A 562,508-nucleotide genomic window follows, 5' to 3' on the forward strand; every position below is an offset into this window, starting at 1 on the left:
GTGTCAATTTAAAACATTAATGAAAGAGAATAGAATGTGGATAATCGGAATAAAGCGCTTGGGGACTTTGGTTTGATGAACGTGACGAGTGGCCGGTGCAGCTTCAAGCTGCTTCATACTTTATTCTGCTCCCCAGTACGTTGTCCGCGCTTCAGTTGCACTGATAAAAAGGCCAAAAGCATCAGACTCTTTTTACATCCTGCCTCCAGTCTCCCTCAGCATGAAGACTGAGGGAGGTTTAACTGGCAGTCTTTCTCTTCTGACATTTTCTCAAAGTTTTCAGGAGAGCATGTGTGAAAAAGGCTTACGTTTCTTCAATTATTCGTATCCCACTACACTCGAGTGTGTGCGACTCGTCAGCCAAGGCTTCTACAGAAAACACATGGTTCAGGAGGCAGGGACTCTCAGAGGCTCCGTGCTTCTCTCCAGCATTTGGAACAACTCTCGACCTATCACAAATTCCTCTTTCTTGGCAGCTGCACAGTTTTCCCTCTCTCTCTCCCTTTCCTCTTTTCATCAGAGCTGGCAGTAGAACTGTAGTCGACATTCTGCACTAATTAACAACCTTCAGAGGAGGACCACCAAACTGGTGAACTGGCACACTCAGAGCACGCTTACAGTAAGACTCTGGTTCAGCCGCTTTTTATCTTTCTTCATTCTCCATGTTTCCTTCCAAACGCCGGTTCGTTGCATCGCTCAACACAACATTCAGCTACGTTCCAGCTCCATGTAAACTGGAGCATCCTCCGGACCACAGTCACACAAGTGCACTCTCAGACACAGGGGGAGCGATCAAAGCCTCCACTCACTGACCTACAACTAACTGTAGCGTGGCAGCTAGCCGTGCAGGGAAAGCTTACAGTGCGTTATCAGAGTATCTGAATAAACAGACAGGAAATGTTGGCCGCTTTCTTCTGTGCTCACAAAACAATGAACACTTGTTCAAGCGTTGTTGTTTTTAAGATGTTGTAAGGCTGCACAACAAATCGGATTTTCATCAATTATCGTAAAGTGAGCATTAAATACACTTCATTGCACTAAAGCAACGATCAGACAAACCGTTTCATGTAAACAAATAAAGCTTTCATACGGCGGGATTTAGTCAGCTGAGACCGGAGCGAGCGTTCAGCTTCCTTCAGAATCACTGGAGCCACTTTAACAGTGAAAGAACCTGGTATTGAAAAACTTGAAGAACAGCAGATAGATAGATAAATATATATAGATATATGAAATGTGATATGAAACTGATATGCACTGTAAAGTATCTCACCTCATGTTACTTTATCAATACTGACGAGGTCTGTTGATTCTCATTCTAAGTTGTAACATTCATTTGGACCAATGTGGGAGAAACTTCACGTACGAGGTGTAATGTAACTTACAGTGTCTCAGCGCATCAGGCTGTCTGAGGTCGTTTGCAGTCTGACCCAGCAGAGGGTGCTCTCAGCGTCACTTGACCTTTCCATGACCTCAGTAAGTGAAGCTGTGGCTGAATCAACAGAAGATGTAAACTTTCATGATGGCGAGTCCTCTCTCTGCAGACAACAGACCACAGCTTTGGGTGCGCAAAAAACTCTACAAGCTGACTCGCAAATATGTACATATATATTTTTCTTATCATTTTTTACTTTGGGGCGTTTTGTTCCTTTATTGGAGAGATAGGACAGTGGACAGAGATGGAAACCAGGGACAGAGAGCGGGGGAATGACATGCGGGAAAGGAGCCACAATCTGGAGTCGAACCCGGGCCGCCCGCGTTGAGGACTACAGCCTCCATATATGGGGACGCACGCACCAACCACTGCACTCCATCCAGGACCCTCTAAACGGGTGTTCTCATCAGCAAAAAAAAGAGAGCTGCCCTCGATCATGAAATATGTCATGAAAATATTTTGTGTCTGTGGGGTTAAATGTGTTCAAACATTTCAGCAGCATATTCAATGAAACATCTACTCCCCTAATACGGACTACTCTCCCCACATGCACTGAAGGAGCCCAACTGCAGCTGATTTTCCTCTCCAATGGCAACTGCACTTCAGCACGTTTCAGCATGTAGTCATCATTGAGATGTTTATTTTGGCTTCACACTGGGTTACCATGCTTGGCTCTAAAAAAAAAGGAGGGGAGTTGTGCTGCTGCTTTTCAGTTTTTCTGTACGAGGATTAAGAAAAAGCTCCAGACATGTTTTCATCGCTGCTGTTCTTCTCTCCTGGTCCAGGACGACTCATGAAGACCAACATACAGACCGAAACATCCAAACACACAGCAGCATTCTGCATCTGCTCGTCAGGAGCATCAATCAAGCCTCTGTTCAAGTCTCTCCACCTCTTCGTCTCCGCTGCACATCTTCCACCACCAACATGCACAACGCTTAATTTGTTACAGAACAAGCCGCCTTTAAAGCTCCCTTAAATTAAAATCAGGTACACAACACAGTCTGCGGTTCTTACTTAGTGCAGAATGAAGACGGCCGTAGACTGGACGTCAGATAAGAGGGCTGATTGGAGGGAGTATACGTGACTCTATAAAGAAGGACCAGGAAGTGATGACGATATGATGATTCACGTCCTTGTTAAGAAATGCTGCCTGTCGTTCCACAGATTCAAAGTATTAAAAAAAAAAAAAAGAGCGGAGCATCACATGGTGGCAGAAAACACAAGTAAGCAGTTTCACCACTTGCACTGAGATCGCACTACTCATTCACGATACTGTGTGTGGTCGCCGTGTGGTCGCAGGACATAGACGCCATCGCTGCTTCCCAATCACTCGCTGTGAATTTTCCAGAAGATTTCCTGCTCTGTTCTCTGGTCAGTTCACCGGGATTTCATCAGACAAAATGTGCCTGAGCAGCGTGCAGTGAAGACAAGAAAAGCTCACCCTCAAATCCTCAGAATGTTTTTAAGGGACTTCGTCCTCTTTTGGGAAAGTCACTGCATACAAGGTCAGAGGTCACAGGCACAGTCAGTGTCAGCACAGACTGTCTCCAGCAGTTTTTACACCCTGAAGTTTTAAAGAGCATTTCAAACGTTCTGTTCCTGAAACCTCGCTCACACATGTACGACCGTTATGCCCATCGAGCACTGCTCTGGGGAGATTTAACTCATTAATCCTGCTCGCTCACTTGAAGTGAATTTTCCTGAATATATCTTTTGACAAATCAACTCACCCGACTTCATGTAGAAACGTGACTCTGGAGTTGCAGGAACAAGGTCGTGATAAAGATGGGGTGAAAAGTGTGACAGCTTGTGTTTAATCATGCAGCTCACCTCTAAAAATGTTATTTCTGACATATCCAAGACAAAGCAAGAGCCTGATTTGTTGATGTCAGAATTGTTCTTTTTTTTTTTTTTTTTTTAAATCAATGCTTCATATTATTGGAAAACTTGCACACAGAAAAGAGCACAAAGCCGTCTCACTTCTTGCGCAGGTTTCTCATTGTTTCCTCGTGATAAATGGGCACACTTTGAATTGTCCTGAACACCACCTGCTGCGTTCACACATTGGCTCTCTTCTGACTTGTTGCATACATCATCAGAGGCTGGCGGGAAAAAAGTCCAGAGAAAGTGGGAGTTTACTATTCAGTGGGTTTATTTTACAAATGCAGCCGTCTGGTAAGATTTCAGTAAATTTGATGGAGAGTATAAAAGAGACTACAGGGCAGATTCTCAACATTTCTCGTGAATTTTTATTCCTTAATTACAGCCGTGGCGAGTAATAAGTAGCTCCAAAAGCGATCGAGCTCACCATGCTGTCAATCCTTCCTTGAAAGAGACAAGTAGTTATTTCATTTTCTCCATTTTCCCTGAGTAGGAAGAGTAAAAGGCAGCACAGCTAAAGGACCAAGAACACTCGCACTAAAGAGAAGAATTATCATACCATAATATCACATTTATTTTCCAACATCATCTGCCAACCCTAAGTATGGATCCAAGCCTGTGGACATGAAATGAAAATGTTTAGTGGGGAATCAAAGAGGGTGGGTCAATAGAGACGCTGAAGAGATGCTCTGGCATGCCAGTGATCACAGCCGGCCTTTCAGTGGAAAGTGACTCTGAATGGCAGAGAGGGGACAGTGAGGGGACGTGGGGCAACGAGACTGCTGGACCAGAGCGGGGCGAGTGCTGCTGGCAGGGCTCAGTATTGTTCATGGGAGCAGACCAGGAGGCTATCACAGCCAGGGCAAACGGCGAGCCACGTGCTCCTCGCCGCGGCTCGCATAAATTATGACATTTCATTCTGTTATCTTTCAGCATGGTTCATTACGGGCAGACAATCGGGCTTCAAGAGGAGCACCACGCTCAGGGGTCCCCCAGATGCCCTCAGAAAGAGAGCGAGGGAGAGAGAGAGAGGGAGAATCCCTGCACTCTCCGATGAAAAGGATGGAGGAGGATGGACAAAAACACATTGTCCTTGGATTTAAAAAGGAGGCTTATGGCTGTGCTATGAAAAAAAGAAAAAGAAATGTGCTTTAAAAAGAGAGAAGAATGAATCTTGCCTGCTGATGCGAGCTCAATGAGATGTACGCTAGCAGTGCCACAGAGGGGGGAAAAAAAAGCCAGAATTGAAAGGGACGGAATCTGAAGCAAATGACACTCGAGTGTTGTGAAAATAACTGACAGCTGCACAATAGAACACCAAAACAGACTGCAATCTGCCCATAGATGGATGAAAAGACAGGGACTTGAATAGAAGTGCGACCAAATACATACAGGGATACTGTCCATTCAGATAGCAGTGGATAAATAGACAGGCGTGAAAATGGACATGAAAGGTGAGCTGCTGCTCTGATAAATGAGCCAAACAAAGAAGTGGTGAAATAATTACGCTCTCTTACTATAAGTGTACAAGCATTCTTACTGTAGCCTGCCCCTAACATTTCTTTTTTTTTTTTTTTTTTTTTTTTTACTTGAGAGTCACTTATTGTATACAAAGACATTGAGAATTCAAAGGAGACTAAACAGAGACCAAACACCACTTGTTGTGAGGCCCAATCTCAAAGAATGAGGCGTACTGCAGAAGAAGAAATGCATGGGTATTGTTGAGACTGCGGCGTCTCTCATCATGCAGCCTTCTCCGTGTGTGTGTGTGTGTGTGTGTGTGTGTGCGGAGGTGAGTATCAGAACACACTCCTCTTGTCACTCGCTGTTCGCTGCATAACACAGACATTTTCCATTCTGTCAGCACAAGCAGCGAGCACACTGGCTCCTTCTAAACTCAGCCGCCACTTCATTAAATGACTTCAGACTCTTGGCAGAGTCAGTGGGAAAAGTCTATATTAACTGTGTGTGAGATCCACGGGGTGACCAACAAAGGCCATAGTTGTTCCTCTACGCTGGGTGCTGATGGGGGGGATTCTGGGGCCTATCGGGGTACCCCTGCCCTGTGTGTGTCTAACACTAGTCTGGCTTCTTCTCGCTCTCTTAGATGGATCATGTATGTGGAAAGAAAACCCAAATAAAGTCTCGTGCATGCAGACAAAAGTCACATAAAGCTTTGCTGACCTTTGCCCTACTTTCCAGGAAATGGCGCTGGTACTGCGAGTTACTGTAAATCAGAGACTGTAAGCCAATAAGGCGCGTCCGTGTGTGTTGGTGGGGCAAAGCTTTGACATCATGCTATTGGATCAATGGCATTCTGCAGGACTGAGCCAAGTTATAGGCTGCATGAGGGAGTGGAGGGGACCTGAGGCGTGTTTAGACTGGAGAAGAAAGAGAAAGGGAGGGGCTGCACGACTCCGCTTAAAGTCAGACATGATGGGAACGATCACATACAGAGTCATCCTGGTGCTGGGACGCTGGACGTCCATTCTGTCTCCATGATGACCCTCCTACTTTAAGCTGCACAAACGTGTCTTTTATTAATTCATTTGAAGGTTCAGGATTGTCAACACTTGGCTTGTTAAAGAATCACCACCCAGTGTATTAGGTTTTATTTTCAAATTGAGCGGACGCTCTGTGCCCGACTTCCTGTCCAGCTTGATGCGTGCCTGCAGCGTATATTTAAAACGGACCAGAGCGTAGTGGCGCTGGCGGCACGCTCCAGAGACGCTCTCTGTGGAAACACAATGAATGGCGGCGAACGGTGGCGTAAGTAGTGGGAGTCAGGATAGAAGATAAACGGTGAAACAAAAACATGAAATATAAGCAGATATGAGGATATAGACTCAAGAAAGCTCTATAAGTCAGAGTCCAATTAACATGCAGACTCAAACTAAAGCCTGCAGTAATCTTCAAGACAGATTAAGACAGATGTAAAAGAACCGGCAGCAACAAAGGACAGCAGCGCTGCAGTCAATCAGTGGGAATGACTCGACACGTCTGCTCTCGTGACTGCTTACTTCTGTGCTGACCTTTTCCCAATCCCGTGGATTTATTTGTTCTAATTAAGGAGGTTAAGGCCACATGCTTTCACAAATTAAGTCATTCATCTTGATGTGACAAGCTGGAGGAGGAAAGACCAATTACCCCCCACTGAAGAAAAACTCTTCAACTCAGAGAGGTGAACGGTTCCTCATGAGGGCTGAAATTCACTCTGATACACAAGAGTATGTTTGGTTTGATGTGATGCTGTCTGATATCTCTCAGTGCTGCTTTGATACACGCTGTGCTCAGTGGTAGTCGGTAGTCTCTCTGTTAGAAGGCCGGGTTCAATCCCCAGCTCCAGCAGTCATATGTCAAAGTGTCCTTGAGCAAGACACTGAACCCCAAATGACTGCTGCTGCTGCATGAGCCAATGTGTGTGAATGTGTGTGAATGGAATAAGGTAACACTGATGGACTCCCTCACCTCTGCCATCAGTGTGAATGGATGAAGTGCTTGGTTAGGTGACTAAACATTCAGTCAATCTTCCATTCTGTGATCGTTCTGAGTGAAGGACTGCTGAGCTGGTCACATGTTCACCGGCTGCAGTGTGCAGCAGGTGAGGTCTTGAATCCCAAAGCTACGTTGCCATGTCCCAGAGACGTTATTAGGTGAAGAGTCCATTATCACTGCGGCAGGAATCGGGGTCTAAATGAGTCCTGGAACTTTCCTCTACCTCCAGGGAAGTGAGTCCAAAGGACAGCGATGTTGGTGGAAGTGTTCTCTAGGCGATAAGCAGTTATGCTCCGGCCTATTGAGGAAATCAATATGAAGGTCTTTATGATGGCAGAGTTTCTCTAGGCACTGTGCAGGCTTGTGTTTATCCTGGCTGGAGGAGGACGGTGTTTTCTTGTGCGAGAGATTCAGAGGGAACTGAAGAAAAGAAGCTGAAGGAAGGAAACAAGGAGGCATTTGAGTTCAAGATTGAGGAGTCTTCGTCTTCATCCTTCACACAGCAGCAGCAGCAGCAGGAGATATGATGCTTCTATCTGGTGTTCATTCAATGCTAACTCCAAACTACACAGAGATCACCTCTGAGTCGAGTCTCTTCATCAAGGGAAGTTTACTTTCAATCAAATACACCGACAAAGAAATCACACACACAAACCTTGGAGTTCCTCTCAGACATCCTGGGTCATTCACGGCACCACACAATGACATTCAGAGCACCGAATGAAGAGCAACAACACAGCTCAGTGCTTCACACCACGGGGGTTTCTCACTCCGAGAAATATTTGGAGTTTCAAAATACTTCCACTTTCCTGCCGTTTATAAGAATACTGAAAGGGTCTCTCTGTCTCTAATTGGCCGCTCTGACCTTTTTTTTATCAGTGTTCACTCTCTCTCTCTCTCTTTACCGCGCTCTCTGAGCTCCTACAAATGTAAGTGCAGCGGTCTACATACAGTACAAGCCACTGCACACTACATTCCCGTCTCATCCACTTCCATCCTCTCTGAGGAACACTCTCCAGATTGGTTTTACATCCAGTGTAAACGTCCAAGTGGAGGTCAGACGTCGGGGTCACGGAGCTCGCTCGTTAGTGCTCACTCTACTTCCTAACCCTCACACCCCGACACGTCTGTGTTAGCATGATGCTACAGCCAAGCTCCACTTGTCTTGAATATATATATCTATACTCCAGATATTTAGTGATTTGTGCTGTCAATAATTCGACTGTCAAGCTGTCTCAGCTGAAACACTAAATGGATGAAGATGAGCCATGAAGATGAAGATGAGTACAGAGAGCTGACATTAGCTGCTTCATCAGAATCACAGTTTAAAGGTTTGATTATGAAGTCGATGAATTATGAAAACATCTCGTTGGATTTCTTTGCACATAAATCTTATTTAGATAAAACCTTGTGAGGGTCTTTACAGAGTGGCCCTTTAAACCCTGAGGCGTCTGGCTTTATCAACATGACTTTTCTGCCCTCTAGTGGTGAACACAGGGAACAGACATGTTGAGTATTACAGGGAATAAAATGTTATCTTTTTCTCATTTAAATGCAAATAGTTATTGAGTTTATGTCATTAAATGATGAAGAGAAAATTTGACAATGGCACTAAATAAATGCAATGAAAATGAGTGTTCTCTAATCCTGAGCAATCTACGGTGAACGTGATGGTTTTATCTCCTTGAACATTTTAAAATTACAAACATTTTATTTAGGAGTCATAAATAGATCTCAACAGGATTGTTTTTATATGAGTCTCAGCATATATTTAGTATAACAAGTGATTTATTTTCAAAAATGGATCTTCAAATCACGTTTTTTTTTTTGTTAGATGAAATTGTTAATGCAGGCAATCCCAACCATGGGCTCCTGACCCCTCGTTGGGTCACATGGAGTTCAGATCGAATCGCCTGAAATGTCTGTGGGCCACAGTCGATGCCAAATCAAGAAACCTTCAGTCTGTGTTTGTCTGTCGTCCGTACTGCAGAAACGTCCTCCCAGCCGTTCCTCCTCTGACCTAAACACCTTAATGTGCTCAATCATGAACGTTTGCTTATAAAAAAAGGCAGGAAGCTGATTTATTTGTACCAAAAAGCTGTGTGGTGTATGGATGTCTGGGGGTGCAAGAGTTTCATAGAGTCAAAGTGAGGTCAGGAGATAAAAAAAAAAAAGTTGGGAACCACTGGATTATTACTGTCTGGAAAATGTAAAGGTCAACTTTTGATTTTTAAAACTAAAACTCTTAGGAAGAATTATGACACATGAATCTATGTCAACAGCATAGATGAGTTTGTTTCCAGTACGTTCCAACATCACAGGTTCAGAACTGCTTCATTACACGACTTCAACCATGAACTATGGCTCCAGTCATAGAACTGACATCGCAACACTTTGACTGACCACTAGAGGTCAGAGTTTCATCATCTATGAACTCCACCACAGCCCGACTTTATTGCATACATGATCACACATCCAACAGTCAACAAATGAGTGAGCAGGCACAACCTGAAGCCGTAGACTTTCAGGGGAAGCTGAATCACGCGCAGGTGAAATTAAAAAATCCCCTTTGTTTCTTCCAACCCGTTCTGATGAACAGCTCATGAACATCAAGATGTGGAAGTTCCCATGAAGGTATGAAGATGTACTGCCCAGACCAAAACAAAGAACTGATTTATCTAGTTTGATATATATTCAAATTTCACAGAGGAAGCTCAATCATAGTGAGGGATGTGATCACTATGAGACACTTTCTCAGTAATATTTAAATATTCAAGCACTGCAGGATTTTGACATCTAGTATAGTGTATACAAGTAGTGTATAGACAATATGTACAGCGTTAAACGACAGATCCGATATAGTTTTGGTACCGGGTCTGATATTGAGGTAGTTTACGTATCGGACTGAGTGTGCAGATCCTCATCACCCATCAGGACAGATCATTGGGTGCCTTAAAAGTTCTCAGCTCGCACACTCGCACACACTTTGAAGAACTGAACGTGCCCTCAAACCGTCTCCATGACGACGTTCAGACCTGATGATAAAGTACAATTCTTTCACTTCGGTTTAAAAGATTTCATTTGAACCGGTTTTAACATGAAAAACGTTTTTGATGCTACGCATAAATATCGGAACTGATCAAAAGTGGACCGGTGCTTCGTTACGAAGTCCCACAGTTCATATTTTAGAAACACGTCACTGCTCAGCTGTTAGCTTGGACTTTGAATTCAAAAGAAAAACCGGCAACATGCTCACCGCTGTCGGCTGGAATAGAAGTGTTCACTGATTTTGAGCGTGTGCGCGGCTGTACCTCTAAGTGCACTGAGCGTCATCAGAAAGGTGAAGACATCAGTGCGAGATAAGTGGAAAAAAAATGTTGAAAAGAAGCGACACCGTCTCGTACATTTGAAGAGAGTGAAGCTGACAGACCTCCTGGTGACATAAACACTCAGTGCACCTTTAAGAAATGTGTTGACAGGTCTTGCAGGGGAGTTTTCAACACCACAACACAGCACAACGTCAGCAGCTGATGCATCCATCAGAGAACAGGAGACACCTCCGAACAGCTGTAATGTCTGACTTACTGTAAACAACTAAAAAAAAAGAAAAAAAAAAAAGAAAGAAAAGGGTTTACGTAACGACAACCGCAAAGAAGAAGATGTTTCTACTTCACTGATCGTTTCAAAACACCTCGCACGCATCTCAAGCCTCAGCAGGCAGACACGAGCTTCTTTGAATAATGCAAAGACAAAAAAGGGGAAAAAACAAACGCAGTATGTAAAACATACAATAAACAAAGAAGTTGCTACACGGTTGCTTGATGAATAAATCAGCCTGTTCTTTTGTCCAGTCTTAGTGTGTTCTTGCAAAGGTTTGTGAATTCTAAATACACAACGCACAGACACTTCATTAGACACAGACGCTTTCATTCTGCAGACAGCTGCATCCTTACAGTGTGAACGCTGCTGGCCTCGACGAGCCAGGATGTTCTCTCTGCACAGCAGCTGCAAAGGCTCATAGTTGATCCTGCTCCAATTCTATAGTCGACACTTCCTTACGTCTAATCTGACGCTGCTCGGCCGCCTCCTTCCTCCTGCTGCTGAAAGCATGCCAGCAATCAGCCATTAAAGAGCGCTTACATTCTCATTCTCAGATATCGTGTTTTTTTCAACAGTGGAGGAGTTCTTTGTCTCTTTACGCCACGACCTCACATCCTGCGCTGACTGAGGATCTGCGACGGGAAGGAGAGATGACGGCTTTACCTTGCAAAGTTTCAGTTTACGAGAAATGATTGGGGTAAAAAAAAAAAAGTCTTCCCAACTCACTACAAGACGTTGACCTTGAATGCTAAACAGTGTGCTGCTCAGTGAGAAGCATCATTTCTAACAGGAAGGCTCGATGTGAAACCAGGACGTCGTGTGTGAATTTCAAGCACCGATTGTTCCTCACTTTAAATTTGAACATTTTTCACCTCTTCTTTGTCACAACACTGTTAGCTAATAACGTTTGGACGCCGTCTAAGATGTAAATAAAACACAATGTGATGATTTGAAAAAGCTAGAAAAGCCCATATATTGAATTGAAAAGAGCACAAAGGCCACATGTGAGATTGTGTCGGTAAAATAAAAACGGCTGATGGAACATGTCACAGCAGCTTTACCGGGTGTAAAAAGAGACGTACGGAGGTTTTGGTCCTCTGCACAGCGTTGATGGGTTCGGGTCCGACCTCGGACCTTTGCTGCGAGTCATTCCCTGTCTCTCCTCAGCTGTTACCGCTCGGGGTCTCAGGAGGCTGAAGCCGATCCCAGCGGTCATTAGGCGAGAGTCGGGGTGCACCCTGGACTGCTCATCAGTCCCATTCACACCTACAGACATATTAAGGGTCACCAGGTAACGTAGCGAGCATGTCTTTGGACCATGGGAGGAAGTCGGAGTACCTGGAGAACCCACGCACACTTGGGTAGATCAGGAACCTCCTCGCTGTGAGTCAACGGCGCTAACCACTGACCCCTGTGCAGCCCTGTCCTATCCATATTACCTCTAAGAAACCCCAGACACGATTCTTTAGGCTGAGGAACAGCTCGCTCATCGCTGCATCATGAACGAGGAGCTGAAGCCTTCTCCCTCCTTCTCCTCCTTCTCCTCGCTCCTTTAAGATGCACTAAAGCAAAATGCTAAACTGTCCTGTGGTGTGAGGAGTGGAAATCCTGGGCCGCTCGTTCTCTGTGCTGCAGGAGACGGACCATCAGGCTTGTTATCGCTGCTCAGTTCAAAATCCAGTGTTTGTGACGGAGGTGCAGTCATGTGCACGAAACATGTAACCTGCACGTTTCTCAAGCCACCAATAATGCTAAACCATTATCACAGCTTTTAATGCAACTGATGCTTCCAAGCAGAGAAGTTGGATTGTTTTTCAGGAAAGGTCAACGCTGAACTACAGCAGGAAAAGAGCTCGCTGACACACTGCAGCTCAGATTTGAGGCATTACGTAGTTTAGATTAAAAGAGAGGAGACTCTATGTTAAGCGAGAACGGTAAAATATGTCCCTTTGAAAATGAAAACGGCTCCCTCTAGTGATGAAAAGCTTTCCAAAGTGTTGTTGAGAGGAAAAGTGATGCAACAGAGAGGGGAACATTAGGGCCCGAGCGAGAGGGATTCTTAGAGCCGATAATGGGGAGAGAGAAAAATCAGATATCGCTAAAATGGCCGATATATTTTTAAGTTCCATGTTCAGTCTGAAGACATCGATACACTTGATCCTTTAAATGCACTCATCTAACAGATGTGGAAAAGATTTATAACAAAGACAAGATGGATGTTAGATTTTTAAATGTTGAAAAACTTGACTGAAACTAAAACTTCAGAGTTATAAATAAAAGATAAACGAGACATTTAATAAACCTCCAGGGTGCAACATGGAAATAAGACTCTTTATAAATGAATACAAATAAAGAAATATCAGTAAAAACAGAGTGCCTGTGCATGTTCCTACATCACTGCTTGACACTCAATGAAACGCTCTTTGACTGATGAATACATTCAGAATAAATACTGGCGGCCTGTAGTATGACGCTCGCCCACTTTTTCTTTTTTTAAATCTTTTCTTTCTGGCATCAAGTTAAAGATGAGCTTCTCCAAACACAAACAACTCTCCGTTTGAACATTTGACCTTTTCTCTCTTTGAGCTATTTTCAATCACTTACTGAGATTCATGATCTGCAAATCATTACATTCAATTTTATGGACTTTTTTTTTTTAGACAATGTCCCAACTTTCCTACCTGCACACACACACACACACACACACACACACACACACACACACACACACAGATGTTGGTTGCTTGATCAAACACTGATATTTCCCCCTCGACTAGTTATTAACACCCGTCTATAATTCTCATCAGAAACGCAGCATCTTCTCAGAACAACTGCATTTAAAAAGGACTCAAGCAGTGCGGTCTGCCTGTCGCTGCTGTCACACAGTGTTTGTGTTTAGGCAGAGCGACAGGAAGTGATGACGTCTGTTGGTTTCATGTAAGAGAGCTACTCTGGTTTCAGTCACAGACGCTCAACAAACTACAAAACAAAGTATTCCTGTCTCCCCGCGAGCCGTCACGATGACACACGTTCATGTTTTCACGCGTTGTCCCCACAGCGGTGCGCTTCACAGAGAGATGATCAAAACAAACACGTTGTTGTCTTCGACTAATAAGTGAAGTTTGGGGAGTTTTTCTATACAATGACGTCACTTTCTGAAAATTCCCAAACAGACGAAAAAAATGTGAATCACACTTGTGAAAGTCCTGATCACTCGCGCTCGGGAAAGAATTCATGAATGTGACGAACACAGTCATTCGAGAAGTTTCACAGCACGCAACGTTTTCAGATCACGACAAATACGTGAAGAGGAACTTGTTGAAAAGCTCATGAAGGTGTTCTTGAATTACATTTATTTGAGGAGCATATTTGACTTTTTCTGGATTTTGTTTGCCTGCTTTGATTTTGAAATTTACTCCAAAGAAACGCTGGAGGAGCGCAGAAGAATCTGTGGAAACTCATCTCCACATTCACGTTTAAAACAGGATTTCCTCACATCCTGTTCAGCACATACAGAAACATACAATATATAGAGTTATATTACAACGTTTACATGCAACATATCTGGACGGATAAAAAAAACTGACTCCTGGCTGTATGTTGTATTTTTTACTCCAATATTTCCAACGGTTATCAAATTGGTAAAGTTTTAACTGGACGCGTCTGGTCGGGGAGGTTGATATGATACAGATGTGATATGTTTAACGTTACCGTGGAAACCATGGATGATACATCAAAAGAGCGCGCAAGGAAACATGACTTGTGACTGAAAGCTGCCGTTCTGTTGCCGTGTGTGTTGATGTGATAAAAACTAAATTTGACTCATGAACATTTTCTCTTTCTCGGGTCTGTTTCGCCTGTTTCGTCTTCACTTCGGAGTTCTTTAACTCCAATGATTCAGCAACGTCATCTCTTTGATTGACAGCTCCCTGGCCTTGGACTCGACTCATACTGGGTCTTACAGTTATTATTTTTGATAAATGTACATAAGCAAAATATCTCACTGGTGGATTTGTTTACAGAAAAAAAGTAACATAAGCTGTTTTAAAAAAATATTTAGCAATCCTTCCAAACCTCTCGTTTCTCTCTTTGGATTGATTTGTTCAAAATGGATTAAATATCATCACTGTTCAAGCTCGCTGTTTTCATTTCAAACTCCTCTCCAGTCTGTCTTTTTACATCCAAAACAAAATCAAGAAAGGCAGAAGCTGCCAGTGACAGCAGCCAAGAAAACCACTTAGTGTTTCACGCCTCAAGGATTCTTTGAGTTGAGTTTGAAGCACATCTAGAGCTTCAGCTGAACGCTGTTTGTTGAAAAGTGTGCGGAGTAGTGACTGCAGACAAAGAGATAAACATCTTCAAATGGAAACACAAAGACGAAGAGCACGGCGCAATCAAGATGAAGAAGGTCACATTTCCATGAAAAACTCAAGACTCACAAAGTCGCCCCCCCCCCCCAAGTCTGAGTCTCTGCCAAATTCACTCAGCCGATTCACTTTTTCGACTACTCTAACAGGAAGCTTTTCCCTCCCTCTTCCTCCTCGACCCCTCCTCCATCTGAGGTGGGCGTGCTGAGGGAACACAGCGTGCAGATGTTGACGTTCCACAACGAAAGTTTTACCCACATCCGTTCACAATGAAGACTTCTGCAGCCTGTTCAGTGTAACAGAAACACAGCAGGCAAGAACATATGTCACACCTACAGAACCGCGAGCGCTCAGATCAGGAATGGCTCCATCAGGCTGAACTGAAAGATCACAATGTGCTTTCACACTTGGATAAAACTACTGAAACGCTGCAGATATTTTGGGGAGGAGCTGCAACGCGAACATGCACTCCTGATTTATCTCTTGGACTTTATTCTGAGTTTCTCCTGTCAGCCCGAACAGAGAGTCAAAGTGAGCTGATGTGAGGATGCAGCAGGGTATAGTCATGAACACATGAAGGTGTAAGACTCCACAGAGTCAGATGCTATGATGACAGTTTTCTGTTTATGGTTCGAGTAGCTCAATGCACTCATATTTACAAAGGAGCGGAGAAGAGCAGCACTTTATTACATGCACAACGATCAAAATGAAACGTGCAGTCTATGGTTGTGCACCGGGCCAGAATATCCCCTCCCACTCGCTCGCATTGATTTTTTTTCTGAACATTACCTGCTGTGTTCTCACATCAGCTCACCCCGACCTTGTGAGCAAAATTTCCTAAAAGGGCTGGAAAGAAAAATCTGGGAAAGGAAAAACTCGACAGCCTGTGATCAGGAAATCAGATTCTTTTCAGGAAGTTTTAGGGAGTTTTGTGCAAGTGTGAAAGCGCCGCATGGACTGACTGATTGGGTTTGAGTGCAGCTGAGATTGAGATGTTTCATCCCAGGAAATGTACCAGATTATCAGCATTAAATATGGTATCTTTTAAACACTTTGATACAAGACAAATGAGCTTTTAACTCTTAATTTTGACTGAAACATGAATCTTGTTTTTTCAGTGCTAATTAGATGGTTTTGTTGCACCTTCTTGTCTTAAAGCAGGTCTCTCTGTCACATGCCTAATCACAGCTCTAATCAGAGGGAAAATACCCTGTCACTTCCAATGAACTGCGCTCCATCATTAGTCTGCTCAGTCAATGACTAAAGCACAACTACCATCCTGACACACAGCCTTATTCCTTCCTGATAGAAAAAACAATGTACACAGACATGAGAGCGATGAAGTGTCTGAACAACTGGAACAACTTTTTTTCCTTATTTTCTAATAACCTGTTTTAAAAGGTTTATTTTTCAGCGTTGGTGCATACAGCCAAACATTGAGCCAAGCAGAGGCAGGGCTTTAACGTTTTACTCCGACGTCATTCTGTAGGCTGCGCTGACGCAACCTGTTATGCAGTGTAAAAGCTGTTTTTTTTATGAGCTGTTACGTTTACTTATTTTAGTCCAACACAGACACCTCACATTGGTGTTGTACCTTTACATGTCAGCTGTTTCAGACTACTACGGGTCACGAGGACACTCGTACAAACGCTGAGCGCGCGCACACATACATCAACACACAAACAGCCTCTTACAGATGAAGAACTGCGACCAAACAGAACTGTGTCTTACCTGTTTTGGGTTGTTTAGTCTAAGTGGCCTGCAGCAGCGTCGTGTCCGTACGCGGTACATGAAGCCGAGGAGCTTTAAAACAGCGTGTAAGAGTTGTTTACAAAGTTTCACCGTGAACTCCGATTGGTTTGAAAGTTTAGTCGACGCCCCAGACCTCGGTCACTGGGCTGAGTCTCAATCTCAGTTTCCTGGAAGCGCTGCCTCCGTGTGGAGGGGAAACACAGAGAAGGAGAAGACTGTAACTGTTACTTTTTACCATGGGAAGCATGGATTTTATATATTTTTTCTGCTTTCTGCTTTCTTTCTGCTTTGCAGAGATATTCCGACCAGTTAGGCCAATGCAAGCTGCAAAATAATGCACACAATGAAACCTTAAAGAGGGTCATAGCACATAGGACAGGATAAGCCCTTTATTGCAATAGTTTAAAAACAAGCGTTTGTGTCTATTTACAATAAGATAAAAACTGAAATATTATATTTAAAAATAATTTAAATATATTGTTTTATAATGAATGAATATTTACTTTTATATGTCACATGAAAAAAGTGAAACGAATTAATCAATAAACTATTGTACAGTGTATAAGGAAATGCTGTAAATATTAAGAAGCCTGACTAACGTCATCCCTTTTTCTTCCTGCAGGGGGCGCTGGAGGAAGCAGCCGTCATGATAGAAATTCTGTCTCAGTTTAAAGGGATACTTCACCCATTTACATGAAGTTGTGTCATCCAAAAAGCGTCATATTGCATCACATGAAGAAAACTTCCAGGCAAAGTTTTCAGGGCAAAATGAGAGTTGGATTCACGACCATTCAACACTACTACCATGTTTCTATTGATACACAGCTTCATGCAAATGGGTGAAGTATCCCTTTAACTTTGAGTCAACCTAATGACAGGTTGAGAGCTGGAGCTGAGGCGGGTTTTAAGCCTCTTGACGAACCATTACATCACGCCCACCTGTCAATCAGCTATGCCCCTATATGGATAACTCAGAGCTTTTATAAACTCAAAACTGAGCCCTTTACAATACCTAATCAGACCTATTTTGTTTCATGTACCAGGCTGTAAACGTGTTTATTTTTGCTGTCCAAACAGCTGTTGTGTGTATACAGTATGACTTACAGTGCACCTCAAGCGGATGAACAGCAGGATGTTGCTCTTCCGCATTGGCCTGATTTTTCAAGACCGGAGGTTGAGTTTAGGTGCAGTGAATGGCTCAATTAAAAGTTATGAATAGTTATTTCACACCTAAAATAAAGAAGTTCAAGAAGCTGAATTCTCAAGAAAAATAATTTCACTTTGTTTTGAACTCATTCTGTGAGTGATATCAGGATGCTTTGTGCCCTTCATGGATCATCTCTGATGTGTCTGCATCAATGTTTGATCAAATAAGAAATACATATTAAAAGTTATTTTAGCTTTTTAATTTAACTAGGCTGTTCAAACATGGAAAAATGCAATGTCATACTTTCAGCTGCCTTTTCTGCAAAAGAGGCAATCTCCACCAGAGCCATCATCACTTTGCATGCTGACAATGTGCTGCTGTACAGAAAACGTGAAAAGAATCACTTTTTAATTTCACGTTCTGGAACATTTAAGTCTATATTATCTACAATAATACATCTTACACATGTGGCTGAGGCTCTGCAGGCTCACTGTTTGAATGCATGGCTAGCATATGTCAAAATTAGGCCAATAAAGTGAAACAATAAGGGGCTAGCTGTGTGAGTTGTGTTTGCTTTTGGCATGCACTGTAGTACTTTATTGAGCAAAATGCATTTGAGAAATGTTAATTATTTTCTTTGCATCTGAGTCCTTATTGCCTGATTTAATGTGAGTCTTTAAATGGTTTCATGATTGCTTACTTAGCTCTCTTCTGAACAGCAAGTATCACAGAAAAAAATGAATAAAATGACATAAAGAAGCCAGACTTTCAATTGCAGATATGAAACTTCTCATCATGTAACAGAAGTGTTATGGTTAAACTCATCCTGAGGTGAAAGACAGAGGCAGTGATGGGCCAATTCATCCCAAGATCGGAGTTATTGAGGCGATCATATGAAAGCTGCAAGATAGAAACGTCTATTTCATCCATCTACTTCGCAATAGAAAAAAGCCAGCATATGGAAAATCATTCTCCCTGGATAATAAAAAATGCCTTCACTATGCTATATTCCCCAAGTCACAGAATGTGCTTATTTGCTGAAGTTTACCCACAACATATTTTATCTGTCTTTCTGCGACAAGAAATCAACTGATGCGATTAAATCATGTTAAATGTGTTTTAATAGTTTCACAGCACTTGGTCAGGGGTTAGAAAGTTTTGTTTTGTTTTGTATCAAACAAATGAAGCTCATCGTAAGTTCAAAGAGAAAGACGTTTTTTATACCCATTCACTGATTCCATCATGAAGTCGTCATTTATTCAGATCAATCACTCTCCCTTTCTCTCTGTCCTCCCGCTCTGGTGTTCAAGTGTTGTCTTTTTTTACGTCTACTCTTTTAAGTATTAACCAATCAGATTCCACCAATCCAATCAGATTTTAAAACCTGCTCCTTCACTCGTCAGTAGTCAGTCGGTTGTTTTAGTTTGATCACTGCGACCCACCTCCAACCCGGCGACCTCCAACCAAGCACATCAGTGTGCAGGTCTCCTCCTCATCTCATCCTGCACCCTTCATCACCACCAGTGTCCCGACTCTATCAGAAAGCATCCTAACCTGCTGTTAGCCGCACTACTGCTTTGCGTGCAGTAAGACATCTTCGCATCAATACTATTCACAATTGGTGAGGCAGGTGAGCTGGAGTAGTTCACGTTTCCTGAACCCGGCAGGGCCAGGCTCAGAGTGTTCAGTTTTTTCAAGGAATGGGGAAACAGGAAGTGTGTAAGAAAAGAGTTGAATTGATTGTATGTACTGTAGGTCTATTCTGTTCGGGTTTTATCTATGTTTTGTGGAGCTCTGAGACATATTTTGACCTGTTGAAAAGAATCTGAGTGATTTTCTCATTAACACCAGTGTTACATTTTGTAGCTTTTAGAGGAGAAAGATACTCAGACGTTTAGCCAGCTTACAATTAAACACTTCTGAAATGATGAGTTTAATTTCTGAAAGACCTGCTGTGCTTTTTTTCTTTATCCTGAGAAAGGCAGGTGAGCTGGAGTAGTTCACATTTCCTGAAGAGAGTTTTTTTTTTTTAAGGAATGGGGAAACAGGAAGTGTGTAAGAAAAGAGTTGAATTGATAAATCACGGTCATACCTGATAGATGCTCGAGTTAAAGGCAGGAGATGACAACAATAAAGTGTTACTCATTGTCTTAAGATAAATCAAAGAGGTATAATTAGACTCTATGAGGTTAATTGACTAGTGACCAGCAACAGTGGACACACACATTCATACAGTAACTGTACAGATAATGTTATATTAATGTGTAGCAGCAGTAGCTCCACAGGGCTGGTAGCCACCCAGAGAGGTGGTTTTAATGGCAGCAATCATGGTCTTTGATTGCACTGCTTTCATGGTCAGACCCCCTTAGGGCCAGGCTCAGAGTGAAGCAGGTGACCAGCAGCCCGCTGTCCTGGATTATAGACTATTTAATTGCCTGATTGTGCAGATTGGCCTCCTCCAGAGCTTTGTGTTGGAAATGCTGCAAAATGAAAAGGATGCTCCCTTGGAACCACACAGTCTTTTATGTGTACCTTTTATATTCAGTGTTAAAATGGCAGCTTTTTTCATCTTTTTTTTTTTTTAAATTTTGATAGTTCTTTTGCTGAACTGAAGGACAGTTTAGGCAAAGTGAAGGACTTCAAGTGCAAATGAAAATCTCAGCACATGAGGACTTTTACCGCACATGGAGACTAATAATGGCAGGGGCCTCACTCAAGGACAAAAGGGTTGCAAACACTTTTATAGTCAATGAACAGGACACACAAAAATGTTTATAATCTAAGACATAATGTTACATCATATACATCATTGTTGCCATGTAAGGTAATAAAAGCTGAAGAATAATTCTGCTTCCTGCAGGGTGAGTCATTTACTCTCATCATGAAGCACATTGAACATGACCCGCACTTTTCTATTGAGGAGTTTGTTTCTGTTCCTCTTTGCTCCAAAACTAAAAGCAGCACCTTGATGTTCTGAATTCATTTGCAACGTGAATGCTCTTTGATACATTATAATCATAAGTTGTTTACATTTTTATAAGTCATCCCTGCACAATTCAAGAGAAATATATGATCCTACAAATAGGTTGGTGTTTTTTTTAATTAAAGAAGAAAACAATCTTCAAATCAATAAGAAGAAAAAACATAAAAAAAGAAATGATTGCCTCATTAAGCCGCACAGTGTTGATCTTTGGTTTGACGATTGCTGCAGCTTTTGTTTGTGGGTTGACTTAATTATGTTACATAATCCAAAAACTCTCCTGTGGGCTAATGTACAGCACAACAGTAATTAACTCAAAGAAATGAAAAGGAATGAGAAAGCGTTTTTCTTTCTTCTTTAATCTTCTGAAGTACAACAGTGTGAAAAGAAAGACCTAACCTTAAGTCTGTTTGTAAGATTCAGAGAAAGTTAATTAACCAAATATGTTTTGCTACAGAGACAACAGAAGGGAGAATACAATAAAGTGTATAAAGTGTACCTTTTTTCCTATAATAAAGTATCACTTCTGGGCGTCTATACGTGTGTGGTTGTGATCTGTCCTCTTACTTGATTTAGGCGTTCTGCGTTCGGGACATTTTTGGACGGGTAGCGGGTGTGTTTCCTCCAGCCAATGACAGGGTGTAGCTGAGTTGCGGAACAGATAATTCAGCGATGGGACACAGTTTAAACTTGTGAGTATGATGGACACAGATGCAACTGCAAAGAAAATACAATATAAATCAAAGCCAGGGTCAAAGTCAAGCAGATGAACCTAAAAAGAATGATGTTAGCACCCGAGGATGCAGAGTTGTCTTACTTTCTGCTGGACAGGCAGATGCCAAACACCAGCGATCAGCTTGGGCGAGCATGCAGTAGCTTGCAGTGTAGGCACAAGCAGTAAACACATACACTAAATCCTGCCATGATGGTGTGATTCACAGGTAGATGAGCCCAGGAGGAGGGGCCCAGTTTAAAAACTGTTTATACAAGCTGCAGCAAACAATGCTACAGACTCCATCTTTAAATGTACACAGGAGCTGATGCATCCTGTTTATGACATCACATTGATTTATGCAGACGGAGGAGTCATCAGGGTTTCGTTTCATACATGCTTCTGATATCTGATGAATTGTCCTTGTCCAGATTAAAGACCTTGCATACTCGCACTCGTAAATTAACACGTTTAAAAACTGCTTAAGCTGCAGTGCCCGATGACCCAGCAGCCATGAGGCACACTTCATGTGCAGGCGAAAGTCGTCATTAAGTCCGACCTCAGCCCTTTGCTGCATTTCAACCCCTGCTCTTGCCTTTCAACATTTTCTGTCTCTTTTCAGCTGTCCTATCCAATAACAGCAAATATGACAAAATAACTGCACGTGCAAGTCTAATGCTGGAAAAAAGCCAATTCTGCTAACTACAAACAGGGCAGCAGTTTATCACTCAATCTTGTATTCATTTCCTTCAAGAAGAACTGCAAAAGAAAATGAAGTTAGTGTCACTTTGACATTTCCACTGTATTAACTCACAACAGAACAAACTGAGAGTGAATTTAACTTCTGATCAGTTGAATGATTACACCCTCCGCTCGCACATGTTCGGTTCTCTCTCACAGCCCGCAAAAAAAAAGAAATTGAGCTGTAAGAACACCAGAATAGTTCTAAATACATCTCCTGTAATAGAACAACAAGCCTCTTTAAATGCATCAAAAGAAGGGCTGTGAAACAAAGTACGGACATTAACTGAGGTAATGTACCAATTACAGTTTGTGAATTATACTTGTCTGCAGTTTCTCTTCAAAGCTGCTTTAAAATGTAAAAAACCGTTGAAGCACCATGCCTTAGAGATGGGAGGGGGCAGAGGGGGTCACAGAGAAAACTAACAGTTCAGTCTCCTGGTTGATGGCTATTTGTCAGAGGCTCCCATTGGGATGCCCGAGGAGAGCTAACGGGCTAATTAGCACTGTGCCAAGTGCTTAATCCCATCCTAGTCATTAGTCCGTGAAACAAACAGTGGCGCTAAGATTGAGGGTAATTAAGAGCGATCCCTGACACACAGGCTGAGGGTTATTCCTCTAAGCTCAGCTTCATTGTAAACCAACTCTTTCTCTTGTTTTATGGCCGCTCAGCAGTGTTCACAAATTTGCAAAAAGTAAATACAAAACAAAACTTTAGATTTCACTTTAAGCAAATAATAATTTAAAAAGAATTAGACTGGAAAACAAATCCATAATTAGCATCCCAGCGCCAAACAAAACTTGTTTGTTAATGCGTCAGCTAGAACAGATTAGAAAAGTTTTTTGTTGTTGAAAGTTTTCCCTCAGTGCTTCTCGAAATGTCGAATGTGTCTAAAACATGTCTGAGGGAGCGCTTGTAGCCAAGATATATTTTCCCCCTTGTTTTATTGTATCTGGATATTAAGACCAATGAATTATTGCATTGATTCCCCATCAGGGGTCCGAGCCAGGCGTCAAAGATCTCAGGAGCGGCGTAGGTTGTTTCTGCTCTGAAGTTGTCAGAGAGATTTTCATATATTAAAGGGATACTTTAATGGGGTCATTCACTATAATAGAAATTTTGAAGTTGGTTCCATGTTGACTGAGAAAAAGGGAGAAAGTGTCTTTTTGGCTCATGTGGATAAAATACAATAACTCCCAGAATGCACAGCTCCGCCCCATCTCGAGCTGGCCCAGGCTCCTCTTCCTCACCGCCACCAACAGACAGGTCTTGTGCGCCGGCTGCAGCAGCGCCTCCTGTGCTGCTCGTCCATACACTCAACACATACAAGCTCAAGAGCTTTAAAATCCAATTCATCCATATCAGTTTGAAGCTGAAACATACTTTCAGCCGCCTGTTCGCTTCCAAGTAAGGTGGCAGATGTGATACTTTTAGATTCTGGGAGTGAGGTCCCACACACTGATCTGTTATAGGTTTGTATCTTCAGTGGTCAAAAACATGAGGAACTATTGATGTCGTTTCACCTCCTTTAACCAAAGCAGCCTGCAATGATGCAAAATGAGGATTTATGTGTTCAGACAAGAAATACAGAGATTTCCTGTCTCAGGGGAATTTGTGGGCGTGATGCATGACCATTCAAATACTACCAGGTTTCTAATGATACGAAGCCTAATACAACTGGTAAAAGTATCCCTTTACGTATAATCACAATAACACAATCTATATAATTACTGCAAAACTCTGCTGCACGAGTGCTGACGAGGACCAGAGGGCGGTCCCACATTACGCCTGTTTGAAAATCATTGGCTCATTGGAAAATCATTTTTATCATATCAGCCCTCGCCGACCTTGAAGTCCTCCGGCACCGGCTTTTAATTGTTCCCTAAACCAGGACCAAGACCCACAGAGAGGCTGCATTCAGCTCCTATGGCGCTCGTTTGTAGATCAGCCTGCCGGAGAGCCTCAGGGCCGCAGAGACCGTAAGGTTAAACACTTTAACTGATCCTTTTAACCGATCCTTATTTATGCGTGTGTATGTTCACATATACATATAGTATATGTATATGTTCGGGTCCCCTCCGCCGGGCTGTGCCGCTCCCAGTGTGGACGGCCCCCAAATGGGGCCCTTTCCTCACCTTGGTCCTCAATGCAATGCCATGTCTCCATACTACCAGGTATGCCTCTGTGTGTGTTTTTTTATATTTTCGTGCACATACGTCTCTCAATGCATTGCTTTTAATGTTCCGCACTTTGTACTCCATTTCATGTGCATAAAAGTGCTCTTTAAATAAAGATGATTGATTGATTAACTGAGGGGTTTATACAGAGGCCTCCAGGTAAAACAAAGTGTATGTACTGTAGGTCTATTCTGTTCAGGTTTTATCTATGTTTTGTGGAGCTCTGAGACATATTTTGACCTGTTGAAAAGAATCTGAGTGATTTTCTCATTAACACCAGTGTTACATTTTGTGGCTTTTAGAGGAGAAAGATACTCAGACGTTTAGCCAGCTTACAATTAAACACTTCTGAAATGATGAGTTTAATTTCTGAAAGACCTGCTGTGCTTTTTTTCTTTATCCTGAGAAAGGCAGGTGAGCTGGAGTAGTTCAAATTTCCTGAAGAGAGTTTTTTTTTTTTTTAAGGAATGGGGAAACAGGAAGTGTGTAAGAAAAGAGTTGAATTGATAAATCACGGTCATACCTGATAGATGCTCGAGTTAAAGGCAGGAGATGACAACAATAAAGTGTTACTCATTGTCTTAAGATAAATCAAAGAGGTATAATTAGACTCTATGAGGTTAATTGACTAGTGACCAGCAACAGTGGACACACACATTCATACAGTCACTGTACAGATAATGTTATATTAATGTGTAGCAGCAGTAGCTCCACAGGGCTGGTAGCCACCCAGAGAGGTGGTTTTAATGGCAGCAATCATGGTCTTTGATTGCACTGCTTTCATGGTCAGACCCCCTTAGGGCCAGGCTCAGAGTGAAGCAGGTGACCAGCTGTCTTATTGATTATTGACTGGATACAATGAACTAGTGCAGTGACGGTTCTGAGCCTGGAGCCAAAGATCTCAGCGAGGGCGTGAGGTCATGTCTCATTTGAAGTTTTTCATCATTAGATTTTCGCATTAAGTAAAATGAAGGAGGATAATATGGGTCCAAATGTTACCCCGTGTTTCATTGTTACAACCTTTAACAGAAAATGTTTACCAATCACATTAATTAAGATGAATCTTGGAAAACCTCTGCTCTGAGTACTGTTTTTTATTTGGATGTACCAGAAACTGTTATCACAGAGAGAAGTAAAACATGCTAAATTCACTCCTTCTCGATTACGATGCTTTTGTGTCCCCCTCGTATTTTTCTTTATCCCTGATTGCGGCGATGCCAGACATCCAGTTCCATTAATTTAACACCGTGGACATTACAGCCAATCTTAGTGATGTCGAGCATGTCTGAGGATTCGACTGCAAAATTATTGATTCACAATCAAGCAAGTGAGACAGACTAGAAGCCTCTATGGTTGAGTCACCTCATTAAATTCTTATGATAACTGAGTTATTTCTATCAGTCACACATCAGTACCTGGACAACTCTGTGCAGTGTCTTTGCAAAGCAGATGTTAAGATTAAAAGTAAAAGGCAGATGGCTTTTATGCAGCTGACAGTGAGCGTTTACTTGTACAGAAATGGAAAAGCATGTTTTTCTTGGATTTTCTTACTGGCAGAGGAAACATTAATGTTTTTCACCATGCAGTGTATTTTCATTTCTTCTGTTTGTGGACATTTATTCATCAACGTCGGCTGTTATTAGTATGCCCACCAAGGGCTCCGGCATGATAACTGGAGGAGAGCTGAAAATCCATCACTTCTAATCTCTGTGCCTCTGCTGTAAAGTCCAAAGACTGGAGTCATTGCCTCTTCTATAATATAACACTGGCTGCTGTAATACTTTTGCAGGATATCAGTACAGTTGCTAATAAAACGCACCTGCAGCCTGAGAGTTTCCTGTGTCACATGCATCCACATTATTCTACAAGAAAAACAATCAGCAGATTGTAAGTCGCAATGTTGGATATGTACCTGCAGGAAGGTTTCTTGTGGTAGTATGTTTGTAGCCTGTGGTATTGTAGTGATGTCACGTTTGACACCGGGGCTTTGAAGCGCGTTGACTTGGAGGGGCGTTTGTAGCCGAAGCCCCGTAGCGAGGGTTGTGTCGTTTTCAGAGAAGCGCGTCATCGATGACAAACGAAGGCTCACTTCGAGTAGAACGACGTCACTGGTTTGTTCGTGTTTCATGTTGTGGAAGTGAAACCCACCATGTCGTGTCTCCTCGTGAGTTTACGTTAGTTGGTTGGACATTTCGTGAGAGTTCAAGGGTTGTGAGTTGGAGTTTTGGGGCTATTTTTGGTCCGGATCTGTGAAAGTATTTGCCCTTGGGTGAGGACAGTGGAGGAACTTTTGTCAGATTTTTTTGTTGAAATGATGCATGGAGTAGAAAAGCAGGTAAATGGATATTCCCCACTCTGTGCAGCACTTGCAATCCTACAGGTCAGGAACCCCCCGCCTCCTGTATCCCATGTCACCATGTACGGAGGCCACAGAACTCCAGCCTGTGGCCCGATCCTCTCTCTCGCATTGAACAGGAACAGAGTGAAACTGTTCAATATTCTGATAATGTCAATAATCAAATTCTTTATTTTCTGTTTTCAGCTTTTGGATAAATGACGTGTAAAATACATACAGTGTTAATAAGTGAGATTCGATAAGCTGTGTCTCAGTTCACAGTCTTTGTAAGCTAGCTGGCTGCAGCTCCTCATCAACCGGACATCTCCTCTTATTTATGTTAACAAATAAAATTATATTAGTTTCAAGGTAAAACTGTTTTACAACTCTGTGCAGTTTCCCACGAAAATAACGCTGCGTTTAAAGACAAAAACAGACAAGTTGGATGCATCAGATACTCTCAGGTACAAGGAGAGTAAGTAAACTCGTATTTTGTTTATGGCTTCTGCATAAAACATGCTGGGAAAAACAACACCCTATCATGATCATTAAAGAGAAAGCTGTTCAGTAAATCAGCCAATGAGGCTTTTGCAGTAACGTGTAATGAAGACAAGTTCCCCCTTAAAGAGGATTTATGTTTGTATACATGCACATGTGTTGTGCTCTACTTGAAGGACTTAAAGGAATGAGGAGGTTTCTGAGCAGCGGAAAATCATAATTCATGTCATGGATTAAATTGTGCAATCGATTGGTTGAGAAAGACAGTTCTTTATTGAATGTATTTTCCATCTTCCTTCCACGCTCCCTATGGCTCTTCAGAGTCTTGCTCTCCAGTCACTCGTGTATGTCACACGTTTTCGTGCATACACAAAGCAGGCATTGCTCTGTGTTCTGATATGTGAGCCACTTCCTATCGCTGGTGGGGCCAGATAATCAAATGCCTAGGTTTATGATCTGTGAAGGGCAACACAAGCAGAATCTGGAAGATGTCTGTCACTGCCAGTAGGGGGAGAAAGAGAACACAAAGTGACATCAGGTATGGACGACACCTTGTGGCATGGTGCTTCACACAGAGCAAGCAAAGGACAGATCAAGTCATGTGTTTAAAAGATACAGGAGAAAGTTCAAATCTCGCCCCATCGATGCAGTGCCTTTTACAGACACATAGGTGCAAACACATCTGTGGCCGAATGGTGAAAGTCTTTAAGACTTTATTTATGAAGGTGCACATCACACATCAGTTAAAAGAAGACATGCTGTGACAGATTGTGGAAAAAAAAGAACACATGCATTCACGCATGGCAGGAGGCTTCCCTCTAAAGAGATGCTGAGATGTCTGGCTGATGCAACAAGCAGTCAAGATGTCAGTCACAGCTCCAAAGTCCTTTTTTCTCTTCCCGTAAACAGACTCCTTAATCTCACTAGGGGTTTCCAGTGCAGCGGCAAAGCTCAGGTGTATGCAGACCCCCCACTGATCCATCTGGGCTGTGAGGGTTCACATGTGACATCCACAAACAGAGGGGGAGGCAGCAGAATGGGCACAGTCAGGGAGGTTGTGTTTGAGCCTCTTCTTTTTCGTATACGGCTCTTTCATCAGTCGACTCAGCAGGACTCTGCAGATAAGCTGAATTACAAATTACCAGCACATGCTAATGTGAACAAATTACATTAGAGCTCAACAAAGCTGTGATCCCAGGCCTTGGTGGCAAATGGATATGTGACATCGCCTTTCATTATTGTGGATGGCTAATGGAGGTTTACTGCTGACATTTAGCTGTATAAGGAGGAGTCATTCTTTGTGCACAGTTCTAGGAGAGAGTGTTTCATATAGTAAATGGAGTAATGGACCTTTGAAAGGATTAGTGCATTGAAGGAGATCATGCATGACATCTTACTCGGTGCAGCGGAGATTCTGGAGTCTGTTGGGGCCCGAGGAGAAAATGTACATGGGGCCCCTCCAAACAGTGTACCTCCCCATTATGTTATCAAGAATCTGACACTGACAGCATTTTAGTGTAAGTTATATAACTTCAGTGTCTCTCCCCCTTATTAAGGGCTAGACAAGCGTTATACAGTCAGTTATTATTATTTGAGCGAGTGATGTCAGATGGGGCCCCCTTAGGGAGGTTTCCTACTGTCATTGAAAACTTTGCACATTTTGACAAGGTGTCATGACAGATTTTTATATACAGAAAATAAAAAAATCTGCTCTAATTTTCTGGTACAACTGTTTAGTTTTATCCAGTCAACTTACCAACAGAGCAGCCTGTGTGTCTGTGTGTGCTCTGTTGCCGTGGCGAGTCAGATTTGGCATGAAATGTGGGAGGGGTTTATATCAATTTCTACCGATGACCCCAACCACATCTAGTATTGCAACCAAATACAAGAGGATGCATCTAGAATGCATTCAGCTTGGTGATGGTGACTCAAGTGATGATCATCTTTCTGAGATAATCATCTCGTGCATTAAGAGAAAAATTACAGGTTTTTTTTTTTCTCAATTGCATACAATATACCTACATAATACAGAATGTCTTAGGTTGAAGTGTTTGTCTCTCTGTGATAACATTTCATATTCATTTAAAGTGAGGGTTTGAAGGGAAATGTGTTACTATAGAAAAGGATTTCTGTATTTGACACATATATGATCAGCATGATGTGAGGACTGGTTGAGTCTAGTTAAGGGTTGTCTCTCGTGATCTGAAAGTTTTTAATTCTTAAGCACTTCTCGATACTTTCGATTGTTCAAATAATGATGATTGCATCCTTTTAAAAGACGTGTTTCCAAAACCTCTCAAAGAAACAAACATTTTGCCGACCTTTCCTTCATGGGGAAACACGGCGTACGCTCATAATGCACATCCAACAGTCTTCCATTAGATGTCTGTTAAAGTAAAACTTTACAAGTAATTATCAGACACATGTGTCTCACACTAACTTAGTTTTCAGATCTCCTTCTGAAGGTCAGAGTTAAATGTACCGATGCATCACTGAAGTGGATGTGAGTGATTCAATTAGGAGGAACAGATTACTCGGCAAGATGCTGTGATCACAGTGAAGTGAGTCACTTGATCAAATCGAGCTCTGCATGACTCGATCAGGTGCACACAAAAAAATCCACCAAGATGGGATCTGAAATTAGACAGAAAACGACACTCATCATAGTTGGAATGATGCTAAAGTGGGATGACTGATATTTGTGTTGGTGGTTTATTGAGGGAAAGTTGGATTGAAATGGCTCATTTTTAAAATGGCTCATTTTAAACGAAAATCTGATTTATTTTGCTTTGGAAAAATCGAGCATAACTTAAGTTCAACAACTTTATCATGATCAGCGTTGCTCTTGACAGCAGTGGAACAAATACGTTGCTTTCAGGCCCTTGTGAATTTTATTCCCCTTTGTATATTTTTGGCTCTCGTTTGCACAATCAAACAAGACAAACACAACCACTGCAGACACTTCCACAACAAACGATTGATGTCAAGAGGCAGAAGAACACTTCTAAAACTATCATCCACAGCCGCCTCTGATCAGCACCACCGACAGAAGCCTCCATGAGACGAGCGCGACGGAGCACTTAAACAAACATTGTGCTCGTGTTAACGTTGCTTACTGGACTCTCTACATGTGTACACATACAAACACAGTAGCTCTTCCACTGTGTTGACGAGCAGAGACAGCTGAATACACGGAGGTCACTGCGGCTTCACACAACAATCTGATGACTAACATCCTGTCGGCGGTTCTGGACGAGACCCGGTCGGATTTTGGTTTGGTGTCACAACGTTAAAAATGAAAAGGTCATAGTAAATGTTGCCATGGTCGTTGTCTTGACTCATAGTTAGGGCTTGCCCACATATGGATCAGCTCCTAGTTATGCTGCTATAGGCTTAGACTATCCGGTGAACCGGCACCCTGTTCCTATCGCTCTCTCTCTCTCTTTGCTTTTACATGTCTCTGTCTGTCAATCTTAGTTAAAGCCCCCCCACACACACACACACACACACACACAGCAGTACCCCATCATGATCGTGTCAGTGTTCCCGGTAGGTCTTGTCTCGGCAGCAGAAGCCAGGCTCTCGGGTAGAAACTGAAAAGCAGAAACTGCATTCCTGCAGGTCTGATGTTCAGATCCATTATAATTCGACTTCTCCGATGGGCCAAAATAAAATGAAACAAGATCAAACACTTTCTGCGCTACTTACCCCGACCATCTCTGTCTCTCAGTGGGTTACCTTGTTAGCGCTGTTCTTGTGGCTGCAGGGTACAATCCACAGTCAGTTCTGATTACTCCATGCTTTGTTAGTCATCATGATTGTCACCATTATCACCTTCCTCATCTGTAAAAGTGTGGAACTGATAGTAATTGGAATTGCCTTCTAAGCGGTGATTTTGTGCTTTTTGGTCCTCCCCTAACTGTGTGGTATCTCAGATAATTTGTAATTAGCTGGATAATCTCCGGTCTTTAGAGCTTGTTGTGGAAACTGTAAGCTCTGTCTCTCGCTCACAGTGATGGAGAAAAAGGCTTATGCATTCGGCTAATGTTGAAAGCCAGTGCATGCTTTTTAATCATGGTGCTGTGGTAAAAGGAAAAACAGAGGTAATCTCAAACCACCATGTTTTTGAAGACAAAGATTTGCCTGTAAATCTGTAAAAAAAATTAAATGCCTGTGGGAATTCAAGTCAAGCTTGAAAAATCTCCCTACTCCTGTGAAGAGCCGGGGTACAGATGGAAGGACGGATAAAGGATTTCACATTTCCTTTCTAACAGAATTTTCATTAAAGGAAAATCTCAAAGGACAAAGGGGAGCAGATAAAAAAATGTTCTTGTGTCAGAATGGGAACAAGTACTAAGCACAGATAACTACACAGGAGGATCGTCTCTCTCTGTACTGTAGTAGTTCTCTGCAATATTAAACAAGCCAGAGACAGATTCGTGTCTTTTTTCTGCTAATAAACGTCATTCAAAAATGCGGGAGGCTTACAAAAGAAAGATCTGTAGTTTTTATTCAAGGCCACTGTGCAAATTAAAAGAGCAATAAGTTTGGAAAATGTATGTAACTTTCTTCTCTGTTTATACCTCTTCCACTGTTGTCCCTTTTAATGTTTTATTCATTTAAGTCGTGATTTTAGGAAATACTTATTTCCAATGTCTTCCACTGTAATGAGAAAAAAAAATCAAACAGAAGAGTAAAACATGACAAACAAAGGTGGCTGGAAACTGACAGGACAAACTTTGAATATGATTTGATGAGGCGGCTGTGGCTCAGTTTAGCAGAGTCAGTCGTATCTGAACTGGAGAGGTTAAGGGTTTGATCCCCAGCTCCTGCAGCAACATGTCCGATGTGTCCGTAGGCAAGACACTTAAACCCGAATTGCACGTGAATGTGTAGGAGTGACATTTAGTATGCAGTAAAAGCACTTTGAGTAGTCAGAAGACGTAGAAGTGTAAATATGTTCATGCATGCTTTTTTTCCTGTAAAACTTGGAGGTTCTGACTTTAAAAGTTACTGAAGCAAATGGGACAGAGTTGTTTGCTGTTTGAAAAAAAACACTTAAAAGTCAATGCTTTGGCGGATGAGGAGGGTTTAGTGATACTAGCAGTCCTCTTGATAAAAGGAAAAGTGAATGAAGATGAGGTTATTGATCAAATAGATCCTATAACAATATGATTACACGACCTGACGGGTGAAGGTCTCCCGTCTGGTCTCCATTCGAGGAGAGTTTTTGGTGATGATGATTGATGTCTGCTTTTGGCCGTAACAGGATAGCTCCTCCTTGTTGACTGATGACTTGCTGAAGACCAGATGGATGAAGAGTTTGTCAAGAGTGGGCGGAGACGAAAAGGTGGAGGGGCGTGTGGGATTGCAGCATGAGGAGAAAAAGGAATCATATTTTGATGTCATAATGGCAAAAAAAAAAGATTGCCTAGCGATAAGGGCGCGACACTGAGTTTAGATCACTTTAGTGTTTTTATACGTTGATGACGAGTTCTAGCTGTAGCATGCTCACAGTTTACATCAGAAAGCAGTGACAAGCTAACCCTAGCAATGAAGTAAGCTTTCCTGATCAGTACCCAATGTCGGCTCAGTCAGAAAAGGATCCAGCTCAGTGGCTAAAGTAACAGTGGCGGGTATTGAACACAGCACATCTTTGTTTATCTTGTGGAGAAACCCAACCTCTATACTAAAGAAAAACTCAATGCATACGAACCCATGTGGGCATACAACATTGTACTTTGCGGTCATGGGCGGTCAGTGTTCCTGATTGGGTTTCCACTGAATGCCTGGAGACGAAGGTGGACTTTTCTTTTCATCAGACCCCATAATGATAAACCCCACCAGACTGTCTCTAGGGACCATCCCCCATTACTATCAGGAAACACAACTGTATTACATGTACAAAAACCCACAGAGCTTTGAGAAACAGTGGTCAGATAGACTGATAGGTCTGAACAGAAGGACGCGGGTCTCTTTCTCTTTTCAGCGACCGTCATTTCTGTGCCATTTAGACGAAATGAGCACACAGCAGAGTAAGAGAGGTGCCAGTATGTTTATATTTAACATCAAAATCATGGCTACATCCAAAACTACATCGCCTTTGTCTTGACCCGGCCCTGACAGGAAAATACAGTTGGCGGGCAGACAACAATTCTCTCTTCTCTTTCTCGCTTCCTTTTGTGTGTCTCCTGTCCTTGTGAAGCATCTTGTGACTAATGTCTGTGACCAGCGCTACATAAATCAACTTTCCTAAATTACTGACCTGCTAACTTAACAAAGCGCAGAGGGGAGATAAACTGGCAACAAAGCAAAGGGCAGAGTCCATTTATGAGAGAGACAGAGAGTACACCAGAGAGAAGAAAGTCTGAGTGTGTGTGGCGAGGAGGTGCAGATCGGCAAGGGACCTTGAGAAGTGGGAACGTGTCTATTGAGAAGGGACACACTGCTGCAGCTCTAAAGCAAAGACTGGATTCATGGGAGTTATGCTTTGAATAATTTGTAGGCAGTGACTGACTGCTGTTTTATCAGTATCGTTTGGTAAGCAGAGAAAGACATTCCAACCAGCAAAGAAACAGATTGAGGCGTCTGTAGGTATCCGAATACCTGCAAAACTAACAAGACTCAAAGCTGCTGTATATCAACATTATATTCTCAAACTGCTTGTGTGGGAATCATAGTAATAAAGCATGTTTATGGACACTAGGAACCCTTCAATCTTAAGTTTTATCTGTGACAGTTTGTACATTATTATGTGATTCATGTTCATGTTCTAAGGCCCCTGTAATAGTTAAGTAGCCTTATTTGTGGTTCAAACGAGTACGGCTCACACAGGCTCTTTGATGTCATGTGTATTTCACCACAGGCCGACAGTAGATATCCGGTTACATAAAGCAGCAACCTTCTTTTTTTTTTTTTTTTGCGTTATGTCCAAGTTTTACGTTTACTGATTGTGTAAAAAGTGCGACACTCGGGGTCGTCGGTGGCGCAGTGACAAGGCGCGCGATCCCATGTATTGAGGCTATAGTCCTCGCGCGCGGGCGGCCCGGGTTCGCGTCCGGCCTGTGGCCCATCTCCCGCATGTCTCTCCCCACTCCCTCTCCCTCATTTCCGACTCTATCCACTTTCCTCCCTCTATAATAAAGGCATAAAAAGGCCCAAAATAAATCTTTAAAAAAAAAAAAAAAAAAAAAAAAAAAAGTGCGACACTGAAACCACCAGCAGCCTGATTTAATATTAACTTTGTGAATGTTTAGAATTTTTTTCGGGCGGCTTTGGATCAGTGGGTTGAATCGGAAGGTCGAGGGTTCGATCCCCAGCTCGTGCGAGCATCATGTCTGATGTGTCCTTGGGCAAGACACTTAACCCCGCCCCATCCAAACCAGCTCAGGAGCGCCTGCTGGAGGCAGCTCAGAGCGTAAACACCTAATTTCCCTTCAGGGATCAATCTAGTCTTAGATAGGTTGCCATAACAACCAAATAAAGACGATAGCATGGCTAAAGAATTTGAGTCTTGTTTTATTTTTGGACAGAGCAAAGGTAGCTGATCTTTCATGTTTCCATGTTTTATGCTAAATTAGGCTAACCAGCTACTGGCTCTGGAATCAGGTGGTGTTGATATGAGAGTAACACAAGTATTAACATTATCATATAAACACACAATCAAAGACATGCTGCTCAAGGTTTAAACTAACCCTTTAAAATAAATCCACCTTTTTGTCATAACAAGCCAATAAACTGAATGTTTCATCTGAACAGTTTCTTCATTACTCATGTCACGCAGGGATTTGACCTCACGTTTGATTCACACCCATCTTTGAAGACACTCTTAGACCAACATTTTTAAACATTGAAGCCGAAGAAGAGAATGACAGACGCTCTCAAAGGACGAGGTCAAACCTGATTAGGCTTCACTTAAAATTCAAACAAAGGCCAAAAGAATTCAGATTAAAAATCTGATTAACGCACAAACAAAGCCCAACTGTCATTCCAGATGTGACCAGAATCTTTAAAACATACCAAAGCACATGTGCACAGTGAGGATGCTGAGATTTTAGTAATTTATGACACCTAACCCTCAAGCCAAGTCTTTGATATAGATAGACATAGAAAGTTCCAGTCATGTCTTGTCAATCATTAGAGACTTTATTAACAATTCAGGAAATAAATGTGCCAAGTTCTTGGGGATTAGACTTCAAGATGACGCCTTTAATGAGGCGATTGGTTGAGACAGTCTGGTTGAATTATTACTAAAAGAGTAAACTCCCCAAATTAGCTGAGCAGGAAGGTGGAGGAAGAGGTAAAGAGGGAGGGGCTAAATTGAATTAAAAAAAACTTAAATAATGAGTTAGAGAATATAAACAATCCTCCTGCTTGAAATTATGCTGTGCTCCATTTTCCTAGAGTCTGCTCACATGGAGAGCCTGCTGCTGTACTGCATCACAGTGTGGTATGCCAGCTGCACTGAAGCAGACAGGAAGGGACTTCAGAGAGTAATCAACGCAGCACAGAGGATCATCGGCTGCACTCTCCCCTCCCTAAAGGACATTTACAACTCTCGCTGCCTGAACAGAGCGAGGAACATTGTTAAGGACAGCTCTCACCCCGGCTTTCATCTGTTCGACATGCTGCCCTCTGGCAGATGCTACAGGTGTGTCCGAGCTCGGACAAACAGACGGAAGGACAGCTTCTTCCCCAGAGCCATAACCACACTGAACCTGGACATGACCATCCTACCTCTACCACACACCCTCACACACTGCTGGCATGTGCAATACTCTACATTTCAGACTGGAATGTTTATTTATTTAAATTTACCCCACACTGTGCAATACTTATTGTATATTTTTCCACTATAGTTTACTTCATACTGTGCTATATTTATTATATCTCTGCTACAGTTTACATCTCATTCGGTGCAATATTTATATCGTATATCCTGTTGTAGTTCTAGATTTTTCATACTGTGAAAATATTTCTTTCCATACGGTGCAATATTTATATTTTTTTAAATTTTATATCCTGCTTAAATCACTTTCAAACTGTGTAAATATTTATATTTTTATATTCTATATACTGCTGAATTACATTCTATACTGTGCAAATATTTATATTCTATATTTTATATACTGCTAAAATTACATCTCATACAGTGAAAATAGTTGTATTTTTTATAACCTGCCATGGTTCACGTCTCATACAATGCAATATTTATATTTGACATCCTGCTATAGACCTGCTATCTCGTACTGTGCAATAAGAAATCTGATGTCTTTTTATCCATTTAATTTTATTATGCTGCAAACTGTAAATGAGTCCTGCCACACATATCCCACCTTCCGTTAACTAGGGTCACTCTTTTTTTGTTGTTGACCCATACGCTTGTTGTTGTTGTTGTTTTTTTGTTCTTAGCTGTGTGCACTTTAAGGTGAAGCCAAGTAATCTCATTGTACAGTTTGTATAATGACAATAAAGGCATTCTATTCTATTCTAGATGTTGGCAGGACCCAAAGGTCAGCAGTTTGGGTCCACCAACATGTGTTATATTATCAATGAGTTCCACTGGTGATAACCCAAAGGCTATTTTGAAGCGTTACCAACAAGGGCAATGAACAACATCACGAGACGCTTCTGCGTAATGGAAACAGAAAAGCTTTAAAACGGATTGAAAACTTGTTGATCAAATCTTGGTTTTCTCTGGAGACAAAACACAGATCTTTGAGGTTCAAAATAAAACATCCTATCTGTACTTCTTGCTAACTCTGGCAGCATAATGCGTCAGTGTCTCCAACCAAAGTGCAGACAGCAGTCTGTGGGTAAGAAAAAAGACATTTTAGAGAAATTAAATTAAATTCAAAGAAACGTAGACCAAATATGCATCATTTATTTGTGAACAGATTCTTACTTTGTAAATGTTATAACAGTCAGTACCCATTGAAATAAAAAAAATGCATCCACTGGAGGGCATAGATCAGTTATGGATTTACCATGAATAATTAGTTTAATTATAGCAAACAGGCTTCTTGATTAGCTACTCTAAACACATAAGGACTTACTGACTATCAGCATGTTTACAGGCAGGTTGTTCATGTTCATGTTTTTTTTACACTGGCAACATTTTGTGGACCTTATTGTTAAAGCATCTCTGTTAAAGGACTATGACACAATACATGTATGTTGGATTTAGCTGCTGTACATGTGGAGCTGTCAGTATGAGTCCGTAACAACAACTGTGGAAGATTTCCAAGAGAGCGGCCCGGGTTGGACTCCGACGTGTGGCTCATTTCTCGCATGTCATTTCCCAGTCCCTCTCTCTCTCCCTCTCTCTCTCTCTCTCTCTCTCTCTCTCTGTTTCATACAGTAATCTACCCTGTGTCCTATTGAATAAAGGCAAAAAAGCGCCAAAACAAATCTTAGCACAAGATCAACAACATCATTTTACCATATCATTCAGTTTTAATGTGCACCGCAGGAATATGTTTGCCATGGCTTTCTCTTTGTGTTCTTTTGATAAAACATTTCCATGTGGTTAAATAATCACAAGTGTTTGGATGCTATGTTTGTTTAACTAATGAGCCTGAACAGTACAGCACAGTGAGCTATTGAAAAGCGTTACAAATGTGTCTACAGTAGTTAAATGGGATGTACGATTTGCTTTAAATAAGGAATACTGAGCCAGCCAAGTGCTGGTGGCTAAAAGAGGGCAAACGTAAACACAAAGAGCGAATTCACATATTTTAAACCTCCAACATGAAACCCTTTTACCAGGAGTACCCTGTACTTTAAGATCTTTAAAGGTGCTATATGTAACTTTCAGAAAAGCTGCGTTTGTAGTGATGCCGCCTGGCCTGCAGGCGAACTGCACCAGTAATCTGTCGCTCTCTCTCCCCTCTCGCGTGCTCGTCATACGTGCTCATACAGACACAAACGAGCATCAACATTGTCCCTGAAACACTGGATATTTAGCCGCATAATGTTTCCAGACGAGGTAAGCGGTCATCCATAGGTGAGAGTCTGTGAAGGAGTCTGTGTCTCAGTCTCCAGCCAACAAACGACAGTCTCGCAGGCACTGCCTGAGAGCAGGAGTGTGTCCGCCTGTTAGAGCTCCTAGGACGGATAGAAGAGTTTGGAAGGCTGCTTCTGTAAGCGGAGCGGCGTGAGCAGGACATTGAGAACACAAATGAAATGACACTTCCTGGAAAATTGGACCCGATTTTATCAGTTAAATGTTCGCTTAAAAGTGTGCGATAAAAAACTATTCAAAAAGTGTCAGACAAAGCTATTAACTGCACAAAGCCTGATCAGCCCTTTTTCTTTTTTTTTTACATTTTCCCACAAATACTCCACTTGACCATTGGCAAAAAGAAAGAAGAAAAAAAAAGATTTCTTTAAAATGTAGTTGAAAAGAGGCAACGTGTTGTCCTAAATGGGCCCTAATATCAACGTAAACAGAAAGTTTCACACAGGAGCTTTCACAGCTAATTATGTGGCTTTCAGAGGAGATTTCTATATGAATTTTTATTTTTTTTGCCTCAGCTGACCTGAGAGTGGAGGTGGGAGCGCGCCAGTGGAGGAGCTCAGACAGGTAAGGGGGAGCCAGGTTATGGAGGGCTTTGTAGGATACACTGGTGGATTTGGAGCCACTGAATGTTATGAAGAGCGGGGTAGATGTGGTCACGGGTGAGTCATAATAAATGATTATTAATTTATTTTTATCATCTCTGTGGCTGTCAAACACATGTTAAGGGTCGTGGGAGGCTGCAGTGTATCCACTCAAGCATACACATGGTTAGAGACATGATACGACCTCGGTGGATCCCCTGTCTGTCAAGCAATGTTTAATTAGTCAAACTTACAGATAATTACTGTGCACTTTCCAACTCATCCGAGCTATCTTTGGATTGAGGGATAAAAACCAAAGCACTCCAGACAGAGAGGATTCATGCTGTAGACTAAGAACTAAAGTTCTTTGTGGTGGAAGGGGACATTGTTGCTTACCGTGAATCGACCTTTAGATTTTAATAATAATTACATAGAGTCTTAAAGGACAGACCACTAGTTGTTCTCCATCAGACATAAATAGAAACTCCAAAAGGAAGCCTGAAAGTATTTATCCAGAGCTTTTGGGTTATACAGAGTTTAAAGACATGGTTTAAGGTATAAGGCTGTAGCAGCAGGCAGTTCCTGACAATGATCCAGAGGAAGGGATGATCAATATTGACCTATATGGTCATTCAGAATTATATTACAGCTTAATGACTTGACGTTGTTTCATATTTCTTCCTGTAAAGCTCTGCATTTTCCATGTCATTTCCCAATCAGCCAATACAATTCTTGGCTTTTTTTCTGCCCCCCACCATGATCTGATTCTTTTTTTTTCTGCATGAAAATATATGCCAGACTGAAGCAAAACCTGGTCTTCCAAGCAATCATAGGCCTGCTGATGTGTTTGCTTGGAGTGGAAGACATACAGATGCATTTGAAAAAAATCCTTTAATTCAACGAGTAAACCGTCTGGAGACTAGAATTAAAAGTCTCTGGAAAAAGCAAGTGTTGTACAGGGAGAGGTCCTCACTTTGTTCTCTTGTGCTAGTCGACATCAGTCTGAACACACAGCAGAATTAATGTGGTGAGGGAACAGGAACGAGAGAACTTAATGAGGTTTATAATTAGCCTGTGGGTTAGAGAGCTGACCGCTGGAGGTCAGGCTTGAATGATTCGCTGCTCTCAGGTTAATGCATGTGTGTGTATGTGTGGGAGGAGGTTTATTCATACCTGACCAACAATTAGCTTTTTACCCTGATTTGAAAAAAAAAACAACTCTGCAATTACCATCAACTTCAAGAAATACGAACGTGCTGAATTTATAAGCCGAGGGGGTCAAACTCTAAGCAGAAGCAGGGTTGTATATTTTCTTACAGAATAATTATGCAGAGGAGCTACATTTGATCCACATGACGTGGGAATGTTCTCCGAGCGGGTCTTATGAGGACTGCCGACAGTCACTGACAACTGTTGGCAGGTTGCGACCATGCTTGTACACTAATTTGGCACCACAGTGCAGATCAAAAAGCACATCTTCCACCTGCTGCTGCCCCACCGCTTCCAACAGATTGCTCACAAAACCCAGTCTTCCTCCAGGACAGACTTTTCATGGATTTATTTAAACGCTTCCTGCCCTTGCTCCGTAATGTTATCATTAAACATGACCTGAATTCAGTGGATCGTAAACCTTTACAGTGGGTGGGGGGTTATGATATCACAGATTAGGTTTTTTTCGGTTGTGAAGTCACAGCTGTTCAGGGATGGAGGGGTCGTCTATTCAGAAATGATGGCTCTGGGGTGTTCAGGTTATGAGAGCTGTAAAAATAATAGGCCGCGCAGACAGGGTTATGATACTCTGTGACTTTTGTCTGTCTGCGTGTGTGTGTGTGTGTGTGTGTGTGTGTGTGTGTGTGTGTGTGTGTGTGTTGTGGAGTTGGCAGGCTGGATTCTCCACTTGTGTCTAACTTAAATCCAATCAGATACTTGAAAGTGTTTCTACAACTGTTTTGTATTGGCCCCTAACTTTAGAAGCAGGATTTACAGTGTTTCACTTCCTATCAGCTGATCTAGAGACGACACTTTGTCTGTCCCCTATGATTTACACATGAAACAGACTATATAAATTAAAGTCAGTAATTATGCTGTGTTGATCTCATCCTTCAGCAGAGACTAAAAAAGCACCGGAGCCTTATAGTTGTGATTCAAAGATGTAACATGACACGTATGCTTATTGCCTTCAATTATATTTTCAAATTCATTTGTATTTACTCCATACGGCTGTGTGTTGCCATCGAGACTGAACAGAGAAAAAATGTATTTAAGGGAAGAACCAGGAGCTATTCTTCTGAAGTATTCTGTGTTTCACTAGTTTGTTTTCTAATAAGCGTGATGTTTGCTCAGTTCGTCTAATAGGATGATTGTCTGACGACTGACTCATTCATGATTGTGATTGGTTATATGAGGCTAACTCCAGCGACATACAGTATGAACAATTGGCTGTGAATCAGTGGTGGTGTCTCAACTGTAAGGTGGGGGGTTCGATCCCCAGCTGCAGGAGATACATGTCCAATGTTTCCATGATAAGACTGTAGTGTATTTTACATGCGACATAATGTAATATGAACAAGTATGTGAAGTGTAAGTATGCTGCTGTACTATGTGAACTAGTGGTAAAACCAATGGTTTTCTTAAGGTTAGAGATTGATTTAACATCAAAGACAATGAAGGGGTCTATTTGGGGTCATTCCTTAAGACTGTGAAAGATAAACAATTTGGTATTGAAATGAGAACAGACCCTTACATTGGGGGAGATAAGAAGTTACCTCATGGTGACCTGTGTAACCTTTGAAGTCATATGTCCCTGTGGTTCACAGGGGGTGCAGGACTGTAGGAGATGCACACCTGAATGATCAAAGCCTAAATGAAGTCGTAAATGTTCTGATGTTGCTTTGACCAATACTGTATAAATACTAGGGTCTTTTCTTTGTTAGTGAGGGATCACAATTGGCTGGTGACTCTCCCAGGTATCATGGCTAACCTGGACTGATGCTGTTTCTTGTCTTTGTAAATAAATGTCTTATATTTTAAGCAAGTCAGTGTCAGTGGATATTTCTTCATCATCTACACATCATCGTCAAAGGAGGAGGACTTGAGAAACTATAATACACTTAACCCTAAGTTGCTCTCGCTGCTTCTCGGGCAATGTGTGAAAGTGTGAACACACTACATGGTAACCTCTGCCATCAGTGTGTGAATGTGTGTTGGTGTGACCTGCGGTGTCAAAACGCTGAGAGTAGTCAGTGGACTGGAAAAGTGCAATACATGCTCAACTCCATTTACCATTTCATCCTTTTTCAAGTTGACAGGTAAATAAAACTCATCTCAGGCGGATTACCAACTTTTTGTAGGATCTCTTACTGTATACTGCATACTGCATACTGTATACAGTGTATGTTGAAGTTACTTTGGTGTACAGGCACTTGTTCTCAGAGACCTTTTCTAATACTCTATTTTCAATCCAAATATTTGACCATGCTTCTTACAATGTTTCATTTTGCAGGCAGCGAGCAGCAAACGATAAATCTTTCCTCAGCTCTAGGAAAGATTTTTTTAACTTGTCATAACAACACTGAAACATACAACAATGCCTCTACACGAGCTATAAAGCATACTGCACCATCAGAGACAACATTCACTTTACTTTTAACACCTGTTTCCCCTGCCAACTGATTGGTGTCCAGCCAAGCAAGTTACTGCTTGCTGTGAAGCAGCCTTTGATGATGGAAACAATTCAGAGTGAGAGGTTTATCTGACGTTTAAAAGGCAGGCCTTTTCTATTAGAGAGTACTTTTTATGCACCACACAGGACCATTTACACATAGCACCTTTTATTTTGTTCAATTTGATGGTAAAATGCATTTTCATGCGTTTTCAAGACACAAGAGCTCATACAGTATATCAAATGATGCTCTACTGACGATATACTTTTCGAGTGACATGATGCTTCTCTTCTTTTAAATATATATATATTTTTTTTTTTTTTCTCCATAATTTTCCTCTGACATTAAAATGTTTGTTCTCAAAAGAGAAGAGGCTGTAAACGTGGAGAGAGACGAGAGCAGGAGAGGCTAAAAAAGCTGCTTCTTACTGTTATTATTATTATTATTATTATTATTATTCTAATTATCATCATTTTTACAGCAGAAGCACATCCATGTTTGTGCTGAGGTCAGACCTTTCTCTGCCTTCAAATAAATTGGTTTAATTTCAATGTCAGTGTTGGTAAAATAAGAGTGGAAGGTCTTGCATCGTGTCAGAGATGGATAAATGACATGCAGGGGCCTTACAGTTTTTTCAAGTATCACCATCTTGAAGCTGCAGTGATTCTTGACAGTCAGCTTCGAGGTGTGTGCAGGGTTGACACATACACATAAAACAAATCTGTTGTTTCATCCAATCGTCTCTCTTTGATTTCATGTCTGAACATGATAAACAAACTGCAGTATTAGATTTTTAATGGCAATCAGACAGAAATGTATATTAGAGCACATTTCCTCCGGTGGTTGTGCAAATTGACAATTCAACAGTTTATCCTGTTTTACCATCGTGCAATTTTCCCAAACAGCTGCAGGCTCTCTGGTTCTGCATTATTATTTGATTTAAAAGCTTCTATTGGAGGCAGAAGCAAGAAAGACTCTTAAATTAATAGCACAGTGAAAGGAGTAGTACAGCACTTTTGTCATTACACTTACAACACTGTATTGCCTTGTCTCTCATTTGTTCTTCCTGTGATGCACTAGTGCTCAATAATGTCATTTTCATTTTAATGCTACACTGATGGAATACTTCATGAGCTTACTTTGCACATAAATTGACAATTTGAGAAACTTATTTGCACTTAATAACATAAATCCGTTAAGTTGCACATGACAGATTGATTTCCACTTCATGGTGTGAAAACATCTCCAAATGCTGCTGGTCTCTGTGTTCATTGCACAGCGTTGATTCAGACTGAAATATCTCAACAAGTTGTGGATTGATTGCCACAAAACAAAAAGCTGGTGACTTAAGTGAAATCGCCTCTAATCTTCTTTATGTGTTCTTAAATTCTTTCACACAGTTTCCTTTATAATCACACTTGATGGAACTAAAAAGATTCACTTCATTGTCAAACGGTTCTTAAAATTATTTAATTTGTCGCATTTAGTCGAATTGAATCTGTTTGGACAAAAAGGCTGAATTAAATCAAGGTCTCTTTGCTTATGTGCTTCTTTTCCATACACTATTCAGTTGGTAGTAAGGGTGAATAGTTAAACTCTGTCTCTCTTAGGTGACTGCCGCTCATCCCTTTGTGATCAAAACGCAGCAGGGATGAAGCAGGAGCCTGCAGAGGGCTGCCGGGTGTCTGTGATTCTCTGCTTCTGTCATCCTGCACCCACAGAGAGGGAGGAGAAAAGAGGTTATGAATAAGAGAGAATTAGGAAAAAAGGAGGCAGACACGGAGCTAAAGTCATACGTGCTGTTGATAAAAGGCAGAGGCAAAGTAATGACTGTGAGCGAAGGAGAATGCTAGAGAGGGAGGCAAATGAGAGACAGAAATACAAAATGTGCTCTTTTCAAGTCAGGTCTGCTCTCAGAAAAACACAGAAAAAGGGTTGTTAGGACATGCTCTCTCTTTTGCAGTCTCTCTCTCTCTCTCTCTCTCTCTCTCTGCCTCCTCGATGTGTCTCGTACTGCTGCCCTTTGTGCACTTTTCAGAGAGGAGATCTGAAAGCATCAGGCTGGGAGCCAGTAGGAATGGACTGAAAGCAGAGGATAAGGAGTATCAAATACGGGGAATGTGGTGATTTGCCATCTTGTGTGTCTCCTGAGACTCAGTACCGGCAGGATAATGAAGCCGGACGGTCTGACAGAGAAATAACTATGACCCTTGGTTAGCAAGGCCTCAGAGAGACGGTGCAGATGTCTCACTAAAGCAATCAATGTTCAGGGGTTGGCCCACCCCAGGTTGACTTCACGAGGCTGACCTGATGAGGGATTATTTTAGAAGAAGGCAGAAAAGAAAAGTCTTTTAAGTAAGAGGAGAGCTGCTGTTTCTCTGCTGAGTGAACAGAAGGATTGGAAGTACTATAAAAGCTGCATGAGGCATGGCTATTGGGTGAATATATAAAGGCTGTTATTAGTCTAAATCAGTGTGGCTCATCTGATGGGTGTGAACCCAAAAAGGGGTTGTGGAGGTGATTTTTGAGGGTCCCAAAAGTGTGACTGAAAAAAACTAAAAACATGTCTATAAATCACTTTTTAAATGTAATGTATTTGTTTTGCTCTGCTTCTTTGATCGATCACATTTTATACTATTTGAGATCCAAACTGCCAAATTCTTTATTTAATTAATATGATTGTTTTAAAAAAAAAAACATCAGAAAGTTTTAGGGTTTTTTTTTGGTCTGACGAGAATTCTAACGTTGTAGAGCTTACCCGAAACCACAGACTTACAGTTTGTCAAGTCACGAGTCCTTTGCACATGAACAATGACAACGGCATGAAAACTTCCAGACAATCAGACTTTAAGTTCCGGATATGTTCCTGCTTTTTCACACACTCCTACAGAGCATGACACTGTCAGTGAGGGATGTGCTCTCACAACTTAAAGTAAGAATTTTGTCTGGAACGAGCGGGTACGTTCAGGTAAAGCGCGCTTACTGTATGAAAGACAAGTCTTCATTGAAAATGACTGACTGATGATGTTTTTGGCTGTTATTCCTACAAAATGCACAAAGATGTGTTCGCAAAACCAAGGCAAATAAAAACGCTGGATACATGAATGGATGGATCTAGAGAGGGAGAGGCTGATGGATGGACAGATTGATAGATGTATTGATAGACAGCTGAAGAAGAGCAACGCTGAAGACTGTAACAGCCCCATCCCAACAGCACACAGCCAGCTGGTTCCAAAGAAGAAAAACACACACGCAGCTTTTTAAGCTCTGTCATGTGTCTGTGATTTTAGAACCTAAATAGTTCTAAGGTTGCAATGAATGCATGAGCTTTCATTTGTGTCTTAATATTAAATGACTGTTCCAAGCAGCAGCCAGCAGAACCATTTCTCCAGGAAACATTGCCAGCTCTAAATAGCTCATTAGCTTTTGGCCATAATCCTGTTGTACAATCTTTCTGTGCCAGACAACCAAGATGACGTGAAAAAAAAAAGACTCTTTCAAACTGTAGCTGATTAATCACCTTTCCCAAGTTTTCTCTCCTCTGTTCTGTTCTCTTTTCTGCCACGTCTCCTCGTCTAACATGATGTTAACTTTATTCACAAAGGAAGAGATCAAGAGTTTAACATCATTAAAGTTTCCACATTGCTACCACAAGTTCAATTAGACTCAGCCTCCGTGAGGGCGATACATCAGGGCTGGAGTCATCAGTAGTCCTGCAGAAAGATGGCAAATGAGCCTTCACAGACACGCTCTCTCAATCTCTTCTTCACCATGTGCCATTTCATGTGTTTTCATGAACAGAGCTGCAACTGTCCACTGACAGCACCAAGCAGCTTTTTTAATGACATATCCCTTTTTGTCTTTCAGTCCCATCATTTCTTTTTTTGATATATAATGATTGCCTTTCTTTTTGAAGCTGGAGGACTCAAATCCGTCTTGAGTTTGAAATGGTTTAAGTTATCCCAGGGAAAGCTGTGTAAAAGCCAAGTGTCAACAAGAACCAAGTCTAAATAGGTGAAGCACAGTACATGTAGTGACTAATAATAAGTTTGGTCGTGGCCATTATGTCTCATACAATGCTGCAATTTTGACTGAGCACAGAGACTGCAAAAAGGACTGCCACCAAGCATTACTGGCCAAAGTATGAGAAAGGATCCGATGTTGGTGCAATGTGATACAATACCTGGCAATGTGACGCAGGCGAGAACTCAGCAGAGTCATCTTTTGACAGAAATGTAACGTTAATCATTTTCAAATGTACTGTAGGACAGGAACAAAGAAGCTAGTGAGTCAACCAACAGGCTGGGGAACAGCACTTTAGTCACCTACAGAACAAAACAGTATGATTTGTTCCCTCAATAAATAGCTTCAGGGTCACAACCTCAAACATTTCCTTCCACACAGGTGTGGAGCATATTCAGTCCTTGGATGTTGTTGGTGAGTAATTGTTTGTGGTAGTAGTAGTAGTTGGTGAAATCAGTGTCAATAACTCCAACATAATGTTAACTTAAGAGGTTTTGATGATATATATTTGTCCAAAACAGATGTAAGTATTTCTCATAAATCAACAGTTCTCAATAGAGCTTAAGGCTGGTTCATATGGCAGGATAATAACCAATTCTCCCCTTCCGATAATCTTAAAGACGCCCCGATCTTCTTAAAATCATCCTGCCGTGTGTGGTGTGTTCAGACTGCTCTCGTCTGCTCGGAAGAACGTCGGGACCGCTCCGATCTCAAATCGGGGATATTCAACATGTGGGATTGTTTTGGTCTGATTTGTCATTGTGTGTTTCCCCTGAGTGGAAAACGAGCACGAGCCTGTTGGCTGTGACACGTGGACAATCAGAAAGCGAGGTGACGTAGTGGCGAGGAAACGCTGGGAGCTTGTGGGGAATCCAAAAATCAAAACACGTTTGATTTTGAGAGGTTTTGCGAGATTACCCGTCTGATCGGGGGACGTTCACGAGTGAAATCTGTTCGTGTGTGGTGTGTTGATGTTGCCGTGTGGCTGCACACCACACACTGTGCAACCAACACTGTGAAACCTCTGATTTTTTAACGCCATGTGTGTGGTCCATAAGGTTTGGGAAATCGGCCGACAATTTTAAAATCCTGCCGTGTGAACCAGCCTTTAGATTAATAGTTCAGAAATCATATTGTCTGTGTGTGTGTGTATGTGTTTAACCAGAGGTTCCTTTAAACTCTGTAGCACTTTGAGATTCTCGAATGTAAAGTGCTTTACAAGTAAAATGCATTATGAGTATTTTCACACATGGCAGGCGTGTTGAGATTCTTGTCTGCCTTCCATCACAGAGGAGCTACAAGAAACACTTGTGCTGGCTGCAGCGATCAGCCACAGGTGAACCCACTGACACCAATAAGAGGAGCAGAGCCCATCGCCGGAGTCGCTCACAAGACCCATCTTTCTTTGCTGACAAGTCCGTACTCAAGACGAGAAAAAAAACAAAACACAAATACATAGTCAACTTGTTAGGATAAAATCCTTAAAGTGGAACCATTCTTGCTGCCTTCATCCGGTAACTCATCTGACCTTTTGATGTCAATGAGCTTCAGCCCACTATGTTACACTGCACAGGATGAATCACCCAGCATACTTCATATGCACTTTAATAAAACATGAGTTTTGTTTTGTGTTTTATCTTTAACACTTTTGGACGTTGTCGAGAAGACGGCCGCTGCTGCAGGCTCCAGGAAAGGAAAGTGAACTTGGTCTCATGAAAGAAATGTACTATTCTTCAAAAAAGATCCGAACAGGCGAGAGAGGAGCTTCTCATTGCTATGCCAAGTTTTAGAAGTAATCAGTGGAATGCACTTTTCCTGTTTCATACTGCATGTGGTCTTCAGGTCCTCCTCCTTTATAAACACTACCATTAAAACTTCACTGCTTCCACTTATACAGTGACTCACTCTGTGAGTGGAAAAGAGATCATTTATAAACAGAGATATAATACAGTGCTCTGGAATGGTGCATGCATGTGCTTTTAAACTTTAATGGTATTTTCAGACTTTCTGATGCATTATCATACTCCACCATACAGAGCTGCTGCTGGTGGGAGGCAGAACACAGTGGAATATATTTGCCAAGAAAAAAGAACATCACTTAATGTTACCCACATTAATTCATCTCACCATCATGCCAGCAACGCACTGGGAGGCCCTGTAATTATTAAAATAGTAATGCAATGAGTGGCATGAAGAAACATCAGTGAGTGAAAGACAAAAAAAGACACGCAGAGAGACTGAGAGAAATTTCTTCTTCGGAAAGCCTTGGGCTCAGTTTTTTTTATGTCACACTTTGAGATTAAAGCTCAATGCTAATAAATGGCCTGCGGAGCCGTCCCCTCTATCAGCCACCACAAAATCATTCCTGCACCATTTCCCTAATACTGACAGTCGCAGGCTGTTTCTGTCTTGGAAAGCACGCTATTACCGTCAGTTAGCAGGAAGTGTCTCGAGTCATATCTCCTGCCTAATTTGCTTTGTCTTCTTTAAAAATGGCTTTGCTGTAGAATGTGTGCATTTACCGTATAGAAACCAAAAAAACCAACAAAAAAAAAACGTTGTGGTGCAAAAATATGTATGTAGCTGTCATTACTGCTGCTATACACTGAAGGTCAGCTTGCAGAGATTAGCTTCGGCTTCTTTGTAAACTCTGCTTGCTGAAAATGGATCCTGACAGAATGAGTTTTCCACAAGGGAGCGTGCAGCCAACAAAGCCATGACTACATAATTGATTGTTTCCCACTGTTATGGAAATGACATATGTGAAAAGCAAGCACTTATATAGTCTATACTGTGGGAGGCTTAAATGAGTTATGTAGTGGCTTTATTGTTTTCTTCCTACCTACACTCGTCCTGTGAGCCAACACAGCAGGAATCCTTTTTAATAGTTAAGTTGATGCTGATTGTACACATACAGGAGGTCAAGTATTGTCTCTAATTACCCAGCTTCAGGTTCTCTTCTTGATGGGACTGCACTGTAAACAACAATAATTCTACTTCTTCTGTGGTACTGATCATTTCAATGTAAAATAATGATTTGCACAACTGTAGTCTGCCATTTTATCCACTGAGGAGCATTAAAAGCTGGTTCATCAGTGGCTGGCCAGCTCTTCAGGACATCAGCTGTCTTTTGTGTTCTTCAGGGGACAAGAACAAGAGTCTTTGAATGTAGTTTTTTTTTTAATTTTGAAAGAAAGATTCATGGTCTTGATAAACAGCTTATCTTCACTTTTGTTCATTAAGTCCAAAGCAGCAAGTCAAAGCCAATTCCGACTGGGCGTCAATCACAGTGGAGGCTGCCAAATGTTAAGTCCTCTTTCCTGATTTTATGTTTGTTGGCCAATTAGTCTGACAGCTGTGTCTCTTGTGCACATAACAGTATCTAAACACACTCCCATTGTTTGTATTTTTCTCACATCTGGTTTTTCTTCAAAGTAAACGTACATTTTCTCCAGTCTCTACTTTGTTTCTGAAGTGGATGTTTGATCGGTCACATTGCCCCCCACAGCTTTGCCCCTCAAGGGAATACTGTGCACACTTATACACTACATTGGTTGATTATTGAATTTTCCACCTTTTCTCGCCTCAATTTCATCAGGGCCTCAGACTCAAACATGCCAATGTGTTAGCAATACAAGCCTTTCTGGGCATTTTTAAAATTGTGTGTCTTGTTTGAAAGCACCTTGGCCCTGTACGACATGACTGTACGACAGAATTCCACTCAAGGTTCAGCAAAAATTAATTTTGACGCTTGAATCCCACGCCTGGTCTTAGCTTGTGTACGCACGTTTCAAACTCTGTTTGGACTTGCAGAGCAGTGAATCATTAGATCATATCAGGATACAAGTAGATACAGGTTTTAATATTCATTGTCAGACAATACAGCATCTTAAATGTATTTTCACATCACGCTCCACCTCAAACGATCCCTGTAGACTTTTTAAACATTGTTGTGCAGCGAGAGCTTTACTCCAAACAATGAGTGCGTGTGTGTGGTTGCCATTTACTTTAACACTGAAAATTAATTAAGAAAGAAGAAATTACAATAATTAAAGTTAATTGAAAGCAATCTCTGTCTGTCGCTCCAGAACCTTTTCTATAAGGTTGTTGGCCAGCACAGGAACCTGAAGCGACGTGCCCTGCGGTAAACCCCGGGTCAGTTTGTGCAGCCGGCGGCTGGAGGCCACTGGTGCCTGGTGGTGAATCAGCTGAAACATAAATGAAAGTACATGAATCATCTTTGCAACTGTGTAAGTACATTTTTGATATGGCCAGATCACATTTAAATTCAAGGTACAAAATCCAGTATGGGCTGTTAAATACTGACCATTAGATAGATAGATAGATAGATAGATAGATAGATACTTTATTGATCCCGAGGGAAATTCAAGGCATCCAGTAGCAGTATACAGACAGGCAGGACACAAGACATTAGTTACAATACACACCCGCTGTCCCCCCTCCCCTCTGTATACAATAATCCCCCAAACAAGATTTAGCAGCCCCTATGTGACTAAGAGTAAACATAATTATATGTTAAACCTGTGCTGTTAGCATTAGCAATTAGACTTAAAACTTATATAGCATAATGTACATAACCTGTGAGGAGAGAAAAACATGTGTTGGTTAAAAGAGACCTGTAAACAGTTAAGGGACCTTAGAAACAAAGTGCTGGCCTTCTAGAAACTAGTTACATGTGCATGTACAGAGGTGTTTGAGATAGTGCCAGAGGTGTGAGTACAGTCGTTAAACAGTCAATGCAGGGATGCAAATTGGCTCACCAACATAAAGGAGCAGTGATTGGCATTAAGTGTCCAAGACAATATGGTGAGTGATTATCATCATTAAAGTACCCAACTATTGAGGAGCAGATTAGCATTAGTGTTGAAGACAATAGAGTGAAACTTGACCTAATTAGGGTGATCATGTCAACCATTACAGATGTAGCTAAACACAACAGTAGGATGAAACCAGACATGATTAGGGTGATTATCTTTAAAGTGACCAGTGCTCAGTAAGGTGACTATCAATATGCATTAAAGTGTCCAACTGGGGGCGGACTCTGAGGTCAGCAGTGCAGATGAGGAATGAGAAAAAGTGAAAAAAAGAGTCCAGGGTTCACCGTGTGCTTCTTCCCTGCCGTGACAGTGAAGTGTTGTACAATCTGATGGCCAGGGGGACAAAAGAGTTCTTGAGCCGGTCCGTGGAGCACGACTGTGACAGCAGTCTGTCACTGAACATGCTCCTCTGACCGGTGAAGGTGCTGTGCAGAGGGTGGTGTGTGTTGTCCATGATGGAGAGCATTTTGTCCAGAGACCTCCTCTCTACCACTGTCACCAGTGAGTCCAGCTCTGTGCCCACCACAGAGCCGGCCCTCCTCACCAGTCTGTCCAGGCGTGCTGCGTCCCTCTTCTTGCAGCTTCCTCCCCAGCACACCACTGCGTAGAAGAGGACGCTGGACACCACAGACTGGTAGAACATCTGCAGCAGCTTTTTGCAGATGTTGAAGGACCTCAGCCTTCTCAGGAAGTACAGACGGCTCTGTCCCTTCCTGCAGGTAGTGTCCATGTTAGGCGACCAGTCCAGCTTGTCATCCAGCTGCAGCCCCAGGTACCCGTAGGTCCTGACCACCTCCACGTCGACCCCCCCGATGGAAACAGGTTCTAGATGGGGTTTGTTCCTTCGGAAGTCCACCACCATCTCCTTGGTCTTGGAGGTGTTTAGCTGCAGATGGTTGTCACTGCACCACGTCACAAAGTCCTCGATCAGGCTCCTGTACTCCTCCTCCTGTCCATCCCTGACACAAGCAACTATCGCAGTGTCGTCCGAGTATTTCTGCATGTGGCAGAGCTCAGAGTTATACTGGAAGTCGGAGGTGTACAGGGTGAACAGGACAGGGGAGAGCACGGTCCCCTGTGGTGCTCCAGTGCTGCTGACCACAGTGTCAGATGTGCAGTCCTTCAGACTGACGTACTGTGGTCTCTCTGTGAGGCAGTCCGTGATCCACCTCACCAGGTGCGAGTCCACCCTCATCTCGGTCAGCTTGTCTCTCAGTAGGAGGGGATGGATGGTGTCGAAAGCGCTTGAGAAATCAAAGAACATAATTCTCATCACGCTGCTCCCTTTGTCCAGATGAGAGTAAGCCCTGTGTAGAAGATAGAGGTTGGCATCGTCCACGCCCACCTTTGCCTGGTATGCAAACTGCAGGGGATCCTGTGCGTGTTGGAGGTGGAGGTGTTGGAGCAGCAGCCGTTCGAAGGTCTTCATAACGTGGGATATCAGAGCGATTGGTCTGAAGTCGCCTGGCTCACTGGGGTTTTTCTTCTTGGGGACAGGGGTGAGGCACGTGGTCTTCCAGAGCACAAGAACCTTCCCGAGCCGCAGGCTCATGTTGAAGATGTGCTGAAGTGGCTCCCCCAGCTCAGCAGAGCAGGCCTTTAGCATCCTGGGACACACCTTGTCCGGGCCTGCTGCCTTCCTGGGGCGGAGTCTCTTCAGCTCCTTGCTCACCTGGTCTCTGGTGATGGTGGGGGGGAGGGGGGATGGATTGTCACTGGAGGTTGTGTCTGTCCTGGTGGAGGTGTTGGGGGGAGTGAGAGGGGGGGAGGGGGTGTGTAGAGGGGTGCTGGAGGGACAGGCACTGGCTGCAGCGACGGGGCTGTCGAAGCTGTTAAAAAACAAGTTGAGCTGGTTTGCTCTCTCAGGATCCCCGTCTTCTGCGTTGTTATTTTTCTTTTTGCAGCCTGTGATGGTCTTCATGCCCTCCCAGACCTCCCTCATGTTGTTCTGCTGCAGCTTCTGTTCTACCTTCCTTCTGTACTCCTCCTTTGCCTCTCGGAGTCTGACCTTGAGTTCCCCCTGCACACGCTTCAGCTCTGCCTGGTCTCCCTCCTTGAATGCCCTTTTCTTCCTGTTAAGGATCTCCTTGACATCGCTGGTGATCCAGGGCTTGTTATTCGGGAAGCAGCGCACAGTTTTAGTGGGGACCACAACGTCCATACAGAAGTTCATGTAGTCAGTTGTGCAGTGTGTGACCCCCTCAATGTCATCACCATGGGTCTCTTGCAGGGCACTCCAGTCAGTGGTCTCAAAACAGTCTCTGAGCGCCTCCTCTGAAGGTGCGAGTAGTTATCGGTTGTCTCTGGATCATAGTTTTGTACTGTGGCTTTAGTAGGACCAGGTTGTGGTCGGACTTACCCAGAGGTGGTAACGGGGTGGCAGTGTAGGCGTCCTTCACGTTTGCATACAGGAGGTCTATTGTCCTGTTCTTCCTGGTGGGACAGCTTACAAACTGGTGAAAGTCCGGTAGTGTGGAGTTAAATGTAACATGGTTAAAGTCCCCTGAGATGGCGATGAAAGCATCAGGGTGCAGCGTTTGTAATCTTTAGGTGGTCGCGTGGATGACGTCACACGCAGTCTCGGCGTGCGCACGGGGTGGAACGTAAACAGCAACCACGATCGCGTGAGAGAACTCCCTGGGCATGTAGTAAGGACGGAGACCCACCGCCAGCAGCTCGATGTCTTTGCTGCACGTTGTCTCCTTCACCGTAATATGTCCATGGTGGCACCATCTGTTGTTAATAAACAGCGCGAGTCCTCCTCCTTTCCGTTTGCCGCTGCGTTTCGTGTCTCTGTCCGCTCGCACTGTAGTAAAGCCCAGTAGATCCACATTAGCGTCCGGGGTGTTTTGAGTCAGCCAGGTTTCTGTGAGGCACATTAAACTGCACTCTCTAAATGTCCGGTTGTTCCTCACGAGAGCAGCCAGCTCGTCTGTCTTGTTGGTTAGACAGTTTACGTTCCCCATAACTATCACCGGAACCGAGGGCTTGTACCTCCATCGCTTAGCCGCTAGCTTAGCCCTTACCAGAGCCCCGGCTCGACAGCCTCTGTACCGCCGCCTCAGCTCCTCTGGTATCGGGTGAACGATGCCGGCTTGTCCCGCTGACCGGAGTGAGAGCAGCGTTTCCCTTGAATAAGAAAGTTTTCCGCTGCTATTTCCACGAAAGCACGAAGAAGTATCCATAGGATACATAAAGTTATACACTGAAGGTGTACTATAAAAACTATATAGTATAGTACTATAAAAACTATAAAAGTAGAAGTTGGCACAGAGCCACAACAAACGAAAAACATATCAGACGAGTACGACAGGGACGGAGCTACTGAATGTGCGGCCACTCACGTCGGCGCACAGGTGAGAATTATCAATGTAAGGTTCAGGTTCAGGTTCATGTGTCCGCTGTCATGTTTGCCTGATATGGAGGCTGATCCAATGAGGGAAGATACTCGCTCCTCTGTCTGCGTCCCTTTCAGGCTTTGGGTCCAGCTGGCCTCTTCCAGTCCGCTGCTTCTTTTGGAGGCTGAGACTTGTTTTTTGGTTTTGGTTTAACCTGAATGTGAAGAATTGTGATTAAATTAAAGCCTAAAATACAACTGAAATATCAAGGATGTTTTTTTTTTAATCCGTTCATTATAATTCTATTTCTTAGACTTCCAAAATAAAATCACTTTATTTATTTTTTATTTTATTATATTTATTTATTTTTTTTTGACAAGAAAACAACACCACCACCCAAACAGAACAAAAACAAGCAAACAATATGACAGATAGACCAAACAGAACAAAGCAAACAACATAAAATAAATTACAATAAATTATTTGGATCCTTTCAGTATGTATAAATTTGAAAAAAAAAAATAATAATAAAATCACTTTATTCCTCTCAACCTCTCTTGTGATCATTTCAATCTCCATCTCTGAAAAGTTTCTCTTCTTAGTATTACACACCACCATGATATCTTCAAACTTTGGGGGCGTGGACAGCAGAATCATGAATTTATGTTTCATAAGTCCCACTTGGACCCTGCCTTATGATTTCATTTATGATTACACCTAAATCTCAATAGTCTCTACTCCAGATTGATAAGTGAGGGCCAAGGGAGGACGGCTAAAGAAATGAAAACACCATCATACTTTTTTAAAATGTGTTTTTCCAGCTCTTGGGGTGTGTGAAGAACCTTGTGTTATGGCACACACTTATCAAGAGTCTCTCACCATAACATGCTCAAAGTCTTTTTTGTATCTCTACATAGTCAAACATCAACACAGATGTGCATCTGTTATACCTTGTCAGAGAACACCGGTACCATGAAAACACATCCCTATGATATCTGCTCCCTGTGAAAGCTGTGAAACTTCATGTCTCAGTAACAAATACAAGAAGCCTTACAAGCAAGCCAGAGATGGTCACCTCGACATCTGGAGACTGAATAAAACTCAGGTGCACTTAAGTATTTTTTACATCCCTGCAACCAGCAGAGTTTTAATTGACATCCAACGAAGCAACAAAGTCAAAGAATAGTTGAATATCAAAATAAAATATTGATTTTTAACATACAACTGAGACAGACACATGAGCAGTGATTGTCAAGATGGTTGTGCCAAATAAATGAACTCATCCAAACAAAACAGGACCTGACTAGTCTCTTATCTGATGAAAATGAACACCTTGCTAACAGCCTCAGCTAAAGTAAACCCACCTAAAGCACAAACCACACCTAATCAGTGGTTCTAACACCCATGTGCACAAATGTTGGGGTACCCCAAGTCCAACCTCACCATACACCTGTTGACACTAATATTTACAGAGACTGCAAATCACAGCAAGTCAGTCAGCAGAGCTGTGTCCTCATATGAAGCCTCTCCTTGTCTGATCAGTCCATCAGGTGCAGGTGAAGTTAATCTGATAATTAACCGACATAAAAAAAGCACAAAATGAGCGAGGTTCCAGGCTGCCTGCAACCTCAGGACTACAAGAAACTGACATTTCCCAAAAAGTAGATCCTATGCTCTATCTGCTGATGTTCCAAATAAGTTTTCCCTCAATCCATTTCTTACTAACCCTGACTTGCACTGAACCTGCTTGAATTTGATTCATGACATAAGCTCCCTGCTCAGTCATGGGCTGTGGTCCTCTATTAGGATGTCGTCGCTTGTCACAAAGAGAGGCCAGAGCGGCGGCAGAGCACAGGACCAATGTTCAACATCATCTGTCTTCTGAAATACGTTCATCTCAGGAACAAGGTTGCAGTTAAAAAGAGGTCGTGCATGAGTGATTCTCCGGTGCCTGTTTACTCACTTAATACACCTTGTATAACAATGCCATGACAGGCTGAACAGCACAACAAAGACGCACATTTTTCATTGAGATCCCTTCCAGAAGTTTGCCAGTCAATATGCTGGATGGAGAGTGATGGAAATCATTGAGGCTCCTTGAAGGCCGCAATCCTTCCTTGTCTTTGTGTTTATTAGCGTTAGCGTGTGTGTGTGTGTGTGTGTGTGTGTGAGTGAGTGATTGATAGTGGGTGGACGTCCAGCTTCGCTCTTCCACCGATGCAGACTTAGGGAGGCTGTAAAATTGAAATTAGCTGATGGGGTCCCTTCTGTGTGCCTCCCGGGCAACAACTGCTGGGAATACAACAAAACAATCTGACAATCCATATTCAAAAAACTAAATGCCACTAAAATCTCAAGTAATCCATAAGATTCATTGCGGGCAGAGGTCTTCGTGGGACTCACATACAACGAGGATCTCAGAACATGAAAGTGTGCTCGGGGTCCAGGCGGCTGTCGATGAGCCTCCAGAGCCCCCTGCTGTGACAGATGGCTGACGTCACTCAGGCTTCATCCATTAATATCTGTAGTCTATGTTGGGAACCTGTTCAACACTCTTTCCAGAGCCATCTTTGGTGTGGCCACTGTGTGACACACACACAGTATACGCTTTTTTTTTTGGACCCTTCTATTGGCCTCTTTATTTCTTCCAACTTTCTTTTCATGGTCTAACACATTTTTACAACTCACTGTATTATTTCAACTCCCAAGAAAAATGTCCCCTTTGTATTCCTTTCCTCATATTCTTTACTCTTTAGGGAGATGGCCTGCGGGGAAACTAATTGTATAATTACTGACGTTTGACCGTAAAATTTTTCTACACCTGCTTCATCAGTATTTCCAAGTCCTTCTTCGGCCATAACGTTTTAATGATGGCTAATAAATAATCGTATTTTCAGCCTTTGTGTGATCTTAAGCCTGGAATTCAAAATGTTATCCAAACCTTAATTGCGGTTCATGTCTGCTCATGGGCCATTAGGAGGTTCACTGTAAGTGGGCCTTGAGCCAAACATTTGAAGCAATCACCGCTAACTGCTTTAATGATGGTGAAACGACTTGGCTCCATTTTCTAATTTTTGTATTTGACCTTTCAAATTGAGAGTTTTTGATTAAGAAGTGAATATTATTGACACACATATATTTTGTGCTCAATTCCCAATGACTGCATTTTGTTCTTCTGCGGTAAACTGTTTTCTCCTATATGACACTTCTGTAACAAGCTTTAAAAAACAGCTTTCAGTGGCTTCCATTCTGGCTGAGGCAGATTTAGACTCAGGAAATGAAAGACAGGGTCAGCCTGAATGAGAATATGCATCGGACACATTAGCCTTTTTCATCCCGACTTTGATAGACATCAGAGGGTTGTTAGGAGACCGAGTGAGAGGAGGGAAGACGGGAAGTGAAGAGAAGAACAGGATGTGAGCCAGAATGTTCTTAGAAAAGTTATGACTAATTGGTTTATGAGTCAGAGACAGAATTAATCATATTACCAGTACATGAGGATTAGGATTAATAATGAAGTGTGATGTGGCAGATATCTACGGAGCCTCTGAGATCCCCCCAAAATATTAAATAAAAACATTCTTTGTGTGCATAAGTTAGATGATGTTGTTGTCTTGCACACATTAGACAGTTATGTTGTGCACACAAGCGAATAACGTTCACGTCTTGTTGTTGTTGTCGTTGCATAACTGATACACACAAAATTAAATATTTTCTCCTTTTGGGACTACAGGGGCACCGTAGATATCTGGATTTGAAAGTTATCGGTATTGATTTGGTTTTTTACCCGAAACAACATTTTTCACAGCTGTAGTTAAGCACTTATCAGAACTATGTGTGTATGTTTGTTTGGCGGGTGCACATTGTGTGTGTGTGCATGTTCAGATATCCAAATATTATGACCATTTTCAGGACTGATATAGCATGTTTCCTTAATGTCGGATGATATCGTAAGGTCAGTTTATGATTTCGTTAAGTAAATATTTTACATATTGGTCCTTTAAAAATCACAACCCACTGTAGGCTTATGATTCAGCAGGGCTATAGCGTAAAGGTTATTCCAACAGACAGTGCAGATTCATTTAATGTAACCCTGACAGTTTTTGAGCTTAATTGAGACTAAACTGTCAAGTCAAGTTTTTACTTTTTCCACATCTCAAAATCACAAATCAAACACTGGCCCTAAAGAGCTCCACAACTTATGCAACATGCATCAGCCTCGATTAGGTCCTTTAAATACAACCACTAAATATGTTTCCTGTCAATCCCAACTGGGCTTTAACACAACATGTGATTCCTGATCTAATGCCCCTTTAGTAACGATGACATTATTTTCCTCAGAGCTACATATTACAGTTGACAAATAAATTGATTTAATGATGCGACAATAAAATGCATCTTGATGAAGATTAGGTTTATGAGTTTAACACTGTAAACCAGAGTGTTGCTTGCAACTAAATGTCTCTGAATCATTTGACATGTTCTTCTAAAGAAACTAATTAACCCACTCGTGACCCTGACATAAATCTAGTGTGTGAACAATTACAGGTTGTGAGTGTTAATCAACTCAAATCTCTCCTTTAAGTCAGATTAAAACATACTTGTTTAACTATTAAATTCAGTATTGTAAATTTTTCTTTCATCAGAAATCACATCTACAGAGGCTGCCAAAAGGTTTTTACACCCTGACTTTCACTCATCTGAATTTTTGTTTGACAAGTAGGTCGCAGGCCAGCTGTAGCACACTTGAATCACTATACAAATGTAGGTGCACTACTACAATAACAATTCAGCTTTTAAATATACCTTTGTTATACTCAAAGTGCTTCTATGGAAATAGCTCAAATTCAGAAGCAAATAGCTCAAATTCAAATCCATGCTCTCCAGTATTTTGTCTCTTATAAAGTCTTCTGAGCTGCCTCCAGGCAGGCTTCATCTCATCAAGTCTATAATGTTCTGTACAAGACACCACAGACAGTGAACCTTCAAAACTCAGACTGAACAAGTCAAAGTGATTCTCTCAGCTGGATTCACACATTGTAAAAATTCTGAATATTACAATCTGTTACGAACTACAACTGGTTTGGACCCAGGCGCACGACTCAGAGACAGTAGTCAAATATGAACAATCATTTTAATGGACACGAGTGAGATAAATGTGCGAAAGTCCCAGCTCAACTGTGAGCAGTGAAACAGCAATAACTGTGGTGACAATCCACGTGAATCCTGAATCCAGCACGCGTGAAGTGAAGCCAGGCACGATGAGCAGCAGACGACAGGGCGACAGGTTGACGGAGGTACAGGTGAGTCTGGACAGGGAGCTGACGTAGTGAGAAAACACGAGGAAGGTACGTTCATGGAAAAATCACAAAACGTCGAGGAAAACCAAAAATCTTCGAGAGAGCGCCTGATACAAAGTACGATACCAATAATCAATTGACTGAATAATGAATTGACTGCATCTGATGATGATGATGAGCTGCACCTGTGAACCACACCGGCTGCACATCTAGACCTGGGGGGAGGGGACACGGGAGGAGCGCGCACACACACACACACGCACGCATACACACACACACACACGGAAGGCAGTAACAAACCCAGATCATCTTGATTGGCCAGGTATGCTTACACACGTACAGCAGGACTGTCACACTTCCTGACATGCCAAGAAACAGCAGAAGCTCCTCCTGCCATATTCTGCAGTAAGTCAGAAGGAGCTGATGTCAGAATACTCTCAGGAGAATTCACCTTGAGCCAATAAGAGGGGAGGTTGGCGATTATATTGTCTATTGTATTATTATATCATACAGTGTATGCATATTACCTCTTCATTCTCTGTAATTTAAAGGCTGCATTATGTTTCCTGTTCACCATTATGTTGTTTTCTCTCTTTTGTTGAATTCTATTGAACTACACAAAGCAAATATTCTCATTATAGCGTTGTATAGCGGACTCGCCCACTCTTAACCCTAACCCCCTAACCCTTTTTTAGTTTTTATGTCTTAGCTCAGGAGACCCCCTGACCCCCCCTCATGTCTGACAGGGACACTCTCCATCTGTGAGGAGCGTGAACAGTCAGGTCAGGAGCAACTCCGAAGCAGACCTGCTGAAAGGATCTCGACATGTTCAAAGACTAACATGTCAGACCAGGGTGCAGTGGTGGCTAGCGATAACATGCTGAGATAAACATGAACATGAAATGATCACAGGAACACAGGGGTAGAAAGTGTTTACAATCTTCGACTGATATCACAGGAGGATAATAATACAGTGTTTGATTGAAAATCAAGCATTGCCCCATGTGCTCACACAGAGCCAGTCTGTTACAGGTTTGATTTTGAAAAGAGTGTGATGTCCTGTGCTTGGGAACTCACCTCATTGGTCCATTTCTTGAATGCCAAATTAACATCATGTACCACAGGAAGGTTTTATTAAATGTAAGTCTGAAAGCTGAGCAGCCCATAGGTTTCTGAGTGTAGCTTATATACACACAATGACAAACGATATGATTGCTTGGGTGGAATAATTATAAGCGTAGTAACACCCACAGTCATGAACATTTGTTTGTTGAGTCTATTCAAAGTCTTTATGTAAAGAAACAACTCAAACTGAACCAAACACAAGGCTTTAACAGAAGCTTATTGCTGTCTTTATTAAACAGCTTTAAAACTCATGTATTCTTGAGAACTGTTGTGGAAGACTTGAAGAGCAGCAGAATCCTTGACATTCACTTATTGGATGTCTTTGTGTCGTGTTGAAAATGAGATCCATTCAGTCTGCTTGAGAAAGACTAAAACGGACTCAATGAATACATCTCTTAAATAATCAATACAAAATGACCTCTTTGATTCTTTCTGTAATACATTTGATTATAATTGTTTTCTGAATGGATGGGAGTAGTGAAAGAAGTCTTTAGAGCTTCAGTTCTTTCTTGGTTATTTAGGCGTCTCAGCAAACACAATCCTTGTCCCTTGATTATAGGACTTAACTGAGGCAAGGAGGATGGACCTTACCTGTTGCAGTCACGCTTCATCACAGCTATTTGTCTCAAACACGTTCTCCTCTGTGTCTCAAACATTTGTCCTCCCTTGCACACCTGCCAGCTTATCAAGATGGTGGATCCCCAGCCATTAGCCATACGACCAGGCAGGAAGCCCCGCCCCCTTACAAGCGTTACATCCTATTAAGGACAGTTTTGCTGTAAAGTTTTTTTTTTCCTGCTTAGGTTAGGAAGATTTTTTATTTCCAGTTCCAGTCAAGTGTGTTTTCGTGTTGTCTGTCCTTCCGATAACCCTGAAGCCTTTCTATGAAACATTTTTAGTATTTTTATTTCATTAGCTTCACCTTCACCTGAATATATACTTGCTATTATGCTAACTCTATCCATTTTGGCAGCTTTTTTTCCTTGTTCATCTTTTACTAAACTACTCAAGGTCCCCTATAACCACTGACAGTGGGAATCCTTCTGTCACGGCTGCCAGGCAGAAAACAGGGAGGAGGACCCAATTGCAGAAAATAGAAATATTTTATTTTAACTAAAAACGAGGAGAAACGCAGAGAGCCAAATCACAAACCACTACCAAAGACATGGACAAAAGACACAAGACAATGATCTGACCAGAGGGTAATCAGACACAGGTGAGACTAATCAGACAGGTGAGGACAATCAGGGTCATCACGACAGGAGGGAAACACAAGAGGCAGGAAACCAGACAATACTAATAACATGGAACACTGAAGAAACACAAGCAACTAAAGGATGTAAGAAAACACAGAAGCACAAGGAGAAGACATTACAAAACTAGAAACACTTGAGACTAAACACCAGGAATCATACACACAAATAAAACAGGACACAAACTTACAGCAACATAGAAGGACACAAGAACACAGGGAAGCAATCACACTAGGAAACAAAACAGAACACTAAGGATAGAAAACTAAAACAAGATGAAAGACAGAACCAAACCATGACACCTTCGGCCAGTAGGTTTGAGCAGCTGCTGTGGTACTGTATAACAGTGGCTTGTTAAACGCCATATTCCTATTTTAACATGTTAAAGTATACAATTAGAACATCTATCGTTAATCTTGACATATCAGGAACACTACTGTGTGTTTTTCATGGAAAATGTTGAGCGAACTATTTTTTATCCTTTGCTGATAAAAGCAACGTTTTTGTTCTCTGGTTGTTCTGTGCGATCACTGTGTGATGGTTAAACATACAGTGTGTAAATTCCACCAGCAGGGAGCTCTCAGTCAAGACACCAACAAAAGATGACGACCTCCAAGTTGACTGCAGTCAGGACGATCTAACGAAAAAAGACCTGGGGAAGAGAGTATGTTTAATGACTAACTTTCATCTGGTATAATTTAGATTTTCTAATAGCACATACAGTACAACAGTCCAGCAGCTTTCAGCAGTAGTTTCATTTCTTTATCCAGCAGAAACATCTGAAGCTTCCACGGCAACGATAAACATTCTGCAAACCTGAAAGACATTACAACTATAAAGTGATGGATTTATCCTGCTTTGAAAACGGTTGTAAATATTTGAGGTATTTTACCCGGTAAGAAAGTGAGCAAAGAGGATGTGAGTTTAAGACTGCTCCTTGAAAACAACTAAAGGTGGACACAACGCCCTGTTATAATTTTGTTACGATTACAGTTCATTAAATCGTATTGTCATAGCATATCAGGAACTGTCACAATGTTCAACAAAAGCTTGGCTCTTCCTGGTTACCAAGCTGTCTCATCAGCTTTCAGAACAAATCAGACAGAGGCACGAGAGGACTGAATAACACTTTCTCACACTGCTCTGCATTCATGCCTTTGATTAGAGATAGAATAGCTCCTGTAATGAGCTGAGCACGTTCTTTCCGTCCACTGCAGGACATTTGGTTTGCACAAGATTAGTTTTTAAAAACACACCTGGTCATAATCACTTAATACAAAGTGGCTCTTTTTCACAGGGTGCATGCATTAATCACTGTCACTGCTGTATCATTTTGGACCTGTATACAGAGCTTGTCTGGGATGAGCACAAGTTTAAACCTGCACACATCCTGATCTGCTCTTCCGATGTTTTGTGAAGGCATCTGGGTTTATTTGAGTTTGCAGTAGTTAGATCATTTTACCCAAGGGAAGACATTGTTTCAAGGATGCATGAGAATATGTTGCATGCTCCATCCAATGTATTATGAATATTTCATAAGTTAAAAGAAGGCCTGTAGTTATCTTAATGAAGCTGGGGAGGTTGTTCCCGATGCCAACAGACGGCAACCAAGACCAAGATCAAAATGAAGCCATGTCAAACTGATTTGCTGATGTTTCTGTTTCACTAGATACAGATGAATTATAAAACAGATAAAAAAAGGATTAAAACAAACACAAATTACTTACAAACCCACACACTCGCCTCCTTTGCAGGAAGCACAGGCAGGATTCAGTCGAATCTTAATTAAGTCTTGCTTGACACACAAGTCTGATAATTGAGTGCTGACACAAAAATGTATGATTCCCACCATTGTGTTTAGCACAATGGCTAATCAATGAACACAAGCAAATAAGAGAAAAACACTAATTAGAGAATGTTTTACAACCACCAGGCCAGCCTGTTGTTTAGAGGTAAGCTCTGCAGAGACAGACCGCTGTGAGTAAAAATGCACTGTGTGTCCATTGTCTCTGCTTTGCAGTGCCCCAACACCCAAGAGGACTGATAAGATTGCTAATTGAAAAAATTTTTTTGGCTTTGTATCATTCTTGTGAATTCCTAATGGTGCTCATTGTGTCATTGTGATTACTTCAGCAGGTAAGCATGAAAAGAAAACTGTTCAAAAACACTTGGAGCACTTAGAGTGGTGTGTATTATCGCTCTGTGTAGGTGTTTGCACTTGTTTCGTGTGTGTCTGTGTGTGTGTGTGTGTGTGCAAATGGCATTGTGTTGGTATAGTGTACCTCTGTGTGCAGCGTATTTATTTAAGTAGCTTTTCGCCTTTTTCCCTGCCAAACACTTCCAAAGTACCACCTGGTGCCTCACACATTTGATGACTCTAATGTGTTTAAAAGTACTCTTATGTACACGTCTTTGTATCAGGACCTTCAGTAGTTCCACAGACTGTAATCCTCTTCATTTAATTTCAACCGTAAATCTTAATCCTTAACTATCCTGGAAGGACAAATCGTAATAGGGTGTAAGGAAAGGTAGGGTCTAACACAAAAACACGAGTTCAAAATTGTTATGTAAATGAAAACAAATAGGAGCAGAAAGAGCCGAGCTGGAGCGGGCCCTGCTTTTCAGTTATGCTATAATGAATGACCTTGCATAATAGGAATTCAAATTACCTAGTTTCACACAGTAACACTTGTTTTGAACGGGGATATTAATCTATTCCAGGAAGAAACACAGTATGCATATAAAACTTATTTAGGGGAGTTATTAACAAACTTTAGTTTGGAGCGTTTATGCAAATCAGCAGCATTAAATACTTTGTGGCTTTCTTTATTGCGTTTGTCGTGTCATTTAAATGTGTAGCAGTCCCATAAAGCTGCAAGGGCACCACGGCTCTGCACTATTTTCCATTGGTTTTGTTGGTTTTATTGTCACATGGGACTGAGGAGCAGCCATAGCTGAAATAAATATTGTTCAGAATATGACCGTGAATTCTTACTGTGATAACAACAACAAACACTGGCCTGAAAATAAGTCCGGTCAGAGGAAAATGTTTTGAAGAGATTCAAATGAAAACACTGCCGATGGTTTCTACAGTGGAACTTAAGGTCAACTGCAGAAACGTTTCACTGAACAATTTTTTCTTTTACTAATCGCCAAAGGGAACATTTCAGGGAACACATAATAATCATAATAATAAATATATATATATATTTAAAGGAATAATGTGCAACAGTGCCGCTGGCTGATTTATAAAGTATTTCTGAATCTGATTTGGGTTGTGTATAAAAGCTATTTTTGTGGAGGACTGGAGAAAAGAAGAAGAACATACTCACTGCTTATTTAAATGTCACGGTACTACTTTTAGATCTACAGTCAATATAAATGCAATGTAAAGCTACAAGCTAACTAAAGAGTTCTTAAATTAGCCTGCTAAGACAGCGATGCAGAACACAGGCAATTGTAACTCCAGCAAAGGACCTTTTTTCTGCCCATGAGGGGGTTGGAGGGGGTTGCTGGAGGAGAGTGGGGGCTGCAGTGTGCTGGAGATGTCGCAGAAATGCAGCGTTTTGGTTTCATAATGGTTCTGAAGGGCGACATCAACCGGATCAAGAAGTGGCACATTCTTCCTTTTTAGTGAGATTAAAACATTTCTGTCAAAGATTTATTAAAAGCACAGAAACATTTCACTAAACGTAAACATCAATCAGGCAACACATCTTAATTGGTATAGCACCAAATCATTAAAAAAAACACGTCTTAATACACAAACAAACTGCAGAAAGTTAAAAGACCTTACTAAAAGCAGGTAAAAGATCTTACTCGTTCGTACTCAATAGAACAAAGAGCAGTTAAAAGACCTAACTCCTGGTTATGTTCAGAAAGACAAATGGGACAGGCGAGATAGGATAAACTGCAGGAATAATTGATGATGGGAGAAACAAAGGTGTGTGTGTGTGTGTGTGTGTGTGTGGGGGGGGGGGGGGGGGGGGTGAAATATGTGGTGACTAACTACTACAAGAGTTTTGAAACAAACATCAAGCATCAATATAATGTGAAATTCATACACATTACAAAAAAAAATATTGACAAATTGCAAAAGCATTTTGTGAGACTCATAATGGTTCCTTTGTGAAACACGAGGACATTTCATGAAGTGTTTCTGCAGTGGCTGCTGAGTTGCTCCAAGTATAAAAATACACAGAGTACAGTCCATTGAGCTGCTGGAGAGTCCTTTCGAACTGCTGTGAAAGTACAGGGCTGTTGGCTCTTACCCGTCTTTGCCATTGAGACATGCCAGATTAATACACTACAACACAACTTCACAGGCACCTCCTGCTGGCATTCGCAGAAGTCACACTCCTTATGGCCCCCCCACAACGACTCCTCTAATAGTCCCGTTCCCACACAATTGCGCTCATACACGCACTTTTTTCTTTGTGTACTTTTCTGCCTTCTACCTCCCATAACTCTCCTGCTTTTCATTTGTAAGCTGCATGAAGCCTTCCACCATTGTTCCTCCATAACCGCTCACACTGATTATACAGTAGATTTAATTGGATCCTGTGAATTTATTATAGCGATTATAGTCCACAGTGGGCTACAAAATTAAATTCCCAGTTGCAGTGTGCAGCGGTTATATTGGTGCCCATTTGGACCATGTCTAAGGTGGTGTAATAGGTATAAGAGATGTTGGGAAAACAAAGGCAATTGGGGGAAATTTGGGACAGGAATTTGTCCCAAGACTTCTTGTGCTGACATGTCGCAGTGTGACCACGAGATGCAACATATGGCAGTGTTTAACATTTCCCTTTGATCCAAGTTCAGTACATGTGCAGTTCTCCCAGCCTCCTGAATCACAAGCCTCTCTGTCTTCCTCTCTCTCTTCCCTGTGACTCAACCGCATCCATTAGAGAGCCAGTGTATGTGCATGGATCCCAGTGAGTGAGCGCAGAGTGCTGAGAGCGAAGGTTGACGAGGCCATTCAGGGACGGCGATGTGCACTGAATACTTATCCAATCATCCTGCCTTCTGGATTTGAAAGCAGGCCGAGTGCTGAGCTGCTTTCAATATTCCCCCTGCCTCCTAAAGGAAGAAACCACAGAGAAGCTCAGGCTTTTTGTCTTAATGGGCCCTGATAGAGATGAAAACAAACACAGCCAGAAAGTCTTGAACACAGCTGAAGGATCAATCAATATTTTGGTAGAGGCAGTGTGAGCAGAATGTGTAAAACGCTATCCGCTCTTCTGATCGTATGCTCTTACTGTATGAATGCTTGTCACCCACATTGTTCTTTTTTTTTTGTTTATTTCTGCTTGGGCCTCTGCGTGTTTGTGAATCCACATTGTTATGCAGGGTGGATGATTGTACACTATGTTTCCAAACATTTTGAAAAACTGGCCCTGAAAACAGATGCCTCCCGAGGCGAGCCTGATGGCAGGCAGGAAGAGGGATGAAATGCCAGAAGTGGCACCTTGGCCCTGGGGAAACCATTGTTTGTTTGTTAAAATGCTGTTGTTCTGATGCTTCTTGTACAAAATAGTTGCATTAAAGTCATGTACCTTAAAGGCAGGGTAGGTAATTTCTTCCAGATACACTTTTTAAGTTTTCTTGGTTGAAAGAGTCTTTAGGTCCTGACAGTAATTAATAACGCTCACACGCTCTGAAAAAGCAACACTCTTTAGCAGTTTGTAAACACGTCAAAACTTCGACTGAAGTCTGCACTCTGTGCACATTTCATAAACCAATCACAGGCTCTCTACTCCATGCGTGCATGAGCCCACACTCAAAGCATGAGCTGAAATCCACTTCTGGACCAATGGCACGAGTGCATGTAAGTGAGGGGGCGTGGCCTTAGAAGGAGCACAGAGGGGAGGGGCTGAGTGAATACAGAGAACGGAGAGGATGCTACTTTCAAAATCATGCTAGTTTTTGAAAATTACCAACCCTGCCTTTAATAATACAGTTATATGTCATTCTTACATACGAGACCAACTTGATGCTGGCACAACGGTTGAAAAACAAAGGAGGAAAAAAAAACCTGTTCATTTTAAGAAAAAGGCAAACAGACTAAATAGACAGGTGAAATCAGACACAGGTGAGACGAATGATACAGGTGAAGACAATGAGGGCAATCAGGACTGAGGAAAACACACTGAAGACACAGAACTCAAGAATGTAACAAGACAAACAAGAACATGAAGTGACAGGATAAAACTGGAAACACTACAGACTGCACAAAGAAACACACAAGAGAAAGACCATGATCAGAAATGACAAAAATAACACTTGACACCAAAGGAGGAAACATGAACACAAACAGGAAACTATCAACACTAGGAAACAAGGACTCAAACGACAGCACTCAAAACTCTGAACTAAACAAGACAAAACCACGACAGCGTGCACAGACTCAAAACTCAGAAGTAAGAAGTCCAACCTTAAACGTAACATTTTATGTTTCCTGCCCTATATTTCATGCACAACCCTATCAATGACTGCACAGAGAGTGTTATGTGAACAGATAATTCCAAACAATGAAGCTGGTTTTTAGTGGAATCAAAGAGCAGGAACTTCTTTCTCGTCCTTTTTTCGACTTCAGGGGAATTAAGCATCCAAATGGCCACAACAAAACCCCCATCAATGATTGACTTTAATGTCTCTAGAGAGGCTGGACTTGTGTTAACATTGACGATAGGAGCTATGTAAAATCAGGCGGCAGGATATTTTGTTCGTTAGTCACTTCCTGGTCCGCTTTCAAGCTTAAGAATCTGAGATCAAAATCTTTACATCTAAACTCTCAGAATGAGGTTTACAGATTGGCTCTCACTTCAAGCTCCACTGTTGTTTTCAGAATACTATATCATGAATACAGATTACTTTAAAGATTCACATAAATAAGTTGTTTATCTTGTTAGATGTACCACTTCAGTAGCACTCACTTTGATATTTGTCTCCAGCCAATTAGCCGTAAACTCAGTAAACACATCACCCCCTGTGCTGCAAAATCTCTGCTGGCTCCCTGTCTCATATCCCAACGAGTTGAAAGTCCCGCTCCTCACACACAAAGTCACTCGGCTCTTTGTCATTGTCAATTTAAAAAAAATGTTCATTCTTATAAAACACATTGAGGGAAAACCCTAATATGCACCTAACCATCCATCCATCCATCCATTTTCTGCCGCTTATCTGGGGCCAGGTCGTGGGGGCAGCAGTCTAAGTAGAGACACCCAGACTTCCCTCACCCCAGACACCTCCTCCAGCTCTTCCAGCGTGTCCTGGGTCTACCCCGAGGCCTCCTCCCGGAGGGACATGCCCGGAACACCTCCCTAGGGAGGCATCCGGACCAGATGCCCGAACCACCTCAACTGACTCCTCTCGATGTGAAGGAGTAACGGCTCTACTCCGAGCTCCTCCCTGGTGACCGAGCTCCTCACCCTATCTCTAAGGGTGCGCCCAGCCACCCTACGGAGGAAGCCCATTTCGGCCGCTTGTATCCGAGATCTCGTTCTTTCGGTCATGACTCAGAGCTCATGACCATAGGTGAGGGTAGGAACGAAGATCGACCGGTAAATCAAGAGCTTCGCCTTTCGGCTTAGCTCCTTCTTCACCACGACGGACCGATATAGCGACCGCATGACTGCAGACGCCGCACCGATCCATCTGTCGATCTCACGCTTCATCTTCCCCCCACTCGTGAACAAGACCCCGAGATACTTAAACTCCTCCACCTGGGGCAAGGACTCCCCACTGACCCGAAGAGGGCAAACCACCTTTTTCCGGTCGAGAACCATGGCCTCAGATTTAGAGGTGCTGATCCTCATCCCAGCCGCCTCACACTCCACCCCAGTCCGCGCTGGAGGTCCGGGTTCGATGGAGCCAACAAGACCACATCATCTGCAAAAAGCAGAGACGAGATCCTGTGGTCCCCGAACCGGACCCCCTCCGGCCACTGGCTGCGCCTAGAAATTCTGTCCATAAAAGTAATGAACAGAACCGGTGACAAAGGGCAGCCCTGCCGGAGGCCAACGCGCACCGGGAACAGGTCCGACTTACTGCTGGCAATGCGAACCATACTCCTGCTCCGGTCATACAAGGACCGGACCGCCCTTAGCAAAGGGCCCCGAACCCCATACTCCCGGAGCACCCCCCACAGGGCGCCGCGAGGGACAAGGTCGAATGCCTTCTCCAGATCCACAAAGCACATGTGGACTGGTTGGGCAAACTCCCATGAACCCTCGAGCACCCGCTGGAGAGTATAGAGCTGGTCCAGTGTTCCACGTGCACCTAACCCTAACCCTAGTTGGGTTTTCACAATTTTTGGCAAGTGGGCTAGGTACAGAACAGTACAGAACCAAACAACCTGTTGTTGGGGAATTCACTTGCAAACCTGCACATGCTGCCCCCCTGGGAAAAGAAATTCGATATTTGCTTTCCTCTCACTTTTGTTCTCTCTGATCTTTTGTCTGTTCAGCTTCAAAACGCTCCTCTGTTTTCACTGAGCTGTTGCTTAACGTGGCTGTAAGATGAGCTTTTTTTAATGTTTTGATTAAATTGATGGAGAAGCAGAGAGGAAGTCATGATCGTTGTGGCGATTTTCGAGATGGGCTACGGTGTGCTTGGACAAGATCAGGAGAATGCCGACAACAGTTTGCACGTTAGCCAATCAGGTGCATTAATTGAGGCTACATCACCTACTGTGTAACCTACAGCAGAAAACTTGGCTACCAAGCCTATTGGAGCAAGCCCACTTCTCAGTGGGTATACGCCCATCAAGCAGCGAGTTGAGTGCTCCAGCGTGATCCCGAGCGTCCTCGCCTGAAGCAGAGAAGTCATACGGTAACAGTCTGTCCTAACGGCATGCAACGCGATGCGTCAGCAGCACAAGTTAGATTTTTACCCAGACGCTCCGTTTCTCTTTGCCCTGGCACTCAGAGATCTCAGAGCTAACAGAGCTTGTTAGCTTGTTTTTTTAAAGGGGAGACAACGGTGCATAAATAATGTCCACGTCCATGATGAAAGTCTGAGCTTTGACTTGTGTCAACAACACCGGAGACAATTTATTGATGAGCCTCTGAGTGCAGTGATGTGAGTCAACAGCTTGTCACCACATATCCGTTTGTCCACCTTCAACACAATATCACTAGAGGTCAAACTGTTTGCAATGTGAAACTAATATGACAGAGCAATGAGTAAAATATAAAACAGATGCAATGTGGGAAGTGAGCATGTGCGATACAAAACAATATCTAACGCTTGGTGATGATGCTGTGGGTTTTTTTTTTTGGTGTTGTTGTTGATAAAGTTTGAACTTCCTCTTCCTTCATGCCCGAGATAAATACTCATTTGTTTCCTCTTTTTCTCTCCAGTTGCACTTTTAAACCAGTGAAACTTTTCTTGGGCTGAGGCGATTCTCAGGAAACTAATGAGGAGTTCCAGAGCCGGTTACAGAAGATTAAGCAGCACCAGTATTAAAGCATGTGCTGCTCTGCTCGGCTCACTTGGATTCTTAACTCTGTAATCCCTGCGCTCAGATTAGCAACCAGTGCTGGAGTAAGTTTTCAAAGTCCAGGCTGCGTTTTCTCACATTTTGTCATGCAATATGTGATACCAATATGTAAAAGGATTTTATGAAGCAATACCTTTGCTCAGTATTTTCCACTATCATCATCAATTATGTCTGTATTCATCGACTGTGCTTTCAAGAGGGATTTATTTCACTGCTAATTTCAGCCGCTAATGTGCCTATGTGTGGTCTGCTTGTTTTGAGAGGGGAGGAAAGCAACCCTCATTGTCTGCTGTCTATCATAAGGAGTTTTCCATCAGAATTAGAGAGATTGTAGTGTATTATGTAAAAGGTCTGAAGAATCATACATTGATTTTGTTCTTTCTGAAAAGGAAACAGCTGACAGGACGGATCATGCAGAGTCCCAAACTGTGTTCTCCCTGATCTCTTTTCCGATGTCGCACAAACACAGTCGTTTACACACGTTCAGTAAAGCAACAATCCGTTTTGGACTCCTATGTTGTTGCTGTTGTTCTTGTGTGAGATGCAACTTGCCTCCTGCTGTATATATATATATATAAAGATCAGCACAGCATCCCAACAAGTGTTTGTGCATGGCTCTTGCAGCGCAGATGTAGTGGACACTGGTGTGTTTTAATCATGTAATGCTGTCTGAATGGACATCTTTGTTACATATCAGCCACTGAACTCTAACTGTAGCCGATTGGCTCCATGTGTAAAATCCAGACGAGGTTTTTTTTTCCAATGAGGAAGTTAAAATTAGATTTGCACAAATGAACTCATGCTGAAAACACACTTACTGGAGAGTTTATTTGAAGGTCTTTTGGTAAGAATGTGTGTGTGTGTGTGTGTGTGTGTGTGGGCCTATTAGATTTAATCAATGAAAACAATGAAACAAATACTTTAAAGGACCAACGTGTAAGATGTCTTCTAAATTAAAATATAAACTGACCTTCATTTCTTTTCATTTTAAACCTTTATTTAAGCCTTAGCCTAAGCTTTATGCATGCATGAATTCTAAACCCTCATTGGCTTCCAGTGCTTGTTTTGTACCTCTGCATCACAAAACATCAGCACAGAAATATTTGCAATAGTGAAAATTAATGTTAACATGCGACATGCCTCACTTGTTTGACAAGGTTATTCATTTAAGGGGGAAAGGTATGGATGTTGCTCTTCTAGACTCTTCTGAGTTTCCTCATGTGATTGTGATGAGCTTTGTTTGAGGTCACAACTGGAAAACTGACACACACAAACACGCACCTTTGATTTCACTAAGAAGGTTTTGTCTTAGAAATAAATTTAGAAATGTACAGGAATCAGCTCAGCATGAGCTGTGCATCAGTTAAGAGTTTGAAAAACATCGAGGGAGGCACACAGAAAGGAAAAAGCAAAAAAAAAAAAAAAGAGATTGCATTTTAAATTACTCTGTAAAAACATCTACAGTATTACTCTAAAATGAGTTTAGCCTGTGCCATTTCTTGGTGTCTGTGCAGTGTTATTGCATGGAGAGCAGCGTCTCACACTGCCGGTGCATATTTCTGGCTGCTGTGGCCTGAGGGCAGCTGCTCAGATGGAAATAGTTCAGCACCATGGAGAGATCCTGCTCAGCTTATTCTTTCCATCTTGAGAGATCAAAAGGCAACAGAATGCCTGTAAGTGGAAAATGCCAAGGAAAAACATCCAGCTTTAGCAAACAGAGCATATTATATAAGGCCCACAATGTGGTGTTACGCCTCACAAATAAAAATAAAAAAGATTTTAGTGAGAGACGAAAATGGAGATGAAAAGAGGTCGGCAAAGTTAGTTGAGCTAAAGTGATGTTTCCTTCAGCCATCCGCGGAGAGAACAGATTACCGTCTTCCTCGTGGTGCTTGAAGACAGGCATTTTTAAGTTTTTAAACAGCTTTTCCCACTAAATGATTAACTATGCCTGTGTTTATACTATTCACGTCTTGAATGGTCGTTTCCCCCCCCCCCCGAAAGAAAAAAATGATCACCTGCCTATAAAGTGGATTTAAAAAGACAAAGGAGACAGAGAAGTGCATTAAAAGAGCAGGATGGCATCTTAAATGGTTGATTCAGAATCTGATTTTTAATGTTAATAAACTATGAAAAGGGCACAAATACACTGATGAAAACACAATTCAACGAGAAATCACACATAGCATGAAACTTTTCTTCTTAAAGGGAGTGTTAGTAATTTTCCAAACCTAGCATGATTTTGGATTCCCTTCGTGCTCCATCTACACCCACCCTCTGTAAAGCCTAGTTTATTCTTCTGCGTCGCATCGACGAACAGGTCACAGTAAAACAGGTTTTCATAAGGTGGATTTCTGAGTTTACATTTTTCTGAAGGCAGTTTTCCATATCTAATTATAATTTTTTTTATCTGAAAAAAATGTTAAAATCAACTTGAGAATTCAACTGAAATACAAACACTTGGTAGAGCCCAGCAGATTAATCAGCCAGCCGATGATAACGGCAAACTAATTTTATAAATGTTAGGCGCCGATATTACGAGATTCATTCACCTGTAAAATAGCATTTGATTGAGTTTCATTTCATTACACTAGCAGTTCTCTTTCTGGCTGTCACCAGCAGAGGGCGCTATGTGGCTGACGGCAGCAATATCACTCTCCACAGTGTCAAGCAATGATGCACATATATCACAAATTAAATGATCATCTTGTTCATTATATATCTTTCCCACCTTACAACCTTACAAATAAGCGATCTCTAAAATCGATATCGGCCGATATCGATTGGTCTCTTATAAAGCTGCCTCAATCAAAACGGAAAGAAACAGGGAAGGACACTCAGCACCTGTGAGTGTTATGTTACTGTTATATCAGTACCAGCTTCAGACAGAGTGTGTGCATGTGTGTTACCTACAAATGAGTCCATATTAAGCTGCCCTTCAATCAGCACAATGTGAGCTGCAGCTCCACTGGGACCCTTCATTTCACAACCTGAAAGGAAGCTTTTGTGAGTTGGCTCTTTCTGCATCTGATTACCCACTAGCTTAATTGATCTAATTATTGAACTCTGCTTGTGGGTGCTTTGTGTTTATCCAGTCAGGCAGTCTTTAAGATAAGGATATGCTTCTTATCGTTCCCTTTGCACGGGCTGTTTTTCCCCTCCACTCTTCAATCGCAGCATGCCATTTTCAAGTTAATTGTGCAATTAATGGAAGGTTGCATAAGGAATGTACTGTATCATCTGTTTTAACTTGCCGCCTGAGAGAGACTACACTTGTCCTGAATACCATGATTACTCTTTACATGCTGTGGTATTTACTGCAGGTGCGACAATAACGGATTAAATAAAGCGAACAGGTCACACAGTGAAACAGGTTTTCACAAGGTGGATTTCTGCGTTTACATTTTTTTCTAAAGGCAGTTCTGCATATCTAATTATACAAACGCTGTCTTCATGCTGGTCTATGGATGCCACAAATGGCAGATCCCCCCACCCCCCTTTGTGTTGTGCATCCTTGACGGGCCAACATGACTCCAACTGTGTGTATTGCAGCGAATGCCATCATAATCGTCTGGCTGCTCTGCAGCGTGTTTCATCTCGACTGTGCTGTAAGGGGAACAGAGACTCAGCAGGCAGTGCTGTACTGCTCATCTGACTAATATCCTGTATCTAGAGCAAAGAAGAAACAAGAAAGAAACAAACAAAAACTCATTCAAACAGAACAGAAACAATGGTGCCATCTTCCTATTTCATAAGCATGTGTGTATGTGTGTGCATGTGTGTAAACCAGCGGATAATCCCGAGTGCATCCAAGATTACCATCCATCCATCCATCCAGCCCTTATATGTTTCTCAGTCCTCCACTAACGTCTGTTCTCATGATCACATTCGTAACCAAGGTGCTACTCTCTGTTTACATTTTCTCCATGTTTATAATGACACAGGTATCGGTGCAACAGATCACAGTTTATGTTTCAATCCCCTGAAAATCAGTGTGGTGTAAAATCAATGTGGTGCTGCTAATTTCATTTGCAGAGTCTCAGTGAAACGACAGCAGCGTTAAAGGGGCTTCAGGGAGATACACTGTACTGTAAAAACAATGCAGGCTCACACTCAGAAACGGGCTGTAAAGTAAGTCAATATTAGAGTGCATGGATATGTACTGTGTAAAATGGTGCTTCGACTTTTTTCAGCTCAGTCTCATCCTGTCTGCCTTCATCATGCAGGTATCAGCTGGTTGTTGAGTGGTGCAGCAACCTGGAGCTTTACAGTAAAATCATACTGGCTGGCAGACTTGGCTGTGGAGCGCTGTGGTCCATCCTCCTCGGTCCAAAAACAGAAGATACACAGAATCTCGCCCCCGATCCTGGTTTATTTTTTATTTTTTTTATCAAACTTACACAACACTGCTAAAGACACACACACACACACACACACACACACACACACACACACACACACACACACACACACACACACAGATTCATGGCGTAAACCCGTCAAACGAACCTTGAGATCAGTGATACATTGCACCCCTAAACGCAGCGTCAGATTAAAAAACCCAATCATAGTTTCTGCATTTGTTTCTTTTTTTATTAATCTTCATTTCTCTTTTGTCTCTCGTGCAGACAGCCGCTCTCTGAACTCTGCCGGTGTGAAATCAATCAATATCCATTGATTGTCCAAGCTTTTATTCCTCGCTGTCAATCATTTCTATATCCCTCAAAGAAGTCTCTTCTATTCGCACAGCCCACCATTCATCATCATCACCGTCATCTCAAGTGTAAATTCGCTTCCAGGCGATTATCTCAAAGCACTGGGAGAACACGGTGCCACATTGGTGTCAGGGTTGTGCACAAGAACAGAGAAAGTGACAAAACACTATTATTAGAACTCATCACGTGAGCCGATTGGAAGAATGAACAATCCACATACATGACTCTTGGGTATCACATGCTGCGGTGTTTACACTCACAGAGACTTCTTTTCCTTCTCTCTTTCCTAAAGAAGATATTAACCATGTGATCCTTTATTGTCAGCGTTGTCTCATCTGTGTACATAATATAGTCCCCATGCAATTGAGCTGAAGACTCCCTTTTTTTATCTGGAATGCTGCAAAGAAAAGCATTGTTTTATTAATTCAGTCATTATTTTATTGTTATGGCAAGCAATACCATTTCAGAGCATAATAAATTAACTTTGAGATGAGGCTCTGCAGCGAAAAACTGCCACTGAACTGAATTCAATGGAGACCTTAATGGGCCATTATGCTACACTGCGAATCATTTTTTCTCGTCGGCTTTATCTCCACTATTTTTCCTCCGCAATGAGAAAAGAGCGTGGGAGAGAGGCTGCCACGACAGGCTTCACTTCCCATGCACAGAGCCGAGGAAAAAAAAGAAGCAAGACGACACACAGAGGACACAGATGAAATGGGAAATCGAAGGGTAATGTTGGTTTTTTTGAAGCCATAATCCCAGCTTTGTATGAAGCTTGAACAACAGAGGCTGTTATAGTTTTTATCCAAGGATTTCTGTGTCCTCCCTGTTCCCTCTGTCCTGTGTTCTGGTCACTCTTTAAACATCTTTTGGTCACTGTGTTCCTTGGTTTGATAAAAGAAGAAGAAAAAGAGCACAAGTATTTACACACTCAGGGATGGAGCAGTAGGAAGAAGAAGAAGTCTGACTCATTCCTCATCTCGTCGTATTTTAGTCTGTTCTCTTTGATGATCTATTATTGTCATTACAATGTCGGAAGCAGGGCGACAGCTGGGAGCAGCAGCTCTCTCTCTCTCTCTCTCTCTCTCCCTGCTCATCAGGTTGTTTGTGATCAGAAATGTCAAAGAACACAACGTACTGATGGGGCGACAAGGAGGAAAGCATGAACCCACTTTTCTGGGATAAAATCGGACAAATCTGAATCACATGACTCTAATCATCCCACTCACCAGCTCCACAGGGAAATCCACGCTGAGCCTACACGGACAGAGACAACGCAACTCAACAGCGGCCGCACCTGACCATTGATCTCACTTCTACAAATAAATCACCAGCACATTAAATCTGGCAACCAAAGAGGTAAACAACCAGCAAATATCCCAATATCTTTTTACAACAACAGAAAAGCACTTACCCTCGTCAACTCTACTCTCAAACAATCAGCTGCGCGCTACTTCATAAAACGCTGCAGGCACACCAAGCCCCTTACTACCTGAGCTACGGAAATCAACTGGGTCAAAAAACGGACAAGTCTTCATTTGCTCTTGGGCTGCAACAATAAATCGTAATCGAGAGTGAGGTGCATCAAAAAACATCTTCAAAGTAAAGTAAATACTTAGTCAACAAAGCCGTGATGTCCCAGAGAGTATGAGCGTCTCTCTGGAGAGGAGCACTTATGTGGATGAGGACTACACCAGGGTCCAGGTGTACTTTAGTCCTCACCCCCCAATTGTGACCCCACCTTGGGATGGGTCGGAACTTACTCTAGAGAGAAGAACCAGCAAAACAGGAACCCCGTGGTGGTGCGGAGGGGTCGTCACTGTTAGAAATGACTTTCACCATGCTTATATCACACATCACATCTGTTTCTATGTGAATCTGAAAGACATGAAAGAGAATCCTTGAGAGCAGACCAACATTAGGAAACTCATTTTTCACCCGGCAGTCTGTGTTCTGTTTATGTCATCTTTGATTAATAGCCATTTAAATCATGCTTTAGCAAGCTCTGCCAACATGATGCAACTATCCCCACTAACATTATTTATTAGTTTTTTTTTAAAATTTATCTCCCATTCCTGTTTCTTCCTATTTAAATACCACTCAGACCTGCTCTCGCCCCCTCAGCAGCTTTTTTAATTCAGCCATTGTGCCCCTCTGTACGCCACATGACAAACAACGCGCTGTAATTCAACAAGTTCAGAATCAAGATTTGGGACGAAATCATATCGAGTATACGCCGTGCTTATTTAATCTCTTCTCACTGATCATTGACTGATTGACAATATGCAGTAGTTTATTAGACGGCAGTAGTTCAGTGTGTAGGGACTTGTGTTGGGAACCGGAGGGTCGCTGGTTCAAGTCCTGGCACGGACCAATTCCAGAAATTGGCTTGGTAGGTGTCGAGGTGCCCTTGAGCAATGCACCAAACCCTGAAACTGCTCTGGAGCGCTCGCTGTGGGCAGCTCCTTCACTCTGAGACCTTTCCATTAATGCATGTAAAGTATCCTGTTTGTGCACGAATGTGTATTTCAGCCTATGTGTGTGTTCATTTACATTAAACAGAATGTAAATCCCCTTAAGAAAATATAAATGATTATTAGTTTGCAATTTTTTTCCAAGAATGGTGACGGGATCACCCCCCAACTCTGTCTCTAATTGACTTGTACATACCATAGGCTGTTTAGATATATGTTGAATTATTTAGTCTGAGTGTTACTCACTAACTGAATGTGCATGAGCATTCTTACATTCCCACCTCTTCAGCCCCACTGGGTAAGGGATATTGCTGTCAGTGTTTCTTTAAGATATATAAATGATATTGTTTGTGAATGTTGGCCACCAGCAGGGTTGCCCTTTGTCACCAGTTCTGTTCATAATTTTTATGGACAGAATTTCTAGGTGCAGCCAGGGGCCGGAGGGTTCCGGTTTGGGGACCACAGGATCTAATCTCTGCTTTTTGCGGGTGATGTGGTCTTGTTGGCTCCATTGATCCTGGACCTCCAGCGTGCACTGGGCCGGTTCACTGCCAAGTGTGAGGCGGCTGTGATTAGGATCAGCACCTCTAAATCTGAGACCTTGGTTCTGCCCTGTTCGGGTCGGTGGGGAGTTTTTGCCCCAGGTGGAAAGGTTTAAGTATTTTGGGGGGAGGAAGGAGGGGTACACCTAGGACACAGTGAGGAGACTGTGGCTGGTTCCCTTATTTGCATCAAGATCCTTAAAATTACGGGTCTGGAACTACTTCCGGTTTGGCTGAGCAGCGGGGACCGAGGAGATCGCAAATAAGAGAAGTGAGACGCAGCCTTTACCTCTCGGCTGGGCTGGGAAAGACTTGGGTGTCTGGGGCGAGGGAAGTCTGGGCGTCTCTGCTTAGACTGCTGCCCCCCCAACCCGGGCCCGGATAAGTGGTAGAAAATTGATGGATGGATAGGAGTTTTTGAGCAGCTCTCACAGACCACATCATAGAGTAAGAACAACACAAGCAAGGATCTAGAAAAAGGAAACAATATCACGAAGTGTAGACAAACAGCGTTTAAGTCCGATTAGACACACAGAGGAAAAGCAAACTTTAATGCTACTTCTCATCCTTAAATGTTGTTTTCCCATTCCCCCTATGAATGTGTATCAAAACACAACTCAAACAAGATGTATTACAGGTAGCAGATTAAAAACGTTAAACAGTATCTAATAGCCTCCTTTTTTGTGGTCACGGCCAGCATCAAAACATTTTGGTTTCATGATATGTCCTTATATTCAGAGGAGACTTTTTCAGACGAGCGCTGTTCAAAACAACTGTGTTATACTTCTGCAAAGATGGTTAAAAAAACACCAGCACCATGTAATTTTAGGAGCGCCTGACACAAAACGTATCGGCACCTCTGCAATTATCTGTGCCTTTTACCTCTGTCAGGTGCAATTAATAGAGCGTAAAGCTGCTCTGATTGCAGAGACTGAGATGATATGTTTCAAACAAAAGAACAGGGGAGACGGTAAACATTTCTTTTCTCAGCATGAGCATTTTCTGTACAACCTGAAGTCTCCAAAACACATGAAGAAGACAAATGAGCATTTGGAAATCACTAACAGAATCACAGATAAAAATGCGGCAATCTGATACAAAGCTGTTTGGAGCGGAAGCTCGGATGAAGAGTTTTGAAAGGCGAACAATAAGGGAATAAATAAAAACAGGAAATTCAGCTTGTCTGAAGATACATTCAGGATCTATGCAAACCAGACAGAGCTCTTTGTTCGGGCTTACCTTGAATAAAATGGAGATGGAATGGAATTGAGTTCAGTGGCTGGACCTTTCCCTCGAGCTTGACAATTGATCAACAAGAACTTTAAAAGACCATTGAGACTTGTTTCATAAAGGAACACTCGTCCTTCGAGATGTAACACAGTGACTTCATTGGTCTCCAAACAAATAACTACAATGTCACCTCTTTGTACAAATCTCTGAATTACACCAGACTACAAGTTTTCTCTGGGTTTCATTTATACCTGCAAGGGTTACAAAGGGCCAGTGTTGTAATACTTGAATTGGTCTTGGTTTTCCTCAAAATCAAAACCGGTCAAGATCACGACTGATGGCTCGTTTTCCAAGTCATAACTTTAATTGAATTGTACAACCCGTCTTTATTAAAGAACATATAAATTAGTCATTCCAGTGTGAGTGACACACTCGCTGTACACAAGATTAGGATTTTTCTGTGATATTTCTGGTCTTGGTCTCGACTCCGTCTCGATCCCTATATTTCTTGGTCTTGACGGGGTCTCATCCTGCCTTGGTCTTGGTCTCAACTCCGTCTCGATCCCTATATTTCTTGGTCTTGTCTTGGTCTCAGTTAGTGTGGTCTTGACTACAACAATCTAAACAATACAAAATCAATCTTGAGAGTAGCCTGAGGTGTGAAACCAGCAGTAAGCTTTAAAATACCACTAAGCTGTTTGTCTTATTAAATCAAGCAAGCATTAAATGCCTGCAAATTGAATGAATTTAAGAAGATATAGAAGATGTGGATATTCACTAAGTAACAGTTGAGGCTCAATCTGTAGAATTTTGGTCCCTTAAGGTTAGGTTGGGGGTTCGATCCCCAGCTCCTGCAGCGACATGTCAGATATGTCCTTGGGCAAGACCCTTAACCCTGGTGGAGTTGATGATGTAATCTGTTGCTGATAGGATAAAAGCATATAACAATTATCTGACAAAGAGGGGAAGAAAGACAGAGACTGAATAGACATGGGGTAATCAGACACAGGTGAGACTAATGTCACATGTGAACACAATGAGGGCCATCAACACTGGAGGGAAACACAGACAGTTATTAAGACAACACAGACCACCACAAAGTAAAGCATGCTGAAGACACAGAATGTAACAAGACACAGTAGAACAGAGAAACACAAGGGAAAACCAATTACTAAATTAAACAGGAAACACTGAAGACCAACCGAGGAAAGATTAACACACAGGGAAACAAGCTCCATGAGGAGAGAATGAGGAAATAGAAACACTGAATTGCTCAAAATACAAAACTAAACCAGAAACTCATGGCATTATGACATCCAGATAAACAGTGAGTGGGCTGTGTTCTTCGTCTTTTCTCTCATCCTTGACTGAACTGGCTTTATACACAAGGCTACCCATCCATGTTATCATGGTGGAAACACAGCCTGACAATAACACAGCCAGTTGCACTTATTCTCTCTCATTGTAGACAGTCATGACTCTTAGGCCTTGTTCACGTTGCTCCTCCAAAACCAGATTGTATGTGGTTTGTTTTTTTGCCAGTCTGAACACAAAAAGCCACATGAGATCGGATTTTTTGTTTTAAATCTGATTCCTTCAGATCCGACTCAATCTGAATGTCCAACGTTCAATGTGTCTTCTGCGTCACTCGCAACGTGACACCATCAAAAATAACAACAACAACAAGTTAATTTTGGTCAGTGAAAGAAAACAGCAAGAATAAAAACAGACTGCTCCGTAAAATTGTTTGCATCAGAAATAATCACACTTCTCTGTCTTCCATTTTGTTGTTGTTTTTGCTGGGCATTACCTGTTACCATAGAAACCAATGTGGATCAGACCACGTCAATATGGACAAGCAGATCGGATCTGGTCACTTGCGATTTGTAATGTGGAGAGTCAGTTCGTTAGATTGGATTCTGATCAGATTTGGGGAAAAATCGGATTTGGGCGGCAGTCTGAACAAAGCCTTAGAGACTTTTAGACGTGATTTCTGTTGTATTTTCTTTGTAAAATATTGCACATTCTTCCTTTAAATGACCATGTGTCCCAGTAGCTCACTGTAGCTATGCAAGGATGTACAAATTTAATTATCACAACTTGCTGTATAAACCTGCAAAAGCCCATAGGGAGGGATTACTATTTTATCGTTTACTTCATTTTATAGACAGACAATGAGCCAGTGGTTGGTCTAAAGCATGCAGAGGAAATGATGTCTAACAAAGAGTCAAAGAAGTTTTTGTATGAAACATTAATGCTGAGCAGAAAGAGCTGTTATTTCTGCCAAACTTTAGTCTCAGTTGAGCGCAAAGCACCTTGAAAATGTCATGTTGTATCCGGTGTGAGACACCAGCTCCACCACACACACACGAACAAGAACTCATTCACTCATGGCCTTGCAAGTTGTAGTTTTTCTTCCTTTGTTGTTCTCAGCTTAAAAATACTCTGTATGTCCCAAACTGGAGGAGAAGCTAAATAGGTAATCCTTTATAACAAACAAATAAATAAATAAAAACGCAAGGTCAAGTTGACTTCTTCAGTAAACACAGCACACGTTATCTTGAGCCACAATGCAGCTGAGAAAGGATTAATTCATTTTAATTAGACTTCTGCTGGCTTTAATTTAATAGACAAGCGCACACATTTACACACACAGAGACGTGATGCAACACTTGTTACCCTCATATATCAACTGCTCCAGCATACACACCTGATTTAAATGTTGAATAAGTCAAATGTTCCTCGTCAAATGCTCTAAATGGATTTGGCCGGTCAAGCGTTGCAGGAAAAGTCCACACGTCAACAAATTCACTGAGAGGGCTCAGATCACCCACTGACCTCATCATTGTCTGATAAGTTACCATAGCAACAGAAAGCAATGTCAACATTTGTCAGTAAGCCATATCAGGTGGATAGAGCATATTATTAAGAATCTCTGTTTGTTCTAAGCAGGGAAATTAGGGAAAATCTCTCGAACATAATTACATTTCATGTGCTTTTTATTTACACAAGTTTTAAACCAACATAGTTCTCGCTAAAGCACAGTCAGGAAGAATGTATTCTGCACACAGCTTTTATTGTTCATTCTCATAATGCGTCATATAGTGGGACAGTGTTTCCATGCATGCTCACTCATTTTCTTGTAATCATCAGCTCTTCACATTTCCTCCATGCTACACATCGGACATGTTGTAGCAGGAGCTGGGGATCGAACCCTCTACATTCTGAGTGAGCGACGACGACCGACGATCACCTGAGCCGCAGCCGCCCCAACAGACAAAATCTTTATCTGTCTTCATCAAACCCATTCTTTAGTGAGATTCGCTTTCATCACATTGGCATCGGATGACACCATCAACCGTCTTCTCATCGACTCCAGTGTTCACGGTTCAGTTTCTTCTGATTCGGATTAAACTGGGCTCTGTAACGGGTATGGAGTGAACCAATTGCAGCACAAATGAACCAGTGTTTCGTTTTTAAACAGTCTTTATTTATCAGGTTCACGTATGTAGACAACAGACCAGAAGAAGTGAGCTGCCACGGTCCAACACCACATCAACCGGAAGACCGTGCAGACGGAATGCATGGAGCAGAATCAACTGAGCAGTCTCTTTGGCCGTGGGGAGCTTGGGCAGGGGCACAAAGTGGACCATCTTGCTGAAGCGGTCCACGATGATCAGGATGACAGTGTGGCCATCAGAGGTGGGAATACCAGTATCGAAATCCAAAGAGATGTGGGACCATGGGCGATGAGGAACAGGGAGAGGTTGAAGCAGCCCAGCAGGAGGCCGGCGGGAGGATTTGTGTTGATTGCATACTTGACAGGCTTTGATGAATCCCTGGATGTCCTCCTGCAAGGTGGGCCACCAGAAACATTGGAGAACGGCATGTCGTGTGCGTTGAACACCAGGGTGGCAGAACAGCTTGGAGGAGTGGGCCCATAGTAGCACATCTGACCTCAAGGCTTGAGGAACGAAAAGGCAGTTAGTTGGGCAGGTGCTGGGACCCAGCTGTCCTTCTGTGGCTGCTCTCACTCTCTCCTCTATGTCCCAGGTCAATGTGGCAATAAGGCAAGATGGTGGAAGGATGGACTCAGATTTATCAGTTGAGTCTTCTGTCCTCTGGAACTGGCGGGAAAGGGCATCAGGCTTAACATTGCGGGACCCTGGACGGTAAGAGAGGGTGAAGTTGAAACGGGCAAAAAACAGAGACCAGCGGGCCTGACGAGAATTGAGTCTCTTAGCGGAGCGTATATATTCCAAGTTCTTGTGGTCTGTCCATACAAGAAAAGGCTCCTTGGTGCCCTCCAACCAATGGCACCACTCCTCTAGAGCCATCTTTACCGCCAACAGTTCCCTGTCGCCAATGTCATAATTTCTCTCGGCAGAGGACAGGCGTTGAGAGAAGAAGGCGCAGGGATGGAGCTTATTGTCAGTATCAGAGCGCTGAGACAGGACAGCCCCCACCCCAACATCTGAGGCGTCCACCTCGACCACAAACTGTCATTCAGAGTCAGGCATCAGGAGGATGGGTGATGAGGTGAATCGATCATTGAGGGTTTTGAAGGCAGCTGCAGCTGAAGGTGACCACTGGAAGGGCACTTTGGAGGAGGTCAGGGTGGTGAGAGGGGCTGCCACGGAGCTGTAGTTGCGGACAAAGCGACGGTAAAAGTTTGTAAACCCCAGGAAGCGCTGAAGCTGTTTACAGTTCTCAGGGACAAGCCAGGAGGTGACAGCAGAGACTTTGGATGGGTCCATCTGGATGTTGCCTTGTGCCACAATGTTCCCCAGGAAAGACACTGATGAGACATGGAACTCACACTTCTCTTCTTTTACAAACAGAGAATTCTCCAGGAGACGCTGAAGGACTGATTGGACATGATGGATATGTTGCTCTTTGGATCTCGAGAAGATGAGGATGTTGTCGAGGTAAACAAAAACATATCGATTGAGCATGTCCCTGAGCACATCGTTAATCATTGCCTGGAAGACAGCAGGAGCATTGGTTAGGCCGAACGGCATCACAAGGTACTCGTAGTGTCCAGTTAGGGTGTTGAATGCCGTCTTCCACTCATCTCCCTCTCTGATGCGGACGAGGTGGTAGGCGTTGCGCAGGTCAAGTTTGGAAAAAATGGTAGCCCCCTGGAGCAGTTCGAAGGCAGTGGAGATGAGTGGCAGTGGGTAATGGTTTTTTATGGTAATATCATTCAGTCCTCTGTAGTCGATGCAGGGTCTTAATGTCTTGTCCTTCTTCTTGACAAAGAAAAAACCTGCTCCAGCAGGAGATGAAGAAGGACGAATGATACCAGCGGCCAGGGATTCATTGATATAAGTCTCCATGACCTCTCGCTCGGGCTCAGAGAAAGAGAGTACAGACGTCCCTTGGGAGGTGAGGTACCAGGCAGAAGATCTATGGCACAATCATAGGGGCGATGTGGGGGCAGAGATGTGGCTCTGGCTTTACTGAAGGCCTGGTGAAAGTCATGGTACTCAGGTGGCACCCCTGAGAGGTCAGGTGAAGAACTGGAGTTGGAGCTGGAGGGGTGAAACGGAGCTGAGGTGTGCAGCAGGCACCTTTGATGACAGGAGGAGCTCCACTCCAGAACGGCCCCCGTGACCCAGTCAATGTGAGGGTTGTGAAGACGGAGCCACGGAAACCCCAGGATGAGAGGCGGGTGGGAAGAGCTTAGGATGTGGAACTGGACGGTCTCATGATGATTACCAGAAAGCAGCAAGTGGACAAGAGAGGTCTGATGAGTGACCGTACCCAACAGGTGTCCATCTAAGGCTCTAGCAGGAACCGGATGAGGCATAGGGACCCTTTTGAGCCCCAGCTGAAGGACGACCTCCTCATTAATGATACTGGCATCTGCCCCAGAGTCAATGAAGAGCCAAGCCAAGGAGTGGGAGCCATCTGGAAGATGAAGACGGCCTTGGAGCAGAGGTCTCCGAGTCTGGGGAGGTAACATGGCAGTTGAGCTCACCAGGGTCCCCCCTACAACTGGTGAGCTCTGGCTTTTACAGGACAGTTGGAGATGTAGTGTCCCGCTGCTCCACAATAGAGGCAGAGATTGGACCTGCGGCGGCGCTCCCTCTCCTCCAGAGAGAGGGTGGTGCGACCCAACTGCATGGGTTCAGGATCTTCAACCTGCTGATGCAGTGGGGTGGAGTTGGCTGCAGTAGCACCCCCACGGGAGCGAGGTGGAAGAGAGTGTTGGCCCCCCCCTTAGCGCTTCTCTCTTCGACGGGCCTGGATACGTAAGTCAATGCGGATGGCCAATTCAATCACCCCGTCCAAGGTGATGGGGGTGTCATGTGAGACTAGTTCATCTTTAATGTAGTCAGCCAAACCGTGGAGGAAGGCCTCACAGAGGGCTGGACTGTTCCAACTGCTTTGGCTTGCTCTGGTGCGGAAATCAATAGAATAATCGGCCACCGTTTGTGCGCCTTGCTTCAGTTCCATCAGTCCCCTTGTTGACTCAGAACCACAATTCTCGAACCCAAAAACCTAGCGAAGCTCAGCAGCAAAAGAGTCAAAGGAGGCACAGGCTGGAGACCATCTCTCCCACTCAGCTGTTCCCCACAGTCGAGCTCTGCCTGTCAGATGACTGATGACAAATGCTACCTTTGCTGGTTCCGTGGCAAAGGTGCGGGGCTGCAGGGCGAACAGAAGAGAGCAGTTGGTGAGAAAAGGGCCACAAGTCTCTCGGTCACCGTCGTAACGCTCCGGGGTTCCCACCCGAGGCTCAGGAGCATCCCTGGGCAGTGAAGAGACCGATACAGGTGCACGAGTAGAAGCCGATTCTCCAGGAGAGGGAGCAGAGACAGCAGATGGAGAGAGCTGGGAGATGCAGGCTGCTAGCTGTTGCATCTGTTCGGCTAAAGCTGCTAGCGCATGTCCATGGGTCTCTGCAGCTTGTCTGGCTTCAGCAGCAGACGCAGTCATCACGGCCTCATGCTGCCCTCAATCGTCTCGAGGCGACTAAATGGTGAGGGATTGTGTGCTGGGTCCATAGCTGGCCAGATTGTACTGTAACGGGTATGGAGTAAACCCAATTGCAGCACAAATGAACCAGTGTTTTCGTTTTTAAACAGTCTTTATTTATCAGGTTCACGTATGTAGACAACAGACCAGAAGAAGTGAGCTGGAGAGGCGAAGCTGATCTGTTGAGTCTTTTCTGGTTGAGCAGGAACAGCCCAAACGCCAACCAGCCACAGGCAGACAAGGAACAGGGAACAGGCAGGCAATACTCGTGGTCATAAACAGAAGGCTAGTAGGTTTACCGGGGCTGAGACAAGAGACGATGGTCTGAGGCAGGTCCGGGAAATAAGTGCTGGAGAGTCGGGCATGGGAGCTAAGACAATCTGGCAAAGAGTGAGTGAAGTGAAGCTGCATATATACTGGCTTGATTGGAGATGACGAGCAGGTGAGAGCAGTTTGACTGTTGAGGTGTGTGACTGAGCAGTAGAGCGGGGGAGGAGCAGAGCAGACTGTGACAGGCTCTTGTAATAAGTAAGGTCCTTTACCTGCTTTTTGTAAACATAACAATGTGCATAGTCTGTTTACCTGCTCTTGGTAATGTTAACAAACAAACAAACAGTAAGGTCCTCTACCTGCTCTTTATAAAGTTTCTCAAGATAACACCTGTTTTAAATTGATGCTATACAAATAAAGATAAAGATTGAATTAGTCAACATCGCATCATGTAAAATTAATATTGATTTTTCATAAATGTACTCGTCTCTTGGGATGTTTTAAATTCATGCCCATGTTGGGAATAAGCACTCAGCAGAGATCTATGAGAACTCGGACCAAAAGCATGTAATTTAAAAAGTGTAACTTTTAAAGTTATTCTGATATTCTATAACATATATCAACAATTATCAAGTACAAAAACAAAAAAAAATAACAACCAAACAGACATGAAACATAACTGACATTAATAGACGTTGAATTTGATAATGCAGACAACATGATTCTGTTTCACATTCACAACCTCGACTGTCTTTGATTAATCCCAGAATATTCAGTCACATCTATTAAGTATGTTCTATTCAACACATATGCATCAAGCGTCTCTGATATCTAGTTCTGGGAAGTCGGAATTTATGTTAAGATTGCAAGTGTATACTGAGTCTGATATGAAGTCAAAATGATCAGCTTGATTTAACCTAAAGCATCCTAAAGCATGTATATGTTGTGACACTAAAGCTTCCCATGAGAGCACTGGACTGTTTTCTTAATCCTGCTTGTGACGGTTAAGTGGGCCTGTACCTGTGAAATACAATCAAAGTCCAGACCAGTTTGAAGGATTTATAAAACAAAAACAAAGTCACAAAATACGACAACAAAATTAGGTCACGACGGCAGCAATGGTTAACAGAATAGTCGAAACAACTTGACCTCGTTTTCTGCCTCCCAACTGAACAAGTAAAGTCGGGTAAAAATGCACATAAATGGAAATGAAATCAAACGCATATAATAAGCGAAACACAACAAATCAACAGTGGTTAAACATACATTAAGCCCCATACTGCTCATGCCAGATTTCTGAGCACACACACACACAGGGGTGTGTTTGATTCACTCGCTCAGACTCTGCCCGTCAGAGAGGTCATTTAGTATCAGCGGGTGCTTATGGAAGAGAGGCAGGCAGGTAAGATTCATTTCATTCAGCGACCTTCTCTTCCTCTTCACCAATTTAAAGTAGCTTGTGGGATTTATTTGTTTTGTTTGACAAGGTTCTTTCATGAATGCTTTGCCTATTATTAAGGCATGTGTTGTTTGTTCTCTACAGCAGCTGGTGAACTGATGTGTAGGAGGAAGAGCTTTTTCTTTGAAGGGAGGCTTACTATAACCGAGGAGAGTGCCAGATGTTGTGTATCAGTACGAAACAGTTCTTTAAATTCAACGTTAGAAACAGTTGAAAGATCCTGCCTTGCTTTGCCTTTATGTTGTAAAAAAACAGCTCCAACCTTATTATCAGTGTCATTCACTCATTTTAACATCATTATCACTAAGACTGGCACCTACTGTGATTTTTTATTGTTCAAATTTCCCACTCTCGCATGATTTGCATTTGGTACAGCAGGATACCGTTCCTAATGCAGCCCAATATTTCTTTGTTTTTGTTCTCTTCTGCCTGATAACTGCACCATGGGAGTCGTATTACATCAGCAATTAGGACCATTGATTGTTCCACGCCGTCACTTTGAATGACAATCCAGCGAGTAAAGGAGCAGCCTTCTCTCCACAGACTCGTCTTTCTTCACAGGTGTGGCGTTGTGTTCAGATTAAAGTTTCGCCTCACGTAAGGTCATTGCGAACTTTGCGAGAGTGAGAAGCTTCCTGGAAACTGCAGAGATATTGATCCGCTCCATTTTGGGAAGCACTGCTTGCCATCAGCTCTTACTCTGCTTTGACTTGTCTGTAAAAGGAAACGTCTGGTGTCTAATAGGCCTCTTATTAGAAAAAGAAAAGAAAATTACAACATGAGTCATGAAATACACAACCACACATTGGCTTTTAAAGTTTCTCTCAACCCTTTGACTCCACTTTAAACTTTTCAGATGCACACACAGAATTTCTTCCACGTCTTACTTACAAATAGAAGATGACAACGCAACACATGGAGACTGATTAAGGAATCATTCCCAGGAGGATCAAATAAAAGCCAATAACAAAGATGTTTTTCTTTGCCTTTATTAGACGCCTTCCATGAGTTAAAGACAGGAGGAAACAAGCAGGAAGAGAGAAGACATTACTCTCACAAATCAAATGTGTGCAGAAACAAAGCACAGACTTTGATGTGACAGGGAACACGTTTGAACTGCAAGGCCACGACGACGACCCCATGTCTAATCTAAAGGCCCAGCCCTCCTGCAGCGGTGTTCTGGCTGATTAGACCTCAGATTGAATTTAGACAGAGCTGGGAAGCACAAGGGAGACCAAAATACATCTAAAGCCCAATACACACGGGAGTCATGTCACCCGGGGGACCTCTGATCATTTTTAATCTTATGCAAATCAACCATATCTTTAATTTGTAGTATTGTTCAAATTCCAGGGTAAGTTACTTTCTGTATTTCAGATGATAGTAACCCAGTCTGAAATGGTACCTCAGTATTGTAAACAAAGGTTTTGACATGTAAAGAGAATTTACAGGGCTTTTTCTCCAACTTATTGTTTGCTCACAAACTACTTTAAATTGCTTGACTTGCTTCCTGTCAGTTCTGCACACCAAACAGATACGCCTCCTCTTTTGATACGCAGTTTTCCCCCCGCCCCGCCTCCTGCTGCTGCTCTTCACATGTGCCTGATCTCACGTCAGTACTATTCTATAAAGTCGCACAAGTAACCCAACTCTCATTTTAGAATGTGTCATTCAATGTTCACCGATCACAAAAGGAGATCTGTGTGTGGATGCGGATTGTTGTTGATGCATTTCACATTGCTCTAAAAATAAGAGAGTGAAGAATATAAACAGCGGCAACAAGCAGCTGCAGAAAATGATTAAAATGACGGCCTATGAAGGTTCACATTAAACGTAAGACGTCTCATCTCTCTCGCAATGCATTAACAGGATGGACATGACGGTGGAATTCTTTCTGTCTCTCTTTGATCACCTGCAGATGCATCTGCACCTCCTGCTGTCAGACGCTGTTTCAAAGTGTATGCTGCAGGGAGATCATTCACAAGTTTACTCATCATGTATGGGGAACTAATAGAGTTTTCAAAAAAAGGAGAATATAAGAATGGGCCCAGGTGTCGTTTATAAGATACACTGGTTAACCGTTCGTGTACGTTAATGTATTGTCACCTGAAAAATGTGAGGTGCATTGCATTGTTTTGTTTTGTTCTGAAGAATTAAACAGTAGAGCAGTGCTTTTCATTATTGTTGCTTTCATGCAGCACCTTGACATTTTCAGTCAGAAATGTCAGTAAATTACCAACTTCGCTCATCTAGTGAGAACAACAAACAACAAACAATCAATGCATTAAATCATTGTGTTTCCTGGTTCATGCCACAGTTTGTTTACACTTATATGGGTCCATCTGACAAGCAGGAAGTGACCTATAAGGCTACTCTCACCTTCACTCAAAAAGTCCTATTCTAAACCTCAAGGACATTGAGGTACAGCCAATCAGGCAAACCGCTGTGACTCTACCCGCCCACACTCAGACGAGAAGAAAAACGAGGAGAAGGCGAGCAGTTTTAAGTTTTGAGAGCAGGAAAGCAATGAGCTCTAGGAACACGATGGCTGAATGGTAAACCCTCCACTCACAGGCTGAAGGACTTTGAGGTGCATTATCAGTAAGTGTGTAAGTGCTTCATGATGACCCACTGCGACGTGGTTAAGTGCATGAGGGCTCTGATGTGAACTTTTCACACGTCCAGCACCTCACCAAGTGTTGACAAATGGTCGTCTGTTGAAGCATTACTGAATAAAGTAAGAACCAAAAAATGATAAAACGACATTTCATCGAAGCAAACATGGACATGATGGGATCGATTGTTGCGAGAGCGCAGGGATCTCGGCTAAGCAGTTGGCGTTTTTAAGGAATTATTTTAATATCCTAGTTTGTTGCTCTTATGTACTACTTGACCTTGAAACCTCTACTCTGCCTCACTTTGATTGCTTGGTCTGGGCCGAGTGTGAATCTCGTCAGGAGGACCAATAACTGCCTTTCATAAAGATATCGCTGCTGCCTTGAACTCGAACATCACTATTGGTTATCAGGAGCGGTTAAAGAAATACACAGTTTATTCAGCTTTTATACCTTTAAAGTTATTGAGTTATTACAGTTTTGAAGTCATTCCCCTCTATGGTCAGATCATAGGCTGTTAATACTGGAAAGGCCTCCTTCGCAGCCGTTTCCTGGAGGGGGCTCTCCTTGGGTCTCTCACACCCTAGTGGGTCCTAACCACTTTAAAGCGGAGTGTCCCTCCCCAGTCTTCTATCCCTTTGGTCCGTCGTGGTCCAACAAGAGAAAAATATAAGATCTAAAAGGAAAAGGGTTTTTGTTGGAAAGTCCTGACAATGGAAGGTTTCCTTTTATTTTATTATAACACAATTGATGAAATACAGAGCTTACAAAATAATACAAATCCTACAAAAGAGTGCTATTCTCACAGTGAGTGACTAGAGCTCAATAAAAGAGAATATAAGTCAATTGATCACAGGTGCAGAACAAGTGTAGATCAAAAGTCAATTCCCAAAAAGGAAGACCGAACCAGAGAGAAGCTTGTGCTTCCCTCCTATATACTATGGTTGACTCTCAACCTCTACGTCATGACAGTTTCAGTTTACATTTTGGGTTACGTCAAAAAAGAATGTAGCAAAAACAAGACATATATGGTTATCTGTGTGTTTCTCATGCAGCTGCAGGACACTCCCTTATCTCTAACAGGGCACTTCTACATACCCCACTATGTGAGCAGTCCATTACCCCCAATAAGATTTACAGCCTGCACTTCCACAAGCGGTTTTATGACCACCAACTATTCCAACACATAATAATATGCCACTCCTTACAATGTTATAAGTACATATTATGCATGTAATACATATAAACTTTTTATGATAAGGTTTACGAAAGTTAAAATAAGACTTTTGTGATTAGCTAAATTCAGCCTGAACTCAGCTTGAGTGGAAATTCTCCTGTGAGGGGGAAAAAGTGTCAGCCGAGCTTTCAGCTGTTGACGATGAGCAGTCTCCCTTGCTTCAGACCGGTGTGGTGAGATGAATCATCTGGGATCTTTCAACACGATAGATACATTTTAGTTTCAGTATGTTTGAAGAACTGTTTGTGTGGTTTTAAATCTGGTTTTTAATCTGACTTTTGAGAGTCTAAATACATAAACACTGTAATGACAGAAATACACACTGTTCTATTATTTAATGGCACATTTTATTCATGGGCACCCTGTGATTTCATGATTTGAATACCATCTCAACGCTCCAGGACTCCAGGACCCCGTGAATAGTTTGGTCTCTTAAGGCCTAAAGAGCATGAGTTCATAAAGTGTCTGTTTTAAAAATACCAGGACTGCTGTGAAGTTTCCGGAGGATTTTCTAAGAGCTGATTCAAAATTTAAATGACTGTCAGACGGGCTCTCATTTTCCCTTTGATGTAGCTGATAATACATTTCTACTGGCTGAACTGGAAAGCACAGTCCCAAAGTGTTCTCCTTCATTGTTCAGTCATTACCTTTAAAGATGTACTTTTACAATCAAGAATTCCACAATTTTAAATTTTAAACTCACATTTTTGTCACACAGACTATACTTCTACAGAAAGAGTTGCTATATTGTGGCAAAACGCAAATAAGTCCTTTTTTTTGGGGGAACAATACAATAAGAATTAAAAAAAACATGAAGAATAAAGAGAAACTGAGTGAGAGATTTAAGTCATATTGTGTCCATCATTTGTGTAGGTACCATTGACTGTATGTTAGTATGAACATGGTCTTCCTTCATTGTATTCAAATGTTGTTGATGTCTCTTCCCCAGTAGTAGAATAAACTACACTAAACCATGAGAGAGGCTGATCCCTTTATCAGCCTACTGTAGCGCCACGTCTACATGAAAACGACCACGGTTTTTAAAAAGTTCTTCCTTCAGATTCAATGACAAATACTCCCGTCACTCCTGTCATCTCATTGGTTCTACTGTTGCCAGGTAGAATATATATATATATATATATATATATATATATATATATATATATATATATATATATATATATATATATATATATATATATATATATTTATTTAAAGTGTACTGATAAGAGTTCAGATAAAAGAAGGAATAAAATACCAGAAGTCAAGAAACAGGACGCTTCACTGGCGAAGAAACAAAGACAAAAACTATACATTTACAATTGATAATCCGATAATCTTAAAGACGCCCTGATCATCATAAAACAATTTTATAAAATAATCCTGCCATGTGCGATGTGTTCAGACTGCTCTCGTCTGCTCGGAAGAACATCGGGACCGCTCCAATCTCAAATTTCTCATCGTGTGTGGTGTCTCCCGAGAGGAAAACGACAATGAGTCTGTAGCCAATCAGAAAGCAAGGTGACGTAGTGGCGAGGAAACACAGAGAGAATCCAAAAATCAAAACACGTTTCATCTCAAGAGGCTTTCCCTCGATTCTTGTCTGATCGGGGGATGTTCGCGAGTGAAATCTGTTCGTGTGTGGTGTGTTGATGTTGCCATGTGGTTGCACACCACACACTGTACGACCAACACTGTGAAACCTCAGATTATTTATCGCCATGTGTGCGGTCTCTAAGGTTTGTGAAATCGGCAAACCTGGTGTGAACCAGCCTTTACTCTGTGTCTCGTTTCAGGACTGACCCTTCCTGCCCCTCCCTCCAGTGTCTCCTGCACAGTTGATGACTTGATGTGTCTCACCTGTGTCCTGTTGTCTCCACCTCCCTTCAGTATATAGGGTACATTCCAGTTCCCTTATTTGCAGTCTCCTCGGTCCTCGCTCCTCAGCCGAACCAGAGGTAGTTCCAGACCCGCCATGTTGAGGATCGTCCCAAGGCTCTTATAGCGAACGAGGGGGAGACGATCGAGGAGACACGAGAGCCGACTTCACGGAAGTCTTTTTACTGACAGACACGCCCCCCATATCATATATCACTCATTGATTGGACGCTGCAGAAGATCAGACTTCAGTAAAACTTCTCACAGCGGAGTTTAATACCGGAGAAAAGACGGAGTGTCGGACATTTTAAGAGATTATAAACATCTGTTCGTACAGAGTCGGTCTGTGATGAGCTGGGATTAAAAAGAGTCTGACGGGAAGATTAACAACCAAAGATGAAGCTCCAATAACTTCTTTAATGTCAGTACATCCTTCATGGTCTGTTCATCATCCCTCAGACTGTTTGAATGTGTGATGATGATGAGGATGACAGTTTGATGAAGACGGAGTCTGTCAGTCATTCACACTTATTCACTTATTCTTGTGAGCTTCGTTCCACCTCTGACTTCCTCCTTTGCCTGTTTCTGGATCAGCGTGTACCGAACCTGTTTCTGAATAAATGGACTTACCTTCTGCTCCAGTGTATTAAGAGTTGTGTAATTGGGTTCTTATTTCATGGCTCAGTGTGACACAGGTGGTTTTTTTTTTGATGCCTGAACAATTGATGCACTAGATCTCTTCAGTCAGAAAGAAGAAGATCATGTGTGAACATACACGAGGTCACAGACCACTATGGCTGTTCACATTGCTCTGTAGCAGGAGGGCATGGGTCAACATGAAAGAGAAGTGAGTCTGCTCCTCCCATGCCACACAATCAGGCCGACGTACGCAGTACACACTTCACACCTGCTGCAAAAGACTGTAGGGTTTGTTTTCTAAGCTGCTCACTGCTGTGTTTGTGTGAATACACTGTGACTGTGACTGGATGACTGGACACAATGGAAATACATTTCACTTTGACTGCTGCACAGAGTGCTTATTCAGATGCTTAAAAATGAAACAAACACACGACTTGTGCACCAACAACAAGGACGCTCAGTGAGGATCTCCCTCATGTGTTCTTTTTATGCTCTGATGTTATGAATGTTTTAAATAGTATGAATGGCGCTCTACAGGAACAGACCCGGGCTCTGTTAATGGGACCTCCAGTTATTTACAACGAGATCATTTGGCTGTTCAAATATGCAGCTTATAGCAGGAGACTATCCCTGTCAGATGGGAGGGGGGGGGGGGGGGGGGGCAGGGGGTCTCCTGAGGCAAAACATCAGGGGCCTGTGCTTCACACCTAACTCGCTCCAGAGCAGGTTATGTTCCATAAATCTGTGAAAATCTCCACCCACTGATCAATCGGATCTTTTGATCGTGGAGCTCAAGGAGCTGATCGACACTACATTATGGTCTTTAAAGTTAATGATCATTTTTTTTACTGATATCCTTCAACAGAGACTGAAAAAGCACCTGAGCATTTTGGTTTGCACAATTACATAGAGCTTCTTCTGACTTTGAACGTTATCTTCATTTATTTATTATTGATGTTTAGTGTCTCAGTGCTGCTCTGTTTGTGATGGTCAGAGCTGCAGCTGAAATATAACTTATAACTGTTTTACTCGAAACATGAGAACATTCAGTTCAGAGAAAAAACAGGAGTTATTATAATCAGTTCTAAGATGAAGTAACGACTGGAAAAATATAATTTGCATGTTAATATTCCTGATTTTTCTTTTATCTGTCAGTTGTCCTTCTTGAATATGTTGCTCAAGCTGTGTAACTTTAGTCTTTGGGAGCATGTTTGTGTCTTTATATTCTTTTATCATATCAAATTGACCTAACTCCGCCCCTTTAATGTGAACATGCTCTCTGAAACTCTGGGTTTACCTTCAAGGTTGATTATCAGCTTCACATGACTGTTTATCATGGTCTCGTATGTTATGGTTATTGAAGTGAGATAACCCAAAGAGACCCTGGGTGTGTTGAAGGCACTTCGTAGTACAGGACCCTGGTTAAAAAAAAAAAAAAACGACACGGGAGTAGTGGGTGAAGCAATGAAGTCCACTTTATGGCGCTGTAATGTTTTGCCTTCATACAGTATCAATGCTCTGCTCAGTTCAACAGAATGAACGTATGAACAAAAGAGAGGAAAAGAAGACACTTAAGAACAGGAAACATAATGGAGCTGTTTAACAACGTAGCTGTCGACAGTTTATTCATTGACTCCTGTCACAGGAAATTAACATCAGCACCCTGACTCGAGGTGAATTCCTGCTGTGCTCCCCCACAATCTAATCACCCAAACATGCTTTGATTTATCTCGCCTATTTGTAGCACTTTATGGATATGAAACTAATTTATTCTGGTCTATAACAATAGTTTATCGCTGAGAGGTGAGCCTTGTTAGCTCGTTAGCACCAGCTACTCCGGCTCCTCAGGCCAGCTCAGATCCATGGTTGTAAATATCTTCAGTGGAGTGCAAGAGGTGGTTTTATTCTGGGATATAGTGTGAGCAATATCAAAACTAAAGGTTTGAAGTGAACATGATGTTCTCACGGCTTGTAGAAAGAGTACAAGCCATGGATACCCCTTTCCTTTCTTGCACACTCGAAAAATGTTCACAACAGGTGGGTTCAACCTTGTGTAAGAGTATATTGTATTTTTTCCCAAGTATTCTGTTTGGGTAAGAAATAACCTTTATCATGCTGTGAAAATGTTTCCCTTTTTCTTTGTGAGGAAAAGTGAAAACCACCCAGCACTTCTCTAAACACACCTGCACCATCAAGTTCAAGCAGGAAATCTGTCTCATCTCTTCTGAGATTATTCACCGTTCATTCACAGCTCTCTCTCTCTGTCCTCTCTCTTACTGATTCTGTGATACACTGAGAAGCATTAACTCTCAAAGTATTAAACCAATCAGATTTCAGCACAACCTCCATCAGCCAGTCACTGTGGTCTTGTCAAACAATCTGTTTTCCTTTCCGCCGCTATCACTCATACATTTTTAGCTTAAATCTTGGCCACCCACCTCCACCCAGTCACATATCAAGACAGCATGATGAAGTTGCCAGATATATTGCAAAATGTTTTCCAAACTTTGATAAAAAGTTATACTAAAATGAAGTCTCTCGTCATTTAAATGTTCATTTAACTTTTATTAGTAAAGGGAGCATGAACAATATTAAACATACATGTTGCCATTTGATGTACTGCACCAGAGTTAGCTTGGAGCTAGTTTACATTTGCAGTCCCTTGGCAAATGTTTGTGTCAGATATGTGAGTTTATTGAAAGTGCTATCTGCAGTGTAAGCAATGATAAAGCTCAGAGGAGCGGGAACTCAGAACCACTGAGGGTCTCTGTTCTAAATGCATCCTGGTCACTATGCTAAGTTATTGTTTTTCATCATGATGTTATGATAACATATTAATCAAAGATGATTGATTATAAGTACAACTTGTTACATGTAGCTTAACTAAAACAAAGTTTGGCTTTGTAATGATTCAGTATAATGTTGCATTCTCCTTCGATAACCTGCATGGTTGTTGAGAAATTGAAAATGGACAAGCCAGGGCTGGACTGAGACAAAAAGTCTTTCCTGGAATTTTTTGCCCAGACCAAAGTTTGTTTGGTCCAAAAAGAGTTTGGTTCTTTGATTGACTGAGAGCACAGGGTTCACCTAGGAGGGGTGGGCCCATGCACGCGTTTTGAGTAGGGGGCGCTGCCAACTGAATCTAAATTGTCACGTTATTGTGTGTTAAGTAAACGGCAAAAGATCTCAACAGCCACATAGGTCTTTGCTATACAGGCTATAACAACAATACTTGTGACCACTCACTGAGCTAATCGCTAATAGGCGCGCACGCACACACAAACACATTTTACATCCGTTAACTGGTCTTCTGCCGACTAAACAAAGATTAACTGCACAGCAGCAGTGGAATAAACCCGTGTCTTAACTGGATATACACAGCACTGAATGTGTCCCTAATAAAGTGTCTGACGGACGGTATCAGCGGTCTGACAACCCGACCCGAGCCCTACAGAACCTGACTTCAGACTCAGACCACGTATTTAAATACATATTTTAGGCTTATGTCGGGCCAGGCTTCAGGCTTTATTATTTATTGATTCTGGCTGCTCTAAAGTTTATGCTACTTTCTGAAGAACTGACTGAAGTCAAAGTGACAAACCTCCCTCATCCCTCCTGAGCTGTCAATAAGGAAGTGAACAGTGTCAAACCCAAACATATCAGGCTCTGCAGCTCTGTTCGTTAAAATCAATGTATGTACTGTATTTAAGATGAGTTCAGTTTGTGTAAAGGGCCAAGGCAAAACCAAACATCACGTTGAAAGAAAAGCCAAACAACAAAAGACATATAAGTATTGTACCTGGACTGTTCAGATTTGTTTCAGTTCATCCTAAGACGGGCCCTCTTGTGACATTTCCAGTCAACCAAATCCTCGGTGCATCTGGACAGCCGCCGGCGCTTTCTGCACCTGCAGTGCTTTCTGCACCTTCCTCTGTTAGGAACATTCACAAATATTAATACGGGATGTTTTTGTGGCCCATATTTTTGCTCCACAGTTCAGGTTTACTGGCTGGGAGCTCCTACTGTCTCTGGCTCCATCCAGCCTGATCTGCTTTGATGCTCTTTTTTTCACTCACCCTCAGCAGCCTCCCCCCATACTGTACAACTCCATGATGGTGACATGCGTGGCCAGCTTGATGTTAAGAGCTACACACAGCATTCACCCAGGTACTCCTGGAGGGTGGGATTCAGGGTCCAGTGTTCACATCGGTGCAGGAGAACAGACTCCACAGGTGCAGAGAAGCAGCTGAGGCTGTGTGCGTTGGGGCATTTCCACACCATAGCTTTACGCTTCAGAGCCTTTTAAGCCAGAACTCTCCTCACTCTCATATCCTGCTCAGACAAACTAAGCCATAGTACAAGGTAGTGAAGTCACTGACCTCTCAGTTCAGTTATTTTGCCTCTTGAGGTGGAAGGTCCTGGAGGGTGTTGTAGGTGATCAGTTTTCCAGGTATTAAACCTGAGACCTATCGGCCCACTCTCTCAACTCCAGTAAGAATCACCTGCACTTGTTCCAGCAGTCTGATGTTGTCTGGGTAGTCCTGGTCTGTTCAGCCTGCAGGCCTGGATTGACTTCAAGTTATGGTGAGACAAAGTTGCTGCTCTCTTCCAGTGATGGCTTGTCTGAGCTAATAGTGCAGCACTATAATTAAGAGGAAGGAGGCCCTTTTGCAACACCCTTCCCTGGATGTTGTACTACTGGCTGATGCCATCCTGTGTCACAGCCCCGGCTCTTGTTCCCCCTGTGGAGGTTCTCTATGGCCTTAAAAAGGTTGGGAGTAACACTCTGACTCTTGAGAAATAAGGCTCTCCTCTTTTTGGTTGAATATCGTACATTTATTCAGCAGAGTTAAATCCTGTCAGATGTGTGGGTTGTATAAAAATAGAGTTTTTTCCACGAGACGTTGCTCTGAAGCCTGACAGGTTCCGAGCTGTTTGTTACAGCACAAGGTCACATTAGCGAATATCTTACACTACATCATTAAACACGAGTGTTTTATTTTCAGTTGTGTTTCTGTATTCCCAGATGTTTTTCAGACGACACGGAGCTCTTTGGTTTGCTGTGTTGCCTCTGGTTCAAAGCTTGTACTTTCAGCTCTTGTTCTCCCCAGGCATAACGAATTGTTTTGTGGCATGCGGATGTCAGGCTCAGTGATCCAGCCATCTTTCTCTCTCAGGAAAACATGGTGTCTGCCTCACTTCACCCCGTCGGTCACATCTTCGGCATGCGAAGAGAAATAGAGTGAGAGAAGAAAAGAGGACATTTTTTGAGGGTGTTACAAAAGGAAGATCGTCATATTCCAGTTTGAGCTACAGGGAAGACAGTGGGTTCCCTGTAATGGCCTCTGCAGACAGAAGAGCGCTCTGGCCTGAGGCTCTGCACTGTGGCTTTCACTTAAAGAGGCGGATTCAGACAGAGAAGGACCCTCTCCTTCATTACAGACAGAAAAGAAGGAGGATGGGGGAAGAAAAGTGGCTGTGTTTGACTTCTCTTTCTGTAAAAGTTAAAGCTCAGCTCTTCGACATGAACGATTATCCACTCTGGTATGGACACTTTCACTCCATCTAGTGGCAATATTTCTCAAGCAAGGTGAGCTCTCATACATTCTCATAAACTAACTGTGTGTGAATGGGTTCATACTGAAACACAAATGAGATATCAGCACCTCCTTAAAAAAACAAAAAAAAACAAACATAATCTGTCTGAAAGTAAAAACATAGCATTATCATAAAAGGCTCAGAAAACCATTTGGTTTACCAACATGAAAGGGTGAGAGATAGAGCTGAGAGAGAGAGAGAGAGAGAGAGAGAGAGAGAGAGAGAGAGAGAGAGAGCAGGTTTTGTGGCTTGAATCAGATAAATGGAGCTAATTGCTTCCACGTGTCCCCTGTGAGTTCATGTTGTTGTTACGCATGGTTAGCTTAATGAATCTGAATAATTGGAAACATGTATACATGGTTACATTGTGCTACAGTTCAAGGTTTCAGGACCACAGAGGATATGGTTCAGAGTATTAATGATGGAAATGAAGAGCATGCGTTTGTTGTTTGCACAAATCTGTTATTGTAAATCCTTGAACAAATACTGCTACAATAGGGGGGATCATTTTGAATATAAAATGGGCAGTTTGAAATAAAGGATGAGGCTCGGGTTTGCAGACTGGGAGGAGGGAAGATGAATGGATGATGTTGGATTGATGAGGGATGAAGGGATGTGGGATATGGTCGATGACCGATGCACTCAGGAGTGAGATGGACTCATATTCGATGAGGTCGGTTGGCGTTGATGGAACCGCCTGAGTTGAGGCTCAGCGTGAGGGAGCCGTCTCTCCGCACTATTTTATGGTTCCCCTGTGGTTCCTGTATTAATGCTGCATTCATGTACTCCTCGAAAGGTCCCCGTTTCTAAGTTTGGAAGTCATTCTGCGGACTTCAATGTGTTAAGGTGCTTCCAGGTCAAAAAGTGGAAAGATTGTAACACCAGCGTGAATGGTTGATGTGGAGGATGTCACTGTTACAAGCAATACAGTTGATGTGCAATACATGAAATAATAAAAAAGTATCTTAACATTAACAGAACATGTAACCTTCATTCAATGACGAATATGTCGGCAAGTATTAAACCAATCATGTTGGCATGTCGGCATGTCGGCAAGCAGGCGCTCATGTACATTTTCATGTCCATTTTTCAGATGTGTCCGACACCACATGAATGCAACGTAAGGAAAGGAGAGAAGAGACGAGAGGGGAACGAGACAGAAAAAGCAGTTCAGTGGGGAGGGATGTGAGAGCAGAGGCAAAGGGGAGAAGAACAGCTATGGTGTGGATAAATACATACAGCAAGGAAATTAGATGTTAACGAGGCGAACCAAGTCTTTATAAAGAAGTAATTTAATGTATTCAGGAAGAATCTGAGCACATTTCAGTTTACTGCATCCAGTCTGAATGTTTAGACACCAATTATATTGAAAGTTATTGGGGTTTTTTTTCCAGCTCTGAACAGTAATTAAGTTCAGGTTTTGATGTGTAAATGGACTATTACTGGATTAGCCTCCACTTTTCTCGCGTGAATCATCACCTCCTGATTTTTCAAAACACAAATCTAATTCACCAAAATATCTGACATAGTAATACACTTGCCATATGTAACGAATTTAAAGAATCAATTCACTGATTTTACCCACCAGTCGAACCCATAACGATACCACTCAAGCTGTGACTTCCCGATGAAGTCTTAATAATTAGGATTATGATGTTGGGAAATGTCAAACAGTGTGACGTGGAAGGTGTTGAAAGGTGGGCATTTTACAGCCATGAGAAGTCTAAAAGGATTTTGATTAAATTGGAGAGTTGACTGCTCTTTTATACAGCAGCACTTTCCACCACATGTTACTTTTCACACCCAGTAGACAGGAGACTCTTCCCATCATACACCACTCAACAGACCAGCACAGCGCTCATTTGTGAGTGAACATTTCTCAGCAGTAGGTCGACATAGGCTGTTTTCTACAAAGTTTAATATTCCTTATTTTGTAAATGTACACTTGTGTATTATTTGCTATTTGCTCTGAAGGAGTTTGGTTTGAAAAATGTCAATCTATCTTCATCCTGTCATTAAAGGAGCAGTATGTAACAGCTTAACATGTAAAGCATCTCCAACATTGATCCTAGTTTGAGCAGCTTTCTGCTGCTGGAGCTTATTAGAAACATGCAGAGGCTTTTTAGCTCGGGTACAATCACTTCTATCTGAAGCAGTTCCACTGCCCGCTTCCATCGCTGCAACACCTGTTGACCTGATAACTGCTCTCATATCTGGCAAACCCAGGGACGTCCAAAACGGCCTTCAAAGCCCCGCCTACCTTCTCTGGTCCAATCAAATCCAGAGCATTCAGGAGCAGAATCTAAAGTTAGAAGGAGGACATACTGGCTGCTGCGTTGTTGTCAGAGAAGCTTCAACACAGCAGGTTTCCTTAATTTTTTTTTTAAAAAAAATTTTTTATATACTTTATTAATCCCACGAGGGGAAATTCGGTTTTCACTCTGTCTAATGAACACACACATAGGCCGAGATACACACTCATGCACAAACAGGGTTCTAGTGACATGCATTAATGGAGAGGTCTCAGAGTGAGGGGGCTGCCCACAGCGAGCGCTCCAGAGCAGTTTTTGGGGTTCGGTGCCTTGCTCAGGGGCACCTCGGCAGTGCTCAGGAAATGGACTGGCACCTCTCCAGCTACCAGACCAGTTTCCGGACTTGGTCCGTGCCGGGACTTGAACCGGCAACCCTCCGGTTCCCAACCCAAGTCCCTACAGACTGAGCTACTGCCGCCCCCTAATGTCTGATCAGAGAGCAAGGTCACTTTATGATTTCATTCAGTATATATGTTACAAATTTGACCTTTATATATACATATACATAAATGTCTGACCACACTAGTTATCAAACTGACCCACAAGTATATCATTCAAAACCCAATTCTGTGGAGAGAAGAGCTACTCCACAGAAAAGAAAAAAAATCTGTTCCAACAGAGCAATTAAGATTCTCCAATTTTTTTGTGTTTGTGAAACAGAATCCTCAACATTTGGAGTAAAAATTGGCAAAGTGATAAAACCGACCTCTCTCTTCGTAAGCCCAACAGACGTTTCAGTCATGTTTTTCTAATTCCACTCAGCCATGGCTTACAAACTGAACATAAAACTCTTTTTCTCTTTTATAAATTCCCCTAATCTACAGTATCTCTGGAGGATTTATAAAAGTCTGTCAAGAAACTGTTTGACATTTTATTCTTCATCCACCCATGTCATTTTAATTGATTTGTTCAGTCTTCTTTCTTTTCGACCGTGTCCGCTGGTTCCTCCACTGCTGAACTTGAGTGCTTTGAACTGGAAGTCACTCGTGCTACTTTCCTGATGCCTTTACTTTCCTGATAAATGAATATGGCAGAAAAATTGTCTAGGAAAAGCAATTCCTCAGGCGTCACAACAATTCCTACCCTCATTTTTCACATTCATTGAGGAAGGAAATGGGAGACTTTGACTGCTATTCCTGCACTGAGAGATACTCTGAGACTCCCGTTTGACTTTGTGTGAGGCTAACCTTTTTTCCCCCCCTGTAGTCAAGATATATATTGGCAGAAATCTGTCATCGCATTATATACACCTTTTTAAATATGTTTGGATGTGTGTGAAAGACAAAGAGATTAAATAAGGAGGGAGCAGACAAAGGGAAGCGTTGCTCTTCCTCTGCAAAGCAGACCCATTTGTCTGCTTCACTCTCGATAAATTGGCCTGTGTGTTGGAGGTTAAGGGTACTTTGCATGAAGATTGAGTGAACTCTTTGACAGTCCTGCCCCCTATAGGAAAAACAGACGAGCTACTTTAATAGACATCTGACCTTTTGGGCCCAGAATGAGAAAAAGTTTGTGAGCTCGTTGATTATTACTCTCTGGTGTCTAAACCTTGACCATCAACCCAGCATGTTCTCATAGCAAGGGCATCAAATATTGTTTCTGTATCTTGGTATCATGGGGTCAAATACAGGAGCACAAAGTCTGCATTTTTCTGGAAGTATGAACTTTAAAGGTCACATGTTAAGCAAAATACACTGAAGCATGTTTCTCTATGTCTCTCTGCAAACCCCCCTAATGATGGAAAAACTCCATCCTCTCCATCTTCTGCCTGCTCCACTTTTAAGAAAATGTGTGCTCAAACAGGTCGTTTGGAGATTTTCCCTTCATGACATCACAAAGGGCAGTAGCCCCTCCCCCAGGTGGGTGACACTCTCACAGCTAGGTGTGTGTTCTGCCCTCTGAGTCTGCCTTCTCACCGTAAACAATAGGACATGGAGCGAGAAAGCCCAAGCCACCCAAGCCCTTCCAGAGAGGGGGCGTGGCCAGCTCATTTACACATTACAGACACAGAAACAGCCTGTTCTGAGCAGGGCTGAAATAGAGGGGGCTTTTTAGGAATGATCAAATACAGGATCAGAGTGGATTTACAACAAGTAACTTCGTAGCCATGTTTTGATAACCCCTCTTATTTAATCTTGGTGAAAATGAGGCTAATATTTGAACTTTAAGCCGCAGGCATTTTAAAGGGATGGCATTAAACTCCCCCAGAAATCTGACTGGGCACCTCATGCCCATTAATCTTAAATTATGACTGGCTCTCTGCCCTGTTAAAGCTGGGACTGAAATTTCAACTGATTGGGCTTTATTGCAACAGGGTGATTGTAGCTTTAGGCCCATTGCAACGTTATTTTCTTTCTTTGTGCTTTATTATATTAAACTGTCACATTGAAGATGCACCTCATTTTGCTGAACTGAAGAATGAAGGTTTTCATGTTTTCCACTCTGTTGCTTTATTTGTCATTGCTGTAAATAATGTCATTAAACTTTTAAACTTTAAAAATGGCTTGCTGCCATTGTCTGTCTGTGATTTTTGCAGGGGGTGTTTCCTGACTGGAGGCTCATCAGCAGCTTCACCTGGGCCTGGTGCCCTCTGCCTAAAAAGATCTGCTGATTTCCCTTGTTCACTCTCTGACAATCTGGCTTGCCCTGGTTTGCTGACTCTCTGACTAAGGCTTTGGTTCTGGATCTGGATCTGGTCTGAAGGTTTATTTTGGAGAATCCATTAACTGACAAAGACTTTTTGGCTCTGTTTAGGACATACACATTCACACATGCCCAACTAGTAACACATTTTTGTGGCTCAGTCACAATCTATGAGCTTGTATTGGCAAATCAAATAACAAAAAAATCTAAGAAAATGAACACTTAGCCATAAATAAACATTATGACAAATAACTATTACAGAAATCAGAAAATGTTCTTTGAAGAAATTTGAGATTTTTGACTAACCATGTCCCATCTGTTCACATGGAGGAGGTGGAGCTTATGGCCTTTACTGCAGCTTGTCAGTAGGGGGAGCTCTGGATGATTTGGCTTTGATTTTGGGCCGTTTTAAAGTAATCTTTTTTCTATGGGCAGAGTATGAAATACAAAATACATAGCTGTTCAAAATGAAGAACTTCTTGGGCACCAGTTGGTCTAGTGGGTAGTTTGCCCCATTTTACAGAGGCTCCTCCTTGAAGTGGCTGCCTAGGTTCTTATCTGACATGTGGCTCCTTTCATGTCAACCCTCTCTCTCCTTCTCCCCATTGCACAACACTTTCCAATCTGAAAAAAGTGCATTAAAAAAAGCCCCAAAAAAGATCTAAAATGAAATGAGGAGCTTATGTCAACATTGGAACTTTCTTAGCTGATGCAAGCCAAAATAAGTGTAGTAGAAAAGATGTTGAAACTAGGCTGTGTTTGAACTTACACAGAGCTGCTGGAATCCAACAGATCTTTAAAGAAACACTTGAATTCTTGTAGAGTTTTGACAGTTTAGTTTCCCTGTATGATCAAGGGGCATGTATTACCCTGACTACTTGATGTAACATTTTAATAGTCTGAACACTGGTAATGTAAGTCCCCATCTGACTGAATGAAACCATTAACACGAAAATAAATAAAATCAATGGAGTGCATGCATGCGGCAAAATAATGTATGCCATCAGGACTTTAATCAGCCACAGGGCTGATTTCAAATGAGCCGTCCTCCACTTTAATAATTATGTGCTGGTTAATTGATTATTTCCTACAGGAAACTCAGAGGTCACAGCCGCCTTCAGAGCAGTGTGTCAGGAACATTTCAGTGTGTTGTTGAAGGATATGAGCAATTAGCTGCCTGTCTTCTTACTTATAGAGCAAAAGGTGGTGATGCTTTAAATTCAACATGACAACAAATACCATTTAAAGGACCAAAAAATCAACGTTTCACTTTGTCTCTAATTAAGACATTTCAGTCAGGAACACTCTCGTCATAGATGACACTTATTTATATATCTGTTTTTACAGTACAGATCAGCTGATGGCCACATGTATTTATCCCTGTCAGCATGTTGTTGATGTTTCAGTCAGGATTGACTTGAAACAGTTGGTCACTGAAGTTTTCAAGAAATGTTATTGAGATATTGATCTGTTTGGCACTATAGCCAATAATGTGTCGCTAAAGAGAGTATTTACAGAAGGTTTAAGTGTTTGTGGTTAAGGATCAAGAAAAGCATGTTCATCATCATGATGCAAACTTTAGTAAAACAGTGTGTTTAATCCATTTTGGCACATCAACATGGACAGACTAGTGGAGGTGGCGGGTAACTAACGATTCAGGGCCCCAGTGGAGGACAGGGCCCCTACTGTGTCAATAATAAATCTGTGTTTTGATTAGATTTGTTTCACTCTCAGTTCTCACAGCAAAGATAAAATACTGTAAGTCAAATATATGAACATAGATTTTAAGGGTGAAGCACAGAAATTGTTGTTTTGCGGAACTTAGAGACTTTTCATGGTTGCAGAAACTGTTGGAAGACTCCCCCTTTTTTATTGATTTTCCCACTGTAGGAACCATTTTGTTTTAGTTCCTAGAACTCTGTTTGAAGGAAACCATTTTTAGCTCCAGAGTAGGTTCTCTCCCAGCACCATGTTGAATACAGACAGAAAAAAAGTCTCCATGGTCCCCTGAGGATACTCTCAACCTAGTGTGTATTCCCTCAACAAAAAGGCCTCATTACTGGCCCTAAAACACTTAGACCTTTCGTCTATAACAGCAATTTTAAAAGTTTATATGATGACACAAAAAGTCCAACTATTTTGATACCTGTTTTAACACCACGCCATCAAAAAATAAGTCCTAGGTCAACAATATTGGGTAATAATTAATTAACAGATAATGCTGTCAAAACCCTGCACACTGTCTAAAAACTCTGTTTCAGCCAAGACTAATGTGTGGTACCAACAAGTTCTGAAGGAAGCAAATTTAGCTCAGTAGTTGAATGTAATGAAGGTGTAGGTATAGCTATATTGACTTATTGCTAGGCTCAGGCTGTGGTGGAGGTGCCTAATATGAGAGCGTTCAGAACCCTCGAGTAATCAATCAATCAATCATTGTTTGTATTGAGCCAATTCACAACAAGTGTCATCTTGAGACGGTTTACAAAAAGAGCACATAAAATGCTGGCAGGATTTCTCCTTTTATTTTCTTTGGGTTCCTGTTGTCCACATTTCGATCCTGCTGACATCCTTCTCTGTGGTTTTCAAGACATTTAATTAAATAAACAGTTCATCTTTTTGGGGGAGCCAAGAAACTGGTGCTTTGGATGGTATTTACAGCAGCTGAAAGCGTTTTGGCTTAGGATAAAAATAAACACAAGTTCATTATAGTGACACAACATGTTACCTTGATTTATCAGCTACGAAAGAGAGTTCAACACAAGGTTATATCATTGTTGGCTTTGTTTTTTTCTTCTTCATAAAATATGCAGACAAAAGGATTATAAGGAGACTTATCTTTTGAAAAGCACTTCACTGATCTGCCAGAGCCTTTAATTTTGGTTTTCAGTTTTTGGCAGATACTCCTGGAACAGATTTTAAATGTGAACTTGGGATGCATTGTTGCTAAAATCTTGATCATTTATCAAATGGTTAATCTGCAAGATATTAAAAGTCAACAATTCTGGTAATCAATTAACCAGTCGAGTTATTTTAAAGCAGAATAAACTTAAACATAAGTGGCTTCAGTTTCTGAAATGTGAACATTTGAGGTTATTTTTTCAGGTGCATTCTGGGAAATTGAGACAGTGGGATATTGGGCTTTATGTTTTCTTGCCATCCATTGGCAAAAACAAGTCCAACTTATCTGCAAAACTGGAGATGTTAACTTGGATAAGGAAGGTTTGTCTTATTCTGGGGAGGAATGGTCAACAATGTTGTCAAAAAGAAAAAGTTTCTGAACATTTGGGTGGTTGGGAGCCAGGACTGCACATTTCATCAATGACTAAGGCTGTGAACATTGTTTTTCATAATTATTTGAATTATTTAAGTTGATCAAAATGAAACTGAGCCCGTTTTATTCAGCTGCAGCTATAGCTTGCTGTAGGAGTTTTAAAGCAGGATTCAACAGACATTTTCTACTCGCTGGCTGTGCGCAAAATCCAAGTAATATCCAACTTCTCCATGAGCATGTTTCAGGTTGATTAGGGTTGTGCACTCATTGTTTGGTTGGAAACCACATATATGGCGCATACAAAAGGGTTTTCTACAGCAAGCTTGATTATTTTCTTCATTGCAAAGGCCCTTTGGGAGCGCCAACAGCTTTGCGGTTATGTTGTGCTGCTGTGGTCATGTCATCCCCCATACTTTCCTATCCTAACATGTCATGTCTAACTACAGCCCCCAATCATCCACAAATTATAATGAGGGTGGAGGGTACAGTACAATAAAAAGGTAAAATTCCCTTCTTTCACTTGCCTGGTTGCAGAAGTACAATCAAAGTTCCCATCAAAAGTTTAAGGATATATATTTTTTATTTATTGATATTTTTTTTTTATCTTTGGCAGTTACTTTAAGATGAAAAGTAGCAGAAGCTTATTGTACGTTTTCTTCCCTCATTCATTACATGGTCAACCCCCTGTTTGATGCTAGCACCGCCCACCTGCATGATGTCACAACAGTGAGAGAGCGCAATATTCACTGTGTGGCATCACAGCGACAGAGGGAAAAAGGCAGGTAAGACAAGTAACTCTGTCCTTTGCAACCTTATGCCCCAACTCCCCTGAATCGCATACTTGTGTGTTTGTTTCACCTGTTGGCAAATCAAATCAGACATTTTTACCCAACCAATACTTTCAAGACTTTTATAAAACAGGGCGCACACATACGCTAAAGTGTTCCCGTTATAGCACTTAGAGAAAGAGAGAGAGAGAGAGAGAGAGAGAGAGAGAGAGAGAGAGAGAGAGAGAGAGAGAGAGAGAGATGCCCTCAGGCTGATAAAGAAAACGCTCCTTCTGACAAACACCCGAACATTCCCCAAACAAATAAACAATTAATTACGGAAGATGAAGGATGAGAGCGCGCTGATAATAACAAATGAAGAATGGTTGTGATGGTGTAAGAATATTAAAGTGAGGAGTGTAGTCTAGCGTCTACACAGCATACTTCTTTATGCAGCCTCGTAAATAGTTTTATTATAATGTTAAACACAAATCTGAAATGTTTCATTAAGTGAAGTTTCTTTCTCTCCGGCTGCCCCGCAGGCACCGGCGCCGCTGCGCGCGTTCAGACATGATGCGTTAAATAGAGGCATCCCGTGAGCCCTCACACCTCCATCGAATAAACGACGAGAAATCCCGTAAATCAGATTTAATATGCAGGCTGATTTAATGTCTATAAAGCTGTCTGATGAGAAACATATGATGTGTGTAACGCCGAGGATGGATGTTGGAAAACCTGCTGCTTCACCCGAAACTCCGCCTAATAATCTGGTGTTGAAATTTGGCAATTAAAAAGAGTGACGCTGACTTTGAATTACACGACCCCACTCCTCCTCCTCTTCCTCGCCCCAATACCACCAGCACTCCCCTCTCCCTCCGTCTCACCTCCTCCCACCCACCATCCTCCTCATAAATCTATTGGTTGTGGTCTCCGCTCCACCATCCAATGCTTTGCTGATCAGACTGCAGTTGTATTTCGGGGAAGTTGGCAGCCGGCGGCTCACGGCGAAAGGCTTTCCTCTCTCTCTCCTCTCTCTCCGGCGCTTGGACAGTGGAATTATGAGCAGAGCTGAATCAGACTCTATCACCCTGTTTTGAATCTGTTTCACATCGAGCATATAGGCTAATTAACCCGACCATGGAGATTGGAGTGCGCATCTTCTTGGCTTTCCTCGTCCCTCAGGTAAGACGGGGAGATGTGCGTGAAAGAGTGCGTGTGTGTGAAATGGATTTGGGGACAATTTCCCTGAGACGCAGGGTGATCCGACTCTTTGTTTTTTTTCTCCGGGGTTCTGGTCTGCTCTCGGTGTGAGGGTACTTTTTATGTGCAAGATGAGAACAGAGGGCTTGTTAAGTTTGCCCCGCGTCTGTCAGCAGCACACACAGAGTCACCTGCACACTGCCGGGTCTGCCCGCGCCGTGCCAGAGCAAGTCCATCCCCGTGTCTGTGTTTCTGTGCGCGCGGATGTTATTTGTGGCACCGAGTTTAGGGCAGAGGGTGTCGGGGTCTGGCAGCCTGCAGTGGTCGCCCACTTTAAGAATTCCTTTCACATTTGGAAAAAAAAAAAAAAAAAAAAAAAAACAGAAAGAGGGAGAGAAGAGAGAGAGGGAGAAGTAGAGGATGGAAAAAGAGAGAGAGAGAGCTCAGGGGTGTATCTTATGTCTATGTGCAAATCACGGCTCCGGCTCTTGTCTCCAGTCGCATCTATATTCCGCTCAGCCACCAACTTGAGCGTTTCTCTGGGTTTGTGAGTGTGTGAGTGTGTGTGGGAAGCACACAGGCGAATGGAGGAGAGGAGAAAACCGAGAGAGAGAGAGGAGTAACTTGGTCGCTCTGCTGTGTTATTTGTAGCGTCTCTCTGGGTATTTGACTCAGTCTCTTGCTCTCTGCAGACGTGGATTCTCTCGGGATATTTAATAAAGTCTTAATTCCCACTGTGATGGAGCCACTCTCCCGTTTGATCTGACTTTAATGTGGGGAAAGAGAGTGAGGGACTCGGAACAGCTGTTTCTGCCAGTCAGGTTTTAAGATGTCTATATAAATCAAGAGGAGCAGCAGCAAGGCTCAGTTTGATGGTTTTGTGACATCTTAGTTGTCTCAATTGCTTGGACACATTTCTTAAAACATTTTAAAGTTCTTGGCACAGAGGATGCATTTTCCTGAACAGCTCAATCTTGCAGCAACACACTAAATGTAACCAGAAAAGACAGCACATTAAATGCATCACATTCTGGAGATGTGCAAACCGAACTGGTATAATGTTCTCCATCAAATTGTCAGCTGTCTGTGGGAGTGTGTTCTTGCACTCCAAATCCACAAACAGCTTTGTTCTATGTATGTTCATATGGGTGACTGTTTGTAAAAAACACTCGACACTCGTCACATGTTTATTTCAATAGCTGAAATTCACTGTTCACGAAAGCAAATCAAGCGACGTCCATGCATGTAGAGACAAAACTGTGGATTATATTTTATGATGAGACTGGCATGGTCACACAACACTCAAGACCACAGCACAGTAAGATTGTGATGATACTTGTTTGTTAAAACTTTAAGATGATTCAAGCAAAAAAAACAAAAACCAACCGTATTGACACCACGTGAATAAAAATAGAAGTCCTGGTCACCCACAGTTGTGTGATTTAAATTTGATGTAGTCTGTTAATGCTGTCAGGGAAATTCTGGAACACATTGTTCTCCAAATGTCATTCACACACATGCAATACACACATGCATAAACAGGAACTATGGACATCCATTCATGGAGAGGTATCAGAGTGAGCTGCACATGAGGAGCCCCTTTGGCAGCTGGGAGTTCAGTGCCATACTCAAGGGCACGTTGGCACGGGTAGCACCTCACCAGCTAGCAGACCCAACGCCACACTCTGGTCCACACTGACTTGAATCAGTAACCTTCCGGTTCCCAACCCAAACCCCTGCACACTGAGTTACTGATATGTTTTATAAAGACCTACACATGCAGGCAAGTGAGACAGCACTCCCTCTCTTCTGCTTGCCTCAGCCATAGATTGAAAATATGTCTGAAGATCTGAAGTTTCTTCAAAGCTTCTGTATTTTTAGATGCTTTCAATTTTTAAAATGTCTGAGATTTTATCGTTTTAAAACTTGTGGTACGAAAAAAAGCAGGAATCATCTGCTAATATCATGGGAGAAAAAACCCGATCTTTTCAGGGTAATGCTCTTTCCTGCTGTTGTGACCTTTGACCTGGTCCCTTCCTAAAAATCCAAACGAAATCCTGCCATTTGTGCCTGTGTAGCTGCACTTTGTGTGGCAAACTGCAAAGCTTTAAGTGGCAGCTAATTTGAAAATAATGGAGAAGAGAGTGTTTCTAAACACAGCAAACATAGGAGAGCCCCGAAGCATGGCAGGAAAACAGCTCATTTGGGAAGCTGTATGAGCTTCTCTCGCCCGCTCTCTCTCTCTCTCTCTTGCCGCTGCTGTGGAGGCTGATGACAGACAGAAGCAGCTCATTTGTGTTTTCTAGATTGACCTGTGTAGGCTTGGTGCACATTTGTTCCATTGTATTATTAATTTTTAATTGGTTAAGCCATCCCTTCATTTCCATGCTGTAGTTCAATTCTCTGATCTGAGAAGATCACGATTCAGGCTAATAGCTTTCACTATGGCTTTTATTGATTGGAATCTGCCCCCTCATGCCGCCTATCCTTCCCGCACAGATGTGTGTCGCTACATCTCTGAGGCTTTCCATTGACTGCATTCAGTCAGTAACCCTTCAGAGATGTTTTTGTAATCCACACATGGACGTGTGGGAGTCATACAGTCACTTCACTTGTTTTCACATATGTAAGAACTTAGTGGACATTTGAAAGGTGAGCTTCTTGTGTGACGTCGACTTGACCCCAACTTTATCTCGCCAACCCCTTGGTAAAATGTTCACGTGCATTTGGGGTGAGCCTGAACGCAGCAGGAAATATTCAGGAATATTGACTTCTGGTGAGTTGGTTGGGTTGCTGATTTTCATGAACTGTACAATCAGCGATGTCCTCCACTGGTCACTAAAGGGGCGTTTTAAAGCATAGCGATGGATGTCCCAACCGATCTTTTGGTCAATCGTAACTGGCAAAAGTTGGAGCTGAAGCCTCTTGGCAAACAGCTACAACTACAATACATCAAACCCACATGTTTTTTTTGACCAGGCTCAGAAATAAATGTTTGTTTCTGCCATGATTTTTACCACATGTGACTTTTGAGGGCTTTCTAATCTTGTCAATCGAGGAACTTCAGTTTTGTGCATTCGGCATTCGCTTCATTTTTTCAACATCACCTTTGTGCATGTGATGAAGCTGCTTTATAGTCCTGTCCGCTCCCCTGTGTGTTCCTCAGGGGTTCGTCTTCTGTTTACATGTAGTCCTTTTGATGGCATGTCCTACCTCCTACATGTCAGTGGAAGTCTGTCCTTTGACATTTCTGGACATTTCCGGAGCACAAGTGTGAAAAAAGGCTTCAGAGTGCCTCTTCCACAGCAGGTTAGAGCTATGGTGCTGACTTTGGCCTGTGTTTCTGGCTGGCTGATTTACAGGCTGACCAAGCTCCACGGGGGGATCTCTATCCTGTCGCTGTCTCACCAGAAGCAGGAGCTGTAAATATTTCGAGATCCCCCAACGTAAATTAATCCTCAGAGTGAATGAGGCACAGATTAATGCAAACCTCAGAAAACTCTTACCATATGTCAGTGTTTTCCCCTCCAATGATCCAGCGCTCAGCTCCCCAGCTTTTTTTTTTTTTATCTGGAAGAAACACACACACACACACACACACACACACACACACACACCTGACCCATCTTCAGCAAGGAAAACCTACCTTCTTCCCTCTGTACTGTATCATAAAGAGAGTGGGGTCCAAGGAAGTTTTTTTATTTATAGATGCTTTGGAAGCCAAGTTTCTCTTCACTACAGGCTTGCCATTCACACCTACATCTCACACACACACACACCCCACATGGGCACACACAGCCAAAGCAGGCCCCTCCTGCGGCAATAAATCCCTGTTTTCCAAATGAAACGCTAAGTAGTCTCTCCGGATGGAGCAATGATTCAGAATAAGCACTGCACAGCTGGGGCGTGCAGGTGCACGGATTATTTTTTGTCCTTTTCCTACTTTCTCTTTCCTCTCCGCACACCTTTTTATTATTTGTTTTACTTCCTTTTGTTTCCTGCCACCTCCTCCCACCCTTTTCAACTTGTCTCTTATTTTAATTCATGTGATTTACCTCCAATCTCCCATTATTTCCTCACATGCTCAGCCGCATCTTCCCCGTTACTCTCTCTCTCTCTCTTTAAGTTACCTCTGCTCTGTCTCCCGAGTCGACTGTGGACGACAGTTATACTCACAGTTTAAATTCTGGGCTGGCACCTGGGCGTGTTTTTGGGAAGATTTGCTGTCATGGACGTTTATGGGCGCAGTGACCAACAGACTGTTAAAGTTCCTGTCCAAGCCTCTGCAGGCACAGAGAGAGACAGAGAGAAGGAGGTTAGTAAAATGTTTGCACTGAAGACTGACGGTTGCTACACCTTCTTGTAGCGACACCTAGTTGAGACATACTCCATTTGCACAAACACATCCTCCCAAAGTGGCGGTCTATCTCGGATAGCCAGATTTCCATTCCTTCCCTCTGCCCTGTCATCGCCAGCTCTGCCCTGCACCAGTGCTGCACTCTTACTTTCAACCCCCACCCCCACCTTCCCAGCATCCACCTGCAGGCTGGTGCTGCGATACTATCACATCACTCCTCAGATTACACTTCAAAATTAATCTTCACAGAGTATTGAGGTGGGGACCTAGATGACAAACACAAACTACGTTTGGCAGCTTCATGCACTTTATTCTTTAATCCTCTGATGAGCTGCCCCTCCTCTTCTGTCCCACCCTGATTCAATCCAAGAGGCAGATCAATGACTCAACATTGTGAACCAAGAAAGCATGCTCAGGTGTTCTGTCAACATTTTCTGAAGATAATGAAGACAAACGTAAGGGACAAATTCAAGAAGAATGGATCGAGTATCATTCGGTTTATCCCAACGTATGAAACCTCTTATAACCACGATGCTGCAGGTACTCTTAACTCTCTCCCCCTCTCATTGTGAATGGATTTAAACCCTGGTGTTCCTGAATTAGAACTTTTTTTAAATGAGCTAACCCTTGAGACATATATTTCCCAGAATGTCTGCATATTGAGTGATTTAAAATATTCTTGCAAACAGCACCGAGCATGACTTGCTCTGCATAGTGATGGCCTTTGAAATGCTTTGATAATAAGAGGGATTATTTGGGCTAATTTGTTGAGGTTTAATGGCCGCAAACATCTCCCAAGCATTTAGAAATAAACCGTCCACATGGAGCCAGTCTCTTGTGGTCCATGGGAAAGGACAAGTGTCCTCTCAGGCCAGCTGTCCCATTTGCACTTTCTAGGCAAGTTTTTTATAATTGAGTGTGGTTGAGGTGCGACAGTGTGACCTGCTACAAAGTCTAATGATGACACTCATGAGCTCTGTCAGTCATTAATGCAGGATTATTTTTCTCTCTTTCGCCCGTCTGTCCTCCTCACTCTCTTCTCGTCCTCCTCCTGTTTCTGCCCTCTCACACTGCTGCTGCTGTTTCAGCTCGAAAAAGCCGAGCTGCCAGAATAAAGGGTTAGAGTTTAGAAAACATGCACAGAAGTTTGAAATTTAACAGCCCACAGAGACACAAAACACTCTGAATGAAATGAGCATGAAAAGGCTCAAGTGAAAGCAGCCCAATAGCAATCTCGACTTTTCTGTCTAAATGTACCAGGGTGTTTCCGCTGTTCAAACAATCAGCGGGCAAATAGGCTTTCTAGTGCGAGGCTTTGAGGTTTCAGTCTCCTTCCCATGCTACTTATGTGTGCCATTTCCTCTGTCAGAGCACACCACTAACCACAGTGTGTGGTGCTACAGTGCTCTTTAGAGTTTTTTTGAGTCGAATGTTATTGATAGAAAAAATCCAACTATAAAAGCTTCCTGAAAATAAACACATGTGCACACCTGAAACACTTTTGGAAGTTTCTACCCTAATGGACACAAAGGGCCATGTAGGAAAACACCCAAATTGGACATTTTCACACTTCTGCACTTGCACCAAGTTATCTCTTTACTGATTGTAGTCTGTAACACAGACACTTACTTACAAAGGAGCTTTGCTACTTCTCTGTGTGTTCCCTGGTAACTGTGGTTGAACCGCATTTCACTGAAAGGTCAAACATTATCTTAACTCCACTTTAGGGGGTTGTGACCTTTGAGGGAAACATAGTCTTCCTCAATCTTCTTTCCCTCGACGTCGCCACCAAGCGCTCCTGAGGGACGGAGCGAATGAGAGGATGCCAAAGCGAGAGAGGATGACGCATAGAGATGGTGAGAGTCGCAATTTAAGTAAATATGTACTCTTAACGCTCCATTAGAATCTGCTCGATTTGATATAAGTGGCCTAATTATGCAAACCGCCAATGGACATGGCGTGGTGTGATTGTAAAATGCGCCAAGTGAGAAACAAATAGAGAAAGCCCTGCATCCTAGGAGAGTGGATTAATGGCTTATTTGTGAGTATTTGATGAGTTTTAGTGGGCAGAGAAAGCACAAAGGAGATGGGCAAGCACACACACACACACACACACACACACAGTCACACATGCACATAAAGGGCCTCAGTAGCCATGTGTGAAGGACACAGCAACACAACACGATCCTGTTCCTCCAGTTGATCACACTTTCATCTCAGTTTGTTCTCCACTTGTCAATTCTGCAGTCAGACAGGCAGATGAACAAGCACACGGATAAAATGGATGTCACGCAGACGAACACTCGCGTCGAGGTAATGACTGAAAGAAAAGCAGCTGGTATCTCTTCAAAAAAAAAGCAATGAACTCACAACCACAAATAAAGAAAAAAGCATCTTAAAGGGAGAGCAACGTGATACACACCCCATGTCTCTTACTTTCTTCCTCGTTCAGCGCTATCCTTCCCCACCATCAGCTCTGACAAACACTCTCTGTTACACATTAGAGATATTCATGGGCTGTTCATCCACTCTGTTTGTCTGCCACACTCACAAACATCCCGATATGTCCTCCCCTCTCTTCTGCTGTCACAGGCACAAGCCCCAGCCTATGTTTGGCAGGAGGCACAAGTTTCTTTTTTCGCCGTGATTGCGATGACTCCCTCTCGACTGCCTCGAAGAGTGCTGAAGCTGCCAGCGGCACAGTGGGAGTATTCATTCAAAAGGGCTGGTGCTGCGAGGTCCCATTTCTTCCACAAGAGTAGTTTAACTGATGATAGAAGCAGGCGATGATATTAGAAGACGCATTAGCCTTTTCAGGGAGGAGGTTGGCTTGTTGCTCTTTTATTTAGATAAGGTAATAGATGTGTTACAAGTCATTCTTGGGTCATGCATAAAAGCCACTTAGTGTATGTAACTGAATAAAGCTTTTCATCACTGACTGCATTGTTAATTGTTGCCACAGGGTCAAATAGAGATTTCTTCCATCTGCACTTGATCTATTTTTCATGAGTGTATTGGTGGGTGAGTAGCTCCTCAGCAGTGTTTCTGCAGATTGATGGGTCATTGTGTAGCAGTATGCCCTGAACACATGGTACTGTGGCTAAGTGGCAAGTAGAATGAAAAAGATGTAAATCAAAGACTTGATGCTCCAGCAGGAAAAGGGCTCCTTTTTCTTGCCCTCATATTTACTTGCACTTATCAGACTAAATGAAGCATAGGAGAGGAAAATTCAAAATACTCAGTTATCCACTGTGCTGTAATAAGTACCCCGGGGTGGAAACACACCACTAGGCTTCAACCTGACCCAGACCCAATTAGTTTTCAACACACATTTAGAAAAAAAAACACTTTGTCAGAGCTGTTAAGAAGTTTTTTTTTTTTTTAATGGTGTTACTTTAGCGTTTTATGGTGTGTAGTGTAGATGTGAACGCTCAGCTGAGAGTATGTGATGCATGGCCTGCAGTATGCTTACCTTGCACTATCTCCTATGTATAAGCCCATCTCTAGCACACTAATATGGAGTTCTCTGCATTAAAATGAGGCAAAAGTGGTGACTCAACCAATGTATTTGATATCTGTTTAAGAGGAGCGGGAAAATAACATCTGCTTAGGTCGTCAAGTAGTAAACTTTGTGAATTAAAAGTTTGAAAGACGACCATGCCTGCTTAAAAAAAAATATCACCAGTAGCAAAGTTTATGGGGGATAAAATTGGCAATGAGAAAAACTAATCATGAACAGATGTAGCCAAATGCAATTAACATGTAAATAGGTGGCTATTGACACTACTGTAGCTGTTATTGATTCAGGTAACTTGTATACAATGCATTCTAATGTTGTTTTTTTCACACGTGCACTAAACTATTTTAAATTTATGGAGTGAACTCAAATCGTGAAAACAAGAGACCCCAACTTTACTCAGACTTTTTTCCTGCCAGCCCATCAGTAAAATTACCCCGTGAAGGGGTCGTGCAGCTGTTTGGGACTGCAGCTGGGAAAATTCAGGAAATTCGCCACGAGCAAATGTGCAAGGGTGACGACTACATAATGATGCAAAGACAGATCTCTGACTATGTACAGTAATGAAACTGCTTCATTATGTTTTCTGTTAGCCAGCCTTTTCTTCTTGATCCATGTTGAAATTTGCATTTACTTGAAAAAAAAAAAAATCAGTGCAGCTTCTCTGTTTCACCTGTTTCTGCATTGTCCTATTTACGACATGTTCACCACGTTCTCCACCCTGCATTTCAGGAGAGAGTGTGTAAAAACAGCTCGTGGGTTCATTGCCATGTGCATTTTCAGATATATACATTAGTGTCTGTTTGTCATATGCCATGAACAAGAAAGACAGTGTTAGCAATGATGGCATATAAACAACAAGTGGATGGGAGAGACTTGTGTCAAGCTCGCAGGATGTTGTTTCAGCTGCATTCTTGAAGAGTGCACACATACAAACCTGCACATCTGTCAAAATCCTCCCTACACTCCGGTTCTGAGCACAGGTTTTTAATGTGCCAGTTTTCAGTTGAGTTTGAGGTGATCTCAATGTGATTTTGAGGCGGATAACAAGCTACAAAGTGAGCCACATATAAAAGGATAATGACAGAAGACATACCATCACCTTGACTTTAACATTGTTCTTAAAGTTCTGCTGAAATCTGATCCACTGATTTGCTTTTTCTCTCTGAAAGCAAGCGACGTGATTGCATGAAGGTATCAGCCCTACTTTTTCATTCCTTTTCGAAATGACTCTGGGGTTTTTCACTTCGCCTCTTCTTCATCAAGTGTCTTTGTAGTAATCAAATCCCTTTCTGCTGTCGAACGGATGTGATAGCGGAGAAGGTCTTCTTGACTTTTACAATAAATCACTGCAGCTTACTCAGTCTTTGCTGCTTCACAGAATTTCTTTACCAATTGTTCTTTTCATCAGCTCACATCCTTTTCCCGTTCTCTTGTTCCTCTCCTGAATGTGTCTCTAGTAATAGGCGATTCACACAAGACAGCCGAACAGGTCTGACTGATTAAGCTAATTTTTGCCCTTTCTCTCCTTGTCTGTTCCATTATCCCTGCTCAAGTGTTGCAGGACACATCAGGCAAACAAAAAAAACAAAACAAAATTGACCCTGAGGGAGAAGAAATCAATGTTTTTGTCTGCTCTGATGCAAGTAGTACCTTCCCACCTGCCTAGATGGCGACAAAATGCCAGACATTCTTTGAAGGGTTTTCAAGGATAATTGCCACTGAGATCCACTTAATATTTAAACTGTGCGTGTATGCATGTGCAGGTTTATGTGAGTGTGTTTGCTCGTGCATTTGTGCCAGCAGGATCCCTGGTCAGAGTGTTTTGTGAAAAGGTGCTTTATAGAAGTAAAGTGGCCAATCAAACCTCTGCACCTGACTGCCAAGAAACAAACAGGAATTGAAGGACTCATTTGAAGCCATCAAACAAATCCCTGTATTGGTGCAACTGCAGGCAGGTTGCTTCAAGGCAATTAGAACAGCTATTCCCACTTATTGCTTTTGATGTCAGCATGTGGGGGAATGAGCAAGACTCTGACAGAGAGGGCGGACACTTCAGTTAAAATTCTTCAGACGAAATTAATGTCATCTTCCATTCAAAGGTTTATCTCATTTTATTGCGGGAAGGTCCAAGGCTTTGAATTCACAAATGAATTAAATGATGGTGCAAAAAGTATTAAGTGGAAAGAAGCTATGCAGGGAGGATGCTGTTGGACTGCTAATGACCTTGTCCATGACACTTTTTTGGAACTGGCTTATTTTACTTTGAAGAGTTTTCATGCCTCATTCAGGGCTGTCGTGATGAGCCACACTTTGATGATACTTTTATGCAATATTCAGGCCACGGGTATGTTGCAGAGATTCTATATTTGACTCTCTTGATGCGCTCCAGTTTGTACACAGAGACGAGCGTTCTTCATTGGAAAGAAAAGGATTCTCGTCTACAATGTTAATTCTTCCTGTTGCTCTGATGTCATTCACAAAGGCTTTTGCTTGAGCGCGGTGTTAGTCATTAACAAGCTGGATGGCTATTTCTGTGGGAAATGAAACAATGTCGAGGCTTGACTAACAGATGTAAGGGGGGTTTGAGACAAGACAGAAATCTAGTTGTTTAGTTGTGCACTGTAATCAGTAACATCCGTCCCTCCAATGAATCATGTGCTGTGTAAGCTGCCTATAAGCTTCTTTGTTTCCATACTAACGTGTGACTGCTATAAGTGTTCTAAACTACCCTAAAGATCCGCCTCAATAAGTTCCTGTGTTACGTGATCCGTGCAGGAAGTTGTCCCGTGGACCTTGAGTAATTAAAACGTAGAGTTTAGGGGCATGGCACTCGCAGTCCATTTGGATAAGTGCTGGGATTGCTGTTTGCAAGCACACTTAAGGGATTTTGGTGAAGTTGGTTGGGCTGTGAAGCTCTTGGGGAAGGCTGAGGCAGCAAGTAATCAGGGGAAAGATGAGGCTGTGGTTTTTCCCAGCAAGGTGAGTGCACTGAGTTCCACAGCGATGCAGCAGCACTTCAAACCCATGCTGTGATAAATTCAAATAAGACAAATGGCATTGTTGTGACTAAAACAAAAGAATTACATTTTCACTGAAAAACAGGATTTGCAAATTCACATTACAGCGTTGGTCTTTGCCCTTCTCATTATGTCAGCTTCACCTCTGTTATCAGCTATAGGAGAGCTGCAGCCGAGCTGTAGGCTTCCTGCCGCACAGATTCTCAGAGGAGCGAGCTGACTGGATTTGATTTTCATTAGGATTGCATGTCTTCACTGTCACATCCGCTCCCAACCTTGCACGCTTTAGTGGACACAATTTTCCGCTGTGGTGGCCCCCATACTGACGGCTTGGGTTTTCACGCCGCAGTAGAGTCACACCGGGTGGCCGGTTATCAGTGCATTCACCATTACAGAGTCCTGTGTGGCTGACCCGCTCAAAGAGGGCTTTTCTGGAGTCCCACTAGGAGACACGCTCTGCTGCTGAGCTGGGACAAGCAACCTACAGAATTACAGCAACTGCAGCAGACAGTCACAAGTCAAACGGAGTTCTGCTCAGACCTGGATGTGAAGGTCACACGCATCCTCAAACAAACACACACACACACCTACACACACAGACACACACACTGCTGACAGACAGTTGAAGGCTGAGACAGTACAGGCTGATGTTACTGCTCCACAGAGGGTTTCAAAGATCGATTGGAGATAATTATTTCTAATGGAGCCTGAGCAGAGACGAGAGTGTCCTTTCCAGCCCCAGCTGAGTGTGTACACATGAGATCCAGAGTATTTGTCTGAGATTCATTTTTTTGTCTTTGGATTTAATTATCTACAAATGAGTCAACTGGCCACTGCAGTTATTAAATGTGATTTTCTATCAGAGCTGAACTGAAAGCCTCTGGTTTCAAAGCCAAACATTCACATGACTTACTGATAAATACTGTTGTCTGTGTAGATGATGGACGTAGTCTCAGTGACATCTCCCGATGGTTTCTGAGGTGGAGGTTTGAAGACCTATGATGGTGACTGCCATGTTTGAAGTGCTGTCCAAAAAACACATTTTCGGTGAAGAAACAGGCAAAGAGGTGGTGTAGAAATAAGTCTGCATCACCTCTTCAGCTACGCAACCAATTATACAAATATATGAACAACTCTTAACCTTAAAAAAATTAGAACAGAAAAGAGAAACAAAACATTTCTTCATGTTTACCTATGAAAAAAAGACTTATTTTTTCCAAGACTGAAAACATGTACAGTATATTGCTTTTTTTTTTTAAAAGGACACCTGGGAGCCTGCCTCTAGTGGACACTTGTGGAATTCCACTTTGTTTGGCTTTATAGTCCTATATTGGAGGTTGCTGCCTGATATATCCAAATTTTATTTACGTCTAGGTTTCCTTGTAGGAGTTCCTTTGAGCTTGTTGGTCGGCTCAAAATGGAGTTTATAGAGCCACATGTTAATCTCAGTGTTGTAATTAACCTCTTTCATCCAATCTATCTTGTTATCTAAGAAAAAGAAATGCAAAAAAATCTATTCTTTATTTTAAGTATACATTCAAGTGTTCATGTTTGCTTTTTCTCTTTCCAGTCAAGCTTTGTCCTCTCTGCATGTTTTTTTTTTTTTTTTTGTCTCCAAAGCCTGAAAGCGTCATACGTTTTGGTATTCAGGTCAAGAACATGAACATTCATTACAGCTGCAGTGTGTTTCTACTGTGACAGAGGACGTGGGTCGTAATTATCATGGCTCCATCCTGTGATTTATGATATTCCGCTTTGGCCTATTCTGGCTAACTTATTCTGCGATCAGTCTCGTGCTCTCTGATGCAACTCACATATTTTAAATAAGCATCGTTTTCTGACTTAAATCAAAAATCATGTTCAAGACCTTCCAAACAATAAGCAGTAAGCAAGAGAGTACAGAAAGCAAACTCCTTGGTATATTCACAGTATATAGTTGAATAAGGTGCTAGGTATGCTATTAATGAGTATGATATAAGCATAAGCAGACATTTAATAGTGAATATTGTGGTCTTAATTTAATGTGTTACCAAATGTAGTTTTTCAGATAGGTATCACTTTTTCTCATTTTGGCCTTGAAAGTTGCAGCTAAAGCTTTTTGATCCGACGTGCTCATTCATTTAACAGTTTTGGAAATGTAATTAAGTAACAAGCAAACACAACTTTAAAAACTTCAATTACAGCAGCACAAGCACAAAGGCATTTTGAAGGGGAGAGTATTGTCTCATTGTCTCCCTCAAAATGACTTATGTTTGGTTTTTTTAGTCGTTTTCTTGGAAGCCTGCTGACCTGAACAGCTGATTGGTGCGCTGGAGGCACAGGGGTGTATGCATTGCATCACAAAGAAGAGCTGAAACAAAGTGGCTCGCTGAAGGCAAAGTAATGCACTGACAAATGTCTAGCGATAGCGTACGCCATGGTAATTAGGTTGCTGTTGTTCTTTTCTTAATATGATCTAAATTACATGGTACATCCTGTGCACTAAAGGGGCTGAGCTGATCGGCACCTTCTGTTGGTGATACACTTACTCAAGTTCCTCATGCAACCCGACTCATAAAAGACCCATCCCTTTATGGCTGTGTACATGTGTCTGTTTGTTCTCGCTTTACTTAAACAACTCTGTATCTCATGAACATTTGCAGCAGAAACTACGATCCAGTGAAAAGCAAACATTGCTCTTGAGCGTTAATGTGTCGCTCTTTGAGGCGGAGGAGTCAGCCATGGGAATCCTCAAATAATTCATTGCTAATAAAAGGGACTAAAGCACTCAGCACCGTCACAGACTTTTATTCTAAACATTCACAAACTAAAACACTTTAAAAAGGTAATGCACATGTCAAGTATTTGACTTCACCGCAGGCACTTCTTGATAACTCTCAACATCAAAAGCACAGACGATTTATTCTCTCTCCTCGTCTGAATGTGAAGAGGCTCCAGCACTTAACTTTGTTTTTGCAGTGGGTGGGTGGAAGCCGCTACTGCTGTTCTATGCTCAAGTTGGAGAATGACTTGACTTCGCCAAGCAGTGCTAATGAATGTGTGTGGGAGCAGACAATGTTCCCATGGATGAGAAATTAAGGTTATGAGTTGTTTCTGTTTTGTTTTTCTTTTTTTTTTTTGGTTGTATTGACACATTTGAAATAATGACAATGTAACAATACTGTTCAAATAAAAATGTGAAGTTCAAAGTAAAATAGTTTTATTTGTACAGAAAGGAGATGCCTATATGTTGCTAGATGAAATTAAAATCAACCAGACACCAGGGATTTAAAACTCAATGCTGTTTCACCTTGGTTAAATCTTTGTAAGATACTCCTCATTGGTAGCACTCTGCATGTATGGAGTATGTCCTCCAAGCTGGACAGCCCAGACTCAAATCCAGCCTGTGACTCTCCTTCGCTCGTCAACCTGCAGTCATCTCTCCCTGATTTCTGACTCTATCAACAGTCCTGTCAGGAATAAAAAGGCATTACACAATCACTAGTTGATTATTTATCTGAGAGAGTGTCAGGTCTAATTACTATTTGAATTTTGAAGAAGTGTGTTCCTGAAACTATCCTATAAAGCATTACTAAATTAGGAAACTTCTTTCTTTTGGACAACCCTCCAGAAACAGGAAAAATAATAACAAGGGATACGTTCGACTGGCCAATCAAATATTTACTGGAACTGACTTCCCTCTCACAAGAATGACTAGTCTTTCACACAAATAATGTAATGTTTAGACGTTGGCACACAATGTCAAATGTTGTTTTCATGGTGAATGCAGCCACTTGCCACTGGATGGCGCTATAGTTATAGACTGACTGAAGCCTCGTCTAATGGGCCTTCTCTCCTCGCTCTGCTGCCTGGATGTAAACAAGCACAGTAAACAAATAAGCAGCACGATCTGGCAGTAATTTCATCAAAAAAATTGAGTTAAACTGTGTCAGGTTAAACTGGCATGTCTGAGGAGGAATGTGTAAACATATAGCACACGCATGACGATAATGACCAAAGGTGCTAATGTTAGCCGCACTCTGCAAATCATATCACAATGTTTACATGCAGAACACTTTAGCACGTTTCTCAGTGTTTCTTCAGTTAGATGAGTTGGTCAGTCTGAATTTTGATTTTGATTATAGTGAAAAGGGAATTAGACCCTCGGACATTCCTATAGAGATAATGTAAAGCTGTGTACGTAGCAAACTTACATCAAGGAACGACTCTGCATGCTTGTGAGAACAAATGTGCTTCATTTCTCAATGTTCGTTCTTCAGGACTCATACCAAGTTGACTCTTTCATATTCAGAGTCCAACCAAATTTGAGCATCAAGGCGACTGATATTTATACATTTATACAATCGGTTGGGCGCAGCTGTGGCTCAGTTGTTAGAGTTGGAGGTCTCCTAACTGCAAGGTTGGGGGTTCAATCCCCAGCTACTGCTGCCACATGTCCAATATGTCCGAGTGCAAGACACTTAACTTAACTCCAAGTTGCTGCTTCTCCTGTGGCATAGGCATGTGAATGAATGGGATTAGTAACTTCTGATGGTCACTTTGCAGCAGCTGCCATCAGTGTGTGAATGAGTAGGTGTGAGATGCGGTGTAAAAGTGCTTTTTCTAGTCAGGAGACTAAAAAAGAAACATGCAAGCTCCAGTCCATTCACCATTTGAGCAGCGTCTGAAGGCAATGCTGCAATCATCCTAATCTACAGTTTTTGGACCGTTTGCTGTTGGCCTGATTGCAGCATGACATTATAGCATGTTTTTGTTTAATGCTCTGATCAGACAGTATACATACACACTTCTCCTCTACAGACTATCCTGGAGATGCAACCGAGCCTGACAGATGGTGTATCGTAGCATTATTGGTCAGAAAACACACTTTGCTTTTCTGCCAAATTACTGCATATAAGTAGTTACAAGGTTGAACCCGTACAGCCCTTGGGATATTTAAATATACACAAGGTCAAATGTCTTTGAACTTTAGCGACTGCTGTCTTCTTTGTACATGAACAAATGTGTTCAATCGAGTCAGGTGTTGTTTTTGTACCAAATGTAATAAGACTTTAGAAATGTGGACTCTAAAAGTCTCAGGGTTGTTTGATACATGATAACACATCTGAGAATTGACCTACATGTGTTGGCTCCTCTAATAGGCTGTCTGTAGCAGATGTGTTTTTATGAATGTGTTCACCTTGATCCATTTTTTTTATTGATCCTGCAGAGCCTTAACTGGATGCATAGGATTATTTTACACATACATTTGAGCTCAATATGACCCACGTATTTTTATCCTTAGCCCAACAGAAGAGGTGAAACACACTTAGGCATGCACGCTTCGACTTGTTGTGTTCCCACTCTACCCACTCTGAAACACTTACACATTTCACACATGGATTCACACATCCTGGATCTCCTAAATGTGTGTTCACGCACGCTCACATCTGTAGGAAGTGCTAATGAGTGTCTCTGGACGCAGGATGTCTCCACTTTTCTCTCCCTGCGCTCAACGATTTGACAGCTGGAGCGAAACCCTGTCAGACGAACGCTCGTAAAAATCCAAGCTACTGGTCTTGCAAACTTGATCCACATTTCATGTCCTGCTCTTATTATATTTATACATGCTTAGAGGATTTTCAAGGAAGGCAAAATAGAACTTTAAGCAGTGAGCGCATCACCTTCAACAGATGGGGTCAGCTTGGCTTTTGTTGGAGGACCCTGCCTGAAGACGCAACACAGACGCTGAACTATGTACAGTGCTGTAAAGATCTGCAACATGTTTCAGCAAATCCAGAAAAATAGAAGCCAGCAAATACATATTTTACTGTTTCACACAACCATCAAACAGCTGCTTCTTCTACTAAGATTAGCTGTTTGAATTAGAAGAGGGGGAAAAGGAGAGAGAGAGAGAGATAGAGTTTGATTTATAAAGTGTCTCTCCTTAAGATCAGGTACAGCAGTACTTTTTAACAAAAGTCTGAAAAATACTGTCAACAGAAACCTCCGTCTCATCAACAGAACCCTCTGTCTCATCAACAGAACCCTCTGTCTCACCAACAGAACCCTCTGTCTCACCAACAGAAGCAACAGAACCCTCTGTCTCACCAACAGAACCCTCTGTCTCATCAACAGAACCAACAGAACCCTCTGTCTCATCAACAGAACCCTCTGTCTCATCAACAGGACCAACAGAACCCTCTGTCTCATCAACAGAACCCTCTGTCTCATCAACAGAACCAACAGAACCCTCTGTCTCACCAACAGAACTCTGTCTCATCAACAGAACCCTCTGTCTCATCAACAGAACCAACAGAACCCTCTGTCTCACCAACAGAACTCTGTCTCATCAACAGAACCCTCTGTCTCATCAACAGAACCAACAGAACCCTCTGTCTCATCAACAGAACCAACAGAACCCTCTGTCTCATCAGGATCTATCTCCTGTACTAACATGACGATTGTAAGAATGAGCCCACCCATGCTAGTTTTTCAAGCCTTGGTAGGATGAAAAGGTCTGATGTGATTGCTCAAGGCTTCACATATACTGTAATAGCAGAATCATTAAAATGAACCAAAAAAAAAACCCAGATTGTACAAAAAATCTTATTCCAAAAACTGTGTCTTAAGATCTTTATTCTCCATCCTTTATTCATTCAGACAGAATGGTTCATTTTCGTCACATTATCTTTGTCTCATTTTCTCCCCTACCATTATTCTCTATTCTTGTTTTTCACTCTCCCTCCATCTACTCTCTTTAGCCTGAATGCAAAACCTGAAACCTGTTTTACTGGCTCCTGCTCTCCTGTGCATAAGATCAAGAACCTTATGAAAAGTAATATTGCATGCATGGAGCTGCTTTCTCCCACTGAAATTACCAGTCTGTTCAGCAATCACCCGGCCTCAGATTCAATGTGGTTAAAGATGCAGAGTGGAGGAGAAAGGTGAAGAAAAGAGAAGGGGACTTAGAGAGACTGGAGGGAGCAGGTAATGACGGCACAGCGTTAGAGGAGGTTAGGCAGGTGGAGGGAGGTGAGAAAGTAAAAGCAGGATGGTAGAAAGGACAGAGATAGAGGAATTACGGATGATGGAGGCTCTGTGGCATGGCTGATGTGTGGACGGTGGGTGGACAAGGTCGCTGAGTTGTGGCTCTGCAATGGTTCCTGACAGAGTCATTTCTCACGTGGAGATTTACCCAGGCTCTTTCCAAAAGAGGGAGGACAAGAGTGAACGACCCTTCCGACTTGTCATGAATATTTATTTTGTGAGAGCGTTCAAAGGCTGCTGTGAGTAGAATGACAAATTGTGGTCAACTACTTTTATCTGCTCCCATCTGTTCCTCCTCCCCATCCACCTGGGATAGTCACCTTAGATATGAGTCTGTTTTCTCTTGCTTGTTTAAAATGTCTCAAGCATTTGAAAAAGGGTGTGGGAAAATATCTGAATTGCAAAAATAAATTGTGCAATTATGAATTTATTGACAATGCACAAATACAGAATTCTTTCCATCATTAATTTCTCCCACCAGCTGGTTTGAGGGTACGGAAACCTCCCTGTCATTTTCTTTGCTGCACCCTTTCTACCATTTTAGGGAGATGGTGTCTGTCCATCATGGCTCGTCTGCCACGCTGCTAACATTAGCCAGCTGTCAATGTCAGAAGTGTATACTGCCTGTACTGCATATGAACCATTTAGACCTGTGGTTCTCAACTGGTCTCGCCTTAACGCTGACTCCTTTTTTTGTTGTTGTCATTTTTATTAGTGTGCAGCACTCAAATGAACATGTGGCCAAATGGACAACCTAATCTAAGAACTAATAAAAATTGGGGGGAAGTAACTCTAATAGTTATTTTTTCAGTACTAGTAGCTTTATCAATTTATTTTTTCTGTGGTCCTCTTCGCTGCATTGAGTCCTGAATAAGGTTAATGTCTCCCACTTGTCCCGAATCTGTGCTTCCAGGAGTCTCAAACCATGCCTCTGTTATTCCAGGACATTGATTTCCTCGACTGTCTCTCGATCCATTGTTTCTTGAGTAGGGGGGTTTATTCTATTCCACCTCCTTGTGTTTGATCTTTGACCTGCTATCAACAATATTTTCAGCAAACATCCATCTCGTTTGTAGAAATGTGATTACACAGATCAGATTTCATGAAATCCAAATCCAAAAAAATTACAATTTCACTGCATTTCCAAAACTTTATCTCTGGTTGTTTCCAGGGCTTTTTCATTATTTTTACTGTCAAATCATCATTTGCAGCATCTTGTAAACAACAGTGAATGTTTTGTGAGAAGAATCAGTTTGAATCAAAAACATTTCAAGCTTTTTTGAAAAATTCCCATTACTCATTTATTCATCTTTTTAGCTATAAATGAACATGTTAAAACCATGAGAGGACAATTAAGACCTCAGCATAAAGTACAACCATGTCAAGAGGATGCAGAAAACATCAATATGAAGACCCGGTTAAACGGTGGATAATTTATGAATGCAGCCATTTTCCTTCCACTGTTTAGTAATTGCCACTCATAGAAATTACATTTCTAGAGAGGCCACAATTTTCTAGAGGACGACAAACAAAGACAGCAGTGCACAGAGGACGAGCGTGCTCTTTATTTCTGGAAAATGTCAGCGTGTTAAATGACAATCATTACAGTTGATGTGGAAAGTTCTTAACAGGTTGTAAAAAAAAGTCTTGATGCAATGCTAATGTCTCATGAGACCTGCAGAAGCTAACCATAATGTAAGTGAGAAAATTGACCGTTACTTTGTGCTTATTTTAAATGCCTGCCACTTATTTTCATTAGGGTCAGGATTAGATTTGATCACCAGCACTCAGAACAAAAAGCCTGCGATTTTCACCAGAAACAATGCTTGTACAAAGAGCAGAAGTGTCAAATGGAATAAAAGCAGTGAATTTAACGAAAAATCATACTGCATAACAAATGTAATAAGAGTCTATTGTTCCTTTCAGATGGGAATTGTTGTGGAAAATTTTACTTCAGGTGTACTATGTGCGCTATTTTACTTCGCACTGTACAAATGTGTCATAATCTGTCATATAAAATGTCAGAAATGTCTTACAATACTGCATGCACAGTATATAAGGATGTGTTGTCTTCCACCTCCTTCTTCATCCTGGACAGATGTGGGAATAGTCACCCAGGCCCTTTCTCACACAATTCCTTCTCAGCCTTGGGAGATGGGTAAATAGTCACATAGGCTTTTTTTCCACACTACAGGATAGATCGAGCCCTGCTAGGTGGGCAGTGGCCCTATGTGGCGTGATGGGGGAGTGCCCTATGTGGCGTGATGGGGGAGTGCTCTATGTGGCGTGATTGAGGTTTGAGGTTTGTGTTTTCTCTGGGCGTCTTTCTTTCCTCACCGTATGAGAGAGGAGTCTTCGAACGCTGATTTTATGCCTTCGAATAAATGTTCTTTGAGACCAGATCAATCTTGGGGTTCTTTTTTGAATAGATTATTATTATTATTATATTATTATTATTATTATTATTATTATCTTCTCACTCTTTATTCTCACTCTTTGGTAATAGAAAAAAATCCACAACAGAATGTATTGCACTGTGGTGCAGCGGTTATAGGGGGGAGGTTACTGGTTTGAACTGGTGACTCTAAATGTCCCGCAGGTAAGAACGTGAGTTGTCTGTCTCTATATGCCGATTTGAATGGTGAAATCCAGGTTGTACCCCGCGTCGTTCCCAATGACAGCTTGGCTCCAGCCCCCCTGCGATGCCAAACGGGACAAGCTGTACATTTACTGGCTGGATTTATTTTCCTCTTTTATTCATGAAACACGATGTGAGACTTCGCTAAGCATCCTCCGTTCAGGCTGGAAAAATATGAAGTTTGGTTTCATTTCTTTTGTGCTGTAAGATGTGAGACTTACTGAGTGACTACTCCAGACAGAAGTGTTTTCTATCTTTCCAGTATAGTTACAGGTGTCTCTAAAATTGTTATAAAAGAGCAGAACGCAAGGCAAGGCCATTGAAGTTTTTAGAGCACCCTTCACACATCAAGCAAGCTGAAGTGCTTTACAGAGTTAACGACAGAACATTCCTGTTTGAACATGAGGAACATTTAAAATAAAAATAAGTTGAAGCATGTGGCATCATTTCAGTCGAACCTCACATACGTACATTTTCTCCATGTGAAAAAACCCCAGTCGAAGGCTGTTTCATTTCGTCCACATTAAGGAACATGTTTGTCGACAGTGTTGAGCTCCTCTTTCTCCTCACAGGCAGTGGGCTGCACACCGCCGGTTTAGCTGTCTCTCACTGTCTCATGTTGAAGGAGAATTTATCAATAGCTGGGCAGTGAAAGTCTCGTGTCAGACAGGCTGATTTCTTTTAAACTCCCACACACTAGAGATAAAGGGATTATTATGAAGCTTTGTATCATGAGAAACCTGCTAGTATTTTTGAATGGTTGTGCATGCTCAGTTATGTGTTGTAGACAGACTCTAAATAGAGCTAGATAGCTACGGTAGATAGATAGCCATGCTGTGCATTCTGGGAGGTGTTGTCTTTCATCCACAGAAATTCAGAATGTCTACAACATACAGTATATGACCAAACTTTATTACAGATTCAACGGTTGAAGTCTCCCTTTAAGCTTATAACTGTTAGTTCTGATGTGGGTGTTAACTTACTCCACTTATAAAAACAAACCTGTTCTTTAGTTTAAACTTTTTCTTTATCACTCACATAATGTGGTTGTAACTGTAACTGTAAACAGAGACTCTAAATATTCAGGACTAAGCCATTAGGGACATCACTTATCTGTCACGGCAGGGGGTCAGGGGGCTCTGGAGGCTGATCAGCAGCAGTCGCCATGCTGGATCTCCTGTCTCAGCCTATCTTTCAATCACCCTTCACAGGTTGAGAGCTGGAGCTGAGGCAGGCCAAGAACTATCAGATCTACAGTGTATCGTTTTTAGAGCTCTTGGAGCCAACCTCAAGGGAACTCTTCATGAACTGTATGGATTTTGCACTTGTGCATTGGCTTCATTTTTCAACACAACATAATATCTTGTGCATGCACGGTAAGTTACTAATGGTATTATTTTTCTGGCCCCTGCCAGTCATGGACACAATTTTTTAGCCTAACTTTTCTCTTCTATATTCGACACACCTGTTTGGGGTTTCAACGTTCATTCTTCTTTTAGCTGCACTTTGGTTTCCATTAGCCGGCTGACAGAAACATCCGGCTCTTAAGCAGCAGAATGCTCCACTATGTTATCATCCCTGAGTTTGTGAATTCACTGTTTGGTGCTTGGCAGGTTGGCAGGTTGCATAAAGGTTCACTGAGAACATTCTCACTGAAAACAGATTCCAGATGCAGCTTTAAACGTTCCTGATGACACAGAATAAAACTGTTTAAATGTCTTTGGACACCTCACACATTACACCGTTAACTGACTAACTCTTTGAATGACGATATAGATAAGTAGAGCTTTAGGATATTACAGTGCACTTCTCATGATGTGAAAAGTGTTCTTTGTGGCTTAAACTGGTCCCAGTGCAGACGGGTAGATTTGTGATTTCCCATAAATGTTCTAATCTATTGCTTCTCATCACATCTCCCCACATTAACAACCAGCTGCATGATATCCTGGACATCCCTGCATGCCAACCCTCCATTACCAAATTTGGAAGACATGATGCCATATCCCAAAATGAAATAGCCTTGTTTACCGAGTCTGACTCATCCTCTGTGTCCAGGTACGAACAAACAGAAACCTCTAAATGCTGCAGTCAGAACCTTTTGTTTATGAGTTTCATGTACAAATGTGGCTCTAATCCTGCAGCTCAAACATTTTGCTCCAACATTATCCCCGTCTGAGTTGCACTTTAGCAGCAGCCATTGTGCTCGAAACACCCTTTTATTATCATGTTTTCAGCAATGGCTGAAGAGATTTGGAGAGAGATTTGGATCCAGGTTGGATCATCTGTTGGTAGACTGGCATGAGCCCGGGTGCTGCAGGCAGGCTGAAGTGTTGAAAGCATCAGACGTATACGCACAGCTTTCAGCAGAGGATGTTAAAAATGATTTTTCATCATTTCTATGCTTTCTCTGGCTCTGCTGCTAATGGCCATTTCTTTATGTCGTTAATTAGTTGCGTGGCATCCATGCTCCCATCTCTCCTCTTGCAGCCAAGGACACATTTGAACAATTTAAGGTCGTTCAAAGGTCAAATCTATTACCATTCTTTTAGTCTTAAGTTAAGGAAGACATCCAAAGAGTTGCCATATATGGATTTTTAAATACAAAACAAATATTTATGCTTTTTTTTTTTTTTTTTTTGTGTGGCTTGTCTCGCACAGATGTTTCCTGTCCTCTTCTTGTCCCAGAGAAAAAAACACAACTGGAAAATAGATTTGAATGAAAAAAAAGCATTCTTGCAATTTCCCCCAAGTCCAAGTGGTACATATTGGTGGCAAGATCAAGTTTTCAGTAACCTTAAAGGAGAAAGGAGAGAAATAACAGAGCACAACCATGTTTTTATCTATTATTTAATCCCCCCCTTTTGTAGGGCAAATAAGGAGGGATATGAAAAGTGACAAACTACAAACTGGTTTGTGTATGTTAGAGGGTGTGGGTGGGTTCCTATTTGTCCTATTTCTTCAGCTTGCAAGTGTTGGCTTCACACGTGGCAGTGTGTGTTGTTATGGTGAGTGTGGAAAGAGAATGGTTTGAGGCAATCTTTTTTTTATCCAGCTGAATCTCTCTCTGGGTGGAGAGATTGGGCTTTGTAGTTGTGATTGGAGGGAATTAAGGCCTGCCTTTGGTTGCAGACAACTGGGAAACAGGTTGAGCCTCTGACTGCTGTGTGTGTGTGTGTGTGTGTGTGTGTGTGTGTGTGTGTGTGTGTGTGTGTGGTTTTGTTTGCGTGGGCGTTGTGAGGGAAATGGAGAGAGAGATTAACTCTCACCATCGCCCATCAGCCCCTCTAGGCCAGCCTTTTTCTTTCACCTTGGTCCTTACTGGGCACTGATAACTGGACTCATGCAGCTCCACTCACATCAGGTTTATTTTTGCATCTCACAGTACTATTCTTTACTTACACGTTCCCTCTCTTCTAACCATAATTTCTGAAGGATCATACATGGCAAAATTCAAAGAGGAGATAGCAAAAAGTCCTGGTGTGACACTAAGCTTTTCTGTGTGTCACCATGCATAAGTGGGTTCCTTTCAGGTATTCTGGCTTCCTCCCACAGCCCAAACAAACATTTGTTTTGTTTGTTGGTGACTAAATGACCTCTAGGTGTGATTGTGGTTGTTTGTCTCTGTCTGTCAGCTCTGTGATTGACCGGCGATCAGTCCCAGGTGTTCCCCTCCTTCAGCCCAGTGGCAGCTGGGATCGATATGAGCGAGCTTGAATCTTCTCAGATCCTGTCCTTGGTTCTGTAGATTTCAAGTATTAATGGGAACGTGTATTTTTGACTCTTGCAGAAATATTCAGTGTCTTTCTCGTAGTTAATGATTTTGTGGGAAGGATTCAGAAACATAACTCAATTCCCATCAACGTATTTCACAAAGTGTCCTGTGTGTGTGGTGTGTTCAGGGGCACAATGATGGCAGGGAAGTTAAATGAGTCGGCTGGAGTTCGGTCTCCTTAAGTATAAAGACCGGTGTGTAAATAACAACCTGCTAGCCTGCAGGTGCACCTGGCTCTTAAAGGGAATGGGAACCGACACACTGATTGGTTTGGTTCATGTTATGTCCTGAACACACCTGCTGTATGTATAATAAAGTGACTTAATCCAACCTCTTTCTACTCTGCCGCTCACTTTGCTTCCAGATTGTGTGCTGCATAGCTGAAAAAGATCTGGTCCACATCACTTTGCTTGAGACTATGTGTTTTATGTAACATTTTTAACAAAAGACATTTTCACTTTTTTGAATAATTTACCTCCTTAAATCAGAGCCCTGTGCATTACCCCAAACTCATTATAATACAGTATTCTTGATTGGTCAGTGAGGCATATTCAGGTCTGATTTTTCTAATAAGCAGACAACTTCTGTGACAAACAGACTGTTTCTAAAGACACCAATATAATCACAGACTCTGGAGAATTGACTCCCATCATTTTAATAAGCAGGAAAAAAAAGTGTAATGATTTCATGTCAGCTGTTCAAAGCTGGAAAATAATTAATTACAAAAGCACATTGGCTGTGTCCAAATGGTAAATGGACTTGAGCTTGTACAGCAATTTCCAAGTCTTCTGACTGCTCAAAGCACAACATATTTTACAACTTAAGCTACCCATTCACACCCTGATGGTAGAGGCTGATGTTTAATGTGACCATCAGAAGTATCTAATCCCCTTCATTCATGTGCTGCTGGTGAAGCAGCGGGAGAAACTTGTGGTTCAGTGTCTTGCCTAAGGACACATTGGACATGTTGCTCCAGGAACTGGGGATCGATCCCTCGACCTTCTGGTTGAGAGACGACCGACTCTACCAAACTGATACCAGCTGTCATTGGGCGAAAGACAAGGTTCACCCTTGACTAGACACCAGCCAATCACTGGGTTGATATATAGGGTCACAAATTAACCTAACAAGCATGTGACAGTCTGCAGTTTTGTGTGTGAACAAATACCAGGACGAGTTTGGCAAGAATTCTCATGTCTGACATGGGGGCACAATGATTAGAAAACCACCCAAAAATACAATGTGGCTCTCAGACTATCCAATGGCAGAGCGTGCTAGTCGGCCAATTAGCAGGAACCAGATTTACTACAATGAATTCATGTTTAGTGGCTCACTCAGACATCTTGAAATAAGATTGTTTTGATTTTCTTTTCTATATCTGCTACACGTTTGAAATATGACAATATCCATTACGTACCAAATCTTCAAAAAAAACAACAGAAAAAATTAACTGATCAAGGATTAAGATTCTGGTGTTCAGCTAACGCTAATTTATGTACAGTCGTTGTAATCATGAAGGCTTATTGTAGGACGAGCTCAGTGATGAACTAGTAAGCTTGTGTGTTTTCAATAATTTAAGAGATAAATCTAAAACAAGTTTTCATTGATAATGTTGACTAGTTTTAAATTAAACTAATTTATTATTTTATTAGAAACATGCAGAGGCTTTTTAGCTCGGGTACAATCACTTCTATCTGAAGCAGTTCCACTGCCCGCTTCCATCGCTGCAACACCTGTTGACCTGATAACTGCTCTCATATCTGGCAAACCCAGGGGCGTCCAAAACGGCCTTCAAAGCCCCGCCTACCTTCTCTGGTCCAATCAAATCCAGAGCATTCAGGAGCAGAATCTAAAGTTAGAAGGAGGACATACTGGCTGCTGCATTGTTGTCAGAGAAGCTTCAACACAGCATGCGTCTTTCATGTTTAATCATATAAAATGATCATTTTATGTTTAGTTTATTAGTTTAGTTGTACAAAAATAACAATAATCTCACAGAGAAAAGATGCTTCGTAACAGATTATAGCAGTTTGATAATTACAGGCAGGTCAACACAGAATATATACACAATACAATCATTATCATTTAATTCACTACATAACTCACATGTTGACACATTAAGTAAACAATGGTTATTGCTTGGTGCAGTTATTATGAACATGGCAGTCAAGCAGAAGACAACCTCTTGCTCTGCTTGTAGTCACAAGACAATAACAAGCAGCACAGCTGAAATACAAAAAATGATTTTAGCCTGCGGAGCTGCTTCTTGTATATTTTCACCTCTGAGGGATTCCAACTCTCACCTCGTCCTCCAGACTATAGGCTATCCTTGAAATGATACGAGTGTCCGACGAACAACCTGTCCAATCCAATAAAATCCAGAATGAGTCATGGGTTTTTCAATATGCTGTAAGAAAGGAAAGGTAGAGAAGAAGGCGAGGACGAGGAATGGGGAATCCACTTATTTATTATTGTCTCCATGGAAGGTGAGAGATTAATGTTGGTTCGGTGGGGGGAACTGTTGATACCCTGTCGCTACATATCTCTTCTCCCTCCTCTGGGTTTTATCAGAATAACAGGGGCTGCCTGATAGCGAGCCATAGCACAGGGAATAACAGAGCCCACTTGTTTTACAGCAGCATCAAGAAGAAGAGAGGGAGGCGGGGGACAGGGAGGGAGAGAGGTTGGCGGAGCGTTCAGACGTTGGGAAATAATAGGTCGCAGTTGGGAATGAAGCTGAAAACCAAGACAAAGCTTTGGTATGGCGTGCATGTGTTGTTTCCATGTCTGTCTGTTGCAGTAGAGCGCTCTAAATGACTGAGGAATCACAGTTTTGTTTCAGTATCCACACTTTGTCAGCCTCTTGTATGAGAAACAAGTTTTGATTTGTGCATCGTTGCCGTATTTGTTTCCATCAAGCGGCTCGACTCTGTCCCGCTGCGTCTCTCAGACTGCATGCTGTCAGAATGAAGCACAGGCAGGCGGGGAGAGATGTCTGGCTTATGAGGACTCAGGCCGACTAACAGGGAAGGAGACAGAGACAAGCCTGAGGCACAGACAGTCCCAGGGGCGGTGGTGTGCATGCAAGTTTGTGTGTTTGACCATGCAAGTATGTTTTGTGTGGGATCGGGTCTCTATGTGTATCAGTGTTTGTGTGTTCCCCTTGAGGCTGGAGACGAAGGCAGGATGGAAGTGCTACTGATCATCAGCCTCCAGGCCAGCCACTCGAGACTGACTCTCAACTTGTGAAAGTGACACAAACACACGCACACACACACTCAGACACACACAGGCAGTTGCACTCTCTGAAGGGGGATGCGATCTTCGGTACACGAACAGAATACTGAGTATCAGTGTTGAATAGAAGGACCTTACAATGACTGCTTTTGATGTATCTCTGTCTTGATCTCTCTGGAGTTTTTCTTTATGTCTTTGTCTCTTTCTCTGAAAAGGTCTGCTAAGGTGACTGAAGCAGCAGAGTGAGGGTGACAGAGAAATAAAGTTGAGGTGTGTGTGTGTGTGTGTGTGTGTGTGTGTGTGTGTGTGGAGGAGGAGAGGAGAGGGAAGGAGGGAGCAGAGAGTGATGGTAGGAAGCAGAGATGAGTTGATTAAAAACCTCATAAAATGGGTTGGCATGAAAAGAGAGAGACAGGCTAATAGGACATTAAATAATGCTTAAAACTTAAGGCAGCCGCTGAGTTCCTCTGCCTGCGTCTGACTTTGAAAGACAGAGAGAAAAACAAAAGGGGACGGATGCTGTCAGAAAAAAACCAGAAAGATAAAGAAAAGAAGAACGTCTGGGGGAAGTAAATAGTACATTTAAAGGAGGATAATTCAGTTTTAAAGTACACAACTCGAAAGATCAGGCACCTCCAAGTGATATTTAGAAAAAAAATCACACTTTCAATGAAAGAATCAACACTCATGCAGAGGAAGATAATGAGAACGCTGAAATAATTGAAAGTTTATAATGAAGGACGGTGCAGAGCAACAGCAGAACAGCTGCCGATCAGATTAAAGGAGAATTAAAACAAAATGACAACACTGCATCAGAGATGATGACAGCCGGGAGAGGAAACGATGACAAACAACTCCAACTCGTGTCGTAGATAATGAAAAAAAGTGTCTCCTTCCCCGCCCTCTCTTCATTATCTCTCGTCTTCCTTTTCATTTTCCGACACACTCCTTTCATCACCTCCCCTTTCATTATAATTATTACTTCCCCCATGTGAGTCCATGGCCGCACAGCGTGCTGAGCGCTGCCTTCCTCCATCGCGGCCTTCGGGGACGCCACGACTCTTCTAGTTTTTTGCTAAACCTACAGAGAGCAAAGAATAACAGCAGGGGAGAAATAGACTCTCCATCCACTCCACAGCTCGTCTTCACTTCCCTTTTCGTTTCAGCCTGTGTTACAGACCCCACCTGGTTTTCAGGTGCGCTCTCTCTCCCCGTCATTTTACAGCACGTTAGCATCAGTATCTGCACACATCAATATTCAGACGCCCTACGTATTTAATAATAACACAAGGTGTAAGTGTGCTTTGTATTACACTGTGAGCTGTAATTTAAATACATCTTGCATGAATATGTGTGCAGAATGGAAGATGAGACGAGCGTGCTGCTGAATGCTGAAGAGCTGCTGATTGCAGAGTGAATATGGAGAGATGCAAAAGACGGCAGTCACACATTAATACGCCTCCTGTGATGATTTATTGGCAGAGCCAGTATTTTATCAGCAGGGTCTTTAATGTGGGAAAAGTTGGCTCTAAACCAGCAACTTCTACTGCAGAAGGTATGACTGCAGGATGCTTTCAGACTTTGACTGCATGTAAAAATAGACGGTGCCTTTTGTGGGTTTGTAACAAACATGCTTCATTTGAAGTGATGTTCAACATAATAATAAAGCTTGTACGAGGACAAGTATTCTCAGTGTAGCTTAACTGGCTCATGAATGAACAAAACCTCACAGCAAGCAGGTTTATTGGACCTTTCCGGTGCATTCAGCAGGGGTTTTTTGTGTGCATCTCTGATCAATGTGAAAAGTCAATCCCATGCATGATTGATCAAACTTTCAAAAACTACCTGAAAGAGTTTGGTTTAATCATTCATTTAGTAAAGGGCAGGGTATTGAAGTTTGATGGAAACCTAGATGTGACATGATCAAGGCATTTCTTTAGCCCTTTAGCTCGTTAGATTTATGACTCCGGGGAGGACAATGCTAATTGTCAGTGTATCACGTGGATCCAGGCTTGTACATCTTTGGACAGCAAACTTATCTAACTGTTTCCAGACATGTTACTTTCCCACTGGTTGAATGGAAATCTAAAATACGATCCTCAGTCTAGTTCGATCATGACTTCTTCATTGTATTGGATTCAACAGTCATATTCTGCTACAACGAACATGTTCACTTGTTTACTTTATTTGCAAAAAGAGACCATGTTCAATATTACTCAGAAATGTTGCAGATTGATGCATCGCGCCAGAGTTAGCTCGGAGCTAATTTAAAATCTGCAATCTCTCAGCATGTCAACATTAAAACATCACAAAGTAGTAAAACATCCGTATGAAAAGAAAGTCATTCCGAGGAGTTGAGACCTTGTTCAATCAGTGTAATGTTCCATAACAGAAAGATAGCAACAGCATACGATTGCTTTTTGCCTGTTTTTAATCAGGGTCTGGGCTGAAACCTTTCTGACTTTGCCACAGGCCTTCAGCCGCTCATAAAGACAGCGCCTCCAGCAACATCTCGCCTCTCCCTGCTGTTGCTTCCGGTCTCAATGCCAGATCAAGATTGACTCTCAGACTGACAATCAAATACTAATAATTGTCCTTGCTTTGTTGCTTGGCATTTATATGTGTTCTGACAAAGCCTTTTTTCCCCCTCAGCTTCCCCTCTCTGTGGCTTCACCTCCCAGTCACACCAGCAGAGCAGGAAGCCGCTCTCTCACTCTTAAATGGATTAGCGCTCTGATGGAAGTGGTTGGGCTCGGTGAGGGTGTGTGAGAGGCGTGTGACTGATGGAATTAACCATCACAACGACGGGGTGAGAGGGGGTGAAAGCGAGTGTTGAACAGTGAGTGATGGAACAGTGCTTCGCTAGAGGGAAAGAATGGATGAGAAAATGTGATGGATAAGGCAAACACTTGGCACCAAGGCTGGAAATAATGGTGATGTGAGGGATGGAGGGTGCAAACGCTGGCTTCAGGGGGTCAAAGGCAAGGAGTGAAACGATGGTTTGATGTTGGGGAAATAGAGGAACGGGAAAAGTTTGAAAACAAGACAAGAGAACGAGAAGGACTGGAGGGCAGAAGGGAAGGAAAGAGAGTGGAAGGGAAAGAAACAACAGGAGGAGAAGGAAGGCGATCGGCAGGAGATGAAAGTTGCTGCAGGTGTTGGAGGACGTTTGTATGCAGTGTTGTGATTTGCAGAGGAAGACCAAAACAGCGCTGTGATGTATAACCGCGTTGTGGGAGGCCATGGCACATTCCCATCGTTGATTGAGACCACACACTGGATGAATAGAGGCGTGATGGTTCTGTTCATTTTAAAGGGATGCAAAACGCCGCATGATACACATGAATGACAGCAGAAAGAAAAATGCAGTGGGATGCACACCGAGGACTAACATTAAAGAAACGCTGTGTTATGCCTTAGAAATGTTATGCTTCTCTGCAGTCATTAACTCAGCAGGAAACAGACAATCCTCGATCAATTCATTGACTTTGGTATTGTAAGTCGTATTCTTGGAGAATTGCTCCCCCTTTTTTCATCTTTGCACCTTGAGGGTCCCTGATTTGTGCGTGGATCTGGTTTGTTTGAGTGAAACAGACAAGCTCAATTGAACAAACAGAGAGCTTTAGCTGTGACTGACAGATGAATACGCAGCCTGTTTGTGATGAAAAAACGTTGGCTAACAGAGTATGTTATCATTTCTTTCCATGTTGGTGTCTTTTTTGTAACAGCTGAGGCTTCGATTTGTGTTTTTAGGCACTGTAAACTGCAACAGGAATGAGATTAAGGCTTCTGCTGAGAAATTCTCTTCAGATAGCTTGCATACCACTCGACTGACTTTATTGTCCCTGCAGTGATATAATCCCTCTGCACATCGACAAACAGGCACACACTTGAACGCATGCTTGCACACATGCAGACGCACCCACCCACGTATAAACATGAACCTCCTCGCTGCCCTAACCGAGTGAACTCCCGCTGTCCCTTATCTCTCCTCGTGTTGCTCGTTTAGAATTCAGCTCGCAGACAAAGCTTGATCCCGCTCGGTTCTGTTTGGGTGTTTAAATCCTGCATCTCAAACACATAACCTCAGGGTACACTTCAACTCAATTTCACAGTTGCCAACTGCTCGTATGTCCTAATTCAATTTACGCTCTTAACGGAAGTAGAGGCTTACTCTCTGGGGGAAGTTTAGAGAGCCAAAGAAGGAAAGGTCTCGTCAGCTTTGGTCAGTGGCCCAAGGCAGCATAGTTCAATGAACCTCTTCCTTAAAGTATAACAAGGTAGTGCACCTGACTGGCCAATGTGATTCCATGATTGCATTCACAGCAGCCTTCAATCGATACATGAGATTGTACCTAAAAAAGAAAAAATATTATTTCCCTTACTACACAAAACACAAGACACTGAAATTAACCTTTTTTCATCCAACCGCAGGAGTGTCGACTGGTATTTTATTATTTCTGCCCTAACCACATAACCCCAGGAAAATGTCTCGAGTGAATAAGATAGGATCCGATATGATGCAGTATATGGTGCATTACAATACTGTGCACTTTACTGTAACCTTGAGATTACGATATGATAGGATATAATTGGACAAGGCAGTAAACAATACGCTTTATTGTCCCTTTGGATGCATTTGTCTTAGACTGCACTGATGCACACTTTAAATTTCCCCTACAGTAGAATCCATGAATAATCACCACATGTAAACCGAGATGCAGAAACTACATTACCCATAGTGCCCCAGGACTGCATGATCCGAAAACAATGAGAATAGATAAGATAGAGCAGATTCAGCCTGAAGAGATGCTATGCAAAGTTTTGATCGAAGAGGGCGAGAGAAAGTAAAAAAAACAAAAAAAACAACAACAACAAAAAAAACGCTTCAGTTTGCACTGTTCAGCTTTTGACAGCTATGGCAACCTGGAAAGATTACAAGACCTCGGTACACGGTAGTGCACCTGACTGGCCAATGTGATTCCATGATTGCATTCACAGCATCCTTCAATCGATACATGAGTTGCATACCCGGATCAGAGGAAAATCCAACAACACAACAAGTGATGCATTTTTATTGTACCTTCTACCATGTCGTTGCAATCATCCAAACTTGGTCTTATAATAATAATAAGTCATAATAAGTCTCATAATAATAATATTAAAAAGATACCAGGGCTCTATTGTATTGTTTCTGGACCTTTCTGAAAAGCCACAGTTCAGTATGAAGTGTGGAAGACTGAACCCTTGTGGTCATTCAGTTGGCATTTTTTTGGGTCCACCTCAGTAGACTGAACATTTCAGGACGGATACTAACTTCTGGGTTTTGTGCAGTATGGTTTGGATGCAGGAGTTATCTGCGAGGACTCTCAGAATACAGGCCCAGTAGATTTCATTTTGGAGCTTTCCAATTTAATCCAACTTTGTTTGTTAAGCACTTTAAAACAACCCAGTTTATCAAAGTGCTGTACAGAAGATCAATTAAGTACTTGTTTGTTGAATCGTCAGTCAAACTGTAAAACTGTTTTCTAAAAGCAAAGTATTTTTCAAGGTATATTTCTTGAAATGTATTTCAAGTTTTTTTTTTTTTTTTTGATCGTATATTCCGTCACAGTTCTAAAGCAAAATATCCCAAGCGCACGACTCGGCTGACAGGTTCAACAAAGTCTTTTCTCACACAGAAAAACAATACACAGTCGGGGCAGGGAAACAGAGGTAAAAAGGTCAGGCTGAGGAAAATCCAAAAAACAAGCTGGGCCAAAAAACTAGATCAAGACTACTAACGCTAAGGCCTCGCATGGAGACAGTGTGAGGGGATTCTACGAGCGAGTCCCTTTCACGTGTTCCCTCTGTTATCATGTTAACCTGAAAGAACATGGGCTTTGAGTGGTTATCCTATTATCATACATTAGTATCAGTCAAGTGTGGATAACAGAGTAACATTTACACACTTTACAGTTATTGAGTCGCCTTTTTGTTGACTTTTTTAATGAGAAAGTTTTAAAATCAATTTTACTTTCACTGAAGTTTTGAGTGAGAGAAGTGTGGTGCTTTGCTACATTCTTCATGGCATCTCTTAACAAGGGCTCACTCACACTCAGCCCAGATGCCCCGTGCTGTGCTGGAGCACAATTGATTAAACTCTGTTGACCGCTTACTTGAAGGTTCATTGCTGTCCATTGAATTAATATTCCACCAACTTTGCTAATAAGTGTTGCTCTTAATGCAAATGAATGTGTTTCCACTGTCAGTCTTAACCTCTGGCTTGTTTGAGTATTCGGTAACCAGTTATGATTATAAAACATTTTATTTATGGGCGCCTTTCATGAAAGGTCAAGGTCACCTCACAGTAGAATAAATACTGTTTATTTGCATCGCTCTGACTCACAGTTACATGTTGGCTGAAACTTTAAACAACAGCACCCATCCATAACCTATGCAGACGCTCTAAACAGACATATCCATACTTTTATGGAGAATGCTTTTATTTTGTTTAATGAACCAGATGTTGACAGAATTAAATCTACCATGTTTTTTTTGTTAAACTGTAACTTGTTGGTTTCTGTGCTTTTTTGGGAGAACAAAGAATATATCTTGACACTGGGACTCCCTTTCTTGTTGAACATGATTTATTCTGGCTCAGACAGAATGAGACAGAACTTCCAGTGAAAAGTAAAATAATATTTTTCACATGACATTTAAATCAGATAAACATATCAAATAATGGCAACATGTAGTCATAGGTTGTGGTAACAACGATTATAACAAAGGAAAAATGAAGAAATGGATAAAGATAGTGACTTAAAGGCAGGGTTGTTAATTTTCTCCAGATCCACTTTTTAAGATTTGGGTTGAAATTGTCTTTAGGTCCTGACAGAATTTAATAACTCATGTTCTCTGAAAAAGTTAGACGGAGCACGGAGTTCAGTTCAGTTCATTGCCATTTGCAGTTTAAGAAGCACTTTGAAAAGCATGTGCAAGAGGTACAACGGGGAATGCTACTTTCAAAATCATGCTAGTTTTTAAAAAAAATTATCAACCCTGCCTTTAACCCAAAACAAATGACACCCACATCTCCAACAAGAGGCAATCCTGAATTCCCCCCCGGGGACAAATACATTTTTTTGTATTGAATTGTTGAGTGAAATGGGAGCAAAACAAATACAGTATGAAGGCAATAACATTAAAAGTCAAAATGCACATAGGTAACTATTGATCTCATCCTACCTCACAATCACCAGGCATAAGTAGATCTCACAGCAATATGGTTTTCTGACATCACTCCATGGGAGCCATGCTAAAGTGAGAGACAGTCCTTCATGATGTAAAATGTGTCTGCACTTTGCCTGCTCAAACCTCTGAAAGTATCTGCTGAGAAAAAAGTGTATTTTCTCAGCAGACTGCCCCATTATGTGAGGACACTCGTGGCTAATTTGAAGTTATTATGTCTAGACAGAGAGGGATGTTTTAAAAAAAAAAAATGTATTACCATGTTTGTGAGAGTCGTACTGCAGGATTGTAGTTTGGATTTTTATTCTTGCTGTTCCGAGAGGCTGGTCTCTAAACTTTTAAATCAAATGTTTGAAGTAACCTGTCAGCTTGCTTAATGGTGAGGCTTTTGTTCCTGACCTTTGCATCAAGTGGCTTATGTTGTCAGACACTTAGAGTAACAACCTGAACATGTCAGTGTCAAAACACTTTTAGTGGACGTGCTTGGATGGGGCACATGCCCCAAAGGATTAGTTGGCCATTTGCCCATTTTTCTGGCTGCCAGCAGAGGTTAGCTACCAGAACAAGTCCATACTTTTATTTTAACTGTTAGACATTATGACGCTAAGTTTTTAAACATTGAGCCAATGGTTAAAAAAATGCCATGTTTCCTTTTATACTAGGTCATGTTGAATGTTGTTGCTGGAGTTAAAAGCACGATTTAAAGACTGATCCTGTAAGCAATGCCTCAGGCTTACCCAGGAAATAAAGCAAATGCTTCCTTCTGTAGAACAATCACGTCGACTTCCTTGGAACAGGCAGTTCTTGAATCTGTGGACCGACTCAGTTGGATTAGCGCTAACCTTGGCCTCTAAGCAGTAAACAACACAAATGACATCCCGAGCCACGACTTACAGATGCAGGGTCAACCAACCATTCAAACGGAATCTCCCTGCATGAAAGACATTTGCCTAACTGGGAACCAGTGGTGGTCTCTGCTGACATTTCCTCAGTGACAGTGTGCCCGTCTGACGAGTCATTGACTCCTGATGTCTCTCTCCTGTCCTTTGTGCCTGTGTCTACTGCTTCACTCAGAGAGACAGGTGTTGGCAGGACATTGACAGGATCTCCAATGTTTGTGCTCTTTCAATGAGAGCAGATTTTCTCCCATGCTCCTGCACATAATACTCAACCAGTGTGTGTGGGGAGAAAGGGTCCAGCTCTTTTGTTTAGCTTTGTTATCAGCTGGAAACAGAGTGGAACACATGTCTTCAAACATTTAAAGTCTGAGGTTACGTTCCGAGCACTTGCTTCAACATTTATGGGTGAAGTTGATTCTTGGTGTTGGTTTTAGTGAAGGCTGCAGTAGTTCAGTTTGTACAGCTTAACCGTGTCTGGCCTGTGGCTGGATGTACAAAGTTGTGAGAATTGGAAATTGTGTCCTTTGTGGTGCTATTTGTTTGTGTTCACAACAGCACTTGAGTGATCGAGACGTTTGATATTTTATGAAATCTTTCCGACATTTAACGTAGCAAATAGCAGAAAATATTGGCCGTTATTAACACATCCAGTGACTATCGGTATGAGCTAATTTTATCGCAGATATGCACCAATGTTAGATTTATTCACCTGTCAAATAGAATTGAATCTGAGGTTTCCTGAATTGCGCTCGCAGCAGTCTTTCACCTGCAGAGGGCGCTATGTGGTTTACAACAGGCGTTATCGATTTCTGCATTAGATGGATCAACACAATAAATGTGTGTAGCTGTGCCGATCGAAATCCCGACAGATCAAAGAAAGATGTCTGCAGATAAATAAATCATCCAAAAAAATCCAAAAATCATAACTAGTATCTCAACAGAGCACAAATCACAATGTGTCTTAAAAATTTGCTGATTACCTTACTTTGATAATAGTAACCTGAATACTTTAAATGACCATTTTTAATTCATAATTATATATTTATGTAAGGCATACTATATCATATCAAAAGCACATTGATTTAAAAGTCAAGCTGATGAATACGTTGCTATTGAAGCGAGTAAGGCTGACAATATGACTAAAGACACATATGAGAAGTCTGCAGTGAAAAAAAAAAAAAAGGATTTTAATTAAATTGAAGGTCAGAATACCTTTACGCTGAGTGCAGTCTTGAGCTTTTTCACTCTCATAATTCTTTCACTGTAGTTCAATTACTCTAGTAAATCTATTTTTTTTTGCTCGGATTAACTTTCGACATCACGCAGCAGCTCATCACACATCCGTTATTATTATAATGCTTTGAAATGTGAGATATCACCCTACATGAGTGTGTGAGCGTGTAATAGAGGGACTTTGTAGAAGGCCTGATGTGTGTGTGTGTGTGTGTGTGTGTGTGTGTGTGTGTGTGTGTATGTGTGTGTGTGCATGTGTGTGTCAGTGTGTACATGTGGGTGCGCCTGATAGATTTTCAATTTCATTTCCTATGTACACGCTCCGTCCAACAGGGCAGTAGATGAGATTTGGCCTTTACCGCTGGCTCTGAAATTGGGCTGGTCCTTGCCGGACTCACAGCTCCATTTAAATGCATTAAAGCAGAGAGAAAGTGGCTCGTACATCAAGGGTTTTGACATGTGGCTGTGTGACAGCCCGCAGCTCCGGGGACGATTGGTGCTTGACATGCAAGGATCTTAGGAACATCTATTAACAGCCGCTACATACATGAGCTAAGTGATGACTAGGTCAGGCCTCAGATTAAGGCTGTGAAAGGAGAACGTCACTGTGGCTAACAGCTTCTTTGATCATGAACAAAAAGATTTTCATTTTCATCGGTTGTTTCAGTGAATCCCTCATACAGGTGGCTATCGATCTTGACAAGCGCCTCAGGCCTCGAATCAGTTTTTACCATCAACTGTGATGGTTTCTGCCAAATAGGGCTCTGAAGCGAAATGGCTGATGGGAGGTTGACAGATTCAAAGAATTTGTTCTTAATTGTTGGAGATGGGGTATATAACTCCAGACCCCTTGACATTGCAGCTAAAAACCTTCCTTTTTTTACACTCAACCTTCGAACCTATTCAAACTCTATTTTCTTTGTGTTTTGAAGTAATCAATATTATTAAATGTTTTAATTATCCCATGTGAGGTTTTTCAACAATGTCCACAAATTCAATGTCTTATACAAGCAGATAAGTGCAATTTACATGTTGAGGGAGAATGAATGATTTCAAAGTACAGGGAGGAAATACAAATACAGAGTGTATGCAATCATTGTGTTCAATCATTGTGAGCAAACTCCGGACGCAGAGGCACAATTTAAAATTAATAAATAGTGACACAACTATTAGTGCAAAAGGAGGAGGAGGGGAAGTGAATCCAGGGATCCCAGGTACCCAGTGTTCAGCTGAAGGAGCGTGTCCAAATCCTCCCGGCTGAGTGAACTGGCAGGCAGGCGAGCGATCAGTCAGGCATGAGCGTGGAACACAGACTCTGAGGCAGAGTGACAAAGAGGTTGGCAAAAGACTAAAACACCAGAGCCCTAAGTGCACACAGAACTTGAAGTTATAAGTAAGTCAACATGTGCAAAATAACAGAGAAATACGGGATACTCAGGCGATGAGTGGCGGCGAGACCAGAGTAGATAAGCTGCGGGTGACGAGGGAGAGATTGCCTGCTTCTTGGCTGCCTGCAGAGGAACCACGGCCACATGCTATCACACACACCGGATACACAGGGGAGGAGAAACAGAGGGTTGAGACAAACAGAAGGAAAGTGACAACAAGAGCAAGGGAGGGGGGGCTGATATATGGGTTGAACTAAAACACATTGCAAGGTTTCAAGGTCTTTACAATACTAAACAAAGGCAGGTTCAGTTTCCTCCAAACCAAATAAAGTAAAGAGCATTCTAACCTGCATAAGGCCAGTCTACAGAGTCACCAGAGTCAGCTTAAGCATGCTTACACTACTTTGAATTGAGAGATAATTCGATGAAGAAAAACAGATGACAATGCCAGCGAAATGCTCCATTGAACGTAATGTGTCTCAGTGAAACGTGCATGAGCACAGCTCCACAAGAAAGGACATGTCAACATGTTGAAGTGACAACTGCATGGAGAGAAAACTCGTCTTTGACTGTGTGTGTGTTTGAGTGTGTGTGGGTGTATGTGTGTGTGTGTGTAGCATGAGCATCCAGCGGAGATGAATGAGTTGAAATTCAGGATGAAATGATTCCTTTAGGCGCAGTTGCAGGGTTTTTCATTACATGCAAAGTAACACCAGAGCCACTGTTTGGCAGAAATCTTTGGCAGACACATTTCGGCCAACTTTTGAGACAGGAAGTGAGGATTTTTCTCCTTTTTAGGAGACGTGTATGGCTGGTAATAAATGACCTCACACATGAATGTTTGTCACTGTGCAGTTGCATCCCTCAGGGCAGAATTTGAGACATTCTTGGAGATCTTTAAAGAGACGTCTTTGTGGGAAAGCTTTTCATGTAAAGCTGAATGACTGCTGCAGTCGTTATTGGGATAAGTTCCTTCCTCTGCTTTGTTGAGTTTAAGCAGAAAAACAATCTTTTACATGTGAGAATGTAGACAAGGTGGAGCAAATAATGAATATATAATCAAAGGGGCCAAATGCTTGAGGAATCAAAATAGGAAAGGAGGAAGAAGAGTGGGCTCCAACCGGCATCATCATAAAAGAGAACGATGCATCTTTACACCCTTTGTTTCATTTTGCATTCATCGCCACAAGTACAGAAAAAACCTCAGATCTGACATTGTAAATATATAATGTTATATCTCTTTTAGAGTACGTCTCTTTTCCTATTTGTTCAGTTGTCTTGCGATCACTTTTACAACAACCAGCTGAATACCAACAGCTTTGATGCATTTTTATTCAAACCTTTGTTTGCAAGTCTTCAGTGCTTAGTAATCGAAACGTGTCTCGGGCCCAACTGATATCAATATTAACATGAGGAAGAGACATTTTAGTGCTTTATTTTATATACTTTTTTACACCCAGAGGGGAAATTGTGGTTCACAATCATGCATTAATGGAGAGATGTCACCCCCTGCGCTGGTGGGGGTTTGATGCCTTGCTCAAGGGCACCTCAGCAGTGCTTGAGAAGTGGTCTTGCACCAACTTCCATATTTTGTTCCGTATCTGGACTTGAACCGGCGACCCTCCGGTTGCCAACCCAAGTTCCTAGGGACTGAGCTGCTGCCGCCCCAAAATCTGAGACCAATAAAGTGGCCGATATCTTTCTTAGAACTATCTTCTATTTGAGAGGTTGATAAATATAGATGTACTCATTCATTACATTGATCTCTCATAGCACTGCTGGTGACAGCCAGAACAAGTAATGCTATTGTAATAACATGATACTCAAATGAATGCAATTGGTGTGGGCATTTAGCTTAAAGGCACAGTCACACCATTTGATGAGGCACAGTTGGGTTTCAATGCCAGTTGTGCACTGTGAACAATGATTGCTGTGCAGCAGGACTCATTTTAAAGTTAGGCTGAATTTCAACACAAAGGCTGTTGTTTATAGAGTACTGTAGCAGGGGCCATGTTTATAGAGTACTGTATCAGGGGCCATGTTTATAGAGTACTGTAGCAGGGGCCATGCTTATAGAGTACTGTATCAGGGGCCATGTTTATAGAGTACTGTAGCAGGGGCCATGAAGACTGATCACAGCTTAATCAGCTGCCCCTGAATGATCAACAATTTCTGCCATTCTGGCATGTTGGAACATTTGGTCAGCCTAATCTAACGCATACTCTTACAAAGTCCTAGCAGAGCTACAAGCCAATTTCCAATCTTCAGGCTTTTTATTTGTTATTGCAGCTGTGCAAATGGCAGACAGCACTTAAAAGCACCATGGCAACAGCCAGGCATGGCTATTTGACTTGTCTTACACCTGTTACAATAAACAATGTGATCAAGAAACATCATAGCTGCAGACCTTTAGCCTGCAGGAAGCTGATTTAGCTTGCTAGTTACTTAGCGTTGGTATGTGATGATCAGTTTGTGTATAGTACACATAGACATTGACTTGTGTCTGTGGGAGTTACACGTGTGAGCACTCAGGTCATGCTGGACAATCAGACTATTAGAGTTTGAGCACATAATTCTAAAGCTTTGGTTGTGCAACGTAAACGACTCTGAGTTGAGATTTCACCACAAGCTTTACACACTCGTACAATGCACAGTATGCTTGGCCTTGTTATTGTATTACACAGAGGTGTGCAAGGCCGGTAAGAATGTTTCATGGAGCTATGTTCTTGCTTGGCATCATAGCTCCAATGTGGGTTCGGTAAAAAACACTCTGGTTTCCTTATGTAACAGAGATTATTTCAGAGGCGTGCCTCGGCTAAGAGGTCCGCAAGAACAATGCGAGAGGCCTCTGTCAACAACGGCTGTATTTTTGTTTTTGGAAGAATAACGTAGCTATCAAGGCAGAGTGTCTGTGGAGACAAGGGACAGAGGTGTAACAGCTGAGGGAGAGGACACGGCCAGGAGCGCAGCCAAGAGGGAGTCTCTGGACAAAATACAGACACACATGGATTAAGAGAAGGCCAAAACTGAATCATTACACTGTTGAATAATGTCCCTCCTTTCATTCTCCGTGTGTCCCTGTCCATTCCTGCACATGGTGCGTTTGTCCCCTCATGAAAGGATCTTTTGTGCACTTATGGGAAGATGTGAGGCTGAGAGAGAAAGCGATCGAGAGTGGAGGTCAGAGAAAGGGTCCAGAGGAAGGCCTTTACAGCCAGCCTGCTAATCGCTTTGTTGCCTGCAGTGCCTTTCAGTGATTACAAATGTGTTCCCTTTACATTTTATCACTCCCTTTTATCACTGATTAGAATCACATTGTTTTGTCTTGAAAACTCGAAAGCAAAAACTCAAACCTCCTTTTTGTAACTTTTCAATGTAAAAAATTTCGTTTTATGTTCATAATAAAACACTGACTGTTAATGATATTTCCCGTTGATGCAAAAAAATCCGTATCGGTTGCATGACCTTCGCTCTCTTCTACTCCGACTCCTCAAGAAATATTCAATTACCCAACAAAGAACAACAACTGTTGACTAATCCATACAGTAAGACCTTGGCTTTAGGTCTCTCTCTCCTGCCTCTGTCCATCTCTCAGTGAATAGTATTTGCAGCTCTGAAGAGTTCCTATCTTGCTTTATATTTCTTAATTATCATAATGCATTTTCCTGTAATATTACCTGTCATGTGATGTACTGTATCTCACGGCAGGTCAAATGTCAAAGATGAATGCTTTCCCCTCTGCTGATGGGCTCCTCACATCAACACTGCTGGCATGTTAGCTTGTGTGTTTGAGGACTGGCTGGTCATCCATCACATCCAAACAGGATCACAGTCGTCTGATTCCAGTCATCAGCTGGTGTTGATGCACCTACAGTGGATACGTGTTGAGTTTACCGTGCACGCAGCCTTGGAGAAACGTTCCTAAAGAGGGAGTTTGTAGAGACTTTCCTCTGTGCTTGTTTTCCTCACATTGCTTCCCCCTTCCCTTATAATCTCCTTATAGTCTCCTTCCTTGTCCCATTTAATTTAGTATCTCTCATCATTTTTAACAGACAGTGTTTATCCAGTAATGTTTGAATAATAAGACACAACACTCATTTCACGTTTTATTTCACTGAAAAAGAAACCTGTTTAGCCAATTAGCACGTTTGTCCCTGGTGTTGAGGTATTAATGATCGTGTACTTTTAATAATCAACTTCAAGTCCCGCCGTGACACTTGAGATCTTGGTGATAAATTATGGCTTACAGCGTTCTTCATCTACTTTGAATAATGCGCTTTAATTGTTTGTTATTAGCATACTTTTTTCCCTTCGTACTTATTATGGCTCTATCCAACTATACAGGAGTAATGATGTTTGGGTTTACATTGTGCAGCCCTATTGGGGCCTTTTCAATGTACTGTACTTAGATTAGAAAATAATCCTGTTGCAAAGTTGATGAAGGGAAAAGCAGTTCTGGGTTTCAGTACATTATTTAAAATCTCCAGCTTGATGCACTAGTGCTCTGTGCATTGAATTAAACAATTACATCTTATTTTCCATTAACTTGATTTGCCGCAAGTTTTTGTTAAACCTGCAAGTGTTGTCCTTAATCAGATCTGAATGTGACTTAGTCCTGCAGTGACATTGAATGTATAAAAGCTGGAGTCGAGTTGAACCAATGCTATGAAATCTGACCGAGCACAACAAACAAATCCTCTTCACTCTCTAGTGTACGTCTTGTTTCGACAGATTTAAGGAAGGGTCAGGCCAAGTTCCGATTTGATGAATTTCATATTCACCTAACTCACTCAGCTTTCCAGCCTCCATCCTGACAAGGCCAGCAGAGCTCTGATAATGCTTCACATACAGTATAATGTCCATAAGTGAAGCGACAAGGCCCGCAGATTGCTGATATTACTTCATTTGTTAAGTGGATTGGCTGTTTCCTTTCCAGCCAGAGGCAGGCAAGGTTAAAACATCACTTCATCACAGCATCCATAATGGGAGTGTTTTGCATTTGCAGATGCAGGATCAAACAGGGTTCGTCGGTAGGAAGAGAAATGGAATGAGCAGAAGTATCCATCACCCAGACAAAGCAGCTTGGTGCCTTCACAGCGTCTTTGCCATCCAAACACACTCTCTGAGTCGCACACAGGGACACACAGTCAGAGTCACACACACGTCCGCAGACCTCTGCCATCACTGTCTCGCCCTGACTGTGTGGGCATCGCTCTGTCAGTCAGCACGAAGGGCAGACCTGAGCCTGGTAAGATCAATCATTCTCCTGGACACACTGGCAGTGTAAACCTTTGATAAAGAGTGTCGTTCACGGCGAAGCCCCCGTCAAGGACTTATTAAAGGCCTGACACTGTGTGATTAACGAGAGAGCCGGCTGGGCCGACTGGGGCTTAGAGGTAGGGGGTAAGGAGATGAAAAGGGGAGGACTGTTCAGAGACCTAAAGGAGTTTTACTTCTAGAATCCACTTTCACACAGTTGTACATGCTCTCATTTTTGATTAAGTGACTGACGTGATTAAAACTGAAATATCAAATGCAATGTAACATCTGTTTAAAGCCCCTGTCAGAATATTTAATCTGTTTATGAATCAGACTGAAACTTTTTCGTGACGTCTCCGCTCAGCATTTGAGACAGTGATAAGATTGACAGTCCATAACTGCTGCCATGGGGTAGATGAAAAACAAACCACTGAAGATAAAACTTTTATTCCCTCATTTCCATTAAATCCCCCCCCTCCAAAAAAAACATGTTGACGAGTTTTACATGTTTCAAGACAGAAAGATGACTTTTTTTGTCACAAAATAATACAAGTGCGAAGAATAAGATCAACAAAGACACCAAATTAGACACAAACCTAAAGATTTCTCTCACTTTTCTAAAATTCAGTTTGTTATCCACAGCATACAGTAAATAACACGTATTCATGGAAACACACTGAGAATTTTGTATTGCTTTGTTATCATCAGTTTACCGAACTGTAAGCTTACATTAAAGACCGCATTAGACATCAAACTGTCTGTGTTTTTCTACATTCACTCAGAGTTGGATGAATGAATGTAGAAATTAAATTCTGTTTGAGCAGATTGGTCAACGCAGCCGGAAACGTTCAGAAATAATGAAAGGGAGCAAGCAGCGGCGGGTAATGATGTTTATATCCTGCAGCCATCGGACAACAGGCTCCGTCTTTGTGGACGCAGTGAAGCTGCTTCATACTTGTGGCCCAGGCAAGGAGGTAGCAAAGGAACAAAAAAGAAGGAGAAATGACACATCCACTGCTGTGTGACACCACATGTTCCTCCATTTATCCGTACTGTACAGATGTAAAAAATGGCATTCAGGTGCGTAAGGGACAAGATGATAGAGAGAGAGAGATGAGAGCTAAATCATAAGAGAAACGAGATATGTGATTGATGTGGGGACGAGGGGGGAAGAGCTGAAGAGAAAAGTGCGGTTGTGAACGAGAGAGATACTGCAGAGCAAGAAAACACACGGACAAAATTGATGGTTCAGTGGTCTGAATCATGAAGTGATATTAGAACAGAGGTGCAAACCAAGAAGTTAACCCCTCAATATCTATTGCTCATTTAAATCCTCTATTTATCATTTAAATTAAGACCAATATGGTGAAGTAATTGGTGCATATTTCACAACAATGATGCACAAAGTGATCCAAGAAGCTTCTTTTAAGAAAGTAGTTCTATTGGCCACTGCTCAAAAAGGGCTTCAAAGGAGACGCACTGTACCAAACAAAAGGAGAGTGTGAGTCATGGCATATTCAAAATGTCCACCTGTCATTTCTCTGCAGCTATAAGATGAGTCTCTGTGTTGTTTAGTTGACGTGTTAAGAGTAAGGCTGTGTACCAACATGCTTACAGCCTGCTGTCCCTGTAGGCTGCTCACCTTGTTCGTGGCTTTCCTCCCTGCGTTGGCTGCCTCATCAGAATGCATGAAACATGACAGCACCAGCATCGTTATCTGGCCCCCTTTCCCTGTTATGATGTACTGTATGTGGCATGGACTCTATTTGTGGAGCAAACCTGCAGGGGAGCGAAGCTCGAGTGGTGCTGCCTCCAAAAAACACACACAGGCAGAATATCCACATGTGCACATTTTGAAATGCACACGTACCTTCGTGAACATGCATACATGCATTCATGAACACTGACACCGATGACAAAAGCACCTGCTTATGTATTCTTCAGTGAGTGCTATGTCTCTTGAGATTATATATTTTTAACAAGTCCTCCCCGGTGCCGAATTGTTTCACGCTTTGCAGGAAGTGCCTGCAGGGTGTGGAGGTGGCTTACGAGAAAGGTGGAATGAGCTACTCGATGGGTTATTGATGAAGCAGCCTATGCATGAATCTCACATTCAGTAGATCGGCATAACTATGTGGCTGTGGGAACCATCGAATGCACATGCACTTCTAACAATGGTTGGGATAATGGTGTCGCTCTCAGCTGTGGCTGTCAGATGTGCTAATGGTTCCATGTTTAGCAATGTTTAAGGGATCCCCATTGGTAGGTCACCGTGGAGCTGTTCTTGACATTTATTTATTTTTTGTAGTAATTTTTATTTCTTGCCCTTCGGTTTTGTTTCCTGCAGTTGATATGTAAGATCACACTGAGCCTTAGCTCAACATGATGAGATCCGTCGTCTTTCAGGGAGGTTTTTCATAATACACAGTACAAGACTGTTTATTGATTGACAACCAGCTGTAATCCAGAACACATCAAATAAAACAAAACATTTCGACAATGCCCGACCTTGAAAGAGGTGCTGCATTGAGAGAAAGCCCATGCATTGTTGTGTTATAAAGTAGCTTTTCAGTTAATTTAATGGTTGATCTGCCTGAGCAGGATCTTGACAGCTTTGATCTACTTCTATCCGAGCCGCACAGGAGTGCCCTCATATTTTTTTGGGTGTTCAGCTTTAAATTACGATGACTTTTAGCTGCAGCTTCCTTCATGAGCTAATCATAAAGCACATTTTTTATGATTACATTAGCAGATTCTCCGACTACACAATTACACAGTAGAATGGGTTTGAATTAATGAAATGATGAATGAGAGGAAAGGACGAGATAAGCAGAGGTCAAATAAACAGATTATGATTTTGTAGATTTTTGAAGCTTGGCACAAAAAAAAAACCGGTTGCCACTGTGCAACTTAAACAAGACGCTGAATGTCTGAATATATTACTCTTGTCAGACTGCCAAGTTCTCTGCTTATCATCAATATATACTACTTCTACCTGCAGTTAAAAACAAACGAATTGGCCTATTATGGATGACCTCTCTTTCAAGGTAATTTTAGAAAAGTTTACAGACATTAATTGAAGAATGTTTTTGGGACTTTTTGATTTTTTCCGTTTCCTATCTTGATATCGGTTTTCTGCTTCGGAGCCGACAGAATCCAGCAAAAGTCATTCCCTCTCCCTCAGTCTCCTCTGAGGGGAATTAAGAAGCATTTGTGCGTCTCCTGCTTCGATTGATCTGATCAATAACTCACATGTTCCGAGGTAGTTTTAAGCTCTGTGCCTGCAGCTCCATAGAGGGGAGGCAGCACTAACATGTTTTTTTTTAAGTTCAGTGGAACGACTTCTTGTCTGTGAACCTGAGCAAGCTTAACCGTGTGGCTGACTATACTGCTTTCTCCTCTGTGTGTGTGTGTGTGTGTGTGTGTGTGTGTGTGTGTGTGTGTTCTCTCCTGTGTTTGAGCATGCTTGTGTGAAAGTTTTGCAGCATTCGGGTTGAATGCTTTGACACGGTGATCCAGGCAGGCAGAAAACTTCCAACAGCACTGAGCTCTTAAGAGTCTTGAATTTTCTTTTGCTGGTTTTTTCACTGTTCTGCTGTTATTGACTTCACTGTGATGGAAAGTCTGGAGTTCTGTGCAGGCGTGTTTGTAGGTGATGATAACACATCGTTGGTAGACCATCCTGCACTGAGGCAGACTGCAGGAACGGAGCAGATGGAGACAGAGGGAAGGTCACACAAGGGTGTTTACACACTGACAGTATCATAACTAAGACAGAAGGATGAGCCGTGTAGGCCTTTTCATTTCCATCTCTATTTTATGGAAAAATGGCACCTCCTTTTACTTGAACATGTATGAAAGAAAAATGTAAAAAAAGCGTTCTTGATTTGAAGATGAGAATCTCGGCCTCCCTCCGCTCCCTGCATGCCTGTGAGAAAAGGATACATATCCGTATGGTATTATTCTATTATCAGCTTTTAAGTCTGAAGGCAAAAAGCTTTTGGGCTCCTTTCTCCTCACAGTCTTGATATGACTCATCGTCTGTTCAGATGGGCAGCCAGTTGTCTTGGCTCTTTCTCAGTCTGTGAACACCATTCAGACGGCATCTGTTATCTCCCTCAAGTTCAGCATAGCCACTCAGTTACGCAGATTCACTTAAAATGGGATAGAATAATTACCTTCCATTTCCCAACCTAGTTCTATTAGATATTGTAAACCTTGTTTTGAAATGCCGATGGCAATTTTGTTAATTAAGCCATGCATTATTACATTAATTGGCTCAGATGAAGTGGTTCATTAAAGGATGCCACCCTAATGAAGCACAGCACCACGAGAGGGTGAGGCTGATATGTTACAGCTCACAGATGCAAATGGAGACATCACACTATTAGAATAAATGAGTTTGTTTGCAAGACTGAAAAAAGAAAACAGAAGGGCAGCCAAGCATTAAATTCAGTTGAGTCAAGCCTGTCAATAACGGGGCAGGGGGCCATTTATTCCACAACCTTCTTATTGGATCTTTGTCACCACAGACAACGATGAACGAGCAACTGAGAGGTAAAAAAAGAGACAAAAGAGGAGGAAACTTTCAAGCGAAGGACACGTTTTTTTTAATTCTTTTGAACTGAAGCTGGAAAGAGGATGAACAGTCACAGATGTTTTAAAAGGTGTTGACATGGAATATAAAAACCATAAAAACCTTTTATGAAAGTTGCCAAAATGACTTTTGACTGATGAGTTATACATTTAAAGTCCATTTCTGAGTTAAAAAAAGACAACTTTACACCTGTCTGCTAACATTGCAGCAGTTCAGGTGCAGTTCCACTGCCTGCCAACATCACTGCAACACCTGTTGACCTGATAACTGCTCTCATATCTGGCAAAACCAGGGGCGTCCAAAACGACTTTCAAAGCCCCGCCTACCTTCTCTGGTCCAATCAAATCCAGAGCATTCAGGAGCAGAATCTAAAGTTAGAAGGAGGACATACTGGCTGCTGCGTTGTTGTCAGAGAAGCTTCAACACAGCAGGTTTCCTTCATGATCACAGAGGATGAAGGGGTGGGATCATTAGAGGTACTTTAGTCACCATTCGATGTCATTGAGATTTTCAACATTTTGAGATATGATGGGAATTGCAAAACAATATATTGCAGTTAACTTTTTTAACTGCTTACCACCTAAACAAAATTCAACTAAATAAAGAATAAGTTTGATCAAATAAGACACATTTTTCCCCACCCAGGTAAATTTGTGATTCAGCTCAAGAAATATTTTCCAGATTGGACCTTAGAAAATGAGTTATACGTCCCCCCTTTTACGTTGACATACTGTGCATCTTTTGTTTTGCAATTCGTTCCTTGTAGCAGTTTTTTGTTTTGTACTTGTTGTGCAAACTGCTTACATTTCATAACTTCTACTTAATGTATGATTGAATGTCTGAACTCCCTCCATACACACAGACACAGAGTGCATATCATCATAAGCCTTCATTTCCATAGTGATGTGACAGCATTCGGATGGTTTACTACACCAGCTATAATCCGTCTTAATCTTCTGCTGCTTAGCTCATTTATTCCCAGTTGTCTGAATGACTGCAGGGCAGGGCTGGAAAAGACACAGCTCAGGCTGCTATCGAGGAGCTGCATGTAGCTCTGCCCTGTAGTATGACACTCCTGTGTCAGGATTATACTCCGCCCTGGTCTATTGAATTTCGAATAACATGATCAGTGATTTCAATAAGAAAAAAAAAAAAAAAAAAAAAACCTTTTGAAAAGCCATAGCTGAGCTTTTGATTCTTGCAAGTGGGTGTGTACAGATGTAGAAGTCCTGATCCCCTGTATGTGTGTGTGTGTGTGTGGGTTCGGATTTGTAAACCCACGTATAATCACTGCACAGTGAGACATCACAGTAAGGATGGCAGCTGCTGAAAGTCCCGCAATGGCAACACCGAACACAACTCAGCAGCGATTATTATTTGTCCTTCACACTTTATGCAGCTCTCACCCCAGTTCTGTCAAACCCTTCAACATAACCTGACTGCTTTTCATGTTTGAACTGCTAATTTACCTACATGTGTTGTTGTGCCTTTTAAAGCCTATTGAGAGACATTTTAACTATTGAAATCAAATTATGGCTTCATACAATGAATAGTGTCCCAGCTGTCAAGATCATTAAAGAAAACACAATTTTTTCACAATTGCAGGTTTTATCACGCTGTCACTGGTTGATGAACAAAGCCGTATATATTTGTAAGTTTTGACAGTTTTGAATCAGGAGGTTCTTGAAAACACCGATACCGAGGCCTAAGTTAGCTGCATGAAGAATTTTAACATGCAGAAGTACCCTCTGATTATAAACTCGCGACCTACAGTAACCCTTTTCTTTTTAATACCATATTAGTAGTTGGATACATGACATTTAGATTAAATATCTATTATTGATTTAATTGATCAGTGCACTTTTGTCATTTTGATCGACCTGAATATTTTCTTAAATGATTTGTGGTAATACAATGCTAAGAACTTGGACACCTAGTTTAGCATTTGTGAATATTGTATCAATCGGGAAGTAAATCCAAGATGGAGTCAGCTTTGGAAATCTTGGCTGTTACATCTTAGCAATGACCCTTCATGTCTCTTTCAGTAACATCTTTTCTCCTATAATGTTACTCAGGGACTTCTACTGAATCAGGTACACACACTTTAGCATGGAAAACAATGTTCACACACATGCACAAACACACACGGACAGATGTATTCTCTGCAAAGTTTCTCCACTGTCGCCGTTTTCCTGGACCCAAAAGGCCTTTATAACGGGCTTCATTTTAAAGCATTATTAATGGCTAGTTTGCTCATCTACGCAATGCCATTAAACTGTCGTCTTTTTTGTAACACAATGTATTAAGGGCTTAATGTCCCGCCATAAATTACCTGACAAAAACTCTGACACAAATAGCCGTGCGACAGGGTTGTGGAGGAGAAGACATTTTCAAGTACAGATGGATCCATCAGCAGTGCAGTAATAGGCTGGAAAGTCATTAACATAACATTAATTCCTTTATTAGTGATAGTGGAAACAAATAGCTTTTCAGAAAGATTCTGACTCGGAGCCAATCTGCTGTGTTCATGTGAGAGAGGATCAGCTTACGCTCAAGGAAAATACTTGATAAAGGCTTCGAGCCAATGAAGCCTCTATTTGTTCTTACTCTTTCTTTTTGATTTCTGTGCTCCACTTTCCATCAGAGAGCCTTCTCCGCTCGCTATTGTTTCCTTATGTTTGTTTCAGACTTCCTTCCCCCCCTCTTACCCCCCACTGTCTTTCTTTCTTTTCCCTGTCAGCACTTGATTGTGCTGTGAGGGCTGCGATTGTGTGTATGGCTGTAATTAGCTGTTTGAATGAAGGGCAAGTTAATGAGATCAACTTCAGCTGTCCCAACATGGGAATAGATTTGACACACAGCAGAACTGTTGGGCCGAGTGTGTCTGCATGTGTGTGTGCATGTGTTTGTGTGTCATTTTGTACCAACTTCTCCCCCACAGGCTTAAACTATGACACAGCCATACCATCATAGACCATGGATTTACCTTGCTCGTAATTTACTTACTTAAAATATTTCAAATGTGTGAAACCTATCACATTTCTTCACTTTTGCTTTAAAGCTGGGCCCATTCACAGCAACTCTTTCACCATTAAGAGCCTCTTGAATTTTGTTTTATTTTTTAAGAGAACACTCACTAAATGCAGCAGAGAAGTTTTCACTGTCGTGATGCCTTACAAATGATACAGATATTTCAGTTTTCCCAGCAGCCTCTCTGTATTGGTCTGCCAATCTGTAAAAGTTCACGGTCGGTGTGAAGTTTGCAAGGAGGATCACATACTCTAATGGTTGCAGAATCCATTTTAATTTGAAAAGCTATTGCATTTTCACATTTTGGATTGATGCCGATTCATAATTCATAATTCATTTACCCATATCTATTTTCAATTCAGTTAGCCTGATGTGCTCAGAGGCTTCCCAGGTGAGAGACCTTGATCAGAGGGTAACCCCCCCCCACCCCCCCACCCCCCAGGCAGGTTGTTTATAGGGATGGGCCGTGCATGGTTGCCTTCAGTCAGATGGATAATTTGATGAAATGCATCTTTTAACTTGATGTTCGATTTGCACCAAATAGGTTTGCATCAACAGTGCATTATATCCATTTCATTTCTGACGTACATGAAGGGCAGATTTCGATATCAAGGCAGAAAAAAAAAATTGAAGTAGTCCTAGTCAAATCCTAGTCAGCCAGAACTAGGATTTGACTAGGACTTTGACTTTGACTTTCAATTAACTGCAAACAAACATGAAAACAATTTCACAAACACAGGTCAACACCAATGTGTTTGTGTAATTGGTATCAAAACTTTGCCAGAATATATTTTTAAATAAGTCAGTGTGTAGGAGTTAGCTTCCCTTCAGGCTCAACTCCATTTTACCAAAACAGTCCGTTTGAACGCCTGCATTACTGCTGATGCTTAACTAATCTGACTATCAATCCCACGGTCCATTTTACCCTAAGTCAAGAACAAGACCCTCAGATTCTTAAACTCCTTTACTCGGGCAAAGGCTTACCCTCCCCACTCGGTTGTGCCTTGAGGTCCTGTCGGTGAAAACTACAAACGCTTTTTAGCTCCAAAAATGTGGAATAAATTACAACACTCAAAATCAACACCTTTGTTTCTCTTGGGCAGATTAAGACATCGATCTGACTTTACCAAGGTGTGTAATTGCTTCTACTGAGAATCATCCTGACCTGTCTTATGTTGTACTATTTGTTTGGATCCATATCTCCACATCATTGTAAATGAGTGGAATTTCAATGATTTTTTACGTTTAAATAGATGTTTGAAATGAAAACAAAATCTGGGACAAGGATCAACCCTGGCCGAGGCCAAAACCCTCTAGGCACGACTGACAGGGGACCAGATGGTTTATTGCAATAGCCCCAGGAAGCCTATATTCCTGCAGTGCTTGACACACAGAGAGAGATGGTCATAGGCCTTTTTCAAATCTACAAAACATTTGAGAATGGGTGAGCAAACTCCCATGACCAAGCACTGGTCCACCCAGTCAGGAGGGAATCTGCATTGTTCCTCTTCAATTATAGCAGTTACAGCTCAATATTTGATGGGAGTTTTTCAAATATGGCAAACATTGGTTACTTCCTTTTAATGGTGTGTTTTGTTTATTCATATATGGAATTTTTACCTGCCTGAAGTTTTCTTATCCAAGTATAACTATTAGTCAGCATGTGTTTGTCGACCTGAAGACTCAGTAAGAACAAAGTTGTCAACAGCAGGCGCAGAAAGAATTCACAAACAGGCCGCTGCTCAGTGTGCAGACCACGTCCATTGAGACAGTCTGACTGCAGTTGCGATCGTGTTGTTTGGGGGCCGGTTCCGTTCCAATGCGTTCTGTAAACTGGCGCGCTGTTGATGCTTGTCTCCCTGTTAAAGAGGTCGGCAATCATCACTGTCACAGCAGCAGAGAGCCCTGCTGTGTGTGCTGATGTTGTGGGAATGACTGGGAGGTGTGACATAATAAGAGATCAACATGGGTTTGTGACTGGCCTAGATTTTGCTGTTGCTGTATGATGTTCGTGCATTCAGCCAACTGCTTGATGGAACAACAGGTAATGATTTTCTCTCCAAGTCTGTTTTTAAAATAGTTCTGAAAGGGAAATTGACTTTTTGAGCTGTTCAGCAGTTAAAAGATGAGCAACATGGAGTGTGTTTGCTCCAAATGAAGCGTCTGATTGCCTACAATGTTCAGATGGTGTAGCCTGTCCAGACTGATGCCACAGGGTGCTGCCATTCACCAGTTGGCGTTGGGATGAACCATGGCACAAGCTGGACACTAATACACCCTCAGTTGATTTTTTTGACACACTCCCCAGCTCTTCCAGCATCGAGAGTCTTTAAACACCATCTGTCCTCAGTGCCATCTCCTCCCCACTCTGCACCCCTCGATGTCCCCACTCCACAAATTCACTTTATTGATTTTAAGCACCCTTCAATTTCCCTCACACCGTCTCCCGCAGCTCATCTTTCTGACAGGCTATCCAGCCTAGTTGATATCCTCCTCACCTTACAGAGACCACTACAAACTGCTGTCCACGACCTTCAATAATGTCAAACATCACTGGATTGCTTCTCAGTAACCACTGCACATCAACTCATTCTTATCTCTCACCATTGGTTCACTGCTCGCCTATCTTACTTACTTTGCCTCATTTGTACCCACACAAACACATTCATTCATTCTTCCTCTGCCACTATTCTCCATCTTTGCTTTTTCCCTTTCATGGTGCACTTTGCATCCCCCCTTGCTTTAAACATGCAGCTCTCTCTGAGTACAGACATGCAGAAACTCACAGGAGCTGCTATTAATCGAGTGGAGCCATTAGTGGACACTCACCCACCATGATTCACCTGGGATGAGTCTGCAGCAGAAAGCTTCAACAAGTTAAAGCACCAGCATAACAAACTTTGAAGTGTGTGTGCGAGATAGTGTCGGTCTGCTACTGAACGTGGGCAGTCTGTGGTTGAGGTTGCCGTGTGCCAAAACAGATTAGCACTGTATGGATTGTGAACACTTTGATCTTCAACGCTGAAGTTTGGTTCTACCTTTTCTCTTCCCACAGACATGCGGTGCTGACTTTAATGAGTTCTCTGCTGAAGTTCTCCCCATACATTTCAACTCAAGTTTGTGCAGTTATTGTGTGGGTACATTTTACATATTTTTGTCTTCATGGTGTTTATGATTCCTGCCCTTGCAGCAGATGCAATTGTTGAACAATGTTGGCTCCCACTCAGTAAATATGGCACTCAATTGAATCAATTAGTATTAACTACAACCTTCAAGCCCCTTGTTTTTCCCTTTGGCAGGGTGGGAATTGTCCCCAGAGTTAAGCCAAGTGCTAAGCAACACTTTACTTTAACGCCACCATTTTTTGTAGGAACAAGTAATATACCCTGCTGCTTTCCAGATTCTGCAATGCTGTTTCAATTACTGACATTTAAAAGTATGCATTACTAATTACTTTTTGTGAAACAGCCAACAACGACACAAGATGGACATTGATTTGGGGGATGTCTCAGAAATATTATTTCCCCGCTGCTCAAAAACAACAAAGAGCATAGCAGTGAGTTGCAACACGCTTCTACTAAACTAGCTGTCAGAGAGAACAACAGCTTAGGTTAGCTCGGCAGAGCGAGGAGGAGACGCCAAACAGACGAGGCTTGATTTAAAACACGGCCTGCTCCACGACCTGTAAGCTGCTCTGATAGACTGATGTCGGCTTTTTGCTTCACATCAACAGTTGTCTCTTTTGCCTTCACAGGTTTTAAACCTCAAAATATAACCAAACGGGATGTTGCTCTCATCACCTCAGTCACAAATTCATTGTCGATTCAACACTCCCCTGTGGTATCAAAAATGTTCATGGCTGGAGCCCGATGAAGTCACACTGAGAATTTGTTCTTCAGTTTAGGAGAACTGCATCGAGTTCTTTATTAATGAGTTCAGTAAGGGTGTGTGGGACTCTACAGAGTCAGTATACCTCCCATGGCGGAAATTATAGTGGATGCATCGGCTCTTGTTATTGAATAAAGAGCCACCTTGTTAATGTCTGCTTTATGGCTGAGTGCGAAGAGGAGAAAAGGACGTACCTGTCCGCTGTCAGCCTTTGTTAAATCACAACAAATGGCTCCGTGTGGACTAAAACCAAATGATAAGTATTGGTGGTCTGAGTCATAGTTTGTGGACTGTGTCACACCCCCACAGCCGTGCAAACAGATCGCTGCTGTGTTTTCCAAGAAAGTGCATATGGAGGGAGATTCACTTTGTCTGCCAGCAGCTGTGGCTCTATTAAGACCTTGGCTGATGGATTCGTGGCCATCTGTTCTGGACCGAGCTACAGGAAGCTGAACTGTGCAGTGCCAGTATCTGTAATATCTGTCTGGATCTGGCTACATGCTCTACACTAACAACAAACACTGTGCAAACAGACAAGGGCTCGAGCAGGGACACAGTGACATCCATGTCAAAGCATCAGAAAGTCCTGTTAGATATGGTGTCTTGGTGGAGATTTGGTCGTCTTAAGCATGAGGATGAGTGCCATCATCTCAGGCATAATCACTCCTGGTTTAGATGCGGTCAATAGTGATAAGGAGTGGAAGTATTTTTTATCTCTACATTGATAGAGGCACGTATCTTAGTGAAGCAAAGATATATAAATGTGCAGATGTAACCACATTTATGCAGTGACAAAAACAGTCTTTTCAAGGTCAGAAAAATGAACAACCAGCCACCAATCACCGTCTGTATGACAAGTTTCAAAAATTCAATATTTTCACATAACACTAAGAACTACTGTTCACTATTTTTGCACAGAATCTTATGATCCATCACTGGGTCAGACAGGCTTATCAGAAGCTGAATATTTTAGATTTCTCACCATCCCTTTCTGTTCCAAAAATCCTTTGGCAGGAATAAAAGGCTGCGAAACAGCAAGAGACAAAGCCAGAACAGACAAGGCAGAAAAAAAAAATACAAAGTCTGTTTTACCCTGAGGTGGAGACAGGTTTACAAAATGTTCCCATGCATTTCCTCAGATTAAACATGAGAACTGTCGCTACATAGTTCATGCCAACAGAAGAACATATACTGTTACAGACACTGCAAGGCTGGATGGGGAAATGCAGTCCTTCACCCTTCTGTGAGTGAACCTCCTGTATAGCTTCTAGTCCAGCTGTTCTCTTCTGGTGGGACCCAAAAGTTGGTTGCTGAGACATTTCAGTGAGTCATGAATGGGTGTATAGAAAAGTAAATGGGTCAAAAAGTCTGTACAAAGACTGTGCAACTTTTTGATCCAGTAGATGTCGCCCTTGAGCACCGGCATGAAACCAAAACAAGCTGATTGGCAACAGCTTTCGTCTGATGCCTCCAATCTCCTTCTCCTTCACCTCAACGCCTCAAAACTCTCAAACACACACGAGTTATCAAGTAGAACGCACCATAATGAAGTGCCAATAAAACATTGCTTTTTAATCAAGGTCGTCCCGTCCATGTAAACACAACGCGAACACAGCTTAACAACAACACATGAGCAGGATTCAAGCTTCTCACTCATTATAGACAGTCATGACTCAGAGATATTTACACTTGATTTCATTTATGTGTGAAATGTTGCATATCCTTTCTTTAGGATCAGATATGTGTTTAAATTTTCAAAAAGAAGTTGGTGCTTGGTTCTGAGGCTGAACTACTCCCAGCACATTTATCTGTGAATAAACGTTTTAATTTAAACCAACTCAGACTGGAGTTAAAACAGACACATGGTAAACTCATTTTTATTGTTGAGAACATCATGCACTGCAACAGGAAGCTGCAGCACAAGAAGAGGAATACACAAGGCTTAGACGGCTTTCAGACAATGATATCCACTTTCATGTAGGTGTGTGTAAAGCAGGGGTGTCCAAAGTGCGGCCCGGGGGCCATTTGTGGCCCTTGTTTGGATTGTTTGTGGCCCTTGACTTCAAATCGAAGAATTAAAAGATTTTGGCCCCAGGCCTCATCAGATGGCATATTTCGTTCTTTTTTTCTTTTTCATGTTAGCGAGGGAGACCTATAAAAGCCTGACTATTCTTTCCAAAAAATTACAACACAACAGTTTCCCACTGCAATTAGTTATTGTGTTTTACATTATTTGTGTGTTTTTCCTACTGGTGTAAAGTGTCGAATAGGATTGAGAAATCAGGTTTACTGCAAATCATCTTCTACACTTTGAATGAATTAATGAATTCATCTGCCAAAAAGAATTAAAAAAATCAGAGAGAAAACATGTGATCTGAACTGATATTGATAGGATTTTCCAATTTGTCTACTGTATGTTGTGAAAGTATGACTTCATGCCTAGAATCTGAACTCTTTGCACTGAACTACGAGAATAACAAACTTTCAAACTGAATTTGGATGAAAAGAATCTGCTCAGTTTTGGCTCCATGTTCTGGTAGTGTCAAAAAGCAGCCTTTAGTATAGTGGTTGAAAGGGAAGCACATTTTTCAGCTGAGGAGGTTCCCTGTGTGTTTCTGACATTCTCTATGAATGATGAAATGTCTGTGCATGTAATTCTGAGGATTTTGAGTGATTTCTGTATTATATTTAAAATCCTGCTCCGTAGAGAGGATGACAGATCCAATTCACTGCCACAGAGGACAGTTTGTGTCCATGCCAGTTTCTTCTATGAAATATCTATAGCAGCCAAAAGCACCATGCTTTACTCCTGCTTTTCAGGGTAATTCTCCCTAAAGTATCCCTGTTTATCATCATCATGCCATTTCTTCACTAAACAGTGTCGCAAATTCTGAGTTGAAATCATTTTGAATTCTTCATAACAGAAATGTTGTTCTTGCAACCTTGACTCAGAGTTGTAAGATATTCATCATCATTCATCAAGAAGAAAAAAAAAAATCAAGGAATGACGTCCAAAGGGTAAAACTGATCAAAATAAGTGACACATTTTCACCTGTAATTCTGCCTCTGAATGATGGTACCAAATCTCTGCTCACAATGGACCTCATTCACTAACAGTGCGTACAAAAAAAAGGACAAACATTAAAAACGTGAATTAACTAATGCATATATGAAATGTTTTTAATGGTCATGAAATGTTTGCCTTTTCATCATTTACCACTCCCACTAATACTGCCATGAAGTATCACATCTGATTGATTGGAGCCTTTTGAGGCTTTTCAGGGAACATAAACATGATTGTGATTTACATCTTAGAAAGTGTAAAGATCCAGCCTTGCTGAAAGAACCTGCAGCCGTTGCCTTCAGAAGAGAGCGCATCAGACCGTCAAAGCGTGTGAAGAGCGTGACGAGTGACTGATCAGCTGATTCAGGTTGCCAATACCTGTACAGAAGTGCTGCAACTATGTGGACACATATTCCACATCCACCTCTCCGCTCTCGTTGTGATACACTAAACAAATGTCCTTATATGGAAAGATGGGGCGTGGTATGAATGCAGATCCCGATGATTTAGAATGATTCTGGTGGTGAGAGCAAATTGGCTGGTACACATAGGCCATGAATCCATGACTCCATTTTGCATACCGCAGAGTAAGAACATTTCTACACACGTATTAGTGAATGAGGCCCAATGAGGCTGTCGGCTTGAATAAAAAACAGGAAATGACCTTGTCCCCCCCCCCTGTCTTTTTTTCTTTTATTTTCCTCCTCACATTGAAATCCAAACCAGACAAGCGAACTGAATGCAGCGTGTCCCACACCTCCTCCCCTCTGTGCTATTGAATTTGATGAATGAATCAACAAACACATGACGAACAGAGAAATTCATCTTTGCTCCCTTGAATATTTTATTGATAAGGAAAATGTATGCTAGCTTCATTAGCAGCTCTCAAACCCTTGTAAAAACTCCTTCTCAGGTCTGAAGAGCCCGACAAACGGAGGCAAGTGTGTTCTGAGGGTTCTGTAGTTTGATGTGTGTTTGGGGTGCGGCCCGCTCGTGTGTGTACACGGCTCAGTGATGCTCACTCCTTACAGACCTTCTGGGTCTGTTACTCCCCTGCCAGCTCCAACCTGTCAGCTCCCTCCTCCTCTTCCTCTCTCAATGTCTCTCTTTCCCTCCCTCAGTAAGAGCTGATGAATGGTCCCCAAGTGATGAGGTGACAGTAGTTGCAACTGCTCAGTCTCCAGGAATGTTGAATGGTTTTCTGTCATCCCATCCTCAAACTAACCATGCTGTCCCAAATTTCAATCACACCTTAATAGATGTCGTGTGATGTGTTCTTGAGGATACAGCACGTTGTGTATCAGATCATTGTTTGCTATTATTGTGTCGACACCGTAGATGACAACCCGTGTGCTTCCCACCAGGCTGTGGAGAGTCACACGTCCTCTTCCTCTGTTTGTCTGTTTAGACAAGCTTTGAGATTTAAAAGAGCTTCTTTTGTGCACATTGAACAGGCAGTTCTGTGACAGCAGCCTAAGTCGACAAGAACATAATGCAGACACAAGATTATGTTTGGTGTAAGAAGCTTGTTCACACTTGAAGAAAGTCTCATGAATTTCCTGCTCAATGCTGACACTTGTGTGATAAAACGGACACGTTGTGACACAATTTTACATTGTTTAAATGAGCTGAAATGATAATCCAGTTAATCACCCAAATGAAGATCAAATTAGTTCACAACATTTATGATAATCAATTGTATGAGTTTTGAATATCAGATAAAAACAAAACTTGAATTGGTTTAAGCCCATGCTGCTGTTCTGTGTTTCATACAACTGTGATCCGCTTATCATTTAGATAATGGGCCGACAGTTAGTGTTAGTCTATTGAGGTCAGTATGATTTCATTTGTCATGAGTCCAGCAGGGATGGCTGTCCTGTTGCAGTCGTGATATGCAGCTGGTAGAGTTGTAACTTCGTCCAAAACTGTGAAACATTCTTGAGAAATGTTCTGTGCTTCTGTGTTTGATGTTAAAAAAGGACGACACGTTTCAAAGATATTCAGTTCTTTGATACCTAATGCCATGTTTCACCACGTGGGGCGGTAATAGCTCATTCTGTTGGAACTGGAGGATCGCCAGGTTCAAGTTCAGGTGCTGACCAAGTCTAAAAGTTGGGCCCTGCCGAGGGGCCCGAAACCCCCAACAGCTCGGGGTCTTGTGCTTGCAGCCCCTCATTCGGCTATCTCTATATTAATGCATGTACATCCTGTTTGTCAATGTCACATTTATTTATGAAGCACATTTAAAAACAGCAGCTTCTGACTTAAGTCCTTAACGACGGATGAAAAAAAACAAAAAAACGAAATAGTTCATCCACAAAAATAAAGAAAGCAACAAATGGAACTTGAGAGAGATTAATAATAATAATAATGATAATAATAATAATGATAATAATAATAATAATAATAATAATAATAATAAACCTATCAGCTACCTGTGGATTAATAAGTGCAAATGTAGTGTGTATTGTAGTGCAAAAATGTATTTTGGATTCAGACGGGACATTTACAGGTTTTCTGTAAAACATAAAGAGGAGCAGATGGACAGACACTGACATGAACTTATTCACTCTTTACTTTTCTTTATTTAGCAATTCACACCATTATCTTGTTATATCACTTTGCATATTGTTCTTATATTATGCAGGTCAAGGGTCAAACAATGCAACCCCATTTACTGTATGTATAAATGAATGATAGCATTATAATGCACCCAAGCCTTAAAAAAACTATAAATCTGTCAGTCACATTTTAACCAAAAGCTGCTGTGAGAGAAAGAGAGAGCACTGAGCACATTAAACAAACATATCAGCATGTGGGCAATTTAGCCAGTGTGCAGGATGAAAACACATCACCCGGTGTTGGCTGCCTCTGACCTTTTTGTTGCCATGGTATCGAAACAGGTATCGTAATTGTTAGATTTTTTTTTTTGTCTTAAAAAAAGTCTTATATCTGAAGTCAGGACTCGGTATCATGAGAAATGTTATACTCATACACACACACAATAACCCATCGTGTGTAATCTCAAAAACCAGCCCCTCAGTTCACTATCAGTTTCAACCTATGATTACTCTGCACTAAATCTCAATGATACCAGCCTAATTTTCCAGATTGCAATTGCTCTCATACTGTATAAGCACTTGCAGTGTGAGGCTCTCATATAATTATGATGTATGTCAACAATGAGGCTGTGTTTTTCACCATTTGATTGCTTGTTCAGTGAAGTGCTGGTACCTCAATGCCCCCTCGCCAGAATAAATAACTATCAGGCCTGTCACTTTCTCTCTCTGTCTTTGATTATTTTGTTTCCATTGCTGCCTGAGTCCCTCATTTAGAGCTGCAGCTTTCACCTGCTGAATGCTAAACACATATCACAGCTCTCATCTCTCTCTCCGTTTCTCCCATAGAGTGCAGAAAGATTTATTCCGATGTGATTTAGCACAACGTCAGAGTCACATCCACTCTCACTCCTGAATCAGTATTTATCTTTCTGTGAGAGGTCGGTACTTATGTGTGAGTGAAAAGACAGCAATGCAATGTCACATCAAATATTCAGTATTGAACTAAATGTCCATTGCCTGGTTTTGATGATAGTCCACAGAGAGTGGGAGTGAAACCTGAGAGGAAGGCGTGCTGCGTTTTCATCTTCAGTCAAACTGTCAGCTCGCGTCGTTATGAAACAACGTGATATAAATTCAGCTGCTGGTCTTTATGTTGCATGTTGGCTTATGTACTGTATACATGACAAGAGAGCTCATTAATTTCCAGCCTGAGTGCCTTGAAAATACTCGTTAATTAACCAATCTTCTAACAGTATTACTGAAAAGCGTCCAACAGGACTGTTGGCAAAGACTCAGACACGACTCTCCAATATGTTGCCCAGTTGAGTGTTTGATTGAGCCTGCCTGCAGAACCAGATTAATGAGGTCAACACATTTGTGCCAGGCACAGAATCACAGGAAAAATAATTATCTGTTCAAATAATAACGTGACCTGGGTCTCTCCTGCTTATTTGAGGGCTTATTTGCACCCATTTGGTACCTTTGATGATTGTGTGTGTGTGTGTGTGTGTGTGTGTATGGGGGGGGGCTTTCCACAAGACAACATGGCTGCCGAGGTAGTGGATTTATCAGAATATCAACACAGGTCATCCTTGTTTGTCATGACAGCACTGCTTGGATGAATAGACCGTCATGCTGATAGTCTGTCCCTTGACTCAGCTTTGGAAGGAGTGACATTGCAGACCATATGTGGAAAGTCAGTGAGACCGTTTGAGCACAGGAAGCTGCTACTGAGCCTGGAACAGATGATTCAAGGTGGACGTAGGTGTTGTGTTGTCCCTGGATTGTCAGTCAGCTTTGTTTTAGTGGCTGTGTGTATTTATCACCACCTTTAAGTGCTCTCCCAGAGTGCCTCAGGGCTATAACTCTGAGTAATGGAAAACAAAGACCTAGCCAAGACAGCCAGGACACTCTCTACGCCTGGCACAGCTACCTGCATCAGGTTTTTCTTTTTTTGATGTTCAATCAAAGGCTTCAATATTTTCTGCAAAAACTTCAAACAAGAAACTCACTTTCTTCATTTTAAGCTGTTAGTAACACACATGCATGCAAACTGTATGCGAGGGTACCTCCAAGAAGAAGGTTGTTCAATAAGTCATGTATTCAAGCGATAATGATCCCATACCTGGGCTTTCATTGATGAAATGAAAACCTGTATTCCTCACTGTGACTGATGACACTGTGAATCAGTCACATGCAGGGCAGCCTCAGGTTTTTACATGTTCATTATTATCGGTGCTGTGATCCATGAATTTTTTACCTTGTTGCATTGTGTGGAAACCATTTTTTTTCTTAGGTTGTCTGTTAATATTCGGTTTGTATTATTTTGTATTTTTATTTAATCTCAAACTTATTTCACTATGTGAAACAAAAAAATCACTTTATATTAAACCGTTTATTTTACATATCTTCCCCTCTATTCTCTTCTGCACACACACACACACACACACACACACACACACACCCACCCACCCACCCACACACACACACACACACACACACACACAGACTTGTCCTGCACAAACACCCAACAGCCAATAAAGCAGTTTTTTCAGCATAAATCAGAATAGATCAGTCTTTTGACAATATTCAACAGCAGAATGCTAAAGACGATAGAATAAGATTACGCACGTTTGGAAAAGTGACATTGGATATTCTGTTAACATGATCAGTGTATTGATCATGACTTTTACAACAATTATCACAAACTACATCATCGGCAGCGAGCAGATGGAGAATGATGTTGACACTCGGTCTCTCACTCTCTCTCTCTCTCTCTCTCTCCCGAGGATGCATCTCGTTCTGAATTCTTCAAGGTAAATACAAGCAAGTGAATCGCCATCATTTAGATATGAGATTGTGAATATAAATTGAGATATTGAGGACAACATTGTGGAATAATCGTGCAGCCTGAATCCAGGTTGTTATTGACCATCAAGTCTGCAGAATTGTTTACACTTGCTTTGACAGTTAACAGGCTGTTTTAAGCGAGTGTCATTGGGAATGAGAGGCTGGGAGTGATCCCGGAACAGTGAAAACACTGGAAGGAGAGATGACACATTGATGCATGAATAAAGTGCAGCAGCCTACACTTACTTAGCCTTCACTGCTGAACAGATAAACTGGTTTGACCTCAGCCAAGCTTCAGGGGAGTGAAAGCAGATAGAAGGAAAAAGTGCAAAGAAAAGAGCGACAGAGAGTTTATCAACTGCAGGGATGCAACTGTCCAGATATGATTTTTATACCTCGGCCTCTCTCAGCTCATCTGAAATGCAGCTTGCTCTTACAACAGAGCAGGCAGAACAACACTCGGCGTTGTATGTGTCAGCCACCGACACTATCTGATTGAATTTAGTCAGCCTTCTTATACCAGCTGTCAAAAAACACTTCTGGTGTTAAAGCGGTTTTTTTTTGTTTAAATTGAAAAGATGGTATCCGTGTTTTCTTGCGTTCTTCAAAGTGCTTCCTCTTGCCTGTTTTACTCGTGCTGATTTACCTGTTAAGAACATTAAATGTGTGCAAATAAGAAAAGACGTTTAATGTGTGGAAACAACTGTGGTTGAATCTTTTCTTTGACGTAGACAAAGACCTTTATGGTTACATACGAAAATATTGACATTTTACTGTGAGTCACAGTTAATATTTTCAAAAAAGCACTGTCCTCTATTATGTGATGAAAAATAAGTGTTGCTGGAGCTCTCTCCTGTCTGCTACAGTAATTCCCTGCTGAGATGAAACAAGAGGCTCTTGTACCTCAACAAATTATCAGCAGGCCTGTGAACTTCTCTTTGAAGCCACAACACAAAAGAAATGTGATCATCCATTTTTAAAATGCAACTTTGTAGAAAAACACTGCTAGTTTTCTGCAATAATTGTGTAGATTTTCAACCAAGCTGGCTGTGGTCGATGTTGAACACGTTGTTCCTGCAGTAGTCAATGAGCTGTGAGGGAGGTTCCAACTGTTATGGGAAACAGACTTGAGCTTGTGTAGTGCTTTCTAGTCTTGTGAGTACTCAAAGTGCTTTTACACCGCGGGTCACACTTACACATTCACACACTGATGGTAGAGGCTGCTGTGTAAAGTGAAGTGACTAATCTCATTCATACACAGGCGCCAAAGCAGGGGGGGCAACTTACGTGTATTGCCCAAGAACACATCAGATATGTTGCTGCAGGAGCTGGGGATCTAACCCCCAAAAGTCAGATTAAGAGAAGACCGACTCCACCAACTGAGCCACAGCCGTCAGTGTTACAGGATTATGTCAAGCCAACAGTCTCTTGAGAAGTTTTTCACCTCCTAAACAGTAGCAGTAAACATGATGGGTAGTGAAGGCCAGCTTCATTTGACTGAATCAAAATGTTAAGGATTGACAGTCAGCTGAGGGAGTTTGCTTGTTTGCATTACAAATTTTTGAATATATTTTTTGGGAATGCTAAAAAATGACGAGATTACAAAATGGCGCAGCCTAATATGATGTTTGAACTAGCAAATCCACACCCATTTAACGTCGATCACTTGAAATTGATAAGATCTTTTTACATTGTCTATTTTACATCAGTCTTTTTAAAAATGTGTTCTGGCATTAACCTAAACTGGGCAAACCTCCCGGGTCCGTAGCTCTGGAGAGCCGACTATGTGTGTCATCAGGGTTTTTATGACTTATACATTTTGTCAGACCTTATAGGTTAATAACTCTGCTGCTGTTTTCCTCTGGCCGAGTTTATGGAGAAAATGTTCCTGTCATCTTGTCATGATGTAACAGGGAAGGTCTTTGAAAAAGAACACAACTTTGGGTTCACAGCAAACACACACACACACACACACACACACACACACACACACACACACACTGACGACTCTTGTCTGTCCTGCTTGGCCACAGAGGAACATTTCTTAAGGAGTGTGACGAAGAAGAAGCCATCAGAGCCATGGTGTCCTCCTTACTTTTGTTTTAAACTTCCAATCATACATCAGTTGTTCTTTCAGGGTATACCCTTATATACAGTATAAGGTGACAGATGGGCTGTACTCTAAGCTCCTTGACAGGAGCATGGTGAAAGGGCGGTAGGAAGCACAGCATGTGGCACATCTTTCTGTTTTCTTGAGTTTTTGTGCTTCTTGTTGTCTGCACTGGTGATCATGTGTTTAGTAAGTTTCAGTAACAGTCAAATTCAGCAGTGAAAGTTTGGTCCTAAAATAAAAACCTTTAAGGTAAATTCCAGAAAATAAGTCGCACTTGTACTTAAGGTGCTGTCTGTTTTTGGCGGACTCCTGGAGTGAAAAAGGTTGAACCTGTATTCCCGAGTGAAGCTTTTCATTGTGTTAAGCAGACTGCAAAGTGTCTTTTCTGCTCTAGTTGAGTAGCTCCTTCTAGAACCATCTGTTGGAGTTTGCAGTCCTGCCTGTTACCTTTCCAGTGGTTCCGCCCCCAACCGCATTGCTCAGCTCTGCTGGTCGCTTTCTGACTTTAACTGAGGAGTCTGTTTTTTTTATCAAACTAGCATACCACAAGGTTTATTTGCTTAATAGTAAACCATCAACGGCTATGGTAGTTGACCGTAATTAACCATTGAAATTAATGAAAATTACCAATGAGGGAATAAAGCTGTTAAAAGGGCTGCAGACACAGTGGTGCATTTCTCGTTATGTATCCCAGTATGCTCTGCACAGCAAAGCCAATTACACAGTGGAGGTAATTGCAGTACACAGTGAATGAGGGCCCTTTTTTGTCAGGTCAGGTAGCGTACAGTTACAGCTGCTGTTTGGCCATTCCTGTGCGTGTCTCAGCGTTTTATATGGTATATTGATTCCCCTGGTAAATCAGATACAGCCCACATTTTAGAAAAAAAAAGTAAGTATTCAAAATGCTTAATGCTTGAATTTCCGTCAGGATCAATAGAGTATCTATTTATCTCATGGACACCAAATTTGACCGTTTAATTACCAGAGAGTGATGCTTCTTTAAAATATTACCAGGAGAGGTTTTTGTTCTTGTTGCTTTTAACGCCTTTATGAAGAGATAGGACAGTGTATAGAGTCAGAAATCAGAGAGAGAGAGAGAGAGAAGGGAGTGTCAAGTCGGAAAAGAGCCACAGATCAGATAAAAACCTGGACAGCCCGTACGCACTCCTGGCACTAAATGTGTTTCTTCACTTTGTTTTGTTACAGTGTTTGGACGAGCATTTTCCCCGAGCTACAGTCCTCGGCCTGTTTTTTTTTTTTTTTTTTTAAATACTGCATGAGAAAGCTCTCGGAGGCCATGATATTTGTGTTTGTCCGCTCACAAAGATAATTTTGAAAAGCTTTTTTTAGAGAAGGTTTTTGAGTTTCTCACAGCAGAAGTCCAAGGCAGTGAACTCCCTCTGAAATCTGAAAGACCTCGGGGGCGGGAACACATTTCTCGAGATATCTAGAGTTGTAGCGCAGACCCTGAACATCTGCTGAGTGAGTCATTGTGTTGTTTTGTCGATCGGTGGGTCAAGCTTCCAATTCAGACAGAGATCCTTGTTACACAGATTGAAAAGAACTATATAAGATTTGCCTGTCTTGACGATGTCTTGAGAACTGAGAGGTTTGTTATGGCAGGTCCACGCTAGAAGTTGACATAGTTACAAGGTGACAAAAAAAGGATCCATGGTGAATCTGTTTGCATGTATTCAACAGTGACAAAAACCTCCCCGGGAGAGAGATTCACAGTTCAGCCTTGTATTCTGTTTCTAACCCTCAGGGCTTTGGATTAAACTTTATTTCCTGCCCTTTCATTGGACATTTCCTCCTTTGACCTTTTCCCTTATAGACTGAATTGAACAGTAAATTGGTTGTTCCATCGCTGATCCTCCCTGTTTCTCTTAATCAGATGAACAACGTCTTCTACTGTAGACTCTCGTGTCTCAATGACCTTGTGTCTTTCTCATCGAGTTAAAGTACATTTACATGCACTTAGTCATACACTTGTCACACATAACAGTTAAGCACACACACGCAGTTCAGTGAAAATGGGGGTGAAGGTCAGAACAGCCACTATAGGTTGATGAGTGAAAATCACTCATTCCTTCTCGTCCTCCAATCACAGTCATCTCTCCCACTGCTGTGGGAACCCTTTAATTACAGTCCCCACTTCAACAATGTGAGCTTGTTAACGATGTTCCACATTCTGTACTCGCTGGCGCGCCCTCTAATTACGTCCCCACCCTTCAATAACACGGTTGTCAGCGAAGTGAGTGCCAGAGGTTCCCCCCTCTAGCTTCCCCCATCGGGACTCTGTAATGGGCAGCCCCCCTCTCGACCGTGGCCTTGGCAGTGGATGAAGGACATCGGTTAGGGGTAACACTCGTACAACTGATTACCCTCCTGTCCCCCACTGACCCAAACTTTGCTTGTTGCCTGTCTCTCCTTGTTACGACCAGCGAGACTGATGAGCGCTGGCTCTGACCCCCATTGGCTGAATGGGTTTTAGCTGAAAGCTGTGGTGCTGGGCAGCAGAGAGATTTAGGGACACATTTCCCCCTCCTCCACAAGTACACCTCATCAATACACCTGTGTCCCTCCTTTTGCTTCAATCTCCAAAAAGCTGCGTATACACTGTAAAAAATGACTGTGCGAATTGTCTGACCTGATGTGTGTCGTTTACCAAACAGTTTACAGAAGAGCTCCAAAACGTCTAGATGGGTTATTAGCATGTTTAAAATTTGGTCATGCAACTGCCTACACTTTCACATTGTTCCTGTGTGAAAAAAAAAAAAAAAAAAAAAGGCAGACAGTGTTTGAAAGAGGCATGGCAACAGCAGGCTTCCTCATCCTATCCCAGAAGATATGAATGAGAGAAACGTTGTAAGAAATATCTGTGCACCTCCAGCCGCCATGGAATATTTTTTTTTTAATTTTAGCTCCTCAGTTAGCTTTTGTGTGCTAGTAATGCTGAGTGTGTGGATGTGAGAGAGCGAGAGCGTCCATCCATCCATCCATTTTCTACCGCTTTTCTGGGGCCGGGTCGCAGCAGTCTAAGCAGAGACGTCTAGACTTCCCTCACCCCAGACTCTTCCCGAGGGAGAGCATTTATTATTCGTATTTGAGTCGTGCTCATGAGAAACTGAAATACACATAGATCTGACTTCAACTGGAACAGCTCTTAATGATCCACCCTGATTTTACATGTACAGAGTAAGAATTCAGGTGATGCTTAACAATAGGCCACAACTTGTTAGCGTTGTTCGTGCATTGTAAACAGCTTGGTGTGCATTGTAAGTTGACATTCCACCTTAATCATACAGCGTCTGTACGGCCTCATGTGTCCACTCTGGTCTCCTAGCCAGCTGTTTTCCTGTAGCCTATCTCGCTCCCATGGTTGCCGTCTCTCTCCCTCTCCATCCTTCTCTGGGGGTATCTGTGATGTGACAGCTACTGCAGTCTCCCGGGACGCTGGCAGAATGGTGCTTGACCCGAGTTCAACCTCCGCTGCTGTCCCGCATGCTATTCATTTATCTCCAGCCAGGCAGCATTACACTGTTTGTTGTTTTATAAGGGAGTGCTGATTTTGATATCAAACCGCATCGTAGGACTTTAGCGAGTGACAATGAGCAACAACACCGTTTTTTTAGCTCTTTCACACAGGCATTCATAGAGGGATAGCTTTGTATTGTTGGGCCAGTTTGTACTCCAGCACCTGAACTGTTTTCTTTTCACAGTGAAAGCTACTTTGACATAATAACTCAAATAACAAAAGTGTTGTTTCCTCCACTGCAGCGGCTGAAATGTCATGCATCAAGTAGCACAAAAAGAAACACTGTGGATTCTTTTGGATACTTTGAAGGTGCTGTCAGAGACAGGATCGTACTGGAAGCAAAACTGCCTTCGTGATTGCCCTCTCCAAAACAATGAAGAAGTACGTAAATGAGAATCAATGTCCACTCTGATACTCGACGCTCATGAAATACAGCGAGCAAGTAAAAGATCTTGCCGTTATTTTCGATAACTTATCTTTGACAGTCATATCACCAAATGTTACCAGAACAGCATTTTATCTCCGAAAGAACGTACCAAAACTCTGATCATTCGCACACCAAACTGGCTCAGAGAAATTAGCCCGTGCTTTGATTTCAACCAGGTTAGATTCATGTCATGCTCTATAAACACGATTATTTGCTGTGAGGCTAATTTGCACAGAAAGGCATAAGAAGCTTCAGTTCTCCATCGGCGCATTAATGGAGGAGATTAACCAGAGGACTCGCTCGCTTTCTTTTGTTGTTATAAATGTTGGAAGTGTACCGGGGCGACCATCAACATCCAAGTGTCCTCTCTGTGTAGGAAACACAGTTTATTAAAAAAAACACATCTCAACGTGTATGTTTCCCTCAGCCTTTTGAATAAAGGTGTGTTCAGATAAGGCATCCTTGAAGAGCATCTGTGGGTTATTAACGTCTCGTCAGAAGTTATTGGACGTTTTACTGAGGTTGGGGAAGTCACATAATGATTTTCTCTGTTTTCAGGAACTTTAAACTTCAATAAAAATATTCCTTGAGTAAGGAACTTCTCAGCTTGTTTGAGTCTATTAAAAGTGTCCTCTGTTAAAGGTTTGTATATCATTTCTTTTTAGTCCACATTTATTGAAAATAAAGCTCACAAAGTGGCCAAATGACAGAAAAGTGCCACTCCTAAATAACCTTTCCCTTTGTGTACTCCCATACATTGACACGCAACAAATAAACCATCTTAATATGCTCCCCTTACGTCTCCATTGTGTCATCGCATCAGAAATCACGCTGATGAGCTGGACAGCCGCCAGCTGATGGACCTCTCTCTGAGTGCTCATAATGAGGAGGGGATAGCGGTCAAGAGCTGGTACTCCGCTGTCATGGGGGAGAGGTTTTAGAGCGAGCGACATTTTTATCTATAATGACACGGGCTGGCAGACGTACAGTAGCCATTTGAGTGGCCATAATGAGAAAAGAAAGACGAGTGATCAGGCACTAACGGGGAACTGCAATCAAAGAAAAAAGAGAAGGCTCAGAGGAAAAGTCTGTTTCAGCTATCGATTAGCTCTCGTTGATGTACAGCGACTGTCTGGATAGCTATTACAGGCATGGGCAGGCAATTACCCTGTAGTGTGGCTGTTTTGATTTACTTATATTTGGCCAATTTAAGATCAATTATTGACCAAATAGAGAATGTTTAAGAAAATATTATTCCAAGGCACTTTAAACAAAGTACAGATGTTTCACATGATGAACTATTGTACTTGTGTTGGCACTCTTACACCACAGTGGCAGCCTCAGGTGTTGGAAAATGAAATGCAAAAAACTACAGTTCCTACTTGAGGCTGGCTGAAAAACTCATGAACTTCCCATTAGTTCCCTTGTTAATAAAACATTTCACAGCTTGGTCCAAATAACTCTTTATGTCTGGATAGTCTTGACTGGACTGGAGGTGTTTTTGTTTTGTTCTTACTGATTTGTTTTGAATACATAAAGGCTTGAGGATATGCATAAATAGGGGCGATAACCAACAGGTGGGTGCTGTGTTGCTCTGCTGTCTGCCAGGAGGTAAAGACCTGCTTTGACTCCACCTGTTCGCCAGTTTCTGGGTAACAAAAAGCTCCTTTGAGAGAGCATTTCCAATGTCGGGATCGCCATCATCATTCAGCTTCAGAATTTCACTTCAGAAGTCTTTTGTAGCTTTGTCTTAGGCATAATGTAAACATTGGAACAAGTTGTGTTTACAATGTTTATGATATTTTGACAATTCACACAACACATGACAAGCATGGAATGGGGAACAATCGGGTAATCCATTCTCTGGCTAAACTTGCTCTGAGTTTCCTTCATCAACCAGAGACACTCATCTGAGTGAAGGCTTAAATTTTCCTCATCTTTACTTCTTCATCTTATCTAATCTAATTTAATCTTCGCTCTAACACAAGGTATCACCCAATAAGGCCCCAGTTTCACATGACTTGTTCTCTTTAGTTTATTTCACTATTCACTATATCTGTACAGGGGTCTGTACTGGAACTGGACGATAAATCATTTACATGGAGGTGAAACAACGTTTGGAGAGGACATCAATATATCTAACATAATGTCATGTGCTTTTTCTCAGCCTGTTGTTTTGACAGGAAATTATTCACATTACACTGCAAGCAGTCAATGTGAGGCATACAGAAGTCAAGCTTGTTTTTTTGCAATGTGAAACAGGATGCTGTAAACACATAGTAATCAGTGAGGGGGCGGTAAAGGAAATAACCCACACCTGTGTTTAGCTGTGTATGTGTTTGGTGATAGCAGTCGATGGCTCTAACACCAAATGAGGCTGTCATGATGTATTGTCTCGTAGAAGTGAATCATCTGAGCCGCCATGTGTTGTGCAGTTTGGTGTATGTAGTTTAAAGTAATAAAGCTCTGAGAGCTGTGGCATCCATTAGCATAGTCAGCGACCGAGCTGCGTGCTACTCCTAGACAAGCCTGCTATTGGGAGTTTGACACCAATACAACAGGTTACCAACACACTTTAAACCAGTGGCGGAGCGCACCGGCAGAAGCAGAGCAGCGTTTTACGGTACATGCCACATTACTCTGTGAGTGGGATTGCTCTGCGATGTGTTGATTAAAAGTGTCTACTGCAGCTGTGTCCTTGTGTCGGCTTCACCGTGGACCGCTGATACCATTAGGTGAGAAACTGTGTCTCTGCGGCTCCCAGACATCTCCATTAGACACTGTTTGTGCATGCACAGCTTTATTATTCGGATTTAATACAACAATGCCCCCAATATCCCATTCTGCTTACTCGCCTTTCACTTTTTATTTATAACACTATGTCTTGCCTTTCCGCTCTTCTATTTCCCTGTTTCACCCCCGTACCAGCTCGCACCCGAACAGGACCTGCAGCACAATAGATATTAAATCAGATTTATTGTCAAGCAATAGAATTGTGTCTGACCCACAGACTTGTCGCCAAACTAACACCCTGCAGCCACCCTCCACCCCCGCCCCAAACCCACACCTCTCCCTCAATCTCCGCTCCTCAGTGACAAAATGCCCCTGCTCTACAATTGATAGCCCCTCAATTTGCTACCAGGAATTGGTTACATTCAGTTTTCAGAATGACAACAGAGTTTTTTGGAATTAGGGTCAGTGAGAGGGCTGCTTAAAGGCAGAGCATTACAATAACCACAGGATGTGCTGAAGGCTTAAGAGGGCTAAAACTCAACGCGACTATGTGACCACTCTTCACCCTGTCATTTGGACGTGAATTTTGAAAGGATATTAAAGGAAATTGCTTGACTGAAACGGGGATGCAAATCGGGGTCAAGGTATGAACTATTGGTGGAAATGGAAAATAAATGATATGCTATTACATGAGAAATGTAATAGGGTGGTGGAGAAAGGTTTGGCTATTGAAATGTTATTTGACAGATTTCAATTTACAATTTCACCAGAAAAGACTATTATATACTATATTGTACCTCAATCTTAAATAAAAAAGTGTTTTGAATATTTGACCACACCTGTCTTAGCAGTGTTTGTCAGCATATGGACGGTTTCGCTGCATTTCCAAACTGTACAACCATGTCTTCTTTTCTTGCTGCTGTTTTTAAATTGCTCTGCACCTAAGTGATGAGCACAAACAACATAGATCATGAAGCCCAAATCTGCACAGGAGTCTGATGTGTACACTCTCATCCTTAACCAACCCAACACTAGTAACCAAACATGTTTACCCTTGACTGAAAGTACTTATTAGCAGCTGTTGAAAACACTTCCGTCTAGGTTCACACACACAATTCAGTGATGATATTTGACAGTGCCATGGCAGAAAAGGAAGAAAGAGATGTATACAAAATAGTTTGTGAACTGTGTTGGCTGCATGAATTACTTTACATCTGTTCATCCACACATTATGTAATATTATAAATCACCCAGAGTAAAAGCATGCATATAATACTTTAAATCATTGAAATAAAGCCAAAACACGTCCTATCTTTTGGGTGAGACCTTTAAAAAATAAAAAATGTTTGCACAGAATATTTCCCCCAAACTTTGGCAAGATGTCCAACGTACTACTCTCCTTAGATCCATCTCAAGTCCATCACCTGAAATAGACCTGGCCTCCTAATGCAGGCAAGGAGAAGGTAACAACTGCAATCTTTCTGCCTGACGTAAATGTCCGAAGATTAGGGGCATTAGGGTGGAGGAACTTTCCTTAGAGTTTAACAAGCTTCAACTCCAGGTTTATATCATGATTGATTCTGTGCTCAGAGCTTTTTTATCAATCCATTAGAGCACAGGCTGCAGCATGGCAGGCGTCCAGGCACAGACATTAACATCCCATCTCAGGGCCAGAGACACAGGGAAGGTCAGCAGGGATCGGGAGGAGGCTGAGGAAACATTTACTACTCTGTTACGATTATTTCCACACAGAAGCGCAGCAGCACATCCAGCATATTCAATATTTTACTATTGTGTTATAGGGGAGGGGACCGTAGTAACATTTATTGGTTCGATCCCGTGGAAGAGGGATGTGGAAACATTGCTGTTTGAGTTTGAATGTAATATTGAGCTGTTCCTATACAGGTACAGATGGAGAAAATGAATATAATGGGGTGTAATTGTTATCCAGTAAAGTGAAGAGGCAGGAAGTGAAGCTGCTTTCATTGGGCTTTGAAGAAACTGTAATATGTGATTTTTGAAATAAGTCAATCTCTTTCTTACTCCTTATTTTGTAGCCACATTGAAGTGCAAAAATATTAAATAAGCTGCACAAAAAAAGACACATTCCCATCCCCACTGGATTGAATAATATTTCAATTGTTCCCTGTTCTTTTGACTAGTCCGTGCTCTGTGCAGGAGAGCTATGCCCGCATGCACACAGAGATTAATAGAGCATATATTGTAGGACATGAATGTTTAAACAGTTGTGCATTCATCATACTTTGTTAATAAAACAACTTATTCAGTGGCAAATTGGAAGATGAGTGGGCAAGTCTCATGAAAGCTCTACTCCTCTCTTGTATGAGCTCGACTGGGAAAACTAGTGCATTCATTAATGCTCATTTATATGAATTGGCATAGCCTTGCTATCAAGACGAATTCAAAAAAGATCATGAGTTATCATTAAATCAAACACTTATGGATTAGTCATTCGAAGTAGCAAACGGAGGACATTCAGAAGGAGCTCCCTCTGAACCTCCTCACTTTCCTTGTACAGACCTTTTTGTTAACACTGACTCATAGTTCACCCACTGACTCCGCTTCAAGGAGAAGAACCAACCTCAGGTTTAGTACGTGAACATGACATCCCATTGCATGTGTTCTTGCATTATGGACATATGTAATGAAATGGGGATAAATGAGTCACTTAGACTCAATAAAAAAGAGTATCATTATTTTGTTTCATGCATCTTAGGTGTCATGATTGGTGGCCAGCTAATCTTTAATGTCTGTGTCACTTTAATGGTCTTATCAATTAGCCCTGCACATTATCTGAAAAAAAAACAGCAGACCTTATCTGTCAAAGCAGTCAGCATAGCTACTGTTACAGAAAGTTTTAGTGTCACACATTGACTGTTGCAACGCCTTACTGGTAGGTCTCCCTGCATACACACTCCAACCTCTGCAGATGATGCAGAACATGCAGCAGCTCGACTGGTCTTCAACCTACCAAAAGCAGAACACGCCACCACGTTGTTCCTCTTCCTCTGCTGGCTCCCAGTAGCTGCTCACATCAAATTCTAAACCGTTTTGCTCTCTGACAAAACAGCTACAAAAATGGCTCCTCCTTACCGTAAATTCATCATTCAGATCTTCAATCCCTCCCGCCTATTACACCGTGACTATGAAAGGCACCCTGTACCTTAACAAAGGGCCTCTAAGTCTCCAGCTGGACTCTTTCCCTCTGGTAGTGGAATCAGTTAATAAACTGCATTTGAGCTCCTTTTCATCCTTTAAGATAAAGCTGATGATCCAGCGCTTTATGAACACCTACACACTGATACTGGTACTGAGGTTTAAGATGATATTGATAATTATGATGACACTGAGGAAGGATTGAAGTTGGTTAGAATTGTAATAATGATTTTGATGTAGTCTTTGTCGATAAAGTGATGAAAAAACTCTCTATCCTGTGCACCCTTCGGTCACCTCTGTGCACTTCCTGTCAGCTCCTGTGTCTGACCGGACTTGAAGCACTGACTAACGTTGTTTCCTCCCTTAAGATCCTCGCATGTGTTGTTCTTATTTTCACTCAACACACATCGTTTTTCTTTATGTAAATACACTTTATACAGTTTCCTCATGCATTCAAAGTTTCAGAGGTTCACCGATCCCCTTTTTTCAGTTTCATACTGATTCCCATTGATTTGCATTGACACCAATACTGATTCTGATGTGTTCGATATCATAACTGATAGTGTGATTGTTATTGTTGATATCACAAGGCTACACAAAGCTGTAGTAAACCTAGCATTGCATTGCATTGTGCTGGCTTCACAGACAAACAGGAAGCAGCGACAACTTTAATGTTTTCAAAATAGATATTTTAATCTGAAGTGTAAGAGCTGTATGTTTGATCATGTTGAAGGAGCTGATTCAACTCATCTGAACATCGTCATGGAGACGACTTGTTGTTCTTGCAGTTCAGTCTGAACAGCTTCAGAGTGAGACTGTACGAGTGGAGGATGTTAAAGTGCCCATCTATCTTTCTTGATCGCTGACGTGGATCAGCACAGACAGTCCAATGTCCGATCTGTGAATTACGTCAATAACAGATCCGATTCCAATATTAGATTGGATCCATCTCACCTCTAGTTTTAGTGGAATAAACTTTCTCAAAACTATCTAAAGAACAATCAAACAACCAACAAATAAATGATCACTCTGCTGCAAAGGACAAAACATCTGAATACAAGATGAAATGAATTGGTAATATGAAGTGTTTTTGATAGTCTTAATTTCACATGCATGGGTGGAACTTGCTGCTTCCTTTTCTTATTTTATATGATTATATTCCCATCATGCCTCGGGGCTAACAGCATAATCTAATCATCTATAAAAACTCGATCTGCTGCATCCACCTAATTGGTTTTGAGTTATTCTCAAAGCGAAAAAGAAGAGGACATTAAAAATGTTGTGGCTGTGTTTCTTCTTCAGGATGCCATTTGATTACAGCTTGTCATAAATAAAAAAAGAAAAGAACAAGAAAGCTAATAGAACATCTGAATGATGCCAAACTCCTGAACAACAATTAATACATCAGCTGTTTGGAGAGTTTCAAGATCTGCTGTGAAAATACTCACATTCAATTAGAAGGTCTCCATGCATGCATGTCACATTTACACTTAAGGATCAAAAAATTCACATCTTTTAAACTGAGCGATAACTATGCATAGCAAGAGTACGTTTAAAATATGAAGCGGAAATGAATTTGATATTTAAATCAGCTAATCTTTTGCTCCAGTGAGAAAATGTAAATAATGTATTAGTACATGGCAAACATCTGCTCCACATTTGGGTTGTTACTTGCAGCCCATGTTGAACGTGGAAAAATAAAACACAAATCAGTTTATACGTTAGCAGGAATCAAAAGCAAAAACTGGAGCTGGAGGTTAGTAAATCCAAACTCTATGAAGAGACCATCCTTTGGATTACGATAATTCTGGATCATGGTTTATTTCAGAGCCGAAAAGGCAACCTTCAACCTCAATGATATTGCTCATGAAAGTCTCGCCAGGATTACTGCTCAGCCTGTAAAAAGGGTTGTGCAGCATCTTGTGCAGCTCCTGAGATGTTACCCAAGTATGCTGGGTTTCTGGCCTGGCTCTCAAGACCAGCTTTACAAACTTAATTTGAAAAGTTAAAGCAGTGCAATTCTAAATTCAGAGAGAAAATGGGTTTTGTTTTCTGCCGTAACCATTTCCAATGCATTCTGCAAAATCCAAAATGTTTATGTGCAGCTGTGCAGCTCTTTCTATGTGTTATTAATCTGACTAGCTAAAGGTTTGAGTTCTCAGCCTGTGGTGATGTTGATATTTGTGAAGTATGGATATTAGTGAAGTATAGATAGATAGATAGATAGATAGATAGATAGATAGATAGATAGATAGATAGATAGATAGATAGATAGATAGATAGATAGATAGATAGATAGATAGATAGATAGATAGATAGATAGATAGATAGATAGATAGATACTTTATTGATCCCGAGGGAAATTCAAGCATGGACTTCCAGCCGAGGACCAGTTCGCCTAGAGTCTCACTGCCCAGCGTCTGCCGGTCCAATTTTGTCTTTATTTGAGGAGCCTTTACAATCCAACCAGAACTGGAAAAGGTTTTTTAACTTCACCAGTATATCACTGTTTTCTTAAATTGTTCGTGACGTCATGAGGGAGAATGGCTGTTAAAAAATGGTGCTGCAGTCTGGATTGAATGGGTGTTTGTCCCAGCGCACCCTGATTAGAACTTTCATTACTGTCCGGTTGGTGCAGCGTGAGCTGGTGGTGTCTACAGTCGTCGACATGATGGTGCGAGTCCCTGTGTTTGACCTGCAAACAGTGAAGCAGCCCACAGGCTGGATAGAATACAACAATCAAAAATGCGTGCATGGATGACAAACACAACTTGTACACATTCTTCATTCGTATTATATATCAAGTTAATTTGAGCTTTATTTCAGTGCATGCAGAGAAGAACAATTTAGCAAAAGAAGAAGGAAATGAAGTGGGTGTTATCTTGCATCATCTGATTCTGGTTTGTTCTGGCTAATGTTACCTTGTCTAGAACAAATAATGTGACATGATCATTCACTTCCCTGATAACCCGTTGTGGTTCATTAATGTTGTAGCGTAATACAGTCAAAGGGATCAAATCAATGAAGCCTTTTAATGTCAGGAAGACAAATTTTGGGGGGACAGGAGTGTTGTCACTGAGAATGGGGGACTGAGAGTTTCACCTTCTCTTTGCTGTTATTTCACATTGAATCTGCACTTTATTGTGTTTGAAATAGAAGCTGCTCAGAGCATCAGTCAAGGATCACTGTTGTTTCTCCAAGGCTGCTACATTCAGCGCCTCTTACAATTTAACTTGTTAACTTTGCCAGTTTATTTTGTCATATTCTGTCCTTTTGATGCCTTGCTTCAAAACCAAATGCCCTTTAGGTACAAAAATTAATTTGTCTTCATGAAATGTTTTGATCCATAACAACTTAATTTTTTTCTGTAGTTAACGCCATAAGCTTCGATCTCCTGGAATTTTTTAAACAAAATGATTTATATTCAGTCAGGATGTAAAATACCCTCAGTCTTGAGACAGTCCTAATATTTACAATAATAGCCACAAAAAAATCTAATTAATTATGATTAGTTAGTGAACGTCAGCCATGAGTCAAAGTTTAAAAAATGTAATTATTTGATAGCCCTAATTATCACAGAGATTAACTGTGTTTGGCACTGCTCAATGTGTGATATTAAATACAGATCACCATTGGCTGACAGGAAACTCCAAGAACCGCCTTTCACTCTCAACAACTCCAATCAGAGAAGCCAGAGTCACTGAAACAGACTCAGTGAGTGATCAGAGGTTCATGAAGAGGCGTTATGAAGCCAAATGATGGTTCAACCCAACAGGAATGTGGTGGTAAGTCCTATGCCTCCAAACGCGCCCATCTGTCAGTCTAGCTGCCAGTATTTAAATGTATGAGTCACTGTTAACCTTACTCAGAATGACAGAGTTCTAAAATAATAATTAACCACTTTACAGCAGACAGAACCAGGCTATAAATATGGCCAATTCTTTTTAAAAACTGTCATTTAAGTTTCATGTAGCGTCCTTGCCTCTTTCAGACAGCCTCAAGACAGCCAAGGACCTTAAAGTTTCTAGTACTTCCATGGTGGCTTCAGTTTCAAAACCGGAGGTTGCCCCTTGGAAAAAACACATCCGGATCGAGTTTATTTGAGGGTGTATGATCCTAAACCTGGCAATTCCAACTCACGATCAGGAGGGCATTCAAACACTTTGATGAACATATGAAAGTTACTTCACATAAATGCTTCGTGTTGGAATTCTCTTGTGGGAGTGATCTTATAGATTTAGGTTTCTTGTGGCTTTAAAAACATGCTGCTCATTATGACAAGCCTTTCCTTTCTTTCGTGTCTTCCAAGTCAAATGTGTCTTCAATTGAGTACAACTGAAATCACTCAGCAAGAGCTGCAAACACAGCAGCACAATGCCCTGCAGAGAATATTTATCCATATTGTTTTATGTCATGTCATCCAAGGGCAATGGGGCGAGACGGCGTTGCCTTCTTGAAAATAATCTATCCACTTCTGCATCCGTGCTGAGAGTGAGTGCACAGCTGGGAAGCGGCAGGAAATATGATATCTCAATTTATGGCGCACTTTTCTCTGGATCAAATGGGATTGGATGTACTGCCGAATTTGAAAATGTACTTTCCCATACCTCCAATCAGGTTAGGAGCTCCCTGGTGGTGTTCCATCAAAGAATCTAATTTCAGCAGTGTATGGGGAATGTTTTTAAATTGACTTTGTGAAAGCACAGTGTCCAATCTCGTAGGATTTAAAGGCCTGAGGTCTTTGAAATTATTGTTTAAAAGGTAGCAGATTATTTGGTAAAAAAAAAAAAAAATGGTTTTGGAGATAAAGCTTGTTTGCACAAAGTGAGAGAAGAGTGAAAATAGAAATAAACTTGCAGAGTACATAAATCCCGACATGAATTGCTCGCACTTGAACTGTCTGTCTTTTTTCATATCAGCTCTGTGAAGGGTGAGTTTGCCGCTGCTTCTCGAGTGTTTCTCTGTTTGCTGCTGATAATTATGCAAGATTGTTTCTTCACTTTTTTTTTTTTTTTGCCAGAAGAGAGACTGAAACAAAAAAAAAATTCTCCCTGATACGATCTTTTATAACATCTGTCTTCAGTGTTTTTTTAAGCTTACAAGGAAAATGAAGACAAGATAAAATCCTCGAGGTGCTAAGAGTACAAATCGTTTTGTTTATGCTCATACATCATATTTGTCTTTTAAAGCGTGTTCCTCTCAGGAAGCCTCTGCACTTAATATTTGTATTAAGAGTTAGAAGGAATATCAGTTCTGACATTAGAGGAGCTGACTGTGTAAAAAATAGTTCAGTGTTGATTTTGCATCCTATCACAGACGAAAGTAAAACAGTGCAAAGTAAACCAGGATTGTATCGAGTTTTTATTTTGCTCCTCCACAGAGAACAGACACTTTGTTCAGTTTGGACTGACGGCAATTTAAATCGATTTCACTGTCAACAAGTTTTCAAGGAAGGAAAATCAAGAATATCATCCTCGGAAACTTCTCAAACTCCTCCTCCTGCAAAATAAATCTATCTACTGGAAGCAAACAGGAGCAAATATGATAGCAGTAGAGCCCAGAGCTGGAGGAATATGAAATGGGTTTGTTCAATGATTTGTTCAAATAACAAAATAAGGATGACTTTTTCTGGTGAAGCGTAACAGAAAAACCCAACTTCTAAAATTCCATCAGCTTTGTAGTGTGTAGGTTTCTGACTTTGTGACTGCCCCCAGTCACTGCAGGAAGTTTTTCATTCGGGAAAAGAGAGGGACAGATGAGGAACGGCAGAAAGAGCCGGCACAGGCGGAACATGAGGAGGTAAAACGAGCGAGTGGGAGAGTTTAAAATCAGTCACATTTGAGAGATAGATGCAATGGGTTTAATGATTTGGTCTGTTTTCAGAGTTTGGATTTCTCATCTCGTTTCAGTTCTTAATTCTTCCCGAGTGTTGCTTGTTTTCCTTGTGTTTTTATCTTTCCTAGTTTGGTCTTCAGTGATTCATTTGGTCATTTCTTATTCTTGTTTATTCTTGTTTGTCTCGTGTGTATTGTTTTGTGAGTTCTCTGTGTCTTTTGTGTTTCATGATTTACTTATTTGTCCTTGGTGTTTCTGGTGTTGTGTTCATTCCTGCCTCTGTGTTTTCGCCAGTCCTGATTGCTCTGATTCTTCTCACCTGTGTTTGATTACCCCGTGTCTATTTAGTCTCAGTTTTTTGTCCCCTCTGTGTCACATCTTTGTAGTTTGTCAGAGGATTACGTTGGTTGGATGCTACCCGTGTCTTTCTGGAATTTCTTTTTTGCTTCCTGTGATTATTTGTAGTTGTACTTGTTGTAAAGGCCTCATATTCACTATTTCTTGTTAGTTTCACACTTGGGTGCACCTCCTTAGTTATAAAGAGTATGTGACAATGGGGAGTATTCATTTTTTGACAGCATCATGTCCATGGAACAGTTTCATGGCTTTATTCATGTTTACTCAGAGTACTCTTAGTGCTGTCAATATTTCAAAGCATCTCCTGGGATCAGTTGTTGGTTGAAGACAACAAAACAAGTAGACTTCTTCCTCATGAATTAAATGTCTTTTCAATATTGTTTGCAGTTCACTTATAAGAAGAAAATGTTTTTAACTTACTTCTAAGTTGACGCCAAGGCTGGCAGGGAATCATGGGAGGGATTCATTCTGCTCCTCCACCCTGGACGAAAACACTTGTTGACCATAATGAAGAAGAACGGGTGAAACCGCCCCTGAGGAAGAAAACATGTTTACCACCAAGATAATGTATCCGGCTGTAATTTACATGACGTCTTTATCACAGCAGCACAAACAGCAACAGAGTGGCAGCTCTCAGACGCAGCTCCCTCTTCCTCTTGAGGTCTTTGCTGTACCATCCGGTGTTCCCATGGCAACTCTGTCAAGTCGACCGTCACAAAAGACAAGTGTGGTACAACTATAAAAGGAAGGCTTTGATTTCTGTTGGAAATATTTAAGTTAATGTAATTGGTCAACAACACAATATAAAACAGGTTTAGTCAGTTTTTAAATAATTAAGATTATTTTTTGTGAATTTATGTAGCGCATATTATACATTTAATTGTAAGACCAGCTCCATTTACTTCAGAAAACACAATCTTACTATGCATAACAGGTTTGCCATAATCCATAAAATCGTCTTTGTGAGCTCTGACTATGTTAAACATGTAACACACACACACCTTTCATTTAGTGGATGTACGCGTCTATCCGCTGGCTGCTGCTGCGTCTTAGACTAAACAAAAAAAAGTAATTTTATATCCTCAGTTTTTAGTCCAAACACAGCGCTCTGTAATGGAGTTTGTTCTGCTTGTTTGGAGCTCCAGAGAAAACATACCTGATGTTAAGTAATGGACTGCTGCCACATACAAAACAGTAGATGCAGAATATATACCGACAGAATTCGAGTGAGGCGAGAAAGTCAAATCACCATTTGATGGAAAGTATCCATTCACATTAAAACATCAACTTCATGACCTTTTTTCTACATGAAAGTCTGTAAAAAACTTGAGTTAAGTAAATGTTTATCAAGATAAATCGTCTTCCTGTTTGTGCAGCTACTCATGGTGCCTTGATGCACTCTTTAAACCCTACCTTCTTTTCTGCACAGAGACATCTTTACACATTGATGATACATTTTCTATCAATTTGCAGATGGGGGGTTAGCTGCATGGATCTCTGATGAATTGACCACCAACACATATTTCTTTATAAAGTCATTTTAAACATAAATAATAAACCCCTTTTATTTTGGTAATTAATTCAACAATGGTCTCTTACTATTTCTTAGGTCACAGTCAAGATTTCTAGTTTGTGGAAGAAAACAATCTTCAGTTCAAAAGTTGTGTGCAGTAATTAACGTAATTCTAAGTAAACATTAGCAAACGTGTCAAACTGGAGGAGGAAAAACCTTGCTTCCTTTTCCGAGTTGGCTCAGGATCTTTCTGCTTATGCCCTTCAGTTAAAGTAGTACCAATATTTGCTTGAGCGAACTTCACAGATATACATACTTGTCATCAACAATGGACAAGAAAGCAAAAGTGTTCTTGTTCACTTTCCAAAACTTGGTCCTCGGTGGATTACTTGCTAATTGTCACAGCTTCTTAAAGTTTATTAAATAATCACAAGTTCTAATGGAGGTGTTGATAGGCTTTTCTCCACTTTTGGCGATGAGCAGGATCGGTAAGCTGTTGACATAAATCATCAACACATCGCTTGAGAAAAAGGTATGAGTTGGAACACATGCATTTTGACAAAGTGAAATGACCCGCAGAAGGTGAAAAATAGAAGTGAAACAAGAGGTTAGACAGAAGGAATCAGCAAAAAAAAAAAAAAAAAGAGTGAAAAAAAGAGAGGAAGAAGAGGGCAAACTGAGACGTGTTAGGAAAGCAATTAGGAAAGTGATGAGAGATGGAATCCCGCTTTAAAAGGTTCTGGCTCAGGTCAAGTCAAGGTGGAGGGAGGAGTGCTTGAAGAGAGAGTATCAGCAGCAGCCCCTTACTTTTGATGAATGGAGGTCAGCGAGAGAAGGAGAAAGGTAAGCTGATAAGGACAGATAAACTGTGAGGAGAAACAAACACAACGCTCAATCCTTTACTGCAAACGACAACAAGACCAATACATGTGTGCAGCCCACCAGCTGCCCAGCTACAGCTCCAGACACAAGCTGAGTGATAATGCAAGCTTCATGAATGTGTGTCCATAAACTCCTGACTCACCGACTGATGCCAGTATCCGATACAATTGTGTTTAAGAGCGGCTCCTGGTTTGACCATTCAAACTTGAATTGTGTTACAATTTGCAGCCTTTGTCGAGTAAAGTGCGATAGCATCACCATTCTCAAGTAGCCTGAAAAGGTATAACCTCCCTGTCAATACGGCTGCATTTTAGCCGCAGCAGCCTGTGCCTTGCATCGGGTATCCATCCGTCACTGATCGACCAGCACGATCAGTGGGAAAACTTTGCTGTGGCCGACTCGAACAAAGACAATTAAAAGTCACTTGAATCGATAAAAAAAAAACCTCACCTTCATGTTAGACAAAAACACGACTTTTGAGGCGAAACGTGGTCTCTAGAAAATCTTACCTTGCTTAGATTGATGTCACAAATCCCAACATGGAATAAAGTGCATTCTGGGTACACTGATGCATCAGTTAAACATCTATATTAAACCTCTATCTTTGGCTGAGTGCAAGCATAGGCCAATCAGAAGCTAGTGTGGCATGCACTGATGTTAGTTGTCAATACATACCATCAATTTAAAACAGCCAGCCTGCCCGACCGCTGACACAGAGGTGAGGTTTTTCATTCATCTGTTGCTGATTTGCACTGATTTGTTTTCAAAAGCTCAGATCAACAACATGCAGTTTATACCATATGATAGTCACTTTTCCGGATGTCGTACTTATAATAATTTGAGCATATCCAAACTCATTTACAAAAAGAAACACAAAGATTCATGCAGAAGTTATAAAATATTGGATCAGTATCTGGATTAGCAATCGGCTTAATCATTATTTTAAATCATCTCAGCAGCAACCTTGACAACCATTGGAATGCATTTTGATAAGCAGGTGTCTGCAGCTGATGCTCTTGTTGTTCCCCTCTCTTGCTCCTGTGAGCAATGTGTTAGGTGTCATGAGGTGGACGTTTTGACTAGCTTGCCAGCCAGTGAAGGGATTTGAGCAAAGGACACGACACTGTCAGCTCACATACCTTGGACCTCTATACCCAACCCTTAAAGGTGTTTGATTTGCATCCCAATTGGCCTGCTTGAAAAAAATGTAACGCCAAGTCAAATCCACTTCATAAACCTTGAAGAGAAGTGTTCAGTAAGTGTGAACCAGAGTCTGAAAGCTCTTCAGGGGCTTTGGATGAGTCACCCAGTAACTTTAATTTATGTCATCTACTCCATCAGAGTCGGAGGTTTTTGATGTGTCAGAGAAGTATGCTAGCTGTTAGCTCACCTGTCATCTAAGCTCTGATTAGAAAGACTGTAGTTTGGTAAATACATGTCTGGTTTCAAGCTCATGCATTTTTCTGTGACCTTTAATCTTCTGTGTGTCGTGGTTTTCTTTTGAGGATGCAGATTTGCACTTCCGGTCCTACTCAGCTGTAAACAATATCAGTATAGTTTGATTCCAGAGGATTAGTTATGTCATAACCTGACCTGGATTCCCATGTTGACTGCTGGCTCTGTTAAAGCGGCACGAGTTGGCTCGTTCTTAGCATAAACACATAAGAGGATTTTCAGCTTGGTTTGCACATCAAGACGATATGGTCAAACACATTTGACATCAACATCATCATCTCTTATGTGTAACGCTATGACAAACGTTGCAATATTAGCATTTAACTATTGTAACATAACATTTGATGACTAACTGGGCGCCGTGAATCCAACCAATCTCATGAGTTGCCCTTCTAAAGAAGCTGTAGGTCACAGTCAATCTGTAACTCAAGTTTACTAATGAAAACATTCACTGCTGTTTACCGGTTTATCGATATTGGAACACCATCTTCTCTTGTTCCTTGTTATTTTCATAATTTAGTTCAATTTTATTTGTCTCTCTTGTTCAGTTTCTGCCCTCCCGTTGTTTTGTTGAATCTCTCTTTTATTATACCTGAATATTACATTCATTCAGTGACAGCAACCACCCACCGGCAGCAAATATGCTTTTTCTCCTCCCGCTCCTCGCTCGGCTACTCCTCCTCCGTAGTGTGCTGTGTGTTTACTGCTTCAGTGTTGTTCTACAGGCCCAGCAGGTGTGGCCAGAGTTCGGCAGCACAGGCCGGGAACCAGATGGTTTCATGACTCAGATGCTCCATGCCTGGCTGACCTGCCAGCTGCAGGTGTCTGACGTCCGGCATGATTGATTCTCTCTCTCTCTCTCTCTCTGTCTCCTGGCTCCCAGACTCCTGGATGTAGCCAGGCCTGGATGGGTCAGCCAGACCTATAGTGAGGTGTGTGCACTGACATTTACCTTGATGGCGAAGAGAAGCACTGTGAGATTGAGGAAGGGGAATGTGGAGTGGAGAAGGAGCAGCATCGCCTGGATGAAATGTCAGCCTACTGGAAATGTGTCTGGCCGGCTGAATTGTTGGCAGACTTTCAAAAGTGCATGCTGAGACACAGAAACATTCACACACAGGAAGAAAAAAAACACACTTGTGCTGGCTTGCAAACCCATACACAAATACTCAGATGCAATATCGGGAAAACATGCACGGAGCATTGTAATACAGCTCCAGACCCCAAGCTAAAAAAAAAAAAAAGAAAAGTCGGTGTGAAGGTCATTGAGTCTTATTCCGTTTCACTGAAAACAATTTGGGACAAATTGCTGATGTATCCCTGACTGTGCAATTATCTTTTTTAAAATACAAGTTTCAGGATATTGAATAAAGAGAGACAGCCTCGGGCTAAAACACAGAACAACAAAAAATGGTTGTTGTAATAATAATCTAATCACAGCTCATTGTTTTGTTCAAAGCTTCAGGCTTTTACTTGCCATGTGCAGCTCGGTATAAGGACCTGACACTAACACATTGTAATAACAAAGACAGTAGACTTCTTTAAAGAGAAAGATGTGATGGCCCTGAGTAATCTCCATCCCTGTTCTTCCAACTGTCTGACCAGGTTTATTCACTCACATAGTGTGTGTTCGTACAGTACACTCCCACATGAATGCTAACAGCTATAGCCTCCCGCCCCCACGCTCTTCAACAAATATCAGGCACAGCGGCCCCCTCCGTCTCACCGTGGATTCTTGAGGCCGTATTGATTTCTACCAGAGGTGACATTTACTGTGCGCTCTGCCAAGTCATTGCCTTGATCACCTGACTGCTCCTTCACACTTGAACTGCATCAGATGTCAAACTCTCAAGTGATGAGCTGACCCGTTATTGTTCCTCCACTGTGAATGTAAGTTGACCTACATCATATCTACAACAGCAACAACATCGGCCAGAGGCCACTCAGACGTGTCCTCCATCATCTGCCCCTCTCGTTTGAATCAATACCTCTGCTCTGTACATCAGCTTGTACACGTTTTACTTTATTTATTTACAACACAGAAAAGCACTTGTCATTTAATGATGATGATGATGGTGTGCTGTTTTTCTTTCAAATAAATGCATCTAACCCAGCTTTTGTTTCATGCACTTTCTCTGCTGGGAAAGAATCTTATGGTGGGAAGTCATGGAGTAGATGCTGAAGGTAGGGTATAGATCTTTTCTCCTGATTGAGCATGCTTTGGCTGCACTTAGAGAGCGAACATAAACCTATAGACCTGCACTCCAAGTGGTTGTCAATAGATGTATTTATTTCACCCCCTTTCAAACTAATCTATACAAAACCCGTCCTTCCAGGGCTCCTTCCATTTCTATTTTGGTCTTTTCTCACCGATAACAAGACTGATTTATTGTGTTCAAGGTCTTTATTTCTCAACCAGGAATACCCCTAGTTGCTAGGGAATATGTGTGAAGATTTGAAGTAACTCGGCTTATTTAATTTGAGCGTATATTGATGATACACATCCGGTCAGTTGCAACACCTGAGCAAGAAGACAATCTGGCTCCCACATATATTTTTATGATGCGGCACGGATGGGCAACACAAAAAGGGCCACAATCAGTTGATTGTCACTGCCAGGGGGGCAAATTGTATGATACAAAAAATATAACGGTTAATTATGTCTAAAATTTGAACTCTACATAAACCAGGGATCAATAATTGTTTTGGAGCTATTTCTGGTTTTCATGATATCATCGAAGATTTTATCGGGTTTTCTTTGAGACCTGAGGGCCACGTGAGGGGGGCCACATTTGGCCCCTGAGCCGCCAGTTGCCCACCACCGATATAAGGGGTTTAAAGGTAATTCAATTCAGGGTGTGATATTAATGTGAGGTCTCTCCTGCACTGTGAACGTAATGCTTTGGGGACAAAGTTCAACAGTAACTGAGGTGTTACAGGGGCGAGACAGGACCGGGAGAGGAACAGTGACTTCTCACATGATGGAAATCAGAGCCACCAATAATGCTATTTTAAAGAAAATCTACTGTGAGAGTATTTTTGACTAATTTTCTGGATTTTTGTCTCTTCACAGTTGGCCCCTCTCTGCTCTCTCCCACGTTGTCCTCACATTCTCCAGCATGTTACAGATTTATTCATCTCTTTGGCTCAGTGTTGATCACCTCATTAAGCGTGTACACAATACGCAGTTTTCTGTGAGTCCAGCTCTGCTCGAGCATGATAATTGTTCCTGCTTGAAAGATATTGTTTTGGTGCTACTAAGGCTCTTTGTTTTCTCTACACTGAACCTTACTAATCCCTGTATGTGGCACTCTGCTCTGACAAAGTCACACTGAGCCGATCACAGCAGAGCATTGATGCCTTCACAAAGACATTAAAGACGGGAAATATTCTGAAGCTGAAACTAACATGAATCAATGAATTGCTCTCATTAGAGCCGAGACTCAGGAAGATTTTTTTTTTCTTTTTTTTGTTGTTTAAGAAAGTGTTGATTGTGTTCGACACACACTGTTGCATCACAGCCACATTTAAGCTGCACCGCTTTTCCTTAAATGAACAGAGCTCTTTTCAGTAAAGTAAAAATAAAGCTGAGTGCAGTATAATTAAAAGTCTTAGTTCGTGAGGCAGAGAGCTAAAGATTGTTAGAAAAGGTAAACAGAATCCGATAATTGGTTAGCGCATCAGGACCCAGGGAACTGTGATTTGAAGCACACATAATTTCAAGAGACAAACTGACAGAGCACATCTCCCCTCCATGTTGGATTAATAAGAGCTCAGGCAGGTGAATGAATAAGCAGTCAGCAGGTAGAAACCACAGGGATGAAGGAGGAGCAGCTCAGCGCTGACACCTCGTTTGGAGTGACTGTTATCTCTTTTGGCATCTACAGCAGGACAAAGGTGCAGAACATGTAAATATATTTTAGTCCACTTTGGAATTAGGTTGGGAGGAGCAGACGCAGGAGGACTTTCATCCATTTGGGCTTTGTTTCCTTCGACAGTACTCAAATGGTGCATGTTGTTAAGGCCACCACTGGAACTATAGAGTGCTACTGGAAACAATGTTGAGGTGTTCAATACTGACATTTAGGGATCGAGACAGAGTCAAGACCAAGACCATTTTTGAAATCATCCACTCTCGCAGCAGGCACTTCACTCAGATGTAACAACGGGAAGTCATTTATGCTTTCTCCTTTCTCCTTCCAATCTTAGTAATGATGTGGAAAAATAGCCTTTTATTGACCGGTCTTGATTTAAAAAATGGAGTCAGTCCAGACTGAGACCGAGACAAGGCCGAGTAAAAATGCATTTGATTCTAAGACAAGATCGAGACCTTCAGAAAGTTTGGTTAACTTACAAAACGGATGTGGATGTTTGTCTTTGCTTTTCCTTGCAGCTGCATGAAATCCTACTCTGCATGTAGTAGCTATTAACACGTTAATAAATCAGACCCTTTCATGTACAATGCATATTGAAAAAGTAAATGAACCACGCATGCACACACACACACACACATTTAAAATAAGCCACAAGAAATCCTTGATGGTTCTCCCTCTGTAAAATAATGTCCACTCGCAGTGTCCCTCTGTCCTTTGAGATAGGATTTTAATTAATTTGTCTCGTATGAGAGGGAGTTTTCAGAGCTGTATAATGATGAGAAGCCTTGATAAAATGCCTCAATTCATTCTGTTAGGCTTCAGTGCTATAACCTTGATGTCCAGAACATCCTTTAATGGTTTCCTGATGGGGAATATAGCCCACAATGATAGTCCCCTTTGCTAACAACATTGTCATTAGCATTGCGTAGCCTTAATGCTTTCATTGTCCTACAGTGAGTCACTGGGGCTGGATTAATATGTTCCCTTAAATGGGCATTAACATGTTAGTTCATGTTGTTGAATCCTGCAGAGGGGTTATATAAAGAGTGTTTGCAGGTAACATCGGTTATGTGCACATCATTTTATACGCGTGTGTATGTGCATGGCTAAAGCCTTTCAGTCGGGCTTTAGGGGCATTTTAGTGAACTAGATTTAGTTTATGGACCAACGAGCATTGTGTCCCGTCTTGTCAGGAAGCCTTGTGATAGAACTGATTAACCATTTTGACATCAGCAGGAAGAGCACTAAGTCCCCCGGGTGCAGTGATTACTTTGCAGGGACATTACATGTAATGACCTCTACGGCTGAACGTCTGCCAAGGCTTTTTCATCATGCAGACAGATCTCCATTGACTACCTAAACACTGCTCTGTGAGAGTCTTGTAACTCACATGATGTATCATATAACTGTCATTCTAAATGAAAGGAAACAGGTCACGTCTGTAGAGTTCTCTGTTACCTCTGGAAAATGTTCAAGGTTCTATTGGTTGCTAATAAAATGAAGTGGTGAATGCATAAATCACTGTTAATTAGCTTTTAGCGTCTGCCAGTCACCATAATAACAGCAGATGTTACGACATGGAATAAGCACGGCAAATGTTGCCTCTAATGGAAGATGCTTTTTCAGGCTTTAAAAAGCCTATTGAATAAGAAGACAGTTGTGAGTGTGTTTTTTTGGGGGGATTTTTGCGCAGAGCTCTTCTGCATCAGGATGAGAAACACTCAATATGACTGATGATTCTTTTCTATTGATCTGGGTAATATTCTTTGACGGGCTATTGTCTACATGGAAATTGTACTTTGTGCCATTTCACAGTATCTTAATCTCAGACTGAATGATACTTCCTGCTTCTTCAGTCTGAGTGTTATATCAAGAGGTACTTGTGGGTGGTGGTGTTGTATTGAACTGTAGTTCAATCATTGTCAGATGGTGATAGCCATTGAAAGTGAACCTCCAACTTTATAGTGTCGCCATATGTTAAAGAGATAAAGGACAGGAGGCCAAGACTTCCTTTTCCAAGCGCTGGTCAGTGTTTGCAGTCAATGGAGTTGCAGTTGAGCGATGCTGTCCAATAGAGCTTTCACACTTGCAGAAATCCCCTGAAAATCTCTGAATATCTCCCCGAGGAGCTGTATACACGAAGGGCATCAGCCAAATGTTTTTTGCTTCGACTTCATCCCGAGCTCCTCCTGCTAGACCGCTAGGATCTTTTCGGCAGCAAGTCTTAATGAGCTGATGTGAGAACGCCGCAGGATATTCTCAGGAGAATTCACCTCAAGCCAATCGGAGGCGGGCTGACAACTATATCTTGTGACTGCTTCAGGGTGCATAGTGTGTATGCATATTACCACTTCAATCTTCGTGCACGTAATTTAAAGGCTGCATTACGTTTTCTGTTTGCCAGCATGTTTTTCTTAGCTCTTTTGTTGATGTTGTCATTCTGTTGGACTACATTGATATGAAGGTGAATATTATTGGACTCTGTTGCGTTGTCCCCACTCTTCCATGTCGTTTTTTTAAGTGATTCTTACCACATACTATCGAATGCTCAGTTCACCTTCTCTGCAAACTATAGCCTCAATATAAAAAGATCTTACTTAAGTAAAAGCTCTGTAAGTGCTTCATGTACTGAAGAAAAAAACATTTTCTGTATGACTCATCAGAAGAGGTGGAATGAATATATGATAGACAAGTTCCAATTAATTTCCCCCTTGTTATGTTCTCTTTATCTCCGGAGGTGTTGCTTGAAGAAGGGTCAAAAAGATGTGAGGATGAGCAGCTGGGCTGTCACTGGTTAATACTGTGTGCAGATGGCTCCGCTTGACAGATGTGTATCACATCAGAATAGCAAATAGTGTTTGCAGTTACAGCCCCGGCTAAGTCATGATTAAGCAGCAATTATTCCTGCGACACCCAGAGCATACAATTAATTTAATCAAATTCTGATTCTTTGAATCTGGACCTTTAATAACAACTCTTTGAAAAAAATAGACCTTAAATCATGAATCCAGAATCGTTTTGAATCGAAAATCAATTCTAAAAAGACTCCGAGCTCTAATGTGCTCTGCTTTTTAATCACATGAATTCAAACCTTTTATTTCTAGTCTCTAAACCTTAACCAGCTGTTTTTTTTGCTGTTCATGTCTTTGATTCACTTCTAATTTAATATCTAAAAATGTATTCATAATAAAATATTACTACAACTAAATTCAGAACAATAAGGAGCAAGTGACCCATGCAGACATCCATATAGAAACTCAATTGTAATTTCAAACAGAGAACATTAGCACAACAAAACAAGCTAGTTTCCTCCCTATGTATCAGCGTGCCAATGCAGCCTTTAATGAGTTTACTTAAATGTGTAACCGGAAGAATCATTAATGGCACACACACACACACGTTTACATTAAGTCCCTGATGAAGTCTCAGATCCAGGTTCATTATAGTTCGCCTCAATCCAGTAATGATGCTTCAGTAAGAATTTAAATGTCTTAATCTTTGTCTTTATCTTTTTCAAAATTGGCAAAATCATTAAAATCACATTTATGTCGCTGATGAACTTTTACCATTTTTATTGTGATATAAATGTAAATAAATTGTGCACAGCATTTTTCAGGAGAGTTGATTTCACTGAATAAGAAGAGATCTTTAAAAAAATCACGTATATGAAAGCTGTTCCCCATCTTGAGTTTCTTGAGTTGGGCAGGTGGGATGACGAGGGTTTACCCAAGAAGAGCGTCTTGGTGGGAAACATGTTGGCTGGTTCAACAGATTTTATATTCATATTATTGTCACAAACTCCTCTTCTCTTTTGTTTTTGCATCTCTGCACAGGTCTGATGTTTCAGCCTGACATTCCACTGACAGCTTACAAATGAATAAAGACAGGGGACGCCAGTAGCCTATTGGTTAATATATGCGCCTTTTTCAATTCGTAATTTTTAATACATGTTCAATAAAGTGATTATTATCCGATATCCTGCCGTGTGAGAGGTACCCTGAAGACGGCACACCACTCTGCTGTCACGTAGAACGAAACGACGGAACAACATCAGCAGTAAAATGAAATGTCGCTCACCTCCAGCTTGTTGCCTTCATCGATGGCGTTTCCTGTTTTCTCTGTGAATTGTCTGTAAAATTGTCCAAAAGCCATCAAGTCATACCATTCCCCTGCCTATGGTCCGCCATGTTTGTTTAACCTGAAGATGACTACAAGAGATTTTACAGATGAGTAGTTTACAGTCTGTCTGTGTGACGCGCCATATATGGTCATATTGTTGCTCTCCAGTTTAACTGTATTTGTTTTAAAAACTTCCAGTGAGAGTCTGAAAATGAAGTAAAAGTACATTGTGTTCTCTTGTCATGGTTTAGAAACGTGTCTCTGCAGTTTCACTATCTGCTGCAGCCGCATGTTGTTTATTTAGAATGAGTGAGGATTAGCTTTGTTTCTATTATTTATTTAATTCTATCCACCTGTCTGTGCCTGACAGGTTTATCTCCACAGAAACCATGTGCTCATGTTCATTCTTCTGACCTCTCCTTTGTCATGTGTTGCAGGTTGCCTGTGTGGGCGGCAAAAAGGAAGTAGGCCACGAGGCCTGTGTGCCTGGCTTCCAGGTCAAACACTACCAGGTGGCGTACAGCGGACCATTCCAGAAGGGCCAGTCGCTTCTACAAGGTCAGATTACATTGATGTAACAAAGTTTGGTATTTATACTACGACTGTTCCTGAACTCTCTGGAGGTTGCTCTCTCTCTCTCTCTCGCACCGAACGATACGTCTGCCTGAGTGGTTCCTGAGGGTTTGAATGGCGACCGATACAAAGAAGCAGAACAATCAGGTCGAAGCTTAGTGTGTCTGTGCGTGTGCGTGTGCAGGTTGTTTTGAGTATTGCATTCATTAGAATTCTTGTAACAAACAGGAGAGAGAACAAAACAACATCAACAACATCATCTGTTTGTAAATGTGTTATTCTCCTTGATTGGAGGGTATTTACAGATTCTATCGTCGTCTTTCGTTCCTCCCCTGCAGAACGCTTCGGGCTGCTCGCTTAACTGTGCGTTTGCTGTGTGCCTTTTGGCCTTGTGACTATTCTGCTGGAGCTTTTTCACTTACCATGCCTGAGTCTACTGAGGCCCCCAGAGCACTCTGTCCCACACTGCCTTTGGGATTTTTATTTTCCTTTTGGATGCAGAAATGTTTGATCTCAGCAGGTTTGTAATCACAACAGTCGAGGTTTGAGAGGAAGGTCTCTGGGTTCAATGCTTAGTGGTCATTTCTCGTCAAGCCTCTGTTGAGTTTCTCCACCAGTTGGGAGGCCACCCTGTCACGCTTTTCCTTACTGCAGTGGCAAGTCAGATTCCCAGAGGATTCTCCACTCTAAACTCCATATTGCTGCCACAACTTATTGGTCCAGTGTGCTCCTGTGGGACCCCTCAGCAGCGCCCCCTGCACAGCTCCACTCCATCTCCTCAGAGATCAGTGATAATGCCTGCTGGCTGGTCGCCTGCTCCCTTTCGGCTTGAGCGGGAGTTATGGTTTCTGGCTCGTCTCTCCACAGAGATCGACAAGGTGCAGTCAAGTTTTACAACCAAGCCGGAAAAGTTTTCACTAATTTATTTGTTCAATAATTCATTCACTTTTTCACCGAGTTGTTGTGCTTTTCTCTGTTTAATATGATGAAATACAACAGCAATATGTAAATTCAAACAGGAATAATTTATAGATTATTAATGCAGTCTGTCAGTAACTGTGGAACTTGTTTTCATTCCCCGCTCATTATTCAGCTTTCACTATTTATTTCATCATTTTACTGTGTTCCTGGGTGTTTCAAGGCCATATTGCTTGAATATCATTACCTGCTTCAATGACTTGCACAATATGCTGTATCTGTAAACACAGAAGTTACACATCTACTCCTTTCATAGTGTGTCATGAGGCAGTTTGATGCAGCACACAGTTCCACCAATACACAGCTCCACTGACCGAAAACGCATACCTTCCTATCTAAGGGGCAAAATATGACAAATCTGAGCACTTTCCCCCTCAATCTCTTTTTTTTCTCCCTTTTCAGTTTTATTGTGTTTGATTCGGTCAGCCACTGAGGCATTTTGTCATCTGGAGGTTCAGCGGCGCGTGTAGTTGGTGACAGAACTCAGTTCTGCTTTAGCGCTCTGCTCCAGGACGACAGAGTGCTTCTATTACCTTGAATATGCTCCTGTCAGCAGAAACACCTTTCACCATGGGGGGTCCCACTGCTGACAAGCAATGGACAAAGCACTGACATGCTTGTGCTCACACATGCACTCACTGTACACACACACATACAGTATACAAATCTGAGACACACACACAGATTAAAGCTTTAATGTCTACGTTACACTGTGCCTTTGATTTATGATCTCACACTGCTGCACAACAGAAACAGTACAGTTTGTTTTTTACTGTCTCTTGAGAATTCAAAGCACTTGCAAAAAAACAACAATCCAACAGCAGGTAGTGAAAGTGCATGCACAAAACAATAAGACTACATGAACAACATATACTGTATATAAATGTGCATGGGAGGCAAATGAAGCACATGAATCCATGAAGCTTACAGTTTGAAATATTGATCAAACCTGTGGTTCAGACTGTGACACAAGCAGCACAGGAGGGAGAAATTAAAGTGGAAGAGAAAAACACATTCGACAATTTCCCCTGTTGGTTTTGATTTCTGAGAGAGGATTGACATCATTTTACCTCCTCACCATTCGTTTTGTTAGATTTGAACCAAATGTCTGCAGCGTGAGAGCGTGATTCATGCAGGGTGCCAGAGGCTACAGCCAGGCACAGTGACACATGCAGATTTATGTAAATTCCTCTCAGCCCTGTGCCACCTGCTGTAGACCTCCCTGTGTAATTACCAGTCGAGGGGGCGGGCTGCTTGCGAGAGATACCTGTTTGCAGAGACCCGGGTTCAAGGACATCCATCTCTGCTAATGGCCACATGGATAAACAAAACAAACCCATACACGTATAGAGTGCAAACATTCCTCATGTTTGGTTCTTTCATTCAGTTCATGCTGTTCTCTTTCACTTGTCTAACTCCTGTGTATGCTACCCATTTGTCTCATTTCCACCCATCGGTCCATTTCCTCTTCCTCAGGTAATTGTTGCTCACACTATTCAGGACATGTTTCTCTTTCTTTCGAACCTGCTGACCTCACAAACTTCATCATTATAAAACTTTAACGGGGATGGGCAGAATTGAGAGCTGATTTGTGTGTGGACAGAGTGGCTGTTACTGCAGACTCTGGGAAAGCAAGAGTCCATTGAATATATTCGAATACATGTTTTTAAACAGGAGACGTTTATTTGCGAGGAATCGTTTATCCATTTGTGATGCATGAAAGTACTCTCCTATTGAAAATAGCTAACAGATCGCACAGTCAATAAAGTGCAAACAACATGTTACTTTGCCTTTTGGAGGCAGATGTGCAGTTGGTTTAGTGAAAATATTCCATGAAGAGTCTGTATGGTGCGCTTTATTTTCAAATTGACTGGGTGCTCGGCGTAGAGTCTGGAGGTGTCGACATTGTGTATTTGCCTTTTACCTTTGTGTCCAGTGAGAGAGACAGAGATTCTCAGACACACCCCTATGTTGGATGCACGTTTGCCTAGACCCCCCCTGACTATTCAATTTGCTTCTCTTCACTTGCTATGCCTGTTCTGAGTAAAATATTTGATGACAAATTTGACGAATGCATTGGTCTGTGACCTTCCTGGCCCCAAGATGTCACTGAAACCGCTACCCAACAGTCAAGAAAAGCGGAAGCAGTTTTTTTTGCAGTAATGAATCAGATACCTTTTGAGTTAGAAACCGCAGGATACCGTATTACTTCAATATTGTCTAAGCCTAGTGCAGTGTTGACAGAACCCGACCCACAGGGATCCTGTGGACATTGCAGCTAAGACATACTCCATACTGGATTTCATGCGCTCCTTCTGAAAGCCTAATGCACACTTAATTTTTGAGTCTCGATATTTTTTCTGTGAAATCTCTTTCGTTCAAATATCTGAATGAATACACTGCTGTTTCTGAGAATTTCACATTAAAAAATACGGTCTGTTCAGCTGCACTTCTGGATTTAACTGCAAAACAATTAACCTCATACTGCGAACAGCCCACTGTTTGATGTGAAAACCAGCCTGGACCAAATTGAATTGAATATTTGAATACAAAAGACTACATAGAAAACCCAGCGAATGATGGGGTTGATTCTTGGGTAAGAGGTTTTTGACCTATAAGTGAGTAATGCCTTCTCTGATGAATAATGAATAAGATTTTTATTTCTCTGACTCATCAACTATCTGCAGTAAAATTGTCCTTTATTTGCTCTGAATGCTGAGCTTCCCGGCTAACATGAAAATCTTTTTAAGAAAACATTCTTTAGAAGCACAGACAAAAACAACGTCTGATATATGAGGGCTTTACTGTGTTTTTATCTTTCAGAAATGGATAATTACATGTAATTTTCCAAATACCAAATGTTTTCCCTGAGTCGAGGTGCATAATGCAGTCGAGGCGTGGGCTGACATTTACTGAACGATAAATTAGGTTCTCAGCTTGGAAAAGTTTCTTTCTTCATTCTGTCACTCAGCGGGCTCCATCATGACACGGAGAAATAAAGCAATGAGATGTATTGATTTTCAGATGGTGTTATAGCTCACCTTAGTTTTGCAAGCTGTTTCTTTGTGCCTTCTCCAGGAAGGCAGTATAGTTGATGCAGGTTTCTGTCACCAACCAGGCAGGCTGTCAAAAATAATGGCTCTTTAAAAAATGTCAGTAATGCCGTTGCTGTGCAGGAACTGGACTTCCCTAAGAACATTTATAAGCAGGAGAAATGCTTTTAACAGAAGCAATCCTAAGAGGACATTCCAATCTGTTAATTCATGCAAACGTGCTTTTGATTGCATGGCACACTGGGACGCTATAGGGCTTACAACGCTGACAGCCAATAAAATGTGGAGAAGGAAAAAGGAGACCATCCTTATCTGTTTCCTGCAGAGCAAAACCATGGCTCTTTGAGGCTTTTCTACAGTCCTACCACCAAACATGATTACTTCTAAAAACATGAGAGCCTTTGGCCAAATTGCATCACTCAGCTCCTTTAATTATGCATTCCTTAAGATGTGACTTCAAGATGTACACCTGAAGCAGGAGGTGCTCTCCGGGCTTGGCCTCTCTGGCAGTGAGAGTTGCACTTCCTGCAGCTGTGTGTGGAGGAGCCGCACTTCTGGCTGGCACGAGGCCTGAGGCATATTAACTACACTCAACTACACTCCTTACTGGCACAATTCTTACAATGTCTCTCACTTGTGCTTCCACCAACTTTATCATCAAGGCAATTAAAAAGTACTTGAATTCTGACATAGCTTAGTCGTTCTTTATAAGTTGGACAAATGGAACCGCTCTTTAATTTGTCACATATTGCATTTCTCTGACTCGACTCGGCTCTCTTAGGTTGGCTGATGAAGTTTGCTGTCATTTGTGCTCATAGCACACAATAGTGTTGGTCAGGGAATGTATTACATTGAAAATACACATCCTCCCATGTGTACTACACACACTCAAGACGCATCTTTCATCAAATCTTCGACCATGCAGCATATGGAAGATGAGTTTAGTGATTTATTGCTGCTTTAAAGGTTGCACTTGTTTCTCATACAGCTGAATGTTCCTTTTCTTTTCTAGTCATCTCATCATGCATTACTCACTGCAATAAAGTTAAAGCATCATTTACATTATGTTAGCCATGTTACTTCAAAAGAAAAAGCTATCATATGTGTCCTACTTAACAGAGAATTACAACGACCCAGGCGTTAAATTTACCAGTTAGCATAGTAAGAACCCATTTTAGCCAGCTGTTTATTGCTGTTACTTAGTTAAATGTCATGTTTCAGGCCCCGAGCCAAAACTTCAGCAAAAGTCAATTAAAAAAGTAATTGACTGTCTGGAGATGAAGCAAGGTTTCAAAACAGTCTCTTCTCACTGTGGGTAAAGCTCTGCTGCGTCCCTCACTTTGCTGCCCTACTTTCTATATTTGGTACAATAACCTTCCCTACACTCCCCTTAACCCAACAAAGCCTCACCCAGTGCACCCTAAACGACCCACTGACTGTCATCCAGAGATTTCACATGCTGGTATGATGCTCACCTCTGTCTGCATGGCAGGGTGCATATCCTGATCATGCCACTCTCATGCTTGTAATAGTGAAGCATTAATCACCCTCTGCACCCGGCGCCGCCACAACCTGCAGCTTCTTTCCGGTGTATTTATAATTCCACCATAAATCAAGGTGTGCTTTGACAAATGACTGTAATTACAGAACCAGCCATTACTAGTATGAGTGTGCATGTGTGCATGTGTGGCCTGAATGTAAGTGTGAGAGCAAGTATCGTATGCACAATATTTTTGTATGAACCGGGATGAATAAAGAATATATGTGGCTCCCAGGTGGACTTCTCTGGCTCACAGCTACACTGCATGCTGTATATGATGGTTGTAAACTAGCTTTATAAAACCAGATTCATGGGGATATCCTGAGCAGACCTTATACAGTCTTTGACCCTCCCAAGCCTCCATATTGTTTATTCTCTGCTTTAAGTTGTCGTTTTTAAGTCCGTCGGTGGAATAACGAGCCTGATTTATAGTAATAATAGCATATCTTGTTCAGCATTCACATGGATAGCTCACCTTTCTATCAGCACATCTGCTGCTGACTGTGAACTGGCGTCTCAGTCCACTGGCACATAAACTGGCATCATCAGCCATGAGAGACTGCCTGTAGAGGCTGCAATCACCGGACCTCAGGGGCACAGAGACAGTGGTGCCAAGACCCCATCTGCAATCATGCCGCAATTGGCAACCATTTGATGTCCTATCTCTCTCTGTGGCTGTCTTTCCCAGTCTGTCCCCTGTCTCATCACTTTCACTTCCTCTTTTTACAGCCTGAAAAAAAAGATCACTTTTGCTGCCTTCTTACTCAGATGATATTTTCATCTCAAATGCAAATTGCATTACATCTGCTTGTCTGTCTAACAAACATTATTCACGACATTCCTGGAACAAACAAAAAAAATATTCCACATGTTTAATTCAATGCCGCCTGTTCTCTAAGAGGGAACTTATCAATTAGTAACATGATGGTTTTTAATTGCAGCTTTGAAGGACTTTAGGGAGCAGGTTTTGGCAAGCAGACGTGAACTGTCAGATTTAATTTCACATTATTCTGACCGGACGTGAGCGCGTCTGAAAGAACTCAAGAGCCCGTTTTTATCAGCTGTAAACTGCTTCGGACTTGTTCCTGGATTGGATGTCTCTTTTATTCAGCTTGTATTAGAAATGATTGTGTTTTTGCTGTATCGTAAGTACACAAGTTCTTCCTGAGGTTCGAGTTACTGTAGAAAACGTCCTCCTGTGTTGCTACCTACATAGAAGCATCAAAGGCTTTTCGTGTCACCAGGGGTTAGCAGGTGGGTGTGTGCTGAGGGGATTAGTGAGCTGAAAAAGTTAGTGAAGATAAGAAAGCTTCAAACTGCAAGCAGCAGCATGTGCCCTTTCCTTTTTTCCTTTCATTTATTTTTTACAGAAGAATCTCTGCTGGTTGCTGTCCTCAGATCAGTCAACACTAAGATCTCCCATTAATGACAACAGAGTCATTCCATGCCAGTCGGTCCAGTGCTCCCCACCTGACCATCTCAGATGTTGATGAAATTTGGTATACAAGTTGGTAAATGTTTGCTCTGTAGGTGGTTTGTTTCCTGAGATACAGTACTCACATTTTTCCCCCGAAACAATGGACTGTGGAACGGCCAATACATGAAGACATTTTTAGAAGGCCTTTACTCAGTGGGTATGTGCTTTCCTAAATTTCAAAAAGGAAAAGGATTTCAAAAATAAAATTGGTTTTGACATAGGTGGTTTAGTTTTTGCACAAACTGAGATTTAAAACAGAAAAAAAATGACACTTGTTTCTGCTCATTGTTTTAATCACGGTAGAAGCATTTCCTCTCCAGCTTGTTTACTTTGAGAGCTGGTTGAGGAATGATGATTGGTGCTCTGTGATGTGCAGAATGTTACATACATACAGAGAATACAGGAGTGCATGCCAGAAGAACAAGCAGGACATTGCTGTGTGCAGGACAGGGTGCATCTGCTGCGAGGAATAAGTTCATCTCTACAGAGTAATCAAATTGCACAACAAACTGAGTCACTGTAGGTGTCTCTAAAGGAATAGTCCTAGCAATCCGTTTCAATATAATGTGTCAGCTGTTCTTTGTCATTGGAGTGCAGCTGTGCACCACTGCGCACTGACTTGCATGGCCTGTCAGATGAGTTTCCTGGATGGAAGAGTCCATACTATTTGAGCTTGTTAAGGAAATCCAGCGTACAGGTTTTTTTTTCCTTTTTTTGTTTGTTAAGAATTTGCCTTTCACACATACACACTACACCTCACAGCATGAGATTATCTGTGTCAGACTCGCTCACAACCAGAAACAGTGTGTTCTGTTACGGTGAAGCCGTGGCTTAGTGGCGCATGCATCGTCTTCTGTAATGGTAACTTTTGGCGTTAACATCACTAAATCTTGTATTATAGGATGCTGAACACTACAGTGGAAAAGCGTTAACTGCCAATCAAGCAGAGCGGCAAAGAGTACAAAACAGCGAATAGTCTCGCCCTAATTTAAATGACTCATTCATTCCTCCCACTCACTGACAGTTCCACATCATGGCCTGCTGCGTTCACAGATCGACTACCCTCGACTTCACACAGACTTCTGGCAAGAAAAGTTTGCAGAAAGTAGGGGTGAACAAATAAGATCATTCTCTTTTCACACATGCATCTCCCCTGGAAATGTCCAGGAGTGGAGTGTCTAGGTTAAAGGGTCGCACGTCGAATATAGCCTCAGGTGTTACAGTAGGTTTTACTTTCTGTTTGAATGCCTCTGAAATAAATCCAGCAGGTGTTAGGGAGAGTGCAGCAGCCGCTTGTCGGACCTCTATCCTGCCCGGCAGCCATTCCTTCCCAAGAACAAATTATTTTTTTAAACAAGTTTTAATCCAGAATGGAGGACATGCTGCTGCAATATAAAGTGCTACCACACTTCGATCAATAGTGACGCTCTCGCTGTAGAGAAACAGAAATGTTTGAAAACCTAATGAAATTATCATGCAGCTATAAACAGTTTTGAGTTTTTGACTTTTTAACTGCATGTTTTATTATTTGACTTTGATTCAAAACTTTCCATTTTTCCCAGAGTTAATTTTTAAAGATGTTTTCATCTGAGTGTTCTGCTAGTTGTAGAGTTGGAGAGTGGTTAGCATGGTGCACTGGTCTAAAGACTATGTGGTCATTTATTAATTGCCGGTTGTCTATTGTTGTAGAAAAATGTGTTTGTGTTGTGCCCTGGTTCTGGGCCGGTACAGTATGTGTGTTTTTCGACCTCGCTCAGGAGCTCAATTTGGTCAGACAGCTTCAGTGAGTTCTTACAACACTGAACAACACTACATCGATACAATCTTCATGGTCTAAAAGTTTCCAATCAGATACAGTTTCAAACCTGTAAGCATGAGCAACATGTCGTTTTTTTTTTTATTTATTTATTTTTTTGCTGATGATATAAGTACACTATTCTGTACACATGTCCTGAGCATAGAAGACTCAGAGTTATGATTCTCACTGATTTGACATTTGAAGAACATGTTAAGAAAAAAACAACTTAAATGAGCTCAAAAATAAACTATATAAAGAAATGATTATGAACTCATTTGATTGTTCATTAGAGTCTCAGTTTACTTTGTTAACACAGGCACAAAATAATCAAGATGAATTCTGACATGATTCTATTCCCTTCAAAAGAAAGTAAATAGATTCCTAATTTTTGATGATTCTAAGGATAATATTTCCAGATTTTCGTTTGGTGTGAGGCGTGATAAGAGTAATCTGTTGAAGTCGGAAGGTTGTAATATAAAACCTGTTTTTACATTTACAATAAGTTCACCCTGGATAATACTCCTCGTTAATGTATGTGGTACAGTTTGTACTCTGAACTCTAAACTGCTGTGTATTCATTTTGTTTTTCAAGTTGTTATAACTACATTTTTCATTCAGAGTTTGGGACAGACAGCTGCCAATTTTAATTCTTGAATTTCCCTTTGGATTAATAAAGTATCTATTTATCTACTGTGCATAATATCCTCCTTCACAATTACCCTTGATGGTTCAATTGTGATGATATACTTTGGAGAAATTCCTTCTTTTCTGTTTTGCTTATCAAATCAAATCAAATAGACAGCCTGAAATTGCACTTGGTCCAACAAGAACACTGTAATGCACACACTGGTACAGTATGACTTTAATTAGGGCATCCCAAAAATAACAATCAAAGGAAGTGAAAACAGCACCCTCTAAAAATACACCGCCCGTGTGTGTGTGTGTGTGTGTGTGTGTGTGGATACTGTAATGCTGTCTCGATACATTGTTATAAAAGTCTTTGAAACCCCGGAGTCCTCGGCGATGCACTTTGACAGCTCAAACAGAGGCCATACCTCAACGAGACCTTCGAGTCATGTGACCTGTGAACTCGCAAAGGAGCTAATGATGGCTACTGTCGGAGGAATGACAGAATTGCTTTGTGTCTAAAAGTTTCATTTCTAACCCATATGTTACTTTCTCTGTCTTTGGCTCTTGGCCCTAAGCCCAGCACGGCTCCCCTTGAGTGGTCAGGGAAAGTGCTGAGTAACTTGGTTCAAGCCTCAGGGGCTCAACCTGGGTGTTACTGCTTCCTGAAAGCCCATCGATCTGCCTGAATGCTTGAACGCCTTACTGGGTGCCTTCCTGCGTTTCTGGATATAGGCCTGTGTGTGAAATTGCGTTTGCTTATGGATTTGTGTGTACTGAACTGAATGTGTGTGTGTGTGTGTGTATGTGTGTGTGTGTGTCCGTGGTGCAGAGTTGTTTGATTGACAGGTTTGGGTGTTACTGCAGTTGGCAGGAAGTTTTCTTCTTCTTCTTTTTTTCTTTTTTTTTTCCTGCCTGGCTGTTTAATGGGTTGGCAAAAATCCCTCCTGTGCTTCGGCCAGAATAGACCTTTGAAGACAGCCATGAACCTATCTGCTCATACACTGCAGGTGCAACGGGTGCCTTAGGCTCTCTGGATAGTACGCTTTATCAGACAGGCAGTCAACCTCAGCAATTATATACATGCTCACATGTCCACGTCAGTACCGTCTGGTATCTTTTCTAATGGTGTGCATTCATCCTTACAGATGCATTGGCACGCTCATATGTTGATCATAGCATTTATTGAGTAGATATATCCAGATACTGAAGAATCAGGGTATTGTCCAGCCCGAGGACTGAAGGATCATTCTTTGAAAATACAGTCCGCGTACTTACAAAGGCAACAAAAGCTTCCCTCAGTTCCTGACATTGTCAGGTCTATGTCACTGTTTGTGTGTGAAGGCTGTAATGACTGAGGGAAGAGATCATTTATACTGTAGCAGTCCTTTCCCAGTCTTCAAGACAAAAAACACTTTTCCATTGAACATTTATTCTATTAATTAAATTATTTAAATATATATTCGGGGAGCTTAGAAAGCCACAATTGTCTTAGTTGAGGAAACTCTTCAAAGAAAATTACCAAACCCTAATAATATCCTGAAGACACATTTTCTGCACTTTCATTTTGAGTTGTCTGCTGATAACATTAATTATAGTTTTAGAAAAATGTAATAGCTGAGCTTTAAGCTATAGTTGATGACAACAATGACAACTTGGCCAAACAAGTTGGTACAATAATGTTAACGGGATGTGACAAATGGTTATTATTGTTGATCAGATTAGTGTTAGATCAGATCCACTGAAAACACATCATTACTTTAAAGTATTGAGGGAATAATAAGTTAAAGTTGTCCTTCCCGCTGCTGTTTGAAAGCTCGTTCAAACCTGAAGCTGTCTACAGCACTGCAGACTTCAGAGAACTAAAATGTCTTCGCCCTGAGCAATCGTGAACTCTCAGGGGAGCACGTCCAGATCTTTGAGTGTTTGGACTACAGGCCATTAAACGACATGTTTTTAGAACTTAATGTGAAAAGGAATCTCAAACTTTTAGCTCCACATTGTCTGAAAATGTTAGAACACATATTCAGGGAAAGCGTATGAAAGAGAAAACTTAATGTAATATTTATTGCTTCAGCACGTCTAGAAGTCCATTTATAGCCCGGCACTGCTGCAGTGACTTCGGGTCACTGACAGTTTTCTATGACTCTGAGCATTCTCCGCACCAGATGGTCGGGCGATTGCTGTCGTATGTTTCAGAGGATATGCAATGACTTCTGACCTCCAGAATTTATGTTGGCAACAAGTTCAAAATGATTATTTAAGGTCTGATTTTGACAGAGTGGGACAGACAAGTGCCAATTTTCTCACGCTGCCCCCAGGTCCCATGGGTCATTAGTCTTCTCCTGATGATGCCAAATTCACTGATGGTTGTTCATTGAGAGGGTCAAGTGTGAAAGTTGATTTCCTGCTTTAACAGAGTACATTCATGGAACAGTCTTACTAGATGTCAGACGGTTTAGCTGGGAAAACGTGGAGTTAAAATGGCCTCAAGAAAATAAACCGATCTCATTTATATCGAAAGAGAGGAACCTTTAAACTGCTCTCATGTTTCTTTTTTTAATTTGCACATGCAGGCAAAAGACCAGTGTGCTGAATCATGCTTCAGCGCGACTCCAGCGTTTTCTTCAGTGTGGCTGGAACTTTCTCTCCTTTTTTTTCACATTCCCTGTCACTCTCCCTCGACTCTTCCATTGATTTTCTTTTCTTTCAATGTCGATCCCCCCCCCCCCCCCCCCCCCCCCAGTTCTTGGCCAGGAACTTGTGGTTTCAAAACACTTTACCATACACACGCGCGATAGAAAAACAATCTGTGTTCAAGTGTACTCTCAAATTCAATTCAATTCAAAAAACTTTATTTGTCCCCAATGGGCAATTCCAGGGCACACAGAGCAATAAATGAACAACAGTGCAACTTTGCTAAAACATTTCACCAAGATGAGAGTCAACAAAGAATAAAGTGTCAAAGAAGAATAAGTGTCAAGTGTAGGAAATACACTCTCTAGAGTGACAGTGAAGCTTTCAGAGATGCCCACTCATGGCAGGTGTGTGCAAATGTTGATGTTGCATCTATGAGTTACATCTAAAGGGCGATATGTAAACTTGCCGGAGCGTGGCTAATTATAACGTTGCGTACAGACAGACACACAGAAAAAAACATAGGTCCTTTACCTCGGATCGAGTACAGTATCAAGCACTGTGATGTGATGACATCACTGACACCGTGATGCTGGGAACTTCATATTCGGCTCTCAAACACTTAGAAGACAACAAGTTTGTGTTTTTTTGATGACCATCGAAGAAAGCAATTTCCAGTTACCACAGATTCTGCTGCTTAAACATTTGATGCGTCTTCAAAATTCCAATAGAGATGATTCCGCTCGTCTCCCCTCTGCCAGGCTGTCTCGCCATAATGTGCTGGCATCCCTCCTGCCTCTGACCCTCGCTGAAAAAAGCTTTTTTACCCTTCCACTGACAAACAAACAGTCTGATTGAAGTTTGTTATGGTGCTGAAATAAATCTTACCCATTCCATTCAGATATGTGGCTGTGGTTAAACTTGTCACAACAGGCTTCAGGGGCTCTCAGTCGCACAGATACGCTGATTTATTTTCATTTATATAGATAGGGTGAGGAGTGCAGTGATGGGTTTTGAAATAAGAATTTAAATGAATTCATATTTAAGCAGGTGTAACCTTGAAACAGGCAACTTCAAAGACTCTGCCTTTAGGCCCAAACATTTCCTTCTTGTGTGCAAAAAAACAGGATGTTTACTGTTGCTATAAGAATGCACGCTTCTTGCTTTGAAAAACCTTGAACTCAATACCTCTCAGCTCACTAGCTGACTGATAGCATGAATGAATTACTGAGATTACTAAATACTGACTGCTTGGCAGTATTTGGCCACCTAATTGATAAAGAGTGGGTTTTTTTTTTTTTTTTTTTGTTTTTTTGGGGGGGGCTGCTGGCAGTTTCACTTACCCCAATCCCTCAAAACAAAATGTGTAAGTCCATGAATGTGTAAGATGCATGCTAACCTAAAAATACAGGAAGTGCAGTTCGCTGTCATTATCTGCTAGAGACATGTTAATGAAGTGCTGCTGTGAATATTAAGCATTTCATTCAGTTGTTTTGTCATCTGTCTGGGTTTGTGACTGTGAGGAGAGGCGCTTTATTTTGCATCCTGATTAACGCGGGTGATTACAACAAGAGAGCTGCAGCCCGTCAGGGGAAATCCACATTGCAATTACAGCAGAAAAGATGCCTAGGAAACCTTGTTAAAATCTAATAAGCCCAGGGTTTCTTTCTTGTTTGCCTTGTTTTGTCAAGGCTGAATATTAAGATCGCAAAAACCCAAATTAAATAAAGCGGGGAGAAAACAAAAACCCAAACAATACTGGATAGGAGTGGAACTTTCTGATCTTTAGTTTTTATCAGCTGTACATTTACCGCTGCTATTAGTCAACGCTGCTTGTGGTTAAAGAGCTGGAACTTCTATGATTGCAAATGGAAACTGTTAAGAAATTAACAACTGCAATTTCACTCGAGCTTGCTCTGAACCTTTGGGATCTGGATCGATAAGGATTTCTGAAGCCATCCATCGGGATGCAGCTGCAGATCCACCTGTGCTTCAAATGAGAAATTAAACGATTGCTGACATTGGCGTTTGAAAAAACAATTTAGTTGATTGCACATTCTGATAGCGAAGTTTGTTTCATGACGTCTTCAGACTAACTTAATTCGACATTTTTTCTTACATTTGACGATAAAAACAAGTCCGAGTCTGGTCAACACGTGACTTCATCTGTCCAACTGATTTGGCGGAACAAATAAACAGCGGCTATACTGACATCGGCTCATGCCAGATTACTTGCTGATGTGTCGATGTCTGATGATCAAGGCCAATATGATGTTCAACCAATGCATCATGTATCCCTACTTTTAGTTTAGTTTATTTCAAACGTGAAAATAAAAATAAAATAAAATAGAGTGAAGAAAGTGAAATGTAAAAAAAGTAATATGGACAAACTGAGTGAGATACAAAACAAGATCTCAAATACTTTCCATGTACACATTCGAAACTGTTACTTCAAATACATTATGCCATTTGGCTAAAACTAAGAAGCAGGACTGGTGTGTATAACAAGCAGAGGCTCTGTCGAGAAAGAAGTGTTTATTTCCAGGCTGAAAAACCTCAACATGATGTCAGTGTGTGTGTGGACATCACAGCTCGAGCAGGTCACACAGATTAAGCGTTTTAAACTGTCCAAACGCCGGGAAAATCATAGTATTCAAATAATCCCATGTGTGCTTTGTCTTAAAAAAAAAACCAAGCGATTGCGTGCTAATACACATCTTGCAGATTCCACAGTGCGTGCAGTGGAAACATTAGCATTGACAAGAGAGGGCTCGATTGGCTCCAGAGTGTGGGATGTGGATAACACAGCACACATGCATCCTATATAACCATAGCAACTTAAAATGTTAGTTTTTATTATGATTCTAGCCAGTTAACATGATGACTTGGCATTTAGCTCAGTGTCACTGAGCCGCGAGCATAAATGTAAAATGTTTAGCTAGTCATGTTGAATATTGATAACAGAGAAGATGTGTCACTGCTTTATTGTCTCAGATGATATTTCAGTCACACACTGAGAGAAAGGCTAACTGTTTAACTATGTGACCATTAGCCAGTTCATGCTGTGCCATTTAAGTATCAATTACACCTGAAAAGACCTCTGGAGTCAGCTCTAAATGAGACTCCAATAAAATAGTAGTAGGTTCATTATTTTGTTCAAAATGTGTGGTTGTGCGTGTGCCGCAGCGTCCCACATTTCCTGTCCTGTTAAGGTGGACGTGCTGTTACTCGGGGCGATAACCGAGAGGATCACCCTGAGCCTGGAGTGAGATGGTACCGGGCTGCCCCTCATTATTCGACATAATGACTCTCTCTGTCTCTTGCTCACTCTCTCATTTCCTCTGTTTCTTTAACACTCTTTGACAGCAGCGGATAGAGTCAAACAGCACGCTCAGTTTACCAAAAGAGAATCACACAGTCGACTCAAACAGCACAGAATGAACCAGCTCGTGTTGTTGACTTTGACAAAAAGGAGCCTCACAGATCTGTGTAAGAAAGCAAACCATCCGATTGCTCCTAAACCACACGCTTCTTTTTAGCACAGCACCAACAAAACCTTTTCATGGTAGGAGATGCAGATTTTGATTTTCAAAAGAGGCTGTGGAACCAGATAGCTTTGACTGTGTGCAGACTGTAGAATGACTTCAACTCAGCTGCTAAGCTGTAACTGACTGATCTATTTTGTAAGTGCCAGCTTATCATAATCAGCTTTTGCACATTTCTAAGCCGGTGATTCAACACAATCTCTGAACCTCAAGTAAATAATTTCAAGAATGTCAGTGCTGCACAGCGAAACTTCTCCCCTGTTTTGACAGTTTTATTGTACTTTATACTGGAAAAAAAAAAAAAAAGGAAATTCTGGATCGACTTCTAACAATAGAAGTATTTTTCTGAGGGCATAAGTTGACAGTGACATTTTACAGCCCTGTTATTTGTAAGAACACTCAAGGGAAACACTGTGTTATAATTAGCATGCTGTTTTCTCTCAGCTGAAATGTATTGTGCACCCTGACAGAGAACAAGAAGAGAAACAACAACAACACAATGAATGTCAAAAAGAAACTTGGACCCATGTCGACCAAATTTGTAGAAAGATAACTTTTCTGCTCTGATCAAGAGTTGAATAAGTGAATACTTCACGTTTATGAATTTTGAATGCAGTTAACTTTATTTGAATGAACAGTTACAAAAAGTGTTCATTTGAAAAACTTGTTTTGGTTGGTGCCGTAGTATGTGAAGGACTAACATGCATGTCCCTGTGGGTTTTAAGAGATATACAGCTTTCCTTATTGTGAACGTCAGGGTTGGTAATTTTAACCAGCATATCCTGTTTGTTTTACTCGCAACAACAGCCTGTAAACCCAAACAACAATCATTAAGAACAGGAGCTGTCATCTCTCGCTGCTTTGATGCTGTATAATCTCTGACCTATCACCACTCTGAGGTCCAAAATGGAAAGTATCAATCAAATGCCTCGCTGGCTCCCATTAACCCCGTTTCCACCAAGCAGTCTGGTTCAGTCCGGTTCAGTACAGTACACATGTATTGCCGTTTACGCTTTCAAAAGTTGAGAAGGGTTTTTTTCTGTTGGGCTTCCAATCGTACCGATCGAACCCTAAAGGGCGGAGCCAGTCACGCTGCAGTCCGTTGATTGGTTGAAATAATCTTCACTTCCTGTACAAGTGTGTTACTAAAAGCCAAACACAAACTGACATTTTTAAAAGGGTTTTTTTAAAATGTTTAAAAATGTACAGTACCTATTTTAAACACTAGGAGACAAAGTTACGTGTATGTCCTTTTTGTCTACCAAACTGCATGACCATCTCTCATTCTTATGTAAAGCAAAATGTGCTCGACTCTCTTCAGCTGTCATCAAACATAATTATAAGAATGATATAGTGTATGCACTGTGCTCTTCCAGCCTTAGGGAGACGGAGCACACTTATACAAATAAACCTTTCAGAGGTAGTTTTAGGCAACATGTGTAGGAAAGTCCAGCAGCCACTCAGTGAGGTCAATCTTTGTATGTCAAGTCTACTGTAATGGAAACCTATAAATAACAGAACATCGAGTAAAACTTGTCAAAATGGGTTCGCTGCGTGTTTGTGGATAAATTGAGCAGATTAAACAAAAACTGTGTTAATTTAGAGGGAAGACAAGTGATATAAATACAAAACAAATATTAAAATATACCTCAAGACAAGAGTAAGAAAAATAAATAATGTCGATCCCTCGACCAACCTCACCGCCCAGATATCTCGTCATTCTGTGAGAAACACTATATGACACTACATAGTCCACACAGCACATCACGCTCCCTAACTCAGGCCCAGCTTCAAAGTGGCATAATGACTTATATAGTCGGCTTGCACGTGCAGAGAGGCAACAAACATGTTTCCAGGTAGTTAGCATGCTCGACTGACCTTCAGAAGTCCACATGAAAACTGTGCCGCTCTGTGTCAGATCAAAACGGATCTGTGCTTTGATGTGTGGCACTGCTGTCTGCTGCAGTGGTGACTTAAGCCAATTAAAGTATGATCAAGGGCCGCTGGAGCACACACTCACACACACACACACACACATGCATACCTGTGAGTGTGTACAGACCACACTGGCAATCTCCAGATACACTGCCTCCCCTGCTAGGTATGGACACTCTACTCTTTCTGCCTGATCTGATGAGTTTTTATCTCATGTATGATTTGAACAGTAAGAGTGGCGAAAGTTAAAGTGAAGGTGAGTTATCTGTTAACCCCAAGGAGAGGGATTCTCCTGTAAAGACTCCTTACCCGGTTTAATCTGTCTGAGTTCTTACAAGGGGTCCTAAACATATCTGTGATAGGATACTCCAGGGTTAAATGCAATTCAGGGTGTAAATACATTTTCAAAAACGCCTACCCCTCTAATGCCAGGTGATTATTTCAGGCAGGTATTCTCCTGAGCCTTTTTTATGAGGCTGTGCACACTCTATCTGGTTCGACGCAGCAGCTATCAGCTCAAACACACCGGCGCTGCCACCTTTGAGATTACTGCTGTGATTCCCATCTCTCCCGTCATGAAGACTTGACATTTAGTTACAAGACAGAAAATTGTCTTCAAAACACCTCAAAGAAAACTTTAGTGTCTGACAGATAAGGGGGAAAAAAAATCCAATATCTGTGGCTGACAAAGAGAGTGAAGCCGATGTAAATAACGCTTTGATAATGTCGGCGTTCAAAATAGATTGCTTCATCATTAGGAGGCAGGAAATCAAGTTCACAGAGGTGTATGAATCTGATTAGATTTAGTCTTTGTAATAGGCTCAATGGAGGATTTTTGTTGCATCTCTTAAAAGGCAAAGGGAATGACCGAACTGCAGACGGTTGATTCTGTAATCAGAGACAATTCTTTAACTTCATTGAGGGATTTTCAGACACACTGTCTGTTTCGGAGACGTATCAGATGCACATTTCAGACATACTGAAGACACTTTACAGTATATTTGATCACATCATTTTGAGGTTGATAGCAGCCTAGTCAGCTTCTTTGCTGGACGCCAAACTAATCTGAAAGTTTCTCGCTGTAGAGCTGCAGCCTAAGCCCGGTCATAAATCCTTTACATCTTCTTTTTATGTTTACTTGGTGAAATGTTTTTGAATTAAAGGAAATATTATATACAGAGAAGTTTACGCAACTTAAAGTTCACTTCTCGGTTGTGACAAGCCAACTTTCGTAACCTATAGCAACAGAAAGCCCCAATGAGACGCTCTCTGAAAATCAGGTTGTTTGGCCTGTAATCGCACAAAAAGCCGTATTGATTTTTCTAAATAGTCATCTCAGCATTTGGGTAAAGTATAAATAATTAATGACATGGTTTAGTGTACAGTATGTGTGTTTATTGAAACACAGCTAGTGAACAGACAGTTTTTGCAATGGAGAATTCACCATGCTCTGAACATTTGGCTGATCCTTTGTCGTGGTGATTATGCAATCAGTTATATATATATATATACATTTTATGAATTCTGCCATAGAGGCTGACGATGACGCCTAAAGTGCTAGAGGCTCTTGAGTCATCAGTTCTGGATTTGTGTGGCCCTAATCCATGTTGTGGAGTTTTTCCAACCCTGTACCACGGAGAGAGAGAGAGAGAGAGAGAGTGAGTGAATGGTCTGTTGAGTGGGGTAAGTTGCATTCTGTCATTGTTGTCTGACTTCAAAGCGGCCAGCTCACCATGCTGTCCTCTGAATCCCCCAAAACCTGACAACATTAGAATACCATCAAACACTCTGTGGCTGCCTTTGAAATGCTACTGACACTCTTTGGCGCTGCAATTTGCAGGCTTTAAAGAGCGCGCTCGTGTTATTGAAATAAATCTGAGGCTTGTAATGGGAATGGAAATGAACACATCTTTCATGCTTTGGCTTAGAAGGGAGAGTTGGTTATGAAGATGGAGCCTTGTTTCCCTCGAGAGTAGCTTGTTGACTTTGTAGTTCTCCCTCTGTGTCCATTGAGGCCTCGCCTTTGCTGGCATTTTATTTTCCCCTCCCTTCTTCTTTTCTTCCCTCCTCTATTCTTCACTCCTGTATTCTCTCTGTACCCTCATCATGCAGCAGAAATAGTAAACTCTTTCCTTTGGATGAAATATTTTCGGCCATCTGGATGAGGTTACAGAGAGAATACCGGAAGGAAGAAAAGAGGAAGTGAAAGGAAAATAATAAGCCAGACTAAAAAGTCAAAGAGGTTAACGTGACTAAATGAGTGCTTTAATTCTAGTTTCAGTTCGGGCCATCGCTCGGCTTTCCCTTTCACTTGATGCTGGTACGATGGAAGACAAATGAGCAAAGATTGTTGAGGCTCCTGAAAACCCCAACACCTTGGACATTTTTTGTGCTGTTTTGAATTCTTTGGGATCTGCTAACTTTAATAGTTTTGACTGTATGAATAATGAGTGTTTTTGATCTTTATATCTGACATTGTGAATTATCCTTCCGGCTCATTCTTGAAGTGTGAAAAGTGGATGTAGTGAACTCTGGTATGTGCAAAACCTCTGCAGTCATTTAAATATGAGAAAATTAATGAACAGTACAGATTGTGGAGTGAGTGACGATCCAGAACCTGCTTTGCTTTGAACAGTACTGAAATTCTCCCAGACAGTTTGGCTTGCGTGATATCAAATAAATATTACCCTGACCTCTTTGAACGTTAACCCCATTTATTTGTATTTAAACCTTTATATAAGTTTAAAGATAATGTATCTTTTGGTTCTGATGCTGAAGTTTTCACTAACCAGATTGAGAAGTAACAGCAGGGGAAACACTGCTCAGAGAATCCTTTTGAAACCAATAGTTTGTGCTTCTTACACAAATCAACAACCAAACAACGTCTGGTCTGTGTACAACACAGTCAAACAAACTCTATAATTTAAAGTAGATCTGACACTAACATCAAAATTCACTCTGATATCAGACAGATGAAAAACATTAGCTCTAGATTACATGCTGGGGAGTGCCAGATTCTGCCTCGTGTCTAAGAGCATAAGTGGTTTTAAATTAGAAATGACTTTCGCTGCCACTGACCGCGAAAACAAACTGCTGTGAAATATGGTGTATAAGATGCACTTTTAATTCCTATTTTCAATCATTGGCTATGTTCTATATATACAATACTAGTTTCACCAGTATACCAGCATGAAATGCTAAAACTCAGACCATAATTATCGTCTGCAACCGCCACCATCAAACATTATACAAGCCCTGATGTGGTTGAAAAATCCCCCCTGTGTACCGCGAGCCGTGCTGGGATGCATAATGCAGACCAGTGGTGGCGCTGTTTTAACAGTGCTATTCTCCCTCATTAGCTCATAATCATACATTTGGAGAAACTAATGTATATTGTTCAGTAAGTAAACCTTGTTGTGTGCAGGTTTGATAAAAGTCTGTTGGTGACCAGCTGAGGTTGGCAGCTCGACTCACGGGCTGTGGGTTCGTACTTTCATTGTAGGTTCAGAGCTCAACTACTGAACTGTAGCTAGTAGGAGTGCAAAGCTAATACTTGTTTAAAGAGGTCTAAAATGACCACTAGATGGCTCATTTTCAAACAGTGCACATCTTTTGAGATGTGCTGTTTGATAACGAATCTGAGCTGGCTCTGAAATATCACTTTAAAAATACACATTTTCCCTACATGTTCATTTATATATAATTCATTTTTCATATGAAGAGTGTTCATAAATCAAACTGATTTCTATCTACTATCTATCATTTTGGTTTTTTGGGGGTTTTTTTACGTTGCACTCAGTTGTAGTTTTATACTTCATTTAACAGACACTTTTATCCAAAGCAACACACGGCTGGAAGTATTTTGAACAAGTTGAACTGTAAGAGTATTACACAAACAGCAACAGAGCAAAGAGAGAGGAGCCAAAATAATAAAAAATAAAATAAATCTTTTGACTAATCAAAAGAGTTGAACTGTTAGAGTATTACAAAGTGTGCATGTCTCTCAAACACCTCACTCAACTATCCACAACAGCAGGAAGCACCACAGTGAGGGTGAGGTAAAGAGGAGGGGAAGGATGAGGGAGGGGGGGGGGGGGGAGGGGGGGGGACATGGGGATCATGTCTTGACACCGAAGGGAGTGTGTGAGAGAGATAAAAAGAGGATGAACATGATCAGAAGGGATAAAGCCTGGTAGAGTACTTGGCGGTACCTCGCTCAGTCAGACAAGACAAGCTCACACATGCACACGTACGCGCACAAAACTCTGAGGTGACAATTTCCCTCCAATGCACCCGAAATCCTTTCCTCCCTCCCCTTTAACGTTTAACTGGGTGCGACTGCAGCGAATGCAACAGGCCTGCATAAGACATATTAATAAGAGTTGAAGCTGTTGCACGTTATGCAATTTCTCATAAATGTTACAGCTGGCTCATGAATACAGATCTTTGTAACCTGGCTGACAGAGTGCTCAGAACATCCTACTCTCGCTGTAGGGTATCTGTTTGTCTTCAGGGCATTTCTTTAAGTCTGAGAATTACGTTTTTGTGAACTGTTTGGCAACCCCTTGTTTGACGATGTTTCTTTACACTGCATGAAAAACCTGCGACTGTGTCTCGCAGGTCAGATTGTTGACATCTCTCCTGGTTGCAGTTTATGTTCTGTCCAAAGGCCTAACATCTCTGCTCTTTTTGTGTCTTCTAGTTGAGTTCGATGACTGTGAGGGGAACGAGGACGTGAAGTTTGAGGTGTCAGACCCCAGCTTCCTTGTGGATAAAGATCTGAATGTGGTTGCTCAAGGAGAAGTCCTCGCCTGCGAGCCGGTCCTGTTCATTCACGGGCTCAGTGCACACGCAGATGACACGGCACAGGTGGAAGTCGGTGGACTGCCAGGTCACTCGCTGCACACTCTCAGGGTCAGTAACAATTAATTCTAATGCGTGCATGTGTAGTGTTGTGCATGTCGTGTTCAGGTCATTATGTTTAAAACCAGCTTGTTTATTTTCAACACATCACCGCTGAAAAGGTTACGCTTCATTAAAGCTTGAAAAGGTCGCTCTAATGTAGCATAATAGGACATAATGTACCCTTGATCAAATAGCAATGCCCCTGGGTTAATACCAGAGAATGTTTTTTTTTTTTACTAATTAGTTTTCTTGCCAAGATTTTCGTGATGACGCTAACACAACTCCTAAGAACCAGCAGTAGGTTACCTGACCACAGAGAAGTGTTTAATGAAAAGGTCAAGCCAGGCTCCGTCTGAAGAAAACAAAGTCCGGTACCAGCATGTATCAAGCTCATTAATTAACATCTTTAATCTCATTAATCAGTTCAGTTGGAGTACAAACACAACCAATTTAAAACACATTATTTCCTGTTCAGGGGCACTAACTTCATTGAGTTTTGACAGGCGACAAACAGGAACTGAGCTCTTACAAAAACAAAATTAAAACTTCAATATAAAACCAGTGTAAACACAATGTCAATACCTTAACAATATCAAGGAAACAATAATTATAAACACTGGGTACCCAAAGGTGTGAACTTATTTTAACTACCTGCTCACTTGCTCATATTGGTACGGAAAAATACGCTGGACATTAGGGATGTAAAGATTAATCGTGAGGAAGTTAAAAATCGATTCAAAGGTGTCAAGATTCACACCGGTACTCTGAAAAATGAATCGCAGTAATATTGTGAGCGTCATGCGGTTGGTTGTAACAGGCAGGCGGTATCATGGCAGTTGTAAAGCCAAACCACACTAACAGGCGGGTTTGTAGCCCCACTAGCCCAAACGAGTGCAGGAGCCAGAGAGATTACGAGGTGCATTGTTTTTTTCATGAAAAAAATAAAGAAATCTTTTTTTTTTTCATGATATTTGTTCAGTCTCATTATGTAAAATAAATCGTGAAAGAATCGTATCATGAACCCAGAATCATGAATTGTACTGGGAGTTGAGTAAATTGTTAAATCCCTCCTGGACACAGACCGACTTCTTTGAAATACTATTGGAGGAAGAACGTGCGACTCTCTGTGAGCACCAATAAAAACTTTAAAAAAAGAGGAGCCTCTGCTCTCTTCCAATGAAACACCTCCTCCCCCTCTTCACTCACGTTCGCTCAAAGGAGTTTAGTGCAGGCGTTGTACAAAGTTATCCAAATTCAGAATTGCCTGTGGCCTGTATTGTTGTTTCAGCAAGCTAATGTTAGCACACTGTAGTTAGCTTGTAGCTTCACGCTGCATGACACAAAATGACCGTCATCAGAAAAGGCCAACGTAAAATCCAAATAAGCTGTCATTATGTTCTTCTTCTTTTCTCTAGTCCTTAACTAAAACAGCTTTTATACCCAAGAAGGAATCGGACGTCCCATCTGTTCGTAAACACAATGTAAACACAGCTGCAACAACAACACAGCCGGTGTAGGACTTATGCTTCTAAGATTGTAGGCAGTCCCAGAGACATTAAAAGGATATACTTGATTCTGCTTTATTTATGTGTAAAATGTCAGAGGTCAGGATTCTTTCCCCTCCAAAATAGATGATTGACATTTTTTATCTCACTTATGTGATCCATTATATGATAATAAGAGAATGTATTGGGTTGTGTTTGTCTGCACAGACACTGCCTTCTTTATTTTGGGATTTTCTCATCCTGTTATTCTGTGTGGGGCATTTCTCTCGATCATAAGCTCACAGCAAACACTCTGCAGATCATACCTGAGAGGAAACGTATCACTGTTTCTCTCCCATGTTCTCTGCCTGTCTGCAAGTGACACACATTTAACTGGTGACTGTACACAACGTCGGTACTTCACTCGCTCTGCTTTCTTCCCATGTCACATTTAACGACTACTGCTGCCTCTTGTTAGCTGAAGCCTTTTGCTCAGTCAGTTTGTTGGGATGAAAGGGCTGTAAAGGAAATAAAAGGGACCGTTTGTAGTTCCTTTAATGTCATGATTAAAAGAAAAAGAATCACTACAGTACACAAAGGTTCACTGAATTCTTCTTTTTTTTTTTGGACAACCCAAGAGACCACAAATTCAAGTCACAGCACAAATCCAATGCCTGCACAAAATTCCTTAAAACTATAAAGCCAACTGTCCTTACACAGATTAATCACATAACAAACATTTTCCCCCCTGTGACAAAGATTTTTAGTCAGCTTGTTTTCAGTCTTTGCATCAAAAGCAAAAAGGCGGCTGATGTCATGAGTCCTGTCATTCGGCGTTTTTCAGGCGTCATAAGACATACAGTCAGACTGAACGACGGTTCATGGTGTGATATTTACACCCCTGTGATATCTGCGTTCACTGTGAAGAAAGGAGGGTTGGCTGTAGTGACTGAGGGAACAGAGCCAAAAACAAGGATCCATAGACGCTCTTTCATGACTTCTACATCGTAGTTAAAATGACTTTAGAGTCAAAGTTGAATATTACTTAACCCATGGTTATTTATGGTAGATATGTAGTGATTAAGTGTTAAACATTCAACAGTTTGAAAGCTCCCATGCAGCACACTATATTTTACTGATGACAGATTCATGCACCTGTGTGAAATCTCTGCAACTGCTAATTACTGTTTAAAATGAGAGTTAGTCTGTAGTCTGCAGAACACACGCTGCCACAGACAGATAAAAGACATCAGGAGCGTAATAGCAGTTTCAACCCCTGTATGCCTGACTCTTTCCATCCTTCACAAAAGATTTATGAATCCACCTCCAGCCTTCATTTCCTGACTCGACATGTGGTAAGAAACTACTGAGAATCAAACTTTCTCTTCAGACATGACTTTGGTCTAAATTGCATTTAATTAATTTTTCATCCAATTAGTTTATTACCCCCCAAAATAAACTTTGTTTTTATTAAAGAAGAAAAGTGGGGAGATTAGTGTGGAAAGCTTGCTCAGAGATGCAATCACAGGCACTGGATGTTGCTCACAACACATTTATACATCCTAATTGCAAATTAAAAACATTAAAAATGAAATTCATCAAATGTTCAGAGGCATCTGTTGGCAGCCATATTCATGCATACTGTATGTTAATGAATTCTAATCACTCAGAAATGTGAGCCACACTCTTGCAATCTTAATTACCACCAGTTTGCATTCTGCGTCCGTTTTACACACCCATACAACATAACACAAGATTACAGAAAGTCATATATACGCAATCTTTAAGTGATGCTCTTGCTCCAATTTCTTTTGTTTTAAGAGATGCAGAAGTGAGAGAGAGTTGGTGAGAAAAGACTTGGGGGCTGCACAGAGAAGGTGATCGATGTAACATCCACCAGAGAACCATATATGGAGCTGAAAGAGTAATTGATTTAGTAAAGAGGGATGTGTGAAAGATGAAGGAGCCCAGAAGAGCAGCTGCTGCAGGGCTCTGCCAATACTACGAGCATGTCATCAGCATCACCAGAGATGTTTGTTTCTAACACTGTTGCAAGTGGCAATAGGCACTGAGCACAGCTTTAAATCTGTCTGCAGACTTTTAGGGTTAAATGTTTGATGATTAATTTTCAAATATTCTTCTTTTTCTGGTTATATATGCTCATTAGTGTGTTTTCCAGGCGTCTTGGGCATGATTAGGCACATCTAAGTGCACAAATTCATAGTCAGTGGAAACATGTCCTCTCCTAAGTCCTCATGTTGACAGTAACAGTGGCTGCATGTAACGCTCAGTTCCTAGCCCCCCTGAATGAAATTTGCCAGTGTGGCACCACTGATCCAAGCCCATTAGCTCGTTTTAGTCAGACCGAGCTCGTGCTGCACGCCCATGTAACAGCCATGCTGAGTGACTGACCAATTACAACAGAGCGGAAGGGCCGACCAATCAGATGAGACTAGGCCAACATAGGGACCCTGATCGGGGGGATTCAGAGCGTTGCAAACACAGGCAGATGAGAGACGCTGCATGGAGCTGCAAAACATGAAAACAGACACTTTTTTCAAACGTTATAATTGTAACGTACTGTAGAAGATGTATAAATTAAATATATGAACCCCCAAAAGGGCAAAATATGGGACCTTTAAGGGTCTGGATTATTGATCCAGAGTCATACAAATCAAAATTGGTGATAAAAGTAAAAACTGTCCCAAAAGAATTCACTCATTTTACACTTTGAATGAAGCAGAGTGTCCAATGTTTCCTTAATTATATAGTCAGTATTGAATTTTAAACTTAGAACTCAATGAATTGGTAGCTGTTCGACACCACGGCAACCACAATAGAAGTCCTTTTCTTTTTTGAAGTGACCAAACATTGCAGGATAACTTGCACAGAGTCTAAATTGCAGCAACATATTGGCAACATGTTGGTACTGAAATGTTTTAAATATAATTTTGCAATGCGGAGAGATGATCTCTGTCTCTTTCTCTCCAGGCAGCCTTAGGTTAAGAATATTTCTGAAGATCTGTGCTTATTTTAAGCTTTGGTTCTTCTTCACAACATTAGTCACAAAAAAAGTTTGCTTTTCGCCTTACCTCATGTTTTTAATCATAGTGCATGCGATGATTTCTACAGGACAGAAAAACAAACCAGGGTATGGTTTATGAGGAATTACGGGCCAGCTCTAATTTATGTGGAAGCCTGGCCAGCAAGCCTGCACCCCAGTACTTAGCTTTGTTTCTCTGCAAATGTGTCCTTTTGTGTGTAGCCTATACAGAAAAGTGTTTCTGCGCCCAGCAAATCAGCTGCTTGAAAACTCTGTGCACCTGAATCAGCACCATTGTCCCCATTCATATCCTGCATCTACCTCGATTATCCCACTGGTTAGTCCGTTCACACTAATTTGATGAGGAAACGTTTCCCTGGACTCCAGATATAGTCAGAGTTCTCTTCATTTATTCAGTGATCATCTGTCTTCCTTTTGCGCAGCTCAGAGTCCTGCTGCTTCTTTTCCTGCAGCTCGAGCTTAATTAATGTTTCCATCCCTTTCGACATGATGTGCGTCTCATTTGTTTGTCCATCTCACTCACAGTTATTTGGTTAGCTAGTCCATGTGGGTGTTACCTTGGCAACAGACTTTTCATCTATGCCCCCATGGGGAACATGTAAAAACCACACGTAAGCCATGTTAATGATAGTCCCATCAGCTTCAGTTATGCTTTTTGGTTTGTGCTTATTAGCAATTTCCATATTAATATATGCTAACCAAAGGCCTAAATGGATGGTAAAGTCTAACAGAAATGTCAAACAAGTCAAATATTGATTTTGAGTGAGTTTCCTCACAACTTGTTTTAAATCTGTGTGGGTCATGAGCCCCAAAGCAGAAATCACAAGAGTTAAATATCATTTATTTGGTGAGTGTGAAGGTGAAGAGAAGCTCAGTGGCAGAAGCTGAGAGCATGGCTGAGTGAGATAGACATACTGTGGTCCCGAATGAACGTTCATGCTGAGGTCAACCTAAAAGTTGTTTTGAGTCAGAAAGGAGAAAAAGCCCTCCTCCAACAACTACGTTTGGCCACTGCAAACTACAACACTGTCCAACTAAACAACGTGGAAAAGAGTGGTGAGGAGAGGCTGGCTGGGTGTTTATTCTGCAGAAGCTTTCTGAGCCGATGGGTCCCAAGTCTGCAAGTTCATTGGCAGGAGGAGTGCAGTGATGGAGTACCACACCTGTACTGACACAGACACAGAAAGACAGATGCAGGTAAAACAACAACACACTCATGGAAGGAGAAACCAAGTGCAACTGTAAAAATGAGGACAACGGACGGCCGAGACACTTGGGTTGTCCATGAGCTTATCTTTCCCGGGTTATTACAATATGAGGACAGAGGTGATTGGTTAGTAGGGTTGGGAATCTTTGGGTGTCGATTTGGTTTCCATGTACAGAGGCGGGCGGCCCGGGTTCGAGTCTAGCCTATGGCTCCCTTCCAAGATGTCAATCCCCTCTCTCTCCCTGATTTCCACCTCACAAGGCACAGAAAGCCCCCCCCAAATTTTTTTTTAATAAATAAATAAATAAAATAAAATAAAAAAACATGGATCAATGGCTCCATGGATTCAAGGTGGCTGGATTCCTTGTCGCTCTAGTTGCCATTCTACTAAGTTAAAACGCTAATTTAATTCAAATCAAATTTTTGACTTTTCACAAAAATTTATTGTCTTTCCCACCTCTATTGTGGCAGTGACGAGAAGATTGAGATGTCAGCTTGCAGCAAGCCTTTCAGTCCTGAATGTTTCTCTTCATTTACAGCTGTGATATTATAATCAATTCTTCCTCATGAGAGGTTCTGCAATGGATCATAGAGCTTAATCATAGAAATTAACTGTTATTTATATATTTATCTATGCATCTATTTACTTTCAACATTTCTTCCATTCCTTTAGTTTCCACATTCAGGGTTTGTGTTGGTGTTAGGGGGTAATGGATATTCTCTGCACTGCCTGACTTGGCCAGGTCTCCCCCGTAAAAGAAGTTTTTAATCTCAATGCGACCAACCTGGTTAAATAAAGGTTAAATTTAAAAAACAAAACAAAACAACAACAAAAACTTCTTGACTTTTCAGAATTACACAAACACTCATGCCATGAAGTTTCATTGTCAGATCCATAACAACAACTCATCTCCAGCTCTTAGTATCCGAGTTTCAAAGAATAATAGTTGCATACTGAAAGTATTAGAAGAGTGGCGTTCATTGACTTCAAACTGATCAGATATTATAGCTTCATCATGTCCTGTATCTGTGAGTAGATAGTGACTGTTTGACTTAAAGTTGAGTAGTTCTTATTTGTCTATTGCAGAGCATGCACAGTCACATAGCATGAATCCAGCTGAGGAAAGAACAGTCTGAATAAAAGATTGTTGCATACGCCATCAAAGAGGAAAACATCCTAAAGCTATTTAAGATGTCTTCCTATCAGGCAGGATTTTTTAAACACTCTCATTATTTCACTATCAATGAATCTGCAGCAGCTCCTCCAGCTTTGGGACCAATGAGTCCAAGACATCTTTTGTCCCTGCTTATGTCCCTGCACAGTCTCAAGTGGTCCATCAAACACGAGTTCACAGCAGCATCTTCAGAAGAATCACTCGTTCACTCGAAGCTCGTTTCAACAAGCCCAGGGATTGACCTGGGGAAAGACCCTGCTGACAACACCGACTGCTCTGAGCTTTGAATCATCATCACCTCTTTTCAGTTGTTTCACCAGAGAGCAGTTTATTATTTGGAACTACGTTTTAAAATATGAACTTTCTTTTTTTGTGTTCCTGTAAAAATCAGATTGTGCATTTCGCCAAACGTCTCACGTTTCTTCTTGAACACACAACAGAACCCTTCCATGGTGGACTGTTTCGGCATAATTATAGTATCAAGGCAGAAAATATTGGCTTGTAATAATTGATAAGTGCTGTGAGTGTAGGTTGCACAAATCTGTTTTAATACCTCTGTGGATGCTGTTAGTTTGCTGTAACACAGGCCCACAGGGAGAAAGGCAGCTGATGAATGATTCCTATTATGAGTAAAACTCTGCAAAAAAAAAAAAAAGGAATAAATGACTCTGAATTCAACCAATCAATATGTGAATTAATGGTACAATGCATTTCAATTTAACAAATGCAGCTCCAAGATATGGACCTTTTGTGTGTGTGTGTGTTTCTCCTCTGTTGTGTTGGTTTGTTTATGCAGAACAACAGTGATGCAGAGCATTTGCTTACCTTCACGGCACATTTACAGGCACCATTCAAACGTAACAACTGAAACTGATAAACCCCAAAATAATTTGAGTCCAAAAGCCTATTTATTTTTGCTTTTGTTATGTTTCATTCATTTTCACGTCCTGAATGAAATGCAATATTGCATCCTGGGAAGAATCCTCATCATGCAATGGCAAATAGATTTTCTATAACCAAGCTTTCAGTGTTCAGGGAGGCTTTCTGGGGATGACTAAGATGTGACATCTTGCAACCACAGCACAACATCTCATATTGTACACCACAACACAAATAATCTTCTCTCCCTGTCTCCATCCCACTCACGCTATCTTTTCCTCTGCTCCTTCTCTAGCTGTCATTTGTTAATCTGTTTACTGAATTGTCTGTTGTCTGCCTCTCGTTATATTGCTTCCTCTAAACCCTCCATCTTTTCCTGAAATGGTTTAATGCATCTGCTTATTACTCCAACATTTTTGTTTGAGCTTTTTACGTGTGGGAGTGAGTGCTGCAGAGGAAAACCAAACAGCTTACTGTCATTTCTAATTTACAAGATTGCAAAAACAAACCTTCACCTACAAAATAATTGATATGCATGATTCAAACAAGCGGTGCTAATTGTGAAAATGTGTTGGCTCATATCAGGTGAGCATAAAAAAAACAAAGAATAAGACACAATAATATTTGTTTGAAAAAGCATTTGGCTATAAAAGTAGCAGCAAACACTTTTCAAATATTGGTTATGAGGTTTGTCTTATTGGCTTAAATGGATCTTTAAGCAGCCCATCATTTCTGATCTGGTGATAATCTTTGCCTTGAATAAAGCATTGCTTTTACACCACAGTACATGGATTTGTACTCTGTGCCACTTAAACTCTGTTCATCTTCAGTGTTTTGGGTGATCAACTCAGTGGCATCTTAAAGGCTGGGCATTCAAGTAACTGTTCAAATTTGGGAATGAATCCTAAAATTAGTCAACCACAAAAAGCAGAGAGGCTAAAATTAGAGGATGAAAATAATGCTCACGTCTTTTAGATTCAGTTAAAAGCCTCCTTTCTGGGTGCTGAAGAAGCCACAGAAGAGAGAGAGGCTGGCTGTGACTGAAATCGAGGGAAACAGGAATCATCACATGATGACTTTTTCAGGTCAGCAGAGGATAAGACAGACAATAAAGTAGAAAAAAGTGTCAAAGGGAAGAAACAGGAAATACGTTGTGGTGTATGTAGCATTAAATATGATGTTCTTTGGTGGAGAAATGAGGAGGAATTCTGGTTTTGCACTGTTATTGAGAGCCATGCTTGTCATACATATAGGCTGAGATATACTCATACACAAACAGGACCTGCTTTATGAAGAGACATGTCCGAGTGCTACACCAGGGAGAGCACCAGAGCTGATGGGTTTTGATTAAGGGCACTCTGGCTTTTCTCAGGAGGTGACCTGGCACCTCTCCAGCAACCAGATCGACGTCCATTACTTGATGTCTGCAATGGGACTTCAGCTGGGGACCTTCCTGTTCCCAACTTCAGACCCCACAGACTGAGCTGCAGATCTTAATATGGCCTTTCAGGTCTTAAATTAGACTTGACAAAGTATCTGTCCATATAGCACACCAATGATTTTAAAAGTATCTGTGGTGTGTATTGAGTTGTATCTTATCTTATCACCTTCTTATAAAGGTGGTTTTCACTGGCTTCATTTAAAAAAAAAAAAAAAAAAACTTACTGTACATCTGGATTATGATTCAGTTCATCCAGACAACTATCTGAAAGTGACTTTGTAGTTATTATCACCTTGGGTAGGTGTTATTTATTCCAGCTAATTGAGTGTTTGAAATTATAATTGGTGTCTCCCTATGTTTAGCATGACTGAGAGAAAAGGTTTTTGTGGCTCGTTGATAACAGTGTAATGTGTTATGCTGTTTTATACTTACTTACATACTCATGAATAATGCACACATTTACTTACTGTAAGTGAGGTTAACTGTGTGATCTGTAAAGTGACTGATTGGCTGACACGGCTGCATATCCGGGAGTTTATTCCACATCGACGAGCTGTACATCCCTGTCACTGCTGGCCGATCCTGGCCTTGATATAATCCATTTCTCACCGGGTCTCCTACACATCACGTCACGAATGAGTAATGACACTTCTCAATATAGCATTGAGAGTGAAAACGGCAGAATAGACAAGGACGTGACTTTCCCTGCCACAGTAACTCTGGCTTCAGATTACAATGATGAAGGCTCTCCTCTTCCTCACTCATGCAGGGACAAACACCACAACCAGACATACTGAAAAACTGCAAACAAAAGTACATTTATCTTTCAACTTGAGAAGCACCAAAAGCCGACAAATTAATTTAAAAAAAAAGTTGACCTATTATTCTTATCCCCATTTTAACACCCACACATAGTGTTACAATGCTGGATGTGAATACTTAACATGGGCAAAGTTTCAGATCACGAGGTAAACGTATGTTGGAGTAATCCCAGGATAAATCTGCTGAGGGCGCTAAAGAGCTCGTTCTGCCGATCACTCAATCCAGACCTTCATAAACCTCCTTAATCCCTCGAAATAAACAGCTGAAACCTTTTTCATTGGCTGTTCTACACTTTCATCTCTGCTATTCGCCATGTAAAAGTTTGCAGAGAAAATGTGTCGAAGATGGATTAGGGTTGACGGAGCTCATATTTGATTTCATTTAAGTACTTAGTACTTTTTTTGTTTTGTTCTTTCTCACCAATATGCCGAGACAAATTCCTGGTATATGTAAATGTACTTGGCAATAAAAAACGATTCTTACGGAGCTCTAAGGAAGCTTCGGATGAGCAATGCAAACTCTAAAGAGAGTTGAAATGACACAGGGCTCTCTAAGAGTTATTTTACGAGAAAAGAGAAGGTTGTGCAATCATGTGAGAGCGACGAAAGGAGCAGATTATCCTCTCCATGATGCCGAGTAACGAGAAGCTGGACAAACGGCTGGTGTCCACCTGAACACGTCTGTCAGTGTGTCTCGCCATTCTGATCCTCCTGCAGAACATTGATAGGTTTTAAATCACCATCATCCACCGTCTCTCAGCTCAGTGCCGATGTGGATTTGACAGCATGATCTGTCTTAGAACCTAACCCCTGTCACCAGTCCCCACATCCAGACACTAAATTTACCCTGTGCTGCCTGTTTGCCTCTCCACACATATCACACAGCTGAGACCTGTGCATGATGGGATTGATACGCTCATCCCCTCTAGACCTCGGACTCGGGCTTGATTTTTACCGACAGCACTTTAAGGTCCATGAACTGGCTTGTGACCTGGTCACATACATACACAGCTGACCGTGCTCTTTAGACACCAAATAGGTCAAATAATCTCTCACAGTTAGGAGCAGTGTTCTGTTTAACCGCTTCAGGTCCAGTTTTGGATCTCAGACTTTGACATTTGGAAGGTCATCCCCCAGTGAGCTCGATAAGAGTGGCCATTTCAGAGACCGCTCGCTGTGTCTTTGCTTTGTTCTGGTCGGCTTGTGTTTATGATTACTGTTTCATTGTGTTCTGTCTGACCTTTGTCGCTTGGAAGGGTGGAGGAATGGAGGAGAGAGAGGGTTAGCTCTGTGTGTGTGTGTGTGTGTGTGTGTGTGTGTGTGTGTGTTTGGTGTTGCTCGCTCTGTAAAAGTGGCGCCTCTGTGCTGTAAACAAATGGCTTCGTTTTTTTTCCTCTTACCTGTTCTCGTTCCGTCATTATGACAGCAGTAAAAATGGTGCCAGCTTCACTGTCAGCCAAACGCAGCGTGAACAGTAAACACGCAAACAGCACACACACACACAAACTCAAGACTATATCTGGATACAGTGCACATCAGTAAGGTGTTGTAGAGTAGGCTGAAAAAGATGAAGGACAAAAGGGACTACTTGCATCGGAAATGAATCCACAAAAAACACCCGGCTTTGAATATTTCTTTCATATTGTGTTTTTTTTTTTTTTATTATTATTTTATCAACTCCCGGGGTTATTAACTCATCATTCATTCTGTCACTTCAGCATTGAATGCCTTCGTGTTGACAGTATACTGTGGTTACATAGTGCAGATCAGATATCTGTCGTGAATTTATCTATCTCTGCTTTTTTTTATCATTGAAAGGTTCTTCAGGAAAATATCAGTGTCTAACAGTGTCTGCCATAGTCAACAGAGGCAGAGTAAACTATTGTTTACAAGCTTGAGGATGTAATACTCATGAGTCCAGGCCGCTGTAAGCCTGGAACAGAGGCCAGTTTGAGCAGCAAATCAGAGCTCTCTGGACTCAAATCGTGTTCATTTGGTTGTTAGAACAAAACATGGTGTCTTAGTTCACCCACAATCAAACCAGACTTTAGAGAATAATCATAATCTATGTGCAAATGATTTAAGCAGGAGAGTTTGATGCATTCCCAAGCTTTGGAAGATCTCAATTGTTCTGTCAGTAATACAGTACATACAATACAAAATGTTAAAGGTGTTAGTCACATGACCATTAAAGGGACAGACACATCTGCATCCCTCCATCACTCACATGTCGTTCTTCAGACACGAGGTGTTGATGCTAAATACTAATTTGGGACTCGAGCCGTTTAAAACATTTAGTGCTTCTGTGCCGGGGTTGAGCTGGCCACTGATTTAACCCTTTATTATTTCGGTGATGTTAGAGTTATACTTCCGAATGCTATATAAGATTATTTCAAGATCATACAAGAGGGATGTGTATATATACTGATAACTGGAATGAATTGAGTTTGAAGTCTCTATTCTGTAATGTGGCGCAGTTACCACCAACTGTCAGCAGACTAACTTATTTACTCTCTCTACACATACTGTAACTGCACTATTGGGCAGTGTTGCTCCAAATGAATGAGTAATGGGTCATTTAAATACTCTAAACGTCACTTAACAGGGCAGTTTGTGGTGCATTTAACCCTTTGCATATAGGTTGTGTAATAGAATCTGTGTTTTTTGTGTCATTTTTTTTTTTTTTTGAAGCAGAATGCAGGGAATGGTTTTCCATCTGATCTCACTGATGATTTTTTTGGGGTTATCGGGAGGTTCAGGTAACAATATGTTGGTTTATCCATCAAAGACCGTGTGAGTCTATCTCCACGTATAAGCTCTTAAAAGTCAAAGTCAATCTGAGGTCAAGGAAACAAAACAATCAGACCTCCTACAGATTTGTACAATGTGTCCCTCATAAGATGTGGATAGATTCAAAAGATTCATGCAAAGATGGGTCTAATAAGCGTGTGCATCTTTTGTGTACATACTCATTGGGGTGAATGTTGTCTCCAGGCTCGTGTCCAGGTGGGCAGACAGTCAGCAGACGGTCCATCCTGCAGGTCATCACCTCTTTGTTGGCAGCCAGGATTTTAGCTTCATGTTCATATAGTCTCTGACAGCAGAGGGACCCGATCGCTATCACTGAACAAACAAAAAAGACTGAAATAATCTGGCTACATCACACAGTAACAACCATTTTCTCGTTTACAACAGCAAGAAGGTTGGTGATGAAATTAAATCATCCAATTGTATTCTCAAGAGCAAAGAAAAAAAAAATCAAACATTTGGAATTGGCTCTGTCTGCATGAACAGTACAAGAGCTTTGCCAAACCATTTCCATCTCTAATTTAGCAGAGTTACTGTTATTTTTCACTGTGTTCTTCTAGCATTCATTCTTTTTCTCACCTTCCCTTTAAACAACACAAGGACTTGACTAAATAAAACAACACTTAACAAACAAACTCAATTCCAAAAGTTGTAAAAGCAACAGAGACAGTTATTTCACCTTTGCTGAGAAAATATCCCCTCTGTTCTCTGAAGGAGTAAAACATGTGGTGCTGCGTGACAGATGCAGTCGCTCAGCCTTTTTTTTGCGATCTCAACACAAGCAACTACGCCATCAAAGTCTGGAATCACTCCAAGACTGACTTGCCTGTTCGATTTTTTTTTTTCCAACATCCTGAAGAACAGACTGAACTGCTTACTGTGTGTTTATATGTTAATGGTAAGGTTTAAGCTAGTGTCTAACAGGACGATAACAAGTGATTTCTGGACATTGTATGGTTGGTGTAAAAGCTACACAGGGGGCAGATAATGTGACTTTGCAGGACAAAAAAATGTCTGAAATTATAATAATAATAACCTTGTGTCCCTTCTCTGTGTTTTAGGATATCCTGGGTGTTGGCCAGACGCTCCCGCACAGATCTAAGAGATCCCTGCTGGTCCCACCTGTGATCATAACTGAGAACCAGAGAGCCCCTTTCCCCAAGGTCATTGGCCGGGTAAGAAGCACATGGTTCTGTCTTACAGCCCGGTGACCTTGAGTCCCCAACAGCAATCCAAGTCTATCCCTGGAACTTTTTCATGACCAGAAAAACAAACATGTCTTAAAAATGTAAAATAACAACTCTGGAGAGACAACAATTCTGAGGCACAAAAAAAACCCTTTTGATATGTGCTTTATTCAAAGATGTACATTTCTTGTGGTTGGTGTAGTGCGACTTTAAACAGCTATTTTAGATTTATTCTAAGTATTTTGATAAATTGCTGATTAGATTGAGTCACAATTTATTGCACTTGCACTTTTTATTTTAGCCTGAGAACCAAACTCTGCACTCATGGACAGAACTGTGGTGCATTCAGAAACAATGTGTGAACACTTTTTCCAAACTTCTCAAAAGTAAACTATGCACTTTGCACACAGTGAGATTTATCCAGAGTTCATTGCAAATCTGGTGACATAAAGTGCATTTATGTTTTAAAGAAACAACATCAAATGTTATTTAAGTCCAGTCAAATTGGTTAGAGTAAAAATGTATGAAGCCTTGTTTAATTACTTTTCCAGTTATGTATTTTGACGATGCAATAAGACACACAGTGGAGAAAAACATAAATTCTGCATGTCTGCCAGTCAACCACTAAACGTCCTTTTTTCTTGTTGTTGACGAACACAAACATGTCTGTTTAATGTACACGATGATGTAAAAAGAACAGAACAATGCATAACTAGCAGATGAAGCAACAGAGTCCACTATAAGATGCTATAATGAAAGTATTTGCCTTCATATCATTGCCACCTGTAGTTCAATGGAACAACACACTGAGGAACATCAAACATGAAGCAGTCATTTAATTAAGTGTGTGGATGCCTTCATGCACTCGATGCAGCATGCAGCAGTAACAGGATATAAACATCACTACCCTCTCTCATTGGCTTGAGGTGAATTCTCCAGATTCCAGAGTGCAGTCCGAGTGTTTGTGTTCCCTCATGCAGCTCCTCGTGGAAACATCAGGAGTTTTGCAGAAGTGTTGTAAAGTGTGAAAGCCCTGTATCATTTCAAACTCCTGCTACAGTATAATAACATGCTTCAAAAAGTTCACTGAATATGTTTTATTTATTTATCCAGTCAAATCAGAGTGAGTTGGAATGAAGCCTTTTCAGATAATGCTTTTTTCTTATTTTCAGTCACGACTATATTCATAGTATTCTGCTTGTTGCTCATCAATATTTGACTCAATTTCACTTTACTTTTTTCACTTCACTCTTTTAAACCATCAGGTATATAATAAGATGATACAAACTCTTAAGTGGCCGACACTCAACATGTCAGCAAAGGCTTAATTAACCTTAAAGGTTATATTCATATCTCAAAAAAAAAAAAAAAAGTCTATCTGAGGTTCAGATCTGTCAAACATGATTAACTGGTATTTATTTCTAACTTACTCACTGCTACCTCACTCCTGCTTTAATAGAAAGTGCTTTATTACCATACAGTTTATCCTGATTGCCTGTTTGAGATTTTAAAAGTTGTCCCTAGAATAATCTATGAAGGTACTGTTTGTCTGAATCTGTGTGGAGCGACTTTCTGTCAGAGTGCAGAGGGTCATGCTCTTTTTCTTGATGCCTCCTTTGGCACAGAACTAGAAGTAGAAATAATGACTTGATGAATACTTCAGCATCAACCTATGAAAGGACTTAATCCAATTTTTGATTATGTTACAGTTTTCCTGCCTGAGTGGAGCTTTGGCCGAGCGCACCGTTGAAAGCCCAAAAAAAACAAGCCAACCTTGAAAAACCTGGTGAAGCAGTTTTCCCTCCTCTTTAAATCACTCTGAGGAATCTGCTTTTAAACCTGGGATGTAAACAGTTTATAATGAAAAACAAAACTACACATGGTGTAGCTTGCCTTTCAATATTGGATTATAACAAGAGTTAGAAATACACTTAACATATTGAATATACTGTACCACTGAAAGGTTGTTTCCTGACTGAATTAAAGAAATCTTTTACATCTCAGACCTCTTCAGTTACAGCTATAACTGTGATATGATCATTGTCCAGTGTGTCTCAGCATTCAGTGAGACACTTCATGGATTTGCATTTAATTACGAGGTAAATCTGAAACATTTTGTGGAGTTTCATCATGAAACTACATCATAAAATTCTTCCTCATCCACATGAACACAAGTTTGTTTTATACAATAAGCTGATGATAGGGAGAGCGGGAGCTCAAACCAGCACTCAGTTGAGCTTTTGATCTCAAATAATGTAATTTATTTAATTAATAAAGGTTTTTAAATCAGATTAAGATAAAGTGAAAAGCTGTTTAAATATGTGAAAAGGCAAGTGTGATTTTAAAAAACACAGCTTTGCTAAAGTCTACAAATATGTTGTTTACTCCTCACTGGAGAGGGAACAGATGTGAAGATAAAGAGCAGCTTGAAACACTTTAATATGTAATTAACTCATGAAGGTGTTTGCAGTGAAACACAAGATTCTGTGTTGTTTCGATTTGGAGAGATGAACCGCTGTGCTGTTTTAGGGAGCAGATAATCACAATCCACATTTCCCACTCACAGGGGGTTTTTTCTAATTCTTTTCTTTCCTTAAGGGCAACTCATTTCTGCACCAGTAATGTCTTTTACAGTGAGCATCCAATAACAGGAAGTACCCACACAGCCCACAAAGTATTAGTCAAAACATCTCCTTCTAAATGATACACATTTTTTCCTGACTTCCAAATAAAATCATTTCATTTTTATAGAAAATGACAACTGGTTATAATATGCAGACTGTGTTTAACGCAACAACAAAGAAATCAGACCTCAAAGTGGAACTCTGCTCAAGATGAGCAGGAACAGATTTTACTCTCAGCTCAAACTTTCGGAAGGCATTTCTGACGCCTCAAAGCAGAGCATGGATTTCCTGAGGCGTTGCATCAGGCAGTTTGTTTTTTGTTCATGTCTTCTCCAGAAATATACAGGAGAAAGATAAGAGCTATTTGAGGTTTTCTCAACATGTTCATTCTCTGTCATAAGTGTTGTTCCACATATTGCCATTTTCTCCCACCGTCTCTCATCATCTCTCACTGTCTCTCATCATCTCTCACTGTCTCTCATCATCTCTCACTCTCTTCCACCAACCCCCACTATCTCTGTCCATCTCTCATTATCTCTCACTGTCTCCGATCATCTTCCACCGTCTCTCATCATCTTTGAGCATCTTCCACCATCTCTGTCCATCTTCCACCATCTCTGTCCATCTTCCACCATCTCTGTCCGTCTTCCACATCTCTGTCCGTCTCCCACCGTCTCTGTCCATCTTCCACCATCTCTGTCTGTCTCCCACCATCTCTGTCCGTCTCCCACCATCTCTGTCTGTCTCCCACCATCTCTGTCCATCTTTCACCGTCTCTGTCCTTCTTTCACGGTCTTTGTCCATCTTCCACCGTCTCTGTCAGTCTTCCACCATCTCTGTCCATCTTTCACCGTCTCTGTCCGTCTTTCACTGTCTTTGTCCATCTTCCACCGTCTCTGTCAGTCTTCCACCATCTCTGTCCATCTTCCACCGTCTCTGTCCATCTCCCACCATCTCTGTCCGTCTCCCACCATCTCTGTCTGTCTTCCACCATCTCTGTCCATCTCCCACCATCTCTGTCCGTCTCCCACCATCTCTGTCTGTCTCCCACCATCTCTGTCCATCTTTCACCGTCTCTGTCCGTCTTTCACTGTCTTTGTCCATCTTCCACCGTCTCTGTCAGTCTTCCACCATCTCTGTCCATCTTCCACCGTCTCTGTCAGTCTTCCACCATCTTTGTCCATCTTCCACCATCTCTGTCCATCTCCCACCATCTCTGTCCATCTTCCACCATCTCTGTCCATCTTTCACCGTCTCTGTCCGTCTTTCACTGTCTCCGTCCATCTTCCACCATCTCTGTCCATCTTCCACCGTCTCTGTCAGTCTTCCATCATCTCTGTCCATCTCCCATCATCTCCTACAATCTCCCACTGTCTCTTTCAGTCTCCCACCATCTCCCCTCTTTTATGACCTGTCATTCTGTACCAGGGCTGTAATGACAAGCATCCTTGTTTAACTGGCAATCAGTAATCAGCAAGCATCAGTGTTATGTGAGTTTGACATCATTCAGGTGCTCTGCTCCCCTTCAGTTACTCTTTGACCTTCTCAGTTAAATATCATTTTAAAAATATCGGCTGCACCACAATAAATAGCACTGGGTTGAATCTGATGCCAGTTCAGTTATAAATGATTGATGTCTCATGCATTTCTGGAGGTGATAGATGATGAAATATGTGTGTCACACATATGAGATGTTTTATTAATTTTGGAGGGAGTTCAATTTAAGAAGGTGCAAGGACTCTTCCGCTCATCACGCTAAGTGCAGGGACATTTTCTTAAGCGAGTCAATCTGTATTTCATCTTAAGGATAACTTTATGTGAAGTTTTTTACTATATATTTTTATTTAATACCTGAGAGGCGGCCAATTTCTCCTCTCATCCGTCTTTTCCATTATCTGTTGACTCATCGTTCATCTTTTTATGTCCCTCTATAATATTTTAATACATTTTGGACACTTTCAGTGTCTAAAAGCCTCATAAATTCAAAACCCTTTTTTTTTTTGCTATAAATTAATATTTGGTGTGTTTATACAATCAACGACTAAATTGTAACTGAAGATCCCAGTGGAGACTTACCTCTTACACTCAGTTTATCTAATTACAGACTGACAAAGAAAGGGAGTGTGAAGCGTCACTGTTTACACTTTTTCTCAATTGCTAAAACACTAAACACTATTATCTGAATCAAATGTTCCATTGCCTGGACCCCCTGATGGAATCAGTCACTGCCATGAGCACTTTTCACCTGTTTAGACACCAACAACAACACATTGTCATTGTCATGCACCTGCGTTGCATAATGGTGAGCACAGGTGGCAAAAGTCAAACACAAGGAAAGCACAGGCGTCACTGGTTGAACACAACATGATGTGACGGGCCATGTATAAGGCAGTTCAGAGAGCACTGCTTTGTGAGGCACTACAACGGATAGAAGAGGAGAGATTTCGTGTGAGAGGTGGTCAATGAAGACAAAGAAAAGTAATATCGGATGGATGATAGATAGATAGATAGATAGATAGATAGATAGATAGATAGATAGATAGATAGATAGATAGATAGATAGATAGATAGATAGATAGATAGATAGATAGATAGATAGGTGAAAATGTGGGGGTTTCTGAACGTAGTTGGAGAACTGTGTTTTGTGTTCACAGTTTAGAGAAAAGGAGCCCAACTTTTGAGAAATGTGTCGCTGTTAGGAAAAACTGTAAAACCTAATTTAAGTCTTTGACACGAGGACGTTTCATCAGCTCTGCTGTCATTAGGACTCCCTGTGATTGTTGAAGCTGTGACATTGCTGCTAGTCATGCAGAAGCCTTTTCACACTTTCATTAAGCCAATCAGATCAGAGCTTTTCCTGTCTGACTTTTTCTCCAAAGAGTGCTATTTCATTTTGAGGTTTTATTCTTTACTTGTCACTGTTGGAGGATTTTAACTGTGAAGCTGGTCAAAAAAGAACCAGCTCTTCATTTTTTGTGAAAGGTAATTACATGTGGTTAACTCTTCTATGGTTAGCATTGTGCACGCAAACCAAATCACCTGAATTAACTTTGAACAAATGCTCAACATAGAGTCTAAACCCTCTCAAAGACTCCCCCACTGGGTCCGAAAATAACACTCGCCAAATATGGTTAGATTATCTGTTTGTCCGTGTTAGAGGGCTATCCGCCACTGAGCGCCACACAAAACATATAATTGTACCCTGGAGAGAACAGAAACCAGCCACCAGCCTCCATGTGGTCCCTGTGAAGAAACTTAAGAGCTTAGCGAAATAAGAATGGTGGGGAGCCAATAGATTTAAAGTGTGCACATTTTAACAGTAGGTGAAATATTTTAGAGGGTAAATGTAATCACCAGGGAGCTGTGCAAATATCTCCCCTGGTGAACGGTTTACAGGACAGAACAGTGAGGGTCGAGAGTCAGCAGATGTGTGCTGCATTGGAAACAGATTTAATCTCTATTGTCTGCTTCATATTTAGCTGTATTGAAGTGTGTCAATACATTGCTCAGTACTGTTTTGAGGTCCATCTGTGTTGGTCCCCATGTAGAAAATGATGTCTCAATTTAATTTAGATCATTCTAGAAACAGGTAAAGAGCTGGAGCTGAGGCGGGACTTCAGCCTCCTGTCAATCAACTGCAGAACAGTCAAATTCAGCAATGCACCAAGTTATTCAAAGTCATGAATAACCCTAAGGCTTAGCAAATTAAAACTGAAGAGTTACAACAAATGGAACCCCTAAAGTGTGTACCAGTAACATCATTAAACACACCACATTTTCTCTGTCATTTTGCATTTAATTTTTTAACATCGGAAATTACCATTTGGCTAAAAAGTGTTGCTGCTGCTGAACATGTCAGGAACTGCACATGATGTGCATAAATGATGTTAAGTGTCCTCATATTCTGGTCCCTGTCCCCTTCCTCTTTTCCCCATGTTGCACAATCCCTCCATCCTTCTCCCATACCTCCACTCCCAGCTTTACATGAGGAGACCGCCTAATGTATGCCATTTTACCCAATAGAAGCTGGATGTCGGAGTCTAGGTGACATTGATTTTCCACACCAATAGCCTCCCTCTTCTCATGCAGCCTGCCACTTCCATATGGCAGCCATTCATTTTTCATGCTCCCCCCTTCTCCCCAGATGATCAGAAGTTAAAAGCAGTGGAGAGCTGAGTTTGAGAGAGCAACAATTTGACATGTATGACCGTGGAGCGTGTGTGTGTGTGTGTGTGTGTGTGTGTGTGTGTGTGTGTGTGTGTGTGTGTGTTGGCTGTCAGCAGGACTCGCAGGGGAAGGTTAAGAACCTTGTTGTTTATGTCACACCTCCTGCAAGCTGTGGAATTGTTTGGATACAGAGGTGTCTCCCCTGCCCTCCCTCGGGGGCCCATAAACAGCTCACAACAACTCACACAGCAGCTGGAGCATGCAATGAAATTGATATGCTTTAATGTTCCTCCTCGTACAAGCCACTTGAGTCCCTGCTGAGAGCACCATTTTTCAGACAGCTCAACTATTCAGGGAGATAAATCAATCATGACTTAAGTAGTTTAAACGTTTGTTCCTAAAAAGCTTTTTGTTTGTTTCTGGGATTATGAGTTACACGGGGGGGGGGGGGGGGGGGGGGGGGGGGGGGGGAGTCTTTCTCGAGCAGGGGATAAGACTGAGTAACATCTGTATTCAAGAGGAAATATGTCTCATTTATATAAATGTATCATTTAGTTATTCAATCAGTCCCTTCAAAATGATTACATACATGTATATCCTGCCTGTAAGAATGACACAACATTGAATCTGAATACCGTCTCCTTTGATTCCTACCTGCTCATCTCATCAAGGTAAAAAGAAGAATGTTACAACAACTTACATTAAGATTTCAATGAGCAAATCTATCTTCAATTAATCAATAAATTTTTACTTAGCACATTTAAAACAACCTTGATTGACCAAAGTGCTGTACAAGCTTTTTTTTAAAAACACAATGTAAAGACAACAAAAACATCAAACTAAATGAATAAAACTTGAAAATGTCAAACTCAACTTTTATGAAAAGCCAGAAGTGAGTGTCCTAGTGAGTTTCAAGCAAAGATCTGAAGCTTATACTAACAGGTAGACTGTTCTTGGGAGCAGCCACAGCAAAAGCTCTGTCACCTCTGGCTTTTTTTTCTGCACCTTGCTTATCAAAGCATCTCTGCGTCTTCATTTTTTTATTGGCAGGGAGTTCCCTGTTTGGCTCTGCTCTCTGAGCTGTGATACAAGTCAACCTTCCCTGACGACGTCAACCCACTCAGGAACTGGATCAAGGCTGTCAAACACATCGAGATGTTCCTCTATTAAAGAAACAAGCAAACTGAAGTTTTAGTCAGTGCAAGACTCCAGGTTTCTCAGGACAAAGAGAGGATTTGTCACATTATGGATTACATGATGACACATTAAGTGATGGACGTCAGGGTGTCGTGTACATTAAGGTTGGGTGGTCCTCTCTCATAGAAAGACCTGACTTGCATTTGCGTCTTTTAATTCATAAAGCGCTCGTAACGAGAGTGACCATCACACTGAACAGAACTCATACATCAGGTGTGTTTCAGATGGAGTCTTGAGTCCAATCAGAGTTGATGATTAAAGTGTGACTTTGTGACTGGCAGCTTTCACCCTCACTGTATTTGATGAATTAGTTGTGTTTCTGACTCTTTTTTTTTTTTCGTATCAAGGAGATGGATGAGGCTGACACTCAGTATAGTACCTTACAGCGAACAGTATAAAAGGTACATGATGTGCACTTCATCAAAAATGTCCATCCTTGTCTGCACGGCACAGACAGCTAACCCTTTGATTGGCAACAGGCACATTGGATGTTCTCCTGTGTTAGACACAGTACATGGCTGCAGACCACAAACCATCACATTTCATTTCATCAAATCTACTTGCCGAACATCAGAAGTACATTTCTTCACCCACGTCTCATTTGCCGAACAAGCACGAAAAAAAAAAAAAAAAATCCCTGTCCTGAAACCTCGACTGATTCATTGGCTGCCCATTTCCATCTCCTCTGATGTCTCCTCTCTTTTCTTCTCTGCATTAATTGGAGTTTAATCAACTGCTGATCAATATTTACCAGCTCCAATGCGCTTGTTTTTCATCACCATGGTTTCCTGTACACACACACATGACCGGAAACTGGCACAGAAATCACACTGCCAACTAACGTTTGAAGATGGCGTATTGCAGAGCTACACAGACACCAATGAACAAGTATGATGGCGTAGTCGTGGATTCACCACAGAAGATCTATAATACTCACTTTCATCATCAGTTATGTCAGTCTGGGTCACCTACTGAGTATCTGTGGGAGGTGTGTAGCTCGACAAACCTCTTTATTTATAACTTATATTGGTGTTAGTTAAATGCCTCATTTCAGCCTTTGCATGAAATGATTCAATTTGGCCACTGGCTCTTTAAGTCCCACCTCCCCACATGCCCACTTTCCTCCAATTGGTCAGCTCTGTTTGCAGTTGCCGGAAAATTTAAGTGAGCATCCAAGTGGACACGTCCTACAACTCTTCTCCATGCTGTTCTGATAAGTCTGTAGAAGCTGACGTCAGGTTTTGACTAAATCTCGAGTTCTTGTAACTTCTCGTTTTGTGCAGCAGGAAACCTCATCCGAGGATTACACCACAAACTGTTTCTCTTAAAAAAAATAAAAAATAAAAATAGGCTTAGGTTTAGTATGGAGATCAAACATCATAACATTATGAGTATAAATGTAAATATGGACCAGCATAATAGATCTCCTTTAAATCAGGCTTCAGGTGTTATGAGGTATTTACTTATTAAAAATGAGTGTTACAGAAGGAGTCTACGCGGCCACAGACAATCATTCAAATGCCATCTTTAAATAAAAACAAAAACACAGCGACAAAAAGCTCAATCTTCAGCTGTTTCAGCCTGATATCAGAAGTTGAATCTGCGAGGCCGCCTCTGTTTTCTGTGCAGCCGTGGAGCAGTCATTCATTAAATCTGTCTTTATCCTTCCTTACCTCGGAGCACAGATCACACAAGAGCACAACATGTAGGACTTGAAATGACAGGTCCAATAAAGCAGAGCATGGAGAGATTGGTTCAGCTGAAGCCTCGGCTGCTAAAGTGAGGAGAATGGACATGTGTGGCTCTTTGGTTCCAATGCTTCAGTGCAGAGTTCATCAACGACTGTTCTGCCCGTCTTTTATCTGTTATGTGTCAACTGTTTCACATTGTCTTCCTTTATTATTACTCCACTTCTTTTCCTTTTCATTTATTCACCAACACTTTATTGTTTTCTGTGTTGTTGCTCTTTTACTCACAAAAAAACCAGCAATTCAAGATCATGAATCTGAGCCTCTTGCAGGAAGTGAGCATGTTGTGTTGTGGCAGCACTTGAAAGCAGACAGCCTGCAGGCCTCATCATTAAGACTAATTGATTATCTTAATTGTCTCAGGAAGACCAGGAAGTCCCTGCTTGTTCGCTCTCTCTCTCTCTGTGTGTTTCAGCCTGTTTAACATGGTTGCGTGTGACAGATGTTAGGCCTCAGGGAGGTAAAAATGTCTGATGCAAATACCTTGTCACGTCTGGACCAACAAACACGTCCAGCAGATGTAGAATCTTTTTTTGACAAGACGAGATTCAGAAAAGATGTAGAAAAAACAAAACGGAGCGATGGTGTCTTAATGACAGGGTTGGTAATTTTCTCCAAACACACTCTTAAGATTTTGGTTGGAATTGTCTCTAGGTCCTGACAGAAATGAATAACTCATGTTCTCTGAAGAAAGGACGGGGTGATAGCGTCCCTTTGCCACAGTGTCGCGCCGTGTTTGGCACCGCAGGAGGAGAGCGGACGCTTCAGAATAGAAGAGGTTTTCTCCAAACAGCAGTTTGTTTTGGTCGAGTGCTGGTGCTCAAGGGCGACATCTATTGGATCAAAAAGTCACATGCTTGAACAGATCTGAAAAATTTAGTTAATATTCTAAATCTAAAAATTGTTCCTCGTATGAAAAGGAGCTGGCAGAAATATGGAAGACGTTACAATTAGCTCCAGATTTACAAGCTGCAATAAAACAAAACAAAAATTGCTGTGGCTTTTACTTGGAACAAATGACTAAAAAAGCTGAAAGTTAGTGAACTGGATGCTTTAAAGAGGAAGTGAAATGACTTGGAGGCAGACACATCTGGCTGTTCTCCCTGATATGTTTGTGGATGAACAGTTGCTGTTCAGATTAGTACTCACGCCTTAATTCTTATTCTCTTCTTGGGTTCTGCTGATCTCTGTCATCAACCACAAGATGAATTAATTTCAGCAGTCTGCCGGCAGCATCTATAGGATTTGTGGCACAACACAGGGAAGGCAGAGCAAGGGGAGGCTGTACATTGGAGTATCAATCATCACTGGTTATTTTTTTCAGGGGAAAAATAGTCTGCACAGTGTTTTGTGGATGTGACATGTTTTGCAATCTTGTGTGGAAAAAACAATATTTAATTTGCCATTATTTACTTTTTAATTCTTGGTTTTTTTGGGGGCATATGTTTCAGTCGGTCATATGCTAATTTCTTAATCTGCCCAACAAATGCACATATGTCCAAATGCCGTAACCCTGGATGAAGCTACTTAACAGAAGCAGACTTTCCCTCAGCAGCTGATTCTGTTGACCTTCTTAACAAAGACTTGCTTCTTAATGACACTTCTCAACCGGGGGTCTTCTTGATTGCAGCCCCTCGGAGGCTCCTCGTGATTGACACAAGACACAGTGGCTGATGGGAAATGATTAGCAGAGGTCTGGCTAGTCAATCAAAGCCGTTTAATTAATTTAATTAACGCCTTAGCTTTCCCATTGTCCTGTGCTGTTGACTCAGAACGGCTCTACACGTCCATGTCTTCAGCGGGCCCTTCCACCTCACCCCGTCCCTGTCATTAGCAGGCTGGAGTGGCAGGACAATCAGGCGGAGCACTGGTGCAAGCCTGCCATGCTCGTACACACGCGCGCACACACACCCACACACACACACCCACACACGCACACACACACACACACGCACACACACACACACACACACATTCTTGTACACTCGATTCCAATCAGTCCATCACTTCGATGTCTTCTCAGTCTCACATATACAGATGCACACCATCTCTCTCTCTCTCTCTCTCTCTCTCTCTCTCTCTCTCTCTCACACACACACATACACAAACAGCCTGGCCCGGTCCCAGGAGCCCATTCATGGCCAGTGATTGTCATTCACTGCTGGCTCTGTGACCTTGACAGGGATAACAGAAGCTCCACTGAGGGATGCTACTGCATACTCTCTCCTGCTCTCTCTCTCTCTAAAACACACACTCACACACACACACACACACACACACACACAAACATGTTTCTCTTAATACACAAGGTCATGGAGAGCGTGTGTTTGCCCTGGTCTTGAGTTGGTTTGTGTGTTTGTGCAGAACCAGCATGATAATGAAAAAGTGTGACGATAGTTTGCAGCAGCAATGAACGTGTGTGTCTGTATTTATAACAGATACAAAAAACCTTGAGTTAAACTTTTTATGTCGGTGAGTAAAGGTTGTCAAAATTTTGAACATTTGATTATTTTTATGTGCTTAACATGATACAACCTCGGACAATTGAAATAATGATTGTATGAAAAGTAGTAACAGCTTAAAGATGACTCCAAATCTATAGTACGATTTTACTTGAAAGTGAGTGTGAGTCTAAATTGCACAAACACACTGGCTCGGTGCTGTCCGTGTGGAATTTAGACTGCGGGAGTGTTTGTTCGGTTTGATGTATTTTTTTTTACTAGAATTGGATCAATGTTTACAAATCTGGTATCTACTGAGTCTCTCTGGATGTGTGCACATGTTTTGAACATTCCTGCTGGTTTTGATTGTTGCCATCCTCACACCAGCGCCTCAGACAGAAGGAGGTGTTATCATGCTTTAAACACACACCAGCCAGCAAGCATTCGGCTACACACTCCGGTGCAGACTTATTGTTTTGGTGCTCATTTTCTCTGCCTGTTTCGGAGGCGTTTGGTGTTGCGGAGCTACCACACCTCCTGTCATCTAGCCCCAGAATCACATGCCCTGCAGCCTTTCATGTCTGCTTGGGTGGTAATGAGAGCTGATAGAAAGGGGTGAGATTCTCCCACACACTCAGAGGGAGGCAGACTCGTAGAGAGACAAAGCCAACGGGTGCAAGTTTCTATGCCAGCAGTGTGTGTACGTTGCAGATTATCACACTTCCCTCCCACAGAGACATCTCCTAATCACGCCAAACTCCTCCTGACACTTCAGTTACTCTTCAGCTGTAGTTCCTGCGTCTTTATCAGAGATCTCTCCCTCTCTCGTACTTTCTACTCCCTCCTCTCTCACCCTCCTTCTTACTCTGTGTCCTCACACAACCCCTCCAAATCCTCCCTGTACGTCCGTTCTTGTTTTCCCTCCTCTTCTTTCTTGCATCCTTTAAAGTTTGATGCACAGCCATCTGCGAATCCAACTAAAGTTGCGCCTTGGTTTTCTTCTTCTGACCCAGTTTGTCGCTCTCAGCAGGTGTTGGCTCACACTGTGATTACGGCTCGGAAATATCTCTGTCGTGAGTGACAGCTATTGCACCTGTGAGAGTTTGTGTGTATGCATGGGTTGGCTTTGTATGACAGCGTTTATGTCCTTACAATGACAGAACAGGAATACAATAATAAATGCTCATTTTACTTAGCTGTGTAATTAGGGATTTCAAACACAACTTGATATTACCACTTTTAAAAATCACTTGACCAGAGCGATACATTTGAAAGATAATGTAGAAAAACAAAAGGCCGGAGACGTACAGGTTTATGAGTTTTTATGGAGCATGTTTATCATTAATCTCACTCAGCATTTAGTATGATGAACAGAAAAAGCAGAGGGAGCGAAAAATAGTGGAATACTGAACCACGATCACTGAGATTTGAAAAAATGATAATAATAATAATAATAATACATTTAATTTGTAAGCGCTTTTACGAGGGCTCAAAGGCACTTTACATGTAAAAAAAAATCACAGTAAACAGTTAAAAACAGTAGAAGAACATAAAAGATGAGATACAGATGCTCAGTGAGAAAGCGATGATGGACACATTAGAAAAAGAGCCAAGCGTGGCCTGAGAGCGAGAGGGAACAGAGGGAAATGATGAAGCGAATCATGGAGATAAATGGCAGAGAGCCTTTGGAGAGGCTGTAAGGGCTTGAGCTCCGTCTGGCTTGTAACTCTGCAGTCTCATCTCCTATGCTCTTTCAAGTGGGGGGGAGTAGAAAGGCCTTAACTGTAGCTGTGGTTCCGGCGAAGCTCTCGCGCTCTCATTAAAGACGACCTCATGGCCCTGCTCTGATCATGAGGCACAGAGCGGGGGGGGAACATTATATCCCAGATACAGAGTTACAGTGCAGATTGAGTCCAAAAAACAAAGTTCTTTTCACAATGGACTAAAAAAAATGTCCTGACGTATTTGGAATGAGCTGCATGTTAAAATGCAAACAGCAGAAGTTTTCCACTCAAACTCTATCTGGCTGTATTCCACCCACTTCCTTTGTAAAATGCCTGCAAGACGAAAGAGTGATGCGTCGTCCACCGCCGTGGTTACGTTGTGAGCCTTGCATTTGCAACACAGCGTCCTTATAACGCCATGTCTTGCTCACTGGAATCCGTTCCAAAAAATCTCCTGCCTTGAGGAATGTGTGAAGGAGTAACTCGGGAAGATTTCAGTAACAGACCCTCTATCTAATCTTTTAGACATATTGAGGGCTGCATGAGTGAAAAAGTTCTATGGTGGTTCAAACCCTGTGTGCAGTTTTTTGACCATACACTAAGTCTAAGTATTTTTATTTGATTATGGTCTTCAAACACATGCATCATTGTAGATTTATTCCAAAATTACATCAGTTTAATAGCTCAAACTGTCCCCTATTCTAAACTTGTCCATGTTCTCAATATTTACAGCTCAATTTATTTTACCCAGCGACAACAGCAAAGCCAAATTGAGTCTTTAGTTCAGTGTGTGCTCTGAGCTCCAACACACATACTGTGTTGTTTATGTATTTTAACGTGTCCTCATTATGATTTTTTATGTGACATAATACTGTACATTATTACTCTCTCGGCCTTGGGCGATTTTGTTGTCGTTTTTTCCCCTCACGGTTTGTCTGTCCTGAACTCAGGAGCGGCACACATCTCGGCCTCAGTTCTCAGTTGGAGCGTGATGCTGTTCTTTGTTTCTCTAACACGCTGTATTTTCTCTGTCTTGTTTTTCCAACCTGCCTGTTCCTGTTGCCCGGGAATCTGTGGATGCTGCTGGCTATGACAGTCTCATGTGAGTATATGTTTCCAAATGTCCTGCGGTGAGATTGTTTGCCATTAATTCTGAGAACACTTAAAAACACACATCATCAGTGTAGCAGGCTTTTTCATGACTAAAATATACAGTATTTTCCATGATTTGGTTCAGTTTACGGTTCCACCGTTTTTATCTAAAAGAAGTCTCTTGGACTGACACGTGGTCACAGCAGGACGCCAGATCTGTTGGAGACTTGCAACAGTAACTCTCCTACTTTACATAGAAGAGTTAGCAAACTGATGAAATCAAATCCAAGTGTTGTCTGATATGAATTTTTAAATGCCAACTATCTGCAATTTTTCCTCACCATCGAAGTTCAGTGAGCTGCTTTTGCACCAAAGTATATCACTCAGCACTTTGATGATAATAAAAACAGACTCAGTTTACCGCGCTCCCGAGAAATGAAAAATAGAAGCAGTTCTCCATTCCAGGAAGCAGACTGATGAAGAATTAAAGCGGGAAAGCTTGTGTGGCAATTGTTTGAGTTGTTGATGTCATTGTTTGTGTGTGTGTTTTAGGTGATTTCAACAGAGAAGCCAGGAAACCATATCTTCAGACTGACAGGTCCAGGTGCTGACGAGGATCCCAAAGGTCTCTTCATCATCGACATAGACACAGGAGAAGTGTCAGTCAGCCGCTCATTGGACCGAGAGGCCATTGACTCCTACCAGGTCAGTGTGTGTGTATTTGTTTATGTGTGTGTGTGTGTGTGTGTGTCCCATTGTTAGCTCTATTGATTGTTGTGTGTATTGTGTATATTCCTTTTTTTTTTTTCACTCTGAACTCTCCGCAGTTTCATTTTGTGTCTCATAGGGCTGGAAAGACGTCACGCCTGTCAGGTTACCATAGCAACAAAAATATCAGCCTTGGGTAGTAAAAAATTAGGAGTTTTTAATGACCCGCCTGCACACAATACTAGTGTAGGAAAAGTCACATTAAGCGTTAGGACACATCTGAAATACTGTTGACATTAACCACCCCAACCACCTGGTGTAACCTTTGTGCAGCTTAACGAGACACTGACATATCTTTACAAATGCTGGTATGTGCTGAAGGGAAATAAAATGACATTTTTAATCCATTTAATGAATTGATGTGGCGGTGGGAAAGTTTATAAACGATTAGAAAATCGACTTTTACAATTCTCTGTTTGGGTTTTTTTGTCCAGGCATAATTCCTTGACACATCTACCATTTTTCTTTGTCAGTTTCTTCGTCAGTTTTAGTGTTGATGCAGATGCTACTTTGTTTACCTGAGTCGGGTGACTCATGCCATTCTCGAGTAAAACATCATTTACTTTGACACATCTTAACTTAAGTAACAACTGTTGAGCAAACGGGCATGTGGAAACAAATCTGTCGCTATGGTGAAGTATTGGCTGAGGCTCCCAGAAGAAGCCCGTTTGAGGCCTGTTCTGTTTGCCTCATTGAACCTTTGCTGTCAGGAAAGAAAGTTTAAGAGGGCTATGAAAATGTACTTTTTAAGTAAGTTGATTAATCTCATCCTGTTTTCTGAAACCAGACGTGAGTGCGGGTGTTCAGCTGGATGCAAGCTGTTGATAAGCTAACTGGCTTTTATAAAACCTCAGAAATAATTCACTCTGTAAATACCAACAGATGTGAGAGGAGAGCAGGCAGCGGAAGAAGGCTGAGAGCTGCAAACATATCATCTGAATTTTCTCTGGGTGTCTTTCCCTGCTCTGGAATCATTACATGCAACATGAAACCAGGACATTGACTTTCACTGGTTACCGTCTGGTTCCAGTTGTTTACAAGCACCTTTGACAGCGAGTAACCAATCGTCCCAGTATCTCATAAATAACCAGGGAAGACAGAGACAGAACATACGTCCAGCTTTCATCTTTAAACATAAGGGACTGCAAACCATGGAGCAAATGCATTAGTGGTAAATTCAAAGCTTGATCCAAAGACAAGATCTTCAACCTCTCTAGTTCCCTTCAGATCAAACTTCTAATTGACCCTGACCTGCCTCCCATTCCCTTTGAGAGCCACACATGTCCTTTACATGACTTTAAATATGTTGGATTTGTGTCTGTTTCTGAGAGATCACACACACAAGCCCGAATCACGTGCATGCACAAACCGGCCGTGGACATGCATTAGTGCAGAGGTGTCAGAGGGGAGCGCACCAGAGCATTTGAGGGTTTGGTGCCTTGCTCAAAGGCAGCAGGGCCGTAGCCAGGATTTTTGAAATACCGAGGTCAACATTCTGCAAACATTTATTTTAGGCAAAACTGTTTAGTGTGTCTTTGTATAAGTGTGTTGCTGCAATGTATGTGTGTGTGCGTGTGTGCGCGTGTGTGTGTGTGTGCGGTGTTAAAAAAAACTAGGAAGATCTGTAACTGTATATTAAGTGTTTTTTATAGACTCTGGTAATCAATTTAACAATTGTAAAATATTCATGTTTTGATTGTCTTGATGTGATTGATGTGATTTAAGATCATTTATCGGCTTATTGCAATTTCAGAAAAGTCAGCTGATGTGTGCTGTGTAAATAAATATCAGCAATGGGATGCAAGTAACTCTTAGCCACTTGAATTCTTTCAAAGTAGCTCACAGGTGAAGAAAGGTTGGAGACCTCTGGAGCGTCTCTGTTGGCTGTTTCATCCAAGACAGTCTGGCTCGTTCACTATGTTTCTCACTCTCTTAGCTCCTTACAATTCTCACCTTTCCTCCTCTTTGCCTGATCATCCTCTGCCTTTTCTCGCTGCAACAAATGATAACTTGACTGATGAAGCCTCTTAACACTACGTTGCATCTTTGCTCCGATCCCGAGGACATGACCTCGGGGTCCTTATGATGGCTACGGCCATGCTCTGCAGTACTCAGAAGTGCTCTTGCACCTCTCCAGCCCCGGACCAACAAGTCAAGTCCTGTGTTTGCTGCAAAAATATGTTTAAGCTGTTTAAAAGTGGTGTCGATAGCCCAGTGATCCCTGATAGGTATTTTTTAACCATGTCTACTTGCTTGCAGTGGGTGATGTTGCTGCACTTGTTGGTCACGATGCTCATGTTTTATATTTTTTGAGATGCACAAAAAGGTATTCAAAGTGTGTTTCATGCATCACATTTCACGGTACTTCTTACAGATATGAGTGGCTCAGTAACACGCCACATTGAGCCCTTGAGTCTAAGCGCAAGTTGGTAATTCTGAGTTTTGAAATATGCCATTAAGCAAAGACAAAAAAGGAGGATGCTGAAGCTAACGCTGTCATTTAAAAGAAACACTTTGCTATGTGGAATAGTCTAAAGCTTGATTGGTGTGAAAAGTCTTACTTTGAGTTTGTGGATTCTGTGTGATATATGCCATTTAAAGAGTTTGGAGGAGTTCATCTTTTTTATAACATTTATAAAACCAAAATTAAAGAGACAGTGTGTTACTTTTTTTAGAAACTAAGAAGTCTTCTAATAGAGCTCGGCTGATTAAACCGCCAGCCAATAATATCGGCCAACATTTGCATATTCAGAATCGACTTATTTTATCTTTGAAAGCACCAATATTTGTATATTTATCATTCAAAATGCTACCTCATCACTTTGACAAGCACCGCCTACGAAATGACTCACCAAACATGCCACTAAATCCCAAATTCACAGCAGTGCTCTACGCCGCCGTTCGCTGTCAAAGACTGAAGAACCACAGCAAACACGTCCATCTCTGGAGTGTGCCATCAGTCGGGCTCGACAGAATGAAAATCGGAACAGGAAGTCAGAAAGAGAACCCACAGAGTGTCCCATTAATTTCAAAATTAAACACAGTATACCGACTCAGGTTCGTATTTTCCATCACTTCATTAACATTGCATAACATTTGCATGTTCTTCTCTTTGTTCCCGCCGGATTTTGTAGTTTTCTGTTATGTGTGTCAAGCTGCTCATGGCAGCACTCACATTCTGGAAACAGATCCAGTGGGGCAAGGCGCACGCTGTCTGACGAGGCCAAACCGAGGCACTGATGTCAGTTTATGTGCCAACCCTGATCGGTTGTTTGATTAAGACTGAACGAGCTTTTAAAAAGCTCAGAGACACAATACATTTATTTAAGGGAACATTTCAATTATTGTGTAACTTATTATATAATATTTCTTTTATTTTAACAAAAATTCCAACAAAGCAGGTGCTTAGGAAGAATAACTGTCACTGTAATGAATGGAGAAAATCCTGCACACGGCTCTCGCTCAGTCTAATGAAATAATGTTGCCTTCTGCAAACTCTAAAGACGCAGACAAAGAAAGAATCTGAAAAGAGGACAGTAAAGAATAGACACTGCGGGGATCGAGGGAGCTCCTCCATTAAGATTTGACCGTGTTTGGTTTGCAGAAACTTTAGCTCAGAGCAGAAATATTTAATGACACAAAGACTGAGCTGAATCCAACGTGACGAGGGACATTAAGAGATGAAGAGAAAGAAGAGAGACACAAACCTACTTAGGATGAACAATGAACATAGTTTGAAGCTGTTGGGTAAGTTGCTGATTTATTGCGATACAGAAGTGCATGACCTGAATGACAAAATAATCCTTAAAAAAATGTGCTGTATGCACATGAGGCTGGATTAGACCAAGTATCTTACATCCTCTGTCTATCAGGGATTGAACTCAAACTCTTCTTTACTCAGTTGTTTCTGCAGTTGAAGACTTCTGAATTTTTGATGCATGTCTCACCTCCAGTTGGCTTGAGATGGGACAAAGAACACTATCCAGTTCTTGTCTTTGGCTCTTTATTTTTAAATAGAAGAATTTGTGACTTTTTGATCTAGTAGATGTCGCCCGAGAGCACCAGCATTAAACCAAAAGTAACTGTGGTGTGGCGACCGCCGTTATTCTGGAGCCTCAGCTCTCCTGCAGCGACACACCTCCAACCCCTCTCCAATCAAGTTCATACCATGGAGTTATGACTCAGAACAAAATGTAATTAAAAACAGTTAAGTACAAGTGACAGACAAATTGCCCTTTCCTCGAGCTGCAATTGCCACTAGCCTGAATTGTTATGTTAGCAGGCTAATGTTAGCACACTTTGCTTATATGTAAATTGAGACAGAATGACTGTGATCTAATGTGACATCCAAATGAGCATTGAGTATGTTATTTTTATTTTCTCTAGTCCTTGAATAAAACAGCTTTATAAGCAGCAGCAGCAGCATCAGCATTTAAACATGATGTAAACAGCTCTGACAACGGTCAGCCAGCTGGACTAATGCTTCCCACTGATTAGAGACAGTAATGACTTAGAAAGATATTTACAGATTTATTTCTGCTTCATTTATGTGTGAAATGTTGTCTGTGCACATCAAAAGAATAACAGGAAGCTCAAGAGTGAGCTTTGTTTGTCACAGAAACAGATAACTTTATTGAAACAGTCAGTCAAGATGTGAAGATGTTAGCATGATCCAATCATTAGGTATAAGTTATGGATTTTAAACACATTTAATTCATTTGTAAGATAATTGATCCATGCATGATCCCAGATTAGCATTACTCTTCTTTGTACAAACGCTCTTTTGAGTGTTTTTTTATTTTTTATTTCATGGTCTGAACAAAGACAGACAAAAACGAATATTAAATGGCTTAAAAATAACCTGGTTAGAGTGAAAACTGCTTCTGATATGAGACCTGAGTGAGCATCTTTTATGCTAACGCTAATGATCATTACTTCCATCCTGGTTATTGTAGTTCCTGAAGTACAGCTGTTCAGTGTCTTCATCGTGTTGATGCACATGCAGGCTTCACGTGCTCACTTCTTTCTGAACAGGCTTGTACGATACCATGTTCACTCTTATCACAAGCACCATAGTAAGCCTGTGTCTCAGTCCGAAGTCTGAACAAGAAGCTCTTATCAAATGCAGCGTCTGTTTTTATTGACGGTCCTCTGTGGGCACAGTGGAGACTGTATCACTTTTACGGCGCTCAGTGGTCCCTGCACGCTGTCCTGGTCACATTTATTTCCAGGGTCTCCATTGCTACTGTAGCTAATGGCTTATGAGGGAGTTTAAACATGAAATATTCAGAGGCGGGTTGAAATCCCCATCACTCTAAAGGCACTTTATTGGCACAGTGAAAAGGAGACCTCTGGGTCTTTTAAATCACATAAATGGCACAGCCTTTAAACATGTTAGATGTGTCTGTTACAGCTCTATGATCAACATTTAAATTCCAAATAAGCACACGACTACATGTGTGTTAAAAGTGGCTGCCATGTAACACCCCCGAGTGTTTCATCTCCTGACTCTGTTGTTCCTCTCACGTCTGTGGAGCTTTTAGAGCTCCATTAAATCCCGGATATAAATCGCACCAATAAGACCCTGTCTGTTTCCCAGAGGGGAAAAACTATCGTCCTGCATGACGATTTCCATCAAAGTTCACAAGGTGTGACTTCTGTACAACTGTGAGCTCTGTCCAATCTGTTATTGCCATGTGGAGTTTGCAGCCCTGCTAAGCTGTAAGGAAAGTTGAGCTTTCAGCCAACAGTGACGTTGATGATTATGAGGTACGTGAGCCCTTTACCTGGAGTCACTCTGCCCACCTGCGCTGTTTATGTTAGGCAGACAGGATGATGACCTATAAGCTGGTAAAAAGTGACATTTACAGCCTGCTTAGCCATTAGTGTTGTAGTGTATCCCAACACATTAAAGTGCTGTCAATGCACTATGCATTGGGGCGAATTTTAAAGTGCATCAGGTCACAAGCACTGAATTGCAGACATTACACTGGTTTCACTGGTACTGATGATGCAGCCTGCCTGTGTAAGGTCCAGTTGATCCTCCAGCTTCTTTCTGAGTTTACATCCATAAAGAAACCAAGTTTATTTTATGATCCAAATGATTTCTACTCCATTCCTTCTTCTCCTTGTTGTGCTGCATAATGACTTTATTTATTTTAAATCATACTGCAATTGTCAGAGAGATAAAAAAAAAAATACATAAGAATAATAAACAAAAGTTTATTGTCATTTGATTGTACTGGTTGCACTGGTGAGTTTTGGAAGCTCGCTAAAAATATGAATGCACACATTGTTCGAATTGAAAGTACAAACTAAGCAGGACTTTGCAAACACATTTGAGGGAAGTCAAACTTGAGCTGAAAAACAGCGAGGGGTCAGCTACAGACAGATGGAAAGTGGGAATTGTAAGTAGGCTATTACAAGAACCATAAGCAAGGCAAACAAACAAACGGCAGACAAAGTAAACACTTACTGTGGAATAACAAACAGACACAGTGATCAGCTGGGCCACATGTTCAGAAGGATTTAATGTCAAACATTATTTCCTTATTAGGCTCAATTAGGGAGAAAATGAATGCTAATGAGATGGAAAATGGAGAGGCAGGGTGCAGGAGGAGAACGGGGCTTATCACCGCGTTTGTGACAAGCTCGGGTCGGGTCGAGAGCGGCAGCGGAGGACTCTAATTGGCGTAGAACAGAGGAAGGGTAGAACGTGAAGTGATAAATAACAGCCTTGTTTACACAGGTAGAGATATGACCCTCAGTAATGCAGGTCTTCACAACAATAAGTGTGCCGGGTCCTTTGGGCTGCTTTGGTGCAGATGTGATACAGCTACAGTACAAAAGGCACCATCGAGCATCTTTTGGAGTTAAAACGTGTTCCGGTTGTCTTTGTGATTTGCACATTTAAGCTTTGTGTTGTGGGAACCAAGTTACATTCATACATGTTAGTACATAAATAAGCAGTCTGTAATCATGTTTGAAATTTCACATTTTCTTCAGGGATTTCATTGGATAAGTTCAGTTATAAAAAAAATCTTAAAAGTAAATGAATTCAGTTCATGTGGAAGGATGTTCTGCTAGGTTAAAAGCAGTATGGTAGGGTACTGTCACTTTAAGAGACAGACTTGTGGGAGGCTTAGAGGGTTAGTTTATTAATAAGGAGAACTTCACTTTCTTTTAATAGTCTAACTTTGGAGTCCTCTGGAAGTTTTTTTTCTTGTTACACGAGTAAATCCAAGGTCACTTGATGTTCAACCCACCACAATCATTATTACTAGTGTTGATACTTTGATGCTTTAGGTATACTCATATCTTCATAACGTAATTAACCGTCACCCCTAAACCAATGTTTTCTGCTTGTCTGGTTTCACGTCTGCCTACTTTGGCCTCAGAGCTCGGTGTCTCAGCTCGAGCCCTGCTGTAGAAATTCACATTTATCCTTTTGATCTTCTCTGACAGCAGATCTGAAAGACACCATATACCCTATATTCCTTCTGTCAAGCCACAAAACACAGGGACAAAGGCAGGGCTCACTTAAAAAACAAACATATAGACCTTTCACTGCCCTGCGAGGACAGATCAGGAAACTGACAGCTGTTTTGAATTTCTAAATATCTGAGATTTCAGAAACTGTCCAAAGCTGTCCGCTCAAAACTGTTTTGTTAGCTTGTCAAACTGTGCAAAGAAAGCCAAACATTTTCACCTATATTAACTTTTTCTGAGAGAGTCGATTTCAAACGTTGTCATTGTTAGACAGCTCAGCTGACAGAAATGCCTTTGGCTGTGGTCACTGTCTGTATATCGACATTTATTTCAAGGTCTATGCTTGGTGGAAAGCAACTTATATTGAAAATTTAATTATGCATGCGTGACAGATATATGTAAAGAAATGTGCACATCAATCAAATCTAAATTGTCTGTCAGAACCATGGAGGGGAGCCTCTCCCTCCTTTTACAGACAGTTTAAAGGTCGTCTCACTGTATGGAAGTGCAGGCTGTGGGAAGGTGTAACAACTGCAAGATGCATAAAGATAATACGACATGGTGTCATCTCTGCACATGCATTGAAGAACATATGAAAGTATCATGTTTGAGCAGAGAAAAAGCTGGTGCATGCCCAAAGAACTGCCAGTCATTCAAGTGAGTTTGAAAGTTAAATGCCTCCAAATTATAGGCTGATGCAGCAGTCGTGTGAGGAATATCATCATCATCTTTCATTCATTTATTTAAATCCTCAGAAAACACATTGAGGGAAAACCCTCAATGGTGACAAGGTACAAGATACATATAAAAAAAGGAATAAAACAGGAAGTGCAGTCATTTTTTATTAAAAAGGTAAGAAAATAATTAAAAAATATATATATTGTATGTTTTTCATCTATCCAGATACAGAGATATTTTATTTAATATTGCACTCTCTCAATGACTGTATCATTAAAGGGTTGAATTTGAACTGAAATTTAAACATGAGTTTAAATATGAATGAGGAAGAAGGGATCTGATGACAGCTCGCTGGTCATCCTCTGAGATTGTTAAAACCCCTGACATTTAGTTTTTGCACTTCTCATTTTCTGTTCCTACACCTCTCTTTTACATTTTCACAAAAGATAGCAGATAGATTATATTAATGCATACTAATCCTCCATGTGAAATGCAGTGCAAGGCTGCTCTGACACAGAGCAGGTGTTTTAACATTCAGAACGGTGGGACTGTGAGCTTGCTTCAGGCGTTTAATTTCTGCAGACAGACACAAAACATAATTCTCACAATTTGCTAAATGTGGTGACTTTGCAGGTTTTTAGTCTTCTGTACCTCACAGCATGGCGACCAGATCAGTGGGATGCCTACGCAATTGTGTTGTTTAATCACATTTTACAGTCACTGCTCCTGTTTCTATCCGTCCGTCTGGATTAAACCGGCTCGACTGTGGCTGTTTCCTCCTGCTCAGGTGACGCACAGAGACTTTTGATATTAATCCGTCATCTTGCTCATAGGTGGAAGGATAGCTGAAAATCAAACCAGTTCACCTTACTGGTTGTTGCATTCAATGCTGCATGTTGTTATACACAGTTTGTCTTCTTTTCATAGTTTACAGTGTCTGTCCTCCTCATGGAAGAGACAACGTTTGAATCTGTTTTTTAAATCTGGTAAACATTATAAACGTATGTCAGCAAGTTCAAAGCAATTCAGTAACAGCAGGAACAACATGAGGAACCTTTTCCCCCATGGCACACTCATGGCTCCCTTCTTGTCTTCTTCACGTGCTACACGTCGGTTCCTTCGTGTCATCAATTTGCATGTCATGAATTTTTGGACTTATCAAACCTTCCTGTTTGCTGGTCTTGTGGGAAACCTTCTCCCAAGTCTTCCAAGTGTGCCCTCATTTTACAAAGTGTATCTGGGTCCTTGTGCAGAATGTGATATCCCACACATTATTACCGAATGCATGTTATGCAGTGCTCGGTGTGAACAAAATAGTGACTTCAAATAAACAAGAAGGAGATGGAGATCGTGACACAACTTAAATGTTTCATATTTTATCATATTTCAGCTAAGTACTGTCATGACCCGGCTCTGAAGGCCCGACAAAAAAACAAGATGCCAAAATAAGAGTTGACAGAGAGAGCGAGGTGTTTGTCAGTGAATCAGTGTTTCACCTGTTGGCTGAAACTAACATTAGCAAACTACAACAAAAGCAATGTGAGACGAGGAGCTGCGGTGGTGAGGGGCTGCTAGCGTGTTGACTGCCAGATGTTGCCTAACACCTGAGAGACTGGCCAGGTCTACCCAGGAGTGGCAGAACACCGTCCTCCAGCCGCCTGCAGGGAAACAAACACACAGACAGAGAGGGCAACGCACAACAGCAAGCCCTGCATGCTGGCTAATTAAGGCTGGGCGGCAGAATGCTTCCAGTTGCTGTCTTTGTATGCTGTCAATGCTGCATGTTTATTCACATATTTAAAGGGTAATAATCATGATTCCCTTTTTTTTTTGTATTCATAGATTTATGGAAATGAAAACCATTCATTGCAATTTCCGTAACATATTGTTCACACTCAAATGCTTTGAGTCTTCAGAGTACATTCACCACTGTTCCTCCTTCCTCATTTACAGTAGAAGTTGCTTTATGAGCCTGAGGCCTGAGACAGGTGAAGCCTGTTGTCCAAATCCCTCTCCCGTTTTCTGCTTGGCTGAACTGTAATTTCCTGGGCTTTGGAGAGCAGGATACGCTGCCCTGCACACAGGAAAACAGCCCTGATGTGCACTTAGTCCCTGTATGTGGGCTGGAGATAAAGGACACACAAAAACACACACACACACACACCATCAACAGGAGCACCACATACACTGACTCCCCAAGCAAGAAGACCTTTGGCCACCATGTTAGCTTTTGCTCTCATTCCAAAGAGTCGTACACATTTTTTCCACGCTGCTTTGGTCCGTGCTTTATAAATATTTTACATGCTTAATTGTGTGCACCACTGTGTTTGCGAACACCAGGAAACAGCCTGCCCATTGTTTGGTGTCTCACACCACTAATTAGTTTTTAGAAATATTTTCTAAAAGTTCAAATAAATTGCATGATAGTGATAAAGTTTCTTTGATGCAGTTTTTACACTCAGGGACTTTTTTTTTTCATAAGCTTTAAGCCTCTCTGCAGGTCAGGATCATTCCACTCAGTGAGATGTGTCACTATCCTGCTGTCCTTCCAGAAACCCCCCAAAACCCCTGCAGACATACTGCTGTGCCTCTACTCCCAGATAACCTGATTAAACAGTGAGTGCCCTGTTGCTCAGCCTCGGGCATTACTGCTGCTAATACAGCCTGTCCATTGCCTGCTGAGGAGCACAGCGCAGCCCCCCTAATGCACTCGGCGTTAGTACCAGGGCAGCTCCACTTTCATCTGCAGAGACAAGAATGACTCTCAGTATTAGTCACTAAAATGGCTGTCACTGACCACAAAGTAGGGGCAAATTGAGAGAAAGAGTTAACTATAAGGGAGAATAAAAGTGATTACAGAAATGAGGCAAAGAATCTGTGCTTCCAATGGAATCGCAGAAACATGAAAACACATCTGTTGTTTATTAACACCTGTCAAGGTTTGTGGTCTGTCGAGCTTACAGATGCCGAGTTTATCCACATTCTAATAAACAAGCATAAAATTGTCACAAATCACTTATTTTCACTAAAATGTCTTAATGTGACCAACATACCAGTATAAAATGCTGAGACTCACACCATCGTGACTGCGTCAGCCACCAGGTAAAGGTAGGTCGATGGGTCGCTGGTTGTGCGTCCGTACCTCATAACCTTGCAGTATTATGAGAGCTTAGCTACCAAAGAGCTAGCAGGACTGCAAACAGATGGTACTAGATCTAGCTAGTGACACAGCTGCACAGAAACAGCACGTTATGTTGCTGAATGCAATGCAAATGGACAAAAAAAGAATACATCTTTGTACATTTAGCACTTTACACCATTATGATAGGAATACCTGTCCAGTAATTAAACTCAGCTGTTGTGTTGATGGCATAGCTCAGTCCTGAATGCTCCAAATCCAGGCCACCTTTGGGGACGACTATATTCCATTGCAAAATAATTGGTGCAGACGGCTAAGCCTAGTTTCCACCAACCCTCCAAACAGAACATTCAGTGGCAGACAATAGAGATTGAATTATAGGCTACCTTCTGAGAGCAGGGGGGTATTTTGTACCAAGATACACCAGGGAGAGCCTTTGTGACTCTTTCAACACCTTTCTGAAGCAGGATTATTTTTTATCTCACCAGACGGCCAGCTGAATGAAAGATCCTTTCTGTCATTTTCTCGATACATTTTTAACTCCCCCACTTTTTTTTTTTCACCGTCCATCTTTTGTTCAATCTCTCGCCCTCCATAGACCATCTATTTATATCTTTCTTTTACTTTCCAAGGGCTTCTTTTCTTTTGATGTAATGAGGAACATTTCAGATCTGCGACTGTTGGATAGGAAAAAATAAATCCACACATAACACAATCCAATATTCTAAAAGTAGTTTTGTTAGCTTCTGTCTGCTGAAGAGCACACCGAGCCCGAGATGCTTATTACAACCAGTTAGCTTTTTATTAGACCACAAAGGCATCCGCATTCCAGTATTAAAGATGAAGAGCTGGCTGCTCAAACATGGATAACACAAAGAGCCGTGCTGTGATTTCAGTTCAAACTAAAGCTCCTTCTGTTTTTAGTATAGGTTGAGGTTTTTCCATTACATATTGTTTTAGTCAGGAAGTGAAATGAAATGATAAGCTTAACAACCTGTCCCAAAATAATTTGGGTCTAGTAGATGAAACATTTCAACCCAAACTTAGTTGATGTTTTCTACTGTTCACCTTTGATTGCAACGTCCAATATTTAGGGAGTAATAGTGGAGAGGAGTTTAATGGGGTTTTATTATGCAGTAAAAATACCATTAGATGATCAATAAAAGCATACATACCATTTCCTATCACCATGTTGTGTTGATGTACTGAGCAACATACTTGTGAAGCCCCTCTCCTATTTCTCTGCAAGGTCATTGACTTGCAAAAATGTGCAGAAAATCCTGGGTAATATCACGTGACCTCTTGGTGTAGCTACGTGAAACATGTAGATTCCCAGGATCAATAGCGTTTATGGGCATCGTGAATATTTTAAACAAATATAATATATTTACAGCTGTTTAGATTTGACAATTGAGAAAGGGAATGAAAAAAAATCTGAATATAAAACTCAGTTGAGGCTAGAGGTTTGTGAGAGTCACTGGTGCTTGATAAAACATAGTAATTGGTAGTAATCTTTTAGGCCCAGTAGTTCATAATAATAATAATAATAATAATAATAATAATAACTTTATTTATAAAGCGCTTTCAAACAAAGTGCTGTACAGGTACTAAAAACACAAAAAATTTAACACATTAAAAACAAATCAGGACGAATAACAGAATGTAAACAAGTGTGTCTTTAACTTGGCTTTAAAAACATCCACAGAGCATGCCTGCCTTATGTCCGTAGACTGTTCCAGAGTGTTGGTGCACGGTAAGAGAAGGCTCGCTCACCAACAGTCTTTTTGGTGTCTTTATGTCAGTCTTTTTCTGAGACAGAGTGTACAGGTCGGCCAGTCTGCTTTTCATCATCAGTATTAACTTATTCCAGCAACGCTACCAGAAAACAACTCTCCAGCTAGGGGAGCCCAAATTATCTGGAGGATTGATTTGGCGCCACCTAAGCCCCACCCACCAAAAAACATCAAACTGATTACTAACACTAAAATGGCCTATTTGGGAAGATATATGTTTATATGATGATATTTGATAAAGATATATAGGGATGAACATACCAACCATTATTTCAATACTGCAATTTTTGGAGACATAAAGGTCACAGAAATTACACAGTTATTGTTTCCATATATTCTGCTCTGCAGTAGAACATTTTTATCCAAAGTTGGTCTTTCCTTATCTCTCAAAGATTTACAGCAAAAAGATGAAACGAATATTGAGGCGGTGTTTCCTACTTGGCTGCTTCCAAACCCTTAATTTTATTCATATAGGATTATGCAAGAAAGTGAAGGTACAGTAGATGCAGCAGATGTGGACTCGACAGGTGGATTAACATCCCGCTGTCCCAGTGGGTGTTTCAAAGGGAAGCTGATTCCTTGAGGATCTGTTCTGTGGGATCGAAGAGGAAAAGGAAATGCTAAAGAAATTGAGGGGAAAATGTCCTTATGCTATCACATCTTGCAGCAGTATAAGAAGCTGTTTGAAAAGCAAAACATTGTCTTTCCAGTGTACAAGCTGTGGGTTCAACATCATAAATAAGCAGTTTCTCCAAAGTAGTTTGTGACTTAAACCCAACATCAAGAACTATTTCATACGATTCCTTTTAAATCAGCACAATCTATAATTCATCTGCTCCGTTTGAGTTCTAACAATGATTGGTACCTTTAACTTCCCATCATTAGACTGTCAAGATTGAATTTTTTTAAACAAGTATCTTATACGTCAGCTTCATCCTCAAGTTTCTTCTGTGTGTCGATATTCCAAACTGACCTGACGAATCCCACTATCGGTGCTGGAGCAGTTCAGCAAGTTTCTCGGTGTTCAGATTATTTACCCCTTGCTGTGTCCCAGGGAGAACATGAGGGGAGATTTTGGAGGGAAAGCTCTCCCACCTGGGGATGGTCTGAATCGTGTTAAGGGCAGGCCCGGGGGTCTGCAGGGTGGAGAGCAGCCTGCTGATAAAGGCAGAGTCAAAGGAGTGTTTGGGAGGTGCACAGCACTATTCACCTTGGAGCTACTGTGGAGCAGTTTCACTGGGATCTTAAGAAAACGGCAGGCAGGCAGAGCCCCTTTGAATTCACCGGCTCAGCAAAGGGAGGATAACTTGAATGGCTCAGGAGGAGCTGAATGCTGAGTGAATGTGAAATGAGTCGACGGCAGTGGATGGAGCAATGGAGCCCCTTCCATATGCATGACTCAATCCCCTTTCACCACTTCCCTTTCATCGTCCTATTCTTGTCTGTGTTTAAGGATGTGATAAATGCACCAAAGCTCAGCTACCTTTTCCTCTAATACTTCCACACCGAGCGAAGCAACCAAATGACTGAGGCTCACACTGGCCTGTCTCCCCCTGCAATCAACTTATTTTCTCATGTAAGCACAATGACATTTCAGCAAAACATCAAAAACTAGAGTAATTCATGAGAAAGAGGGGACCTAAAGGCAGGAAAAACAATAACTTGCAGATTCTGCATGAGAATACATACTCTGTATTCAAGGGGAAGCATATTTGGCGTGGGGGATTTCAGGACTGTACCAGACTGTACAAACTCTAATGCAACCAGTGATCTGATTGGCTTTGACGGGACAACACTTGAGCTTTGTATCAATGTATTTTAACACACATCTGCACAGAAGTACAGCTCACACTCTTGTTAAAGAAGTTGCGTCTCTCCTCTAAATCCATTCCCTCCCTTCACATTTCGAGGCAGACTTTGATAGGTGCACAGCATACAAAGTGTTGGCCCAGACATCCTTAATTGCTTGTCTGAATAACTTCTGCTATCCTGAGGCTTTATCTTCATATGTATGATATCAGCTATGATATCTGCTATGCTCAAAGTTTAAAGTAGGTGAAAGAACCTCAAACATAAAGCTGTTACCTTCAGAACTGCTTAAAGTAATCGGTCTCAATCACAAGTTTTAAGAGGTGGCTGTCACCACCATAGACTCTTTAAATAATGGACAGAGGAATACATCGACTGAAGTGATTCCAAGAGGCCATGCTTTGTTCTGACTGCCATCTGAATCAGAATCGGATTTCACTGACTGACTGTCCACATTACAAATTGCAAGTGATCAGATGCGACCTGCCCATCTGTATTGACATGGTCTGATCCACATTGACCAAAAACAAGAGTCAAATGGATGACAGAGAAGTGTCTTGTGGAGCAGTCCATCCACATGTTGTTGTTTGGCTTCATGTTTGTTTTTATTCTTGCAGTTTTCATCATCTGACCAATGTTAAGTTCTACGTCATTGTTATTGTTGATGGTGTCTTTTTTCTCTTGTTTCTGGTCAAACCAGAAAATCAAAATACTCCACATTACACAAAACCGTTTTGTTTTGTCATAAAAGTCATCACACTGATCTGTATTCAGGTCACCTATTTTTTCAGATAAGTCTCTTTTTAATTAATGCAATGCTTTAAAAAAAGCCGCCACGTTTGACAGCTCTGTCGACAAAATGCGTCTCCTGCGGCGCTTTGTGCAGAGCAAGAGCAGAGTAGAGCAGAAACAGTGAGAGGAAACGTAGGAAACCCCAGGAGTCATTGTACTTCCATAACTGTGAGTGTCTGCCTCACTGTTACACAAGCAGAAGTGGATTGCGGATAGAAGAAGACTGAGCCACAGACTTATGTGTTGGTATGTCTGAAAAAGGAAAGTTAAGTCAGTGAAGTTCAACAGCAACATCGACAGAAGATATTCATATCGTGTTCTGCACTTAAAAGACGTGATCATGATGTTTTTTTCATGAACTCATTTTAGAGAGCACTGTCTTTAATTTAGAGTTGTCTTTCTAACAAACTGTGACCTTTCCAACATGCGAGGTGTCAAGGTCTCAGTGCGATAATGATCTGACCTCTGAGGGAAAATTGCCGTGCCGAAGCGTTTCTGACATGGTCTCTAAGGTATAAGCGGAGTGAGAGGAAAGAGAAGCTGCAGGAGAGAGATGCTTTCACGGAGCCCTGTAATGTTATCAGACAGGATGGCCTGTAGTCAGAGATCTACACTCAGAAGGTGGAGCCAGGTCAGCCAATAAACACAGAGGTGATGGCCACAGACTTTATCATTTCCCCTGTGACTGCCTGCTGCTGCTCCAGCATGAGCAGTCCCATCTCCTCCAATTCTCTCTTCCTCTAATAAGTAATTTGGTCTCTAAATCAAATCACCGCTACAGATTCTAATTTTCAACTTGAGAAAATATTTCTCCATGATCCGTAATAGTGACAAAATAGCCTTCTCATTTTGCTAACAGGCAAGTGATGAGCCGTGTGAGGAATGCAATGTCTCGGGTCTGACATCAACTTCTTCAGCTAATCTGCTGCGCGCACACACTGATACACAAACATTGGGCCATTGCGATTGGGTGCTTTTAGGGCATGTAATTGATAATGAACATTGATACGCAGAAAACCCATAACTAAGAATAAATGGAATTTAAGGCAAAAACTATATCTGCACAATTAAGATCCCTGCAGGAAGAAGTGACTGATGATAGTGTCTGTAAAATATGTGAGGTATTACAGATACATGCTGGAGTTTGATTGGGTCTCTAAAGATCTTATTCCACATATTCCCTCAGTAGCTTCATACATGCAGAAACATGCATTCTCTTGCACCTTTTTTTATACCACAAACATATCATATGCACATATTTTCTGCAGTTCTGTTTTATGCAAACATCTCTAAGAGATAGGAAAGATAATTTGCACAAGAATCCAGCGAGGAGCCCTCGAGGATTCTTTCGACACTATAGTGCAACAAAATGAGCTATTAAAGGAGACCCCTCCAGCGGTTACTATGCAAAGATGAGGGAACCATAAGGCTCTGCTGCGTTTACCAATTTTTTACGTGACAAATATCCACATTGTTACAAAGTCAGCTATTAATCACACTCAGTCTTTCACATAACAACCTTGCAGTGTAAGAAAAATGGTCCAAGAGATGATTTTGTCAAGACTATTTTGAAATATGATGAGTCGATGGAAGCTATATTGGAAGCAAAAAGAGAGGAAAAAAGTTATTTCCCGACTAAATTCAGCTTATAGCAACTTTCAAGGGTGATCCAAATGAGGGACTTAGAGCATTGGACCATGTCTAACCATCACAGTGAATACATGCAGTATATATATACATGCATCAATGTATGCTGCTCTTGTGCAATAATGTGGATGCACACATCTGCATAATAATCAGTAATTATGACAGCACTTTACATTAATGAGCATGATAGGGCAATTGTGGAATTTACACCAGTGCTTTACAATTATGTGCATTACACTAGCACTTTAGCACTTAACATCCTGTCCCATTAACACTTTAACTAGGACAGTCACTTTATTCCTGGTTTGTTTTTAAGCAAAATCTCATCTCATGTATTTACATCTGTATATGTGCCCATCGACCTGAAAGGGTACCACAGATGGAAATAAGTCTCAGTCTCTAATCTGACATATTTACATGTTAATGTTCATTAATGTGCACCCTCCCTTTTTTAAATAATCAAATGGATATCGCATATGAAGTTTTTTTTAAAGTTTTTTTTTACGTGTGGTAAATCAGAATTTAATCTGTACATGTACGAACTGTATTATTTTTAAAACAGGATAGTGAAATAAACACAACACATAATTGTGCCCCAATAAAAAGTAGGCCGCTCAGTGAGGAAACCATTCACACCCTCTTCCTGTCCTTCTGCCTTGATGATTAGTTTCATACCTACAACATGATCTTGCGACCCAAACAACATCAACAGATCCAGGCTCTGTTTATGCAAGCTCCAGGTACTGACAACACTGGCCATATCTGCCCTACCGCATGGCCCCTAATGGCCCCCACAACCTAAACATTAACCTGGAGGCCCACTTTGGGGAGGCTTAAGAGTTAGCTCTGGCATCACAGATCTATATCTCTCTCCGCTCCTCATACCCACCAGCAGAACCTTTCTAACCTATTGCATCCTTATGTTGAAAGCAAAAAAAAGCTTTTCCTGGAGCCAACATTAAACATTACAAAGGAATTTCACAGAGGAATACTCCATGTGTTTTTTTTCCCCCCAACTAGCATCATCTCTCCTCGCCCAAATCCACTGATTTGGTTTCACTGCTTCATCCGAGTTTTTCTTCAGCTGTCTTTGCAAAACTCTATCCACACATTTCCAGTTCTCCCAGTAGTAAGATCATTGATCGAGCCTCTACTTCCCACTTCTACATTACACATTTTCCATCTTTGCTGTTCAGCTTCTGCTGCCAAATCCTCATTATGTAAGCCTGTACTAGAAAAATAGAAAATTACAAAATTACTTTAAAGACTTATTAAATGATTATTTCATGACATGGTCATTAAGAAAGCAGGCCCAGAATGGGTAAGACGCAGTTTGTTTTCTCAGTTCAACATGCAACCAGTTTGGTGACTGCTAACTTGTTCTTTTTTTTTTTTTTTGTGCGACTTAGTAGGTTAACCAGAAACTTGGTCCAATGGTAGGGGAGCTAAAAGGGAGTCACCACCATGTAAGCAAAAGGATTTTTCTCTGGCTGAGACAACAGTCCAATTAAATTGCCTCATCAATGTAACTAAAAGTTGACTGAACTGCACATTCAAATGGTAAATGGACTTGAGCTTGTAACAAATAAAGTTAAGTGACTTGCCCAAGGACACATCGGACCAGGAGATCAAACTCCCAACCTCCCTGTCAAGAGACAACAGACTCTACCACTGAGCCACAGACGCATAAACTGATTATACAGCACAAAGAAAGACACGCTAATCCCGAGCTCTTCATGTCCGTCTTTGTTAGACACATCACAGCTTCTCTTTCTGCTAGGAGACGAGAAGTGTTTGATTATGGATTCTCTCCGTGTGCCAAACAGGTTATTGCTGTGCTGTTGGTGTGTTCCTCATTCAAATGATCTGATGCAAGGCTCCTCGTAGCGAATGTTCTCATTACTGCTCAGACATGGCGAGAAGAAAAGCTAGACTCTGCATGTGTGTGTCTGCATGAGTGGGTGAAGTCATGCATACATATACTTGCCGACGTGGGACTGTTGTTCTTTTGCCATGCATATCTCTGCTTGTCTCAGTTGAGTAATATGCCTCCTGGCTACTGTGAGCCGGTGCACTTGTGTGCTGAACGATGGATTGGATAAAAATGCACGTTTGGTAGAGAACAGAGATGCTGAGTCGGCTGTTCGGCAGGATGGATCCCGGGGGGGAATGGTTCCTCTCATGGAAAGCCTCCTGTGGTATATTCTTTATGTGGAGAGGAGGGTGGGATGATATATGAAACGATTAGTCTCCTAACACTTAAGACACTTAGTTCAGCAGCATGTGTGCCATTACTGCCACTATACACCATATGCTGCAGGGCGCCATAGTGACGGACACGTGGAAAGAGGACGAGGACGAGGTGGGAGGAAAAAGAAGCGGGTTGCCACGTGTGATACAGGGGTTGTGTGATGTCATGCATTACTGATTGGAGGAGGAAGGCTGCTGATGTGATGCTGCAGATAAAGGAGGAAGTGCTCACACCAGTTCTGTCCGTCTGAATCTCCGCAGATCTTCTTCAGGGCTAATAAAGGAAGTGAAGGGAGGTCTTTAGCCACAGATTAAGATTGAAATGGAGGTAATGTCATTACATGCAGTTTCTTTATAGGATATAGATCAGTGACTTCATAGCGAGCATTGCCTCATCGGAACATTGGATTAAGCACACAAGCCACGATGATACCAAATGTGATGCCGAGCTCGTGACCATCAGCAGTGGCAACATAGAGGCTGCACTCTGTAACGCTCTGAAGTCAGCCCACCTTGATGGGTGCCCAGGTATATTACAAGCCATGCAGGTTTATTTTATATTTAGAGAGAGAGAGAGAGAGAGAGAGAGAGAGGTCTGCCTGTGCTGTTCATGTTTTCAGATATGATGCAGAGTTAGTCAAAGAAAACTGTTTTACTCCCATTTAAATTCAAACCTTAACTAACTCTAACCCGATCATCTTTTGGAACAAATTTGTGTTGAGTTAAAATGGTGACTTTCACAAATGTTAAGACACAGTGATACACAGCTTCCAGTGACTGTAAACATTTAACTGAGGTGCCCTTATATCTCCAACAAAGGAAGAAAGAATGATGAAACAAGACATTTCCTCCCTGTCTTATTTTATGTAGAAAAAATGTTTTTGAATGTAAGGACTGGAAATATTTTTGATAAATGTATTACATAAGAACAGCCGCTCAATCGACCATTATTAGTTTAAATTCTCAATTTTTAATGGTAATTAAGATTTACGGATTCCTCTTACCATTTCTCCTCCCCCTCTATTTACCACCTTCACTCGTCTTCTTCTATTGGTTGACATTTTATCTTCATGGATCAAACTTCTCATTCTAATCTCTATAAGCAGTTAAACGTGAACAATCTCAGTTTTGCCAACGAGCACCTTTAAATCATGACAATGCCTAACCTGTCTTCCTCATGTCCTTTATTTCAGATTCTACTTCATTTATCGCTCCTGAATTGCTCTTTGAAAAAGAAAAAAAAAGAAAAAACCTCATGCATTGTACTGTTGATAAAAAATGAAATAAAAACAACTCAACAGTGGCTGTCCTTGGGATGTTTTCAAGCCACCAGCCATTTGAGTGTCTGTACTGAATACACCCTGACGTTCTCCACTGAAGGAAATAACTCCTTTATCTTTTGATTTACAGCTGGAAGTGTCAACCACAGACTTCGAGGGAAAGCTTGTCGAAGGACCGGCCATTCTTGTGATCACTGTCATCGACCAAAATGACAACCGGCCTATTTTCAAAGAGACACGTTACACAGGAGAAGTCCTCGAGGGATCCCCGTATGGTAGGTGACACTGTTATATTGAAGGGGCCTGAAGGGAACCAGGTTGTTATTGGATTTAGTTGGACAGCAATATCACACACAGTATGATTGCTACACTCGAGATGTACTCTGATCGTGACACTCGTTGTGGATGTATTGATGTGTCTGAGCTGGCTGGTTTGTACAGGTTGCTGTTTGATGGAGTTGTGAACACTCTGCACATGCCTCAGTCACTTGAAGACAAACAGCTCCTTCCTTCTTTTTTTTTAATCATCAGCTCAACACTTTGACTTGCAGAAGCCCTTGAGAAGAGAACATCACCTGTCTTATCTTTTTGCCTCAATTTCAGACACCAGTCTCATTAGTTCCTCACTTTCATGTTGGCAATTTTTAGGGCTGACAGGCAGATTCTGTTAGGGACCTTTCCTCTAATAAAAGACTATGTAGATGTAAAGAGCAAGCCTCATCTGCCTCATCAGTTCTTAAATTATTATTGCAGTAAATTAAGTTATAATTTATGTCTGTGATCATCAAATGTTTTTCGTAACTTCAGTTGTATTTGAAAAGATACTGCTATAGGTTTATACGGGATATTCTCCGGAGAATTCGGCTTGAGCCAATCGGAGGAGGAGTGACTGGAGTCACAGTGTAAAAAATCATATAATGTGTTTATAATGCATAATGTTTTCTCTTCGTCAGTATGTTTTTCTCTGCTTTATTATTGACAGTCCGATTCCACTGAATGACAGACATAGCATTGATATTCAGACAAATAGTGTCAGCACCGTAAAACGAACTCTTTTGCTTTGTCTGTTACTTCCAGATCTTTCTTTTACATCACGTCTCACTTCAGGTACAATGTCTAAAATGTCATGAAGGGGCTCAATTCAAAACAAATTCAAGTTAAAAAAAACTTCTTTTCCACACATGAAGTCTAACGACTTGTGAAAAAGACGTTTTTCACACGATGGTTGTGAAGTCCTTTGAACAAGGTGATATTTATGTCATTAAATATATCCCATCTTCTTCTAACTTCTTCTTTTTGCTCTGCCTGAAGTGAGAAGTATACCACTGACACATGGTGGAATAAATTACCACAACACGTCCGCCTGATGATTCCAGCATGATGTTGTTTACCGTGTGTGTGTGTGAGTGTGTGTGTGTGTGAGTGTATGTTTGTGAAGCGCTGTCATTGCTCTTTGCAGAGACGTTTTCCTTTTTTTCCTTCATCTTGTGTGTGTTGAGATAAACTTTAAGATGCTGCCATGAAGCCTTCAGGATTCCTGAATCTGAATCCAGTAGATCAAAGTTTAATGGTGTCACTCACTGATTTGTTTGGGATTCTCTGCAGCCTTTCGGTTGTTATTCAGCATTCAGAGAGGTCCTTCCTGTGTGTGTCGTATCCTACTTCAGCTGCTGTATAATTCCAGACATGCTACTTCATCCATTTATTAATGCCACATGGACCAATCATACATTCTAAACAAGGACTTTAGTTTTTTTTTACTGATGTCAAGACGGATCAGATTGGACCTGAACGATATGTAAGGGTTAAGTGTACTTAACATTTTTTGACATACAGGATTAAGAGTAAAACCAGATATTGACCCACTATCCTTTCCCCCGTCTGACAGATAAAGACATTTTAAAGCCTTCTGCTTCTTATGTAATTGATGTCATGCATTTTATGACTATATGTTCCTAGCGGCTAATTTAAAATTGAATTGAACATAAATTTAAATTCAGTCTCGTCGGCTCGTCTATTGTTATGTAAAACATTTGGAAGAAAACTAACACTTAATATTGATAACAGTTTATTCAGCATGGCTAAACACAGCGTCTGCAGCTTAATGATGTTACATTAGCTTTCCAAGTGTTGCTAACGTTAGCACCCCTCGCTGTCATTCAACCCTGCAGGGTAAAGGCAGTTCTGGTTATTGTGTAAATGACCTTGAAAGTAGCATGGTGCTTGTTGACATCAGGGTGATAGAGCAGTATTGCAGTAGGTAGTGCTGTGCAGCTTTGTTACAGTTTTGACTAAGCTTTTGGCATATCGGCTCTGAATTCATACAAATATTATCCATTTATTTAGCGGACTGAAAACTGGTGAGAGTGCCAGATTTATTCAGTTAATCGTCCAATCGAGCACATCTCTAGTTTTGACAGGTATCAGACTCCCGTGAATATGTGCCAACAGATTGTTAATTTATGAGCTGTAGCTGGAGACTCTCACTGTGTCTTTCACTATGAAACATTTGGAGTCAAGTCTGGCGGAGCCTTGGAGAGACTCCTCACCTCCAGCCTGCACTGTAAATTTGAACGCTTTCTTAGAAGTCATTTCGTCACAGTAGCTTCTTTGAACAGTTGTCAAATCTGCCGCCTTTTTCTTTTATTTTGAGGTGACGGCTGTGCCCTTACTGTGGGGAAATATAAATGAATGCTGTTTGAATTCAGAGTGTTTTTTTTTTTTTCTCAGGAAAGCTGCAATCTTCTGTCATCTTTATATAAGCTGGCTGTGTGTTCACGTGTGCATTTGTCCTGCAGTCTTTACAGCTCGCTGATGTTTATAATGTTATTTTTCATTCTGTCCGTGTCCAGCTGTGCTGTGAAGGACTGTCATTCAGCAGACTGGGGTTATATATGTTGTGTTGCTTGTGTGAGAATTGTGGAGGTGGTCACATCCTGGGTGTCCTGCTGTTCATTGCTCACTGCTTCTTGTCTCTTCATGTTGAATTGTCCATTTTCGACATGTTGATCGGCATTCATTATTGTACACTGGAGATGCACGGAGTGTGAAAATCTCGGCTGATACTTAAAGGTGCACACATGGATCGCGTGTGGTCGTAATGTGCCAGTTTTCCGCCTGCTTAGCCCTTCCCGCTGACGGCCGGTCCTCACAAACAACCAATTTTGTGCCGATTTCAGACCAACACAAGTGAGCTGCTTCATGCCGGCTTCACAAACACTAACAGACTGTTACACACACAACAAGCTAACATGTTGGCAGTGTAGTTTTGAGGTGCACAGAAAAACAGGTTTGACATACAGAGGATAAACATGCTTTCTCTTTCTCTTCTTGTGGGCTGGGGGGAGAGAGTCACGTGAACATGGTTTGTTTGAAGGACGTTTATCTTGTTACTGAAAGTTTGTATGTGTTGCTTATTTTCATGATGGATTAATGTGTATTTGTAAACATTAATATAACAACAGATCTTTTGATACAACGATTTTTATGAACTGGCGCTACAGATTGATTGATGATTCATATTTCCATGACAGTTTTACAAGGAGCTTGCCTCTCGCTGCATGTTAGACTTTTTTTTAATTTATTTTTTTAAACAATTTTAATTCAACAGGGGACTTCTTCTGCCTGAATTAGCAGTCCCTGTTTGTCATTAGATAAACTTCATCTACTGATATTGTTGCATGCCACATGATTTGCCGACTGCTGCAGGTGGTTTTTGTGGCTCGTGCACAGAGAGAGGATTGAAATATGCTTCCCATTGTCTGTTATTAACATGTTTAAATGACTTTTTGGTCTTTTTGGTTCATCAGTCGTTTTCAATATTTCTATCTTGTCTGTTTAATTCGCTTTGAAACGAGAGGCTGCTGTCCGTGTTCAGTCGTGTATAATGGTAAGGTTCAGTGTGTCCCTGTTGTAGGCTAAGACACTTGAAAACTGCTTCTGAGGTAGAGCTTGAAGTAGCTGCAAGGTTTTGACACTAAAGCCCCATTTCCACCGAGCAGTCCGGTTCGGTTCGTCTCAGTACGGCGAGCATTTTGCGGCGTTTCCATAGACTAATCCCGAGAAAGATTCCCAAATGACCAACCCGTACCGTCCCACTTTTTGGGACCCTTCCGTTGGGAAGCCAAGAATATCGAGCTGACCTGAAAAGGTGGCGCTAAACCCTGCAGTCCACTTATTGGTTGAAAGAACCGCCACTTCCCGTGTGGCAACAGTAAACAAAACCCCACCATGTTCAAACCATTGACTTTAACACAAAGCTGTTTATATGTCTCCACACAGCCTTCTCTGAAACAAAGCTTGACTGAGTTTTGTAATAAAGAGTCACATGTCAGTGACAGAGTAGATGAAATGTCTTTCATTGTTGGTTTTGTTTGTGTAGCGTTTTTCTCCTTCGTTGAATTTATTAGTTGCCGGTTAGCTGTTAGCGGTTAGCTGCTATCAGGTGATGCTATTTACGTATTGGCTATCGTCATCCGGCTTACACGCCGCCTACCAAATAGGGCACGGGTGGCTGTGGAAACACAAACAGGATCAGACTTAATCAAACCAAACCCGTACCAAACTGTACTGATCCGTACCGGACTGCTTTGTGGAAACGGGACTTTTGTGTCCTTTGTTTAAAGAGAGAAAGAAAAGATAGAGGTGATTTTATTTGCTTCAACCGTTGCCGGATTCTGAAATGTATTGTTTTCTCCTCAGTCCTTTAACTGTCATAGTTGCACCACATGGCACTGATGATGAAATTATCAAAAATCCATTGCTTCACCCTGTGTTCCCCCTGCTGTTTACCTTGAACTGAGTTTCAGTGATTCACTGAAGAAGAGCCCCGCAGCTCTACCTGTCAAGAGTCTGACGGGCAAACATGTTGAAGATTGTGTGGAGGAATACTGTACATGTGTTCAATTCAAGCCCCCGACATACGCTTACATTTAGAATGCACATAGAAGGGAAGACAAAATAAAACGGTTTGCACTGCTGACTGCGACGCTGCTCGCTTTGTTTGTTCTCACATCATTAGCACAAAAACCACAGAAAAAAAACTTTAATCACCAACAGAGCTGCACAGATAACAGGGATCAGTCAACAGGCAGAGAGAGGAAGGACACACACACACACACACTTTGTACAGACGGCTTCCCATAGAGACGTTCTGAGCGGTTGTCAGCTTCATGCTGGACTTGTGTTATGAATTTCTAATGCCGGCGTTGCTCATGCAATGCTTTATATAAAGGGACATTGTGAGACATCGTGTCATTACAGGATAGAAAATGAGATAATAGGCTGACAAACTGGCACATCTGAATCTCGTTGGAAAGATGCAGCTTATTCTGTGCTCACACACACACACACACACACACACACACACACACACACACACACACACAGTATGAATGTATGTTGTTTAGAGTCTGACCCATTAAAGCATATTAACTATGAGCATTGGTTAATTCTGTCTCTGATAAGCACATTTATTATAAGATTTAGTCAAATAGCATTCAATTTGAGTTATATTGTATTACACTCGCAGTTCTCTTTGTGGCTGTCATCAGCACAGTGTTCTTTATCGATTACAACATGCATTATGACTCTCCAGAGTGTCGACACTCCCCACAATAGACTCCTTAGTCCAAATCTGCCCCACCTGACCATCTCAGATTTTCATGAAATTCGGTATACAAGTTGGTACTTTATTCAGTGCACATTTTTTTTTTGCTCTGTGGGTAGTATACTTCCTGAGAAACAGCACTCCCATTTTTTTCCCTCAGACTGGTGTTTTTTGGAGGCCTTTACTCAGCGGCTTCATGTGCTTTGTAGTGCTGAAAATGACTATACCCATCTAAATTTTTAAAAAATGAAGGCGTTGGCCTGGCACATTTAGTTGAATCTGAGATGGTGAGATGGGGCGCATTGGACCACTTGGTATTGAATGACCCTCAGATGAGTAGGCCTACTTGAGGAGACATTACACATTAATTTAGTAATTACAGAAATTCCAGCACAGATGTTACTTTCCAGTTGAGTGACCATCTTGTCTTCATTACACTGCGTATCTTTATTATTAGAGTTTTGTAACTGCATTTGAAGGATCAATCAATGTGAGTATCTGTCTCTTGTGCCGCCCTGCCCTCTGTCTGCATGCGTTTACTTAGTTTGGCTTCCTGATTTGGCAGAGAGAAGGAGCCAGGAAGGACATCAGTTACCAGAGAACATCTCAGATCAGTCAAGTGGCTTTCATTTTCTCTCCTCTCTGCACCCTTGGGCGTTCACCAGCTGGTTTGGTTTTGTTTGCACTTCACAAACACTCCACTAATCCGCATTTTGCATTTATGACTAATTTATCAGATTAACATATTTCGTATTGTTTTGAGTTTAGTTTATAACAAAACAACTTCATTTCAAACCTTGTATCATGTGTGATACCTTTCTTTGTCTCTTACTTTGAGCAAGTTAGTGATACTCTACAGATCTAAGAAAGATATCAGACCATTTATAAGTGTCAGATTGTTTTTCTCTTCCTAATATCGATATTGGTATCGGCCCCCAAATTCCCATTTCGGTCGTGCCCTAGCTTTAGCTTGAGGTGCTGACCTTATGGCTTACATGCACACTCTCCTGGTAGTTATTCAGTACCAGTTAAAGAGACACACAGCCTGCTGGCAGCAAACAGAAATTGGCCAAATCTCCGTTAAGAAAATCTTGTATTGCCAGAGTTAGGACCAGAGCACACAAACATTTGAACCATCACTTATACATGAGAAGCTCTGACTTCATTTAAGTTACCTCTGACTTCTGCAAGCTCAGCAAGAATTATTTAAAAAGACTGATTTTAAATTATGGGTTTGATCTTATATAATTAACACAGACTTTCTCGCTTGATGTGATATCACTGAACTGGCTTAAAGGCAATTAACTGATCGTGTATAATTCATTTTGAATAGACAGTCTGTCTTGAAAAACCTCAGTCAGTGCCTTTATTCCCTGGTCGTATGAATCAAAGTGAACAAAATAAAATGAACTGAGATTTTATTTTCAGTCAGTATGATCTGACAGCTCCTTGGTAGTATGGTTGCCATGGATGCCAGATCTAATTGAGCTCAGAGATAAGATGAGGGATGCAGCTCTGAAGACTGTTTTCTGGCAGACGCCTGCAGAGCTGTACACTAAATAGTCTACTTAGCCAACGTCAGTTCAGCCTAAATGATCTCTCTCGAGTAATAATAAATCCGTCACTCAAATTACATTTAACAACCTGTCACTTCTCCATACATTTCCTGGACAGTCGTTGGAGATTTTCAAAAGATAGTTTTGTTGAGGCAGCCGACAGGATGCAGAGAACGTTTCGTCCTCATCATCGGCAGGACTGATGATGCAGGACTGTTTACGACGTTTCTCATTGACCTGGTGATCCAGCTAGCTATTGATTGAGTGTGTGATGACTCAGATTATAGTAAAATTCTAAAAGTCTTGAAAAATCATGTTCTGTTTTTACATTTTATAAAAAAAATAAAATGAAATACCTAGGTATTCAAGGACAAAAGTATCAATCAGTTCATCAATCTATATTTGTATAGAGCCAATTCATAACAAGTGTTGTCTCAAGACACTCTGGAAAATACCTCACTTATTGCCATATTACAAAGACTGCTTAAAGCATCATGAGCACTTTAGCAACATTTAGGAAAGTCACAGTAACAAGAAAAAAACTGCCTTTTATCAGGCAGGATCTTTACATCCAGGCAAATCCAGACTCAAAAACAGCCATCTACCGAAACTGCACCAGGCTTGAAAATGAAATAGGGTGAGATGGGATGAGTGTTTTCATTTATTGAGAAATCCCTTCTTTTTTTTTTTGTTTTTTGTTGATGACTGAATGCATCCATGCTTCCATGTTCTCAACTTCCACCCCTGTGGCATATTCTTTTCCATTATTACTGCAGTAGTTTGACAACATATTTCCAGAACTCTTAAATCACAGGACAGTTCTAACGGCAGCACGTGTGAGATCTGATGTTGTGTTTTTACATTTCTTACAATCAGGTAAAATATAATTATTGAACTAGTGAAGCCTCACAAGTGTATAGTGTGTCCTGCAAAGGATGTTAGATAAGTCTGTGCTTTGTGGAGATGGAAATTAGCGAAAGTTAGCTTAATCTGGTACAAAGCACCTCTTCTCTTCTGAGACTAATTGAGGTTTTGTACACTGTCCGTAATTCAAATCAACTAAAAACATAATTCAACTAAGAATGTTTGAGCTTGCTTCGAGAGTTTTTGTCGTTCAGCACTTTCATGTGTTTGAAATCAATCTGATCCCTATTTCTGCTTGGTGAGTGGTTTCTTGTCTTTGGGAGAATTGATTTTAAATCGATATGCTATAATGTTATTTGTTAAGCCGGCCGTTTGAACTCTGTTAGTACATATCAAAAGATGAACATGTTTTGATTCAACATGAACTGAAGTAGTTGGCACCAAAAACAACTTGTTTCTGAACATACATATTCTCTGAGATTGTTTTGCTTCTCTCTTTTGTCTGTTTGGAAACTTTTAAATGATTTACAGATGTACACTATTTATATTTTTGAAGCAGACCAGGTCCTTCAATTTTTGTATTCAGTTTGCTGAAGAGTGGTTTTGCCAGGTCTTTCTATAAGTGGTTTTATTTTTGATTTGTATGGTTTCTCTCTGAAGGATGAAGATTGAATCTGAATGACTTTGTATTTGTTCCACCATACATCCACTTCACTTGCTGTAAGCAACAATAAATCTAATTCTCCCAGCAAGAAGTAAAAATGCTGTAGATGCTGCGGGCGGAGTGCTGTGTGTTACATGAATAGATGCTGGACACTTTGCATCCTGAAAGTCATGAAACATACTCGAGGTGTATTGGAAACGTATCAGTTGTGTGTCGTTGGTCGTAGAGCTGAACATGCAATGCCACTTCGTGATGCAGTCACAAAATATCACCAGTTTTCTCCATAGAAGTGTGTCTGATATGAGCATGCATGCAGAGCCTGTGTGTCCCTTGCAGGTTAAAGGTGACATGCATGTGTTATCTGCTGTCTCAGATACCACAGCCTGATACTTGAGGCAGACGCTCATTTACGCACAGATTAGGAGAAGAATTGTTCTGCTATCAGCTGCATTGGATCGTTAACTCTGTGGTCACACACACATATATATATATATATATATATATATATATATATATATACACACACACATTTGTTTTGTGGTAAAAAAAACAAAAAAAACTTTTAAGTTATCCCCCTGCTCTTACAAATGACATACAACACAGTGCATGCAGGCATACGCATTACGTTTCACTGCATGTTGTGTGTCCTTTTTGTCTTTTATTGAATGATCATTAGTGCATGTGCTACAATTTTCTGTGTATGTGTGTGTGTGTGTGTGCGGTGTGTAGCGGTGTGGGATGTGTTACACAGCGGTGTCTGGGCAGCAGGGGAAGCTGTCGGGGAGAATGTCACACTCTGCTCTGACATTTCTGTTCATACCGATAACAAAAAGCAGCCAAAGCAAGACTCTCACGACAGTCCGTCTCCTTCTCCCTGCCTACTTGTCTTCATGTTTTCTCTTTCTCGATCATCTCTATCATTCTCCATTTTTCCCTCATGAACCGCAACCCCCAGGGCGCTTTGTAATATCCAGCATCTTTTTCATCTTCTTCATCTTATCTTTGTCCTGTCTACAATCCTTTGGATTTGACTTTTTCTGTTTGTGTGAGAGAAAATGTTCCTTTGTTTAAGTATTGACGAATCAGGAATCAGCAGGCCTTAACCTTAACCCCCCATAGTGACATTACTACCATCAAAAAAAACAATTTATCTCTAAAAACAGATCATTTGTTCATGCAAATGCAGCTAACAATCTCTTCTGGATAAAAAAAGAAATGAACTTCAACAAGTGAAACGGTCTTCTTGATGCTTCGTCCTGAATGCTAATCAGAGAAGGATTCAGAGGAGGGCTGATTGGTTTAGGGATTGGCAGTGATCATTTGACATCCTTCATTAACCCCTGGGGGGAATTCAGGTTCACACACTGATTTTCGAGACATGCTTCTCACACACAAAGGTCAGAATCACACACATGCACTGACAGGAGCTGTGGACATGCATTAGTGGAGAGATGTCAGAGCAGGGCTGCGACACAGGGAACAGAACAGAACAGTTTGGCATCCGGTGCCTTGCTCAAGGGCACCTCAGCAGAGCTCGAGAAGTGTTCTGGCACCTCTCTCGCTACCAGAAGAACCGAACCGGGACTTGAACCGGCAATCCCTCCGGTTCCCAACCCAAGTCCCAACGGACTGAGCTTCTGCCGCCTCGTTCAAGCCACAGCCCGGGCATTTAGAGTCAGGAATATACTTTGTGTTTGGACTGGCAAACCTCTTATTTTATAGTTTAAATCCTGACTTCCTTTTAAATGAATGTTGAGCAATAGTCTGCTTTAATTCCGAGAAGCACCCAACGTTCTCAAGGAGGTTAAAAAGGTGACAGTCAAAAGGTTCTGCTGTCATTTTGTTTTCTCTTCTGGTGGTTTTGTGTTCTGACAGGATGCTTCAAAACAAACCAGGGTTGGTTACAAAGTAAGTCATATATGCATACTGCATGTGCTCAGCTTTATTTAATGCTTTGATCAACTCTCCTTCAGGAGATGTTGTGTGAACTCTTTGTAAAAGTGGATTAATACATAACGTATGATATGCTCCGGGGACTGTGTGTATGAGGAATCGACTGAAAATAACTCATCATGTCAATGTTCATTGTATGAGGGAAAAATGTCACCCACTGCACTGACACATCACTCCCACTCTTCATTTGCCTTTCTTAACATTAGCCTGTGTAATTCATTGCATCAGAAATATTAAACGCCGAGATAAATCAAGGTATTTAAAGATCTTCGATACAAAAGCTTCTTTCTCGTGTGTCACTCTGCTGAACTCCTCACAGCAAATGATATTCTTGATATATCCTAATAGTTCAAGAGACGACTGCTTCTTTTCACTAATATGTTTATTTGATTTAATAACACAACATATAATTACATTTATTCAACCTGTAATGTTTGAAGTTTGAACGATCAACTCTTCATGTGAATGCTTCCATCAACCAATAGAAATGCAGCATGAAATTATGCGACCACACAGGTGCACACACGAACAGTAACAGCTCTCTCTCTCTGCAGCAGTGGCAATCCCAATATGTCCTCTTTTCCCTCCCCAAGATCCTTTTCACATTTCTCTATCTCTCCCTGTTTTTGTTTTTCTGACTCTGCACATGAAGGCCTCGAGGGCAAGGGCTCGCTTTCTGCTGAGAGCGATGACGACCTCGGTCAGATTGACGCACGCCGGTGAAGCTAACGACGGCGCGTGTTGACTTGCCTCACAGCCTACGATTCACTCGGCACCTTATCACACAGCGTACATGCCTGTTTGACCCGACATGATGAGATCCGTGTTGCAGTGAGGCTTGCAATGAACTAAAAAGGTTGTGAAAAATGACATTATGGCAGGCGGCACGATCCTAAATCTAACCTCTTCACAGCTGTGGTAACTTTTCAAACCATGTTGTACACCTCTTCTGAGAGGGCATTGAGATTCACTTGTCTATTTATTTTGAGAGTCACTCGGGAGTCAGTTGCAACATCAACAAAGCAGTCACATCAACGAGAGTCATGAATAATGGCGGTGTTTGATCTACATTTCAGGGAGGAAATGGGATGCTGCAGGAAAATGACTGTGTCAAGACTGTCATGTTTTCAGCAATTTATGTTTATGTTTCCTGTGCCAACACAACACCAACAAGTTGAAGTTAGCATCTACTGCAGGTGATATATGTTGTGTAAGTGGACATGATGGGGTGTAAATGAAGATATTACTCAGAGCCGGGCCTCTGATTGGATTCCAGCCTAATTTGTGTTTATATCAGAGGTAATTAAGGCCTGAGTCCCCGCTGTGACGAGAGCGAGGATGGATCTGCTTGGCAGTTCTGCTCTATGCTTTGTGAACTCGCACGCACACACACACACACACACACACGCACAGGATGGATAAATATAACATATGTCATGTCACATTTAATTGTGCTCTCGGTGTTTCTTGAGACAAGTGACACGGAGGTGATGTCTCTGTGTTACAGACCTACTGCCGCTTACTACACTTCCATTTCTCTGATCCTTCAGTCTCGTTCTCTCTCTTTACATTCTCACTTGGTCACATGACAACAGCTCGTACGCCTACCACGAACCAGTCAGTGTCCCAGTTGTAAGGTTGTAAACGTGTTCAATGAGGCTTTGCTTTCTATCCTGCATACTGAGTTTTGTATCTTTAATCATGCAAGACTCTAAATTTGACCTTTTACCCGCTAATGAGAAAACTACTAACGTCCTAAATCTCCGCAGCGACTCCATTCTCCATCTTAGATATCAAGTCATGTGGACTTACTGTGAATGGGAGATACACTTTCCAAAAGTCTGTCTTTGCCCTTTGCAGGAAAGTGATTAAAGACACCAACAGAACATGTCTGAAATAGTTTATCAGTTTGAAGCTTAACATGAACTGTGAAAAGCAGAGCGAGCGTTGATCTGACCTATGCACGAACATCATGTGCTATTCATTATGTGAACATCAGTTTCTTTATTATCATATAAGCATATCTTAGCGTTCCTCTCTGAGCAGAGGACATGTTTGTTTTTTTTGTTATTTTAAATGATATACTGGATGGAAATATTTTTCTAAGTTCTAAAAAGTGAAAAACAACTTTTGGACCAATTAGCTTATCAATTTGTTGAATCAGATCAAGTCATACTGACTCGTTCTTTATGTTAATGAATTGGCTCTGAATCGGATCAAAACCCTGCTGAATCGTATTAAATCATCCTCTAAAGGAGGGACACACACCCCTATCAGGACTTCTGTTTTTGTTCTTTATATGACCTTGGTCAGTCCACCTGGTGTTAGCTTTAACATTGCACCTTGGAGTGGTTTTGAAAGACAGTTGTACTTTGTTTTCACCTTTTACAAAATGAACCAGCTATTATTGTTTCTACATTTGTTAGAATCCCCATTAGCTGTACTTGAGAGCTCAGCTATTCTTCCTGGCATCCACATTGATAACAATATTGTTTATATATTCTTAAGTGGGGTATCATGAGACTCCGGTCCTCCTCTGACCTGTGCTCATATCCTGTTTGTTGTCCCTGCGCCCCCTGCTGGACCCTTGACCTTAAAGCTCACGAGTTCCCCTCAAGCATCAAAACGGCCACAGACAGCAGGATCCTCCTACTGATGCATGCTACTCAAAAACCTCAGCAAAACCACAGCTGAACACTACCAACAGGTAATTGCTCACATATGCTGGTAAGTGTGGAGTGAGGAAAGTCGAGGCAGCGGATTGGTGAAGTGCCAGTTTTAGTAAATTGGGGCAGAAGAAGCAAGAACAGGACGAGATCAATTCAGGAGATAGATAATGATTCAGCTTGGAGATTTCACCTAAACTGGCAGGTCATTTGTATCTGGATGGTGCCTTGTTAGTCCCATTATAGCCCCTGTCTCTCTACCTTTATACTCTCTCTCTCTCTTTTTTTTCCTCCCCCCATTTGGGAACTGGAGAACAGCCTGTCCTACACCCTACCAGGTGACTGCTGTCCCACAATGCCTCATTATCAGCTTGTCAGACTGAGAGCCTGGTAAATTAATGTCTGAGGTATCTTACTGGAGCTGCTGCACAATTAACTCCGGGGCATTGTTGTGATAGGAGAGATGAGTTTACCCCCCCGCGCTGTCTTAAAGATGTGCATGTACATGACGCCATTTGGTTCTGTGAAGTAATAAGGTCACCTGGTTAAATTTTCTTTTCCTCTAATTACTTGGTGACTCATCTTCGCTGGATGATATTCAAGGGACATTTACAAATTAAACTCAACAGGCTGAATGATGATGATTGTAAAAATGTGCAGTCAAAACTATATGGTAACATGATCTACATCTTCATGGACAGAGGCGAGAGAGGCAAGCTCCAGTCCCGCTCATCTATATGCATCTGTTCTCTTTGCACCAGTGAGGCCTCATTGATTTTCTTGAGCCTTCTTAACTCAGCTATCTTCTTTTTGAATTACCATAGGGAGCGATATGCATTACACCACTGAGGCAAAAATGGCATTGTGAATGGGCTTTATTTTCATCAGTGATTTGATCTGAATATATGTGAATAGGGCTTGATTTGAATACATTTCTATAGTTTGGAGTAAATTATTTTGCTCCCTGGTGGGTCTTATATGGCGCCCTGCGTCAAAGTAAAATGGCATCAACATCCCTCTCGCTCTCTCTCTCTCTCTCTCTCTCTCGCTCTCTCTTCTCCTTGTCATTCATAAGTTTAGTAGATAAGAATTTATTCCAAATTTTTAAGCCTGACAGCCACAAAAAGAGCATTGTTGAGTCTCAAACAAAAGAAGAATGAAGCTGTGAAGATGATTGGGCCTTCAAGGTTGAGCAATGGCTCAACTGTTGGCTCCCCCGGTGGCCGTAGCAGCGCTCGAGTGCTGCTAATCTGTTAAAGAGTTTCTACTGTCTTTTGCCCCGACACAAAGTCCCACATTGACCCGGGCTTGATTCTCTGTCCCCCTCTCTGGATCTGTTGAGGCTTGCTCCTCTCACTCACACGCGCTCGGAGTCCGATAAGACAAACCAATCTCTCCCCGTCGACCGACTTCCTCCCAGAGAACAATATATCTCCACTCCAGATTCTCAGATTTTGAATATCTCCACTTCTTATTTCACTCAACCTATCATCAAGTCCCTCCCCGTTAGAAAACAGCTCCTCAGAATGTTTCTCTTTAAAGTCCCTGAATAGAAAAAAAGCTTCCTCTTCCTGTGCAGTCAGTCAAAAGTGCACAGTTGGATGGCTAAAGTGTGGGAAGTGTATCCTCTCTTCCTCAAGTCCAACACTTTTTTTCTTTTAAGAAAACCACTTTAATTTGAAAATAATGATGACACAAACCATTTGAATAAATAAAAGTAGATTGTTGTTTTTAACACGTTTAAAATAAAATCATGTTTGTAATATCTTTAAATCATGCCATAAATTATATAACATCTGCATTCATTTGATTCCAGTAGACGACACAGTCACACAGAGGTGTGTGGTCAGTGATCTGATGGAGGGGATATGAGTTGATCACAGAGTGTTCGGTCTCTCTCATCAATGTCTGGGGAGAGGCAGCTTCCAGCATAATGGCAGGAGATTGTCTGCATTTCAATACAATCTATTAAAGCCTGTAATGTCCAGAAAATATACTCCGCAACACCACATTTCTTTGCTGCTTGACCTTTGTTTAATGACTGTGCTCATTTATAACCAGTTTATGACCAATAACCTGACCTACCTTTGAGCCACTTTGTTCCCCATCAATGACAGTGTCTCTGTGGTGCTGCAGACAGCTGGCCTCGGTCATGGACATACGGATCAGTAGCATATCTGTACAGGCATTTTAAAATCTACACCCCCGATATAAGACTTTTAGTTTTTATATTATCATCAATCAATCATCATTTGTGTTGTGCCAATTCACAACTGTACTCACATTGAATGAGGACGGCGGTGGATGTGCAGTCTGATGGTGGTGGTAGGGTGTCAGTGATGTCAGGTGGTAGGAGTGCACGATCAGCTCGTCTCCTCGAGAGCCTGGGCTTCTCACACACTGACACAGTACGATAAATCAGACCGACACTAATCTTTGGTAAGTACTCCAGAAAGTTTTACAAAGATGAAATCCTGATGTCCTTGGTAATGAAAACCGAGTCTGACTCCCTACAACAACCAACAAATCTCTGTTTGATATCTTTGTGTTTTGTTGTTAAGGACTGAACGAGAGAGGCCTCAGCAAACAGAGAATGACTGAAAAAAAAAGGTTTCTAGCTTGTTTACTCCAAGAACAAAGCAAAGAAAGAAGGGAATGCGGCCTTGGATTTCTGCTTTTTTTTTAATTGAAATTAGAACTGAAGAAAATGAAGACTCAACTCACAATAAGCCCATAATTACATAATCTATTTTTATCAGCCTAAGCAACCTTAATGAGCCAGCAATGATTCAGTGGAGTTTAGACTCAAGGAGCTGTCTCTCTCACCTCCTCACAGACAGCTACCTTCTCCTATCCCTTTAAGCAGAAGGGCAATTCAATTCTTTCATTAAGACACAGATCTGGGCACAGCGTACTGATGAGAATGTGATTGGAGGAGACAGCCACCTCTATCTAGTCAGTCTGTCATTCCCCCCCCCCCTCTGCACCAGCTCCTACTTATTTCAAATTACTGCTCATCCTGCTCAGACTGTACTGTACTGTACGCAAATCTGAAAATGTCTCCCGTCTACTCCATCTTTCCTCTCTCACCTCCCTGCTTCAGTTCTGTCTGAAGCAGAACTCACATGATTTCTTGGGTTTTGCACCGAGATAGAACAAATAAGCTTGGGGCAAAAAAACCAAAAAAAAACCTCTTTGATTGAGTATCGATCCTGGATTGTCAGAATGGCAGAGATGACAGAGTTCACAAATGTGAACAAGACGACGGCCTGCTGAACATTTTCTGCTGCAATTAACTCTGCAGAACAAAGAGGTGTATCCATGGGAAGGAATTACATGGTGTTGTCATCTCTGTGTCGACCTGTGATCACATGGTCACCGTTCTTGTCAAAACAGGTGATACGGTAGATTCAGTGCCAGTAATGGAATTGTCAAATCCCCACTATCTGACCACATGCTGTATATCACCCTGAAGCTAAGGAATTTGTGTTTCATGTGACATTTCAGCAGTGAGTAATGGAAACGTAGACAGAAATCAATAAGAATGGGACATTAGGAAAGTGTGAGTGGCGCTCACACAGCTGTAAATACATGAGAGGGCTGGCCGTGTTGATAAGAAGCTTGAGACGGGTGTAGCCATGTGGAGTGATGGCGAGATAGATTATTCGGGTGTGTTTCTTTTCTTCTCTTCATTTGTTTTTATTTTCTGTCTGGCATCTTGAAAAATGGTTCAGCGATGAAAACAAAACACAAAGCACTTGATAAAAATAGACCGCTGTCAGAGTCATATTTCCCTGAAGCTTTATAAAAATTGCTTTTTCTGCATTCATTTATCAAGAAATGCACTGGTTTGTTTAATCCCACGGGACTAGACTCTGCAGTATTTATGTTACAGACACACAACAGAGAACCTTCTAATTGCCTTCATGAATGCTTTTATGGTCTTGTGCACTAGAGGTAATTTCAGTATCTGAATTGATTCCCGGAAGACTTAAAACGTAATTGGTTGAAACGGCAACTGAAGTGAACCCCAGCATATTTTATTTATGAATATTGACAGGTCAAGATAATAGCCAAGATTTTTCTCTCTGTTTCTTCCTTGTATAATCTCCCGGATGTTATGAAACAAGAACCCTATCCTGGCTTACCACATTAAATTACTAAAAAAAAGCATTTCCTTTGTGCTTTGGGAACCAAGTTGTCACATTTTTTTTACAAGTATAATAAAAGGAAGGCAATATAATATTGGTGCTTGCAGCTATGGATGTCCCTGTTGACTACATACAAATTTAAAATAGTAGACGTTTCTCTGAGAAAACATCCAAAGCACAATTGATTTCACACAGAAAAACATGGAATCACAGCGAGTGAAGATTTCAGTTTGGTTGAACAAGTGGAGCTAATGCTAGCAGCGCCAGCACGACCAGCCTTTGCTTCTCCTTGCAGGTTAAAGCACACATGCTTGTGCTGGATGAGGTCACATTGATCATCAGTCAGTGTGTATTATTTGTCTTTTTTTCTTGACATTGTGTACACAGAAAAGCTTGGAGAAATGATTGTGTGAAGGAATGCCAATTCTTTTGTTCAATGTTTTTTACACATTTCTTGAAGCCTTTGTCACCCAAATTATTCCTAGGACATTTCTTTGGCCAAATGGAAGCATCACTGATTTCAGCCTGTTTGAAGGAAAAAGTGTCACGTTGTTTTTGAAGTCTGATAAGTTATTGGGGTTGACTTACAGAGCAGACACAGGTTTTAGCTTCTTGTATGTATCTCTCAATGTGCAACAACACTCGCTGCAAAGTGGACATACCTCTCAATAACCAACGACAAGCCACCTCATCTCTTTCTGACATGTTACTTTTGTTTCCCTCAACTATATATATATATATATATATATATATATATAGAGAGAGAGAGAGAGATAGATAGATAGATAGATAGATAGATAGATAGATAGATAGATAGATAGATAGATAGATAGATAGATAGATAGATAGATAGATAGATAGATAGATAGATAGATAGATAGATAGATAGATAGATAGATAGATAGATAGATAGATAGATAGATAGATAGATAGATAGATAGATAGATAGATAGACAGACAGACAGACAGACAGACAGACAGACAGACAGACAGACAGACAGACAGACAGACAGACAGACAGACAGACAGACAGACAGACAGACAGACAGACAGACAGACAGACAGACAGACAGACAGACAGACAGACAGACAGACAGACAGACAGATAGATAGATAGATAGAAAACAAAGTCTTTGTATTGCTGTTGAGGTAATTTAAAGAGGTTTGAGGGAAAAGGATAAACCGAGCAGTTGCAACGGTGACTCATAGTGAGTGTAAGGAACAGTGGTGAGGCCGGCGGCGTTCAGGAGCACGACACTGGGAAAAGAACACAAAACAACATGCTGTTAGAATGTAACGAGAAAGCACAATGACAATTTAGTAATGATTTTAAAGGGGTCAATATACCACTGAGTAGCGAAGCAGCTTGCCACTGAGCAGCTTGCTGGAAGATGAGGCGGAGTAGAAGAGCTGCCGTTGATGAGCCAAATGATCTGCAGCTGTGAATGAAGGAGCCAGCGCTCAGGAACGCCCCACGCCTCTGAAAACCAGACAAACAGGAACAACAGAGCCACAAACAAAGTGCAGACCCTAACTTCAGAGTGCTAGATATTTAAAGAAAAGACAAGGAAAATAACAAAATAAACAAAGAGTCCAAACCATGACAGTTAATCATGTTTTTTAGTTGTAAAATCCGAAAACCACAATAAACATTAATATTCATTGAATTGTGCAGCCCTAAAAAGCACTTTAATAATTTACTTCTCCCTCTGTTGGTTTATTTTATCCGTTTTAAAGTGGCATCTACCCCAATCGTCTTTATTTTGTATATTCGTTTTAAGACCATGCTTTCATAGCTATAATGACCAATATTCCTTTTTGTAAAAATGAAACAACTAAAATGAGTTTTTCCGACAAAGTGGTCGCCTCACCAACCCTTCTGACCTCTTCTGACTTTTACCCACCATAATTGAGTCCTTAAGGACGTGTCGTCCTGCTGAACTCTGGGCTCTTTAGTTCTGCTCAAGAAAATTGTAGAGTGCACGAAAAAAAGCATGAATAAATAAATGTCAGCAACTTCAGACTTGACTTCCAACATAGTGCATGAGCATTTATAATGCTGGCACAGAAATTGGTCCAACACACCTCTACAGTAACATCATTTGTGAGAGGGAAGTTTAAGAGTAGGGAGCAAATAAACGAAAGGCTACAACACAAATAGGAAACAGAATAATGAACAACTAAAGAGCACATCGGACATTGGTGGAGTTTGGTCTTAAATAAAGTCACTTTTCTGCCTCCACTTTCAATCGTTAATAATATTGTGATATTGTTTGAAGGCTTCAGGGAAATCTAAATCAACATCTTTCATACAGTGTCCTGTGTGTGTTGTATGTGTTCAGGGGCACAATGGAAGCAAAGAAGTCAAATGAGATCTAATCGAAGAATAAAGACTCAAATCTACCCTTTAAATGAAAACCTGCCAGTAAACCTGGCTCGAAAAAAGAGTGTTGACACTGATCAGTTTGATTTCTGTTACACCAAAATCACACCTACAGTATAACCCTATAACACACCTATATGATCAATTTGATTGTGCAACATGTAGTCACTTTTTAGACTGCAAAATAGGCCCCTTAGGGATAAATTCCCAGTATGTGTAACATTTCTTTTCACCAAATCTCATCCTTGTTTTGCTTGAAGCCAGTATTTTTATTTTTTTGTTGTTGTTATTGTCAGTTGAACTATCCTGCACTTCATGTGACAGATGAACACACACATTAAAGTATTCAGTTTTGGCTCTCTAAAGGTCTTCCCTCCCTTTGATTGGTTTGTATTCTGTCACATGGCCACTTAAGACAAACTGTTTCATAAAGAGCTGATCTTTGTTTGCTTTGAATATGACAGATGGCTGTTTCAGCCTGAGCTGAAATGGTTGGACACTCCCAAAGCACGTGATGAATATCAATGAGTCTACGGTGTGGCCTCCCAGCAGTCAGCTTCAGACACGTATGAAAGGGTTTGTGTTGACTTGTTTGTATCATGAATGCATGAGTATGTGTCTCTCTGTCCTGTGATGTCAAGAAGCCTCTGGTGTCCCACCAATCACAGCTTTGACAGGCCTTCTTAGAGGAATACATTACACCATGTTGCCTCATTCCCTTTTATCTCCACGCAGACATACGATGACTTCAGACCTGCAATGAAGCGATGGGGATGTTAGCAGATAAGGTCTATTTTTTCCATTCGTATTGCATGTTTGCCAGAGTTATGAACCATTCACCAACGCGATATTTCCACCCTCGCCGAAAGCAATATATTTTCATAGTTTTTGCTTTCACTCAGATTAATGTAAACAATGGAATTGAGGGTCATGAGTTGTTGTATTTTTGATGGACTCAGAGATTCAGTCCGCCATGGCTGATATAGTTTTGAGTGACATTTTATCTTGGCAATCTCGTTGATCTTAATGAGATTTCTGTCCTTCATTGGTGTGTGTGTGTGTGTGTAGGAGTGTGTGCGTGTGTGTGCGCAACAGTGTATGTGCATGTCTGTGGAGGCTGCGATTAAGTGGAAAAGGAGCCTCTATCAAACAATTTGTTTCTGACAGTGAAGGCTTACAGCCCAGAGGAGGCGGGACCTCTGCTGACCTTGGACTGCTGACTGGACTAAGGAGGCTTATGACACTTGCAAGATTGTCTCCTTAATACCTCCTTCAAGACAATAACTCAAGAGAGGAAGGTGAGAAAGTTTTCTGGCGATCGTATTGTCACGATCTTTCTTCGAGAAAATGAACAGCTGCTGTGTATATATATCCTGGAGCAGATAAGTTACATAAGCCTGCTGAATAAAATGCATGTCTGCAATTTAGATATCAAATGCTTCAACTCATTTAATAGATACGAGTTCTCAGCTGTTCAATTTTCCAATGTTAAAGATATTGGTGTGGTAGTTTTTCAGCCCTGCTGGTAGTCGAAGTCGTGTGAATGTCCTTACAGAACTACATGTTAATGTCTACATTACATCTCATCATCAGCTAAAGATTAAGTGAGCATGAACTGACCGCTACAATAGGCACATATTTAGCTCTGACCTTTGGTTGCATCGGATGTTTAAGCAAAAAGGACAAGTGTGGGAGAGGAACATGGATCTCCATATTCCACATAACGTCTTTCTCTGACGGGTTAGTAATGTTTTTAGGAGACATGGGTTGAATTCTGCAGTTACATTTTGTTATAGAAATCTATCAAATGTGGCCCTATTTCTGCCACTGGAAATCAATCAGCCTCCATTTTCTACAAAGGTTGTTTGTTATTTCTGTTGGAGAAAATAACCGGTACGCTGTGTACTGAAATGAGAGGAGTACACGTTTAAAAGTGCATGGAACAGTGATGTATAAATATTAATTATTATTAAAGAGCCATAGACTTGATTCTCATTAGCCAACTAGGTACAGCAACTCTCTGCTATCCCTTGTTAGCAGACAGTCGCTAAGGAGAACAAACTGTTACTTAGAAAAGCAGCTATTGTTATCAGGACTTGGCTCTGTTCACACGCAGTAGGACTTACTTTAATCATATAAATCCTTGAAGATGTCAGATTAACTTGACGTTTGTCTGTTGACTGATTACAAAACAGAAAGGAGATGAAAACAGCAGAGAACAGAAGGCGAAAGATGCCGAACAACATGCTATGATAGAGAAATCTGTAAAACTGAAAATGGCACATTGTCCACAGACCCAGGGCCAATAATCTCCTTTTCAGAGCGCTCATCATTCTTGGTTTTAAAAACACAACTTTTGCTTTCATCTGTAATGTTCCCTGAGGTGTGTTTTAGATTGCTAGCTTTTGTTTTAATTCAAAAACATGAGAACAACGTAAAGAAGTCTGCTCTGTCATCAGCAGTAGCTCTACCTGGAAATTGTACCCTTGAAAAAATGAGTCAGATTAGCATCTCATCCACCATCGTTGTTGACAAAGCTGGTATCCCGATAAGTCCCGCCTCTTCGTGTTTAGGATTGGCTGGTGAGTTAGAAGTGACAATTATGAGTGTGGCGATGTCCTGAAAGTTTTACTTCTTTCAACAGAGGGCGCTGTGATTGCAGCGACAGAAGAAAAACAAAAAAGCCCACGGCGTTTCCGCGCTTAGGGCGGTGAGCACTGAAAACATTTTACCACTGGCCTACATTGGTTTGTAAGTGCACTCCTTAATATTTAGTTGAAAAAAAAATGTTGAGGTCTGAATCAAACAGCTAGCTTGCACATACCCAGCCAATTACAGCGTCCCTTTGAGGAGAATGTTTGAGTAGACTTACGAAAATCAAGTTTGTGATTAGCCTTCCGCTTCTGTGTGATTTTTTTGTTTTACTTTGTCATGGTCACACTGCTTACTGCCACTTATTCTCAAACTAATGTTTTAGTACCTTAGTAGCTGTGCAATACACAAGATAATCTTTAGTGAGAAAGGAATTAATGTAGTAGGAACCTTTTCAGAAGGAGACAAAACCTCTCCACTCTGTGTTGCTGCTCACCAGTCAGACTTCCATTGTGCTGTGACAACCAGTTCACTAGCTATGTTTTCCCAGACACTTTAATGGGACTTGTAGTATAGCCTTAGTTTAAGTTCATTTTTGTACAAGGAAATAAAGCTAACACCGAGGTCATACAAAGGACATGTAGTTATTCATGCTTCATCTTTTTGTTAAAGGTCAATGAAGGTCGACTATTGTTGACTTTTAAGAACCTTCAGGAAAACTATTCAGCCAGTCTCCCTTCTACTCTCATCTACATCAGTGGAGCTATTTCAAAAAGTCCCATGACCAACAAGGAATGAAAGCCAGAGAGTTTGACAGATATCAACTGTAAAAAAAATAAATAAATAAAGAAGCCAATGTGGCTCAGAGCAATGAGAAACGTTTCTCCCTTGAAGAAGAGCAAGTTAAATTCCCTCCACGGCCCGTCCATACTGTAAAAGATGCATGGTCCACAGAGGTATGCCGTTTACACTGCCCATGTATTCTTCAGATGCTTTTTCTATCTGCACTGTCTACGTGAAGGGAATTACTTCTCCCTTTTCGACCTCTCAGTTAAGCTGCTGTCTTTAACTTTTACCAGTTTATCTCTTTGGTGCGTGAAGGACGATGTCCGAGACCCCCACTGCCCATGTGCACATCACAACTCTGATGTCCAGTACACAATGACCCCTGTTCCTCGGATTCAGTCGTGGATTACAGTAGCGATGTGCACAATCCCATTTGTTGCAACAAATACCCTCCAATCTCTTCTGGCTCTGTGGCTGTGCACCATCCATCACCCATCACTGTCAGCTTGAGCTTTTTCAGCCCGTCTGTCCATCCCCTGACTCCCCCTCTGTGCTGCTCTTTAACTCCAGGCTGCACTCTTTTCTTTACTCTGCTGCAAAACCCTCCTCAGCAGTGTGCTGTGCTCCACATGGCTGAAGTATTGACTGTGAGAGTGATGCTGTTCTCTAGATTGGCTGCCTTGCTGGGTTGTTGTGGTATCAACACCTAGAGCAGGGGTGCCCAACCTTTTTTGAACCAAGATCTGCTTTTAAAGTGGCCAGTCTGTTGAGATCTACCAGGCCACAAATGGAGCCATCACTGTCAGCCTACAAATGCAATACGTATTGATACGTACACAACAAACAAAACAATTGTAGATATAGTAAATGACAGTTCTGTGAGTCGAAAAAAATAGTACAATATCTGCATTTTTTTTGTGCTTCATTTTAGAGTACATTTTAATATTAAGTCACTATTTATATCAAATGTGTTTTTCCCTCAAAATTATTTTAGTTTTCAACAAACAACTGTAATCTGCGTTAATCTGTGTGGAGTCTCAGACTACAGGCGGCTGCTGGGAGAAGACGTTGACATTGATTGGTAAATTTGCTGAGACACGGTGAGCGTTAAGTCGAACCAAGCGTTTGACTTTATCTCGTGTTCCCGACTCGCTCCGTACTAATCACGGATCAAGGTTCGCCTGGTGGCCGGCGCTCCAGTGTGTGCGTGTGCTCTATGATGTGTGGAAGGAGCCAACCCAACGCTTAAAATATTGTTTGGTCATTACTCTGGTTATGTGGTTATGAAAGAAGTAAGAGTAATAAAGAAGCTACACGATGATAGCAAAGATGTTCGGGTTGAACTTGAAACCTGTTTTCTGGCTCTCACAGCCTGAAGTTGAAGGTTGTATCAAGCTTTAACCCTTCGGTGTTGATGCAGAGGTTCATCATTGTGTCTGCTCGAGGCTGGCTGCAGAAGTACCAGAAGGCACATCTATTCGAAAAATCAGCACAAGGCTGACAAAGCAGTGGGAGCAACTCGAGGTTAAGTGTGATGCCCAAGGACACATCGGATGAGTGGCTGCAGGAGCTGGGGATCGAACCCTTGACCTCCTGGTGAGAGACGAACAACTCTACTGCCCCATTATCTGTGCTGTTCAAATCCAGCTCTTTAGGCTCGATTACATTTGAGCCTTAAACTGCCTGCAGCAGCAAGAATAGGAACTCAGCGGCCACTTGCTTATGCCTCAGACGCTTTACATTTGCCACATAAACGCCCCCCTCCTTCCTCAAGTAGGCTTGTGCATACTAATGCTGTTTTCAGTCAGTCTACAATCAGCTTTTTTTGATGATGGGGACGCGTGCAATAACCACTGCCCCACCAGCGCCCACTTTTAATTGAATTTTGAATGAAAAAATCAGCAGAACAAGGAGTGAATGTTTATGCTGCTATGAAAGTGATGTTTTCTATATGTTGTGAGAGAGACTTAAAGAAATGTATATGCTGCTTATTAGCACATGTGATGTGCATGATTCTACTCTGCATGACAGGAATTAAACTAGTCCAGTGTTTTGATGGTAATAGACCTCCATGTGTTCTCTTTGATCCTTGATGGAATCCACTGTGCGTCAGAGCTTTGCTCTTAATATATATTCAAATGGAAATTGATTCAACCAAGTCCCACACACTTCAAAGGCTTTATTTTCCCACATTGTTCTTTAGTGCACAGGTATACATAAAGCAGTGCATCATACACTGAACTGTAGCTGTGAGCAAAACCTGTGTTTAAAGAAATCATCACAGTGATAGCATCTTTAAGGTCAAACAGAGAACTCTGTCTTGATTCACACCCTGCAGACATCTTTCCTGACATGTGTTTCATCGCTCTAATGTTCTCACAACAATATCCCGGAGGAAAACATGCATGCAAATTGAGTTCAACCTTGAAACCATTCATATCTTCTTATTGCCGTTTAAGTTATTTAAGGCCCCGGGTCCACCTCGCCTTTTTTTTTCAGAGTGCCTTTTTCAATTGTTTGTTTGCAGCAGAAAGCGGCGGCCTGTAGATAAAGCACAGTGCAGTTTTTTTTCCAACTTTTTTTATTTACATTTGTGCCCCAGCTCCAGCTTTCCAGCGTTCACGTTGAAAGTCTTAAGACGTCAATGTCTAGTTCTGTTTGTCTAGAGCACAGGTGTCAAACTCCAGTCCTCGAGGGCCGGCTTCCTCAGACTTTTAGATGTCTCCCTGCTCTAACACACCTGCTTTAAAACAATGTGTTGTCATCAGGCTCTGCAGAAGCCTGATAACGAGTCACTCATTGGATTCAGCTGTGTCCAAGCAGGGAGACATCTATAGTCTCAGGAAGCTGGCCCTCCAGGACTGGAGTTTGACACCCCTGGTCGAGAGCAATGTTGATGTCGATGCATTTGATGGCCAGAATCCTCACCAAGTGTAAAAATAATGTTGCAAATGGAAAATTATTCATATCATTACCCTATATCCTCAATATCTGTATCTGTATAAAAACTGCTTATTTACTTGAGCAAAGCTCAAGATTTTAAATGGACAACTCCCTCTGTCCCCTGTGAACCTTTAATTTTTATAATAATCATTAACTCTGTGAGGCCTATCACATACAGTATACTTATTAACAAAGTGGAGCTCTGTCTTCTATCATATTTTATTTTTTAAGCTTTCCTTACCCTGGTCATTTTGTTTGTATAACTCTGTACAAGGACTGAAGTAATGATTATCTGTCACAGTTCGGTCCGTACGGACTTGTTGTTGTCAGAAGATCAATAAAGTGTTGGAAAAAATGACTAATCAGTGAGCTTATAAAGAGTTTTTGGAAAGTTTACTAAATTTGTGATCAATCACTTCAAGCTTGAGGCAAATTACCATGGTAACTGTTCGACGTTGTACTATTTATACATTCAGCCACCAAGTCAGAGACTTAAAGCTCCAAAAAGTTATCCAAACTAAACATCAAAGTATTTAATGACTTCTATCAGCAAGACATCTTTATTTCTCACTGATCTCCAAAACCAAAACAGATCTCTGTAAAGGCTCCACATCACAGATAATGGTGTGGATTCAAATGATTCAGCCTCCTGCTTACATAAATGACAGGGAGGCGTTGTTAACTCGAGCTGCACCGATTTCACATTTAACATGAGTCATCATCCACCATCACCTGACAACACCCCCGTCCAATCAGTGGTCTGTTTAAGCTGCAAGACTTCCATCCTCATCCTCTGCCAGCTCTGACCTGCACCAGTACTGCGCTCTGACTCAGCCCCACCACCTCCCAGCTGAGGGGTCCCATCACTCCTCACGTCTCTGCATGTAAATTCAAACTGTGAGCGTGATGAGGTCAGAGCCTGGAACTTTGTTCTGCTGCAATAAATGTTTCAAACTTTACAAACGTGAGATGTTTGGTTGAAACACCAACCTCAGAAACCGTTGACAATCGTCATCTATTGCTGTCTGATGGACATTATATGTCTTTTGTGTATAGGTGTATATATCTCTGTAATTTCAAGCTCGTGGTTAGAGATAAACAACCGTTTTTTTGTGTGGTGTAAAATAAACACTGTCCTTTCTTGGTCTATAACATCCGTGAGAGCAGCAGCTGTTAGTGTGGTTAGAGAAAACAGATGTGTATTTGTCGATTGGGGGTCAGATTGATTATTTTGATGTGTTATAGGTAGTCATGGAAACTAAGTGCTGATTGGCTCTCGAGACACGGTGTCATGCAGATTTGTGGTTTAAGGTGAAATGTTTGATCTTTAATGGATTTCTACCTTCACCTGTATGCAGGTCTCTTTCTATACAGATAAATAAATCCTGATTAAGACGTCTTGGGAGCTTGACACCAATACAACATGTAGCTTACTGATACCTAAATGGTCAATACATCTTTGACTAAAAACTTGCAACAAACTGAAACCAAAGCACTTCCAAGGTTGACAATCCAGACCTGTGTGTGGATTCTACCTTTGTATTTAGAATCCATAAAAAGAGGTGCAATAAATACAAAACATAAATTGCACCGGTTTATAAGACATAGTCTGAGTTTAGATGTCGCCTTGAGAGAAACACGTTTTAAACTGCCTTCCAGAGAAACTATTTCTATTGGTAAGTCCAAAACCGTTTTTTTCGTGCTGTCTGTCTTTTGCACTCTAACTCGCTACAGAACGGTAGTTGAGCTCTCGTCCTACATGGAAATTGTAAAGTAGCTTACAGACACGCAACTTGCGAGTCGTGCTACCCACCTCTGCTGGTGACTCTTTCAGTCAAAAGTGTACGCCATAAGACGTATTTACAAAGCAATATACCAACATTTCTTTAAACGCATGATTAGGATCTCGTGTGGGAGAAAAGATGAAAAAGTCGCTGGTCTGTGTCGCTATGTCTGCCAGCACAGCTTGTAACACAAAGGATTAGTTTTCATTCACGTCAGGTCAGGTGCAGTCTGTGATGGTGGTCACTGCACTTGTGGTAATGACAGAGCGTGTGTCAGCGTTTCATCCTGGTAAAATGGTGGCATCAGCATATAGGACGCAGCCAACGTTTGAGACAAGAAAGAAGGTACTAAATGTGCATCTTAGAATCAGATTATAAAGTAGTCAGTTTTGTTGACCCACATTTCCCTCTTGTGTTGTTCCTTCCTGTCAGACTACCGTTATAATTCCACAGGCTGAATGTCATCTCTTCTTTGCCACGCTGTTTTCTTGAGATCAAATTTGAACGTTAGATTTGTCACTGAAGAAGTCTTTAATTCAAACATTATAAATCGGCGGTGTCATAGTAAAGTGGATGAAATATACTGAAATCCATGAAAAGAAACCTGCGCACAAGCTGGAATTGTTCTAATGTATTCCTTTCTCATTGAATGAAAATGATGCTCTGTTGCGTCAGGGATGATGTATTAAAGTGGGAGGACATATTAAAGGCATTACGCTCTTTTGCAGTGAAACGAGGCATCGCTGTGCATGAAGCAGCTTTTGTGAGGGATTTTAAATCAGGAGTGAAAACAGCTTTTGTTTCACTGTTTCAAAATGCATGCTCGCTGTGTTTGTCACACAACTGTAAGATGCATTCTGCTCTTCATAGGCTGCTTTATCATCCTCCAGTCAGCCACGGTCAGGGCCGCTCTCCAACATCCTGCGCTGTTAGCAGACGCAGGGAGACACAGTTAAGAGCTAGGATCTTGCCAGTCAAGGACAAACAAATGGTCGTGGAGCAGGAGCCATTTATTGCTTTCCGTCTACAAGTACATACAGGAAGGAATCAGGGTTGCAAATAGATCCAAGGACACACAACACATAAAAGATGGAGTGCATTTTTAAGAATGTAATCCATGCAAATGGCTTCATCAAGTCTGATTGTTTTGTTGTCGTTGGTTGTCTTGCTTGAGGGTATAAATCAACAACACTGGGAGATCAAAATGCTGCTCACACAGCCTCTTAATTTGAGTCTTTATTCTCATACTAAGTCATCTGTTATGTCTCTCTGTTTCTTTCTTCTGATGTTTGCTGGTAATAAGATGTGATCTTTGAGGAGTGCACTTGTCTGTGTTTAGTCTGAATACTTTAAGCAGTTTGGCTGCTACAGCTTTGTTGTGTTTGTGTTTTCTGCCCTTGACCGGCGGTTCCCTTCTCACCATTCCTTGTTGCTGTGCAAAACAATTTTAATTAGAATACCTGGAAGTGACTCCAGTCGTTAAGATAACTGGGTAAGTCAGATTCATGTCAGGTTTCTAAGAAGTGACTCATCCTCTTCTGACCTGGGAGTATGAATTTTACACTACCTCAAATCACATCAAATATTCTGATGCTGAGAAAATATCTGAACTGCTGATTGATGGAGTCACATGCATTTTGGTAAACACATCCATTCACAACATTAGCACGATATGTTGTTACGCTGTTCAATTTGAACCATTATCAGCTAAACAGTTTAAATGTGAAACAACATTGTTTTTAAGGGCAGCTGTGCCTCAGTTTTCTTTTTTTTTTTTTTTTTTTTTTTTTTTTTCGAAACTCTATTTATCCCCGAGGGACAATTAGCGCACCAAGCGTTCGACCACAGGAGCAGCGAACTGCATACACCCTGACAGAGCAGGGGGAGCAATTCAGGTCCCAAGGTGTCCCAATTCAGGTCCCAAGGTGTCCCAATTCAGGTCCCAAGGTGTCCCAAGGACACATCGGACATGTTGCTCTCAGGAGCTGGGGATCGAACCCCAGCTCTCTCAACCTTCCTGTTGAGAGACGATGACTCTACCCACTGAGCCACAGCCGCCCATAGTTGGTAGTCTTTCATCTCCTAACAAAATGGCCAAGGGTCCGATCTTCAGCATAACGTGTCTGTGATGATGGGCAAGACCCTTAACTCCAAATTGCTCCTGCTGCGTTGTCAGTGTAAATCTGTATGTATGAGATTAGTTACTTCTGATGGACACTTTACACATCAATCTCGGCCATCAGTGTGTGAATGTGTAGGTGTGACCTGTGGTGTAAAAACTCATTGAGTACCGGAAAAGTTCTGTACAAGCTCAAGTCCATTTATCATTTAATCAAGAATAAAAACGTTAGCTTAATGGGAAAATTGCGCACTCTTTGTGTGGAGGCAACTCGGGCTTCAAGTCCGACATGTGGCTCCTTTCCTGCATGTCATTCCCCTCTCTCTCTCTCTCTCTCTCTCTCTCTCTCTCTCTCTCTCTCTTTTGGTCAGTTCGTGTCAGAGTGTGTGACATGCCATGCAATTCGCCCGCTCCTCTTCTGCACAGTGAAGCTAGCTGCTTCACACTGATTAGCTACTTTTCCTGGGTGAGATCAGATGAATGCCCACTAATAGGTTTTCAGTTTTATTCACTAAGTCCTCGGTACAGTATTAGAGGGATTTTCCGGGCGTAATTAATTGAAGTGTCCTTTTAAAGGGGAAGTATCTTTTGTCTTGATTTAGCGAGTGGAGTCATTAGCTGAAACCTCGTTGGTGGAGGAGCAGAGAGATAATGTATTAGTGAATCATACATCTCCAACTGAGATACTAGGGTCATTTTGAGATTTATGTAGGAGGTTATTACTCCTGGAGTTGTATTGTTCATCTTACATATCCAGACTGATTAAAACGTAATTTGTTTAAATATGTTGTCTTACACAATAACTACATTGTGTCTGAATGAAACAATGCATTGCATTTATGAGCAAACAAGAAGAAGTTGATATTTCATGTAACGCACATCAGTGACTGCATATTATACTGTATGTGTTGGAGCTTGTTTTTCACGCCTCTTGTATGCAGGTCTATGTGTATTTTTAACTATGGATTTGATACAGAGGCATCACTGTGGGAAATGACACCTCTGTCAGTTGTGCTGCTGATGTTGTCTTTCTTGCTGCAATCGTATTTCCTGCAGGCTGAGAGCCGGCGATGTCCTGTCTCCGGGCACAGAGCACTGCTGCCATCAAAGCTCAGCGATCAATCAGACAAGTTAGGATCAGGGTGAATAGAATACAATTAATACAAGTTTGTTTGATGAAAACAAACGCAAAAATAGAGTTATGAAAATATTTGTATTTATGTTTTGAAATGTTAAAATACTCCCAATGAGCCAAATTGAAATGGAAAGTAAAGTACCCGCAGACTGCTGCAGCACAGACTGGATTGTTCCTTTTCACAGTTGATTTGGTACATCAAGATTTCAACGTCCTAACTTTAGCACATGATCGTATCTTTAGCCTACCATTACTGTCTGAGAATAAAGGACAGTGGTTGGCTTGGTCTAAAAGAAGCCTATGGCATAGATGTTCACTGTCTTCACAGGTGATGCTTTGCAAGTAAGATCACCACCTATAATGCTAAGCTACATCTCCACATGCTGTGAATGACTCCATCGGGAGATGTGTGAGATGGTTTTTTCACAGGGATCTGTCAATGACGCTGATCTTTTGTCATTTTTTGTCATGGTTAAATGATAAATGGACTTTTCTAGTCTTCAGACTGCTCAAAGTGTTTTTACACTGCATGTCACACCTGCACATTCACACACTGGTGACAGAAGATGCTATGGAGAGAGACCATGGCAAGTGACGAATCCCATTCATACACATTCAAACACTGCTGACGAAGCTTGTGTTTTGCCCAACGACACTTCAGCTGGTTGCTGCAGGAGCTGGGGTTTGAGCCACTGACCTTCCGGTTGAGATGATCGACTTTACCGAATGAGCCACAGCCGCCCTCTAAAGAGAGACTCAACACTTTTTCTTACATTTCTGAACTTAAAATGAACTCATTTGAGGGACATCAGGCTGAACAGTCGCACAGGTCTCTCCCTGTCTTTGGATTCTGCATCATATAATGTGCTTTAATACAATTCAAGGTGAATGAGACTTTGTGTTGATTTGCACTTCACACAGGAAAGTGATTCATTTTCTGTAACATCTTTAGATAGATTGGATGTGTGAACATTGACAGCCCTACTGTAACATTTTGTGTTGTGTAAATTACAAACACAGTAACCACTCTGATCTCCCAGAAACAAATAGAATAGTCTTCAGTTATGTTCACTCTTGTCTTCACTGATTTGAGCTACATAGATAGATGCGACAATGATTCAATCTTGTCTTTCATGTAACAAGAAGCCTGATAAATGATCAGAATCAACCAGCGATGTCAAAGCTGATTTTATAACTGACTTATGAAAGCAAAGTAAAGTAATTGTGCTGGTTTGTTGCAAATGGCAGTTATCAGATGTGCACTCGTAGACTGGCTGATGGAATTGGACGTTTTTCAACTCGTTCTACCCGACCGGTGAACGGCTGGTCCACTTACCTGTATCCTATTCTGTGTGCCATGAACACAGCTGTGACACAACACACACACAAGCTATCATGTTGGCAGTGTGGACGTGACTTGCCCATCAACAGGGGCGAAAAATCCTTGACTATCAGAGAACAAACAAAGACCTTTTTCCTGGCACTTGCTCCTCTTGCCCCAAAGTACCTCTACAAATGAATGGCCAATTTATATAAGGGTCGCATGAGCAGACCTGAGAGTGCAGGGGGGAGCCAGGTTATGGAGGGCTTCATAGGTGAGTATGAGGAGTTTGACGTGGACACACTGGGGGATGGTAATATACAAAGGTCTTTTGGTAAGAAGAAGTATGTGTGGAGAAACTCTGTTTGGATTTCTATTTAGGGTAACAATTAAAATGTATGTTCATTTTCCTCAGTCGTGTACCTTTTTTCCTCCCAGTTGGGTCCTTGGGGGTCCCAGTCTCTCTTAGATAAAAGTTAGGGGCGCTCCATGGAAAACAGTTTGGGAGCCACTGCTTCAGATGAGACCAGCCTTAAAAAGGCAGCCGGTTTATTTAATGAGTCAAATCTCTTAATTAGATTTACAAAGGAAAAGTTAAACAGCGTTTTGTCTCCAAAGGTTGCGTCAGAATCAAAAGCCCTTTCAAGCAAATAGATGTCATCATCTTATTAACTCCTTCCTTGTCAGTTGTTTCATGTGTTTCAATGATTAAAGGCTTTGATCATTTTAATTAAACTAAGTGTCTAAAAGGCTTGGATTAGATTCGATCATTTGGAACAGTAAAGATGTGACAACTGGGTTTCTGAAGGCTACATCGGCGTCAGTTTAACACTCTCACAAGTACGTTCAGAAGATATATAACCTGAACATGTCTTACAGCCAGAAGTGTGATGTTCCTTACAGCTCCAGCATATGAGGCTAATTTCATACCCAGCAAACCAATCAGAGATCAACCCTGCTCTGTTTTTAGTCTTCTGAGCTTTTATGCATTGACTCTTTTATTTTTTTAAATTGTTCAATCATCCATGAGTACATGGTTCAACAGTGAGGGGCTGATTGATGATTGTTCAATTTAATTGCTTGGCGTGAACCAGGACCAAGTGGCTATTTAGATTTCAAGATAAATCACCAAAGGGAGGGCACACATTTCCAGATAAGTGTCCATTAAAGGGTTTTGGGGTGAAAGTATGAAATTGTCCACATTATTGAATTTTTGCTAAGCTCTGTGAAATCATGCCTCACTCCCTGCACCTCTACCTTTGTCTGACTCGTATGTAATCTGTCTCTTAAAGGCTGGCAAACTCTATGCATTCAAATCCTTTTTTGAGAGGGATCTTTCATTCAAATATCTCCCCTGGGTCATGCAGTTCAACGATGCCATTGAACCTTCAGTCCATATTCTTGAGTCTAGTTAAGAAGGAAATCTTACCCACGACTCAGCCTGGGCTAAGACAGCCAGCCTTAAAGCCAAGTGCAAAGAAGAGAGGAGGACTTACTGCACACAGAGTCAATGCTCTTTTGAAGAAATGAAATATGAATCTTTAACTATCTTGAGGCCAGTGCATGTTGGATACAGGAAGTTGGAATAGAAAATGGGCCGGGACTTAAAGAAAATAACTGCAGATGAGTTGTTAAAATTAGCTTCTTTTGTTTTTAATATGACTGCACACTTTTTTTAAGCTCTCCCTTTCAACCAGTGAGAGTTAAAGTGCTTAAGATGAAGTGAAACACATCAGTCAGAGTGCGATTTAATGCTTTTTTTGTTTACTCTTATTTGACTCTGTCTCAGTCAGAGAGGACCCTGGGATTAAAAAGATTAAAACTTATTTCTTTGTTTACGTCATTGCTGTGATCACAAGAAAACATCAATCGTGGTTTGAATCATTTTTCACCACATCATGTGAGAGTGGCTGGAGAGGAGAGGCTGTATGAACGTCTGAAACTTGAAGTTGTCTACAAAATCCTCAATATTTAAGTTTGGTTTCCAAATTCATAAGTGTTTCATCTTTAAAAAGACGTGTAAGAACACATGGCAGTTTGATACTGTGCATAGAAACATCAAATGTTGATCAGTTCTTTATTTTTAGAACCGTTCCACTTATTTATTTTTATTCATTTTTTTTTCTTAAAGCAAACACCTGAAGTTTGGTCCCTGGATGTTTTTCTCTTTTTTTGGAAGTCCATGAAGATGTTCTGATGTCGCTTTGAAAATAGTCTGACGTTGTTTGTTGCTGTAGTATTTTTAAAGCAAACTTATTTCCCCCTAATGTCTCGCACTACTACCCACGACATTCTCACTATGAACATTGTATCTGTAATATTTGTACGAGCCAATGGTCTCCATGGAAAATGCTCTTATCCTCCAGAGTCTTTCTATGTGGCATGTGAGAATTGAGTAGCACTACACATGATCTGTTGTCTACTTACACACACTGAGATGATTAATGACGCTTCGCTCCCAGGCCTCTTTAGATAAATGACTTGCTTCTTAAATGATACGTACGGGTATGGCAGAACACCGCTGAAGCCTGAAACATGTGGACATGTCTGGAGGCATCGTGACCATGGGGTGAATAGATTTTCTTAAATGATGATGGGGTCTCTGCAGTTTGCCTCACGAAAGTTGTTTTTGAAATGGTTTATTTCACTTCATATATCTGAGACATACACCGACCCTAACCCTAAAAACAGACATTGAATTGGTCCTCAAACACTAATGCCCCGTTTCCACCAAGCGGTCCTGTGTGGACCAGTACAGTTTGGTATGGTTCGGTTTGGTAAGGTCTGATCCTGTTTCTACAGCCAACCATATTTAGTAGGTTGAGTGTAAGCCAGATGCCAATAACCGCATCGGCTATTTAACAGCGTCATGTCATAGCAGCCAACAGCTAACAGCTAACAGCTAACCTGCGAATAAATTCAACAGAGGAGAAAAACATAACACAATGAATAAAACCAAGGATTGAATACATCCAGCAGTTCATCCACTTTGTCACTAACATGTGGCTCTTTATTACAAAACACAACTAAGCTTTGTTTCAAAGATGGCTGTGTGCCGCGAGGAGAAATACAGCAGAAAAAAACAATCGACTGTGTATTTAAAGATGCGGGGTTGTTAGTGACGATTCTTTCGACCAATCGACGGTGTTTGGCTCCACCTTTTGGGGTCGGATCGATATTCTTGGCACCCCAACAGAAGGGTAAATACCAAAATACAGGACGGTACAGGACGGCCATTTGGAAATCTTTCCCGGCTTTAGTGTGTGGAAACGCCACAAAATGTGTGTTGTACTGAGACAAACCGAACTTGGTGGAAGCTACACGACCATCTTTGAACAGTTTTCTATTCTGTTCCCTCAAAGCTTCTTCAGTTTTATTTCATTGCTTCTTTTTGCATCCTATTTTTTTTCCTTTCTCGTCACTCTTGGGTTCTGAAATTCTCCTCCTCCTCCTGTCTGGCACTTTTCGTGTTCTGTTCTTGGCTTCTTTCTCTAGTTTTCGCCTCTATCTTTCAGTCTCACATCTAGTTGACTTTCCTCCCCTCGCTGCTCTTCCCCGGGTCAGAGGAGGAGGTGATTCAGCTGGTCATTACGCTCTGTGGACTGTCTGCCAGCCTCAGGGCCTGACATTTGGCTCCACAATGGGACTTGTAGAATTCATTATGCCAGCGAGATCGGAGGAGACATGCAAAGATATGCAAATACAGGGGAGAGTTAAGTTAACTGTGGAGGGGAAAACCCTGATTAAAATCCCTGATGAGAAAGATTGAAGTATGTGCATGGGCACAAATTATGTGATTAATGCCAGAGTCAAAAGGTAGACGACACGGAGAGCATAAAGACAAGAGTAATACAAGAACACAGAGCAGACTTGCATATAATCTCACAAATCAGGCTGTTGTATTATTGTCGAGTTTTCTCTGGTTTGAATTGCTCGATAATTGGGTAGCTTTGTGTCTGTGCTTTTTTCTAACCCGTTTAACACACTCCTGAAATTAAGGGAACCAGAATCAGCCTTTCAACTGATTTTGTTCCTCCTCCAACCCTCTGACAAAAAGTCGGTCAAGTGTGAATGTGTGAAGAGCGAATCCATCCATCCATCTTCTTTACCGTTTTTTCCCGTTAGGGGTTACGGGGTGCTGGAGCCAATCCAAGCTGTCATTGGGCGAGAGGCGGGGTCACACCCTGGACTGTACGCCAGTCCATCACCGAAATTCCACCACACAAAAAGTTCAAACCTGCATTGAGACAGATCACTACATAGAACATATTATAATGAGTCTTGATTTAAAACAATATTTGAATAATTGATTCAAAACAATATTTAAGTCAGTTTTAGCTGTTTTTTGTTTGCTCATTTATAATTCCTGAAGTTGTCGAGGAGAAAGCAGCTGAAGAGAGAGGCAACAGTCTATTTAGATGAGTTAATATACAGTTAGCCTAGTTAACAGTCAGTGTGTCATTATGGATATAACATTGGATCAGCAGGTCAGATCTTAGATTGAGATCAGCCTGAAATGGTAAAGTGATATTCCTTGAGACAAGGTGAATTCAGAACATATCAGTGAATGCTAATGCTCCCTGTATAGCCTCTGGTATATTACACAACAGACAAACACCAACACTGTCAATAGTGCTGTAAATGTTCTCCATCATGTCTTGAGGGTTTAAATTATTAAGCATTAGCGATAACTTAAGGAGCTGAGTGACAGTGTTTAATAGCTCTTTGAAGGGAGCCAGATCTTTGGGCTCTGATCCTGTCAAAGATCGAATGTCTTGTTGTTCTGATTAAATGCAGAGGGTCAGAGGTCGTGCTCAGCAAACAGACCCAATAGCAAGATTGAGCGAGAAGCGTGGTAAAGAAAAAGCAGGAAGAGATGGACTTTTTACTGCATCTAGACACGGCCTCTCATGTGATGTTCAGACATGAGTCTGTGTTTTTTCTACTGTTGAGCTTGAAATAATAATCTGAAATTAATTATACAAAACAAATTGTATTTCTCTGATTCACTCAGGTCATTTGTTGTTACTAACGTCACTAACTCTCGATGTTCAATCTCTACGTAGCTCGACCACCTCTCTCTCCCTGTCTCTCTCTCCCTCTCTCTCTCTCTCCACCTTGACAACATAGCTGCTCTCATGACCGACTCATGGGAAGGGGAGTGAATGGGTGGATTAGGACAGATACAAATTGGGCAGATCATGATATCGAACATAAACATTGGGACTCAGATCCCTTTTGTTCTTCCTAAAGAGCCATTCAATAGAATCGGCACAGTCGTGAAACATCACAGCACCAATTACAGAACCTTGACACAGTAGATGTGTTTGAGAGGTTTACTCAGTGTTCCCAGAGTCAAGGTGAAGCAGCTTTTAGTTACTACGCTCCTCACCTGTGGAGCAAACTCCCTGAACACCTGAGGACTGCTGCTACACTCAGCTCCTTTAAATCAGGCCTTATATTCACTCAGGCTTTCCATTAGCAATATACTGTCTGCCTTACTGCAACACATTCTTCCTTTCTTAATAGTTTTTTAAAAGTTGTTCCTTTATCGAGTATTTTTACATTCTTCTCTGTCTTTTAATGATGTGTGATCTTTCTTTTGCCTTGTTTTTTTTCTTTTTAAATTTCTCTTGCAGTCTTTCCTTAAGCTCTGTTTTACTGTTTTTCTGTAAAGCTTTGTGAATCGTCTTGTGTCTGAACAGCGCTATATAAATAAACTTGCCTTACCTTGCCTAGATGGGAAAGGTATCATGAACTATTCTTTAGAGACAGCCTTATGTTTAAGTTTACCATGGTAACTAAAGCTCCCAGGCCTACAGTGATGATTAGCATGCTCTCCTTTTCACTTCACAGATATTCACAGAGCTTTGCTTAAATATGTAAACCTTTGAGCACAATAAATGTAATCATATAACTTGTTGTTCAGTTGAATTATTTTCCCAGCTTCCCGGCATGCAGCGTAGGCTGAGTCAAGTACCCTTGATTTGAGCCATTTGAAGAGGTCAGCTGTGTTTAGTTTTGTTCTGATAATAAAATAACATTCAGGCAGGTGTGGGTCTGTCTCCTCAGGTTGAGCTAATGTCAGAGAAAGAAATTCATGAATGTTAAACCAAATACAAACTGGTGGGCGTAGATCGAGTGACCTTCATATAAAATGTATGTAAGGAAACATGAACATTAGGATGAATTACATATTTCTTCTGTTGACCCCTCCATGATCTTTTTTCCTTCTTTTGAACGACAAGCTATATACGACGCATTTATCTTTTCAATTTTCTAAGGATGTGATTTCATTAGCCAGCTTTGAATGTCATTGTTTAGGCTTAAGTTGTTTGCCAGGTTCTCCTTCTCATTTGGCGGGATGTTATTTATATTCTCATTAGCGTGTTATTCATCTTCTCATTAACAAATGTGTCGATGGAATGCTGCGATGAAAAAATTAATTGTCCCTTTATCAATCAGTGCCTTTAACCTGCGCACAAACACTCGTTTTACCTTTCATTTCACAGACTCACTTTGTAATCGTAATAGTTCTGTTCCTTTTCTCGAAGGTGCTGAATGTTTGTGTTTTCAGACAATTCTTTTTCTACTTCTTTTCCCCAAAGGTCCAGCAGAGGCCTGAGCAAACACAGGCTGATTAGAGGTGTTGTAGTCAGGGCCAGACTCACCCAGACACAGACATACCCGAGACCAGATTGCTTCGAGATCGAGACAAGACCAAGACATTTAGGGGTCAGACCGAGTCAAGACCAAGACCAAGACAGCGCGATACGGAAACAAGACCGTGACCGAAAATATCACTCAAAAATGTGTGCAGGAGGCGTGTCACTCATAACACTGTAAAGGCTGTAACTGGGGGAAAAAAATGAAATGATAAATAAATTAAAGTTATTTTATTTCCTACTAATCACAGTAATGACTTGAAAAAATATCCCATCATTAAAATCCAGAGTCCAGCCTGTCTGAGACAGAGACAAGGCAGAGTAAAAATGCCTTCAAGAAGTGGTTTAAGAACTGCAACACTACTGATTAGAATGGAAACACAGTAAAGATCAACTGGACTCTTTTTCATCCCATTCATCGACTGATTTTATAGTATCACGGGGGGGGGGGGGGGGGGTTACTTGACTAAATGCGTGCCCATCAAATCAAGATAAATAGTTGTACTCACCGGAGCAGTGGATGTTTGCAGGGTTATTGCACAGTGATTGCTCCCCCACTCTGTGGCTGTCAAGTGTTCATCAGAGTGACAGCCTGGAGGAAAAAAAAACCCTCTTCTCGTGTTTTGTAGTTTTGGTGTACAGAGCTCTCTAACAGTTTGGATCTGGGCTGTGGCGAGTCTGCAGAGATGCTACCTTCCTGCTTTCTGACCCTGGACCAGTGTAAAGTCATGGATGGTAGGCAGGTTGGTCTGCTGTCATGTCTAAATCAGCCCTGCCATCTCTCAATGTGTTTGAATTTAATGGTTGATTTTAAAATGTGTATTTTTGACTGGCAATCAAAATCCAAATTTGACTACAATCACATTTATTGGTGACCCATTTTCAGTTTCATCATTTCATCATGTTGCAGGATCCTCAGAGACTTCATCATGACTTTATTTCCTTCTTAAAGCCTTTTTGTTTTTGTTTAAGTCAGTACTTCTGCCACAAACACATCATGTATGTAATATCTACTGTATCTGCTCACAGTCAAGTCAAATCTTTATTTGGCATGTGTGAATAAGCCACAGCGAGCACACAGACATGACAGGAGCTCTCTGGAGATGTTTCTGGTCCAGAGATGTAGGACAGTGCAGATGGCAGCGTAACAGGCAGAGCAGGTGAGCAGGCAAACTGCTGAGAAGGAATGAGTACAGTGGTAAAACGGCAGTACAGAAGCTCGCTGTGCCTTCAGGGACGATGTCACTAAAATGAGCACATTCAACAAATATTGGCTCGGACACTTTATGACGGAAACAAGTGTGGAGGAAAGCTGCAGGAGAATAGTTCAGACTCTCAGACAAGTAAGGAGGAATGCAGTCTCCTTCTTTTTTTGCCTTTTGTTGATTACAAGACAGTGGATAGAGTCAGAAATTGGAAAGAGAGGGTGGGGAATGAAATGTGGAAAAGCACATAACTGACCTCTAGGCTACTGGCGCCCCCTGAGGAACACCATCTTAGCATGGACAGAGACCCACATGAACCACAGCTGAACTGCTGTAATGTTTATTACATGGCAAATAAAACAGCCTTTAGATTCATGCCCCTCCATATTGCCCACATTGTACCAACAGTGCTTCCTGTTTTATCGAAGCAAAGGTTTAAAAGTCAAAGTTCTCTTGAAGAGCACAACAAGAGCATGCATGATGATCGGACCTTAAATCCAATCATCCTCATAACAACCATCTTTTTAGAACGAAAGTTCAACAAAAGACACAAAAGTCAGCGGACGGGCCAGCATGGCAGCACTCAAGATTGATGTAATGGTAACAATAAGCTTTCAAACAGTGTGGACAGGCAGCGTACAATTCAGCTTTCAGTCAAACAGACAGGCTGGCTGCTGAAAGCTTGTTCATTGATACACCTGCACCATGTTTACAACTTTTTCCTTCCAGCGTGTGCGGGCGAAAAAGAGACCAATGTTAGTCGTAACTGAGACTCAACTGTGTCAACCTTTTGCCTCTGCTGCTGTTCTCTTAAATAGTGAAAATAACAGCAAAGATCGATGAAGCTCATGTGATTGTCTGAGCAGCATCATCATGCAGTCATTACTGGAACGGAGATTAGGTTCAAATAAGTCTAACTCCATGCTGTTCCTTTTTCAACATTGTTTGTGTTGGATTTGTTAGCTGACATTGTTATGTGTATAATCTTCACATTGTTTATGGCTTTAGTCATTTAGGGAAGGTTCACAATTGGGACTCGTGCCAGGATCCGAGTACGCTTGACCCCAAAGTCTGATTCATTTGATCAGTGTGTACCGAACCCATATGTATTTGGGTACTGTGCCAAAGTGTCTTTAGCACAGGCACATTGCATCCTCTAAGAGGAAAAGCAGGTTTGGCCGTAGTAGTAAGGGTTGTGTCCTCGGTTTATTACTGATCTGTGAATGCAGAGCAGCAATGGAGAGGGAGGAGTCATTCTCAGGCACAGTAAAAACCAGGTAAAACTCCCTCCATTATCCAGTTTTTAAAAACATCTTCATACAATGAATCAATCATTCCTAGCATTCCTGCAGTATTTGTGCTGACTACTTTTGAATTATGCAACTGAAATGAGTTTGACAGTGTAAAAATGGGTAGATTAACTCATTGTAATGCCAGTCCTTGGGGACTGTTCAAATGCCTTGAAAATATTTCAAACTGAGTTAATTCAACACTGTTAGTAACACGCACAGTTATAAAACCTCCAGCATGTTTTGATTTCAAAACCAAAAAAGATACAAATGGATTTGGGTAGTTTCAAAAATTTGCAGTATGAGACAAAACATATTGATCACTCTGGAGGTGTGTTGATTTTGTCATTCTTTCACTCCTTAAGAACAACAATGAGGTCTGTCCACATGAAAACGTGAGGAGAGATTCATGTTGATAAAAGAGCTGCAGATTCCTCCTGGCTTCTAGGATGTCACTGGTCCAGTTTGATATGCTGCTAGCTTTAATGAGAAGACCACCGCCACACACACTCACGGGGCCGGATGTGAAAAAACGCGAACAGCGTTAATTCACATTTTTATTCCTTCTGTATTTTTTGCACCAGCTTTTTCTTCCTTTCTATCTCTCGCCATGTGGACATCGCTCAAACACTTACCTGTGCTGCAGGCTCTTTATATCGTGCTTCTCAGGAATGTATGCTCATACTGGAGTGTCTTGTTTCTCGACAGTATTGGTATTGGATTAGATGATTGATCTTTGAACCTTCTTTGATCTCATCCACACCTGAGAATAGAACGGGTCGGCTCTCGGTCTTCTTCACTCACTTCAGTCTGATTAATTTAAATCCTATTCCAGGTCCTGGATGTCCATTGTACATGCTGAATAATTCAAAAAGAAATTCCAATCACTCACTCTCATGCAGGTACACTGTGACACATTAGCTGTGTCTGTGTGCGCGTGTGTTACACATACTCGGATCACGTTTACCCTTTCTTCTAGTCTATGGTCTCTTGCCTCAGCTTGCTTTTTTTCACACTTTGTCAGATCCCCTGTGGCTCTGACAGATCTGCTGGCCCTCTGTGATTTCCCCTCCGTGTTTGAAAAAGATATAGGAGTTAGCTAAAGGCCCCGCGGCTCGCAAGCCTGTTTGATGAAATAAGTCCACAACATGTGCATCTTTGCAAGCTTCGCTATGTTATGTTCGTTATGTTATGTTGAAAGACCAGACGCAATATTCAGCTGTGTTTGAGCAGATGACCAAAGTTTGATCTCTGCTGTTTTCAAGGATCTGCAGAAAGTGACCTGTGGGTGAAAAGTGTCTCTGTCTCCACGTTGTTTTGGGATGACCTTCAGTGAAGGTCAGTGATGAAACCAGACAGGGCTACCGTAGCTGGTGTGTCAAGTCTCAGCAACATGTTGGAGACAACCTGTGAATGCATGATGAATCATCTTTAATTGCTGTAACTGAATAGTTATAGCAGGTAATCACATTTTCAATCGCGGATGAAATCCCATTATTTTACATTTTAAAAAAGTTGTTATGCTTTTCATTTCTTCAGCTAAGGGTACTGCTCTTCCTGTTTGGATACAAACGTGCTTTTATTTTGAAAGAAAATAAAGAACCTGTACTGTAGACGGAAGGGAACAACTTGATCTTAATTACCAAACAAAGACACTTGTTCTGGAAAGTGAATGAGAATGGATAAAGTGGACGATGTGAAAGTGAAATATTTGATGTCACAAGGTGATTGAATCCTTCAGGGGGGCAGAGCTGTCCTTTCTTTTCCATCGCTGTGCTTACAGGGAGTCGCTGCTGTCTGTGCAGTGGCTTAGCTACGGTGCACCCAAAGGAACAAAATAGCATTTAATTAAAAAAATAAATAAAAAAAATGATGCATTAATTTTGGATCTTAAAGCTGACAGCTCTAATTCAAACCAACAGAGAACTCAGGGGCCAATTCTGTACAGAATGGCTTATGGGAGCTAATGGCACCATGAATAGCATGTCTGCTTCCGTCTCAATGTCTCGTTTACAACTAATATTATGCTAACTACATTCAGCCTATAAAGTTCAGCAACGGAAGTTTGCTCTTGTTTTGTGTCTGATTAGGGAGACATGCCGATGCCGTCTGCATGTCGACTCTCTGCAGTGTAGATCTGCACACTCATCCTCATGCAGCTTCTTATTGGGAATTTCATAGCCAGGAGAAATGTCTGCAAGTATCATGAAACTGTCTGGGAATAGTATTACTAAAACACTGAATAAAATGGGAACATGATAAAAAACAAAACTCACTGAAATGACACCAAAATGACAACAAAATAACAACCAGGTTCCACTGACTAAATCCTGACTTAAACAAAACAAAACAAAGTAAGCTCAGTAAAGTAAACTCAGCGCAGGGTCATGCTTTCTGTCAGTGCGTGCTGCTCTGTGATGTCATCTCCACACGTCCAAAAGGAGGGTTGCTCAGATCACAACCAACGTCTCACTTTCCTGAGTCGGCTTTAGTTTATAGACCTACCAGGACTGTGGCAAAGAAAGCTCTTGTTTGGGAAGAAATTTCTAACAGTTTGGGCGTAGCAGGTGTGTTTAAACGAGCAGCAGAAATGTGTGTCGTGCTTATGAAGCGGTTGTCGTGCCCTGAGGATTTCATGAACATAGTCCCTGTTCTTCTTGGCTGCTCGTCTCCCCCCATCCGCAGCAGAAGAAAAGTACGGGCTTCACATCTTGCTGTGGTAGAAGTTATTTTCCTGAGATATTTTTTTGGCCTCCTAACAACATGTGTTGTTCCTTTTTGTTTGTGTGCGCTCCCCTTCTGCTCTGCACCCTACTCCACGGTGAGCGCAGTGCACACCACACCCAACATAAAAGGCCCGAAAACTACATTAACATCTCTTGTGAGTTAACAGTCTCTTAGCTATCCACATCTTTTCCGTATCCCTGTTTGTTTTCATCTGGTCTTATCTGGTGTGATTCAGCCGCATGGCAGATGGGTCCGACTGATATCGAGATAAAAGCAGGCCTACACATTCACATCCATCCTGCCCAATGCAGTTAAGATTGATTGAGTCTGGGTTCCTGTCAGAGGATGGAGCTGATAGGAGGAGGCAATGAGTCTTAGCGAGGCCACTCACATGATATCATGATATGATTAAACACAACAGACATCAGTGCTGCAGTTCCACCCGGCCCCTTTGTCCCATTACAGAATGCTAGATGTTTATCATGTACGCTGATTGATGCTGATGTTGTGTCGTACTCCGGTCTGATGGATGCTTATTGGTTACGTGAAACTCGTTTGTAAAATGAATTATGGTATCTGATGAAGACAGTGAGGATTGAGAGGGTTACATTAACTCAGATATCACATGAAACATGTTATATGATTATGTTGCGTTCAAGGGACTTCTGTAAGTCTGTGTGATGTGAATGTAACTCACTGAGATCATGTTTGCTGTGGGTTGGTGTGTCTGACTCAAGGAACATGTGTGTTTGTGCGCATGCCCAGTGAGTCTGCTCTAACAGCGTGGCTTTAATGTGTGAAGTGGAACAGAGCAAAGGTAATGAAGGAGATGGGACTGTGTAATTATTCTGCAAAGGAAGGATTACCGGTTTACTTAACCATTAGTGGTTCACCTTGAAGAGAAAATGCCAAGGGGATAAAAGCCACACCTCTCTGCCCCTCATTACCCCCAACCGGACTAAAAAGGTTTGCTGCTAAGCCATCACTGTTTAATGTGGACTTTGCATATTTCCCAGGAAGCTTTTGTGTCTTGTTCGAACACTTTGATTAATGCACTGTGGCAGAGTACTGCCGGGTATTAAGGAGGAGCATGAAAAAGATTTGTTGTTTATGAGCCATGTCGCGCACTTCAGCGATTTGATGCTCAGGAGAACGGTTTGTAAAGTATGCAGGTCAAATAACAATCACAAGGGGTTTCTTGCCAGAAAACACATTAAACTTTGATCAGTCTTCTCGGTTTGATCATTGTTTTCAGGATGAGAGGATCGGCTTTTTCCAAGTGAGCGGCGACAGGGCTCTCTTAAAAAGCTTTTATCTGCTCTTATGTTGTTAAAAAAGTGAAAGCTGCAGCAGAATCTCATCATCATCCACATCGATTTGTTGGGTGATTTTTCAATTATAAGCGCTGTTTCACAACCAACATACATTGATGAGAGTTTAGAGCATAAAATGACACCACACTTTTAAATCATCTTTGGATCTCTCCCGAAAACACATCATCAGTTCTACGTATAGGAGTGAAAACACGCATCAGTGTCACAATCAGTAGCTTTACATGCTTAGTTCAGTTGAGCTGTGTTTTGCTCAATTAGAGCATTTGCTTAGACTACTGTACTTAGTATACAAGTTAGTGGAGAATGGATTTATTTGTTGACGACTCTGCTTCAGTAGTTATTGATAGGCCTCCTTTTCAGTAATTTCTGGACCGAGACACAACCCATATTTACGGTTTTCATGAGAGAATTAGCACTTTATTTTGTGCTCTGTTCTTTCAGAGCCTGAATCAGCTGAAGTCTAAACTGTCAAATATTGCTCAACATTCTCCATGTCATGACCTGGTACATCCCATAGTAGTGGCAGTCTGGTTGTATGTTGAGCTGTGAAATCACGAGCACTTTGACCGTTCTGAATATACAACATAAACTGTGTCTCTTAATCTGTCCACTCACACATAGTTCTGGCTCTACTACTCACCAAGTCGATACCTGTGTCAAGGTCTATGTCAAAAGATTGTAAAAAATCTGAAGCAATGATGATTTAGAAAAGTCTAAATTACTCAAGGCTGTATTAGAAATCTACAAACAATATACACCATCGCTGTCACTTTCAAAAAGAATAATCATGTCTTCTTTGGTGATGTTAGATGAGAAGGGAAAGTAATAATTCAAACAACCTAGAATATGACATGTAACATTCAAACACATTCAGTTTGAATGTGAACTTTGTCCTCCAGGTTTGAATGCTGCTTACTGCTGCTTTGTGTTTATGACTCATGCTACATCGCTACAGAGTTCTGATTATTCTGATCTTGACCTAAAAAACTTTTTCAAGGTCAAACCAGCAAAGCAGCCACAATCTACACATCTGTCAGACCATCGACAGCCAAACAGAAATGTTGTTCCGATTGTTTTTTTTCTTCGTCTTCAGGTCTTTATATTTTAACAAAAACAGTCCTGCTGCATCTGCAATGGACCTCAACAATCCAAGTTCAACGAAAGATTAAATCCTAATAAATTATTTCAAGCTTTTACCACTGTTCAACTGTTTTCTCTGTTCTGATGCATGCACTCTGACCTTTCTAATGACACCTCCTTTGACCGATCAGGACCTTCCATTCACAGCTCTGAGGCTAAAGCGGAAAAATCGAAATAACCCGACAGAGAAGAGACACAACTTTGCACAGTCTGTGTGTGTATGTTTATGTGTGTGTATCCCTGTAAGTGCATCTCATCATGATGCAGACAGACATGGAGGGTAGACAGCGTGTCAGAGATGACCTTCTATTTCAGCTCAGCTGCACTGGGCAGCATTTCCATTTGTATTATCATTACCTGATGAAATGCAACATGCAGTTAGAGCTGATCTGAGGAAACACACATTTATACATGCATTAAGAAATAGTTTGAAAGTGCACTTTTCATACACCTGCTGCAATGATTGCTATGATTGAGAAGTCCAGACATAATATGTAAGCTGGCTATGCAGTGCAGGTTTCATGTTGGTGGGTTGTATCCCTCATCATATGTCCTATAGGTCAACTGGGCTTTGGAACATTCTTCCAGTTGAGATTCGTAATATCAAGGGGAAAACTGGTTTTAAAAAGAGACTAAGATTGTATTTGTTCTCAAAGCCATAATACCATCTTGATTATTGATTGAGAAAGGTTGTGTTATGTCACAAGGAAAATGTATGTTGCTTTTCTATATCTCATTGTTTTTATCTTTATTTTTAATAGCCTAAGTGTTGTTGTTGTTGTTTTTTGTATGTCAGGACTGGACCCCAGGAAGACTAGCTGTCGTCTTGGCGTCAGCTAATGGGGATCCTTTTAAATAAACAAATAAACAAATATGTTTCACTCAGTTATTGAAGCAGTAAAACATCAGCATACACACTTTAGCTGTTTACATATGGATCAATGTGGCAAAATCTACACCTTCTAAAACTTTCCTTGATTTCTCTGAAATATGATTTTAGACATTTATTTTGGGGATTGTATGCCTCTATTCTAGAGACAGAACAGTGAACAGAGTCAGAAATGGTGGAAATTGATACATACGAGAAATAAGTCATTCACACTAAACCTGTGTATATGGGCCGCGTGCACTCATCTTTTGGCTAAAAGCGCCCCAAAATATGCTAATTTTAAAACCAGCATTGCTCTCACAAATTGTACATGAGAATAATGCTGAGCGCTGATCAACACTGTATTCCAATGTCTCCTCAGGAACCATCGTGATGGCGATGACAGCACTTGATGCAGACGACCCTGCCACAGACAACGCTGCGCTACGCTACAGCATCGTCAGGCAGTCACCAGACAAGCCGTCGTCCAACATGTTCTACATCGATGAAGAAAGAGGCGACATTGTCACACACATCTCTCCTGTGTTACTTGACAGAGAGGTTGGTCAACTCAACAAATGCTTTATGTGTGTGCATCACTCTCTCAATCACTTTTTTTCAAGTGTGAGATGTTCCAGTACACATACCTTTTCACAAGCCTTTCACCTTCTGTTCAACATCGCAAGTTTCTATGCAGTGTGTGTGTGTGTGTGTGTGTGTGTGTGTGTGTGCTGAATGCCATCCATTGGTGTTTGTGTGTGTCTCAGTAAAAATAAGTGCTGCTGCATTCCAGTCGAAGACGCAGAAGGCAGATGAGCGTCTCTCTATTTCCCCGTCTAACAGGAGCGAGACAGTGGGATGATTGCTTTTTCAGCAGGGTGACGAATGCCAGAACATCGATTGGGTTCGCTGGTGGAAGAGGAATATTAGCTGTTGTCAGACACTTAGCGCACAGTTTAATTGAGGTGATACACACTCATCCGCCGGTTCTGCTGCTGTCCAACAAGCCTGGTTGAAAACCTCCCATCCGGAACTGCTGGAACCACGACGGCTAACCGTTTGATGAGCCGCTCACACTGTAAACTGTTTAATGGCATAATTGATTAACAGTGCGGTGAAATGAGATGCAATCAATGCAGTGAGCAATGTTGAAGCTGTTTTTTGTCGGGTGTTTCAGATATTGGATGATTCTGAGGAAAATGTTGGTCTTTGTGGTGTCTTTCCTCTGGTAGCAAAGAGAAAACGATCCTTAATAGTTCAACCTTTTTGACAGCCGAGAGTTATCACAAATGCCAACTGGCTGGTGTTAAATACACACAGGTAGTTAAATACCTCTAAATAAGGCACACAGCTAAATTGTCAGCCGCTTTGGTAAGCTAATAACTCTCCAAAAAAATCTTAAATGAGCCAAAATGTTCCCAACGCTTTACTCTCAGCAGAGGATATACTAAGTTGATAGTAAGAACTTTCAAAGTCACCGAGGGGTCTCTAAATCTCAACAGAATCAAACAGTCTGCATGTTTGGTTACTTCACACACATTGTTGATTTTATGAGCATCAGGGTTACGACCACACTGCTTTTGTCTTGACACAATGTTTTCCGTTAATTTTCACTGGGAGATGTCGAGACATGGCTGATTACACACCTGCTCCTTTCAGATTGCATACTGCTTTTCTGCACAGACATGAAAAGGGTTTTCTTATCTGTTTCATATTTGAAGGCATTTTTTACCCTTCTTTAGACTTACAAAGATGCAAAATGCTCTTCATGGGAAACTCAATTAACACATCAAAGTCTCTTTACAGGACGATTGAAAGCCCAATAAAATATTTTTTTAGCTCCAGAGGGAGGCGTATAAAGTCTTCTAAATTGCCTAAAGTGATGTCCATTAATTCAGTGCTGAAGCTTCAAGTGTAAAAATGTGGTGTTAAAAAGGAAACCTTTGAAAGGAGTGGTATCCAGTAGTGTGATTAGTTAATACTTTGCAATTTCTATGTTTGTACTCTATTTTCTTTGACTATCACTGATCAGTTGGAGTTAAACTTTCCTCCCTGAACTTAATGTTTTGAGTTCCCCACCCATCTTGACTCAAATTAGGAAAACAGGAAACCATAATGTTTATCTGCTTTGGAGTTACTAATGACTCAGTGTTACACCGATGTTAATCTCTTTTCCTAGATTTTTTTCATCTTGGGAAGTATTCTTGGCTCTGTTTGTAGTCCGAGCCATATCGACCAATCCCAGGCCTTGGTTTGGGCAGCGAACAGAAACCATAGGGAAAACAAAAGCAGGCAGGATGCAATCTGTTTGAATTAAATCCTGGCTCTTATCGCCAGTAATCTGACGATGAGCTATTGATATCTTCAAACGGATATCTGCATAGAAGTGCAGCTAACAATCCATTATAAAGCAAACGTTTCCAAAAGTCAATGAGAGCTTAGATTCCCCAGGTCGGACTACATGAAATACACCTGAAATGTTCAGTCTGATGTTGTTTAATGCTAAACACTGGATTGTTAAGCGTTCCTGCTGACATGTACTGTTGTCAGACCGCAAGACTGCACCTGAGTTTAAAATCACATGCAATGAAGACACATCCTACTCCATGAAATCTCTGCCCTTTCAAATGTATCACAGCTGGAAAGTGAAACTCAACATTGTGACTTTTCCCTGCTATAGTGTTGGATACTATATCACCAAGCCAAACAGCTAATCCCTGTCTGTGAGATGGGGCCACCTAAGAAGCTCTTCAAGCTTGGAGAAACGTGCATGCTTGTCTTTGTGTTGTTTCTACATGTATTTATCGTCCTCAATGCCACAGCATTACTATTCATCTGTGTGCTGAATTTGATACAAATGTTCTGGCGTCCTTAAGAAAGAGTCCAGCCGCAGTGCAGCGTTTCTTTAAAACGGGAAAAAAAAGTGTGACTCTTTCTAAAACGCAGGAAGTCAGCAGATGGAAGTGCAGAAGGCATACGTTTTCAACGGTCCTTTAAACCCAGCCACTTCAGCACATTCTTATAAATATGGCTCCGCCATGACACCCATCTATTCCATCTGCCATGAAGGCTGTAGTTGTAGAAGACAGCATGTCCAGCATATGTGTATGTGTGAGAAATAAGGGTTTACATGCTGAAAGCTAAAAAAAAAATTAAAAAAAAAAAGGCAGGAGATAGCCTGGCGTTTGCACTTTGTTCTCCAGAAAGCTGCAGCATAATTTAGGTAGAGCTCTTAGTGTGTTTGGACTGACACCTCACCTACCCCAGGGAAGCAGAAAGCAATCCGGAGAAAATTGGACAATCAATTTTGTGACATTGAAATCATTTTGATTTTCCCTCAAGTGAATTTTCTGAGGCATAAAATCCTGTCTTGATATGCACATTTATTCCAGCGCGCTGTGTTTTTCTCCTCACTTTACTGGAGACACGTCTCCGCTCACTCTCTTATATTATGCAGACATGCCATGCTGTTGGATCAATGGCAGGCTGTAATTTTTGACAGCGTCTCTGGCGGAGGGGCGAGGCCATTTTCATACGTCTGTAAAGACGGAACAGTGTTCATGTTTTTCACTGGATAAAAGTCAAAATCTCTCTTAATCATCTGAGCACTGAAATCAATCCGCTTTTGGAAATGACTGTCTTGAAGTTTTTAAAAAAAAAAATGTTTAGACAGCTGAACACGTCGACTTATGAGCTGAGACTGTGCAGTGTAGCCTCCACATGCGTCACGCTGTGGAGTTTGAATTATTCAGCCACTTTGCACATGTGGCAGAATATTAAATTAGATCAGAACCGGTCCGTCACTATACTGTAAGAAACACAGAGCTATTTTTTGTACCTTCCTAGCTTGTATTTGATTAGGTCAAAAGAATAAATCTGACTAGTAATGAGTCATAAAGGGGTTGAAATATGGACCAAATTAAAAAGACAGTTGGAACCTATTGGCCTGTATTTAGCAACGTGGTAGACGCAGGTATCAGTACTGTTTGAGTCGAACTAGAGTCGTGTCAAAGTTTATAAATCTTGTATCCTGACAGCCATCGTGTGTTTGTGTGTCATGAGGGGAATAAAGTCTTAACTTAACAAGCTTCATTTAAAACTCAAGCTAACATCACCAAAGATGAGTGAGGGAGGACAAAAACTAAATTTAGGATGATGACATCATCCTGCTTAATGTCCTTACGTAATAAAAAAAAAAAAAACATATTCCCAGCTTTAATCCTGCTTTCCCGTCAAAAGTGCTGCTTTCTACATGCAAGGCAGGCAACTGTTTGGGACCCCAGACCAGCCTAGACCCTAACACCCCAAGGAGATTGTTGGTCACAGTGGTAATGACTCGGTCACAGGTCCAAGCTGGTCCTAATAGCCCCCGTCGGCCCCAGCCGGGTATTTGATTGTGATGTGATTTTTGGCATTGGCGCTCTGTGAAAAGAATCTCTCTGATTGGCTTTTCGGAGGTTTCATTTCTCTCCAGCGCTCGACACATATTGGGGAAAGCCCTTGAGCCTGCCGCTGTAGTACTCAAGCTTGATAATGATAAAAATGAAAGGGTAAGAGCGAAGGTTATTGGCTGAAACTTAATGCAGAACATATTTGTAGTTGCTGCAGACTGGTAGAGTTATCACATTTCATCGACAAACACACACACACACACACACACACACACACACACAAACACACCAACCGTGATCTATTTAAGTCTATGGAGCGTCCGTGTACCGGCAGCTGTAACCAGAGAGGACAGACTGCTAATGGCAGCGTGACTCTCTGACTCTCTAATGCTCTCTGCCCAATCTGGGAACTGTCACTGCTAAGGATAGCCAATCGATGCAGCCGGCCGACCCCTCCATCACCTCCCATGTTGTACAAAGGTGAATTACATGGAGGTAAAATGGAAGTCTCTCACTGAGCATGTGTTTGTGGGTGGTGGTGCTGGAAGAAGAGTGATGTTTATATTCAGGGAAATAAAACTGTGTGTTGCTTTTATACAGATTTTTTTTTTTTTTTTACCTCCTCCATTCTTTAGAGATGTTTTGTTAGTGCTTGTTTAAGCCACTTTTCTTTTCTTGTCAAACAGAGAGCACATCTTAACTACCGATGCAATACAACAACAAGTTTCTGTTTGTACCTGAAGGTGACTTTCAGATAGAGAAGCAGTGCTTAACAACCACTGAAGGGAAAAAAAGCACCTGAACATAACATTGTGACAAAAGCACTCTCCTTCAATCTGAGGATGTTGAAAAAGATTCAGCCTGTCGCACTCTCTGCATTAAAAATAATCCCTGTTGACAGGATTGCTTATTCTGTTTGTGGAGGTACGCTCAGATCCTGTCAGCATATGATGAGCCTGTTTGTTGTGTAAATGACAGACTTTTCTCTTCCTGTCGCCTGCACTGTAAATGTATTTACTTTAAATGATCTACTCTCTTAAATTTAACAAGAATAATCCAGAGTGACAGACAGGCAGACCAATGTACACAATCATCCCTCATCAGGAGGATCGTGAATATGTAGTGATTGCGAGCTGCTGTTTGTTTGGTGCGACCTTGGCAGTGGGCTTCCTGGCGTGTTTGCATGATCAGAAAAGTGTATCCAGCCTAATGGCTTATTTGACTTGGTGGCCATAGTGGCTATATGCCTGAGTGCGATGAGAAATGACAGCTGAAGATCTGCTGGGTTCCACTCTTCAGGAAAACTGCATCCATTTTCTGCTCTTTCATTTCCCCCTGTGTTGCTCTGTTTCCTCCTCCCGCTGCCTGTTCATTACATTGTTTTCCTGCTTATTTTCATTTTGTGTTATTTCCTCGCTTTGTCTCCCTGCCTCACTGTCTGTCAGCCTCGCCTCCCCCTCCTCTGTCAACACTTCACTGTGGACATCCAATTACTCGCAGGTCATAGCATAGTGATTCCATTCAGAGCAGCGCCATTCAGAGCGGGCCTCAAACAGCCATTCAAATTACATCCTCGGCTGCCTTTCGGAGTCGCCGCTCCGCAAAATGTTGTTTTCAAACATTTCCGGGGCCACCGCATAATCTGATCCCCCAAACATAATTGAATGTCAGTCCTCACATAAAGATGCTCTCCATCTCTTCAATTAGCGTCTCGTTTCCTCGTGTCACAGCCACGAAACAAAGCAGACAGAGAAATATTTACTCCTCTCAGGTAGAGGCAGGGGAGACTTATTATATTATGTCATTTATATGCAAATAATACAGCACAGGGAACATTGATAAGATTTCATTACAGCCGATCTGATGTGCTCTTCAGTTTATAAACTCCCATTTCATCCTCCTTTTGTGATCTGGAGATTAGAAAGTGCGAGTTAGTGAGCTGCGGGGAGGGAGAAGTCATCAAGTGTGGACAGAGGAACGAGGCCTTCAGGGGGGATGAAGAGGAAAGAGATGTAGAAATCCAGGCCCGTGTGTCCGTGTGATTAGGTGTAGAATTGCCTGTGAGGTGGCCGACAACAAGGATGGATGATCACAGAGACAGTGAAGTGCCTGTTCGATATCTGCGAAGAGAGGCCGCCTCCAGACAACAGCTTAATGGAGAAGTTGGACAGTGGACGGCTCACGAGGCAGCGGTAGGAGGGAGCGAGGAGTTTTTAGCAACATCATAGTGGTTTTATTCAGAGCAACAACAAAGCAACCACGGCACTTTGTATTCACCGCCAAGAGAGATGTTTTTCAGCCATATCTGTAGCCATGCGCTTCAGAGTTGTGTGAAAGTAATTTAAAGATACAGCAGTGTATATCTGCAAGAACCGAGAGAAGAGCTACAGTATATAAAACGAACTTCAGCAAGTAGTGTGAAAAATATTCATAGATCTTTTTGCCCTTCAAAAAACACTAGATACAGAATGTTTTCTATTCTCTTTTGCACTCCTGTATGAAGTGGTAATGACTCGAAGGCTTATCATCCCTCGAGCCTGGAGTGTGTGCAGAGGAGAGGCAGCCGGCTGGCTCAATTGATTGTGTTGCTGTTGATTAACACAATAGTCTTTTGAGTTTGTTTCGTGTCTCAGTTCTAATTAATCAACTCGCATGTGTCAGCCTGCCTAAAATGAACAGGTTTGTTTGTACATGTGGCTCTGCACTATCTAACATGTTTTACTGGCAGCTTAAAGTACTATGTCAGATGGGAAGAGCAAAGAGCTGGAATAAATAATCCAGAAAGAAATTAAGAAAAAAGATTTTATGAGAAATTCAAAGTCATTGTAAAGACATGGTACAGATGTTTTAGTGCATATTATTCAATATTTCAGAGTCAGCCAAAAGGTTAGTTTCCAGTTAAGAAGAGGCTCCCTAAAAAGATTGAGCACAGTATAAAAGACTGCGACCACGTAGACCTGAAAAGCACCATTTCACTTTCAAAATGTCATCTCTAACCCTGCCAAAATAAAATACAGAAACAATGAATCTATGTTTTAATATGAAAGTTAGTTTTTTCATTTCAGAGTAACATTTCTGGGCCTCCCCCACGTCAACACCCACCACTTACTTCATACCCAGTGGTGCAGTGCAGGGTCCAAGATACATCGAGAGGGGAACAGAGCTGGCATGTTCAAATGATCCAAACAAAGAAACAGTGATATCCTGATGAGAGAATAAAACTTTCAGGGGAACTTGTTTCTAAAGAATCTGACACAAAAAGGTTGAGGTGAATCCTTCTCATGATATGAACTATTACTGACCTTGTTTTTTTCCCTCTTCAGACTCCTGAGGCAGTTTTACAACAGTTACATTTGCTGCACTGATGCAACAAGTAAAATGTATTACTCAGTAAACTGAACACTTCCCTCTTGGCAGATGTTTTTTTTTATTATGTTGAACTTGAGCTCATTAGCTTTGAAAACATAAGCCTCATCAGCTGGGACTTTCAATATGTTTGTTTTGAGTCACTTGACTTGAGTTTGAAAAAATTGGAAAGCAATTCCATTTACACTCTGTTTTATGTACAAGAAGATAAAGTAATTACAATCAGATTACACTTCCTCAGACAGACTGTAAATGACAGAACGGCAGAAAGAAGCCCAGAAAAGAAAGTGCAACACTTGAGTACATTACCAAGAGATCCCATTATAAAGAGTGTTACTGCAGTGTCTCCTTATGTGATGGCCGGGAGCCAGAGCACTGGCAGCTGTAATCAATACAGTGAAGTTGGTGTGAACCCAACCACCTCACGTTCCCTTGTTCTTCCCCGAAATGAACAAGGTGGACGCCATTCACAGGCATTGATGAAATAGTGCACCCCTCTTCCCCCCCTCCATCTCAATCCTTCCTCTTCTCCCCTTCCTCCCTCCTCTATCATGCCTCTGTCCAGTTGCATTAGTGAGGAAATGAGATTCCCCCTAATTAATTAGATCTCTGAGTGCTAAAGATGAAGATTACATCCCAATGAAGGTTAGAGGTGTCAATCACAGGGTTTTTTTGGGGGGCTGAGCATTCCTCAAGATAAATTGAGCCCCATGGGCATTGTGGGTAAAAGTGTTCTCTCACTTGCTTTAATTGAGTCTCACCTACATTACTCAATGAAAGCCTGAGACCAGAGAGAACAACAAGGCAGAGAATTAGATTCAACAAAAGAGTGGATGAGAGATGCCCTGTTGCAGGAGACGGGTGAGGGAAAATGGAAATGAGAAAGATGAAGGTGAAAAATGTGATCATTAAGATACTAAGAGGTGGGAACTATGGAGAGGAAGAAGGTGAGACAGATTTGATAATTGACTCTAAAACAAAGGAAGAAATTAGTCACTCAGACAAAAATATATATTTATTAAATAATCTGGAAGACATTTCACAAAGTAATTCAAGAAGATGTCCATTAAAATAAACGTCTGTTAAGTAGAGTCTGATCGTTAATCGTCCAGCCAATAATATCGACCGATATTATCTTATACATTGCCAATGGCAATCAGCTAATTTTAATACAGACGTGCTGGAATTACAAGATTCATTAACCATGCAAAACACATTTCATTTGGTTCCCATTTGTTTTTTTCTTTCTCCATCATCACTTTATAGATATCAGCTGATATATATTAATCAGATTTTTTCCCTCCATAATAGCAACATTGGACCCAAAAATCCCCTATCAGTCAGGCTCTGCTGTTGAGTTAAAAATGGAGACAGCTCTTGCCAAAGAGTAATGGTGATTAACCAATGATCTACTGATAAAAGCCCCACCATTGTCTAAGGTCTTTGGCAGTAAGCTCGTGTTAAGTTGTGACTAAATACGTAGTTCCTGTGGTGTTCAACCAAATGAAGCAAAGATCAATACTGACCATGAAGCTTGAGAAGGAAGTGCAAATCCTTTTAAAAGAAACTAATTTGAGATGGAAGATGAAATAAAATGCACACACTGCTCTTTCCTGCTATCGCCAAAGGTGCTGCTAAAGAGTGCAGAAGCATAAATGTTTAAAATGACCTCTTTAAAGCTTTCATATGTCACACTTCAGTAACAGACAATGAGACCAAAACTATACTCGCTCAGAGTGCCACCTCCTCTCCTCCACAGCCACTCCTTAGTATTCAGACCGAGCCCTTTGTAGAACTACTCTCCCTTCTTATATACAGTCCAGCCCAAAATTGATGCAGTTCTTATTTCTTTGAAATGTTCTTGACCAGTGGTTCCCAAAGTGGGGGAACCACTGTAGTTCAAGACATTTACTGTGCTTGGCTTCTAGTGTTCTTACAATGAATTACCAAAATAATGTGACATACTAAATATCTAACAATACTTTTAGAAAATATATGTAATGTAATAATGTTGTCTATAATGTCAGATGTTATACATTTAAGTCAATTGTTTGAAGGTTTGGTCGACTGTATTTGGTAAAACATTTCAAGGCCCCTTCGTTTATTTGACTAAAGTTTCTGAACACTCAGGCTGCCCATATTTATCTTCTATCGATTTTCTTTGAAGATACACTACCCTGTGAGGTAAACGCCTTAATGATGTTGTTTTTTTTCTTATTTGCATTTGTATAAAGAAAGCTAAGTCATCTATTTGCTCACGGTTTGCACGAGGCAGTAACCTGCATGGGTTCTCAAAATGCTGTAATGACTCTTTCCTGCATCCATTATTTATGTCCATGTGGCTCAGAGAGGCAGACACTGCAGAAACACAATCTGTTCAAGGTTTTAAACTGGACGTGCTGACAGATGATGGAGAAGTTTCCTCTGTCTACCAAACTACCTCTCATCAAGCTGTGGTTAACGAATTAGGTCTCCGAGGATGAAATAAAATGTTACGGTGCTTTAAAGTGCCAATAAAGGAGCACCTGACAAACACCATGCTAGTCACCCACTCATCACCTTGAAAGTCTGTGCTAGAAGGTTGCACTCTTCTGGCAACTTTCTGAAGTCTGAGAACACGGACTGCATGACTTCATCAGGGCGATCTGGGGCTGTGGCTGAGTGGTAAAGTTGGTCTTCTCTCAACAGGGATTGATCAGGGGTTCGATCCCCAGCTCCTGCTGTCACATGGTAAAGTTTGAAAAATTCAGAACATGATAAAGGTCCTTTACAAACTCAAGTACATTTACCGTTTACCATCTGCCTAAACCATGGGACTTTAACTGTATAGAGTAAACTTGGGGGGGGTTTAACTAAATAAGTTGTGTTTTCTTCAACTGGATCCACCCAGGGATGTTTTATTTCTCCTCTTTTATTTGTGTTGTACAATAATGGGCGTCAAAGCATATCATTAAGTTTGCAGATGACTCAGTGATCACTGCGCTCCTCAGCATTGATTACCCTGATCACGGCCTAGTCAAGAGTTAAATTACAGACTGGTGCAGGTCATCCTTCCTGGATATAAATGTCTTCCAGACAAAATAAATGACAATGGACCTCACAAAGTCGTTCCCCCTGTTTTTATACTCTAGAAAATAAATAACCATGCTGTTGAGGTTTTACACTCTGCACTACAAGATGCTATTGATCCACTGTGCTGGTTAAGACGGGGGAGCATTATAAGTATCATGACAGTATGACCACTGAGCTATAGCTATGTTTCACAGCCAGTACTCTTAAATTCTGTCTTGGATATCATCTCCAATTTTATAGATCCTTAATGCTGAATGGACCCATATGAACTCCTGCTAAACTGCCTTAACTTATGTTTTATTTTCCAGATTTTCTTAAATACACAACCTTTTAGTTTTGCAAATGAAAAGGTTAGTGTATCATCATACGCAAAGTGTTTCCACCTTGGATCTCACTGAAGCTTGATTTTAAAAGGTTTTCATTCAAACACATTTTTGAGGTTATACAAACAGTTAGTCTTTCCACAGGCGATGAATGTTTAGTATTAGTTATGTTTAATTTAAAAGTAAGGTCATTTTAATCAGTCTTATTGTGTTAAGAGACTGACCTTTTACCATTTGAATTTAACTACTTGTCAAAAGCGTGTTGACTGATACTCTCGATTGTTTCTTTAAAGCATTGAAGCATTAATTGTTGAAAGTCAAGACAGCATAGTAGCAAAAGATGCTAAATATCAGGATAGCTCAAATATTGTCTCATTTAAATTACTATGCACACAGAAGACTAAAAAAACACGAGACCTTTTTAAAATTCAGAAGTAATCTTCGAGAGCGGAGAGTTCTGACTTTTCCTGTGTCCTCAGGTTGTACTGAAAGGGCAGCAGAGAAAGAAGGACAGGAGGGTGAGACCTGTGAATGGAGAGATGAAGGAGACTGACAAGCAGAGGAAGGCATACAGGTTGAGGGCGGAATAATTAGGGGAGACAACTGCCCAAAGCTTGGAGGGAAACGTCTGTGCTAAGTGGAAGTGAGGGCTCTGGTAATGTCAGGGAGGTCCTGGTGATGCTACACTGTCATTAGGCTTAGAGAGAGCTTCAACACTCTTACCTCCCTCTTGATGGCTCATTCTTTTCCTTCCCACTTCTGACTCTCTCTCTCTCTCTGTCTGTCTGCTCTCTCCTCTTTGTCTCATTCTTCACAAGCTCTCCCTCCGTCTGCCCTCAGACCTTCTCTTTTATGCCTTATTTTTGCCATCCTCATTGACCTGAGGATCAAGAGTATTTGTCAACAACTCTTGCTCTCCAGTGACCACCCCCCCCCCCCCCCCACCCACACACACACACACACACACACCCACACACACACAGACACACACACTCCTAAACACACAATAGCCCTTCAGGCGAGAATTAATTTCACCCTGTCTCAATGAGAAAGTGCATTGATTGGAAAAGTTTGTTGTTGTGCACTCAGTATTTTTTTTTTATTGTTCCCCTTCCAATGCCACTTTCTTCTCTGGTGATGAAAGTTCAGTCTGGTTCACTGCGTCGACCAAAGCAGACACAATACTATCGAGGATGATCTTTCTTTGGGTGAGCACCTTTAACAGCCTCACCGTATAGATCCCCCTCAAACAACCATCTGATAATGCTCCTTCAGTGGAGACATAGATCAGCTCTTTGCAGCTGGGATTTGCAGTGATGGTCTTATCCTGCTGTAAAAGAGAGAATGAGAAGAGGAAGTTGGCAATGACAGAAATTGCAGCATACGTGTGGGGGTCATACACTAACTCCCTTAGTGGAGTCTAGCTTCAGGATTCTGTAAATTGGCTTTTATTTGTAAGCCCACCGCCCACCGACTGTCAGATAGGGAGTTAAACATTCTGTCTTGCCACTTTCCGTTTAATCTCGTTTAATCTATTTGTAGCCAGTCTGAGTCAGAGTTGGAAGGAATGCACTCCCAGCATCATCGTCCTACTCCTTTTCTGTGGCTCTCTCCCCAGTCTCAGAAGCACTTTTCTCCCCGGACATGCATACAAAGAAATTATTGGCTTTTCATCATTATTTTTTTTCTTATCTTAGATGCCTGCTTGCAATGTTTTCAGCAGAGTCCCACAGGCAGCATGAGATGGAAAGAGTCCACAACGACAGACAAATGATTAATCGTGGTGATGAATTTCATGCACTTGTTTTTTTTTTTTTAGTTGCTGTCAAACTCTGAAGTTTGGCTGTTTGACCAGCACCACTGTCCATCACAATTAGTTGAGTGCCATTAATCATGGGACCCTTTATCATTTTTGAATTTTTAGTTTAAACACCCCCCAGATATTTTCCTGCAACAATCCTATTGTACACGTGACTCGTGTTTTAAGACTTTCTTTGTCATCTGTTCTGTGGAAGGTCATGTTCTTGCGTAGCTTTTGCTCACTAATGCTCTTCTTCGAAAGGCTCCCTTAAGAGGATCAACCTAACAACATGCGGAGAGGCGGGGCTTAGGCCTCCCAACAAACAGCTACACTGAACTCGCCCATCACTGAGGTCAGCCGTGTGCCTTATTTTAAAAACATCTCATCCTTCTTCAAATCAAACCGGTTGAGTTATAAACTCCTCCTACCCCCCATTTGGTGCCAAAAAAGACATGAGCTATTCAGACCATTTTCATATTTTGAACCAGGCTGTAAACATGTTTATTTAGCCATTTTTGAATGAGTGTGTGTGTGACTTCAGTGCCAGTATCAAGTGGAAACTTGATGAACAGCAGGTTTTTGCCTTTTTGAATTGGCTTCAGTTTCTTAAACCCGAGGTTGCCTCTTGCTTTCAACATACTGTAACTTTACCCCCATTTGGTAAGAAAAGTTACGACCCAAATTTATAGTGAAATTAGAGAATCAAAACTGCTAATGCCGACCCTTTTCCCATGTTGTCCAGTCACACACTGTCCTCCATTTCTGTCAGACTTTCCTGAGTCAATCACTGTAAATGTGAGTGTTTTAGATCTGTCTGTCAAGCTGTTACCTCTACATTACTTACTGCACAAATAACAAAGAAAGTAAAACAGCAGTTCAAGGCAGCATTAGATATTTAGATTATGCACTTAATACTTGCCAATAGTTGGACAACAACATCTATACATCCCTCTTTGAAGTTAATATTAAACTACTGCCAGCAGCCCAGTACCATAAATACTGAGAAGTCTAAAAGAAAGGTTGCCTCGCCCAAAGGAACAAAACTACCTCCAGGCATCTTTAAAGCTCACTAATGAATGTGTTATAGCTCATTAGATTACTGCATGGCAAAATAAAAGGTGTAAAAACAACATTTGTTTGTTTTTTATGGAAGCTGTAGCCTCCTGGAGTCTCAGCTGGTTTCTCAGAAAAAAAGCCTTCCAGCAGAAAGAGCTGAAAACATCAATAAGACAGAGAGTTTGTCTTTTCATACTGAAGCTGCTAGTTTTCAAAGATTAAACAAACAACATGCAAATAGGTAATTACTGGGGTTTAGAGGTGCTTATGGGCAGGTTTTGTTCACCTTGCATGCAGACAGGCTAACCGTGGCATTCAGTACACTCTGCATGTAACATTTTCAAAGGGCAAGTGAGGCCAGAGGCAGAAATAGAGAGACCCCAACTCTCTGAAAGCATGAGATACAGTGTCCCTCGGCTCGGCTCGCCTGTGAAACTACACAGCAGCAGAACTGTAAGACAGTCAGCACAGAAACTTCCTCTGAAGTTTGTTCAGTGCAATGGAGTCAATATTGGACTCTTTTCTGTCAAAGACCTGGGGATGGAGGTTTGTATGTGGACCCACTGTCAGCGAGGCTTTGGGCTCTGGCACTGACCTGTTTGTATGAATATTTGCCTGATAAGTCCTGTGGCCTCTGGGCCATAAAGATAAGAGCAGAAGCCCGACAGAGGGAAAAAAATGTATGGTGCAAACACACAAGCGCACACACCGACACACACACACACCCACACACACACACACACACACACACACACACACACACACACACCTACACACACACACCCACACATAAATCCTATTACCAGTGCTATAAACATTGGATGCATCTTTCTTCGACTATTTTTTCTCTGCTCATTGCATTGAAATATGAAGATCTTATTCTAATAATCTTATTTTACATGTAATCACATTCAGAATATGTGTGGACGTAAGAAATTCATCAACGCTACAAGTAGCTTCTCTAGTTTGACTGCATCTCTCAGTAATGAGGGGGAGGCTGCAATCAAAGTCGTACTTGAGCATCATGTCCAGGTAAAGTCTCTGTGTGGAAACACTGCACTGTAGCAGCTGCAGGCACTGTGCTCACCATGGTGTCATCTGTGGCGTGTGAAATCTGCAGAAGGTTACTCACAATGGGAGGAAATCACATTCAGCTTGTCGTGTTTATGCTGCAGAAAAACAGTCTGAGGTGAGTCTCAAGTCTCTGAGGAACTCTAAAGTCACAATTGTGCTCCACTTAAGTGTGACTCGAGTTCAAGTCTAAAAACATGAGTCCCTATCGTTTGACTTTAAGTGCTTGAAATTGATGATTGACACCATACCATACGTGGAGTGCAGCAACAAAGGCACTTAAGTAAGAATATCACCTGCAGATCCATCACAAACTGATGCCAAAAATACTTTAAATACACCGACACAAAATGAATTAACTTGACAGAGAGATGGCAGAGGACGAACAGATGCGAGCAAACCTTGACAGGACATGAGCGAAAGTGAAACAACAGAAAGAAGCACTTTGTTGAGGTGGTAACTTTACAACCCTAAGAAGAAGTTTCTCTTGAAGTCCAAAATATGTAACATGCATACATTCAGGTGAATCCTGAAAAAATCATGTTAGATGGTAAAAGCACTGCCACATTTAAAGGAAGAGTGTTAAACTTCTTTATCGAGGCGTCGCCCTTCAGCACCAACATGAAAGCAAAAGAAACTTCTGTTTGGCCACGCCCCCGCTATTCTGAAGCCTCCACTTTCCTCCAGCCACACACAGAGTGTGGAACGCACTCTAATTTCTCACAATTACAAAATCGTCTGTGGCGCGAGTGCCAGTAGCCTGTGGCCTGCATTGTTGTGTTCGCTGGCTTATGTTAGTTCACTTTAGTTAGCACCTAGCTTTGCATTCTATGTAAAATGGCAAGACGTGAAGATATAAAAACTGTTTTGTGACATTTAAATAAGTTGTAATTATGTTCTCCTTCTTTTGTTCTAGTCCTTGAGTAAAACTTCATAGCTTCATACAAAAGGGGAGGAGTCAGCCGTCCATTTAAACACAGTTGCAACAACAACACGACTCATGCGTCTCACTCATAGTGAATACTTGATTTGTGTTGGATATCTAAAAAGAAAAAAAAGAGGCGAAATTCCAATTTCAAAAGCCCAAAATGCAAGATATATAATTGTATTGTTTTGTTTTGTTTTTCCTGACCACCCAGACAGCTTTGTTTTTTATATTAATAACTTCATTGTAGTGAAATGGTGAATGCAATTGAGCTTGTAGCACATGTTTAGTCTTCTGACTACTGAAAGCACTTTCACACCACACACCTACACATTCACACACTGATGGTAGAGGCTGCTGTGTAGTGTGACTATGAGAAGTAACTTATCACATTTATACACATTCACACGCCGCTGACAGACAGAGGGAGGTGTCTCAAGTGTCTGGCCCAAGGACACATCGGATGTGTGTGCAGGAGCTGGGGGTTGAACCTCCAACCTTTCGGTTGAGCGTTGGATCCAAGTCTCCTAACTGAGCCAGCTCCTTGTCTTCAGAGTGCTGCTTCAGCTCAGCTCTCTTTATCGTTGTTAGCTTCAGTATTGTGAGCCATCATCTTATATGTCACGGGGTAAATAATGTTCTGTTTTTCTTTGATAGTCACACGTTCATCCAGGCAGTCACTGTACAACATTGAAAGAGTTCAACCACCATTAAGGAACATGTGATCTATTGTTCATGTTGAAGAGTGTTTAAAAGTGGTGAGTGCAGCGTCTCCTTTGAATAATTGAACAAATATGAATCTATTTCCTCTTTGTAATTGGTTTTAGCCACAGTTGGCTGTAATGACTCGTATCAGTCTATGAGAGACACTGATGGTAGAACATTTATATAAAGAGGAAATATGGACTAATTCACGCTGTACATCCATGATAGTTTTCAGGTCTGTGACAATGCAACCGTCAGGGTTTGAAAACAGTCTTTGCCCCCTGTGTATTCCTGCCTGTTCAGTGGAAGGAGACGCTCAAGAGGAGTGTGTCGTCAGGGATCAAAAAGCGCTGTTTAATTTTAGTCTAAAGTATTATGGAGACTTGAACACGTCTTATTTCAAAGCGTACACACTCTTTGTAGACGGCGCATTGGCCAATTTGCCTTTGATTTAAATCCCTCATAGAGGAAAAAAGAGTCTTAAACCTTCTCATGTAGCTGCTGGGTGAGTAATTGTTCGCTGACACTGAACCGTCTGTCATCCAGCGTACTGAGATGTATTCTGCGGAGGGTTAAATTCTGCTGGAGGTAGGCTGCTGATGCTATGCACAAAAAGGTACAAAGTTCACTGAATGTGATGGTTAAATAGGAAAACAGGTAATTTTACCTAAATAAGCTCCTGTATTTGTTAACCAGTAATTCAAACAGGAAAATGTCCACTGCCAGAGAGATTTTATTTTATAAAAGAGTGAAAGCAATAAAAAAAAAAAAGCAGATTGTGAAGATTAGCTGCAGAAGAGTTATCGAGGAATCAACAGAAAGAGAAGCAGATTACACATTGTAAAGTTCCTAATTACTAACAAATACAATCAATTGGAGTCATTGAACAAAAGATTGTCATTGATCCTCTTACAAGGGTGACCATGCCAAACAATTTGGCCACTGTCAGAGAAACTTAATGTTCAAATTAAGCCAGCAGCAGGAAGGGGTAATGGCTGTGATTACTCTAATTAAGACACAGGCTGCCTGGCTGTGTGCAGGGAGAGTTCTTGGTTTTTATGTTCTCCAAACTGAGTGGTCTTTTTTGAATAAGGTGGTCACCAAGTGTGTGTTAAGGATGCAGATGCATTGTTCAGAATTTACTGAATTTTTGAAGGCTAAATTTAAGTGATTTTCTTTTTTTTGTCGGTGTTTAGAGGATTTTTGTCTTAAGATTCAGCTATGTTTACTTTGCTGAAGCTCAGCATCACCTTACACAGTTATACTGTATGTCTCTGCAGCTGAGTCATTCATTTATCTTCTGGAAAATGATTGTGTATATCTGCACAGACATCTCAGAATCAAGAGGGAAAAAAGGAAAAAGACCCTTTCTAAAAGGACTAATAACTTCAAATCATGTGAAGTTTGATTTGTTTATTCCTCGGTTATGATCGCAGCCTTCCCAGTGTAAGTAAGTGCCATCAGAACACAAATTATGATTTGTCATTGGTATTTATGCTCTTTTTGTATTAGGTGACTCAAAACAATACCAGTGAGGTCTTCCCCTTTTTATTTCACCATTTTTTCATTTTAATTATTTCAGTCACTGCGTGAAGCAGTGGTGCCCCTGTTTCAGTTGCCCCCAGACCCTGTGGAGACGGTCAGCTGATAGGGTCACCCACGCTCGCCAATCATGAAACGAGCCCCAGACCTGATGGGAGGGATCTGATATTGCTATTTATGTTATTGTCTCAGTCTTGTCCTGCCCTGCTCTTTATCTCTTTACTATACAGTAAAAAGTACGGTGCAGAAAAGCTCATTGTTACATTTTCTTTTTTTTGTAAATAGACGTTTTGACAGCAACTTTTTGTCTTCTTAATGGCTCATTTAAATATGTTCAAACTGCACTGTTAAATCAATCAATCAATCAATCAATCAATCAATCAATCAACCAATCATTATTTGTATAGCACCAATTCATAACAAGTGTTATCTCGAGATGCTTTACAAAAGAGCATGTAGGACAATATGCAGGCAGGAATTGTATTCCTCCCGTTCCTGTTGTCCACACTTCCCTGCGGTCAGGTCAGGTCGGAGCAGACCGTGCAATATGAGGACGTCGGTGGTTGAGGGGGCGACACACTCTGATGGTGGTGGTGGTGGAGCGTCAGGGACGTCGGTGGTTGCACATACAGCTACAGTTCGCTATGCAGCAGTTTGGGGTGCATTTAACCCTTTGCATGTGTTTTGTGTGTGAGACGCTGTAAACTCTTTTGTGAATCAGACCCTCAGTTTGACTCCCCTGTGATGTGCTTCCATTCATCTTCAGTCTACTTACCAACTCATATTTTGTGGATAATCTGAGTTTTAAGGAGACTTAATTTTACACCTTCCATCCTCCTTTTCTAACTCAACGTATTTTACTGTATGCTGGAAACTCAGCACTGATTTTCCGCTCATTTAAATTTTAATGTATGGACAGGAAAGCAGGCTGAGATGAGGAATTTCATTTTTGATGGGTTGTATGGACATAAACACAAATAAAAACTATAGAAAAAACACCTTGATATAAAAACTGCATAGACACAGATTAAGACAGCTTGCTCGCACCTCTCAAAGCAGAGAAAACATTGTAAAGCACTTAAAAACACCTTGACTAATCTGACACCGTTTTCTGCTGTGATCGCAACTTCAGATGAAAGCAAAATCTACAATCCAGAGTATGTAATTGCTTTGATTGTACTCTTTCTATCGTGCAGCCAGTATATCTGGCTCTAACCTGCTTATAGATAAAGATCACAGCACTTTTCTCAAAGGGTTAAAATCTGCAGGCTGAAGCTGTTTTAGGGAAGTTTAATTCTGAATATTGATGAGTCAGATTGCCAGTGGTTGGTGAAAATCAATCCTGTTGAAGAATGGGAGTGTCGGAGCTGCTGTGCTGTGCTGCTGTGGCCAAGTCGTTGTGCTTCTTATCAGTATGCAGACGTGAGGAGCCTTCCTAAACACCTGCATGCATCTGTATTCCCCGACTGGCATCCAGCAGATGCTGTGGACTCTCAGAGTTGGACAAATTTACATATCGGTGAATCCAAACAGGTGCATGTGAAATAAAGCATGGCAGGTCAACAGCTTGTTGTAGACAACATTGTGCTTAGAGGGACAACAATCAAGGAAAGAGACGACAGACTCGGACCTTACAGCATTGCGTGTGTGATCAGTTTTGTTATCTCACTGGCGTAGGCCCCATAACTCTAATTACTGTCCTGCACGTTGATCATTGTCAGCGTGTCACCAGGTGTACTACAAGTACACAAGTAATGTACAGGCTAGAAGCAGAAGCTAATAGGCTCGCCTATGACAATCATCCCATGTGCCTCCTGCAGGTTTTTGTGCATGTCGTTTTGCTTCACAGGTCACACAAGCACAACATGTTTGTGTGTTCTGGGTGTCTTAAGAAAGTAACTGTTTAATCAGATTCTCAGCAGGGATCCTGGTGCCACACAGCTCGGCCAACAGTGATACTGTGCAAACACCAGCATGTCCATGAAGGTTTTTGCTTCCAATATTTAAAACCACTCATCTACTCATCATTTATTGGTTTACCACTAGGAAGCTTTGTAATTGCTCAGTGAGAGTGAAATTTAGTCATTTCTCTCCAGAATTAAAATAATTAGTTCACGGAATAATTCCAGATTCATTTATTTGTTGCCTCAAGCAAAAATGCAGCTTTCTTTTTTTTTTTTGTTCATTGCTGTTGGCAATGCAGTGCATATATCATAACCATGGGCTGTAAATATTAATGGACAAAGCTTTTGCAGACACATTTGTGAAGAAATCTATTGATAAGGAATTTATTCCCAGATAGGCAAATGAAACAATTCCTTTACTACCACGTTGCTTTGTTTTTAAGTTATTCTTAGTGCAGAAGACTCCATCATGCTGGAAGTGATGTCTCAGTCTAACTTTCAGTCAACCTAACAACAGACTGAGAACTGGAGCTGCAGTGGGTTTTGAGGCTCTTGGCAAACCGTTACATCCCGCCCACCTGTCAATCATATCAGCTACACGCCTAACAATGGATGTATCCGCCCTATGACATATCTGTTTCAAAATGGAAAATATGAGGGTTTTTTAATCACCTCTGTACAGTGTGTGCTTGTGATAACAACAACTAATCAGACCTGTATAGTTTTTTTGTTTTTTTTGCAGGAATAATGGCTCTTTGTCTGTGGTGTTTGTGACTGCCGTCTGCTGAGCGGACACTCGAAGAACTCCGGGATTTCTAACTTTTTTGGGGGCATATATACAAACTGTCGGCATTTCCTTACTGCTAGAATTCCTAATTTGAAAAAAAATCCACACTGACTACTTAGCTGGGATAATGATGGCTTATAGCTCTGTTCTTCATTCATTAGGAGGACTTTCTATATTTTCACTCTTACAGGAATTTGCATGTGTTTATGTGGCAAAGTAGCACGGAATGAGATACTCACATTAGTATGCATGAGCTGCATTAAATATGCACTCATCAACTCTTTTTTTTTATTTGGATTCCCTTCGCAGTCATACAAATCACTGCTAATCAACGGTGGTGACATTTTCCAGCAATTATAAGCAAGCTGTCCCTGTTTCAGCGGGAGCTGGAGACGCAACACTCCATTTGCTCCCAAGTATGACAGTGACAACACGACAATCCCATGAGAGATAGGGACATTTAATTTGAGAAAAGACGAGGGGTGTAATGTTTACTGTGGGGGATGGTTCATTTTTTCAACAGAATGCTTCAAAAAGAAAAGCCTCAGAATCTCAATAGGAACCATGACGTTGTGTAATTGTCAATACAATAAGCAAAGTAAATGGAGTGATATAAATGGAAACAGGTCTTAATGTAAAAGATGGAAGTGAATCAGTCCGCTGAGGCCTGAAAGGTGCTAGCATTAGCCAGCTGCTGCTATTTTATTGGTTTATTTGTTGGCATATCTGATGCCTATATATATATAGGCATCAGATATGCCTATATATGTACAGTTTAATGAAAGCTTTGGGGCGACTGTGGCTCAGTTGGTTGAGTTGGTCGTCTCTCAGACGAAAGGTCAGGAATCCTGCAACTACACGCCCGATGTGTCCCTCGTGTGAGACACTTAACCCCGCGCTGCTCAGCCTGCCATCAGTGTGTGAATGGTTGTGAATGTGTAGGCTGAGCTGGTCTGATGTTACTATAGTAACCTCCTTGAGTGTTGTCATATCTGTTGTTTACATCACATATATTAGGTATTTCAATCAGGAAAGACTTACATAAGTATGCACAATTATTTATGATAGGAATTTATATTGATGTTCTCACACAAACCACACAATTACATCAATGCACAAACATAGACGATATGCACAATCATCTTTGGGTGTTAGACTCTATCATGACGACGTCATGTACTCAGAGGGTTAATGAGGCCTCAGCAGGATTGGATACCCTCCTATGGAGTCTAGACCCTGGTGTTGGTGGTGATTGTAGAAAGCAGGATGTGATGGGGAGTTGGTTTCTGAGGCTGTCTCTGAACTCTGCCGAGCTGGAGTGGAGGTGATCGGGGCGGATGATTGGTTGAGAGGCTGTTTGCAGAGTTTGGTTGGATTATAAAGAGTAAACTCCCCAAATTAGCTGATGACCAGAGCAGGGAGACGGAGGAAAAGGTAAAGAGGGAGTGGAAGTGGAATAGGTGTGTGAGAGAATATAACCATAATATCGACTGGTAGTATATGTTCCTGCTTGCTGAGCTCCAGTTGAGTGCAGCTGTAGCTCTCTGCTGGGCACACTATAGAGGTATCCTCTAACAAGCGTCACACATAGTCGAACACAATGATGTTTACAACGCAGACCACGAAGGCGAGGTTAAACCTAGAATGTGTCGTTAAGGGAGGTTAACAGAGTAGACAGTGGAGGAGAAGAAGAGAAGATGAAAGAGCATTAAGGAGCCAGTTATTAAGTCAGAAACAAGATTGATGTTTTGTCGTCTGCCCTATACCCCGTTAATCTTCATTTGTGTTTTTATTCAACCTCTTACTTTTCCAGTACTGTTTTGGAACCCTCTTAAAATATACTCCTCAGAGAAATGTGTCGAAACAGACTTCAGCCAACAGACAGACTTGAGCTCTCAGCATGTGGTCATGCCACCATGTTTCTTCTTCACTGATGAAAGAGAGCTTCAGTCGTGAGGAGAAGACACAAAGCAAATAGCAGGTTCCCTAAGACGCTGAGCTGCACATTAGAAGCTTCTTTTGTTTGGGATACAAGTACAATGTAATTGGCTCTGGTGTGATGTACATTATCTCCAAAGGGAAGTTTGAGAGTGTTTAGAGGAAAGCAAAGCACGGCTCTGTGTACAATACAGTACTATTTGGACAGTATTGCCCCAGAGCACAAAGTCATGTGGCACACAGGCTCAGGTTTCTCACAGGTTTATGGTCGATAATGAGTCGACCTGGGCAGGAAATCTACATCACTGTAGCTTCCCCTTTATTGCTAAATTATCTTCTAGTCAAATTTGCTTTTATCTAATTTAACTGTTGTGTCTTCTTGTTTCATGCACTGCTGTTATAACATCTCTGACTTCTTAGAAAATCTTAAAGCATCTTAACACTCCCTGTCCCCCTGCTCCTTCTCTAACCCATGCATGCTCGAGCCCACACTTGAAGCATGAGCTGAAATCCGCATCTGGATCAATGGGGATAGTACATGTAAGTGAGGGGCGGGGCTTTTGAGGGAGCACAAAGGGGAGGGGGGTGGGTGCAGATGGAGCACAGAGGGAATGCTGCATTCAAAGTTGAGCTAGTTTTCAAAAATGACCAAATCTGCCTTTAATCTTTATTGAACCAGGTTGGTTCCATTGACATTAAGAACCTTTTTTTCTTTTTTTTTTTCTTAAAGGAGACTTGGTCGGGACAGTCAGAAGCAAAAACACAAAGTCACAGACAAAGACACAAACAAACACATCATACAAATTTACAAAACACCATCAGAGAACCATCTGGGACTCAAACCTGGGATTCAGTTTGTTCAAGCAGTGAAGCTTAAAAAACATCGACATCCTTTAAAATCTACTTTATTTTATTGTTTATCTAAAACATGTAAGGACACCAGCTCCTTGAGTTCTTCAGTTAATTAAATATCTGGTTGAGAGAGTGTCTGTGTAACACAGTGATGAGACTTAGTCATCACCTCATAATTATTATCCTTGTTGTTGTTTATTTAAGTGTTTGTGTCAGCATACAGATAATTATTAATTAATAATTGTATTAAATGACTTAATTTAGTTCTGCCATATCTCAGTCTGTAGCAGCTTGGGTTGTTGGTTCAAGTCCCATTGTGGACCAAAGTATGGAAATGTGTTCGATGGAGTTAAAGGTGCAAACTCAAAGAAGTGCGAACATTAAAAGTAAAAATGTTTGTTGCAACTAAACTATTAAAGTCCCATTGAAGGAGGCGTCTTGAATTTTTGTCATCTACGAACTTCTAAACATTGGCAGTGAGGGAAACTTGAAGTCGAGGTTAAAGTAAAATGTTAATCTTTGAGAAAGAAAGAGAGAACAAAGTAAGTGCTGCAAATTGGTTCCAGTTGTAGGATGGCAGAGATGTCTCGACATTGCCTTCAGAAGTTTAACTGACTCTTGAAGGTGAAGCTTGAAGTATGGTTACATAACATCTCTGACTGAACGTCAGCTTGTCTTTATAAACCTGTGTGACACAGTGTGTTGCCAGGGAATATACTCAGAGGCTCATTTCAATAAAGTTTGTCCCATAATGACAAACAGTTCTCGTTTGGTGCAAAGTTTGACTTTGCTCAAAGCACATTAGCGTAGCATAGCATCAGCATCGTAGTCATAAGATGTAGGTTACACTGCAGCTCCTTAAAGGAGCTCAGTTGTTAGAGTCGTTGTCTCTCAATTGAAAGGTCGAGGGTTCAATACCCTGCTCCTGCGAGCAACATGTCCAATGTGTCCTTGGGCAAGACACTTAACCACGACCTCCAACCGGCTCAGAAGTGCCTGCTCAGGGCTGCTCCCGCACTCTGACTGTAAACAACGAATTTCCCTTCAGGGATCAATAAAGTAAAATCTTCTTCTTTCTTTCAGGTCTCTAACATGTGTCTTGAGGTTAGTTTTCGGCCTCTTCTGTGATTTAAGGAGCATTCTGGCAGAAATACAAGCAGCCTTAGCGATAGGTTGAGGAGCTCAGACATTCAGAGGGAGCTTGGAGTAGAGCCGCTACTCCTTCGCATCAAAAGGAGCCAGTTTAGGTGGTTTGGCATCTGATTAGGATGCAGCCTTGATGCTTCCCTTTGGAGGGTTTTCTGGGCATGCCCAACTGGGAGGAGACTCAGGGGTAGACCCAGAGGAGGAGCTGGAGGAATTATGTATCCCGTCTTCCCTGGGAAAGCCTCAGAATCCCTCAGGAGGAGTTGGAAAACGTTGCGAGGGAGAGAGAAGTCTGGGTTGACTTACTGCAACTGCTGACCTCGGATAAGAGGAAGACAAATGGATGGATTTAGTGAATGCCTTTGAGAAAATGTGTTTAAGCTTTTTCCTCAATGTGGGCAGACGTCAAAGATAACAAGTGACAGTGATGTCCCATGAAAATGTTTGCTTGCAGAAGGCAGTCAAACCTGTTCTCTACATTGAACCTGAAACATGCATCAGCACTTTCATAAATTATATCAAATAACACATTATTATAACAAGTAATCCAATATGTGATTTTTATTTATTTATTTATTTTTTGTCTTGTGTCAGGATTTTCTGAATTGGAAAGCCTCATTGTAAACAAACTCTTGAATAAATTGGGGTCTTTGATCAGTCAGTATTTTTGTAGTTAAAATGTTCCAAATCTTTGAACTCATCGTCCGTTTTTGGGGGATTCTCAGTGCAGCTTGGGCTTTTGGATTGAATCACAATTGCAATCCTTTAATCCTTTGCCCCACAAAATGCTGGTTTTCCATTCACATGGGAAGTAAAGGTGTCATGATTTGATCTGTTTTACTTTTGTATTTAATTATTCCCTATACTGTCGCTTGTTTCCCTTCTGTGTATTAATGTTTCCTAGTGTTGATTATTTAGTATTTCCTGTTTTATTGTGTCATTTCTTCCTTGTTTTCCCATGTTCTATAGTTACAGTCTTGAGTTCTGTGTCTTCATTGTTTCATGATTTAGTTTGTAGCTATCCTCTGTGTTGTGTTAATACTGCCTCTGTGTTTTCTTCCAGTGTGATTGCCCTCATTGTCTTCACCTGTGTCATTAGTCTCACCTGTGTTTGATTACCCCTGGGTCTGTTTAGTCTCTGTGTTTCTTCCCTTCTGTTTCACTTCATCAGTTTGTTGTTGTTTGTTGCATCTTGTCAGTCGCAGTGTTTCCTGTCTGGATTATTATTTAGTACGTGTTTGACTTTTTGTTTAAAACCTCTTTAATATTGTTTCTGCAATCAGGTCCTCCTCCCTGTTATGCAACGGATGTGACAAACAGATAAAGACAGTGTTGGTGCAGGCTGTTGTCGCTATAAGTCCAAAAAAAGGAAAAACAACAATCTTGTCCCTGTCTCCTGCTACACCGTGCATCTGTTCCTAACAAATGTATTGGATGTAGCCATTCCTTCACCAGATTAAGTTACAAAGTCACTGTGCTTTATCCTCTTCCTGTATGTTACAGTAGAAATAGTGTTACTGGTTTGTTTGGGCAGATGTTCCTCACTGTTAGTCAGATTACCACAGAGTCCCTGCAGCAACGCCTGCATACATCTGCAGGATTCAGTGTCCCTCCATAATGTGTTCTCACCATGATAGTCACAGATTAAGCAGGAAAACACACAAACATTAACATTCCCCGTCATGCACTACAGACAATTGGAATTGATGCTCGCTGCCTTCCTGTTCCCTGGACTCAGTCTCTGTGGTTCTGTGGGAACACTCAGCTTGGTTTGTATGTGAAACCTGGACTCTAACCAACTGAGCCTGAGGGTTTGATTCCTCTTCTGTTAGTCACAACTTGATATACGCTGCCTAACAGACTCGTAATGAAACAGGACATTTGGATCTGAAGTTATTTCTCTGCTAGTCAGGCATAACATTAATCAGATACATCTGATACGATTCGGGAGATTTAATGTATTGAGTCCAAACTATGATGATAAGGATGGTAAAATGTGAACTTCGTGTTATACAGTTCAGGGTCTTATAAAGGTGGACACTTCGTTAATGTCTTCAACAAGCTGACAGAGATCAGTGTTTTCATGACAATGGTAATTCATAACACATTTGGATGCCTGGGACTCGTTCTATTAAAACAGACTACCAGTTACACTGATGGACTTTTATGAGTATCAAGGTTTACAATTCAGGCATTGTGACAACCCTGCAGTGAGTGGTCAAGCCTCCCTGCTGTAACACACCTGCACTCCTCTGCATGATGGACATAGTACTAATGTTGATTTATCCTGCAGTTCAGGAGACCCTATCAATGAAATTGCAGTCAATGATTAATTTGTCCTAATTGGTGGATGAGAAGGAATATTTGGAGCTGGTGCCCCTGTGGGATGAACCCACCACCTCTTCTCCCAAGCGAATGCCACCCCTGTTTGATCTGCGCTAATCCAATTAACACTTTAACAGGAACACCTGGGCTCTTCTCTGAACGATCTGTGGCTGCTGTTGATTACAAATACACACACACACACACACACACACACACACACACACACACACACACACACACACACACACACACACTCCCATGCTTCGATTCCCAGATGGGCCTTTGATAGCTGTGAGGGTGGCAGGCGCAGGCTGATGATTGCACTTAACTCACGCACACACTCACAGGCACACCTAACTGCATACACACACACACACACACACACACACACACACACACACACACACACACACACACACACACACACACACACACACACACACCCCAAATGTATGCTCTACTTTAGCCGTGGCATGTGGTTATAAGGGACTATTTCAGTCTCCAATATACATCTAACTGCTCACTAAATGACACGATTAGACTGTGGTCTGATGGTGCACCTGATTAGATTAGCCCCGCTCTGTGCTTCCAGCTCTAACTTACCGCAGCCTCGAACCCAACCTTGACCCCAATTAGCCCCATATTCATCATCGGAGAGCTTAGGGACACTGGTCTTGCAGGAGCTTATCATCCTGCTTCTAATTGTCCTGATGAGGTGGGATGAATATAGTCCACGTTTCAATGCAAGCCCCTCCAATCAATGCACACTGTAAATGATGGAAAAACAAGAACTGAGAGAAAGCATGAGGAGATATGCAGAAGGTCAATTCTGCCTTTTTCATGAATCACAGTAATATGAAAATATATTTATCAAAAAAAAAAGAAACTGTTAAATATATTCAATCCAGCTCTGCTTTGATAAAATGCACGCGATGGGTAGTAGTGAAAGTTAATGTCTCCAGGTAAAAGCCCTGATTGTCAGTATTTTGGTTTGAAGAGTATTCATCTTGTCAGTGCAGAAACGCAGAAATGTGCTTCCTGAGTGTTTCAGGGTTCTATTTATTTTATCTAATTGAATTAGTTTAAGTGAGGAAACATTTGGACTTAAAGCAATTCAAAATGCAATTTGTTTTGGGTACTAAAATATTTTGAGTTTATCATCGACAAGATGAAGAGCTCAAACTTTAAAGGACATAAACTACCAAAGTGTGACTGACTCGTAAACATTTTCATCTGAAGGCAAAGACTGAATCTCAAAGTGCTGCCAAAGTGAACTTGTTATGATCCGTCCTCCAAGATCCAGTCAGAAGTCTGGCTGCAGTCAGAACAGGGACAAACTGGTTGATCCCTACAGCGAGTTCCAACAGTCAAGTTGGGAAGTGATGCAAACATGGATCCTTTTTTACTTGTCAGTAATAACAAAACAAATCTCTTTTAGATTGTTTAAAGCTAATAAAAAAATGGTTTTAACTCCTTATTTGTTCTATATTTCATAATATCACTCGTTGTGCCAAGATGGCGCTGTGGATGGTTGCCAAGGTACCGCGCTCTCTCGTAGCTGATGCATTTTTCTTCTGATTCGTTGGTTCTTAACGTGTGGCTTGACATCGAATTACAGGTGACCCACGCAGTTTTTGAAGTTTGTATTAGAGAGGTTAATGAGGTAAATGCTCTGAAGTTGTTATCAAGCCAGTCCTATGTGTAATCACATCTGTCGTCTCGTGTCTATCGAAACAGACGAGCACAGATCAACACGTGTCAGTTCATGCAGTTCAGTCCTTCTTAACAACACATCAGTAGTCCCAGAGGTAAAGTGTTATGTGAACACAAAGTTAAGATGATACGACAGCAGCTGCATTTTCCTAACTTATTCATGCTTTATCTATGTTTATCTCCCACTTTACTGACGGCACACTGTTTTACCCAGACTGAGAGTTCATGAAGGATTTGTTAAAAAGTAGAAAGACTTAAGAGGTTCAGGTTAGGTAAATGTAACATTGAAGGTTTGTTGAAGTAACTGGATTATAAGCGCAAGGTTTGCAGGGTGCCGAATCCTACAAAACACAGAGTCAGAGCTTCTATTGTTTAGTGAGACTTATGAAGCAAACAAAAACACATCTAGTCAGCATCCATCCCAGGAATAAAACGGATGAGAGGAGAGCGGTAAGTCTCATTCAAAACAACAAACAGCAGCTCAGACGTAATTCTCCACAGTACCTTCGACAACACAACTTGTCCAATGATGAAGCAGATGGCTGCAAGTAAAAATTTCAAATACTGCCAAAAAGAAAAGACTAAGATGCAATGAAAGAGAACACATAAAGACAGTTATGTTTTCCTTCTTGCCTGTTTAGTTACAAACATGACTGACATTTCTATTTTAAGAGTCACCGTTGAGTTCAGGCTGCTGCTGGTGGAAGAGCGGCGGTATATAACGCTGGGGATGTCAGTGTTGACGGAAGGTTAATCTTTTTTTTCACATTCTGATTTAACAGCAAATGACAAAATAAACTGCCATTACTGACTTGGATGGAGAAACTGCATGCAGTTAAAGTGTAGAAGAAGTGGCCACTGGTTGAGCTCTGCTGGTAGAGCGGTCCCCGCGTACCGAGGCGCCAGTCCTAATCGACTTCAGATCCTGGAGCTTTCTGGTGCACGTCTATCTCCATGCTCACATCTGATGTCGCTTTAAAGCTATCCAGAGTTTACACACTTGAAGATAGTCAAGATTTCTCCAAATGTTTTAATGGTACTTAAGATTCTCTTGCCAGATTTTTCCAGGGTGTCAGATCTGTTAAGTGGTCACACTTCCCCTGATCTGCTCAGAAGAACGTCATCAAGCACCAATTTCAAATAGTAAATATTCAATGTGTAAAATGTTTACTCTCTCATATGCTTTTGTTTGGGGGGAGCTTTATAGACAGCCAATCATGCAGTCTGTGGGTTGTCACGCGAACGAAAGGACGGTCAATTCAAAAACGAGCTGACTCATGTTTACTCACCTGCAGCTCATACTCTAACATGTACAGCCCATGTTGACGCCATTCATCCATAGTCCCTTTTTTCTTTCTAAAACCCATCCTCCCCCATTATCCCTGCCCATTGTCCACCATGTTTCTTTACTCTAAAGTTACATTTTAATGTGAGTGATGTTGACAGTCAGGACTCTGGTTGTTTCTGTCAGTGTGTGTTATGCTGTTTTGGTCTTATTGTTGCTCTCTACTTCCTCTATAGGAACAAAACTGTTAAAGCTAAGATTATTTGTTGTCATATGGGGCCTTTCACATTTTCAACATCTGTTACGGTTTTGAAAAAAAACAAAACAATTACGGTCCAGGCCTAAGATGGGTAGAACTTTAAAAATGACAGATTTTACCTGATTTAGAATTCCTCCAAAAAGCTGTCTGATAAAACTTCAGATCTATAGAAAGATGGGACCAGCTTTTGTCTGCACTATCAGAGGTACCCAGCTGTTTTTTGTCTGCACAATGCACACCGGGACTGTTCACTGGAGTGTAGATAGTTTTAATTCGGGTAGAAACTTCTTATCAGTTTTTCATCGTGCAGTGCAGGTTAAAGCTCGAATGATCTTACAGAGCTGTAATTTTTATCCCTCGATCCATTTTGCACTCTGCACAACCTCACAAAAACATGAGGCTCCAAGCAGCGTTAGAAATGGCTAAAAGGGCCAATGAATTTCAGAATTCTCTTTTCCAGCCGTAAAAAAACCTTCTGTTCATTTCCCACACATATTAACAGTTAACAGTATTCAGACTCAGTTTTGGCTAACCTATTTACATTTCCTTAACCCGTAAGTTGTTGAAATAAAATATAGCACATAACTGAAACGTGTTTGTTAGCAGATGACACAAAATGAAAAGGCTGTCGAGTAAGGACTGACCAGCTCAGTGACAGTAACATGTGATAAAACGAAAAACCATCTTGGACTACCTTGGAACAGTCAGAATATTGTGAGAGCGAAAGTGAATATAGCCGCCATCTTGTACGTTTGTAAGACCCTGAGAGGACTCTCCACTTCAGTGAGGAGTTGCTTCAGGATATCTAGGTTTTACTGTTCATGTATGATCAGTGCATATAGCACCAAAGAGACCTGTCTTTATCTGCCCTCTAAAGCATCGTATAAGAAAAGTGCTGTGTGGAAATCCACCCACTCTGTTTGTATGTAAACCATCAATGCTAACCAGCAATCCCGGGACATCAGCTAATTACTACCTGCTGCTAATTTGTCAATGTTGCACGATGCAGATTTGGCCGTAAACAATTAGCATTTGATCAGCTTTGTGGCCTTGGTGTTAACGAGCCACATACTGCCGATGGTTGTGAATACCAACTCATTTTAAATCTGCCTGTCTCACATAAATGAGCACCTGCCGGAGTCTGTGACGGCTGCAGCGTGTCCTCTAAGTCTACGTTTTACATGCAGGGGAAAAGCAGACTGCACTTCTGTTTCTGCTAAAGGTGATATAATGACTTTGAATTAGTCATAAACGATAAAGCGTTCAGCTCTACATCAGTTAATATGAAAAAGTGGAGGCCATTTCTTGAAACTTTCCTTTCATGGTCCAGCTTATTCCCAGTATAAATCAAATGACAGAAATGAATAAAAGTACAATATTCTGCACAATGACTGGTACAGGAAGTGAACCAGAATACATGTTCACAGAATTGGCATTTTTCCACTCTTACGTATTCGCCTCACATCGGTTGAGTTCTCAGCACAGCGAAACACGTGGCTGTATGCCACATGCTTCTTAACGATCTCTCCTGAGCTGTTCAAATTCCTGACGCCGTCCCTCCGTCTTTTCACTGGAGCCACTTAGTGCTCATCAGGGTCTCAGAGGACTTGAGGCCGTCCCAGCATAAATTTGGCCTCAGGCAGTTGAATACTCGACAGGTTTCTAACATTTGCAGGGCATTTACTGTATGCTGCAGGATACTAATGAGATATAATTCACCCCTCTACTGAAAGTGCCATGTATGTTAGAGTCATATGTCAACATTCCCACAAGTGACCAATTTTAGGAATTGTTTTAGAGGACAGGGAGGATTTACTTTACACTCTGAGCAGCAGTCACATTATTTTAATATTGAGCACATAATGATGAACTTTTGCCAGAATTTGTCCGTAGTTGTGAAATATAAAAGAATTGTGGTAAAAAAGACATGACTGATTCAGCACGGTTTTCTAATCCCTGTAAGCATCTCTGGCAGGCTGGTCAATAGACGTGATGAGAAAACTCACACTGTTCTCACACCAAACAGAAAACCCATCTGTCATGGTTTAGTTTTGTTTATGTTTTATTTTTAGAGTTTTGAGTTCTGATTTATTAATTCTCTAGTGTTGCCTTCTTTTGTTTCTTAGTTCAGTCTCCAGCGTTTCCTGTTTTAAGTTGTAGCTCTGGTCTTGTCAGTTCATTGTCATTTGTCTCATGTACCCTGCTATGGGATTACTGGGATGTTGCCTGTTTTTGGATTTAGTTTTAGAGTAAGTTTTACCTTTTGTTTAAATCTTTTTGTTTTTTTCTGCACATGGGTCCTCGTCCCCAGAGTCAACTAATACAAAAAATACAGACATGGCTAAAGAAAATCACTGAACCCTGAATAACAAAGGACGGGACAAGATGAAATCAAAGGATAGTAAGAAAAGAAGAAAAAGAACATTTAGAGCTCGAACCATCTTGACGTCTTTTGAACATCAGCAGTCGAGGAAACATTGGGACCTGTTTCACTTGTGTATATATATATATATATATATATATATATATATATATATATATATACACATATATATGTATATCTGTATACATACAGTATATATACACTGAAGCTTCAGCTTTTAGCCAACTCGGCATTGTGTTCTTAAAATCTTTCTGCGTTCTAACCTCTCTCCATTTTTCATCTCTCAACTTGAGCTGGGCCTTCGATCTCCAGCTCGTGAAGCCACATGTCCGATGAGTCTTTGGGCAAGACACTTAACCCCGAGTTGCTCCCTCTTCTTCGGCGGTGGCGTGTATGAATGGGATGATGGGTTACGTCTGATGATCTCTTTACCCAGCAGCCTCTACCATCAGTGTGTGAAAAGTGCCAAACAAGCTCAAGTCCATTGACCATGTAGTGTATTAAGGAAAACACTGAGATACGTGTCCGCAGAGTGTAGAATCAGAGCCATTTTTCTGGGTCTAAATTGAACGGAATTTAAAGCCACTTTCACTGCTTTGAATAAAGAGTTTAAGGCAAGGCTTATTGTCTTTAAGAAGAACTGAATGTCTCTGATATCTTCATGAGTGATCACCCTAAATGTTCCTTTAGGGAGACACTTAAAATAAAGAAATATCACAAATCAGATTGAAGCTGAGGAGTCAATCCAACGAGCAGCGACAGAGACAGAGACGTGTGGGCAGCAGGACAGGCGGCCTGTGGAGGAGGGAGAGCTGACATCAGGACGAAGCAGAGTGTGAGTGTCTGCAGCAGAGCTCTCTCATGTCTATAGACAGACTCCTCCGGCCGTGACGATGCCTTTCTGAGCTGGACTTTTATCAGAAGAGAAAGCCGAGGGATCAAGGTCGCTTGTTGGATAGCGACAAGCGAGGATAGAGGCTGTGAGCTTTTCAGGGAAGTTGTGATGGGAACAAATTGCACGACACCTGGAGTCAACTGAGAAAATGTTTGTTTCACTTACAGCAAGAGTGCAAAGCAGCCAAAATCAAGCTTATAAATCATTTTGTTTCCTTTCAATGACGTTAATGACAGCGATGCAGATCGTGCTTTCTTTGCATGGTATAAAAATGTCAGCTCTGCCCAAACCTGCCTGCAGGAGATGCTGTACAGTTTTATTTGATTTGTAGTTTTTTGTAGTTTTACAGCCGTCATTAACTACATTTGATTAGATGAATAACTTGTGTCTTGAGGCCTTGAACACACTTCCTGAATGACTTTTAGAAACTGCTCTGTCACATCCATGAATTGATGTGTTGTGGTTTTGGATCGTGGCCCATTTAAATATTTAATCCTGCACATAATAACATTTTATCTGCCTCGTATATCATAGAGTGTTTCGCTGTGGGTGGATGAGATGAAACAGGGACTCCCTGGCCTCACCGGCCACACATTTCTGTTTAGTTTATAAAATAACTTAATGAGCATAATGATTATAGTCTGAGTGTCATTGAAACAGAAAATACACATTAGGATTCCTCTGGGTTTGAGCTGTATTTAAAGAACAGCACAAAGAGAAGACAAAAAGATGAAGAGCTTCCCATGCTGTGGCTGCATCGTTATAACACCTCTCTTCCATGTTAACGGATGGGACGTGTCGGACAAAGGGGTCAAAATTCAACATGCTAATAAAAATTACAAACATACTTTTTTTCATATTGTTAGTTCTTATTGTGGTATATGGCCAATGTTCCATATTTCTGAGAAGTTTAGTTTCACTGTTATGCATAAATCAACAAGATATAAAATGGGCTCAGTGGACAAACGCAGCACCGAGCAGCTCTCCTCTGGATCAGCAGAGTTGAGACGGGACAGAAAGAGGAAACGGAACAAACACTGAACACGAGTCATTAAACTTTGCATAACCACAAGGGGTTTCCTTCAAATCTGCAAACCACTCCGTCTTGCAGTAAACTGTACTGATCCACATCAGCGGCTCCGACTGTACAGTCTTTGTGGTTTTATCAGCAGGTTAATCATGTGCTTTGTTCACAAACAAATGCAGCTCCAGCAGTCAGATCTTTACTGAGCCTCTCTTTGCCCTCTCACTGAGGGCACTTAAACATGGACAACACATTTCTATCGACCAAAAAATCTGATCCTTTTGAAAAGACATGCATTTAAGGACAGTATACAGATGTTGTTTTTTTTTCTTTTAATATGGCGAGTGAAACATTGCTCAGACAGGAAGTTCAGGAGTGTACTGCATTGCTCACAGTCCAGTCATCTCTGATCCAGTTCATTAGATTACAGTATATTAAAAACACAGAGATTGTGTGTAGAACTAAAGACGGTGTCACTCTTATTTAGATAACATTTGAGTATCCCTGAGAGAGGAGCTGGATGACATCAGAGCTGTGTTTCAGATCTTTCATTTGGTATAAGATAGTTCCCCAAGGTAATAATGATGCTACTGTACATAAACACTGTTTGAGTAATTGTCTGTTCTGAAGAGACGCCTGCACTCTGATGTTGTCCCTCATCTTCTGCTGGACACCTTGTGTTTACATTTTGGATATAAAGCTTCAGCTTTCAGTTTCCACCAGCCTTTGACCAAGTACAAACATTTTATCAGCTTTTGAGGCCTTGATTTCCTCCTATAGCATTCTGCTCACACACCGCCTCATATGCAGACATATTGTATTTTACAGTATGAGCAGGGAAATAGTTTGGGGATTTGTTAGTTATTATCACCCCATCATGGCAGTGATAGTCCACAAATTGCAAGGAAGGACCTTGGAGGGGAAAAGCTTGACCAGCTCATGTATCAGTCTATTTGGCACAGTGACGTCCCTGAGGAGGAAGATGGAAGATGGCATATCTCTGCTTCTGAACTAAAGGATGAAAAAAATGCTTTTGTGGTTTTGTAAAGCTGAGGAAAGAGAATCTGTGATTCACTCCTTTAATGTTGCGCTGCAGCAGTGAGTTCAGAGTCAAGGCCGGATCAGCATTATGGTCGATTAAATCTTCTCTTATTTGTATGCAGTGAGGTTAGTTTGAAACAGTGGAGGCTGATGTCAGTCTGTGAATTGTTTCTATGAAGCCCTGTGCAGGCTTGTAAAACCTAAATGTTAAACATGTTACTGTAGGAAACTAATAAACTGAAGATTGAGTTTTTCAGATGTAGATTAAAAAAAAACTTGTAATAATGTTGAGCTCACCAAAGCAGCACACTGCATCATAGTGAGCAGCGATGTGGTCGGTGTAGGGGGACGTGCCCGAGGCAACTTACCGGCTTGATGTGAAGAAAATTGAATTGCATCTCCTTATGAGCATCAATAAAATGTCAAAATAAAACTAAATAAATCACATCAGTTGAAAATTAAGCAAATTTCACACAAGAGGGAGTGATGTACTGAATATATGCACTACTTTTTCAGGTCATTTGGCATAAAGCCCTGGCCCAGTGTGGGAGATAATCACAGCGGTGCTGATTTTAAGTACAAGATGACGACCTTGAGTGAGAAATGATGGTCATACATCGTACAGCCCGTAAGAGACAAACTCTGTCTGCTGTTAGGTTTACTTACTGTATTCAGGACACCTGGTCTATAGGCGGAGTGATACACATTGTGAAAAGGCCCAGTGATGTGGTACTCCATGACGCCTGGAGGGCTAAAAAAGCCAAGAAAAGTGGCGGCCAGCGTTATCATGATTGATTATAGACCATGTCTTCAAAACAACACAAGGTTAATGTCCGACATGTAAATTACCTTTACCGAACAAAAAAACCCAGAGATATTAAGAAAACAGTTTGGGCAATTCTGGACCTTACAAGAAGAACACAGGACAAATTGTAATTCACTGACGTTGAGGTTAAAGAGTGACAAAGTTAAGTACACGCTGCCTTTTGTTTTTCGTAGTTACAGCAGATGTTGAAGACGGTGTCTGAATGAATACCTCATTGTTTACTTTTAGCATTTCTTATCCTTTAGGTGGGCGGTTCCATAAGTTTGTGACATCATGTCTCATGTCCAATAAAAACACTTGTTTCAAACAAATAATGATATCAAATATAAAGCTATAAAATAAGCCACAGGTTAAAATCAGGTGCTCTGAAGTAAGTGTTTGAATGTTCAGAGACATTTGAACAGTTCACTGTCGACAGCCTCATGCTCCTCATGTTCTCCTCATGTAAATACACATTTTGATGTATATATACCCTGTAAGCTTAAGGAAGTGATTCTTAATCATGCATTTGTGATGTTCAATGTCACCATAGAAAAGTTGAAAAAGTTCATTTATAACCTTGGTTTTTTTTTGTCTCTTTTTAATAAACCTGCTTGCTGAGTTTTTTTTTTTTTAATTTATCTTCCTCGGTGCAGCATCTTTCAACATCCCTGTTTGGATTTGTACAGAAAGACAGAGAGGGCAACTTAAATGAGACATGGTTATAAATGTGTCACCTCCCACGACCACCCCCATATGTCTCTTAGTCTCTCCTCTGGGTGAATGCCCTCCATCCCTCTGAGGCTGATGAAAGAAGTAGATCACATGCGTAGGTGGTCGTGGCCTAGAAAAGGGTCTCACGTGGCTGCCATCCTGCTGTAATTAACTACTGTCAAAGTGATTAATCATATGTCTATAGAGGTGGAGTGCGGGGGGCTTCCAGTGACCAGTGAGGTGAAGTGAAGCTAAAATGCTTTAGAGAGAGTGTGTTTGAAATCTAATCAAAGTATTAGTTAGAAAAAGGGGATTAATTAACATTTAATAACTGTTTAAACAGCTTTTGAAAATGTATGTGAAGTCTGTAACACTTCATGTCCTCCAGCAACGTCACAGTTACTCACAAGCACATGCGTCCCTTTAAAGGGGCAGCTGGCAGCCCTTACCAAGAACATATATTGGATAGACCCTTGTTATTGAAATTTACACCCAACGAGTGGACCTGCCGCCCCCTTCACCCAGCTTTCATCACCGTCGAGTATATGTGTTATATGTGTCAGATCCTTTGAACAGACATCACTGAGAAGTAGTAACACGTTTATAGAGTTACTAATGACGTTTCTGCTCTCTAAAAAAGAAGCTTGTGACTGGAGAAAGTGACAGGGGCGTTACTCTGTTTTTACTGCAGTGCAGCTGTGGCAGAATGGTGTTGTGTCAAGGTCTAGATATTTCACATATTATTCAATCTCTACAATGCAACAGATTCAGCAGTCGATATTAAGCTCATCTCCTTCAACAAACCAGTCTATCAGAGCGGCTTAACATACCGTGGGCCAGGCGCTGTTTTAAATCAAGCCTTGTCTGTTTGGATGGAGTGTCTCCTGCTTGGTCTGGAGATCAAGCTTTTGGTTTCTTTGGCTTCCGCAGCACGCCGCTCTCTGACAGCTACTTTAAAAGAAGCGTCTTCTCGTTAAGCTCGCTGTACTTCATTCTTTTGAGATACGTTTTCCTTCCTGACTCAAACTCACCAAGCTATTATTTTGGTTTAACTCGAGCAGGGAAATAGTGTCGGTATCACAGATAGCTGAGCGCTGAATGATCACCTGCCTGTGTTTGTTTACTATCAAAACAGTCTCCCAGGATGCTGCTGTGCTCGCGTTAGCGTCACCTGCTTGCCTGTTGTCGGCTGTTTCCCATAAGTGGTTTTTTTTAAGTCAGTCACTGTAACAGCGTTATTCAAATATGGAAAGTAACTGCAGCAATTCATTACTAGTTAACGCAAATAGTAGTGGTGTTGCAGTAACACTGATGATGAACATCCTGCAGAAGAGGGAAGATCGTTTTTTGTCTGCACGATGCGTTGCGTGAAAAGGAAATGTTTGGATTTTTCCATGTTAAACTATGAAGATGGTAAAGAACATCTTGTGAGAAGACGGTGCTGCAGCATCCTCAGCACTTTCCACACCTTTGTCCAATTCCATGTGTACGTGTTCTCTCAAAATACTCTGAGATCTTTTCTTAACTTGTAGTGAAACATATTTCATTCACTAATAATGTCCCTATGACCTTCAAAAGACCATCTGCTCAATGATTGATTATTTCTTTACAGTTTCGTTTTTAACTGCCACAGAATCAGAGGCAGGCAGGTGGAGACTTTCACAGAGAGTACTAGAAGCAAAGTGAAGGAGGTCACACGTGCTGTTTTTGCAGGACAAAATGAGAGTTCCTTAAAATTGCTTCAAACAAAAATCTACCTTCCAAATCTTGACAAAGTGCTCTTAAGTATATGTTCCAGTTACTTTTTTGTGATGTAATTCCTCCAGGTGTCTTCTGCTTCCTTTGATCTTTGTGAAGTTGCTTTCACACAAAGATAGTTATTCATACTGAACAGTCCGTCTTTGTGAACGACTGCTGGACGTCAGTCTACATCTTGATAAGACACAAGAATGTCACATCTGTCCTGGTGTGTCTTTATTACTTTATTGATGCTTTTATTAAAACAGACTAAAGCTTTCAAACAAATGTCGTCAAAATAAGAGTGACAGCTTATATCTCACAGATATACAGGCGTGCGAATACATATTTGAAAGAAGTGAAAGCTCAGCTAAAATTTGCAGACTTTGTTTGTAGTTTTTTTCAAAGTCGAGCTGAATGAGCTGCTTGAAATGATCTTAGACGGGGATGCAGTATCTGGGCCAGGTGCCGGCTTGAGGAGACCTTCAGAGACACTATGAACACACATCTATGCCTTTTCAATATGTTGAGCTTACAACACAACACCCATCCATTACATTCCCACACACCCACACCTTACACAACTGACTTCAAAGATCCAATCTGCACCTTTGTGATTATTTCCATGATTCATACATTGCTTTAGTAATTAGTAAACCTGTGCGTCTCCCATCTCTGTCACTGTCCAAGAGCTGACCTTGACACTTTGCTGCATTTCATCCCGAATCTCTCCTCTGAACATTTCTTATCTCTCCTCAGCTGTCCCATCTTACAGAGGCACAAATGTCTCTGTATCTTTAATATCAACGACCCCATTTTTGGAAAAATAAATATGAGGCTGTTAGAAAGGTCTGAGCAAAATAGAATCTGATAAAATACAGTACAGTTCCATTTGAAGGCCAGTTTGTATTTTCTCGTCTGTTCGCTGCCAAAGGTCAAAAGAAATAGTATTTCAATTGAAGGGGTGTTTACTTGAAGAGAAAGGAGGAGAGCCGCATGACGGCGTACAGCTCAGAGGAATAATGGCGCTCTTGTAAAAATACCGTCACAAGTGGATTTGAATAACTCCTGTTGGATGTTTTTTTCCAAGCCTCTTTAAGTCTGTCATGATTTCTGTAAGCATTTGAAAAGAGGCCTGAAGAATAGCCAGAGGTTTGACGCTGAGAGAGTGAGAGTGAAGGACCAGAGGAGAACAAAGAACCCAGGGCCAATTTGACTATAATATCACACCTATTCAGAGCGTTAATGCGCCGTATGTCAGGCTGCCCTCTTTTTCTACCATCCTGCACTCCGTCTGTCCTCACTCATCCCTCTTCACTCCTCTCTCTCTCTCTCTCCATCAAACTCTCGTCCTCTCCTTCTCCTTTCTTTGTGTCGAGATCAGCCTTTACTCAGTGGGCTTTGAAGAAATCCTTTCAAGGCAGAATGTGACAGTGTGAAATGTCATTCTCCTATCAGATGTTTCTAAAAACAAGGCCCGTCATATCATTCGGTACACTCAACTTCATCAGCTCTTGGTTCACTTTCACAAACGTAATGGCTCAATAAATTACCTTGTGGCTTCTTTGTTTTTGTCCCACTTAAGTTTTACAAAGAAAATAACTGTACTTGGGAAGAACAAATGGCTGGTGAGTTCTTCTGTTAGTTTAAGATAACATTAGTGAACCAACCCACTGGAAAACCACACTTCATCAATCCCTCTGTACAAATACTGAAAGCAGGTACGGTAATAACAAATGAGTACAACAAATCTTATCACAGTACTAAATGAATGGAAAAACAAACAAACAAAGTGATGTATTAAAAGGCAACATAAGGCAACAGAAATTTGACCTATCAGAGTCCAAAAACCAGGGGGGGAAAGAAAACACAAGAGCAAACAGAAAATTTCAAAGGAGGAACAGACGAGGAGTGAGGACAGACTGACACTGGGAACACAGATTTTCCTCCTGTTTAAAAAATGAATCCCATCCACACACAAAGTTCTCCAAAACATCTTCTCCCACATGAAAGCACAAAACGGTTACAGCTGTCATGAGCATGCCAAGTCAACAACAGCTCTGTGACATGCAAACGTTTACTCCCCATTACTCTGCAATGACAAGTTCATTTTTCAAAGATGGAGACATATCCCTTTTTTCTCTAAAGGGAGAAGCACTGGTTTGGCTAACTTCATGTAAACAAAAGTCCCAGCTTCACACAATGACCGGTGCACAGTGTGACGCTACAAGCCCAAAACTCCCCCGTCTACAAATCCTAGTCCTAAACAGAGTTTCTGAAAATCTTCATTCTAGAAGGAGTTTTCTTAAAAGTGCATTTTTAGATCTTAAAACGCAGTTTGTGTATGAAAGGCCAAAACCTCAGTTTTACCTGAGGTTACCTGCCTTCAAGTGGACAACGCTTAAAACACACTGGGGTAATCTAAACAGGTGAAGGTTCTGGACTTAGTTTCCTGGACTAAGTGGCCTGGACTCAGTGTCCTGCACTCAGCGTATGCACTCAATGTCCTAGATTCAGTGTCCTGGACTCCCTGTTCTGGACTCAATTTCCTGGACTCACTGTTCTGGACTAAATGTCCTGGACTCACTGTTCTGGACTCAACGTCCTGGACTCACTGTCCTGGACTCTTGGACAGTAAGGGACACAGAAGAGATACATGAAGAGAGCTGAACGTTATGTTGACAGCTGTGCTTAATCTTCATTTCCTTTTTTTTTTTTTACCATGAGGACTTTTTGTTTGATAAAGTTTATCAAAGCTTTCAGGAGTAATGAACTGAAAGTTACTTATCCCCGTGGTGAAGATGCTATTACTGCTCGCAGACGTTTAATGAAGCGCTTCCAGACGTATTAAGGTGCTGAAATATGAAAGTAGTGACTTGGATGAGTTTCTCACTCAACACTTTGCCAGAAGAAGTTTTCTGTAAACTGGAGGACAAATTCCCAATTGCTGTAACTCTTGCCCAGAGTGAATTGGAACATCCTTTGCTGGCCAGGTACTGCCAGGGAGTTTATAATTGAGTTGAGACTCAGGAAATACTCATTAAGACATTGTCAGTCGCCAGAGGAGGCCACGCTCAATGTGTTTAGACACCACTGAGACAGCAGGGATCCCAAAGCCCTTCTCGTCTCCAGCTGGAGGGCAAAAGTGTATTTCTGTGTGCAGGTGTGTGTGTGTGGTTTAAATTCATCATGCTTGGGTATTCATGCGTGATTGCGTGCATGGATTTTTCATCAACTCACAGGTCTGCGGAGCACCATCTGCCTGCACAGCGTTTGATGGAGCAGGAGCTGGTTGTGAGGGACACCCCTGTCACCCAGTATGTGTGACAAAGTATTGATAGAAACACCTGCTTGCTATCTTGCTCTTTCCACAATCTCTTGTAGAGCAGCTGTTGGAGTTTAAAACACGAGGTGGCCCCTGTAAATGAAAACCAAAAGTTAAAATCTCTTTTCATTCAGTATGTCAGTAATTATTTCTCAAACATTTGACCTGGTAACTCGAGTTGAAATGTCCATGGCTGAGAACATGCCAGGGCCACTGAATGCAGTTCCTCATTTGGCCACTTGATGCTGGTTCAAGAAGAAATGCAGGTTAACAGCCTGTTTAAAAAAAAAAAAAAAAGTTTACAGTCTATTATGCTAATTTCTCCTTGAAAGACAACTTTCCAAAGAGCTGATACATGACACATGTCCAGACTTTTGAATGGGGCTGACTACGGCTATGCAGGGGTGGCATGACGTTTGTTTGCACACACATGAATGAATCTTATTATTTATCGTTTATAACTCCACAAATCATACCAACTTTAAAGCAACACAAGAGAATGGCAACATAAGAAACTTCGCTAAAGTCTTGAATGACTCAAAATGTCCAAAGTTAGAATTCAAATTGCATGTAAACTCCTGAAACATTGTTTGCAATATCATTGCAAGTCAGACGGTGTGCAGGAGTTTGCTTTTAATATGTTATGCACTCACTCCTCTTCCCTCTACACTCATTTCTTGTGAAAGAGTACAAAAACAAAAACAAAAGATATGCCTTATTAAAGTTTCAAGAAATATACCAGCAGCATGGAGCGTTGATTTTTTAACACAGGTCAGACAGAGCGAATAGATGATCACAATTTAAGATTTTGAGGTGGCTCCTAGGCTGGTAAGTTAGATTTCACAGGCCACCCTTTTGGAGATACACTTGGGTACGCAGGTGATTTATTTATTTCTAGCCAAAAAGCTGTTGTTTTGTTTGACAGGCTTGCACTCCCTACAGATACATTGATGAGCTCACAGGGAGTTTTTCTTACTTCCCTCTATCTCTCTTTCTTTCTTTACTTTAATAAACCCAAGCAGCTTGAAATACAAAAATAAAAAATGTAAAACATGTTTTTACTCACTTAACTAGCAATCAGAAAGTTAAAGTGTTTTTAAGGAGCATTGACTGCATACAGCTCTAGAAATTGGACTTTGACCTTGTCCAGCCACTTGTATCCAAATATGGTAACATGCTGCTCTGATGAAAGCAGGTGGTTAAACGAACATCACAAAGGTGCAGGTCAATCAACGGCAGCACAGGAAGGAAACAGCATCTCACCCCAGGACACTTCAATGGAAAAGGTTCAAATACAGAGCCAGACACTTTGAAAAGTCGTTTGATAAACCAGTGAGTGATTTCTATTTTGTTGACCGTTATTTCTCTTCAGAAATATCCATTACTAATAAGAAAAGTGTTTTAAAATGGTAATTTGTTCTGTATACTAAAGATTTTGACCCTCAGCCATCCATACATTACGCCACTCCTGACCTCAATATGTCATCCAAGTTGATTCATGTTTCATCTTGTCTGAGTTTTAGTTGATGTGACAATTAAAAAGGAGCCTGAAGGTGTGCAGACATTGATCGTTGGATCTTCCCCTGCCTGCCTCTGATTAGATCGATCAGAGCACTATCTATGATGAGAAAAGTAGAACACGTGCACTAACAGCTCGCACTGCAAGTGTCAGCTTGACATTTGGCTGATCTGTGTGTAACATGAGCAGTTACTGGGAAACGTCTGTCTGTCAGACAACAATAATGTCAACGACAATCAGGAGGGACGTCCATGAGATCAAGGACATGAGCGACAGAAATCATGAAAGCAGTTCTGCTTTATGTTTTATCAGGATGTTACCACCTCCTTAACATACAATAAAGTTAACCAACAACAGCTCAGAAATGGGAGACCAAAACATATGCAAATGGACGCCACGCTTTTTGTTGTATTTTAAACTCCAAGGGCGAGCGGTCCCTTTGGCTACCTGGACACGAATTGGGAAAAAAACAAAAACAAACCTGAAACAGGAAGAAACAACAGGGAACAATTTAACGACAAAAGAACGAGCACCTCGCCAAAATGTTTGTGTGCCTGCCTGCCGTCTCTCTCACCTGGCTCCTCTCTCCGTCTCCCTGAGCACAAATTGCACTCAGGTGCACAACAGGTAGAGAAGGGAGACCATTAAAGCAGACAGCCCTACGCAACACAGTGCAAACGGTAATATGGCATTAATAAAAGAATAGACGGTTGCTTCGTTGCAACAATGTGATGCTCTAAAAACGTTATTTAATGAAATTAATCTTCCTGTGGCTAACAAGCATTTATCAGGGAGGTTTAACAGATGAAACCAAACGGTAGAGCAGCTCAGTTGGAGTCTTGCCTGAGCGGCTATCAGCTCGTTTATATATGACCTTGAACAGCTCCAAAAACATCTCCAGCTGCCTATCTGCTCAGTCTTAAGGTCTAATTCACAAAGCGTATGAGGCTGATAATAATAAGGCTCCTAAAACAGAACGCTGTTCAGTTCACACCTGGCCCTGTATATCCTCTATATGACTCTCACTTCTACAGGAAACCGCTGCATGAACATCTGCGTTTCATTGTACCAATGAACAGGAAAACCGTCAGGGCTTTGCTTAGTGCCAAACTCTCAATCTGCCCTTCAGTTTTTTTACTTTCTTCCTCTTCTTCCTTCACTGATATCATTTACAAAAGGATGTTTCCCTTTGCCTTCTTTGAGCTTTCTCTGCAGACGCATGTTGTAGTATGTATCATGTAACATATATTGATTTCTCCTTCTTGAAAGAATGAACAAACATAGAAAGACAGCTCATTGTTCAAGAGGATTCATTTCCACCTGTCATTCAGTAAATACATTTTTTCCACTTCATTTCTCTGTGCAGTTTGCTCTTGTTTAGGTGTCTGAATGTGGAGGAAGCTAACCTCGTCTTAACTCTGTGTGTAGAGTAGCTGCGCTCTCATGCTGACGGAGCACAGCTTTGTTCACATGATGGGCTTATAACATAGCAGAACATTCAGTTTCAGTGGTTTACATTAACAATTTATACCATTACAAAGTTGTAGGCTCCAGTCACTGTTCAGTCAGTGTGTCTTTTCTCCCAGGCTTTACAAACTAAATCTGGGACAGGTTGCTCTTTTAAAAAAAACAGCTCAAGTTTAGTTATCGTCCAGCCAAAAGAAATCAATGTAAATTGAAAAAAAAAAAAAATCCTATATCTGACAGTAAAACAAAAACTGAATCTCATTTTTAATTTTAGCTCACTCAAGAAATACAATTAAGAAACAAAAAACAAACTCGGTCTTCCTCTGCATGGGATGAAATTAAACCTGCCGGTCTCCAAAGCTCAAGGTTCCTGGATGTATTAAACTTTACACTGTAGCCATCCTTTATGAAACAATACGTTCTTAGTTTACACCATATATCTATCGACCATTTCTCTCTACACAAGAAAGCCTAATTAACCTCCTGAATATCAGAGGGTCACTTATTTAGATAAATAAAGAATATTTGTTTAACTCATTAGCCCAAGAGTGACGATGACATACCCCAAAAAAAAAACTTTTCGTGAGTCTCTGATCCAACATCTATTCAATGCAGAAGCATTTCACATTTATGTTGGATGTTTGGAGAATCCCATCCCATATCTCCATTCACAGCGAAAACTAAAAAATCGTTGAAAAATCACGGAAAAATAGAGATCGTTTATAGACTCCCAACAAGGACCTCAGAGCTCGTTGATGTACAGAAAAGCATCTTGGTTGTGTTAAAATGATGAGCGAGGAAGAGAGGGGAACTTCTTTCCAGTGTTTGTATGAAGCCAAACTTTAAAAATATGCTGAGTTTCACTTTCCTTCCTGAATGAAGCAAGAAAGCTCAACTCCCAAAGAAAGACAAAAACAACAACGATCCCAAACCGTCTCCACTTGTGGATGAAGTGTCGAGCCGCTGGCAGTCCTGGACTGATTCCAGGCCTGGTTGTATTAATAATTGTTACACCAATGTGGCCTTTACAGACTTTATTAACACGTGATTCATTTGACTCATTCGCTTTAACTGTGCTTGTCTGTAAGCGATGGGGTTGTTGAACTAGTTTTTCTTTTTTTGCAATGAGCTGATTTGTATTGCGCCCCTGAATGACTTTATTATGGCTCATTTAAATGTACTGACAAAAAGCACAAACTCGCAGAGACGATGTTTGTTCTTCAGTTCTGTCAGGGTGACATGAAACCCTTTCACAAGTTTCTCTTTAGTAAGCACAAAGGTTGTGTAAACAGTTTGTGAACGAGGCACTCCTCGTGTTAACCAAGACCGTGATAGAAATCCAGCATGTGTGCCAAATTTCCAAGTTACACAGTTTGCAAAAAATTTGCATTTTCAGTGACGATGTTTAAAAAATCCATTAAAATCACGTTTTAGTCTCTGTGTTTTTGTATTTTACTTTGCTCAGCAAATCTCCCTCCTCTGTGTTTTACTCTAGAAGTCAACAAGAGGATGCATGCAGAGGTGTTTCTCCACTGCAGGAGGCAGCTTCAGCAGCATCCTCAGTGAGACAGATGGATGACGTTTATTAAGCATGTGACAATGAACACCCCCAGCAGGGAAAAAAGAACCCTTCAGCAGATAAATGAATGTTGGCTTAAGCATCCTCTTCCTCTTCTTATTTACACATCCACATTTCTAGTAGAGTGAATTATGGACACAAATGATCATTGCTGCTGTACAATCATTATGAATAATAATAATACATGTGATTTAGTTTTGCAGTGACATGTCAGAGGGAGTAGGCTTCTTTGAGAAGTGATTTGAAGATGAGCAGAGAGTCAGTGTTTCGGATGTCAGGTGGGAGGGAGTTCCAGAGGTGGGAGGCAGAGCGGGCGGCTCTGGACCCCATGGTGGTCATGCGGGCAGGAGGGATGAGGAGGCTGAGGGAGGAAGATGATCTGAGGGTCCGACTGGGTGTGTTTATGTGGAGGAGTTCAGTGAGGTTATGGAGGGCCTCGAAGGTTAGCAGGAGAGTTTTGTAGGTGTGTGATTGGGAGCCAGTGGAGATGTTGGTGATGTGGTGGATGAACGCTGAATGCCATCCTGTGTATGACGCAGTATTTTACCATCTAAAGGAAAGCTGCTGTGTAATCAAAGACTGATCTCCCTCCCTGCTCCGAGTTTCAGCGAAGAATCACAGAACGTGATTTTATTTTTTTTTATTTTTTTTTATTTTTTTTTAAAGACATGTGTTGGGATCAGGCTTGACTAACTTTATCATCAAAAATAGAACACACAGACTCAAAAAAAAAAAGCTTTGAGGATTATCAAAGCACAGCCAAAGCTGCAAAAGCCCAGAATGATTTTTTGATTCTCCGGATTATGTTGAGGAAAAGAGTCGGTCCTGAAAACCTTGATCTGCCCGAAAGCATCGTCACAGATACGTGTAAAAAACTGCTCTGATCCCTGAGGATTTTTTTTTTTTTTTTTTTTAAATGGATGAACATAAACTTTAAGTGGAATGATTATTCTTTTATCCTGCATCGCTCTAGGAAATATTTTTACTTCTGGCTTTCACTACGTCATCGGTCTTTACATGTGGGAATCTCAACCTGACCTTTCCCCGGGCGGGACTGTGACTTGTTGATGGATCTTGGTGTTTGAGCATGAGGGTGCATATGATTATTATTTTAAGCTTGTATACAGTAAATCTGATGGTTCAAGCCTCTGCTGGTCTAAGAACTTTCCTACAGTGACATCAATCTTGGTAAAATGTGTTAGCTTTGTAGATTTATGTATCCACTTTTACGTTTCAGCATACATTTTTTTTTAAATTTTGATAGATTCTCAAGAATTTACAGTTTGCAGACTGTCAGTGATATTTAACTGTGAGTAAAGTTTATTTATCAAGCACTTTTCTTTATTACTACATCCATATAAAAATGAGTATGGACTGACCTGCTCTGACCAGGAACAGTAATTGGCACAGTAAAACAGATTGGTAGACTGGGTGATCACGTCATAGTTCTGTTTAAATAAGATTGGTTCTTTGGCCTCAGATGTAAGATCATCACCAATCCTAACATGCGTCTGTGGGACAGACGGCAGGTGGAGGAGGTTCGAGGTTTGTGCATGTGTCATTCCTAATGCAAAGCTGCCACTGTGTGACTGTTGTCATAACGTTTTCTTAGCTTCAGTTTCTTTGTGCATAAACTGTTTTTATCTGTCTAATCTTTTGATCCGTGGTTCTAACTCCTTCATATCTCTGCGTCGTGTTCCTCTGCAGAAATCACTGCACTACTTGTTTTTTAATGTTCTGTGTTGATGCACAAGTCTATCCTTTGTATCCTTTTTCTGACTCGGTGTCCCTGTTAATTGATCTTTTAGACACTACCAACCACGACATATGAATTGGAGATTGTGGCCAAGGACATGTCGGGAAGAGAAGTGGGCTTAACGGGAACCGCCACAGCGACCATTACCATCACAGACAAGAACGATCATGCTCCTGAGTTCACACATCCACTGGTGAGATTTATTCCTCTTTATTCCTTGTCTTCTGCTTGTTAAAGGGGGATTTTCTTTTTCAGTCCCCTTCCCGTTTACATTAAAAAACGTGTTTGTGAACCCCACCAGGGAGGTCAGGGTCATTCAAGCTGACTGCATTTCTTCCAACACACGCTTCAATATTGTGCCCTGTTAAAGATGGTTTGATGAAGATGAAGAACTCTCTCTCTACATAGACGGGTTATTGAAGCACAAGTCGTGCCCTTTGGGTTCCTACTTTAATTTCTTTCAGAAGGACTTGATAGAGAACATGTCATTAAAGACTGAAACTCCTGCTCAGATAACTAGATGATGTCTTTACTCTTCTCAGATTGTGAAATTTTCTCAGTCCAGGGCTCTTACATTTAATCTCAAATAGCGCCCTGACAGACAAAAGGTCAGTAACAAGATTAAAACCATTTCACTGAAGACGACCAAATAAAAAGCTTGATTTAAAAAAATAAAATAAAAAAAAAAACTGTGCAGGGAAAACGTCTGTACTGACATAAGAAGGACATCGCTACAGTGTTATGCTCACTGATCTTTTGCTGTGAGTGAATTAAGGCTGTTCAACGCTGCCAACAAGGTCGCTTTCACGTCTGAAGTCAGCTGAACTCGGTGCAATTCAGGAGGAAAGTTTCACCATTGTGGGTTTTTTTCTTTTTCATTCGTTTGCTTTTATGCAAACAAGCCTTATTAGAGCCCGAAATTTAACCACTACCAAAAAAAGTAACAATGACCTGAAATGTTATAAAAAAATGTTTATGAAACCTAAAATGTAATAACTAATCGATAATGTAACAAAATGCTGTGCCCAAAATGTTACATTATCTAAAAAGCCTGTTAGCCAACGGCCACTAGTTGGCGCTCTAACTCCGGTTTAAAGAGCATCCGGCCTAATGCTGCACTATGACCTGAAAGTAAACTACAGGACAGTGAACTCATCATCTATTAAATGGAGATAAAGTAGGATGTGCTGTGTCAGGTTGAACTGGCTTATCGCTGGAGCAGAGTGTAACCACACGCTAACCTGCACTGCAGTTTAGAGTTGGTTATTTCTTAATAAATGATTAGGTTGGAACTCTTTTCTTGACTTTGCTAAGTGTTAAACACCTGCACATCTGCACACAGCTGCCTACCTCTCAGTTTTAGTCTTTCACTCTGTAACAGCAGAGTTAAATAGGGCTCACACATGTGCAATTAAAATCTCCCAGAATAAAAGCTGTGTGTGGAGGAGAACTATTGTAGTGTCAAAATGGGAGAAAAGAAAGTGGTTCTCAGTGACATTTATTTTAATGTAACTTTAGTTTAACCAGGTTTTTACCCCTTTGAGATGAAGTTTCTTTTTTCTAAGGGAGAAGCAAAAATACAACGTGACGGAAAGAGACAAAGCACAAGTTACAACACACTAAAACATGTTATTTTGGGATTTCTTAGCCTTTCTTTGAGACAGGACAGGGGATGTTGTTGGATATGAGGGAGAGAGAGATGGGGAAGTAACGTCAGGTCAGGTTTGAACCCGAGCTGCATGCTTTGAGGACTACAGCCTCTGTACAGGAGGCTCCCTCAGTGACATATTTTATGATGTTGAAAACAGAGTTGTTCATTGTTTTGTTTAAAATGACGTGGATGAAACGTCTATGGTGTAGATTTTGGACCTACAGTACCTGAACACGTCGTTGTGTGTGCTGCCTCCTCACAGCGAGTGCGGTCGGGCCAGAGGTCGATAAGAAAATGTACACTTTAAAATCGAGAGTGGATGGTGAGTTTCTCTGCGACTGATGAAATATTAAAATGTAGAAGCTAATCAAATGTATTTCAAGCTAAGTCATTGTGTGTAGACAGTTGTATAATCAGTGACGTCAAGTTTCCTGCATGTTTTTTCTGACACAATCACAATGAACATGATTGAAGGCCTTTTGCACACTGAGTCTGTTTGGATCTGTAATCCAAACACAGACACCCTTGCACACTGAGTTTGCTCCGTGTAGTTTTCTATTGTTACGATAATTTTCAGTGTGAGACAAAATGTCTCGTACTCATCACGCAGAGTTATCAAGCAGTGAAGATGATTTTATTTTGATGACTTTTGCTGTTTAAGAGTGAGAAGATGTGTGCTTGTGAAGAAAGGAGAGTTTGGTCTTTTTGGTAATGAGCTTCAGAATTATTCCAAGCTGTCTGATATGTTGCATCACCGCAATAATTTAAAAATGCTAATGTTTTCATTTAAGGTGTGTTGAAAAGTAAAAACTGTTTACATGCAACCTTTGATTGAGACCATGCCAAGTGAAAGGTGCAGACAGATAAATGGAGACACACTGGTCATCACCAAAACTCTAAAAGAGAGATTTAACCTTTAATCGGAGCATAGGTTTGTCAATGTTTCCTGACAAACAGCTTGTAGTAAGGACACCACAGACACACACGAAGGAAGGAGGAGAACAAACGCAGGAAATCAAACCTGCTCTGAGAGAAATAATCAAGATTTCAGAGTCAGTGTGCAAACAGCAAAGATTTTGTGTGTTAATTTTGGACCAAAAAAAAAACAGACTCAGTGTGCAATGACCGTTACTGCACCATAACCACAAAACAACATGAAGATTAGTTTTCTTACATCTTCTCACAAAGACAGAAAACCTTTATATCAGAGGTAGCCAAACTGGTTTCATTCACTGATTCAGCTTTCTCTCATCAATATTTAGCTGCTGTGAATATCAATCTACACTCGCTCATCTTCTACTTGTTCTTCTTAAAGGAAACAGCAATCACGCATCATGAATGCAGTTTATATTTAAAGGAAAGAAAGGATATACAGAGCCCTTGTTCTAAAATGTGATGGGTGATGTGAGTCAGTGCAAACACATCGAGGAGGTCACACGACCACGACGCTCTCCGACATACTGACAAGCAGATTTATTCTAAAAGACACAGAAGACTCTGAGTTTTAGTTAAAAAAAAACATGTTTTTAGAAAGAGGAAAACATTGAAGCTGACTGATGAAACATGACTTCGTTCTTTGATTAAGGAAACTTATCACAAAGGAACATGTATTTTATTGTATTTATAAGATTCACTAAGAAAAGAATGGAGTTCATTATAACTCAACAAAGTGTGCAGCATTTTCTCCGGTCGTCTGCTCCGTCTTATGATCTGATTCACAAATCACATGGCAGTAATGACGTCGATGAACGAGCAGGCTCCTCCGTGCACCTAGCTCTTGTTTTTCTTCAGAATGTGTCTTTATCTTTGCTCTGCGTGGAGCTACGCTGTCATGCCTAGCATACATGACGGGGCAAAGTGTAGTCCACATAAAGATGTTGATGGGAATGAAGGGGACGAGTTCACTTTGAGGTCAGCTTCAAATCATGTGGTCGGCCATGTTTGACCATCCAAACGTGCTCCTTTGAAGGAGAAAATAAAAAAGCACTCTTATCTTTGTCATGCATTATGACCCAGACCGTCTCCATGTTTGGAAGAAGTGTTCAGCTCATGGCCTGGACTGAAGTCTGAACTGAACCTCTGGTTATATTAATAATAGTAATTAAACTGTTTTTTTTATTTGAAGTCATACAGGGCGAGTTGTTTTCCGACTCTATGATTGTGTCTGTTTGCGAGCACAGGAGTTTGTGAATTCGGCTCTTTTTTGCTGTGACATTGATTTGTATAGAAATGACCGTGTCAGCCTTTGTGTGTGTAAGCCAGGTGGCGTTCTTCTGACTTATTGGTGAAGGTTTAGTGCGGGCAAAAGCTGTGCGATCCTTTGGTGAATCCTGCCCTCAGCATACAATCTAAATACACTTTGCAAACAATATATAATAATAATAATAATAATAATAATAATATCCGGAGCAAGTAGAAAGAAATCAGGAGTCGATTATGTTGTTTTTATTTTAGGATTCAAACAGAACCATTCGACCTCAGAAATACAATAAGAAACAGTCAATGCTCACAGATTTCAGGTTAAGACACCTTTTTAATTTAGTCTTCAAAACATTGAACTCTGTCAGTTTATATAATAGTACGGGTTAAATTTGTTGATGAGCTTTATTTTAATATCGACATTTCTTCAACTGTTAAAGGTGCTCAATCACTAAAGACATCAGGAGCTGGAGATCGAACCTTCTGGTTCAGAGATGACTGACTCTATCACTGAGCCACAGCCGCCACTAATTTGATCATTATTTGACAGAATTTGATTCTGATTTGATCCTCACTTTCAGGAGACTTTTTTTTTAATAATCATTAATTTGATAAAAAAGGATCAGCATCTGTTTTTACTCCAGCAGCGACTGATCTTACTGAACTCTTAGACTGATGAGATGGCCTTTCAAATCCTCAGCAAACATCACTGTTCTCTCTCTCGGCTAACCTTCTCAGAGGGTTTAGTTGCTCCTGCAGCTCACCTCACCTCCACATTTCATGTGCATGTGTGTTTTCTCCCACTCAACGACTCTGCGACTCAGGGTGACCTTCAGCTTTCATAAAAAGGATTGCGTCCTCGTCTGCTGAAGGTACAGCTCAGGAAATGGCCAGCACACATCACAGTGTGTGTGTTCGTGTGTGTGTGTGTGTGTGTGTGTGTGTGTTCACAGAACACATGTGACTTGTGGTAACAGATCAGTGTAACTGGGTGACATGGGTGCAGCAGCAAGATAAGCGGGCCTGTGAGCAGGAGTGGGAGGAGACGTGTTGGGGTTCAGTGATGGTTTGTTTAGTCAGCAGTGCCTCGAGGCGTTAGTGAAAAGCACACAGACTAAACCGCGGCCTGTCAGTCACGCTGGGGGATAAAACGCATATTAATGATATATAGATAATATCCAAAAATAACTCGCACCATGTACTACCCATGATGAATGTGCCAGAAGCTACTATGATGTGACTTGAGCAAAAGATGCAGCTCTGAGAGCTGAGCCACCTTACAGTCAGTTATGATTGGCCAGCAAGGCGGCATATGAGCGAGACAGCAGATGATTAATTAAAGAGTTTCGGTTCTGTTTGATTAGTTTCGCACATTTTTTAAAAATGTATTTTATATTTGCATTTTTGTATTTTTTGTATGTGATTGAAATATTAAACACGAGTAAGAAAGCTTTTGTAACAGAATAGATGCACAGAATTAGGCACTTAATAAATAAACAACATGATTAATAAACAATGGTGTGTATTTAAACATACACACGTTCATTTTTGCAAAGTTAAGCTATAAAGTGAGGCTACACAAGATCTCAAATGAAGAGTCAAAAGAGGCGGCTCTTTCAGGCTCAGAGTCAAACTTCCCATCACTCGCTGCTACTACAATGACTGTGTTTTTTTCTCACCTCAGTAGGTGAGGACCCAGAGAGCAAAACATGAGGTCCTGTTTAAACAGAGCTTGTCACTGCTTCAAGGTGCAGTTGTAACACTGAGTTGTGTCGTTCTTAATGGAAGGGCCTGCAGCTGTTGTCAGGTTTTGAGAAACAGCACGTTTCCCCCCCCCCCCCTGCAGCCCTCCCATGATGCATCGGGGTGTCAGGGGAGCTTGTAAGGAGTGCGGCTCAGATGTAAAATGTTACAGCTCAGAGGGCTCGGCAGGGCCGTGTAGAGTGCACCATGACCATGTCCCAGTTAATGTTCTCATTTCTCACTGGGAAGAGATCCGTTTAACGGCACAGAGAAATGGAGCTTTTAAAAAACAAGTGTTGGAAGGCACTAAGCTGCCCATATAAATCCTCTATCCTCCACTCTCCCTGACCGCTTGCAATCAGCCCATGAATCATCCATGACCTCTCAGATGACCACCATCATATTGTGAGTACTTGCAAGTGCCCGGGGTTTGTGTCATCGTCAGCTCTCAGGCTTTCTCAGTCTAAATTATTCATCACAAATATTCAAGTCTTTCATGGAACTTTTGAAAACTTTCCCCTCAGAAGATGTCTTTTCTGAAGACAGCACCTCCTACAGATCCGACGTGAGCTTTAAAGGCATGTTTTCCATGTTGTGTGCAGAATTCAAGCTGAGGGAAGATAGAGAGAAGGATAAAAGACGAGTATAAAGTCTGAGCTGGAAGGAGAGTGGAAGAAAAAGAAGAGAGCAAATTAATGTGCACAAGATGTATTTCTTTTTGGACTCTGTATTCATTCTCAAAAACAAACAGTGTTGTTGGGTTTTATGAGTTGACATTGCGTTTGAGTTCAGCAAACACAACACCACCATAGGGTGCCTCAGTTTCTTCTCAGACCTACCTACACGGCTCTTTGCATGGAGACATCTATTCTTAGCCTGTGAAGTCTTTGCTTCCGACCACCTCTCTGCTCACGCATATCCTCGGATCAACCAGCAGGGAATATCTTCTTCTCTCCTCCATTATTCAGCTGTCTGCAGTAAAGTTGTTCAAGTTACACTTCCTGTAACTCTGAAAACAAGTCAGCATCAGTGATGGAATAATTATACACTTCTGAATGTGGTTTACAGCGTGCATGCTGACTTTATTTTGTATGTTCTGTTATGTGAAGGGAATAGTAACAGAGAGATCAAATCTGTGAGTAGACTCACATGCCCTTTGTTTCTTTTCTGTTATTTTCAAATTGTTGCAAAGATCTATTTTCTGATAGAATCAAATCCTTCCAAACAGCTCTGAAAGAAAGTGTTATTCCAATTTGAATTTCAACAGTTTTTTAACATATACAGTATGTGGAAGCAATTTCCGCCTCTTCGGCTTCTGGATGAGTTTTTCCCCAGCACTGGTTGACCTTACACAGAGCCAGTGGCCCGTTGCAGCAGCTATGTATAACTTCTGTCTTAAAGGCAGTAAAGGTTGGGGAGTTTCTAAAACTAGCATGATTTTTAAAGTAGCATTCCCTTCAGCCATCTCCTCCCCTCAATAGCCTCACTTACACACACGAGCGACGTGGCTCCAGGAGCAGGAGGCTGTGATTGGTTCATCAGATTGGTACCTCGTGGCAGACATGGGTTGAAGTTTTTACGGGCTTACAACGTGTGACAGATGACAGATTGTTTCTTGTCAGGACCTGAAGACAAGTGTATCAGGAGAAAAAGGATTAAACCTGCCTTTAAGTTTGAGTGAAAAATCCACCTTAACCAGTTTGTTTGTTGGTCAGTTATGATGTGTCAGCGTTTGGTTGCTTCTCCTGAACTAGGAGAGGTTAATGTCCAAAGTAACCAAAATACTGTTGCAGAAAATGGTGTTTGAAGTTCATGTGACCAATCAGTGTTTTGGTGAATTCACACATGAACACAACTCATTCACACCTTCTGAAATGTTTGGGCTGAGCTTCATGTGTGAACACAAGAACCTGCATGTTCACCCTGACTTTACCCAGAGTATCAGCCCTCCCTCGAGTCAGACCCTAAGAAGTCAGGGTGCGTTGATTCTAGAAAACAGCTGGAAATAGACGACAGGTGTGATCTCCATGAAACTGTTCCATTATGTTTTCATCCTCGCTCTTTTTTTGATACTGTAAATAAATCAGACTACACACGGTAATGTTATAAAAGCAAAATGTTACATTACAGACTCGTATTTAAATTTTGACAATTTACTTTTTATCAGCACTTCATTTTCTTTGTGTAATTTTAGTGGCGCTGCACTGTTGTTCATTTTCTTTTCAATTTGCTTTGCTGTTTTTTTTTTTTAACTGGACAACTATGAGCAGAGCTCAGAGAGAGATGGAACGGATCCGACAAAGAGGGAAAAAAAGTCGAGAAAATAATTGAGCGTTTTAATAATCTAAATATTTTCTCTAAACTCCAATCCTGCATTTCAAGTTGCTAGCTTGAGTTTTAAGCATGAATAGCACACACAATGAATTAGTAAGAACATAGTAAAACCTCACTAAAAGTCATTAAGGTGGCGAAACAGGTGTTGTTCATGTGATAAACTGACTATTTATGAATAATAAAATATTTGACAATTCAAACACACAGTCTCGGCAGAAAAACAGTTCAGATGTGTCTTTAATAACAATAATCTCTCCTGCTGCTGTGAAAACTGAAACCTTTCATTAAAAAGGAGGAAATACCCTGAACAGCGTGTCAAACTGCCATTACTTTTCTCTTTGTATGGATGGATGGGTCTTTGTCATTTATCTTCCATTTTAAAAGTCATAAGCTGAGCTATCCTCTCCTGCAGTGCTGGGAAATTTATGAGATTTTTCTTCTGTAGGGAGACTGGGCTCTGACCTAATTAATTTTTATAGTGAGGTTCTAATCCTGTTTTCATGAGGAGGGGAAGCACGGAAAAATGATATGGAATCCCCTGGCTGATCCGTCAGAGGTGAGATACGTATTCTTCTGTCGCTAATGAAGACGTTTCTCGAGAGTTTTATCTGCCGATTGAAGCGAGGGTTATAAGGGATGTAACGTTAGCTCACAATACAACGAAAAATCGACAGTCAAATTAATTACCACTGTTGCTATGCGGGATTCCCCTTGTGGTACACTGGGAGTCACTTACATGGGAATCTTAGATTTTTGACAAGCAAAGCTGTGATGGCAAGTGGAGGCACAGATATGACAGTTAGATGCTGTAGCATCTGTGGCTCCAATCAGGAAATATTAGAAGGTAAAGTGCATCCGAGCAGCAGTCATGGAGTAACATTAGGTTTGGATTCTTCTGGAGTGCCACAGAGAATGAGCACATATTCACTTTTTTAAATGAATTTAAATATTCTAATGTAAACATTGTTGAAGAATTCTACATCTTGTACGTTTTGGTGTCGATGGAATTAGAGGTGCTAAAGAGCCTAAACTTTGTTAACAGATTAACGGTTAACAGAGTTACATTTCTGATTTTCTGTGCCCACCTCTGAGACAAGCTGTCACCACAGAATCGTGCTTTGAAACCTATTTTAAATTTTTAGTTTGAACCTTGTCTCATCTGTTATCATTAAGGAGGCAGGGTTTCTGTAATATACTGCAGCCAGTCAGAAGGGGGAGCTCTGAATATTCGGACTTCACTCCCTGTTGGTTGTTGCTCTGTCCATCCTATTATAGATTTTTCGGTTGATATGTGCAGCATTGTGAGTTCAGTGTATTCCCCTCCTTGGAGTTATATTACTGTCATTAAGTTGCTCCTCATTGTACATCGTCTCTGGGATCTTCTGTTGAGTTCAAATTGAGGAAAAGTGGATTATTAGGGACTTTTTAACCTCTTTGTGTCCCCACCTCGTCTTACCTCCTTTCCTCTCTTATTTTGCTAATATATCTGACTATTCCTCTGCCCCCCCCCCCACACACACACACACACACACACTCTTGAAAAGCTTCTTTCATGTATTTTTTTCTCTCTCAATTTTGTGCTCTTTTTCCGAGCCCCTGTTTTTCTCCGTCTCTTCCCTCCCTCTCTCCCTCCCTCTCTCCCTCCCTCCCTCCCTCCCATCTCTCCACCATGATGACCAGGAGAATGTGCTCACCTGCAATCCATCTGTCCTGCTGATAAAGACATTAGTGGTGATGGGTGTAGCAGCAGGCACAGGGCAGCAGGGCCCTGTCAGTGCTGGTTTGTCTCGGGGGGATGACTAACGGGTGTCACGGATTAGTCTGAGCTTTGCATGATTGCTTCAGTAGCTCTGAGATACACACTGGGTTTACCTCGGGTGATTCTGCCACGAAGTTGGCCAGAAATCTCAATCACAAAAGGGGAGGGGATGGAAAAGGATTTGAGCACTGTATGTAGGAGTAGAAAGGATGCAGAAAAATAGGGGTCTTTAGGAGCTCAATTGTGTAATTTAACACGGACACATAAACACATAAAGGGATCAGGTTAGAGCAGGGCGGGCTGGGATAGCTTGTCCTTGAAACTTCTGCAGGTTGCTTTTTAACTCTGTTGGTCAGTTTTTCCATTTCCTCAAGATAAGAACCCATAACACACAACATGGGCGTACACTCAGTGACATCACCCATTGGTTTGTTATGGGTATTTTAAAGCCTGGCATTAACAATTGCCATCTAATAAATGGCAATAATTACTCTAGCTGTCTTTTTGTCAGTCTTGCAGACAACGAGGTGGAGATGAGGCAAGCCTTACAGTGTGGACACACTGTGTTGCCCAGCTTCGCTCCTCTGCTTTTGTCTTGAATAGATGAGTCTTTTCAGAACTGCCCTCCATTACATCAATTTAAACTGCCCCACTGTCTTTCTTGCATGGATGGAACCTCGTGATTTTTTTTCTTAATATAACTCCTCAATTCAAGACAAGAAGTGAGCAGCAGAGCTGGGCGGTGCATCTCTGTGTGATTTGGGTTTTCAAACAGTGTGTCCAAACCCTCGAAGCCTCCAGCCAGCAGCAAACACCAGCCAGCCAGACAACTCAGTCCTGTCCTAAATTATGCACATTTATTGATAACACTCCAGCACTCTCTCTCTCTCTGCCCACATTTTGTGTCTCTCCAAAGCTGTCCTATCTCATAAATGAAATATTAAAGAATTATCACCCCCTTATAGTTTGTTCCAATAAAGACTTGAGCTTTTAAAACTAAATGTTTATTTCAAACCAGGCTGTAAACCTGTTTATTTATGCTACTAAATGCCCTTTTAATAAGGGCTGTGTATGGATATTCCTTGGCTTTTTAACACACTCAAGGTGCTACACTTTTTTTGCACTTTTGCATTGGCTACCTTTTCAGCACCTTTTTACTGTCAGAAGTTAGGAATATAAAAGACAAACCTGTTAAAAGTGAAACGATTGTTGTAGATCACATTTGCAATTATACGTCTACGTACATTTGTCCTTCCATATTCCCGTGTGCAGTCGCTGTGCATATGTGAAGTCATTGTATAACTTGTATTCAGTTAAGCCTACTTCATGAGACAGCTGACCCATGAAGGGTTTCCTGGGTAATTTTATTCATGTGGGGGAGAGAGTGGTGTCTCTTGACATCCTCAGTGCGTCCAATAAGGAGTGAAGAAGCACTGGAAAGAGGTGAGAAAAACCACTTGAAATAGCAACAAAAGACATATAAAAGCACATTTTCTCTCAATTGTGAAGTTTGTTCTGAAGAATGATAATGTGAGATCACGACGTCAGCTGCTTGTCTCCACACAGCTGACAAAAGGCTTACACAAAGAGACTGCTTCAAGCTTTCAGTCTTTAGTTTCCTCAGAGGAACAGGCCACAGATTTCAGGTGCAACAACACGTTTTGTTGCAGAGGCTCTTCAGAACTTTCTCTTATGTTTCATTGTGGCATATATATTATAGATCACCTGTATATTCCTTCGTCTTCCAGAAGAGTGGGAGACATCAGTGAGAGTCGACAGACGCCCCTTCATGCAATCTTTCAACCTGTAATGTCACTTAAACTGAAGTTTGAATTGAATTTACATAATGAATGAGGTAACTGCTCTCTCTTCAACAAATGGTAAAACGACGTGTAAGCAATCTGCATGGCCTGCATTCTTATATTTTATCATTCAATAATAAATCATGGATAAATCATAAATCATTATCGTCCAGTTTCATGGTCTGTGGCGAAGCCGGACGTCCCTTTTTTAGAAGGAGGATTGTCATGGGACCAGAGTTGGTTTGTTGTGTTCGGTGAAACTGAACATTTAGAAAAATGTCTTCCTTTCTTTCGATTCAATGATTATAAAATACTTGAGTTGTTTGCAGCAGATTTTATCAGCAAAGTCTGGGAGAAAAGACAGAACACATTGTATAAGACTGAACTGTGACAGAAACACTTTACTCTGTAATGTTGTGAAATGTTACTGTAAACCACTGCAACTGAATTTCTGGTGTCTTATAAACCTATGAGGGATGGGACTTTGCTGCATGACACGTAGATAAATAGAATCTATCAATCATAACACCTTGACGAGATACTTGTAAAAATCAAATATGATACCTGATTTGATACAACAGCAACAAAAAGAGAAGTCCTGGGCTCAAACATAGCCAGCAAAGTCCTGCACACTGTCTTAGTTGTTCAAACATGGTTACTACATGGTTACTAAATATACTGTGTGTCTACCTTGAAGATGTTTCCGTCTCTCTTTTTTTTCTTCCTTTTTTAAAAGCAGCATTGACAAATATGAGGGCTGTCATGCTCTGAAGAAGTAGAAAAGCAGCTTTGCTTAATGTCAAATTAATCTCAAATCTATCTTTGGAAACAGCCTGAGCAAGAGCTGTTCAAATTTAATAAAGACACAGGTAAGCTCATTAACTCTCCAGACACACTTACTGTTTGCAGCACTAAAACTAGGAGGAAGGCTAAAAAGCGAGTAGGGGGGTTAGACGGAGAGTAAGTTTCCAATCCCATGCACAGACACTGTGTTTAGGATTGTGTGGGAAGATGTGTTATCATGTGGACTTGCTGGCACAATGAGAGTAAGGTCTTTTTACAGATTTGCAGTCTTTCTACACCTCGTTGTGCCTCGGAGTTAAGCTGCTTTAGAAGGCAGATAAAGGGAAAACAAGCGGCTGCTAAAAATGTTCTTCATTCCTGTTGAAGCCGGGGATTTGGTTTTCAATTCCACGTTTACCTCCATCACATCTACCTTTGCTTTGTGTGCCTACAAAGCAGCCCATAAATTCTTAATCCACACTCCATCCTGTAACATATTAAAACTTTTAAACACTCACATCACAGCCCTTTAAACCTTGTGTGTTTTATGCTGTGGGTTGAAATTCATACCACCTACAATATTACAGATATAACTCTTAGCATAATCAAAAACACAGCCTACAAGAAGAGATGGAGAGTGGCGACTTTAATGTGTATAGATGCACAGAAGGAAACTCTGGGAAAGTAACCAATAGTGCCTGAAAGACAAACTTCAAATACGTCCCACATGCTGCTGTATCACACTGTAGCAATGCAGCAAAATCTACTCGGAGGCAAAGCAGTGTCGTCACTGGAGGTTTAATGTGATAGGCCACTGTAATGTGTGTTCCCGCTCAGTGAAAATCTTTTTAGGGCAGTGGGGACGTGTCACACAATACTCTCCTTTAGGACAAATGAACAGCTGCTCAGCTGTCTGTCCGACTGCCTGTCACTGCAGCCCCCAGTGCCATCTGTATTCATAACACATCCTGACAGACAACCAGGAAGAAAATAAGTTGATTCAACAGCTGTCCATTCACCCATGGTGGATGCTGGAGTCTATGTTTGAGAAGATGTTGAGCATATGTTTGTTTACTTGGCTGTAATTGAATACATGTCTGTGTGTATTTGTGTTTGTTGGAGAATGGGGAAGCACAAAGAAAAAGTCAGATTGCTTTATAAGCTTAGTGCAAACTGTAATCACGGTCAAAACAGGGTTTTTTTTAAGTAGCTGGCAAATTCTTATTTCAGTCTCTCCACCTAATGCCCCGTTTATTATTCTGTACACTCGGGCCAAAGTTGCATTACTCAGAGTAAAAGAAAGAAAAGGTTTGGAGCATTGGTTTGTAACAAGCAAACAAAGCCAGCTGGCAGTGAAAGACAAATTAAAAGACTGTATAAGAAATAGGAGGTAATTTTCATAGTGCTGTTAATGAGGCAGGGAGCATTTAGTGTTACTCCGTAAAGTAGACAGATGTGTGTGCCTTCCAAGGTTTCACATCTCTTAAGCGCGCCACGTGCCACAGTGTTAGGCTTCCTCTGCACCTCCATCTGCTTTAGAGCGATCCAGACAATGTGGAGATGGAGATTTTGTGGAGTCATGCTGGTTTCACATAGAAGGATTTGATTTGTCTGGCAGATGTTATTTTGACATTTGAAAACAAAGCAAAACTTTAGGTTGAGCTTGTTCTACTTAACATGCCAGAGGACGCTGGAAAAGGATCCACATTTGTTGATTGTCCAGCTATGCTTATCATTTATTTTGTTAATACATTGTTTGTTAATCTGGAAAGAGTTTGAGGCTCGATAACAAGTGCTATGGAAATAACTGAGGTGTGAGGCTTTACATAAAAAAGTAGTGTAACAGACAAGTGTAGTGAAAAAGGCGAGTACACAAGTCTTATATTTTGTGTTTTAGGCTCAAGCCAAATGTTGTTTTCTTTCAGAATGGTAAAGGTGGTTGAGAACAGTGTGAAAGCAAAGAAAGTTCAGAGTTCAAGGCTCCATGAGAAATAAAGATCCCCCCATAACATCAAAAGTACAAAGAGAAATAAGGCCACAAGGTTAAAGGCCCTACATAAGAAAATAAGTGCAACTATAAAAGTTGACCTCAAATGGCTTTTCCATTTTTCTGCTGAAGAACGTATCGGGTTCAATGACCCAGAGGTAAGAACTCGTTGTCAATATATTTCACTTAAAAACACAGCTAAAGGTAAACAGCGTGAGTGTAATGTAAATTGGCATTAAACGTTGTCTTAATGAACACAGTGCTCACTGAGCATGGATCAAAGTGGAAGAGCAGAGAAAAACCTGGACAGAAATACACTCAGAAATACACTTCATAAACGTACATATTCCCATTTCCTGCATTGTGACACTAACACCTGGTTAGAAACTTTTTAACTTTCTTATTATGATGTGACAATCATAACGATACCCTGCTCAAATGACTACTTCCTACTTACCAGTTGCCATTATGCTAACTTCAGTGTTAAAAACTGAAGCCAATGCTAAAGTGAAAGAACTGTAGTTCCTCAAGTGTCCACTAGGTGATGTAGTCTGTTAAAGCCAAGAAATCCCCATAAGGTCCTATGTTTAATTGTCTTTTTTTTTTACAGCAGAAGTAAAAACAAAAAGCAGGTAGAAACTGAATGGGGTGATGTTTTTTTTGTTTAATTTCCTTGAACCAGAAAGATTCATAAACTTGCATAGGTGGGTTTTGGAGCTGAGTGGCAGGTGGTAACTGTTTACCGACTTATAAAAAGCCTCAACTCTACTTCTGAGGCCTTTTTTTACATGCATCTAAAGTTACGCTGAGGGCGTTTTCAGTATGGAGCTCACCATTGTTTGGCCTCATTGTCCGTCTTCAGATATCAATGTGTGAAATCATCATTTGGCACAATATTCAAAAGTAACAACATTTCCTAACTATCTCATCATGGTTTGCAGGTTTATTGAATCTTGTGTACGTGATTTGTATCACATCAACAAAACTGATGCTGAGAAACTGCTTTAATAAAATCTGTCTTCTGAAGAACAGGAGACTGAAAGGAGCAACAGAGCAAACAAGCATCATCTGCCTTAAGCAGGAGCGTATTAAAAAAGTTGTTTGGCATGTTTGACATGAACACAAAAACAAACAAAAAGCCAGCCTCACAATCATAGGTATAAATAGCACAATCACAAATTACAGTCCTCAAACTGTCATCTGAAACTCGACATTATCCTTTTATTTAGTTTTGCTTTTAAGTTGTTGTGACTCAAATGACGACCTACAATTACCTCCTGGCAGCATGACATTACCTTGAAGATTTATGACACAGATTATTGAAAAAGTCTGGGAATAAAAGAAGTTTGAAAATAGAAAATCAGCATCAACCTGAAGTTACTGCTTGGAATCTTCAAAGGCTAAAGTGTTGGGCTTTGACATATGGCTCCTGCTTACCCTTTCCATCTATCCATCTGTCTGCAATCCATCCATCAATCCATCCATTCATCTATGCATTTATCCGTCCATCAGTCTATCACCACTCCCTTTTCTGCTCAGGTTCTTTGGGACTGTTGGTAAGGATGGCCTGCCCAAACAACTTTTTTTTCCTATCCTATCCTTCTTTCTGCATCTTGTCCCATCTCCGCCATCCCATTTTCAGGCCCAGCACAGTTCAGCAGATGGCTGTTCCGTCATGAGCTGAAGATTTCTGCCTGTTAAAGGGAAGTTATTTCTTGCCACGATATGACGGATTAAGCTGGGCTCTTGTAATATAGCAATGAGTAAGGTCCTTTACCTGCTTTTTGTATAGTGTCTCGAGATAACACCTGTTTTAAATTGATGCTACAAATAAAGATTGATTGATTGATATCAAACCGTTCATCCCTCCATGCCAGTGTTGTTTATGGTGCTGAAGTTTGTCTTCACTCTTTAAGCTCCCCTCTGCAGAGTGTGTGTGCATGGTGCTTGTCTTTTTTTGAGTGTGCCTTTATTTTGTTCTTGGCCTGCACTTCTCTGGTCATTTGGTCATCTTTTTTTCTGAGAGTGGAGGCGAACAAGAGCCACCACTATAATTGGTGCTCTGTTTTTGGCTGGTAGTTTCAGATAGAAAAAGCTCGCTCATACAAACACACAAACACACACCCACTCACACACTTGGACTATAGCAAACTTGAAGGCAGACCTTTTTTTCCCTCTTTCTCCATCTCTCTCTCTTTAATGTGTTTTAGCCATTTGAGGCTAGAAGCTGTGCTTCGTACTTAGTCATTTCCTTCTAGTCTTTCAGGTGACTGGCTGCTTTGTGCTCAAGGTGGAATTGGGGCCTTATCAGCAGCAAGGCAGAAGCCCAGTGGCCACATCACATGGAATACAGCGCTTTCTCCAACCGCATGACTGCCCCACATGATTAAACCCAATCTGACTGACTGTTGTCTGCGGGTCTGCACTGTATGTGTGCGTCTGTGTGTGTTTGTGGGAGGTCAGGGGAAAGAGAGAAGGCTTGCAAATGCTTTATTTGTGCCTTATCTTCGGTTTGGAGTCCAGAGCAGGAAGAGCATGGGAATGTCAATGACATGCTGTTTTTTATGATCACAGTGCTTGTGTCTTTCAGTATGTGTATGTTGTGCTTGTAAAATGTCTTAACTGCTCTGGGGCTCCACACTAAAGCTACGGCAATTGCTTTTTAAATTCCAGTGTATTCCACTTGTTTAAAAAACGACGACTGGACTTTTTTATGTTTCTAGCCTTCTAATTTTCATTTGATGCTTTTGTAGCGAACAGCCGCAGGCTTGCAGGACAAAAGGCCAACAATGCCCATGCGGGTACAAACACCTTTAAAGAACATTGTGTTTCCATTCGCGGTGCTCTAAATGACAGAGAATTGTTCAAAGTGTTTTCTTTTTAAAGAAAAAAACCAAGCTTGGTTGAATAAAAAAAGGATAAAAAGAAAACAAAGAGAGGAGAAGAAATCAATGTTTGTCTCTCTTCAGATAAATGCATGGAGCCCGGCAGTGTAAGGCGGTAAAAAGGTAATCTGTGATACAACAACACCCTGGGCTGACAGAAGACGCGGTAATCTAGGCTGGACCAGCGCTATCCTTAAACAGAGTGTTCTGTGTCTAAAAGATTACACTATAAGCTCTGACACCATAATGGTCTGGACACACACACATACTACACACAATCACTTCTGCTGCTTGGTGCTTCTTGCAAGGGTACCCCTGTTCACAATATGGTCCTGAGTGGGCGCCTTGCTGGCAGAATGCATTGATAGGAATCTGATTGAGGAATGCTGCCAACAATGAGCAGAGAGCCGGGGAGTGATTGACAGTGAAAATAAATGAAATGTGCTGCGAGGAGACGACCGCAGAGAACACAAAACGTGTTTATTCTGTTGTGTGTGCTGTTTGTCCATCTATTCTCATGCATATAAGTCTTTTGTATTGTTGTTCAGTCAAAGGTACATTTTTTTTCACCGATTGGACAGCAGTGCATCAACCGGACAGTATATTTATTTCTCTACATACTTTTTCCTCTTTCGCTTCACCTGTAGCTTCTGGGTGTAAAAATAAAACTATACTGTGAGCAGAAGCTCAAGGACCTGATAATGCATCGTCTGTCAGAGTCGAGGATCAGGTGCTCGATATGGCTGCAGAAAGCGATGGTGGTCTGTAAGGCCTCCTTTTCCTTATTTGCCTCATCCTCGACTTCAGGAAGCACCACGCAGACCCAGCTCCCCTCTACATCAGCAGTGTCTGTGAGGGTCAAAACATTCATGTTCCTGGGCACCCTCATTTCTGCTGACCTCTCCTGGACCCCGAACATGTTGGAGATCATCAAGAAGACACAACACTGCCTGCACTGTGTGTGAGCGCTCAGGAAGAACAAGCTGAATGAGAGTCTGTTGGTGAACTTCTCCCGCTCTTCCAAGAGAGGGAAACATTGTTAAGGACAGCTCTCACTCTGGCTTTTCTCTGTGCAACATGTTTCTCTATGGCAGAAGCCACAGGTCTGTCAGAGCTGAGACAGACGCACTCAAGGACAGCTTCTTCCATAGAGCCATAAGCACACTGAACCTGGACATGCGCTGACCCTCCCATTCTTACCACACACACCCTCACCACGCACACACACACTTCTGGCATGTGCAATACTTTACTTCATTTCATTTCATATTTATTTTTATTTCTGCAATAATGTACATTTCATACTGTACAATGTTTATATTTTTTTTTCGGCCATAGTTTACTTCATACTCTGCATAGTTACATTTTATATTTTTGATATAGTTTTCAATTTCATACTGTGCAAATATTCATTTTGTATTTCTGCAATAGCTGTTCATAATTGACTATGCTGCTACCTGTAAATAACTTTACCATACATAGTCCATGTTACCTTAATTCAGTCCTTCTCAAATTGGGGAGGGCATGGGGAACTTTTGGTATCGAGAAGTTTCTGGCAGGAGTGACATTAATTTCAGCTCAAACGCACACACACACACACACACACATGCACACACACACATACACACACACTGGAGCGCCAGCCACAACACGAGACGCGGCACTCCCCTTTTATCTTTTAGTGCATCAGCACACAGTTGATCCATACGGACCGAGTTGGGAACACAAGTGATCCGGGCAAACGGTCGGTTTGACTTTTCTCCGTTCACTCTCACCACGTCTGCAGCTGATGTTGTGGGGGGGGGGTGGGGGGGTGATTGAATCTGTGACTGTATAATTGTATAATGACAATAAAGGCTTTCTATTCTCTTCTATTCTTAATTTCTTTAACCACTTGCTTGTCATTGTTGACTCGTATATCCATCGTACTCATCTCATGTTGATTTGTCTGTCTCTCTTCTTTGACAGTTTGAGGCGTACGTCTATGAGGGCTCAACAGGAGTGGTAGTCAACCTGACAGTCGACGACAGAGACGACCCAGCCACAGGGGCGTGGAGAGCAACATACTCCATCATAAACGGAGATCCTGAGCAGAGCTTTGAGATCCAAACCAACCCAGACAACAACGAGGGCATGCTCTCTGTTGTCAAGGTAAAGATATGAAGTCTTAACCCATGAGCAGTTTTCACACATGCACATCATCATCTCCCCCTCCCTCTCTTACCTGACCGATCATGTTTTTCCCATCAGCCTCTAGACTACGAGGCCACAGCTTTCCACACGCTACTCATCAAAGTAGAGAATGAGGATCCTCTGGTTCCAGATGTAGGCTACGGCCTCAGCTCTACAGCCACGGTCCATGTTACAGTCCAGGACATCAACGAGGGTCCTGTCTTCTTCCCGGACCCCCTGACAGTCACCAGGATGGAAAACGTCCCTGTGGGAAGCTTTGTGGCTTCACTCAACGCTACAGATCCAGACATACTCCACATTCAGAGCATAAGGTAAGGAAGGAGCTATCGGGTCATTTCCTTGGAAAAGTTGTTAGTTAAGCTTTAATTTGGAAATGATCCATTTGAAAGAATGGAAGAAAAACCCGGTGATGTGTAGAATTTCTGCTGCAGCTCACGGCTTAGTTTTCAGTAATGACATTTCAGAATTTTACTCTGCTCAGTTGAGCAACATAATATATATTTTTCGAATAAAACCCTTTGAGCAGCACTGAAAATTTACGTTTGAAAAGACTAAATTTCTCTTGTGTCTGAGAGTTTGGGGTGATTTTGGAAACGAGATATGCCAGATAATGAGCTGTCATTTTAGCGTGCTGCAGGTCATAACCAGAACTGGCCCTAACCCACTGGCCCCCCCTTTGTATTGAAACCAACTCGACCTCCGAGCACTTAAAGAAAACTGGCATACAGCCTTATGTTTACACGTTTCCTCATTTAAACCTCTTATTTATCATTAAATTAGTGAGTGTAACTCTCTCCTGCCCTCATCCACCCTCGTCCGCCGACAAGCAGCATGGGAGCAGGGAGCGAGAAAATAAAGCCTTTTTAAATATGTGAAGCAGTTACTTTTTTCTTGGCTTCTTTTTTTTTATAATACTGATTAATAGCATAAAAATTAATACTATTTAGTGATAGTTAAACACCAGTTTCCTTCTTTTTCTTCCTATTAAACTTCAACTTTTTTTCCTTACTCATTTTGCGTGCTAGGGGCGGAGTCTATATAATCTTCACAGACCAACACAAACAACATACAACAAATTACAGATTCCTCTTATTGCACAAGAGCAACATAAAATACAAGATAATCAGTGAAACAGAGAAGAACACCTTGACACTACCTCACACAGCCTGAAGAAAGATTGAATGTTTATCGCTGTATGCACAAACCGTTTCAGGGTTTGACATTAAGCTCCATTTGCCACTGGCCCTCTGTGACTTTTTAGTACCACCGGCCCCACCATTTTAAATTATTGACCAGAAACATTACTTTTGATTCAGAAATAACAGTCATGAATTTATTCATGAATTTGGCATAAACAACATTTTTTAGCTGCACTGGGTTGAAGCTAACTCCAGCTGTCTTGCCAGTGTGTGTGGACCTTTCTTTCACACTTTGTCAGTCTCCATCAACTTTTCCAGTCATTTTCTCATCTTCAAATATTGATTTGTGCCTGATCTTTTGTTAATAAGTGGTGGTGTTAAAAACGTTTGACCATACTGTTTCTAAGTGTAGAAGCCACGTGTAGTGCAGCGTTCTCGCAGGACAAACAGCAGTGAAGCAGGCGGCAGATTCTCTACGACACGCTCACATGGCACGTTTTTATGTGGATGTTGTAGCTCACTCACAAATCAGCAGAATCACAGGACAACATGTGACCATTTACATCTTAGTTTTTAAGGCAGCATGTTAACTGGCTGGTGGAGTTTCCATCGTGCGTACAGGCCAGTGGGCAAGTTATAATGTAAGTACTGTGTTCAGTTTTCATTTGGGGACTCTGTAGCGTCTCTGTATGCAGAATGGTAATTGCTCATACTGGGAGTGCAGGGTGTAGGATGCTCAAATGTTGACTGTCAGTCCCTCCAATAATCTTGATGGCAGTGTGTATCAGACGAGCATTAGCTTCCAACCTAACAGAGAGACGACTGTACCATGATGCTCTCCTTCACAGCCTGGTTATTTAAAACATTGCCCTCTGATACAGTCTGCACGCCCTGAGCCTGTGAACAAAAATCAAACCAAATTATCCATGTTTCCCAGCTCATTAAGTTAACTAATTCTACGCCAAAATACTTTGGGAAATACCATGAATCCTCTGTGTCCTCTCCCATGTGTCGGTGCCTTTGTTACTTCATCTTTTAATAATCCATCTTATGTCATTCACATCCACTCGTTTCCCTCTCTCAAATGTGTTCATGTTAGGCTGCTTTATTAGTTTGTGCTCCGCATGCCGATGAGAGATTCTGCACAGACAAGCTAAATTTAACTGGCACAGGTCAAAGCATCAACCCCAGTCAACTGAAATGTACCCGAGCTGGCCAGCTCATTAAAGTTTTAATTCTGTTACGGAAAAAAAACCCCTCTGTCAAATATCGCCATCATCATAACAGGAAGGCTATTAGTTTCACTGTGTGCTTCAATAAAAAGGATTCCTCTCGCTGCCACCGGGAGCTCTTTGGCGTGTGCTGCACTTCCTTTTACAAGATGGAAAAGTCATCATTACATTTATTGGCTTTCAGGCCTAATTTATACTCAATTTAGATGGCTCTTTTTCTGCACCCCTGCAGTTATGTGTCATGTAAAGAGAGCGCTAAGTAAACACATGGGGATAATAATGAGTCAGGGAAATAAAAGTCACCAGATCATGACTTAACTGCTCAAATTATTGATGCTGCTTTATGTGTTGTAAAATGCAATCACTGTGTCAGTATCAAATGCTACATTACACTGAGTTGTTCCTCTGGATGTTGTCGAGGACTCGGGAGCTGACTGTGTCCATTAAGCTTTGATAAGTGACTGTCTGAGTTCACCGCTCAGGTCACAAGAACATATCAGTGGAAGATGTTTGGGAGCACAAACTAGTCTCTGAATAGAAATACTGCTCAGTAGGACCAGCATGCTACCACATCACATATTTATTATTTTTACGAAAGGTCAAGCAAGAAAAGCAAGATATGAAAAAAAGAGACAGAAAGAAAAAACAATGGGAGCATATATTAGAGCCAAATAAAGGTCAGCAAAAAGCAACAGGATTTGGTGTTTTTGGCAAACGATGACTGTCTCTGTGTGTAGCTGTGCACACATTACGCTGTAATGACAAATAGATGGTGCAAAGCCAACAGAGATGTTGTGAGATGCCATAGAACCACATGGACTGAAAAGACAAGGCAACATTAGTGGATTTTGCACAGACGTGACTCTTCTAGCATCTGCAGCCCTTTGTATGTGTATGCTTCAACTGTTAGCATGCTAACATCGGCGGTGGCAAAATGGCTACATTGGAGAGTGTGATTTATGACATGTTAGTGAAGAGGTTGTAAAACTAACTTATAAAACTAACTTGAAGTTTGAAAAAGGAGAGGACAAAAACATTTGGATTTATTCATGTTTTGTTTGCAGACCTGAGTGAGATGACTGTCTGCACACGGTAAAGATGCTTGACATGAGACAACAATGACAGTGACGATAACACATTACAACATTACGTTGCTTTTATGAATAATATCCACAGGGATGAACACTCTGCGGTCAGATTTTTTTTTTTATGTCCGGCTACTTGTTCGGTCATTCTCTGTTTTTCTCTTCTGAGCTATAACTTCTTTTCCCTGCAGCACCTTTTCTCAATAACCTTTTACAACATCCACTGCTTACCTAAGTTACAATCCAAAATGAAAAAACTGACACAAGATTCCAGTGTTAGTGATTTGTTTTCCTTGAACAACAGAATAACACAGAAACTATTCAGAGTCACCCCAGTTAGAGGAGAACAGTTGTTGTCAGTTTGTATTTTCTTTCTTTGACAGATACTCAATTTGAATTTCCTTTTTGTTTAGCTTTTAACTGATATTGATTGCTTCAAAAGCCTTCTCCAAAATGTGTTGATGCTTCATCTATCTATAGCTGCAAAGGGACTCTGAGTTTTTGACATCTTCTTTGCATTTCCCACTGATATTTCAAGTCCTATATCGGCATCTTTCTATCTTTATCCTTCCTGCTCTGCCCCTCTCATCTTCGGTTTACATTTCTCTATTTATTGCATGGCGTCTGCCTTTGTTGCTGTTGCATCCTCTGACATTTTCCAGCAACGGTAACTTTGAATTGTCAGAACTGTGACCTGCAGATGGGTGGAGGACACTTTGAAAGACAGACATTTGCAGAGCTAGAAATAGGTAGAGCGCCGGCACAGAAAGTGTACGAGGAAAAAAAAAAAAAAAGATCTGTTTACCTCCATCTCTCCTTTCCCGTGTCTGCATATCTGTGTGTGTGTGTGTGTGTGTGTGTGTGTGTGTGTGTGTGTGTGTGTGCATGCCCCCGGTGTGTGCATGCATGCATGTGTGGGTGCTTGTGCGTGTATCTCAGCAGGTCTCAGTGTGTCTGCCCCCAGGGATACGTAGGTCAAATGCATTTGACATGGAACACAATGCACCGCTGGAGGAGTAGCACACACTGCCAAGCACACACACACACACACACACACACACAAACACATGAATAATTTTTTTGTTTGCATATTTGTGAGGACAGCCTTTATCTTTTTACACTTAACATTTGGAGGAATGCGGTACACTAACAGCTTACTTTCTTACATAAATTTGCATGTAGAGGAACAAGGGGTGCAGAGAGTGTCCAAATGTTAATCTGTGTGTAGAACTCCATTAATGAAACCTTTGCATTGCAGTGGGCAGCTTAGCCCTATGTGCACTGGTCTATTGTCCTTGTGGTCTCTCTGCAAATCACAATAATTGCAGTGGCCACTCGTGTTCCCAAACCTGCGCAAATCGTCCTCTTGTGACATTTCCGGAGAGCAGCTCGACCCAAAAATAAACAGAAGCAGTGTGAAGGCAGGATTAAAATTCCAGGAGGAAATGAATAATAACAGAGTTTAATCCAAAAACTATGCAGTGCTACTTCACCTTTACTCTCAGGCACAAGTAGCATTTCAACCAATGCCCTATTCCAGGAGGTGGTTCAAGGATTTCATCTAAAAAATAAAAAATAAATCAAACCAGTGGAGCTAATGAAGTACAGGAACAAGAAAACAGGACTGGTTTATCATGATGAACTCAGAGGTGTTTACAGATGAAATGCATTAAAAGGTATGTGTTTATATAGTACATTTGAAAAGGGTAATTAAAGTGAACAAAAAAGCATATTAACCCCCTGACATGTAAGCTGTTTCTGATTAAGACTGTTTAAAGTGCAACATAGATAATCACTGGGTTGTTTAAATGGAGTACAGAGCTGCGTGGCCTCAGGATGAGAACAGTGCGCACTTATGAACATGTTGATTTAATGTTGGTTGGTTTTGCGTTGCTTAGTGAAACCCTCATTAAACAGTTTGTGTTGATCAACATTCAGATGATTCTCAGGTTTCCTGAGCATACCTGCAGGAAGGTGTAGGAACATGTGAGGAGAACAATGTTTAATGAGGTACTCATGTCACAAGTATCAGCCCTCTTACAGAACTATCCACCTCTACAAACATAAATGGATTGGAGTAGTTTATCACTCACCTCACAACAGTAATAGATTCTTATTGAAGATTGAAGATGTGCTGCTGAGCTTGTCATTAGCCTGGCTTCGAGCCCACAGTTTAGCAGAGCCAGGAAGGGTTACCTGGTGCTATCTCTCCATCCAGGTCATGAAAGGAGCTCTCTTCAGCCTCGTCTTGATGTTTCTTCAAAACAGTTTGTTTTCCTCTGAGGCTTCAACATTACATTCAATAAATAAATGAAAAATGTCTGTCTCTGATAAGACCTGAATGGACATGCAGTCTCCAACGATCTCAAAGTATGTCTCCTTTCATTTCACATTGTGGGCGATGTGAAGTGTTCCCTGGAAGAGATTAAATCATAATGATAAAAGCTTTTTACATAAATAACATGATGCAACTCCTCATAGATATTTTCACATTTTAAACAATAAAACACTGCCTCAGACTAACAGAGTGACACTCGTGCCTCGTCTTATTTAGAAGAGATGGAATATAATCATTTTAAACTAAGTCAGAGCAGGGTTTTTTTTTTCTGCTTTGAGTTCTCTGTGCAGGAGTAACACTCACCTGACCTGTGATTCTCCTCGCTGTGCCTGTAAAATCACATAAACATGAAGAGTCCTTGCAATCCTGCCACTCGCATTCAGGCCAAACGATCAGGCTCTGGAGGGATTTCTTTCATGTGTCTGCTGAAGAAGTTTTAAGCCCTCTCCTCTGACTTAGGGTTTACTTGGACAGAACGTTTGAATGAAAGTGCTGAATAAGGAAGTGAGTGCGAGTATTTTATTCAGCCGTTACATATACAGTCATTTTGAAGTCACAGCAGACAGAAGGAACGGCAGCTGGGATGGTAGACTGGAGACATTTTCACATATGCACTCTTGAACATTTCGAGAAAAAATGTCAGGCAAGCATGCTGCCAAAATCTTGTTCACACATGCACCTCACAGCAGGACATTACACCTGACATGCAGTAGATGGGGGGGGGGGGGGGGGGGCGGGGGGGGGGCGAAGCAGCACAGTCCCACACTATAATTACTATTATATCGGTGCTATGTGTAATTTATAGCTTTAAAATGTCAACAAAAGAGCGGAACACCCGTGCAAACATGAAACATAATGAGGCAGTTGTGGAGCCCATGCACTTTATGGTCGTCTGCTGGTTGCAGGATATAAACATCTCTTACTGTGAATTTTTCTGCATATTTTCGGTTGCACCTGCAGCTCACGCGTTAAATATCAAGATGTTCTCAGGAGTTTTTTTGGAAGCATGAAAGCATCACTGGAGAGATGCACTTCAACAAACGTTTATGTCTAGTGAACCTGTGGCTACACAAGGGTTGTTTTTTTTTTTTCTTCCTGCGTGGGCACTTGACATTCAGGGAACCTCAGGCTGGTGCTGTACACTGAACTTTGGAAGAAAGTTTCCTCTTAAAACCGATATGACACGCTGCTGTTTGTACAGCTCGGGTGCCAATCCTGCAGGACGTGAAGAGGGGAGCAAATAATCTGAAGTGTCATTAAGAAAGTTTTGCTAATCTAATGAGGTCTCATTTCAAGTGACAGGACTATCATCATTTCAACTAGAACTGTTTACACTGCAGTAATTGATGCTTGATGGGAAAAGGAGACTGTGTTTTCTACAGAAAGTAAAGAAATGGACAGGCGATAGTCTGAACTCAGTGTGTAAGCTCCACCTGAGGTGCTGCTGGTCAACAGGCAAGACAACCAACTACTCGGGGCCCCAGATAAGCAGAGGGGCCCCTGGAGGCTGAAAAACATAAACCAAAGAAGTGGCCAAAAATGTGCACATTTTGCATGGCAGTAGGAAAGCTCCCTCAGGGGCCCCATGTGACAGCATTCACTTTCATTGCCCTGCTAACGATAATGCATGCAGCGTTATCACTGTGAAAACCAAAGCTTGTCAGTAAAAGGCAACTTGATGTAGAGGAACAATCAGTTTTATAGCAGAGAAAAAAAGACGTAGAGGAGTAAGTGTCAGGACGCTGGCAGAAATGATGATGGCAAACGCTGGTCAGAAGGGCCCCCAAATTATTTTACCTTGTTTTACAAGCAACTAGAAATCACCACAGAACCACATATGATGCTAACATTTTCTCATCTTCTTTGCATACTGCTTTATTTCTTTCTTTTTCATGTATGTTTAGTTGTTGTTGTTTTGTTTTTTTTGTTTTGTTTTTGAAGAGATCACAGTAACAATTTCCCTCTCCTCTGGAAATTATAGAGCAGGTGAAAGTCAACCTGACATTTCTAAAGATGACCAACCACACCACAGGAAGCTGTGATCAAGACCACCAGCCCACATAAATCAAACATGCGATGTGTTTCTGATCGTGAACGCGGTCGTCTTGCACGCACATCGCAGGACCTCTTTTCTCTGTTTGTTTTTCCTCCTTGCTTTTGAAAATAAGGAGACTTCCAAACAGTTCTGCCATGTTTTATTCAGCATCCACTTGTCGACTTTCACTACTCACTTTGGTCATATTCAACTTCAAAGGATCGAGACTTAAAAAGTAAAGCGAGGCGCTGGCATGTCTTTGAGATCTGGCTGGTTGCTTTGACGAGCCGAAAAAAGGGAGAGAAAAAAAGAGAAGAGGAAGGAGAGAGCGAGGATGACGGAGAGCATGTGAGGACGAGAGGTGTTTGATGCTTACAAAGCTGACCTTTGAGAGGTCAGACAGTCTGATCACCTTCAGACCTACCTGAAATTGTCCCTGGATGTGCAGGGTTTGAGGAGAGATGACAGCAAGACATAAACTCCCCGAGGGAGGATGTAATGTTGGGAAGCAGCCTGCAAAGAGTGATTCAGCCACTGATGGTTTAAAAAATATATATAATACGACTGTCATTAATGATGATTTGATTGACTGAGTGCGGTCTGCAAATGAGTCCTGGCAGATTCGCTGGGTCAGTTAAACATTGCAGTTTTTGCAAAGTGCACAAAGCACAACGTAATGGCACTGGAAGAGGGAAGTAAAGAGGAAATCAATACAACTCCTGCAGAACTTTGGCTAACTAATTCCAAAAGTTATCCCAAAGTTCAAAGTGGTCATGCACACACACCAGAAGAGCACAGTTTTGTTTGAACAGACTTTGGCTTGTAAAAGAGTGGCAGCTAAATGGATTTTGCCCACAACCACTTTGTCTCCCTCTCCCCTTTCTCTCTCTCTTTCTCTCTCACATTTTACATCACATTAGAAATTAATCCTGCAAAAGAAGCCAAAACAGCTTTGTCAGTAACAAGGTCAGTCACACAAAATACACACATTTAGAGCGTGTCCCCTCCGTTGGCACTTTGAACCAAAAGGTGACACAAATTGTGTTGGAAATCAAAAAGGACAACAGACGTTTAAGGCTTAGGCTATGCTAGTTGTTTTTCTCTTTTATGTGTACCCGCTCAATGCTTCAACACGCTTATTGGTTTTCAGGTGGTACAAGTACATTTTCTGCTCATGCAACATGGCAGCCTGCTGTCATTGACAGTTCAGACAACTGATGTTTGAATTGTTTGTTGCAGCAGCAGAACATTGTTAGATTTCTGACCTCCAACCTCCTCTCTCCTTGAAGTTTTATTTTAAATGCAGAAATTCAGGACTGATGAGATCATAAGTTAAACCCCTGTCGGAGCCTGCAGGTGGATTATGGAATCATCATTCACGGCAAGGAGGTTCCTGGTTCAAATCCCTGTCTGACAGGGACTATATGGGGAGTTTATGTATACTGGATATGGATTTATATGCACTGGTTCTCGAGGAACTCCAGCGTCCTCCCACAGCCTAAAGAAATGCTTGTTGGGTTGATTGTCGACTCTAAAATGGTCCCTCGGTGTGAATGTGAGTGTGGCTGGCTGTCTAGTGAAAAGTCCAGGGTGTAACTCCACTTCTAGCCCGATGACATGGGATTGGCTCCAGCTCCCGAACCAGAAAAAGTGGAAAAGATAACGGATGGATGAATCAGACGAGAAGAAGTAAGCGCTGCTTGTATATTAAAAGCCCAAAACAGGAACGTTTGAAAATCGACAAGTAAATCACACTTTGTAAAAACTGAAATATTTAACTGACCCAGTGAATCTGCCGGGACTCGCTTGCAGACCGCTCTCTAAATATGGCGCTCCTTTGTGTCAATGCGGCACTACTTTAGGACTCCACGTGGGGGTGCTAATGATATGAATGAAAGGAAATGAGAACAGACGTTACTTGGCCAAAGAAGAAGAAGATGACAGCGGCATGAAGGCCGATGAAGAAGTGGGATCATGTAAGAAAGCGGTGAAGATGTTAACGGATAAAGCGTGATGAGAGGTGACTCTGAAAGCACAGTGAATACATCGTTATCATGAACTTCACCTTTTTAGGGTCTTTTTGTATTCCTGAGTGAATCGGCTATTGTGACGTATCATAATTTATCAATAATCTCTGTATCGTTATATCCTGTAATCATAAATGATGGCCTTTCAGTTCTCCAGTGTACGGCTCCTCCTTTACGACGTGTCACAATAGGAGATGGACACATAGGCAGCACTGAGACGTCTTAAAGAACTTCAAGTCGCCCTTCTTCTTTGGAATGCCTCTTTGTCGAGTCATGAGACTTCCTCCATATCGTCTCTCTTTCTTCTGCCCCTCTCCTGGGAGGAGGACGGGGTTGATCACAGGTTAATCAGATTTTTAGATGTGTCTCTCCTTTCTAGAAGCTCAGTAGAAGCACGCCAAACGCGTGGTACAGGAGGGGAGAGACAGTGAGTGTGTGGGAGAGAAAGAGAGAGAGAGAGAGAGAGAGAGTGGGAGCGGGAAGAGGCTTTAGTCATACAGTCGGTTTGCCAGGAAATAATTAAAACAACCCAAAAGGTGCCAAGAGGAACAGGGAGAGCGAGAGTGCTGTGAAGCAAAAGTAAATTGCTTTCCTCTTGTTAATTACAGGGTTATGGTTTTCAACTGATGCAAAGAGGTGCTATTTTGCACCTTATTATGATAATAACTTTTGTTCTGTTTGCTGTTACTCAAGCTTGCTAATTTTTGAAAATGACGCTGGCGTGGCTGTGTGTGTGTGTGTGTGTGCAGAAACAGTCGCGTACATAACTAGTGCGCCTTCTCTGAGTGTCCTCACACACTCCCCTCTCCTCCTGCCAAATATTGACAATCAAAAGCTTTCATTTCCATCTTTGATTTTCAGCCCACAGTCTCTGCGCTCACTGTAGCTCTTCAGTCGACACAGTGGGTCTTTGTTCAGTGTACTCAGCGGAGCGGCTGCGGTTGCCGAGGGGAGCTGGCAGCGGGTCTCCTTGGAGACTTTACCTGGCTCACAGTACACAACAGTCAACAGACTGAGGAAAAGTGAGTCGAGCCTCTTAGCCTTCTTGAGGTTGAGTAAATGATAAAAGCAGGGATTGAGTCCATCGTCGCGATTCAGAATATGCTGACACAGCGGATCAGTAAGTGTAAAGAGAAGACTGGCAGAGCAAAGAGACCGCCTTCTCTCCTGTGCCACATACTGAGATGTGCTCGAAGGAAATCAGAGTGCATAGACTGGAGCACTCAGAACACTCAGAGAGAACTACTGAAAGAGCTTGAGACTTTCTTTTTTCTTGTGATCCGACAAGCTGTTCCCTTCCTACTTGAAGGTTATGCTTTGGCAGGCGTGCATGCGCTCAGTGAGTGGTGTGTTCATGACTTACAAAAAAAAAAAAAAAAAAAATCCAGAAAAGAGTTTTGAAGGTGTGAATAGATTTCTTTTTGTGAGCCGACATGCCATTATGATGCTAATTAAACGTCTCAATCTTTGCATGACCATGGATATGCAAACACAAAAAGATGTCACATTCCTCGAGTAAAATGACTCACTCCAGAGTTCAGAGTTGGCTAACACGCACACACACATACAAACCTTGACTCATTCTCTTTGGGCGGTTGATTGATGTGTCATGCTCCAGTGTTTGCTCTCCTCCTTTCTCAGAGCACTCACATTTCTTTGCAGTGTACAGACCTGCTGCACGGTGCTGATACAAAGCAGAAATAGGAAAAGGTGTGACATGTGTGATTTGTCCACATGGCCTGTAGCCGTGGTTCGCCCCGACCTGGCTCCTCAGCGTAGAGTTGTAATCGGACCCAGCGGCTGATCAAGGTCTTTGCGGGCGACACCAACGTTGCACAACACCACACTCCACACTCTGCCTTCTCTCTGAGTTTCTTAGGAGACAAAATATATTATCAAAGGAAACAAGTCTTATGAAAGTCGCTTTGATGTCTCTTTGTGTTAATGCCCCACTTTGAAATGCAGCAGTTTTTATTCCTTACTCAACCTGTTAGAGTGATGGCTCCTTCCTACTAAACAACAAGCACAACAGTCCCTCATGTGTTTGGCTAATGGCACTTAGTAGAGCAGAAAAATAGATGCAGTAAATCTTTGGGTATAATAAACACAATAAAGGAAAAAAAAAATCAGAAGTCCTGTGGTTCTCATCTCAACTCATGTATTAAAAGTGTCTAACAGGGTGTAATTATCTTGACATTTTAAACGTCCATAAGGGAACGAGATGTAAATAACAGATCGCAAGTGTACTCCAAAATACCTTTTTGTGCAAATGCAGGATTCAGTTCTGAGTGTGAAGAGAAGCACACAGGTTCAATATCATGTAGATCATGTTTCCATGTCAGAGCTCAGAGGCCGTCAGCATTCTTCCAGCGTCTCCTTCACCCTGGGACAAATGTTGAGTACAGTTGATTTTTCTCATCCCGACTCCTTGTCGACGACGGCTTTGACTGGAGGGATTTTTTTAACCCGTTGGTTGGAGGTTAAACAGTAACACGATATCTTAGCAACAGCTGTGAATGTTTTCACATTGACATGAGATTAAAAAGTTAACTGTTTAAAATGTGCAGGTCAAAGGTCACTGTATTCTCTCATAGCACAGCTTTCGGCTTGAGAATACTTAAAAAAAAAAAAGAAATTGAAAAAATTTCACACATTTGCACAAATGACTTTTTACGCAGGCGTCAAAATTCAACTTTAACTCTGACATCATATAAAAAACACTTCTCTGGAAGATATTCCTGTCCCCCTCGGACATAACATGTCATGACAGCAGGATGGGATTTCTTTAAATTTTGCACCAATATCAACTTGGACTGAAGGATAAAGTGATCAGATTTTGATGTTTTCTGTAATAACTGGCGGATGCATATGACCACTATGTGGCAATTTTAGTCTTCAACTCTTTTTTCTGAGTTGGTGAAAAGAAATCAAAAACAGAACTGGATGATCATTAGAGAAAATAAGTGACTCTTGCAACATACAAGTATTAAGGGGACTCATTGTTGACCACAGTACCTATAATTCCCTTGGACTTTAGGTCACCTGTCATTCAGTATTGGCTCCGGTTTAGTTCTAAATAGATGTACAGATTGTCGGCAGTGGCTCAGTTCTTGTGTTGAGTTTTTTGGGTGACGGTGTGATATACTGGAGCGATACAGGAGTCGCTGGCAGGCACCTCAGATGACACCACTATAAAAGGAGCACTTCTAAGAAGGGACCAGTGGAGTGGGTGATGGAGAGAGGGGGGAATTGGTTTTCATTACACACTTATTCACAGTTCCAGTTTCATGCGTCCCGTTCTTATCTTCATTTTTTCGATCCCATTTCTTATCTCTTCCTGGCCCTGCTCTGCCTGATTCTCTCCTCCTCCTCCTCCTCTTGCTTTACCAGGCGAGCGTTTGGATTAAGAGTACAGTGGTTTCAGCCAAACACACAACGCATGCGCTTCTGCTGCTGCGTGTCTCATGATTGATGTTTTCGTATCTTTTGCTCACACAGGGCTGCTTTCAGATAGAAACACACCATTAACATTGGCACTGTGCTGACTCTGTCCTCTCCCCATGTCAGCCTCCAATCACTGGAAGATCTCACTGGCAGGAAAGAGAGACGAGAGTGATACAGGGACAGATAAAGACGCTGAGATAAAGTAAGCCAGCTGAGACTGAAGACCAAAAGAACCATGGAGAAAGTTAAAGAAGCGGCTGAGAGATTGGAGGGAATTGCATAATAGGTTTTTCTGTTGTATCCCGCCATTTCCATGCAAGTTTATAAGTACTCTTGTCTAAGTTGCAGAGCACTGCAGAAAGCCAAAAATGGGAACACTATCACTTAAAATAGCAAGGCTAAGCTCTTGTGTAGCGCTGGCGGTGTGAGCGTGTAAAGAAGGGCATAAGTGAGAGAAAACAGTTTGTATTTAAGTGTTGCATAAATGCAATACAGCGTTATAATGGAGTTTCCTGAAATGCTTATCTCATAAAGTGACTAACTGCAGCAGCAGCACATGACCTTCGCCTCTCTGGATACAAACGAATACTTGTAGCTATTTAGCTATTCAAATTGGACGCTCCACCTCTGCGTCAGACAGCCTGAATCATTCGGCTTTAAAGCTGTGCACAAACACCTGGGAGTCACATGTTGCACCAGTGTTATTTGACACTGATCTCTGTCTCATTATGCGTCGCTATCTCCGACTTACTTCGAGGCATTTTAATCAGCCAAACACTAGTGAAGCAATTTCACCCCTCCTACCTGTTTTTATTATCTTTCAACGACTCACAACCACCTGAAAAGAAAGACATACCTGAAACACCACATTCAGAGGAGCGTTGGTACTGAATGAACACCTTTCTAAGAAAAGTACTTCATATATATATATATTAAAAAAAAACAATGGTAAGGAGCGCTGCATGGGTCCTTGATCAAGCTGAACAGCAAACATTTGCTCTCTGAGGAGGATGAAAACACTTGATGTGTTTGTCGCTTGAGCGAAACAAGATATCTGACAAGTAAAGTAGGCAAACTCTAAAAGATATCCAAGGCCACTTCTTTGTGATACAAAAATAAAAAGCTTAACAATTCATGGCGCACATTCTTTACCTTATAGGGAAAGTTAATATATTGTTTGCATGCATGTTTATCAATTAAAGCACATATAGTCGACAACTAAAGTATCTCAAACTTGGCTCCTTTAAAACCTCCGCTGCCTGAGCCTGAGGGTTAAATCAAATGCTGTCAAAGTCAGTTTATTGATGACGTGACCGTGCAGCCAGGCTGCGCTTTTTCAGGTGATAATGCGCAACTTCATGATTCACATTCAGGGAGCGAGGTGAGGGCACAAATATCCATCACCTCCCTGGAAATCTGCACAGACTCAGCAGAAAAAAAAAACCAGGCTCAGCTTTACAGGGAGAGATGGATGAATTCAGGGAATGCTTTGGGAGTTTATGTGGACTTTAACCTGATCCATCGTGTCTGTGGATGTTTGACTGAGCGCTGAACAATTGATGCATGCATGTCAGTGCGTGGGTTTGTGACTACCACTGTGCAGTGCGGCCTGAATTGAATAGAAATGTAAAAAGGGAATATCTAATCGTCACACACTTGAGGCTCCAGGCAGTCTGTAATTATTTTAAAAACCCACGATTGCATGTCTCACTGATGCCACTCATACAGATTGAATGTTTAACTCTGAGAAACAGCATTGGCCTACATTTTCAAATTAAAAAGGGGTGAGGTTCTGATGGATCCGCAATGATCCAATTGTCTAAAATCTTAAATCAAAGCTACAATCAGTGTTTAACCCTCTTCAGCATCCTGTAAAATTGGCCTTAAAATCCAGACAAAGAGAGGCAAAAGTTCCTCGAGCGGTTTGGACCACGAGCACGAATCATGTCTCTTTTGATAGCTAACAATCTGTACTTTTGGGATGTGCTTAACTTCATACTTAAATTATTAAAATGTGCAAACTGCAGCTGATGTAATTCGAGGCTTCGTCACAGATAGAAGTCTGTTTGGCTTTGGAAACACACTTCCTGCTTTTAAAGAATAATTTAACTCAACTCAGGAGGTAGCTCACAGTCCTATTACTGTCGTCGTGCACTCCTGCCCTACTCTCCTCAGAAAATCACAACAAGACAGTGTTTCTCCAGCCGTTGGTCTCACAGCTTTACTGAACAAAAAATCAGGGACAGAATTGTTTTGTGTCTCTGGTTCATCTTCACGACCGGTCAGACGTTTCACCACACAACAGTAACAGTATTATCAATACTACAGTATAATATATCATTGTAAAAGAGACACTTTAAGCTGTATCAAGGGCACACCTACTTATCAAAGGTTGTTCTGTATTTTTACTATTTTCAACATAGAATGAGAGAGTATTAAAACAATACAAATAAAACATTTCATTTATTTTTTCTTCTGGATGCATGCATACAAAGCCATAAACTTCAATATTTCTATTTATATAAGAAACATTTCTAGCATCAGTCTGAAGATGAACATGTCTTTCAGACAATAATGTGCATTTGACTAGTCGTGTAATCAGCCTCCTCAAGAGTCAGACAGATGCATTCAACTCCTGCAAACAGGCTCCTCTGTACGCACATAAAATCTCACATGGACTCTGATGGCAGCTGTAAGAGCTCAGATCAGCTGTAAGGTCCAGCAGCCTGGTCTCTTTAACATCGGGTCACAGTGTGTGCCTGATGACATGCACTCTCTGCCACTCAAGATAAATTCATGAGAAATCACTCTCACATGTTGGGAACCATTTCAGAGCACAGGCAGAAATGACAGGGCACTTATGTGTTAACTTGTGTGCTATACTTTAAGCTTGCTTTTGCAGGTTTAAAGTGGATGTGTGTGCTTGTAGCTTAAAAGGATGTGTGTGTGTGTGTGTGTGTGTGTGTGTGTGTGTGTGTGTGATCGTTGTGCTCGTGGGCTGTCTCATTTGATGACTGATTAGTTTGTCCCTTCTCTGCTTTTGGAGATAAACATGTATAACCAGATATGAATATTCCTAATGGCTTTTTAATGTCTTTCTAATTTGCCCTTTAAGAGGCTCTAATGGACTGTCCCTATGTTTGCACTGAGAGGAGGGGCAGTAGAGCTGACTCATACAGAGGTTACCTTTGAGCCTGAAGTAAAGCAAACAGAAGCACTCCTCTCCTTCTGCTCTATTAAAAACAAACACTACACCCAGATAGGTAGCGCTACAGTCTGTGTGTCAGCAATATCCCACAGGTCTGAAATGAAGTTCCCAAGGTTTAAGCTTAAGACTGTTTCTGTAAGTTTATAAAGTGTAAAGCTGAATATTTGAGGGAACATTTTAGGGATTAATTCCTGGCTTTAATTCCACTCTTGAAGATGTAGTAAGGAATCAAATGTCAAAATGTGACATTAAAATGTTTCACCGAGCTTGTAGTTGCTGCTGATTACTCTCAGCGTGCGTTCCCAGCTGAGCTGTTTGAAATGAACTCTGGTTCGATTTGTTGGGTAGTTTGTCACAACCTGGCTCAACAGTACGCATCAAAACAGGGAGAGCACACAGTCCACAACATTATGCTTTATGTATTTCATTGAATGATTCAGAGACGTAGTTTTATGCCTGTGCAGAAGTCAGTGTGTGTGTATGTGTGTGTGTATGTGTGTGTGTGTGTGTGTGTGTGTGTGTGTGTGTGTGTGTGTGTGTGTGGGTGTGTGTGTGTGTGTGTGTGTGTGTGTGTGCGTGGATAAGTATATGTCTACAATACAGTACAATACAAACAAAATGCTGACAGCTGTCTGCAGGAGAGAGAGGACTGAGCAGGTCTGCTTTATAGTCTCCTGAAACCAGCCGGCTCAGGTGTGCTGCATGACAGAGTCCATCCACATGTACCTGCAACAAGGAGAACAAAGCCAGGACAGGCTCAGTGAACCATGAAGCCGTTTGCTTTCAGCTGGTACAAATGCTCAAGCTAACTCTGGTGCGGATCAAATAATTGAACTGTGGTCCGCTTTCAAAACGGGGGTGGACTGAAGGCTGGGGTTTTTAGCATTGCTGAAAGCACCAGCCTTCAGTCCTCCTGGCAGGTTAACGTCCACATGCCTGTGCTGAGTGAGGTCCCACATTGCTCTGATGGATATGCCACTTTAACCTGATGCAGCCGAGATAAAACTTTATCTCTTTATCTTATAGACTGATTCAGAGACGTAGTTTTATGCCTGTGCAGAAGTCAGTGTGTGTGTGTGTGTGTATGTGTGTGTGTGTGTGTGTGTGTGTGTGTGTGTGTGTGTGTGTGTAGGTGCGTGTGTGTGTGTGTGTGTGTGTGTGCGTGTGTGTGTGTGTGTGTGTGTGTGTGTGTGTGTGTGTGTGTGTATGTGTGTGTGTGTGTGTGTGTGTGTGTGTGTGCGTGTGTATGCGTGTGTGTGTGTGTGTGTGTGTGTGTGTGTGTGTGTATGCGTGTGTGTGTGTGTGTGTGTGTGTGTGTGTGTGCATGTGTGTGTGTGTACGTGGGCGCAGAGGGGTAAGGTGTTAGCCGAGGTTGATTGCTAAGTCATTTCCCAAGGCTCTGTCGTGCTCCGTCAGCCGAACAGGTCCATTGTGTGTGTGTGTGTGGGGGGGGGGGGGGGGGGGGTTAGGGTATATGCGATTCTTTTATGAGTTACATTTCAAGGAACAACACTTTATATCGATACCTTCCTCAAATGTGCTCTGTGTATTTATAGATGACAGACAGACAGACAGACAGACATTATAAAAACACCATTCAAGCCCTCTCCAATCACAATCCACGAGCCATCAGTGGCCAGCTGAGTGGACACATCATCGGGGTCATGATCTGCTCTTTACAGTATTTTTTTTTCCTTCTTTTTTTTTTTTTTTTAAATGATGGCGAATGTTACAAGATTTTTGGAGAGGTCCTTCATTATCTTCGAACCTTTGCCCTGCAGAGCTGTAGCTGCTGCACACACAGACGCACAAAGGGATAACTCTGTCTCATTTTAAATTCAGTTCTTCTTTTTCTGTCTAACTTTCTTTTAGTGAACAAGTCTTAGACAAACTCGTTATTGCAATGATGGGTTTCAGCCATAACACTTCGTCCTGCTGTGGCAATCATAGCCGCAATATCATATATATGAAAAGGATTAAGGGTAATGTTTATAATAGAGTAAACATGTAATATTAGTAAATTAAGTCCTACAGTTTACAAGTTCCATCTATCAGTTCAGATTGGGACACACTCACACACACACCTGTAAATATGACGCTTGATCCAAAGGCACCTGGGCAGGTTAAAGATTTTAAAGACCTCTCCTCCGAAAGACTTCTTCACTTCTAAACTGTCTGCTGGACCGAGCTAGGAGTGTAAGCCTCAGGCCCCAGAGGCCTTAGGATCAAGCTTCAAATATACAATGACCTGGTGGACACACACACACACACACACACCTGTGAATAGTCTTTAGCAATCGTTACACACATAAACACAGTATCCTCATACATCTTGATTCCCTTGTTTCAGATTGTACAACCTAATCTGACAGTGCATTGTTCACAGCTCACCTTATTTCAGTCAGGTTTTTTAAGAGTAACACTGTCGATTCATCTGTAGCTCAAAAAGCAACGCAGAGGCCAAAATATGTTTTCAGACATATTGTTCTTGAAGGAGTCTCACCTCGGCTCTTTGGTTCATTTGCTGCAGTTGGTTTTCAAGGTAAGTGAAAGAGCTGCTTCTCTTTCACTGGTCGTGTTCTGTCTCACTGCAGTCTGTCTGACTGTGTGCGGGAAAAAAGCCACTTTTGTACAGTGCTATGGAAAGCACGACATTATAATCGAACTAAACACAAGAAAAGGACAACGTGATTTATTATTAGAAATGCAACAACATAGTCAGAACACGGTTTAACACGCCCCTCGGCTTTTAGGTCACGGTTTAAGGCCATTTTTACAGAAACAGCAGGGACGAAGAAACACAGTCTTTTTATTCTGCAACTCTATTTCACTTTAAGTAACGGCGGTAACATTAGTAACCTGCCTGCTGCAGTCTATAAACTTAGCCAAAGTATTTCCATTCGAGAAGGCAACAGGCAGAGTCCGTTTCATGTTCAACATTTTCTCTTTCTTGTCGTCATGCTCAACACTGAAACCAAAATGTCCCCACAGCAATGGTTTGAAAGACGGCGACGTTTCTTCCTCACTCTCCTCACCGCTCATCATGTTAAAGTCATGTGCACAGTCTGACATCAGTGTTGTCAGTTTTCCTAAGCTTCAACACATGGTTTATTGGATATTAACTCAGTAAGAGGGATTCCTTCTCCCAGCACATGGACTGACAGGCACACTCTTAGAGAGACAATTTAAGAAAGAGATTAAAATGCATGAACACGAAACCGAAGAGCTTGTTGAACCGCGGCTGCCAAACTGAAGTCCACTATTATATTGAGAATTGTTGCATCTCTACTTTTTATTTGTAACTACTTTATAATTAAGATGCAGCTGGGTATTTGGTATACTAATCTGTATGTGTGTGTGAAAACTTTAGGGTATTTTTCTGCAGAGTTTGCTTCTACCTAAAGATAGGAGCAAAATAAACATCCAACTTTTCTGCAAGAGAAAGTGTGAATGTTCTGGTACGTGTATGACACAAACTTCTTACCTGCTTTATCGACCCTCTCTCAGGTATGCTGTTCTGCGAGACCCAGCAGGCTGGTTGAGTGTGAACCCTGTCAGAGGAACTGTCAACACGTCGGCCTCGCTGGACCGCGAGTCTCCCTATGTCCATGACAACAAATACACAGCTGTCTTCATCGCCACAGACAACGGTACGTGTCAGATACCTCACTGTACATGACATGATATCATTTCACTTTTCAGATCACACATTGCAAACAGCACATGAAGCCTTCAGTTCAGTAAATGCTCCTTTTCTCCTTTTCTTAAACAGAGAAGTTTTTTTTAAATCTATTAAAACTTAATTAGTTTACAAAACCTGAAACTAATTTTTTTTTTTTTTTTTTTTTTAAAGCACAAAGTCGGCATATCAAATGTTGCATCTGAGCAATGTCATAGTGTTTGGTAACCTGTGCCCATGTTTACTTACACATATCACAGATGTTGGGACAGTAGCAACACAAGAATAAAAAAAAAAGTATTGAATGCTTAAAGAAAAAACCCTGATGGACCAACCAGCAGGTGTTGAGATGAGTACACATTTGAAAGCCAGCATCCATTAGGCAATGTGGTGGCAGCAGCTCAGTCTTAACTTGGATTTGGAACCGGAGGGTTGCCAGTTTAAGTCCCGAGGCGGACCTTATGATGGAGGTTGGTCTGGTAGCTGGAGAGGTGGTCGGGCTCTTTCAGAGAACTGCAGGGAGGCCTCTTGTGCGCTCGTAGCAGTTTATGGAAGGCTCACTCTGACATCTCTCCTCTAATGCATGTCCACTGCTCCTGTGTGTGCGTGTTTGGCTTCCTATGTTTGTACTGGAAGCAGATAAGGCCTTGCTCATTTCAGCGAGACAATGCCAAACCATCTGACCCTGGTACTATTGGTCTCTTCAACAGCGTCAGACAACCTTGTGCTTCCCCTCTGATGTACGCTGATTTGGATGGAAGTGTCTGCTCAGTGAATTGTACAGTCCTGGCCCCCTTGATGTGTGTGTTTAAGTGTTGACTGTGTATGTGTGTATCTCAGTGCTCCTTGTGTGCATCAGACCCTGAACTCTTATACAACTAAAATGAATGAAGCCAGAGTGGGCCAACATCACATTTTAAAAAATGACAGAAACTGGTCTCCTTTGTGTCTGTCGCGCTCAGTGTTGTGAAACGTGTTGCTGGCATCACATTCAAAATAAACGTTTCATTTTCCCCAGTTTCTCAGTTGCAGCATTTGGTATTTTGCCTTTGTGTAATTTACAACCTAAGCTTTGTTGTTTTGAAAACCATCACATTTGGTTTTTTATTACACAGTGTCTCAGCTGTTTTGGAAATGAGTCATAAAATTTAAGTTTCAGGAAATTGCTTCCAGCGTCCCAATCGGAGTCAGACTTAATTTACTACTCGTAAAATGAAACCACAAGAGCCAAACATTATTTCTTAATAAACTATTTCAGGGGGTTCTACTTTATTTGTCATAGATTTTATTTTTTGAGCCAAATACGTTTTCTCTGTTTACTGATGTAATCTTTGTGCAAGTATCTTTTATAATAAAGTCATCCGTTTCTTGGAGTGATGACTGTTGGTGCCCTTTCCCGGCACCAAAAATGAAATCGTACAAAAATGTTCTTCCTCTGAACACACAAAGGACTGTCTGTTATTTTCACCTGCCCACATTGAAACTGTCATTATCCTTGGTGACAATAGGGTGGCCTTAATTGGCGTTGCTTTCTGTCTGACCATATGGTCACTGGTTGGCAGTGTCAGTGGAGCTGCTGCTCTGAGACTTTCTGAGGCTCAGATGAAAGTGTCCCGATCCCTAACGTATCTCTCCTTTTGCTCTCTCCTTTTCCCTTTGTGTGCCTTTCCGTCTCTTTGTCCCTTTGTCCCCCTTCTCTCTCTGTCTCTCTCTTCACATCAATCTATCTGCTCTCCTGTGCTCAGGGAGATTCTGACAGATCCATTAGAGGAACTGAGAGATTCTATTAGTAGGCAGCAGAATAGCACTGTTGTGCTGGGAAATTTGGCAGCCTCAGAAAGATGAGCACTGAAAGAGAAGTAATGATGGGGCAGGAGGGGAAGCTGGGGAAAGTGGAAGGGTCAGGGGAAGAAGAGAGAGGAGGGGACATGAGAGTAGATAACAGGGGAAAGATACAGAGCAGGGGAAGTGAGTGGGGAAAGGTGGAGGCGATGAGACATGATCATGCAATGTGCAAGGCAGGATGTAAGATTAAAAAGTGGGCCAGGACTAAAATTCACTGGACAGATGATACTGTTTGCATCACGTGTTTTTTACTTCAAGAAATTATCTTACACTTTGCAAAAAACATCTTGGTTTTTTACAATGTTATGGTGACTGACTGACCGGTGCAGGAGCACACACCGGCTCTGTGTGTGCGTATTGAAATGAATCATTTTGCAGTTGTTTGGAGGAAATTTGGTGTCTTTCACTGCATATTGGACTCAGTGCAAAAAAAATGAGTCTAATTCACAAATTCTGCTGTGGACTGCCATCCACAGTTAGAGTTGAGAAATGACTGAGAGTTGGTGGCCGCTGCGCTGCAGTATTAATAAGACTCTTCAGTCAACAGGACGACGATTCCCCTCGTGTGTAATGTGAAAATAAAAGATCTATGAATAACCTTTTACAAAAAAGGAAACATTAACATAACTTTTGTTTATATACCTGATGTTAAATCAGTCACAGGCTGGCGGTGGAGTGGTAACCCATGGCAACCACGCCAGTGTTGTCTTCCTTGCTGATTCTGTTTGTTAGGCTTTGTTTTTAAACTGTATACACGTTTCCCCTCCACTCCTCGTTCATTATCTTGAAACAGACAAACTTGTCTTCTGTCTGCATGAGAGCTCATCTCTGCTCAGAGTAAATGTGCAGAGAGCCTCTCGCTACAGAAACAGACACATTCAATCTCTTTAATGTAGCTTCAAACTGTGCAAACATGAAAGTGATATATATCTTACTGCCTTTCTCTTTTTTATTGTCTTTGTTATAGACTGTCATAGAATTACATCTTACTCAAACATTAAGCTACTCTTGTTGTTTCCAAGTTTTGTTAAGCCTTCATCACGATTAACTGGCTGACCGCACAAGTCGACATCCATCGTGAAGTCAGCAGGATAAAGGAGGAGTTGTGTTCAAAGTGTTGGGTGGGTGAAAGGAAAACGACGCTCTCAGCCTCTCATGACAAAACTGACATTAAACTATTGAGCCAAACTATACAGTTGAAATTGTTCAGCATGTATGAGGTCAGATCGATTAGATGGAGTTGTGTTAATGCAGCTCCATGTCCACTTTTAATATAAGCAAGAACTATACAAATTCCTGGCCCCGGACCGTTCCACTGTACTGATGCTGGCATGTGCTCACTGCGTGTAGACGTGTTTGAAATGTGAACAGAGTACTGATATTTGCTCAGCTGCTGCCTTGTATCTGTCGCTGCACGCTCTGTCATTGACAAGACAAATGTGTTCCTTCCCCACAGCGACCTGCACAATGATTGGATGACAACCCACCTATGTAGACAACCAGCAGAATATCGATTGACCCTCACGTCTTCATCTTTATCTTTATTTAAAGACCTTCGATGAATATCTACCTACCCTACACGAGGGAGGAGGATTGGTGAGAGTTACAGTTTGTCGCTCACAGAGAGCGAGGAGGTCAAAGGAGAACGTATATGAGATATCAGATAAAAAATAAATAAAAAATCTACTCTTAGATGTGGGAAAAATTGACTAAAAGATGGTAAGGGGGAAAAGAAAGAAAATCAACACAGGATTTTTTTTCTTGCTGAATATTCCTCCGAGGAAAAAAAAGGCTGCCAATAAACCTTAACTGATGACATGGGCCCCCATTGTAATCGGTGGTCCCATGGCTAGCTAAAGCTGATTTGACCTTCTGTGCTAGTCTGAAATGGGAAGTATCCTCCTGGTGAATGGTTTGCACGGTTGGCTACAGATTGATTGCGGATCCTGGTTAACAGCGTGAGGGCCGGTCAGCTGGAGCATCCCTCCAGGCAGCAACATGCAGATGGTGAACGATAGACTGAAGCTTCTACAGGGAAGAGGGAAAGTTTGAAGAAGAGAGGAAAAGTTGAAAGTCATGATGGACAAGAAGTAAGTACAGCAAAGAGGAGAACAAAGGTTCAACCGGGTGGAGGTGATGATGACGTTGAAGTCAATGTCAGATGTCATCTCAGCCAGAGAACCTGCAGCACCGAGTCTGGAGTTTGACGGTTCCACTCTGTTGCCATGGCAATCAAGTGCACTTGCAGGAGCAGCAGACTGAGCCATTTGTCTCTCCATGAGGTGTGAAGTTGTAGACTGGGATGACTTTGTGATTGTCACGCAGGTGCACACTCATGCGTGACTGTAAATCTGTTTATTTGCACAGGCGGATGCTCACACTCATCCCTGCATCTGTATGTGTGCACATCATCTCCTCTCACCATCGTGTGCTTCTATTTCTGAGTTAATGATTGAAAAGCCACAACCTGGCAGGCCAGCGGAGTGGTGCGATATTGTTTGAAGAGATATTGTTCAAACCTGAGCAGAGGGCTTGATGGGCTGTTTATATAAAGTCTCAGCAGTAGCTTCTGTTTTTGCACGCCAACAAATTCTCTTCTGCTCTCTGATTCCCCGTCGGGACGCCAGCTGTTCTCACTTCTTACCCCCTTCTCTTCCCTTCACATTAGTTTGGGTATTCTGTGTCGGCAGATGTGTGTTTGTGTGTGGGTGGATTGAAGTTGTGAGTTCATCCTGGGTTTTAATGTCTTTGTCCTGGTGCATGCAGTGCCTCTCTTTCCTGCCCTTGCGTATCCACTAACTGTTGTGTGTTGCGGTTCAATGTTTTTTTCCTGTTCCTCATTTAAATGTTAAACCGCCTCCTGGTGGGAGCCATTTGTCATTGGGAGGCGCGAATACATTATCAAAGCCCCAGTCATCTGAACAAGCCAGCACGCACAAACTCTCTCGAACACACACACACACACACACACAAACACACACACACACACACACACACACACACACACACACACACGCAATCTTCAGGCTGCTACCTCTGAACCTCCTATTAAAATCTTAAGTTATGCACGAAAGAACAGAGCAGCGTTTGCTTTGAGCATGTGGACTTACTGAGGAGAGACCGTCGCTTAGCCTCAGAACTGAGGTTTTGTGTGTGTGTGTGTGTGTGTGTCACAATGAGAGACACCGTCCTCACAGGCAGAGAGAGCTGTGTTAATTACAGGAGTGTAACATGTTACATTCACACACTCCCGGCAGTCAAACAGTCAGATCAACTCCCCTCTGGTTTCAAAAGCAGGAGCGTAAGGAGAGAGGGGACGCTGAATTTTAATGGGTCACAAAACAAATCTCTTCGGTGCTCACACGGAAGCTAAATTAAACAGCACTCTGTGTGTGTGTGTGTATGTGTGTGTGTGTGTGTGTGTGTGTGTATCTGTCCATCTCTTTATGACAGCTCTGCATAATAGGTTCATCATCTCTTCTCTCAGACGACACAGAAGACTGACAGTCCTATCTGGCTGTCAGCAACAGAGATACTCTCTGTAGATGTGTGTGTAGGTGTGCAGGTACACCTTAGTGTGTCCCTACATGTGTCCGTCTATGTGTGCTCTGTGCTGCCTCATTGCCATACTAAGTGCAGGGAACCGGTGTGCTGCTCATTTCTGTAATGGGCTGAGTAATGTTTGAGTCCCTGTTCCAAACCAGCCCAGTTACAAAGGTTCCACTGCTAAGTGTCTGTCACGTGACCGGCACACAGTGAGGCCGCCTGGCTGGAGAAATGCAGATAGATGGACTCATGTTGTGTTTTTGGTCAGCCATGATCAGAACCTCCTAAAGCCTGATGAGGCGGTGTTTCAGCCCAGAGCGCTGACATCGTTAGGCCTGTGATAGTACAGAAGAGAATTCATTGAATCAGTGGTTCTCTCCATTTGAACATGACGGTGTTTACGCATTGATGAGTCTTTCAGCTCTTCATCTCCGGCTTCAAAATGAATAATGAAAATCCACTAAAGCCTGTTTCAGTTATTTATGAATCAAAGTTTGATTAATAGGGGATTTGGGACTAAGCTGTGAGCAGATAGAGGCACAGTGAATGCCAGAAATCAGCCATGACTGCCCTCTATAACTTTCCAAAGAATCCATTATAGCAGAGCCAAAGGGAGCAACAGCTGAAGATCAGACTGTGTCTAATTGATTGTAAATATAGTAACAAGAAGCTCAGTGTCAGAGAGGCAAAAATAGACGTGGATGCTGATGAGACAAGCTGAAGTTACAAACAACCTGGCGCCCGGTCAAATTAGCAGACGATATGGATAACACGAACCAAAAGAAAAAGAGTCACCAGTGAAATTAGAAAACTCAGTGAGATTAAAGCAGAATACAAAAAAAATGCTTCCTCATTCAACAGTATGAGGGAATCTTTCTTTCAGTAGAAGTCGTGCTCGGGTGTTTGGAAGGTGTTCGACGATGTAGAGAGCCAAGCCAAACACTTGCCGTGATGTTCTCTCATGAACATTAATCATGTCTCCCACTGTGATTTGAAAAGCCTAATTTGCATGAAGCCTGATGGTATGGACTCAGTGCACACGAACAATTTGCCTAAACTGTGCATCATCCCTGCTTCACCGGTCACTTGAGTGATATAATTGATTCATCATGATATTCTGACTTGGATTTCGGAGTCTTTCAATCAAATGAGCACCCCGCCAGGTTTATTTTTCCGCATGTATGTTTTCTTAATGGATGTTATGACATAATGAGCGCGAGAAGCTTTTAAAAATGGGCACACTCTCGGAGAGCCATCAGCACCTGCAGGGCCGAGGACAGCTCCATGTTTCTGTTTGACACATGCAGGAGTTTAGGGAGGAGCTGGTGTCAAAACAAAAACACTGTATCAGCTCACAGATTACTGCCGCTCCTTTTAATCAGCCATACTGTAAAGATAGCTGCCATCAGGTGATGTTTTAGTCTGGTATTTTTTGCCCTTAGTTTGACCTTGGATAGCAGTCAGGGAGCGCTGCGCTCAAGTAGAGAATGTTTCAACTTCTGCGCGGTGTGCAAGAACGGAAAGCGTGACCAAGCACTGCGCTCAACTCGGCGGCGAGGAGATATGCTCTTTGCGCGTAGCAACACAATAGACAATAAATGGGCCTGACAGCAGTGCACAGAACCCACCAGGTCCTATCTGAAAGACCCATAAGTCAGACTTAGGCGCACACCCAGCTGGCTCACTCTGCAGTCTTACTCTTCACAGTGCTGCAGACAAAATCGGGATCTGAAATGGCAACCTCACACGCTCCTGCAAAATGTCCTTTTTTTCACAATTGCATTTATATTACAAGGATTAGTGATAAATGCTGAATCAGTCTGGACATACCTGAAGTACCTTAAAGAGCTGTGATGTATTTTACAGAGGTTAAACAAACATTAGGAAGGTGAGAGGAACAGAACTGGCCTGGATGAATTCTTGAAGGGTTCCCTTGTCCTGCTGTTGTGTTGAGGTCGCGTCTCCTCCATGTATACATCACTCTCTTGTCAGTGTCTTAATGGACACAGCCACAGAGGCAAGCGGGTTAACTTATGGACTGAAATGTCTTCCTGCCCAGCCAATCAATTGTGACCCTGTGCAGCAGCAGGCCGGGGTGACGCCGATGTGAGGTTATGGTGCAGGGTAGGGAATCAAGGCATCTGACCCAGGGTAATAGCAGTGTAATGGGATACGCTCGAGAAACCCAGAAGATCGCAGCTCAAAGCTGTCTCGCTGTCTGTCACGTCCTGTCTTCATTAACCTCATATAAACACTGTCCTTCCCACGTTTGCACTTAAGCACCACCTCTGTCTCCCTCTCCTATTCCGATCTGACTGCCTCCGTCTTTCATCCCAAGACTTGTCGCAGACCCTCTTGGGGAAGTCGCCCCATTCTAAACATGCTCTCGTTGTATCAGTGATAAAGTAATACCTTTGTTTAGCTCTGGCAGGGAAAAAAATGTCTTTCTCTGTTGTTTCTTGTTATCCACCCCTGCCTCTTGTGTGTCCTTGGAATACTAATTCATCCTTAGATCAGAAGTTATTTTAGTTCCTCTTGGCACATTTCAAACAAACACACCTCTTACCTATTCATCGAGAAAGCTGCTTCCTGAAAGCACTGTAGCCACGATCCTGAAGCAAAGCGAGTAACACTCAATATGATTACAATTAAAAAAGTGTCCTCCGCCTCCTCACCCAGCATCAGTTTCCATCAGGACTTTCTACGACAGCCTTCTAGGTGGAAACATGACGAGCTTCGGGTGTAGTTTTAATGATGGGGAATGAGATGAGTGGGAAACAAAGATGGAGAGGATAGAAGATGAATGAAGTCAACGGATGGATTCATGTAAACATAGCCGAGGGAAGATTTTTTTTTTTTTTCAGTTTGTCTCTAAAGTATGTCATTAGACCAGCATAAAATAAAAAAAAACATGTCAGGGGCTTGGTTCCTGATGAGCTGAAGGCACCATCTGTGTTTTAGGCAGATTTTGGTGTCTGGTGTATGTGGGGCACTAATTATACCGCCTCACAGATGTAAGTTGCTTCAAAGGCCACCTCAATCAACACCTTTCCTGTCAAAATCTTCACTTACCTCTTAATATATCTGTGATATTTCTGCCTTGCTGTGCTTGTGCAAGCTCAGCCCACAGGGATTGTGCAGAACTTTCAACAACTTTGGTTAACTCGAGGAAATAATTTCTGACACTGAGACACATTTTTAGGAAAGCTCAGACTCAAAGGCTAAAATAACCAAGGGACTCGAGGTATGCATGTTAGGTCATAAATGAGTTCAATGAGGCAAAGATTGAATTCTATGTTATAAAGATTTGTGCAAACATGCACACGAAACAAAGGTAAAACCTTCACCACTTCTCTTGATCTCTATGTGGACACATATCCTGATTGTAAAGTTACTCAACATTTGTGTATTTGCACCTAGCGAGCTTCTCATTGCTTTAATTCGGCAAACAGAGATTAACTTGTTCATTCTGACTGAAATGTCCCAACAACTATTGGATGTATTGTTCTGAAATTTGGTTTACACATCTGACTTCCCTATTAAGTTCAAATAAAAGTTGTATAAGATTTAAATAAAGACACATTTTTGGACTTTGAAAACACTGAAACCCCACAGTGGAACATTTTTAAAAGTATCCACACAAAGGTTTGGACATGTCATGTTTTACCAATCCGTTAAGTCATCTCTTCTTTAAACAATATTTGTTTTAAGTATTTCAGAAACAAATTAGACGTTGTTGTTGTTGTTGTTGTTGTTGTTGTTGTTTATGTCGTTTTAAAAGTGGAATGTTCCACCATTTTCACTTTTAGGATGACAGCTGTTCAACAGTTCAGGGTCGACTTTGACACGTACAGTAAGTACTGCAGGCATACTTATCAGCCGTCCACAATGCAGATTAGCGTTCTTTTGCTCAAGTAAGAAATGCACTTTCTGAAAGAAGAAGAATTTGTCTATTTGGCAGCATGTGTTGGTGCTGTACATAAATGGTTCAGCATCAACAGTGCCTAAACAAATATGCAGGTTATTCATGCAATGTGAACTAACAGAAGCCATCATAGATGCTGGCTTTTGGATTTCACTTGTTAACTTTTGTACTCTTTTGCCTACTAAAAGTGCTTCTACACCACACGTCGCATTACCCATTGTACGATATACCACATGTACCCATTCACACACTGAGAACAAAGGTTGTTAGGCTAAGACCAGTGTAACTAGCTGTATGCACATTCATCGGGAGCAGTGTGAGCATCTTGGGGTTAAGTGCATGAGCTGCAGGAGCTGGGATTAAACCCCAGACCTTCTGGATGAGAGACGACTTATTCCACCAACTGAACCTCTCCTCTCTAGCAAACAGAGAAACACCTATTATCAGATAGTGTAAAGGACAAAGCTGTTTGAGTAACATCTACAATAGTTTTTTGTCCTCAGTATTACACTGGGCTGATGTGAAAAACAACATGACTTTGAAAATAAAGCTACTGTAATCGTCTGCTCTTTCCCTGAAGGTCAAAGTGTCGTCTCTGAGACAGTGTGAAGGTGAGCGGGGAACAGGTGCCTCCACATGGCCTTTGACCTTTTTTAAACATGTAGTGCTTTACATCAAACAGCAAACATAACAAACCACTATATCATTAAAATAAAATGAGCCGATGTGGAAAAAGAGTTTTTTGGCCCAGTGGGCCTCTTGATAGCAGTTTTGCTTTGTATAAGTTCAGTTTCACAAACGTACCAATTAAAGTGGTTTCGCTTCGATAAGCAAACTTTTCCTTTTCTTTTCCTTCCAACACCTTATCGCCGTAAAGATCCTGCAGCAGAGAGTTTACTTTCTACGGACAAAAAACCCCCCAGCAATTTCCCAAGGAATGCAATGTAAGTGTTTAATTAGTAAAGAAAAAGCTTGCCGTATGAGCCTCCTTTTAGCTGTATCAATACCTCCTCCTCCCATCACTTGGAATGAAAACCAGAAACTGATAACCCAAACTCTATTCTCAAAGTAATTTGCCAGAGTAGCAGCGATGCACCTGTCCCCAGCACCACGTCGCTCCCTGAGGTCATCTCTCTTAATGACTTGTGCCTATTGTAATTGGCTCTGGCTGGTTTCATTTACAGTTCTGATCAGCCAATCAGATTAGCAGGGTGTTATGCGATAGTGTTTGCAGAAGCCCCGAGGAGTTTGATGAGTGATGGGACAGGATAAAGTGGGTTATCTAAAGGGAGTTTTAACAAGGTCTGGGACTTCTACAGTGGCAGGACGGATAGAGGGAAACTGAAAAATACAAAATGAGATAGAGTACTGCACCCTGGAGCTTCACTGTGCATGCACAGATGGTAGGAGGAGCTACTTTTTCATGAAAAGAAAAGAGCAAAGGGAAGACTGATTTTAAATGTTAAACACTCACTTCATGACTGAGATTCTCAATTATTTGGTATCCATATGTTTCAGGAATGTGTGGTGGCGATTCTAGAGTCTGTGTGTCACCACCAGGTGAAAATCAATTGGGAAGCCCTGGAACTATCTCCATTAGGTCTGCCAGCATCCCCACGCTCACTCCTCTCCCCTTAGTACAGCCCTTAGGGTGATGTCCGACTGAAATTGCAAAATGTGGACATTTTGGGCCAATGCTTTGGAATAAGTTTGTCCTTGCAGATCTACTGGTCAGGGGCCTCGAGCAGGTTCCTGCCTTGCCTGTTGACAAGCAGCGCCTCTGAGAATTTACTTAACCTACTGTACATTAATCTACCTCGGTTTTTGTTGTTCCTGATTGGTCGACGGGCTCATAAGGACTTTACTCCCTTTGTACTGAAATGTAAAGAGGCTCATCTGATATAAGACGTTTGAATTATCGAGTTTCATCAAGTGAAAGTCTGATTAAGTCTCAAAGAATTAAAAGCTTAAGAGCAAGGTCTCTGGTGTATGACTTTTAAAAACACATGCAGATCCCGAAGGGCTTTGAATGTTTTCTTAGTGCAAGCTGTTTGCTTTTGTTTTAAGATTAAAGTTGTGATAATTAAATACAGAACATTTTCAAATGAACCTTTTTCTTCCCTTATGATACAAATGACAAACTACAGAAAGTCAGTGGAGTCTTCTAAATAGCAAGTGTGTCTCATTTATTAATGTCACACAAGAGGGAGTGATGTACTGAATAAGTGCGCCGCTGTGATTCACTTATAGGCGTAAGGTCGATGGACTTTTGATGATCACAGCAGTGCTGGTATCCCATGTAACATCTCGACTTCGAGTAAGATCACATTTTGATTCTAAAGTCCTGCTTCCAATGTATAGAGAAAAAAAACAGACAAACCACAAAAACTCCACCATTTCAAACATCTTAACTTAATTTGTCAATGTAGTTTATGCACATGTATTTGAAGTTTGACGTGTCCTGTAGCAAGTTAAACTAGAGTCTGTTTTATGATTCAGAGGCGTCAGATCGATTAATCAGGACAAACTCGGTCTGCTGTTTTGTCGCTGTATTCAGACTCCTGGCGGAGTGATACATATTGTGAAAAGTACCTGTGAGGCTGTACTCTATTTCAGCACTCATAGAATCCCTCTTGTCCAATCATGATGCTACAGTATACAACATGCTGTAGTTTTATCTTTTGCCCAGAAAGTAAAATCCATGTTTTACATGTGTCAGTGGAGCAGGTGGCCTGGTGGTTAGTGGGCACATCCCATGTCGAGGCTGTGGTACTCCAATCTGACGGCCCATGTTTGATTCTGGCCTGTGGCTCCTTTCCTGCATGTCAGCATACAGTGTAAACCCGAGCCTCGCTAGTTCTGGTGCAGCTGTCGAGGTCGCTCAGCCCAGGAGCAGCAAGTAGTAACTTAAGGCTGAGGGCGGGAAAAGGTGGTGATGCAAACAGGAAATCCTCTGCAGAACCTCTTAATTTAGTTTTGCCTGAGCGATCTACTCAGGCCACCAAGGCTGGACGTTTCATTGGCTGGGTGCTTCAAAGGATGTGTCATCATCTGAGTGTGAGAAACCTACTCTCTAAGATTAACTGTACATGTGTTACTTTCTGTACTTTAGATGAGGGTTATGCTGTTTTGATAAAAAGTATGGGTTTGTCTTATTTTACTGGAACACACTGAAAAGTGTCGGTGGAGGTTTTTAGGAAAACTTTGGAGCATTATTTATTCATACAGTATCTAAAACTACTCCTCTATAAAGTTCATTTCTTCCTTCTCTCTTCTCCCGTTTTCATTCAAGATTTTCTCCCTCATTTATCTTCTCTCATTCACCTCTGCTATCCAGCTTTGTTCCACCTGTGAATTAGTCTTCCTGCCTGTTTAGCTGCTGCGTGATGGATTGTGACATTTTCCAATGAGCCATTGCTCATACGCGAGCACTGCTTCTGGCCTCCTCTCCTCCCTGCTTGCTATTATTTCATTTTCTTCCTCCTCTTCTTTTATGTGCAGGGGAAAATAATCATAGTTATTATGATGCGGAATATTTTAGCCGAGGGCATCATCACTGGTTGTTTGTACCTGAGCTGCCCTGGTATTTAATGGTTATTCTAATGAGAAAAAAGAAATGTAGCACAACAACAATAGTCTTGTCTCTGCTTCGTCCTTTGATACAGACTCTTAGGGGACTTTTTTTTCTCTAACCTTTAAGTTCTCTGGTGGCCTGAGCTCTTACCGAACTTATTTCACACTGTTCAAATGTATGACTCTTTCAAAAAATGAAAATGCAACTGGCTAGACTTATTCCCTCTTCATGCATGTGTTCCCTGCTCTCACCTCCTCTCGTAACACTTCACTGTTACAGTACAATTTACCCAAGAGGAAAGCCCAAGCCCAAGCAGGTCCTGAGTTTTATTCTCACCTAACCGTGCAGAGGTGAACATTTGTACTTTACACACCGCTGCTAGTCACAACCCTGACTATTCAACAGTGAAGAGAAAGAGCCAGCCAACAGAGAGGAAAAATACAGCGATAACAACGGAACCCGACAGTCAGACAGGAGTGAGCATTAGCCTAAAGCTAAATCGTTGGGAGCAAAAGAGTGTTTGGGGGGTAGATCGAGTGATATAAGGAGAAAGCGGGAGAGGGAGCAAAAGAAAGCTCAGTTTGTAGCTTGCAGCTGTGGATTAGACCTGATGGCTCCAGGAGTCAATCAGCCTGCTTGCTCCTCTCATCTCTGGGCAGCCTGGAGAATAACAGGGCTATGGAACTGCCAGCCGGGGGCATGTAGAGGTGTCAGCAGTGGTGGGTCGTGAAGGTGATGGAGCAGGAGGGCCGGAACAGAAGGAAGAGGCTGGAGGTGATGGATATAGCCTTTGACTTATGTCTTTGCTGCATGCATTTATACGCTCCACAATATTTGGAAAATATTGATAATGTGTCTAAAAATGACAACAGTACAAAAAATATGTCTGTTGAAGGGGTTTATTATCATTTAGAGTGAATTAATTTGATAAGCTCTACAGGTTAGAAATCCCTACTCTCTCTCTCTCTGTCTCTCTCTCTCCCAATTTTCTGCTCAATCAACTGTCCTATCAAATCAAGGTCAAATGTGAAACATCAATAAAAAGCATCCAAAGAAACAAGCTCATTGGATTTTATCAAGGGGACTCTCTCAAACCTGTCCCTCCGTGTTTGTCCTTTACTTTCCATTTCACTCCATCCACCAGGTGCACGGTCGTCTGTTAGCATCGGCACATCCAGCATGTTAGACTGCTGATATTAGCATGAGCATGCTTGCACAGATTTACCCGTATCAATTTAAGAAGTGCCAATAAATATTCTGCCTGCTGAATGAATGACTCCTGCCTGTCTGCAACATTTTGGATTGGAATAACTCCTTTAGAGGGCTTTGTCGTAACAGAGTTTTAGACACACAGCTCTGAGTTTTAATCACACTCTTGAGGAAGTTAATATGAGCAAAGACCTCTGACAGTGTTATTCTCAGTGTATCTAAATACTGTAGCTGTTATACACAACTTGTTCCCATCGACATGTCTATGATTGCTGACAATCTGTAATTGGAACATATCAATTTACGATAAACACAGCTAAATAATTGAATAAGTTACTCTTACTACAAAACAGAGTAACTGAAGAAAGACACTTCATCACTGCAAAGGAAGAGTTGACAAAGAAAAAATGTTTTCCTCATTTACATCGTGTTCTATCTTCGCTCCGTGTTCTCACGGCTCAGAGTATTCCACTAATATAAGTCCTGAGAGACGCAAAGACGGACATTAAAAGCTCTTTTCATCAGATGGGAAGTCTCTGCTTCATGCAAGGCACACGTTCGACACCAACGCCAATCGAGCAAGACAATTCAAACTGATTTGATCCGCCTTAAAGTCATCGTCTTTTTTTTTTTTTTTTTGGCATCAAAGAAAACTCCCACCATGTTCCTTCTGTCTTAAATACTTCCTACTTGACTGTCTGTGTTCTCTTGTAGGGTTGCAGAATGAATGATCTCTAAATTGGCTGTCTCTTATGGAAACTTGCACTGTGTTTAATCAGAAACCTTTGTGACAGGCCGGTGTGAAGTAAAGGCCAGCAGACAAGCTCCACTGATGCTGAGGCGAGGCTGATGATGACAGGGCCATGATGCAATGGCGATAAGGAGGTGTGGGAGAAGAGAGGAGCAGAGAAATGGAGTGATTAGGTGCAGGGAGTATTCATTTAGGAAGACAAACAGCTTCATTTAAAGCTAGCCAAGCACAGAGACCCACTCTCCCTCTGCAAATGGGTTGAAATTTGCATCTTTTAGCTGACGGGGGATGTGAGCCCTATCCTCACTCTCTTGGTCTCACTTCTGGAGAGATAATAGATTATCTAGGGTCTCGCCTGAAGAGCTACTGTCTCTGATTTGCTTTTTAGCACATTTTCTGTAAGCCTTTGCCGGAGTAATTCCTCTCTGCTCTTGATCTGCAGTTGATACTGTCACAGTTTTTACTTCTCTACAGGGCTGTTTGCTGTTTTGCTTCACTCCCTAAATGAAAAGCAGAGAAAAGTAATCGAGTGCAGAGATAGCACTCATCATTCCCCGATAATGACACAGAACAATATGCCAAACCCACTCCCGTAGAATTAAATTCCTCCCCTTTTTTTAACATCTCAGTGTGCTGAGAATGAAATTACAGTTTGTAGTTTATCAAATGGATCACTATGGTTATCTATGAAGCTCTCACGAGTTTCCATCAGGCAGGGCAAAACAGAACAATCTTTACTTTCAGGTGAATTCAGCACTCTCCGTTTTCTGCTTGCCATCGTTCATTTCTGATGTGTCTTGTGTTGGAAGGGAATCTTTTGTTTGCTTCATCCATCTGGTGTTTTCAGAGGAGGTTAAAGATCTGATGTAAGTGTATTTGCTCCCTGTTATAACTACTTCTTACGTTCGGGCAAAGTAAAAGCATTCCAGCTTTGGTAATTGACCCGGAGCATGTGGGTTGGTGTTGATGCAGAGAGTTAGAGTAGCCAGTTGTGTGTGTGAGTGTTTGTGTGTGTGTGTGTGTGTGTGTGTGTGTGTGTGTGTGTGTGGGATGTGTAAAAGGTTGGATTCCTGCCATTATCTCAGATACCCTGCACCTACACATGCCTTTAAGGGTTCCACATACACTTGACATAGGGGTGCGTTCAGGCTTTTACACAGATAGTAAATATTTAGAACTTGGATCCTTGCCTCCCTCACCCTGCCAAAGGGATTTAGCTGCCTGGGCAACAATTTATAGTGCCTCTGTTTCAGGGTTACTATGTGAATAAAAAGCCCCCTCAAGGAGATGAGAAATTTTCCATCCGATTTATTTTCAGGTGTCTTTGACATTTCATTTAAGACATATTTTTCAAGAAAAGCAGTCCAGTGAATGTGCAGAGGGAGGGCTCTCAGTGCCCTGGAAAAAGAGAAATGTGTGTCAGTGAATGCAACATGTGTGAATGAATGTTTAGATTGCATCTATAAAAATACACCAGCACAGAAAACAGCTCTTCCTCTGCAAATAGGCTTTGCATCTTTTTGCTGTCGGAGGATCCGAGCCCTACCTTCGCTCTGTTTGTCTCAACTCCACGGTGATTATTTAGGGACTCGCATGAACCGCTACTGTCTCTTCTGATTAACTACTGAGCACATTTTCTCTCTGCCTTCACTGAGGTAATTCCTCTTCATTCTCAATCTGCAGTTGATATTGAAACAGAAGGATGACCTTACACCAGTCTTCATTTCAATTCAGTGTAAACAAACACTTTGAAATGATTTTCACTTTTGAAGTACGACTTCTGAACAGTGGTGTCAGTTCCACAGATTTCACTGATATCCGCTGACCGTGCCCTTGATGTGATGGTTCGACATCTGCTAATCAAAGACTTGAAGTTCAAGTTTTGTAATCAGAGCAGTCCTTACGTAATGTATAATCTGTGTGTGCAGCGTTCAATCAGAGCGCTGTTAGCTCTCACGCTAGACAATGATTTTCAAAATAAAACACAAACATTCTAACTGTGGACTGGTATGACAGTATGTGTGGTTTTCCATTTCATATTATTTACACAAGTGTTTTGTCACCTTCTCACAGCAGTCATACCGATTACCACTTTTTTTTTTTTTTTTCAATCACTGTCTATTAGTTTGTGCATATTTTGTTGGCTGGACAAGCATGTTTCTCACATCACTTGTTTTTACAGAAAGGACAGACTTGTGGGAAGGACAAAATGATGCTGTGGTTAACTGGAGTGTGTCCTGCTATAATGATGATGCAGAGAGTGGACAGACATTTCATAACATGTACTAATAAAGCCTTCTGTTTAAGTCTACTGTGCAGTTCTTATATAGTTAATTGTTCTTGCATAAAACTGAAGAGGAACATCAGGATTCACGATCAACTTTTATAACACGTCAACACTTTGGTCCGTTATCAAGAGGACACCTCTCACTTTGTCTGATTCTGCATCACAGTGTGTGATCATTTGTTGTGAAAGGTAAATAAGGCTCTGTGTTAGTTTGCAGATGAAGAATCCTATAATCCTATATTTAAAAAATAAATAACACGTTAAGGTCTCTAATCACTGGTGTTAGCACGTTTTACATTAACAGCCCTATCTTTTATAAAATACAAAGGGTTTGAAGAGGTAATTCTGACACTTATCTTTGTAAACTTCACATATTTACTGATAAATACTAAAGCTTGAATTTATTGATATCTGATTTTAAAATATTCCAGACTCTGACCAAACCTGTCAGTAGAAGAAACTGTTATAATGCATGTCAAATTAAGAGCCTGTCCTCCACCAAAAAACGACTCCACTGGTCGTTTGTGCAAGTGTTAAATTACAACCCATATTTACGTTTTAGAGTCAAGCCACCTCTAGTGGACGTATAAATAACCTCGACCCGGTGAATGTGTGTTTGTCATCGAATGACATTTGACCCCTAACCCTAGTCCAAGTCCATCCTAGCTAACTTAATAGTTAATTAGCACTTACCTTGTTAAGCCTATCAAGCAGGGTGACGATTTACTGGCATTTCTCCGCTCGCTGGTAGGGGCGCTATTTTAGGAAACGCTTCTATGGGTCGTATTACGTGGCAGACGACCTCTATGGTCGTGTAGGTTGGAGGACTTGTTGCAAATTAACTAAAGAAATCATTTTGCTTTTCACTCTCTGTCTTTTTAATTGCAGCAAGACTTCAGCCTGCACAGCTTTGTTAATCACTACTCTAAACATCTCACAGTTTAATTCCATCACCACATGATATTTATTGCTCATATCTCTTGACTTGCCCCCCGTCTCTCTGTCCTTAAATGGTCTATAAATGTGTTTTTTTTCTACCTTTAAGAGGTGAAGAAGAGCCGGTTTTCCAATTACAGATCTTGTCTTTGGGTGTTAATTGCTAACTGACCTCTGAAGCTTTTGTGAATGCAGCGTGGATTGTTTAATAACCTCTAATCACAGCGAAAGAAAGAAGTAAAAGAGAAAAGCCTTCAATAAGGTGTAATCTCGTACAAACTAGCAGCTGTGTTCCCAGGCTAAATGCTGTGATTCATGCTCCTCCGACATGCTCACGACACACGTTTTGTGTTGTGTGGGTTAAAGCAGGTCAGCTGCGGGGAGACTCGTGGATCTTGTTCAGTTTGTTGCTGTTTTTGTTGGATCTTGCTTTGTTCTTCGCTGACACGTGGAAGACATGAGGGAATGAAAAAGATTTAAAGGAGAATCAAAGTGAGAATAATGACGAGTGAACGCACCATCGTGTTCTGCACACATGTTGCTTTATTGCCCTGATCATTTCTGTTCTCCACACAGTGACGACAACATTACCCTCTGCAGAGGGATCTTCATTAACTCTTTTGTCTTTCCCTCCGTGTGTTTACAGGCTTTCCTCCAGCCACAGGAACTGGCACATTGATCATTTACCTGGAGGACTTCAACGACAATGCTCCGTACGTGGTGCCATCAGAAGCTCGAGTGTGCGAAGACACCCATGACATGAATGTGGCCATTGTTGGGGGGCGGGACAAGGACCTCCAGCCCAACGCTGCACCCTTTAAGATAGAGCTGGGAAAACAGCCTGGCCTTGATAAAACATGGAGGGTCACCAGGGTCAACTGTGAGTAGTTTTTTTTTCTTTTTCTAACAATATTTGTATGCTCTTGAAAGAAACCCAACAGTTGTTGAAGCAATAATGGAATTTAATAACCAAGACTGCCAAGACTTTCAGGAATCAATACGCCCTTGATATAAGAGGCTGAAATACTCATTTGTTCACCAACAATAAAACCTGAGTAGACCCCACAACAAAATATGTTTCATTGTAGAGGGGATTTTTTTTCTCCCGTTATTATTCCCTCGCTACTTTTCGTTGCACCAAGAGATTTGATCCCATTTACAGAGACTTTCCAAAAGGCTCCCAGAGGAACAGAGGAATAGAACATAGAGAACAGAAGACAAGGCTACCAGACCAAAACAAAACGTTAGGCTGTAGGTCATCCTGAGTACACCTTAACTCATCATGTTATTATGACTGTCGAGCTATTATGTGCACCACTCACATGCCAAAAAGTCAAATCATGAACGAAGAAAGGAGGGAGGAGTACAAATACAAAACAAATCTACACAAGACATTGATTCATGGTTTCATCACAGTGTGTGTGTGTGTGTGTGTGTGTGTGCATGTGCGTGTGTGTGTTTGAGTGACAGAGCAGAGCTCAAACCTGCCCAGAGGTATTAGCTGTGACTGACAGCAGGAAAGGGAGGTACAGACACTCCTCAATCACCACAGCTGGAAGAGACAGATAGGGCCAGCAGAGAAACAGCCTGCTCCCAGTGAAATGGACGGGCGCTGTGCTCGTCTCGCCTGTCTGTGTGTGTGTGTGTGTGTGTGTGTGTGGAATCGGAGCGAGCACAGCTGGTGGTTACAGCTCACCAGTAGAGTTTTTGAGTTTTCTCACCCAGTGTTTGTGAGTTTTTCACCTGCCACAGTGAGTTTACATTCTTCTTTGTTTATGTAATCGGACCTGTACTGATACATTGACAGTTAAACCAATCGATCCTCATTTGTGTGGCGCCTCGTTGTTGTATCGTTTAAAAAGCGGCAACATGAATCCATCATGAGCACTAAGCAACATTCAGCAAAGTTACAGTGGAGAGAAAAAAAAACTTCCTGTGAGAGGCAGAAACCTCGAGGCGAAGCAGACTCAGCCATCTGCTGAGACTGTGTGGGGCCTGTGAGGGGTCAGAGAGGGAGATGCAGGAAGAGACCAGAGCAGACCAACGAGAGGCATGAAAAACACCCTCCGATTCCAGCCAGCACTAACTGCTCCAGTCTGTAGTCAGTTGATTCATAAGGCTGGTATTCAGTCTGCATGAAAGCGACTCTGTTCAGTGTAACAAACTGTTCATTCAAAGGATGAATCTGATAGTCGTCTGAAGACATGTGATGATAAATGAAAAATATGTGCATATTTTATCCAAGTTGAACACCTTCAGTACCCTGTGACATTATAAAGAAGCTCATGAACAGAATCCATGGCAGGGAGGGCTGAAGCTGTTATGTTTGGTTTTATATTTACCTGTCACAAAACATGTTTCATTTCAAAGTGTGTGAGGTTTAACCAGTCAGACGCCTTCGTACAAAATCAATACGTGAGAAAGAAAATATCACCTTGTTTGATAATAATAAACTCCATACAATAATCTTAGCATGATAAGTAGTGCTGGGAATCTTTTTGAATCTTCGATTTCGATTCTCGGAGTCATAATTTGATTGATAATTTATTTTGATTTAAAACAATTCTGGATTCATGATTCAAAGTTTATCTTTGAATTACTTCAGAAATTAGTCCAGTCATCTGTGAGTCTGGCAGCATTTCTTCCCCTTTTGGCCTCATGAGTTAAGCTTGCCTTAGAACTTAGCCCCACACCCACCACCCAAAAATAAATAATACAAATTGAGTTTTGGAAGTTATGAAACTTTTCAAAAAAGATAAGACTTTTGATTTGAACAGAAAACATTTTCGGAGAATCAGAATCCAAATCAAATCGGATGGTGAGACACCTGAAGATTCCCAGCCCTGCTTTTGACAAAGAGATGCTTCTACTTTATCAATGATCAATCTTTATGTCAGTTGTTTTTAAAAAGGGGAAACTGAATGAATATTGCCCTGAAGGGAATTTGTCTTGCACACAAAGCATAAAAACACAATACAAACAAACGTTTACGAGACAGCACAAAAGAATGAAAGCACATCAAACACATTAAAGCGTCACGCGACTAAAAAAGGGATTTCAGTAGTAAATTTATTAGTAATTAGTAAAACATGTTGTCTTAAGATATTTAACAAAAAGAGCAGGTCCACACTCGACTCTGTGTATATACTATGTATATCACACACGCTGTTCCTGTTACCGTATGACAGTGTTCTGAGCACACCTTCTGACACTGATCAATTTTATAACTCTGCTCCCCTTGGAGTAAACAGCTGTGACAGTCGAGGAAACTGCACTTTGCATATTGTTGCACATTTCAGCATGAAGTGAACCGACTCCAGTGTTTTCTCTCGTGCCTCTTAAGGAATTGAAAAGTGTGATGCAACATACTGTAACAAACTTATGCAACGACAGTGGTGCCAATTTCTGTCGCTTCACTTGTCAGGGATTGCTTGGCAAACACTGGAGGCGTTCAACTTCTTTATTGTAATGCACATATTTAGTTAAGCTTTGCACAGTGGGCAGCTCTTAATGTGGGATAGATGGGCAATAAATGGAGGACGGGGGATTAGACTTTCACTTCACTAAACCTTCTTCTGCCTCTGTCTCCCCCACAGCCACACACTCGCAAATCATGCTCTTGCACAGTCTGAAGAAAGCCAACTACCAGCTCCCGCTGATCATCACTGACTCAGGGGTGCCCCCTCTGTCCAACAACACGGAAGTCAAAGTTCAGGTGTGCGTCTGTAAGAAGAACAAGATGCACTGCAGCTCCGCCCACTCCCACCTGGCCAGCCTTCGGGTGCTGCTCGCGACACTCCTGCTGCTTGTCCCACTCTGTAAGTACCATTCAAACCACATCAGAGACTAATGTGTGAACCTGATCATCTCTAACTTTCTAAATACGTACTGAAGTACAGCCCTGTTTCCAGAAAAGCTGGGACATTGTATAAAATGTGAATTAAAACTGAATGAGAGGAATCTTTCAGAACGTCAAGACCCGGGTTTAATCGAAAAGAGCACAATGACAACACACCACTTATGGAGGCCGAATGCTTCGGGGAACAGGTGGTGTTTGAGAAGGTTTTTGAAAATATTCAGAAATGAAGCTGTGCAGAAAGAGATCCAGAGTGTGTGTGTGTGTGTGTGTGTGTGTGTGTGTGTGTGTGTGTGTGTGTGTGTGTGTGTGTGTGTGTGTGATGGGAACCAGTGGAGGTGAATGAGGGTAGGGGTGATGTGATGCCAGGGCTTGAAGAACAAGCTGGATGGTCCCTCTCTTCTTCAGCCAATCTTAACTCCAGACACACTCAGCCTCTCTTTTTATACCTGATCATGATGCTAACCTGTTGCCACTGTCCCAGCTTTTTGAAACGTGTTACTGGCACCAAACTCAAAACGGACACATCATTTTACTATTTGTAATTGTATCGATCCAAGACAAGAAGTCTGACAAGGTTGACATCTAACTGTTGACTGTGGGTAAAAGGGAACAGAAGGGTTAACAGTGGAGGGAGGAGGGAGGTTCAAAGATGCTAAACTGCAGTCCATGAAGGAGAAGTTTACCAAACTGAAGATAACACAAAACAAACATGCCTGTGGGATATGGTGCTTTTTAAAGACTGGTAAATGTCAACACATAATGAGGCAGAAAAACTCAATCAGATGCTGCACTGATTCTTCCCGGTCTGTTCGCCTTGTTTCACCTCACTATCAGTTAAAACATTCAGTTTTATATTCTCATTTATTTATTGAAAAGGGTCAATGCACATTAACTTGACAAGAGCAACACATGTTAATGTGCCAGATTTAGCCAGGCAGGCTAATTTTCATCTGCACTCCCTGGTACAAGTATATTCACACTTACGAGGAAGCAAGCTCTAAATGTTGATTCCAACGATCCGACTGTTTGTTAGCACAATATCACTTTCAAATTAATTAAATACTTGAAAGTCATTATCCTGGGTCAGATAATTAATTCTAAGTATGTAGCAGTCTAACATGCGGGGTGATGAAAAGTGAGCGGTGCGTCATGATGGAGTGGAACCACAGCAGCGTGATGCAAAGCACTCGGTATACATCATCCCTTACAAACTGTATTCTGGCATGTTTTTTGCGTGCATTGTGTTTAAGTTGTGAACTTCACACGTCTGCATTTTTTTTCCCCCCCGCCATGCCTCAAGAACTCTCCAGGAAGGGAAACTTGGAATCTACTCTGAATATCTTATTCGAGCCATTAGCATTAGCATGAATAATTCAGTGACCTCCATTCACAACACTAACATGAAGAGAGAATGTCCAACACGTAGTTAGTGAAGAAGAAGACGAGTCCTGTGTAGCTATGAGGCCCCCGGCTCCTGCTCCTCTGCAGTCTCTAGTCAGACTCACTGAACACCAGACTCTGGGTCCAGCAGGAGGAGGCTGCGAGAGGGGGAGCAGAAGACTGAGCATAAAGAGATTTGAGACCTACATTTACTGCAGTGATTTTAACATAGAGCTTCAAGGAAGATGATCTTGAGCTGAGTTTGCGATAACATTGACATCAGACCCTGGTAACTCATCTTTGAATAAGGAAACTCTTCAGTGCCTCCTCGGTTTGATTCCAACCATGGTTCTGTGTTGTATCCCCTTCTCTCTTCCATATACATTTTCTGTTTATTAGCTTTCCCAATAAAGTCAAAGTGAACATTAAAAAACAGTACATTTACAGCATCAGTCTTATATTATAGAGCAACAGAATTCAGTTTGCCAGTGTCTTCGGGGGCGGGCACTTTGAGGGCCACAGTAAGACTCCCTCATACTTAGAAGAGGACTGTGCAGGGAAAGGGAAGACTTATTTTATTCCGTCAAACTGCAGGTTGGGCACTTATTTACCTGCAACTTTGTTAAAAACTCAAGATTCACAGGACGCAAAGTACTAAATTAAACTGACAACGTGTAGCAAGCGGCAGCATAAGCACTTCCCACTCCAGCGGTGATAGACCATTAGTCGCGGTTTTACTGAGACACACTAATCATGAGCGTAAGCTGGTGCTGCGTCAGCGTTCGCGGGCGAGCAGCCACCTCTCAGAAAGTTTCGTGGCAGCAATCCCGAGAGTATCCCAGCTGGAACCGCCACTTAACATTTCACGCTTTTCCTTTAAGAGATATTTTGTTATCTGGTTGCCATGGCAGCAGGAGCAGAGACCAAACTAGAAAGCCTTATAATTGGTCAACATGCCAAGATGAAATTAAGAGAGTCCTCTCTGCAGATGTCCTTTTACTCTGACTGACAGGAGCATTCATTATTCGACTGTAAACATTGCAGAGATAGACAGTGGCATTCAGTGGCAAACAAATAGCAGCTGTTGATGAGCTCAGAATATACAGCTCTCTGGTGCACAGGTAGCTGTCCGTTTATCTAAACTGAGTCATGTTTGAATAGTCATGACAGTGAGCGGTAACCCGAGAGACGGAGGTCTGAGAATTCAGAGAGAGGATACAAGGGCGCCGTGTGTTCGTGTGTGCCTCCGCTGGGAACATCAGGCTGTGCTGCAGAGGTCCCACCAATTCTAAAGACATCTACAGTACACACACACACACACACACACACACACACAGGCGCCCAGAGAGATGACTCCTGCTCCAGCTCATCACAGAGACCTGTGCTGGGGGACAGATAGCAAGGACTGATCGCTGCAGTGTATAGTCAGATAGTCTGACAGAGAGGCGGCGAGGATCCTGTTTCCATTCCCTTATCTGAGAGCTGAACTCTGACCCCGCGGGAGAGAGATGAGGGGAAGAAAAATGGAAATAGCCAGAGGGGAAGGGATAGGAAAAGGAGACAGGAATAAAGGTGTGGAGATTAAACTCTTCTGTTTTGTTCTGCTTTTGCCCACCAGGCTACAGGTGCACGCATGACCGCGCAGCAGTAAAATCTGCTTAAGTTCTCCTGATCCTTACATCTGTATCTCGCCCTTTTCCCTCCCTCTATTCTCGCCCTGCTTCTCTTGACCCCAACCATGCCTGCGGCATCAGTTTATACATAAACAATTTGAATCCACAAATGTTTTTTTCTCGATAAAGTAGAGCTTATGTAACGTTTATATCAGGTTTCATTTATACTTTATATTTCAAGAGTCTCACATCTTTGCTAAGAAAAAATAAAAAAACCAGATGAGATCAGTTTCCCTTGGCAACATGTAAGAAGAAACATGCTAGAAAGAAGATTTAATGCATGTGATGCTGTTGCCAGAAGACACACTTTGCATCTAAGCAATTAAGTTACAACAATAACAGTTCTGCAGAATATGTGTAAGCACAACCTCCAGATAAAGCGTCTGGAAGCCAGGCCAATTGTTCAACGTCATCCGTGTAATCGGAGGTTATTTGGATGAGCAATAGTCCTCCTGACTCCAACCTCTAACGCTGGGCTGAACATGTTTTCATTCCAGCTAGCTGATAGCTAGATACAAGGACTGAGTGAGAAAGAAGAGACCCTGTATAAAGGTCTCAGTCTCATCTTGCATTTTCACTCTGTCTTGTCTCGGTCTCAGATCATATTTCAAATCAAGACCAGTCAAGACCACCGCTGATCGGCTTCTTTTTAATGTCATTATGATAACTAAAATTCATTTGCAGGATATGTATTATGCTCCTGGTCTTGGTCTTGGTCTGGACTCAGTCTCGGGGCACTCTGGTCTCGGGTATGTCTTGGTCTTGGTTGGTGTGGTCTTGACTACAACACTAGTTCAAAGTGAGTTTAAGAGATGCGATCACATCTCACAACCAACAAGGCACCACGATACCTCCAGAAATAAACGATATTTAGCCGCTGGAAACAAACAGCAGTGATGACTTGAGTCTGTTGAAACTGTCAATTACAGCGCTGTCAAACCTTCATATTAACATCAATTACAGTTACTACTGAACTAGCAGTGTTGTATAAAAATAAATTATCAAGTGAGGAGGCTGCTGCAGAAGTGTTCAGGTGTTAAAATATATTGAAGGCTATGTACTTATGCTATATACTAGTGTACGATTCATTAAACAGAGACGTTTGGTTCTGACAATGTTTGACTACTTTCTATAATTAGGACCATCGATTTAACCGTCATTCTATCCCCAAGAGAAGGTGTTTCTCCCCTCTATTTTGGACCAATCACAGCTTTTGGAAGAATCTGTCACACCTGGTAACGGGGAGAAAAGTTCCCGTCCTGTCTTTGCTCCCTCAGAGTTGCTCGAAGAATATTCCTATGGCCCCTTGATAGATTATTTTTAAGATAGGGCTCCATGTCCACCTGGCGTTTATTCCAGGCAGAAAGGTGCTGGCTGCTCTTGGAGCGCTTGCATGACTTGTTTGAGGGCTAAACAGAATAGCGCTGCATGTACGACCTGTCTCCATGACAACAGCTCCACTGTATGACAAACAATGCTTCATTGTATTTTACTGCATGTTTTTATTTTATTTTAGATCGTTTTTACCACAACAGACATGGACCAAAAAGAACATGAGCTCAAGACACGATCCGTACAGGGAATATTACACATTTGGAAAAGAGCGGCGGTGATGTCAACAGTGCTTTTCTGAAAAAATAATGATAGATTTGAAAACTTGAGCACTCAGAAGGAGGAGTGTTTGGAAGAAAAAAAACATGCTGCGCTCTTTCTCCTGGTGGCCGTCTGCTTTCTGCAGATGATATTTACTCCCTGAAAACAATGGAAAAAAGACGCTGGTGCTCAGAAAAGATGGACCTTAGTGAGGAGCTCTCTGAAAGGATCCTCAAAATGCTATTAAATATGGTCCTTGATGATAACAGAAAAACTAGAACCACATGTTTTTTCTTTGTTTGAAATCTTCCCAGAGTCCTTAAATCTCCAATCTCTGCTTCAAGTAGTTTCTGAATTATCAAAAGACAGGGACTCAAAATAACATTTTTACTAGTACTTCAGTACCATACTCCATCTAAAAAGAAATGTTTTACATGGAAACTGTCACAATAATTTAGGTTTGCAGAGACTGATCATCTTCTCTCTCTGTTTTGGCTCAAGTGGAAGCCACAGTAATCAAATACGATGTGTGGTTTGTGAATCCTCCTCGTACTGAACTGCACTGTTGATGTCATCGCTCTTAGTTGGATGAAAATGCTTCGTGTACCTCGACCGCCACACAGACTCCGTCAGCATCTCTTGTCTGAGCAACACTTCAAATAGTAGACTCAAGTCCTCACTGGCTTTCTGACTTAACTCTCAGCCATATAACACTGCACTGGGGTGGTTTTTCAGACCCTTAAATAATGTATGTAACCCTGCAGGAAGAAGAGGGTGTGTGTGTGTGTGTATGAGTGAGTGCCAACATATACTGGGTCTTCTAATGCTTACAGGACCTTTGTTGCTCTTGCAGGATTGGCAGCTAAATCCCAGAGCTTTGCAGGAGCCTACTTTCAGTCCCCTCTGTTGTAAACCTTTCTTTTGTGCTCTAGGTGTTATAGACTCCCACATACATCCTCTGCACACACACATACACACTGATTACCATAAAGCGGGGAACAATTATGGTATTATCCTTTAGTGCAGCAGAGGAAAATGCCTGCAAATGTATAAGAGATGGACACTCAGTGAGATTCTGGGTACAAAATGTGTACGTGAAAGCATCCATTGTTCACTCGAGATAAGACTTCCTAATTGGGCAAACTGAGTGGAGTCCGTTCATCCTCCCAGATTCTGCAGACGCACACATAACAGACAACTTCTCGTGAAAAGGGTTGCTAATTTTAGTAGTCATTAGAGGGAGGAATGCTCCGCTCGAGCTGCTAATACTTCTCACAGGTGGCAAACCAGTGCAGATGACCACACTGCCCTCTATCTGTGCTTGTGTGCACTGATGGACTCTGTGCACCACATGCCCTATCTCTCTGCAGCAGCCTCCCTCTGGCTCAAAATGAAATTCACACAGTTGATGGTGTGTGGCTGGAGGCAATAAGTCAGCCAGGTTGCACAGTATGTAAATAAAGTGTATTTTACACATAGGTGGCGTGGACATGGCTGGACCTTTCTGATTAATGAAGAACTGGGTTATGAATTTAGTTTATGAGGGATAGAAAATAAGGCGATAAATGAAAATATGGGAGAGAACGGAGGCTCCTCATCTCCTGTGCCAACAACCCTCGCGTGTTCAATTTAGGAGGTCTTCAGGCTCAAACGGCATGGTGAAATCTTTTCCATGCAGGATTACAGGGTTTAACTTGCCTCTAGTTATAATGCGTTTGCAGAGAAACGCTACCCTCTGTGTTCCTTTTCTAATTTCAACAAGAGTAATCCAAAGACTAAAGGAGGGGACGAGAGGGAGGGAGGGAGGGAGGAGTAAAAACAAAGCATTTACCATTAAACACAACAAACAACTCCCAGCCCAGATGCCGCTAATTTACCTCCATCCTCGGGGGGTTTAGTCCACACTATTTCTCTTCTCTGATCCCTCGCTTTGCTCCGACAGCTACTTTTCCTCTTCTTTCTGCTCCACACTAATCCTCCCAGCTATAGAGACAGGATGTTTAGGGGCTTATTTACTCTTGTAAAAACAGGGCTTTTTCACAGCATCCTTTGAAGACCTCGTGCCGGGAGTGATGTGTGCAGTGCCACAGCTTGTTTCAGCCCTCAGATCACGCTGTGAAGGCTTTCTGATCTTTGAACTAAGATATGTACTGAGGAGTATTCATAAGAGTTGTCGTTTCTACATACAAAGGCTTTAACCGACTAAGATGTCACCGCGCAGTAATGAAGATCTCAACACCCTGAGCTATTTATTAGACACGGGACGACGAGTAACTTCATCAGGTCGACACATGAATGTCTTCAATATGGTTCGCAAACAGCTCAAACGTTACAGCATTTCCTCGAGTCAAAACAAACAGTATATTTAAGTTTTTGAGTAATCCCGAACACAGCACATTTAGCTCTGAAGACGTATGAATTATTTGTGGATCATTAGCGAGTTATGCTGAGAGACTTCATAAATGGTTGATGAATAAAAAGTTGTTAGAACAGACTGCACCCATGTTCGACTTTATCTATTATGAATGAATTGTGGCTCCATTTGCTGGTACATCTGTTTAGCAGTTATGTAGTGATAAACACGGATGATTTAGCCAAAAATTTATACAAACAGAAAGTACAAGTTTCCAATAGAGGAAGGAAGCATAATTGTGGGATTTCTACCCTCTGATATGGTTGTGTATAGATACCCTTAAATCCCTCCTGCAGTCCTTTTTCATCAATGACATTCGTCAAATGAACTTATAGCTTTTGAAATGTGGCCTCGTTCTGCGACCTGGATATTTCCTGTCTCATTGGCTAGTTCAGTGTTTTATTTCACTGAAATGCAGCCAACTTTTAAAAAAAACATGACGTTGATCGTGTGCTTAGTGTATTTACAGCACGACTCAAATGTGGAAAAAAACTCATTTTTAAATGTGCCATTAGCAACCCAAGCTCCTTTCGTGTACAGTGTATGTAGTGGACTATGTAGCGCACTCACTCAGCAAAATTAAAAAAACATTTGGGACACTGTACTCACTAACTCGCCGGCTGCTGAAAGTGAAGCAGATTACGGACGCAGCCACAGAGTTGTGTTCTTAATGACGGCTTTAAGGTTGAAGTTGTCTGCTCACACTTACTGGTAGTGAAATTATCAGCACAGTTAACTCCATCATCATTGCACTCTGCATAGGTGAGGCTTATTAGCTTTCATTAGCTTTTCCTTGTCTTCCTATATAATTTTTCTTCTTCATGCTGCGACGCTGGCGTTTTTTGTCGAACAGCCGTGACACCTGGGCTAATCAGCTGACAGCTTCCTCTCCTCCCAGCAATTAGCAGGGCTGGAAATGGTTACTGTTCCATTCAGTGTCCTGTTTGATTCTTCCTCGCTTCCTGCAGCTTGTTAAATTTACATTTTACGCATTAAGCCGCCGCTTTTACCCAGAGAGATTTTCAATAAGTGGGGATGGTAAGACATGTCAACATCAGTGAAGGGCTGTGATAGTCTACTGGGTCATTCAGATACTATGCAAAAGAAGAAAATCAAGCAAAAATGTTTCTACCTACCTTTTCTGTGGTGTTGTGAAATGGAAATTGATTCATTATCTGGAATAGGAAGCAGTTTTTCATCCAGGAGATTGTGAGGGAGGATTGTTTGTATATATCCACAGGAATGAAAAGTAAGTATACTGTTTGTGTGCAACCTTTTTCAAGCAGAGGACAAAAAAAGAGAACTAGGTTTATTAATGTTAGAGTTTTTTATATATATGCTATATATGTATATATCCACAACCACAGCAACATTTTAAAGCAATGTGAAGTCAGATCCTTCTCATGTGAGTCTCTGGAGAGTGTTGTTAAGGCTAATTCTACTGGCCGTAACATAAAGTGACTCATTTATAATCCAACCAACCTCTGGCTTAGTAACTATACGTCCTGTTCATCCATCTCTCTCTCTCTCTCTCTCTCTCTCTCTCTCTCTCTCTCTCCTCTTCTTCCCTCAGACATAATTCTCTCTTTCATCTGTTCCTGACCTCTGAGTTCACAGCCTGTTTCTGTGCCCGAGCGGAGTTGAATTGATTCAGCAAAGTATTTTTATGTCGGGGCCTTGACTTTTTAGCCAGAGGGGCAGAGTTTCCTCTTTTATATCCAGTTCTTCATGTCAGGTGAAACAGGGCTGCAGGAGTCTCATTAGATTTGCAAAATCCAATATCTAAGTCTCGAGTGCCTTTGAGTGGTTCTCCACTTTTATTTCCTTTTGGTGGGGTGAGCGTTATACGAGCAGGGCATTGAAAGAAAAACAATAGAGAAAAGAAAATCAATCGGCCCCCACCTCACCCTTTCCATACCCTCTATTTTATTAGATATTCACCCCTATTCAGGCACGTTTCGATCGCTTCAGAATTTTTTGAAGAGTACAGACCAATTCATTCGAGTGTCTGGCAAAATTATAGTTTGCATTCCTCAAGTCTGCTCCCTAATCTCATTCAGAGAAAGAGAGATGTGGAGCGCGGGAGAGAGAGAGAGAGAGAGAGAGAGAGAGAAAGAGAGGCAGAGATTGGGGTACGATGGAGACAGAAAGCAGACAGAGATATATTGGCATGTCAACTGTCGAAACGCAGGCTGAGTTTGTCCGACTGACAGAGACAGCCAACTTATTAAACCGAGCACACAGGAACTGTAACCACCACAGGGAGAGCAGCTGTGCAACCCACTCATGCTCTCACAATATGAATGCAGAAAGCATAATGCAACAGTAAACCTTTTACAAACAACACCAGCTATGACAAATTGCCACCTACAAATTGGTTGTTTTACACCACATTTTGCCACATGCATTTCGCTAGATTAGCAGTAAAAGGCAGGGCTTAAAGGTAAGCCTGTTAAGTAAGGCAGAATGCTTAAGGTGCACCTGATCTGCTCTTCACAGTAACCACAGCATCTGAGTGCTGAGGAGTGCTGGTTTAAAGGAGCAATATGTTAGATATGAACTGAATTAAATAATAGTGTCCTTACTTTATTCAGACATGAAAGAAACATGCTGTGTTGAAGCTTCTCTGACAACAGTACGTCCTCTTTCTAACTTCAGATTCTGGATTCTTCAGATCAAGCGGCGAAAAATTCTGATTGAGGCTCGAGCTGCAATTGCCTGTGGCCTGCTTTATAGTATTAGCGGGCTAATGTTAGCACAATTTAGTTAGCTTGTAGCTTCACATTGCATGTAACAGTGCGTGTTACACAGAAGGATTGTGATCTTAAAATGTTGACGTGGCACCCAAATAGGCGTTGAGTGTATTTTTCTTCTTTCTTGTCCTTTACTAAAGCAGCTTTTAGACACAAGGAAATGAGTTGGCCATCCCGTTCATGTAAACACAGCCCTGACAACAACACAGCCAGCGAGACTCGAGCTTCTCACTCACTGTACACAGTCAGGGCACATTTACAAAGGATAGACTGGATTTCTGATGTATTTATGTGTAAAATGTCGCACATTCTTCCTTTGATGATACCTTTTAAGAAAGCAAACATTGCTTTATACATATCTGTTAATAAAGTATTAATGTCGGCACCTCTGATCTTTATCAACAAAAACAAAGTAACACAATTTTCTAGTAAATATGATCTTAAGATAGTCACTGTTTAGTTCTTTCGGTTACATTTTATTTTCTTGTTCATCAACAATTAAACTTTACTTGTACTTGTAATTTATCAAGTGTCAGTAAGGTGTTTGAAAATATTCACGACCTCTGCCAGCTTGAGGGCTGCTTTGTAATGTGTGTGACCCTTTTTAATTTGGGTTATAACTCTGAGTTAACAAAATATTATATTCATTGAGTTATTAAAGGAGTGCTGCCTGGAGCATATAAGAACTATAACAACAACAAAAACAATACAAAAAATATCATGGTGTGAATTACACCCAACCGTTGAAATTGCATTAATAAGCAGGTCCTTATTAAACTACATAATGAATGACTGTATCACAGCAATTTCAATTTAAGTTTGAATATTTTTTGCAGAAGCAAAAGGTTGAGTTAATGTGAATGACCTGGATCTGCCCCCTGCTCTCTCCGGAGTGCACTTGTGAAGTATGCAGTAAATAAAACGTTGAGCTCATATCCCCTGCAAAAATTTGAATTTAATAAACCAAGAGTGACCTTTTCCTGAACCCACAGTGAACAGTATGGAAGCCTCTGGCCCTACCTGTGTTACCATTTTAATATTTTTCAAAATCTATTTGACTATTTGACTCCCACTTTGTCCTAAAGTGGAAATAAAGTACATTGGAGAGGCCCACGGTGCGCTATCCAATCTACTCCTATCAGATAACGAATAAAAAAGGGAGACAAGGAGAGAAAAAGAGGAGGCAGATTGAGCAAAATGGCAAGCAGGAGCGAGGAGGGTTTCTGTTGAATGCGCAGCCGTCTCCCAACATGTCAGAAATAGAGAGCAGACTTAGATGAGATGGCTGGCAGAGAGGCAATCAATAAACTCTCACATTTCATTTTGGTGTGTGTGTGTGTGTGTGTGTGCGCGCGCGTATGTGTGTGTTTGTGTGTGACTACAAGTACCTGCTGTGTGTATTTATTACGTGTTTGTTGTATCAAATTTCGAACCAGCTCGTTGTAAGCAATTCTGCTAGACTGACGAAACAAACTGTCACATTACGGGGAAACTTCTCCTACCCGGGGATATTTTGTGAAACTCATTCAAACGAAAGATCCTCTAAATGTTAAATATCTTTTTCAGAACAGATCAGACCTAAAGGTTTACAGATGAAAACTTTCATATTTTCCTTGGTGCTTTGAAGCTAGCTTAATGTTGTGTGAATTTAAACAGACTATTCTCACGTTTGTTTTCATGATGCATCATATCCCTTTTCGGCAGATGATACTTTGATATATTTCTCAGAAAAACCCAACAACCTAAAGAAAATGTACTGTCTTTGTGATTGTTTAGCTGCCATCCACGATTTAAAGGTCACATATTATATAAAATACACTTTACCATGTTTTTCTAGCACTAATGTGTCTGTAGTCTGTCTACAAACCCACCTTTAGAGGAAAAGTCCATCCTCTCCGTCTTTTCTCTGCTCCACTTTAAAAAAAATGTGTGCTCAAACAGGCCGTTTGGAGATATTCCCTTCATGACATCACAAATGGCAGTAGCCCCTCCCCCAGGTGGGTGACACTCCCACAGCTAGGTGTTTGTTCTTCCCTCTGAGTCTGCCTGCTCACCATAAACAATAGGACATGGAGTGAGAAAGCCAGAGCCCTTCTAGAGAGGGGGCGTGGTCGGACACAGCTCATTTACATATTTAAAGATACAGACACAGAAACAGCCTGTTCTAAGCTGGGCTGAAATAAAGGAGTTTATAGGCATGGTCAAATACATGATTAGACTGGATTTAGAACAAGAAACTTCACACATGTTTTTGGGTTTCATTTCACTCCTAAATTATGTTTCTTTCTTCATATCATTAAAAAAAAAATCCATCAATCTATCTATCTGTTCTTCTACTCTATTCTGGGATGGGGTCACATAGCAGCAGGTTAAGTAAGTCAACCCAAACAACTTTCCCCAGCAATATTTCAGCTCCTCCTCGGGTATCCGAGACATTCAAAAACTTGAGGTGATACACTGTATAATCCCTCCATCGAGCTCTGTGTCTACTCCTGCGTTTCCTCCCAACTGGGCATGTTGGGAAAACCTCCAAAGGGATCCCCCAGTAGGCAGTCTAAGATGCCTGAAGTGCCTTAACTAATTCCTCTGGATGGGAAGGCGACGCAGAAGCAAACATCTCTAAATCATTTACAGTTGATTAAAATGCAGCTTCCACCTTATTAAGACCAATATCTGCCCCCTCTCTCCTTTGGGTTCCTGTGAAAATTCTGAATAAACCACAATACCATGTGTATTACCTTTCGTCACGTTTTACTTCTGACCTTGTTGTCCAATTCATTCATGTCCATTCCATTTCATGGTCTACGATATGGTCTCTGGTTCTGTTAAAGAGGACTTATCGTACCCTTTTTCCACCTTTTCAAACAGTCCCCTGTGGTCTAAATGAAACATCTGTGCTGTGCTTTGGTCCAAAGGTCTGTGACCCTGTATCAACCAGCTCTCTCAGAACGCTGTTTTGGTGTGTGTCTCTGTAAATGCATTGAGTTCCCTCTGAGTTTTCACAGTAGAAATCACTCCCTTGCTTGCAAAACTAAAAACAGTGGACCTGCCCAAAAGTGTTGCTCTAGGGAGATTATCTTTTTTTTTTAGGTTTTTCTGAAGGTTCTTGCGTTTAGCCTTATTGAGTAATTTATCGACAGTGTTGCTAAGAGGTTTCAGAGGTTTGTCTGGATTGTCACATCGAAGCTGATTGTTTAATCGTTATACCGTCATAAGCTTGACTTAGAGGAACTATTACAACCCTTTTCTGACCTTCCTCAGACTTTAACAATGCTTTACCATCACCTGTGCTGTTTAATTGATTGCAATTGATCTGTGCCAGTGATGACCTTGACTTTACAGTCTTTTCTCTTGTCTCCTTTCTTTCTTTCCCCTCCCCTTCCTCCCTTCCTCCTTTCCCCTTCCTCTCCTGTCTCCTCTCCCACCAGGCCTGTAGATTCTGCTGAAACCTCTCGTAGTTCTTTTTTGCAACACTGAAAAGCAACGACTTATCTCCCTCACGCAACCCAGGCTAAGGAGAGAAGAAGACGAAGAAAAAAGAAGATGAAGAAGCGAGAAGAAGCTTTCTCACTCCAACAAATCAATCGAGAAAATAGAACACACAATCCCCACAGGAGTAACTGCTGTACAGAACCACTCTGCGTTTTTTTTCTCTCCTCCTGGCACTCTCGTCTCCTCTTCATCTTCCTTTTCCTTGTTGCATCTGTCCTTCCCAAATATAGGTCATCTTATCTTACATCTTCTGTACTTAATAACAAATGTCATGTTTGTCTTCTTCCATCCTCTTTACACCTTCTTTGCCATCAATTATTCCATTTGCTTGTGTGTTTTTATTGTGCTCCATTTTGGTCACACTGGCAGACAAACGTCGTGTTAGCAGATTTCATGGCAACACGCCACATCGTAGGAGATACTTGAAACAACATGTCTATTGATATTGTAACAGAACAAAAGCTATAAATCAATTCCACATTAAACCTCACCTTTATCCTCTGCTCTTTATCTTCACTTCATTCTTTCTTTGACTCCTCCGTCGCTCTTTCTCCTGCCATAGCTACCTCTATTTGTTTTATTTTTCTTTCTCCCTGTGCACTAACCATCCTTTCTTTACCCTCTCCATACATCGTCCACCTCTCCACCCGCCTCTCTCTCCCTGCCTCCCCCTCCATCTATCGACCCCTCTCCGTCTCTGGGTGGGCCCGGGAACACTGCGAAGGCTGAGCTACTGTCCTGGTCGGGGAGCATTGACTTTTTGATGTGTTCTTTTCTTTCCTCGTGTTTGATCTTGTTTCCTTCTTTCAGCGGAGTGAACAGAGCGTGTTTCTTTGTCTGCAGTGGTTGTGGTCTTTTAGGACAAGGTGGTAGCCATAAGCCTTCAAAAGCCAGAATCTTTCTGGAGTCCTTTCTTCGATTTGCTTCTGTTTTATTGCGTTAGTTGTCATGGAGTGGAAAACTGTATATCTTTATAGTAACGGTGTAAACCTAAAAAAAAAAAAACTATTATATAAATATTTTATTTTTTACCAGTGTATAAATATACAGTATTGATTAACTTATGTACTTTGATTGCAAGTTTTTTTTTGTCGCCCACTCAGTGAGTAAATAAAAAGGGGGGAACTTTTTTGTGAATTTTAGGCACTCTTTCTAATGCTATCGATGTGTTGACTTTTACTGTAACATCTTTTTATGGTTTTGTTTTTTTACTATTATTTGGAAAGCTGTGGTTCATTACAGAACAGAAGTCTTGCTTTGGTAGCTGCCATGTGTTTTGCTTCATCTTGCCCTGATACTGTTCTCTCTCTCTCTCTCTCTCTCCCTCTCTCCATGTGTCACAAAGAAGATGTGTTCGAAGAAATTGAAGGCTGTGGTTTTGGTGGATAGTTTTGCTTTGTTTTCTCTCGTGCTCATTAAAAGAAGGTAGCCTGTGTGGAAGACCACCGTAAAGAAAAAGATGACATTTTGAATGAGTTATGTCTGTCTTTTGCACTAATTTAATAAAGCCGTTACTGAAAATTCACATGACTGTGTTTTCTAAAACTTTGTGATGACTAAAGGCTAACTCCTTCCATAAGAAGGAGGACACACAAGTGAAAGCAGATAAATGTCATTTATAGTTTTGCACCCAACGTTAATTTGAAAAGTTCAAAAGGTATACGTGACATTTCAAACATCTTAACTAAATATATCGAGTGAAGTCAAAGTCCCTCTGGGCTGCTGCTCTCAGCTCTGTATTCATGCTGGATAGTGATTCCTTCAGCTTGTTAATGCCTCACTCATCAGCTGCAATAAAGATCCATTTATGTGATCCCCATCCTGTCCGACCTTTCGCTCTGCCACCACGGGAGGACAGAGAGACCACTCCGAGACGCTGTTACTAGAGGCGTAAAGTTTTGTCACAAGAACGCAATTCAAGGTGAAAAAAACCACTTTCCAAACCAAAGAAAATAGTTTTTATGGTGTAAAATACTTCAAAGAAAAATATCAGAATGAACTTAGGACTGAGAATCTGAATGGAGATCAGGTGTAGAAAAAGTTTCACCTTGTCCAAACACTAAGGGATGGTGAAGGGAGGACGGGGAGGTGAAGGGACCGCTTAGTTTTAGTTTGAGAGACTCTGAAGTGAAACAAACAGACATCTCCTCTGAAAGTTGTACTATACATTACATTATGTTTGCCACAGGTAAAACACAATAATAATACCACCAAGACACGAAAAAAACGAATATGGTCGAGGAAGAACAGGTTTTTTTTTCTCCAGCTATTCAAAGACTTGTAAACATCTGATACCAAATATCACCGGAAATTTACTTTTGTCACCAGAGTCTTAGCTCATAAGTAAGTAAGTAATAAGTAATAAGAAGTATAGTGCAGATACATTGATTGTGATTTTTGTTGTGATTATTAAAAATAGCAAATGATCATCAACGTTAGAGCCTTACAAGTTTTAGACAGCCATGTTAGAATCTTCTGGTTTTCAGTCTGTCCTCTTCTTTTAGAGGAGAAGACAGATATTAGAGTTCCATGCATGTTTTCCATCAAACTCTCAGGAAGATGCAAATAAAGGGACTTTCCCAAACAGGGTAATCATCATAAACATGTGGAGGATCTGCTTTGGTAAGTGAATGATTTAACATTCCAGAAAACAGCACGAGGCTCCATATTAAAACGTGTCAACAGGCTGGTACAAAAACCTGCTTCAGTATCTCTTATTGCATTGAAAAAAAGGTGTGAGACGGGTTTCTTCACGCCTTTAGCCTCTACTCAAACCTTGGTAACCAATGGGGGGTGTCAACAGATAGAAAACTTTTTTAATCCTTTGTGAAGGTTCCCTCAGAGAAATATAATCTATGCCAACAACACATTTTTATATTTCAACAGGTACATTTACTTGTCAGTAAGTAAATGTATCGACAAATATGGATGGATTTTTTTTCATGTCATAAAAACATGTTTATGGACCATGGCTTTGACATTTCTCCAGGTTGATCAGAATATCTACACAGCACATTAGACTTATTATAAAATCAGTGATTAGCGTCCTTTTTTTTGAAACACAAATACAAAAGATGACCACAAGGTATTAGTATGCTGTAGACGCATCAACATTTAGGCTGCCACTTTATTCTACCACTGTTGTTAAAGGCTCCAACTGGTGGCTGACCTTCATATCACTCTAGAAATCCCCATGTTTGTTCCCATTGCTCACTTTTATCCAGACCGATCCTGGAAAAGCTAATAAACAGGAAGCAGAGCTGTCAATAAAGTCTTAACAGCAGCTCTTGCTTCCTGTTGAACTTTCAATGATTTTAATAAAGTTTTCTGCTTCTTGTTTGTTTCGTGTGATGAGCCTGGGAGTCCACTTTTGATGGATTTATGTTTTTTGACTTATTTAATGTTGGTGAAGGTGAAAGGGAACAGTCATATCCTACGGCCTTTCGTGGGTTGCTCTTGTTTGCATTTATTTTTATTTTTCATTTTGTCTGGCAGCGAAAAACTTCCTTCAGTCTGACTAAACATAAGACACACTACAATTTGTTCAGCCACACAACTAATACAGACACTCATTCATTCAGGCAGCAGACATGTCACTTCTTTTTTAGGAAGATTTCTGCTACCTTAACTATTGTGTGTGTTTGGCCTTACTTTGAATTTGTATTTTCATTTTCACAAGTTCACTGATAAGAGAGTTCTTTGAATTGGACTGATGATTCACATATTATTTATAAGCATGATAAACCAAAGGCTGAAAGATCACTGCTACATAAAACACTATCATCTACCAATGTATCTTCACCAGATAAATCTCAGTCAAGCAACCTTTTTTTTTTTTAAAGTTGTATTTTTTCTAAAATCCTTAAATGATTGAAGCTCTGGCTAAATGTGTTGCATAAACATGACTGAAAATGATGAATAAAACCATGCACACACACACACACACAGTTGTACGCAGCTTGCTGGCTGGCCAGTTGATATACATTCTGGCACTTTGCACACATTGCCCACTATAAATTCAGAAAGCATTACCCAATGTGACTCTGTATGGATAGTATGAAACTCTGCAGCCTCGGACACGCCCCTTAGTATCCCTCATTTATATGTATTTATTTTATTTTTTTATTTTTTGGGGGGAGGGGGTTATTTGTTTAGTGGATGTTTTTTGGGCTCACTGATTTTTGGACTTGACATTTCACACCCTGCCTGGTGTGAGCTGTACATTTAGAATGCATCGTCTGCATGCATTGATTATGAAAGGAACACAACCTCTATTGAATGCTTGTTTTTGCTCTCTGTCTTATCACTATGTCATGAGGCAGCTGTGCTACCACGTTGCCTTATCAACTCAAAAGTTTGTATGAAATAACTTCTATTTAACCATTAAGCATTCTTCATCATCTGACAAAACGTGTTTGAAACAAAACCCTTCAAGAGGTTCAGTGAGCCTTGTACAGTTTTCTTTACAAAGGTTTTGAATAATTACTTAATTACAGAGTCATTTATGAACATGGTGTACAATTACAAGGACTCCCACAGTGAGAAACTCCCCTCTTGAGTGTCGACTGAAAGCAATTTTCTGCCTTAGCACCTCAGGCTGTAGTAACTGCTCTGGGATTTAAAAGGTCAGTCACGTACGCCATGTTTACGTCTCTTTTTAAAGTAATCAATAAGATCTCAAAAGCCAATCTGAAAGGCACTTTTAGTCCATGTGAAACTTTTGTAGAGACACTTAAATTGGGCAGATATGATAAGAGTTTTTGGAGAGTCAGCCTTTCAGGCAGCGTTTTCATGTTTGAATAGACAAAATTGGTGAAATGAGTTTTGATGCAGAAGCTAAGAGCATTCCAGAGAAGGTAAATGCATGAATGAGATGAAGGCTGATATAAGTACTTAATTCTATGTAATATTTAAGTACAGATATGTAACCTTGTTTTTCAGGCTCAACTGATTCATACTAACGTCGAACATTTGCTCCAGTTGGAACTTCTATTATATGTCTAACTTTTTATGGAAACACTAATGCAGTTAAAAATACATAACATGTTGTATCATTCTTGTAAGAATGAAAAACACTTCACCACCCTGAGATAAGAATGTGAAAGTCAGTGTGCGCCATCAAACCTTTGTTGGTTAAAGTTGCCTGTCAAAATCCACTTCTACATCTAATCTGTGAATCGTTAGCAAGCATTGATTGGAAGGTATAGAGGTCAGAGGTCGACAGAACTGATGGCGGTTTCTGGTGGAAAAGGTTTTATGGCTCTAAAGTAACGTTGTTGAGTAAAACACACAAAGTGTTGTTACGCCTTCCTCTTGTAGAAGGCGTGCATTTGCTGACAAGCAGAGGGTGGCGAAGCAGGTGATCTATCTATCTATCCACTATCTATAAGTTCTAACCATCGACCGTGCAGCTCTGTGTATGTCTTAGCTTCATCAGCAGTCCTCTTCAGTCTCTGAGCCTCAGCTCAGACTGAAAAACAAACAAACAATTCAGAGACCAGCTAACTTGCTTTTTTTTTTTTTTTTACCGATGTGTGTGATGGATTTGGGGGCTCGTTGCTTAAGTAACAAAGTGCTGAAAACAGACAACAGTGGTGCTCTGTGAAAACATGGTAGACTCCATTCTCTTTTTTGAAGTTATTGTATTATTAGATAATGACTTTAAGGTGGAACATCTTGTTGTTTTTAGTGGCGTGTATTTGAGCTCATGTGAACTGGGGAGTAGACCAATGTTCTTGCTTAGTGTTTCCCGCAATGCAAAGCACCAGGTCAGGGACTGAAATGACAGATAACTACGGCTTGAATTTCCCTCGGGATCAATAAAGTATCTATAAATCTCTATCTGTCGATCAAAACAGGGGGACATGTTTAGCCATGGTGCGCTCCAAAAGTGAATGGAAAAAAAGAACTCTAAATACTTTTTTTTATCAAGAATGCTTCGCAAGGGCAGTTTAAAACAGTGTGCCTGTGTTTCAGAACAATCCCAATCAATCAGACAATCAATGAAATAAGAGCCAAATATGTCATGATCCCATCATGGCAGGTCCCTCCTTCCCCGTTGTGTTGTTTGTATTCCCTGTCTGTGATCCTCATGTTTCTTTCCCATGTTAGTCTCTGTGTGTGTGGCTGTAGGCGTGGCTAACTGGGTGCTGGCTGCACCAGGTGTACCTAATCTTCTCATCAACCCTGGCTGCACTTAAACCTGGGATTCCTCTGCCTCGGTGCCAGATCGTTGCGTCTACCAGTGTGGTAGTAGTGTTTTGTGGATCACGGCCTTTTTGTATTTTTTCATCTAGCTTGGTTAAGCTGGGTACTAACCCCTCTGTGCTTCCCCACTTCAGATCGTCGTTTTTGGATTCGTGTGTGTTCTTCACTATCTGCTCACTGCCTGCTGATATTCTTAGGAGGAACTTCACCACGGGATTGGAGACTCACATCACACTCGGACCGAGTGTTCACCTCACCGTTGGGATCCCTGGATGCATCACCCCCTCCCCCTCACTGTCACTTAATTGTTTATTAAATTGGACACTTGTTTGAACCTGGCTTGAGAGTTATGCTTTTGGGTCCGATCCAGTAGTAGATCGTCACAAAATATGAAGGATCGAGGGTTCACTTGAAACAACTCAGCTCAAGTTTTAAAGCGGTCCAGCTGGAACTCATTTTTCCCACTAAACATGTGAGAGTGGGATATGAGAGGGACATAAATAATTTAATAAAAATGTGCAATTTTTTTTATAATATTGAGTTTGAACTGTACCTAAAGGTAGAGAAGAAAACACACAGACTTTCTTTAATTTAGTTTTTCCATTAGGCTTTCTTAAAAATGTTAAAGTCTGCCTTTTATCATTATTATGTTATTATTTTCATGTCTTTTTTAGAGTAGCCTCTAGATTATGATAAATGTTGTAATACAACTGAACTGAACTTTAATGAATTCCTTTAAACTCAGAGGCTCCTTTTAAATATATGATACTGAATCATAACACATGATGCTCTGGACATTTTTTCAAACCGGACCGGGTTGTATTTTAATTAAAGACCCTCGCTTTATAAGTTCCTTGAAGCCCGATGATGCTTTCAGACCAGCTTCATCTGACAGAGAAAACACTGTAGCATTGCATCACAGGCTTTATGTATGCAATACACTGTAATGTTATCAAAAGATCATCAGTAAGAGGTGAAACTGTAGAAAACATTCAAACTGTATGTGACGACTGAGATGCAGTCATTGATGAAAGTCCTCAGCTCAAAATGGTGCACCCTGTTAAAAACCCCTCAGGCTCAGAAAGAGAAAAATATGAGACGCTCAGAATTCAAAATACTAATGTAAAGCTGGTGTTTACACTTGAAATAAAATGAATATTTTAGACTATTCAGGAAAATACATGGGCATCCCATGAAAGTCTTATCGCTTGCCTTGGAGGACAAGTTCACCGTTCCCCTCTCTCATGATTAAGAAAGCGGCTCACACAATGGCTACAGGTAGGTAATGCACCATTAAGTAATCATGCAGGGGATAAATAGCAGCCAGGAAGAGCCCCAAGAGTCAAGCTTAGCTTGGCTATATCAGTGAAGGTACACATGGGGCCTTTCTGTGACAGATTATGTCTGTTTCAACACTTCCATCCAAGCTGCTAAAATGAAGTGTGCCAAACCTATAAGCCTAATACTGTGGTACCCCAACATACAGCAGTGAGAGTCAGACCAGGGGCCAAATGTAAGAAACATTACACAGAAGCAAGCAAGCATGCTTTCATGTGAAAGGTATAAAGATATTGGCTGTGTGCGTCTTCAGTGACTTAAAAACATGCTTCATGATAATATACTGTATGTCTGAGCAAAGTCTCCAATTTTAGTTGTTCAAAACTCTGGAGTAAGATTGTAATTCATTTGGGTTTTTTTACAAAGCTGTTTGTTGTTGTTGATGTCAGGATGTTGTCTTTGATGAATTTGTTTTCCTGACAATGCTGATTGCTTGTTTATACTCACGCCCACCCTCGCAGCCACACAATGTGTGCTGATCTTTTCATGTGGAGCAGAGACTTGACTTTAAAGGTCCGATTTTATGCCCTTTTTGGGGTTCATTTATCTATTTATGTTATGGGTCTACTGAAGTAAATACACAAGCGCTGATGTTTGTTGCCGCTCCCTGCGCTCCTCTGCCTGTATTTTTAACGCCCAGGATCAGTCACAAAGTAGGAATAACAAAAAAAACAGGCTCCCCCATGTGTGCGAGGTCTGATCTGATTGGTTGCCTGAACGCCTCTCATAATTCAGTCAGTCGTTTGGATTTGTTTTCAGATATGTCCCGACCCTTTTAGATGTGCCTAACTGTGCACGAGTCACCTGGAGAAAAAAACCCCAGAAAAAAGCAGAATATGGGACCTTTATGGGACCTGAATGCAGATAAATACACTGTTGTGAAAAGAGAAGAATGCTTCTTACCACTGTCGCTCACCACTCGTAGTACAGGTACTTCTATTCGAGAATAATGACTGATAAAAAGTTGGAAATTATGGGCAGTTCGCGAGACACCCCCGATAAAGGAGTGGTTCTGCAGGTGGTGACCCCAGACCACATCTCTGTTCCGATGCTTTCTGCCTGATGTTTAGGTCACTTTTGAATGCTAGCGGTGCGTTCACTCTTGTGATAGCATGAGACGGAGTCTACAACGGACACAAGTGGCTCAGGTAGTGCAGCTCATCCAGCATGGCACAGCAATGCGAGCTGTGGCAGGAAGGTTTGCTGTGTCTGTCAACGTAGTGTCCAGAGCATGGAGGAGTCACCAGGACACAGGCCAGTACATCAGGAGACGTGGAGAAGGCAGTAGGAGGGCAGCAGGACTGCTACCTCCACCTTTGTGCAAGGTGGAACGGGAGGAGCACTGGCAGAGCCCTGCAAAATGACCTCCAGCAGGCCACAAATTTGTCTGCTCAAACGGTCAGAAACAGACTCCACTGGTGCCCTGTGCTCTTCACAGATGAAAGCAGGTTCACACTGAGCCCATGTGACAGACGTGACAGAGTCTGGAGACGCCGTGGACAACGTTCTGCTGCCTGCAACATCCTCCAGATTGACCGGTTTGGCGGTGGATCAGTAATGGTGTGGGGTGGCATTTCTTTTGAGGGTGCACAGCCCTCCATGTTCTCGTTAGCGGTAGCCTGACTACCATTAGGAACCCAGATGAGATCCTCAGACCCCTGCTGGTGCGGTTGGTCCTGGGTTCCTCTTAATGCAAGACAATGCTAGACCTCATGTGGCTGGAGAGTGTCAGCAGTTCCTGCTAGATGAAGGCATTGATGCTATGGACCGGCCCGTCCGTTCCCCAGACCTGAATCCAAACGAGCACATCTGGGACATCATGTCTCACTCCATCCACCAACACCACGATGCACCACAGACTGTCCAGGAGGTGGCGGATGCTTTTGTTCAGGTCTGGGAGGAGATCCCTCAAGAGACCATCCGCCACCTCAACTTATTTCACTTTTTGTTTGTTGTTCTCTGCATCCTGTGATTATCTTCACCATCAGATGTGGCTCCCTGCCTGACAGCAGATAAGGATTATTATTACCTGCAATCCAAGCTCCCAAGACCGACTGATCAAGAACTCCTGATACTTTATCCTTTACAATATGTCCTTGATCAAGAACTCCTGATACTGTATCCTTTACAATATGTCCTGCCATATATTCAGACAAAGAGCTGCTGAAAGAGAGAGCACATGATTAAAGGTAATCAGCGGCAACACTATTAAACGGCACATTTGTTGTGATTATATAGGCAAAGTTTTTGTCATTATGTTACAGCCAGCCCAGGGAAACCAGCCGTGTCATGAAAGTGACCCTCTCCTTCCTTACTCCCAGGAGTGAATTACAAATAAACGAATGTTCAGTTCACAATATTTATTTCAAAATTGATTAAACTTCAGGGAGAGCGCTGGTCGAAATAATGAACATAACATCTAATTCAAAAACCCAAAGTACCGTAGCTCAAATAAAATAAAGAAAAGAAAATTAAGGCTTGCCTAACTTCCAGAGCAGAAAAACAGGAGAAGGATTAATCAAAGGAAAAGGCTACTCTCACTGACAACAACAATTTATCTCAATGTAAACGAACACAAAGTTTCTCTCTGAAAAGCAAACACGTCTGTCTTTGGAGGTGAGGAAGAAGGAGGGCAGCGTTCAGCTTCCGCGGCTCCAACACGCACGCAGCGCACGCTATCACTTTCTCCAACTCTCTCCATTTTATGTTTCTTGACAGCAAGTGTCAAATCTCACATTTGAATTGATTGATTTCTAAATGTAAATAACCAGTCCACTGTGCATAAAACATAATCCATCCATCAATCCTAAAACATCTCTGTCACATAGCCGACCATGTCTTCATTCCTCAGCACACTGTGGCACGTTTGCTTTATATTGCAGTATCAGTTACATTTGGCTCTGCAGGATTACTGTGTGCTGAAATGAATGGGAAAATGAGAGAGGCATTAAAATGGATGGATGTGGCCCTGTCATTATGGGAGCCATTAAAGGCACTGTGAATTGTCTGTGGATGAGTGTGGCGTTCAAGATGATATAATGGAGTATTTAAGATGTTGGACATAAGGGCAAGGTTATATTCCAGACTTGTCCACTTCTGTAGAAACCAGCTGTGATAAAAGCTGTGGTTATTATCTGAAGTGCTGTAAGGGGGTTTTCTTTCCTGCTTCATTAAGTCTCCATGTACAGCCAAAAGTTTGCGCGACTAAAATTGGAGGTAAGAAAAAAAAAAAAAACTCCTGCTGAGTTTGAACTTGTCGAGGGCCTTGCTGGACACTTCAACAAAGTGATATAACCCTGCATGTTATTTTTTGTTTTTGATGTCAGCTCTCTGCACAGGTCCTTGTCATCATAAGAAGTTCAATCACCTTCAATAAAAGAAACGAATCAGACTGTTTACAGCTTCTCGATGAGAAGTGAGTCTTGACACCCCCGCTGTCTTCCTTATGACGCGTCCGCGAGATCTGAAATTAGCTCATGCGTTTGAATCCTGTTGTTGCCCTTCATTATCAAGAAAGCTGTGATCTCCGACTTCTACATTTACACTTCAACACTTCAGTCTCAATCGATCGTCACATATTTTCAGATCTATTTCGGGCACTACTCTGTAATAGAGTTGGGTGTGTCAGCCCGGTGCAGTAACATCATCACCTTGTTGAACAGTACGGGCTGAAATGTTTCAGCCACTCTCAACTCGCTGAAAAAGAATCTGGGAACAGGGTCGCTTTCCAAGTAGCTACACACCGTCGATTTGATTCTCTCTTTATTGAGAACACAATATTGGCCGGCAGGTGCGAAAGCTTGGCAACTGCTTAAACAAGGAGCATTAAGAAATATCTGCAGCATATTCTAAAACACATTTTCTAAAAAACAAGCAAATGCAAACGATGAAACAAATGCAATGGCTGACGTGCTGCAAATACATAAAGATCAAATTTAGGGTGCCAGTTGCTCGTTGTTTAGGGCACGTGCCCAGTGTACAGGGGCTGTGGTCCCAGGTTCAAATCCGACCCGTGGCTTCTTCTCTGCGTGTCTTCACCACCCTATCTCTCCCTAATTTAGAACACTCTCTACTATCCTCTCTCTACAATAAAGGCATAAAAAGCAAAAAAAAACAAAAACACAGGCATTACCAACAAACACGCTGCACATACATAAAAGATAAGGAGTTAGAGACACACATTCAGAAAACAACTTCATATAGACAAATGCTGCATTTTCTGCCTCAGTCCTCCCGGCCTGTAGGGGGCGCTCTGTGGGACAGTTTATATACAGGAGAGAGTAAGGGAGAAAGTTTTTTTGAGATTGGAAAGTTGCACTGTTGTTAAAGCTATCAAACCATCTTGTAAAAATACTAAGCAGTGTATTTGGCACCTATTTCCATCTGCACATAGTTTCAGCCTCAACTCTTTCATGTGCTGTGTTTCATGTTTTTTTCTTTCAGACACTGATGGGTAAAAAGCGGTGAAGAAAAATCTTTACTGAGGTGCAAGATATAGGAAAGTAGGACAAGGTGAGTACTGACAGGAAGGACAAACAGGAACCTTTGTGGTTATAAGAGACTTTAAAGTTCAACACAAACTTCAGGGGAGTGAAGAAGACATGTTGAGTAGAAAGGCAGCACGACTCTTCCTAAGCTTCTTTGTGACTCAGAAACAAAAGCATCCAGTGATTGAGCTTTTTCATTTGACTAAGTAATTAGTTGTAGTTGCTTTGGAGCTTTTCCAGTAAGGAGACCTTTCTCTTCAATCTGCAAATGCCTGTAGCACCATGCTATCCAATAATAATGACAGTAACATCCTCCATCCACCTTCTCCCACTTAGCCATTCAGAGTCATTTATTCCCTCCTAGATGATCATTTAGCACCTATTAACTCAAGATCCTCATCTGTAACGACCGCTCAATTATCATTTTCACTCCCATTCTACTTAGGCTCAGCAAGGTTAAGTAACGCCCTGAACCTGAGACAAATGTTGAATGGGCTATTGGCAGATATTGGTGGTAATTAACGTGGCAATATTTTCAACCAGGCCTAAAGGGTGTCTTTATTCTCTCCTTCATCAATCGACAGTTCTTTTTTTTTCTCAACCCATCACTGTGACAATGCAGCCCACCTTCTTTTATCTGCTGGCTGTGTCACCCTAAACTTGCATTAAACACCAGCCAGTGACCGTCTTTGATAAACACTGCTACATCTCAGTATGCACAGGTTTCTGTGTTAAGCTAACAGTTCTTTAAATGAAACGAAGCCAAATGAAAAGTAACAAGTCAAGCTGTATACAGAAACAAAATAGCATGCAGCATCAGCGAGGCTTTCTTTAACATTGGACCATCTTTTATTTGGGTTGCAAAATGAATTGCATACATTTCAAGCTCATAACTCGGGCCAGCTACAGAAAAGTAGTTTATGTAATGAGTAGGTAGAATGACATAATGCCTGTCATAACCATGAAGGAGGCTTTATGAATGTTGTCAAATAGTCATTTATGTCACCTGGAATACAAAGTTGACATTGTTTACAGGATGTCTCTGTTATGACAACTTGACATTATCATGTCATACCAGTCCTGATTATCAAACTTCAAGAAACTATTTAGCTGTGTCTGTTATCATGACATCCACCTTTCATGTGTGGTTAATGTTGACTTTGGCTTCCATTACACCAGTTTCATGAATTAATTCACAATCTTAAACAATGGGTGCATTCACGTCTAACCCATTTGGTCCGTTTGAAACCAACTCTGGTGCTAGCTTCCAAGTCCATCAGATTTCAGTTCGCCTGAGGTGAAAACTCAATCATGACCTAAGAGGTGAGTTAACCAAAAAAGCAGTGCATTGTAGGTTTCCAGAGTGTGGCTAATGTAAGCATTGCTAACAATACTAGCCTTTTATACTTTTTTTTTTCTTTTTTTTTTAAGGTTGACGTTCACATACCTGTGCTCAATGTGGTAACACATTGCCAGTGTGGCAGATTGACCTGACAAAGCAGACATTAGTTTGTCGCCATTTCATTGATTAAAATACTTCCACTGTCCTGTTGTTTACTTTTAGTTCATAATGCAGTATGAGGTCAGATAACAGTAGCATGTCACTGACCAGAGTTTAAGCCCCAACTAGTGGTGAGTAGCAACAGTAAAAAGAACACTTTTTGGACAAAGTGCAGCATGCTAGCAAACTGAACCAAATGTTACAACTTCACTCCTGAAAGGGAAAAATGACAACTTCACATTTAAGGTGACATAATTGACCTGTTTGTGACTGAAATAGTAACTTCATTGCCTTGTAATGTCTTAATTCAAACAGCTGGTTTGACTGCAATGTTTCTCGGTGTAAATACTACTGACTAACTTTTGATTTTTTTTCAATTTCATTGAAAAGAAAAGAAAAGCCCATCTCTCAGTTGTTACACTAAAGCAGCTTTAAAATGATGTGCCAAAAATGTTCTTTGGTTATGTCATCCCAACTTGCATCACCAGGCACAACCCTGCAGGAATACCCTTCTCAAGGACATGGATATTCATGTCAAGCTGTACTTCATACTCCGGATGAAAGAAGCAAAGAGAGCAAGAGCCAACATCGACCTTGATCTGTGCTGTGATGCTCCTCTGGCGTGTATCTGTAATGTGTTTTGATTAGAGGTGTGCAAAGAAGAGGCATATTTTTCTCAAGTTCAGTTCTTCCACTGAGTGTAACACAGATACATGTTGCCTTTCCCCTGTTTCATTTCATCACATCTTTGTAAACAACTTGGTTCTTCACTGTGAATTGAGTTGTGACGACGTTCTTCACAAACCATCTTCTATTTTGAAATCCATGCAACACAATAAACCAGTCTCTTGAGAATTGAAGCAAGACTTAAAATCATTGGCAGTATTGTTGAAAAGAAGTGAAGCACCGGGGAGAAAGATTTCACACTATGATGAAAAGCTACACATATGGGTGTTGACAAATGCTCTGCACATGTGCAAGTGTTACCTCTTTGTTATCGTGAAATTTAGAGCTGCAGCTATCGAATATTTTAGTAATCGAGTATTCTATCGAATATCCCGTCGATTAATCGAGTAATCGAATAAATCATACTTTTGCTTAATTAAGGTTTAACTCGTCTTGGGTCGTCCCTACAAACCTACTTCTTTGCAGTTACCATGGAAACGCCTGCTTGTTACAGCCAACCACCTCTGCTCTACAGCTGCTGATGATGCTCACCATATTACTGACAGGGTCCCAAATTCACTTTCTGATTCACTGGTCAAGGCGGCAGGTAGATGAAAAATACAGGCCAAACACGTTTTAATGGCTGAAATAGCAAATACTGTTTTGTGTAGCCTACACATCAGTTACAGTACATTTAATTGAGAAAGCATTATGTTCTGTTGAATCAATCACAGAATCAATAATTATGTCAGATAAGGAAATTGAGAAACTTTAAATATATATTTGCTCAATTATTATTCCACAAACAAGTTCTGTCTTGATTTAGCTTTGAAGACATTAGACATTTCCTATAATCAGACTGTTCATTATTAAAAGTGTATCTCTGTCTGCTCCTGCAGCGCGTGCATTCAGCGCGCTCACAGACTACAGAGACCATAGACGCGTCTATGACAGAGACTGAGAGGACGTTGCTATCGTTATGTTAGCTGCAAACACGGAGAGAGTGAACGGAGAAAAGCCGACCGTTTGACCGGATCACGTGTTCCCGACTGGGTCGTATGGATCACGGATCAACTGTGTGCTGACTAAAAGTTAAAAGGGGCGCGCCGCGCTCGCGTGTTAGCGCTGAAGTGTCTGTGTGTAAGAGAGAGGAGCAGGTAGCTGCAGCTACATTAAACGTGTTTTATACTCATACCAAAGTTTTGATGACGCAAAAAAAAAACTTAACGAAGCGTCGAGGCAGCGAAAATTCCTCAATGAATTTTTGTAATCGAATTATTCGAGTTATTCGAGGAATCGTTTCAGCTCTAGTGAAATTAACAAAAGCTTTAGGAAAGAATGTACCACACTCGTCTTGTTTTTTTTAAATGTTGAGCCTGAGCCAGCTGGAACATAACTGTAAAAATTTCCAGAGTCAGATGTACTTGTTGTAATATCTGTCATGGCCTCTGCGGGCAGCGGAGAAGATTCCGTTGGTTATGAAGTCTCGACCTCCGAGCCAGCTCCCCAACTCGCCAAGTTTCACGTCCATCAGTCACTTCTCAGCTACGGCAACTGGTCTGTCCGCCATCGTGAATAATTCTTGAAATCAACAAAACACAATCTTAAAATAATTAAAGCATTAGCAATGAGACAATAAGGTAGCCCACTGAGTCCCATTATTAAAATCATTCAGGATTGAAACTATAACAAACAGATATAAAGAGAGCAGATGGAGGCTTCCTGTTTTCAAAGTGATGAAGCCATACAGAAACATACTAAAATAGACAGTCAGGACTACGCAGTCTACGCTTTTTCATGAACATTTAAGTCAGTCAACGGTTTTTTAATAAAGATTTCTGTCAGGTTTTGTTTTCATCAATTACTCATGAAAAACAGTTTTTGGATTAAAGATGATTTGTTTCTGACACAGATCAGGTGTGTAGGTGTCCAAATCAAGAAGTGTTGAGAAAAAACATTAGCAAACAAAATATGAAAAGGCTGATTTGTGGATTGTGCTTATCTTACCACAGAGGAAGGTGCAAGCACATCTGTCAAAATGAGCAGAGCCACAGTCTGCTCACCTGTATGATTGCAAGTGGTGCACAGTGGTTAATGTGAGTTATTAATTATTATTATTAATTGTTGGGCAGTCCTCTTTTGGTTTCCTGGATTTATGTTGATAGAACAACATGTTAATGAGCCAGGTGTTTCTTGTAAGTCTGGCATGTAGTGTGTCACTTCGAGGCGTCCTTCCTCGTCATTGGAATCGTCCTCCATAAGCGTCACCTGAGATTAAATACTTTACCAGACTTTATTGTAGTGTTCAAAACATTCAGCCAAAAAGTGCATCCAGGCCAACCATTTGTTTCTTTGTTAGGAGGCAGTGGGGCTTAATGTAGGCCAGGACCCCATGTGTGGGCTGACTGATTGATCTGTCAGGTAACAGTGATAACCTTCTTTTACTTTCTGCCTCTTTTGATGAACCAAGTTTTTAGAGAGGCGAGTTTCCTGCACTCAGCAAAAGGAAAACTAGAGCCATTCAAATGCAGGACATGAACTCATTGTGCTGGACACGTGATGAAAGAGCTGTTTAGTCCCACACAAAGCCATACATCTGGTGACCCTTGTCAAGACTTTTTCCACTAGCTATTAGTCCTTTAATGAAGTGCTATGCAAAAACTACAAATCTTTCCTTGATGCCTTGCACACATAAGAGTGATATAAACCTTCATGTGCATTCAGTACACATTGCTTGTTAAGGAAATGTTGGTCTTTATCTCATTAAGAGTCCAGGCCCACATTAACAACTTTAAGAGTCAGAGTGAATCTATAAAGACAACTATCAAACAACTTCATTTAATGCTGCACAGCTAATGTGTTGCAAATGCAGCCTCTAAAAGTCATATATCTGTTTTCCCAGCTAAAATAAGTTTTTTTCAACAATTCCCTCTCTGTGCCAGTTTATCGCCATTTATATCAAGGTCGCTAACACGCCACTCTCTCATTTGCTGTGTTGCACAGAGGTGTTAAACAGGAGTCCTTAGAATTTAAATGAGTCAAAACAAGATAAATGGAGGTTGTGGTTTTTAGTGCATTTCGACATCGACTCAGCATCTGCATTATGTATAGCCTGTCGTATATGATCAGTTAAATTAAAAATCTGAATCCTTTTGGAAATAAAATACATATCTTTTGTAAACAGAGAAATTTGTTTCAGTCAGCTGAAGTAACGTGGAGTAAAGAAAAAGAGTCATTAGATGATGAAGCACCTTACATTTCTATAATTCAATGATTGTTCCACAGTTTGTGTTGAAGTGCTTGAAAAACATACACCTATTCAATTTTTAATAAATAAAGAGCCAAAAGAATCATGAGTAGAAGTCAATGTCAAACAGTCATTTGTTCAGTTACAGTTAATGTAATTTCATAAATGAGTAGATGACAGTACTGTATGCAAACTATGCATAAAGCTCATAAGAACACATTGCTGACCAACATCCAGAAAATACTTGAACAAAGGGATAGCCATTAAAATTTGAAGGTCAGATATTGTGCCAAATGTTATAACACCAATACATGTCCCTATTATGTCTCTAAACCCCCCAATGATGAGTAAAGTCCATCCTCTCCATCTTCTGCCTGCTTCACTTTTTAGAAAAATGTGTGCTCAAACAGGCAGTTTGGAAATCTCACTTCATGTCATTACAAAGAGCCGTAGCCCCTCCCCCAGATAGGTGACACTCCCACAGCTAGGTGTTTGATCTGCCCTCTGAGTCTGCCTTCTTGTAAGCTAAAGCGAGATAGCCTGAGTCAGACACAGCCCATTTACATTTAAAGCCACAGACAGAAGCAATAGTTTAGTCAATTATTTAATTTAACAACAATTATTCGTTACTAGGGACCACATAAGCTATAAATGAGGAACTAGCTATTAATTAAACATAAGTCAATCATTACCAAATGTTACCAATTTAGTTACCTACTTTTGTTTTGCAGTAACTATGCCATAACATCAGTTAATGTCCTGTGAATAAATGTGGAATTCAGTGAAATAATGTGTTAAATCTGTAGTTCTTTTGTTCACGTACCTTGGATCAATGTAGAATAACTAAAACCATGCAGAGAAAGTACTCCACTACATGTTAAAATTTTGCATTTCCCTTATTTATTTTACTTTTAAAGCATGTTGCATTTTTTTTTTTTAAGATTTGTAAGGATTTATTTTTAAGATTTTAAAATACTGAATTAACAGTGAATTAAAAAAAAAAATAGATGTACATTAAATGGCGTGTCACTCTTTTTGACAATGGAAACTGAAATGTCATCCGTTGGATTTTCATGTCAAAATTAGGAATAATATTCCAGCAGTTCCATTATGCTCCCTTGTCCATCATTAAAATAATTGCTTTTAAATGAATTATCCACGTAGTTTGGACATGGTCTGATGAAGGCAATTTACTTTTTCAGACGCCACTGAACCTCCTGGTGATTGGGCTGATGCCTCCCTCACGTTTTGTCCTCTGCCTCGCTCTTTGCCTCCGTCCAATCACTTCCTATTGACTTCATGGTCCGCCAGATTGGGTTTTGTTGCAGAAAATGAATACTAACACTGCAGCAGTAATTCAAAAATGAGCCGTGGTGCTGCAATCAAATCAGGCAATTTGAAAACAGCAGGGATGGGATTCACAGCAGTTTGTGTGACAATGATTCTTTTAGTTTCTGAATTCTGGGTAGGATTCCTTGGTGACCAAATTAGGTAGAATAGATTTCTGTTTGAAGTCAGATTCACTTTGTGTTGTTCTTTTTAATCAGACATAAAGGATGTAAAGTCTACTTACTGAAGCCTTCCAACAGGTTCAACAAAACAAACAAAAAAGCTTAGTTCAAATATACTATAAGCAGTGAAAGCAACTGTCTGCTGACTAGACAACTCAGAGATACTGTATGTGAGTGAGGCTCCGGGGAGTCAGACAGACACTTACACCATAATAAACTGTCCAACAGGGAAGGTGGAAGGCAGGTTGGGACCAGGCGGAGTTTCAGGTACACAGCTTGTTCTAAACCACAGATTGGGAGTTCTAAGATCACAGAATCCAAAAGAAATAAAAGAGGAAAAACATCAAATTGAACCAATGGCGTGAAGCCAAAAAGTCAAGGGAAAGGCAAAACAAAACAATGGGGCCAGAGGCAGAGCTCGTGGTCAGGAAAGAAGGCTGAAGCGTTTTCGGGCACACGACGACCGACGGTGTCTAGAGGCTGACTGGGTTGGAAAAAGGTAATAAATCCACAGTAGAGTGTTGGAGAGTTTTGCATTGGATTATAAAGAACAATCTAGTAGTGACTGAGTGAACAGAAAGGCTTTTATACTGGCGTGATTGCAGATGAGAGGCAGCTGTGTGCATAGGTGAGTGCAGTTGGCTGGCTGATGAGGTGGGCGTGGCTGGCAGGCAGAGTGGAGCAGAGGCAGGGGGTGCATCCAAATTCAATCCGTCCTTGCTTTTTATTTTTTTCTTTATTGAAGAAGAGTCATGCACATACATAATGCACAATAAATAAGTCATTATTTAAATTAAGGTGGAAAGGTTTTATACTACTGCAGACAGTTGTGAAGTTTTCTTTTGCACTGCTCACCACTGGACCATTATCTCATTTAGTCTCCTACATATTAGTCTTTGCCAATTTGTTTTGTGATGACCCTGCTGGGTCTTTGGTTGCTGTTCTGTATTTTATGTTGCAGGCTCATGTGAACTGTGGTTATTTGCAAAGGATTGGTCAGTGGAAAGTGAAGTGACTGAGTGGAGGAGCAGAACTGTGAGAGTTGTGTTCTATTGTAGGACATGCTGTTCATTAATTCCGTTCTCTTCCTTCCTGTGTCTCTTCCTGTTTCCCAGATCAGCTGGTTACCTGCCTTCACTCTTCTAATCACCAAAGTCTAAAAATTTTATCCTTTTCATCCACTTGAAAAACATATAATTGTTAACTCATAATGAAGTCCAAGATTACATGCAACATAGAAAGCATCCCAATCTCTGATATCACCGTTAGAGAGTCCGCTACCATCAGTCTGCTGCCTCAGAACACAGCAGTAGATAGGATAGCACTGACCACCATGGACTCATAGAAAATCCTCAGCATCATCCTGCAGATGTTAAAGGACCTCAGCCTCCTCAAGACGTAGAGGCAGATCAGGCTCTACTTGTAGACAGCCTCTTTCTTCTTGGACCAGTCCAGTTTATTGTCCAGAAAAACACCTCCGACAGATAGAGAACCAAGCTTTTCCATTACAATAAACTTGAATTTCCCTCGGGATCAATAAAGTATCTATCTATCTATCTATCTATCTATCTATCTATCTATCTATCTATCTATCTAAACACAGTGCCATCAGGCCTCGCTGTGTTTTTGCAAACACTCTGTATAGAACACTATGCAGCACGTAGCTTGTAGACCGGTGACTTTTCAGATTTAAAAACCTGCATATACTTAATGTCTCATGCTTTAAACTCTGAATTTACCCGGGAGCTACACAGCCACACTCACATAGCCCCCCTAAGTTTATTAAGACGTTTTTTTTGTTAATCAATGCACTGAAGTCAAGGTGAAGTCAAAGATTGCTTCGGCCACTGTACTGAATGACAAGACAAACACTGAATACTAATTGGAAAATGGGCTGACACTAACTGCAACCATTTTTCAAACCCAATCTTGCATCACCTCAGGGCTCTTACATCAAGCCTCTGCCTGTTAACGCCTGAATTTGATTTGACACAAGAAGCCCTGAAGTAGAGCTGAGGATTTAGCGGACCAGTTTAGAGGTTGTGTGTCAGCAAAGTGGTAAACTAAGCTACTTATCGTATTAGAGTTATTGTCATATTTTGCTCAGCGCTGGTTGCAAGCACTCTGCACTCTTCCCTGAAGGAATATGGGGAATAAATAAGTAAAGAAACACAAAAACAAGAAAACAAAAAGACAATGCCTTTATTCCTTGGCAACGTGTTGAATGCAAATTGCAAAGCTCAGAGGAACATGCTTTTCTTCTGTTTTTCAAAAGTTCAAAATCACCACAGTACATATCAGCACAGCACTGGACTTCATCAAGGTCACATTGGAAAGGGTTTAATGTCTTCCTTTTCTATCTTTAATTCAGTAAATAATAAAACCATATTCACACTTCTGTTGTAAGCGACAGACTGATTACAAGTCCATCCAGATCTAACTATTACTCTCAAGTCTGTGTCAAGTCCCAATAAGGGGAGTGGAGCGCCTGTACTAACTCTTACAATGAAAATGATAACTCATTCTGCCCATACACAACCATCGGGGACAGTGTTGTCCCCCAAAGCACCGCCGTCCTCATTCATGCACAGCCTGCTCTGACCTCCGCCTCAGCCGCAAGGAATTGTGGGGAACAGGAACGTGAGGAGTACAAAGGACAAATCATTCCTGTATCATCCCAAACGCTCTTCTGTAAAGCATTACACTACACAAATAATGATTGATTGCTCCCATTGTTTGATAAGATCTACAAGCAAAAAAATCTGCGTCCAAGAGCTACTTTTACACTTTCCCAGCAGAAAGGATTTAAGGCATCGAGGGAAACTCTAGGAGCGACGTCTTTAAGAGATGATAAAAGACAGTGACTTGTCAAACTAACAAACTAACAGGAAACATCAATAACCTCTGCAGCCCATCAACACTTGTTTAACACTTTAGTTTCTGTTATCTCACTGTGTATTTTGGTTACTGAATAATTATTTCTTGTTTTTCTTTGTTGCTTCTCAACTGCACAAGCTGTGGCTCAGTTGGTCGAGTTGGTTGACTCTCAACCTGGTTCGATCTCGAGCTCCACATGTCTGATGCATCCTTGGGCAAGACCTTTAACCCAGTGTACGCCCATTGCTTTGTTGGCGTGTTAACGGGATTAGTTATTTCTAATGGCCATCAGTGTGTGGATGTGTCGGTGAAACTGGGGGGGGAGTGGAAAAGACTGGTCCGCCTTTCTACCATTTACCCTAGATCTGGCGTTGGCATGCTGTTGAGCTTTTTTTGTCCGACGTGAAAAGAGGGCATGAGTGTGTGAAGAGCCTGAAATGTTTCACAGGATTCACCAGGAACAAACAGTGACAATAAATACTAATAGGATAGGATTTACATTTTGAAACTGGCCAAAGTAAAATGAAATGCAAACATGTGACTGTGTCTACTTATTTAAAAAGCAGCTAATGATTTGATAAAAGTCCATTATTTGTCAAATGCAAAATCATGTATTCAGCTTTAAAGGTGTATTTAGAATCCTGAAAGGTACTTTAACTGATTCCAGTTTATGATGCACATTCTTCACATTGAATTTCTGGAATTAAAGCAGGAGAATAGCATGAACCAATAACACTGAAAGGAGGTGGAACTCTTCCACCCTAACTTTTATTTATTAGTGAAAACACCAGACTTTGTGTCACTAATAAAGAAACTCTTGAGCACTAGGGGGCCATTTTCTGTCAACCAGCTACAATTAACAGAAAGTTAAAGACAGATGTTTTAACCTTGTCATTAAAAAATGACATAAAAATTGACTGTGATGAGCTAACATCCAACTTAAACACGCTGGGGTTAAAACTCTGTCTCTTCTAGACGGATTGGAAAATTAAAGTACTTCTTCCTCTGAATATTCAGACAAATCAGAGGCGATAACACCGACACATTTCTGGCAGATGAATTCAGGTACGTCCTACTGAGCTCTGACAACAGATGTGTTCAGGTGTCAGCTCAAACAATGTGCAAAGTCTGCACATTTGTTGGTAATTTAACAGCCTCTTTAACATGGCTGTTTGTTTCAGCGTGCTTGATGTACAAATGCGTGTGTGTGCATGATTAACCGTTGTATCCCCGATGTACATTGATCTTGCACAGCGGAAGATGGATTGCTGTCTAACAACCCAGACAGAAAAATCAACAGTGGATCAGTGTTGGTCTTTTGTTTTCTCCTCTGCCTTCAGGCTGACTCACTGTCACTCGGCAGCGATACATTTAATTACCATTGAATTATCTCTGACATTTGGCCTCCGCAGCCCATTACTAACGTCACAAACTCCTCTGATAACCAGGCGAACATGGTGGCCAGAGCAAAACAACCTTTTCACGGGACACAATGGTATTGACTCTCCTAATTAGGACATGAGAAAGATGCATGTGTGTCCTTCTGTGAGGTGAACTTGAAATGATGCACATTCATCAGCTCAAGGATTAGAAGGTGGTGTCAACATCACACAGAATCCTCTACAAATACATGTCTGTTTCAACCACACTGTATAAAACATGGACATACTGGCAGTAACGTCAGCCAGCGCTGTGAAGCCCAACATGGCAGTCACTATGGTGGTAATGCTAACTCAGCCTCATTTAGAGTCAAAGTAACATTTAAAGGGGGGGAGCTGAGGAAAGTAGGGATGTTAATGATCAATCCTTAATCATCGCCGTTAAGAATTTAACCGATTAAAAATGTATTAACCAACAATCTGTTTACATTTTACCGACAGTCACGTTTTAACAACATTTTTATACCAAAAGAGGCTGCCTGTCACTCAGAAAAACCACTTATTACTACTCAAGAAAGATGCCATACTGAGAAAAGTGAGGCTAAAATGAAGCTGCAGAGACTTCTGCGTCGGGAACATCAATCAGATGTGCGCATCTTTCTGGATAAAAACAACTTTAGCTCTCACATATATCATAAGGAGATTATTTTATGTGCTCACAACTCACTCCTGAACATGAAGATATGCTAATTTGCCTTTAAACTGGAAGAATGAAGTGTATTGCGTCCTTCAGTCAGACTTGTTGGTCTAGGAATGGCAGTAATGTGTTGTTCGGCATTGTTTTGTAAAGAGCGCTGTTAAATAAGGACAGTAATACATTTAAAAGAGCGAGAGCCTTGTTGTTATATTACTTAAAAACAGTTTGTATTGAATGAATTAATATTTTAAGTAACTACTGTGCTGCTGTAGTGGTTAAAATTAAACCTAAACGGTGAAAAGGAAGTGCATTATTGGGCTCATTAATTATAAATGATTAATGAACAATTGATCTTTACGGTCTTAAAGTATCGTTTAAGAAAAATGACTAACATTTGCAACCTTAGAGAAGAGACTTAAGCCTCCAAGTAAACAGCTACAACATGCTCACCTGTAGGTCAATGCAGCCACCCCCCTTATTGTGTGTGTATATATATATATATATATATATATATATATATATATATATATATATATATTGTTGTGTCCCCAGTCAAGGGGAACCTGGAAACAACATAAAAGCGGCCCCCACTCTTCCCACTCCCAACAAGAACCAGCATTCCAGGCCACTTTAGTTAACCCACAGCTTGTTTATTTTTGAAGGAGAGAAAATGTACCCTTAAAACAACAAACAAAAAAACATTTGTTGGATGGACTCGATAGGCATGTTGTTTTATCGGTTTATGATCTCCCACATCAATGTGATGACTTAGCACATTTGTTTGGGAAGGAATGTCACTAAAAAGGGACAAATTATTTTTAATAAGCTGGCGAATGTCAGTCCTACCTAGCGAAAGTGTGCGTTCAGATTTTCAAGGAATTCTGAGTTTCCGAGGCGTGCGCCTGAAACGGAGCTGTGGCTGTCATCCAGCCCATCGACGCAAGGACTGTAAGGAGGCTGAGCGACGGACACCGAGGCAATAGGAACAACGGGAAGGGAACTTCCCTCAATTTCACGTGTAACATATTTTTTAATCATGTTCACGTGACAGACGCAAGTTTTCTTTTTACAATCGGGAGTTTGAATGACATATTCAGTTGCACTAAGTTTGCGGTCAACCACGTATGGGCCAGCAAACTTAGCATGGAGGCTAGGACCAGTGACGGGTGACAGGACCAGCACCTGCTCCCCCGGCTGAAATGTCCGAGCAACAGGCTTTCATTTTGGACTGTGCCACAGCGAGGGCTTCACGGGCCAAGCTACACTCTTTGTGCAGCCTTTCTTTAACCCTTGTGTAATGTTCATATTGTTGTTACTCAGCCAGCGTTTGTGGGTCTGATGGACCCGTTGCATTTTGTGGCTCCTTTAATGCCTCACAATCAAACACTTTTATGTTAAAATACTGAACAGATGTTTACCTTATCCCAATTACAAGCAGTATAAACAATACATATGGTTAATATTTGCCCTTTACCTTTGTTAGGTCACATTTATAACTTATTATTTAAAACATAAAGAAAATCAATTAAAATCAAGATATGAGTGGAAACAAATTTACAAGTGAAGCAAGGTTTTTCAAAACTACTGACTTTTATTTCTTTGAACTTGAAATTTAACCCATTCAGGTGCACAACACAGGCTGAGGTGGGAGCTCTGACCTGTTTTTCCTTATTGTTCCCACCATGGTCAGCTTCCTCTTCAGGAGCTCCTGTGCGAGGTAAAAAAATTGTCGCATGTGATGTTGTGTCCACTGAGTCCCTGAGACATGTCGAGGACAACTCTAATTCCTTGGTTTTTCTCGGGGGCTCCTCCATCAGGTTTCCCTGTGTAGACTTGTAAGTTCCAAGCATATGAGGAAGTGGCATCACAGGCAGCCCAGATCTTTAGACCATACTTTGTAGGTTTAGATGGTATAGGGGATGGAAAGGGGCAGCGGCCCCTAAATGGCATCAACTGTTCATCAATGGTGACATTTGGCCCAGGGTTGTACAGCAGGGGGAGGCGGCGCACCCACTTGTCCCACACTGTCCTGATGGCAGCGAGTTTGTCTCTCTGCCGTCGAGCTGGTCTGTCATCTCGGTTGTCAAAACGGATAATCCTGGAAATGATGTGAAAGTTTTCCAGAGACATTGTTGCATGGAAAATTTCTCTGCCAGTTTCTGCATCCCACAGGGATTCTGCGGATTCCCCTTTGGACCTGAAAACTCCAGCAAGGATGAGAACTCCGAAGTAAGCATGTAATTGGGTTTGGTGTGTAGTCATTAAATATGTATTCTGATATATGTTCTTCACAGAAAATGAGCCAAAGTCAGTGAGTCTCAGTTTGAAAAATTTATTAATTGTATCATATTTTTTTTTAATGAAAACGGGTCCCACAGACCCGAACACCACACATGGGTTAAAGGAACTAACATAGTCCGACAAAGTAACACTATGCTTAGACTCTGAGAGCAACTTCTCTCTCAGCAGACGCAAAGGACCGCGCACGGTGTGGCCAAAAACTAACTCAGCGGGGCTAAACCCCAGTGACTCTTGTGCAGTCTCCCTTACAGCAAACAGCAGCCACGACCTTCATCCCAGTCGAGTCAAAATCACTATGAAGTGCCTTTGGTGTCCTCATCAAAGACACTCAGTCATCATAAAAATGTAGCCAAATAATTAAAGTCTGAGGTCTTATTATAAGTGGCAACAGATTTGCACACATATCAGTTCAATGATAACTCTTTTAAAATGTGTTTCCTTAATTTTATACGTTTTTCTTTCATTGGATGTGTGTGATTTTGGCATGTCCCACACACTGATCTGCTAACTACAGTGTGTGTGATAAGTGGTTAAAGGAGACGAAATTAAAAAAAAAAATTACATGGTTTTGTTGACCACAATACGTTATTTATTAAAACAAGTAATTTTGATCATGGATATTCTATTTTCATAACCACACTGAACATTTTGCATGTGTCACTAAAATTGCTGTCCACCCTGTCATAATGGGGTAACTGCCCCTTTAAGAAGCCCACTGATGTTTTCAGTGACACCATGACAAGCATTTTGTCTTTCTTCAATGGAGGTTGAAGCAGTTGCTAGTTAGAGATTAAGTATTTACACTTATTTTTCAAAATTTTGTATCAAATTATCATATTATTATTAGCTGTCAAGCTTAACATGTCCACTCTGTCATAGTGAAATATCAATTGATATAAAAACAAGAAGGACATGCACATAGTTTAGGCCACAAGCTGATATGTTACACATATTACAACAGCTATTACACACATTATATAGCAGTAAATAGTGAGAATGGACAGTATGATATAATGACAAGACAAGCCTAGTTTACCAGGACTGCCAATTAAAGTTTGAATCGTCTTTTTCAAGGAATGAGATCGAAAGGAGCCGAGAATGCTAGGAGATATAGGGAACATCGTGACACTAACCCAGAAAGAAGAAGAGAGTATCTTGAGAAAGAAAGGGAGAAATGAAAAAAAGACAGAGAGACTGGAAAGAAGAAGGGCATCAATGACCTGAGTGAGAGAGAAAAGAGGGCACAAAGAAAGAAATGGAGAGAGGCGAGAAGTAAAGCCAGAGCTAGAAACAGGGCCAGTGCTTCACGACAGTTAGACACACCACCCAACTCCCCTGCTGAAACTCCTGAAAATCAGCGTGAGCCAGGGCCCTCCAGGTTAGAAAGTTTAGATTTATTTGAAGATCAATTGACAACTGATTATGCCATACTCAGGATCACTATATTTAGATTTTAACCTTTGTGGGATTTTTGGGGGGGGGATTTGTTAAACTATACCTTTTTGGAAAAGTTATGGTATAAGGAGTAAGAAAATCAATGTTTTTTAAATGGCCGCTGTTAAACTGTAATTTCTAATATCTCAGCTTCTGAATAAACTGGAATGTTGATTTTATTCAAAAGCTTAGATATTAGAAATCAAAGTTTCATGGCGGCCATTTTTAAAAAAAATAAAAGACCTGGGCAAATGCAAACATTGATTTTCTGACTCCTTATACCATAACCTTTCCAAAAATGTATAGTTCAACAATTCCCCCCAAAAAATCCCGCAAAATTATATAGTGAACCTGACTATCATATTGATAATTAACTTGCTAAAATCTTATAAAAAAACACAAAATAATTGCAAGTACAAATATGTGTTTCAGGCAACAGCGTCAAGGGAAAAGCATTTGAAGGAGGTCAAAGACAAAACTGAGAAAACAGATCGAAATATTAGAGGCACAACTTTCAAAAGAGAAAAGTAAAACTGAGAAATATAAGAAGAGGTACTATAGGGCCAAGAAAGAAAGTGTCTCCAAATCACCACGAACAAAAGTCAATGCTTTGTTGGCACGTCAAAAAGTAAATTCACCAATCAAACAAGCTCTTCTTTTCCATTAGAAGAAAATATGAACATGCAAAAACAAACAGAGAGAAGCAGCTGATAGCAAATGTGGTCAGTGGAAACATTCTGAAAAAGTATAAGTTCCAGAAGCATGCCCAGACTGCTTTTGGCTTCTCTAAGAAGAGAGCAAAGTATCCTGTGGATCTAACCTACCGTGGGAGGAGGTGCTTCAGTCGAAATGAGATTCGGAAGAGCGTTACATCATTTTTTCTTCAAGATGATGTTAGTCGCATGACAACTGGCCGCAAACAAACAGTCACACGCCTGAAGAAAGAAAAGCAAAAGAGGTTGCTTACTGATACCATGAAGAACTTGCATAGGAGGTTTCTTTCTGAGCACATAGGCCACATGTCATACACCTCTTTTTGCCGTCTCAGACCCTTTTGGGTGGTAACCCCCTCTTCTTCTGACCGTGACACATGTCTCTGCAAAAAACATGAGAACTTGCAATTCATTGCAAATGCCATGCAGAGGCAAGGGTTACTGTCCTCAAGAAATATTGAGGAAATGTCTGTGACCCGAAAGCCAAGATCTGTGCTTATGGTGAGTGCAATGAATGCCTCCTAACTTGTCACCCGATGCTGAAAACCCCTGGGGAAGAGAATGTTTGTTTATCTCAGTGGATGACAGAGAAGATCAAGAAGGATGAGAAGGTGTCAATAATAACAGTGAAAAGGGAGATAACAACAATAGAGCATGACCTTATGTTACGTGCCGTAGTGTGTGTGTGTGTGGTTTGTCTCTGTCTGTGTTGCAGGTTCACATCGGAGGTGCCGCGCAGTGGGTTCCAATCAGGCAATCAGGATGGGAGATATAAAGGAGGAGCTGGTGTGCTGCTGGGTCTCTCTCTCGCTTCTGTGTGCTCGCCGTCCACGTTGCTGATGTGCTTGCTGTGTGCTCGCTCGCCGTCCACGTTGCTGATGTGCTTGCTGTGTGCTCGCTCGCCGTCCACGTTGCTGTTTTTCTCGCCTTCCACGTTGCTGGTGTGCTGCGGTGGTTGCTGCTCGTGTCGTGCAGTCGGTCCTGTGTGTTGGGATCTTCCGTTTAGTTTAGTAGCTTGTCGTCCCTCATTTTGAGTGGATTGTTTTGTGTTGAGAGTTGTTTGTAAATAAATAAGTTTGTTTATAATCCTACCTGACGCTTTATCTTTTTCCCTCCCGGTTTGTATTATTTAGTTTGTAAATTGTGTTGCTTCTGAGCGCCCTAGACAGCTCGGAACGTAACACCTTAACACAGATTTCCAGGAGAGGCTTGTCCGTTTTTGGAGGCATGTCTTTAACATTAAATGGCAGTTTGATGCCTGCAGGGAGCTCAGAAGGAGTCTGAAGCACAATGAGTCCCTCATCCATATAGATTTTAGTGAAAATTACTCATGTAAGTACAGCGAAGAAATACAATCTGTGCATTTTGGAGGTTCACACAAGCAGGCCACACTGCACACTGGAGTGCTCTACACAGCTGGTGGACAAGCGCCACACACCTTCTGCTCCATATCACCCTCCAGAAGACATGACCCTGTGGCCATCTGGGCCCACCTTGATCCAGTTCTGAAGGTAGTGAGAGAACGACACCCTCAAGTCAGCACACTTCATTTTTTCAGCGATGGGCCTGCAACACAGTATCGACACAAGGGAAATTTCTTCTACCTCTCAACAGAACCCTACAAGTATGGCTTCAAAGAAATAACATGGAATTTCTTTGAGGCTAATCATGGGAAGGGGGCACCAGACGGTGTGGATGGGACCCTCAAGAGGTCAGCAGACCGGATTGTAGCCCATGGAGGAGACATTCCTGATGCCCAGAGCTTGTATAACAAGCTGAAAAGCCTGGACACATCTGTCGAGCTGTTCTTCATCTCAGAGAGGGATATTGAATCAAAGCCTGAGGTACCTGCGATAGCTGCCATAAAAGGCACTATGAGAATCCACCAAGCTATCAGTCTGACACCTGGCCAAATGAAATACAGAGACATTTCATGTCTGAGTAAAAGAGAGGAAGGTGTTTCAGACTGCCCCTGCTTTAACCTTCAAGAGGTCACTCTAACTGTTTCATCTGACAAGTCCCAAACATGTGGAAAGACAACAGATAATCTGAGGAGACCAGAAATGATTGAGCAAAAGCACATTGGAGAGTGGTGCGTCGTTAATTATGACAACGAAGCATACCCAGGTATCATTATGGATGCAGAAGGGAACAGTGTGAAAGTTAAGTGTATGCAACACAATGGCATAAACAAGTTCCGTTGGCCAAGTCTTCAGGACGACATCTGTTGGTACCATGACCGGCAGGTACTTTGCCTAATACCAGAGCCACAGGCTCTGAACAAGCGCTCTGTACAGATCGAAGAGTCTGCATGGAAGTATGCCGAACAGCAACTGCAGAACTGAGCCATGTCTCTGCAGAAAGGGAGAGAATGTTCGGAAGAAAAAAAATCTTCTTGTTCAACAGTTGAATGTTTTAATTTCATTGTGCAGAATTATTAACTAGAGTTTAATTTGCCCCTACATGGGAAAAGGCTTTTTTTACATAATGTTCTTGCATTGTTCGTCGCATTTATGAGGCCATTCACTGACATTTGTCAACATGTCCACCCTGTCATGCCCAGGGTCCACCGTATTATCTTCATGTTCTATGAAAATAAACCAATTATTTTCACAAGTACATGCCTTTTAAAGTCTGATGGAAGCGTTCTAAAGCACCCTGACTTTCCGGATGAAATGCACTAGAGACCTTGTGTCTAATCCCTAACTCTGACATGACTTGAGCAAATACCCTCGACATGAAATTTGAGCCTTGGTCACTCTGGATGCTCCGTGGAAGTCCGAAAGTGGAAAAAAACTTTACCAAAGCCTTCACAACGCCGCAAGTTTTTATTGAGCGCAACGGAATTGCTTCAGGATAACGTATCGCCGCGCACATCACAGTGAGGATATATTGGTGTCCTGACTTTGGTTTAGGGAGAGGACCAACACAATCCACGATAACCTGCTCAAATGGCTCCCCAACTACAGGAATTGGTTTTAACGGGGCAGCCCGTATCACCTGATTTGGCTTTCCAGAGACCTGACAGATGTGGCACGACCGGCAAAACCTCACAATGTCGGATTTAAGTCCTGGCCAAAAAAAAATAACGGAGGACACGATTGTAAGTCTTTCTAATTCCTAAATGGCCGGACATACAATGTTCGTGAGCTAAACTCAGGATATGGGCACGAAAAGCAACACAGTCTCATCCCCAACGCGTCACATATTGACGATCGGTCAGGACCCCATAGCGTCAGTTCTCGACGCACGGGGTACCCCTTTGGCGTTCATTTTCAACGCTGAGGGTCCTCCCATAAACTTCAATACAATTCCCAAAACGTCGTATATGAACGCTATGAGACAATCAATGAGGCAATCAAGCTCGTAGCAGCCTGATCGATATGGATGTAAAAACAATTAAGTATCTGTTTATATATTTGTATTAAAATGTAAAATCAGTGCGTTGAGATCACAACAGATCGAAACATTTAATGTGATTTAATTATATTCGTCCACGTTATTCTTTTTTACATCTATAAAATGACCGTCGGTGCGTCCGGGTTGCCAGGTCCCATATTTCCACTCCGAACTGAAAGGCTGCTATTTACGACGAACCAGCTCATCAGTGTCCTGGGAGGTTTAGTGGACTGGTAAGTATGCTGATGGACTCTAAATGGTGTGTGGAAATAACGGTTGGGGCTTTTCCTATTTTTTATGTTTGGCTTGTTTATCAAAGACACGGCAACGACAAGCGCAGGCGCACTTTGATGGGCTACTGTATACGTCCCAGCGACATTAACATTTTATTAGGGTGACCAAACGTCCTCTTTTGCCTGGACATGTCCACTTTTTACGTCCCGTCCGGGGCGTCCGGCCGGTTTTTATAAAATCATGAAAATGTCCGGGGTTCACTGTCTTTCAAGGAACCATCAAGTTTGTACTTAAACTGAGCGGCGCAAAATACTACGGTAGCTACTTCGTTGTGTGACGTACTTCTCGAGAGACTGCTTTGTGGGCGGCTCTGCGACGGGCACATTCACAGGGAACAGCTGACAGAGGCAACAGAGCTGACAGCGGAGCAGCATTGATTGCACACAAAATGCCGAAGCGTAAGTGCAGCTTCACAAACACTACAGCAGCTACACAGCAACAGCAAAGAGATGTCTTGCAAAGACTTTTATGCTTATTTGTTGAGCAACTGGAAACTGCTGGGAAAGACCAGTTCTGCAGAAACAATTAACAATTAACCTCAATAAAAAAATAATAGTAAATTTTTAGAATAATCAGCTTTACAGCACAGATTACATTCTAACCAGTACCAACTTTGTCATGTGTTGAAAAACCTTTTAAATCAATCACATTGACCACTTGTGGTTCAGGTGTTGTTTATGAAATGTCTTAAATGAACTGTGTTTTGTTGAAATACTAGTCCCCCATGATAGCAGCAGCTACATTTGAAGTATTTATGGAGCTCTTCAAGTCACATAATAATAAACGTGATCCTGCAGATATTTCCCAATACAAATCTAGGAAATTGAAAAGCATTACAAACCCAGCTAAGGAGAAATACTAAAGCTGTTAAAATTGAGAACCTCTGAAATAAAACTAAAAGATACAGGGTTTATGCAAAAACTTTACTGAAACTCAGTAAGCAAAAACAGACATATACAACAGGTTTCCGTTAAAATAATAACAAAATTGCCACATAAATATTCTCTGAAAACAACTCTCAGAGTCATTACTGTCTACATTGAGCGAGGCTGTAAGTCCCACTGTCAGTTATGTTTTCTAAGCTGAATGGTTTTGAAATTCTTCAGCAGGCTCCCATGTATCCTCCCAGGTTTTTCCACTGTAAAGAGAGGAAAGGAGAGAGAGATGGAGCAGGAAAACAAGTACTAAAGTCTGGGACTGTTTAGCAGACAGCAGAGATTAGGAAAACTCTAAAATGCATTTCTTCACAATAAAGTCCTTAAGGCCTTCTACAGGGGCTTGCTTGAATAAGTGCTTACATATTGCATCACCACCTATTACTACAACTGCAGCATCACTAACATGAAACTTTTCAAGAGGGCAGTAAGAGGAGCAGAGAAGATCCCCAGCATCTCCAAGAAATGTTCCAGAGCTCATGCCTTAGAAAGAAGCTGATCATTAAAATAGATCCATTAAGGCCCCTCCACTCACTCCTACATCTTCTGCCCTCAAATTAGAAATAGCTTAGTATCAGAACTAAGTCCAAATCAGAAACAATTATTTGTTTTAAAACAACAACATAATAGAGAGCATAATATAATGTGTAAATCACTTTAAGTCCAAAAAATAGTCAAGAAAGGCCCTGTGTCCACCTAGCGTTTTTTCTGGATTATGACCTTCATAATGATGGAGCCGCTCCGATCAGACACGGAGCGAAAAGGATGTGGCTACAACACAATCAGTAGGACACAAGAATATAGGGAATATCTTTGCCTTGTCCAGGAGTTGCTACTGGATGAAGTCCGGTTCCAGTCATATTTTAGGCTAACTAAAATTACATAAATCCATCCATCCATTTTCTACCGCTTATCTGGGGCCGGGTCACTCAGGCAGCAGTCTAAGCAGAGACGCCCAGAGTTCCCTCACCCCAGACACTTCCTCCAGCTTTTCCGGTGGGACCCCGAGGAGTTCCCCAGGCCAGCCCAGAGACATAGGCTCAATCCCAAGTGTCTTATTTGCAGTCTCCTTGGTTCTCGGCCGAACCGGAAGTAGTTCCAAAGCCGCCATGTTGAGGATCGTCCCAAAGCTCTTATAGCAAACGGGGGAGAGAGGATTGAGGAGAGAGGAGGCTGATCCGAGGAGCGATGACCGAGGACAGACACGCCCCCTTCTCGTATATCACTCACTGATTGGACGCTGCACAGGATCAGACTTCAGTGAAACTTCTCAACATGAGCAGAGTTTAATACGGGAGAAAAGACGGACATTAAAAAGACGCTAAACGGAGCGTGGGACATTTAAACAGATGATGAACATCAGTGAGTTTGTAAAGAGTCGCTCTGTGATGAGCTGGGATTAAAAAGAGTCTGACGAAGAGGAGTCCGTTTTATATTCTCACTTATTTATCTTCACAAAGTTTCATCATTTAGATTCTAATCAATCATTTTCAGTATCCTGACACATAAATATCTGTGTTTATAAAATACAGAGTTGGTTGTCTAAATACAGGCTAGGTTCCGTCCAAACTGTTTAATAATAATCAATAATTATAGACAATTCAAAATGAAATCTTTGAGTCAGTACACACAGTCCTTTTGGTTTGAGTAGACTGCAGGTTGTTCTTCAGGTGTTTCTTATCAGGTAAAGACACTAAACACTGTAACTGTGTGTGTTTGATGAGAAATAATACAGTGCGTGTTTGTGTGGACATAAACAGCTGTTCGGCTGATTGACAGCTGAACGTGATCAGCTGATGTCGCGTCATGTGACGCTGTCGAGGAAACGACGTCTCATGTGTCTTAAAGCTGATTTCCCCGGTCCTCTCTCCTCGGCTTTGTTTCCTCCGTGCATCTCTGGTGGGCGGGACTAAGACGCAAGTGGAGGAGACAACTCGGAGGACACTCGGTGCAAATAAGGGACTTGGGATTGAGACATAGGGCCTTTCTCAGTTCCCTTATTTGCACCGAGTGTCCTCCGAGTTGTCTCCTCCACTTGCGTCTTAGTCCCGCCCACCAGAGATGCACGAAGGAAACGAAGCCGAGGAGAGAGGACCGAGGAAATCAGCTTTAAGACACCTGAGACGTCGTTTCCTCGACAGCGTCACATGACGCGACATCAGCTGATCACGTTCAGCTGTCAATCAGCCGAACAGCTGTTTATGTCCACACAAACACGCACTGTATTATTTCTCATCAAACACACACACTGTATTATTTCTAATCAAACACAGTTACAGTGTTTAGTGTCTTTACCGGATAACAAACACCTGAAGAACAACCTGCAGTCTACTCAAACCAAAAGCACAGTTACTACTGACTCAAAGATTTCATTTTGAATTGTCTATAATTATTGATTATTATTAAACAGTTTGGACTGAACCTAGCCTGTATTTAGACAACCAACTCTGTATTTTATAAACGGATATTTATGTGTCAGGATACTGAAAATGATTGATTAGAATCTAAATGATGAAATGTTCAGAAGATAAATACGTGAGAATATAAAACGGACTCCTCTTCATGTCAGACTCTTTTTAATCCCAGCTCGTCACAGAGCGACTCTTTACAAACTCACTGATGTTCATCATCTGTTTAAATGTCCCACGCTCCGTTTAGCGTCTTTTTAATGTCCCTCTTTTCTCCCCTATTAAACTCTGCTCATGTTGAGAAGTTTCACTGAAGTCTGATCCTGTGCAGCGTCCAATCAGTGAGTGATATACGAGAAGGGGGCGTGTCTGTCAGTGAAAAGACTTCCGTGAAGTCAGCTCTCGTGTCTCCTCGGTCATCGCTCCTCGGATCAGCCTCCTCTCTCCTCGATCCTCTCTCCTCCGTTCGCTATTAGAGCTTTGGGACGATCCTCAACATGGCGGCTTTGGAACAACTTCCGGTTCGGCCGAGGACCGAGGACCGAGGAGACTGCAAATAAGAAAAGTGAGATGTACCCATAGTCTCTCCAGCGTGTCCTGGGTCGACCCCAAGGCCTCCTCCCAGTGGGACATGCCCGGAACACCTCCCTAGGGAGTAGCGGCTCTACTCCGAGCTTATCCCTTGTGACTGAGCTATTAATTAAATAAATATGAAACTGAAATGGCCAAGACTAACTTCTCCTCCATTGTTTTTGGTTGCCAAGGTGACAAGTACATGCCTTTCAACCAAGAGCGAAAAAAAAAAAAAAAACAGCAGAGCACTTGTTGAAAAGCTGCTGGGCGCTGTGCTTTTCATCCAGACAGCCGCTTTCTGCTGAAAACGCTCACTACCCGTTAAAAACAACTGAAAAAAGACATTGGCGCTGGGAAAAAAACGCTTGGTGGACAAGGGGCCTAAGTCAGTGAAACAAGCAAGCATAAAATTAGCTAGAAAAAGCATCAATTCATATCTTACCTCATTCATTCTTTTTTCAATTATTGTTTCAAATAAGAAAACTTTTTGCCTGCTACATTTTCGACAGCCTGTCATGATGAAAATGCAAGAAAAAAACATTATGCCATCCACAAAATGCTTTGTAGAATATTCAAGAAGTTCAAAATACTCAAGTCAGGCAATCAAAATATGTGGGGTAAACGGACACTGGATATTCAGAGATCAGCATGAACTATTACTATTAAGATAGTGCAGTAAAATAACCAAAGAAATGTGAAAATATAAATAATATTGGATGGGTGGGGTTTATATTGGATGGATAATGGAAACAATACCCTTTTAAAACATTTTCCCTTACCCTTTCTTTTCCTTTTCTCCTGTGGCCCCTCCTTACTCTGAAGCCGGGACGGGCTAGAGGATGAAATTGAGGTTGTAATTTGTTACACTAACTGGGGTAATAAAGAGATGGTAAGGGTATTTGTCGTTGAGGGGTTTTTGTACCTATCTTCCTCTGCTGCACAGACTGAGCCAAAGGATCTGTCGATGGTTGAGTCAGCATGAGGGGGGACGGTTTGGGAGACACAGGGACCAGGTTGAGAATATACATTTCGTCTTCCTGGTCCTCCGTATCGGGCTGCTGCTGGTTTGCAAGGGCGTCTGGCTGCTGGTTTGCAAGGGCGTCTGGCTGCTGGTTTGCAAGGGCGTCTGGCTGCTGGTTTGCAAGGGCGTCTGGCTGCTGGTTTGCAACGGCGTCTGGCTGCTGGTTTGCAAGGGTGTATGGCTGCTGGTTTGCAAGGGTGTATGGCTGCTGGTTTGCAAGGGCATCTGGCTGCTGGTTTGGCCCAATGAACATTGGGAGCGTTGGGCGCGCATAATGACGTCATTTGTAAACAAAGAAGAATTATTACATTTAAAAAAATAATAATAATAAAACGCAGCATGTAGCCTCGGGCAACCAATACCCACAACAGAGTTGCTTTAATTATGTTATTTTAGATTTATAAAATGTTAATGTCGCTGGGACGTATACAGTAGCCCATCAAAGTGCGCCTGCACTTGTCGTTGCCATGTCTTTGATAAACAAGCCAAACATAAAAAATAGGAAAAGCCCCAACCGTTATTTCCACACACCTTTTAGAGTCCATCAGCATACTTACTAGTCCACTAAACCTCCCAGAACACTGATGAGCTGGTTCGCCGTAAATAGCAGCCTTTCAGTTCGGCGTGGAAATATGGGACCTGGCAACCCGGACATTTTATAGATGTAAAAAAGAATAACGTGGACGAATATAATTAAATCACATTAAATGTTTCGATCTGTTGTGATCTCAACGCACTGATTTTACATTTTAATACAAATATATAAACAGATACTTAATTGTTTTTACATCCATATCGATCAGGCTGCTACGAGCTTGATTGCCTCATTGATTGTCTCATAGCGTCCATATACAACGTTTAGGGAATTGTATTGAAGTTTATGGGAGGACCCTCAGCGTTGAAAATGAACGCCAAAGGGGTACCCCGTGCGTCGAGAACTGACGCTATGGGGTCCTGACCGATCGTCAATATGTGACGCGTTGGGGATGAGACTGTGTTGCGAAAAGGGTTTGGCACCACAACTTGGCACATGGACACGCGTGTAATACCAGAACTAGGAGACCAACGGCACATTAGGACTCCCTCATCATAAAGGTCGGAGACAGATGTGTTATTATTTGGCTTGGTTACCAGAGACTTGCAAGCTGACAAAGTCCTGTCAGATTCTTGGGCTTTGATTTCTTTATTTATAGGAAGTGTCAGGACAGTGTCATCAGGCTGAAGCTCAAACGAGATGGGTGTTTGTTTAAATTCCGAGCCGGAGTCACATGACTCAGAGTTTTTCATGAATGAATCACTGAGATCCACAACGTCTCCAATCTTACGAGATTGAGCACGGTTAACAGCACACAGGAAAAATAGTTACACCACTCAGCGCGGGGGCAGAAACAGTTTCGTAAAGAATCGGAGTTTCGATTACCTTGGGCGATGGGAAACTTTTCCCCCGGCCAAATCATTTCCGAGGATAAGATCTATGCGGGCTATTGGTAATTGGGGACGCACAGCAATCTGGAATTCTCCCTACACAAATTACTCCCCGCGCTATAATATCTTTGCCACTGTATGATTGCTGTGAGGTTTCAGTTCTGTTTTGTTGTTCTGTGGTTGTTTGTGTTGTCTTTTCTCCCCCTCCCTCTTCTGGTTTCTTCCTTCTGCAGGTATGTGAGTGGCAGGGGGTGTGGCTGGCTCCTCCAGGCAGCAGACGAGGCACACCTGACGTCTATCTAATCAACCCCTCCATATAAGCCTGGCTTGCACCCAACTACTCTGCCAGATAATTCCGTATTACTCGGTAGTGGTCACGTTTGCCTTCAAGCAAATTATTTTTGTAGCCTCTCGTTGCTTTTGTGCTTTTGGTGACTAGATGGACTGACTGTGTTTTTCTTATTCTCTAGTTCTCGCTGTGTGCCTCCTGTTTTTCAACTCGTTGGAGTCCCGTCTTCCGGATCTTCCAGCCAGCCAGCTCCCTGCCCTCACTGCCTGCTCTCTTCTGTTTTTTCCCCTTTGGAACATTAAATATCTTTTTGTTAAAAACTATTTTTGGTTCTTTATGTCTCTGCATTTTGGGGTCCGCCAAACGAAAACATAACAATTGCTCCGAAAAGGGTAATACTCCGCCACTAATGTTTGGCGCCAGTATCACACAGAATGGTAACGGGGACTTTATTTGACTTTTGGATTTTATTTGTTTCAGTCTTCAGTGATACAAATCCCTGTGACACAAATGGCCGGAAATCCTCATTAACTTTATTCATGTGAATTTCTGCCGTAGTCTTCGTTTGAATGAGACCAATCGGATATGGGGATTTCCCCCTTTTTAACTGTTCCTTCCGCTTTAATATGGGACAACTGTCACGAGCCGGCTCAGGAGGTCACAACAAAGCATGGGAGACCACACAGTTTTTAAGTTATTCAAATCTTTCCCGTATTTATTTAACTCTATGCAAAGAATCAAAGAATGCACAGTCAGTAAATCAGTGGTGGTAGCAATGTTGAATGTGTGAAGTGTTGACCCCCGAGTGAGAGACAGAGGGCCTTTCTCACTTCTCTTATTTGCACCGAGTGTCCTCCGAGTTGTCTCCTCCACTTGCGTCTTAGTCCCGCCCACCAGAGATGCACGGAGGAAACGAAGCCGAGGAGAGAGGACCGAGGAAATCAGCTTTAAGACACCTGAGACGTCGTTTCCTCGAGAGCGTCACATGACGCGACATCAGCTGATCACGTTCAGCTGTCAATCAGACTAACAGCTGTTTATGTCCACACAAACACGCACTGTATTATTTCTCATCAAACACACACACACTGTATTATTACTAATCAAACACAGTTACAGTGTTTCTTGATAACAAACACCTGAAGAACAACCTGCAGTCTACTCAAACCAAAAGGACTGTGTGTACTGACTCAAAGATTTCATTTTGAATTGTCTATAATTATTGATTATTATTAAACAGTTTGGACGGAACCTAGCCTGTATTTAGACAACCAACTCTGTATTTTATAAACACAGATATTTATGTGTCAGGATACTGAAAATGATTGATTAGAATCTAAATGATGAAACTTTGTGAAGATAAATAATTGAGAATATAAAACGGACTCCTCTTCGTCAGACTCTTTTTAAACCCAGCTCGTCACAGAGCGACTCTTTACAAACTCACTGATGTTCATCATCTGTTTAAATGTCCCACGCTCCGTTTAGCGTCTTTTTAATGTCCGTCTTTTCTCCGGTATTAAACTCTGCTCATGTTGAGAAGTTTCACTGAAGTCTGATCCTGTGCAGCGTCCAATCAGTGAGTGATATACGAGAAGGGGGCGTGTCTGTCAGTGAAAAGACTTCCGTGAAGTCAGCTCTCGTGTCTCCTCGGTCATCGCTCCTCGGATCAGCCTCCTCTCTCCTCGATCCTCTCTCCTCCGTTCGCTATAAGAGCTTTGGGACGATCCTCAACATGGCGGCTTTGGAACTACTTCCGGTTCGGCCGAGGACCAAGGAGACTGCAAATAACGAAAGTGAGACGTACCCATAGTCAACTTTAATCCTCAGGCTCAGCCTGCTCAGGTGCATCAGATCTCCATTAATTGGCTCCACCCATTTCGGCTTGAAGACTACCTGAGAGAGGAGAGATACAAAACAGCAGGAAGAGCACTGACACAGTCAGTCACACAACCAACAAATAGATGTCCCTGCTCATGGCAATAAAAACACTCGCACTGTTCAGTGGCCCCAGATGGAAAACGACGGACATTTTGTGGGGATTTAACATTTCTTTCAAACGAAACTGAGGGAGCAAAAACATGTTTGTGTGTCAACGCAAACTCATCAGCTAGTACTGCGGCAGCCGTCAGAGACGAGACTTTCTGTTTGTGGAGATAAGTTACAATTTTGTCGGGAAGTTGATTTTTAAACTCTTCCAATAACACAAGTTCACGAAATCCGTAACTTTACTAGCCTGGCACCATTTATCAAAAAGGTGGGCTTTTACTCTGGCAAACTCTATAAATGTTTGATTGGCAGTTTTTTCACATTTTCTAAATTTTTGTCTGTAAGCTTCAGGTACAAGTTCATAAGCACGAAGAGACAGTGGCTTTCACAGTGTCATAATCCAGGCTTCTATCAATAGACAGAGAGTTGCAGACTTCTTGAGCTTTCCCTGTTAGTTTACACTGCAGCAGAAGAGGCCACACACTCCTAGGCCAGTGCAGGGTTGCAGCAATGTGCTCAAATGCAGCAAAATATGAATCAACTTCAGACTCCCGAAAAGGAGGAACTAGGGCAATGTGCCTACTCACATCAACGTTGTCATGTGGGTTAGATGCAGGTGACGGTGATGTTGATGACCTGGTAGGAGTAGCTCCATGTTCAAGCTCCTGAGTTCTCATTTTCAGGTGCATGGCTTCCACCTCCAACTCCTTGTTTCTCAGCTCTACCTCCCTTATGCATAGAGTGAGCTTGAGCTCCTCTGTAGTGTTGCTGGTTTGCACAGGGAGGGTTTTTAGTGGGGTGGTAATACCTGCTTTCACCCCTGGTTCAACATCATCATCCAGTTCCCCAAGCATACCCCTTTCTTTCAGCCTTTCACCAACAGTTCCTTTAGATCCCTTTTTTTGCATTTAGTGGTACTTGCACATCAAAAAACCCTGCGATCAGTACAAGGTCTGCTTTTGTACATCGATCTAATTGTTCTTTTGTAGGGTCCATAGCAAACTCCTCCAACATAAATGCCATTCCAACACTCCACCAAGAAAACTGCCAACCAGACAACAAAAACCAAAAACTTACCAGATGCACAAAATTTCGACGACGGACATTAGAAAGAAAGGACAAGCCCCCAAATTATGTTATGTCCCCGGTCAAGGAGAACCTGGACACAACATAAAAGCGGCCCCCACTCTTCCCACTCCCAACAAGAACCAGCATTCCAGGCTACTTTAGTTAACCCACAGCTTGTTTATTTTTGAAGGAGAGAAAATGTACCCTTAAAACAACAACAAAAAAAAACATAAGGTACCCTCAACCTTACCTATCAAAAATAATTGGAAAATCAAAAACCATACTTCCCCTAACTTCTACTAAAACAAAACGGGAGAAAAATCTTTAAACAAAAGTAGGGCTTCTCTCACGCTGGGGTTAAGAGGAAAAATAACACATTATACATTATATATATGAAGCTTAGCGAAAGTTCAGTAAGGAAGACTTTAAGTGATCCACAATCAGGTTTCTCAGTCACTCTTTTCACGCTGTCATTTTCAAGCTGTCAGTCTGGGCCGTCCGTGGGTTAATCAGCTGTTCTGTCACCGGACCTCATCTAACCAATGGCGCAGCGTTCCTCCTTCGTTTTCGGCCTATCATCGTTCAGCTCTCCTTTTAAATATGATCCTTTTTCTTCCCTAGTTCTTTCAAGCTGGCTTCGTGCGCCCCTCCACCTCCCCATCACCACCATCTTCAGAAGCAGAGTCAACTCCCATCAATTCTTCTCCAACTCGGTCTCATCAAATCATCAGTCCTCCACCACCAGGGTCTGGACTCCATGGGGGGATCTATCCTAATGACGAGCAGGACTTCATCACTAAATCGCATCTTCCACCCCATAGAGTCCAAGCGCCAAAACATTCTGTCAAATCTCATTCTGGCAATCACTTTTTCACTGTAATAAATTCATTCTTAATATCACTTGTCTCTCCTGATTGAAATATATATATATATATATATATATATATATATATATAAAGCCTTGATACAATCAGATGTATGTATGTATTAAAATGTGGAAGGTTTGGGGTTTGATCCCCAGCTCCTGCAGCAATATGTTTGATGTGTCCTTGGGCAAGACACCTAACCCTGAGTTGCTCCTGCTGTTAGTTAGCTGTGTGTGAATGTTCTTAAATGGGGTCAATTACTTCAGATGGTCACTTTACAGCCTCAGTGTGTGTGAATGTGTCGGTGTGACCTGCGGTGTCAAATCGCTTTGAGTCGTCAGAAGACTAGAAAAGTTAATTTACCCTTTATCAAGAAAAAAATCACCCTGTATAGAGACCAAAACCACTCTGTAAACATTTCTCTTTCTGCAGTAAAAGTTGGCATTTTAATTTGGGATTCAGTCCAAACGAAAAGCTTTGGTGTCGAATGCAGAAGTGCAAAAATATTGCAGTTGCTCAAGTGGCAATTTGAGGGTTGACTGCAAAACCTGAAAAATCCCTGTCAGGTTCTATCAACAAACATGTTAAAATGCCTTTTATAGCAGCTAAAATAAACATATTCTGGTTCAAAAGACTAATAGTTCATGTTTTAATTTGTTAACAATTTGCTGTTGTAATTGTTTTGAATAATTTACCTGTTTTGATCACATTAAATCTAAGAGGTGTGCAGCATCAGGGGCGGGCTTTAGTTGACCAATAGATGGGTGCAGCTGTTTGTATAAGGCCAGCCTCAGATCCAGCCCTTTGTTTGCACTCTTTTCCTCCGTCTTATCAGCTGTTCCGTCGCGTAAAAAGGTCCAAAAAACAATCTGTGAATTCCTGTCTCGATTTATATGGATGAAGTTCTGCGATTTGTTTGCAAACAGTTTTTGACAACACAATACATGAGTATGCATCAGGTTCATAAAGTGCTGTAAGACCTTCTGTTAGTCACCACCACTGAATAATCTGAGTCACAATAGTGACTCAGGATGACATCCACAGAAAGGTCCAATCAATATGTGCGGCGTCAGTCTGCTTATCTTTATCTTTAGCCCCCCTGGCTGTTTCTGTGACGCCAGTATCCACATAAGCAGTCTGTATTTGATGACCAAAAATGTCTTCAAACTGGAACTGAAGTGCTTCCTCACAGTGAACACAGTCAGCACTGAACAACTCGCTTTCAAAGGAGTTAGATGGGCTGCGTACTTGAATGGACTATACTTAACTAGTGCTGTTCTAGTCCACTCGAAGTAGCCACTTGCAACAGAACACTGGAAAAGTTGTGATTTATAAAACACTGCTCGTGAGGTTCAATGACAACAGCGTAGAGACGTAGAGATGTCTGAGTATTAAAAAAGAGCATATAGAAGAGAAAGACTGAGGTGGTAAAAATAAAACTTTAAAGAGGAACGCTTCTCTCAGCATTTCCCTGCAAACCATCTGGATATCACTGCATGGACTTCCAGAAGTGATCCTCTGTTTGTACTCGTCTGTGAACACACCGTCCTCTACACCCACAAATTCAAGCTCTAATTCTACCGTGATCATTTAAACCGCTCTTAGGTCCAGTAACACCTGCCACCTTCTCGAGGTGAAGCAGAGTAGAAAGCTGTCCTGAGGCCTTTGACTTAACAATGTGACTATCTGTTTGGAAATCCTTGTTCTCTGCAGAGAAGACAAGACCATCTGGCATGTTTTTAGCACTCACCTCTAAAACCAACATTTGTGATGGTATGTACAGTAGGTGAAGGTATTTAATAGTGAAGGTATTTAATAAGATAATTGCTCAAAACAATCAACTACAACCCGAGGCTTCACAGTCAAAGAGTCCAGGTGAGGAACTGCAGGCCAGACTTTTCACCTATTAAAAAATGTTTGAACTGTTGAAATCTGTGATGATACAGTTGAGTTCTGTTTTCAGTTGTAGGTTTGTGTCTGTTCTCCTTGTCCTCCTCCCCCTTCTGTTTTCTGTTCTCCTGCAGGTATGTGAGTTGCAGGGTGTGTGGCTGGCTTCTCCACTCTGCAGACGATTCACACCTGACTCTACTCAGTAATCATATCCTCTATAAGAACCTGGTCTTCTCTCCACTCTGCCAGATGATTTCGTCTTGTTCGGTACCATCTCTGCACGGCTCCCTGTTGCTGAGCTTTTAGTCTGTTGGATATTATTTGTGCATTTGTGTACTTGCCTTTGTTCGCCTGTCTCCAGAGTTCCTGGTGTGCCTCCTTCAACTTCAGTTTCCCTCGCCTGAATTTCCTGAGTGATCTTGTGGATTGTTTTCTGGCCAGCCAGCTCCATCCCTTTTTATGTGCTTTGAAACATTAAAACTACTGTTGAACTTTTATAAGTCCAGTGTCAGTCTCTGTACTTTGGGGTCCAACTAACTGAAAAGACTTATCAGAAATCAGAAGTCCTTCCTTAAGCGAAGCGTCCCAACAGATCCATTTCAACCTCTGCAGCATCCTTTGTTCTTTACAGTTTCCCTCCTCCTGCGTTCAGCATTTCCATAATCAAGTTTGTCACAAGACAAAGAACACAAATGAGGCCCCGTTTACACGGAGACGCTGTGACAGAAACGCATCGAAACGACTCCACCCCGGATTCAAAGTACAGACCGTCTACACGGCAGGTCTTGCCTGAGTGAAAACGATGTAGTTCTCACGCCCAACCAGTAGTGGGCAGTGGAGCTTTACAACGCGACACTCAGCATGATAACCACTTCCTCCACAACATCCTCTTTAGCGGCTAGTTCTCCCAAGTCTTACCTAAACGCTGCGTATGGTCGCCCTGTGCTCGGGTAAAGGTTGAACAATTTGCCACAAGTGTTCGATGCTCTTTCAGTGGCGACACACACGATGTATCATATCAAGGTTGTGTTTATACAACGCGAATAGCTGCTGAAGCACATCGCACAAGCGAATCCGCCGCCATTGTTGTTTGTTTGTTCTCGACTACTGCGCATGTCCAAATGTATGGGGGGGAGGTGTGGTGAGGTCATCGCAGCCAGAGAGTTCGCTCAGTTTCGTTCACATGGCTGCGATACGCCCCCCGTATCAGTGTCGCTCCACTCTGGAGGTCGAATTCAAAAGCTTGCATTTTCACTCCCGTGAAACTCCGACGCAGTGTGAACGACAGGCCAATCCGATACTCAACTGTTTCGTTTTACTGTCACAGCGTCTCCGTGTAAATAGGGCCTGAATTTGACAGACTGAGAAGAAGAAGGTGAGGTGTTGATACCGTCGTCAAGGGAAACAGAGTAAAACTCAAAAATGAAACAATATTCAGTATGAGCATCCTCCTATAAGTGTTATGTAGTGTGAAGCAGAGAAAAGGGAATACAGAGTTAGCAGTGGCCTTCAGTGCAGTTGAAGGACAGCTCAGAGCAGAGAGGGTCAGTCGGGAGAAGCAGGAAGTCACTGGCTCAGTAAGTCAACTGAGAGACAATGTGAATGAATGTTTTGCCTATTAAACCCTCTCCCTGGCTCAACCTGCTGCCCTCCACAGATAGCCAACCACCATTTATTTTCTCACACTGACACCATTTAACACAGTCTTACTTGGAGAGGAGGAAGAAAAGGGGGAACTCACTCATTTTATGGAGCAGTGCAGTGTAGTCTATTATTTCAATGGAAGAATGTGTTTGCAGAAAGTAAAGCTAGAAGGAAGAGGGACAAAGACAGAGCTGGAGACAAAATCAACACCCTGGGTTGGTTTTATGATCTGTGTATTTAGCAAAGACACTTCTGATAAGAGAGAAAATCCCTAAAGCACCCGTATAGGGAGAGATAGGGTCTGTAAATATACCGACACCCTCATCATGCACTTAACTCAAGCAGACTGACCCAAGGTTCAGATCCACTCACTGACATTGATATTTGAACAATCATGTTTCACATACTGTATATAAACCAGGTTCATAAAGACAGATTTTTACCTTATTTGGATCTTTTCTGTTTTTAAGACTAAATGGCAGAATAAAAAAGTGTGAAGTGCAAGCAGCATTACGTGGAGTGATGCATAACGTCCGCCATCTTTAACAGCAGGAGGGCTCCGAAGGCTCATCGACAACCGACCGCCATGCTGCAAATCCTGTCTCAGTCTTTCAGGCAACCTAAGGACAGGCTGAGAGCTGAAGCTGAGGCGGGGTTTAAGCATCCTGAAGAGCTGTTACATCAAGCACACAAAAGCACACTGCCATGTGGTTTATAATACCAGGAGTATTGCTATTCAGACTCATAACAACATTTTGTATGAAATTGTGTTGGTGCCTATGCCAAAGGTCTCTGAGTGCAGCTGCTTTTAACACCTCCTCCTCATAGACAATGTGTTGAGAAAAGTCAGAGAACCATATCGACTGACAAGGTGTATTAATGTCACAACATTTTATCAAACCTGAGCATCTTCAGCCAGCTGTTTTTAAACTGTTTTCATGTGGTGTATAGGAGGCCTGTAGACCAGCGAAAAGGCTACAATGGAGAGGGTCATGTATTAAGCGAGTTCAGGTAGATTTGTAAGACATCGATCTTTTGCCTTAAAGAACAAACATGTAAGCTACCTAATGGTAATATGACTTTACTATATCAGCAGACATTCAGGAAGCTACTGTATGTATGTTTAAATGATGGCTTCTCTAACGACAATGCAGCAGTCAGCATGTCCTCCTTTTAAGTTTGTTTTTATCAGAGAAGGTACTGTAGGCAGATTTAAACTACAAGGAAACCTGTGTGAGCATTCACTTTACAGAATGGGATTGGAAGTATACAGCTCTCTACAATGTTTGGGCTTCTGTACCAATTTGAAACATGAGGTCTAAGAGTTATATATTGCTCCTTCTACTTTTGTCGACCTCTGTTGGTGGTCTTTGCTTCATCACTTTAAAGTTTAAACTGCATTTGTAAAAGAGCATGTTTTAAACGGACGCTTTTCCTTTGGAAAGGTTTTCAAAAGTTCAAAATGCTTGTTTTAATTTTGAAAGCAGAAATCTTGATTTGACATGGCATCAAAAGCACAGCTGTTGCTTATAACATTTACAATGGCTGTGTTAGATCGACATCAGCTACCATTTAAATTCCTATTTACACCTGTGCTTCTCCTACTGTGACAGTGTTGTGGCATTTGTGAAGCTTTCAAGTTGATTGATTTATTATGACCTCAGGATATTTTTGTTTAAAGCAGGACTATTTTACTCTGATCGCCCACCAAGCTGAGTGTGATGTTTTAACCATTCCTTTCCTTTTAGCTGAAGTGAATGCACCTGAGTTTGTGTCTTATAACACCTACATGTGGTATAGCATGATTCATTGGCTGTCCTTGAAAGTTAAGCGAAGGATGAATGTTGTAGGTTGTGAATGCACCTGTTGGACATGTAAGACACTAAGATGTGTCCTTGACACTTAACCCCAAAGTGCTCTCACCGCTGCATCAGCGTCTTATGAATGTGTATGAATGAGGTGGCTAATAGTGATGGCCACAGCATGTGGTGTGAAAGCACTTTGAGATGTCAGAAAACTAGAAAAGAGCTGTAAAGTTTCTGATCAATGTTCAACACGGCCGAGCATGGTTTTAAGATTGTTTGTGGACACTCGAGGAAGTTTTTTTACTTCCCCGTCAGCTTCATTTTTCAAAACTGGAGTTTGCTACTTGGAATAATGGCACATCCCTTTGATTTCCTCCTCATTTAGCCAACAGGCCCATAACATTAGTGACAAAACTGTTCCGTTACCATAGAGATGCAAAGAAGCTAACTTAGCGTAAGTTGGGGGTTTCTATTTCTGTCAAACAGAACATTGTCAAACATTGTCAAATGATCATCTTAGATTTATTTAGCCATGATCGAACAACATAACAGCATAATGTACATCACAGACAATTGCTGAAACATGCTTGAGACATCACATCACAAGACATCACAATGATTGACAACATGCTTGATGACCAACAGATGGAGCAGCATCTCACGGTCAGTGACAAAGTATTCTTGTTAAGAGTGTTCCTTGTATTCTGATAGAAAGACAGCCCCACATCTCATTGACTCAAATGTCAAACATCTATGTTCAGCAAAATCTCTCGTCACAATAATAACTGCTGCTGTAATGAGATCTCTTATCTATGTATGTATTACAGCTTCACAAACCGAAAAGAATTAAGAATTGATCAACATGAATGAATCCATAAAAATACGTACTGTCACTTAGCTTCTCTTCACCACTTTGTTAACAGTATTACGTGTGGGCACCAGAGAAGTTTTCGGATGTAAATCATGTTCCTTCTGTGATAAATTGCGCCCCCTCTCAAAGAACAATATCCCCCACTGCTCAAAGAAGAAATTATAGCTGTGAAGATAGAGTTGTTGTATAACGAGACGAGTCTATGCAGAAGAAAAGTGAAACCTTTTTTTTTTTTTTATTATTATTATTATTTGTGCTACATAGCCAGAAAAAAAAAGTGATTAGTCATTCTCTTCTGCCTAGACTTTAACACCCAGAATGCACTGGGCTATTTTGTCCAAGGACACTTGCTGGCTCTTTCTGAAAAGCCACAGGTCAGTGTGCAGACTGCAGACTTTTCCATAGGGAGTTTCAGTAGACTGAACCCTTGTGATCATTCAGTGGGCCTTTTTTTGGGTCCACCTCAGTGGACTGAACATGTTTTTCAGTATGGTTCGGATATATCCTTTCAGGAAATTAATTGTATTTTACCACCCAGAATGCTGCGCAAAATTAAATGTCCCTTCACATGCGCCTCCAAATCAAAACAAAGGAGGATGAACGGTCCTCGGGGTTTGTGTAAATGTTCAGTTGTAAAATCGTTTAAATGCATTGTGAAGTTTTGTATTATTTACTGAGCTATCTTGCATATCAAACCTGAATGTTAGTGTCAGTAACATTACGCGGACTAATGACGCCACTTTCACACTCAATAAATCAGATGCAGTAGGAACAAATAGAGAGGAATGTCTACTGGCAGAGTGTGTCGGCACTTTGCAATTCAGAGGCACCGTATTGACTTCAACTTTACAGTATTTCAATTGTTTACCTCCATACACATGTTTTAATTCTGGCGTCTTGCAGGTACAGAGAAAGTGTGAAAGTATCCAGTACAGGTACAAAACAAAAGTCATCTTAAAATTCTGCCTGAAGTTTTTGTATTTGTTTTACTGCAGACCACAGTAAAAGTTTTTTTGTGAAAAAAAAAAAAAGTGAATTTATCCCACCTGTGAGACAAGAACCACCAGAGTGCCATGTGAATACAACATTACTAATGTGTTTTTAATGTCTTCTCTCTTTAACAAAAAATCCCTTTACCATCTTTTTTTATAAGTACAAATAGAGCATTGTTTTTTATGTGAAAATCACAAAGGTTTATTTGCTCTGAGATGTATGAGGGCAGAGTTTAATGTCCCCGCCGTGGGCTTCAAATAAAGAATTTACTCTTCTCTGGAGATGGAGCATGATTTCAAACATTGCATTACAAAAAAGCTAAACCTTTCTTCTTTCCTTCCATATAATTAAATACAACATGAGCCGGAACAACGCTGGTGAGGCACTAAGACTGAAAATGAATGCAGTCGGCTTTCCAGTGTGAGAATGAAATATCTCATTTATAAGCCCTTGTCATAACCAGAGACCAATCAATATCTACTATGATGTATCAGCGCTGTGACGCAGAGGCTGGGGTGAGTAATATGTAAGATATGGATTAACATCTTTCTGTCCCATCAGACCTGCAGGACCTGGCATTTATCTCTCTGTCTGAAGGGCCAGCGACACACTGGAGGAACTTTCTGCTGCCCTATTACCACATTTATTAAAATCAGTTTTGGGATATACAGCAAAAACCCCAGAGCCATCCTCAGTCATCAATCTATCAGAGCACCACTGTGTGTCTCTCTTCCCCCTCCTCTATCTGTGCAGGTGGTAGCAGCAGGTTGATGGATGGCATTACCCAGCAGGGATTCAGCAGGCAGTATTATCACGGAGCGGGTATTAGCATGGAGCCTCTCGGCCCATCGATTTGGGCTGCCGCATGACCCTAACCTCCTACGGGGGCCTCCAGACAAAAGAACGGAGCCATGGTACAAGCTCTGGGGATAAACTTCACCCAGGTCCTGCTCCTCCATCATCCTTATTCATCCCTTGCTGCCTCCAACTCCTCCCTCCCCTCCATTCTGTTGCAGCTCACATACTATCTCAGTCTTTTTACCACCGTCATCTTCCACTTTTTCAAACAATAAAAAAAAAAAAAGTTAAATCTACAAAAAAAGATAAACCTTAAAAAAATACGTTTGTTCCACTAAAAAGATATGTCCTGTGTGATGTTATACCACGTCTGAAAATGTGCCCATTCTCTACTAAATGACTTTATCCCTGAGAGGCATTTTTCTGTTGTTTTGATTTTTAATGGATAGCAGAACCATTTTCACCATGTAGAGATCAGAAAAAAGAAACAATTGGGCTATTTGGTGTTTGTGTATTTGTACATTTGTCTGAAAAGAGAGTGTGCAATTTGTCTGCAAAGTACATAAAAATGCCCTCTTCCCTGAATTTCTCCCCGTCGCTGGCACTATTAATACAAATGCAAACAGTAGGTGTCTTTTGACTTTACACAAACCCACAAAGAAAAGACTGCAGCATGACTGTCAATGCTGCTGTATCGATGCTGTTTGTGTTTCGAAGGTGATTACAGAGATAAGAATCCCCAAACTTCCTTCGAGAGGTATTTGTATCCAATCAATGCTGTGAAACCAAACCCTGTAAACCAATAACTGTTTTGTTTAACACTGAAAAGAATGACACAGAAAGTGCTACGACACAAAGCTTAGAAACAATTTAAACAGGAAGACAACTTTTCACATGTTTGATTTTTTTTTAATGTTTTTTAATTGGGGGTATGAATTAAAGAAGTTTTTTACTTCTTCCTACTCCTTTTTGAACATGTGTACTTATAATTTATTTAAATACATAAATGTATATACAAATATGTGACATATGACATGCATTGTTCTTTTCATTTGGTTTTGTTTCTACAAACGAATGTGTATGTGCATTTTTGGTTGTTTTCTTGTGTGGGTGCTCTGTTCTGTACACATGATTCAAAATAAATTTCCTCCAGCTTCAGACCATATGAAGCGGACATATCCCCATAGGACCATTACCCACATTTTATTTGCTCATCAATTATTTGAATTATTTCACACAACAGATCGTCCTTATATAACCATATGAAAGGCAGGGTTGTTAGTTGTCTTCAGATACACACTTTGCTAAGATTTTGGTTGAAACTGTCCTGACAGAAAAATGAATGCCCTCTAAAAAAGAACAAAGTACATTTGTAGGTCTGTACAAAGTTTGAGCTATGTCTGACACAAGGTACAAATTTACTTAAAGCAGAATGAGACATTAGTTTATACACATCGAAGCGATGAGATCCGCTTATCTCAATGGGATACAGAGTCACAGGGCAGACTCTGCAAACTCCTCATAGAGAGGTCCACTATCCCTGACATTCAAACCCAGAACCTGTGAGGCTCCTGAAAAAGGGTTTGTTGGATGTAATGTTGCTTATATCTCATGACAGTGAGTGGTCGAGTTTGGAATCAGAACTGTGAGGTTACACAGTGAAGTGGAGCTCAAAGGACAAGTGGTAGTCGAGTTATTTTCCAGAAAAGAAATCTACCAAGAGGTGGTGGAGTCCTCTTTTCTACCACTGTGGTCGAGCTTTTGGTTTTGCCAGTGCATTCATATAACTCCAAGATTTTCTATTCACAATCTCCATGAGTTTATATGGCACAGCTAAGATAAACCTCGATGTGTGCAGGTGTATTGGCTTACAAGTAAAACAGGTGAAATCTTAAAGTCTTTATTGAGATCTCTGTGGGATTTCTCTCAAACTGATGTGATTTAAATTCAACACTTGTCATCTCATCTCGCCATTTTCTGCTGCCACTAATGATAAACTCCAAAAGCAGGGGGGGCATGCACATAAACAAAGGCTTCTCGCTTTTTGATGATAACGAGAGAGAAACACAGCATGTACTAAAACACCAAATGAAAGCAAGCTGCAGTCTCCCATTTCAGTCTCAGTCTCTTATTTTTACTGCTTACAATGGTGCATCACATTATCAGAAGATATAACCTCCTCTTCTTCTTGAATGTTTACCCTCACAATGTAAATGTCCTCATTTAAAAGTGACTTCATCTGACGTTTTTTAATTGAATTTTAATTAACTACGGCTCGCTGTTTCACACGAAAATTCAGAAGGGGAAAAAGGTGTTATCACGCAGTAAATTAGATTCACAGAGGAATAAGTGATGATGATAAAATATCAAACCTACTAACCGTCTCCAATTGAATTTTTCTTTAATCCCTTCAAATAAAAAAAGAAGAAAGAATGCAATTATAAGGAGACAATGCCCTTTCTTCTGGAGACTGAACACTCCTCAAGTCTAACTTTGATTATATCACATTGTGAATTCCAAACAAACAGCCGTATAATTAGACAAGTCAAGCACCTCATCGTTTTGAATTGCACCCTGCATGATTACCAAACAGCCTCTAAATCCTTGGACAATCACACATATTGTAAATAATAAAAAATACCAAAGAGTTATGTGAATGGTACGGTATCCGTTACTCTATTTTCCCCATGATAACATTGAGTATATTTCCTTCATTTGTCATTGATCAGTGGGTAAAGATTTTCACTAGGTGTGCAGCATAAGTTACAGTGGCGATAAACCCAAGAAGTGAACCACCTTGGTTGGATTAAAAACCCAGGGTTAACTCTGAAGTTACCTCCCTAATCCCAAATCCTGTTTCGTAGTACAGACCCTGCAGAGTAGCATAAATACCATACTATTGGTCATTAATAAGGGAGTATTGCTTTTTAATCAGTAAGTGTGCACTCAAGCAGAAACACATTTATTAATTATTAGACTCGTTGTTCTTATTGTTAGACAATATAAAAATGTATTAAATGCCCTTTTGTTATTTATTCATTAAACGGTATTATTGTTTTCTATTTGCAAGCCTGTAAAAATTCTCACAATGTAATTTCAGACAGTCTGAAAAGCGTTTTCAAATCTTGATATTATTCTTGTCAACTTGCCCGACTCTCATCTATGCATCTGCTTGATATGCAATCTTTTTGTCTCATTCACCTTCCTAAGATTTTTATTTTTTTACTTGGTTTTCAAAAAAGATTCTTAGAAAAAGCTAAGTCAGATTAATAACCCCTGGAATTTCTGTGATTTTAAATTGATGACAGATAAATTGAGAGATTTTTTACTTGACCCCATTTGTTAATTAAAATAAGACAGATAGACACTTTATTGACTCTGAGGGAATTTCAAGGCATCCAGTAGCAGTATACAAGACATGCAGGACACAAGACATTAGTTATATTATAATATTATTAGTTATGATATTCTACTATAATTCTCAAGACCAAAAAGGCCACTGGTATTAATAAGTATTAATATTTGTACGTATCTTCGGGTAGGACCATTGGCAGTTTTGGTCTTCGAGTAGCCTTCCACTTTTATGTGTGCACATCTTCTGTTATGTAATCTATACTCTGAATAGGTCAGTATACATTAAGATCAACCCTGGCGACAGATTACGTTTTTATTAAAAGTATCACACACAATGCATTTAATACACACTGACAAACTTTGATGAAAACGTGACATTAAAGCAAGATTCTTATTTTTCATTTGTCCACTTTTATAAATTAGTCGTCTGATGTGTCTGAGCCTGGCCCTCATCAGGGAGCATCTGTGCATATCCATGCAGTGTAATAACCTCACCAATCTTCATCAATGATACGTCAGCCCCCGCCGATCGTCTTTTTGCTGTATTGTATGCTCACTCCAGCGCCCACGTTTTTGTGTCTCTCTCAGTGTGAAGGAGAGTGACAGAGGGGCTGTTACAGTGAGACGGGGGGGGCCCAACAGATGCCGGGGAACTCTTACAATACAACAGAGAAAGAGGCTGTGCTCCTGTGGTCTGATTAGAGCAGCCACAGGGGAGCACAGCAAGGAGACTTAATTAAAACTCATCTAGATGGAAAAAGCCCCGAATAAAAAGCCATTTTGTTCAGGCCGCTGGCGGCTCAGAGGTGGGGGCCTAAAGATGAGCTCAGCAACCAACTGACTAATGTAAATTGAAAAATGATAACTTACCATGTGGCATGGCCACCATGGTTACAGCCAGGCAAACAGACATGCTTCAGTGGACAAAGAAGCCTTTTCTTTCTGTTTCTCATCCATTGTCTCCCTCTCAGTCGGCTCCTCTCTGATCCAAGTGAGCACACATTAAGACATTTTTGTGGATGCTCTAATTGTTAGCAAGCACCTTTACCGCAGAGGCAAAGTCCTTCCCCTGCCCACTTAATCCATTCTTCCTTTTCATACCTTTCTCTGCCCAGGTATCAAAATGACAGCGCATCACTGCAAGGGAGCCCATCTCAAACAACCATTAAAAATAATGAGATGGCCATTTTCACTGCATGTTACTTAAAAAACAATCCATATCACCCCATGGCTACGAGAGGGAGCAATCCCTGATAGTAGATTTACTTAATAACCTCTTGCTGTCCTTGATCAGAGCTGGTCTCTTGTTATAGACCTACAATTTCTTTCACTCAATGTCAGTGTTTGTGATAGCTTGCAAAGCAACTGCTTCATTATGTTTTGTGTTCTTTTTTCTTAATACTCTGAATATAACAAACTTCACGTTGTGTTATAATAACGGCAAACACTGTCATTGTAGTGCTGGACTATTTTGATTTTGTTCTTTTGACTTCATGTCCTCCCTCTGTCCATCAGAATCCCCCTCGCCCAAACTTCAAGGGCAGCCTGGAGTCAGGAGTGCATATAGGAAAACATCTTAAAAAATAATATTCCTAATCTAAGTGTACTCAAGACATATGGTGTTTGTAATGGCTCCAGGAAAACATTGTAGCATTATTGCAGATGAATAGGCCCTTCTTTTATTGCTGTTTTTTAATGATAATTATAACCATCTGTGTAGTTTGGTATAAAATTGAAAAGTTGTCGACATGCACAGCACACAATCCCAACAGTGAAGCCTGGCTTAAGTTTACGCAGGAAGCTAAACCATACTAAGCCATACTCGTTTGTACACTCTCTTCTTCTCTCCCCAACCTCAATAATATAGGGCTTTCAAACTGCAGAAAACTCCTGAGAAACTCATGATCTTAGAGTATGTGTGAACAGAAACAGACAGAAACAGAGTGTTTTTTCCGCAGTAAGTCGGAGTTGGCTGATGTGAGAATGCAGCAGGATATTCTCCGGAGAATTCACTTCAAGCGAATAGGAGGCGAAGGACACACTGTTACTTAGTTGGTAGAGTTCAGAAACATCTCTGAGACACTCAACCCCTACTTGGTCAAGCTGAAGTCCATTTACTGACCATTTGTTTAAACAGTCTCTGACCTCTATCAACCAATCATCCTGTAATCCTGTTAATCTGGTCTCTGCTGCCGTCAGTTTGATGTTTCAGAGTCAATTGCTGCAACCTTCCTCCGTCCCAGTCACCTCCAGACCATCTCATCAGTGTTCAGGCTGAATTCTTCACACGTCCAACACCCACCGTTGGCCTCACTTCACCTTTGAAGATGTCACAATGGGGTTCAATCATCAAAGCCATTAATAATAATAATAATACATTTTATTTAATGGCGCCTTTCAAGCCACCCAAGGTCGCCTTACAGTGGATAAAAACAATACATTAGGTTAAAACCAAACACCCATGGTACTGAGGCGTGGTGTGGGGATGACTAGCAGTCCAGCAGAGGTTGAGCGGAGGGTGCGTGAGGGGCTGTAGTGATGGAGGAGGTCGCAGAGGTAAGTGGGGGCTAGCTGGTGAAGAACTTTGTAAGTGAGGAGGAGGTTTTTGTAGTTGATGCGAAATTGTACATTCACACTTTTTAAAGTAATATATAGTTCACTTAAAGTCTTCTAATTGAAATCACAGTTTTAACTTACTGTTTCTCTATAATGAACTGAACTCACTTGTAAGTAACAGCTCAGTATGGTGACAGATGTAAGTAACATTGTCTGTTTGATGTGTTGCAAAGACGACGGTGTCATCTCATCAGGTCTATGAAGAGCTGGTGTTTTTTTGTTTTTTTTTTAACAAAAATTGCTATTTCACTCCATATCCAGTCAACACATTTTATGTAATTGAGTTGTTGAACTGATCAAGTGAAACTGAAACTTCATTCCCAAAAACAGAACTGTGCTAAAAATGAAGATAACAAGGTGACACCTTTCTTCATTATCAACTTTCGCTCTCATCAGCGCCGCAGTATTTTGCTGAATGCATTAGTTTAGTGAGCAATGACGTTTGTCAGAAACAGGAGCGAAAAGACATCAAACCCAACTCTCTGAACTTTACAGGCATTTACCTTTTTTTATTTCTGTAATCAGGGTTCAGAAAAAAGCAAGACCCAGAAAGTTATCCTTAAATGAATCATTGAAGGCATTATGGGGCATCCAAATTCATGCCCAACTGATGCCTTCAAATGCAATCCAAGCTGAACAGCTGAGTGACTCAAACTGACACACATTATTTTCTGTTTGTGAAGTGAGCAAACCGTGGATCAGGTGTGGCACCTGATAGAATAATAGGCCTCTTTCTGCTTATATTCAATGTGTTCACTGCAATAAAATGTTGTTGAATAAATCTCTTTCTTTGGACTGGGTTCACCCAGTCCAAAGGAAAGGTTTGATATTTACAGTATGAATGATTTCTGCTTACATTTACGTCATACCAGTTTTTTTTTACCATGTTTTATTCCAGGTTTGTGTGTGTTAATAAAATTGTCTGACTTTTCAGTATATAAAGGGGTTTTGTGTGAAGAGGGCTTGCAAGAGTGAGTGCACATTCCAGCATGTGTTTGGTGTGGCCTTTCAAAGTGAATCACTCACCAACTCAAACATAGGTTTAGTTTAAAGCTCACCCACTTTCATATAGGTTGTTGAGTGAGCCTTGATTCTTAAATCACCTAAATTGTCTTCTCCTTAAAAATAATTGGTTACTAGACAAGATGTCAGGTTGTGATAAGAAACAGGCCAGGTAGGAAGTGTCTTCCCCTACAGATTGGACAAAGGATCCGGGAGTTTGATGCACCAAAGAGAGAAGCGGAACCAAACATCAAGAGATTAATTAATTTGGAAAGATGTCCCAATTGGAGGAAGGAAACTGCACATTCTTGAATGCATAATTTGGTTAGATAATCTCTGTCTAGTGTATAAAAGGGTTCAGGGAAAGATAGTCGGGGCTCAGACTTCGCGAACTGACCAGGTATCTGTCTGTCGTCAGGGACACGTAGTGTTGAACCCAGAGACTCTGTAACTTGTATTCTTGATTCATTGGGTTAATAAACTCTGTTAACCTGAAAGAGACGCCTCCAGTCATTCCTCTCATCCCATCAAAAGAATACGTAGAGATTTGAGGGAATTATTTAAAGGAGTCAGATTTCTATTTACAACATTTAGGAAAAGGATTAAACAGCCAACATTTATCCTTCAAACCGAACCATAGGTGATGATCCGAACAGAGCCTCAATGCCATTACTAAGTTAAATTGGCTCTATTTCCTGTTGAGTTTGCACCATGGTTATGGAGGGGGATTACATTTCTTTTCATGCATTCTGGTCAGTTTTGATTTACTAATTATATTTTTTTTTTTCTGAGAACGCAGGACTCTTATCTTATATTTTTGTCCTTTTTGTATCTTATACACAATAAAGAATGCATTCATTAATACTTTTGGACTGGACAGTTATTTGTTTTACTATTTCAGCCCTGCTAAGTTTCTTTAGAATCATGAAACACTGTACATGACGGAAAACTGTCCATTGTGCTGATGGGTGGTAATACACATAAGGTTTGCCTTGATTTTGAGAGTGGTTAGAGCTGTATCTCAGACGAGGGAAAGATGTAAGTCTTGGGAATCCAAGCAAAAGTCAAGTCAAATCAAGTTTATATAGCACATTTACAAACAGTATAATAAATCTTTATTTGTATAGCGTCAATTCATAACAGGTGTTATCTCGAGACACCTTACAAAAGCAGGTAAAGGACCTTACTGTTTGTCTGTTAACATTAACAAAAGAGCAGGTAACAAGACCATGCTCATCGTTATGTTTACAAAAAGCAGGTAAAGAAATGGCTCTGCGTCCCATGCTGTACAACTAACATCAGCCCCTATGGCAAAGAGGTCCTTGAAGTGCCTATCACAAGCCTCACCGAAGAGTACAAGTGCTCTAAAGTAAGACTTCAGATGACTTTAAAGGACTCTCAAGACCAAATCATCAACAACTCTAATCCACCCCTGTTAACTGGATGTAATGGACACCATCCGAAGTGGTGCATCATGCTAGGTCAGCCCTCAGGCAAAGTGATATTGTGGGGCACGTACAGCAAGTAAGCCAACTTGGCGCAAGGCCTCAACATCAGAGAGTAGGAAAATGGTAGTAGAGGAGGTGCGTTATCAGGAGAAGGTGGAAAGAAGAGCAAAGGCTGTCTCTCTTGTCAAGCAGGGTCATTGGATGAGGTGGGAAGGCCTGGAAATGAGAAAGATCAGCTGGAGGGAGCTCTGGGAAATGGAGGCTACATCATCAGAGCCACCTATGATGTTCTCCCATCTCCACGCAAGGACCCACCCTGTGCCCTCTGTCCAAATCTAACAACTCTCAAGCACATCCTGACGGGTTGTAAGACCAGCCTTACACAATTCCGCTACGCCTGGAGGCACAACCAGGTCCTTAAGGATCTGGCAGCAACAAGAGGATTACAACTAACTCCTTGCCCATGAGAGCAACCAATTCCATCACGGCCTCAACCTCCTTGGCTTCTTCCACCATCAGGCTGCTGAAAGACCTTGGCATCCATGGACAAGCTCTGCAACAGACAATTAGGTCAGTCTCTGAAGTGGCCGAAAGAAGCAGCCAATGGATCTGGATCAAGCGACCTGATGACGTTATCACCCCTCTCCCTCACTTAGATCCTGGATCCTCTTCCTCCACTCACCCAGTTCCCAACCCTCCAGGAGGAGGGTGAAGAAGGTAGACTCAGCTCAGGGAAGAGGACGTCCCCTGCCTTGCACAGTCCCATGAGCTGCACCCTTTAAACAACAATTCTCATGATTGGACATGGGACACAAGCTTAGGTTTGATCACCCTGTAGCTGGCCTCCTCTGATGAGGGTGTCTAGTGTTAAAAGGCCGAAACACTTGGTGACTCAAAGGTGCACTACTGATGATATGTCCCGTGTTTCATGATTCTTGTTATTCTTTCCTATGGGTCTTATGACTCGTATCCAATGGTTCCAAGTCCATGACCTATTTTACTTTTAAGACTGGTTGTTTTTTACCCTTTTTGGTGATTTGTATTTATTAAGCTGGTTGTTTCTTCCATTGATAATGTGAGTCCCTGACTATTTCTAGTCCAGGTAAGTGTTGGTTTGCTTGCATGTTAAGCACTTTTGGTCATCTGAAGCTGTTGTAAATGTGCTATATAAACTTGATTTGATTTGACTTTTGCTTGGATGATTTGTCTTTCCCACATCTCTCACGCCACTCTCAACATCAAGGCAAACCTCATGTGCATAACACCCATTGGACAGTTTTTCATCATGTACCATTTTTTATGATTCTTCAGTGTTTTAAAATTTATATTTGCAGTATACATTTGTGCCACATGAGGCGCCATAACTCTACCACACTCCCGATTTTCGCCCTTATGTGAGCCTGAAGTTAGCAACTAGAAATGGATGCTTGGCTAATTAAAAAAGAAAGAACCAGATAAAAAACAGACTGCAGCTATTGCTCACCAACCTACCGCCTGTGAAGGTGATGAATATAGAGGATGCAGAAATGGTGATGAAAATGGTCAGGAATGTTAACTTATGCACAAATTCGCTTCTCTCACAATTTATATACAAAACTTAATGTGAATTGGGTCATGATGGTTTTTCATTTTCAAAAAACAAGGTCACCAGAAAACATTTTTGGGAAACACTGATCTAGAGTGTGCATTCAGAGGCGTATTAAAAATCTGTTTAAACTTTGAAAATCATCCACTGTGGCCATCTTAAAATTAAAATAGGATCATTTCTGCTTTTTGGTTCAGGGATTTGTTTGAACACTTTATTATAAAAAAGGACTTCCATGTTTTCCAGCCACACTGCAATGGGTCAGTTCTGCTTAGTTTTAACTTGTTCATGTTCCAAACTACATAACGATGCTGATCACAAGGTGCTTCAGCGACCTGCAGCGCAACAAGATTTCATAACTGGTTGAAACAGCTGTCTGTGGGAATAGGAATGGGATATTTCATCTCCCCTGTGATTTGTGTTACAACCTTTGAAGTCACACTGATTGCAGCGAGGCAGATGGCAGTGTGTGTGTGTGGCTTCAGTCAGGCCACGTGGAGGCTCCACGCTGGAGCCACAAGGATGACCTAATGAGCATCCACCCCGCTGCAGCTCGTGATTACTGTAGTGGCTGTGCAGCTTATGATGCAAGAAATAAAAAAGTAGCTGAAATCAAGAAACCTGTCGATCTAGAAAGAGGAACCAATGGCTGCTTTGATTTAGAGGGGAGCCGAGAGGAAACAAATATCAAGGAGGACAGCCAATTAGAGGCCAGAGCAGAGGAAAGTTGTATACAGCAGATCAATGAACCAGGCAGACTAGGACGTCCTTTATGGAAAATGATTTGGGACGCCTCTGAGCACATTTTGCTAGTTAAGTGGAGCATAAGGGAATAAGTTGTAGAGCATAGAGGTGGGATGAAATTGCACAGATAATACATTGGTGTGTTTTGGATAGCAATCAGTGTCAGCGCTCATTCCCTTTCAGAGCCAGGTGGCCCTCAGGCAGACACTTTATTTCTTTCTTTCTCCAGATAGACCAAACTCCTGGAGGCTCTTTTAACTTCTCTCCTTCCTTTCCCTAGCAACCACCATGCCACAACAATATGCATTATAGATATTTAATAACATAATAATGAATGCTGAGACAGGTGTGATGGAAGAGGATCTTGTCAGTCGCTGGTCTGGGATTGATGGACTGATTGCCTAAAATTAGACAAACAAGGTGAATGGGTAAGGATGGAGGGGGGCAAGGGGAAGGGAGGGTGGAAGAACTGATTCAAACAGGAGGGAGCAGAAGGGCTGGGTAAGAGAATTCAATGTGTCAGATGGTTGAAGGTGTGGTTAAGGCTTTGTTCAGCTCCCAAACCTTTGAACCTTAATATATCAGGGGCCTACAACTGGCAAATCGGGATGAATTAGTAGCTGGTGGGCAGGTTTTCAGTCGCTCGCTCGTAGGTTGACTGACTGTTAAAAATGTAAAAAAAAATGTTTACCTCTTCCAACCATTATATATATTTGGTCAATAAAAACAAGTGAAAAGTAGAAATGGTTTTTTTTGGACATTGATATGAAGCTCTAGTGTAAGTTCAGTAAGGAAGATTATAAGTGATCCTTGATTCAGGTCTTTCTCATTCACCCTGTCTCAAGCTATCACATTTTTGCTGTCAGTCTGGGCTGTCTTTGGGTTAATTAGCAGTCCTGTCAGCGGACCTCATCTAACCAAAGGCAAGATGTTCCTCCCTCATTTTCAGTATATCATCATTCTGCTCCCCTTTTAAATATGACTCTCTCTATCCTAGCTCCTTCATGCTGGTGTTTGCGCGCCCCTCCACCTCCCCATCACCGCCATCTCCAGCAGCAGAATCATCCATCAATTCTTCATTCCACTCGGTCTCATCAAGTCCCCAGCTTCACCACCACCAGGGTCCGGACTCCATGGGGGGATTTATCCTGATGACGCTGAGAATTTAATTCTCCAAATTCATCATCCACCCCAAAGAGTCCAAGTGCCAAAGACTTTCTGTCACATTTTCATATTATCATTGTAATAAATAATTTCTTCAGATCACTTGACTCTCCTGATTGAAGTGAACTTTCAGTAACATAGCTGACTATGTGGCACATTAACTGTACAATATTCATGTTTTTTTCTTATACTTTGATGTGAATTCAAGGTTATTGATGAGCATTGGTTTATTGCAATTTCACACGTACAAAGTAGCTTAATTCAGCTGATCTTTGCTATCTACATACTGCTAGCTGTTACGATCTCCGACTGGATCGGACCCAAAAGCACCACTCGTAAAACAAGTTCAAGCCAGTATCCAATTTAATAAACAAGTGACAGGGAGGGGGAGGGGGTGATGTTTCCAGGAATCCCAATTGTGAGGTGAACACTCGGTCCGAGTGTGAAGTGAGTCTCCAGTCCCGTAGTGCAGTTCCTTCTGAGAAGATCAGCAGGCAGTGAGCAGGTAGTGACGAACACACACGAATCCAAAAACACAACGATCTAAAGTGAGGAAGCACAGAGGAGTTAGTTCCCAGTTTAACCAAGCCAGATAAATATGCACAAAAGGCCGTGATCCACAAGAACGCTACTTCCACACTGGTAGACGCAACGATCTGGCACCGAGGCAGAGGAATCCCAGGTTTAAATACAGCCAGGTGTTGATGAAGAGATTAGGTACACCTGGTGCAGCCAGCACCCAGGTAGCCACGCCTACAGCCAATACACAGAGACTAACAGGAGAAAGAAACATGAGGATCACAGACAGGGAATACAAACCACACAAAGGGGAAGGAGGGACCTGCCATGATGGAATCATGACACTAGCGATGTGATGCATATAGCTCTTGTCTAATTTCATTTGTTCAAAGTAGCTCTCAGATGAAGAAAGGTTGGAGAGCCCTGTAATATATGAACTGGATTTATGCCCTGAACACAGAACACACATAATTAACTATGAAAAATGAGGATATCCAAAGGGAAATATATCCTCGTGAAATCATCTCGATATTTTCATGAATGTGCGTGTAAAAATGGCTTCAGTGCAGCTTGAGGAGGATTCTCCTTAATGTGGATATAGTGTAAGTGTCACTTTTCTATTCCATCAGCCGACGAGGAAGAGGGAAACACATTAAAGGAGCAAAGCAATACAAGTAAGTTTGACATATTTGTGAATGCAATTCTGATCAGAAACTTTCAAAGTTGGGAGAAAAAGTGACTCTCAAACAGCTGGATGACTGCTGATATGAGTCTCTCTCTCTCTCTCTCTCTCTCCTGATCTAATATGAATCCTCTGAGCTGTACTGAAAGAAAAGACTCAGCTCTGCCATGTTTCGCCAGGATATACCTTTGATGAATATTTCATTGAGGCTTTAAATTAATCTACAGCACAGAGTGCAGTGATTGTTCCATGTAGAATCTCTATGACCTTTGCTCTGGTTTTGTTTCAGACATCTTTAGTTATTTTTGTATTATGAGTAGTAACGGCATATACTGTAGAGTTCCTGTTTCCATGCGAGTGAGGGGAGTTTGTCCCAAAGCTTGTTACTGAATCTATCACCTCCACCTTCACTCCACGCTGTGGACATTCAGAGTTCAATCTGTGCCGGTTTGAGTGTGAAGAGAAGCCATAAACCTGACACTTGTATTCAAACTCTTATTGCTTTCAGGTCGGATTGCTTGATTTTGAATAAATTGATTTTTTTTAATTTGAGTGTGTATGCAATATAACAATTGCACGAAAAATGTGAGCATCTACCTCACATTAATTTAAATTTTCAGCCAGAGTGAATCAATCACACATGTGCACCTTGCACTGACACAGCTGCATGGGGAGAGAAGTTTGTGGCAAAGCAGCAGAAATCTATTTGTAAGGAACTTGGTATTAAATTGTGCCAACAGCTGTGCCTTTCCGTGCCGAACATAAAAGAAAAGAATGGCTCGGTTTTTCACAAAATGAAAGCAGTTCCCAGCACATTCCCTCTGGGTTTTCATCAAGAGATGCCGTCGCTTCGGAACAACTTGAGTTTGCGTGTGTACTTCCTCTGAGAGAAGAGAGAGAGGGGGGGGGGGGGGGACGGGCAGGAGGAGGAGAAGGGGGTGAGATAACAACATTGACAGGCTAAAACAAAGACAAGTTAAGCCAGCTAAATTAGCACCACAGGGGATGGCAAAACTGTCCAGAGATGATAGTGACATGCTGAAATGAGACATTTAGCATGCAGCAAACATCAGGCGGCCGTCTGTGTGACGCCCTCGGTTAACTTGGCTGCAGAGTTGCGTGCCCCATTGCCTCTTCAAAACATGAATTAAACATGATAATTTGCCTTCTGCAATTTACCCAAACTACTGTGTAAATTATTTGACGGACATGTGAGGTCAGTGTGTGTGTGTGTGTGTGTGTGTGTGTGTGTGTGTGCGCGCTTTTTAAAGGGGTCTTATAGTATTAATATAGAAAATGCCCACTTGGTGTTGGAACACCCTTCAGAAAATAACTATAACAGGCCAATGTCCTACCAGCTGGTTACATCATTACACACACACGCACACACACGCACGCACACACACACACACACACACACGCACACACACACACACACACACACACAGACTGGTATTATGTCTCCTGTGAGTGTATGGCAGTCTCCTGAGCCTTTGGCAACCCCCCATGCAGGGAGATAAATGTCTGATCACAGTGACCACACCGCTGAAACTATTACGTTCCTGCCGGCTCTTTGTTGCTGTACGATTTTGCAGGGAAAATCGTCTCTCTGCAACACATTTTATCATTTGTTTTATTTTGCTGTGAGCCAGGACACCCGGTCGAAAATGATGGGAACAGTGTGAAATCCCAGATTCGGTATACGTCGGAACACCAGTTGATAAAAAAGATTGAAATCCCTGCTGCCATAAGAAACACAGACAGAGAAGATGACAAAAACGGTTTCCTGTATGCCAGCAGCTTTGTAAGATTGATGCAATAGCTTTCCCTTCTTGAGGATATTGGTGGTGATAAATTAATGATGAGAAAATTACCTTTTCTGTTGAGCTGTTGCATGGTGTTCAGTTATTGCATGTTTTTTTTTTTTGTTTGTTTTTTAAACATAAACCAAGTGTAATGCACACAGACTTAGCTTTTTGGTCTCAAGAAACAATAACATGATTCCTCATAAAACTTGTTGCAACTTAATTTGATGGTGCTTAGTGTAAGTTCAAGCAGGAAGACCGGTTATATTCTCTCAGACTTTTATTCAATTTAGCCACTCTCTCTCTTCGACTTCCTCCGTCTCCCTGCTCTGATCATCAGCTGATTTGGGGAGTTTACCCTTCAAGTAATAATCCAAACAGATTCTGCCGCAACCTCTCCCGATTAAAGTAACCACATCAGTGTATACTGTAGCTTGGAGTTGTTTCAATTTAAATCTCCATAAATACTTCAATGCAAGTGGTAAATGGACGATTCCTCCACATGAAGGAATGACATTGTACAGATCCAAGTATAGTAATCTAAGTACGCTTTCAGACAATCATCCTGTAATGTGCTTCAGGCTGTCATTTCTGCTCAGTAAGAGGCCGTCACCACAGTCAAAGAGAAGGTTGTAATTTTCTAGATTGAGAGCATTTCACTTTACTGTCCTCGTAAGAAGGACATGTTTGGCTTCATGGATCTAATACGTCTTTAATGGCTGGCTTTCTGACACTGATACTTCCTGTATATGTGTTGGTCTCGCTTGCTGACAGCTGACAGTACATTTTCTTTTCAGACTGTTTTCATCAGCACCAACTTTCTCAGCTGGACATCATGTGACGCCACACTTACATCAAGGAAGTGATGAAACACATGATAACAAGCATTAACGATACTTTCAGAACAAGATTGACATGTGGCTGAAATATCATAAACTAAATAAGGTACGTTTGTAGTATTTGTGCCTTAAACGACTCCAGTGTATGCTTATTAAGAGATGCACTGATGGAAATCTTTTTTTCGACTTTTACATTGTTTTTCCAGGTCGGACGTGTCAATTTGGATTTTTGACAATTGACATTTTCTTTCTTTTCTAACGGACATGAATACGAACAGCTGTTGTATTTCTCAGCACAGTGTGTGTTTCTGTCAAAGTGAACAGGAGTTAGGAGATAGACAGCGGACACTACACACACGGCAGGAAACTTTTGCTCTCGTGTGCATCTCAGATCAGCACAGAAAGGAATATGTTGGAGACAACTGGCCGATCACCGATCATCGCCAAACGCCGATCCTGGTCACCGGCCGATTTGCACCTCCACTTGTGAATACTACTATACGCACCACACAACACTGCAGCCTTTAATCCCCCACAAGTATCACCAAGTGGTGGACTGCAGTCCAAATTTAGACCAAGATGCCTTCCACCTGCGCCTGTGTTATAACACTTTTAAGAGTGTTCATTTTTTGAAACAAACCGGATGGATTTCAAGTCACAGACTAATGCAATCTGTGTAAGTCATCAGGAGTGGTGCTTTATTCAGAACAGCAAGTGGACCGGTGGTTGAATTAGTTACAGAAACTCAGTGAGAGAAACCATTACTGTCGCAGAAAAGTAGAAACGGTGTGCTCTAAAAACCAGTGTGAGTGATTTTGGATGCATTTTAATCAAGTCAGCGGGCTGAACAGAAAACCATCTCACTCACATTAAAATGCACTTTGACTTGAAAATGAAGCTGCAAACCAGCCGCCACAGGTCCTAAACCCGGATAAGCACCTAGGATAAATCACGTGAATCAATGTGTAATCAGCTACTTTCACTGAATCTTGTTAAATGGTAAGAAGATGATCATGTGTATTTTTACCATTTCAGCCTAAATGTTTGTTCCATGAGTCTTTCTGGATCAAAACTGATGATGAACTAAATAAAGTCAGTGAGCACTTTTCCTTGCAACATCATGGTTAGGAAGGAGTTAAGCCTTTAGGCAGGAATCTTAATTTATCTCACATATGTTGCATGTCTCGCCTTCAGTTATGAGTTCTCGCAAGTGACCAACGGGGCTATATCATGGATTTATAGCAGCCAAAATGAGTTTTCTTTGCACTCAGAATTTACCCTTTGGCATAGTTTGAGGAGTTTCAATATCTGAAGGAGCTTAAAGTAGAGGAAGTGCAACCGCCGGATAAGATGTCTGAACTAGGGCGCAGAACCATGCAGGACTTCTGTCCAACCAAGAGGAAACCCTAAAGCAGATCCAAAACACAACGATAACATATCACACCTGGTTTAACAGAACCACCAACCACCTCAGGAAGAGCAGGAGGATGTAAACGATGAGAAGATTATCCAGACTGGACTTGTCTCCTTTCTTCCATATTTAAATGTATTTTGAAGAAAGACATTTTGAGTAAAAGTCCTGGACGAGCGTTCACAATAGTTTGTTTTATTTGAAGAGAAGAGAGAGTGGAAAGACTAAAGAGAATGTAGACGCTTGTAAATCCTCGGGCAGCGTTTAGTTCACTATAAGAGTGAAATCTGAGGATGTACGAGCTAGAGTGCTTACTTTTTATTTCTCTGTGTCATATTTATGGAAACCCTGTGTTTTTACATGTCACTAGATGAAGGTGTAAAAATGACCCTTTCATATTTTTCTATCTCTCAATGTTACTGTTTTCTGTTCGTCACAACTAATCTGATGTCAAGTCCGTTTCATGAGATGAACACAAAGACAGAAAATGATTTCAAGTGTTCTGAATGCAAGTGAATCATTGAAGTGACCTTGAAAACAATTGAAAAAATTCTGCCAGCATTACACACAAAAACGTGAAATTTAAATCATTCCAGATGAACCCTCTAGGCATTTTTATTAAAGCTATCTTTGTTTGGTCCCTTTTGAATTCAAGTAACACTGCCATCATTTGCCTTTTAAATGTACATTTTGTATTTTCTGGGAAAACACAACTAACTGACCTATAATGGACATTTGATATGGCCTAATGTGTCTCTTAGTGGATGGACTTGAGCTTGTATAAAGCTTTTTTAGCTATCTGACTACTCATCACGCTTTTAACAGTGCAGGTCACACCTACACATTCCCACCCTGATGGCAGAGGAGCTACGTTAATGTCCATGAGTAATAAATAATCTCAATCATACACATTCACACAGCCAAGGACTCTTCAACATGTGAATAGAGGAGCCATGGGTAAACCTCTTGACCTTTAGGTTGAACAACAACCAACTCTACCACGGAGCCACAGCCAGGGAATGTGGCTCAGACGAATACAGACATCTGCTGAAGTCTCCAAAATCACAATAGTAGCAACAAGAGTCACAGCAACATTTAGCTTGATAAACTGCTTCTATTTTTTTTAGACTATTTTCCCTCCTTGATGCTAATTGGATAGTGAATAATTCTTTTGAACGGTTCTATAACAGGAACGACGGGAGCCGAGTCGCAGTTGCAAGCCGTTCTTTTTTTTTTTTGTGTGTTTCGATAGTTTAGACGCACACAGTGTCAGAGAAGCTAAGTCTGAGCTGCATGAGATGAGATAAAGATGTAAAAGAGTGATTTGATAGTGAGGAGCTGTCAGCCAAATGAATTCTCGGCTCGTATTTTTGTTAAGTTGTCAGCTAAATGTCAGCTCAGAAACAAATTACATTTGTTATCATCCGTCCTCTTCTTTTGAAGAAGCCATTCAGTTTGTAATGTCACACACGTCATGACAGTCCCGAGAGGCTGCTTCACGTAATGGATTTAATGACAGATCGCGTTGCTTATTTGTTCATTAATTAGCATATAATTGTATTCCTGCCTGCTCTCACTGTGAGTCCTGCTTTAATAGTGATGTCCATGACTCATCATGTCTCAGACTGACTCTAACTGTTGAATGGCACTTTTCATGTCAAACAGTAGCGTAACCTTAAGGTTTAAAATTAATGCATGAGTATCATGCTAAAAGGTGTTATCAGGGTGAGACAAAGCTGTGCAATGTTACAGAAATTCTGTGTGGAAATGGCTTAGAGCCATTGTGTGTGTGTGTGTGTGTGTGTGTGTGTGTGTGTGTGTGTGTGTGTGTGTGTGTGTGTGTGTGTGTGTGTGTGTGTGTGTGTGTGTGTGTGTGTGTGTGTGTGTGTCATCACCCTGCAGTGAATGTTCCAGACTATTAACTGGGCCCATCCTGACTTTAATGTGAGCTTGGGGAGTGCCAGACATATGAATTGTTTTGCGATACATCCAAACGGTGCCGGCACTCTGACCTTTCGATTGACCCCTCATTAAGGCCAAATAAGACCTTCCCTTCCCTTTTTCCAGTGCACCTGTAGAGAGGCTGTAGTCTTCATCCTACCGTCTGTGGGTTTGAGTCTGGCCATAGCCCTTTGCTGCATGTCACCCTCCACTCTTCTCCTCTCGCAGCTGTCCTCATTGCAAAAAAAAAAGTATTTAAAAAAAAAAAAGAGCAGCTTAAGTTTTAAGTTGAGTGGAGCAGGTTCAGCAGTTTTTATTTTTCACATGCAAGAAGGGAAATATTCAGGAGTGTCGTATATGTGAACGGAGCTGCTGACTCTGCTGCTCCAGTCTCAAAATGCTATACCATTTTTGTCATGCCACCAATCACGGAGAGAAAGTTACATATGAGCTCTTTCTTTATATAAAAGAGAACCTGTCTATGCGGCTAATCATAACGAGGACAAAAAAACAACGTCTTCTATATACCCCTTTTGCACTGCGTGTCAGCACCTGACTGTGTTAAATCGGACCTGAAGCTGTTTCTTAGCGCTTACTAACACTTTCCTTTCATCTGGACCCTTGCTGCGTTGTACTCACTCTCACATGAGTTGCTTTGGACAAAAGAGTCTGCTCGATGAATTGTCGAGAGCTCAAATCAAAGAGCCATACTGCCAAAGACGCAAAGAAATGACATAAGAGAGTTTCAAACTATTTGTGCTGAGCTGATCCGCTCAGTTATGTATTAGAGTGGCATGCACATTTAACATGTTTTTTTGTTTTTTTTTCAGTTTTAAAAGACATAAGGGACAATAAGAGAAACAACGAAATGATAGCAAGACATGAAGTGATAAAGCAGAATGTTTGAATGCTGTTGCCTGCTGTGTCTGTACAGTAAAAAATACTAATGGTCTCCTGCTAAGATACCTGCAGTGATTTCTTATTATTGCATTCTTGTCTGCTTTGACACATTTATGTCAGGTTTTCTGTTGCAGGCGTGTAACAGTGTCCTATTCTTGAATATGACCACAATTCAGTCTCAATAATTGTGAATTCACACTGTGACCATGAAATAAATGAGCACATTCCTCCAGCAGGAGCCCTGGTCAAAAATACATTCAAGCTCTATTGTAAGAAAAACGTCAGTCAGCTAACCAACTCGTACTTTTTTCATATACACGTCTAAAGTTCCCTTTGCACTTAATCTGAACTCACCTCAGGCTTGTACCATTGTACAGCATGATGTCCTTTGTGTGAATAGCTGAGCACATGTTAAAACTCTACTCCCTCTCCTCTCAGTGAGCCTGCGACTCTCCTCTGTTCAATAACAAATACAGACATGAAATGAAAATGTAAAAAAGTCACAAAGGAAAGAGGTGGGCATAGTTATTACAAAAATGGGACCTAATTAACAATTAATTCATCGTTAACTTTGTCGTCAGTATTTAAAACCTATCGAGTAGCTTTGCACAAATTGCAGCTAAAAAAACAAGCTTATAATTTATCTTAGCGCGTCAGAAAACTCTCATTTCAGAAATGAGACATATACACTTGTTAAGACTTGAGCTGGGTTGACTCATCACGTTTGACGACCAAACCAAGGCCAAGTGAAAAGAAAAGTATTCCTTTACATTGTACTGCTTAATCAGAATGACATAAAACCAATGAAAAGGAAACAACCAGCTTTGTCTGAGAGTTTCTTGTGATCGCTCATGTCAGGATTAGTGAAGCCAGATCAGGAAAAGATACCCTGGGTAAGTCCAGCTCACTTTGCAGTAAACCTCCCAGGTAGGGGAAGATCGAAGACGCAGAGCGGTGTATGGCAGAACATAAGTAAGAATGTGTCCACGCATTGCTTTTTCTTTTTTTAAACACAGGCTGAAAACTTGTCAGCTTCACCTTTCGAAGGCCTTTTTTTCTCGCAGATCTCTCCTCAGTAATAAAATGGAGCTGAAGGACTGTGTGACTGTATTACTGCTTTCATTACATTGTAAAAGAACTGCAGAAATCACTCGTGAGCACACATTAAAAAGGTTATTTTCTCCCACCTCACACACACAAAGACCACCCCCATTGCTTTCACACATTCAGCATCCCACGCTGTCCTCACCTTCACATCCTCATTGCATTGTTTGACTCAGCTGTGGATAACTGGATTTCATGCAGCTGTGGACTTTAAGCAGCACTGGTGCAACAAGGATTTACTCTTGTAGGATAATAAAAAGGCTTCTAGGAACCAATTGTCAGTATAAAGGGGGGGTTGCCGCGAGGGAAACACTCTCAATGATCAAATAAATCTTCATAAATATGGACTGGTATGTAAAGAATACATGCAAAAATTAAAGGCTACAATTTTGGTCATGCAAAACACAATCAAGGCCTTTTCAGAACAACAAAGAAAAGAAAAATCAAAAGCCCTCTCCAGGAGGATAAAAGAACAAACCTGGTGAATGCAAATAAGCGTCTTCAGAGGAAACCGTGGAGACAGTTGTTCAAATCTGAAACAGATGCCAACAAATATGGCCCAAACACAAAACAGTTTGACATGAAACTCGGTAGTAGGAATAGGAGACCACAGAAAAGGAGATCTTCCTCAGGGAACCTGTCCTGTCTCAGTACACAACAGGCTCGAAGCTGCTCGGAAGGGGACGGCAACGAGATCGGAAGGGCCTGTGAAAGAGATTAAACAGTGATCACAGCAGAGAGGAGCAATGCAGCTCACGGGAGAGGAAGCCAATCACACAGTGAGGGAGGTGGAGGTTGGAAGAGGAGAGGGGAAGCTCTTTGGGCATCTTCAGAGGTGGTGTTTAAGTGGCAAACTGGCAAAACTCCACACTCAGGCTCGCTGACTGAGAGGAAACCACAGCAAAGAGGGGAAGAGAGGAGAGGGGGGGGAGAGGAGAGGGGAGAAGAATGGAGGGGAGGGGAGAGGTTTTGGTTTTTTTAAATCCCATTAATAAACCATTGCAAAACCTATTGTATAACAAATAACAAAAACCATCAAATCAGAAAAACAACAACAGAGAAGACAACTTATACATATATAGTGAAATCATCATCTTTCCCCACAGAACATAGACCCCCCCCCCCCAACAGTCCAAATGTGACCAAATGTCCACAAGTTGTCCATCATCTTATAATAGGCATGTTCCACCCTAAGTTTAGCTTTTAACAAGCCCTCCAGAACTGACACCAGCTCCACACTGCCGACGCCCTGATTCTGATTCTGCCGAGCCAACTTGGCAGAACCAGATAAGAAGTTCCTCAGTGTGTGCACACTCTTCCTCTGTGCACATGGACTTTGGGTCAAAGATGAACAGACTGAAGGAAAACAATTCCCCAAAACCCTTTGAAACCACCTTTTAAAAAGTTTAAACAGTGCTAATCGCCGGAGACATTGTACAGTTAAGTGAAACAAAGTCTCAGTCTGGGTACAAAAAAAATGTTGGCAACTAGGACTCTTCCCCTAGAATATTCCAGAAACGTTTAAAAAAGTTAGCAAAGAGACCATCAATCCCAGGTGCCCGTCCTGATGCCAACTGGTTCACAGCAGCAGTCAACTCCTCCGGGGTCATCTCATAGTCCAGTCCAGTATTCTCCTCCGGGCTGTGCTCTTCTCGACTCTCCATGTCGCACTGCTCCACTCCAAAGAAATCCACTGCATGGCTCCTGATCTCGTCGAGGCTCGTAGTCACCCTTCCTCCTGGAAGCTTAAGGCAGGTCGTCTGCTTCCTTTGCGCCACTGATCTTTCCAGATTAAAAAAGAAAGACGTCGGGGCATCCATGTCTTTGAGCTGAAGGAAGCGAGACCTGACAGGTGCTCCCTTCGCTCTTTCCTGCAGGAGGGAGCTCAACTCTCTCTTCTTTTCCTGCAGCAGACGACCCACAGCAGGGTCAGAGCCCCTATTGAGCCCTTTCTCAATGCTCTTGATGCCAATCTCAAGCTCCTGAACCGCTTGTCTTCCCAACCTCCCACCACTCTTTCAACGAGCTACTTTTCTTTCCTTTCCATTGCTCCCAAAAGTGCTCAAAGCCCTGGCAGAAGGTCTTTGATGATGACTGCACAGCCTGCAGTCATTTATTGTTAAAAACCATTGAGCCTTAACTCTCTTCCCTGGCGAGCTGACCAAGTATATGGTGACTAAATGGTGGTCGGTGAAGCCAACTGGGGAGATATTGCTGTGAATTAATCTGGAGGTGAGATTCTGAGAAATGTAAATCCTGTCTAGTCTGTCTCTTGCAGAAAAATCACATCTAACCTTGCAGCATTTCTGAGTAGCAACTTGAAGGCCCTTTTCTGTCTGTCCCTCTCACCATTAATATTCAAAGATCCTATTTTAAGGTTTTGCATGGAAAGATGAGAGAAGATTAGTAGGCACAAAGAAACAAGCAAAGAACAGTGAAGAGAGGAAAACACCAATTGGTACATGATCATTTTACTTTTCTGTTTTTTTCTAACATGTCTGTCTGGGTGGGGTTCTCGGCGAAAATATTTTTTTCTCATCTAAAAGATCAAAACCAACCACTCTTTTCAGTATACTCACAGATTTTATGAATCTTTCAGTGTCACCAAAGTAATCGCCCACTTGTGCAGATTTATTAAAGGTAAAGTTATTGATGTCGTCTAAAGACTAGAGATCATCTATATTTCTGTTACTTTCACACACTGATACAGTATCTGACTCTGAAACAGAGTCCATTTCTTCTCCCTCACATGATGCCTGGCTATTAAGCACTTCACTTTCAATGATCATGTTGTCTATACCTGCTGCCTCTGCAGACTGAGAGCTCGCTGGGTTTTCTGCCTCTACAGGAGCCTGCTGCTCAGCCTGGACAGATTCCTCCCTGTCATCACTACCAGTGGCCCGCACATCACCGCGCTCCGCCGCCGCACTACCAGCCACAGGCTCAAGGGTCGCGGTGGCAATGGATGCAGCATTGGGGGTGGCGTCATTTGTCACTGCGGCACCTGGCACAGCGTGAACTGCCAGCTCAGCACCGCTCAGGGCATCAGCTGCCTCGGGGTGAGCTGCACGGGCAACAGGTGAACCGCCTGTCACTGACTATCAGCTGATACACGCAGGCCTCATCCTTCAAAAACACGACCATAGCTTTATTCATCCACTTTGCAAAGAAACAGTTATCATGTCCTACCTGCTCACCGACAGCCAGTAGAACTTTCTCTATGGTGATGTTAGTATCCAGCGAAGCTATACAAACATCTTGCCAGAGAGATGGAGGAGGCATCTTGGAGGATGCCATTCCTCCTGAAAAACACGTGGACAAAACCTCTGTTCACCCAGCCAACACGCAAAAAAACACAGAAACAGACCTGATCATGTGCTAAGGACAAATGAAGAGATCATTAGGAGAACCCCAAAAAACAGGAATTGAAAACCATTCAAGCTCCGCACCACTCGCACGTCCACCACCACCAATCACACTAGCACCGGAAACGGAGAGGAGAGTACAGGAGAGGAGAGGTGAGGAGAGGAAGAGAGGAGAGGTGGTCAAATAAAGGAAACAGAATTTGCACAGATCCCCCCCCCCAAAAAAATGGTATTCAATAAGAAATTGTTTGACAGCATCACGCCTCAGCTCATCATTCTCTGGGTTATTGTGTTTTACATTTAAGGATATTATCCAGGTCATTGACTTTGGATGGCGTCCATAACAGAAACATTACAGAACAGTGGATGTTGGAATAAAAAACAAAAAGCTGGACAGCTGGAGTCACAGGAACTCCTTGGTATTTACGGATGCACTGTGACTCATAATACGATGTATGTGGTATAAAACCTTTATAAACACGTCAAAAAACACACCAACGGTTGTTGTTTCCAAAGGAGCTAAAGAGGAGTGGACTAGCTGGATTTATTTCTTTTATTGAGATTTTTGATAGATTTTATAGGTAAGTATGATTTTGATGTTTTGTGGATGTCGTCCACTGAAATATGTTCTAGCTTAACTACTCACTATTCCGACTTCCTGTCCTTCAGACTTCAATAGACATCTGGAATCACAGGACGCACTTGAGACGCCAATGCAGCGGAGCAAGTGGAAGTACAAACATTGACTAAAGTAAAATCCTATCCGGGATTTTACTTTAGGCCGCTGCCATGGTGAAGTGGAGCAAACGCGTTTCGACTCAGTTCTCCTTCCCCTTCATGCAACAAGAAAATTAATGATAAATAATTTTAATTCAATTTGAAAAACAAAATGTTTATTCAATGAAGCTAATGTTCTTCTTGGATTAAGATAAGATAAGATATGACTTTATTGATCTCCAATGGGGAAATTCGGGCGTTATAGCAGCAGAAAAATTAAATTCCAAACAGTAAACAAATATCACTTGGGATCGGACAGAGTGGATTTGGAGTCTTTAGTGTGTCGGCTGGGATAACAATGCAGGAAATCGTTTTTATCATGTTTTTTTGTATCCTGTTCTTTTCTTTGCTTTGCTGAGGAGTCATCATATGCTACAAGAGGTGATAACATTAAAGCACTTCCACAGTTTACTATCAAAGCCACAAATGAGCTACATGCCCGTGTCCTTACAATTTCCACAGATATTCAAATGCCTTTACATCCTCCACATGTTGGGATATCACTCTGGCAGGAAGACGGATGAACTGTCTCATTTTCATTTTAATGAAAACAGATGGCAAGAATCAGTCGCAGCACAAACCGTGTTTCCGGAGCCTGATTTGATACCATCATGAATTTGACATTTTGTTCCAGCTCAAGAGTTTGCTAATGGCTTCGCTAGTGTTGGAGAGGGAAGTCAGAATGATTGAGGCATGTCGACAGCACGTATGTTCTAACAAAGAAAACACACGCCCCTCCTTACCTCCAACTCAAGGGCAGCTCGGCACGGGCGGGATTTCATATGCTAATGGTCGGATGTCATGTGTGCACCTCATAATGACTCATTTAGTGCCTCATCTCCCATTTCTGTTGACACTACTTGTACATCCAGAGGACAAGTATTTCTCTCATAACTCATCATATAGCTTCAGTATTTACTGAAGCTGTTTCTACGTTTTACGGGGTTGATTTCATCGTGTGTGATTGCCATTCGATGTTATCTGATCAAATTAACTGCTTGGGTAAATCACATGCACCACTTTTTCCTTCATTTTTACAAATGCAGCACCTGGAGGATTATATTTTGCATATTCAACTGAAAAAGTTTCTTTCCAGGGGAAACCTTTTCTCTCCCTTTAGTGGTAAATGGACCTTAGTATTTGTAATACGTTGCTCAGAGGGAAAAGGAAAGTGGGTCAGAAAGAAGACAGAGGCACAGAAACGAGACATCGGAGAAGAATTAGGAAAACCCAAAGAGAGAAAGTGAGATAAGAAGTAAAAAGAGAAAACTAAGTTGACTTATATTTTATGATTGAGATGGGTATAGGCTATTGTTAAAACTTAGTCGGTAAGGCAGCACTTATTATTTAACATAATTAAATTTAGTCGTAATACATTGTGCTGCACAAAAGAGTTGTGGGAGCTCCCAGAAGACTTGAAGTATAACAGACTAATATTAAAGTCCAGACAAATGGTAGTGAAAAGGCCTGAATCTGGAAAGTATTAGCTTTCGGTTGTCTGGTTGTATGCTCGGGAAAGTTTTACAGAAACTTTTCTAAAACCTCTGCATGTCCAACCAAAGTGCGTACAGCGCAACCAGAACAAAGAATGAAGGTGAAACAGGTAAAACAGCATTACTGCACCAGTCCATTTACAACAGCTGCAAGCATGTGTTAAGCTGAATCAGGAAGTTATACAAGGGAAGAGCATCTGATCATTTCAAAATAAAACATGATGTAAAGACTGCGGATCGTGTATCCCATCATGCCATCAAACAGGCTCCAAAGGAACCTGTTGTTTGCATGCTGTTCTCTTTGCTCTCGTGAACTTTACTCTACCCAGAGTAAAGTTGAAGTAGCGTGACGATGAATGGAGCGAAACCACGGCAGAGACAGGACGCTGTGCACATGGATCCTTGCTTCACCTTTAGATGTCTTTCGGATTCGTGTGGAAAGACATCGATGATTGGATGCTTTCTGATTTGCTCGATGAAAAAATTTGACTTTACTTCAACTAAGTCTGCAAGATACAGGTGAAAGTAAAACCTGTGTGCTTTTACACTTCAGTGATATTCTGTGAACACATGGTGACATGGAATCACTCATTGTAAATATTATTAGACGAAGCCATCGGTTTCTGCAGGACTACTGGAAATCCTGTCTCAGCATAACTTTCAACTTAACCACAGGCTGAGAGCTCGATATGAGGTTTTTTAACCTCTTTATAAACTTTAACATCTCGCCCACCTGTCAATCATCCAAGGTTCCTGGAGCCCGCCTCAAGTGGACACTTAACAAACTGCAAAAATGTGCACCCCACATTGGCTTCATCTTTCACAACAAAGTTTGTATCACAGTGAGTTTCAAAAGCAACTCTTCTCATAGCTGATATAAAACATCACACTAAAAAGCAACGCTGGATCTGCTAAGTGATTATGTTGTGCCGTTCTTGTTGGCGTGACATCACTCTAATTGGACATAACTACACATCTCTCTTCATTAAGAGCCTCAGCAGAGGCAAAGTTCATTGTGACTGACCTACAACAGTCGAGTTCAGTGATGCAGCTGGTTGACTAATAACTCACCACATGACGCGTCTGTGGTTATCAATACACCTGTGCAATTCAGCAACTATCATGTGGTTTTAAAGGAGATGGATCTGAGTGAGGAACGTTTTGAAGAGTCTGTCCACATATTAATAATGTAATAATAATAATAGCCTCCACTGAGTTAAAGAGTAATGTATGCAGTTTACATTTCCAATATTTCAGGCTCTTTATTCCAGCATCCAGGACCCGCTGCGAACTTGTCAGGTGACACCTTAAAACGTGATTTCATAGCTTTAATGTTTTAACTATTATGTACAAATGCCTGTTACATACCCCGTGTTATGAAGATGTGCAATTAACAGAAAGCCTGCGTGTCTCATGTCAAAATGATTAGTGAAGAAAATGACTTAAACATAATGAGAGTAAGCGGGAAGACAGCAGTGTGAACTTATCATGCACCTGTCTGTTCCATTAACATGCAAACATCTTTCCTGGTGCAATACAGCGGCTGTTTGCAGCACTGTTGCCAGCACTTTGTGGGTATATCTGAAGTAAAAGGCAGAAAAAAAACCCAGAGATAGTGATGAAGATTACGAGGGATTTCTTCATTAAAAGTCCTGAAAGCAGGCCGGGGCCCTCTGGGTTTGTAAGCAATATTTATCTAATGCCTGTGTAATCTACATCTAATAAAAACTGGAATCCCAATCAGATGCAAAGCCATGCAGGCACACTGGGCATGAGGGGGGGAGATAAAGGGAGAAGCAGATAGGCAGAGCCTGAGTGATGTAAAGTAGGTGAAACACAGAGAAGCAGAGGAATAAAACGAGCTGGATGGAAAGGAAGACGGAGGCCTGCAGTCACAGAAGGTGGGTTAAGATTCAGAACGTCTACACACACTGTGCTGAGGAGCCACTTTTAATGATCAGAGCCGAGCTCATTGCCTGGAGTCACGGCTGTCTGACTGACGGGAGCAGAGGAACAATCCTTCCTGTCTCTTTGTGTGTGGATATACTGTAGCATCAACTGCTATTTCAAGAACCTTGATCTTCCATCTCCCTCTCTGATTTTCTGTGCTCTCCGACGATTATTGGTTTTAGAGTTGACTCAACCTTCCCGCCCGTGAGCTACCCATAGATCGACAACTCTCTTCAAAGTAAATGTATGTAGTGTGTGTGTGTTTGAGTGCTTCCCTGAAGAACTTGTGTGTGTTGATTTTGACGCCCATTATGGTAAAAGCAGGACCTTTTACCTGCTATAGATGATGGAGCACAAAGATCTTAAATTCTGTGAGGACATAAAGACAATTTCAAACAAAAACTTGGACAGTGTATCTGGAGGAGGATACCCTGTCTTTAATCTGGTGCCCTGTAAGTACAGATTTTTAAACAAGAAAATGTCATCCTGCTTTCTTTTAACATGTTAAAAGCCAATTTTCTGCAGTTAGAATCACATGATGGAGAAAATCGGCGTGGTGCACTTTGGGCCCAACCGAAGGTCTCTGACTGCAAGTGTCTTAAAGATTCTGATGAAATCTGTTTCCTTGGAGCAAGGCAAAAATCAGGGATTTAGATTATACACAACGTCCAAACTTTGAAGGATTTGGGATTGTAACTTTTCACACAATGTGACAATGTATATACCTTTTATAATCAATGATTGCATGTGGTTAAGATTAAGGTTAAAAATGTCTGGAAAGCAACATACACATAGAAAATATCAATGAAGAGCATCATAGAGAAATAACATTCTCTCTGGCCTAGTTATGGTTTTTATAGCATGACAAGGGGTGAATGTTCACAGCGGTGAAGATATGTATGAGTGCAGATCAATGCAGGCAATGTGTTCTTGGTTATGGGGTGGAAAAACCTTTTGATGCTGCATATGTTCATGAAAACTGTCTTGAGGGCCTCAATCATTTTCTCTTTCTACTGATCTTTACTGTTCTTAGTCTCAGCCACTCCTCCGCTCCCCTCAGCTCTCTCCTCTTTTCTACAGTCTTGTTTATTCCTGCACCACCCTGCTTCAGATGCGTTAAGCTGTCCGTGGTGGAGGAGCAACAGGGTTGTTTTTGAAGTCTCCTGTTTGAAGGCCGAGAGGCAGCGAGAGGCTTGATAGATACATTAATGTTCCTTTCGTCTTCAAAAGGAACATTAAGGCACAATAATTTGTATGCAGCATGTACGGCAAACACTCAAGACTTATAATACTCGGGCTATACTCATAATGTGTGAAAAATAGCATCATATATGACTAGCTCACTTAATGAAAGCTGTAAATATAATGTGATTTTAATAGATGTTGAGATCAAGAAAGTGCTCCAGTTCTTTTTTCATAAAGGAGATGAAGCATCATAACTTACTTTGCATTGAATGTGGCAGAATAGTCATGTACGTGCATTTCTCTGAAATGTGGACCGCCTGAAAGTCCTGACGGCTCCTGAACAGGTCAGAACGATGGACATGGTTGACTTGCAGATGGAGGTGCTGGACCTCTTGGAATCAGTGCTGCAGATCAGGTATTGGCTTCAACACCAATTTTTCCATGCGCTTTCATCCCTCGAACACTTCCAAAGTGCTTCCAAAGTTGCAGCCACTTGATGTTTTCACTCACACACACACACACACATACACACACACACACACACACACACACACACACACACACACACACACACACACACACACAACCCCTGAACACGCGATCACAGTAAGTAGAGGCTGGACAATCTTTCATGTACCAATTTGCGATGAACTCTGGATAAGTTTCACAGGAAAGTCTGTGGAAATGCAAACTCACAGAGAGTGAGAGCATCTGGTCCCTTAATAAGTTTGGTTTAGTAGGGCAGCCCTGAGCATACTCAGCATATTGGTGTTTTCATACAGCAAAAAATGTGTTTAGGGAGCTTCACGCAGCATTTTCTGCCCTGGTGTTCTATGGAATACTGCTAGCTTTGTAGGTGAGCCACCATGCTCCACTGTGCAGAACAGGGAGCCTTATTTGTTCAGGACTGTTCATCTATCCAACATGTGCTTCCTTTATAATCTTAAATAAAGGTTTTAGAGTATTTCCTGCCTCTCGTTCCTTACAGTGCACATGTAGCGAATAGAGGTGTTATGATTTGATTCTGTACAAAGAGCATTTCGTTATAGGACAGAAACCTTAAATAGAGTACCAACGCTTGCTCCACATTTTCTGACTGTATGGAGTGAGTAGTTAACATCAAGATATTTTGTTCTGTTTGCATTGTTTCATTGGGAGTATCAGATATCGGGTATCGGAGCCTCTCACATCGTTTTGTGCTATGGTAGCATCTTTTAGGTTAGCACACCTGGACAGAACTTTGGCTTGTATTTACAAGCGTGAGAATCCCCCATCTGTAACGGAATCAGACGTCATGAGTATGGAGATTGGGATGAGGGAAATGAGAGTCAAATCAGATGGAAAATGGCCCCAGCGGGAATATTATAGGGACGTGACGACACTGCATAAGTCTATGAAAACCTCAGTTGATATAATGCTTTTAATTCCACCACAGCAGCATGTAAAGGACCAACACAAACCTGTCTTTGCAATATCCACACACGGGATGACAAACTGTGAATAAAGCAGTGTGTCTGCGAAGTCATTCTGAGATTGTTGTTGTCTTTTCAGGGCTCATATACACCACAGCCCTGGTCACACAGCCATTGTTATTCTGCTCTCATATTTCAGAAATCAAAGGCAAACCATGCTCTGTTTGGATCCATTAAGTGCTGACGCTTTGCTGCTACCTTTGTCCCTCTGCTCCAAACTACACAGGCCATCTGTGTAAACAGTTAGCACTGATCTACCATAATAAAAAGCACAACTCCCTCACCTCGGCTGGTATCTGCCACAGTCCACAGCATGTCCCTGTCTTCATCAATCAGTCACATCAGAAGCTCTCCCTGCACAGCTCCGCTCCACATTTCTCTTGTTTCTCTTTTTGGCAGAAGGAGTCAAAGAGGAGAAGTGTCTTCTTTATGTGCATTCTCCTCCTTCATTGGAACAAGTCAATGACTTCCTCACTTCCTGAATTACTGTCATCATTAAATCAGTCTTATTTCTCACTTCCTGTGCCACTCGTCCCGGAGGTATAGTTACTGCCACCTGCTAGGCGATTACTTAAACCCATCCTGCTGGGACGTGCTCAGACGGCCTCCAGCAGAGCATACTAACAGGATCTGCTCTTGTCAAGGCTGCATTCATGGCTTGCAGAGAATCTTTGGTTGATGTCTTTCTTAATGCAGCGATAAGTGCATCACAAAAACAGACTTTGGTTTAAACCATGAGTGCAGGTAAGAGTTTACACCTGGGACCTCATTTATCAACAGTGCAGAGAAAGTGTTCAAAAATCTGAATTAAACTTAATATGTGCATAAGTACAAAACATCCATATTGACTGTAGTCGTTTGTACATCGGCAGGTAATCAATGTTGATAAATTCCACATGTTTGGGGACATTTGAAGTAAAAAAAACACCTGCAATGAACCAAAAATGAAAATAAAGCACCTCTTTAAAAATCACAGTATCATATATTTACCTGCCCGTAAAAATGGCAACGAGAGCAAAGACAAGAAGCTTCGGAGCAACAGACATGGAAGTAGGATGAGGTTGAATTAAAAATGGTAATAAGTAAATAATTAAATTAAAAAGGTAACGCGTCTGTTAAAACAAATAAATAAATAAATGATAAATGATGTCTTTGTTCACCTGGTGGGGACGTTACCAACAAGCTGTTCAAGAAAAGTTTATTTGATCTGAAGAGACACCACTTCATTTGATATCAACTCTGTAGCTGTTAAATCATCTTTCTATTTGTCACCTCTAACCTCACCTCTCTGACACATGGAGTACCTGTTTTCTTTGCAACAGAACCAAGATCTATCACATATTCTATCACACAGTAATTAATTAATGCGAACCGTATTGCTTCATCTCTAGCAAGTGCTGCTCTACAACTTTCAATGAAGTGGTTTCTGTCTCTGACGTCTTTCAGGTTCAGAATAAATAAATGTGACACAGCACAAAAGAAAAGAGTATATTTGAAACTCTAAGTTAACTATACTGGACAGTTTTTCACCCTTGGACAGCATTTTCAGGTCATCAGCAGCATAGCTCTACGAACAGAACAAGCTGGACCAAACCAACCAGAATCAGAATCGTTTTTAATTCTCACGTACATTTACATATATGAGGAATTTGTCTTGGTGTATTGGTGTGAAAGAAAAAAAAACAAGGCTAAAATAACTTAAATCAAATGAAATATAAGAAGCAATAACCAATATATACAATGTCATTTTTCAAAAAAAGTCAAATATCAAGAAAATAATTTAAAAAAAAACACAAAATGTACAAAGGGAGCATGAAAGGAAATTCATTTAAAATCCGGCCCCAGTCCAATCAGCACATTGAGCCACGGCTCATGGTTTCCAAAATGATTTAATGATGCAAAATGAGCCATGGTGCAACGTTTAAAATACTTCTCACAGCTGCCTTTAAAGGTTTTTAGACCAATTAGGTAACGAGTCAATAATTTGATATATTTAATTAAAGATCGAATAGTTAATTTTTGTATGTTGATGTGTGAAAACATCTTTGCATGTGTGGTAACTGATGTCTGCTTTGCAGTGTGTATGACTTTATTGATTCTATTTCTGTATCTTAGTCATTATAGTTGAAACTATTGTTTTTCTGTATGCTGCCTTTTTTACCTGAATGTAAAACACAGTAAGTTTATCTGTAATGACATGTGCTTTATAGATATAAAGAATAGTTCAAGTTAATAATTGCCACTGAATGTTCTGACGCACATACGCACACATTCGTGCTGACACACTGTTGTATGTATTGAGCCTTTTCATCATTAGGTTGAAAACGGTAGAATGGGACTGAACGTTCAGGACTTCTCCTTGAACCAGCTAAAAAAAAAAAAAACAGCTATAACACCTCATCATGTGATTTCTGTAATTTGGCGTTGAAATGCTGATAGAATATGATTGTTGTAACATTTCTCTAAAACCATGTGTGAAAGCTGAAAGACGACTGCACATATGCTGCTACAAAAAAGACCTGACCCTGAGCTCTGATGAAAGACTCCATAAAACAGGGATGTGTCGAGACGTCGCCTACTGGTTTCTGAAGTAAACTTTTGAAGCCCATTGATGTCAAACTGGAAATACGTTCTTTAACTAACTTTTTTGTGAACTCGGTAACAGGCAAAGAGCTGGAGGAGCAGAGGCAGGCGTTAAGCCTTACTGAGAAAAAGTCAGTCACACCTTTTCCCATGAATGAATCAAATTATTATTATTATTATCAACTTTATTTGTTATCCTTTAATACATTCAAAACAAATTAGTTATAATAAGTTCTTTGTTTTTAGAGCTAGGGGAAAACTTTCGTTTTGTCCTTTTTACACCAATTTATTTTTCTTTTCAACTCCAGGTGTGTGTGTGTGTGTGTGTGTGTGTGTGTGTGTGTGTTACACTTCTAGAGAAACTAAGGTTTAACAAGCTGTCACTTAAGTAACACAAGTATCACCGCCTCTTCTCAACCCTGTTACCTCCACTGTGCTAGTGCTTGTTATGTGAGTGTTTCCTTTGTGCTTATTTCTTGTTCTTTGTTTTTTTTTTTGGGGGGGGGGGGGGGGGGGGGGTTTAACACAAGTATGCTCAAGGTACATACCTTGTTAATAAAACTTGACACAGTGCAGTTCGGTAAAGATGAATGCATGAACACCCATATCAAAGGCTCCTTTGTACAATTCACCAACACCAGGTTACCTTTGAAAAAAAACAGGGGCAAAATGGTCACGAGGTGAAGAAGACAAAATGCTACGCTGTGTGTTAATCTCATATGCTCTGTTGAATCCATCCAGCTGCCTGCCTTTCCATCTTTTTTCACTCTTATTGATTGAATCCAGTTTATCCCAACACTTGACTTGTGTGTGTCTGTGTGCGTGCTGGTCGAGTGCTCCTGACACTTTGCATGTGCGGAATGAGCGAGTTGGGATTTCATTAAGTTTAAAAGGCTGACTTTATAGTGATCAATGGCCCTTCTCATCGGTCACTGGAAGAGGCCTAAAGTGCAGAGATGGATGAGGGTGGGAATGGAGAAGCAAGGGAGTGGCGAAGATTGAGTGGAAAGTGAGGGTGAGGAGGTGTCTGTGAGGATGGATGTGAGGACGAGTGGAAAGAAAGAGACACATAACACAATGGATAGATGAACCTCTTACCCCTTTTTTTTATTGATGCCTGAAGTTATGTGCTCTGAAACAAAAACACAAATAGCCTACTGTGCAACAAAAACATTTCACTTTGGTTACGTTTAAATCATCACATAACAGCAGGTAACATAATTGGACTGTGAAACAGTTAACTATGAACAATGTAATCACACAACATATATAAAGATAGCATAATTAAGACTCCTCAAGGCTTTTACAATTCTCCACAAGGTCACTTTAGAAAAACGCTTCTTGAATTATTTTAATCCATTCCTGCTGTTTTCACAAATGACTCTCTTTTTCTTGCACACAGTGTGAAGGCTTTTACATGTGCAGCTCATGAGAAGTGCTAGCCTCCCACACAGAGAGACCATGACTGCCACTCCAAACTGTATGCTTTCAAGAATACTGCTAAACCTTTTCTTTAATGCACATGATGTTTTGCCTTTACACAAACTTCAAATCTGGGCTGATTTAAGAATATCAGCCCGATCCCACATTTTCACACACGCCGTGCGCACTGCAGTCCGTCTCTGAAGCGTGCCACCAGATACGATTCAAATACGCTGCAAGCAACATTACGACAGAACAGGCATCAAACGAACAACAAATCAACTACGGACACTCTGGGCAACATGTTGTTTGCATGTTTTTCTTTTTATTCCCGCGTGATCTTGTAGATCTCATGTGATTTGTGTACAGCTGACATGGCTACGCCTCACTGTGCTCATGTTCCAGAGTGCGCCGTCCGATGAAGCAAAAGAGCATGCAGCGTTTACGGAGCGCGGCGAGTACAGAGTGTGCAATTTGGGAGTTAGTCGTGCAGTGTACACGTTTTGTCATAAGACTGAAAACACTCACACAGTGAGAGCAGAGCCGCAAGCCCATTCCCCAACATTGGGACTCCTGATTGTGCCTGCACATACTGACAGACAGCATCTGAAATCACCACGGCAACAGCAGGCATAATACCTGTTGTATGTGTCTTCCCCTTCCGATCATATTAAGACACTTTGGCAGGTCTGCAGACCTCCAGCTGAAATGAAATATATTTTATAGTAACCATGTGTTTGTTGAGGATGTAGACTTGTGTCAGGTGTGAGAGAGAGAGAGTAAGACCCTCTTTGCCGGCGCGTGTATTTGAGAAGTCCACATAAGACAATTGAAGAATACTAGTATTGATAATTTAGTAGTAGTTTAGTAAATAGTTTTTGTCGACTCAAAAAATTAAGTGGACTTGTTGCTCAAGTCTGAGTCGAGGCCAGACACCGAAGAAGAGTCCCCGTCGAGTCTGAGGCCCCTGGGTTAAATATGAGGTTCCAAAATCAGCAAATTAATGAACATATTTAAATATGTAAAGTGCTTCTCTCACGCTTTGCTCTCTGAGTCATCATATTTACAGGGTATGATATTGTTCAATCACAGAAACAAATTACTGAGTCTGATTCCTGCAGTTGAGTGCTACAACATAGACCTGAACACACATTAGTGTATGATCATATAAACATCATATCATAGTTTTACCAATGGCCTACGATTAGGTCACACTTGATGTATGGAGGCTCCAGTCTTCCAAGTGTGCAGCATGTCATCCTCCAATCACTTCTATATGTGCACAATTCTGTTATGATTCGGTTCTGTATAGAGCCCTGCCATGTGTGTTTCCCCTTGTCTGTCTCCTCCCCTGTGTGTCATCAGTGGCAGGCGTGTCTTCCAGGTGTACCTCATCAGCTCATCTACTCCAGGACTCAACCTTCATCCCACGCCGGATTATTGACTACTCTAGTGGTATCGTTCCTTGTCTCTTGGCTCTCGTTAATAACTTAGTGAAAGTACTATTGCTGATAATTCTTGTTCCTTCTCCTCCTCGCGTTTTCCCCTGCTCATCAGTGACAATGATACTCACCTGTGGTCTACCTGCCTGCTGTTCTACCACTCTGCACTAACTTCACGTGTGTTTGGACTTCAGGATATTCACCGGGATCACCGCTCACAGGAGAGCGGGGACTTTGCACCATTCACCACCCTCATTTCTTCACCATTTAGTTGTTCATTAAAGAACTTTGTTTCACCGTTAATTTGTCTGTTTGAGTCGTGCGTCTGGGTCCAAACATTATCCACTGTGTGTGTATCGTAACACAATTCATCTTCTTTACATTCATCGACTCTTAAACAGTCTATGCTGTATCAGAGCGTGCCCTCTGAGAGCCACTGAAAGCATGTAAGGTATGAGAGTTTTTCATGTTGAGAATGTCCATAATTGTCATCCTCAGTGGGGAACGTTTCAGATTATGTGAACGCAGCAGAGGGTAAGTTGGAGGGCATGGCGAGAAAATTTGGAAAATGTCACCCCCTCTGCTCCTGCTGCCATCTTCTCACAGTGACCTCCTAAAGACACAGCAAGGCCAATTAACCTCCCTCATTACCACTGCTTTAGGCCTTCCGCTTGAAGGGATAGGAGGAGATGGGAAACAGGATGGGGGAGACTCAGAAGCTGATGAGTATTTGTGCGAGTGGTTGTTAGGTGGCTGCGCGGCAGAGGAAGGAAAAATATCAGCAGGACGAAAAATAAGAAAACATAATTTGTCACACAGTTGTTGGCTTCCCGTCCTCTCTTTTGTCTTGCAAAGAGGTGCCCGGATCTATGCATCTATTTAAATGAGAATCACAGCTTCATGAAGTGAGACCGCGTAGCCTTTCAATATGCAGCTCTGCAACCGCTGTGCATGTGTGGATGAAAAGAGGGAGACAAAGAGTTGAGACGGAGAGGGTGCAGCAGGAGCTGATCTGAAGGAGAAGAACTAAGTAAACAGATTTTTTTAAGATAACTCGGCAGAAGCACAGATGGGGTTTGGAGTGTGGAGGAGCTTCTTTCGTCTTAATGGGTTGCTACGATGCCTGCAGTAAAAGACAAACCCGTGGTGACAGGAAAAGCATCGACTCATTGTTCAGTTTGTCGGGGGAAGAGAGGATAATATGAATAAAACTGTCTGATTTACTGCATGTTTAATGTGTTTCATCAGATAAAGGATTCATTAAAAAATGTTCGTCTCCACTGCTGTTTGGATGTTTCAGCTTCAGATATTGTATAAGCTGCATACCTGTGAGCTTTTAATGAATTATAGATTAAACTTCATAGACGGACCCAAATATTCTGGTTTAAACATAAATGAGAAAAAGATAGTGAGTTTTTCTTGGTATTCAAGAGACAAGTAAAATTAATCTATTTTCACATGTTTAGGTAGTGGGGAGTCGTGGTGGCCTTGCATACATTTTTCATCATGGGAAATGTGTGTTTTAAAAGCTTGAGAGAAAAGTCAGGCTATCACTCCCTGCATTGATTTCTTTTTTCAGCTAGCTGTGTTGCTCTGGAGATGGCAATGTCAGTCAGTTGCTTCTTTAGTCGATACTGAATTATCTCAAGGAAATATTGGTTGGTTGCAGTTACATTTTGTACAGACGTGAATTATTTAGAAGGACGGATCCTGACCACACTTCGCTGAACTTTTGCTTTTTGCATCACCAGAGAGTGGCCACTCTTTGGTTCCGGGTTCAACGTCTTAAAAACTATTGATCTGTGTGTCACAGAAATAGACAAACATGATCGACTCAGATTAAGTGCATCGCTTTTGGTTTTACTTTTGGTCATTTGTCTAAATTTTTGTTTCATGACCGGATATCGTTCAGCCCTGAGATCCCCTCTGAAGATGTATGATGGCTAGATGGATGATGGATGGAGGGTTTTATGGACTGATGGTTGAATCCCTGATAAATTAACAACAAAATTCCCAACAGCCTCAGCTGCACATTATGTTCAGTGTACTTACCAAAGCTGAACCTTCAAACCCTGAAAATACACGTCCTTGAATTGTATTTGCTCCTCTTAGACTCTTATTTGAATGTGTTTGTGAGGTAACACAAAATAGCAAACAACTAAAGCTGGAAGGTTGAATACTCCAAGAAATTCAAATAGATTTATAAATGAAAACAGTATAAATGTTGTCAGCGTTTTGCCTTGAAACCCAATTCTAAGATGCCACCGATTTCAACATGGCTGACTTGAATATCAAGCGGATGTTTGGATTTTTTGACTGCTTTATTGGTAAATCAAATGATTAAACACAAATACACCTATTTCCAGAATGTTAGACTAAAAACTACTGAAATATGGAAACTGAATGCTCTCCAAGGCTCTGAACGTTGATGCGACAAGGAAAGTGTATTTACGTATACAGCACATTTCACAGACTTAACATTATAACTGCTAACAATTTCAGAATTGTAAGCTGAATCAAATATTCTTGACATCAATGTCTCCTCAAGATATTTTTAAAAGGAAAAAAGGTTTAAATTTAAACTTTCCAAAATAGATTAAGGTACAAACAATGTGTGTCAGAACATCTGTTTTGCTGAATTTCTTAACATGTGTTTTAATTCTAAAGTGTCACAGTCTGGAAAATGTGACTTGTGCACAGTAGGGGATATTTGATATTAGCATTGAGAGAGACAGGGTGATTTATTTTCCAGACATTTCCAGGTGGTGAGGATATCGAGGACAAAAGATGAAGAGAGGAGAGGACAAATGAAGCACGATTTGTGAGTGATCATCACCTCTGGGACTCAGACTGTTTACTTGATCAATGAACACACCAACTAAGCCAACGGTGTGTGTGTGTGTGTGTTTGTTTCCTGCGTGTGTGCATACCGATGCTCTTTTTGGAATGTGTTTAACTTCTGTTCAACTTTAGCTCAAAAACTGATCAAAGGGAGCATCAAGGAGGATTTTTGTAGTCCCAGTGTGTGTGTGTGTGTGTGTGTGTGTGTGTGTGTGAGGGAGCCGAGGCAGGGAGACAGCGTTTTCATGCTCCCATGCTCTCTTCTTAATTTGTCTGGAAACTGTATCAGGCCCAGAGTGGCTGTCACCCTCAGGTGACACCTCTGCTACCGCTGCCTGTTTACCTCGTTTGCATTCAATAAACCAATCTGATACATGGCGCCAGGTCAACTAATACTGACTAATTGCAATGGATGAAGGGGGACGGAAAATGCCATCAGCAAGCCACATTAGATTTAATTACTGCAGATAACCAGATTTAGCAAATCTGTCAATCTCAAACTCACTCTGCAACTGGGAAAGAGCAGGTGGACATGAGTTGAGAGGAACCCAAAGAAGAGGAAGGAGGAGGTAGGAAAGGAGATGAGTGAAGATGGTATATGGAAAGGAAGAGAGAGGTTAGAATTAGGAAAGAAGGAATAAATGAGTCTTTGCCTGCCATCGCAGGAGAAAAGCATTGTTCACTGTGTGTCTGACGGTTCATTCTGAGTGAGACTCTGCTGCCCTCTAAAGGTTACACGCTTCTTATGGGCACTCTCAAAAAGGCAGTGTGTGGATATGTATATGTTGTGTGTGTGTGTGTGTGTGTGTGTGTGTGTGTGTGTGTGTGTGTGTCCTGATTGCTTGTGAAACCGTGAAGCTCTTTGAAGACGGGGCAGGGGATTGGATGAGGTGTGGGTGCAGAGCCGGGTTACAGGGGGGCGGAGAGGAAGGAGAATGGTGCTGATGTGAGAAGCATGAAGGAGGGCCAGCGACAGCATCCAGGAAGAATGGATTAACACACTTGGATGAAAGCTCACCTCACCTCACACACACACACACACACACACACACACACACACACACACACACACACACCAGGGAAGTCACTGGCCTGCAGGTAGAGGCCACCTTTTAGGAAGTTGGGTTTTTATTTCTCTCCTTCTCAGTTTAACAAAAAATAATCCCTTTTTCCTGCCATCATCACCTACCTGCAAACTCCGCTCTGAATGGACCACACTATGACATTTAGTACATGTGTGCTGAAGTCCACCACATGAAAAATGACTCAAGCTAAGAAAGAAAAAAGTGAGCTACATTGATTTTCGTAAATGTCAGGAGTAAGCGTTACTATAAAATGCTACACCCTTTACAATTTCAGAGGACACATTCTTCAGCCTGAGCTGATGCCCTAAAGAAAACAGCAGAAAGTTTGTTCACTTTTAAAGGCAAAGACACGAGCTCTTAACTTTTCTTTTCTTTACTTTTTTTTTGGGGGGGAGGGGGGTGGTATTGATTCACTTGCCTTATGTTAGGTGATCTGGCACTGCCACCATCCATTGTCCCTGACGCCCAGCCATCGCCATCGGACTGTGTCGTCCCCAACCACCTCATTCCTGCTCCGACCTCCACCTCAGCAGGAATCCAAAAGTCAAATTGATAATTGAAACAAATTTTCGGAGAAAAAAAAGATACCGAGTGTGTCACCAACGAGGCAAGAAATCCGTTTTGTTACCCACACAGAAATCTTAGTTCTCCTTTGGGCTGCATTTTGTGGGCTTTGTAAAGCTCTGCTTAAACTTAAAACAAAGACCTCAATTCCACCAAGAGGTGAAGATTAAAGCATCATTTCTCAGTGATTCTCGCACACAGCGATCAGTTGTGACTGACACTCGCTCTGCATGACAGTTCTTCTTTAACTTTCTCCTTAACTTGGATATTGCTGTTTTTGTCTTCTTGTAAATACACTCAAATGTTCTACGCTAGCAATACAGTGTACTACACTGGTCAACTGGCATCCTGAAATGAGGAAGTTTTCAGCCTGCTGTTAAAAGCAGAGAGACGGTGTCTGCCTCCAGAGCCTGACTGGTAGATCATTTCAAAGGAGGGGGTCTGTAGCTAAAGCGCTACCTCCCGTACGACTTCGAGAGACTTTAGGTACCACACACTGACCTGCATTCTGAGGAACGTATTTATATAGAGAAGTAATGCAACACTATGAACTCTTTAAGGTATGATGGTGTCCAACCAATAAGAGCTTTGAAGGCGACAGGAAGTGTTTTAGATAATAAACAGCCAGCATGGAAAGGCTGATGAAGGAGTCATGCTAACTCGGCTCGGCTAGCCAGTACACATGCTGCTGCTTTTTGGACCAGATGAAGAGTCGTAAGACTTTGACTAGTTTTTTTGCATGACTCTGAGGCAGGAAGTGTCCAATTTTTTTGGGGATACTGAGAGGGGGGATGAAGGCTGTCCTCTCCTGATAAAATGGAGCTTCCACATTCAGCACATCATGCTGAACATGTATTTCATTTAAACCAGAATATGTAGAAGGAACATCATCATTTGTAGTGTAATTGATGGTCTTCGATATTTACCTTATTGGCAGTTAGCATACATCTACAGATGCTTTTGGACACATCTTTAGTGAGAATCCGGTGTTTTGGCACTTGTGTCCATAGCTAGCGACGCTGACCTGATGGCACTTCTCTACACAGACCACTGGAGGTCTTCTCTGCCTCATTAATTGTACTAAAGTACAGAATGACAACCCTCCAACTCTTTTTTGAGAATGGGCTTGAAATCCCTGGAAGCCTCTACTCAAAGATGTGTTGCTCTCCATTCAGATGCCGACCTGTCCCTCAAAGGACCCTTACAAAGAAATCCCCCTCCCCCGGACAGTTAGCTTCAACACTGCAGCTTGCTTGATGGACTCACAGGTCCAACGTCTGGTTGCTGGTTGGTGGATGCAGTACAGCTGGGGATCTTCCACCCCTGTTTGACGTTCACCAACAGCTGCCAGTCTGGTCAGGATGCTTGTAAACGCTCCTTTGGCAGAATTTGGCAGCTCCAAACACAAAACTGCGTATTACAGGATTTTGAACCCCAGTGGTGTTAAATTGATTTTCTGGTATACATTTTTCCCCCCCTGGATCTGGCAAGGTCAGAGTGCACAGTGACGGGCTATGCTTCAGCAGAAACACTTTACACTTTCAATTTATTGATATTTCAGGATTTATATTTCCAATTATTTTGCCTTTGAGGACACAAATACTGAATGAATGTGAATAATGTTTGTCTGTGTTTTTCTCAGTGGGGCACAGATTGCTGTTTGGATCGGATTGTTTGTGTTTGTACTTTTACTAGAACTTGGAATATATTCACACGCTGAAGCGCATCCTCATTGAGCAAAAAACATGCACTGTGTTTGATTTACATTATAAGCTTCTTGTTCTATTGGAATATCTACATCTGTTATGGTTTGCAACAATATATTCGAGATGAAAACAAATACAGGTTGTCAGTGAGGCAGGGCAGTAATTAAGCTAAAGGTCACATATTATTCTCCTCATCAACAAGTTTAAATGACTTTCCATTAAATAAGGTCCCCAACATCTCTGTGAAGTTTCAATGTTTCTGTCTGTAGCTTATTTTTAAAAAAAAAATTGTAACCTTTATTTATCCAGGAAAAAAATCCCATTGAGATTAAAAACCTCTTTTTCAAGGGAGTCCTGGCCAAGAGGCAGCAAACATTACACAGTCAGACTCACAACATACAGACAATTAACAGAAATTAAAATTATAAAAGACAATGAGTAATAAAACATTTTTAAAAACAGTTACAAGTAAAGGAGTGTGTCTCAAGTTCTCTCAGCTTTAAATGTAAATAAACTGTGTCTGACCACGCCCCTCTCTGGATGGGCTGGAGTGGCTCTGGCTTTCTCGCCGCCTGTTTGAGCACACATTTTGGGAGAGGATGGACATTTCTCATAAACGTGGGCTTTGTAGACAGATTAGGGACACATATTAGTGTTAGAGAAACACAGTAAAGTGTATTTCGCATAATATGTGACCTTTAAAGGCTGTCCCCATGAAGACAAAAGGCTTTAATATCTCAATCTATTTCAGAATTAATAAGAACCTGAAAATGCCATTCCCCTTCCTCTGCCATCTCTCCGTCCACTGTGAACTGTAAAAAATGGATTAGCTTCATTTGTAAGGCAATCTCCTCTGAACGAGGGGCCAGAGATGAAATACACTATCGGCACGCACACATGCACCTCCCATCCTCAGGAGAAAAAAGGATTGTCTGAATTACTGGATTATTTCTTTGTGAGGGATGATTTTGCACAGCAGTCGCTCTCTAATCAATTTTAATCAGGTCTTTTGCAGCTTTTTTAGAAAGTATTGAACCTGAGACGTGTCGGAGAACGGCTCTGCTCTGTGTTGAACTTGGCTGTGAATCCATTATGAACATGTGTCAGGCCGGAAATGTGACAAAACTGCTATCTGATGGCATACCAAATGGAGAGTGGTCTAAGTACACACGGTTTGATTGTGGAAATTGTGAGTGATCAGAATTCTTCCTGCTATGTTTGCCTACAAAGGAAGCTCTAAAACAGATATCCAATTTCACTGCTGTTTAATCACCATAATAATAGAATCAAACACTGCCTTTGTCACAATGAGGGTTTTTTTCCCTGCAATAACATTTTCAGTCTCCACTCCTTTGAACAGTAATTTTCGTTTTAGCTCCATTTAACACATGAAAGAGGGGACCTGATTAGAGCTGTACCGTTTTAAAACAATTAAACCATCCGGAGAGATACGAGTGCAGCACGCTCCTCTGAAGTCTCTGCTGAGGAGGTTTTTGTCATTTCATTTAACGGGACTTGATGTGTTCACATCAGATTTCAGTTCTGTGACGTGTGTGAGAAAGGTTTCTTTTCTGTGGTGACTAATACCTGTTTGATTACTTTAAAAAAAAAGAAGTAATTACTGTAATCTTTATTACACCTTCAGTAGCTTTATAATTAATAGAGGCTGATGGAAATTTAAACCCAAACTGCTCAGTGGTCTCCAGCGTCAGACATTCCTGGGGAGAGGCGAGTCAAAAGAAGCCCTGGCTGACACCAGCAGGTGTGAAATACATCCTTGTTGTTGCCATGGCGACTCGTACAGCCATGAGCATCAACCTCAACTGTGACATGGGAAGGCAGTCGCTCTTCTACGTGCACCCTCCACCCACATCCGCAGACAGAAAGGGAGGGTCTTTTATTGTCTTTAATATCCTCAGTGACTCACACACTGGCTGTGAAGGGCATCCTTTAAACAACTGTCCTTTTTGCTTCTTTACCCCCCCCCCCTCCCCCCCCCCCCCCCCCCTTCTCCACAACTGAACACCATCAATCTAGCCATTTACTTTAACTTTATTTCTCACTCCATTAGTTTCTAGGACACCGAGCGGCACCGGGTGTGAGAGGGGGAGAGATAGAGTGTGTGAAAAAAATGAAAAGAAAGTTTGGCTCCTTGGAGAGATAAAATGTAATTTCACAGTCAACTTGCTGTGATATATTATTTCACAACAATGGGACGTGGGCTGATATGAGCCCTGCTTGGCACCTGTACAGAACAGTTAGAACATCAACGATGGCTCTCTGGAGAGGGTCGAGTGTGCGTGTGTGTGTGTGTGTGTGTGTGTGTGTGTGTGTGTGTGAGGGAGCATCCACTCTCAAATAGGTTGTCATAATAAATGGCAGAAAATTTCAGTTTTGTGTTTAGGTATTTAGTATGAAATAACATTTCCAGTCGGTGATTTCATGCCTTTGTGTATTGAGCTGTAGAAAGAATTAACAATTTAACAGCAGGTGTTTATAAACCCACGAAGATAAAACCGTTTCTCTGCTATTGTCCAACATGTTTGCAGTGAGTCTGTTCGTCCTAATGAAAGAATCTCGGCATCCTTTATTCCAGTAGCTGCGCGTCCTCATCGCTCCTGCTTCACCATTACACACACTGTTATCCAGGAACATGGCAAAGCACTGATAGCTGCCTCGTGCTTCATTAGCCACAGTCTCTCAGCCTGCAGAGCACTAACACATTATCAAACGGCTTCAAACAGAGGCCAAATGATGCAGACAGCCTAACCATGGCACGGCATACAGGAAGAGGGAGGAGACATGCTTCGTGATAAATGCTCTCATTTCAATTAAAAAAATATTCTCATCTGATGTCCTTCAGCTCCCCCCAAGCTGTTCTGCCCATTTAACCAAACATGCACCTTCAAAATAAATTACACAAATTATGTTTCTAAATAAATGAATCAAGTGCAATCAAACAGAACGGAGGTGAGTTAAGGTGTGGATCCTGCTCTCACAGTTTGCTGTTCTTCTGAAACTGGCTCACCAGTCCCAGCACCTGCTCTGAAGTTGTGATTACTTTGTTTTGCAGGTAGAGGGCGCTGTTTTTAGAGGTCTCGTTCAGGAAATAGCGATAGTTAACCATGATGCCGCAGGAGTTCGCTATTCCCCTGGGACTTGTATCGGCACGCCAGTTGAGTCTCCACATTGTGGCGCCGTTTTGTAGGTGAAAGTTGGCGACAGGGTTGAGAGCGTAACCCCGCCTCTTCTCCCCATACAGGTACCAGGCGCAGAGACGCATCAGGGCGGGCTCCAGGATGCGGGACAACCGTTCAGAGTGCATCCACTCGCTGGTGCCGATCAGCTTGCGGAGAGACTCGATGGCAGGTGTTCCCGGGGCCGAGTCGGTGGCTTGTTCCACCTCCTTCCACTCCTGCTCAGAGAGGAGGTCAGAGCTCCGGCTCTCCTTCTTGTACTGGCTCAGCAGACCCTGGAGCCAGGAGGAGAAGCCTGGGATCGGAGACAGGCTGGAGAACTGGCCCATTTGGGGGAACTCACTCTAAAAGACATCAGGAAAAAAGGAGATGAACTCGTAACTATACAAACTACTTGTCAAGTCAGGATGTCACAAAGCAGAAACTGTTAAATATTCTGAAGCTGTTTAAGGGTCTGCAGAGATCAACAGCTTAATTATATATGCACTATTAATGCTTCTTCATTGCACCTGTGTGTAGTGTGCCATTGAAACTCTAAAGGGATGATTAATATTGACTTGTGTCACAACAACATGATGGCACAGCAGTATCGATTAACAAACACTGTAGATTGGCATTTGATTGGATTTTTTGATCATTTTTAAGTCAAATCTGAAATAAAGGAAAACCTGACACCAGCGAAAGTTAAGATTGTTTTATGAATAAAAAAATCGTATAGCCTAGAGGGTATGTTGTGTCCCTTATCTACAGAGGGTGTAGTCCTCGATGCAGCTGCTGGGTCATTCTGGTTTGAGGCCGGCCTCGGCCCTTTGCTGCATGTCCTCTGCCTCTCTTTAGCCGTTCTATCCAGTGAAGGCAAAAAGGCCAAAAAAATGAGCCAAACGTTGATCAGCTGACAGAGAGGTCATGATATTTACAGAATCATTGTGGTCTTGTGCGTTTGTCTTGCACAACCTTGTTGCGATTGCCACAAGAAAGTAAGCGTGAAAAGTCCTTGCATCAAAGAAAGCCCGAACTGGCTTGACGAGAGACAGAATACAACAAAGCCAAAATAGAATACTGAAGAAGGATAGGAAGGAGAAAACACTGGGAAGGTGTAAAGAAAACAGATGATGCAAAGGGCACCCGCTTGGCAGCATCACTCTCAACAGAAGATTTAAAACACAAACCTCTGACAGTGACAGTGTTCAAATAAACTCCACTGCTTCACAATCCTGCATCACTGATAGAGACGGATGATCCTCCCTCCCCTCCCTCCCTTCCTCTCCGTTGATCCTCCCCTCCAACCCTCTTAGCTTGCACTCCTGCCTTTAAAATCTAACCTCTCCTTTGCTTCTCCTCCACCAGCCACACACACTCGCAAAACACCCGCCCACCATCTCATGCATTCTCTGCCAACGCTCTCTTCTCACTGAAATCCCCCGCTTCCATCTCCGCCCGGCTTCTTGCCCTGCCGTCTGGCCGGTGAAAGGCTCCTCATGAAAGTGGAAGTGTCAGCCAGCTCCTGTAGGGACCCGGTGCTGCCTGTCAGCTCCACAACAATGTTCTTCTTTCCCTCCGCTTTGATTTCGACCTCCCTCGAGCCTTCAGATGTAGCACTAGTTAAAGCTCAGTGTTTCTTCTTCGCTGTAGACTGCATCAAGGTCTGGCCTTTATCACCGCAGCCTCTTCTTTTAACTTCTAAAGCTCCCTACATCAACAAAGCTACACTAAATACACACGGTTGAATTAAGGACAGAGGCAGGACGGGTGAACAAGTAAGAAAAAAAAAGAAGAAGGTTGTAATAAAAACATGGCGCCATGCCAGAACTGAGCTCCAGGGTCCAATCTACAAAGACAAGCAAGACCTCCTCCCTTCACCTTAAATCACCAGTGTGACCTTTTCTTTTTCCACTCTATCATCTATCCATCATCACAGTGGTCCCTCGGCGGCCGCCTGCCTGCTCCTCTTCACCTTTACCTGAAGTAATGCCCTGTCAGACAGTCTGGGCTGCTGCACAGCACCACTGAGGCCGGCTTTTCTGAGGCCCTCATGGTGCCGGGGTCAGGGGTTCAAATCCCATTAGGCTCTTAAAAGATAATTGTGCTCAGGGTGAAGACATTTCCAAACAGTCCCTAAACGTGCTTCAAAAAATGAAAAATGAATAAAGTTGAAATTGGGTTTAGACAAAAAAAAAAAGGCTGTAAACGTGTTCATGTACTTTTTAATATGGGACCCTAACTTTGAGGTCCCAACGATGGCGGCCTCCATGCTGGGAATGTTGTTTTACCTTAACTTTCAGTCAACCTAACGACAGGCTGAGAGCCTTCTTGATCAACTGTTACCACGCACCCACCTGTCAGTCTGGTCAGTGATGCACCTCACAGTGAATCATGTTATCCTTCATGAAAAAAAACGGATGAGTCATAAACAATATCACCCCACACAGCGTGCAGCAGTTTGCACATGGGCACGGGCTTCATGTTTTAACACCAGAGGTTGAAGCTTGGGAGGGATTTGCTTTTGGAGCCTGCCTCAAGTGGACACTCGAGGAACTTCATTTTATTCACAAAATACTTGCCACTTGGTAAAATGCAGCTCTGAATTGCTCATGTGCTCTTGAACCACCATCTTATCTGTGCTTTCAGAAGCGAAGCTAAGCATTTCGGTTGCCCTCGTCGTCGCTGCGACGCCTGCTGGTTTGCTGTTTGCCTGGAAAACCGAGGGGCAAAACGGCCGTGTGGGGGGCCGCCTACTTCTGTGGTCAAAACAACATACAGGCTGCTGCGTTGCTTTCAGAGAAGCCAGTATTCTACATAGCACGTTTCCTTGATGTCTGAACATATAGCAAAGTTTATTATATGATCTAATTCTGTAAATATCTTACATACTGGTCCTTTAAATACACCCAATGGCCCCAAATCCATGAAAAGGTTGAATGTGTAGAAAAGTGAACATGTTTCCACCTCTTCCTCTTTGGTGCAGTTGTCTCTTTATTCTTCCCTGATTTCTTACAGAGCTGATGAAGTAGCGCTTCCTCCGAGCGTATAGAAGAAAGAGAGAAGGATGTCGAGATGAAGACATTATTCCCTTCTGTAAGTCTCCTACGCCACAGTGTAATCCACTTTTTTTTTTAATATGAAAGCTCAGAATGCTAAACAATACCCGCTTCACTGAACTGCATGTTGACATTAATAAAAATGCCAATACATGAAAAGTGTGTGGCATTCAAAACAGTTCTGTTGTATGAATAAGTAGAGTGGAGGCATCTTAGGGCGCTGAAATCTGATTTTAGGATCCACTACAAAGAGCTTTTTCCCCATCTGTTGTGTAAAGTGCTTTTGATTTTCTATTCAATGTTCCAATCATTTAACAAGTGCTTCCTGGAGTGGCCCGACATGGAGGGCTCTTCTGCGCTTATTGAGAGGGATGGATGAGATTTCATTACTGCCTGTCTAGTGGCTGCTGCTCTGTTTATGTGTGCATGCAAGCAGCAAGTGCAAAAACAAGTGGGTGATTTATGATTCAGCGCTGGCACTTAAATAAAAATGAGAACTTTTGGGAAGCAATCAAACAAAAAAACAAAAAAAAAAACCCTGAACACATTCCCCGCTGGAAACGCCGCTGTGCCAGCTGGGCCTCACCTGGAGGCGACCGCAGGCTTTCATTGAATCCAGCATGCGAGTCGCACAGAGTGATGCGTGCTGCTTCAGGGGAGGAGACAAACAAGACTTTGAACTGCGACACACCATGGAGGAGCTCTGCAGGAGGTCGCAGCTGTATCTGTGCATGTGTCATACAGTAAGTCATGATAAGGCCGTGTTATCTGGTTAGAAGGAGACGGCGCTTCATGAAGTCTTCACTGATAAGGTGCTTAATAGTTATTGTACTGAATTTACCTCAGCTGAACCGCGATCTTCTAAAGGGTCAACATGATTTGAGTCGGTCATCTATTTCAATGCACATATTAAATAAAGTGAAAATATATTTATTAAATGAGGTAACTTGAAAGCAGAATTTGAACCACATCATAAGTTCATGAAGGAAATCCAAAGGGCTCAAATGTTCTGTAAACAGCAATACTATTACTTTATTCCTCTACAATAATTCATCAGAAAAATCATTGATATGTTTGGAAATATTCTTATCTGAACAGCCGTGAGCTGGAATTAATATTTTTTGTATCTACCAAAAATCAGTGCTATGACTGACGTGAGAAAAAAAGAAACAGGTTTGAAAATGCAAACAACATCATCCCACCGGGGAGGATTTATTGACATTTCAAGCCAGCATGCTTTTCCTCAGACTTGAAAGACTCAGGTGAGCGGATCTTATTTGGTTCTTTTGGCCTGTTCTTGTTTTTGCATCCAGCAGCCAGGGCTGGCCTGCATAGGCAGCATGGGCAAATATTAGGAGGGTTGGCCATCCATAGGGGGCGCCGCTGGTCGATTATTCATGTATAAAGAAAATAACTCATGTAAAAAAATGTTTTCTATAGTGGATTGTGTTCTATAGGACATAAAACTTCACCTGTGAACCTCATTAAAATATGCTAACAAAGTTGTACTGCAGAATTTCTACAGCTGGAATTCATAGATCCATTATGCATTTTTTTTTTTTTTGGGGGGGGGGGGGGGGGGGGGGGGGGGGTTTACACATGCCCAGTGAGTGATGGGTATTTTAATAGGTGGTGTGTCTGTTGGTTAAAAGACTTCCTGAAAGTCTGCTCTCGTGTATCCTCGCTCATCGCTCTTCAAATCTCCAGGCTGCTTTTTTTAAATTCTGTCTACTTGTTTTAGTTAGAAGAGCTTTAGTATGCTCACTGAAGGGATACCTCTCCCATATGCATTAAGCTTCGTATCATTACAAACCTGGTCGTATTTTTGAATGTTCGTTCATCCCACCCTGATTTTCCTCTGAGACACGAGCTGTTTTCCTTTTCTGAAAAGGAGCCTCCAATAACGCAAACATTGTCATTTTGCTCGTTTTGTTTAGCATGGGTGAAACTGCATTGCTAGTTCGTCATGTTTTCAACCGCTGAAGCTACAGACCTATCACAGATAAGTGGGCGGGACCTAACTGCCCGAATGGAAACTCAACATCCCCCATCTTGCTAGGAAGCTATGCTAACAGGTTCAGTGGATAAAGCAGATTAGAATCAACTTCTAACGGATGTGGATGAAGGGGGTTTTAAAGGTCTTTTGTGTACTTCCTGTTTGGCCGAGGAGCGAGGAGGCAGTATTTAAGAGAACTTAGATGTGGAGCATATCTATCTGTATAAACACTTGAGGTTGCTCCAACCTTTACTCTTAATATTGATGAATTACTTTTTGTTTTACTGTATGTAATGTAAAGTGTTTATTCTGCATCTCACCACCTCTCACCTGTAGTTCCCGCACCACCCTCTTGATGAGGTAGTTTCCCAGCTCCACCCCTTGTAGGCCGGCCTGCGTGGACGAGATGGAGTAGAAGATTGCAGCATTTATCTTGTTCACATCCTCCTCGGAGTCAAGCGTGGCGAACTCACGGACGATACTCTTAAGAGGAAAAAAGAAGCATTATTGTCCACTTAAAAAAGAAAAAGAAACAGAGCTGCTACTGCACGAGTGTCTAACATCTATTTCAGAGCTGTGGAAATGTTGCTCTATTTCACAAGAAATATTTCCAAATTTCAGTGTTGTCAAAAGCACCTTTTCCTCTCTGTAAACAATAAAGAAGGTCAACACAGTAAAGGTTGCTCCCAGAGGGCTTCACAGTTTAAAGGTCTCTGTATTGTTTTTCTCACAATCCATTTGTCAGCCAAGAGGAGGAACAAAACAGAAACTCCTGGGAGTTCAACTATCCACACAGGTGTAGTTAAGAGGGACGAAGCATAACAAAAGCCTGCAGCCAGTGCTTCTCACCTGAATGTTATCAGATATGTCTTCTGTGAGCGCCACGTGTAGAACGACCAGCGGCTCCCCTGGCATGGCCGCGTGGGTGAAGGCATAACAGCGGCGGTAAGGCCCCACTCTGCGCTTCAGGTCGGTCCAGTTCCTCACAGGGTGCACGGCCTCGTAGCTGGAAGAGGGCAGGTAGTTAGCCTTCTGTTTCACAGTCTGGTCGCTCCTGAATAAGGCTGATGGTACTATAAGTCAAAGGCTGACATCAACGAGAAACAATGAAAACAGAAGAAAAGCAGACGAACGTTTGCTGGATGGATAATAATAAGGACATGTGGACTCATCAGAGATCACTACAATTTACTATTCATACTCAGTGAATGACAGCATGAACCGTGACAAAGACGGACATGAATACTATCACACCCCTACTCAGAACATAACATCAAGTTTTAAATCGTGAAAAAAGATGCAGTCTGCTCAGGGATGCGGTGGGTGTGTCTCTCACAGCTTGCAGAACGAAGGAAAAGTTGGCTGACACAGCCGCAGACTGAAACGCTGCATCTTGTAGCAACTTGCATTAAGCGAGAGAAGCAAAGATGCTAAAGAATACATTGCTTTTATGTTGTTGAAGAATTTAAGGAGGGGCGGGATTATAATAACCATAGTATCATCCAGCCCCACATTTGGCTCCACCACGGAAAAAGGGAATTTTAAATCCATCGTTCAGTCAAACTCTCAGCTCTCAGTACTTTCTCATAGTTACAACTCCTTTGTCTTCAGAGTGTCCAGAGAACGATATCTGATTGTTCTTTACACAGACTTTCACATAATTTGGACAAACCCAAAATGTTCACTCGAACTGCCAGTTTCCATATTCTCCATGCACCTCACGGGCTCTGCTTCTGAAGCGTGCTGTCCACACATCACAGGAGAACGACGTGATCACAGTAATAAAGACAACATGTCACGTTGTTGTTTATTCTGTTTGTTTTGATGTAACATTGATCATCCAAAGTGACTTACAGCGCATTTGGAAGGGAGCAGAGTGGAGTCGCACTACTGGCACGTGCTGTGGAAACTGTATCATTGACTATAGAGGAAGTGAACAGCGGCGTAGTGAACAGCGGCGTAGTGAACCGCGGCGTAGTGAACATCGGCGTAGTGAACATCAGCGTAGTGAACCGCAGCGTAGTGAACAGCGGCGTAGTGAACAGCGGCGTAGTGAACCGCGGCGTAGTGAACATCAGCGTAGTGAACCGCAGCGTAGTGAACAGCGGCGTAGTGAACAGCGGCGTAGTGAACCGCGGCGTAGTGAACATCGGCGTAGTGAACATCAGCGTAGTGAACCGCAGCGTAGTGAACAGCGGCGTAGTGAACCGCGGCGTAGTGAACAGCGGCGTAGTGAACATCAGCGTAGTGAACCGCAGCGTAGTGAACAGCGGCGTAGTGAACCGCGGCGTAGTGAACATCGGCGTAGTGAACATCGGCGTAGTGAACATCGGCGTAGTGAACAGCGGCGTAGTGAACAGCGGCGTAGTGAACATCAGCGTAGTGAACAGCGGCGTAGTGAACATCGGCGTAGTGAACATCAGCGTAGTGAACAGCGGCGTAGTGAACATCAGCGTAGTGAACATCAGCGTAGTGAACATCAGCGTAGTGAACATCAGCGTAGTGAACATCGGCGTAGTGAACATCGGCGTAGTGAACATCGGCGTAGTGAACAGCGGCGTAGTGAACCGCGGCGTAGTGAACCTCGGCGTAGTGAACCGCGGCGTAGTGAACCGCGGCGTAGTGAACCGCGGCGTAGTGAACAGTGGTGACCAGTGACCAGCCTAAAAGAATATGTGGAAATTGATAGTAAACGGACGATCTGTGGGAGACATATTATTGCTTTAAGCTGATTAATGTTTGTCGCTGAGATTAAGGTTTTTTATTTTTGTTTGTTTTTGGAAAGACAAAATAAAAATGAAGAGGATCACTCCTTCGTCAAACTCAGTGACCTTGAGGCAGGTAGAGAAATCCAGAGCTGGACATGTCTGCTGTGATTATATTCATCTTCCACAGTCTCTGATGAAGGCAGGGAAAGAGTTACACAAACATTTTCATGATGGGATGGATCTTTCGTTTGTCAAATAAAAAGCAGGAGCGTCCTTACTGGCTGATCTTCTGCAGGATCTCACACGGGGACTGCCAGGTGATTCTCTCCAGGCGGAGCAGACCCACAGAAAACCACTCAGACAGCAAACTCTTCAGGGTGCCATTCAGGTCCTTACACAGAGAAGGCTGAGAATTAACATCCACATCAGGCTGCTTATTCAACATGTTGTTTCCTTCAATCTGAAGAAACTCAGTGAGTAGAAACATTTTGCCTTTGCACCTTCACATTTGCCTGAAGTGATTTGTGTGCTCCAGTCTTTAATCTGTCTTAAAGAAGGTATCATGTGTCTTAAGTCCTTCTCTGAGAACACTGACCGCCATTTGTGGAGCGGTTACAGCTCTCAAATATCCTTCTAGTATGTTCTTCCCCTTGTCGAGGGCAGCTCAGGGCTGGTATTGTGGGGGAAATAAAGGTCGGACGTAAAAAGTGTTGGCCACAATGTATAAATAATTTAAATCAACTTGAATGAAAAAGAAAAAGAAGGTCAAGAGAGAGAGAGATATTTTAATTATAGCTATAAAAGGTTGTATTAATCTTTGATATCTTGTGACGAATAACAAAAAGGATTCTTTAGAAACTGTTGAATACTGGATAGACAACGGACGACCTTGTGGAGCCTTTTATTGAGAGAACTCAGAGGCTCAGACTTATTGAGTGACAGCAGAGCTGCTTAAGTTTCTTTGTAGGCAATCAACGACTCCACACCGGCGTCTGGCACACGGTGCGAAGGCTGCGCGCTCCCCTGGGTGTCTGAATGCTGTTTGAATGTTTTCACATTATGAGAAGTGATTCGTTGGAGCTTGCGATGGGCGTGGAGGACGCACCTCAATAAACAACTTGCCATTTCAAAGCAGGCCTGTCCTCCTGCAAAGGTCAGACTTCATTTAAAGCAAATCTCTTGCAAATACACAAACAAACGCACACGGTGCATGCACACAGAGGCAGACAAACATAAACACAGCTTATATTGGCTCTTCCATCGGATGACTTCACTATAGGCTTACTTTATTACCAGCTTGTCAGTCATAAGGGACAGTCTGGGTGTAAAAGCCACTGAAGACTATCAAACCCCCCCACACACGTGATAGGGCCTCCATTATGCAGCTTTATGGGTGAGAGGTGTAACACGAGGATAATATACCAACCGACAAGCAAATCAAAAGTTACTCTGCAGAGAAAAGAAAAAAAAAAAAAAAAAAGTTTGGCCAAACTTCCTTAAACCATACAAGCTGCCGGAGCGATGGCTGATAATCCCACGCGGGCATTTCTGTGGAAAACGCAGCAGCACCAGAGTGTGAAGCAGCTGCCTGTGCGAGAGAATGCTCAGCCACACAAAAGGAAGACCAAGCTGAGATGTGTTTTCTATTGACCTCGCTGAGGATGAAACCTTTTGAAATGGAGGGGGGGCCATGTATTTGAAAAATGAGGTCAGGAGAGGCCGAGAGGAGGAGGCTTGGATAAAGAATAAAATCCTGCACTCTATCAGAAAGGAAATAAGCAAAACTTGTCGACTCTGGAGCCGTATCAATCCAGCGAGGCGCCAGCACAGTGCGCTGATCTGCTACCTTGAGCTGTTATAACACCATTATACAAACCAATGCAGACTGCAGTGCCTGGAAAGAACACTCCATCTATCCGCTGACCACACGCTGCCAAAGTGTTCAGAGGTCAAACTCATAGAGTGCCAAAACCTCTTCTCCAGTGGGCTGCGTGCCATTTATCAGCCTGGCAGTCCATGTGTGGGGGAAAATAGCCTCGTGCTCACTCTGTGAAATCCCAGACAGCTCAACTAAAATTATTTCTTTACATAATTCACCTGCTCTGTTTGTGGCCGGGCAAGTAGGAAGGAAAAGGGCCTCGAGGTAGAAGGAGTGAGGAGCATCAAAAATCAATTACGCAACCGAGAGAGCCGAATCCAGCGGAGAATTCAAAGGGATGCTTCCTGCAAGAGCCACAATAATTGAAGAAACCAACTTTCATCACTTCACTTATTATAGAAAAATATCTCTCTCTCTCTGAGTTTCCTCATGAAGTTAATTGTGTACATGGTTTGATTGCGGGTAGCGCTCCCCTCCCCCGGCTTTGCACAAACGCAGGAAGTTAAAGCTTCGTATTTTTGTGACCTTTCCTCATTTTCAGCACAATCAATTCTGGCAATAACAACAAGAAAAGATATGAACCCACAAGACGAAGGCGGTCAGCAGTCAGAGCATTGACAACTCTGTTGGTAGCTCAGACCTTTCAAAGCCACAAAGGGTCTCAGTGGGCCCTGGTTATTGGGATTAAATTCCTCTGAAGCACTTCTCAGCAGGAATAAAATAGATCTGGAGGTGGAGAGAGGAGGTTAGAAATCCTCTGGGGGCGATGCAGTAAAGTCTTTTTTTTGGGATCAAGTTAAGCGATAGCCCTCAACAGTTTTTTAATAGTGCGAGGGAAAATTCAAAACCATTTTGACACCGGGCAATAATAAGAGTATCTAAAAACAGGGTGTGTTATGATACATGTGCATCACAGACCTAAATGAAAAATCAATCGAAGTAAAAGTTCAGTGCAGCTGTTTATGGCTCCTTAAAGGGTTTTATTGATTTTGTGATCTAACAAAAACAAATGTCCACTTCATCCAGTGTGTTTGGGTAAAATAAACTGGCCACTTTAACAATAAATGTGTGTTATCCAATTTGAATATTACAAATCAAAGCATGGAGATATGGAAGTGATCTCTTCATGGTGAGCTGTTGTACAACTCAGACGCTGCGTAAACTGTAAATGACGTCGGTCTTTGTTCTCTTTCGAGTGTTTGCTCACTGGGCAGAGAATTAAATATGTGAAGGACGCAGTGTGTGAGCGTGTGAACTGTGCGACGTCCTGCGCTCACGTGCCGTTAGGACACCGTGTTATTTCGTCCCATTGTTTATCCTACAGGATTTTTTTCTGCTCTGTCTTCATTTGTTTTCTTGGAGTTCTCTACTCATGCATCTCATTATCTTGGGATAACAAAGCAGGTGGTTTCCGTCCTTTTTTAAAGATCTTGAGAAATGAGTCTGTTATCAAAGGGAAAGCAGCAGCATTGCTACGTCGAGTTAACAACATAAATAAGCAGAGAGCTGGAGAAAAGGACAGGAAATGACTCATGATGATTGGGAAAGGGAGTTACATAGAAAGGAGGGATGTCTGCTGAGGGCTTCCATTCTTGGACAGAATTCCTATTGTCTCTATTTTGCTGAACTGGAAGCAGGCTCCGACGCCACAAGGGGTACTTTTTAAATTTTTATTTGGTTTTTAAGGGACGTCTCTGTGAAGGAAATTTGTCCTCGAACAAACTAAGTGCATGGAATTAATTTAACAGTAAGCGTGTTCGCTGAAAATATCTGCACATGGGTTTCAAGGTGAGCATTGAAACTCCTACACTGCAGAGCTGAACGTTGTCATTTATTTGACTGAACATGAATTACTAGACTAAGAGGTACAAGAGAAACTGGAAGGAGTACATTTCCAGAAAAGGAAGCTGCCAGAACTGTTCCATTAGTCAGGAGAAAGACCAAGCACACGGCGTACACACGTGATGGAAACTTTTTAACAATTCTTACTTTTCTTTTAGTTTGACTTTGAACTTTGCATTACATGTCTGATTTACATTCTGCTCTTTCTCCCCTCCTCATGAGCAGACAGAGTAACAGCACAGCCTTTAAACATGAGAGCTTTCTGCAACAAGGGAGAGAAGCTGTGAAAGACGCTTCTGTTCATTTGACCTCCAAGAGAAAATAAAATAAGCCTGGAGTTGAAATGTGACAAACTAGTGCTTCAATTATGAGGAGAGAGCCTAATAACGTGTCATAGTGAGAGAGGGGGGTGTAACTGGGGCAAAGGTATCAGCCATTCAAGCTGTGATGCAATATGAACCATGTGAGAGGGGGGCAAAGCAAAGGGTGCAGTGTGTTAGACTCCCTCAGATGCATACTGTTGCAATACAATGTCCAGAAATTGTTTTAATCTGGGTTGTGTGATCATGCAACGGCCCAAAATGCATTTACGCGAAATTGCACTGTTTGACTCATGCGAGCACCCGTAAAAAAAGGTAAACAAACGTTTTTTACCCTGATGTGCGCGCTCTCGCTAGCTTTGGAGGAGATTATTTCAAGTATATCAGCTCTGAGATCCACCAGAAACTTCACTCCCCCCTCCACCCTGCTTATGTGGTTCAGCAGTTGTTTGTAGCGGGGTGTCAAACTGTAGCGAATCCTGTCTTCAACTTGCAAAATGGTGGCCACGTCCCGCCGCTGGGTGTCCAGGAGCTTCAGCGCGAGCTCGGAGACGCTCTGATGGTCGACTCCAAACTCCTGAGAAAGCTTCGTCAACACACTCAGCTTCTCTTCTTTGACCAGGCTGCTGTAGAAGTGCATGAACTCCAAACTGTTCGACTCGGGGGGAGGAGGGGACTTGTCTCTCGTCTCGTATGTGGGTAAAGGTGCAACCACCCTGGTCAGGATCTCCTCCATGCCCGTGACGCCGGCACGAGTTGTGCTCGAGTAGCAGCAGCGCAGACCGCTGACGTGCAGAGCCCACTGAGAGAGAGTCCGGTGTGGCAGGCACCTCACACTGCTGCGAAAAGCCCGAATCACAGGGTGGGATATCATGGCCAGGAGGGGGCTCAGCTGTCTGTTTGGGACCCGTGACTCGTGGACACACGGAAAGGAACCGTTTCCGGGTTTCTTAAAGAGACAGTACCGTTTTCTTGTCAGACTTTGACCCGAGACTCAGCCTAAATGAAAATACGCCCATAAGAAAATCCACTTATACAGAAGTTCATCATGCAGTGTAGCTTATTGCGAATTTGAATTAATATGACAAAAAAACAACAACAACTAAACATCAAGATATTCTATTGGTGAGCAACTCTTGAAGTGGTTCTCAAGTGGTGGGTCGAGATCCATAAGTTGATGTGTTCTTTTCCCACAAGCAACAATCTCAAATGCAAACAATTACACATTTAGCCATAGTGATTGAAACCCAAACACCTGCAGATATTAGTATATTAAATAAAATATCATGCCTTTATTAGCATTGCATTTTTGTACAATGTGCTGCACTTCTCCATAATTCCACCATACCATCCTTACGTTTAGCATGAGAGTTGTTTCAGATGTATCCAACTAAACAATGTGCAAATCTGTGTCGTCTGTCTTTAAGGACAGTCAATTATCCCACCTTCTCTCTGCTGTATGTTGCAGATGTTGAAGCCATTATTGATGTTGCTGTAGCGATCAGGTCAAGCAGCCAAAAATGTATAGAGGAAATAAGAAAGCAGTCAAGGGATTTCCTTTCATTGATGCCATTCTTTCAACCTCAATGCTGCTTTTGTGTCACTCAGATCAGTTTTTCTGAGATGTTATTGCATTTCGCACTGTGAGCTCAAGGTTAGCGCCCATATTACATTTACCGACCATGATGGTTCATCGATTTGGTCTTCATCCTGCATTTAAGAATGCAGACGGCTCTTAAAGAAAACCGTCAATTTCCTGCAGCCCACCTGGACCTTCATGGTGATATGATGCAGCTTCTGAAGCACTGTGACCTTGAAACTAAATGAAAGCCACAGAAAAGCCTTGGCGTCCAGCATTGAGGTACTTCATTAATCATTAGTTCAGCCTCTGTGGTATTGATAATATTATTTATCAGATATGATACAAGCAGTATAGAAATATGTCATCTCAACCATTAGTGGTTTATTGAGCTTATAAAAAACATAGTTATGACACTGATGTCACCATTGGTATACATTTGTAATATGCCAAATGTATTAATCATAAAACATAAAGGTGTTTGATGATATCACAAAGTGTGCCACATTAAAATTTGATATTTTTTAAATCAGGGGCATGCACCTGACATTAAGTATTGCCTAAAGAAATGGGTAACTGTCTCTGTTATAAACATACATACTGTTTATATTACATGTAAGACTACTCTTGAATAGAGTGTACCATAAAGAGGCTTAAAAATAAACATCTGACTATAGGTTACCCAGCACTACACCACTGGGTGTCTTTATCAAATCAGAGTAAAATGGTGACGTGCTTAATTCACAAAGGTGAACTATAATGAGGAATTTGCTTTGCTTTGTTTGTTGACCATTGAAATTATTTAATCAATGGCTGCGAAACCTTTAACCTGACACATTAGGAGTAACCAGGTAAGGGTAACCTGACACATTAGGAGTAACCAGGTAAGGGTAACCTGACACATTAGGAGTAACCAGGTAAGGGTAACCTGACACATTAGGAGTAACCAGGTAAGGGTAACCTGACACATTAGGAGTAACCAGGTAAGGGTAATCTGACACATTAAAGTAACCAGGTAAGGGTAATCTGACACATTAGAAGTAACCAGGTAAGGGTAATCTGACACATTAAAGTAACCAGGTAAGGGTAACCTGACACATTAGGAGTAACCAGGTAAGGGTAACCTGACACATTAGGAGTAACCAGGTAAGGGTAACCTGACACATTATGAGATGCGCCGGGTCAAGCAGAAGACGAGAGCCTTTAAAATGTTATGTAGTTTTTTTTTCCATGGCTTCTTTTTTTAACATTACTCAATGAAAGCATTAAAATGATATTAGATAAATAATAATTACGGATAGTTAATAAAACGTATGATTACTTCTTTTTTTTGTTTCACTCATGCAGCGTCAGCCGCGCCCTGTGCATTTGTCTTTGTTTCTTTTAGTTTGTATCTGCTCCTCAAGAAAACTTTGATCACTGCGATGGCCGGGAATCGAACCCGGGTCAACTGCTTGGAAGGCAGCTATGCTCACCACTATACCACCATCGCGATATGTAGAGTTCCACGTGACAGCCGTCCGACACATGAACAGGTAGAGCATGTGGACTCCACACAGAAGCGAAGCGAACGCGCGCCAGGGCTGTGAATAGTAGTCCTTCATTTCCTTAACTTTTACCATTCATTCTCTATGGTAGTTCTTATCACTACGGATGTAGTATACTTTTGGCCACTATGGAGATTTTGGGGGGCGCTGTTTCACCCGTTTGATAAAGGTAAGGAGACCCCGTTTCTTCAGGTTTGAGTGACAGTCCGACAGTCAGTGCAGGGTCTTCTTCATCACAAAGTTAAGAGAACTCCGTATCAACAGTTTATCGTCACCTTTTTCACAACTTTAATAACATATATCCAACTACTCAAACGTAAGTCTTGCTTGTTTTTTCATCGACTTCATTAACAATCCTCATTTATATCTTAAACCTATTTAATGGTAGTTTATTTGAGTTTAGTTATGTTTCTTTTTGCCAAGGGAGCAAGGTGGTACAACATCAGTAACGTTAATGTTATTTTTACACTGATGAAAATAACTCAACTGTAATATTAATGTTATTTTATTGATTATTGACGACTGTAATAAAACAATTTCTCTCCTGCTGATAGTGACAAAAAAATCCTTTTTGTTCGAACCTTTCACGGTT

General features: G+C 41.6%; 2 protein-coding genes and 2 long non-coding RNA genes across 4 annotated transcripts; 2 read left to right on the top strand and 2 right to left on the bottom strand.

Annotated features, from left to right (window-relative positions):
• The first annotated feature begins 111,191 nt into the window (after positions 1-111,191).
• Positions 111,192-451,712, top strand: cdh13 (cadherin 13, H-cadherin (heart)). The gene is made up of 15 exons (XM_079346024.1): positions 111,192-111,585; positions 205,634-205,754; positions 228,062-228,273; positions 242,205-242,318; positions 257,328-257,333; positions 257,876-258,028; positions 279,098-279,242; positions 327,103-327,281; positions 375,479-375,619; positions 394,538-394,720; positions 394,820-395,073; positions 414,778-414,920; positions 433,669-433,902; positions 436,619-436,840; positions 450,122-451,712. Exons 1-15 carry the CDS (start codon positions 111,541-111,543, stop codon positions 450,127-450,129), a joined length of 2,160 nt encoding a protein of 719 aa, XP_079202150.1. The 5' UTR covers positions 111,192-111,540; the 3' UTR covers positions 450,130-451,712.
• A 24,978-nt stretch (positions 451,713-476,690) lies between these two features.
• Positions 476,691-478,488, top strand: LOC306825355. The gene is made up of 3 exons (XR_013779244.1): positions 476,691-477,190; positions 477,471-477,774; positions 478,263-478,488. It is a non-coding gene; the product is annotated as an uncharacterized lncRNA (long non-coding RNA).
• A 7,297-nt stretch (positions 478,489-485,785) lies between these two features.
• LOC306825995 lies at positions 485,786-487,371 on the bottom strand. The gene is made up of 3 exons (XR_013779342.1): positions 486,932-487,371; positions 486,402-486,662; positions 485,786-486,246 (listed from the first exon to the last, which is right to left on the bottom strand). It is a non-coding gene; the product is annotated as an uncharacterized lncRNA (long non-coding RNA).
• Positions 487,372-546,243: 58,872 nt separating this feature from the next.
• mlycd (malonyl-CoA decarboxylase) lies at positions 546,244-559,901 on the bottom strand. Its single transcript, XM_079345594.1, has 5 exons — positions 559,125-559,901; positions 555,028-555,140; positions 552,891-553,047; positions 552,372-552,524; positions 546,244-547,351 (listed from the first exon to the last, which is right to left on the bottom strand). The coding sequence occupies exons 1-5, from the start codon at positions 559,662-559,664 to the stop codon at positions 546,806-546,808; spliced, it is 1,509 nt and encodes a 502-aa protein (XP_079201720.1). The 5' UTR covers positions 559,665-559,901; the 3' UTR covers positions 546,244-546,805.
• Between the last annotated feature and the right edge of the window lie 2,607 nt (positions 559,902-562,508).

Source organism: Symphodus melops, assembly GCF_947650265.1.
Source record: "Symphodus melops genome assembly, chromosome: 6".
In the NCBI taxonomy this organism is placed as follows: Eukaryota; Metazoa; Chordata; class Actinopteri; order Labriformes; family Labridae; genus Symphodus; species Symphodus melops.

Bases quoted from the DNA above. Each gene is read 5' to 3' on its own strand.
- cdh13 (XM_079346024.1), top strand. From the start codon at position 111,541: ATGGAGATTGGAGTGCGCATCTTCTTGGCTTTCCTCGTCCCTCAG. The intron at 111,586-205,633 runs GTAAGACGGGGA...CATGTGTTGCAG, and splicing joins TGGCTTTCCTCGTCCCTCAG to GTTGCCTGTGTGGGCGGCAA. The intron at 414,921-433,668 runs GTACGTGTCAGA...GTGTGTTTACAG, and splicing joins CTTCATCGCCACAGACAACG to GCTTTCCTCCAGCCACAGGA.
- mlycd (XM_079345594.1), bottom strand. From the start codon at position 559,664: ATGATATCCCACCCTGTGATTCGGGCTTTTCGCAGCAGTGTGAGGTGC. The intron at 555,141-559,124 runs GTAAAAAACGTT...TCTCTGTGTAAG, and splicing joins GCGAGAGCGCGCACATCAGG to GACCTGAATGGCACCCTGAA. The intron at 547,352-552,371 runs GTGAGAGGTGGT...GATGTCTTTTAG, and splicing joins GGGTGGTGCGGGAACTACAG to AGTGAGTTCCCCCAAATGGG.